The 576,716-nt window shown below is 43.1% G+C and overlaps 7 protein-coding genes across 42 annotated transcripts; 4 read left to right on the top strand and 3 right to left on the bottom strand.

Moving 5' to 3' along the window:
- The first annotated feature begins 46,987 nt into the window (after positions 1–46,987).
- On the top strand, positions 46,988–114,967 carry NAMPT (nicotinamide phosphoribosyltransferase). 2 transcript variants are annotated; one of them, XM_065554116.1, is made up of 12 exons: positions 47,021–47,979; positions 80,341–80,497; positions 82,323–82,426; positions 84,571–84,699; positions 85,338–85,496; positions 86,032–86,168; positions 88,736–88,961; positions 93,946–94,065; positions 105,887–105,934; positions 106,571–106,711; positions 107,657–107,791; positions 112,070–114,967. In XM_065554116.1, exons 1-12 carry the CDS (start codon positions 47,920–47,922, stop codon positions 112,181–112,183), a joined length of 1,530 nt encoding a protein of 509 aa, XP_065410188.1. In that variant the 5' UTR covers positions 47,021–47,919; the 3' UTR covers positions 112,184–114,967. The 2 variants fall into 2 exon arrangements, with proteins under 2 accessions (XP_005292422.1, XP_065410188.1); XM_005292365.5 differs by lacking the exon at positions 105,887–105,934 and having other exon boundaries at positions 46,988–47,979.
- A 31,722-nt stretch (positions 114,968–146,689) lies between these two features.
- SYPL1 (synaptophysin like 1) lies at positions 146,690–180,539 on the top strand. Of its 7 annotated transcripts, none has more exons than XM_005292368.4 (5): positions 146,690–146,836; positions 148,433–148,564; positions 173,644–173,848; positions 177,440–177,628; positions 179,101–180,539. In XM_005292368.4, the coding sequence occupies exons 2-5, from the start codon at positions 148,434–148,436 to the stop codon at positions 179,230–179,232; spliced, it is 657 nt and encodes a 218-aa protein (XP_005292425.3). In that variant the 5' UTR covers positions 146,690–146,836; position 148,433; the 3' UTR covers positions 179,233–180,539. The 7 variants fall into 7 exon arrangements, with proteins under 7 accessions (XP_005292425.3, XP_065410149.1, XP_005292424.2 ...); XM_005292367.4 differs by lacking the exons at positions 146,690–146,836; positions 148,433–148,564 and adding exons at positions 170,621–170,914; positions 172,073–172,191; XM_065554098.1 differs by lacking the exons at positions 146,690–146,836; positions 148,433–148,564 and adding exons at positions 170,655–170,750; positions 172,073–172,191.
- A 17,612-nt stretch (positions 180,540–198,151) lies between these two features.
- Positions 198,152–263,364, bottom strand: CDHR3 (cadherin related family member 3). The gene is made up of 22 exons (XM_065581946.1): positions 263,071–263,364; positions 259,517–259,685; positions 254,454–254,545; positions 251,807–251,901; positions 251,592–251,696; positions 249,687–249,835; positions 247,899–248,088; positions 242,753–242,921; positions 240,050–240,149; positions 239,804–239,902; positions 232,500–232,726; positions 229,988–230,159; positions 227,137–227,381; positions 222,450–222,455; positions 221,825–222,006; positions 221,670–221,727; positions 220,964–221,168; positions 217,690–217,721; positions 211,618–211,666; positions 208,638–208,738; positions 207,369–207,417; positions 198,152–200,647 (listed from the first exon to the last, which is right to left on the bottom strand). Exons 1-22 carry the CDS (start codon positions 263,362–263,364, stop codon positions 200,394–200,396), a joined length of 3,042 nt encoding a protein of 1,013 aa, XP_065438018.1. The 3' UTR covers positions 198,152–200,393.
- Positions 263,365–305,872: 42,508 nt separating this feature from the next.
- Positions 305,873–489,779, top strand: ATXN7L1 (ataxin 7 like 1). 17 transcript variants are annotated; one of them, XR_010589613.1, is made up of 13 exons: positions 306,198–306,439; positions 306,788–306,856; positions 364,064–364,168; positions 415,956–416,178; positions 449,413–449,696; positions 459,094–459,176; positions 460,032–460,288; positions 463,067–463,259; positions 468,757–468,878; positions 476,526–477,462; positions 482,329–482,403; positions 485,321–485,441; positions 488,044–489,779. XR_010589613.1 is itself a non-coding variant. In XM_005292369.5 (12 exons), the coding sequence occupies exons 1-12, from the start codon at positions 306,044–306,046 to the stop codon at positions 485,360–485,362; spliced, it is 2,505 nt and encodes an 834-aa protein (XP_005292426.2). In that variant the 5' UTR covers positions 305,874–306,043; the 3' UTR covers positions 485,363–487,969. The 17 variants fall into 17 exon arrangements, 16 of the variants coding, with proteins under 16 accessions (XP_065410012.1, XP_005292426.2, XP_065410007.1 ...); XM_005292369.5 differs by lacking the exons at positions 306,198–306,439; positions 488,044–489,779 and adding an exon at positions 305,874–306,158 and having other exon boundaries at positions 485,321–487,969; XM_065553913.1 differs by lacking the exon at positions 488,044–489,779 and having other exon boundaries at positions 306,199–306,439; positions 485,321–487,969.
- Positions 489,780–497,401: 7,622 nt separating this feature from the next.
- On the top strand, positions 497,402–503,648 carry EFCAB10 (EF-hand calcium binding domain 10). The gene is made up of 4 exons (XM_005292370.3): positions 497,402–497,604; positions 500,467–500,631; positions 501,320–501,404; positions 503,566–503,648. The coding sequence occupies exons 1-4, from the start codon at positions 497,505–497,507 to the stop codon at positions 503,606–503,608; spliced, it is 393 nt and encodes a 130-aa protein (XP_005292427.1). The 5' UTR covers positions 497,402–497,504; the 3' UTR covers positions 503,609–503,648.
- RINT1 (RAD50 interactor 1) lies at positions 503,220–526,790 on the bottom strand. Of its 4 annotated transcripts, none has more exons than XM_005292371.5 (15): positions 526,638–526,790; positions 523,889–523,981; positions 522,761–522,956; positions 522,271–522,512; positions 521,320–521,493; positions 521,093–521,242; positions 519,944–520,100; positions 517,875–517,985; positions 516,410–516,635; positions 513,894–514,031; positions 512,822–513,021; positions 510,788–511,002; positions 506,556–506,736; positions 506,357–506,475; positions 503,220–505,211 (listed from the first exon to the last, which is right to left on the bottom strand). In XM_005292371.5, exons 3-15 carry the CDS (start codon positions 522,935–522,937, stop codon positions 504,995–504,997), a joined length of 2,307 nt encoding a protein of 768 aa, XP_005292428.1. In that variant the 5' UTR covers positions 522,938–522,956; positions 523,889–523,981; positions 526,638–526,790; the 3' UTR covers positions 503,220–504,994. The 4 variants fall into 4 exon arrangements, with proteins under 4 accessions (XP_005292428.1, XP_042704540.1, XP_042704539.1 ...); XM_042848606.2 differs by having other exon boundaries at positions 526,358–526,750; XM_042848605.2 differs by having other exon boundaries at positions 526,573–526,750.
- Positions 526,791–530,347: 3,557 nt separating this feature from the next.
- PUS7 (pseudouridine synthase 7) lies at positions 530,348–576,069 on the bottom strand. Of its 10 annotated transcripts, none has more exons than XM_005292374.4 (18): positions 575,899–576,069; positions 570,402–570,483; positions 565,349–565,732; positions 560,314–560,398; positions 560,091–560,192; positions 559,019–559,163; positions 555,312–555,329; positions 552,407–552,518; positions 550,294–550,371; positions 540,485–540,613; positions 540,041–540,166; positions 539,649–539,710; positions 538,020–538,180; positions 536,983–537,109; positions 536,640–536,741; positions 536,413–536,542; positions 532,466–532,557; positions 530,348–531,356 (listed from the first exon to the last, which is right to left on the bottom strand). In XM_005292374.4, the coding sequence occupies exons 3-18, from the start codon at positions 565,702–565,704 to the stop codon at positions 531,220–531,222; spliced, it is 1,962 nt and encodes a 653-aa protein (XP_005292431.1). In that variant the 5' UTR covers positions 565,705–565,732; positions 570,402–570,483; positions 575,899–576,069; the 3' UTR covers positions 530,348–531,219. The 10 variants fall into 10 exon arrangements, with proteins under 10 accessions (XP_005292431.1, XP_005292429.1, XP_005292432.1 ...); XM_005292372.5 differs by lacking the exon at positions 575,899–576,069 and adding an exon at positions 575,304–575,725; XM_005292375.5 differs by lacking the exon at positions 575,899–576,069 and adding an exon at positions 575,144–575,267.
- Between the last annotated feature and the right edge of the window lie 647 nt (positions 576,070–576,716).

Raw genomic sequence — 576,716 nt, 5'->3', positions numbered from 1 at the left:
GCGGGGGGGGGCTGGGGAGCTGCCGCAGGGCTTGGGGGGGGGGGGGCGGGGTGGAGCGGAGATGAGCTGGGGTAGGGAACTGCCGCACGGCTCCCCGGGCGGGGGGGGGGGGGGAAGCTGCCACAGGGGAGGCACCTCAGGGCAGGATGGGGGAGCTGCCGCTGGGGCAGGGCCGGCTCCAGGCACCAGCTTAACAAGCAGGTGCTTGGGGCGGCCAAGGGAGAGGGGCGGCACCTGCGGCAATTCGGGGGTGGCAGGTCCCTCACTCCCTCTAGGAGCGAAGGGACCTGCCACTGAACTGCCAGTGCCGATCAAGGCTTTTTTTTTTTTTTCCAAATTGCTGCTGACGATTGCAATCGCGTTTTTGTTTTTGTTTTGTTTTTTGCTTGGGGCGGCAGAAATGCTGGAGCCGGGGAGGTGCCTCAGGGCGGAGGGGGGGTGGGGAGCTGCCGCAGGGCTCGGGGAGGGGGCGGAGCAGAGGTGAGCTGGGGTGGGGAGCTGCCGCATGGTTCCCTGGGCAGGGGGGGGAAGCTGCCATGGGGGAGGTGCCTCAGGGTGGGGGTGGGGGAGCTGCTGCAGGGCTCGGGGAGGGGGGCGGAGCAGAGGTGAGCTGGGGTGGGGAGCTGCCACACAGCTCCCCGGTCCGGTGGTGGGGGTGGGGAGCTACCGCGGGGGGTGGGGGGGGGGAGCTGCTGCAGGGCTTGGGGAGGGCACAAGGTGGAAGTTTTGCCTAGGGCGCGAAACATTCTTGCACCGGCCCTGTTTGTGGACTTGATATTCTGGAAGGGTATGAGCTATCACTGGGCAAATGTAACTCTGCATTAACAAAGTTTTTTGCCATTGAATATACATACCCCATATGTAGTGTGAGATATACCCAACTATCAGGAAAAAGGACAAAGAATGTGAGCTCCTGTTGCTAAATCTTTACCATCTGAGCACTGCTCAATTTAATACCTGCTAAAAGGAACAGCTCTGAACAAAAGTAATCCATTTTGGTGCGTGATGTGGTTATACACTGAACAGATAGCCAAAACACTAGTTTACTGAGACAGAATGTACAATTTTCATTAACAGGTGCCTGAGGCATTGCTTTGTTATATGTTAGAACAGCAATAGTGAGAGCAGGGTTTTGAAATCTATGAAAATAAGTCTTTTGGAAGATGCTTTTAAAATAAGCAACAATGTGAGCTGCCAGCAATAAAACCATCTCTTCTAAAAAGTGAGTGTCATTGGTAAGGTTTCAGGATATTACCAGTGTGCAACCAGTTTCACAAAACAATGGTGGCAAACTCAGCATTTTGGTTTGGCCTCTTCATGTTTAAAGAGTTAAATGACAGGAAACACCACCTGCCCCTTTAGATTTTTCAGCTGTAGCAGTTTATAGTGCGCTGCTCTGATAAGATTATGGGGCTGTACTATAGCTACCACTGTGATAACCAACAATAATCACTCTGCCACGCAGACCTTTATGGTGCAGCCTCCTGGCACTGCTCCTAAAAAAACTCAGTAAAACTGGGTAATAGTTTCTTTATTTGTGACTGGTTATTTTTGTTGAATATAAAGGGACTATATCCTTCATTTGTAGTGGTTTCTATGCCACTGTAATAGTTCTTAAAAGGCTTCACTGATCTATCTTCTTTGCTGTTTGCTCCACTTATTGTATTGAAACAACACTTCTGTTTTGAGAGGGGTGAAAAGGAAGCACAATTGCTTTAAGAGAAACACCTGTCACTAGACAGAGGCTGGTAGTAAATATGGCTTAGATCAACATTTAAAAAATCTGCATGTCCCTCATCAAAAGTTCTGTCATGGGAAGGGGAGAACAGAAGGTTTAAGGCCCCAGAATAAAGCAGCTAAATCAACTGATTGCATACTATGTTGTTGAAGTATTAAAATATATCTAGTGAGGCCTTTTATGAAAGCTTGTAATGTTTTGAACTTGATTATGAAATATGTATAGAGACTGTTCTTATGAACCTACATATTTATATATTGAGAGAGAGAGAGAGAGAGAGAAAATTGTGTTCTTAAACTGTGGTGTAACTTCAGCTCCACCTAGGGTGACCAGATGTCCCAATTTTATAGGGACAGTCCCAATATTTGGGGCTGTGTCTTATATAGGCGCCTATTACCCCCAACCCCCGTTCCGATTTTTCGCACTTGCTGTCTGGTCACGCTAACTCCACCTCATAGGAGGGCAGTGAGCAAACACGCAGGGGGTGTGTCTCCCAACCCAGTTGTTTACACAAAACTGGCTTCAAGGAACTAGCTATAGTCCCACCCAGGAAAGGACATTGGTGGCCCATTACAGTTAATGGAAAGACTGAGACAACTCAAAACTGAAAAGAATATCCCAGATACCAAACCAGAAATGAGTTTCCCCACACTGAATAACCATGAGTCACCATGGACTAGGGAAGGGAGGAGGAAGAGGAAAAAGCCCTTTAAAAGCAGGGTTGGGACCAGAATTTGGAGCACAGGCGCCAACTTTCCAAAGTACTGGGGGGTGCTTGACCCCCGGCTCTGTCTCAGGCCCTGCTCCCACTACACCCCTTTCCACCCCACCTCTTCCTGCCCAGTTCCGCCCCCTCCCCCAAGCATGCCACGTCCTCACTCCTCCCCCTCCCTCACTCCCTCCCAGCCTCCTGCACTCTGTGAAACAGTTGTTCGCAGAGGGTGGAGGCGCGGGGAGGTATGGAAGTGCTGATCTGCAGTGCCTGACGGCGGGCGGGAGGCATTGTGGGGGAGCTGATGGGGGACTGCCGGTGGGTGCTCAGCACCCACCATTTATTCCCTGTGGGGTCTCAACCCTGGATCACCCATGGAGTCGGTGTCTATGATTTGGGGGACATTCTCACAGCAGGAGGCTGTCCAGGTATGTAAAGCCTGAGGTTGCATGTTTGTTTATTTTCAGTGTAACTTGTATGTTTGTTTTCCCTTGCTATTTCATCTTTGAATCCGTGGGTTTTCTATTAAATAAACTATTTGTTTATTTTCATCCTAAGCAAGTCTCTGGTGTGCAAACCATGTGGAGTGTAATAAGCTAAAGTAAGCTGGTACCTGGGGGGCTGGTTTCATGTCTTTGGGAGTGAGGAACCCGAGGGGAACAGCCCGAGTGTCTGGGGAGGATGTATTTGGGGAGACTCTGGACTGAAAGGGCTGTTGGTGTCACCCTCCAGAAAGGAATCAGGCTGGTGAGAGCCAGCATGAAACTTTACACTTGTGGGCTGGCTACTGGTGTCAGGGTTCTGACCTAAAGTCACACAGCACCAAGGCACCCAAAGGTTACAGGGCAGGCAGTGCCAGAATTCCTTACTAGTCAGGATGGACCCCAAAATGTCACAGTGGTCAAGAACTTGGAAGTCAGAAAATGAATGTTAAGGCCGCCTATGGAACCTTAACTCTTTCCCCTTAGGGCCTTTGGTGTCTGCATCATGATACAGACTTTAATACTTTGACTTGAATGAGCTTGGAAGTGGCAGGAATTATGTTACAGCGGAATCGCACTTCCATTTATCGCTCTCCACATATTGCCATATGGCTGTGCTGCTCTGGCTCTGCTTCAGGCACTTACAAAACCAGCTTTTCAATATTTCTTTATTTCGCCATCTCTTTATGTGGTCCCATGCTTTATTAACTGCACACCATCCTAACCCCGCACAATAAAGTGATTATAAACTCTGCTATGGTGTTCATCACTCTGGTATATCAGCACTTCACCAACATTTCATCAATAGTTTTTTTTTTTCCTTGCAACATCGCTGTGAGATCAGGAAATATGATTATCTCCATTTTACCAGTGTGGCACAGAGACAATAAGATAAGTGACTTGCCCAAAATCACACAGGAAGTCTCTTACAGGGGCCAATGAAATAATCCAAGTCTCAGAAATGTCATTCTAGTGACTGAAGCACAAGAGCAGTTTTTCTCTTCCAGCAGACTCCTGCCTCATTTACTACACACCACAAAACTTCAGCAGTGAATGCTTTGGACCTCACACTAATTCACTGTACAACTCTGCTGCATTCTCTGTCCAAGGTATGGATGTAATAAGAAAATAGCTCTGCAGTAATAATAGTACATGATCATGTAATGGAAAAACTGTTGTAGTGAATACACACAAAGGGAAAGAGTTAAGGGTACTCAGGAACTTCCAACTAATAGATGTTGTTGCAGGGTGTTGTATTCAGACCGAAGTGCTCAACCAGAGACAGTGTCTTAAGGAGAATTATGTCCCACACAACAGCCTCCTTCTATTCAAGTCTTGTGAAGAAAATCTTTGAACAGGCGGTTGGTTGTCACTTTGTTATATTTCACTTTTTTTTTTTTAAATAGAGGAGTCGTTTTTACTTTTATCAATTTGCTATTCTTCTAAAAGAGCTTCATTATATTTGTCTGATTTCGATTGATACAGGGAAAGTGACTCAATACTAATGAAAGGAATAAGGTTCTTTTTACTTGTCAGCTAGGCTCTTACAATTACCGCCTACTGTTGAGATAAGATGGACTGAGTCCAGGGAGATGTGAATTTTTCTTACATTAATGATAAAATCTAAGCATTTGCTGGAAACATCAGAGGGGTTTAGCAAGCTTAACTAGGATTGTTAAGCTCTTCAGCAGTCTGTGAATTTGGACTCTGGCTTTGGAAGAAATAAGAGGCAGTCAGCCCAGCAGTATTCTTAAAACGAAACTACCTTTTGATTCAATTTCCCTTTGACAAGTTAACAATCTTAATGTCACACATCCAGCCATTTGTCTCTTGGAAAATACACTTCCAGCCTAACACTCAGGATTGGAAGCATAGTTTAATAAGTAAGCCGCAAGTATTTGGGATTACATTATGATTGTATGTTGTACCTGCACAAGCAGCAGCAATCTAAGTCCTCTGACTTCTCAAAATCATAACTACTAGATGTATTTTAGTTTTGTGGTATGAATACCCCACATGTGTCTAATCAATCCAGTTATGTTGTTGGCCTTATTCCTTTCGGGAGGCCTCTAAGACACATTGTGGAGAAGAGGAGTGTGGGGGTGGGAGGGGAAGCCAAATAACTGGCGGGAGCAGCTGGCAAACAATCCTGCAGCCATAAAATTCCACCTGTTTTGTAAGGGTTTCATGCCCTGCAGGGTGAATGCCAATAAATATGTGGAAGAGGTGGAATTTCAAGGAAGCAGAAGTATGTGTTTCAGAGTAGCAGCCGTGTTAGTCTGTCTCCGCAAAAAGAACAGGAGTACTTGTGGCACCTTAGAGACTAACAAATTTATTAGAGCATAAGCTTTCGTGGACTACAGTGGCAGCCAGGCATATGAAAACAGTCTACCAAACTGTCAACAGCTATTCAGATTTTGTCCAAAACAGAGATACAATATCAGAGAATTAGGAAGAGGGCCAAAAATGCTGGTAGGAGAAAATGCATTGATCCACTCATAATCCAGGGTTCCTGCAGAATTTCCACATGGTGGTCATTTTGAAGAAATAAATATGACTTGTTATACAGTAGAGACCAATGTTGATTAGAGAAATTAACACGTCTCTGCCCTGGGCACCCATTGATAAAATAATTATTTAAATAGTGGGTGGTCATGTAATTAAAGACTGTATTATAATGCATCTGATCAAAGGGGCCAAATAAAGATTTGCATGTGCACGAGAGGGCCACATTAAGGCACATGTTGCACAGACAACCTTAATTCTGCCATTTCCTAACTCTTGAGTGCTTGACTTTGCCACCTTAATAACATTCTTTTAATGTAGTTTTGTGTGTAATTTCATAGGGTTTTTTTTAAATGAAAAAACAGAAATTCCATCAAGCTACATCATATTGACAAGATTGGAAGCTTTAGACATACTGCACAAACCTCTGCCACTTGAGAAAAGGGAGCAACTGATAGCAGTAGTAGTTGTTATGAGGATCAGCAATGGAGAAGAATGGAACATTTTGCCAGTGGGTTTCACAGATATTTGCCGACAGCACACTCAGCACAGGAATGTTGAGAATTAGAAATCTTGGGCTCCATTCAAGGCTCTGGAGGGCAGTATGCTCAAGTGGGCACAGACTCTTCTGCCCATTTCCCACTCCTAAATATGACCTATTCTGGCCCACCCCTGTAACCTGTCCCTTTCCCAATCCTGTCTCTTCTCCACCCCATGCCCGTTGTCCCAGTCCTGTTCTCATTGAGCCAGTCCCAGTCTCCACTCCTCAGATTTATCATCCCAGTCACCGTCTCCTTGCACAGGTAGTCCCGGTTCCTCTCCTGCACTTCAGCTCCTCATCAGATCTGTCTCCCCTTATCCCTGCCCCACAGGTTCTTAGTCAATCTTCTTGCCCAGCCAGTCACAGTTGTCCCCCTGCTCCAGCTCTCGGTCCCACTGGTTTCTGGTCTCCGTATCATTGACCAGCCAGTCTCCGTCTCCATCTCCACCCCTGGCTCCCAGTCCAGTTTCTGTCCCCACCACAACTCTCACTCCCAGTTTTCTTCTTTCATTCCCCAAACTCCCAGTCCCCAGTTTCACCCCAATCCAAGGCTCCTTCACCCAGTCTACTCCTCCCAGGTCTGGCTTTTGTCCTCTTTGCACTTGTCTGGGCCAACCAAGAAGGACACAGAGTACAGGAGAGACACGCTCCTTGCTCTCAATTTGCATGCACCACCCTAGTCTGGAACTGTCTGTAGCAGCCCTGAATTGCAATTGTAGGGAAAGTCCTGCTCAGCTCTGGGCTGGTACATGCCCAGTGCAGATGGAATCTTTGGGGAATTTAGCTGCAGCCTGCAAAACTCCAGCAACTCTCTACTGAGCATGTGCCAATTGTAATTTTTTTCAAAGACTTATAACCAGTGGTGAGCTGGAACCTTTTCGCAAGAACCAGTTGTTAAATTTAGAAGCCGGGGTAGAACTGGTTCCTAAAGGGGCAGACGGGTGAGCAAACTCCGGTCTGCGGGCCACATCTGGCCCGCGGGACCATCCTGTCCGGTCCACCTGAGCTCCCAGCTGGGGAGGCTCTCCCGGCCCCTCCCCCGCACCTCCCCCCCTCGCAGAGCCCCAGCGCGCTGCGCTGCCGGCGCCAGTGCTCTGGGCAGCTCTGCAGCTCCTGCCACTTTGAGCAGCATGGTAAGGGGGTGGGGCTGCGAGCTCCAGCAGCCGCGCGGCATCCTTACACAGCAGCATGGTAAAGGGGCTGGGCTGGGAGGAGGGGTTGGATAAGGGGCAGGGAGCGGTTGGAGGGGGAAGAGGCTCGGGGGGGGGCAGGGAACGGCGGGGGTTGGGTAGGCGTGGGAGTTCTGGGGGTCTGTCGGGGTGGTGGTGGATGGGGTTGGGGCAGTCAGGGGACAGGGAGCGGGGCGAGTTGGGTAGGGTCCTGGGGGCAGTTAGGGTGGGAGGGTCTCGGGAGGGGGGTGGTCAGGGGACAAGGAGCGGGGGGGGTTGATGGGTTCCGGGTTCTGAGGGGGTCAGTCGGGGGCGGGACGTGGGTTGGGGTTGGATTGGGGGGGAGACAGGCACGTGGGGCTTGTACTCACCGCGCGGTTCCCTACCGGGTCTTCGGCGGCACTTCGGTGGCGGGAGTAGGGGGGGAGGGGTCTTCACTCGCTCCGGGTGAAATACCTGCTGTCGAAATGCCACCGAAAACCTGGAGCGAGTGAAGACCTGCCCGCCGCCGCCGCCGAAGTGCTGCCGAGGACCCGGTAGGGAACCGGTTCTTAGGATTTTGGAAACTCATCACTGCTTATAACCTGGCCATATTTTGGCAGATTTTCACAGGGATAGCAAAAAGCACATCGCTGATACAAAGGTTACCCCCTTGCCAGATTTCAAGTCTGAGCTTCAAACAATGGGAGCATTAGAACTTCTCAAAGAAAGGTCACCTGGCCTTTAATGTGGGCAATACAAACTATTTTTCCCGAATCTTGTTTTTGGAAATCGCTGGACTATTTTGGCTGAAATAAAAAAACCTCACAAACCTCAGCCAGAGGCAGATGCCCAGAATGGAAAACATCAGCCCAAATGGTTAAAGTTTGGTGAAGTTACAAACAACTGTAAACAGGGTCTTAGAATGGAAAGTGTCGGGCATCCTTAATTAGCGGTGCCTCCATGCCTGCTACTGTGCCTGCCTACAAAAGCAATAAAGAGAGCACTGAGAGCATAAGCCCTGACTTTTGGTTTTGCCGGTGGGTGCTTTTGCAGAGGTATATGTGTCTGGAGGGAAGGCACTCTGCCAGTTTTGGGGGAAGGCTATTTTCAGCATATTTATACATTTCTTTCATATTCTAGTTATTGAATGTGTCGATCATTGATACAGTATCTTTACTATTTTAATAATGATTCAATTGTTATGAACTACATAATTACATTATCATGAATTACAGTATATTAAGATCATTGCAATCACCTACAAGCTGTCTTCACTAATGTCCCAGTTTAAAGACATCATGTCTCACTGTAGCTGTCTGGATGAAACTGCCAGCAATCTTATTTACATTTAGGTTCCCTGGTATTGTTTTGATGCACATTAAGGACAGCTACATTATTCAGTTGTCTGTCCCATTGATGACTGGAGATAATTTTTAAATCTTCTGAAGCAGGAGACTGAGCATTCCACAGTTCAGGTTGATAGAGGCAAGATCTCTCCAAGATCTCTTTCTTGATTTAGGCACCATCATTTTGTATGTATGTTGGGATTATATTTTGCCATGTGCATTACTTTGCATTTAACATTGAATTTCATCTGTCATTTGGTTGCCAAGTCACCCAGTTTTGTGAGATCCCTCTATAACTCTTTGCAGTCTGTTTTGGACTTAACTATCTTGAATAATTTTGTATCATCTGCAGACTTTGCCAGCTCACTGGTTACCCCAGTTTGCAGATCATTTATGAATATGTTGAACAGCACTGATCCCAGACCAGTACAAGCCGCTCCGGGGACACTTCTATTTACTTCTCTCCATTATGAAAATGGGCCATTTATTCCTACTCTTTGCTTCCTATCTTTTAACTGGAGTGCCTGGGAATGCTTTCAGGATCATCTAACAGTCCTTAATTTAATTTAATGAGAAGCCTTTGTTATCTTAATTACCCTGCCTCTGTTTATAAACAATCTCCCTGCCCCAAGGGCAGAAGTTGTTAGCAGCCCAGAACTCATCACATTCCACACTCAAGCTCTGACTCCAGGGTGCTGAGCACCCACTATTTTTTTTCTATGGGTGCTTAAGCCCCAGAGCGCCCACGGAGTCGGCGCCTATGGCTGAGAGCCACTTAAAAATGCAAGGTATCTTACAAAGGATTTTATTTTTTCTAGATGTTTGTCAAATAATACAGGACAAAAGGCAAGAACTGGTACTGAAGAAACAATTTGCAGCTGAAGAAGCTGAATATGACGCTGTGGTCTTGTGCTCATTTAAAAAGCTGCAGTAGTTTGGTCTTGCACTTAAGGCACTGGACTCGGAATCAGGAGATCTGGATACAGTTTCTGGCTCTGCGAGATTTTCTGCATACCCCGGTGCAAGTCACTTAATGTCTCTGTGGCTAAATTCCCCATCTAAAAATAGGGATAATAAGCTGTTCACGGTAAGAACTGTCTCTTACTATATGCACGTATAGTGCCTACCACGATGGGGCCCTGATATTTGTTGAGCTCGCTAGGCACTATTGTAGAACAAATAATAATAGGATTCTGAGCTATGCTTAGCACAGCTTGTGAGAAGGGGAGGAGCAAATATGACTTTTGGCATCTTCATAGTGTAGTCCTCCGAATCTGGGGCCAGGCAGAGATCAGTCTGGTTCCCAGGGTAAATTAGAGTAACTTGAAGACTGCTCTAATTTATGCCCAGCTGTCTCTGGTGAAAAGGGATTGATCCATCAGCTGGGAATAAGCAGAGCACAAAGGAACCGTGGCTATGTCCCTGTAGTGGGGCGGCTGCCCTACTCCTGGAGAACAGGGGTTAAAAGCAGCCAAGCTAGGCTGATTGGGGAAGCAGCCACAGCTGGGGCCATGCCCAATCAGGGCCCAGCTGGCCCTGATAAGAGGGCTGGAGGCCAGGAACTGGAAGGAGTCTCTCTCTAGCCCTGGAGAGGGAAGGGCTAGCTCCCTGAGAGGAAGGTACCAGAAGCAGAGCAGTGTGGGGAAGAGCAAGAGGATCTGAGGAGCTCCAGCCTGGTAAACTCCAGGCTGCAGGCCTTGGTGAAGGCCTACAAAGGTACTGGGGCTATAGAGGTGCAGCCTGGGAATAGGCAGAGGCAGCTGGTCCTACCCCCTTGCTAATGATGATTGGCCATTACAGACTGCAGTCTGCCCCAGTGAGCAGGGGCTAGATGACTACTGGCAGTAGCCACTTAGGCAAGGTGGGTTTAGAGGGTTGGGGGTTCTCCTGGGAGGGGAGACCCAGAGTGTGAGGGTACTGCTGAGGTAGACCCCTGATGTAAAGGGTACCAGGGTCCAGAAGGGACACAGGGCCTGAGGCAGGCAAGCTACCAGCCAGCAGAGGGTGATCTGAGGCTGCAAAAGAGCTAATTCCCAAGACCTCCAGCAGGAGGTGCCATGCCAGTGAGTCTCGACCTTGCAACAGTCCCCTACATTGGGAAGTTCTTCCAGTTAAGACACTCACTTACTAGATAGTATCATCAGATACACAACTACACTTATTCTTTTTAAACAAAAACAGTATCTAAAATTGTAATTTAGAACATTTTCTATACCTGGAGACAATCACAATGCTCCCCAATCTCCCCCACCCCAAAATCATAAATCAGTAGGTCATCTAGACCTGTCCCCTGCACTGAAGGCAGAACTACATATTAACTAGACCATCCCTGACAGGTGTTTGTTGAACCTGTATCTAAAAACCTCCAATGATAGAAATTCCACAACCTCCTTAGGCAATTTGTTCCAATGCTTAACCACCCTGACAGGAAGTTTTTCCTAATGACAATGTCCAACTAAACCTCCCATACTGCAATTTAAGCCAATTGTTTCTTGTCCTATGCTAAGAGTTTAACAAGAACAATTGTTCACTCTCCTCCTTGTAACAACTTTTATGTACTTGTAAACTGTTATTATGTCCCCTCTCAGTCCTCTCTTCTCCAGACTAAACAAACACAATTTTTTTTCAATCTTTCCTCATACGACATGTTTTCTAGACTGTTAATCATTCTTGTTGCTCTTCTCTGGACTTTTTCCAATTTGTCCACATCTCTACTGAAATTTAGCACCAAGAACTGAACACAATACTCCAGCTGAGGCCTTGTCAGTGCAGAACAGACTGGAATAATTACTTCTCATGTTTTGCTTAAAACACTCTGTTGATAAAACTGCACTTTTTTGCAACAGTTTTACACTGACTCATATTTAGCTTGTGATCCACTATGACTCCCAGATCCCTTTCTGCAGTACTCCTTCCTAGGCAGTCATTTCCCATTTTGTATGTGTGCAACTGATTGTTCCTTCCTAAGTGAAGTACTTTGCATTTGTCCTTTATTGAATTTCTTTCTATTTACTTCAGACCATTTCTCCAGTTTGTCCAGATCATTTTGAATGTTAATCCTATCCTCCAAAGCACTTGCAACCTCTCCCATCTTAGTATAATCTGCAAACTCCTTAAATGTACTCTCTATGCCATTATCTAAATCAGTGGTTCTAAACCCTCCCCCCCCCCCCCCCCCAGGACCACTTGAAAATTGCTGAGGGTCTTGGCGGACCACTTAATTATCTTTCCAAATGTTGTTTGTACCATTAGCTAACTATTGTAAAGCACTTTGGATAAAAGCACTATATTAAAAAACGCTATAATTAATGTTTTTTGTTCTACAAATAAAAGCACACAACTCATATTTTAATATCAGTAGTCTCACCTTTCTAATGTGATGGATGTGCTCTCTCTCACCCACTGTAGTAGCCCAGCAGCTGGGGCTCGGAAGGAGGGGTGTCTCCCCTGTCACAGCCCTGAAGCTGGGGAAAGCCGCTTCTTTCTCTGGCCGCCACAGCCCTGCACGTCCCAAATTTCCCCCCACCCCCTCTTCTCACCCCACTGCCCCCTCCCACCTATCCCCTATTTCTCCCTCCCCACCCCCCCAGGCCACCACCTCATCTTACATGTGCGTCTTCTCTAGGGTGACCAGATGACAAGAACAAAATGGGACACGGGGGGAGGCCGCCGCCAAAGCAATTAAAAAAAAAAAAAAAAAAAAAGCCGGAGTGCAAAATATCAGGACAGATGGCGTCCCAACTATATATCAGTTGGGACGTGGGACAAACAACTAAATATCAGGACGTCTGGTCACCCTAGTCTTCTCCAGGGTGCAGGCACCTAATTAGTGGAGCCATGCCACTAATTAGGTGGGTGGCCTTTCATTCTCTCATATGCAGCCGCCCAGGTGCGCACCTTAGAGGGAACTATCCGTGGACCACCTGAATGGAGCTCGCAGACCACAGTTTGAGAACCTCTGCTCTAGGAGAACCTCTCCAAGTTTCATAGGCCCAAGCAAAACATGTTGGAAGCCAGCCCGTTAGCAGATAATCTTATGACTTTAGGAATTTTGATGAGTGGTTGTGAGATTCATGCCCCGCACACCATGTCAGATAATGCTCTTTGCTTCTGGCTGTAGATTACTTCTTGAGCTTTGTTCTGATTGTTTTTCTATCATTTCTGTTTGTGTGGTCTTGTCCCAAATTTTCTGAGGCTAAAACTTTTAACTCAGCAATGGTTTCACTCTATCACCTACAATTGCAGATTAAATGATCTTTGGTTTTTAAGCTATTTTTGGATAGAAGCTCTCTGGGGAAACGACTGTCACATATTATGCATTTGTACAGCACCTAGCACAATGGGGACCCAATCTTGATTTGGGTCTGTAGGCACTACAGTGGTACAGACCCTGATCTTGAAAACATGACACACATGGAGTCCCAAAATAATAATAATTTTAAGGCTGTCTATACTACAAGTATGAGAAGTGCTAAAATTTTCTTAAACGAATCTTACATTTTGGGCCAAAATTACTTGACAATGCTTATCTAAGACGATAAATGTACAGGTGCTCTGCCATTTGTTGTGGATGAAAAACGGGACAACGGGATGAATCCAGCAGATGGCACAATGGTCAGGATTAGCCAGCTCCACTCTGAGGGCTTGTCTATACTTACGCGCTGGTTCGGCGGCAGGCAATCGAACTTCTGGGTTCGATTTATCTCGTCGTGTCTGACGTGATAAATCGAACCCAGAAGTGCTCCCCGTCGACTCCGGTAATCCTGCTCGGCGCGAGGAGTACGCGGAGTCGATGGGGGAGCCTGCCTGCCGCATCTGGACCGCAGTAAGTTCGAACTAAGGTACGTCGACTTCAGCTACGTTATTCACGTAGCTGAAGTTGCGTACCTTAGTTCGAATTGGGGGGGGGGGGGGGGGGGTTAGTGTAGACCAGGCCTCAGGCACAAAATCCCATATGGCCAAGCGGAAATGCTTTCTACCATGAATCTATGTATAAAAAGCATTGTGGAGTTTGTGTGCTGTGATTAGTTTGGTTCAGACTCTTGCAAAGTTTTAGCACCAAAATCAACACATATTGGCAATTAATCCATCCCTCTCCATTGCAATCTATCTTCATCTCAACCTCTGACCTCTTCCAGTGCTTGGTGGGGCTTCTGGGCACTGCATCTAAACTACAAAATTAATAGCTATGAAAACTTTCTTATCTATGAAATGTTGAGCTGCGGTTGGGGGGGACAGTGCTGTTGGCAGGTCTCTGCACATGTGCAAAGCAGCACCATGAAGTCTCTCAGTGCAGCAGGTCTGGTGGACACTCCTAGCTGCTGCTGCTGAGAGGAGGCAGTGGTGGGTGGGTGCTGGTGGAGGTGTAGCGTAATACACATGCATCTGGACTCAGCTTGAGGGACTCTAAGCAGCTTCTTAGCCTTCCTGACACACCTGATAAAGGGTTGGAGGCAAAGCATTGGGAAGGGATGCAGGAGAGGGAAAAAACAGGTCTGAAGTGGAAGGAGGAAAAAGGGAGGGACAATAACAAAGTGAGAGGATGGGCCCTCTGGAGGCTTTGGGGTGGGATTGAAAAAAGCAACCCAAACAAAACAAACCCCTACCAAAACAATACACGTCCACTGCCCATGCTTCTCCCGCCGGTGAGCATGAGAGAACAAACACATGACAGATGTTAGTCATAACACTTAACGTACTAATGGAACATGCTCTGTAGATAAATCTCTGATAATTTTCATATGACTTTACATTGTGCCTCTTCATATAACCTTGTGGGGGGTCTACCCACGTGTGACCTCTGTTTTTATGGGACTTTGTATCAAAGCCTTATTTAGAAACTTTGCATTGCCCTTGGTATAATATTATAGCCCCTAAGGATAGAATAAGATAGAAAAAAAAATTCTTTTTGCTAGCAGTAGAGCAAGAGCTCTTCCCCCCCACTCTTAATCAATTGCCCTGTTGAATGAATGAGGTGTGGATGAGCAAGGCATGGAAGGCAGCACCTCCAGACAGCCTCAACTGTTGGAGAGGGGCTGGGAGCCAGACCCAAGAACAATAAAACGTGTCAAGTGGCCTCATTAAAGACAAGCAGACATACCGATGGCCTCGGGGGTTAGAAACAAGCACCTTCTTTTGAAAACACCCTCTTTGCAGCATTGGGACAACACTCAAAAGAAAGCAGCACAAAGGACCAATGGACACAGACACAGAGTTTGAATCTGGTATAGATTTGCATAAAAGGAAAGCTGCTATAAAAGTGAGGTGTCTTGCAGAGGACCCCGGGTCTCGTCTTGTCAACATGGGAGCATCGATCCGGATCGGCAGAAGCCCGGCTCCACCCCCTCCCCAATCTAACTCACCTGGCCAGTGAAGTTAAGGGGAGCAACTAATTGGTAACAACAAGACGGAGTGTGTTTGTGTAAGTGTAATATATATTATATGCATATAATACAGTGTTAATGAATACATGTATTACTAATAAATGTGGCGTTTTGCCTTATTCCCCCTAAAAAAAATCCTGTGCAGTACTTTAAGTACAACAGCTCGCATAACACAGTGAGCATAGCATAGACTGCAGGGGGTGACCTGGAGCTGTGACAGAGCTCACGGAACCCACAGTGCCCTGTTTCTACTTGTCCTGGGGCTGGTTTAAAGGGTATTCCAAAATGTTGCTGCCAAAGTAATCTTCATCTCCTGGCCTCTGGCTGCATCACCCTCCTCAGAACTCTTGATTACCTCTTGTTTCTTACCACATCCTACTCAAGTTCCTTGTTTAGTCAGCTTCAAGGCCCAATATAATCTTGTCCCCCCACCCCCTCCACACACACACAGCTGCTTTTTCTCCTGCTCTCCTTAATTGTTTCCAATGCTTACTCCAGTCCTCTCCCCTTGCTGCTCCCTTGAGGTCTCTTTCAACAACTCCCATTGAAGTCAATAGGATCGTTCCATTTACTGTAACAGGGGCTGGATTGGTCCCATTGTTTCTTTTTCACACACTCTGCTACACCCTGTCATGCTGACCTTAGTACTTGGAACAATCTCCACTTCCATCCGCCAAGCCCTTCCCCTCATTTTGAAACCCTGGCTGCTAGCAATCCATCCTTCCTTCTTCTTCTCAGTAACCTCCCCTTCCTGCCCCACCTGTCAATTGTTGCCCTGTGTCCTGTCTTGTGAGTATGTTGTGTGTTTTGTTTTGTTTTTTAAGACTGCAAGCTCTTTGGGGACAAGAAAGGTGTTACACTGCACTATACAAACCGGTTATATAAACCGGTTATATCTGGTGTGACTGTAAATGATTTGTAATAATTTGTAAGTGCCTTGAGGCAGGGACTGAGGCAGGTTGGGCTGAACACATGCACAGCACTTGGATGATAATTACACCCACATTTCATAGCCAATGATTTAGCTCTTTGGGGAAACCACCCACTGAGTGGGCCCATGGATAAGAACTTTGCATCTCCATCTAATTGACAGGCAAGTGGTTCCTTCCCTTCCTGAAGCTAGTTAATCAGAAGTGCTGCTGCTGCCATCTCAGTCTCTGCTACCTTTCAGGCTTGGATGACATCCCAAGGATCAAACTGTGTTTCTGTGCATGCCAGGAAGAGGAAGTCTAATTTTAGCCTCGAAGACAGTAAAATGCTGAATCAAAAGTTCAGCAAACATGTGTGGATTTTGAAAGGGCATCCCATCAAGGCATGAAATGAGATCCAGCAATAGTTTTATTGATAGGGATTTCTCAAGGGGTGGGGATGGAGAGAGGAGTGCTACAGATAGTGTAAAACCAGCTAAGGCTGAACCATCTGGAAGGGAACCATGACAAGGAAATAGGATTACACTAAGTTAAAGGAGATAAGTATTTAAGTATCTTTCTCTCACACACCACCTGCAGACAAATCTTCACTCCCACTTAAAGCTATCTGATCATGTGGGGATACTGGAGAACGCTATAAATAGAGGGTTTTTTTGTTTTTTCTGTTTATGTTCATATCTTCCCATATCAGCATTGCCTGTGGTGTCTGGAAAGCACTAAAAAGTAAATTGTCACAAATTCCCCGTTCCTTTCCTAGTGGGGACATGAAGAAAAGTTATTCTGTGCGTGGTTTCAGACATGTATTCCACAGGTGTGCATGCGTCCAGAGCACTGAAGCTGGAGAACTTTGTCTAGCAGTAGCTGTAGGGGCAGCACTCGTACCCAGTGGCTCTAGTCCCTCCCCTGGTTATATACGGGCAGTGCCCGGTTCACCAAAAGTCTGTCTCCCTCAGCTGGTATAGCCTTATAGAGAGAAGTTGCCCATCTCTCTGCTCCTTTTCTCTGAGCCCCTTTTTGACATTGGTCCCCCAATGTATTGTCTCCAGTGAATGTTCCTGAAGTATGTTTAGAGCTTGTTCCATCTAGCCCCACTTTCTCAGGGAGTCATCCTGCATACAAAACCTGGCTTTCCCCTGGCAGGGCCTTGTACATATTATATTTTCATCTTGATACTAAGGCCTGGTCTACACTTAAAATTAGGTTGCCCTCATTACACTGCTCAGGGCTGTGAAAATTTTAATGTCTTGTGTGTTATAGTTAGGTCAACCTAACCCCCACTATAGACATAAACAGGTCAACAGAAAAATTCTTCAATTGACCTAGCTACTCGAAGAGGTGGATTACCTACATCAGTGGAAAAACCCCTTATGTCAGTAATGGAAGTGTCTACACTACAGTGGTAGAGCAGCACAGTAGTATAGACATGGCCTAAGATGGTAGCAATGCTAAATGATCTGTTCAGGGATAGCCATTCATCACATGAGGTTAGCAAGAATGAACATAATTTAATAGTTGGACAATTTTTTCTGTTACTGCTAGAACCCTAAGAATTTGGATGAGAGATTGTCAGGACTTAAAATGATCTATCCCTCGTTCTGTGTGTAATAATGGACCAGATCTTGGGGGCATTACTGGAAAGAAAGATTGAAATCTGATGGAGCACTTTTTTTTTAAAAGTTACTGTTATTTACTGAAACTTTTGGGTCAGACTCTCTGTTTTTATGCAAATAAAGAAAGCTCTTAGCTCAGACCCAATGTTACTAAAGGATACAGTTGAACAAAGCCAAATAACACTGCAGCTTGTGATTATCATCATATGTCAGCATTACCTCTCTTGACCTGAGCAATGAGCCAAAGTTCAGTGCCCTATGGGTTGTTCCCATTAGCAGGAGAAATTGATGATGGGATCAGGTGTCTTTGGTGTAATCCTGTTTATTTACAGAGAATGTACAAAGTCCTGTTTTCCTGAACACAGCAGGAATCAAACCACAGGAGACAGTCTCTCTTCCCTTGCAGCTCCAAATCACTTTCACCCAGCACTCAGCCCAAATGAACACTCTCCAGGCTTCTCTCAGTGCTTCTTCAGGCTGGGTCTGGCTTTCTGATGCTTTTGTGTTTCTGTTTGCGGGGTTTCACTCTCTCTCTCACACACCCTTCTACTCAAAACCATACTTGGCAGAAACCCTCTGCCCACATGTGCCTTTGGGCGCTCTCCTGAATGAATTGGCTCTGAGACAGCTTCCCTCTCCATACAGAACTGTGGTGGAGGGACTATATAATGCAATATTTGTTACAAAAGTGTTCCTCTGAAGCAATCCTCAACAGATCTACTCATCTCCTTGAGTTTGGGGAGTTAAAAATAATGGATGGCAAATGCCGTGGCAGACCGATGCTTAGAAACACCTCAGGAGCTGAGGTTTAATTGCTGCAGTGCTTGTAAATCAGGCAGGGACTCTGTCCTGGGATGGAAGGGAGCCTCACTCCTGCAGAGCTCAAAAGATCTTCAGGAAGTCTCTCCCGCACTTTCCTGTGGAAATCGAGTTGACAAGGAGGGAGACAAAATTTCACCTCTCCTCACCTCACCTCTGTAAAAGAAATAAGCTCTGCATGATTCATCAAGGGTTTTGTGAGGTTAAAAATGCTTCCTCTCTTTACTGTAACTAACTGGTGTAGTGGAGACACCAGCTGCAGTCCAACAAGTAGCAACATACCTGATTTAAATAAATTGATTCATTTGGACTGCAACTGTCAAGATCAAGAGAAGCCTAAAGCTAATGTTAGTAATGTCAGAATCACTTACAGACAAACATTTGGTTATAAATTGGTCCTGTGATACATGCTGCAGTTAGCAATTAGTGGCATAAATATGCCAGCAAGGATTATATCTGAGTAAATCATAGGTTTGGCTAATTAACATAAATTTAATTGTAAGTGTGACAGTTTGGGGAATTGGTCTGTGTACAATTTATGAAGGTTGACTGTATGAAACAGCTGTATCACTGTCTTGCATCTGAAGAAGTGAGGTTCTTACCCACGAAAGCTTATACTCCCAATGCTTCTGTTAGTCTTAAAGGTGCCACAGAACCCTCAGCTGTATCACTGAATGCCTCAGTGTATGTAGAGTCAATCTCATGCTCCCCAAACTGTCTCACATCTCTCAGACCAGGAACAATGCGGGGTGGTTAAACTTCGATGGCTCCCATTCAAGTGGCACCAATTTAAGACAGTGGGAGGGATGGCTGAGGTCTAGGGAAACCAATTTGACCCAGTTTGTCTGCAGGATTGGGGTTTAGAGCAATGGAATTTCCCAGAAGCAGAACTGAGATCCGGTGTTCACTTAACTGACAATGGACTTTGGGAGACACCAATCTCCATCTGAGCTTTCCGGGGAGCATTCAAACTAACATGTAAACAATGGTATCGGCCTGCAAAAAGCTGAATCATTCATAGACATGTGACTTGCCCAGGTGGCTACAGACTCTATCTTGTTGCTGTGATTTTTGCACAGGAGAACAAAGGGGTTTCCACCCACAAGAGAGAGAATATAAAAGGTGCTGGAAACCCCTCCATTTTGTCTTCAGCTGGCTCATAAAAAAATTTATTTATTTATATATATATATATATATATATATATATATATATATATTTTTTATCTATACAGCTCTCATAGAGCTGGAAAGGACCCCAAAAGGTCATTGAGTCCAGCCCCCTGCCTTCACTTGCAGGACCAAGTACTGATTTTGCCCCAGAACCCTAATTAGCCCCTTCAAGGATTGAACTCTCAACGCTGGGTTTAGCAGGCCAATGCTCAAACCACTGAGCTATCCCTTCCTCTCCACCCCACAGAGATGCCTAAAAGAAACTGGAACAAAGGACAGTAACTACGGGGGTGTGAGTGATTGCTGGACCCAGACTAGGAAGGAGTCTAGTCTGTGAAAGAAGCTTATTGGAACATGTCTGAGGATAAGATTTACATGCATTTAGTTTCCTACTGTATTAGGCTTAGACTTGCGTGGTTTTGTTTTATTTTGCTTTGTTCTGTCTGTTATTACTTGGAACCACTTAAATCCTACTTTTTATATTCAATAAAATCACTTCTGTTTACTAATAAACTCAGAGTAAGTGATTAATACCTGGGGGAACAAACAGCTGTGCCTATCTCTCTATCAGTGTTACAGAGGGCGGACAATTTGAGTTTACCCTCTATAAGCTTTATACAGAGTAAAACAGATTTATTTGGGGTTTGGACCCCATTGCAAATTGGATATCTGGGTGCTGGAGACAGGAACACTTCTTAAGCTGTTTTCAGTTAAGCCTGCAGCTTTTGGGGAACATGGTTCAGACCTGGGTTTGTGTTTGCAGCAGGCTAGCATGTCTGGCTCAACAAGACAGGGTACTGAAGCCCCAACCTGCCAGGGAAAACGGGCTCAGAGGTAGTCTCAGCACATCAGGTGGCAGTCCCCAGGGGGACTCTGTGACCCAACCCATCACACATCATAACACAACACAACAGTGTTGTGAATGTGGGAATTTGGAGATGTGCCCTGGAGGTGAGGGTTTGGAACACTGCATGGCTGTGTGCAGCAACTCACTACAGAAGCACTCCAGTTGGTTTTATTAAAGTTTTTAATAAATTCCTTTCTTATTCACTGGTTTGTTATTTAATGAACCCCAAGATTGTTACAACTGGCATCCAAGTGACTTGTCTGGTTGACTTGGGGTGCAGCCAGACACTTGTCCAGGCCAACCTCATGAAGTCACCAAACAGGACAGAGGCACCTATATATCTCCAGTGCATCCACGGGATGTACGGCCATACCCAGTTGCCACAGTAAAGCTGGAGGTAGGCTGCCACAAGGAAACATGCTGGGTCAGTTTGGCCAAGACACTAGTATACCCCATGATCCTGGGACTTGACTGGCAGTGGTTTGGGGCAGTCATGCATGAGTGGGGAAACCGACTGCCGATGGAAATAAATCTGAGACCATGTTTGAGGGGGATCCTAAGTCAAAAGGACGATGAAGGGCTGGAGGAAGAACCTCCTGACCACTCAGAAGACCCTGAACAACACTCTGTAGAAGCAAAAGCACCAGCCAAAGCCGGGCACGAGTGGCTAAAAGTCAATGGAGGTTTCACACGAGAGCAGAGAGAAGACTGTGTTGAGTCGGGCATTGGAATAAGTGGCCGACATGGAGGAGGAGGGGGGTGCCAAACAATGGACACCTCAGGGGACCTGCTTTGCCCATTTATACTGGGTAACCATGGATCCACAATCCCAAGAGGTACTTCAACAACTGCTGGTGCCACGGGGGTTCTGACGGGGTCTGCTGTATCTAGTTCACTTGGTGCCCTGAGATGGAAACCTGGGATGAGAGAAGACTTAGTGGCACTTAGATTCTTCTGGCCCAGCAATCACAAGGAAGTGAGTGATTTTTTTTGTGCCTCATGTCCAGAATGTCAACATGCCAGCCCTAGAGGAATACCCAAGGCTCTGCAATCTCCCTCCCAGTGGTGGGAATGCCTTTTAAGAGGATCAGTATGGACCTGGTGAGCCCCTTTAGAGCAGGGGTCTCACACTCAAATGACCATGAGGGCCAAATGAGGACTAGTACATTGGTCCGAGGGCCGCATTACTGACACCTCCCCCCCCCCCCCCGCCATCCTCGGCCCCGCCCCCACTCCACCCCTTCCATGAGGCCCTGCCCCTTCCCTGCCTTTTCCCACCCCTTCCCTGCCCCCATTCCAATCCCTTTCCCGAAATCCCCATCCCCAACTCTGCCCCCTCCCTGCCCCCCAGGGGGTGCAGGAGGAGGGTGGGGTGTGGTGGGGGCTCAGGGCAGGGAGTTGGGGTGTGGGGTGCAGGAGGGGTGAGGGGTAAAGCAAGGGGTCAGGGTGCAGGGTGCAGCAGGGAGCTCAGGGCAGGGGGTTGGAGTGCAAGAGGAGTGCGGGGTGCGGCAGGGGATTCAGAGCAGGGGGTCGGGGTGCAGGGTATGGCAGGGGGTTGGGGTACAGGAGGGGTGTGGCAGGGGGCTCAGGGCAGGGGGTTCAGCTGCAGGAGGCGTTCGGGGGGCAGGATCTGGCCCGGGGCGTACTGGGGGCAGGCAGGCTCCCTGTCTGTCTGTCTGCCCTGCCCCCACAAGAGGCTGGAACATGGGGAAGGAGTGGCAGAGGGGCTATGCGTTTCTGTTGCTTGAGGCACCGCCTCCAGCAGCTCCCATTGGCCGCGGTTCCCCATTCCCGGTCAATTTGAGCTGCTGGGGGCACTGCCTAAAGTAACAGCCACACACAGCCCCTCTGCCCCTCCTTCCCCACGTTCCAGCCTCTTCCTGGAGCTGGGCAGGGCAGGCAGGCAGGGAGCCTGCCCTGCTTCTGGTGCTCGTCTGGTCGCTCTGGTAAACACTGGGGGAGGGCGGGGGGGGGCTGCGAGGGGTTTGCGGGCCGCAGAAAATCACCCCACGGGCCGCGTGTTTGAGACCCCTGCTTTAGAGAGAAGCAGGTCAGGGTTCCATCACATACTGGTAGTAGTAGACTATGCGATCCTCTATCCCAAAGTCATTCTGCTGCATTTGACTACTGCACCTGCCATAGCAACAGAACTCCTGAAAATGTTTGCACAGCTTGGGATACTGAAGGAGATACTAACAGACTGGGGAACCAACTTTTCATCCCGAGTTGTGCAGGCTGTTGAACAGTCATGCCCTAAAGACCTCCGTCTACCACCCACAAACCGACGGCCTAGTAGAGAGGTTTAATGGAACCCTGAAATCCGTGCTCCATATGTTCATCTATGACAACCTGTGACACTGGAATAAACTGCTACCCACATTGTTGCTGTGTGGGAGGTGCCCCATGCCTCCACGGGTCCTCTACATTTCAGCTTCTATATGGGAGGCAACCCAGAGGGATCCTGTAGTGAGTCGGTGTGGCTCCCCTCCTGCCCAGAAGAGGGAGCCCACGTGCAGGCACCAGAGTGGGCGGGACCACCACCGCCTGTCCCCGCCCCCCGGAAGTCAAGGGGCGGGACCGGAAGTATAAAGGCCGGCCGCCAGAACTCAGTCTGCGGCCAGCCACCACAGGGAGCAGACGTGCGGCCGGGAGCTCCCGGCCAGGAGACCGTAGAAGACCAAGGCCTGGACCCTAGCTGGCCCGAGCTACCCCGGGCCCGCTACGAGGAGGAGCCGCCGGAGCCTGTTCACGCCCGCTACTGGGAGAATCCCTGGGAACCGCACCCCACTAACCCTGAGGGTGAGACTGGACCCGAACCCCTTCGCCCCTGCTGCTATCCAGAGGAGCCGCCTGAGGACCACTGGCCGGACTTCCCAGCAGAGCTACCAGACTTGCCGCCGAGCCCGGGCAGAGAGGAGCCCATGCAGGTGGACTGGCCCGATCCCGGCGCTACGAACGAGGTAGGCTTTGAGGGGGATCACGGAAGTAGCCCGGGGGTAGCCGACCCCGGTCCGGCTGCAACTGAGTGTGAGCCTATGTCAGTGTGTTGCGGTCTGGATACCCCACTGACCAGCAGCGGCAGCAACCGCTGTTAGGGCCCCGGGCTGGAACGCAGTGGAGTGGGTGGGCCTGCGTTCCCCCCTGCCACCCTCCGCTCACGGGTGGCAGGCTCCCCCCTCACCCAACGCTCGGCTACAGAAGGCCTAGGCGTACCTTATCTGAACTATTTGCTCGCTCAGCCCCTGCAACAAGGGCCTGAGCCTACTGTGTTTGCCCGCCCTGATCCAGGGCCTGGGCTCTGAACTATTTGCTCGCTCAGCCCCTGCAACAAGGGCCTGAGCCTACTGTGTTTGCCCGCCCTGATCCAGGGCCTGGGCTCTGAACTATTTGCTCGCTCAGCCCCTGCAACAAGGGCCTGAGCCTACTGTGTTTGCCCCGCCCTGATCCAGGGCCTGGGCTCTGAACTATTTGCTCGCTCAGCCTCTGCAACCAAGGGCCTGAGCTAACTGTGTTTGCCCTGCCCTGATCCAGGGCCTGGGCTTTGAACTATTTGCCCGCTCAGCTCCCTGCAAACAAGGGCCTGAGCTACCTGTGTTTGCCCGCCCTGATCCAGGGCCTGGGCTTTAAACTGCTTGCTGACTCAGCTCCCTGCAAACAAGGGCCTGAGCTAACTTTTTCTGCCCCGCCCTGACCCCGGGCCTGGGCTCTGACCTGTCTGCTTGCTCAGCTCCTGCAACCAAGGGCCTGAGCTAACTGTGTCTGCCCCGCCCTGACCCAGGGCCTGGGCTCTGAACTGTCTGCTTGCTCAGCCCCTGCAACCAAGGGCCTGAGCTAACTGTGTTTGCCCCGCCCTGACCCAGGGCCTGGGTTCTGAACTGCTTGCTCGCTCAGCCCCTGCAGTCAAGGGCCTGAGCTTTAACTGTGGTTGCTCCGACTCTGCACAAAAGAGCCAGAGATTCGGGACTAACTGACTGCTTGTTCCCATAGTAGGGAGTCGGTGTGGCTCCCCTCCTGCCCGGAAGGGTCGAGCCCCGGCTAGGACCTACTACAGATCCCCAACCTCCTCTGAGAGACCTGGGTGGAGCAGGAGTCTCGGGTCATGGGGTCAGAGTCGTATATATTACAACTGCGGGAGCACCGTAAGAGGCTTGGAAAATTCAACTGCAAGAACTTATTTAATGCCCAGCAGACCTAGGAGCAATGATATAATCAGGGGACACAGCTCTGGAACTTTGAGCCCAAGAACCGAGTACTGTTGTTGCTCCCCTCATCCAAGTCCAAGCTGTTGGCCAAGTGTCAGAGGCTATTTCAGGTGATACAAACAGTTGGGCCTGTAGACTGTGAAGTTCGGTTACCTGGGTGACATCGAAGCTCCCAAGTGTACCTCCTCAACCTCTTAAAGGCCTGGAACGCCCAAAAGAGCTTTTTGATTTCTCCTCAACTCGTCTGAACCAGAATTGGGGCCGATAGCCTCAAACCCGTCTGAGTCAACAGCAGTATCCATCAGACAGGATCTCAGAGGACAGCAACAGCAGCAGCTGTGACAACTAGTCCATCCTTCCCAGCCATACTATCATCTCACCCCAGATGGATGAATATGACTCACCATCACATAGCCGCGAGTCCAGGGAAGAAGGTGTGAGATCATCATCGGCCACTACCCAGGAAGAGTGGGGAGTCATCCGGTAAGAGCTCAAGGCGATGCTAATCCTAAGGGTCATGGAAGACTCTTGCAGTGGGTGGAGAAGCCCCATTGTCCTCGTTCTGAAACCTGGTTCTGCATAGACTTCCGGAAGTCTAATGTGATCTCACTTTTCGATGCCTACCCTATGCCCTGGGTGGATGAACTGCTCAAGTGACTGGGAAATGCCAAGTTTATATCTACCCTGGATCTGAGGAAAGAGTACTGGCAACCCCCCCCCCCCCCCCACCTCCCTGGAGAACACAGACTTTGCCATGCCATTCGGCCTTTTCCAGTTTACAACCATGGCATTTGGACTACATGGGGCTGCAGCGACCTTCCAACAGCTTATGGACCAGCTGTTGCGGCCACACGATCAATACACAGCAGCTTATATTGACAACATAGTGATCTACAATGCCAGCTGGGAAGATCATCTAAGACACCTCAATGCAGTGTTGCAAGCCCTTGGGGAACTGCAAAACTGTCCAAATGTCACCTAGGACAAAAAAGGTAACGTACGTGGGATACACAATGGGGCGGGATTAGTTGCGTCCACTCATGGATAAGATCTAGGCCAGGGGTCTCAAATTCCCAGCCCGCGAGCCTCCCCAATGTGGCCCTTGGGGGTCCAGCAGTTCTGGGGCTGGGTCTCTTCCTTGGCCCCACCTGCCGGCCCCGGCAGCGCAGCAGAGCTGAGTAGCGTTTGCCTGCTCGCTCCAGTGGCCGCCGGCCCCTCCCTGCGGCCCGGGGCGGGATGGGGCTGTGCCTCCATGCGCTGCCCCTGCCCTGAGCGCCCTGAGGCCAATGAGACGCTGCGGGGGCAATGCCTGGGAGCAGAAATGCGCAGAGGCCCCCTGGCCTGCCCCACCTTGGAGCCCCAGGTAAGCGCCACACCCCCGACCGCCTCCCAGAGCCTGCACCTCCACCCCCTCCCCACATACCCCCTCCTGCCCCCAAACTCCCTCCCAGAGCCTGCACCCCTATCCCAGACCTCCTCCCCCACCCAAACTCCGTCCCAGAGCCTTAGGCAGGTGGGGGGTGGAGTTTTTGGGGGGCGGGTTCTGGGTGGCATCAGTGACATTGGTCCGCTGGGAGGATTTGAGGACTGGCACTGGCCCTAAGGTAAATTGAGTTTGAGACCCCTGATCTAGGCCCTGAAAGACTGCCCGACCCTCTCAACCCAGAAGCAGGTAAAGCAGTTTCTCAGGCTGGGTGGTTACTATACTTGCTTTGTACCTGAGTTTGCCAGCCTGGCAGTGCCCCTCACAGACCTGATGGAAAAACTCCCAGCCCCAGAGGATACAATGGTCAAGGGATTGTGAACATGCTTTCCAGATCCTGAAGAATCGATTGAGTTGAGAACCAATCCTATTCCACCCAGACTTCTTAAAGTGGTTATACTCCAGACCAACGCCTCAGAGCAGTGCTATCCCAGGAGCAGACTGGGGAAGAACACCCAATACTTTACCTAAGTACCAAGTTATTTCCCCATGAAATGAGGTATTTAACAATAGAAAAAGAAGCACTGGCAATGAAATGAGCCGTGGAAGTTCTAAGTTATATTCTTGGGAACTTGTTCCAAGTCATCACGGATCACATGCCCCTTCAATGGATCCACTTCATGAAGGACACTAACACCAGGATTATGAGATGGTACTTCTCTCTCCAGCCGTATGAGTTCAAGATACTTTACTGCCTGAGCTGAGCCCACGCAAATACTGATTTATTTTCCTGAGTGGGAGGGGAGGAAGACAAGGGAGGCCCATTGTTAAGCCCTAACTTGAAGAGGAGGGTGTATGACTGGGTGTATCAACACCATATTGGGCTAACGGGCTGACCAATCACTGTGGGCCCAGGAGCCTACACCCCTTCACTCCTGCTGCACATACTCCAGGTGGAGGGAATAGATAAAAGGAGACAGCTCAGCTCAGTCGGGGCTGGCGGAGGAGGAGGAAGGATGTGCGCTGCAGTCTCCTGCAGAGGAACTGTCGACTCTCCAGACTGCTAAGGCCGTGGCCCGGGACTATGCTGCAGAGGAACAGTTGACCTCAGAGACTGAGACCATGTCTACGCTACCGACTAAATGAGCGTCGTTGCAATCGATGCAGGGGTGTCGATTTAGCAGGTCTGATGAAGACATGCTAAGTCAATGGGAGAGCACTCTCTCATCGATATCTGTACTCCACAGAAGAGACAGAAGTTATGTCAATGGGAGAGCATCTCCCGTTGATATAGTGCAGTGTAGACCCTGCTATAAGTCAACCCAAATTATGTTGACTTCAGTTATGTAACTTACGTAACTGACCTAGTGTAACTTAGATTGATGTACAGCATTAGTGTAGATCAGCCCTGACAGGGACACTGAACCACTCCCAGTGAGATGCCCAAGATGGGCTTTATGGTAGGAAGTGACCTAGTGCAGAGGTTCTCAACCTTTTTCTTTCGGAGGCCCCCCCAACATGCTATAAAAACTCCATGGCCCACTTATGCCACAAGATCTGGTTTTCTGCATATAATAGTCAGGGCCGGCATTAGGAGGTAGCAAGCCGGGCAATTCCCTGGGGCCCCTGTGAAGCTACATTGCTCAGCCTTCGGCTTCAGCTCCGGGTGGTGGGGCTCAGGGCCCTGGGCTTCAGCCCCATGCAGTGAAGCTTCAGCTTTCTGCCCTGGGCCCCAATGAGTCTAATGCTGGCCCTGCTTGGTGGTCCCCCTGAAACCGGACCCCTGGTTGAGAACCACTGACCTAGGGAATGTGTTAGGATCCAATGCTTGAATCCTTAATAGGAAGTTTACTGGCTTCACAGGGCCCTAACTTGGAACCTGGTGGAGTAGGGTGAGCCTGGGTTCCCCTACCCAGCACTTGCCCGTCGACATGGCTGTCAGGGACTCTTGCTATAGACCGGTGGTTTCCTCCGCCCCACCTAAGGAGGTCAGAGCCTCCAAACTGCTATTGTTTGCCTCAGCCAGGAGGCCCAGGGGTTATAGACACCTTGTTTGCTCTGCCCCACCCTCCAGGGCTATAGGCAGCTTGTTCTGCCCTACCCAGAGGGTTAGAGCCCCTCAAATGGCTATTGCTTGCCCTAGCCAGGAGGCCGAGGGGCTATAGATTGCTCAGTTGCTCTGCTCCACCCAGGGGTCCAGAGTTCCTGATTGTGATAACTTGACTCTACAGGGAATCTTGATGACTGTGTGACAGGGTGTATCCACTGGGCCAATGGGGGTGACCCTTGCTGGACAGACCGAGCCCCTGTGACACAACTACATTTGTACTTACCGAGATATATAAGGAACAATGTCAAACCTTATGCTGGTTAAAAGCCACACAATATACTGAGTTGTTACAGTATACAGCTGTTATCCTTAGCTAGCTCATTGTGTAAAGTATGGGCTTGATTCAGAAACTGCTTTTATAAGGAGAGATCTGTGGCAGCCTCTCACAGAATGCTGTTCGGAGGGAGTAGGGACTTAATTTTTAATGCTCATCCCCTAATCCTACTTACAGTAAATCAAAACTAGACATAAAGTTACACTAGTACACAATTGTGAAGACGGTTAATTCTGTTTTCAGCAGATGTAGTGGCTAACGGTCCCTTTAATCATAGAGGCACAATGTCTCAGCAGCATGCTCAAGGACAAGAATACAAACACAAATATGCACACAAATATTAGCATACACATCACATAAAATGTACCTTTTGGCAGTTACTGGGTGGCATGCAAGAGGATTGAGTGGTAAATACACATATGGTAACTTTAGATGTTAAAGAATGTGAACGTGACAATTTATCTGCAAGAAGATAACCTCTTCTAGGAGAAATACCACTTAAAGGTCAATCCATGCTACAGCATATTGCATCTGTTGACTATTATGGCAGTTAGGACTCTATTGAATCTCTGGGTCTGCAGCTAAACTGTTTCAGTACTGGCAGTTCGGCAGGTGGACAAATACAGTTTTGTATATCGATCTTATTAGCTGGGGACAATCACCGGCTTCTGTAGTTATAATCTCTCCCTAAAGATTTCTCACGCTGAACCACAAACCATTGACATTGATATTGTATCCCTTTATCTGGGTAATTTCTGTTGCCCTGAGTGTGCCTTTTATCCGTTGGGTATGATGCATTAGGAAATATTCTGCCAGCTGAAGGTTTATGCTTTTTACATTTCCTCTAAGAAGCTCAACCAGTAACTATTCTTCTCCGATACTAAACAAAAGCAATATTCAGCAATACTTCAACCTCTTGCTGTATCTGCTGTCACAGAGACAAGGGGGTGGAATTTCCCTGAGGATACATTAAGGTACTCTCTGATCACAGATCCCTAGTTGCAGGGTTTTTTAGAGGTCATGGGAAACGCTAGCACTACTAGGCACTAGGAACAAATCCAGCAACTGTTCTGGATTTGAATTTGAACAAATTTGATTCAGAAACTCTCTGCAAGTATTGATACTTAAAATGGTATGAGGTCATTTTAAATATGGTCTGGCTTTCTCTCACCTCCGCAACACTGTGTTGATGTCTTTCTCCTTTATTCTGCCTTTGACTTTAGATTGTCCCTATTACATGTTCTCTGCACAGTGTTACAGACTTAATCCAGAAACTAAAGGGTTAACTAGTTTAAATGCATGCACATGGACAACACAGAAGTCCATGTGAGCTACTGTGTGAGGCTGATAAGTGCCTGGGGACACCAAAAGGTAACACACTTGCAACTTGTGCAAGGCTGCAGCTGTCTATTTAATTATTCTGAGTTTGGATTTGGCTGGAGACAGTTGTGCTGAGAAACTGCAAGAAAGTGGGGAGTGTTGGCTTCATAGCTAGTTACAATGTTCTATTATTGTCCTCCAGCTACTTGGGATCTTCTAGGTTTTAAATAAAAGTTGAGCATTTTATTAAGGGTATCTAAGCAGGTGTCTTGTCATGCTGCAGTATGTAACACAGTGCAGTCTGGCTTCCATCTCTCTACTTCATTGCAAATTTCACAGAATTCCTGTCAGTGTCACAGGAATCCATATCTAGCCATATCCGGGATCACTCAGATACTGATGGTCATTATTTGGTTCCTGATGGATCTAAATTACAGTATACAGACTGGTCGTATACCTATTAGTCAGGCATTTGCATCATGTCATCTACTTCAATTTTTGCTGACTGCGTCATTTAACCATCACAGAGACAGATGTAGTTCAAAGCAGGCCCCTCAGACATTTTCAGATATCTCCAAGTTGTGGAGAACAAGTACTATTCCAAATACAGCTGGCTGTCTCTGAGTTATTCTTCTAGCTGTCCATCTGGAATGGAGGTTAGCAGTAAGCATAGTTAAACACTAAATATCTGGATCGAGGACATGGCGTGAAATCAGTGGGAGTATTGCCATTGACTTCAGTGGCATTAAGACGTCAAGCCTGGTATACACCACAAGGTCTTTGCTGGAAATTATCTCTGAATGTTGACCCTGCACTGTCATCGTGTTGAGAAACATAAGATGTGATGTCAAGACTATTTAGGAATAATGAAAATCGGGCTCACAGGGACTCAAGTTGGGGTCTCAAAAGCAAAGGACAATTTTGTAAACTTTTGACCTTAAATTCTCTGTGCCTTAGTCTCATTTAACAGCTGGGAAACTAACTTACCTACCTCATTCACTTATTTTATAGGTTTAGTGTATTGATGTTTGTAAAGTACTTTGAGATTTCTGAGGGGCGGTACTAGAGAAGTGCAAAAATATATTAAGAAGATAATAAATAATAATTAAGGGGGGAGGGATAGCTCAGTGGTTTGAGCATTGGCCTGCTAAACCCAAGGTTGTGAGTTCAATCCTTGAAGGGGCCATTTAGGGACCTGGGGCAAAAATCTGTTTGGGGATTGGTCCTGCTTTGAGCAGGGGGTTGGACTAGATGACCTCCTGAGGTCCCTTCCAACCCTGATATTCTATGAATACTAAATCCCATGTATGTACAGAAATACTTTGTCCCCAAGTGAATTACAGCTCCTCTGAAACACTACACAACAGTTTAGCACAAACAAAGAAAAAGTCATCCACTTGACACTGGAGGAGGAAAATTAGGTTGGCAGAAGGTAAATATCTTGAGCATTTGTCCAAAACACTGTGACTGAAGCCCCCCCTCTGTAAAAATTCCATGGTACCTTTGTTGAACACAGATACTAAGTACCCTAGCTTTGTGTTATCTAAAATCTCTCTCTCTGACTTCGAGCCAGCAGCAGTGATAGAGCTACAAACAGTTATCATGAGGGTCACTAAGGACACAAACTATTAAAAAAAAATCTAATGTTGAATAGATTAAAAAAGGCATTCTTCAGAGACTGGGCATGTGATCTGCTTTCTATTAAAGGAGGGTACATTTTCAAGTCCTAAAGGTGTTGATAGTGTTCTTAACATTAAAACCTTCCAACTGTTTTTACGTTTTTGCTTTTGTGCCTGCAATTTGATCAAATAAGTAAATAGAAAAGACTGTTTGCAATGGTGCATATGATGCTACTGTGTGAACACCAACATAAATCTCAAGCATTTCCCCTTTAATCTTGCTTAGAACCTGTAATATAAGAGAATTTTAAAACTCAAGTCAAATTACACAGAAATGTGTAGCAAGTGGTTTCAGGGGATACACATTGAGAAAAATCAAAGTCACTCTTAGAAGTAGGGGTCATGCTTTTATAACCAAGGCACGGGCTGTATCTGTTTGTCTGTCTAGTGCCTAGCATAGTGGGGACATAATGCCAATCAGGGTTTCTGACCCTACCACAATCCAAGTGGTAAACAGCAGTAGTCAAATGTTTATCCATTCCAAAGGGTGCATGATACAATACTGCCAATCCCAAAATTGCGTCAGGCTCCAAAATATCATGAGACTGGCTTAAAAATCTTGACGTTTTTAAAATCGTACATTTGCAGTTCTTATTTGTCTTCTGGCTTTGAAACCTTTAGGGTCCATGTTCACAAGCTTTTCTTGGAAACCATCAGGGCTAGAAACCTACTTAAAAAAAAATAAAAAAGCTAACATGCTGGTGTGTTCACATGACACCACATTCTCAGGCTTTAAGAAAATTTAATTATAACTGTTTTCTTGTAACAAGCCCCACTTGGGCTGAGACCTTCATTATTAAAAGCATGGGTCTTGACTGCTTGACCTGAAGAGTAACATATAAAATATACAAGGAATTCCAATGCGATGAAATGTTATTACACCATCCTATTTGGTGATAAAAACACTTGATTGTATTCTACATTGGAGCCCTGTTTATAATGACATAAATAATGCCAGTCACTGGCATTCTGTTATGTAAAATAAGAATATAGCCTACTCTAATAAGAGAATGCATGTTTGTGCCCCTTTAGTGGCTAGTCCACAGAAGAGGATAAAAGTCTACAACAGCTGCACTCTAAAGGAGTTACTCCTGAGCTCAAGCAGGCAAGACTCATGCTTTTAATACTGAAGGTTCCATCCCAACTGGGGCTTGTTACAAGAACACAGTTATACTCAAACAATTATAATGCAACATTAGAGGTTACATGTTGACATAATGTACTGCAGCTTAATTGCTCACATTTAACAGAAGACAGTTTTTATCATTCAAATGTATAAACAAAAAAAAGAATACTAGTGCTGTGATAATGGTACGGTTCTGTATTGATCTTTGCAACAGTAGATTGTGATTTAACCACTGTGTGAAGTTGATCACATGATCAGAGGAGCTTCTGGCATAATTGCAATAGCTCCTCCTGAAGCCGCCAAAATCCTGTGACTCAGGAGCAGTTTGTTAGCCTTCCCTTGGTTGCTCAGAAGTTACTCCCCTTCCACACCACTACCCCTAGGCTGGGGGAGCTGCTATCCTACCCATCTCCTGTCCTCTTCACCCTTCTCGGACTCCCTCTTGCCCCCCATCCCTCTGGAACTCCTAAATCTGCCCCCTGCTTTCCCCAGCCACTTTTGAGTGTCTCTGCTGCTCCTCCAGATCCCTGAACCATACAGTGGAAGCCATTTTGCCTGTGGGCATGGCTTCAATCTAATTGGAAACAGTGCGAGGTGACAGCCAATTTTATTAAGGGCAACCTCACTTCCACATATAAACTGTAGGGAAATGGTGACCATCTTGCTGGCTTCAGCTCCATTGACAGTAATAGGAGATGGTGGTCATTTTGAATATGGGAAAATTCATGAGTTGGCACCTTTCATCATGTTTTCATGGGACAGGCAAAAACACCTCACCCCAAAAATCACTCGAGTCACTATAAAACGACAAGAGTTGGTAATTCTGCATCAGTGTAATTGAGACTGGAATAAAGCCTGATCGGTTGTACTGGACTTTTAACTCCCACTAGTTCACTCAACAAAATGCATATAATTATGGATGAGAGGAGTAAGAGTTTATCTTCAGAAGGACCCTCATAAATTGAAAAGCCTGCAGTTGTATGATTTAGGGCTGCCAGGTGTCCAATTTTTGAGCAGAATGCCCGGTCGAAAAGGGACCCTGGTGGCTCCGGACGGCACTGCCGAGCTGGCCGTTAAAAGTCTGGTTGGCAGCGCAGCAGTGGGGGCCTGAGGCTAAGGCAGGCTCCCTGCCTGCCCTGGCTGTGCATGGCTCCTTGAAGTGGCTGCCAGGTCCTGTGGCCTCTAAGCGCATGGGCGGCCAGGGAGGCTCCGCGTGTTGCCCCCGCCCTGAGTTCAGGTAGCAAGCAATAATCCAGACTTCACAAGCCTCCTGGTAAATAGTTTCTCATGTACTTGGTAAGGTCAGTAATTATCCTATACAATTACATAGTGCCAGGTTAAAGTGGCAACTACTCTTAGTCCCGGTTAATCTTTCTAAGTTAAATCAGCCTCTTCCACATGTTTTCTTTTTTAGTTTTATCCTTGTCCCATTCCCCCTCTTTCTTTCAGACCAGGAACCTGCCCTCTAGGACTTTGATCCCCCAACACTGCCCCACATCAGCAGTCCCCATTGTAGGCCTTTCAGTGGACACAGAACACACTAAAATAAAAAAACACCATCAGCTGATCAGATGAATCCCACTGAGGCTCCAGTAGGGAAATCTTGACACTGTAGCAGTCAATGAGAGTGTTGCCATTGAATTCAGTGGGGCCAGGACTTCACTCCAGGATTCCAGTCCACAGGCTGGTGTTCTCTTGCCCTTAGCAGCAGCTTCTCTCTGTTCCTTGGTAGTAGGAGCAGAGGGAGTGTTGTCCTTTGTTCTCTGCAAACAGCATCTCCTCACTGTACAGACAAAAGCAAAAGAAACATTTAAAATACTGTCAAAAGCAAATACATTTACACGTTCCCCCCATTAATTTTCTGTTCAAATATATAAAATATATTTCAGAATATCCTGATGCAGACAGATGCCTTTCCTAAGCCTCCCTTTCAGTCTTTTGCATTTTAGTGTCCGTGAACTGCTATTTACCAAAGTGATTAATACTCAGGTTATGAAAAATATTTTAAAAAAATGGATCTGGTCCAAAATCAATAAAAGTTCATGATAAAGTACTCTAACAAAGTCAAATCCATGGTTATGTTAAGTGACTATGCTAATGCCATTTAATTTTGAAAATCAATAGTTTATAGTAGTTATCAAAGTTCGGGGTTGCTTAGATACTATGGTAATGGGGCTCATAAGTATTTTAGATAGATAGTTGAAGGTCTATAGATTGAGAACTGGAATCCTAGATCTTTTTAATTCTCTTGATATTGTTGTGAACAACTATTAATGAACAAGAGACCACATCATATTTTCCCATATTATCTTTCAGAAAAGTGATGATTATCTACAAACAAGCTACTGGAAAACCACAGTGAACTACTCAACAGATTTTCTAAGACTTGGATACAATTGTTTGTGGTAAACCTGGGCTTCAGTTAACATTTCTTGAGTAGTACTTCGGAGTTAGTACAGAGGCTGTTAGTGTGAAGTACAGTAGATCCCCAATTTTATGAACATAAATCTTGTGAACAACCAGTTATATGCATGATTTTTCTGCTGCCAACTTTCTGCTTTCAAAAGTGACTTCAATCCTTCAGCCAGCATTCAAGGATTTGTCCAGGTTTGAAAAGAGAGATTTGGTGATAAAGTTCTCTCAAACAGAAAAATCAGGCACACTGTAAAACTGTGTTACCATGTGTTATGTACACTATCATTGAATGATTAATAAATTCACTTCTGCACTGTATCTACTGTAATTTTGAAATGTTCAATGTTATGAACTCCTTAATTCACAATTAATTCATAAAATAGGGGTTCATCATTTAGCACAGGGGTTCTTGGGGGGATGTCACGAGGTTATTACGTGGGGGGGAGGGTGTCGTGAGCTGTCAGCCTCCACCCCAAACCCTGCTTTGCCTCCAGCATTTATAATGCTGTTAAATATATTAAAAAGTATTTTTAATTTATATGGGAGGAGGTCATACTCAGAGGCTTCCTATGTGAAAGGGGTCACCACTACAAAAGTTTGAGAACCACTGATTTAGCAGCAAGGCATTCCCTGGGAAATATCCCACCCTCTTCCACCCTCTAACTTCACTACCTCAACCAAGCTTCACAATCATCATAGCTGTGAACAGTATTAAATTGTTTAAACTGTATACTCTGTGTATAATATATAGTTTTTTGTCTGGTGAAAAAAGTTTCCCTGGAACCTAATGCCCCCCCCCTATTTACATTAATTCTTATGGGGAAATTGGATTTGCTTAACACAGTTTTGCTTAAAGTCGCATTTTTCAGGAACATAACTACGTTAAGTGAGGAGTTACTGTAAACTATGCTGGCTATAGAGGGCATCTTTTTAATCTGAAAAGTTAATGTGAATCAGGGTTTTTTTCCCCAGGAGTGGTGCCACAAGTACTCCTGTTCTTTTAACATAACTTGAGAATCACAAGGTATAGTCACAGTAGTCCGACTTCTTACCAGAAGTTTCCCTCATGATTGAGCATAATATCACGATGGCAGAGTCCACCCTGAAGTTGAGATCAACACCCATGAGGAGATTGGCACAGGAATCTATATGCCTCGTAAGTGCCACTCACAATACAGGAAGATGGAAAGGAGAGTATGGAGGCAGAGCCATCAATCCTGTGAGATAAAGTGGTGTGTGGTGGTGTGAAAATGAAGCTTTGGAAAGCATGAGGAGTTGATAATGCAGACCAAAATTAAAGAATTTTGGAGCCCTATGCACTATGGAAATAGGGACCCTCACTTTAAAGCACCCCTGCCCTGTACTTACCCCATCCCACACAGATCCCAGAATGTTCCTTTCTGCACCCCACACAGACCCCTAAAATCCTCTTCCACCCACATATACCCCAACAACCCTCCACCAGCCTCCACTTATCCTGGTAGCCTACACACACACCAGCAGCCCTGACATATCCTAACCCCCAACCCAACCTCCCACACTCACCCCATAGACCACCAACAGCTCATCCACAGTCCCTCACCCAGTGCCTCTGAGACCTTCCTGACTATTCACACACCCCCAACCTAGCACTCTGCTCCTATCCTGGAGTAGGGCAGCTCATCCCGATCTTGGACACCTAGCTCCATTTGTACCCCTTGCCTGCTCCATATTCATGCAGTTCTGCACTGGTAGAGTTGGGCCTATCCACCCTACCACCCCACTTTACAAAACAGCGCACACATGCTAGGTCTCCATTCTGTAATAATTTACATATATGTTTAACTTTAATCATGTTAGTAGCCCCCCTGAAGTCAACAGGACTCCTCTCATGGTTAAGTTTAAGCATATGAGTAAATGTTTGCTGGATCAGAGTCTAGGTTACCATCCAAAACTCATCTTTACCTTTATCGGGGTAGGCAACCTATGGCACGTGTGTCGAAGGCGGCACGTGATCTGATTTTCAGTGGCACTCACACTGCCTGGGTCCTGGCCAGGGTCTGGGAGGCTTTGCATTTTAATTTAATTTTAAATGAAGCTTCTTAAACATTTTAAAAACCTTATTTACTTTACATACAATAGTTTAGTTATATATTAAAGACTTATAGAAATAGACCTTCTAAAAACGTTAAAATGTATTACTGGCACGCGAAACCTTAAATTAGAGTGAATAAATGAAGACTCGGCACATCACTTCTGAAAAGTTGCCGACCCCTGCTTTTATTATGAACATCAATAACAACAAAACAAACTTGGCCTGAATCTCCTCCTGAGTTTTCTGTGTTTCTAGTCTTCTCTCCCTGCTGGGCCCTATTTTCCACCCCCCTAGAGAGGGCCTACGACTCCTCTCGCATTCGATTGGGGTTTACCACAATCCATTCGCCACTGAATCAGCAGAAATAATTCTGAGTCCCTAGGCGGAGTTCTAGCAACTGAAAACTGGATGACTCTGCAGTACATCCCTGTGAAGGATTGTAGCTCTTGCCACACTGTTACAAAGGTCGCTTGCTGAGTGACTGAAGGAGTTTGGTATTGCAGGTTATGATGTTACTACATGGCAACGGGCATGATGCAGCACTACACGTAAAGCTAAGGTTGCCAGTTTTGGTTGGGCATATTCATGGAGGTTTCATCACAACATAATCTTTAATTAAAAATTAATCCTTAATTCCAGAACAGTCCTGGAAGGTTGGCAACCCCATGTAAAGTACTATCCTGCTTCCTGTGAAGGTAGTGGAAAAATTTTCATAATCTTCAATGGGAGCTGGCTCTGTCTGATACACCTCTTGGCTCACTTTTAAATCTGGCACAATGGGTGGGGGGGGGGGCAAAAATCAGACATTTCTTTAAACTTATATTGAGCAGGGGCAGTTCTAGCTTTTTTGCCACCCCAAGCACAGCAGGCAGGCTGCCTTGGGCAGCGCGCCCGCGGGAGGTCCCCAGTCCCGCGGATTCAGCAGCATGCCTGCGAGAGGTCCGCTGGTCCCGCGGCTTCGGCGTACCCGCCGCAGACCTCCCACCAAATCCACAGACCTCCCACAGGCATGCCGCCAAAGGCAGCCTGACTGCCATCCTTACAGGGACCGGCAGGGCGCCCCCCGTGGCTTGCCACCCCAGGCACGCGCTTGGAGTGCTAGTGCCTGGAGCCGCCGCTGATATTGAGAGAAATGTTACAGTCCAATGACAGCTAATCAGAATACAATCTGTTCTATAATACTTCACCTCAGTACTGTTCTTGAGAAAACAGATGAAATAGTTCAGACTTTGCCTTTATAAGCTACAATCCTGCAAGGTACTAAGCGTCCTGAAGTCAATAGTCGCTCCGGCTGCTGAGCATGTATGTGGAGAGACTCAGGACCCTGCAGGACATAACATGCTCCAACACTTTTGGCTAACATAGCTGCAGAGTAAATACAGTTCAAGGCTGCAGTTCATCTGAGGGGCTCCACTGATGTCATAAGCTATGAGACTGCAATTCAGATAACTGGCAAGTAAAAGCAAATTGCTGAGAGTCAGGGCCATGTACTGTTTTTTCAATATGCTGATGTAGTGTTTTGTTTTTCCTTTAAAACCTTTTCCTGGATAACATTGGTGGATGTTATAGACCTGATCTATCTCAAAATAATGAACACCTTCCATATTACCAAGATGTCAAAACAGTTTATCAGAAGTCTGATGATTGTCTAGTAGTCCCCAGACTACTAGTGAAATTTACCTTTGCTTTGGAGGAGTTTAATTTACCAGAAAATGAAAGACAAATAACCTAACTTTCACTGGAAAGTACCTTCGGACCTCTGATTTACCATGAGTCCTACTGTATGTTGCCTATGCTGAGCCTCAGACTCTTGTATTTTTAATTTTGGGGGATAGAGGGGTTCATTTTTGAGGCCAGGAAAGGTACAAATATTTCTAATTGATTTAGAAGAGAAATGCCAGCTGTGTGAAGCTGTTTATAAACTTGGGAATTTTAATTGCTGTATGGGAGCTGGATTAGAGGGCAAAGTGCAGGTGAGGCAAACAAAAGCTCATATTAGCTACAGATTATCACATCTTCTACCTCATTATTATTGGTACAATTGTATTATGGTACAATATATTTGTATTATGGTACAATTTAGATACCCCAAACAGGGTTATGCACCTTCTATGCAAGACACACATTAGGGAATATATGTTGATGTAGTGTGCGGCAAAGCCATTATATCAAAATTCACCAGATCCCCCTTTCCACCCTCCCCCTGTTCTGTTCTAAAAAGCCAGTGAAGAAAGGACAGTTTTGTAGTGTGTCCAGAAGATTAACCAATCTAGAGTCTGGCATGAATATAATACATTTACATCTAAAGACAGAGGTTGGCTGTCAGACACTGTCCCTAGTAGGTAGAAGGTCAAAGTGACCTCTGATGATGGCTCAGGTTGTAGCACTCAGGAGCCCTGCTGAACATCCATGGGCTAGCAGTAATGAAATATTATTCCTGCTGGTTTAGGTCCCACACACATACACAACATAAATAGTCTGGGATATTGAAAGTAATACTGAATAATGTATAGACCAGAAAGCTCAGTGGACAACCAAGCATGACACTATAGGCTGGTAAAATATTAACTGAAAAAAAAATCTAAATTAATTGCATATATTTTAACAATACCAGTAGTATCCAGTATCTAGTCTTTTAGAAATAAAATCTTGTACTGGGCTTGGCCTTGCCCTGGCTATTGTATGAACTAAGTCCTGATGTTTCATCTTCATTACATGCTGAATTCAGTTTCTTTTTACAACTGACATAAATCACTTTTAGACAACTTTTTGAGTTATGGTTTAAACAATCATCTACACATTCCTTTTAGATGAACTACATGAGAGTACACACTGTTCAATAAAAAAAAAAAACAATAAAAAAAAAAAACACACCACTCCTTTGTTCATTGAAGATGACTTAAAATGACATGTCAGGGATTTCTTGTTCATTTCCATGCAAGATGATCGCCTCCTTCTCGCTGAGTTCATGCAAGTTTGGGATGCTGTTCTGCAGGAAGTCTGACTGAGGAGGTCATGCTCATGAATACCTCAGAGGTACCTTAGTTGAGAGAATGTAGGCCCAGATCCTCCAAGGCATTTATCGGTCTCTTTAGGCAGTTCTCTAAGGTGCCACAAGTACTCCTGTTCTTCTTTTTAGGCAGTTAAGGCCACCATTTAGGCACCATTGACATTTTCAAAACCACCATTATGCGGCCAGCTAACCCTGTAGGTGCCCAAGTCCTCTAATTGCCTATGTTTCTGCAGGTTGGCATTTGCAAAGCTGCCTAGTTCTTATTTGCCACCTCACAGCTAATGAGCAGCTCATAGCCCTAGTTCAAGCCAAAGTCCCAGGGGCTCCAAAGCAGGATTTTCACATTAGGCAGTGGGATACCAATCTTGCCAGCGGGACCTGATCCTGTAGGCATGCTCTGAGCACTCCTGAGACCTGTCAGACCCTGCAGCAGAAGAACTGAATGCAGACCATTGATATTGGGGTGGGGGACAGCACAGCCTCATACTTGCTGACTTCCATGGATCCCTTCCTCCTGCACCTAATTCTTCCCACGCATTGTATAGAGAGCCTTGGCAGCAGGCTGCCTTGAGGTAAGGTTTTGCAACACTGAGCAGAGCACCCTTTAAGTACTGTTAAGAATCCGGGCCCCTAGTTCTCAAGTTCACCAAAATGTACATTTAGGTAATACTGAGGTCCTAAAATAATGACTAAGTACACCCCATAGTCCTTACATGGGATGTAATTTCTCAGATGAAATTAAATTCTGCATGGTCTGTGCTGAAATTCCACTCAGATGAGTTTCTTGTGCTCCTGCAATATTATTCCTGTGACTATTGTGATAAAGTTCCTCCTCTACCTTGGTGGGTCCTGTGCTTATTGGTGGATTTTGCTTGCCTCAGAGATTCACAGTAGCCCTCAGTTTGGCTACTTTTGTGGCTCAAGTCTGCTGTTCACTCAGATAACCTCATCACAGGCCAGTATGGAGAAAAAAAAGAGTAAGAACAATCCACCATGTGGGTCAGGGAACAGCCCAGAGAGTTTCCCCTCTGGTGGAACCTCCTATGTTAAACCAGGAGTTGGGAGGGAACCCAGGCCCACCCTCTACCCTAGGTTCCAGCCCAGGGCCTGGTGGACTGCAGCTGTCTAGAGTACCTCCTGGAACAGTTGTGCAACAGCTACAATTCCCTGGGCTACTTCCTCATAGCCTCCTCCCAACACCTTCTTTATCCTCACCCCAGGACCTTCCTCCTGATGTTTGTTAACACTTGTACTCCTCAGTCCTCCAGCAGCATATCTTCTCACTCCCATCTACTTACACACACACCTCACTCACTAACTGGAGTGAGAGCCTTTTTAAACCAGGTGTCCTGATTAGCCTTAATTAATTCTAGCAGCTTCCCAATTGGCTACAAGTGTCCTAATTAGCCTGCCTGTCTTAATTAGTTCTAGAAAGTTCCTGAGTGTTCTGGAATAGTCCCTGTTATCTTACCCAGGGAAAAGGGACCTGCTTAGCCTGGAACTAATGTATCTACTACTCTCTTGTAGCCATCTGGCCTGACCCTGTCACACTATGTAAAATAAGTTTGGAGCTCTGATATATCTGGATTAGTGACCTGTACAGTGAAGATATGTTTTAATTGTCCATCTTAGTTTGACTGTCCCTGGACAGCTCACAAGGCACTAGACTGAAAATATTTTTGTGAGATTGACTTTCTACACTAAGTTAAATACTACATGCAAAATGCTGATAGGACACTTCTGCTGAATAGAAAATCACTTGTTAGCAGAAACCCCTGGAAAGCCAGGTGGTTCCTAGCCTAATTTAAATCCATTCATTACTGTCAGAGAGAGAGAGAGAGAGAGAGAGAGAGAGTTAAATATACCTATAATGAACAGATTTTAAAATTTCTCACTTGCAAGAGTAAAATGCTAAAAGATTATCACTGACCAGTCCTGACCATACCAAATAGCCAAATAATGTTAGAAACAATTTATCTGCATCATGTTTAAACTGAATATAAATAAATAAACCGTAACTTGGTTCCCTGCCTACTTTAGACAGAGATTAAGGCCCTGTCTATGCTACAGATGCAACTTGATTACATTGTAGTTGTCCCCTAACCAAGTTACAATCCTGATTCCAGTTTGTAGTGTAGACTGAAGTCTACTTATACCCATAATGGAGGATATGACAGGTGGTAATTGACTGTCTGAGTGCATTTCTATACCTGAGTAGAGTTCTATATGTTCCTGGATTCACCCCTCTTCCCCATTGTAACCATGCTCCCTCCAGTTAGTGCTGCACCAGTGACTAGTATTTAATCTTTGCCACTGTTTAATCTTTGCCTTTTGCCCTTTCCCCCAGCAAACTGTAATTTAGCATAATTTCATTTAGCCTGGTCCCATTTTCTATTAATGCTCCATGGTGTGCTAACATTCCAATATTTCACTACTGATACAGTTTGATTCTTTCACCTAAACTAAATTAAGCCATTATTCAAGCTCTGACATGTTGTCAGATACAACTGAAGAGCTAAGAGGGGGAAAGATGCTGAGGATTAAAGATCCTGTCTGAACAAATCAGCATTAATCATACTACTGAAAGCTTTAAAATACATCAGCAGAGCTTTATACAAGGAAATGTCATGACTTTTTTTTTTTTAAACTGGACACTGCAGGATTTCTGTTCCCCAGTCTTCGCTAATTAAACAGCTAGTTTGCAAATTTCCTGCAACTGTGGTTTCAGGCAAAGGATTTTTTTTCATTCAGTCACTAATTTAATTATTAGTAACTCTTGTTTCTGATAATGCCTGCACTATAATATGCATCTTCCAAACACAAAAACAGATACGTCCCCTGCCTCAAAGAGCTGATATTCTAAAAGAAAATAGAGGTGCAAGGCAGGGGAAAGAACTGAAGACAAGCTAGGCAGTGATTGGCCCCATCCTGATAATACAAAGTTTGAATATATATATATATATATATATATATATATATATAAAATACTTTAAAATGATGCTATATCAAGTAAAAATGATATTACCCAAATTACCCTACAACTATACTGTTATAGTTACTGAATGCATCACAGTAGAAGTAGGTCTTCAGAAGGGGTTTGAGGTTGCAGACAAGACCACCTCAGGAAAGCCATTCCATGCTTGGGGGTGATGTGGCAGAAGGTGCAGAAAAGTTCACTAGAAAAGCAGGCAAATGGTATTTGGAGACTGGCATTGTTGGAGGAGCAGACTGGGTGAGTGCGGGAGGCACGACAAGGACAGATAAGTAGGAAGCTAGGTTCCCTGTAAGCTGCAGGGCCGTGCAGCTGCCTATTTAGTGCCACGCAGGTGCTCAGGGAACCTGCCCGAGGACTTGCCGGGGGAGGGATGCCTCTCCCCTGGCCCTCACCTAGCCCGGCCCCCAACCTGCTGAGGCCGGGGTGACCCTATCCCAGTCCCAACTCTGCTGCGGTGCTGCCTGGGCCAGCCCCAGGCACGGCCTTCCTCCAGCCTGGACCTGCTGGGACGGGGTCACCTATGCTGCAGCCCTAGCCCCAGCCCCAGAGCTGCCGCAGCGGGGAGAGGCACCTCTCCCTCCCAACCCAGGTACTGCTGTGGGGAAAGAGAGCTGGGTGGAGTCCTCTCTCCCCACCGTAGCCCCTGAGCATCCTCCTGCACCCCAAACGCGTCATCCCCGGTCCTATCCCAGAGCCCGCACCCCCAGCCCCGAGCCCCCTCCAACACTCCAAACCCCTCGGCCCCACCACATGCATTTCGTTATGTGCACCAATATGACACATCTCCTCCATATTGGTGCATATAAAAAAATTCATTCTGCACATGGGTGGGGAAAATTAGAGGGAACACTAGGAAGGCAGCAGTGTTATGCAGTACTGGCTTGAAGACAAGGGCAAGAAACTTGAACTTCATGTTGTGGAAGAGAGTGAGCCAATGAAAGCATTCAAGGCAGGGAGAAAGGTGACTTTATCAACAGTGTTAGGGACTAGAGGAAAGTGGGTGGGAAACTTCAATGTCAGTCACAGGGGAGGAGGAGAGGATATCAGAGGTCATGGTGAATTAATCCTACATTCAGTTCATTGATCCTCAAATGGCAGCCAGCCACTTGAGACTGGTTGGTTTTCATAACTGCTGCTGCCAGGTGTTCTGTTTGCTACGTGGCACATATATTGCCTAGAAAAGAAAAAATGTGTAGGAATCTCTGCTCTACAATTTCTTTTAACCCTATCCAACTGCTACCACTCTATTGAAGAGCTTCCTCCTGTTATGGAATGCTAAGATGTATTATACTGTCCTATCACTAGGTACTGCCATATGTAACATATCTTCTTTCACTTACTGCAGTGTACCTTTATTGACTTCAGTGCAGTTATTCCTGATTTACACCAGAGGACAATCAGGCCCTAAGTTTAGTAATGTCTTTCACTCATTAATTTAATTCTAAATAGAAGCTAAACATTGGCACTCACCAAGAATAATCAAGTTATATGAAACAATGTCCTGAGAAGAGAAAGGATTCCCTAGTATGGGAAGTGTACAGTATACAGTAGGTTGCAGGGCTGCTACTAGTAGGGCAGGCTTTGCTACCAGATATAGACTGGCTACAGAGCTTGCTTCCAAGAAAGTACAGCACGTTTGTTCACTAGAAGATCCTTTAATGTACTGCCAGGAATGGCTGTTGTATGGTCAGCTAATCAGGCCTATTGTGTGATTATGGAACTCAACAGAACTACTTGCATAAGTTCTATAGAATTAGGCCCTGAATATTTAATTAATGATGTTACAAGAAAAAGGATCTATGTATTGATTATCTCAGTTGATTACATTTGTGTAATTTACTCAGTCTATTCACATATTTAATAGCATTATTGAAGAGTAGAAACCAAGATTCCAGCTGATATGGCTCATCTTCATAAGCAGTAACCATTTTTATAACTTTGTCTTTTAGACCCATATATCAAATGATATTGGAGGGTGAACACTTGTTTTATGAAAAGGCTTGTTTTCTTTTATCACTTTATATAGACAGCTTTTTTTCTTGTACTATTCATTGGTAGGCTGGTCAATAGTTAAATGATGTCAAGTATCAGGGGGTAGCCATGTTAGTCTGTATCTACAAAAACAACAAGGAGTCTGGTGGCACCTTAAAGACTAACAGATTTATTTGGGTATAAGCTTTCGTGAGTAAAAACCTCACTTCTTCGGATGCATCCGAAGAAGTGAGGTTTTTACTCACGAAAGCTTATGCCCAAATAAATCTGTTAGTTAAATGATGGACTCCTTTCTTCACCTCCTATGGTTTACCCTAACTTGTTTGTGTAAATGAAATCAAGGACTTCTCAGTTACAGTTTACTCCAGGGATCAAAAAGGACCATATTTGTCTTCTGCTTCAAGGTGCATATAGTTCCACAAAATAGTAATTTAACCAACAGCTTAGCATGATTCATTGCGTACACCAGAGAATTGCATGCTTGTAACTTGCAATGCTAAACTGAAGCAAAATTAGCTGTCCTGTATACATGGTGCACCACATCCACACAGAGCACTCCCTGCAAACATTGCTACAGCTGTCATCTAATTCCAGGTATGTTGCCCCCACCTCACCGGAGCAGAGTCATAATATGTATGGCATGTATATCAATAATATGTATATATATGTATAGCAATGGATGACTTGTTCTTCCATGTGTGAGGATTTGCTATACACCATGAATTGGTGGAGCTATAACCTCACTTTACCTACTCAGCTGCAATGGTGAAGGATCACCATTTTCTCCTACAGCCTTTCTGGAGCATCCCTGGGCATGGTGACCCAGCATGTACTCTGATGAGCACTGTCACCTTTGGCTGGTGGTATTTCTGGAGGATTTTGTTCTTGTACCTGAAAGCCTGTGTTGTTGCATCGATGTAGCAGTTTGGCCAAGTTCTACCATCTGTGTAATCTCCCTCATACAACCAATGAAACTGTGGTATGCAAATTAGTGTAGATTAAGGGTGTAATCTGTAAAGTCAAAAAGGCTGAGATCCCAAAAATTCGACAATAATAGTCTGAATCACAGTGACTGAACCTGGTGATATTTTAGTTAAAAAAGGCTCCCTACTATGCTTGTAGCTGTTTCTCTCTCTTTACACGGACTACAGCCATCCTAGGTTTCGGAGAGACAAGCCTGAAATCTTCTTATATAACTGAAAACCTATATAGAACAGAGTAACATTTAGTATTTTAATGTTCAAGGCAGAGGAGGAATCTTCCCAAGTGGAGGCCATTGCTTCCTGCATATTAAAAGCTAGTGGCTAAAAGCCCATGCTCTCACACAGATTACTCCTGGGGGCATTCTGCATCAAAAAAAATAAAAATTCTGCAAATTTTGTCAAAATAACACTACATAATCACAACAGTTTCAATTATTGTTGTAATTTATTTCAAAATACCTGTGAGCAAGTACGCCTGTAACAATAGACACACACACAAAAATTCCTCCAGGAGTAGAGTGTTAAAGAAACCCCTATGTCAACCCAGTTCCTGTTCCTCTGCCCCCTTTCTTCACCCCTAGATCCCAGCTGGGGGCTAGACACCTGCACTCCTCCCCCCAAAGCCCAGCCACAGAGCCCCCCCCTCCGTTGCCCAGACACCCATCCTCTCCTCCCTCAGAGCCCAGGGATCCAGAGGGAGAAACAGCCTGATGCTTGGTTCCAGGTTTGCAGTTTCCTGTACGCCAGTGGCTCTCAAACTTTTTTTTACTGGTGACCCCTTTCACATAGCAAGCCTCTGAGTGCAACCCCCCTTATAAATTAAAAAACACTTTTTTATACATTGAACACCATTTTAATGCTGGAGGCAAAGCGGGATTTGGGGTGGAGGTTGACAGCTCACGACCCCCATGTAATAACCTCATAACTCCCTGAGGGGTCCCGACCCCCAGTTTGAGAATCCCTGTTGTATGCCACCCTCTCCTTCTCTCCGGGCATGCTGCCAGGAACCCTCTAGCCCCCTCCCTCTCCCTCCAGCAGTGTCTTCTATGTGCAAACTGGGCTCTGCTGGGTCCAGTGGCCCCTAGTGGTGGCTAGCAGCACTGCAGCCCACTTCTGTGGGGGGGAAGGAAACTCTGCACTGGCTCTGAGGCTTGCTGAAAGTAATCAGGGGACACGTAGTCGCTGTCCCCCGGCGGCGCAGGAGCTATGGCGCTCCCGACGAGAGACTGGACTACAGGGATGGGACTAAGCGTCTCCAAACAACTTTCTCCTGCAGGCCTTCGTAACTTCTGCGGCAGCGCTGAGCCCGGTTCAGGCGGGTCTCCGCGCCGCCGGCCCGGCAGCTACAGCTGGGCTCCTAGCAGCGCTGAGGGGAGCTGGTGCTCTACAGAGCGGGGCTCTCCGCCGCGCTGGCCCCACAGACGATCCAGGCCCATCCCTGTTCCAGACCCTCCTTCGCTGCGAAGCGGCTGCCCTCTGGGCCTGGCCTTTCGCCGCGGCGGGAACCCCGGGGTAGCCCCCCCCGGGCAGAGCCTTCCGCTGCGCCTCAGCCAAGGGCGGGGCGGGCTCACCAGAAACCGGCCAGGCCATTTCCCCGCGCCCGAAGCAGTTCTGAAGAATCGAAAGCAGCGAGCTCTGCGCATGCGCACACACTCTTGCCTCGCTCCTTTCCCGCTTGGTCACCAGCTTTCCTGACTGAGCATCCTTCCCGCTCCTGCCGCCCAGCTCCGGGAATCCCAGCCAATAGAAAGAGAGAGTGGAGCGCCTACCCTTTGGCATCACCGCCTCGGCTCCGCCTCCTTCCTTCCTCCCTCCCTCCGGGCGATCGAGTCCCACGACAGAGAACGCGAAGTGCTGGCTCCGCCCCGCTCACATCGAGAATACGTAGAGGCGCAGGTCCCGCCCTCTGTGTGACCTCATAGCCCCACCTCCTCCCGTCGCAGGTCGAATCTAATGGAGGGGGGGGATAGAGCGGTGGCTCCACCCCCAGGGTGGTTCTTGGCAGTGAGGGGACGCGGCGGCGGCACAGCCCGTTTGTGATTGTCCCTGCTCGCGGCGGCGGCGGCTCGTGCTCGGCGAGATGGAACGTGCAGCGGCAGGCGCCGAGTTCAACATCCTGCTCGCCACCGACTCCTACAAGGTAGGGGGGCGGCGGGCCTGGCCGGGGTCACCTCTGCGTGCGTGGGCTCGGCCGGCGCATGGCGCGCAGGGCACTGGGCTCCCGACGGCGCCCGGCCAGAGGCTAGCGGGGCACGGGGAGGGGGGCGCCGCGCCGCGCACGGCACCGGCAGGACCTGAGGCCGCTGCCTGTCGGGCTGGGCAGGTCGCCGCAGAGCGGCACGGGGCCGGGACTGGAGGGGAGCTGCCCCCGGGGGGAGGCTGGCGGAGGGTCTCGGTGGTGGCATGAGGCCGGGGTACCTAGTGGAGGGGGTTGGGTTGCCCCGGGGCTCCCCCTAGCTGCAGGGAGGGCTGGGAGGCTGCCCGGTGGCGGCATGAGACCGGGGGACCGGTGGAGGGGCTGGGCTAGGCCTGGCAGGGTATCTCCGGCGCGGGGGTTGTGCCCCCTTTAAGCGAGAGGGGTGGGAGGGGGCTGCCGGGAACTGGAGAGAGGAGGCGAGCTAGAAAGCGAAACCGGCTCCGGGTGACGCTCAGCGCTGGCGAACATTGGCGCCGCCCGCAGCGGGTTTGTGGGGGCCTGAGGCCCGAGGGTGTCAGTGGTTACGCGGTGCCCGCTGGCTGCGCACGGGCAGTTGCTAAGTGCTCAGCGGCAGCATGTCACTTGGGGCGTGCTAGGAAAAAACCTCGCGTTTGGAGAGCGACTAGCCTGGGTACCTAGATGGTGTAACAGCGAAGGGGAGATGCTGCTGTCTGGCCAGGAACCCGCCTTGTTCTTAAAAAAAACACACTTGCCAGCTATAAAGATGGTGTTTTGGGGGATCCCAGAGAAGGGCTGTGTAGGGAAAATTGTAAAATGAATGTTATTGAAAACCCCTTGTCCGTGTCGCTAACAGCTTCTTAAAGCAACTGAAAGAATGTTCCATGTCTAGCTTTTCTCATGGAGCTCTTCTCCCCCCCCCCCCCTTTATTCAACTTTGGACAGTGAAGCTGTGCTGGTTGGCTTCACGTTTGTTTCGTTTCTGGTCGTGATTTCACAATGCAATATTGGGTGTCAGATTCTCCAGGTAAAACTTCCAAACCCGGCTCCTTAGCTGCTCTCCTTGTACTGAAATGAATAGGAGTTATAACTAAATAACCCTAATTGGCTTTGAATATCCCAACCCTTGTGCATTTCTCCCCCAAAATCCAAATTTGGGGTGTGAGTTAGTTTATAGTGCCCTTAAATTTTACTATTATTGCTAGTATGTTTGTAACTTATAACATACTTACTGTATTATTGTCTCTAAAGCTTTGTTCAGTCTCACTGTAGAAGTTGTTTGAGAGATGTATTGCTTAGGATCTGGAGGGAAGGGTCTCATTCTAGAGTAGTGAAGAAAAAAGTATTTTTACCTTAAACTATGGTTAAGCCTGGTCTACACTAGAAAATTAGATCAATTTACCAAATCAGTCAGGGATTAGGGCTTGTCTGCACTTAAAATGCTACAGCTGCACTGCTGCTGCTGGAGTGCTTCAGTATAGACATCTACAGCCACAGAAGGGGTTCTTCTGTCAGCAAGGTAATTCACTTCCCCGAGAGGCAGTAGCTAGGTCAATGGGCGAATTCTTCCGTCAACCGAACGCTGTCTACATGGGGACTTAGGTCGGTTTAATTACTCCACTCGGGTGTGGATTTTTCTCATCCCTGATGGACGTAGTTAAACCGACCTAATTTTCTAATGTAGACCAGACCTTAGTGAAACTGCTTTCAAAACTGGTTTAACCCATGTACATTACCCTTCCAGGCACTATGTCAATGAATTTACCATGTCTCTTTTGGGGAGGGGTGTAAGTAGGGTGACCAGATGTCCCTATATTTAGGGCTTTTTCTTATATAGGTGCCTATTACACCCCACACTCTGTCCTGACTTTTCATACTTGCTATCTGGGCACCTAGGTGTAAGTGAACCTTCCAAGTTGGAACCATGTTTGAGGCTAACCACCAGCAGGTCTCAAATACTGCTCTCTAATAAATTTAAAATACTGTTCAGAATCTTTGTGGTATGGGTGTAAGTTGTGCTGCATGTTCTTAAACTCAGTCTGTACTAGATATTTTTTCTTAGATTTCCACTACTGTAGCTCCACTGGTGGTCACAATAGTAGGAGTGCCAGTGTAATAGATCAGTTTGCCAGTGTTTAACTGCTGTGTTGTTCAAAATGCTGCTGACTGCCTGTGCATCATCTACACTACAGATTCCAGTGCAAACTGTCAGAAAAGGCTAGAGTAGGCCTGATACTCCTTAATATAGCTTAAAGCTGATAGTTTGGTCAAAGTTAATGCTACAGTTAGTGTCCTTCATTGTATACTTGATACAATTGGAAACCTCTACTTTTTTTATATGATGTAAGTTTTACTTCTCGTTATACGTCTACCTCTAATAATAAAAAATCTTGAAGAGCTGTTGCACACATATATAATGTCCTTTACTGTATGGACACCTTATAAAAATGGATGCATAATTCAGTCTCTGAGGAAGAAGCCACCTCTGGTTTAAGCTGCTTATTTAGTGTTCCAATCCCAGTGGATGACGTCCAAGCAACGATTGTCAGTGACATGATTATTTAGCAAATCCAGCATGAACAGAATTTATAATCTGTCCTAAATGGGGCAAGACTGTTACTGAACTCATTTCTAGTGGAGAGCAGACTCAACAACTGTCAGCCCTCCCCTCTCCCCACCCATGAATTTGAATCTGAGTTTTATTAGCTTTAGTGAATGTAATGTGAAGAGGTTGGGGTGGGGGGAGTGAGAGGGACTTAGTAGCTGGCTCTCTGCCCATGTAGGACTTTAAAAATAAGTACTGTGAACTTGACTCTGATCTTTTGGTTAAGGAATACCATGTGAACAATCAGCATGTTGTCACCATTTCCTCTAAAAACATCACTGTATCTCATATGGTATGGCAGGAAAATCCTGTTGGGTCACTGGGCCAAGCTATCAAAAATTAGGGGTGGCAGGGTATTAAAAAGTTTGTTTTGGCATAATTATTCTAGGTAAGAGTTAACATTTGATGGATGGATTTCAGAGCTTTGCTGCAGGCTAGGCACAGTTTCCTTCAGTGCTGAGTTGCAAGGCCAACTTAGCATTATAAATTGGGCCCCCAGAAATATGCAGCAAGCGCTTCTAGTTTTTTTTTTTTTGAAGCAGGAAACTAAGTTATCTTGTTCCTTTTTTGGGACCAATAAGATAAATATTTTTATAACACTTTACACTGTATGACACTAAAAACAATTTGCAGAAATAAATTAAATTTACTGTGTTTCACATAATCACACTCATAAATTGTTTCCTTGCACACCTGCATGTATTTTGCCTTCCTGCAGTTAGTCTAGTATATAGTCCAGCTCTGCCTGCCTCATTCTCAGTATTGGGCAACCTGTTAGATGAACTGTGGAGACATGCACTGTGTACAGGGACCAAGATCAAGAAGGTAGCACATGCAGGCTTATAGGAAAGTGGTTCTTCCTTTTTTTTTTTTTTTTGTATAAGGTATCACTTTTGGCTCCTGTCAGTAATTGCTATATCACTAAATGAGCTGTTTAGTTAATGTTGGGGCATATGTGTCTTGCAGAGTGAAAATGTTCCTTTTTAGTACTTGGTTTATCATTGTTAAATAAAGATTTCAAGAGTTATTAATGTGGCATTACTTTGTAAACATCTCTAAAAGAATCCTCAGTCTAGGGGAGAAATCTTAATTTGACAAACTGAATAAACAAATTCGTATCTGTGAAAGCCAAAAGCAATTTCTGAAAACTAAACTTTAGTTAACTAGTATTCTCATGGATGTGCTAAATCATTTGTAATATCTTAAAGGTGAAGATACATTGTTATGGTTCTCCTGTGAAACAACATAGCTGAAAAAGGGAAAAGTTCTTCTGATTTAAAATGCTAGCCGTTTTTAACTAGAGGGTCGCATATTCTGTTGCTTTTTCTAGGCTGACCACAATGTATGGAGTCCCTGCTGTGTATCCATTCCACCTCACAAACTCTGTGTGCCTCCCTCCTTCCCCTTTTTATTTCAGGGACTCCCTGCAACTCCCTCTAATCTGTGCCCCTTCGTTTTCCCCATGCTCACCATGGTAGGGGCTCTGTGTGGCCCTAGTTGTCATATGCCAGGGACTGTTATTGGGGGGCCCCCAGAACCCTTGTGTGGCACTCTGTACCTGAAAACAGCACGCTGGAACCCCCATATTTACCACTGCCATATAATTAATATGTTTTGTACAAATTATGCCTTGTGAGGTATCATTTTAAGTCTTAATCTGTCGAACACGAATATCCTGTTGGATTGTATGTACTGTCTTTGGATGTGAAGTTATGAAGTTTTGTTGTGTGTTACTGAAATATGTTGTGAGGTTGGGCACACTCGCAACTAGCCTTTCAGGTACAATAGGCCTGCTGAAGGGAATCCACTCTCCCAACAACCATCTCAGAGAGAGCATGTATACAATGGAGACAGCTTAACTCCCTCATAGCAAAAGATCTTTCCAGCAAGCTGGAAGAAACTATAAAAGAAGGGGAAATGACCTCATGACTCGCCACAACTCAACACCTGGAAACCTGTCTAGAGGACAAAGACTTTGAACTGGGAGGGTGGTCCTGGGCTAGGAGGCAGTTTCAGCCTGTGCCTTGATGATCTGTAACCTGTTTGTACCATCTATCAGGGTGAGATACTGTTTGATTCAAATCCTGTTTAGTTTATAGAACTCAGACTGCAGATTTACTTTTATTTTTTAGGTCTTTATGCTTTATTATTTGATCTTTATGCTTACTACCCATAATTGCTTAAAATCTATCTTTCTGTAGTTAATAAATCTGTTTTATATTTTACCTAAACTAGTGTGTTTTGGTTAAAGTTCTTGGGAAATCTCCGCTCAGTTTACAAAGGCTAGTGTGTGTCATCTCCACATTGAGGTAGGGGTGAACTGAGTAATGAACGTACACTGGTCAGGCTTCTGACCAGGGCAAGATGGTATAGTTCTGGGGTGCAAGGCTGGGGAGCTGGGGGGAATTGGCTTGAGCCTCTCTCTTGTTCATGAGTGGCTGGGAGAAGCATTCATATAACTCAGTTGGGTGTGTCCCTGCCTGTGGATGTCTGTGTAAGTGCAGTACCTGCCAATGGTTTGCAGCTTGCCAACAGCATCTCGGTGTGAGAGGGAGAGACCCCAGGTTGGTGGGACAGTTAGCTCAGCCGTCCTACATCCAGGTTGCACTCTGGGAACTCCTTGGTGGGCAGATTAATGGGAGAAGACAACTCCTGACATGGGTGTGTCAGAACCCTTGGCATAGGGATGGGGGTAGGATGAGGACATGGAATGGGAGTCCCCTCGTTTAACATGTTTCTTCAAAGATGTATTACCTTGCATTTGGTAACAATGAATTGCACTAGGTCAGGGGTTCTCAAACTGGGGATCGGGACCCTTCAGGGGATCGTGAGGTTATTACATAGGGGGTTGTGAGCTGTTAGTCTCCACCCCAAACCGCACTTTGCCTCAAGCATTTAAAATGGTGTTAAATTAAAAACACTTTTATATATTTATTAGGGGGGTCACACTCAGAGGCTTACTATGTGAAAGGGTACCAGTACAAAAGTTTGAGAACCACTGCACTAGGCATTGTGCTGCCTGCTCACCTGGCTTTGTTAGACCATCTGAAGTTTGTCTTCTCTAGTCTTAATTATCCAAAATAAGTTTTGTCATCAATAATTTTTTCTACCTTGCTGCTTATCTCCTTTTCCAGATTAATATATTAACACTACTAATTCTTGTACACAACTATGACCATGTATACACTACAAACTTAGACAAACATAAATTACGTTGGCATAAAGCCACCGCAGTTAGTGAATCACTCGTGTGTGTGCATAGTTGGCTTCTTGTATCCGTGCTGCGCATGCTCACCAGGATTGCTTGTGTCAATGCACAATGTGAAACACTGAGTAGGTATCCTAGTGTGCCAGTCACCTTCTCTGGAGCATTATCTTTTGGGAAATTTTGACAACGCAGGGTGAGGCAGTACAAATCGTGAGTGGGAGCAAGGGGGTCAAATCCCCATAATGCCATCCGTATCCCATATTTTTTCATCTTTTTTAAAATCCCACACACCCTGAAGCACTTTTCGGTGTCTGCAAAAAGAAGAACAGGAGTACTTGTGGCACCTTAGAGACTAACAAATTTATTAGAGCATAAGCTTTCGTGGACTACAGCCCACTTCTTCGGATGCATATAGAATGGAACATATATTGAGGAGATATATATACACACATACAGAGAGCATAAACAGGTGGGAGTTGTCTTACTTTTGAAGTGATAATCAAGATAGCCTGGTACAGAACACCACTAGCTGTCGCCTTCAGCCCCCAACTAAAACCTCTCCAGCGCATCATCAGAGATCTACAACCTATCCTGAAAGATGATCCTTTACTCTCACAGATCTTGGGAGACAGACCTGTCCTCGCTTACAGACAACCCCCCAACCTAAAGCAAATACTCACCAGCAACCACACATCACTGAACAAAACCACTAACCCAGGAACCTATCCTTGTAACAAACCCCGATGCCAACTCTGTCCACATATTTATTCAAGTGACATCATCATAGGACCTAATCACATCAGCCATACCATCAGGGGCTCGTTCACCTGCACATCTACCAATGTGATATATGCCATCATGTGCCAGCAATGCCCCTCTGCCATGTACATTGGCCAAACCGGACAGTCTCTACGCAAAAGAATTAATGGACACAAATCTGACATCAGGAATCAAAATACTCAAAAACCAGTGGGAGAACACTTTAACCTGTCTGGTCATTCAGTGACAGACCTGCGGGTGGCTATATTACAACAGAAAAACTTCAAAAACAGACTCCAACGAGAGACTGCTGAGCTAGAATTGATATGCAAACTAGACACAATCAACTCCGGTTTGAATAAGGACTGGGAATGGCTGAGCCATTACAAACATTGACTCTATCTCCCCGTGTAAGTACTCTCACACTTCTTATCAAACTGTCTGTACCGGGCTATCTTGATTATCACTTCAAAAGTTTTTTTCTCTTAATTAATTGGCCTCTCAGAGTTGGTAAGACAACTCCCACCTGTTTATGCTCTCTGTATGTGTGTATATATATCTCCTCAATATATGTTCCATTCTATATGCATCCGAAGAAGTGGGCTGTAGTCCACGAAAGCTTATGCTCTAATAAATTTGTTAGTCTCTAAGGTGCCACAAGTACTCCTGTTCTTCTTTTTGCGGATACAGACTAACACGGCTGCTACTCTGAAACTTTTCGGTGTCTGACATCTGACAGAAGCATGGAGCCTATGTAGATATGCACTATCATCATAAGCGTTGGAAACACAGGACGCACAATCCTTCGGTATTTGTAGAGCCTTAGGAAGAACAGCACTGGGGGACATGATTTCATGGAGGACAGTTTGCTGTGGGACACACAGTGAAAACCAATTCAAGGATTTTGGTGGCATTCATTGAGCAGCAGAAGATGGTGGAGTGATTCTTCTGGGCACAAGAAACAAGCACTGATTGGTTGGATCACATTACTCATTGTCCCAAACCTACATTATAGTGGGTGCCAAACTTTCAGATGCAGAAGGCCATGTTCCTGCGTTTGTGTGCTGAGCCCACGCCAGCTCGGACGCCAGAATGAGAGTTCCGCTGACAGCTGAGAAGTGAATGGTGATCGTATTGTGGAAGCTTGCAGTGTCGGCTTGCTGCCAGTCAGTGGGCAATCATTATGGAAAATCCACAATGGGGGCTGTTGTCATGTGCTGTGTGGGACTGTGACTTGGTAACATGCGGGACATAGTAGATGGCTTTGCACTAGTGGTGTTCCTGGACTGTTGCGGGGGAAATAGATGCCATGCATATTCCTATTTTGGCCCCAGCTTATTTTGCCACATAGTACATCAACAGAAGAGGGTAGTTTTCTGTGATTAAACAAATGTTGGTGGATCTCCAGGGACTCCTTGCCAGTATCGTTATGGGTTGTCAGTGAAGGTGCATGACCTGCATCTTTAAGAATACAGGATTGCTCAGAAAGCTGAAGCAGGTACTTGTTTTTTTCTTGTTTTTTTTCCCCCTGACTAGTGGATTGCCAATGGTATGTTGGAATGCCAATAATGATGCTGGGGAATCCTGCCTACCCCTTGCTCCCCTGGCTTATTAAAGTATACACTGGCCACCTTGACAACACCAAGTCGAAATTCAGCTACCAGCTCAGCAGGTGTGGAATGACAGTTGAATGTGCTTTTGGTAGATTGAAGAGATGCTGGTGGTGGCAGTGTTTACTCAAGATTGGATCTCAGTGAGAAAAAATATCCCAATGGCTATAGCTTGCTTGTTGTGTCCTGCATAATATCTGTGAGGCAATGGGGGGGAAATTGCTGTTGTGATGGAGGAGAGAGATGAAGTGGCTGTCATCTGAGTTTGAACAGCGAGACGCAATGGCTATTAAAAGAGCTCAATGCAGAGCTATGTGGCTGAGTAACACTTTGAAAGAGCACTTTAACAGTCAACCACGGTAATGTGGTATGTTTGTGCTCTACCTGGCTCTGAAGTTTCAGGGCCGGTAAGGGATTGTGTGGTACTTGGTATACTCTTACAATTATTACAGTGTGTTTGTCACTGATCCTATGAGTGCTGTCGCCCTGCACAATAACAAGTACACCTCTACCCCGATATAACGTGACCCGATATAACACAAATTTGGATATAACGCAGTAAAGCAGTGCTCCAGGGGGGCGGGGCTGTGCACTCCGGCAGATCAAAGCAAGTTCGATATAACACGGTTTCACCTATAACGCAGTAAGATTTTTTTTTTTTTTTTTGGCTCCTGAGGACAGCGTTCTATCGGAGTAGAGGCGTAGTTGACGTTTTGAGTAGTGCTAGGCGTTCTGCAATGTATCTTCTGAAATAATGAATTAACTTCCAAAAAAAAAAAAATTTTTCATACCAAAACTAAAAAATAGAACAAAAACCTTTGAAATAAATGAAAGGAACAGAACTTAACAAGGGGAAAGAACATTCATGTCCATTTTAGTCCACTTCGGCTACCATACACTGATTTGTGAAACCCACTGTTGGTTTATCTGAAGCTGTGGTTGTCCTTATTATCCCCTGACGTGGAATGGGAAGTATAGAGATGTGGCCCATGATGGTATGTGGAATGTTCAGGGGTGTAGGAAGCTATTGAAATGGAGTTCTCCATTGACTGCAACAGGAGGGGAACCTGTGCTTGTTGAACTTGTAGGTCAACAAGAGTCTGCAGCATTTGTGTTTGCTGCTGGAGAAGCCCCATTATGTCCTGGTACATCTCCCTCTCTGTTTCCTGCTGTGACTTTTCTCCTGTATGCTTGTTCCTTCTCCATATTGTCTGCAGTATTCACCATCCAGGTCCCTCTGCTCGTGGTTTGGTGTAACGCTGGCTTGCAAGATCTCGGCAAACATATCCTCTTGAGTCCTCTTCTTTCTCTTCCTTATCATGGTCAAGTGTTCAAGGCAGCAACAGGAGCAGCTACAGATAAAACAGAGTTATTTATAGTAACAACAGAAAGCAAAAGTTAAGGGTCAGAACTCCTTCCCTTGCTCCCCTAAAATTTTAAATAAGACATGCTTATGAGAGTTCAGCTTAGGAGCACCTCAACGTTGCACTGCTGTCCAGTCCCATGGTGAGTATAGCTGAGGAAGGAATTGCTCAATCACATGAAGCAGTACAATTTCGGCCTGTTTCCCTGGGTCTGAGTACGTGGAAATGTCATTGAGTACTGGCACTATTTTCCACATGCAGTGCTGATTTTTCTGATATCTCGCTCCTGAGAGTAACAAAGGCTCAAAATGCACAGCTGCTGCTGGCGTCCTGGAGCCGCTTGGGCCTCTATGCCTCTAGCTTGTTTACTGCAGTGGTGACTGCTGAAGTCTGCACAGACTGGCATGGAAAAGTGTCCTATAATGGAGGAAAAAATAAGGCTGCCATCCTTCGAAACCTTTGGGAGAGGACTGCAGAATATCTCAGTGAAAGTTTTTTGTTGAGATCTCTCAGGAGGATACAAGGTACTTCCCTATGTACATAAAGAACTTGCTCTGCAAGTCCTGTCCCATCCCTCCCCACTCCCCAGTCCGGTCTAACCCAACAAGGATATGAAAAGCAGGTGCCAATTCTACCTATTTGTTTTACCACCTTCTCGTATGAGTAAAATAATGAAAAATCTATACCCATGTCCTGCTAAGTTGGGCGGGGTAGCATCTGTACATTTAAACATAGTAATGAAATATACATTCTCACACTTACCCAAGGTTCCTTCCCCTCCATCAAGCTCAGCTGGCAGGACTGGTTAGACTGTGGTGGAGTCTCAAATGGTCCTAGCTTGTGGCATAGCTGGACCCCACCAGTTGCATGTGCCCCATCTTTCTCCTTCTTTTTGCTGTTCACAGAAGAGGTTTTTGACTCTGGCTCCTCCAAGGTATCCATAGTGCTCTGCAGGGCGTTGGTGGAGTCTGTCCAGTATGGCATTTAGCTCTTGTAAAAGCAATAGGCCTGTGGCTTGGCAGCAGATATCTGTTGGTCTCCCTGGCTTTGTGATATGCTTGCCACTATTCCTTCTGTTTCATGCAGCACTGCTACTGATCCCTGTCATATCCCTCTATTTGCATCCCTCCCCCCCCCCCCATGTAATTTGATCATAGATGTCAATGTTTTTGAGTTGACGGTACTTGTGCCTCCATAGTCTCTGGCTCTCCTGGACCTTTGGGGAGAAATATTCCTGTTTACTCCAGGCAGGAGCACATTCTACAGCATATAACTGGCATGATTGTTTCAGCCATTGTACGCAACATGGGAGAACTAGTAGGTTGTTCACCAAGCTGGGCAATCGGGAAAAGGCATTTTAAAAATACATAGGAGTTTTAAAAGGGATGGGGAACGGCTTCAGTCTCCATGACCCTTGAGCAGTGGGATTCACAGTTGTGACCACAGTGGTTTGTGTCAGGCATTGTGGGACAGCTGATGGAGGACTGTTAGGGTCACCATAGGTGTCAGTGTCTACACTCATCCTGAGACAACCTCAGTAGTTCTACCTTGGCTCAATGCTGTTCAGGGAGGTGGTTTTACTGCATTGCTATAATGGGGCACGTGTCAGCTGGAGACAAAGTTGAGTGTAGACGCATGCACAACGAGGTTGATGCAAGTAGACTTATGTTGACATAACTTTGTAGTTTAGACCAGGTCTGTGAGGGACTCGTATGTTCATTTCTTTGCCCTAATAAAAATCAGCCATTTATTCCTATTGTTTTATATTTCTTAACCAGTTTCTAATTCATGATGGTGTGTAACTTCCCACTCCATGGCTACTCTAGTTTCCTTAATAGCCTCTTGTGAGGAACACTGTGAAAGCTTATCTGGAACTTAAAAAAAAAAAAATTGTTTGGTTCTTTTATTTAGCCATTATTTTAACAAAATCAGTTGGAAGAGATACAATGATTTTTCTTCTTACAGAAGCTTGGTTTGTCCCTGTCATCACATTAAATACTAAAATTCAATTCTTAATCATTATTCCAACCAATTTACATGGTACTGAAGTAAAACTCACTAAAGTAATTGTAACTACTCAGAAAAGCCTGATTTCAAACAATTAACAAAAAAACATGAGGTGATCCTGGGAATTAAAGATGATCACATTTGCCTCACTCGTCCTCCAGTGTTCCAAAAGGTTTTAATTGGGAAATTGAGGGAGAAGTCTGGGCTCTGTTGAAATCAATGACAAAATTCTCACTGACTTCAGTGTGACCAGAATTTCTCTCAGAATATATTTTTCTTTAACAGGTTAGCCACATCATTTTTAAGTTCTTTGGGGACTATGGTTCTGGTGACCTGGATTTTAATGTGTTGCTTTTTTCTAGCACCATTCTTACACCTCAATTTCTACCAGTATCCCCTCTTCGTTATATAGAAAGAGTTAAGTGTCTCCCAGCGAGAGATGGGTGAAATTTTCTCAAGAAAGATTTTTTTTTCTATGCTCCAAAACTATTTGTGAATGTGTATCAAATTTGACAAATAGTTTCAGCCAACAAAAAAGCTGGGGGGGAGGGGAGATTTCATTCACAGTGTTGCATTTCTAAATGATTTAGTTCAAAATTGTCCAGTTTAAAAAAAAAAAAAAAAAAAAAGAGAACCTGAAAATGTCTTGTTTGAAATAAACAATAAAAAAAGTGTTGAATTTGACTTTTTTTTTTTTAAATGAAATCTTAAGTTTTTCAACTAAACAAAACATTTAAGGAAAAAATTGATTTTGTTTAGAATCAAGCCAGATTTTTTTCTGGATTTTTCCATTTGGTCCCTAACCATAAAATCCATTATTAGCTCAGATCTACCCCCAGCGTCTTTACTTAGTGTCTATGCAATGTCCTTATCCTCCATTTTCCTTATCTGCACCCTTTATGCTGTTAGTCCAGCAGGCCTGCTGATTCTTTCAGGCTACCCATTTTTTTTTAATGTAGTTAGAAATTCTTGTTTACTTCTGTGTCCTTGGCTACTTGATCTTCAAACTCCTGTAGACCCTATTAGGCTTCCTAATTTTCATCTTGCACTCTACCTGCCAGAGGTGCGGGAACAATTTTTATAGTGGAGGTGCTGAAAGCCATTGAACCAAACTGTAAACCCCGTATATAATGGAAATCCCTTGAAACCATGGGGTGCTGCAGCACCCCCCCCCACACACACACCCTTAGTTCCAGCACTTATGCTACTTGCTGTAGTTTGATGCTCTTGTCTATTGACTTCACTAGAATTAGATCCCCCTTTTCTAAAGGATTCCTTTTTGGCTCAAATAACTTCTTAAAACCTTGTCACTTAACCTTACTGGCTTTTTTCCCCTTAGCTTCCTGTTTCCATTTAACAATGAGTTATTAACCATTGGAACAATTTACTAAGGGTCAGGCCTGCCACCAGGTGGAGAGGCGGAGAAGGGGTCAATTGCCCAGGGGCCTGGCGATTTAAAAGGGCCCAGGTGGATGGGATAGATACCTTTTTTTTTTTTTTTTTAACTTCATTTGATTCTACACTTTCTTTCACATATAGTGCCACTCCCACACCAGCATGACCTGTTCTGTCCTTCCGATATATTTTGTATGCTGGTATTACTGTATCCCATTGATTATCCTCATTCCACTAAGTTTCTGTGATGCCTATTATATAAATATCCTCATTTAATACAAGGCACTCTAGTTCACCCATTTCATTATTTAGACTTCTAGCATTGGTATAAAAGCACTTTAAAAATTTGTCTCCTTTTACTTGTCTGCCATTACACAATGTAATTGAATGGGATGCTTTTCACTCAGGGTGTGACCTGCATACTGGCAGGCTGCTTATGAATGTCCCAGGTGGGAGCTACAGTAGCAATGTATTGTAGGACACCCAAAGTTGCAGGATGTCTTACAATACTCCCTCACTGGTCTGGGTTGCACGCTGAAACGTCATGGTGGTGTAAGCACTGGTGTTAGTTTTAGGTGCGTCTCAAGTATGATGGCTTGGGAACAGTTAAAGAAAGGTTACAGTTTTCTGTTGCTTATTTTGGGTGAGAGATGGAGAACAGAAGCAGGGGCCAGATAAGTAAAGAAGCATATGCCAGATACACCAAAAAACAGAAGAATTGTGTGCTAATCGCTGCCTAGTCCATGGTGGGGGAAAAAGACAGGAATTAAGAAACCTCATGGATTATGACAAAGCCAACGGTGGGCAAGCAGTTTACCAGGACTTATCTGAGGGCGCAGGGTCTACAGCACTGGGAGGAAACAGATCCTCCAGTTAACAAGGGAGGAGGGTGGCTGGGAGAGCACAGGTCCTCAAGAGGTATCTGTAGGTCCTCTCTGTAGTTTTGTGAGGTTTGACCCTATGGAGGTAGATATGGAATTTATTGAAGTTGCCAATTAATGGTAAAGTGAATGGTAAAAAATGCATAGGATGGAGATACTCTGGTGCGCAGATCTCTGGTCAGGGAAAATCTGGTTCAAAAGATTGACATGTTATCTGGCCAGGAGGTAGAGCTTCTGGCACTGGGGGAACATAAAATTCCCGTGCCTTTGGCTAAGGTTCATTTAGAATGGGAAGGTTTAAAGGGTGACTTTACTGTGGGCGTGCTGAATAGTATGTCTGCGGAAATGCTTGTAGGAATGATATTTTGCATATGACTAAGTCTTTTAATGTTTTAACCCATAGTAAAAGGGAATATTGTGCTGAGATTCCAGAGGAAAATGGTAAAGTCCCAGAAACTGCTGAGAAGAGAGATGAAGGTGCTTCCTGGTCCACTGGGGGGGGGGGGGGGAGAGAAATCAGCATATTACCAGATGTGTGAGGGGCTGAGGCCGGCTCCTGCATGGCAGAGAAAAGTAGTATGCCCTAGAGGCTTGCGGGGGGAGGGGAGAGGAGAGAGAGAAATTGACCTCTGTTACAGAAGAAGCTGTCCCAGTTGTCAGTTGCCAGCATTTTGAAGATGAACAAAGGGGAGACCCCACAGAGAGCATAAGAGGATGTCTCAGACAGAGCCCCCGAAAGGGGAAATGGGAAAGATTTTTCAAAGAAAGGAGACGCTACAGGGAAGCTCCTATGGGAGAAGAAAAAAGCCCTCAAACAGTACAAGCAGGTAATTATGCCTGGCCAGGACTACGGGGAATTAATGTTTCTAGCATGTGATTTTCCTTTTTCCAATCATTTGGGGGCAAGAGAATCTGAGAGGTTAAAGAAAAATTTCTACTGGCCAGGGATACAGAATGATGAAGAATTATTGCGGGTCTTGTGAATTATGACAGAAAAAGGGAAAGACCTTTCAGACAACAAAAAGTTCCCATATGCTCCTGGCCTGTGAAAGAAAAGGCATTTTATAGGGTAGCAGTGGACGTTGTGGGTCCTGTGCCTATCCAAAGGGGAAAGAAATGTATCCTTTTGGTAGTGGATTTTGCCATTAGATATCCTGAAGCAGTTGCTCTGACTAACAGAAGCTGATTCTGTGACTAAAGTCCGGTTCACTATTTTTAGCAGAGTGGGTTTCCTTAAAGGGATTTTATCTGACCATGGGTCGTATTTCATGTCTCAGCTATTCAGTGAGCTATGGAAGTTATGTGGGATGAAACAACTAACGGCTGCCCCATATCATCCAGAGGCAAATGGTCTAGTGAAGAGATTCAATGGAACTCTTCAGTCTGTGCTGGGAATGTATGCAAAGAAGAGAGTTCAAGACTGGGACAAATTGTTGCATTATTTGCTATTCTCTTACAGAGAGGTACCCCAAGAATCAACTAGGTTCTTCCCCATTTGATCATCTACATGGAAGGAATGTGAGAGGACCCTTAGATCTCAGACTCCTGGGAATTGGACACTGAGGCAAAAGAAGAACCGTAATAGAATATGTACAGAGGTTCAGAAAAGAGTTAAGACATGATGGGTATTGTTCAAACTAACCTCAGTGACAGGCCAGACAATTTACATGATTACATGTAAATGCTCTTTTGAAATAGGAGATTTGGAGTTCATCTTAAGCCCTGTGGAAAAAAACCAAAATTCTTGGGAAGGATCTTCTGAGGTACCAGGAGAGGTGAATGAAGATGCATATTAAAAAGTCTCATGGTAATGCTGTCCCACTACTAGTATATGTAAACAGACACAAGGTTGCAGGGCTGGGGTGACACAGCCTTTCACTGGTTTGGATTGCACTCTGAAATATCCTAGACCTCTTTCAGTCTAACTTCAATACCTGCAAAGATACTAGAACAAATTTATTAAACTATGAATTTGTAAGCACCTAGAGGATAATAGGGAATAGTCAATAAATCATGCCCAGACAACCTAATTTCTGTCTTTGAGAGTGGGGGAGAAGCTGTGGATGTGGTACCTTGATTTTTAGAGAGGCTTTTGACACAGTTCCATATGACGTTGTCATAAACCAACTATGGAAATGAACTGATTGAAACACTGTACTCATAGTAGTTATCAATGGCTTACTGTCAAACTGGGAGGATGTATCTAGTGGGGTCTGGTACTATTCAAAATTTCCATTAATGACATGGTTAATGGAATGGAGAATATGCATATAAAATATGTGGCTACACCAAGCTGGGAGATATTGCTAGCACTTTGAAGAGCAGGATTACAAGGAGCTTGACAAATTGGAGAATTAGTCTGAAATCACCAAGACACAATTCAGTAAAGACAAGTGCAAAGTGCTACACTTAGGATGGAAAAATCAAATGTGCAAGTACAAAATGAGGAAGGACTGGCTAGGTGAATACTGCTGGAAAGGATGTGGAGGTTATAGTGAATCACAAATTGAATGAGTCAAATAGATGCAATTGTGAAAATAGCTTTAATATTTTGGGGTACATTAACAGGAACGTTGTGTAAGACGCAGACTAATTGTCCTCTTCTTGGCACTGGTGAGGCTTCAGCTGGAGTATTATCCATTTCTGGGTGCCACTTTAAGAAGGATGTCCAGAAGAGAGCAACAAAAATGATTAAAGGTTTAGAAAATGTGACTTATGAGGAAAGGCTTAAAAAACTAGTTATCTTTAGTCTTGAGAAATAGATAGTGTTATAAAGAAATAGAAAGTGTTATAAAGAGAATGGTGATCAGTTGGTCTCCATGTCCACCCGAAGGCAGGACAAGAAATAATTACCTTAATCTGCAGCATGGGAGATTTTGGTTAGACGTTCAGAAGTTTTACCTAAACCATAAGGATACTTAAGCACTGGAATAGGCTTCCAGTGGAGGTTTGTGCAATCCCTGCCATTCAAGGTTTTTAAGAAGAGGTTAGACAAACAGCTATAATGATTCATTTAGGTATACTTGTGTAACGATGCTGCCCTTGGTGGGACCCAACTGAGAGTGCCAATTCAGGACAAATTGCTTAAAGCAGGGCAGTTACAGCCCAAGGCTTGGGTTCCTTTGCACACCAAGGCAAACCAAACCAGCCAAACAGAGAAGACTTTGGTTTTATCCCCACTGGCTAACCATAAGTCACACAAGCAATTCCCTTAGACACTCCAGTTTCCCGGTACCACCAACGGTGCCACTTGTTATGGGGACGAATGGTTATGAAAATCAATACCCCAGTAAAAGAAAAAGGTTCTCCTGATACCAAAGGACCCAGACCCAGGTCAATATACAAGTCAGATCTTACCCACAAATCACGCTGTTGCCAATCTTTTAGAATCTAAAGGTTTATTCATAAAAGGAAAACGATATAGATGAGAGCTAGAATTGGTTAAATGGAATCAATTACATACAGTAATGGCAAAGTTCTTGGTTCAGGCTTGTAGCAATGATAGAATAAACTGCAGGTTCAAATCAAGTCTCTGGAGTACATCCACAGCTGGGATGGGTCATTCAGTCCTTTGTTCAGAGCGTCGGTTTGTAGCAAAGTCCCTCCAGAAGTAAGAAGCAGGACTGAAGACAAGATAGGAGTTTTCAGGGCCTTTTTATACTCTCTGCCCGTGGGAGGACACCTCTTTCTTCTTACTGTGGGAAAATCCCAGCAGCAAGATGGAGTCTGAAGTCACATAGGCAAGTCACATGTCCATGCACGACTCAGTTCTTTACAGGAGGCAGCCATTGCTCACATGCTTTCTTGAATGTTCCCAGAAAGACTTCTCATGTGGATTGGAGTCTTCCAAGGTCCATTGTCAGTTAAGTGTTTCTTGATTGGGCACTTAATTTACAAATTCCTTTCTCAAGAAGCTGACCAAATGCTTCACTGAGGCTTCTTAGAATCAAAATACATTGAGATACAAGTACATAGCCAATATTCATAACTTCAACTACAAAAATGACATGCGCGCGCGCACACACACACACACACAGATAGCATAATCATCAGCAAATCATAACCTTTCCATAGACACCTCACACGACAACCTTTGTACAATATTTGCTGCAGATATATAACAGTGGTTGCAGCAATGATCTACACAGTCACAGTTTGTCAATAACATCACAAGTTGGTCCTGCCTCAGTGCAGGGGGCTGGACTAGATGACCCTTTGTCCCTTCCAGTCCTATATTTTTATGGTCTCCCTGGCTACTGTAGACTAGGGCCTAATTGTTTAGCAAACCAATTTACAATATTCTAATTAAGATTAAAAAAACAACAACAACCTGTTCTAGAACTTTTTACAAAGCTGTTAGGCCAGGCCAAACTTACCTCTATATTCTTACCGGAATAAGTGATTGTTTGAAACAATCAGGGTGGAATTGATTTAAATCACTAGTCAGGAAGACTCGATTTAATCATGGTTTTCTACATAAAAGTGCATTCTTGTTGGTTGGTATAACCTTAATACATATTCTTCACAACTCGGAGATAGATGTAGGTTTCATTTTTAGAAGGTACACACTATACAGTTTTAAACAGTGATTTATTTAGAAAAAATTTCAGATTAGTTTTCCAGCTGTTAGGTAAAAAAGCAAGTCCTCACTCACCTCTCCAGCACCCGAGTTCGTGCGGAGTTGGTATGGGGCTCACAATCTGTCAGAGACCAGACACCAATTCGTTGATCAACGGGCTCACACTATCTTTAGCTTGAAAAGCTTCAGAGTAAGTGTGGCAAGTTTATTAGGGGTGAGCATCAATATTTATACACAGAAGTAAACAAAGTGATTAACAGATCATAATGGTCATGCATAATCAATCAAGATTCTACAGGATAAAACAGGTTAAAATGTAAATTCAAAAAGAGAAAAGGGGAGATGGCTACTTAAGGGGAGGGGGGTGTCATGAGTAGTTCGCAGGTCAGAGCTTTGATTAAAAGTTCAGACAGAGATATCAAGTCTGGGTTAAGTTTAAGCTCATCAAAAGTTCAGACTCAACATTCCTCCATTTGTAGCTTTGGGATAACTATTTACCAAAAGCTACACCCCATTTTAAGGAGCCAAGGGCCGCTTGGCAATTTCAGCCTGGGCCAACTCGAAGAGAGTAAGGCCCTTGGCTGAAGTAGGAAAAGAATAAACTGACCCACATGAGTCTATGAGGGAGGGGACACACTGAATACAGCAACACAATATTATAAGGATTACTATGGCCCCAACAATACCCACCAAGAGTTTTTTAACCCACCCAAATCCAGGCAGCCAATTCCATAAGGCTCCCCACCAATCATAAGGTGGCTGGCCAGAGGAGTAGTTCTTAGCCATTTCCCTTAGATGTTTGGTACGTTGAAAAGTGTCAGAGTAGGTGTCATTTACAAAAACACAGCATTCTTCATTTATAAGGGCGCAAGTTCCTCCCTGGGCTGCTAACATTATGTCTAAAGCCATTCGGTTTTGCAAAGCTAACTGGCGCAGCTGGGACATTTCCCCGGCCTGATTCTCAAATAGGGTCGCAGTTTCATTGGTTAAAGATTCTAGTAGTCCCTGTAGACGGATGACACCACCCCTCAAGCTAATGAGACCAGCCCACCGCTGCCACGACAAACCATCACGGATATTAATATCTCTGAAGGTTTCACGGATGTTACGAACGTGGGGAAAATGAGGGGGAGTGAGGGAGATGCGAGAAGGCGGTGTTAGCCACGCTAAATAACATGACCCTGCCCAATCAGGGGAGAGAAAGTAATAAGCTTTGGGCCTGCACACCCAGTATGTTCCATACAATGCGTTTCGGGTATTCCATTTCTCAAAGTAGGAGGTAACCCACCACCCGTTGGACCACTGTTCCCCTGGTAACGGAGAGGGGTCGTTGTGCGAACTGCAGAGGCACAATTTGGTAGTGGTGTTTTCAAAGGGCAGTGTAGTACTGCTTGAGCAGTTGTAGAAGGCAATCGTATGTCCCTTAGCAATTAGTTGGACACCCTCGTGATCTGAGCAGGGCTTCTTAAAAGCTGACTCTGAAGGCTTGCCCACCCATGAAAAAGTTGGATCGGGGTGAGGGATCCACATATGGGATAAGTGGGGTGCGCAAGGCTTGAAGCCAAGATTTTTACTAAAGGCGGTGCCATTAAAATAAATGTTGCATTTACTTGTTCCCACAAAAGTTGACCCCTTTTCTTTAACAAAACACAGTGATCCTGTCTGATTGGTTACCCTGAGATATCTGTTAATTGGCACTCCTGTTTTGTTCCATGTAAGATTGTGTTGGATTGGATCTTTTACTCTAGCCAGTGGCATCCAAGTCATATTAGCAGTGGTCAGGGGAATGGGTGTGAAGGGGAGTCCCTGTTCTGCATTTACTGGAAATTGAGTACATACCCAGCAATTACTTCTATTTCCTAAAATACGAGTTTTAACCTCGTGGGAATATCTAATAAAAGCATTATCTTCATAGGCAGAAAATAAACTAAAAAGGCATAATAAAAAACATACAGTTGTCAGAATAAAAGGTCCTCTCTTTTTTGCCGAGTCAATTTAAGTCTGATGTCTGAAAGAGGTAAGCTGGTCCACTGGTCGGAGGCAGTGTCCTCAGTGGTGGCAAGAGCTGCTGGTCCGTTACTGTGGTCCACTACGGCTGGCTTGACGTGGGAGTGGTGGATCCAGGATTTGCGTCCTTCCAGGAACACTGCAGTCTGGGTTGTTAAAAGAACCTGGTGGGGTCCAGTAAACCTCGGCTGGAGGGTGTCGCCACGAACTAACTTTTTGGCCCAGACGAAGTCCCCTGGTTGGAACGGGTGGATCTGTTCTTCCAGCGGCACGGTCTGGGAAAACTGCGAGGCTTTCCAAAGGGTATGGAGGCGAGCCTGTAGGGAGAGAAACTGGCACGCGGTCATATGATCCCCTCCCAATAGTGAAACATCAGCACGTGGTAGCGCCCCGCCTTTGAAGGGGGGTGTCCATAGAGCAGTTCAAAGGGGGATAATCCCAATACACGGGTTGGGCGAGTACAAAGGTGAAACAGGACCAAGGGAAGTACCTGAGGCCACTTTAACCCTGTTTCCTGACAGTATTTAGCCAATGTAAACTTAAGCTCCCTATTCATACGCTCAACTTTCCCGCTAGACTGGGGGTGGTAGGGTGTATGAAAGGAGTGTGAAATGCCCAGTCCTTGTTCTAAACGGCCAGGGACATGACCAGTAAAGTGAGGTCCGCGATCTGAGTCAAGCACGAGAGGGATGCCAAAACGGGGTACAATGTCTCTAAGGAGAATCTTCGCCACTGTGGCAGCAGTACAATTAGCAGTAGGAAAAGCTTCGACCCAGGAAGTCAGAGGGCAAACCAAAACAAGGAGGTGCTTTTTCCCAAAAGCCTTTGGCATATCTGCAAAGTCAATTTGAAGATGTTGAAATGGAGCAGCAGGCGGAGGTCTTCCACCCTTAATTTTGTTAAGAGGCGGAGCAGGTCCATTACGCTGACATGTGCTGCATGCTTTCACTATTGACAGGCAGTAGGGTTGAATGCCTGGAGCATACCAAAAGCGAGCGATGGTGTCCACAAAGGCGTGCATGCCGTAGTGACCCCCCTTATCATGGTGCCAGCGAACTGCCATGGGGTATGTGGAGCGAGGGAGGCAGGCTTGGCCATCCGGCATAAGCCAGGTCCCTTTGACCAGAGTGGCTCCGAGGCTCTCCCACGACTGTAGTTCAGCAGCGGGTACTGGTATGGGGTGCGGTGGAGTAAAGGAGGAGGCTGCAATAGCCAACGTGGGCATGGCTAAGGGTAAGACGGCAGCCGTCTTGGCGGAGGCGTCAGCCAGGGCATTCCCACGGGTGACGGGGCTATCATCTTTAGTATGGGCCCGGCAGTGAACTACAGCCAGGACCGAGGGTTCTTGGAGGGCGTCCAAAAGCTTGTGGATGAGGGGGAGGTGCTGAATGGGTTTACCGGCAGCTGTCTGGAAACCTCGAAACTTCCAGAGGTGGATGTGACAATGCACAACTCCAAAAGCATACTTGCTATCAGTAAAAATGGTAACGGTCTTACCAGCGGCCAACTGGCAAGCTCGGGCCAGGGCATAGAGTTTGGCTGCTTGGGCTCCCCAGTTGCCTGGTAGTGAGGCGGCCTCTTGAATGTCCCATTCAGAGGTGACTGCATAACCGGTGAAACGCTTGCCATCAACATAGAAGGAGCTTCCATCCGAGAAGAGGATGCAATCAGGGTTGTCCAGTGGCACGTCAACCAGGTTGTCCCTTATCTGTAAGATGCTATAAACTACTTCCACACAGTTGTGCTGATCCTGGAGGACTGGCAGGTCAGGAAGCAAGGTAGCTGGATTAAGGGGCCCACACCTTTCAAAAATTAGGTTAGTGTCTTCTAAGAGTTCGGCCTCTAGCTGTTGCTGCTGATGGGCCGAAAAGACTTGGGTTGTGCCCCTACGCAGAAGGGCTGACAAGGCATGAGAGGTCCAGACCGTGGTAAAATGACCCAGGGTCAGGCTCTTTGCCTTTGTGATCAGCAGGGCAGCTGCTGCCAGAGTCCGGGTGCAGGATGGGGTTCCCTGAGCGACAGGGTCGATCTGCTGAGAGTAAAAAGCAAGCGGGAAATGGTGGGGCCCGCTCAGCTGGGTAAGGACGCCACTAGCAATTCCGCCCCTCTCGTGGACAAAAAGGTGAAAGGGTTTGCTGTAATTGGGGGGGCGGAGAGACATGGAGGAGGCCACACTGTCCTTGAGTAACTGAAAGGCTTGGATTGTGTCCGGGGACCACTGCAAAGGGTCAGGAGCAAGGTTAGCAGTGAGTCAGTGGAGCGGTTTGCTTAACTCCCCGCAGGACGGCAACCAGGGGCGACAAAAGCCAATTAATCCTAAGAAACCTCGAAGTTGTTTCTTGGTGTTTGGCAGAGGGCAGTTTTGGATAGTCTTTATGCGGACTGGGTCCATTTGTCTCCCCTCTGGGGTTAACAGGAAGCCCAGATATCGGACCTTCTGTGAGACCCACTGAATCTTGTTAGGGTCTACCTTGTGGCCTCTGGTGTGTAGGTATAATAAAAGTGCCTTACCATCGATGCGGAGGGCAGCTTCTTCGCGGTTACCTAATAGGATGTCATCTACGTATAGGACTAACGTGGATCCCTGCGGACTGGTGAAGCCTTCCAAGTCGTGGCGGAGGCATTGGCTGAAAATCGTGGGGCTGTCTCTGTAGCCTTGAGGAAGTCGTTGCCAGACATAACTTTGTCCCTCCCAGGTGAAACCAAAGAGATACTGAGAGTCTGGGTGCACAGGAATGTTGAAAAAGGCTGATTTTTAAGTCAATAACAGTGAACCACTCAGCATCCCAGGGGATTTGGCTGATGATAGTAGCTGGATCAGGAACTACTGCATGAAGAGGGACCACATACTGATTAACAACCCGTAGATCCTGTACAAAGCGCCAACGAATAGGGTCTCCATCCTTTTTAGGAGGCTTTTTGACAGGCAGTATAGGGGTGTTACAGGGAGTGCGCTGAGGGCGGACTAGCTTTTGTGCAATGAATCCCTCGATAATGGGGCGGATGCCCTCCCGGGCTTCCAGCGACAGGGGGTATTGAGGGACTGACGGGGGGGTTAAGGAGGGCTTCACTTGAATCCTTACTGGCTCTGCCGAAAGGAGCAGGCCAACATCAGTGTCAGAAATTCCCCAGAGGGTTAAAGGCAAGTCAGTGAGGTCAGGGGAGAGAGAGGGGGGGGGGGGGCGGTTTCCCAATTACCCTGAGTTGGGGCCGAATCTCCTAACACTGTCATCAATAATCCTACCCCTTCAGGAGTGCAGGTTAAAGTAGCCTCAAGCTTACAGAGTAAATCCCGGCCCATCAAAGGGATCGGGCAAGCTGGGGGAAAAAGAAAACGGTGAGAAAAACATTTATCAGCATAAATAACATTTAGAGGCAAAGTGAGTCCCAGAGACTGTGGGTTGCCCTCCACCCCAGTTGCAGTTTTAACCTCAGAGGATAGCCAGGGAGAGGGGGCATGATTTAAAAGAGAGAAAGTAGCTCCAGTATCAGTGAGGAAGGAGACAGGCAGTCCTTGGACTGAAAGGGTTAGACGAGGCTCTTTGCTGGGAGGGGAGAAAGTGAGGAAGGAGCCGGCTAAAGACATTAAGGAAATAAGACCATCACATTGTTTGCCTTCGCCCCCGGGGTACCGTCCATTGAGGAGGCTGAGTTTGCTGCAGCTGCTGCTGTTGCCCGTAGTTGATCCAGGCCTGGGGAACGGGCTAAGCTGGTGGTGCAGGGGTGTATTCGTCCCTGGTGTAAGTATCTGCGGATGCGACTGGACCCTCTGGGCGTCTCCAGGGGAGGGGTATGCAACCTGCTGCATCTGCTTGATCTTTTGCCTAGTAATTACTCCTCCCGAGGTGTGCCCTTCCATTTCCCCCTTATCCCTCTGCAGAGATTCCGATCTGGAGTCCTGCAGATTCCCCTCTGCGCCCTGGAGAGAGTCCCCCTGCGGAGGAATAGGGGCAGGTGCAGTGGGGACCAACTGACGAGTCAAAACACGCCGTGGTTTACACCCTTCATCTAAATAACATGGAGGGGGTTCACTCTCGGGAGAATACCTGACTGCCATAATTTTTAAAGATTTCCACAGCTCTGCTGCTGTGTCCCAACAAAACCAGTAACATAACTGTCCCGGATGGTCTTTTTCGATCTGGCTCCTTACTCCTCTTAAGGCAGCCTGTTCGAAAGAGCCATACGAAGGCCACCTCATCTCCGGGTCGGCCAATACCGCGGTATACCCAGTCCAATTCCTTACACACAGTGTGTACAACTTCCTCCTAGACATTCCTGTCTGTACTGGGAGTTTCCCTTCGTTCCATAACTTATTTACAATCCCCAACAGACTCTCAAGAGGCACGCTAGTCCCTTGACCCATGGTGTCTGACAGGAGCCCTCCAACTGGCGTTTACCCTGCTGTCCAGTACACGACCCCTCAATATTGAATTGGCTGGGAGAAATCTCCCGTGGCGCCTGCCAATTCGTATATGAGTGGTCTGACCACTGGACAGAGGCACCGCACCAGAAGGAAATCCCGGACGAGCCCCCAAATTGTTAGGTAAAAAAGCAAGTCCTCACTCTCCTCTCCAGCACCCGAGTTCGTGCGGAGTTGGTATGGGGCTCACAATCTGTCAGAGACCAGACACCAATTCGTTGATCAACGGGCTCACACTATCCTTAGCTTGAAAAGCTTCAGAGTAAGTGTGGCAAGTTTATTAGGGGTGAGCATCAATATTTATACACAGAAGTAAACAAAGTGATTAACAGATCATAATGGTCATGCATAATCAATCAAGATTCTACAGGATAAAACAGGTTAAAATGTAAATTCAAAAAGAGAAAAGGGGAGATGGCTACTTAAGGGGAGGGGGGTGTCATGAGTAGTTCGCAGGTCAGAGCTTTGATTAAAAGTTCAGAGATATCAAGTCTGGGTTAAGTTTAAGCTCATCAAAAGTTCAGACTCAACACAGCTATATCAGAAAATGAATGATTGTTTGATTATTTCATTTACCAAAGAATTGAAGCAGATATTTATGAAGTCATTGGGAGGTGAACTATCTCCAATTCAACAGGTTAATCATTAATATTTGGAGGATTTTCTTGTCATGCTGTATTAGGAGGACAACATCACCAGACAGACATTTAAATTGTGTGTTTTTTTTTATAAAACAACAACGTTAAGTATTCTGGATATTTTTCTTCAACAGCAAACATAATAATTTAACAAAACAAGCATATGTCTGACATTTATCTCCAGACTTCTTCTCCTTGTCCAGATCTATTCTTCCCCCAACAATCTTCTATTTATTGGACCTTTTTGAAACTTTGCACTTTGAGAGAGAGCGAGAGAGGGATTGACTGTTTACACAAATTTGCAGAGGGACAATAGAGTTGAGGTCTGCTATTTCTCACCTCTATGTATGTATGTATTTATTTATTTAAAAACATTTTTGCTGTTAACAAGCATGTTACCTCTGGAGAGAGACCTCCACAGTTTGAGAACTGCAAAACTAAGCATCTCTGATGGTATCTCCTAGACTGAACACTGTGTCCCATTGGGTAGTTAGAAAGATTAACCTAAATCTATACAGAAGCCTGTGGAACCCCATAGGATTGGGTCCCTAATCCATGAACTATTGAAACTCATTTACAAAACTTTTCTTAAACATTACCTGAATATATGGTCAAATACTATAGAACAGGGGTTCTCAAACTGGGGGTTGGGACCCCTTAGGAGGTCATGAGGTTATACATGGGGGGTCGTGAACTGTCAGCCTCCACCCCAAACCCTGCTTTGCCTCCCACATTTATAACTGTAATAAATAAATAAATATAAATAAAAACGTGTTTTTAATTTGGGGGGGGGCTGCACTCAGAGGCTTGCTATGTGAAAGGGGTCACCGTACAAAAGTTTGAGAACCACTGCTATAGAATTTATAATCCCTATTCCATGATGAGATCTTTGAGCTATAATGTATCTTAGTTTAAACTATCTTTTGATCGTTTTTTCCTCAGAAAGCATTTTATTAAAAAAATCCAATTTAAATTTTAAAAAAAATCTGATTTATTAAAAAAAAATCATTGATTTTTATCCACCCTGGAAACAATGTTTAAAAATGATTTGGCTAACTATCTTTGGTGTACAGAGAGACAACCATTTTTATCATCTGACCCACCTTCTGTTAACATATTTGAACCTTGTTAGGCACCAGGAATGATCCTGAATCTGGTTCTGCCTGGGTGTCTCTCAAGGATGTGTTAAAACAACTCTGGAATGGTTAAAGTGGATGGGCTATATAGTTTTGAAAGCAGTTTCATTAACAGGCTTAGTCTGTTGGGTTCCTCTAGATTAGGCTACTGTGGCCTTAGCAGGTAGATGGCATTAGTTTTTTGTTGTATTTAGCTGCTTCTCAGGGCTGGTTTGCACACAGTTTGAGCTTCAATTTAACGATCTAGTTTAGTTAAATTGGGTGTTGCATCAGAATCTTTGCTCAAGTTGCATGTAGACAAAGTCTAAACTATCACAGTGTCCTGGGGCTGGTATACCCTTACTCCTGGTCTACACTGGGGGGGGGAGGAGGGGATTGATCCAAGATACGCAACTTCAGCTACGCGAATAGCGTAGCTGAAGTCAAAATATCTTGGATCGAATTACCTGGGGTCCAGACAGCGTGGGATCGACGGCCGCGGCTCCCCCGTCGACTGCGCTACCACCATTCGCTCTGGTGGAGTTCCGGAGTCGACGGTGAGCGTGTTCAGGGATCAATATATCACGTCTTAACAAGACGCGATATATCGATCCCGGATAAATCAATTGCTACCCGCCGATACAGCGGGTAGTGAAGACGTACCCTTAGGGTAGGCAGGGAAGGGTGTTATAGCCCTGCAGCTGAGTCCTAATGACCACCCTAAGCCTCAGGGCTGTGTGGACTAGTGGCTGGAGTCAATATGGCAGCCTTCCTATGTGGGGCCTATTGGCCAGAACCAATATGGCAGCCCTCCTCTGCGGGGCCTAGTGGTCAAGGGGGAAATGGGCCACCTCCCAGGGGTGAGTGGTGGCCGGGGTAGAGGGACCTGGGCCCTCCCTGCTCCACCCAGTGCCCTGATAGCAGCGAATGGATTCCTCACTTGGTCAGCATGGGCATGCTTCTGGGTCTCAGTGTGTCTGGCATCTGGGGCTCCAGCAACTACCAGGAAGGAGCCTGCAATGTGCATCCTCCTCCTTTGGTGGTCAGGGCACACTGAGCTGGGCTGCTCCCTTTTATACTGAGACTCCAGTTGGAGCATGCCCAGCAGTGGTGAGGGGTTGTTGCTTCCTCTGCCTACAATATGGGGTTAACCCTTCTCATCTAATGTGGGCTGGTACACCATGTCACACACCACCAGTCTGATTTAACAGTGTGAGATCGAGATATTTTCTTTTGAAGGTCCATGCCTCATTACCTTGCGTTTTTCTATTGAACAGCATAGTTACTTTTTTTATCAAAAGTCTTATCATAGGTCATTTTAAATTTGAGTGCTCTGTCCCTTTGTATCAACACATCTTCATCCCTAATCAGTCACCTGCAAAGTCTCTACCATTTGCAAAATGTATCAAGTTATTCCTGGGTGACAGAACAGTCAACAGTAACTTTTCCCTAAACTGGTCTGTTGGACACATGGAAACTCAGGTGAGATGTTCTTCACATCTCACTCAGTTGTTCTTCTGATTGTTAGTTTTTTCCCCCCAGTGTCTTGCATTTTCTCTTTCTACCTGGAAATGGAAAAAAGCAATTGTAACATTCTTTTGACACTTTTATAGTCATAAGTGCCTTATGATACTGATTTATCGCTTTCTTTGTTGTCTGTATCCTTTCTGCAGTGTTTTTATTCACTAATGTTTTGTCCTTTTCAAAGCTGTGTTTTCTACTAAACACAACCCCTATATCATTCTTGCTGACTGTCACAATGATGATTTGTATTTACTTGTATCATGGTAGTTTACAGGCCCTAATGAGATTGAGGCTCTATTATGCTGAATATTGTACAGACACTTAGTAGGATACATTCCCTACCCCCAAGAAGCTTACAGTGGAATAGATGAGACTGAAAGGGTGGGATAAAGGAAGTGTTAGTGTCTTCATTTTACAGATGAGGAATAGAATGATTTGGAGATTTGCCCAATTTCACTCAGGCAGAGCTTAAAACTGAACCAGATCTCCTGAGATTCAGTTCCACATCTTAACCACAAGACCAGCCTTCCCTTCTGCTAACTTCTAACGTGTTAATATAGTTTGACTATACTAAACAGTTGGAAAGTATAGCACTTCAAGGCTATGCAGTTCTATTTTTCTGTACACTGAAGTGTGCTAGGCACCTCAGAAGGACACGTTCTGTACCCTGAAGATCTTTCAATCTTCAAATAAGACAAAGCAAGTGAGAACAACTAACAACATGAGTTTTAATATGTGGGAGGGAGCATACATTGCGTATGTCATGCTACAAATACAATGCAAAGATTGCTTAAATATTACATGTCTAAAAATGACAGACATATATACCTTGTTCAATCCATTTAAATTATTTCTCAGTACCCAGTGATCAAGATAAGAATTTTAGCCTTAGAAATTTAATTGAACTTGAAATCTGTCAATGACTTTTTAAAATATTTGAGGCAATGTAATTGACTATTACATTACACCGCATTTCTCTGTGAATATAACTCTCTTCAAGGCTTTAAAACTAAATGAAAAGGTTTTCTTTGGGAAGCAGCTTGGTATACATCTTCAGGTAAGGGAACATTTTTCCCAAAGAAACTTGAGAGGGGAAAATCCATTAAACTTGATTAATTTTTTGAGACTTTAATAGTTTCTAGATTTAAACTGTCAATGAAGGATCCTTAATTAAGGGGGAAAAAAAGTTATCCTTTTTTTTTTTCTTTTTCAATCCCCATACATAAAGAACTAATCTGGTTATTAGTAGGGTAATCCTGTCTGACTTCAGCCTGCAAGCTGTAGTTTACACTTCTCGTACCTTGTACTGTGATCACATTGCATATTTCAAGCTAAGCAATGTTGTGCCCATTCAGTATTTCTTTGGGGAAACCTCTAAAGAACGCTTTCTGTAGATGGAGCAGGAAGTAGTGTTGCCGATTCATTGTGACAGTGCTCTCACTAAGGCTGTGTATACACTGCACAGCTTACAGTGGCATAGCTGTGCTGCTAAAGCCTTGTCGCTGTAAGGCAGGCGTTGTAGCCACTCTTTGGCATCAGAAGAGAGCGTCTCCTCCTGACAGTGCTGCCCACACCGGGGCTTTTCATCAGTAAAACTTTTGTCGGTCGGGGTGTGGTATTTTTTTTTTTTTTTTTTTCCCCCACGCACTCCTGGAGCAACAAAAGTTTTACAGACGAAAGTGTAGTGTAAACATAGAAGCAGCTTGGGATCCTTCAGGTTGCTGTACAAAATCTAGGTACTAATAGATACTGGATCAGAGCCCAGCATAACTATAGCTAAAATGGTAGGTGCAAATACTAAATTTCAGTATGCAGACAAACTTAATATCCATCACCTTACGGTGACGTAAACCAACAAAACCAGAAAAATGCCTAATGACGGATCTAATTCTGCAAATTTACGCACACTAGAAAGTTAATCACATGATGAGTCCAGTACACTTCAGTGTGAAACTGTCTGACACAGAATATCAAACATCCAATATCTTATAATTGCCAAACCTGTTAATGGCTCCATGCATCCTCTTTTCTTAAAGATCAAGTAATATAATTTTAGTGGTCAAACACATTTATTTATATATAAACATTAAGTGGAATTAAGGGTTCAATATAACTTAATTTTTTTCAAATTCTTCCAATTGTAGCACTTTTTCTTCCATACAGATGTGATTATGCTTGAAGAATTGCTCAATAAAAGTGGAAATGTCTTTAAATTCTATATAGAATTTTCTGACTTCCCAAATTAAAACACATCATTTTCTTTTGGTTAAATCTAAAAATCCAGTTGTTTTTGGTTCTGACATCACAGATGTTACACATTCTGCATTTGGAGCAATTGTGTTTGATGTTTGAGCCATCTTATGATCCTTTAGCTGTATTGGTTCTGCAGTACTTTCATTATTTGAAGTAAATGCAGACACGTAAAAATATTCTGCCATGCTGTCCATGCTTAAAACTTGGGGTTTGAATTTTCCAAGGCCAAAGATGAATAAAAGCTTTCATTTTTTACACTCTTTGTGATTTATTAAACATTCCCTTGCAGCATTGGATACCCAAACACAACGGCATTGTGCTGGTATATGAAAACCGGAAAGTGAAACTGGCCAGTCTAGTTCACTGTCCAAGCTGAGTGAAATGCAAAAAATAGAACAGCATAAGTGATGAAAAGGAAAATTGGATTTTTAAAATCTTTTAATCTACAGTTTTAGTAATACAGGTAAGGGAAAAATTAAATATTTAATCTTGAAAGTGTCAGATACTTATTGTAAAAATAACCTGGGAAACACTTTTCTAAAGATATAACAAAACAAAAAATACTTAGGAGCTATCACTAAAAATCCTCTTAATTTGGAAGTAGTAGCAGGGAAAAATTATTTCTAATACCTTGTTCAAACCTAGAAATCTGTCAGTATTCATAGAGATATGCAAACACATCTTGCACTTTTCCTCCAATTTTCTGTCCTGAGCAGTGATGACACCTCTCCTTTCTTATATATTTTTTTCTGCTGTAAAGCGTGTAGGTGTATATTAGTGTATGGTGTATAAGTACATATTCTGACAGACAAAAAAATTGTGAAAATTAGCTGACTTCTTATGACATTTATATGGTAGAATCTGTAAACCAGCCCAAACTTTCCAATTTACACCCTTGTATACCCTTCCTATCTCACATGCAGTTGTGGGTTGTATGTGTAATTTTAACATTTTAAAAGGAATATCAGCTTTGCAAGTTAAAGGCTAAAATGGCCCATCTATGAGAAAGGAAGATATAGTTAGACTTGAAATGTAATAGATCTGTATAATGTACAAGCTAAGATAGAATGCTTGGTACATTTATAACAATTTGTGTTCACATGCTCAGCTCCCACAAAACATTCACTATTGGAGTGGAACTCCTAATGCCAGGTCTGTGCCTGAAGATCAGTTTTTATGGGAAGTTTTGAGAAAAATCCCTTTAGTAATTTCAGTGGGAAAATACAACTCTTCTTTTGAAGAAGAAAATCAACCCACTTATTTAACACAACTAGCAGCAATAACCGGTTTGAGAGCTGGCATGGACATAAGCAGAGCTAGAAAAGTCTACTCCTCTGTTCACCCAGGATAGATAGCTTTTTGGGGTGAGTGTTGTCCGCTTCTTCAGAATCTGAACTGCTTAAAGAATTGTTTCTAGCCTTATGACTCTGATAACCTGCAAATGTGAACTGAGCATAAACCGAAGCAGTGCTAACTTCTCAACAGGCAAACATCTTCCATTCCACTGCTGTTACCAGGTTTGCAAAGACACAGCAGAACGAAAACTGACCAATCTTGTCACTTTTCATTGCTGCTATTCAAAACACAGGTAAGTTTCACTCTGCTGATACAGGGAAACCTACTGTGTGAGTAGAAGCAGAGGTGGGCACTAAAGCTATTCACTAAACAGAAAGATTGAAAAACAGATGGGGGAAGGAGTAAAATAGGAGAAATTGGGTTGAGCAATCAGAAATCCGAGGGAGAGGTAAACCAGTAAAGATCCCCCACCCATCCTCCCAGCTACTATTATGAATGTAGTGGGGAAATGAGAGAATGTTCCTCATTTCAAGCAGCCTGAAAGACTGGGGGTCATTCCAAAGTCACATGTAAAGACGGAACTCTGCTGAAAACTCTAACAAGTCTTGTTTATTTCTGATCTTTTATTGTCTGTCCTGTAGTGATTATACATTTTGAGCTCTTACTGAGGTTTTTCTTAATGTAGGTTACACATTATTTGCAATATCCACCTAATACAAGCAAAGTTTATTCCTACTTTGAATGTCGTGAAAAGAAGACTGAGAACTCCAGATTAAAGAAGGTGAAATATGAGGAAACAGTTTTTTACGGGTTGCAGTACATTCTAAATAAGTACTTAAAAGGTATTTCTCATTATTTCACATAAAACATAAATCTCCATATTTTTCTCCAAACTTCTTGAATTCTGATAGTTGAAGCAGTTCTTGAATTATTTTAGCTCTGTGTTGTTTTTAAAATTTGAAGTCTCATTTTATTCTTGTGACTCTCAAAAATGAGATCTTCTACATTCAGTGTCTTCTATTTTTGTTAGGTATCAATGAGATATTCAGCAAACTAAAAACTACAAAAAAGAATAACAAGTATTTTTATCTGCAAAGATGTTACCGTGTTTTAGATGAACGGTCATCTGAAACATCAAAACTTGAAAAAGATCAGAGCCAAAGATAAGTTACCTGGAATCATTAAAAAAGGTAGCAACGCCATTCTCTTTGAGAGTCAGTTAAGATTTGGAGGAAAATAAGTTTTATGTTCAAAACTTGAAAAATGTACAATTTGTATTTTCTAATTTTGTTATATGCATGTATTAGTAACTTGTGTTTAAGTGGGATAGCTCAGTGGTTTGAGCATTGGCCTGCTAAACCCAGGGTTGTGAGTTCAATCCTTGAGGGGGCCATTTAGGGATCTGGGGCAAAAATCTGTCTGGGGATTGGTCCTGCTTTGAGCAAGGGGTTGGACTAGATGACCTCCTGAGGTCCCTTCCAACCCTGATATTCTATATTCTAAGTGTATTTGCCTTTAAATCTAGTAATGGTCTATACAGAATTTTAATTGTTGACTGTGGTAGCTAAGTGTGCATTTTTTCCTCAGACCATTTAAAGATGCACATCTTAAAACTTAACATTTCATTATAAACCCATGTTTGGAGGTACAATTATTTGTTTTTTGCACTTCAAGTAAATACCATCTATTTTGATTGTTCCTCTCATTCTGGTTTCTGTTATACCAAAAAATCCTTTTCCTACATAATTGGTCACAGACTGTGCAAATCTTAACCAAGACTCCACCAATGCCAATCTCTGTTCTTGCCAAATGTTGGCACTCCAGTAAAAGATCATTTGGCAATCCTATATCATTCACTGTGAACTTCCTCTTTTTGTACCTCCTTGAAATAGGAAAACTGTCCCAAAATAATCATAGCATAATTCAAATCAGTATACTTAGTCTTCAAAATCTCATTCTGGGGTGTGTTGTCAGAGGCTAGTTGACATTACTATAACATCTTCTATAGAGCTCTAAAGAATTACAGGACAATATTAAACTTGATTCATTTTAGCATTTATGGAATGTGCCAGGTTAGTAGTCCTGTAGGTTGAAGTCCCCTGCTTAGCCACAAAAAGAGTATGACAGAGGCAATAGCATTGCAAGCTTCCTCAGTGTCCTGCTAAGGTGCCTCAACCCTGTTTTGAAGAGATCATCAGTGTGGAGGAACGTAGCTTAGTATCCACTCTAATTCAGACTTTGGGTGCTTTGCTGAGTGTTGTGATTCTTTTTTTGGGAACAGTGTTGAGGGCATCAACTCATTCCATGTAGATGCTGACCAGCCATCAGTTGATAGTGACCTCAAATTATTACCAACCTGAGCTGAATTTGAACTACTGATCTATAAGTGAAAGATCATCTGTTCCCATACCAATTTTCTTAGCCATCCTGTCTCTCTTACAATACAACTTTAAAGCCAAAAATGATGCTTTTAAGCATAGTATTCGCTATGACAGGATTGCCCTCCAAAAGCTCTTTGGACGCAAAGTAACTTTTTCATGTCTGGGAGGAGACTTTGATAATAAAAGCCTCATGTTTCATTTATTCATAAAGAGCTGTTTAATAATGCTTGGCATTAAAAAATTATTGCATTGTCTGAACTTATTTTTTAACTATTTTTCATTGCAGGCAAAGTGATAACCAAAGAGAAAATCCAGGAAGCCAAAGAGGTGTACAGGGAGCATTTTCAAGATGATGTCTTCAATGAAAAGGGATGGAATTATATTCTTGAGGTAAAAATCTGTGTGTTTTTGTATATTTTAATTCAAGGAAATTCTAGGTAAGATTTGTGCTTCCATCTTTAGGATCATTACTGTAGTCTGCAAGGACTAGCAGCTGTCACAGAATAATCAAATAATTGTAAACCCATAAAGCAAAGTAGTTTTCATCCTTACAAATACCAGATATGGCTTTCTGGGTAATAGGGATTAGCCGTCACCTGCTAGTATGAGTGGGGGCTTGTTGGCAATTTCAATATGTAATACAATATTTAGTGCCTGGTTATGACATTAAAATCACTTTCTCTAATTAATCATAGTTGCTTTTCTTCTAATGCAGAAAGCACTACAACTTTTTGCATGAGTAAATAGTAAATGGAGAAAATACATTTTAATTGGTATATGAAAATCGGGTATCTAAATTTTGTAGTGCTACTTAAAATAAGTTTTGTTATGAGATATAGAGAAGTTAAGAATTTTTCTGAGACACAAAATCTTCAAAATAACTATCCTTTAAAATGTTATTTTCTTAGTGTGTAATTTTTTTTCAAAGAAATGAGAGCATTTTCCCTTTAAGTGTGGGCAGATTTGTTCCGTTTTTTCCACTCACTAAAGCTTGTTGCATTGCCAATTTTTATCTTAGACTAAACTATTTCTTCGAAAGCATTGCATATTCCATTAATGATAATGACTGAGGTATTTGATGGCATGTGGGTATGAACATCTTGGCATGTCTGGATGTCCTTTAGCAACTAAAATGGACAATAAGAATGGAAATTCTCCACTTTCACAAAGCGTAACATTAGCGTAACTGTTTTTCTCCATTCTACCATTTACTCAAGAGTGCTAAAGGGAGGTGGGTGGGTGTATATCTACTTCTGTTCATAGATCCTTTGAATAAATTCCTATGATTTTTCCCATGTTACTTCTCCTGAAGAGAACCAGAACTTATTTTACTGTTTAATGACCTGGTTTCCTTTTTCCTCTTTAGGTTGTCCCTTTTTAACACCATTTACTCACCCATAAATAATTTAAAGCCTTATTGTTGGACAGTCTTTACTAGGTTTCTGTCTTGAGAGGTTGTAATAGGCATGGTCATCTTTGGTCAGTCTAGTTAACTGGTTCCTTGCTGTATATAAATGTGATAAGGCTCTTAAACAGGAAAGGACTCAGATGATACTTCTAAAACTCTAGTGATTTCTTGGAAATACCTGGATTTCTAGGATTTATTTAAAAAGGTTATGCTGATTAATCTTTGACAACTGGAGCTGTTGAAGCAGCATTTTGACATACATTGGGATATCACTGGAGAATGTGTTTTGATACTAGCTACAAATCTGCACCATTTTTCTAAAGCAGCACCATTTTGGTACATATGTTCATTTTAACACACTTTTGTACACTTTATGGAAAGACTCCTAAGGCATGTTCATCTGGGTCTGCGCAAGCTGCTACTTATCAGTTTAGTTCGTCGTGCTATTTCAGTAGCTTATAATAGTTATTTTACAGTTGCTGTCTCATAATTTATTCATTGCAAACAGGCTGCTACATCATATTCCACAGACTGTTGAATATTTCAAGCATGAAAGTTAATGTTGACAATTGTTTTGGAATTGAAAGAACAAAACTTTGGGAGACTGGATTCCATGGTCAGTGGATAGAGTAGATGAAACTTTTTAGAAAGGATGTACACTGATTCCCATTTAAATATATTAGTTCTCTTAAAACAAATGTCTGCACCAAAACATAATGGGACCATTTAAAATATGGATGTCAGCTGGAGTAACCGTCAAGGTAAAACACCACAGAAAATTGAATGGCAAAGATCTGTTAAATGAACGCTTCTGTGGACCAAACAAACTTTTTTTTAAACAGCAGGGTCTCCTCAAATGAGTGTGTTTAAAGAATAACATTGTTAAATATCCTTTAGTGGAACATGGTTATTTATTCATTTTGTGGAATTGGTGCCTTTTTAAATGTATAGGTTTTGGTGCATTTGAGTGGGAGGTTTGTTTTGTTTTTTTAAATATTCAGTTTATTTCACTGTAAATTTTCGTTTTAGCAAATAAAAAGCTTGATTTTGCTCCACTGAAGTCAATGGAAGCAGGGCTGGCCGAGCTGTTCCTACACTCTAATGCTGCTCTTAATTTCTCTGATAGAAGTATGACGGGCATCTTCCAATAGAAGTAAAGGCTGTTCCTGAAGGCTCAGTCATTCCCAGAGGAAATGTACTCTTCACAGTAGAAAACATGGATCCAGAGTGTTATTGGCTCACTAACTGGGTTGAGGTCAGTCTTTTAAAAATGAAGCTTTAATTAAAAATAAAGAATGGGTTCACAGTCATTCTACTTGGGTTTAGGGTGAGATCTCTGGAACCAGCTGGCTTCTGCTTTCAAAAGATGTGTCTCTTTCTTGAAGCCTGCTGCAGAAGTGCTATGTGTGATAGGCTCATTTAATAAATACGGGAAATTCACAACAGTGCTCATACACGTTGTGGGGATTGGTCTGCAGTTCAGGAAGTTTGACTCCTGCAGTGAGTAGTTGCTTGGCCCACCTCACAATAAAAAGGACTTATTAAATTAAATCTGACTCTCAAGCAAACTATTTTGGACATAGCCAATATTTCTTGCATCACTTCTAAAAATGAGGAGCACCTCTTGGAAGAGTGTAGCTGTAAGTTAACAGACAGAAGTAGAATTGGGGAGTGATGTGATGGTACTCTCCCAGTAAGTCACTTGTGCACAAGTTGAAACCATTTGCCATACCTAATTTGCTAAGTCTTTGCAGTCCATACAGATTTCCCTTGGTTTATTGCCAGTAGCCCAGTTGTGCTTGGCTCATTGCCAAATGGGGAGTTTTTTGAGTCTTGATCAAGCATATTTCACTTATGTGCACCTGATAACAATGAGTTTTGTTGTTGTTGTAGACTATTCTTGTTCAGTCATGGTATCCAATCACAGTGGCCACAAATTCCAGGGAGCAGAAGAAGATTTTGGCAAAGTATTTGTTAGAGACATCTGGCAGCTTAGAAGGACTGGAGTACAAACTGCATGACTTTGGCTACAGAGGAGTTTCTTCACAAGAGGTATCACTAATTACCCAATAGCTTGAGAAGTCTAATTCTATTTAAACAAATGTAATATAGCCAGGGGTTTAAAGCATTTTGGCACAAATACCTCTTGACTATTTCTGACACTGTGGTGTCGTGTAATGTTATGAAAGTCTGGGTTATTGGAGCAGTGTGTGTTGGGAGTACTTTCCTGAGAACTCTTTTTCCTTCTCTTAGTACCTTCAGGTACAAAATTAAAGAAACTGCAGTTTACTTAAATATCAAGATCCGGAGAGCTTTTCTCTTCATGGAAATTATATTCTGGATAGTATGAGACTGTGTTTAAACTAAATAAAGGAGAAACTAGAATTAAACAAGAGCTTTGGTGTAACAGAACTAACCCTGTACAATACTTGATAATTAGGCTTCATGATTGGATGATTTAATTGGAGAGTTGGGGATTGGTCCTGCTTTGACCGGGGGTTGGACTAGATGACCTCCTGAGGTCCCTTCCAACCCTGATATTCTATGATTTGGCACTGTAATTTAAAGTGATGTCTCTGTTTCTCAGACCGCAGGAATAGGAGCATCTGCTCACTTGGTAAACTTTAAAGGAACTGACACAGTAGCAGGAATTGCTTTAATTAAAAAGTACTATGGAACGAAAGACCCTGTTCCAGGATATTCTATTCCAGCTGCTGAACACAGGTAAGATATTTATTTTTTTTCCCTCCAGTTGTTTGAAACCTTTGCTGAATTTCTTTGTTTCTAGTGTTAACACAATTATTTTCCCATGTCCTTTCTTTGCATGTGGAAATGCTTGCTTCACTCCACATAAGGAAGCAGATAAAACCTCTTCAGTCTTTTTGTGTGGCCCACTGTATGAGTAGATACTAGTCCAGCTGTTAAGGCAGAAGTGAGCCTTGCCGGCTGATGCATGTATAATGTACTGATCTGTTTCCTAAGAAACTTACTTAGGTTCAAAATGAGAATGTAACTTGGGGGTTTTTTTTAATCCAAGTTGTAAAGTCATAATTAAAACATCTTGAACATTTTTATTCTCAATGGGCAACAATTTGATACTGGGGCCCAATTCTTTAGCACAGCTCTTTGAAAATACATGAGAAGTCATGAAAGTTGCCAGTGTTAGCACTCCCAACTCAAGACCTCTCTCCCAAGCAGAGGTAGTTATGGTATAATAAGCTTCCCATCATGTCAGGACCCTGGCTGAAGAATTAGTCCTATCTATGTGATCAGTCTTTGATCTCTACTGACCCTGCCAAGAAGGATGAGAATTGTGACAGTGGTTGTTATATTTTGAACACTCCTATGAGATTGAAATGAATGAGTGCCAAACATCATATCACAGTTGTTAGCTGGTAACTTTCAGCTACTCCTGACCTGTACTGGATTTCGATACAGAGACGAAAGTCTCTGCATCTTATTACCTTGTGCTATCCAGTCTACCCTCTTAAATGGATAAAAGCTTTGCACCATTCCATATTATTCTTAGTGGATAAAAGTCCAGTGTTTAATATCATAAATATTCTAATCTGGTAAACTGGGGTACATGATTCCAATTTGAAAACTGGATTTACTTTGTATACTGGTCATCTCTGAGCAGTAAATATCTATCCAGGTCAGTGTTTCTGGAGCAATCTAAGTATGGGATTTAATGACTAATTGGAAATCTAGAGAACTGTTGTATAAGTTGGTGGAAGTTCAACAGGCTGCCCAGTGCTTTTGACTTTTTTTTATTTTAGGCTTGGCAGAAGCAACTGTAAATTTAAAGTGCAATTTAAGAAAATATATTAATAGTTGTAATAAATGTTCTGTGCAGTTCATTGGCATGGTGATGTTAAAGTGAACAACTTAAGTAGTCCCAGTTAAGATTCTGTTTGGTAAATGCATATTGTGGCCATTCTCTCCGAGCCACTAATGAGTTTGAAGAGGCTCATGCAAGCCAGTTCTCCAGGATTGGAGTGCTGTCAGTGCTGTGCTTGTAGCTGGCACCTGGCCGTGCATGTTCCCATTATTGCCACAGCTCCTCTTGGAAAAGGAACTTCCTTTTTGCATCTCTTTTCCAACATTGCTGAGGGTGCCTGTGGGGGGAGAGAACCAGCAGAGTGGATAAATGCTTTTAGTTTTTAAGTGACAGATTTTATGCTACCAAGAGAAGTTTTTACTAATATAATTTTAGCGCCAAGTGCTGCAAACATATAAGCACGTTGCTTAACTTCAGGCACAAGTAGCCTCATTGTAGTCAATAGGACTATTGATGTAAGTAGTTCTGTACCTCGTTAAGTGTTAGAAGTATTTAACGCCTTGATACTGCAGAGTTTTACAAAACTGCACAGGTAAAAAAATAAGATTCCCATCCAGTATCAGCATTTTAAAAAAACAACCCAGCATTCATAGGTAAATCCCTTCGCCCTGGCATGCATTACACCCACACCCACCCCCCCAGCTAAGGTGCTCCTGCAGGAGGAGGAGATGGAGCTGAGCTGCTGCTGAACAGCCAGTTTGTCAGCCTGGAGGTTGAAGGAGCTGGTCCTGAGAGGAAGCCAGGTGCACACCCCCTGCTAGCTAAGTACTTACTATCTCATCCACACCCTAGCAGTAGAGGACTCTGTCCTTACTCCTCCTCCTTCCTGCCTCCCCCGCCCCCAGGCCAGAGTGCTGCTCTCCATTCAACCTGGTTCCATTGTCTTACAGATGCCTTCTCCCCACTCTGCTGCCTCCACAAGGGCTCTTCCTTCACTCACTTCACTACTATCTGCAAAAGAGGGGACAGGACATAAAACCTCAAGCACCACCACCAGCAAAAGGGTTCTCCTCCCTCATATCCTGTACCCAGTTTGGGGAAATCAGCTTGCAGCCAAGTAGAGGGAGATTTTATTTATTCTACCCTACTCTACAGAATGATTAACCAGCCACCAATTAGGCTTGGTTTCCAGGTTTGGAAATGCATACAGGCACCTTCTACAAAGTACTATAGACCTCAGATTGAATGGGGTGGGTGACGTTGTTTGGGTCACTGCTTGAGAAGGATAGTAAGATGCTAAGGTGGAACACTTTTGAGAGATTCTCTTGTAAAACTATTAGCAGCAATACAGCTTCTTTTATAGTTCATATAAACTACTTGAAGATATTTAAAGGACTGGGTCAGTTGGCTTTAGTTGTAGAGTACCTTATACATACAGAAAAATACAAAATGTGTGATTTGGCTGGCTCATGAACTTCAGTCTAATGCAGATCTTCAACTGATTTTCCAGTACCATAACCGCTTGGGGAAAAGACCATGAGAAAGATGCTTTTGAACACATAGTGACGCAGTTTTCTTCAGTGCCTGTATCTGTGGTCAGTGACAGCTATGACATCTACAATGCTTGTGAAAAAATATGGGGTGAGGACCTAAGGCATTTAATTGTATCCAGAAGTCCAAAGGCACCACTGATTATTAGACCAGATTCTGGAAATCCTCTTGACACTGTGTTAAAGGTAATACTTTTGAAATAATTCTTCCAGTGTAGAATTTTGAAATGGCTGTCTAACACATTTGGGAAATTTATTATTGATGATCTAAAACTATTGCTGGACTGGGGTATTTCATGTGTGATAGATCCAAAAATGTCCCTCATTACCCTTATCTGAGGATACTCTCTGTTCCACATTCCCAATAGCTTGGTTTTTACGAAGCCAGTTACTCAACTACGTAGAGTTCTTAAAGCCATTTTTGGTCCCTTTTAGAACCCTGCAAAATTAGTCAGTGTATATATACTGTTCTTCAAGCAGTTATGAAATTCTCAGTTGTGATGCAGAAAGATTCAGATGCATCTGAAAAGTGGGTTTTTTACCCACGAAAGCTTATACCCAAATAAATCTGTTGGTCTTTAAGGTGCCACCAGACTCTTCATTGTGTGGTGTGTGGTTTTTTTGTTTTTTTTTTTAAGAAAGATTCTGGGATAATATAACATATATTAGTGTCTCAGCACTTTCCTATAAAGAGTAAAATAGGAGGCTGACTAAGCATTAATCAAATGCCAAGCTAAAGTGACATTTCTCACCATTTAAGATAAGCCTGAAAATCCAGAGTCCCTTAACATTAAAGCAATAAATTACACACGCTGCACATACAAGAAAAGCTCCAAACTCAGTCAGACTTGCATTTAAACCAGAAACACTTGCTCTTTAACAATCAAAGAGCCACTTCATCATACAGAACTGTAGAATAAGAACAGAAGAATGGCCATACTGGGTCATACCAAAGGTCCATCTAGCTCAGTATCCTGTCTTCCGACAGTCGCCAATGCCAGGTGCCCCAGAGCCAATGAACAGGTAATCGTCAAGTGATCCATTCCTTGTGGCCTGTTCCCAGCTTCTGGCAAACAGAAGCTGGGGACACTATTCAGGTCCATCAATGGCTATTAGCCAGAATGGGCCAATCTTCCTTGAATTTATCTAGTTCTTTTTTTGAACCCTGTTATAGTCCTGGCCTTCTCAATGTCGTCTGGTAATGAGTTCCACAGGTGACTGTGTGTTGTGTGAAGAACCTGCTGCCTATTAATTTTCATTTGGTGACCTCTAGTTCTTCTGTTATGAGGAGTAAATAACACTTCCTTATATATTTTCTCCATACCAGTCATGATTTTATAGACCTCAATCATATCCCCCCTTAGTTGTCGCTTTCCAAGCTGAAAAGTCCCAGTCTTATTAATCTCTCCTCATATGGAAGCCGTTCCATATCCCTAATCATTTTTGTTGCCCTTTTCTAAACCTTTTCCAATTCCAGTATATCTTTTTTGAGATGGGGTGACCACATCTGCCCTCAGTATTCAAGATGTGGGTGTACCATGGATTTATATAGAGGCAATGAGATATTTTCTGCCTCATTATCTATTCCTTTCTTAATGATTCCCAACATTCTGTTTGCTTTTTTGACTGCTTCTGCACATTGAATGGATGTTTTCCAAGAACTAGCCACAATGACTCCAAGATCTTTCTTGAGTGGTAACACCTAATTTAGACCCCATCATTTTATATGTATAGTTGGGATTGTTTTCTAATGTGCATTTATCAACATTGAATTTCATCTGTCATTTTGTTGCCCAGTCACCCAGTTTTGAGAGATCCTTTTGTAGCTCTTTGCTGTCTGCCTTGGACTTAACTACCTTGAGAAGTTTTGTATCCTCTGCAAATTTTGCTGCCTCACTGTTTACCCCCTTTTCCAGATCATTTATGAATTATGTTGAATAGGACTGGACCCAGTACAGACCCCTGGGGGACACCACTATTTACTTCTTCCTTTCTGAAAACCTGACCATTTATTCCTACCCTTTCCTATGACAGCTTACTTTGCTTAAGAGCCTTTGGTGAGGGACCTTGTCAAAGGCTTTCTGAAAATCTAAGTACACTATATCCACTGGATCCCCCTTGTCCACATGCTTGTTGACCCCCCGAAAGAATTCTAGCAGATTGGTGAGGCATGATTTCCCTTTACAAAACCATGTTGATTCTTCCCCCAACAAATCATGTTCATCTATGTGTCTGACAATTTTGTTCTTGACTATAGTTTCAACCAGTTTGCCCGGTACTGAAGTCAGGCTTACCAGTGTCTGTAATTGCCGGGATCACCTCTGGAGCCCTTTATAAAAATTGGTGTCACGTTAGCTATCCTCCAGTCATTTGGTACAGAAGCTGATTTAAATGATAGGTTACAGACAACAGTTAGTAGTTCTTCAATTTCACATTTGAGTTCCTTCAGAAGGGTGAATACCATCTGGTCCTGGTGACTTATTGCTGTTTAATGTATCAATTTGTTCCAAAACTTCCTCTAATGACACCTCAATCTGAGACAGTTCCTCAGATTTGTCACCTAAAAAGAATGGCTCGAGTTTGAGACTCTCCCTCACATCCTCAGCCATGAAGACCGATACAAAGAATTCATTTAGTTTCTCTGCAGTGGCCTTATCGTCCTTGAGTGCACCTTTAGCATCTCGATCATCCAGTGGCCCCACTGGTTGTTTAGTAGGCTTCCTGCTTCTGATATACCTAAAACATTTTTTGCTATTACTTTTTGAGTCTTTAGCTAGCTGTTCTTCAAATTCTTTTTTGGCCTTCCTAACTGTATTTTTACACTTCATTTTGCCAGAGTTTATGCTCCTTTCTATTTTTCCTCACTAGGATTTAACTTCCACTTTTTAAAGGATGCCTTTTTGCCTCTCACTGCTTTTTACTTTGTTGTTTAGCCACGGTGGCACTTTTTTGGTTCTCTTACTATGTTTTTTTTAATTTGGGGTATACATTTAAGTTGAACCTCTATTATGGTGTCTTTAAAAGGTTTCCATGCAGCTTGCAGGGATTTCACTTTTGGTGCTGTACCTTTTTAATTTCTGTTTCAATAAATTCCTCAATTTTGTGTAGTTCCCCTTTCTGAAATTAAATGCTACAGTGTTGGCTGCTGTGGTTTTTCCCCACCACAGGGATGTTAAATTTAATTATATTATGGTCACTATTACCAAGGGGTCCAGCTATATTCACCTCTTGGACCAGATCCTTTGCTCCATTTAGGACTACGTCAAGAATTGCCTCTCCTCTTGTGGGTTACAAGACTAGCTGCTTCAAGAAGCAGTCATTTAAGGTGTCCATAAACTACCTCTGCCTCCCGTCCTGCGGTGACATGTACCCAGTCAATATGGGATAGTTGAAATCCCCCATTATTATCTTATTTTAGTAGCCTCTCTCATCTCCCTGAGCATTTCAGTCACTATATCCCGGTCAGGTGGTCAGTAATATATCCCTACTGCTATATTCTTATTAGAGCATGGAATTACTATCCATAGAGATTCTATGATACAGTTTGGTTCATTTAAGGTTTTTACTTCGTTTGATTCTACACTTTCTTTCACATATAGTGCCACTCCCCCACCAGCAAGACCTGTTCTGTATTGATATATTTTTTACCCTGGTATTACTGTGTCCCATTGATTATCCTCATTCCACCGAGTTTCTGTAATGCCTATTATATCAATAGCCTCATTTAGTATAAAGCACTCTAGTTCACTCATCTTATCATTTGTATATAAGCACTTTAAAAGCTTGTCACTTTTTAGCTGTCTGCCATTACATGATGTAATTGAATGGGACTTTTTTTCATTTGACTCTTTCTCATCAGGTCCTACCTGTATTTTTTCATCTTCCATCCTCTCCTCCTTACTAGGACATAGAGAATCTCCATTAATAGATCCTCACCTAAAGGATGTCTCTGTCCAATCCACGTGCTCCTCTTCACCTGTCAGCTTTTCCCCAGCGCTTAGTTTAAAAACTGCTCTATGACCTTTTTAATTTTAAGTGCCAGCAATCAGGCTCCACCTATACCTGATTGGAACCAATCCTTCTTGTATAGGCTCCCCCTTTTCCAAAAGTTTCCCCAGTTCCGAATAAATCTAAACCCCTCCTCCCTACACCATCGTCTCAGCCGTGCATTGAGACCTTGACGTTCTGCCTGTCTAACTGGCCCTGCGCATGTAACTGGAAGCACTTCAGAGAGTGCTACCATGGAGGTCCTGGACTTCAATCTCTTACCTAGCAGCCTAAATTTGGCCTTCAGGACCTCTCTCCTATTCTTCCCTATGTCATTGGTACCTACATGTACCATGACCACTGGCTCCTCCCCAACACTACACATAAGTCTATCTAGATGCCTCGAGAGATGCGCAATTTTTACACCAGGCAGGCAAGTCACCATGTGGCTCTCCTGGTCATAGCTTTATTTTTTTTGTGGCATAATGCAATTTAGAACACATATTTACATGTAGAAAACTTATCATAAAAGCTAACAATACCATTCCATTAGAGTAACTCTCAGTGCTATTACACATTGGCTATTTACTAGGACAAATACAGATTTAACCTGTCTGGGTACTTTTTTCTCTAGGGCAAGTACTACATCACCATAGAGAGTGATTAAGCAAAGTTCCTTTCTCAGAACCATGAAAAACGTCAGTGTGGATCAGGATCTAAAATTTGAGTATTGCTAGTTTAAACTGAGACCTCAGACAGCAATCCTTACTCCATGAGGCATATGGTGCTAATGGATCTGAGAAATGTGAAGGGCACATCCACTGTTTGCATTGTGTAAAGTAAAGAAAAGTTTTAAAAAAGAGAGAGAGAGTAATATGCTGGGTTGACCTACTGAGGAGAGTCTAGCTGCCGATTTGTGGTTAAGCAGAAAAGTGGGGATTGGGTGTGATTAGTCCTCTTTAGCCATCTGACTATACAGACCCTATTGTCTCCTAAGCTATTTTCTTCTAAACCACCCTTTGCACGATGGCTAGAGTATTTAGAGTACAGCATGGCTTTGCTCTGAGCCATGTACTCAAAATGCTAACAAAAATTAATTATATTAAGTTGAATAGATTTGGTGTTTAACTTTGCTAGAGTGGGAGAAGTAGAAACAGAATTGCTTCCATTTTGTTTTCTACAGGTTTTGGAGATCTTAGGAAAGAAGTTCCCTGTTGTAGAAAATGCAAAAGGCTACAAGGTGTTGCCTCCTTATATCAGAGTTATTCAGGGGGATGGTGTGGATATCAACACGCTGCAAGAGGTATGAATTTTCTTAATGTATCAGATGAAATTGGCAGTGTCCTCCTTTAATCTGGAGTCTATTACAACTAGTCAGATGTTAATGTTTCTTTACTGACCCATTCCTAGCCTTCATTCTGGACACTGCCCACAAACCCTAACACACAAAATTAATTTATTAAAATCACATGAGGAATAAAAAAAACATGCATAACCTAAAATATGTTTCTTAATCTCACGGTTGTAACTTTTATTCTCTCTCATCACCTCATTGTATACGTTAATCCCTCCCATGTTGAAACTAATTAGGATTAAACTCAGGGCAAAGATCTATCCTTTTATTTGTCTCTAGTGTGCCAGTCATGACTTGCGCTGTGGCAACAGTAGTAATTAACTAGTTTGAATTGTTAGGTTGTAAATTAAATATGTCTGCATTCAAATTTTCAAGGTGTACTTGTGCTTTTTGAAGGAGATACTTTTGAAAGCAAATGCAAAAGTGTCTACAAACCATTGTTAGTATAAAATATGGTGATGGTGGGGGGCATCTTTAAAAGCCCAGCTAATGAGAATAATTGAGTAATCCATGTTTTATGCAAAATTATACCACATTAACCTACTGGTGCCCGATAGTCTGATAGATGGATACATAATTTTTTACTGTTAAAATTAAAAAGTACAATTTCAGCAAGGTAGAAGCCAAAGTTTTTATTACCTCCTGAAAACTCTAGTGACGAACTTGCTATTATCTGGTGGAAGTCAGTGCAGAGCAGGATGGGTTAATCTTATTTCTGCACTTCATTAGTTACTTGATGTTAAGAGTCAGGCCATCACAGGATTAATGCTTTTGCTTTGAAAATGAATACCAGAATTGCTCAGGGTATTCATCGTCTTCACCTTAATAAATACTGATGCAGTGCTACAAAATAAATTAGGAAATACTCAGTTCAGTGAAACCTCTTAAATATTAAAAGTACACACAGGAACTCCAGTTCACCAGGTCTGAGCAGCTTTGCATTCTTTTGAATTAAGGACTAGAGAAACTAGACCACAGAAGTGGGGAGTAAAGCAGTAGCACACTGGTGGGAGTCATGCATCTGTTCAGTTTGATAAACCATTTGCATGTATAATCTGAGATCCACGAACATGAACCCAAACAACAAAGCTACAAAGGTGTTTACATCTCACTGACAAATCCTCAGAGAGAGGATGATAGTTGGGATATCGAGTAACAGAATTGTTGGTGGAAAGATTGGCTTGTAATGGAAAACAGCTAACAAACTCGTGCCATGACAGCCCTGGAAAAACACATCTGATTTTTCTTGGTGTGTTTGATGGAAAGAGTGATTTGACGAGAATAGTCTTTCTGTATAATGCACAACTGTGATAACAGCAAGCATGAAATAACTGAATCTGGATATTCTACTCCTGATGGCATTCTGTGCCAAAAAAATAGAAATTCTACGCACAATATTTCAAAATTCTGCAAGTTTTATTTGTCAAATACATGTGGAGGCTCCAGCATGGCATTGGGGAAGATAGACCACTGGTGCACAGAGGTAGGATATCACTCTGCAGCTTCCTTGCCCCCCCCCCCCCTCCGGAGACATGGCCCAGCAGTGAGGTTGCACCCAACCCTGACACAGCGCAAGGACCGAGCCTGTTCCAGAAACACCCCAGGGCCTACCCCTGTGTGCCAGGTGCACCAGGTATGGGAAGGCAGGCTCAGCCCTGCAGGATCCAAATATGGAGGGGCTTAGTGTTGGGAGATCCAGGTGTGGGTTGAGAGGGTTCTGTTTGGGGCAATCTGGATGCGCATGGGCTTGTTGGGGAGTTCTGGGTGCAACGGTAATGGGACTCTGCATGGGGGTCCAGGTGAAGGTGGTTGGGGCTCAGTAGTGCAGGATCTGAGTGTGGGGAAGGGGATAGAGTTCAGCGGGGGGGTTGGGTGTGGGGGGGGCCTCAGTGGGGGGTCCAGATGCTGGGGGAGTGGGGCTCAATGGGGTGTGGGGATCCAGGTGCAGCTGATTGGGGCTCAGTAGAGTGGGGATCCAGGTGCAGATGGCTCGTCGGGGTGGTCCAGGTGCAGAGGGAGTGGGGGGCGGGGGGGAGAGGGAGTTCTGAGTGTGTAGGGGGGGTGAGGCTCGACATGAGGGGGTCTGGATGCATGGGGGTTGTGTGAATGGGGGAGCAGCTCCGCATACAGTGATCCCTCTCCCTGCAGCTAAGGAGCGATGGGTGAGGAGTTTGCAGAGCTTCCTGCAGCCTGGAGAGAAATCTGGGGGTGGGTCTGACCCGGCTCCAGATGCTGTGCTGGGGAAGAGGAAGTCCCATCCTCCCCAGCTAGGACTAGCAGGTGAGCCCGGCACAGGGTAGGAGCCACCAGCCAGGTCTTCCCTAGTCCCACCCCTTGCCCCACAGTAATTTTCCTCTCTGCTGGCAGCCCTGGGCACCCAAAACATACTGCTGGGGAGGGTCGCATGATTGCTCTTATGGCTTCGCTTTGCTTTGCTTCCCAGTCAGAAAGTCATTTTTCTGTGGGAAAGCAAAGAAATCTGGGGGGGGGACATGAATTCTGCGCATGCACAGTGGCGCAGAATCCTCCCAGGAGTAGTATCCTCTCTTTAATACATAACTACTGAACACTTGGTAACATTGTCTGATTGTTAAACAGAATTCAATTGAGAGTTAGAATATATTGGGCCATATTTATTCCTGGTTTGACTCCATTGACCTCTGATGGGACTACACCAGCGATTAATTTGGCCCAGTAAATTCAGAGTCTTTCCAGAAGAAAGCCAGTGAGATTCTGGTAAGACTTTTCCTTAACCTGACAAAATTCTAGGAGGCAACTAGATACTAGTCTATCACAAAATCATGACCAGTCTTTAAAATATATATTTATGGAGAAAGGGGGGTGGGACCTTGTTCTTCAGTATATGGAGATTCAGTACTGTGCTGCAAGGTGTAAATAGGACAGGAAAAGTTCTTTCTAATACCTAATGTGAGAGGAAATGGACACAAGGGATAAGTCTGTATTTAAATTTCTTTCCTATTCAGATCCCAAATATGTAGGATATAAAAATATATGTACTAATTTCCCCACCGTGAGCCTTTTAGCAGCATAGCATTACCTGCAAGAACAAAAAGTCATAACACTTGGTATAAGAGAACCAAGTTTATACTTATTTAAAATTGTAAAGGCATTCTTACTCCCGTTGTTTCAATAACCCCAGATCTCCCATGTTGATGTACAGGATATCAATGCTGGGATTGCTTTAAAGAGGCACTTTCAAGTATTTTACATGTAGAAATGTAGGTTTCATGTAGAATAAAACATTTTAAAATAGTTTTACATGATCTTATCTGTATATACATATTCATAGTGATTACTTTTAAACTCCTTGAAAGTTTGTTTTAACTTTAAACGTTCCACATCAGTGTTGGAATCTCAAATGTAACTACAATGTCATGTACCAGATACAGTACTGTGGTGATGGGCATGCTATGAAAACCTAGAATGAGAAATTAACTGATCAGTCTAGTTCACTGTCCAAACTAGATTAAACAAAAACAAAAAAACAGCAGGAAGAGTGTATACTGGATTTTTAAAATTCTTTATTTTAATAGGGGATACTGGTAGCACAGGTAAGGAACCTTCTGTTTTGACTTATTTTGATGTTTTCACTTTTAAATCATTGCAATCTGCTAACTGCAAAATATACTAGACCTTCAAGAGATTATCTTTGAGCATTCAATTTCCAGACATCTTTAAATTCTCATACTAGAGAATCCTTTAGTTTGGGATCATGACTGATGGACTAACGGTGCCTACAATGGAAATGGTTAGCTCAGCAATTCTCAAACTGTGGGTCAGGACCCCAGAGTGGGTTGGGACCCCGTTTTAATGGAGTTACTGGGGTCTGGGGATGAAGCTGGGGCCTGAGTCCCACTGCCTGGGGCCAAAGGCTTCAGCTTTGGGTGGTGGGGCTCAGGTTACAGGCCCCCAACTGGGGCTGAAGCCCTTGAGCTTTGGCTGGGGCCCCCTGCCTGGGGCCATGGGGCTTGGGCTTTGGCTTTTCCCACCCAGGTGGTGGGGCGTGGGTGGACTCAGGCTTCAGTCCCCCTCCTGGGGCCATGTAGTAATTTTTGTTGTCAGAAGGGGGTCACGTTGCAATGATGTTTGAGAACCCCTGGGTTAGCTGGTCAAAATCTGGACACCTGAATTGCTCCCTCTGTATGAGCTGGAAAGTACAACACGCCCTCTGTCTTGCTGTCTCCACCACAATGAGAAACTTCTGTGTGGCATTGCTCTGGGGAAAGGCTGCAGACCTTTGAGGTTTTTGGTGGAAGTAATTCCTTCCTCTTCTTCTACTTGCTTCTCCTCCTCCTCCTCTCTGGAAGCACCAAATGTGGATCTCAGCAGAAGGGTCAGTGGTAGAATCAGAACTTTGCTATAGCATAAGCAAGGGTCATACTATACCCCCCCACACAAGGTCATTCTGACCAATGAAGGTCCCTCATGATGGGATTGTGGATGGGTTGAAGCCAACTTTTCATCCAAAGGTGTTTGTTCATCAGCTGAGGTAATCGAGTAATGTGTCCACAGCATAAGAAGGCCCACTGTCCAGGGATGCCATGGACAGAACGGGGTGAAGCATGTGGCTGGATGCTGGTTGAAGGGGACCAACCCTGCAGCTGTGATTTCTTGCCCCACTCTTACTACAACAGTCAAGCAGAGCCCAGTTATGCCACTCTGCACTGGTAATGCCTGTTAACCTGGGAGTGTCCCCTCAAAATGACTGGTCCTCCCAGGCTGCTTCATGTTCCTGGATGAGATGTTGCTCATGGCCATCTTCTAACAATTTTTTGGAGGTTGTGCTTGAAGGGAGTCTGCACAAACAGCTCTTCTTCCTACCCTTTCCTTGTCTCCTTCAGTTATTCCAGAGGCTCTTGGAGAATCTCCCTCATTCAGACCCAATTAACAACTCTGAATCATTTGTCCTCCTTGGGTTCCCCTTCTACAAATGGCTTCTAGGAAAGCCTCTAATCCACCAAGGAAGGAGACTCCCTTCCTGCTCATAATCCTCTCTAGGAAGTAGTATCCAAATCAGAATCCCCTAGTCATTGGCACCAGAGGATGTGAAGTTCGTTGTTAAAACCAATATGATTTTTAGATGTATAGAAGAGAAATTTTCAGGATGCCTCAAGATTCCGTTAAATTGAAGTACTACAGGGAGGTCTGACATTCCTTTCTCCTTATCGGGTTGAGGAATCTGTATATGCTGTAACGGAGGCAGGGGAAATTCTCTAAAGAGATGTGTGTGTTAGAGGGAGATGTTGCCCCTAAAGACCTGGTGGGAAGAAGTCTGGAGCATAACCTTGAGAAGTTGTCTCAGCTGCTGTGCTGTGTGCTGCCTTTTCCTATACCATTACCTGTTGGCTTCCCTGTCATGGCTTTAAGCCTTAAACATATCCTGTAAGAGTAAGTCTAGAACTTTAGTGCTCCTCTATGTGGATGGTCCACTTCTAAATTGAGGCCATGTCTACACTACAAACTTAGGTTGACTCAAGTTACGTCAGCATACAGCCGCTGCAGTTAGTACGTTGCTTGTGCACGTGCGTAGTTGGCTCCTTGTGTCAGTGGTGTGCATACTCATCAGGAGCACTTGTATCGATGCAGAATGTGGTGTATCATGGGTATCCCGCTGTGCAACTCGCCACCTTCCAGTGCACTGTCTCTTGGGAATTTTGGCAATGCATGATGGAGCTGAAACAAGTTGGGCAGGGGTGACTAGGAACATGGGGTCAACTTCCCAGAATGCATTATTCTCCATCCCATAATTTCATCGGTGTCCCATAATTTTTGCGCCGCCTTTTCAAAATCGCACAAACTCACATGGGCATACTTGGTTTTGGCCATCTCTGATAGAAACCTGGAGCCTGCACAGCTCTGTACTGTTATGAATGTTGCAAGCACGGGGCACACCATCCTGCAATATTTGCACAGTCACAAGAAGCAGCACAGGGAACATGACGATTCCTTGGAGAGCATACTGCTGTGGGACACATCGAGAAACAATTCAAGGTTGGTGGTGGTGGTCATGGAGCGGCTGGAGGACTGGTTCTGGGCCAGAGAAACAAGCAGTGACTGGTGGGATTGATCTCCTTGTCATGCAGGTTTGGGATGATGAGCCATGGCTTTAGAACTTTCAGATGCGCAAGGCCACAGACCTGGATCTGTGTGCTAAGCTCGCCTTAGCCCTCCAGTACAGGAACACCAAAATGAGAGCTGCAAGGACAGTGGAGAAGTGAGTGGCAATTGCACTGTGGAAACTTGCAGTGCCAGGTTGCTGTCAGTCAGTCAGTAATCAATTTGGAGTCAGTAAATCCACCATGGGGGCTATTGTCACAGAAGTGTGCAGGACAATTAAGTGCCTCCTATGCAGGACTCTGACTCTCTGCAATGTGCAGGATATAGTAATGGATTTGCAGCAATGGGGATCCTGAGCTGCAGTGGGGTGACAGATGGCACGCATATTCCTATTTTAGCACCAGACCACCTTGCCACAGAGTACATCAGAGAACGGGCTACTCTTCTGTGGTAATGCAAGCACTGGTGGATCACTGAGGATGCTTTACCAATATCCCTCTGGGCTGGTCAAGGCGGGTGCATGATTGCTCACATCTTTAAGAACACAGGACTGTTCAGAAGGCCGCAAGCAGGGATTTTCTTTCCCAGCCAGCAGACTATCATTGGCAATGTTGAAATGCCAGTAGTGATCCTTGGGAACCCAGCCTTCCCTTTGCTCCCCAGGCGCATGAAGCCAGACACCTCAACAGCACCATGAAATACTTTGGTTACCGGCTCAGCAGGGGTAGAATAATAGTTGAATGTGTCTTTGGTCATTTGAAGGGTTGCTGGAGGTGGTTACTCAAAGATTGGATCTTGGTGAGAGAAATATCCCAATGGTTATAGCTGCCTACTGTGTGGTGCATAATATCTGTGAAGCAAAGGAGAAAAAGTTTTCACCAAGGTGCAGGTGGAGTGGCTGTCTGCTGAATTTGAACAGCCAGGTATAAGGGCTATTAGAAGAGCTCAACGCAGAGCTATACAACTAAGGGAGGTGTTGAAATAGCATTTTAATAGTGAGTAGTGTGCGTTGGTGTAGTGTGCTCTACCTGGCCCTCCTGTTTGCAGCCCGGTATGAATTGTGTGGTGATAGCTGTATATGTAGGAACAGTGCATTGTCAATGCACTTATTAATATTGCTTGTGCATGATCTTTTGGAGTCGTGAGACACTGCGCAGTAGTAATAGGTAACTGGTCACTTTCAGAACTTCTCAGCACCAGCCAGCGTATGTTGTGAACTAATAATGATGAATAAGGCTAAGATTTTGTCACGGATATTTTTAGTAAAACTCATGGACAGGTCACAGGCTTCCGTGAATTTTTCTTTATTGCCCGTGACCTGTCCGTGAGTTTTACTAAAAATATCCGTGACACACTGGAGAGCTCAGCTGCAGGATCCCACACCGCCCACAGCGGGGAGCCCGCTGGGAGCACTGCCTATGGGGGCTCAGAGCTTCAGGGTCCCCCAACTGTCCCCTGTGGCTGGGAGTTGTGGGGGCCCCACCACCATCACAGCTCTCTGGGAGCGGCAGGGGGACCCTGCCACTCCCAGCTGCTATGGGCTGAAGTCAGAGGTCGCTGGAAGTCACGGAATCTGTGACTTCTGCCACCTCCGTGGAAAAATCATAGCCCTAATGATGAATTGAATTATGTTACAAAAAATAAAATTTCATTCTGAACAAAATCTGTGCAAAAACCGAGGCAATTAAAAAACATTTAAAACTTAAGAAATTAAGAGAACAGAACTTATGAAGAGGGAAAAAAACATTCATGTCCATTTCAGCTACACATATACCACCTGTGGCTTTCGCAGATCCGTATATGTGATTGTCTTCAGGGTCCCTGGGTGGAGTGGAGATTTCTGTGGAGAGGAACATTTATGGCTTTCTACCCAGTGGAGAGTGGAGTGGAGATTTCCGTGGAGAGGAACATTTATGGCTTTCTACCCAATTTTTTGAGTTCACAGTGGGCTGCAGAGGGAGGCGAGCACAGAATTGTTGAACCCGCAGGTCCACTAGAGTCTGCAGCATCTGTGTTTGATTCCTGAAAAGTCCCAGTATGTCCTACTGCATGTCCCCTCTCCTTTTCCTGCATCTTTCTCGTCTCCACTCCATCCTTCTCCAGGCTGTTGGCAATGGTGATCCTCCAGGCCCTGTGCTCATTGTTCAGTGCCACACTGGCTTGCAGGATCTCCTGGAATGTGTCCCCATGAGACCTCTTCTTTCTCCTGCTTGTCTGACTCAGGCATTCTGCAGGTGCGGCGGGGGAGAACCTGAAGGCCACAATGGCAGCAGCTACAGATAAAACAAAAAGGTACTGTTGTTAGTGTATTCATTAGGGAAAGCAAAATTTAAGATGCTGAACACTCCCTTTGCTCCCAAAAAGTTGTAAGCACTCTGTTCTCACTTCTGCTTGCGATTGTTTGTGCACTGCTCAGCACCAGCCAGGGTGAGTATGGCCCACCCGGGAAAGGGGAAATGAGGTAGTAATAGCTCGGCTGCATGATTCTAGTAGTATTGGGCAATGACACTGAATACTTAGTCTGCAGAAGAGAAGAATGAGGGGGGATTTGATAGCTGCTTTCAACTACCTGAAAGGGGGTTCCAAAGAGGATGGATCTAGACTGTTCTCAGTGGTGACAGATGACAGAACAAGGAGTAATGGTCTCAAGTTGCAGTGAGGGAGGTCTAGATTGGATATTAGGAAAAACTTTTTCACTAGGAGGGTGGTGAAGCACTGGAATGGGTTACCTAGGGAGGTGGTGGAATCTCCTTCCTTAGATGTTTTTAAGGTCAGGCTTGACAAAGCCCTGGCTGGGATGATTTAGTTGGGGATTGGTCCTGCTTTGAGCAGGGGGTTGGACTAGATGACCTCTTGAGGTCCCTTCCAAACCTGATATTCTATGATACTGGCACTGTTTTCCACAGGCGGTGGTGATTTTAGCTGATATCTCACTCCTGAGTGTAACAGAGGCAGAGAGAGCACAGCTGCTGCTGGTGACCCGATGCTGCCCAGGCCCATATGCTGCTAGCTTGTGCCTGCTGAGTTTATTGCTGGATGGTGTGGGGAAATGTCCTACCGCAGTGGAAGAAATAAGGCAGCTCTCCCTAGAAACATTTGGCAGAGGATTGCAGAGTACCTCCATGAAAGTTTCATCGAGATCTTTCCGGAGGATTTATGGGACATCCCTGTGCATAGAGTGCTCCACATGGACCCCCTCCCTGCCTAAGTCTAAAGGAGAATGAAAAGCAGATAGCAACTCTTTCTTTCTTGGTTGTACCACTACCTCTTCTAGCACAAGTAAATGTAATGAGAAGTCAAAAGATGTTCTGCTACTTTTGGGGGGGGATCCTCCCAGTTGTCTGTCCCCCATACTCCTCCTCTTCTACCTCCTCCTCCTTGCAGTTCACAGCAGGGGCCTGTGACTTGGACTCCTTAAGGTATCCACAGTGCTGGTGGGGGTGGGGTCTCTCACAAGGAGTTGCATTTTATCCTCCGCAAAGTGGCAGGTCTGCAACTCAGTACCAGATCAATTGTTGGCCTTCTGGTACGCATGCTGCTGCTCCTTGTTGTAGGCCTTCTCCCGCATCCATAGAGCAATCTACTCATAGATGTCCACGTTTCTATGGCTGGTTCAGAGCTGTGCCTGCACAGCCTCTTCTCCCCACAGGCCCAGGAGATCCAGTGCTTCCTGCCTGTTCTAGCTGCTGGAAGCCAGCAATGGTCGATGTAACACAGTGTCTACCCTCGCACTGCATCAACCTAAGTACATCAACCTTGGCTCTATGCCTCTCGGGGAGGTGGTGCTATTAAGTAGGTGTAACCAGGCACTTATGTTGGTAGTAGCCCAATTTAAGTGAAGACACATGCACAACTAGGTCGACATATGCTGCCTTGCATCGACCTAGCTTTGTAGCATAGACCAGGCCTGAGATTGGCTGGCAAGGTCTGCCATGGTCTGAACGTTATCCCTGGGACAGGGTATCCCCTTCTTGTACTGTCCCATCATCCTGCTAGAGCTCTCCTTTAAAGGAGGCTCTGCAAACAGTTATGTTCAGTGTCACAACCTTCAGGCTTCCCTGTCATAGGTTAAGGCCCTGAACAAATCATGCAGCGGGAAAGTTGGGCATGTTAAATATCCTGAAAAGGCTGCTGAAGATCTTGCTGCTTTGGGCTGCTAGATCTTTTAGTCTGCCATTCTCCCCTAATTAGAGAGACAAGGTGGGTGAGGTAATACCTTTTTATTGGACCAACTTCTGTTGGTGAGACAACCTTACACTGAAGTATCAGGAGGTACTTACACCCTTAAATACAAAGTTATTTAGCATAAGTAGTTAACACACATTTCAAAGATCATTCAACAGTCTATAACCCTCTAAATACCTTCCTTTCCTCCCCCCCTTCCCTCCTTAATTTCCTCCCTGTGACTGGAGGGGTGTTAACTGGCCACTTCACCTTGAATGGTCCCTTGAAATGTGTGTTAACTAATGCTAAACAACCTGTTCCACCTTGTATTTAGCTGTGACACTTCGAGCATGTTTCCCAGACCTGAAGAAGAGCTCAGGCCTTGGCTACACTGGCGCTGTACAGCGCTGCAACTTGCTGCGCTCAGGAGTGTGAAAACGCCCCCCCCCTCCCAAACGCCGAGCGCAGCGAGTGCAACGCTGTAAAGCGTCAGTGTAATCAGCGCCTACAGCACTGCATGCTCGCAGCGCTGCAAGCTATTCCCCTTGGAGAGGTGGAGTACTTGCAGCGCTGCAAGCTATTCCCCTTGGAGAGGTGCAGTGCTCGCAGCGCTGCAAGTATTCCCCTCGGAGAGGTGGAGTACTTGCAGCGCTGCGAGAGAGCTCTCGCAGCGCTGGCGGCACGATTACACTCGCGCTTCACAGCACTGCCGCGGCAGCGCTGTGAATTCAAGTGTAGCCAAGGCCTAAGTGGCACCTTAAAGACTAACAGATTTATTTGGGCATAAGCTTTCGTGAGTAAAAACCTCACTTCTTCGGATGCAAGTGAGGTTTTTACTCACGAAAGCTTATGCCCAAATAAATCTGTTAGTCTTTAAGGTGCCACCAGTCTCCTTGTTGTTTTTGTAGATACAGACTAACACGGCTACCCCCTGATACTCAAGGCCTAAGTGTAAGCTCGAAAGCGTGTCTCTCACCAAAAAAAATTGTCCAATAAAAGCTATTAACTCACCCGCCTTGTCTTTCTAATATCCTGGGACTGACACGGCTACAACAACACTGCATAGTCTTCCCTAATCCCTTTTCATTTAGCTCTTCCCCTTCCCTTTCTCTGGATGGCCTGGTTGTCACTTCTCATCAGTCACAACTTCAGGCTAGGGATTGTCTGTGTGAGAGAGTAAATAATTTTAGTGTAACATAATTTAAATGTAAACTGTCCCCTCATAACAGAAGAATCCTCTCATCTGGGACTTTCGCACTCTGGTTAGTAGTGTGTTTATAGGTGGCTCCAAGCACTGGAAGTTTCTTGACCTGGGTTGTGACATGCTTTCCAAGCTCATATAGGGGAGCAGTTCAGGAAAACAGATCTTTGACCTATCAGCTTTTCTGGCCATTGTGGGTAGGGCTAATACATCAATCATGACTCTGGACTAGAGGATTCTTGTGTTATGAGAAGACATTATTTATGGCAAGTTTTTAAATTGTCTGTTGATGGGATTGCATTTAACTTTTTTTCTGATAACTCTCAGAAAAGATGCCAAACAAGAATCGCTCAAGAACTTTGGTTGAAGAAGAGGGTAAAACAAATGCTCTACCACTTGAATATCATCCTAGAAATCTCTAATACAACTAATTCTAGGCTGCATATCCTTAGGAAGAATTGCTCTATTGCAGTTCTGGGTAGAGGCAAGCAAAGCCCCTCTCTTGGTGTTTGTGGGTGAAATGATCACATTGTTTCAGAACGCATTCTATAACTTGAGCATCTGTGAAATCTAGAGTTGGCCCACAATTTTGACAACCATCAGAAGGCTCTTGAATGCCACCACGAAGGATTAAGTTTGGGCAAATAAATAGTATGCTTTAGGGCTCTGTGGCTGGGTGTTGCATTGGCTGGGTGTTGCATTACTGTACTACTCTTGTCTTGGGAAGGGAGGGGGGTGGTGTTTTATATTGCATGTTACAGTGCAGATAACAGTTCTCCAGCAGTAACATTTTATAATTCTCTCAGACTAAAGTATCAATTAAAAATTCAAACAGCATGCCAGGTATTGACAATATTTTACATATATCTTCTTGAACCTGAATGCTAGCTGGCTTTATTGTCTGTAAAAGAGCATCTTCTCAAAATACGCAATAACAAATTATGGAAAATGGCACTTATCAGCCCAGCTCTTAAAATACATTCCTTTATCACTGTTTCTTTTTCTTATCAGATTGTGGAGGGAATGAAGAAGAATAAATGGAGTATTGAAAATGTTTCCTTTGGATCTGGTGGAGCTTTGCTGCAGAAATTAACAAGGGATCTCTTGAATTGTTCCTTCAAATGCAGTTATGTGGTGACCAATGGCCTTGGGGTATGACCTCTAATTTTTTCACTCATTTTATCACATATGAACTCCGAGTTATGGACAGGGGCAGCTCTATGTATTTTGCCGCCCCAAGCACGGCAGTGAGGCAGGCTTTGGTGGCATGCCTGCGGGAGGTTCGTCGGTCCCGCGCCTTCGGCGTACCTGCCGCTGAAGCCACGGGACCAGCAGACCTCCTGCAGTCATGCCGCCAAAGGCAGCCTGACTGCCGCCCTCACGGTGACCGGCAGGCTGCACCCCGCGGCTTGCCGCCCCAGGCACGTGCTTGGTGCCTGGAGCCGCCCCTGGTTATGGACATCTTGGGAATGGAGATTGTGCATAACTCTGAAAGGTTCGTAACTCCGAACAAAACGCCGTTCTGGCTCCAGCAGTTCACGCTCCGGGCCAGGTTCCAGATGCAACTAGGCAGCTTCCTTGCAGGCAGCTTCTTTCTGGGGAAGCTTGTCCCACTCCTGATTGGCCGAGGGAGGGGAGGTGAAAACAACACCCAGGGCTTACAGGAAAGCATTGCAGACCCCAATGCTGCTCCTGCTCCAGCTGCTTTCGGCTGGCAGCCGGGGCTCACAGCTTTGCCTGCGACTCTCAGCATCTTCAACTCCTAGCTGTAAGCGGATGCCTCGCGCATGGTGGTGGGGACAGGGACAGTTGCCCACATGTCCCCACCTTTAACATGCAATACAGGCACAGTACAGTATTTGCTTTTTTGTTGTTGTTGTTTGTTGTTGTTGTCTCTGCTTTTCCTGATTGGTTACTTCCGGTTTCACGTGGTGTCCGGTTGACCAGTCAGTCTGTAATTCTGGTGTTTGTATCTGAGGTTTTACTGTATTTGTATTGCTTCATATTTCAATCACGTTAGCACCATCTGCATGATGTGCATGAGCTCTCATTTGAATATCTCTTCTTATACTAACTTCTTCTCACTTTGATTTCCAGGTGAATGTCTTTAAGGATCCAGTAGCGGATCCTAACAAAAGGTCAAAGAAAGGTCGACTCTCTTTACATAGGACACCCAATGGAGATTTTGTTACATTAGAGGAAGGCAAGGGGGATCTTGAAGAATATGGTCATGTATGTATTCTGACTTATCACTTCACCAGAAGTAGATGACTTCATTCCCAGTGCTAACCCAAACTGAGAGAAAGTAGCTTAGATAGTTAAGCTTGTTTTGGAGATTTGTTTTCAGCCTTCTTTATATTCGACCAATAACCTCTATCAAATAATCTCAGAAGCTCCATCTGTGGCAAATTCAGTATAAACAGCATTGTAATTATCACTTAGTTTTACTCTCTAGTATTTTCAGTTGGGATTATAGGAAAGTAATGGGAAAAATTGTCTGCCTTTTTCCCAGATCTGAATAGTCTGTTGATGAAATGTAGAATGTTCTTACAGTGCAACCTCTGTAATACTCCCTCAATATTTAAATATCTTTTGTCAACTGGAGTCTTTTTTTTAATGGATTTTTAAAAATCCAGTTTCTGGTAAAGAACCCTCTAGAGAGCATGTCCTCATCTATTTCCTTTTTAAAAAATTAAGGTTTTCTGGTATGTTCATAAAAGCCAAGCTGCTGTTCTTGTCCTGTTCTCAAACCATTTTTAGCTCCATTCTGTCTATGATGCTATATCTGCAGTGTGTGGCATTATATACTGTATCGCTGAGCATAGCCTTCAAAACTGCATTAAAGTCGTCTACAACTTTAAACTCAAAACTTTAATTGTGCCATAAACTTTGATTAATCCCTTGACATTGTACTCTGGAGGCCACAGAATATCTCAGTAAATGCATCTTATTTCACTGATTTCCTCACCCACCCCCACCCCCTTTACAACAGAAATCCAGTGTATTCTCCAAGATGTACCTGGGACCTCAGTGACCAGTTTTACCAGTAAGATGACTGCAGACCTCCTCAGTGAATTGATCTGAATCACTGAGCATTAGCACACTCCTCCTAGATATTTTGGAGGCAAAAGGGGCTGGGGGGGATGTTTTCAATCTCTCTCAACATAAGGACTCTTCGCATCTTCCCATTTTCAAAATGATCCCATCCCCAGTAGGGTGTTGTACACCTGCACTAACTTGCACCTACCCACTCTTTATCTTCCCACTTCGGCACCCCGGTATCTGCTTTTCCCTTCCTGCCTCTTATCTAATTTGAGGGGAGGAGGCAGGATCCAGCTGTAGGGAGAAGCAGGGTACATTAGAAGGCCCACCCTAGCAGAGAGTGTAGGGCTGTTGCTCAAACAGCCACATCCCCCCCACCCTGTTTCCAGCACATCACACCCCTAGTAGCCCCAAAATAACCAAGGAAATTGGCCAGATGCCAAGTAACACCTGAGAACTGCCTAACTTGCTATGGGTTAAATGTTACATTATTGATGATTATGCTAATTATGGTTTAGTGTCGAATTTTTAAAAGCACTTGGCGTAGGCCTAATTCTGTTCATATTGAAATCTGAGATAAAACTTCCTTAACTTCAGAGGGAGGAGAATTATGCCCACTCTGAGCACTTAAAAAAATTACCACCGTTAGAGACTTCCAGACAAGGATTTATAAACTAGCCTTGAAACGCTTCTTCTAGTTGGTATTTCTCCACTTTTCAGATGTAGGAAAGCAGAAATTAAATGACTTGTCCAAAGTGTTGAGCTAAATCTGGGGCAAATCAGAGAGTAAATCCAGCACTCCTAGCTTCTAGCCATTTCATTGCACTGCATGTATTCATAATACTTGATGAGGATTTAAAAGTTCACTGCCTTTTGAAATGCTGAGTCATGTTCAGATAGACAGTAAACAACATTTGGGTGCAAGAGGTGAGAATGGGTAGCTGTAGTTGATCAGTAGCAGCAGGCTCAGTAGATTTAAAGGAGAGGAAGGAGGTGACTTAGTGGATAGGCCAAGAGAAGCAGTTTCAAATGTAGAGTGCAGCAAAGAGGGGAGATACAAAGTCAATAGGATACGAGTTGAATGCAGGATGAAACAACTACTGAGAGCTATGCATTGGGTTGACATTTAATATGGGCTCCTGAATTTGGTATAGAAGGGATATATGCAGGGGCTGTGATATGCGTGCTAAGAGAGGAAATATTTGGTTGCCATGTTTTAAATTGGAGAGCGAGGTGGTGAGAGATGTGTATGCTATCAGCTGTTGCCCAGGCTTTCTGAATTGCCACAGTGCTTGGTTGGCAAAGAAACATCAGATTATTGGATTTTGATTTCTTACTGAGGAAAGGACTTTTTCTTGGAGGGGGCGTGACCATTCCTGTCTTTGCAGCCGCTTCACCCAGTAGCCACTTTCTTCTCAATGTTAACCCTACTATTTTGAGGAAGCAGTTAAGACATGAGTTACTAGACATGTTACGCTTGGTGCAGGTGATCACAACAGGCACTAGCGCATTCTAAAGAAAACCTTTACAGGCAGTTGTGTACAAATACTAGGGGCACTTATAAAGGGATCAAATGTGTGAATTGTGAGCAGCATATGGCAGCTGGCAGGACAGTACAATGGCAGGGCAGTTTCTGGGGAGGAAGAGTCAGGGGGAGATTGGAGAAGTCATGCAATCCTTTGGTCTTTTTGGATCAATTAACTGTCTCCAGATAAAGAGTGGCTGTAAAGAGGAAATTTCCTAAGTAGTATTTATGCACAGATTTTTAGAATCTTTATTCTCCAGGTTACACTAACATGCAAGTGAGGATAGAGGCAACTAAATAACACCGTTTCACTGCAGAACCGTTTTTTCATAAAAGCTGCCTGATGTATCTTGAAGAGGAAGAGAAAGGTGCAGTCATATAGACTTGCCTGTTCGCAAGCAAGGAAGGCACAAATATCACTTTTGCCTTTAGATTTCTCAAACAGATCTATAATTTCAAGGGCTGTCGATTAATCGTGATTAATTGCAGTGTTAAACAATAGAATACCAATTGAAATGTATTACATATTTTGGATGTTTTTCTACATTTTCATATATATTGTATTCTGTGTTGTAATTGAAATCAAAGTGTATATTTTTTTATTACAAATATTTGCACTGTAAGAATGATAAATAGTATTTTTCAATTCACCTCATACAAGTACAGTAGTGCAATCTTTTTGTCGTGAAAGTGCACATAACTGTACTCAAAAACAAAACAATGTAAAACTTCAGAGCCTACAAATCCACTCAGTCCTACTTCTTGTTTAGCCAGTCGCTAAGACAAACAAGTTTGTTTACATTTACAGGAGATAATGCTGCACTCTTCTTATTTAAAGTGCCACCAGAAAGTGAGAACAGGTATTTGCATGGCACTTTTGTAGGAGGTGGTATATTTTGGTAACACTTTGAGCCCCACAGAGTAATACACTTGTCCATCCTGGAGGGATCTAGCTTTCAATCATAGGAGGTAGGCCTTATCACAACACAATTCAGGACCCCCAAAGCTTTGAGTCTGTTCAAAATCAGGCAAAATATGGTCCTCCATCTCTAGCAAGTACAATGGGTAAGAAGGAAAGATTTGCTGCCTACTGTGTTGAAGTGGCTTATTCATTAATGTCACTAGATGGAAGCTGAATACAAAATACTCTCTGCTCCCCAGGCCTGGTTGACTAAAATTGCAGGTCCATGTAATGGGATGTGTTGTTCACATTAACACTCTATACAGAGTTGGCTTTTGTTACACTTCTAACTTACAGCTTGTGTCTTTTGGTGATGCTCTGTTTAATACGAGGATATATGCAAAGGAGATTTCTGCGAGATACTGCAAACAGCTTTTCCAATAGCCATTCCAGAGGGGAAAAATGTTTTGGTCTCTCTGCACACTGAGGGAAGTGAATGTCAGATCGCACCCTTAGTTCTAATATCAGAATTACACTCGGGTGTTGGTCAAGTGAGCTTCACCTTTCCTATTAATTGCTCTAGCAGTGTGTATAAAATATCTTCCCCACTCTTAGTTTATGTGCTTTCCGCAGTGGCCTGGCACAAGAGGTTGATGTCTTAATTTATTTTGAGATTGTATATACTAATTCTTTGTACTATAAACACTACTACACATGCATAATATGGCTGAAATATTTATAAGATTTTAATAATGTTAGAATGCTAGTGTTACAAATAGAAACACAAAAGTTAGTCTCTTAGCAACTAAGGCCCCAATCTCACAAACACTTTATGTAGGTGCTCTTTTTTACATATATATCAGTACGTCACATTGATGTCTACAGGGCTACTCATATATAAAGTTGAGCAGTGCATACGTGTTTGCAGGATCATATAGAAGTTTACATCTGACAGTGTAACTAGTATAGATGTGTGTTCAGCATCTCTTCTTGAAAGAGATCTTATTTCACGTTCACTGAAACAAAGTGGTATCTGTTACAGGATCTCCTTCATACGGTCTTCAAGAACGGAAAGGTAATGAAGTCTTACTCGTTTGATGAAGTAAGGAAAAATGCCAGACTGAAGGACAATGAACTAGAAGTGGCACCTCATTAAGTTTAATTCCATGTCTCTGTGTAATGAGTATGTACTGCATAGCTGACGAGTTTGTTGTACAGATCTGTGTGTTTGTGTTTTATGATACATTATAGCCAAATTATTTGTTGGTTTATGGACATACTACCTTTTTTCTTTTCTTTTTTGCACCAGTCTTTAGAAAAGATGAAATTAGGAAATGGTACTTAAAATGTAAAATCTATTTAATGCTGAAGAGTGCTTTTTAGGGCCCTTTGCCAGTAGTGATTCAATCTGGTATTGATCTTTTCACAAATGAGACAGAGCAGAGAAACATTTTTATATGGAATAGAATATCACAAAATGGATTTACATAAAATTATCATGATTACTTTGTTTATATTTAACTTGTATTTTTGTACAAACAAGATTGTGTAAAATATATTTAAAGTTTCAATAATTAAGTCTTTCCAACTTTTCATGATTTTTATGAGCACAGACTTTCAAGAAAATATTTTGGAGGAAAAATCATTGCCTTTTGTCCATTAATCAGCAAATAAAAATGGCCTTAAAGTTTCTTGTGACATTGTACCATTTGAAGGTTAAATCAGGACTTGTACCTACTTAAGACCCATAGAATTGCTGACCTCACTGTTCCTTGTAGTTATCTGTAGTAGTCATTCTACATTAAAGAAAATTACTGTTCTTGCTGGAATCTTTAGGTACTATAAGCGTATAGGCCTAGCTAGCAGTGTATGGTATGTAAATGGAATGCCAAATTTGAAAGAATTCTCTACTGCAACTTGTCTCTTGTCAAGTATAGTCCACTTGGCATATGCACCTCAATATTTTAAGAGTAAAGTTTTTAAGAGATATCCTCTTCCACTACAGAATATACGTGTAAAATACTGATAAATATGGAAGCGGTGTATTTTAAAGTAATTATACTTCTGGGTTTATTTTTCATATATTGTAAGTGACATGACTTTAAAGTGAAATACTGGACTGGGTAGTGCACTTTTTTACTTTTTGTATTTTTTTTCATTGATTTGCCTTTTATCAGACTGGATGTTAAATTGTATAAATATGTTTAACTATTTTTTGTTAAACAACTTTAATAAAATATTATGCTAGACAAACTTCTTTTACATGAATCCCCCAAGAGGGGACATGATACTGAGGGATAATTGTGAAAACAAAATATATGAAAGGTACTTTTTAGTCAGTTGTGCTTGATTTTCTTCACTCTCTGCATATGCTTGCTTGAACACCTGCTGGAGGACAAAGCTGTCAGTGATTTTGTTTGACAAACCATAGCAAGTTTTCAGATGTTTGACTGTACTGTAGGGTGGCTCTTATGAGAAAATGAATCCCTCCTTTTTTAGAAAAGCAATGGTTTCTGTAACGTTATCCATGCTAAAGAGTAACTAAGTCACTGACCATTGTACAGGCGTTGCATTTGGTTCTGGCTCTAATGTATTAGCAAGTGATGTTACAGGGCAAATGGTTTAGAAGAGATCAAACAATTTAGACCAACCACAAATAATACAAAACATACTTTTATTTGAAGGAAGCTTAAAAAGCCATACTTTATTGTTCTTACTGTCACACCAAAAAGGGCCACATCAAAGAGCTTGTAATGTTTCCGGGATGTTTCCGGGATATGAAGTTAAAACACTTAAGCCCAGTCGCAATAGTTTGTTTTATTTGTTTAAAAAATGTTTTCACTCTTACTGTATGTGATTATACACTTCGGTGATGTATCATTTCAAAAAGTAGAGTTTTAGTAAGATGATAAACACTGACCTTTCACACCCGGATCTGCATTCTATTGCAGTTACCCATATTGTTCTTATTTGGTCAGGAAAGATTTTAACTCCAGAGATAGAATTAGTAACAGTTAAATAGAATAGAGACTTTCACTCCTCCATATGATATGTATTAGAGAATTTTATGATGTATGGTTTAAAAAAAAAAAGGCTTTCATCCTGTACCAATAAAGATTTTGATAACTATTGACTACCCATAACTGATATTTTTGTAATTAAAAGCTGGGGATATGCTGTGAAAGCACTGTTTTCTTTTTGTCTGCCATGAAGTACACAAGTGACTGTTTGATATTATATCTAGATTTCAGTTTATTTGGGACTTTTCTATGAATTCCCTAAGCTGTGCATGTCACTTTCAGAAAGTTGTATCATTCATTTTAAAATAATGTTAGTACTTTAATCACCTGGTGCTAGTCAATCCTCAGCTCTTGCCACCAAGTGATTGGCAGTTGACATCCCAGACACCAAAGGGTTGATAGTGATGTCAGATATAACCTATTACCGTGCTTGAACCTTACAATATCGTAATTCTTCCATACTGAAGCAAACAGCATGTTTGGGTTTGCTTTAAATAATTAGATTTGTAGCCATTGAGATTTTAATTATCCCCATTTAATTATAGTACAGTGTTTGTATTTAAAAAATAGGAGTTGGACGTTTTGTGTTAATACTCTAATTTATTTGTAACCAGTATTTAGCATAAGAAATGGATTTTATGACTATTTTTTCCTGAGATGCATGGCTATGAAACTGATGCTAAATCTTTTTGTAACAAGATCCATCTTAGAAGATCTGAGGAGAAAATAGAAAAGTATTTATTGTTTTATTTGCCAAAATTCAAAACTTAAAGTTTAAACCGTTTTTCTAGTTTTACATTCCTCCTTAACTTGCTTAGTGGAGAGTAAATATTCTTCACTTAAATCGTATGTTAAATGTACTCAACATCAAATACAAATATGTAATAAAATGGAAATAAAGTTTAGTTCTGGTAGTGAAACACTAATATCCTTTTGACTTTGTTTTAAACCTGTGATGTTGGACATCAGATTTCTTCCACGTGCACCCATTGCCAGCAGTTTGGACAGAGTGAAATTGAGGTGCCATGATAATCCACTATATAGGATAACCATACAAAGTGAACAGTTTACATAAGTGATACTCAAACTGAGGCTCGCAAGCCACAAGTGGCTCTTTAATGCATCTTCTGCAGTTCTTTGCAGAACATGATATTAAAACGGTGTGATTTTAATTATTAACCAATCAGGATGCTTTTACTATGCTATTAACCAATTGTAATTGATAAAATAATACTTGGTCAGTCATTTTGCTGTGAGGACTGTATATATAATATATCTAAATAGTAAATGAAACAATGAATTTGCAGTACTCTTGGCTCTTTTGGGTAATGTTTATAACTAATTTGGCTCATGAACCGCTGAAGTCTGAGTATCACTGGTTTACATTTCTGTATTAGACTTTAAAACACATTCTGGAAGGAGGTGGGGCAGGTTACATGCATCCCATGTTTGTTACAGGACTTGAGCAAATCCCTACTGTAGCACCTTATTCCACATATAGGTTTTATATGTACAGTACTTGAACCTGGACCACTCTTCCATGATCTTGATATACAGCCGCCAGAACACTAGGTATAAAAACCCCAAGGGCTTATCACTCTTAATATTTCACACAATTCTGAGTCAAGTGAATGTCCTCTCCTTGGGACTCGACAGTTTCAGAATAAAGCTGCTGAAAAGCTTGTTCAGAAGCACATTAACCATCCCCATCAAAAATGTAATGTAAATGCTTATGGGGTAAAATGCTTATTGCCAGACCCCTAAATTAAATGCATTAAGTATAACGTTTTCATAAAAATGAAAGAAAATGTCACTTTGGAATCCCCTGTGCCCTACCTGCAGAAGCTTAAAGAACTGATGCGCATGCCCTATGATTACAAGCTCTCTTAATGAAGCTGTACAGAATTTTGAAAAGGGCAGCCCTGATCTTAGTGACTTCTCTGGCCTATAATAACGGGCCGCTTATGGTTAGACATTTCAGTCTTATGAGCATGGTTTCTCAAAAGAATATATGTACTATGTACTGTAGCTAGGACCATACAGCTGACTGTCTTTTTAAAGTAAAGCTATAACGAGCATAATGAATATACAGTTTAAGAATTAAGATGGTTGGCTGGTTTGTTTTTCTAGCCCCTGTGTTTTTATGAGCCCTGCAGTGCCAGAAAGGCTCATGTAAATTTATATACAGTTGCAACAGTGACTTAAGAACCAAAGCTAGACCCCAGAGCCTTCAGATTGGAGCACTTCATGGCTTCAGTGCTATAGCAACAAGAGGTCACCTCTTCAGTGTATGACTCAAGCCAGGTGCATTTTTCCAAGAGGAGCAAGGCTGATGCGAAGTCAGCTATGGAAGCTCCTGCAGAAATGGGATGGCTCAGCTGCTGTTCTCAGCTTGTCCATTGCAAGCCCCTGGCTGCACTGTTGACAAAAGCAACCAAAGAGCCTCTTCATTGCCAATTAAAACTTTGAGGAAAACACCAGGCCAGAGACCAACCGTGACGCACAAAAATGGAGATCAGAACATAATAACTTGTGTGACTTTTTACTTTTAGGAAGCACCTGGCTTATCACTTTGGCCAAGAAGAAGGAAATAAGTGGATCTGGGTAACAGCTTATGACTGTCTAAAGCTGTATGGCCGCCTTAGCGCACATTTCCTGAAAGATCTCCACCCTGTTCCTGTTTCATGTACCTTTGCTTGAGTCCCACATCTGTAGTAACAGGCTCTGCCGTTTACAAGGCTACTAGCATTTCTAGACTCAAAATTTGAGTCCATTGTAATGCTAGCTAACAAATAGGTATTGGAATTATTCTCTGTGCAAGGAGGCTCCATTCCATGGAGGTGTTTGGGGGTCAGAGAGATGTGTGGATTATGGGGTTTTATATTCGTGTCATTGCAATGGCGTTAATAACTGGCCATTTTTTTCCTTCCTATTTTCAGGTTTATTTAAACTCATTCAGGGTGAACTGCCCGCCATGTGTGTGGTGTTGCTGACTCCCATTACTGTTGCTCCAGTTAATGTGTGTGGGCTACTCTTGGTTTCCCTGTGATGTTTCCTGGGGGATAGAAAACCTGTATTCAGGTTGTGAAGGTTGCATCTCCATGTGGTGGTACGATACATTCTTCAGACCTGGAGAACCCCAACAGAGTCCTATAGACCCAAGTCTCCTGCTTGAAGCCTGAAGATAGTCTCCTGAAAGATTGTCCTTACCCAGAGAGACTGGGTAGAGTCCCTATGAGGGAGACATTGCACTTAAGAGTATCTATATCCACTGTCTCCCAAGGCACATAATGACAAACTCATATGACATCTTTAGCCTCATTCCTCTTTATAAGGAATATGTATCAGATGTACTGTAATTGCAGTTGTGAGCTCTAAGCATTCTGTTCAGTCAGTTTTCCTCCCCTTACTGATAACACAGTTAACCTCTCTTAGTGATTTTTAAATGGCCCATCAGGGGATGGACTGATGAAATATGAAAACTTTCAGCTATTAAGTCACCAATTTAAATCTAGAATGTTAAGGTAGTTATTAGAAGTTTTCATGGGACAGCTGTTTGGTTGCCTATATGAAAGGGGATGTGATCTTGGTCCATTTTGTCATGGATAAGTGTTCACACAAACCCATACCACAATTAGCAAAACTTGGAAAATGAGCTACTGTCATATCTGGAGGTGGTCCTTCCAGAACATGGATAAGCCATTTCAGCTCGGTGATGTGAGGAAACTTCTGCTGTTACTAAGAATATCAGTCTCTAAAATTTCCATTCCTGCTCCCCCTTCCCAAACATTAAAGTTTCTTTCTAAAAGTAAGTATTTTCTTTAACCAAGGATGTGTGTGTGTCAAGGAGTTCCAGGTTACAGTTTTCTAGGTTTGCCCCTTGGAAAGAATAGAGCTGAAATGTTCTTTTCTCCGGGGTGGAAGTTCTCCTGTCTGCTGAAGATGTCACCTTAGTTTAAGCATAAGATATTAATTTCCAAATTTTCCAAGAGGATCAATTGCTGGTCTGAGAAACCTTGCGAGTACATGTGTCTCTACACTAGAAAAGGGGGCTGAGAGAAGGTCAGGGTGTGTTTAACTAACCTTGAACTAATCAGGGCCTTTTCCCTAACATTGGATGTATTCCTATGCCTTTTACCTCAATTGAACTGGTTGAAGTCTAACCTAAACTTTCCCCTACAATATGTTTGGACCTGCTCAACTGATGTCAAAGATGTTTTAATGTGTCCACACTAGGAAAAAGGTGGTAATTGGTTAACACACCCTGATCTAAACTTGACCCATTTTTTTTCAAGCCCTCTGTAGATACTCATTTGTTTAAAAAAGACAGTGCTAAACTGCATTAATTATACCATTCTTCCCGAATATTTTGATTGCCCCTGAATTAGTTAACTTCTCTCACCTTCCAAACGATGTTACTTCAGGACAATCATCTGTCTTCATAGCAGTCATAATTCTCCACAGGGCAAAGAGGAAAGTTGCACCTATGTATAAGATTCTGCAGTCTTTTCTTCTGCAGACAAAAGCAAATGTTTAAGTTAAAATGAAAGAGAAAGCTGACCCCTTGCCTTGCTAAGGGGCAGGTGAATGTGAGAGACTGGAGATACCAAGAGGAGTTTGCTGTCTTTATATAAACTCACTCATCCTCTTTGTGTAAAAATAACTTTTAAAAAATATATTAAAACAATGTTAAATTTACAGCCATTCTAGTGCATGACAAAACTTCCCTGAAGACTCCTGCATTCATTTCCTAAGTGGGCACTTCCTGAGTTACAAGATCTGGGCCTGACCCTGCAAACCAGACACACACACACACACACACAAAATATCCCATCAGTCAGTTGGATGCTTGTGTGAGTAAATACGTAAGGGCTGCAGGATTGGGCAGGGAAAGTATTAAAATGCCTGCTGTATGTTAAATAGCTGTTCTCACTGAAGCCAATAGTGTCTTCATTTGGACCCACAATGATACCAACTCTATTAACAGTACTGGAGACTATCATTGTGACAGTTGTATCTTAAGACAAGTTATGCATATTCAGCTTTTGACCCATTCTTTACAGTAAATATTTAATTCTCATGTACTGGAACTAATTCCAGGGGTTTTCCTCTGTTACAATGGGTTCCTGCCTACAGGCAGGTTAAGACAACACCCTGCAGTATGTCAAAGGAAATCTACTTTCCAATGAATACAGAAGGTGACTGCACAGTTTGTAATGCTGTTATTCCGCTTCCATTGCCCATAATCACAATGCTTATGTGTTAAAAGATAGTGGTGGTGATGCAGATCATTCTGTATGCTTGCGGTAAAGGTAATTGTCAAGGTGTGTATTGACCTAAGATTATCAACACCTCTGCTGGAATCTGGTATTTTCTTGTACCTGACTTTTCCGTTGGTCACTAGCCTCTTACAATATCCTAGAGTCCTTATGATTCACTGGCAGCCAAGTCTGATTTGCCCTTACAAAGATTTTAGAAATCTTTCTTTAAATCAAGAAAACACAGGATGATGATGACCATTTGATCTTCCCATGTTTGACTCTTAGTTCTTTGAATGGCAGATGTTGCATTGTGATTAGCACTGCATTTTGGGGGTTGGAGGAGGGAATCTTATAAAATGTCTCATTTAAAATACTGCACAACTTAATATGCTGCCAGTCCACACTCAGAATCTTGTCTTTCTTTGCAGTTGCAGTAGGGCTATATGAACGTTTGTGAACTCCATTATGTTTCAGGGGCTCTACTTTGTATTATAACCTTCAATTTGGAGCGTGAACATCATGTTGTGTTGCAACGTCCTTTGTCAAAGCAATGTTGAAAAGATGTCAGGGGTTATCCGCTGCAGCTAATGAAGTTCCCAGTCACCGTGACCTTTCATGCCACTGATCTTCAACTTCAGCAGCCAAGAGAGTAAGAGTGCCCCTGCACAATGGTCTTCCCACTTAAAAAAAAAAAAACACCCTTTCTTACTGGCATTCAGGCATCACTAACACAGACAGTTCTGTGGCGATAGGCGAGTGCTGAAGTGACAAGTATAGCTGAATACTGGGAGTCATAGTCATAAACCTGCATGCAGGCGACCTGGGACGCCGGTCACTCAGACTTGAATCCTGGGCAGCAAGGATGTTCGGCAACACCCCAGCTGACTGAACAGCCCTTGTTCAGGCCAGCACTGCTCAGCCAAGTAAGGGCAGGGGTTAGAAAAAGTGCCCTAAACATTGCCTCCCACCTTTAATCTGGCCAGGTCACTGCAACTGGTGGATCATCCACACAGAGGTTGTTCTCTAAAAAAAGCAAAAGCCCTCATGTGGGGTCATGGAACATATGGATCCTAATGGACAGAGCAACCCATCAAGACCAGAAAAATATACAGCGTTAATTGCAAGGGACTGTGCTAGATACAGCATTGATATAGCTGTCCTCAGTAAAACCAGCCTTGCAAACAAAGGCTCCCTAAAGAAACACCTGCTTTTGGAAAAGGAAATCAGCAGCGGAAGATGGAATTTATGACAGTGGTTTGCCATTAAACCAGTTTCCTAAAATCACTGAAGGACTTACCTGTGGGCAAAAATGAACGCCTAATGATTATATGACTTCCTATTGGAAATTCAAACTCTGCGATTCTTATCAGGGCTTATGCACCAACCATGAACAGTACAGAAGAAATAGAACTGTTTTGTTCTGATTTAGATGACATAATGAAATCTACATTGTAGCCTTATCTATAGTTATGGGTTACTTTAACCAATTACCCATCCTATGGTGAGGGTTTACACCTATGTTAATCTGTGAGAGTTCAGCACTCAAGATAACTTCTCTACTGTAGTCAATCAATAGAAGGGGAACCCAATGGTGCACAACAGAAGCTACATCATGGTCTTTCTATAATCATTACTTTTATTAGCCAACCACCCAATTCACACTCACTATCTATCTATCCTGGCATCTCTCCCCGCCCTCCCACACAGGCATGCAAGTTAGGATACAGCTTTTATAATGTATTGCACTGACACCCACTGGGGTTTGTAAATATTTATGAAGGTTTTAACCCCTTTTCTTTATCTGAACTTCCACACTCCCACTACTTTTGGAGTGCTCGGTTTTTCATAGGCTAATTTGTTAGTTCCTCTTGTATTCATTAACATTTATGTCACCTTATCACTATAGTAATAGAAAGTCTCTGACCTTTCACCCCAGCTCCCAACTGTCATCTTGTGGTGTCTACTGATATCTTATAGACATTATTATCCAAACTCAGCCGTTATTTTCAACACATCAGCATACCACAAACATAGACACAAGCTTAGCAGATTTATTAACTTACTTATCTTTATAATACAGCTAACTTATTCTAAGTTCAAAGGACTAATTTAGCTAAGCTAAATATCTTACAAGCCTGAAGCCTGTAGGCCTTTTGTTACACCATGAATTAATACTTATATTTTATCTCTATATCCTAAATATACCTAATATCTTTTATCCTTGGCTACACCATCCAATGAAGACAAACTCATACTTCTGGGAGACTTTGGGTATGTTTATAGTTAAAACACTATAGTGGCGCTGCTGTAGCACTTCAGTGTATACACTACCTATGCCAATAGGAGGGTTTCTCCCATCAACATAGGTAATCCACCTCTCTGGGAGGCAGTAGCTGAACTGACAGAAGAATTCTTCTGTTGACCTAGCTCAGTCTACGCTGGTGGTTAGGTAGGTATAACTATGTCGCTCAGGGGTATCGATTTTTCACAGCCCTGAGAGACATAGCTATATCAATGTAAGCTCCTAGTGTAGGCCTTGCCTCAAATGCCGGAGTTGGAAAAGACAGCGAGGCTTGGAGAGGTGGTGTAAGAAAGAACAACAGAGTCATAAAAGTGAACAGCACTGGTCTTCTACTCAGCAAATGTGATGAACATGCCACCCTTACTTCTGCGCTGCCTTCAGTGCTGGGCAGCCAGAGAGCGGCAGCTACATACTCTGTATGCATCCGAAGAAGTGGGCTGTAGTCCACGAAAGTTTATGTTCTAATAAATTTGTTAGTCTCTAAGGTGCCACAAGTACTCCTGTTCATTATTACCAACTCACTCTCCAGGCAAGATAACAAATACAAAACTTCATGGATGAACCCAACATCGTTGCTTTGGCACCCGATTGATTATATCATTATACGACAAAGAGACATCAAGACTGTTAAGATCACCAGAGTAATGTAAGGAGCAAAGTGTTGGACTGACTGCAGGGTGATCAGAGCCATTTTCAGTTTACATGTTGATGCCCCTCAGCAAAACAATGCTGAACAGTGTAAACCAAAATTGAATATAGCAAAGTTGAGACATCCATTTCATAAACAGAAACTGAGGGAAAACTTAAAGGAAAAATTTGATAGCATTACATCATCACCCCAGTAATGCACTTGAAAAGTAGAAGATATTCCAAGCAGTCATCTTTCAAGTCTCTGAATAATCTAAGGATCGGACCACACTACAAAGTTAGGATGATGCAAGTCACCTTGTGGTGATCTATTTGTACATGTGTCTACACTCAAATTTGTCTCCCGCCAGAGTATGCACCCTATTATGGTGATGCAGTAAAATCACCTCCCCCAATGGCGTTGAACTATGCTGACCTACTGCCATTGACACAGTGTGAGTGTAGACACTGCATGATCTATGTTGACCCTAACATCCCTTCAGCAGCTGTCCCACAATGCCCCATTCCCTACAACTGTGATTTCTCTGGCCACAATTGTGAACTCCATTGTCCAGGTGCACAGCCACGGGAAGCCATCGCCTCTGCCTTAAAAAACCCTGCATATTTTTGAAATGCCTTTTCCTGATTGACTTGATGAGCACACCTAACAGCACTCCCTGGTTGTGTGCAACTGCCCATGCTAGCTCCACACACTCGCTGCACGTGTGAGGGTGCTTGAGACACCCAGAGCTAGCAACAGTGACCAATCACTACCTATCCCCAACCCAGGCCTAGAAGCACAGGGGAATCCAGCAGTTAGGCCCACACATAACAGACTGGTGTCTGGCCAGAGAACGAGATGGCACCAATTTGTGACAAGCTGTGCAAAAGTTTTGTATGGCGCCTCCCTCCCCCCCAGCAGGTGTACTGTTACAGTTGGGCTGCTTCTGTTTGCATATCCTTAATCCCATCCCTTAATCTCTGCATCCATCCAGGTAGTTCATTATTTGCTCTCCCCCACCCCCTGACCAAGTTGTGTAGGGCACACGGGAGAGTGTCTATTCAGTATCCTCCTAAAGAATAATGAGGGCCACCTAGCCCCGTATAAGATGTGCTCAGCAGAAACTGGGGCACACGTTCTATACGGAGCCCTGTCCTTCAATTTATTTTACTTTGGTAACACTTGTCAATAAAAAAGTCTGAACTGTATTGAAATGGACAGCCACACTCTGTATTCAGCTGGGAACAGGGAGGGCTGCAGTCCATATCCCAGCCTCTTCCCAGCACCCCATTTAAGAAAAGGAATATGTTTAGGCTGAGTAACTGGGAGTGAGAGCCATTTGACTGTGGCATAACCTCTCAAAGGGTGCTGGACGCTACCTGGCAGCTAGGAAATGTAAAGTTGCGGTGGACAACTCCGCCCAAGAATGGTCTATAGGGAGGAGTACTGCTCTGGCCTAATGTCCTTTCCTGCTCTAGTTTGTGACTGTCAGAGGGAGATGGCAGCAAGAATATATGCAGTGCCATAGTCAGTGAACAGTAATGAGGAGGCCCCATCGGTTTGCCCAGCTCCTAAGAGCCCGGCGCTCCATTATATGAATGGATCAAATGTATATTTGGTGAGGGAAAGCAGGAGGAAGGTAGAAGATGGCTATAGTGGGCATATTTCTCATTTCCATTGAGATCATTGCAGTGTAAAGAGTTTATAGGGCCTTAAAGTGGATGTAAATATAATCAGTATTGCCAGCCCCAAATGTTCAAAAATCATGAGTCAGGCTCACCAAAAATCATGAGATTGGCTTTAAAAGCATGAGATTATGTAAAAGTAATAGATTTGGAGTTCTTTTTATTTGCCTTCTGCTTTTTGGGCATCAACGGTGTGCTGGCGTCACATTTTGAAGCTTTCTCCACAGCCACGGGGGGTGAGAAACTTACTTTTTCTTTAAGAATGATGGCTGAAATCATCACATATCCACTTGACTCCAGGAGCTGGGGCTTTAAGGAAAACAATAATTACCATGAGACACATAACAAAATCATGAGAATTGGAAACACTGCAATAATGCACACACATATTAAGGCCCCTTATGTTGCCGGAGTGGTCTAAAGAGTTCTTTGTGTAAATGAGAATCCGGTCCAGTGACCTCTTGGTTGTCTGTGGCCTAGTTGCAGGCTCAATACCCCATCTGCACCCACAGTGTGCTAATATATTATATGAAGCCAATTGGAAGAGCAGGGAGCTAGACCTTGTGAATAATAATCACTACCAATTTAGGCCCTTTATTTTCCTCTCACCCATCGGGTGCCTATTGACACCTTCAGAACCTGCTGCACCCTCAGTCCCTACAGTGCTGTCCATCTTGAACTTCCCCACCTATTATCTTCTCTGTGGGGCAAATCTTCACCCTTCTGCCCACCTTGCATCCCTCACGCACTCCCTCCTATATCCTTGTTCTGGTGGCTCATGAGGATGCCAGATAAAGGTAGGGACATCCTGGCTGGGTAGAAAAGTAGCATATGATGCTGGTTAGGCAGGGAGAAGGTGGTCAGGACATGTAACTGTTGAGCAGGTTATGGTAGAGGATGTACAAACACATAGGAAGATACAGTCCCTGCCCTGAAGAGACAGAATCATTCAGCTAAGCCCTGACAGAGGTAAAAGTAAATCAAGCTTTCAAGGTAGCATTAGAATTCCACTCCAAAAGTATTATACTTGTGTTACACTTTCACAGGGATTGCTTGTTACCAAACTTAATCAGTTTTCTGCCAATGCAGCAGTAGATATTAATGGAGCTGGGTCCTTTTCACCTCCTACTTCTATATTTCTGAATAGATTATTTCTGCTGTGCTGCACTACTTGGGGTGCTGGGTATGTACTGTCAGATAAATTGCCTATGTTAAATGTGTTGCATTCCTGCATAATTCAATTACACACACTTCTAAAGAAGATTTCTTTTCTTTCACAAGTTTTTCTCATAGATTGACAATAAGCGATACAGGACTGAATACAAACTATGTCACCACCACTGACTTAATGAAGGGGAAATTAGTTTCACAACTGGCAGAAACTAGGAATCTCATCTTATAAACCAGCAGTCCAGAGTGTTTGTAACTAAACCCTTCACAATATTTTTAGCAACTGATCTATGAGATCATTTTGCTATTTTCTGTTGTTTGTGACTCAAAGTGTTCCAAAAGAAACGTCCTGAGTTGGAAAGAAATATGCACTGCAGGCTTCCAGCCTAGGCATGACCAGAAGCTAAGCACCACATGCATTATACTCCTTTCCTGAGCCATGTTATCCTGTGCTATTCTATTGATAAAATCAGAGCATCAGCCATAGCTTTAGAAGAGGCCTCCTATTGTTCTTCTGAGACAACTAGAGAGCAGATGCCAGCAATAAGGAAGATGAAAACCAGAAAAAGATTGATACACCCATCTTTCCTGCCCTCAAATCAATGTTCCTATCACAGCTAGTTTATTGGAATTGGTTTATGGGGCGCTAGACCGTACAGTATGTGGTGGGAATATAAATGATTCGTTGCACCGTAATAGTCAAGAGACAGTGAGTACGATCTTCAAAGCTTACAGGGTATTTTTGGTGGAGGGACCACAGCTATGGAACTCACTACAGCTTAGCTCATGCTGAGACCAAGTGTATTCCACATTTAGAGCAAGGTGGAATGCTCACCTCTTTGGCATTTCCTAATTGGCTAGGACATAAGTTGCTATGCTTAGGCTCTCTTGGAAACTGGCTGCTGGGATCTGACTACTTTAATGTAGTGGCTGTAACTGTCAGAGAGGAGAGAGCTCTCCCATTTAGTGGGGTAACAGTGTGTCTGAGTTTTGTAGGGTGAGTAAACAGGAAAACTAACAAACCTAAAGAGCCCAGCACGTTATATTTATTTTAGGAGATTTAGAATTGTTAGTGTATACAAATGCATCACACAGTGAAATGTATAGTGACAGTCAGACTGGTGGACAAAACGTTCTTACTCCAGATGAGCAAAGATGGGGGATATAAGCATTCTAAAATGGCATAGTGCAGGGGTTCACAAACCTGATTGCACACTAACCCCCTTCTGACAACAAAAATTACTTCATGACCCCCCCCCATCAGGGGGATCCGAAGCCTGAGCCTACCCAAGCTCCACTGCCCCAGTGGGGGGGGGGGCCAAAGCCTGAGCCCGCTACTCCGGGCAGAGGGGGGCCAAGCTAAAGCTCAAGGGCTTCAGCCCCAGGCGAGGGGCCTGCAATCTGAGCCCCACCACCCAGCACTGAAGCTCTCGGGCTTTGGCTTTGGCTTCGGCCCTGAACAGTCGGGCTTGGGCTTCAGCCCCAGCCCCCAGCAAGTCTAAGCCAGCCCTGGTAACCCCATTCAAAGGGGGTTGCGCCCCACTTCGGGGTCCTGGCCCACAGTTTGAGAACTGCTGACATAGTGGTTTGAGTGACCTTAATAGTTGCTAAACTAGAACACACAGCATTGCAAATGAATGAAAACTTGAAACAATTCAATGATACTTGTGTGATGGTTCCAGGGGTACTAAGGGACTGAAAGTCACCTTGTTACCCCTGCCTCACTGTGAAGGAGTCTTGCTTGTGCTTGGCTGGGTGTCAGCTCCCCTGACACCACCAGCCTGTTGGCTGCTCAAATGCTGTCCTCTGGGCAATGCCAGCCCTTACTTTGCCTTCCAGGTTAACAGCAGGTGCACTTGAGTCCTGTTGAAGCCTTTCCTTGTGGTATCCAGCCCCTGTCACTGGCTACTTGCAGAATGATCAGGTCTGCGGTTCCCCAGGGTACAGTGTACACACCAACTTGTATGATCCAACTCAGGGTCAGCACGTTGCTTAATATCACGGTACTTAGATATATTTATAGTGAGAACAAAAATAAAAGTTTATTATCAAAGACTAAAGATACAGGGAATAGTGAGTAAGGATAATGGAAACAAACCATTACATCTAAAACAAAAATCAGAACATTCTTTCTAGAGATTAAACTTAACAAACAAGTTCCTCTCTTGTCTAAAGAAACTTATCTCACCAAATTTTCTGCAGTGTCTTCAACCAAGGTTGGCTGAGATCCCATTTTCATGAATATAAATACATTGCCCATTTACTTTCTAGATCCAGGATGATGGAGTGTTATCTTTCCCTCACAAATATAACCCAGAAGTTCACTGTCTTTGCACACAGCCAAGACAACCACCCATGATTTGTTGTTCCTGTGTGCTGTTTCCCTGTTGACTTATATCTCCTTGCTAGTTTCTGACTTTGTATGTCAATGGGACTCCATTGTGTTACATCCTTACAATAAGATCTACATTTCTTGCCTCTTGTCTAGAGGAAAACTTGTTTTTCACTCTGCCTGGACACAGACTTTAACATGTATTTTCGGTATATATACATAATTCCTTACATAGCATCTGTACATATATGTCACAATGCTATTCATGGCCTGTGTGACCTTTGGCTTTCATTTAAGACCTCACATGACATTCTTTGGTTACCCCTGTGCCAGCTGGCATTAAGGCGTTCTTGGATCACAATTCTGTCTGGCTTTTTAGACTTGCATGACTAGCATGACTAAATACCAGTAGAAATAATTCATTCAGTGATGTGAGAAGCTTCTCAGCCTCTGACTACTTGCTTTGGCTATGATCCCATGGTGCTAAATCACAATCTGTATACTTTGCTTGTCTGGGAATTTTACTTTATGTTTGTATAGAACAATGGGGCCCTGATCCCTGGCTGATACCTCTGGGCACTCCTGTAATACAAACAAAGAATAATAATAATTAATTGGACAGCAGTTAAGTAGAGGTTGTATCTATCTATAAAAGCCTAGGGCTTTCTCAGCCAGTTTAACATGTGTTAAAACCACAATTTGCGTTGTCTACACTAGGATTTTAACTCGTGGCACCTGGCAACCTATTACAATAGTAACTAACTCTCAGTGCTAAAAATGTGTCCCTTAGTTTAAGTTTGAATTTTTCTAGCATCATCTTCCAGCTATGGATCTTATTAAGCCTTTGTCTGCTAGATTAAGGACTTCTCTCTAGTAACAGATATCTTCTCTCTGTGTAATGCTTCTGAACCATGATCAGTTATTTCATAACCCAATTGAGCTCCTTCAATCTCCATTGTAAGGAGTTTTTCAGAGCTTGAATTATTCTTGTAACGCTTCACAGAACCATCTTTTGTTTTTCAACATCCTTTTAAAAATGTGGCCATCTGAATTGGACGTAGTATTTTAACAGTGTCATGTATACCTCTCTACTCAGAATATTCAGTATTTCCCCTGTTTATATAGCCAAGGATTGTGCTAGGCCCTTCCCAAAAGGCTCACACTGGGAGCATATGTTTAGTTGGTTATCTCCCATGACCCTTAAGGCCTTTCAGGGACACAGTTTTCCAGAATACAGTTCTACTATGAACATTTACTTCTTAATCTGAAAATTAACTATAAAATGGCGGGGGGGGGGGGGAGGGGAGAGAGAGAAGAGATTACTTTCCTTTACACACCAATAACTGAGTTAAAAGGTAAGCTTCAATTCATGAACATGAACTCATACCCCATGGTATGTTTGATACAGAGTTTAACTTTCCAGAGAGAGCAACTTTAATTGGAGATTGTTAGATAAACTATAAAACGCCAGTAACCCTTTATAAGCAGTACAGCATAAAACCTCATAAGACTCTTGGGCTGAAGTACAATTTTAAAAATCAAATGGATCTGGTTTACTCACCATTCAGAGATTTATCCTTTTCAGAGCATTGGTTTGACCAGCACAATGCATTGTGAGCCTTCCAGTTATGGTATTTTTTAATTGATTACGTACTGTTTGTACAGTGCTTCGAAGGTATAAAGTTTTACAAAAGTGCTCAGTATTTTTACTAGGAAAAAAAGGTGAGGTTTTTTGTTTTGTTTTAATTTCTAGTGGCAGGAGAAAGGTGGTAGAGAAGGAGTAAACTGTTTTCTCTCCAGGGAAACTAAACTGAATTTTTGGGTGCTATAAAAGTTGTTATAAAATAATTTAGGCAGTGAATAGCACTGGTTAGGAATTTTCTAACCAAACTATTTTTTACCAAAATAAAATAAAATCATAAATAAATCACGATTTATCAAAAACAAAACTGTTGGGGGGAAAGGGTCAGTTTTGACAAATCTCCCAATTCTTAAAAAAAAATGTTTTTGAAGAAAATGTTTCAAAGTTGTTAAAATATTCCATTTTGACATTTTTTAAATGAAAAGTTAATTTTTTGCTTTTAAACAACTATATATTTAGAAATTTTTAGTTCATTTACATTTTAAAAGGTTAAATAAAAAATCGTTGAAATCAAAATGAAACATTTTGAAATGATCAAAATAAAATGTTTTAATTGACCTAATCTGAATTTTTTTTGTTTTGAATTATTAGTTGGTGAAATTTTTTGAAAGTTTGTCTTTTTGGCCCAATTTGGGACAAGAAAAAGTTTCAAAATCTCAAATGCTCCTGGGATGGGAAAACTGTTTCCCATCTAGCTCTAGCAGTGAGGTTGTAACCGGGCCAGTATTTAGTTGATGGTACATCTTCATCTGCATGTTCCAGAATAGAGTGGTAAATTATGCCTTAATAGTTATTTATTCCTGTAGATGTCTTCAGCAAAATAGACCTGATTATCTGATTCTTGCTTGGTTTAAACACTTTATGATTATGATTGTGTTCAGTCATTGTGGAAAGGCATGAATCTTCACTGTCTTTTGGGGGAAGTGATGTCTACATAATAGCTTACCCATAAGACATGTATGTGATGGGGCACCTGCTCCGCACTGGGCTCTAAGTGGTTAATAGAGACCTTGGGAGGCTGCGCAGGAGGCAGCCAATCAGAGAGGGGCTGTGTCACTGAAGAGGATACTGCGGTCCTGGTAGTGATGTGGGTTCCACAGCAGAAGTGATGGTGGTGGTGCACCACCAGAAGAGGGTGCACTGGCAAGAAGAGCTAATTCCCATGATAATTGGCAGGAGGTGCCAGAGTGGTGAGTTCTACCCCGTCACAATGTGATAGACATATGTATTCATATATAACTAGAAATAGTGAAGTTAATGACATAGATGTGACTAGTTGTCTACCACAACTAGAAATAGTGAAATAAAATTACAATGAGTGGAAAGTCTCATTTCCAACTCATTTGGTGTGTGTTTGGGGGGGGTTGGGGTTTTTTTTTTTGGGGGGGGGGGGAGTTCCCCTCAAGCATTTTAATGTGTAGCACAGATGTTCTTGTATCTTCTTGGAGCCTAAATCCAATAGGGCTTTTTCATTTGTTTTCAGATTTTCTAACTCTTCTCATCTTGCTCTGGAAACTTCTTCAATTTTCTCACACTTCAGTGCTTCTGAATTCACTTTTTAATTAAAATTAAACCACCTAAATCAGCAGCTGTTGCAGTTTCCATTTAAATGTTTCCTAATAAAAAGCAAGAATTCAAAGTGACACGTGAATCACTATTGAAAACAGTGGACAATCCAAAAAGCCCAAAGAATTGGGAAAATAAAGGCTACTAAGGTAGGCCACTCCTGCTACTGATGTCAGCCTAAGCAGGGGATGTTCTAGATTGAATAATTAGTAACACAGTCGCTAGACCTAGGCATGTTCTTTAAAGAGCCAGAACAGCCTGATACAATTAAACTTTAAAATGAGGTGGGGGGGGGGGGGGGGGAGAAGGCAATAAAAATAGGAGAGGAAAGGTTTAGCCACCACCTTTTTTTTACTCCATTTTCCTGCCCTTTACTATGAACTGATTTTCACACCAGAAAAACACGCACAAACACTTACACTGAACTAATATTGAAAAATGTGTTTTTTCTAAAATACCAAAGGATTCCTCTTGTAATAAGGCTCTCTAGAGCGGGCCTTGCACTTCACAGCATACTTAAGATATGAATCAATGGCTCATTAAAGCCCCCTTTCTTGTATCTTATTGCCACAAAGACAATGACTCACATTTACCTTTCATCCCCTATCAGAAGTTATAACAGAGCAGGTTGTATGCAGGCGGGCCCTTCTATTCAAATTCGTAAGTAACAAATTAATGTGCTGGAGTTTTGGCTGTTGGAGAAAACACGAAATGGTCCATTTCCTTCTCCCCCCCCCCCCCCCCCCAGTGCATAAGACTTCCTTTTGTTATTGTTATTGAGAACTGCTGATGTTTATGTTGTTGTTGTTGTTCTCCTCTGGCTGAAATAACATTTTAAAACTAGAGAGACAAGGTGGGTGAGGTAATATCTTTTACTGAACCAATTTCTGTTGGTGAGAGAGACAAGCTTTCAAGCTTACACAGAGCTGTTCTTCAGGTCCGGGAAACATGTTTACTACAACACTGCATATTTTAAAACTAGCCAGCCAGTGTATAATCAATGCAACCCTGCCCTGGATCTGTTCTCGTGGTGGATCAAGAGACTTATTTATTTGAAACCAGAAAACACAAAAAATTATCTATCTCTCTCTCTTATTTGATCAGTTCTAGGCTGCTCTTGCAGACAGAATTATGTTTGGACCTTTGACTGGAATTTATGGCTTCTCTTTAGAAAATAACTGTTTGGGGTTTTTTTACCCTTCTAACCTGGCACAAAGTATCAAAGAATGTTGGGCCAGCCCCTCAGGTGACATAATGGTCCAGAAGCTCAGCTGCTGTCACTTGGTTTAAAAACATTGAATAAAGCTAGTGTGTAGAAAAAGGTCTGCAGGCTTTCCTGCATCTCAAACACAGAATTAGAATGTCAAAATCACAAATGGAATACAGGGAGCTGAAAACAGCAACTAAATTACGGTGTCAAATAACATCAAGGCTGTCCTCAAGCCCTCAATTAAGACAACCGAGCTGTTTATTTTAAATATCTAAAGGGCCACAACTTTACCACTATATTTTAAAAATATTAATAAATAATAAAACGAAAACCATGGAACCAACAAGGAATGTGCCAAGCTAAACAATCCAAACTATGTGGTATTGCGTCCCACTTTCCTTTGCTTGCATATCTGTTCTTTTGTTTTGTTATTTGTCAGAAGGTCCTTATTCTACACATATACATTCTTATGCTATTGTACATAGGTTCTGTACTGCCCTCATCAGTGTAGTGTTCTGAGCATGTCATGAAGCACTTAATGTGTTGTATAAATAATAATACTTAGCACTTGCTTAGTGTTTTTTATCCATAGATCCTGGCAGTTTCTGCATATTTGTTCAGGGATTTCACTTATTCAGTGTTGCTAACTCTTGTGACTTTTATTGTGATTCTTGCAATATTTGGTGTTTTTCTGAAAAGAACCGTTACATACCTTCTAGTCACTGTGGTTCTTAGAGATGTTGTCATCTGTGTGGACTCCACTCTAGGTGTACATATGCCTCATGCGGGAGCTCAGAATGTTGTGACTAGCTGGGTTTTTTGGGGACACACCAATGCAGAGCACGTCCTTGTGCCTCCACTCTGAGGGTGTAAAGGCAGGACAGACACAACTGCCCTCCGGTTCCCTCACTAATGCTGAACTCTGGGAAGTGGGAATGGAGGGCAGGTTGTGGGATCCACACTTCAGGTGACAGACAATCTGTGTTCAATTAAGACAACCAGGACTGCTCAGTCCCACCTTCCAGAGAACAGTGATTGCAATACCGCTGTCCTGAAGTTAGCATCTGACCTTGCAGCTAGATTACAAGCATTGTGTTTAACAAAAGTCACTGGTACACTCCAATATGGTTGCCTGGCATATTTGTAAAATAGAAACATTATTGAAACTGACACAGCTTGCACTCTTCTGAAGTGAGCTTCCCCATTTGGGGGAAGTGGTGCATCAGCCATCTGGTAGGAAAGTCGAATGCGCTGTGTGATCTGTTCAGGTATTCTCTAGGAGGTTTGACACAAGCCTCTCCATGTGTAGAATGACTAAGGTGACCAGACGTCCCGATTTTATCGGGACTGTCCCGATATTTCCTTGTTTGTCCCGCGTCCTGACTGACGTGCGGTCGGGACACGGGACAAACAAGGAAATGCGCCGGAGCCTGGAGCCCGGAAGTGCTCCCCCCCCCCCCCCCCCCGCCGCCCCGACTCCACCTCCTCCTCCCCCGATTGGCTCCCTCCCCGAATCCCTGCCTCTTCCCCAGGCTCGCCCTTCCTCCTCCCTCCGCAGGGTCCCGCAGGGGAACGAACGGGGCTGGGCTGCCGATGCCTCCGCCCCGGGGCCGCCGCACGATAGCACCAGCTGGGCAGCAGCCCAGACGCGACTGGCCAGGGGCTGGGCACAGCGTGCGTGCTGCTGGGTCCCCGCAGAAGGCTCGGGGGGTTCGGGGGCGCCAGAGCCGCAGCCGCCGAGCTTGGCCATCGGCCGCTTCCTCCCCCCACGGCAGTGGGAGCTGCAGCAGCGGCTGCTCCCGAGTCCTGCTGCCCGGGGGGGAGAACAGCCACCGCCTGGCACCGCGGGCTGCCCCCCTCCTCTCCCTACCACCCAACTGAGTCCTGCCTGCACTCGGGGCCAGGCCGGACTCTCACTCACCCTGGCCCCGCGCTTCCCCTGCGTCTCCCGGGCCTCCCTCCAGCGCTTGTGGAGGAAGGGTGTTTTGTTTTGTTTTTTGCCCCGCCCCCCCGCCACGCCGCCCCCTCCCCCCGCGTCCCGATATTTGACTTAGGTGATCTGGTCACCCTAAGAATGATGTTTGTGTGGGAGGGGGGAGAGAATCCAACACAGCTAATAGACCAATTTAAGTGGAATTCCAAACCACCTTAGGAGTAAACTCTTCTCCCTGTGAAACATTGTGTAAGAGGGATCAGCCATACGAGCTTGAAGCTCACTAAGCCTCCTGGCCGATGCAATGGCAACTATGAAGCCTGTATTAAAAGTAAGATGGTGTAAGCAGAACTCTGCAAGAGGCTTGAATCAGAACTCCATGAGGTTCACCAGGACAATGGTTAGGACCCACACAGGTCTTCCATAACTGGTAGGTAAGCATGAAGCAGACTCTTCAGAAATCAAGATCGCCTAGGATGTGAAAAAATTGAGCAGGATTGGAGAAGGGGGGGGTACCATGATGATGAAATAAATGCTAGATGAAATTTGATGGAGTTGAATGACAGTCCAGACTATTAAACGTAGGGGATATTTCAGGATCTGTGGTATGGGAGCCTCTACTGGGTCGACTGCATTGGATTCACCCATATTGAAAATCTTTTTGCACTTTGAGGAATAAATCTTCCTCGTGGAGAGCGTCCTGTGTTCTAGGAGAAATTATCACACCTGATGTGAGCAGTCTTTGTTGGTAGCACACAAATAGCCAATATTCAGGCTTTCAGATGCAGTGACTTAGGTCTGAATGAAATATCTGATCTCAGATCTTTGATTTTATATCTGGACAGTCTGGAAGTGAAATGAGAAGCTATATGGACATCTGGAGAAGGTCCAAAAGTCAGAATTGTCTCTGATAATACAGAGCTATTAACAGAATTGACCAGGGGATGACAATTCTGTTTCACAGAATTTTTCGGGTTTCTAAATTTGTTTTCATTCCACACTGGAACAAAAACAAAAGTATTGGCTTGGGGTACTTGGAGCCCAAGGCTGAAGTGACAGCTCTGCCTGATTCACAGCAGAGTTTTTCATCCCAGATCATTCTAGTTCAAGCAAAGCAGAGATTTGAATCTGGGTCTTTAACTTGGGTCTCCAACAGGCCAGACCAGTATCCTTACCACCCAACTATATCATGTCTTTCTTCCCCCCAATATCCCAAAACCTTCCAAATGAAAGTTTTGTGAAAACCAATACATCTCTGCTAAATATTTCAATGAAAATTTTCCAATCTGTTCCAGTCATAAAGATTATCTTGGCTTTGTCCTGCCTAGACTTGCATGTTATTCTGGGAAACAGGGGAATCAGTGCAAGGGTGTGCATGAGTCTGGGGATCCACAGTATGAAGAAGGCATTTTGTAGTGAGACTGGGCTTATGCTTCCCCTGGAACAAAATGCTGGATGTTTCTCAGTGTCCTTTGGGGAAAACAAGTGCCCTTCATTGGAATATCAGATCTGTGATGGACCTCCACAGTGACCATTTGTGGCTGATGCATCGTCTGCTTAAAATGTGTGTTGGATTGTTGCTGACTCCTGGAAGGTGGAGAGATGTTGGGATTATCTCATGACGATGACACCATGTCCATACTTTAAGATACTCTTGGCACAGGCGGGATCAGCAAGTGCCTCCTTGTTTGTTTATGTGGCATTGCAGATGTGTTGTCCATCAGAATCTGCATGGTGAAATTTTGTAGAACAGTACAGAAGCCATATACTAACCATATAGGCTAGTATGATCACTCCTAGCTCCGACACAATTATGTGAAGGGTCATGTCTTTCTGGGACCAGATTCCTTGTAATTATAGGTATCCTTAGTGGGGGTTCCCTGACCTGTGTCTGATGCATCCTTGATGCCAGCTTTTGTTGGAATGAGGGTAGAGACGAGCACCCCTCTTTGAATGTTCTTGTGCTGATAGGAGGTACTGTGGGACCACTACTGTCTTGCTCATGATGTTTTGTAGGAGAATATGCTGACCTTAGCCAAGCTTGTAGGAACCGCAGATTAAATCTAACAGTGTCATGTAAATACAGGCCGATATGTGGTCTAGAAATGCTAGGCAATTTCAAACAGCCATGGTTGGGTTCAATTTGATAGTCAGTACATATTGTAAAAAGAACAGGAGTACTTGTGGAACCATAGGTTCCATTCTATATGCAGCCGAAGAAGTGGGCTGTAGTCCACGAAAGCTTATGCTCTAATAAATTTGTTAGTCTCTAAGGTGCCACAAGTACTCCTGTTCTTTTTGCGGATACAGACTAACACGGCTGCTACTCTGAAAACAGTACATATTGTAGTGACCAGAACCTGTCTTCTGGAAGATGTGCTTTCACTGACTTGGAACTGATCAAAGCTCATAAATTCTCTTGTCTGTGATGGGATGACAGATGGTTTTTCATTGTTTACCAGGATACCTCCCTGGTTGAACAGCTGGAGGATGTAGTCTCAGGCTGCAGTGACTATCTGTTGGGATCTGCTCTTGATCAGTCAGTTGTCTGACATGGGTAGACATGAATGCTCTGTCTCCTCAGATGAGCTACCACCATAGCTAGGCATTTTATCGAGACCCTTGATGTAGTGGAGAGACTGAACAGTAGTACCTTGTGTTGGTAATTATTAGGCCCCCACCATAAACTGGCAGTACTTCAGTGGGCCAGGTGGCTGGCTGTGTGAGAGTACACAACCTGCATGTGGACAGCCACAAACTAATCTTGAGCCTGAAAAGACAGGATGATGGAGGCAAGTGTTGCCATCTGGACTCTGAGGAGGCATATGAATTTGTTCAGTCTCCTCAGGTCTAGGATAGGACAAAGACCCCTCTCTTTTTGGGGAAAAGGGAATACTGGGAATAGAAACCTCTCGCCTTGTACTCTGAGGTAGTTTCTCTATGACTCCTAAATGAAATAAAGAGGCCACTTCTTTTTTCAGGTGGCTCTTGTGAGAAGGGTCCCTGAAGAGAGATGAGGAAAGGCATAGGGTAGCCATGGGTAACTACGTCTAACACCCATCTGTCAAATGTGATGGCAGATCAAGTCTGGTGGAAAGGGGCAAGGCAGCTTCTGAAGGAGGTGTTTGGTTCTGGAAAGGCTCTGCTGTTACTCTCAACAGTCCCATCAAACCTGCTGTCTCAGATCAGGTGCAGAATGGGTTACAGATGAGGCTGATGATAGGTCCCTAATAGAGTACCTAGACTTTTTCCTAAAAAGGTAATCAGGGTGTCTACTTTGAGAATAGGTAGGGGCATCTGTTTTTGCTTTAGTTGTTATCTGTAGGGCTGACAATAAGGAGGTGGTATATATATTCCCAGAAAATGTTATGTGGGCCTAGAGTTCTTCAAGGTATGCAATTAATCATAAAAACATAGGGCTGGAAGAGACTTTGAGAATTCATCTAGGCCTTTCCCCACATTGAGGTAGTAAACCTAGACCATTCCTGATAGATGTTTGTCTAGCCAGTTCTTAGAAGCCTCCTATGACAGGGATTCCACAACCTCCCTTTGAAGCCCTATTGAAGTATTTAACTATATAATTTAGAAAAAAAATTCGTAATATCTAACCATGATGGGGTAGACTAGGCCCAGAGACCCCTGATGGAGGCTTCAGGCTCCTGCCACACCCCTCCCAGGAAAGGAGCAGTGGAGTTAAGTCCTCCGAGCAGCCTAGAGTGGCTGCAGAAAAAGTAGCCAATCAGGCCCCAGGAGGGCCATATAAATAGGAGCTTCAGTGCTAGCTGAATTTGCGTATCTTAAATCGACCTCCCCCCCCCCCCCCCTGTAGTGAAGACCTGCCCTAAGGAGTGCTCCTGGCTGGCCAAAGGGAACTGTAGCACATAGACAGCTCAGTGCTGGCAAGGATGGGGTGAGTGAGAGAGAGTTCCTGGCTGGCTGGCTGCTGGGTCTGAACACAGAAGATTCCTGAGGTAAGGGTGAAGCACTGGTGAAGGCTGGGGCTGTGGGGAAGTGGCACAGGGAACTGAAAGCTGTTTCATTAAAGGGACATTAAAGGGAATGCTTGGCAGTCATTCTTAGGATCCCTGGGCTGGGATCCAGAGTAGTGGGTGGGCCCAAGTTTCCTCCCTCCCCTCCCCCCAATAGGCCACTTGGGAAGTGTCCTACAATTGGACAGCTATTAAACCCCCCGAAGGGCTCTGAACTACATAGTGGACCATTTGGAGAGATGGGGCCAGAAGGGCCCAGAGAGGGTAAAACCATTGCCTCCAAGCAGAAATGCCTGTGGGTCTGGCCTGATACTAGGACTGGGACAGTTTAAAGACTGCAGACACACCCAACCAAATGGGGTGCTCATGAGAAGTGGGTGCCACACTGTTACACTAACCTAGATCTCCTTTGCTGCAGATTCAGCTGATTACCTCTTGTCCTACCTTCCATGGATATGAAGAACAATTGATCACTGTCCTATTTATAGCAGTCCTTAACATATTTTGAAGATCATCCATTCATTCACTGAACAGCTCCATTTCATTAAATGACAGTTCTTCTATAATGCATTGCATTGCTTTAGGGTTGCGCAAAACTTGCAGCCACGAGGTGGGTAACAGTTCCATGGCCATGACTATCAGCTGTGACAAAGGAATCCATGGCCATCTGCAGGAATGTTTTGGGCACCAAATGGCCACTTTATATTATGTTTTTAAGTTCCTCCCTGGTGTCTTGCAGTGGTGACACTTTGTCCCATGTGAGGAAATTATACTTAACAAAGAGGGCTTGTTAGTTCGCAATGCAAAGATGCAAGGAGGCAGAAGAATATGCCTTTCTCCCAAAGAGGTCTAATTTTGTGGGGGCCCTCTTTTTTTGGGACACTCTCTGCTACTTTAGAATTTTCCTGTACCACAGGTGCAACCAGGGATGCTGGATTGGGATGATCATAAGTGCTCAAATTCCTTCTGTGGGATTGGATACTTCTTGACAGTCTTGGCTGTAGGAAGAATAGTGGCAGGTGTTTGCCATAGCACTTTTGCAGGGTGAAGATTTCTATCATTTATAGGGAGGGTTATCCAGGCTGGAGCTGAGGAACTCAGAATGTCAAAAAGTTTTGACATTTTTCTTGAATTACTGAAGTCTCAGTATTCAGGGTCTTTGCAATTCTAGCCAGTAGCTCCTGGAATGTTTTGAAATCATCCAGTGCTGGTACCAAAGTTGGGGCCACCGCCTCCTCTTGGGATGATGATTTCTTAGCAGCCTCCTCTTCTTTTGCTCCTCCATGTGCTGCTCTGTCCTGTGCTCAGCTCACACTAGTGTGGGTGGTCTGGCTAGAGCTGCTGATGGGGAGTGGGATCTCTTCTGCTTCCTCGACAGGTGTAAAGGGGATAGACTGCTGGAGGCATGGGAGGTGGTACCCAAAAAGCCCAATAGGGCCAGAGGAGCATATTGTACTGGTAGGGCTGTCCCGGTTGTGGGTGACTAGCCCATGGCCATGTGTGTCAGGCTTGTGATGGGGCTCTAAATGGGGAGCCTCTGGTATTTTCCATACGGTCCCTTCCTGATCTTAAGGAAGCCGTTTCCATACTCAATGCTGGTGAGAAGATGTACCACAGTGACAATGAGTAAAAGTATATCTCCTTGAGGGGTCGTGCTGGGGCGTAATGTGATATTGGTACTGGGATGATGGCGTGCACTAGGCTGACAAAGATCTTGGTGCTGAGAGAGTCTGGTGGAGATGTAGACTCCTGCCAGTATATACCCTGATGAACTCTGATCAGTGTACACATAAGGATCTGTATTGCTGGCATCATGGTGAATGCTTTGCCAGCACCAACCTTGCAGCTGAGCCTGTACCACCAGCCCTTGATATGGTAGTAGGTTTGTCTCTAGAGGACAGGTGTTTTGAACTCTCCTTAGGAGAAACACTTAAAAACATGGCTCCAGACACCACTACCTGTGTTCCAAATGTCTGTGACTCTCAGGACCAGGGTTGTCAATGCCAGAGTCTTCAGTGGCAAGTCCTTCTTTTATGCTGGTTTTGTTTTTGTTTCTCTCTGTGCCAGACCTCAACACAGCATGGGGGGATCTCACTGAAATTGACTTCTTGGGCACATTTCTCCTTATGGTGGGAAGTGACTGTAATCAATTAATCTAAGAGATGGAGCTTGAGATAAGAACCTCTCAACTTATGAGTCTGGGAGAAGAACAAGCAGCAGATGGAGTACCAATCAGTATGCGTCTCTCTGAGACAAACCAAGCATTGACTGTGGCCATCAGTGAGTAGAATAAGGCTGCTGCAGCATGGACAGGGTCTGAAGCTGGAGCAATTAGTCTGCCATGAGGCGTGATAGTGGCCCATAGCACCTAACAGTGCTGAACCAGGGTTGTTTGTTTCTTTTAATGGTCCAAATTGATCAACAGGTTTGAATAGGATTCTCTAAATGTAGGTAAACAATTGTTAATTAACAATAGGAAATGCTAAAGGCTAGCAGGTCAGGCACTGCTGTTGCAGCTTGCTGCCATGGGCAGTAAAAGGGAATTGATGGGAGGTGGCTGCTGTCCTGTTTATGCCCCCATAATGGAGGCACAAAGACAGGTACTGTGCAGGCGCAGCCCCAATTGACAGAGCTGTTCAAAACATACTGAGCTCATGCACGAGGCATATGTATGTCTAGAGTGGGATCCACACTAATACCTGCTCAAAGAATCAGCTCCAGCTTGTGGAGGAAAAATGGTTTAAGGCCTAAACTTTGGTCAAGTGAACTGTATGTAGGGTCAGGTGAACTGTATGTGTGACCTGGAGGGAAGGGGGAGGTAAAAGGGAGAAGGGTAGACAGAAACTAAAGAAGCAGAAGTAACAATTTGTGATTAATAGCTGTCCGGGGGCAGAGCAAGGGACTGCAAAGGGCAAACTATTGAATAAAATCAATCTGAATACTTACAAAAGGTTCCCAGGGTGTGGGGGACGCACTGCCTGCCTAACTTTGACAGCTTTACCAACATTATGTTGCTGGCCGTAGTGCTGGGCCACAAAGGAAAAGTCTTATTTAACTGCAGCAATTAACCCCCCCTTAAATAAAAGAAAATGTTATTTAAAAGAAAAAAATCTTGGTTTCTTTGCAGCCATTCCTTTGGGAATGTCTGTAGATAATCCAGGCAAGAGGTTATTTAAGTGAAATCATTTGACTATGAAAAAAGTTGGATTGAGATAGGAAACCAATGGACACTCTGGCCATTAGAACCCCCACAGCTTTAATAAATATACAAAGAAGATAGTCTATAGATTGTTTGAAAGGAACCCTTTTCTATCTGATATATATTTTCAAGGATATGAATTTGTCCCTGTAAATCAGAAATTTTCTGGACCTCAGGTAACAATAAAAGCAGATTTTGGAAATGGTCTGGTACCAGGGTTGTCCAATTAAAGGGCATTTTATACCTGAGAGTTGATTGCAAATTTTTATCCACAGGCCAAATTACACATACTTCCTTAAAAATTAAGGAGGGCAGAGCAGCTTGCCACCTTGCATGGGGCCATGCTGACTCTCCTTGCATATATGCTTGTATAAAATAAAGGAGCCTCAGGCTGTCTGATCCAAAATCAACCGTGTGGTCAATTTTCCACAAGCTTCTGGAATCTTCTGATTGCGAGAATCTCAGCTATCATTTAAAAAAAAAAAAACTCTAAAAATTGTTCCTAACCCTCTTGGAGAATCTGACCCAAGTGCACCCTGCAGGCTCAAAAATGAAAAGCAAATAAACAGAACTCCCAGTTTTTATTTTTATTTTTTAAAACTTTCATGGTTAAATCAATCTCATGATTTTTGAATATTTCAGATTGGCAATATTGCTCATGATGGTGACCATTCTATAAATAACAATTCTTCTCTCACTTAGACTGGTGTAAATCAGGAGTAACATTACTGAAGCAGAGTTGCATTACTGTAAGTGAGAAGAGAATCAGGCCCCTTGTATCACTCTTTTCTCTGTCTCTGTCAACAGCTCATAATCAACAATGATCTGTTTACTGCCCATAGCAATTCCCTTCTTTTATATGTTTTAAAGAGAGTGTAAGAACTAGGGCTGTCGATTAATCGCAGTTAATTCACACGATTAACTCAAAAAATTAATCAATTAATCGCACTGTTAAGCAATACCATGCCAATTGAAATTTATTAAATCTTTTTGGATGTTTTTCTACATTTTCAAATATATTGATTTCTATTACAATACAGAATACAAAGTGTACAGAGCTCACTTGATAGTATTTTTTATTACAAATATTTGCACTTTAAAAATTATGAAGAAAAAAATAAATTTCAATTCACCTCAAACAAGTACTGTGGTGCAATCTCTTTATCATGAAAATGTAACTTACAAATGTAGATATTTTTGTTACATAACTGCACTCAAAAACAAAACAATGTAAAACTTTAGAGCCTACAAGTCCACCCAGTCCTACTTCTTGTTCAGCCAATCACTAAAACAAACACATTTTGTTTACATTTACAGGAGATAATGCTGCCTACTTTTTATTTACAATGTCACCTGAAAGTGAGAACAGGCATTCGTGTGGCACTTTTGTAGCCGGCATTGCAAGGTGTTTACGTGCCAGATATGCTAAACATTCGTATGCCCCTTCATGCTTCGGCCACCATTCCAGAGGACATGCTTCCATGCTGATGCTTGTTAAAAAATGTGTTCATTAAATTTGTGACTGAACTCCTTGGGGGAGTGTGATGCATGGCTAGAAAGGGTTGAACATCCTGCAAAATGAATAACCCTCGGAAGACCTGGGAGATAATGTTTGTGTATTTACTTATGTATGAGAAGGGTGGCCAATGTAATCAACAGTCCCTGTCTATGCTTCATTCTGATAATTCAGAGGTCAAAAGAACATCCTATCATGTAAATGAATTGTAAACATGGGATATCTCAGGATTCATCTTTCTTTGAAATGTACTGTGAATGGTGGAGGAACAAGCAAATGGCCTTATGTTAATTCATATAGCTAAGTACCAGTGATGGACCTCTTTCAAAGTTATCCTAATTACTTTTTTGTTCCCTGAGGAATTCCAACTTTTCAAAAGACATAAAATTGTATAAAAGATCTTTGGGTCCTGATTCTGTCACCTCAGATCTGCTTAGACTTCATCAGGGGTAGTTTGAGTTGCAAGATTGAGGTCCCAGTTATGCTGATATGCCCTGAATATGAGATTTGGACGTTGGTCTATGAACTGGGTTCTAAAGGAACTCTTTGCAACTACAAAGCTCATCATCTCTGCTGTGAATTTGAACCTCAATTAGTTGAACTCATGTCCATATGTATATTGATCTTTTAACCATACTTTTTATTTTATTTTTTTTTATTAAATTTTAGTTTAGTTAATAAGAACTGGCTTTAGCGTGTATTTGGGTAAGATCTGAAATATTCATTAGCCTGGGAGGTAATGTGTTCGATCCTTTGGCATTAGAAAATCTTTTCTTTTATATTATGAAATAAGATTTACAGAAATTTTCATCACATTTGACATGGGTACCTGGATGGAGGCCTGAGGCTGGATCACTTTAAGGGAACTGTGTTTGGACTTCTGAGTAACCAGTAAGGTAATAAAGAAGCTGTTTTGTGCTGGCTTGGTAAATCTAGGTATTGGACTAGCCACCAGCTTTATGGGGATTGTCTGCCCCATTCTTTGAAGTTCACCCTAATTGAGTGACCACAGCTGGCTCCCCACTAGGACCCTGGTCACGGGGAGAATTGTATGTCTCTTCTGGTTTTTACCTGCATTCTGCCATATATTTCATGTTTTAGCAGTCTCGTATGATGACCAGCACATGTTCGTTTTAAGAACACTTTTTTTTACAGCAGATTTGATAAAACACAAAAAAGGTACCAATGTGAAATTTCTAAAAATAGCTACAGCATTGGACCTAAGGTTTAAGAATCTGAAGTGCCTTCCAAAATCTGAGAGGAACGAGGTGTGGAGCATGCTTTTAGAAGCCTTAAAAGAGCAACACTCCGATGGGGAAACTACAGAACCCAAATCACCACCACCAAAAAAAAAAAATCAACCTTCTGCTGGTGGCATCTGACCCAGATGATGGAAAGGAACATGCGTCGGTCCTCATTGCTTTCGATCGTTATTGAGCAGAACCCATCATCAGCATGGATGCATGTCCTCTGAAATGGCGGTTGAAGCATGAAGGGGTATATGAATCTTTAGCGCATCTGGCACGTACATATCTTGCAATGCCAGCTACAACAGTGCCATGCAAACACCTGTTCTCACTTTCAGGTGACACTGTAAACGAGAAGCGGGCAGCATTATCTCCTGCAAATTGTAACCAAACTTGTTTGTCTGAGCGATTGGCTGAGGTAGGACTGAGTGGACTTGTAGGTTTTACATTGTTTTATTTTTTAATGCAGTTATTTTTTGGTACATAATTCTACATTTGTAAGTTCAACTTTCATGATAAAGAGATTGCACTACAGTACTTGTATTAGGTGAATTGAAAAATACTACTTTTTTTTTACAGTGCAAATACACCTCTACCCCGATATAACGCGGTCATCGGGAGCCAAAAAATCTCACCGCCTTATAGGTGAGACCACGTTATATCGGGTTCAGTCCAGTACAGCATACCGGCAAGAGCCGGTACACCGTGCCGGACTGGACCGGCTTCCCCGGCGGTGATTTAAAGGGCCCAGTGCTCCAGCTGCTGTGGAGAGCCCCGGGCCCTTGAAATCACCGCCGGAGCTCTGGCACGAATTCGGATATAATACGGTAAAGCAGCGGGTCTCAGGTGGCACTTTAAAGGGCCCGGGGCTCCCTGCTGTTTTACTGCATTATATCCGAATTCGTGTTATATCGGATCGCGTTCTATCGGGGTTGAGGTGTATTTGTAATTTAAAAATAAATATAAAGTGAGCACTATACACTTTATTCTGTATTTTTTTTAATCACGCGACAGCCATAGTAATAACTTTGTGTCCGTAGCAAAACAAGCTGAAATGTTTGCAGAAATAACAAAAAATCGCCATTAACAATGACAACTGGAAATATTGCTATGGCAAAACAGCATCTGGAAACGAAACCACTGCTTAGTGTAAACAAGGGCATTGAGTTGTTTTGGTGGGGAACATTGATTTGCCTCTGCAGTCAAATGCTACAAGACACTTAGCAAACTTTGCCTGCTTCTGATTTTGTTCAAAAGTTAAAACTTGCTTAGATTATTGGTGAAAGGTTTGACTAAACATTAGGTTTTTGTTCCTTTTTTTCTAAAACCCAATGAGAGTAAACCGAAACAAACAAGTGCTCCCTCCCTGCCAAGAGGATAATTTTAGAGTGTGTGTCCCTGTATGAGGCTATATCTTCCATTGAGTACACAGGAAGATCATGAAGAGAAACTAAAACTGAGCCAACTCCAGTACCAGAAAACATCAGGTTTTCCAAAATTTCCTGCCCAAAGTAGTTTTGTCCATCAGTGGATTAACTTTCTGGAAGGCACCACGGGATTTAAGAATCCAAGCAGTTGCTGTCAAGTGACTGAACGATGGATCTCAGTCTTAAGAGCACTGGAAATGAAACTAAGTATTGATGGAAAATCCCTACTAGTTTCTTTTAGTTGAATTGGAACTAATTTTTCTATTCAGAACTCTGCATTTTGTCGATAAGAAGGTAGACATTTTTAGGGCTTGATTCTCTAGAGCCTGGCACCTTGTGCAGCTATTTACACTTGTGCAAAGTGATTGTAAAATGTTACCCTTCTGAGTGACATAAAGGATGAAGCTGAAGCTATTTTCAGTGAGTTCACATTTTTTCTGACAACCAGAAGAGGCTCCAACATCAACATTGTTGTATCCAAAGTACAAGGAAATAAGTGATTTCCTGTTAGAATGTGTTTCCATTGCTCTGCGTTGTCTGTGCTATCCTGTAACTACTCACCAAGCTCCACCCTGAGCGGTAACTCTTTTCCCAATCGTACCATGCCACAGGAAAACCGATGGTCAAGGGAGGGCAGAAGCAGAGGAGGAGGAAAATTCCACAAGATGCTCTCCTTGAGTTCCCTCCAAATTGTTCCCCAGAAGTCCAGGGTTTATTCTGGAGCCCTGGACCTGCAGAAGGTCCTCATGAGGTCCAAGGCTGGAAAACAGTGCCGAGAAGGTGATTTCTCAAGCCAGTGCACACATTGGAGGAGTATGAGTCATGTACTGTGGGTTTCTGTGCCTGTACGTCTAGAGCATACCATTTGATAAGTATAGACAAAACTACATTAATGACTGTGGTTCAGAGTCCTGTGTTACAACAGAGCTCCCCCTGAAGGATGACTCAAGCAAGCTCCCATGAGAGTGCCGGTTCAAGCACATGAAATAGAAATGGGGTGCAGCAGAGAATCTGTTACTCTGATTTCCCCAAGGTGCATAAGTTAATATCTGAGAGCGTTGGTTATCACAACAACTACTAACACTACACATGATGTTGTCTTATAGCATGAGCTGTAAATAACCTGTTAGTAAGGCTACGTTTTAGTCACTGGTATTTTTAGTAAAAGTCATGGACAGGTCACAGGCTGTAAACAAAAATTCACAGGCCTGTGACTTGTCTGTCTCTTACTTAAAATATCCACCCTTACTAAAACTTGGGTGGGGGCCTTGGGTGCTCTGGCAGGTGGTGGTCTAGGGGCACGGCGGGAGGTGGCCCAGGACCCCTGCTGGTACTGGGGGAGGCCAAGCCATGGGGCCCAGGACCCCTGCTGGTACTGGGGGAGGCCAGGCCATGGGGCCCAGGACCCCTGCTGGAACTGGGGGTGGGGGGCAAGCCATGGCACACAGCCCTGAACCCCTGCTGGTGCTGGGGGGGGGGAAGAGTTGGCAGGGCTTCCTACCTGGCTCTGCATCCTTGCAGCTCCTAGGCAGCAGAGGCAGGCAGGGGCTCTGCAGCTCCCACCACAAACACCGGCTGCTGCAGCTCCCACTACAAACACCAGCTGCTGCAGCTCCCATTGGCTGCCTAGGAGCTGCAGGGGGGCCATGCCACTGGGAGCCAGGGAGCCCCCCCACCCTGAGGTAAGTGCCCTCCACATTCCCCAGTTCTCTGCCCCTAGTCCTGAGCCCCCTCCCACACACGCAAACTGCTGCTGCAGACCCAGGGGCTGCCTGGCTCGGGCAGCCCCGGAGCCAGCACAGCCGCTGCAGAAGTCATGGAGGTCACGGAAAGTCACGGAATCCATGACAGACTCGCAGCTTTACCAATTAGCATTTCAATCTATCCTCGAGGGGTGGGGTCCCCAAGCACCTTGACTGAAGTCACCCAACCGTTCTTGGTGGCTACAGGAATTGGGTTTGCTACTGTTCTGTTCATTCTTTAACTTTTTTGAATGAGAATTAAATATCTCCCAGTTTTGACCCATCTCTGTTCTCAGATACCATTGCCCAGCCTCTACCAGCTCCAGCTTCATTCTTATATATTTATATATTAGAATAAAGCATCACCAGCATCTAGGTGCCTTACAGGCAAGTATGAAGACAAGGTCCCTACCCCAAAAAAGCTTACACTCTAAACAGAGGCCAGCAATATAATTTTCTGCACAATCTTCATCCAGGGATTGCTCTGTCCTCTGATAATGAAAAACAACTGCCCTAGCTGCTTGCTTATTTATTTACTAGCATTAGAGGGCAAGCTCACTGAGTTGCTTACCCTTTGCACTCCCTTTCCCAGGTTTTATAAGGCAAACGGGCTGTGTCATGTCCCAGAAGAAGTGGAATTTGCTTGCGGGCCATGTCTTGTATGCTGCCTTAAACATATGCATCCATCACTTTTTAAATAAACACCAGAATGTAAAAAACATGTCACTGCCCATTGCATGCAAAGCTCAGAGCCATCAACAGCCACCTTTTGAAAGAGCTGAAAGTAAAAATCAATGTGCCTTTGCACCAGTTCAAACAGGATAGAATTTGACCTTCTGTACAATGAAACAACTCTTGCAGAAACAAGTCACAAGTCATCTCAGTGGTTCTCAAACTTTTGTACTGGTGACCCCTTTCACATAGCAAGCCTCTGAGTGCGCCCCCCCCCCCATATAAATGAAAATACTTTTTTATATATTTAACACCATTATAAATGCTGGAGGCAAAGCAGGGTTTTGGGTGGAGGCTGACAGTTCGCGACCCCCCCATGTAATAACCTCATGACCTCCTGAGGGGTCGAGAACCCCTGGTCTATCTGAACCCTTGCTCTGCAGAGTCCCATGGAAAATCCTTTGTACTGCTAGCCTGAGGCCAGTGCCTGTGTTTAGTTCTACTTTCTCAGCCTCGCTGCAGTGGTTGGCTGTTCTGAATTCACCTTGAATGAATTTCACACTTGTGCAGAGGGTCAGCACAAGACCTTTAGCATTGCGTATAAGGCTACATCCAGGACCGGCTCTAGGCACCAGCAAAACAAGCACCTGCTTGGAGCGGCACATTTCCAGGGGCGGCACAGCAGCTGGTACCAGTGGTGGAGGCGAAGCTGGGCCCGCATGGCCTCAGCCGCACAGCGCAGGGCATCTGCAGCACGCGGGCGCCGCTCACCACCTCGGCCAGGTTGTCGTGGCGCACCTCGCCCATGCTGGCCATGTCGATGAGCAGGCGCAGCGCCCCGTAGCTCACCCCCTTCACCCGCAGGATGTCCGGGGACTTGGCCGCCAGCACCGACTTGTGGGCTCGGATCTGCCAGCCAGACACTTCGATCATCAGGTCCCGCTCCTCCAAGACCAGCTGCTGCGGGCTCCAGGGCTGCGCTCCAGCCTGTGGACAGTAAGTGCCGGGCGGCGGCCGGGAATGTCGCCTCCTCAGACTCGGACGCGCGTTGTTAATCTCCCACTGGCTCTTCCCCCACCCAGCTGCAGGAGGAGGCTGGTCCGGGATCCTGCTGCGGGGCTTTGTCCCCCGCCCCGGGCAAACTGAAGCACAAGGAGGAGCTGAAACCGCTGGGAGCGTGCAAAGGGAGCGCGGCGCTTTCCCCACCCCCGCTCTCCTCTTCCCCAGCTGATGCGCTCCCTTCCATGGAGCCGGGCTGCTGCTGGCTGCCCTTGCTTCTCTCCGCTTCCCCCAGAGCTTTTCCTGCTTCTCCGCAGAGCCTTTTTGGACAGGTCTTTGCCTCACTGATATTCCCATCATCCGGATAAAGGACACAGGATAGGACTGGGCTCTCCATGGCTCTAGCAGAGCCTGAACCTGGCTAATGTCTCCCCCCCACACACACACACTCCCAGCTCAGCAGCACAGTCAGCCACCCCTTCGCCTTCCTCTTCTTCCCCCCCCCCCCTTGCCTTTTTCCTTTTTTTCCTTTGCGGTTTAAGGTTGAACGTTACTGTGGGTTTTCCTTGCTCGACTCTCCTTCTTGGCACATGGTCAGTTTCAGCCTTGTTTCCCAGCCTGGCCTCCTCTCACATGCTGACAGCAGAAAGAGGTGTGACAGCCATCCCTGCAGCCACTCGCTGCTGAACTTTTCAACTCCACTAATTTCAACATTGGTTAGATATCTGTAACCATCATATGTTTGCTGCAGCTTGATTGCTCAGACTTTCCGTGAGTGGCATTGACAGATCAATGTATAGTAATAAAGTATTTCACTTCCTGTTCCTTGGGGGAGTTGGATTTTTTTTTTTCCTGGAGCAATTTAATTTTCTATGAGCCTTTTTCCTATTTTTTTTTCTTCAGAGTAAGCGACACATGTTCTTTAACAAGTGAAAGATCACTGAGTTTTAACAGTTTTGATTTACATAGATGTTTGTATCAGCTTGCATGCAACTCCCAAGATCAGTTTGACTAATTGCAGTGTTTTATTTCAGCTCAAAGAGGAGCTAAAGATTTTCCTTGGACTTTCTGCTCTGACATTTGCAGCAACAGAGTCAACTAACCATGCTGATGTGTGATTATATTCTGCGATTATTTCCCCAATATGCAAACGTTTAAAAGCCAAAAAAAAAGGGAGGGGGCCGCCAACACTTTTTTTTGCTTGGGGCGGCAAAAACCCTAGAGCCGGCCCTGGCTACATCTGCACTACAGCAGCTCTGGTGCCATAGTTACACAAATGTAAACCTGTAGAGAAGATGCAGCCTATAGTGACCAAAGGGGGTTTTCTGCCACTGTAGAAACACCACCTCCCTGAGCAACGGTAGCTAGGTTGACTGAATCATTCTTCTTCAACCTGGCTGCACCTACATCAGGAGCTAGGTCAACATAGCTACAGAGCTCAGGGCTGTGGATTTTTCACACCCTGAACACCATAGCTATGTCGACCTGAATTTTAGGTGTAGACCAGGCCAAAGTCTCAAGTAAGACCTACACATCATTGGTGTAGGTCTTGTGCTGGCGCTCTGCACAACGGTGCATGTCACCCTCTGTGTGCTCCTGCACCTCATCTGGGACCTTTTCCATTATCTCTGGGGAATCGGTCAGTGCAGGGTTGAGCTTCCATAGGCAATCACTGCAGTGTTACCAACTCTTTTGATCATATCTCTCATGATATGTGGTGTTCTTCTCAAAGCCCCAGCTCCTGGTGTCCTGGGATTAGGTGAAGATACCCGCTTTCATTAAAAGAGAAAAGTACTTTTTTTTGTTTTCTAGTCGTGGCTGCAAAGAAAAGCTTTAAAATGTGAACCCCAAAGGCTCAACAACCAGAAAGCAAATAAAAGGAACCTGAAACTTCTTATTTTTAAAATCTCATGATGGGGCCGTGGGGGGGAGAAGGTTGGCTCTTGACTTTTTTGAATGTCTGGGCTTAGCACTTCTGCAGTGGGATGATTAAACAGTGAGAGAAGGTGTTACTCTTGGCCCTTGCTCTTTCCTTCTTCCCTGCCTCCTCCCCTTCCTTTTTCCTCTAATTCTCTGGGATTTTGTTTACTCCTCTGTATGCCTATCAATTCATAGGTGCCACTGGAGGAGCATGTTGTTGACCGGTCATATGAGGTTGGAATCCTGGAGATTTTTCCAGTGTTACGAAATATTTTCATTGCATCTGCCAAAGCTAACAGCCACTGAATGTGTGCCAAGTATGCAGAGTTCCTCTGAGAGAGGAATGTCAGGGTTCTGCAAGTGTGAAAGAACATGGCACATTCAGTGCCAGTAGGAAAGAACTTTGGGCAGGCCCATAATGTGTGACATAGAGATTGTTACATTTTCATCCTAGAGGCATTGACTGGGAGGAGCAATCTTTGCCTGCAGAAATCTCCATCACAAGTGTTTGGGCCTCACATTTAAATGAGAATCTTAAAAGTAACAAGGGAGAATGTGGAAAGTATGGCATTTTCATACAGAAATTATGGCCCAGATTCTGAGGTCCAGCTGACCTGTGTTCAGTGCAGGACTGAGGGGAGTGGACAAAGGTAGCTTTATGCCAACTTTGCAGAACTAGTCAAACCAGAGCAGTCTTAGGGCCCCTCTATGTTGCACCTGGCTGCTTGTGACCCCAAGGGCCTGTTCCAGTAGCTGAAGGATGGCCAGAGCGTGGCTATGTTTTAGCTATAGCCACTGTTCCCCAGGAATGCTGCTGGGGCCAGAAGTGGGGGGGTGAAGAATTGCTATTCCAGCTCTGTGTCACCTGGGGAAATCCTTTCGAGGTCAATCAAAACTGGTTCCATGGCCCCTCTGCACTGCTGGAGTGCTATAGAAGGGCTGACAATCTGGCCAATTGTTTTTTAATTATATGTGGGCCACCTAGATTCTGTGGTAATGGGCACATGAGAGCTAATGCTTATTGTAGTAAGAGGAGGCCCTGAGATAGAAACCTTGGTATCAGAGGCCTGGTATGAGGCCTAAGGCCTGAACTAAAGTAATGGTCAAGACTTTGCTAACGTAAAGCAAAGTTAAGCTGTGAGCCAGAGGCAGGCCCTGCTCACAGAAACTGGCAAGGAAAGGGCTGATGCTGCAAAAAGAGACATACCTAAAAGGTACTGGACACCAGATATCAGAACATTCGCATACTTGTACATTCCACACACAACAAGGAACGGGCTGACCCATCCAATGACAGGGCCAAAAGGGGAATATGATGGATAGAGTTGTTTTGTTCGAACCAACATGTACAAGGTGAGAGGCGGCACCTTACTACATAGAGGGGTTGTACCTTGCTGCGTAGAGGGGTTGCACCTCAATACGTCAGGAGTGATGTGTAACTTGTTTGTATCTGTGTATAAGAATGCATCCCTGAGTGGATATCTTTGTCCGGCCCAGGGGGCAGTGGAAAGTCCCGCCACTGACTGAGACGGGTCCATTGCCAAGAGGCACTTTCTCGTAGTATGCCCTGAGTTAGGCAAAGAAACCTACAGAGAACTGCTATTGTGTCCAAGATCGCAATAAACCTAGTCGACGTGACTTTGCATCTTACTAGACTCTGTGGTTATTGGGGGTTCTCTTCGGGTCTGCTGGGTCAGCTATCTGCGCAGAGCTGGGGCAGCACATAGAGGGAACACACGCATGCAGCCGAGTGATATCAACATAGGAGAAAGCAGAGCACCACACCGGTAGCATCTGACAACACTTACCACAGCACTTCTTCATCCAGGGATCTCAAAGCACTTTCCAGAAGTAAGTATCACTATCCCCATTGTACAGAGAGGAAACTAAGGTGCCGACATTTGCTCGCAATTGCACTGCAAGTCAGTGGCAGAACCAGTAACTACAGAGGAGTCAGTAGCAAGACTTCCTTTCCAAGTCCTGTTTTCTATTCCCCTCTATCTTTTTGCTGGAACAATTGCTTTGTTTGTGCAGTATGATGAATAGCTAATGAAATGGTTTGCACACTGGGATGCTTACAGGAGGTTTTATTCTGAGAATTTGGACAGCATTGCATTAAAGATGTTTATTTGCTACTTACTCTAAAATCACATGTGTACCAAATCTCTGCCTCATGGCTTACACTATGTGGCCTCCGGGTTCTCATTGGTGAGGAGTTTTCGGAAGCCCAACCATTCCACTCAGAGGCAGTTCTTTGAGCCTCATGAATGGAGCAGTTTTAACTCATTGGAGCTTTTCATGGCTGGAATTATTTCACAATTTTCATCTTTATGGACTGCAGCCATAGAATAGGAAGGGATCAGGCAGACAAGACAGCTTCATTAGCCTGGGAAGTGTCCTGCCTGTTTGCTACTATTAGCTATTTCTGGAGGACTCTAACATTCTCCAGTGTCACAGAATGAGGGGGGGGGGCTCTATATCTCAAGGGAACACCCTACACCCCCATGTTCATCTTTTAAAATGATTGTGTGGCATCCAATGCAAAGTTTGTCACGTTGGGTGTCTTCAGAAGGCTCACAATGCACTGAGCATGGTTGTTAGAGTGATGTTATAGTAATTGTTACAGTAATGTTATAGTAAGGTTATAGGTTATAATTTCATGTATATAGTTATGAGGCTGAAAATGTATCCTCATGGCTTAAAGAAAACCCATGCAAAAACTCTCCAAGAACAGAGAGGCAGTTCACACCTCATCAGGGCATGGATGGGACAAACCCAGCCCAGCCTCACAGGAACAATGGACACTGGTTTAGGCAGCAACAAAAGAATCTGTTAGACCCTCCAGGGAGTCACCTCCTTCCTTTGGGCAGTTTGGGACTGCGATGAGGTAATGCTCACCTGACTCTGAAGGGCAAAGCCAAGAGGAAAGAAAGGACATGATAAAAGAGAGAGACATTTTGCCATGCGCTCTCTCTCTTCCACCTACATCTAGAGACACCACCACCACCTCCACCAAGCAACTGAAGCGCTGATCAAAGGGGAGAGCCTAACTGAAAAGTAACCAGCCAGCCTGTGGTGAGAAGCATCTAAGTTTGTAAGGGCATTGAAAGTGTTAAGATCAGCTTAGAATATGTTTTGCTTTTATTTCATTTGACCAAATCTGACTTATGCTTTGACTTATAATCACTTAAAATCTATCTTTATAGTTAATAAATCTGTTTGTTTATTCTACCTGAAGCAGTGCATTTGGTTTGAAGTGTGTCAGAGACTCCCTTTGGGATAACAAGCCTGGTACATATCAATTTCTTTATTAAATTGACGAACTTGTATAAGTTTGCAGCGTCCAGTGGGCATTACTGGACACTGCAGGATGGAGGTTCCTAAGGTCGTGTCTGGGATTGGAGATATTGGCTAGTGTCATTCATTTGCAAGTAGATGGGAACAGTTTACGTGCCAGAGGCTGTGCGTGAACAGCTCAGGAGTGGGGGTTCTCACAGCAGAGCAGGGTAAGGCTGGCTCCCAGAGTCAAGGACTGGAGAGGTCTAGCAGATCACCGGTCCAGATAACACCAGAGGGGAACGTCACAGTGGTGCAGCGAGCAAGGGTGTATGTATGGCTTGTTACTCCAAGTGAAGTTCACTCTTTAAGCACTGATATTTGTGATTTTAAGTGAGTCTTAAGTGCAGTGGCTAAGGACAGTCAGGAGGAGATCACAGTTTTGTTGTTTTCTGTTTGCTTATTTCGGGAAAGGGAAGTAAGAATAGGAAAGCATGAAAATGAGTGAAAGCAGTGAAGCGATTGCAAAGTTGGAGCTTTTTAGGTTTCAGTCTGCAGAAAAGGAGAGGGAGCACCAGAGATTATTGCAACTAAAACTGGAGCTAAAAGAAAAAGGGGAGAGAGAGCAAAAACACCAACTGGACCCATTAGAGAAGTGGAACCAGAACCCCCCGACCCCAATGTCTCTCATCACTCCAAAAATCCACAAGTGGGAACACTTATGTCCTGCATACAGTGAGGATGATGATAATTGCTGAATATCTGACTACCTTCAAAAGTCTGTGTGTAATGCATGAAATCCCTGATAAGAGAGTTCCTACCCTAATTGCAAAATTAACTGGTAAAGCTCAAAATGTATTCAATGGAATGCCTATTGAAGATGCTTTAGGCTATTATAAATTTTAAGATACTGTTTTGCGACGTTTTCAGATTACCCCTGAAACATATAGAGTTAAATTTAGGAATCTTAAGAGGGATATTGGTATGAGTAATGGGGAATATGTAAACAAAATGAAAGATTTGTTGGGAAAATGGCTGAGGGGCAAAGAGGTGGCAAGTTTGGAGGGAATGTTGGATCTTATTGCTCAAGGGCATTTCCTAAGCATATGTAAGGCTGATGTAAAGCAGTGTCAATGCGACACAGATGTAAAGTCTGTGAATGAGATGGCTTTTTTTTTGCTGATGCCTTCGAACAGACTCGGGTGTCTATTGAGGTCAGGCCACAGAAAGAGGGGTTTAAAACTGGTGGGAAGGGAGGATCCCATTTTGCCCCTGGAAAGAGAGAAGGGGGCTGGGAGTCTAAACATTCTCTGACCCAAAAACATTCCTCTACTGGTAACTCCTATCCCAAATCTTCTGTAAAAGCAGAAGAGCCCAAAAGTTGCTATCAGTGTAATTCTACTGATCACCTGAGGAACAAATGCCTTGTGCTAGGACGAAGCAGGCAACCAATAGCTGAAACCCCCCAAGCAATTAAAACCTATCATATTGGTTCTGTGAGGTTAGCCTCTGCAGAACCAGATATGGAGCATGTTAAGGCTGTCCAAATTGATGGCAGAGAATTGGGGCAGAGGGATACAGGGGCCCAGATCTCTCTGGTTAAGCAGAGTGTGGTCCCAAAGGCCAGTATGTTGCCTGGCCAAATGGCAGAGATTGTGGGGGTAGGCAAAAGCAGATTCCTCATACCATTAGCTAAAATCCATGTGGTTTGGGAAGGTTTGGAAAGTGTTTTGACTGTGGGGGTAATAGAACACCTCCTAGTCGACCTGCTCCTTGGTAATGATTTTTTCCGTGTAGCTCGGGTTAAAGTATTTGCCTGCAGCAGGAGGGAGTGTTATACTGGGATCCCCGAGGGAAAGGGTAAGGTCTCAGGAACTGCTGAGGGAATGGGAGAGAGAGACTCTTTGATTCTTCTGCAGCTGGGGGAAGCCACATGCTTCCAGGTGGGAGAGTGGTTGAGACCAACTCCTGCACTGTATCTGGAGGCAACACCACATCAGGAAGGGAGGGGTATGTAATGCCTGCCAGGGAGAGAACTGTCCAGGTTGTTAGCTGCCAGCAGGTTGCATCTGAACTAGAGACAAAACCGGTTCTAGGGAGCAGAGAGAAATGTGTCCCAGAGGAGTGCCCAGAGAAGGGGTAGGGAATCTCAGAAACCACTGAGGTGGGTGGGGATTCCTGGGACTCTGTAACACAGGGAAGCCGGGTGCTTCCAAGTATGGGAGGGGCTGAGACTAGCTCCTTTCCAGCAGAAGGCAACATGCCCTCAGGGGCAGGAGAGGTGTTGTCAGTAATTAAGGAAACTGTCCCAGTTGTTAGCTGGCAGAGCTCTGCAGCTGAACAAAAGACAGGACCCTTCCTAGGGAGCATGGAGAAATGTGTTTTAGGAGGGAACCCAAAGGAGGAAACTGGGGAAGGAATAGTGGGGGTACAGGAATGTCTCCTCACTAGTCACTTGGGGCAGAATGCCCAGGACACTAGGAGGATGGCTGGGTCAGCATCTGTGCACCCAGGTCTTCAGCCTGTGACCCAGGTTTTGAGAAGGAACTGTGTAACTGACCTCCTTGAGAGGAGCAGTCACACAGCTGACTTCACAGAGACAGAGAAAGGGGTGGTGGAGAGTACCCCAATCCAGATCCCAGTTTTTCAGGATGCTATTTCTGATAAGTTCTTGGGAAGTAACTGTGTCTCTTTACATCAAGATGCAGCTCCAATGCCTGTGACAGCAGAGGAGTTGAGACCAGGAAATTGCCAGGTGGTAGTTTATGAGAACACAAATGATCCAACTGACAGAAAAGGGGGTGTTTTCCCCCAGACTGGTGAAACACAGAGAGCAGTTATGGGAAAGCTGCTGGGAAAAGGTTAATCTGATCAAAGGGTAAACACACCTAGCCCAGAGAGCACAGATCACAGCCTTCTAGGAGGCAGGGAAGGACTCACTGCTGGGAGGAGGAAACACAGGGTAATCCCAAAAGGGAAGCTGGATTTTCTACATATGTATAGTCCTGGGGTTGGGAGACCACTCCCCAAAGGGCCAGCCAATGTGCAGCATCCCCCTGGACCCTTATCTTGCCAGACCCTGAGACATCAAAATGCCAGAAACATGATTAAATTAAGAGCCCACACAAATGGAAACACTGGAGGGAAAGAGAAACCAGTGATTGATTACATGGGAGAGAGTCAAAGGACACCAAGGGTAATGAACAAACTAACCTCAAACTACACTAACTGAACAAAGGGCATGGTATCATAAAGATGAGAAGCATCACCCATCTGTGATAAAAAAATTGGTATTAATGTTAAGTTTGGGGGATAAAAATTTCAATATGGATGTTAAACCTTATGATAATGCTACTTTTCAATTAAAAGTTTAAAGGTTTAAAGCTCATCGCAGCAGAGAAACCATTTAAAAAAAACTGGTTTGCTGTGTGTGAATGGGGAAACTGAGGCACATTGCCTCAATGGCTGGATGCCAAGAGAACTATAACAACAAACTGCCTTTGAGATAGTGACTAACCCTCTTGCAGTAAACTAAGAGGGGAGGTGTGATGCTCTGTACCTGGGGGGAACACCCTACACCCCCATGTTCATCTTTATAAAATGATTGTGTGGTATGCAATGCAAAGTTTGTCATGTTGGGTGTCTTCGGAAGGCTCACAATGCACTGAGCATGGTTGTTATAGTGATGTTATGGTACTTGTTACAGGAAGGTTATAATTTCATGTATATAGTTATGAGGCTGACAGTGTATCCTCATGGCTTAAAGAAAGACCATGCAAAAACTCTCCAAGAACAGAGAGGCAGTTCACACCTTATCAGGGCATGGATGGGACAAACCCAGCCCAGCCTCACAGGAACAATGGACACTGGCTTAGGCAGCAACAAAAGAATCTGTTAGACACTCGAGGGAGTCACCCCCTTCCTTTGGGCAGTTTGGGACTGCGATGAGGTAATGCTCACCTGACTCTGAAGGGCAAAGCCAAGAGGAAAGAAAGGACATGATAAAAGGGAGAGACATTTTGCCATGCTCTCTCTTCCGTCTACATCTACAGACACGACCACCACCAAGCAACTGAAGCACTGATCAAAGGAGAGAGCCTGACTGAAAAGTAACCAGCCAGCCTGTGGTGAGAAGCATCTACGTTCGCAAGGATATTGAAAGTGTTAAGATCAGCTTAGAATAAGTTTTGCTTTTATTTCATTTGACCAAATCTGACTTGTTATGCTTTGACTTATAATCACTTAAAATCTATCTTTATAGTTAATAAATACGTTTGTTTATTCTACCTGAAGCAGTGTGTTTGGTTTGAAGTGTGTCAGAGACTCCCTTTGGGATAACAAGCCTCGTACATATCAATTTCTTTGTTAAATTGACGAACTTATATAAGCCTGCAACGTCCAGCGGGCATTACTGGAACACTGCAGGATGGATGTTCCTAGGGTCGTGTCTGGGACTGGAGATATTGGCTAGTGTCATTCGCTTGCAAGTAGTTGGGAGCAGCTTACATGCCTGAGGCTGTGCGTGAACAGCTCAGGAGTGGGGATTCTCACAGCAGAGCAGGGTAAGGCTGGCTCCCAGAGTCAAGGATTGGAGTGGCCTAGCAGATCTCTGGTGCAGACAACACCAGACGGGAACGTCACAGAGGGGAATTCCCTGGGAAGAAGGGGGCGGGGGAGGGATGAGAAGATAAAGGTTGGAGAAGTGAATCTGATGGGCAGAGTTGGGCAGTGAGAAGAAAGGAGGAAGTGGAGAAAAAAGGATTGACTGGAGAGGGAAACCCAGACCTGTCAGGATTGACAGGCCTAATTAGGCTCCCTGAGTGGCTGAAGATCCCACTAAGAATAATTGGGGTGGAGAGTAAGGAGAAGGTCCTGTGGAACACTGACACCTTTCCCTTCTCTCCTTGCTGCATCAAGATGTTACCTGGCCCCCATCTGGAAGGCCTTGTAGAGTGAAGAGCCCATTTTACACAGGCCTGCTTTGTCCTGTTGCGGCTCAAGCTACCTGCTGGGGCCTGAGGGAGCATAAACATTTTCAAAAAATGTAGAAATTAAGAAGATTCTCAGACACAAAGATTGGTTAAGCTGGAGTCATTTCTGCACAAAAAAACTTATTATTATTTAACCCAAGCATTAGAGGCTCTGGGCCTGCCTGGCAGGCAGCAGGGTGGAAGATTTTTTTCTCTGCAATATTGCTTGCTTCTTCCGTTTCCTGCCAGGTTCCTTTCCCAAGTAACGAGTTTAAGTAGCTTTGTTTGCTCCATTTTGTCAAAGATTTCATTTTCTTCCCACAACATGGAAAAGGAGTGTGTCAAATAGGAGTGCTGGTAAATAACTGATTTCTATTTCCTGGCTCTGATCACATGATGTGGGTCACATTTAAAAAGGTTTTACCCAGTCACATGGAAGGGTAAATATCCATTTACTTCCCTGTCTACTGTTACACACATCACGGGCTGAAGCAATCCTGAAGGGAAGTCATTCGCCTATATCTGCCAAAAGTACAGTTTGTGCTTTCTGTATCAAGTTGCACTTGTCAAAACCCTTGGTTTGCATCCAAAACTGAAAGTACTCTTTCATTTTGAAGTCTAGACAGGATCTCCTGAATATTGTCATGGGGTAGCACTTGTGCTTAATAGTCATATTCAAATCTCTTAGGTCTACACAATTTTATAGGGAGTTTTTTATTCTTGGTTGGTTTTTTCCCCTGGTGACTATATCTTGAACTCAGTCAGATATCTGAATTTGCTCAATAATAAAAATAATATATGGAGATATTCCTATCTCAAAGAACTGGAAGGGATGTTAGAAGGTCATTGAGTCCAGTCTCCTACCTTCACTAGCAGGACCAAATACTGTTCTTGGCAGGTTTGTTTGTTTGTTTTTTTTCTTCCCCCTCCAGATCCCTAAGTGGCCCCCTCAAGGATTGACCTTACAACCCTGGGTTTAGCAGGCCAATGCTCAAACCACTGAGCTATCCCTCCCCCAAAACATCTAATTTGTTCAGTCTAGTTCAGCTTTTGCTTTATTTGTTAGTACTATTGGGACTTTAATTTTTGCAAACTGGATCTATATATTATACTATCTTCAGTGCATCCCATTCCTTTAAACACCTCATCAGATTCTTTAAGAATACTTGGCGCATCCTGTTCTGTAGACAAACTATCCATCCATTGATCATCTGCATTTGTAGATGGCTCTTCAACCCAGGTACGTGAAACCTAATTTCCCACTATTTTAAACTCTTCAGTAAGGTATTTGTGCTGTTTCAGAGATTGATCTTTGTTTCTTGACTCGGCCTCATGACACTGGTTAGAATTATAAAAGGTTATAACTCTGTTACATGGCAGAAGTCAGTATCCACTGTTTCCAGTAAAAAGAAGAACAGGAGTACTTGTGGCACCTTAGAGACTAACAAATTTATTAGAGCATAAGCTTTCGTGGACTACAGCCCACTCCTTCGGATACATAAATTTGTTAGTCTCTAAGGTGCCACAAGTACTCCTGTTCTTCTTTTTGCGGATACAGACTAACACGGCTGCTACTCTGAAAACTGTTTCCAGTGATTATTGTCACAAGGATAAATTAGTTGTAGAACTGGTCATATTATTCATTGTGAATATTTGTTACTAAAGTCCAATATACAGCCAACATCCACTATTAGTGTATGTGTATGCATATATGTATAAAAGCAGGGTCTGAATGAGTTCCCCCCTGACAGCTAGCTGGGAGGAGGAGAGACTTCAGGAGCAAAGTGTATTTGCATGAACACATCTACTCTGCCAAGATATCCAGCAGATAGAGTTGTATTGCTCAAAGTGATCAACTTTGGCTGGTGTTGGGTTACAAATCACTTTAGTACTGAATGCAGGGGTAGGAAATGCTGTTATCAATGTTGTTGTCTTTATTGTATGAATAAAGGGGAGCAGAACTGTGCTTAACCTGTCCCACATGAGGAGGTCACCCTCAGATGAAAGGTACTCGTTAAACCAGGGGCTCAAATGCCAGAGCCCTGTAAAAGTAAGAGGGGGTAGGGACAGGTGTCCCAGCCAGGAGGTGTGGACTCTCTCTAAGGGTCCACAGTCTGGTTTAACCTGTTCCTCCCTACCATTCAAAGATAGAGCTAAATAGGCTTCAGTAGGAGCCTTTTGTTATGTCAAATATTCAGTAAGCTAAAATCACTTGTGGTGGGGTAGTGTTTCTGCCCAGCCTGCAAAGAACTGAAAATCACTAAGAGACTGACCTAGAGAGGTCACAGCAGAGAGGCAGGTGGCAGCAGAAGGTAACCGATGGGCAGCTGGCCAAAGTGGCAAGCAGTCGGCTGGCGGGGCGGCCAGGCAGTGAGGAACATTGGCTGGCGGGGCGGCCAGCCAGAGCAAGTGCTCAGATGGCAGAGCAAGCTAGGTGCCTTCTTCCCTGGGTGGGAGGTGAATTCATACAGATGCATCTCTGAACCCTAGGACCTCACTGACCAAGGACAACCACTGTGAGTGGGGTATGGTGAGGGAGCGGAGAGGGGCAACATACAGGAGCTTTTGGTTGTAGAACTCAAGAACATGAGACAGAAAACTCTGCCCTACGTACTCTGGGGGTGGGTATTTATGAATTCTGCTTGTTGCATTTTCCCTAGTTAACTGACTTCCCTCCTTTTATTAAAAGTTTCTTTTCTACACTCAGACTCTGAGGAATTATTGCCTCTCAGAGGCACCTTGGGGTGGTGTGTAATTTTCCCAGGTTACTGGAGGGGGCTCGAGCCACTTCTGTTTTGTATCATTGAAAAAGAACCCCTAGCTTTTGAACCCAGTCCTCCTTGCTGCCGGCTCCACCTGGCAGAGTTACATACAACTTGATCGTCCTCAAAACCTTCCAGCTTTTTTTAATCCGGAATATGTCATTTCAGACTCAGGATATTTCTCTACACTTCTATCACAAATTGAAGTGTTTTAAAAATATCATTGTGTGTTTTAAAAGATTAGGTTTAACATATTCCGACCTGTGTTGCCAACTCTATGTCAAGACTATCTGAAATACACACGCTATTTATACCCTCAAGTTGATGGGGTTGGTGTTTTGTTTTTTGTTGTTGTTTTTTGACATCACATTCAGTATTTAGATATTGTTTTAAGATAATTGGTCTTGAGCCCTAAAATGTTGTTCTTTTTTAAGTCCAATAATGTGTTAAGAATATTTTCATATGGTAGTAATAGTCCTGTTTGCTCTGGGATATCTTGGTTTATTTTATGCCTCTGTTTGGTTTATTTTATGCCACATACTGGTTTGAAATCATGAAAAACAGAGACTACTATGCCAAAGTCAATAATATTACTCATAGCAGAACAAAACCATAAACAATATGACTTCATATTCATGCCATTAACCCTTTCTTAGTCAACTGTGGGGATATCTATGATCTCAGAAAAGACAAACTAATGAATTCAACTCAGCTGTATAATGAAATTATAAATAAACCGCCAAACAGATTTGATTTGAAATGCAGGGAATGTTCATAGCAATATCAGCCCAATGCATAAAGTGGGTGCTGAATTTTTTTCCCCAACCACCTGGATAGTATAAAGGTGCTTGGAGATGTTGGTGGCTTGGGATATGCAGGAGGTCAGACTACATGACCTGTGGCTGCTTCTGGCCTTAAACACTGTGACTCTAAATACATTAAAATGCAGATACTTTCAAGCTCTTCTAGCCCAAAAAGCTAGTACATTATGAGAGGATATCTGAGGCCTGAAAGCTGTATTTGTGAGTCAAATAAAAGTTATATAATCCTTTAAACTCCTCAATCTGTCTCTTATTGTGTGTACACAGCACTTTGTACTAGGGAACAACAGCCTTGGATGGTGCTTTTATGAACTACTGTAATACAAATAATATCATCTACTTTGTATGAAGTTGCAAATGAAAAGGTATTATGCAGGACCAAATGAACAGATACAGCATGTGCTACCCATAGTGCATTTTAGAAACAGAGGAACACACATCCAAAGTTTCTTAGGACCAAGCAATAGAATAATTGAAGTACAGATTTCAAGAACTAAATAGAGACCAATTCTAAAAAACAAGCATCTTTTAAACAAGCTTCTATTAAACTGCATAGTTGCAGCCAGACCACCTCAGCCTGTGATCTTACAAACCAAGCAGAGTCAGACTTGGTCAGTACTTGGATGGGAAAACCCAAGAGTGCTGGTGGTATTTAAGGAGGTGGTACTCTTCTTTCTGACTCAATATTGATCCTCAATGTAATCTCTGGGGGAATATTGGGATCTCCAGGTGCTGCCTTTTATGTGAGAGTAAAATAGAGTCTGACTAGTTGTAGTTCTTAATGATCCCAGGCTCTTTATGTAAGAATAGTGTTCTTAGCCCTGAAGTGCAGACCAAATGCCAATCTGCTATCCTGAGTCCCCCTTGTGCTTGGAGAAAGATACTGGATTCCCCTTCACTTTGTGCCCTAAATTCTTGTTTAATGTTGTTCTGCAGAACAGGCATTTTCCTCCCTCATTGCAGGCAGGGAGAATGCTGATCAGGCAACATATCTGATTTGCTTTTGGGTTTGGTTTGGGGGTTTTTGTTTTGTGTCTGTCTGTCTACCCTTTCAGCTGGGCTGAGGAGAAAGATGCAAGTTGGGCCATGGAAACAAGGAAAGGTGGCAGAAACAAAGAATAAAGGGCCTGAAGATGTAAAATTGGTCAAACTGTTGTTAAGTGTAGCAAACATTTTCTAAGTGGGGAAAATAGTGAGGAAAAAAGGAGGCAGGACTTTATGGAGAATTATAACAAGGCAGTGGAAGTTCAGGGTCTCTACCTGTAGTCTCTCACACTCACAGCTCTGCCTCTTCTCTGTACTCAGATCAGTTACTGGACAAGCAAACATGCTATTAGGAGATGTTGCCATGTACATCCTCCACATGCAGATAACAGATTACTTTCAAAATTAGAAGTGTGATTATTTTTCAGAGATTGTTGTCAGACAACATAGGAAAACTTGAAGGGAGGAGTTAACGAACGTCTATAATTCATTATAAAAGTGAAATAGGAGTTCCTTAACTCAGTGGTGGCGTTAGTCACCTGCAAGCCATGCAATTGCAGGGAGCCCCAAAGCAGCGAAGGGCCCCTGAAAGCCAGCTAGGTGTCAGTTGCTCCATCCTGGTTAGTGCTACCTAGGGCTCAAAATGTCATCTCCTCACAGCGTGACCTTTCACACATTGTATATGTGAGTTCACAAGTAGGGGCCCCGGAATTGAGCTTTGCAGGGGGCCCCGCAGGACAAACCTCACCATTGCCTTAAATAAGATATTCTTTACTAAAGATATAAATTATTTACACATGGCAGGCAGCTGGTGCAAGCCCGGGATGCAGTGACGCTGTCAGTCAGTGCCGCTCTGAGAGACCCCTGTCAGTCAGTGCTTCCCTGGTCAGGAAACAGACTAACTGGGGCTCTTTCTGAGCTGCAGCTTGTCTGCTCTGCAAAAATGCCGGACATTCCCTGTTGTTCTTAAAATCCCCCTGGACAGAGAAAGAAGGCTAAAAAAAGACGCTGTTTAGGGGAAACCCTGGATGTATGGTAATTGGTAGCAAAAAACTATTCTGATGTGCTTTTCAGCTGCACATGGAGAGGCAAGATATAATGGATTAGGGAAGTGATAGTTTTTCTCTATTTTGAATTTATGAGTCTGCCTCTAGAATGCAGTTCTGGGTATCTCAATACCAGATCTCAACTACTTGGAAGGACTTCAGGGAAGAAAAACAAAATGAATGAAGGGCTGAAAATGTTGATTTTTAAGAAATCTTAAACTATCTTAACTATGCCCTTGTTAGCTAAATGACAGTTAGGAGGGGAGAGGAATAGGATAAGGGAGAGGAATTGTTTAGTGGGGTCCACCTAGAAGTTTTGGGATGAAAATGAGTGAAGGAAAATTTCCTAGCAGAGAGGTCTATTAGAATATGGACTAGGCTTTCAAAGCAAGTGATAGAAGCCCCATTGCTCGAGTCATTTAAACTAGACTAAGACTTTATATTCAGCATACATTCAGAACAACCCTGCATTGGCCTGGGGCAGGGGATGAACAAAATGTCCAAATAGATCTCCCATCTCTACCTTTTATACTTCTGCTTAACTCATTAAACATAGTGGCCATTTTGCTTTAATATTCCAGAGCAGGCAACCTATGGCATGCATGCCAAAGGCGGCACACGAGCTGATTTTCAGTGGCACTCACACTACCCGAGTCCTGGCCACCGGTCCAGGGAGCTCTGCATTTTAATTTAATTTTAAATGAAGCTTCTTAAACATTTAAAAAACCTGATTTACTTTACATACAACAATAGTTTAGTTATATATTATAGACTTATAGAAAGAGACTGTCTAAAAATGTTAAAATGTATAACTGGCACGCGAAACCTTAAATCAGAGTGAATAAATGAAGACTCGGCATATCACTTCAGAAAGGTCGCCAACCCCTGTTCCAGATGGTCTGAGTTCTCAGCAGTGCATCTCCAGGATTTTTTGTTTAAAGGCTTAATGTGTGATGTAGCCACAAGAGGGCATAGATACTCTTCCATAGGAAAGGTCTGTCAGTCTCAGCTACTGTTTAGCTAACTGAAGGTTTATGAAGGGGTCAGAAGCTATAGGTTGGAATGTGATAAATTCTTAGAAGATGTGAATGGACGTTCAGATTCTACATCAATTGATTAATACTTTTCTGGGTTTTTTTTCGGGGGGGGGGGGAGGGGAAGGAGGTTGCTTGTAAAGAGGCAAAACCTGCTTCTGCCCTACAGGCACAGTTGCCAACTTTCACATGCCCGACTTTCACAGTAAGCCAAAAATCAAGCTAATCCCATTTTAAAACAAGGCCAAAACAAGCCAATCCCTAAGAACCCCAACACCCTATGTGACTAGATCCCCCCTGGGCGTGCAGTCTGGGACTGTGGTGGGCCCACTGTGCACCCCTGAATCTCTCCCCCTCTTTCCCCCCCAACCCCTGCTTGCCAGGAGCCGATCAAAAAAACAAAAAGCTACAAGCCAAACAAGCAACAAGCTAAAAACTAGCCAACAAGCAACTCACAAGCCAATTAAACCAAAAACAAGCCCGATTTCTGTGTTTTTTCCCACAGGTTTGGCATGTCTGCCTACAGGTTGTCTTTACAGCCTTTACAGAATGTACAGGCTGCAACATAGTTCCATAACATGGTAATGAATATAATTTGGTCCCATCTAAACAGGCAAGACCAAACGGAGTTATTGTTACATAGTTATGGCATTGTTGTGTTGATCTGGCTGTGTGGATGGATCCAAAGAGACTTTCAGGTTTCTGTTGTGGGTTTGTTCCTATAGGGCTAAATTTATCCATGGTTTAACTCGATTGATTTTGTTATGGGGGTAATTATCGACAAGCACTGTCCTCCATGCTCTACACTTCCTTTCCCCAGAATGAGAGTCAAGGTCTCAGTCCTTATCTTCAAGGTGCTCAATGGCCTCGCCCCAGCATATCTAAAAAATCAGCTGAAGTTCTGGGCTGAAGACTGTGGTTGACAACTCTGATCCTCAGCCTTAATGGAACTTTCTACTATAAGGGTATAGTTTGTTTATGTAGGAAACTGAGCTTCCTCAGGGGCCAGTCTGGGACTGTAGAAAGGGCTTCCTGAGGAACTAAGGAACATCACAACCCTCAGCACCTTCTGCTCCAAGTGCAATGTGCACTTCTCTGACCTTGCCTGCTCTAACAAAAACCCAGAGCATCATGTGCCTAAAAAAACAAACAAAAATTCGACCAGAACAAAATCCTACATAGCACATACACTTCTGCCCTGGGAAGAGGATGAGAGGAAGAACAAACCATTTGTGACCAATGTTAGTCATATTGCTTAATATGCAGTGGTGTTGTAGTCATGTCAGTCCCAGGACAGTAGAGAGACAAGGTGGGTGAAGTAATATCATTTTTTGGACCAACTTCTGTTGGTGAGAGAGACAAGCTTTTGCGCTACAGAGATCTGAGACCTGAAGAAGAACTCTGTGTAGCTCAAAAGCTTCTCTCTCTCTCTCTCACCAACAGAAGTTGGTCCAATAATAGACATTACTTCACCCACCTTGTTTCTCTAATATTGTTTAATACAAAACTGGAAGGCAGTCAGATACTACTATAATGAGGGCAGTAAAAGAATCAAAATGGAATGTAATAGAGGTGACAGTACAGTACACTAAAATTTTGACATTTCTGCCAATATTACCAACCAACAACAAATGAAGCCTGCCCTATACATATTCATTCCTGTGCTGTGCTAATTAGAACATAAAGATGTGGAGAAATTGGAAAGGGTCCAGAGAAGAGCAACAAGAATGATTAAAGGTCTTGAGAACATGACCTATGAAGGAAGGCTGAAAGAATTGGGTTTGTTTCGTTTGGAAAAGAGAAGACTGAGAGGGGACATGATAGCAGTTTTCAGGTATCTAAAAGGGGGTCATAAGGAGGAGGGAGAAAACTTGTTCACCTTATCCTCTAAGGATAGAACAAGAAGCAATGGGCTTAAACTGCAGCAAGGGAGGTCTAGGTTGGACATTAGGAAAAAGTTCCTAACTGCCAGGGTGGTTAAACACTGGAATAAATTGCCTAGGGAGGTTGTTGAATCTCCATCTCTGGAGATATTTAAGAGTAGGTTAGATAAATGTCTATCAGGGATGGTCTAGACAGTATTTGGTCCTGCCATGCAGGCAGGGGACTGGACTCGATGACCTCTCAAGGTCCCTTCCAGTCCTAGAATCTATGAATCTATGAATAAGAGCGGCCATGCTGGGTCAGACCAAAGGTCCACCTAGCTCAGAATCCTGTCTTCCAACAGTGACCAATGCCAGGTGCCGCAGAGGGAATGAACAGAACAGGCAATCATCAAGTGATCCATTCCCTGTTGCTCATTCCCAGCTTCTGGCAAACAGAGGCTAGGGACACCATCCCTGCCTATCCTGGCTAATAGCCATTGATGGACCTATCCTCCATGAATTTATCCAGTTCTTTTTTTTAACCCTATTATAGTCGGCTTTCACAACATCCTCAGGCAGAGTTCCACGGGTTGACTGTGCGTTGTGTGAAGAAATACTTCCTTTTGTTTGTTTTAAACCTGCCTATTAATTTCATTTGGTGACCCCTAGTTCTTGTGTTATGAGAAGGAGTAAATAACTCTTCCTTATTTACTTTCTCCAGATCAGTCATGATTTTATAGACCTCTATCATATCCCCCCTTAGTTGTCTCTTTTCCAAACTGAAAAGTCCCAGTCTTATTAATCTCTCCTCATATGGAAGCCGTTCCATACCTCTAATCATTTTTGTTGCCCTTTTCTGATCCTTTTCCAATTCCAATATATCTTTTTTGAGATGGGGCGACCACATCTGCATGCAGTATTCAATTAGACAATGGCTGGAGTAAGTTGCCCTACTGTATTGCTTCACTGCAGTTACCATAATGCATGAAAATACATATATTTGATGTATTCCATCCCTTAAATTAACAGTGACTGATATTATGGCCACTTTCCAGGAGCTGGTTTTAATAATTTAGGTATGTGAATGCTTAATTTGTGCCAGAGTTTGCCAGGGCTGAGCCCTGGCACTTCTAGGCTTGGCAGTTCATAGCCCCAGCATCTCTGGGATTGCCCTGTCAGTTATGAAAGTAAAAAACTTGCTTGAGCCCCAGCACCTCTTGCACTACAAATTAAGCACCGAGGCTCATCTATTAACAACACTCTTCCTGGGGCTTACCTTTAAGCTTACTTTTGGGCTTACCCAAATGCTTCAGCTAGTTCAAAATGAGCAGGACAGACTGAGAAGAACATGTTACACCAGTGCTCTATACTGGCTGCTAGCTGTAATTCAAGGTCCTGGTCGCAAACTAAAAAGATTTTAGGTGTTCGGGTCCCAATTATCTCAGAGGTTGAGATATGTTTTTGGAGGAAGCATTTTGGCAATCTGTCTCACAAGGGTATGAAGCCAATGACAGTGAGGGACAGGACTTTCTTAGTAGCAGATCCTTGCTTTGGGAACTGACTCCCACTAAATATCTGAGCCTGAACCCAGCAAACTTTACAGCACTCTGTAAAATGAATGTCTTTGTTTAGGCTTTTTAATAAATGCAGTTCTATTAATAGTATCTAGGTCACCAATTAGGTTTCCTAGTTTAGGTTTCTGCACAAAATTGTGTTGCTTATGCTGAAGACATAGAGTATATGTTGCCAAAATACCTCTGGGGTAGAATGTAGGATTAGCGGAGGAAAGATCTTTTTTAAAAGTCACAGGGAAATATACCATGTGGATTGTGAGGCTATATTAGTTAGCCCATTCTTTTCTGCTGGAGGCACCAGGCAGAGAGGTGCACAACCAAAGTCCATTATGGGTTTTTGTAAGCAGAGCTGAGGCCAAATGCAAAGGAGCCATTCTTCACCTGGGGGTTTTGTCTACAATAGCATTTTTCTTAAAATTTCCCAAGGGTGGGAATATCTACAGCATTGCTTTAATAACAACACTGGCATGCCAGGAATTAAATCAGGTCCAACAGAAGTTTATAGATACTAACAGAAGAATAATACAACTACAATATCAAGCCTCACTTGCATTTAATGTCAAATGATCCTACTCTATTCATTTTATGAGCTGTAGTGGGGGCATGTATCTCGCAAGGATAAGTGCATCAAGTGATGACACACAGGGATAAATTATGTGACTTCAAATACTATGTTGTGTGTGTGAGAGAGTCGTTATGCTCATTGGCACAAGTGAGAGTGAATGAGAAGATGCCAGCCAAGGAAAAAAGTGAGGAGGCTGCCAGGCCGGGCAGCTATTGCATGTGTCCTCCTTAAGCTGGAGAAGGCAAGGGACAGGGCATTGGAACATTTACCCAGTGGACTGTCCCAGCATGACTGCCTCTCCACTCCACCCCACTTTTTGATCCATAACCAACAAAATCCAAATCCCACAGTCTTTTGCTTACGGTGGGTCATGGGATGATTTTTTTCAGCTATTTTATGACTGAATAAAGCTTCTGAACCACCAGCCTTCACACCCATAGGGAGCCCCCTAAACCAGCAGTTCTCACACAGTCACTGGGATCCAGCTGGAGCCCAGGTAAGTGAAAGAAGTAGCTTGTTGCCTGCAACTCCTTCTATAGCTGTGGCTGCAGTGGCCGTTGCCTTTGCCCTTATTCCACTCCTACCACCCTTCATCCAATCTGAGAAGGACTGTTCACTTTGCCCACAAGGTTTGGCTCTGAGACAGGGCTCAGATGGGGCTGTAATGGAGCTGGCTTTGTCACCCCTTGTAGTAGTGGCACTTTTCAACCCCTGGAGCTGAATACCACTTTTCAAGGGGCGGCACTCCGCCCTTTGGGGGCAGCTCTTTTCAAGGGCCAGCATTCTTCCTCCCCCCCGCTTAGGGCAGCAAAAAACCTGGAGCCGGCCCTGACCCCAGGAGTACCAATGTCCCCCTCACTCCACAAGCCATCCATGCCAGGAGAACCAGCCCCACCTCAGGCTAGCAGCCTTCCTCACCCCCATTCACTTAGGGCCGCATCTGACAAGCTCCAACCTCCCTCAGATTTTGTCTGACAACTCTTACAATGGCTGTGATGCTAATTCTACCATCCTTTGGATATGTCAAGGCTGCCTCAAGTGACAGCAGAGCCCTCATGCCCACAGAAGGGCCCTAACTGGCAGTGGGATCCTTGCACACATCCTGATACCCTAAGCCTTTAAGCAATAGTGAGGCTCTCCCCACCAGAGTGTGCCCTTAGGCAGCTCTCAGCCATGTAAGTAGAAGCCTTGAAATAGGGAGGCAACACTAGCACTGGGCGGGGCCAGCTGCAGCTGCCACTCACCCAGCCCCATTGTGAGGTGACAGTTGGGGTGAGGCAGGACTGGCTCCAGAGAGTGGCTGGGCGGGGCCTGGTCAGGCAGGCCCTATAGGGATCAGCAGAGGGCCACTCTCTGGCTGCAAGCAGTGAGTGGTTTATGTGTGGGCTGCTCAAGCCAGGGGGTTGCTTGCAGGCCTCATTGTCTGTCTCTTCCTTCTTCACTGATCTTTCTCCCCAGAAAATGCTTGGCCTTCAAGTCAACCTCAGCCCGCTGCTGGAGCCACTTGGCTTCATTAAGGTCCTTGAGTGGGTGAGTCTGGGGTAGGGTGAGCTGGGGGGTTGGTTTTTCTTAGAGCAGCTGAGCCATAAGGGAGTGAAAGGCCAAGAGCCCTCACCTCAGGGCTCTCCATTCCCCTTGTAGGTTTCAAACTCCCCTGCTGGGCTGGGCTTGTAGGATAACAGCAGCCTCTTCTATGGGGTAGGGATGTTGATGAGGCCAAGTGCTTGCAGGTGTGGGCTTGGGCATGGCTTGGTTGGTGAAGGGTCTCCTGGCTCTCCAAGTTAGTAGTGTCTCTAGGAACTAGCCAAATCTCTTATTATCCACTAAAAGTATTTTCACCACAAAATAACTTCTTAGCTGGTATTTGTGACAGAGCTGTGCCTGCTTCACTTGTTTAAAGAGAAACTGATATAACTGCAGCATATTTGTGCCACTGTGGTGGGTCTTCTGTTTGTTGGGGTGGGGAAGAGGAAACCAGAACTATTGACCAAGATCTATGTAGAAACTGCTTCCTGTCAGTGGAAGTCTTGGGCCTGTATTTTTGTTGTTGCTTTTTGAGGCAGTGGAGGTTGGGAGGGGAATGTTAATAAATAATGTTCTAAGCACAGGTAGTTTTTCACTGACTTGAAGTTGGAGTTGTGGGGGGCTGGCATCTCTGAAGCAGGCCCTGTTTCTCTGGGTAATTGCCATGTGTCTTGCTATTTCACTGATGCAAATTAACAAAGGCAGTGAAAGGTAAAAATAATTCTCTGTTTTAAAAGCAGACCTCTCTAGGTGTTACAAATGCCTTGGATTAGTGAAACTAAAAACTTTATTTGTCTTTAAAGTTGGTGAGTGCAAAAAGGTAAAATAAGGACTACTAGTTTTCACTTTGGGGTTAAAGTTGGTTTCATGTTTTTCTTTAGACTCTAGGGGAGTGCTTAAATCCAAACCACCTCTCTTTGAAATGAAAAGAGAGTAATTCTGGTGAAACTGGACGGCACTACTTGTAGAGAAATGCTGTGGCAATGACAATATTTGTTTGAATCAGAACTTAGCTACTGGAGCCCTATGCACTAACTCTTATTTGGGAATGCTGAAATCATTTAATACACATGTGAATAAATGGTGTCTTCCTCCCATTATGGATGGACTGTACTAGATTTCAGACAGTCTGAGAGCACTAATATATTGTTTCAATTTCTATAGATTTTTTCCATCTTTATTTTTGCCACCTGTGGAGTTTATAAAGGTACAACTACAATTTTAGTTTCTTGTAAAGGTGTTGTGAACAAAACAGTTACAGCTGCTTTTGCTTATCCATTCAGGTGAGCCTATTCTTTCACTTCCTTACTGTCATCACCACTGCCCACTAATTTTATTGGGTTCACTTGTTTCCTCCATATTATAGTGGGTATCTACCTTTTTTTAAGTGCATATCTTATGCTAATTCAAACATCCTGCAATGTATGGTCTGTCTTTGTGAAATCAGGGAACTAACTACTGAAAGCATGTTTGTCTCCATCTCTCTGCAGATTATGTGGATGGGACAAGAAATTATATTGCCAAATTGATACATACACCTTCCTGATGATTATCATGAGCTGAAAGCATGTACTTTAGTGGTGCATGAATCATTAGAACTATCTCTAGACTTTAAAAGAAAGTTACCCTTCATGTTATCTCAATATTAAAGTATTGCTGATTCTTTAAACAGAATTTGAAGGGAATTCTAAAATCTTTAACAGATGCTTTCTATTTTATCTATTGAATAATTCTAATTCCATTGAGAGATCCAATTTAGACTTTTTTCCTTTAGGTATAGCATTTTGCTTAAGTATTGAATAGGAATTGAATAGGGGCATTGTGTGCCCCAGCAGCTGATTTCTATATGAATACAGTCAATTAAGCTTGGTAGTTGCCCATAACAAATTGCAGCAAAGACAGAACAATATTTCTGTGGGAATAGGAGAGGGAGACCAAAAAACACGATTGGAATCCCAGCCAAATATAAACAGCAAGGTTAGGAGAAAAATAGGGAAGGAAGAAGAGTGAAGTTTCCTCCTCTTTCCCAGCATCCAGAAGAAGTCCTAATAAACATAGGCCTCAATCCTGTAAACTGCTTGACAGGTATCGAGGGCTGTAGCTGCGCAGAGCAGGCTGTGGGGTTGGAGCTTTAGCAGATGCTGATGGCTAGTATAAAAGATGCAAGACTCCCTGCCCCAAAGGTGGCATCCCTTTGAGGGGGCAAATTTATTGTGCTGTCCATTCAGTAACCCATGAGGGTTGAGTTGAATCTCTCAGCAGAACTGTTGGGGAGCCTAAACACTTGCATTTACCTACAGCTAATGATGTTGCCCTCTGGCTGGCAAGCTCTTATCTAACTGTTTTAGCTTAGGCTGGCAAACTTAAATGAAGTACAGTTAAATTAGGCTTATTTCCAAATCTGAGTGGCTTAAACAGTGTGATATGTCTTGTGGCAAAATCTAAGTCTTTAAGGTGAGGCAGGGATGTGTATGTGTATGTGTATGTGTATGTGTATGTGTATGTGTATGTGTATGTGTATGTGTATGTGTATGTGTATGTGTATGTGTATGTGTATGTGGAGAGAGAGAGAGTATTATGCCACTTGATTTGCTGGTCAATTTATTCATCTAAAGAATGCCTTATGTAGTGGGAGTGTTGATGGCATTGTTCTCATAAAACACTAAGATACTGAGGTTTCCACTTGTGCAACAAAGTCTTGCTATGGAAAATGCACTGTTTTTTCCCCCCCACAGGTTGAATGCAGCTGTGTTTAGTGCACCAGATCCGACACGATGCAGTGGCACTTGGACTGACTTTCACCTTGTGGGCAACTTCTCCTCTTCTGCACAGTTCTTTGTTACTTTTGCAGTCTTGGTATTCCTTTACTGTATTGCTGCCCTTGTACTATATGTTGGGTACATGCACCTGTATCGGAACACTGGCAAAATCCCATTGATTGTAAGTAACTAACACTAAGCTATTTTAGTCAGTTTTTAAAACCACTGAAAGGAAAAATGATTTCTGCTCAGCACAGGCATGTTTAAGCATTAAACTTAAATTGTCAAGTGGTACAGTGTGGAATGGTTTAAAATCACTTGGGTTTATTAAACATCACTGATTTTTAAAAAAAATCAAGTTACTTCTTTGTAAAATTAAGTTGAAAACTGTTGCCACTACAACTTTAGATTAAAATATAAACAAGCTAAATTTATAAAGGGTACGGCATTTTAAATGCTATTTACTGGAAGGGGTTTTGTATTAAACGTAACAAAAAATGTAAGTGAAAAGGAAAACCAAAGATTAAGGCACAGATCCTGCAAACTCTTTAACTGGTGTGTAACTTACTCACATGAATTCCTCTGACTTCAATGGGACTGCTCATCCTAAAAGCTAAGTACGTGCATAAGTGTTAGATTTACCCCCTGATACTGCCATCTTCATTAACTCAATGAAGTGGCAGAAAATATTATTTCAAAACAAAATAAACTTTTATTGAAACTTGTAAATTTTTAGTGCTGCCACTAAATCAATGATGTTACTATGAATTTGGTACAGAAACAGGCAAACACAAAAATTAATGTTTTGGCTTGTAAAGATTTGTTTTGGGGGTGGGTTTGTTGTGGGGGTTTTTTGGGGGGTGGAGGGTGATAAGTTACTTGGGTGTCTTGTTTTAATGCACCTAATAACACAAGTCGCATTGACTTCAAACTACAAAACTGGACAAAGGAGCGTAGCTTGGTCAAAGCATTTCAGATTTCTTGACTTGTGGAAGTTCAATATATTGAAAGGAGTTGTTGGCTGCAGACCAACTTTATTGCTTATCAGTCTTGTCTGTTTATCGCAGTAAGGACATTAGTGTGGCCCTGGACTTGTTTTGTTTCAGTACAGATAAGCACTTCTTAATAAGAAAACTTCTAATTTGAAATTCGAAGAATTGGGAGAAATGTATAGAACTTCCACTCTACCGTCTTCTCTTTTCCATTTTACAGTCTTAAATTGCTAAAGAACTAACATGTAAATAAAAACTTAAGCCAATTTTAGTTTAAAATTATTATCCTTCTTTAACTGAAATCTGCTGACTAGTCAGCTGTAATCATGAATGGGCATTAAATACTTTACCAGATTGGGAATCTTACTACAAGTATGGCTCCAGAAAACAGGCTTTCCTATTGATTGCTGCAGATAAAATGACTAGAAATATAGGACCTTAACTCTGCAGTTGGGTTTACAATGGTGGCTGGCTGGAGACAATGGGACTTCTGTGGTTTCCAAAGTTCACAAGTACAATCTGATTGCGGAAAGAAGGCCTAAGTCTGCAGTGTGAAATACTTGCAATAAGTTTGACACTTATGTTTTAAGTGTGCTTGTGAAGGTCATCTTATCTTTGATCTTTGCAGAGTGGCTATAATCAGACTTTTGGTTTTTGGCTCTTGCTGCTTAAAATAGCAAAACTAGTAAATTAATTCTTAGTTTAAAGGGTCAGTCAATTTAAATCTCATTTAAATATGAAAATATTTCCCCTACTAGTGTGTCTTTTAACACCTAAGACTACAGAAAAATATTTTGGGCAACTTGACAGCTCCCTGGATATTGTCAATTCTGCAGTTTCCTTTGTGCAGGCTTTTTCACACTGCAATGAGAGACATGTTTGCTTTGTTTTAAAGGCAGTAAGATTTAGGGGTCAGATATACCTCCTAAAACATGGACATTAAATTAAAATTAGAAGTAGTTTTACTTTTTACTACCCAAACTTAAGGCACCATTTGGACAAATTGGAAACTGTGAGGCACAGTGAAAGGACTTGGTGGCCTGGGAGACTATCTGTAAAGGAGGGTCTTGTGGCTAAGGGCTAAACTAGAAAGAGCTATATTAGTATAGTTAAATGGCAAACCTCCACATGTGAATGCAATTTTAACAGTATAAAAATAGTTCTATAGGTATAGCTTTTTTCACTCCCCAAAATGGAATAAGCTATATCTGTATAAGGCACCTTTTAAACCAGTAATGTTGTGCTAGTGCTTATACCAGTATAACTGCATTAGTGTAAAAAAAATTATACCCCTAATTGACATGCTGTTATAGCTCTTCTGGTGGGTCAGGCCTGGGACTTGGCTTGGAACCCAGATATCGGCTTTTCTGTAGACTTTCTGTGTGACCTTAGGCAAGACACTTAATAACGCTCTTCCTGCCTCATGGGGATTTTGTGAAGGTCATCACTAAAGTATAGACAATTCTCTGAATAGTTCGGAGTCTACGTATGGACAACTAAAAACTGCAGCACTTCAAACAGCAGAATGACATTTTTCAGCTCTGTGTACCAGGAGATCTAATATTAAAAATATCAGTACTGTGTTCTCAAGCACAAATTGATTCTCCTGAGCCTCTGTGCCAATTCTAAGTAGGGGTGAAAGTTTAGGATAACTTATCACACTGAACTATACCTAACGTTCTGCCCATGTTTTAAATAACTTTTTGGGGGTGCGGGCCTCCAAATTAGAGAGAAGTGGACTCATCCTATCTGAACTGTGTTGACAAATTGTACAGTCAATTGCTTGACTACGTTTGGTTAGTTCATTATGAAATATACTTGAGACCAAATAACCGGTATCAGTCAGGTGTATTAATGTAGTAGGTACAGGAAAAATGTATACAACACCAATTTCCCCAGAGCAGTCCCATGCAGCAATGTTATGTTCACCTTATACAAAAAGTGTGCTCCCCAAGTTGCACATTTCAGATGGTATTGATTGACTTTATAAGTTACACACTTCTTTACATGTCACTAAAATCCAACCCATCAGTTTGTTCCAGTTCCCTAACTTGTTTTGTTCCTTATCTTTCTTTTGGATACTAGCATTTCAGGCACTGATCTGTGAAGATATTTCTTTCCCTAACTTGCACTAAGACACAGAACGAATGTATCTTGATTTTTGACAAGTTTCCTGTCTGCTTATTCCAAATGCTTGCTTCAGCAAATGCAAGGTGTTCTTGGATACTTGGCATAAGTGAACAGGATTATGGTATAGGAAGTTTAAGCACAACTGCTGGAACCGTAATATAGCCTAATGTTGGTGTTTAATGCACACTAATATATGATGTGAATAATACACACTGTATTATAATATTTTTATATGCTAGCCAGCATATTTTAGTCAACAACTGCTAAGTTAGATGCTTATAACCTTTTTAGTATAGAGGGGGGGGTGTAGACAGTTCTGTAGTCAGTTACAGTACTGGTTCTGTAACTTACTATTTTTCTTTGTGAACACAATATATCTGAGACTGCCTAACTAAATTGGTTTAATATGCTTACACAGGTAAGTCAATGGCTACAGACCTGAAGAAGAGCTGTTTAGCTCAAAAGCTTGTCTTGGACCAACTTTGTTGGTCCACTAAAGATATTACCTCACTCACTGTCTAATAGCTAGATATGCAATGTTGTATCTTGACTGTAAGTCTGATAAAATTTTTCACTTTTCCCTTAACTGGAAAGTGTGTTTAATTCTGTTGTGGAAGTGGTAATTGACTGACAGTTGTCTTTTGTTCTAGGACTTGGTTATTACTGTCATGGCTGCTTTTCTGTGGCTGGTCAGCACTTCAGCCTGGGCTAAGGCACTTACTGATATAAAAATATCCACTGGTCCCAGCATTGTTCAGGAAATTGCATCTTGCAAATTACCAGGAGTAACTTGTTTGTTTGCCTCTGTTACCAGCATGGGAACTCTGAATCTGTCTGTGGTATGTATGTCAAGACTTATAGCATCCTTACCTTGCTTGTATTGCACCTGAACTTGCAATACACACTTGATGGTATTCTATGTTGTGCCCATTTTTAGTTTTACTGAAATTCCATCATGGGTTACCAGTCATGTATGCTATTCATCCTTAAGCAAAGCACTCTGAGGCAGATTAAGGTTTCCTAGGACCCTGGGCCATAGCAAGTGGGGTGAGGGCCTCCCCACCCCTTCCACCTGTGGTCCCGCCCCTATTCTGCACTTGTTCCACCTCCTCCACATATGACCGTGCCCATGGCCCTGCCCATTCTGCCCCCAAATTGCGGCCTCAAGACCAGAGAAGTTCTGTCCCCCTGCTGTGGCCCCAGGCTACAGCAGGTAGCGAGAGCTCCTCCAGTCCTGGGGCTGCAGCCTGGGTCCCTGTGCTGGGGCTTCCCTTGCTCTCTCCCTTCGGCTTCTGCTGGGGATGGGGGGCACTAGGGGCTTCCCCTGCCTCCACACCTGGCATGGCCACCAGGGAATGGGGTTGGGGGAGCAAGGTTGGGAGCATGGGGATTTTCCCCACCTGCCCAGGGCTTTGGGGGTCCCCCAGTTGGCGGAGGCCCCTGAGCACAGGCCTCGGGGGCCCAGTGACTAATCTGCCGCTGAAAGCACTAACCAAAGTAACAGTTGTTTCCTCTTAAAACTGTTCTTGGCAAATCTGTGTAATTGAAAGCCATCTTTCTGCAAATTAGGTCATTTGGGAATCTCTTAAGCTTCCACATTACTTCTCTCCATAGCCACTCTCAGCGAGTGTGAAGAAGCCCCAAGTGGATTTATTTTTTAAGTTCATGTGTGGTGTCTCCGGTAGGAGTAAACTAGATACTGCCTGACTTCTATATCTAGGTGTTGAACATGGCCTTTGTAGAAACTGTTACAAACTTCTCCATATACCCCAAAACAAAGAGACTTAAGGAAAGCTCTTTTTAGGGGCTGGGAATTGCGCAGTATTCTTGTGGTGATGGATAACAAGCTTCTCCCCTACTCTCCCCCTTTATTAAAGCATAAGGAGTGTGGCCAAGAGTACATTGTATTAAACGGTAAGAATCTGGATTCAAAAGTGATCTTGCACTTGCTCACTAGGCCAGTGGAGATCAGGCATGCATTAAGGGATTAAGCACATGCAGTTTCCATTCAGTGAATGGAGGAACTGCATAATTCCTTGCATATTGGTGACCGTGGTCCTACATCTCTATAATGAGGATGCTCGTTAGCCATAACTCTCACTGCTAACTCATGGAGAAATCGGCCTACTAATGAGTAGATCCCTGTGGAAAGAGGATCAATTAACTTAATATTTAAAACACTTTGCAGGTTTAAATCTCTAAAGGAGTGTTGCAAGCCAAACTGTTTGGCTTGCTAGCTTCAAATTTGTGCTCCACAAGAGTTTAATATTATTATATATAGTAATCTATTTTTTTTTTAAACTCCCGCTAGGTTTTTGGATTACTTAACATGATTCTGTGGGGAGGAAATGCTTGGTTTGTATACAAGGAGACCAGCTTGCATAACCCATCAAACTCCACTCCCCAAAGCTCAGGAATCTATCCACCAACAACAGGAATATAATTAGTAAGCTGATGAGGATACTTCATAAAGAGCATCCATTTTGCATCCTACTGCCAACAACTTGGCGTCACTGCAGTTTATTTTTGTAGTAACTAATAGTTTAAACAAATTAATGCTTTCTACTTAAAGCATGTCTCACAGAAATATGGATGTAAATTTTCAAGCATCTTACACTGAAATATATTATGACTCTAAAATGAGTGCAGTTTCTTCATTTAAAAATGTTCAGACCCTCCTAAGTATCTTGGCAAATACTCCCTCACACATACACACCTTTTCAGGAAGTGGTTCTAGTTAACATTTGTGGGAAGAAACTGATTTGGATTCTGTAATGTGACTGATTTCTCAATTGAAAAAACTACTTAGCTTAGGATGTTTGGAATTCCAATATTAAATTTGTCATTCAGAGGTTACCTACTAATAACTTTGCACAGATAAGCTTTCTAAAAAAATTTAGTCATATCTGGTAGCATGATTCTGGCATCATTCTGTAATTTTCTTGTATATTGTTGGTGTGTGGGGGGTTTTTTTTGGGGGGAGGAGGGGGAATCTAGTATAGACAGTTCAATGTCTGTCTGCAAGTACAACATTAGAGACTTGTTGGGTGTTTACATGTTCACTGTAACTACTGCATAATTTGGGACAATCTCCAAAAACACTTAGTAAAGCTGCAAGTCAAACTTCTGTGGCATAATTTAGGAATAGAAGAGTTAAGAAATTAGGTTGGGTGGGGGTGTTTTTGTTTAAGTCTGAGCTATAAAGCATAGTTGTAAGTTTGAGAGATACTGTAGACACTAACGCTGACCCCCATCAGTAAACTTATTGTTTTTGATTTATGGAAATGAGTCCAAACAGAGCAATGGGAGGTGCATAGGACTGTTGTCTACCTAGTGACAGACATCTCCAGCTGTTGTCTCTTATTAATATGTACAAGTCTTAGTTAACACTTGTTTAATAGTCAAATCTTGATCCTGGTAAATAGACAATCTTCCCATGAGAGATTTGTGTAGTCAGACACATCTGACTTACTGTTACCTCATTTATTTCTCCATGTGAATTGTCCAACAAAGATGTCTAAATATTTAAGTTTGCAGACACCATGATAAACAGTTACTGGGGCTATACACTCTAAACAGCAAATATTTCTATAATCTTTCTTTCTTTCAAAGCCAGGACAGGTGTAATGGTACATACATCTCTTGATCTTTGTGTCTTGCCTTAATTGTCTCTTTCCATCTGTAAAGACTTTAAAGCAAAAAAAGTTTACTGGTGCAAGAACAGTCTCTAATAAACATGGATTGCTGTAACTTTTAGTCTATGTACTCATTTTGCTTGCTTCTGTGAGCAGACTTCCCTCACAATTCTACCTCTGGCTGTGTAGAGGAAGAAGCTGCCTGATGGAATGTAGCAGTAAGAGCAGAACCTTGGCCAATGCAGGATAGGGTAGTGTGGTTGGATGGAGAGAGCTAATTGGTAGATCCCCACAAATCTGCAGAGATTTGCTTTATTTCCACAGACCATGTTTGTGGATTGCGAAGCGGATGCGGATACAAATTTTGTATCCGCACAGGGCTCTACTAATTGGGACCCAGTATTTGCAGAACAAACTGGGATAGGGTGAGTAAAGAACCAGGAACACTGAGATTGGACTCTTGCTTCCTTCAGAGTATAGTATGAACCTAGTTTAGGGATGAATGTGAAGCACCCAGATACCATAGGGATAAGCAGCAGAGAGAAGCCCAGCAGAAAATCAATAATTGTCTTCACAGTGGAATTTGAATAGTGTGCAGTAAATAAGACATGTCACACACCCCCCATTAAACATGAGGATAAACAAAATATTGAATCACTGCTTATTAAGTGAGCTATTCATGCTGTGCACTGAATGAGGTAGGGGTCCTGTGGGGGGGGGGGGGGGGGGGAGACTAAGTGATCATGAAATTAAAGACTAATCATAATACAGAAGCACGAAGGGACTGAATTAAAATTGTTCAGGTACCCTGAATTCTGGCATTTCCTAACTCTTCAGGGCTTGACTTTGTAGCCTTAATGTTCTTTTAACCTAATGCTATTTTGTATATTACACACATACAACTACACTATCTTAATGAAAGTTTCTTGCCTAAATTATAAAGCAGCAAGTGTCAAACTAAAGTATAGGTAGTACTCAGTTCATGCTTAAAAAAATGCCCTGTGCAGTCTGAAACTCCTATTGAAAAGTGTGTCCTAAAATGCCCCTCCTCTTTCCTCATGATCCTATACACCCTGCCACACACACATGTATAATCTATTCAGCCCTCATCCTCTCCCTCCAAGGAACGTGGGCTATTACATGAGCCCTGCAAAGCAGTCTGCAAATACTGGCTCTGGTAAGTTTACATGAGTGGAATTTATTTCTTAGCGAGCACTGAGTGTGTGCAGCTAATGGACCCCTGCTCTAACGGATTGCAGCTCCAGCAGTATTACAAATGGAGACAGTTTGAAGTCACCAGGACCCACCCATTTCAGACTTCACAGGTTAAAACCCATGCTTTAACTTTCACCTGGAGGCCAGGACAGATGGTGGGGAATAAAGTGGACAAGCTACTTTCTGCTTCAGCCGGAGTTTGTGGGTGGGGTTGAACAACAGTCCTGCATGGCACAGTAATCCCATGCAGAGGTGATGGATCATTTTGCTAAGGTTCAGGTCCAAAAGTTACAACCATCTAGTTCAGTATAGATAAAAGGTCACCTTTGTCACTACCACTGTTATCTGGCCATTGCGGTGATACGTAAATACATGGCAAATTATGTGAAAATGTGTATATTACAGTATACTCTTGGATGCTTATATGGTGTTAGGTACAGCTTGGAGTATCTTTATTAGAATTAAAAGCTCACTGCCAAATATTTGATTATAAATATAATTGGACACTATTTTAAGTGCTCTAACTTCAGCAGGCCCCCAAGAGCTCCTTGGAGATATGATTTCTGTGCTGTTGGGCTTCTCCTTCCTCACTTCACCCCTTCCAACAACTTAATTCTCCATTTGCAATACTTAATCTAGTGCCAGCTCCATTCTCCCCAAGCCTGGTTCCATTCCCCTTCATTATTCACTCTCTGATACTTCACAGGTGATAGTCCTATCTAAACCACTTTACATATAGGAGAATGTGAATGAAAGCTTGGGCAGAGTGTAAAGGAAATTACTGTAGCAACACAGTTGCAGAAAACCCTAGTCAGACACTTTTCTAAATCAAACTGGGCCACGTTTGAAGTAATCAAGCACTCCTACAGTCAAGTAACCTAAGCCAAGGACTTGACTTTTCAGCAGTTGTTATTATTCATTCAGGCTCGCTGCCAAAGTTTAGTTCTGTCACCACCTTTTCTATATATACCCATTAAATGTTTGCAGGTTAAATATCCTTTTTCAACTTTAACCCAAAATCTCTATTTGTATATATTTATATTTTAAAAACTCCCTTATCAAAGCCTAACACCAATAGAAAAGTTGTCATGAATTTACCTTAAAAAGATTCCAAGGGGAACTTTTTAAAAACAAACATTCCCCTGACATCTTTACACCTTAAGCAGTGCATTATTCTGCTGGTAAATGAGAATTTACTTTTATATTTTTTGCTTATACTGATGGATATGCACAAAGGAAACAAATAGTATAAACAGTGAAAAGTGAAGTCAAATTTTTAAATTCTTTGTTTTTACCCCAACTGTGTCCCTTTAAATTTAATCCCCAACATTTACCCAGCAAGGCCCCAAACTTGCAAACATTTTATACTGTGCTTAAGTGTGCTTAACTTGACTGATTTCAACAGGACTATTCACTATAATGTTCACAATAATGCTAATCGGCATGATTACAGGATTGGTCACAAGGAAGTAGAATTTATTAAATTAGTGCATGCAGCATTGGCATTTTGGAAATAACCTGCAGGTGGAATTAAGCTGAGGGCCCGTCTTTGCTACCCACCAGATCGGCGGGTAGCAATCGATCTATTGGGGATCGACTTATTGCATCTAGTGAAGACGCAATAAAATCGATCCCCGATGGCTCCGCCGTGGACTCCGGAAATCCACCGCGGCAAGAGGCGGAAGCGGAGTTGATGGCGGCATGGCAGCGGTCAACTCGCTGCCGTCCTCACAGCCAGGTAAGTTGACCTAAAATACGCAACTTCAGCTACGCTATTCACGTAGCTGAAGTTGCGTATCTTAGGTCGACCCCCCTGCCCCATAGAGTAGACCTAGCCTGAGTGTTGTCCAGTGTTGATTCTTTCCCTGTAATGAAATATGGGAAAGCAACTTGCTGTAACTCTGTTTTAAAATGGTTCCCTAAAGAGTCACTACTGTTGTTTGTCAGTAGCACTCACCATTAGGTGGGTACTTTTCAAATATAAGAGAAGGCATGTTCCAAAGAGTTTGCATGCTGAAAGATGGACAGACAAAACAGTAGAGGAAAAGGCTTAAATTATTTATTTATTTTTTGTAAAATAAATGGATTTTCACTAAGTGCCCACAACCTAGCTGTAATTAGTGGGTTGTGACAAAGTGAAATAATAAATATTTAAAAAAAATTTTTTTTAAATTTTAAAAAAATGTAAATGTGTATATTACAGTATACTCTTGGATGCTTATATGGTGTTAGGTACAGCTTGGAGTATCTTTATTAGATTTAAAAGCTCACTGCCAAATATTTGATTATAATTTTTTTTTTTTTTTAATAAATGTTCTTTTGGCCTCAAACATTAACTGCTAAATACAAATGCACATTGTCAAGGAATCCCTGGCACCAAGTAATTCAACTGCCTAAGTTGCTTATTTTATTTGTAAGAAAACCAGTTCATTTTTAAACTAATTACTTCAGGACACAAGAAGTTTAATACAACTAAATGTCAATAGGTCACAGCTCCCACAGATTTTGACTCTCAGCTGCAATGAAGTCTGCTCCGTGTGACATCTATTCCAGGGTAAGTAAGACAAGTTTTAACAGAGGCTCTTATATAACAGGGGTAAGTGGATCTGAGTCACTCTCTCCTTCCCAGAATAAACATCAGCTGCTTAGCTTTCCATGGCTTTCTGTTCCCCTGCTTGCACTGGCTCTCTGGAGGAGTCCTGCAAATTGAGGAGGAAGAATTCAAGGCATCATGCCACAGTAGCAGTCAGCCTCTGGAGGGTTGCTGGATGGAAAAGGAACTGCCCTCATTTGCCCAGGAAGCTCACAGGTGGTGGGAAGCCAGTCCTTGTCATTTTGCCTTTGAAGTTACATCACCTTTGTGCTGGCAGCTGTGAAATGTTTTTGTGTCTTGTTTACGCACTTGTTAAAAGGACCCTCCACTGGCTGAATAGCTTTTTTTTCTGACTGCACAAGAAGCACTGAAACTAATAGGAAATGTATAGAGGGCCCGATTGTATCATTCTGACAGAACAAAAGAGCTGGAAAGCTGCCAGATCGCTCTAGGTGAGATTCTCTCAGCATAGGGTATCTCTAGCTGGCAGCAATTTCTCCAGCATCTGTCAGGGTAGGGAGGCTTCTTTTAAAAAACAAACAAACCAACAACAAGGAGTCCGGAGGCACCTTAAAGACTAACAGATATATTTGGGCATAAGCTTTTGTGAGTAAAAAACCCATTTCTTCAGATGCAGGCATTATATAATGACACATGAAGAGAAGGGAATTACCTTTTTTTTTGGTCAGGAGGGTGAAAATCCTCTTGCTCATCACCTTTGTTCCAGCTTCCTCTAGTGAATCGTCATGTAAGGGAACTAATGCTTATTAAGCACCTTTAAAAGAGTGAAACAGAAGATCTGAGGTATGAAAACACTTTGGAAGAAAGGGAGATTGGTGTGGAGCAGTATGCAGGTTCCTTCAAATCTCAAAACCAACCCTAGGGAATAGGTAACACCTTTCATTTTTACTGTATCAAGTATATTTCAATGTCATTGGTAAAATATACACACACACACACACACGTATGTGTTCTAATGGTTATAACAGGAAACTAGGAGTCAAGATTTCTGAGTTCTATTCTGAAATAGCACGTTTCTTTCAGTTCATTGGATGGGGTGCCAGTTCCAAAGGGTTTGGCAGAACTCATCAGGGCTCTTTCTACCCAGAAGTTTTGCTATACATCACAGGTTTCATTATGAAATCCATCCAGAGCCAGGAAACACTGTTTTAAACCCTTTGTACTCATCTGGGGATAACAAAAGGCTTTGTTTCTAATTTCAACAACAGGATTATGGAACCCAAAAGAGTTGTACACTAAACGGGGCTAGTTGCATTTCCATTTCAAACCCCGAACTAGCAGAGCGTTGCATGGGCTGCAGTTTTTTGAAAGAGTCCTCCAGTCAGGGCCTCTGACCCCTTTTGAGACTGCTCTGATGTGTAACATAGAGGGATCTCCTGCTGCAAGAGAGAAACAAAATTATTACATTCCAGAAGAACCCATTTCCTATAGAAAGGGGGCATCGCACACATCCCCAGGTACAGGAGGCTTGGGTAGAAATGGGCCGAGACAGAGCCTGATTCACTGTTCCCCCGCACCTGGTGTGGTCACCTGGGTCTAAATCAGAACAGCAGAATTGTACTCTCTCTCTGTACTGGTGTAGATGACTGCACAAGGCACAGGGCAACTGCCAATTGCTTTTGCAATTTTTATGGCTCATTTTGATTGCATTTCACACGGTCTCTGTATCTGCCAGGATAAATGGCTTCTCTTCTTTTTTTATATTTGTATCCGTGAGATTCTAAAAATTCCCTATATAGTTGCTGGTGCTTTTTGTTATGACCAAGGAAGATCTGCGGGATCATTTGAAGCCACCACTCATCCCTCCACAGCTTCAAAAGCACACATTTCCTTCTGTGGTAAATCAGTGGAAACCACTCATACATGGCTTTGTTGGGTGGATGTACCAGGCTGCACGAAGATGATTTTGTCATTAAATATTAAGGGCCAGATTCTCAGCTAGTGTCAATTGGCATGGCTCCACTGATGGATTGATGCCCGCTGAGGATCTGGCCTTAAATATTCTAGTTCAAGCAAAGCATGTAACTGGGAAAGCAGTAAAGGAAACATACCAAGTAGCTGGAAAAAAAACCATATTGTCTGATGCTGTGCAGTGTCTCCTTTGTCTATAAGCTTGCTTTGAATAAGAGTTTTTCATCAGGAACATCCTTATTAAACCAGACATTCTGGTTTAGCTCCATCAGAAGAAATGTTATGCATGGAACTCCCTGCCTGAGCAAATCTGATAGGCCTCTGACTATCGGATTTGTGCAAATCTGACAGGCAGTTTAGTGGTCTGAGCTGTACAAAAAGATGCTATTATGACTTCAAATTAAAATAGTCATGTTCTTACACAAACATCTATTATACTGTTGTACAACAGAAGCTACACAGTTCAGAAGGACCAGCATTGGCTTAGGAACTTGCACAGATGTGAAGTAGTTAATAGTCTCACTGGAATAACACACATTTTGCATCATGAAAACAGCACATTATTAAACTGCACATTTCACTTTAATGCATATCAAACTAGATAACAGGAAAGAATTCCCTGAAACAAAACGTAAAGTTCTGAGAAGAGATGAGGAAGTAACACACTAATAATGGATTCAATGCAGAACCACAGAGATGAGCCCCTTTGAACTATGGAAAAGTTCAGGTCTGAACTCCTGATTATGTTTCCCGTAGTGTCCACAATGTGATAGTCCTTTCAAGACACATCTAACCACAGTGGGGAGCAAAGTATCCTCCTCCTATTAATTGACCTGGTGTTTGTACAGCCCGTAGCACAATGGGAGTCCTTGTCCATGACTGAGGCATCTTGGCATTATGATAATACAAATAATAATAACTCCTGAGAGGAACGCCTGTAAGTGCAGGAAATCATTGCTGTTGATGCCCACCAACATGTGATCCTTATTTACCTAATAAGGAAGAGGCAGGTATGAGCCAATAGTCCAGTTTTGTGCATTTAATCTGAATTTTTAAAATCTATAACTTCACTGCAGCTGTCTGCTTTTTAGCATGTGGGCTAATTACCTCCTCAGCTGTAGGTAGTTGCAGGGTCTCTGCAAACAGAGTGGATTCTGTGGCTTTTTTCTTCCATGGACCTTGAACCTAATGCACCAGTGTCCCCCACCATGTGCAGATATTTACAGTGATTGTAAAGTGGGTGCAGTATGTTACCAAAGCAGAATGGCAGATTTTACAGCCACATTTCATCAGCATAAATGACTGTGTGAGGTACAGTGCTATGGAAAATCAAGCTCCTTGTCTGTAATATGGCTGACACCATGTGTAATGCTCTACTGCTACAGCGAGTTAAAAGATACATAATCTGCCAGGCAACAAGGTAAGACTCTGCAGAATTAATTAAGACTGAGTCCATGCTGAAGGATGTGTGGCTGCTTTCCTATTTTGCTGAGTGGATAAGTTTATACTGATAGTTGTGGAGAGAAACTGGAATGCCCTAGTACTGTTATTCCCTTTCCCGATTCAACAATAGTGCATGATCCTCCCACAACCGAGTGATGTCACTATTAATTCAGCCCAGGCTGTGTGAGAAATCTCTGAGCATATCTGCCTTTGCTCCAGCTTGCTTCTGACATTGTATGAGTGCCCACCCCCATGTGCAGATATTCCTATGTCTATATTAATGTAGTGAGACTTGCTTTCAGTGCTTTTATTCCTTTCTCTCTCACTCTCTCTCACACACACACACACACACACACACACACACACACACACACACACACACACACACACACACAATTATATCTATCACTTCAGATGAAATCTTATTTCTTAACAAAGATTTATTAATACAGTGTAAACTGCTGCCAGGTTTCTTCTCCTCTGGAACTAAGGATGTTGTCAAGTGGCTAAATTTACCCAGCAAAGCTAAGAGTTGCTGCTGAAGGTAAAACTGTATTTCCACAGATTAGGGTGGCATTGAAACCATTTTAAATTCTGAGAAGCTGATTCACTGCAGCAGTGGCCATGCACCTTGTGCACTCACACCAGTGCAAATCAAGTGTAAAACACACTCATTCAGATTGTGTAATATTTTACACATTCTTTGCACTAGTGTAAGTGGCTACACAATAGGGTTACCATATGTCCTCTTTTTCCCGGACACGTCCGGCTTTTCGGCACTCAAACCCCCGTCCGGGGGGAATTGCCAAAAAGCCAAACATGTCCGGGAAAATGGCGGCTCTGTTTAAGAGCCGAGCTGCCCGAGCGCTATGGGCTTCAGGCAGCCCCCTTGCCTCCGGACCTCAGCCGCCGGCAGGGCACTTCCCCTCCCGGGCTCCGGCGGCGCAGGGTCCGGAGGCATGGGGGCTGCCCGAAGCCGGTAGCGCTGGCTTGGGCAGCTCGGCTCTTAAACAGAGCCGAAGAGTCAGGGGAGGAGCAGAGCCTCCAGCCGCGGCGGAGCCCGGGAGGGGAAGTGCCCGGCTGGGGGCGCAGGGTCCGGAGGCAAGGGGGCTGCCCGAAGCCCAAGCGCTACCGGCTTCACAGTTTGCCGGGCAGCCCCCAGACCCTGCACCCCCAGCTGGGCGCTTCCCCTCCTGGGCTCCAGCTGCGCTGGGGAAGCGCCGGCCGGGGGCGCAGGGTCTGGAGGCTGCCCGGCAAACCGTGAAGCCGGTAGCGCTTGGGCAGCCCTTTCCGCGTGGCTGGGAGTGGGAGGGAGGAGGGGGCGGAGTTAGGGCAGGGAAGGGGCGGAGTTGGGGTGGGGCTGGGGGGGTGGAGAAATGGGCGGGGCCAGGGCCTGTGGAGGGTCCTCTTTTTTTTATTTGATAGATATGGTAACCCTACTACACAAGGTTTCAGGGCAATAGTGAATTAGGCCCTAAACCACTAATGTGTCCCCACATTCCTGGAATAAGAACAAGAGCTGACTGGCAAGCCTGGTTTAGGGCCTGATCCAAAGCCCTTGGAAAGACTCCCATTACCTTCAGTGAACTCGGGATCTGGACCTAGATCATCTGAGTAAGGATTTTTACTTACCAGAATTTTAATTAACTGAGAATTGTGTGCAGTGCCACAAACTGAAGTCAAGTGATGGGGATATGGGCTTTTCTCCGTAGGTGTGCGCACGCGCGCGCACACTCTCTCTCTCTCTCTCTCTCTCACCCCCCCCCCACACACAATCTCTCACACATTTCCCCAACACACACACACTGTTTCTGTATCTTCCCCCCCCCCCCATCCACACACACACTCACACACTCTCCCCCTTCTCCCCCCCACATACACTTCAGTTGAAAACCAGCTGGCAATCTGGTAGGATGCCCCTGGAATGACCGGATTGAGAAACCTGATGCTGTACCTTCCCCAGGAGGCATTGCAAACCCTTCCCAAAGCAGCCTGTGGCCAGTTGAACCATGGGATAGCTACTCACAATGCACTGCTCTCTGTATTGATGCAAGAGCTGCTCGTGTGGATGTGCTTTGCCGACACAAGGAAAGTAGTGTGGATATGCAACAGCAGTTTAATTAAAGCAGCATAACTTTTGTGGACAAAACTCTGTAGTGTAGACCTTAGTCTTTTAACCCTGTGAAAATTGGGTGTGGAACACTTCCATGCTGGCCCGGTAGAGTTTTACACCTACTTTACACAAATGATAAATAATTAATTGGTGGAACATAGGAGGAAATCAGGCCTATAGTCTGTATCCGATTTAAGGAAGGATTTGATTAGGTCTGATTAATTGGAAAGCTTAATAGAAAGTGGAGAGAAATATAAACACTTGCTATATCACATTAGTGAAGGTAACTCAGTTTATTCTGAGGTAGCTAATGGGATCACCAGTTCACAGAAGGCAAAGAAAGACTCTGTTCTACTGGCTGCCATCTCTTGGTATCCAAAGCCCCTTCATTTTCCCCAGCTTTTTTTAAGAGCATGATTCTAGAGATTTCAGCTCACATGATAGCCATGGAAAGCATGATGACCCTACATATTCATCACTTACTGCCTCTCTCCCACTATCACATGCACACCTTAGCCTCTCTCTCTCTCTCTCTCATTGGGTTACCTCTCAAGAGAATGTGTTACACTTGGCATGCCTTCCATATCTAATTTTATATCTACACAATCTCCTTTTTTACATAAAAAAATGACTGATCAGTTTCTTCCATTATTAACCTGATGTACCACTGGGGGTCACCATTGTTCCATAAAACTTAAAACAACCCAGTATTTGTGGGCTCTTGCCAGTCGTTTTTCCATCAGCACGTCTCATATCTCTGGCAGTACCATGGGCACCCTTGGGCTATGAATTGTTAATTCCTGAGAAATGCTATGACTCAAACCACAGGGTTACTTCCCTTGAAAATTGTAAAGATCATTCTATTTCCTCCCCTTCTGCTTCAAAGAGCAGTACGTTCTCGAGAAGGGAATGAGTGCAGCAATGCACACAGGACGAGATGAATCTGCTGGTAACATTTACCTGCTTTCCCTGAGGTTGTTGGGTAGTTCTATTATGAAGCATTTGGTGCCTGCTTAGATGCGGCAGGATAAATGTGCTTTTAGATTGAAGTACAGAGTGAGGTACATCCGTTCCTTCCAGGCTCTCATCTGGCACATTTGTAACCACAAAGACAATACATTCTGAGATCACAGTTCACCAGGTGATGCTGCTGTGGCATTTAAAGCCTCTCTGCTTTCTAAATAAGAAGACTTTTTCTTTACAATTCACTCAGAAAAGTCCATCTACTGCTTGGAACAAGAACTTGGAAAATGAACCTTTAAAATGTGGGGATGGGAACCAATCTGTGGGACATGGACGAAGAGCCTGATCCTGAAAGGACCTGGGTAACTGAAACTCCCACAGACCACAAAGGAAGCTACAGAGGAGCTCAGCACATCTTAGGGTCCGGCCAAACCGTAAAAAAGGCCTGCTAGCCCAAAGGCTGTGGTGAAATACTTCCTTCAAAAGTTTAAGGAATTGAGGTTGGCCTGTGTGTATGTGTTTGGCTGAAACAGTGCAAAGGATTACAGGATATAGTGTTGGGGGGGCGGGGGAGAAGGTGGTGTGAGCCATGGGTGGGAAAAGGTGGGGACACCTAAAGGGACATGATCAAGAGGGGGTGGGAAATAAAAATCTGGTTTTGGGCAAAGTAATGTCTTGTAGATGAAACTCACCCATGTGGAGAGGGCCAGCCCAAGGCCCAGGCTCCATATATTGGAATGTGAAATGGTACTCAAAGTGTGCATGGACATTGGGCTGAAGCTCTGCACAGAGGTGAATTACACTTCCCTGTGTTACTAATAACTTAAGGCTTGAATCTCCCTCCCCCCTCTCCCGCCCCCCCCCCCCCCCCCCGCCACACACCTCTATGCCAGGTACATATGGGTGGTTTGTAGTTTGCACATCAGTGCATCCATGGACAGCTCCATTAGGAGCCAGGAGTCCACTCTGGGAGAAAATGCTATGGGGTTGGTACTGTGACACTCTCCCCAAATGGACTTTCCTCCACTGGGTGCCTTCTGCCAAAGTTCCACTGGTGGAATCTGGCCCTTGGACTAAGTCTTGAGATTGTCAAAGCCACCAAGGGGATATAGATGTCCGTTTCCCGTTAATTTCCCAAGTTCCCCATCTGGCTTTGAAAATCTTGGCCTAAACTAGGGTATTTAAGATTTCTTCCATTTATGCAGTATGTTTAATTTTGCACTTGACTCTTCTAGGACAGCAAACCTAGCTGAGTCAGTCTATATTCAATGTCATATCCCCGTGGCCTGTTCCCATATGCTAGCACAGTGCTGCAGATAGAAGTTGTTCCTACCACCAGGGAATGTTAAGCTCTGGGAGGCGAGGGAACTGTTTGAACTGAAATGTACTCTCTTAAAAAACAAACAAAAAAACTCGCACGTTTTTATTCAGAGCAGCTTTAGTGGTACCCTTCTTGATATCAAAACCTAACCTTTGGTCTTAAATGACTTGTGCTCATGTTGGCTTTCCCTGTAGTTCTAGTGTCCTCATCAGATTTGACCATGGTTGTATTTATCCTCAAGAAACACCCAACAAAGGAAACAGCTACACAGGAGCAAAAAAGATTTTTAGTTTGGTTGGTCAAAAAAACCTCCAGAAACCCTACCCGAAAAGAGCCATGGCTAAGCCACACGGAATAGGAAGTATCACTGCTTGAAGAATGACCGATGCCTCACCACTGTGAGAGAAGCCGCTCTCTGGACAACCCCTATGTAAAGACTAGAGCTGCCATGATCCGGAGTCCTGGGTTCTATTTCTGACACTGCCAGTCACTTGCTTTATGCCCTTGAGCTTAGACAATCTGTGTCTCAATTTCCCTATTTGTAAAATGCAGTTCATGAGACTAACCTGCCTCATGGTTATCATTAATATTTGTATTTCAGAGGCACTCAATCGGGGAGCTGTACAGACATGCAGTAAAAGGCCGTCTCTGCCTCTGCCAGCTTATAATCTTGGTTAAAACAGGTGTAAAAAGTGGACGAAACAAATAAATGAGGTGGGATTGGGAAAGGATGATTTAATAATCAGGGGTGCTGGAACAATTTGTATAGTGGGGGTTCTGAGAGCCATTGAGCTGAACTGTAAACTCCGTATATAATGGAAACCACTTCAAGCCAGGAGGTGTGGTAGCACCCCCTCTCCCCTTGCACTGCTAGTTCCAGCAATTATGGTAATAATAATACAGCTATGGTTTTGTGTGGATTAGCTGTGTATGCAACATATTGGCCAGATGCCTGGTCATCACAATTGTGTTGTAACTGATTAATCAAAGCTTGTAACATGCTTTGAGATCCTTGTATCAAACGTGCTATAGAAGTGGAAGGTATTAAGTATAGGGCTATGTAAGATCCCGAACATCATTTTGCAATACGTCTCTGCGCCACATACAACAGCATTTGAAATAACTTCTGAGGAATATAAATGAGAATACAGTAGTACATTAATACAGCATGCATGATCCCATCATTTTAACAGGGCTAATAGTGCTACCATGTTATGCTATAATAGAGACAGGTAAGTCAGAAATGCATTTTCCATCTCCTGTCTGAGGTTGTTTCAATGGCAGAATGTGGCTTTGGGTTTTGTTTGGGGGTGGCTTTTTGGGGGGTAGGGGGGGAGACTTGCAATGTTCCTCATTAAATACACTGCTATACCATTACATTAAAACACCCGCTGTGTCTACACTACAGCCATCTGCTGGCATAGCTGTTGGTCCGGGGTGTAAAGAAGTTTGTTCTCTGACAGGTGGACCAGCAAATGTCCTTAGCGTAGAAACTGCACATTTACCAGTACAACCTGTTTCTCTCATGGGGGTGGTTTCGCTCTGCTGGTACAAAGCACACCCGCAGTAGAAGCATTGCCAGTTTAGTACACCAGTAAGGTGTTCCTAGTGTAAATATTGCCTTAGCAACCATCTGATTATCTCCAGCTATAGTCTACTGAAAGGTATTGGGGAAATAAACAAAACTCTTCAAGTGGAGTACGGCCTTGACAAGAATATGTTGGCAAATATCAGCCTCTCTTGATTCCAGTAACTTAATTTGGGACTCAGGTCTGATTTTAAACATCAGTGTTCGCTGGGTCAATTAACAGTGGAAGGAGCATACGAGTAGTGGCCATTGGCTGGAGCATCCCAGATGGGTGTGGGAACCCCACATCAGACTATTTCATAGCTCAGGGGTGAAAGCAACCCTCTGAGAGGTGAGAGATCCCTGTTCTTGAAACTGGGTCTCCTGTATGCCAGCTGAATCATCTGTCTGCTGGACTAAACGTTTATGAGGTGGGTTCCTCCTCCGGCCCTTTATTGTAGAGTGAGGCAGGCACCTTGCTCCTACTCACAAGAAATGACTTAGCTGACTCACTCCAGGAGGGGGCATCCTGGCTGTGGATCACTAAGCAGAGATATGCACCTCCCTGAAGCCTCGACTTTGGCTCCAATCTCAGAGAGGACAGAGCTTATGACACACCCCTCTGGTTGGCATCTCCCATGGGCTAGTTTAGGCAGCTCCCCACTTAGCATGCTGGCTTTTGTGGATCACATTCGTAGGTACCTATCTCTCCTAAATAGGGAGCCTAGGCACTTAACTCAGGCTTTGGGGATGGTGTTCCTGTGACTTTCTAGATGCTGAGCATTGCCATGGGTACGTCCCTTTTGTGGAGCCAGACCATTGTGCTTTTCAAATGTGGCCTTCCTTCTATGAAGTAGGTCCCCTGACCATTTTATGGAAGGGCAAGCTGAACTTCAGTGAGGTTAAAATGACTTGCCCAACAATCCTACAGTAACATCAATAATCCTGATAGCTGGGCCTGTGCTCTAACCCCAGGTCAGCACTGACTCTGTATTCTGCCACTCATAAGAATGTATTGCACATCACAAACACTAATTAATCTGCTTTTTGGCAAAGAGAGCTACATATTTGTTCTTAAAAGGACATTTAAAATTGCAGACAGAGAAACAAAATGACTATTGCTGATTAAATCATAGAATCATAGACGTAGGGCTGAAGGGACCTCAAGAAGTCACCAAGACCACTCCCCTGTACTTTTGCAGGACCAAGTAAACCCAGACCATCCCTAACAGGTGTTTTTCCAACTTGTTTTTAAAAGCTTCCAATGACCAGGATTTCACAACCTCCCTTGGAAGCCTATTCCAGAGCTTAACTAGCCTTATAAGAATTGCCGTACTGGGTCAGACCAAAGGTCCATTCAGCCCAGTATCCTGTCTACCGACAGTGGCCAATGCCAGGGTGCCCCAGAGGGAGTGAACCTAACAGGTAATGATCAAGTGATCTCTCTCCTGCCATCCATCTCCACCCTCTGACAAACTGAGTCTAGGGACACCATTCCTTACCCATCCTGACTAATAGCCATTAATGGACTTAACCTCCATGAATTTATCTAGTTCTCTTTTAAAACCTGTTATAGTCCTGCCTTCACAACCTCCTCAGGCAAAGAATTCCACAGGTTGACTATGCGCTGTGTGAAGAAAAACTTCCTTTTATTTGTTTTAAACCTGCTGCCCATTAATTTCATTTGGAGGCCCCTAGTTCTTATATTATGGGAACAAGTAAATAACTTTTCCTTATTCACTTTCTCCACATCACTCATGATCATACCTCTATCATATCCCCCCTTATAGTTAGAAAGTTTTTCCTAATATCCAACCTAAATCTCCCTACCTGCAATTAAGCTCATTACTTCTTGTCCTATATTCAATGGACATGGAGAACAATTGATCACTGTCCTTTTTATAACAGCCCTTAAGATACTAATAGACTGTTATCAGGTTTCCCCTCAATCTTCTTTTCTCAAGACTAAACATGCCCAATTGTTTTCAACCTTTCTTCATAGGTGAGGTTTTCTAGAGCTTTTAGCATTTTTGTTGCTCGTCTCTAGACTGTCTCCAATTTGTCCACATCCTTCCTTAACGGCGGTGCCCAGAATTGGACACAGTACTCCAGCTGGGAGTATTTGGCAAGCGGGCAAGGTAGTTAATGTGATCATCATCATTTTTTTTTTTTTTTTTTTTTTTTAAGATCAGCAAATAAATAACACTAGCTATGAGGTCCAAAAGGTCACTTCTGAGTAGACTACTATGGCCAGACACATTTCAAACAGACCATGGACAAAAACAGTAAAGGCATTTTTGCATTCCTTGAAAATTATAGTTATTTGGCCAGCAGCAAGCTGAGATTTATCATGTTTGTATTATAAATAATATTTGCATTAACCATGACAGTGAAGTATTTATGGGTTATAAAAGACCAAAAAATCTGCTAAGATGACCACAAACAAACTGTAAATCCTCATCAGGAGAACTAATTTGTGCTCTTATTAGAACAACATTTGCAACTTATATAACAAGTTTAATCCAAAGTTCTCAAAGCACTTCAGCGACATGAATTAAACCACACAATATTCCTGTAAGATATCACCATACTTAGCTTGGAGATCAGGAAACAGAGGCACAATGACTCAAAGCCCAGTGCAAAATTATTGTAATAAAATAGCAAGACTCTCATTGATTTCAGTGGGTGTTGGATCAGAGCTTGTGCATGATCACAGTAAATCACTGGTCAGGAGCTCTGACTCCCATTTCCCACTACTCTAGCCATTAGATCCCACTTCTTCTCACTGTAATGTCTTGTAGCTGCAATCAATGGTATCTGTCAGAAATAAATTGTGGTAGAAGCTTCCCTCCACCCGCTTATACCATATCTATCACTGTGTATATTAATAAATGTGTAAGGTCAAAAGCGGCAATTACAATAATCTAAATTGACATCCTGCACAGCACAGGCCATAGAATTTCAACCAGTAATTCCCACAGCAAGCCCATAACTTGTGGTTGAGCTAGAGTATATCTTCTAGAAAGAGACACACTCTTGATTTAAAGACTTTGAGTGATGAAAAATCTGTCACATCCTGAAGTAAATTGCTCCAATCATTAATTAATGTCACTGTTAAAAAATTGCACTTTAATCCTAGTTTGTTTGTCTAGCTTTAGCTTCCAGTCATTGGCTCTGTAATATCCGAATGCCTCCCAAATAGAATACGAGGATTAGTCCAACATGTAGACTAGATGTCTTCCTCCTCCCCAAAATGTGGCTAGAAGCTTTATTACATAGTGTATTGTATATTATTAAGGTGTATACCTCTTCTCTTCATTCTACTGCCTTAGCCTTAGAACTTTTGCTGTGGCAAAGATAGGCAAGAGAAGTGGATTTTCCATTTTTTTCCTGAAAGTGGGGAGACCCATGGTCATTCTCAACTCCTCCCAGCAGGGAGGGAGTTCCATAGCACTGGGCCAGCTGCTGGAAAAAGCTCTGTTCCCTTGGTTGACAATTTCATAATCCCAATGAAACTTAGCTCCTGAAGGAACTTGGGGTTCCCGAGGCATTTTTATGTAGCTTGGTCCATGGTCATGGAAGTCCTTAAAGATGAGGACCAAGTTGAAGTGTCTATGGAGTGTTCTATGTGGAGCCAGTGTAGTGAGCAGAGTACTGGGAGGAGGTATGTTCAGCAACCATGGTGGCTAAGGATGCTGTATTCTAGAGCAGTTGGAGCATTATGGTCAGTTCACTCGTTCCCACATACAGTGAGCTGCATGGAACTCACAAAGGCAGGCCTTCCACTGTGCCCAAGTCATGGCCCAGCAGTATGGGGCCAAACCTCAAACCAACCTCAGATGGCAGGAGGAGTCCCGGGAGCCATAGCTTGTAGTTTCCAATAGCAGTGGAGGGTCAAGCAGAACCCCAAGCTTTGACTATTTGGGGAATCTCTAAAAAGGGGGAGCTGCTGTTTTGGTGACTAAACCTTCAAAACATTTATGGCTTCCCACCAACACAATTCTGTCTCACTCGAACCAAGTTTCAGTCTGCTGCTTTTCATGCAGTTGCTTATCTAGGCAATGGGGTATATGGGTGATGGTTCTATTAGTGGGGGAGGTAAGCAAGACAGAGCTGGGTGTCATCCGTGTTGCTGTTGCAAGCATAATTTTTGACAATTTTCTCCCTAAAATGGAGGAGTCATGTGGTTCAGGCACCGGACTAGGCACCAGGAGAGCTGAGTTTTACCCCCAGCTTTGCCACAGGCTTTCTGAGTGATGCTAGGAGCTATTTGTGCCTCAGTTTCTCCATATGTAAAGGGGGATAATGATTCCCTACCTTTCAAAGGTGATGTGCGGGACATTCAGAAACTATAGTGATGAGCACCATAGGCATGCCAATAAGGGCATACTGAAAAGTGCAGGCTGTCTTCTTATAATAAGTATAATGCAATTCATGTCTGTGCGTGATGAAGATTTTGAAGTTTCTTTACCCACAGGTGTACCTGTCACTGATATCTCTGAACCATGCTGATGAAAAGATAAGTTACAATGCCTGTACCAGTTACTGCAACACTTCTTACTACTCTGGAAAGCCGCTCATGCAGAAGAAATGGGATGTATTTTATTTACATGAAACCACTACAAACAATAGACTGGAGCTCTGAATAGGTGACTAGTAATGTTGGTGCTCAAGGGTCAAGCAACACTATAACAACCAGCACAGACACAGTAACTGGTAACATGCCCAGACTGTGCAAAGACAGTGAATCACTCTTTCCTATCTCTAGCATTGTGTTATTAAAGATAAATTGGGTTTCTAATTGCTAAGTGAAATATTGTCATGATTGAAGAGCCTTTCCCTGCTTTCTTCTTTTCCAATTGCAGTTGGTGTTTCCTAATAAAATAGTTCATGAGCCAAACCCCTCCCAGGCCCTCAGAAGCAGTGTGCTAATGCAACACCACAAGGTACAGCCTTACAATTAGTAGGAACCCAACCAATGAAGTTGTCATAGCTCTTCCACTGCAAGGGAATTGAATCAAGTCTTGTGTGCTTTCCCAGTCAGTCCTGGAAAATCAGACTGTTGTTACTAGATTTGGATCTGAAATAAGGGTAGTCCCATAACACGGTACAGACTGACACACCGGAAAAGTTAAGATCAAATAAAATTAGAATTTAAGATCCTCACCTAACTGAAGCCCAAACATTTTCTGCTGCCATTGAGCTGATCAGATCATTCCCACTGTATTTTAAAAAAAAAAGAGCAGAGGATTTCTGAAAATTAATTCATTATTCATAAATATTTTTGTTTGCAAACTAGCAATTTCTTGCAATGATGTAACACTTTTTTTCCTGTTTCAGTATTGTGCACAGCATAAACATCATACATTATCACAGTAGACCAGTTATATTGTAACATACATTGTGAAATCATTTTTCTTCTGGGTATATTCAGCTTGATTGTGCAAAATACAAAAAGCACAGAACATGATGAAATTGAACAGTAATAAAGTTACAAAAGCAAAATAAACTATGAACTGTAATGGAGGACCTAATACAATAAAAGAAGCTAGGGATTTTTCCATTCAAAAATATTTTCCAAAATATATTCATTTCTTAGTCACAAAGGATGGGGTACAGATAAAAATCATGTGTGAAAAGCACTTAGCTCTTACCAACAAAATACTAGACTATTTAAACTGAATGTGTAAATTCTAACTTACATTTCTTTCTTTATGATGATGATTTTCTTTTAGCTGCTCACTCAGTTTGGACAATGAAACAAACTTGTTCAGTTTCCTAGCCTTTTTTTTTTTTTTTTAATATATATAATCAGCTTCATTTTGTGCTTTTCTGGCATTTTTAGATGAGCTCAGGGCTTTTGTATTTGGGACTCCTCCGCCATGGCAGAGAAAAGTTCAGATCAAGACACAAACTTGTTTCCACTTTAATTCATAAAAACTTGTTCACATTTACATCCCCAACCCGCCATCATTTTAATGCAATTCTGGGTGCAATTCTGCCTTTCGGGTACTGGCACAGGGTGAGGCAGAAGGGAGGGACAACGCTTTCTGAATCTCTCTCTCACGCATGCATGTAACACCACCAGACCACTGTTGTCGGCGGACGGGATTGAACGGGGGACCTCTTGCGCTAAATGCATGAGCCGCTACTGCATGAGCTAAAAGCCATATGCCCCTTAGCTAAGGCTGTAGAGCAGACTCATTAATCTCTCTCTCTAAGTGGTCACGGTGCCAGTAGATGGGAAAGAACATCACACCCAGGAGGTGTGTGGGTTACACACATGCACACTCACACTCACAGAGTGTGCCATCCCTTCTGTGGCCATGGCCTCACCTCCCGCCCAACCTTTTTGGGGTGGCTCATACTTCTAGCCGCATTAGCCAACAGTCTTTGTGTTGTGGGGAGCATGAGGATTGCATTTATGGTTTGGTCCTATGTGAAGTGACACACAGGGGAATGGGAAAGCTCATTGTACCCTTCCCTCTTTTTCCCAAGTTCACACATCCACACAGGCGCAGGGACAACGTGGCCCTACATTTGGGTGTAATTTACATGGTATTGTCCATTTTCCACATCCCACACACTAAGAAAGGCATTGAGTAAGAAGCACAAGCCCCTCTTGTCTGTGGAATCTGTTAATGTTGTAGTGACGGGGTGAAGGTTTTGGGATGGCTCCCAAAAGCTTCACACCATATTCTTTAAGGCTGGTTTTGGCTGTAACTGGGGGTATATTTTGGGAGAGGGGACTGGTGACCTGCCTGGTGAGGATGATCCCCTGCCCCCAGCTCCATCTTTTGGCTTGTGTAATTTCAGGCTATCCTAGCTAGAAGTTTCTGCCTTCCCTTCTGAGGGCTTTGTTGCCATGTTATTCTCTGCTGTCAGCTCTCTGCCAGTTGTTCCAGCTTCTTGCTTGCTTGCAGTCCTCATTCTGTCTTTCCCTTCACTGCTGTTTGCTGGGACAGTTGAAATTACCTGTGCAAGCGGATCCTTTATTCCTGGCTCCACTGACTCCTTTGTATCTTTCCATCTTCGGGCGCCAGATTTTGAATTGTATTCATACATTTTGCCAGTGACTGGGTAGGGGGAAAAACACAAACAGTTAAACTATTTCTCCTTTTAGCAGACCAATGGGAGGAAGTTCCCCTCAGTGTGTCAGTTAGCAAGGAGTAAATCTCATCAAAAGGTCTGGCAGCTCCAGTCAGTTTGGCAAGCCCAACTTCTTCATCTAAGTCCTAGATTTGCTATTTTAACTATACAGGTATAGTAAAGCAGCAAAACTCCACTACTGTGGATTCAGTTATAGAGGTGCGGAGGTGTAATTATAGGCAATGCCCCTCGTTCCCCTGGTCCCGTGTCACCTTAACAAGTAAGAAGTAATTTAAACAATAAAGTAATCACACTGGACACCAGGAAATTTCTCTACAGATCTGTGGAGAGAAAATGAGCTGAAGTAGTGGATGCCTGTTTCCAGTGTACAAGAGAAGAGTCACTATTAAAGTCTACAGAGGGCTATAAGTACTTTCGAACAAAGCACTATTGCACAGTGCACTAAAGTACCAAAGATTTGAGACTACAGGATCTGTAACTATGAGTTCCCCCAGCAGGTAAACAGAGAGAACACATTGTTCCATTATCTTTCACTGCAGTATAGAGCATCTGTCAGGGAAAAAGCATTCTAGGCAAATTATAAGTCAATGAATAGGCCAGATTTTGGGGATGTCAGATCTCTGAGCCTGGGGTCAACTTGGACCAACTAACCTAAGTTTAAAGGTGTTAAACAATGTCTACAATAGATGCCATGTGGTGTTTCAAATTGTTTTTTCAAATAGGTTTGCTACCTCGAAGTAGCTAACTATCACACACACAGTCTTTCCTAGTCTAGATAATAGTGTGTTTAAGGGCTGGTCTACACTACATTGTTATACCAGGATATGTACATCGGTAAAGGGTGTGGTTTGTTGTTTTTTTAAACCAATAAACTACAACAAGCCCTAGTGTGGACACAGCTATAACCTTATAAAAATGTCTAATACTGGTATAGCTTATTCATCTTCCTAAACCTGGTGCCCAGCTGGAAATGTTTTTCAAGAAGGGAACTGAAACTATAAAAAGGAGGGACAAACACCCTAAGGCACCCCTCTCTCTTCCTACCCATCGCATTCATGGTACCTGAAGCGACAAAAGAAGCATTCATTGGGCGCTGGGAAAAGGGAACCTGACCTAAGAAGTGTGTCTGGCAGGGTGCAGGTACATGTAGACACTCTGGGTGTGGTTTGCATGCTGGAAGGCTGTTTGTGAGTGGTCCAGGTTGGAGCTACTTCAGCAAGGCATTGTAAGGCACCCAAGATTGCAGGGCAGGGGTGACACAGCTGCTCATTAGTCTGGATTGTACCCTGGTATGTCACAGGTGGAGATTCCAGTACCAGGTTTACCATGGTGCCAGTCCACGCTCCAAAGGGGCCCCGGCCTGGCCTGCTCTTCTCCTCCCCCCACTCTCTCATGAGGGGGACAGCGGGCAGAAGCTTGGTCCTGCCGGCTCCTGTTGCAGGGCAGGCTCCGCCTCTTCCCCAGAGCGTGCTGCGTTCCTGCCCCCTCCCTCTCCCTCCCAGCGCTTCCCCCGCTGCCGAACAGCTGTTCGCTGGTGCGAGGGAGGGGGAGGAGCGGGGCTGCAGCACGTTTGCCGCTCTGGGGAGGTGGCAGAGAAGAGGCAGGGGTGGGGCCTTGGGGAAGGGGGTGGAATCGAGGCATACCACTCAGGGCAGGGGGCTGGGAGCACCCTCACACTCCCAGCCCTCTGCCCTGACTCCTGCACCACCATGCCCTGAATTCTGCACCCCCCCACATTCCCACATGCACCCCTTGCACCAAACAGGAGCTGCCCCAGGTAAGCACTCCACACCCCAACCTCCTGCCCCAACCCTGAGCCCCGTCCCTCATCCTAACTCCTGGCCAGACTCTGCACCCCTGTCAGCCATTCTCTGTGCAGACAGCATCACACCTGCCTAGGGCTCTGCAACAATCACACAACCTTATCCCACCACCTAGATACTTAAGAAATGCATAGGGGAAACTGAGGCACCAACACAGTATTCAGAGAAAACATTAAGAACATTCCAACTTCATCACACTGGAGGAGGGGCAGCTCAGTGCAGAGAGAGATGAAGAGAATGGGCTAGAATCAGGGAGAAGGTAGGTACCCACTCTATGTGGGCAGGGATGGGGGGGAATCCTGTTTACCCCCTTCCCAGCCCTGCTGCACTTGCAGTTTACCCCCAGCCCCTTCCTTGCTCCAGGGACCAACCCTAGCTCCTGCCCAGCTGTGCTTTTGCCCCCGGCCCCTGCCTTGCTCCAGTCAGCAAGAACTAATCCTCCCATCAGGGCTGGCACTTCCATTTAGGCGACCGCGCCAGGATTTGGGGGGCGGCATTTTGGGGGGCACGCAACAATTTGGCAGCAGGGGGTCCTTCTGCGCTCCGGGTCTTTGGCGGCAATTCTGTGGCGGGTCCTTCACTCCTCCGGGACCCGCCGCCGAAGTGCCCCGAAGACCGGGAGCGCGGAAGGACCCCTCCGCCGCAGAATTGCCGACGACGACCGGGAGCGCGGAAGGACCCCCACCTAGGGCGCCAAAAACCCTGGCGCCGCTCCTGCCTCCCACCATGCCCCACTGTGCTCATCTTGCCCCTGGCCCCTGCCTTGCTCCATCTGGGGACCAATCCTTTCCCCCCACACCACGCCCCGCTGTCAGGGTGGATAAAAATCAATGATTTTTTAAAAAAAATCAAAAAATCGGATTTTTAAAATTTAAATTGGATTTTTTTGATAAAATGCTCTTTGAGGAAAAAAAACTATCTAAAGCTAGTTTTAATTTAGATACATTATAGCTCATCATGGAATAGGAATTATAAATTCTAATTCTATAGTATGAGACAATATATTTATGTAATGTTTAAGAAAAGTTTTGTAAATGAGTTCTCATAGTTCATGGATTAGGGTCCCAATCCTATGGGGTTCCACAGGCTTCTGTATAGATTATTTAGGTTAATCTTTCTATCTACCCAATGGGACTCAGTGCTCAGTCTAGAAGATACCATCAGAGATGCTTAGTTTTGCAGTTCTCAAACTGGATTTGTGTCTCCAGAGGTAACATGCTTGTTAACAGCAAAAATGTTTGAAAATAAATAAATAAATATATAGAGGTGATAAATAACAGACCTCAACTCTATTGTCCCTCTGCAAATTTGTGTACACAGAGTCAATCCCTTACCTCTCTCTAAAAGTGAAAACTTTCAAAAAGTTCAATGAATAGAAGATTGTTGGGGGCGGAATAGATCTGGACAAGGAGAAGAAGTCTGGAGATAAATGTGAGAAGCGAGGGCCATATGCTTTTTTGTTAAAATATTATGTTTGCTGCTGAAGAAATACTTAACGTTGTTGTTTTAGTTAAATAAAACAATTTAAATGTCTGTCTGGTGATGTTCTCCTCCTAATACAACATGGGAAGAAAATCCTCCAAATATTAATGATTTACCGGTTGAATTGGAGATAGTTCACCTCCCAAAGACTTCATAAATATCTGCTTCAATTACCTTTTGTAAATGAAATAACCAAATAATCATTCATTTTCTAATATAGCTGTAAAACTAATCTGAAAATTTTTCAAAATAAATCACTGTTTAAAAATGTATAGTGTGTACCTTCTAAAAATGAAACCTACATCTATCTCTGAGTTGTGAAGAATAGGTCATAGGTCATATTTTCTAGACCATTAAACATTTTTGTTGCCTCTTCTGGACTTTCTCCAATTGGTGCACATTTTTCCAGCCTTTCTAGGCATTAAGGTATAGATCTCACAATGGCCACACATTTAGGCAGAAGATCAGTGCCACAGCTTTTGCCTCATCCTGTTGCGTCTAGCTTTTGCCTCAGTTTTTCACTCTTCTTGTCTGTCCTACTGTGTTTCTGAGAGGCAGCCTGACCCATAGGTTCTCCTGTGTTATACAGTCAATAATCCCTAGATGCAGCGGCACCAAGTGCATTTCTGCTGCATGAGATGAAGGTGGGCTCACAGCAGCTGTGCAGAAGGGAGACCCATTGACCCTTGCTGTGCCTCCCCGTGCAGATTTTGGAGGTAGCATCAATACATCTACTCCTAATCCACTGGCCTGCCTCCTGAATGTGGGAGAGGAGTGCAACTGCCACAGGGATTCCTGCAGCCCTAGCACTACAATCGCTGTCATGGAGCAATCCTGCTACCCCTCCACACACGGGGGGAGGGGAGGAGATTCCTCCCCACTCCCTGTGATTTATTACAGGACTACTGCTTAAAAGTGGTCAGGCCTTGCCCCTCCCACCCCCGGCTCTGCCACATGTGAAACTTTAAACAAATGTAAAAATCTTGGGGGAGGGGTTTGCCCCTCCTGCAACCCTTCCACCTGGTGCCACTGCTTGGCAGGGGGAACAGGAGTTGCCCCATAATGCATATTCTCTCTGTATATTCAGTGTACATGCTTTCAAGATATTTAGATATCTTAGCTCATTTACAAATGTTACTAGGGCATTGGCATGATTTTCATAACCTATGAACATAAGAATGGCCATACTGGGTCAGACCAATGGTCCATCTAGCCCAGGATCCTGTCTTCTGACTGTGCCAGTGCCAGATGCTTCAGAGGGAGTGAACAGAACAGGGCACTTTGTTGTGTGATCCACCCCCTGTCACGCAGTCCCAGCTTCTGGCACTTGAGGCTTAGGATACCCAGCACCTGGGGTTGCATCCAGTAGCGTAGCTAGTGGGGTGCAGGGGAAGCAGCCGCTTCCCCTCATCACATTTTTTAAAAGCGGTGCCTGAGCAGGGCCGGCCGCACCTAAAAGGGCCCCGCAGCTGTCCACCCCTCCCCTAGCTCACTTCCCCCTCCTCCCCTCCCCTGAATCAGATGGTCGTAGGAAGTCTGAAAACAAGCAGGGGGAGGCTGGCAGCAGCAGGTAAGCTGGGGCGGGGCGGGGGGGACACGAGGAGGAGGGCTCCGAGGAGACGCGGGGCGGCCCAGTCCGGCCCTGGCTGAGCGGCTCCCTTCAGCCCCGGCCAAGCGGCTCCAGCCCTGGCCGGCCCCAGTAGCTACGGCTTGGCTCGGGCCCAGGGAACTGGCCCCGGGCAAGCACGCTGGCCCCGGCCCCGGCCCCGGCCCCGGCCCTGTCCAAGTGGTGCCGGCTGAGCACCCCCGGCTCCGGCGGCTCCGGCTGAGTGCACTGGCCCGGTCCCGGCCCTGGCCGAGCAGCGCTGGCCGAGCACCCCCGGCCCCGGCGGCTCCAGCCCCAGTGGCTCTGGGCCGGCTCGGCTTGGGCCCCGGGGCGCTGGCCCCAGCCCCGGCCCCAGCCCCAGTGGCTCCGGCCCAGTCCCAGCCCTGGCCGAGCGGCACCGGCTGAGCACCCCCGGCCGCAGCGGCTCCGGCCCGGCTCAGGCCCCAGGGCAGTGGCCCTGGTTCTCGGAATGGGGCCGGAGCTGTGCGGCTCTCCCCCCCCACCATGAGGAGCCCTCCGGCGTCCCCGAAGGCTGTGCCTGCTGCTCCGCCGGGGGGAGCAGCCAGTCCCAGCTAGCCCTCGTCACCAGCCCGCTCTGCTTGAGCCCCTGCTGGGGAGGAAGGACAGTGAGCCCGGCACTTGCTCCCAGCCCAGGAGGAGACGAGCTGGAAGGAAGCTCCCCGCCCGAGCCACAGGGACAGACTCTGTTCCCCGTGGGGAGCCGGCTCCTAGGTCGTGCCAGACTCAGCGGGAAGCAGCAGGGCCAGGTCGCACCCGGCCCCCTCCCCCCGGACCAAGCCCCTCCGAGGGGGGGGGGCGCAGCATGGCCGCAGCGTGGCTGGAGGAGCCGGGGGGGGGGCGCGGAGTGGCCAGAGGAGGAGCCGGGGGGGGGCGCCTTTTTTATGTTTGCTCCCCCTGCACTTAGGACCTGGCTATGCCACTGGTTGCATCCCTGAACATCTTAGGTAATAGCCATCGATGGACCTATTCTATATGCACTTATCTAATTCAATTTTTAACCCAGTTATATTTTTGGCCTTCATAACATCCCCGGCAATGAGTTCCACAGGTTTGTTGTGTCAAGAAGTTCTTCCTTATGTTTGTTTTAAACCTGCTGCCTCTTAATTTCATTGGGTGACCCTTTGTTCTTGTGTTTATGTGAAGAAATAATATTTCTGTATTCACTTTCTCCACACCTTGCATGACTTTATCGACCTCTATCATATCGCCCCTTATTCATCTCTTTTCCAAACTGAAAAGTTCCAGTCTTATTAATTTCTCCTCATATGGAAGCTGTTCCATTCCCCTAATCATTCTTATTGCCTTTCTCTGTAACTTTTCCAATTCCAATATAGCTTTTTTGAGACTGGGCAACAAGAACTGCATACAGTATTCAAGGGGTGCGCGTGCCATATATTTACATAGTAGCATTATATTTTCTGTCTTATTATGTATCCCTTATTAATGGCTCCTAACATTGTTAGCTTTATTGACTACCGCTGCGCATTGAGCAGATGTTTTCAGAGAACTATCCACAATGACGTCAAGCTCTCTTTCTTGAGTGGAATAGCTAATTTAGAAGACCCCATCATTTTATATGTATAGCTGGGTTTATATTTTCCATGCATTTATCAGCATTGACTTGAAATGTGACTCCCATTCTCTTTGGAAACAAGAAGCCTTAAATATGAAATGCAAATATCTAACCAAAGTTAAACTGGATTGGTTACCTTATTTCAAGCCAAACATTTAAATTTACTTTTAATTTTTCTTTACCTGGATCTCTGGCTTCTCCATCAAAGACAATGTTTATCTTGGTCATTTCCTATGAAGAGACACACAATGTGAAATTAAGCCTGTAAAATAATTAAAGGAGGAGGAGAAGCAGTGACTTGGACATTTTTACCTACATGGATTGAAGCAGATTTATATGACCCACATGTTGCATTAGGGTGAGTTTAATCAGACCTGGCAACAAAAGCCATTGTGGCTTATGGTGTTGCTACCAAATGTTCAAAGGAGAATTAATCGGTTCTGACATGCTAAATGACTCCAAAAATGCAGTCACAAGAGGGGCATTTCCAGTAGAGAAGGGGTTTGGGAATTCCTTATGGCAGAGCAAAGTTCAAATCAAGATACACACTTGTTTCCATTCTAATTCGTAAAAACTGTGAAAACCCTTGTCCACATTTACAAACCCCTCTCCCCGTTATTTTATTGCAATCAAAGGGTGCAATTCTGCCTTTCAGTTCTGGCCCATGTTGATGCAGAATGGAGGCATGACGTTTTCTGGAGAGAGAGAGCGCGCGCACACACACATATACATACAACGTGCCAGCTTCTACTCTATTTACGGACGTGTAGCATATATCCCTTCTGTGGCCAGAGGCTCACCTCCTGCCCACCGTTTCTGGGATAGCTCATACTTCTAGCTGCATTAGCCAACAGTCTTTGTGTTGTGGGGAGCATGAGGATTGCATTTATGGTTTGGTCCTATGTGGAGTGACACACAGGGGAATGGAGAAGCTCATTGTACCCTTCCCTCTTCCCCCAAGTTCATGCACCCACACAGGTACAGGGACAACGTGGCCCTACATTTGGGTGTAATTTACATGGTACTGTCCATTTTCCCTCACAACTAACAAAAGTGTTGAGTAAGAAGCACAAGCCCCTCTTGTCTGTGGAATCTGTTAATACTGTAGTGCCTGGGTGAAGGTTTTCCCATGGAGCACACAGTTGGGATGGCTCCCAAAAGCTTCACACCACATTCTTTAAGGCTGGTTTTGGCTGTAACTGGGGGTATATTTTGGGAGAGGGGACTGGTGACCTGCCTGGTGAGGATGATCCCCTGCCCCCAGCTCCATCTTTTGACTTGTATAATTTCAGGCTATCCTGGCTAGAAGTTTCTGCCTTCCCTTCTGAGGGCTTTGTTGCCATGTTATTCTCTGCTGTCAGCTCTCTGCCAGTTGTTCCAGCTTCTTGCTTGCTTGCAGTCCTCATTCTGTCTTTCCCTTCACTGCTGTTTGCTGGGGCAGTTGAAATTACCTGTGCAAGCGGATCCGTTATTCCTGGCTCCACTGACTCCTTTGTATCTTTCCATCTTCGGGCGCCAGATTTTGAATTGTATTCATACATTTTGCCAGTTACTGGGTAGGGGGAAAAACACAAACAGTTAAACTATTTCTCCTTTTAGCAGACCAATGGAAGGAAGTCCCCTCGGTGTGTCAGTTAGCAAGGAGTAAATCTCATCAAAAGGTCTGGCAGCTCCAGTCAGTTTGGCAAGCCCAACTTCTTCATCTAAGTCCTAGATTTGCTATTTTAACTATACAGGTATAGTAAAGCAGCAAAACTCCTCTACTGTGGATTCAGTTAGAGAGGTGTGGAAGTGATTATCCTGGTTCACGAAGATGAGTAAGCTATACCAGTATAAGGCACCTTTATAAGGTTATAGCTGTGTCCACACTAGGGCTTGTAGTAGTTTATTGGTTTAAAAAAATCCCCACCCCCCTAACTGATGTAGATATCCTGGTATAGACCAGCCCTAAAACACACTATTGTCTAGACTAGGAAAGACTCTGTGTGTGATAGGTTTGCTACCTCGAAGTAGCTAACTATTTGAAAAAACAATTTGAAACAGCACATGGCATTTATTGTAGACATCGTTTAACATCTTTAAACTCAGGTTAGTTGGTCCAAGTTGACCCCAGGCTCAGATATCTGGCATCCCCAAAGAGCTGGGGGAACTCATAGTTACAGATCCTGCAGTCTCAAATCTTTTTGGTTACTTTAGTGTACTGTGCAATAGTGTTTTGTTAGAAAGTACTTATAGCCCTCTGTAGACTTTAATAGTGACTCTTCTCTTGTACACTGGAAACAGGCATCCACTACTTCAGCTCATTTACTCTCCAAAGATCTGTAGAGAAATGTCCTGGTGTCCAGTGTGATTACTTTATTGTCTAAATTACTCCTTACTTGTTAAGTGGACAAGGGACATGGGCAACTAGGGGCAATGCCTATAATTAATTAAACATTATTTTTACCAGGTACTGTGAGACAAAAAGACTTAAGAATTGGAGAGAGAAGTGGAGGTTCTATGCTATAGTTAGTATCAGGATTGATGGATCCTGACACAGTGTAATTTGGGCAATTAAAGATAAAATTGGATCTCTCCTCACATGATTTGTATGGCTACTTACAGATTAGGCACTTCAGAATAGAAAAGAATAAGGAATGTCTAATAGCCCTAGATGTAGTTACCAGCACAAAAGGTGCTGAGGAGATAGCCCGAAAATGGGTATGGGCTGTCATGCAAGGTTTAATTATTGCACCAGTGGAGTTTGCAGGACACCTGACCCAGCTCCTCTTGAGTCAGCTGAACTGAGCACTTATGAATCCAAGTCTGGCAGATGGGATGTTGTTGCACTGTTCCCATGATGTGCTAATTCATCCCAAAAGAGCACTCACTCTGGGAATAACCCCAGTCTGCGTGGCAGGTCTCATTCTCACCAGCACGTGCCTGCCCATGCTCTGAGGATGACTTCCCAGAACTCTTCTGAGATACTAATGTCCCCAATACAGCCAACCTCCTCAAGGCTGCAGGAACGCGCTTCTAGGGAGCACACACATCTCTGCTGCCCCTGCAACGTTGTACTGCAACATAACGCTTAAGTCATGGCATAGCACAAATGTCATCACACTGTGGTGCATTTCAGATCCTCTGAATTCTGTAGCTAGAGCCTGAGCCCAAACATCTTTGTATTCGTCACATTTAGATCTAACGTTTGTAGATATTGTTCTCAGAGCTATGTCAGTCCCAAGACATTACAAAGACAAGGTGGGTGAGGTCATATTTTTTATTGGACCAATTTCTGTTCGGGAGAGAGACAAGCTTTCGAGCTACGTGGAAAGAGGAAGAGCTCTGTGTAGCTTGAAAGCTTGTGTCTCTCACCAACAGAAGTTGGTCCAGTAAAAGATATTACTTCACCCACCTTGTTGCTTTAGAGCTAAGGCAGTAAGGAAAGCCTAAGGAAAGGACATGTCATGTATTTGTACACAACAGTTTTCATAACCTGTGAACATAAGACCAATGGTCCATCTAGCCCAGGATCCTGTCTTCTGACTGTGTCAGATGCTTCAGAGGGAGTGAACAGAACAGGGCACTTTATCGAGTGATCCACCCCCTGTTGCATCCCTGAACATCTTGGCTAAAAGCCATTGATGGATGTATCCTATATGAACTTATCTAATTCATTTTTTAACCCAGTTATACTTTTGGCCTTTATAACATCCCCTGGCAATGAGTTCCATAGGTTGACTGTGTGGTTGTGTGAAGAAGTTCTTCCTTATGTTTGTTTTAAACCTGCTGCCTATTAATTTCATTGGGTGACCCTTTGTTCTTGTATTTATGTGAAGAAATAACAACACTTTCTTATTCACTTTCTCCACACCATACATGATTTTATAGTTCTCTATCATATCACTCCTTATTCGTCTCTTTTCCAAACTGAAAAGTCCCAGTCTTATTAATCTTTCCTCATATGGAAGCTGTTCCATTCCCCTAATCATTTTTATTGCCCTTCTCTGTAATTTTTCCAATTCCAATATATCTTTTTTGAGACTGGGCGACCAGAACTACATACAGTATTCAAACTGGGTCATAGCTTTACATAGTAGGATTATGATATTTTCTGTCTTATTATCTATCCCTTGCTTTAATGGCTCCTAACATTGTTAGCTTTATTGACTACCGCTGCACATTGAGCAGATGTTTTCAGGGAACTGTCCACAATGACTCCAAGATCTTTCTTGAGTGGTAACAGGTAATTTAGAAGACCCCTTATTTTATATGAATAGCTGGGTTTATATTTTCCAGTGTGCATTACTGTGCATTTATCAACATTGTAACTCCCATTCTCCTTGGAATCAACAAGCCTTAAATGAAATCCAAATATCTAACCAGAGTTAAGGTAACCAATCCAGTTTATTTCAAGCCAAACATTTAAATTTACTTTTAATTTTTCCTTACCTGGATCTCTGGCTTCTCCATCAAAGACAGTGTTTATCTTGGTCATTTCCTATGAAGAGACACACAATGTGAAATCAAACCTGTGAAATAATTAAAGGAGGAGGAGAAGCAGTGACTTTTTTACCTACATGGATTGAAGCAGATTTATATGACCTGAATATTGCATTAGGGTGAGTTTAATCAGAACTGGCAACAAAAGCCATTGTGGCTAAGGGTGTTGCTACCAAATGTTCAACAGAGAATTAATAGGATCTGACCTGCTAAATGACTCCAAATGTCATGTTAGAAGCACACAAGTCTCTATTACCCTGGAATTAATCATGTCATTATCAGAACTAAAAGATTTAGAGCCTGAGCCCTGGTCTACACTACAGGGTTAGGTCGAATTTAGCCGCGTTGGGTCAATTTTATAATGACCGCGTCTACACAAGCAACCCCGTTCCGTCGACCTAAAGGGCTCTTAAAATCGATTTCTGTACTCCTCCCTGGCGAGGGGAGTAGTGCTAAAATCGACCTTGCTGGGTCAAATTTGGGGTAGTGCGGACGCAAATCGACATTATTGGCCTCCAGGAGCTATCCCAGAGTGCTCCAATGTGACCGTGCTGGACAGCACTTTCAACTCCGATGCACTAGCCAGGTATGCAGGAAAAGCCCCAACAACTTTTGAATTTCATTTCCTGTTTGGTCAGCATGGCGAGCTCAGCAGCACAGGTGACCATGCAGTCCCCCCAGAATCGCAAACAAGCTCCAGCATGGAGTGAACGGGAGACACTGGATCTGATTGCTGTATGGGGAGAAGAATCTGTGCAGGTAGAAATCCGATCAAAACAAAGAACTGCTAATATATATGCCAAAATTGCACAGGGCATGTTGGACAGAGGCTACAACAGGGACACACAGCAGTGCCGCGTGAAAGTCAAGGAGCTCAGACAAGCCTACCAAAAGACAAAGGAGGCAAATGGTCACTATGGGTCAGAGCCCCATACATGCCGCTTCTATGATCAACTGCATGGCATTCTAGAGGGGGACCCTACCACTACCCCACCACTGTCCATGGACACTTGCAAAGGGAGAGTCTCACACAACAGGGAGGAGGATTTTGTGGATGAGGAAGAGGAGGAGGAGGAGAATGTGCAGCAGGCAAGCAGTGAATCCGTTCTCCCCGGCAGCCAGGACCTTTCATCACCCTGGAGCCAATACCCTCCCAAGACGGGATCCCCAACCCTGAAGGCAGAGAAGGCACCTGTGGTGAGTGCAAATTTGTAACTACAGAACAGGGTTTAAAAGCAATAGTGTTTAATGTTTGATTTGCCCTGAAGAATTGGGATGCATTCGCGCCCAGTACAGCTACTAGAAAAGTCTTTTAACGTGTTTGGGGATGGAACAGGAATCCTCCAGGGACATCGCCATGAAGGTCTCCTGGAAGTACTCTGAAAGCCTTTGCAGAAGGTTTCTGGGGAGGGCTGCCTTATTTCGTCCTCCACGGTAGGACACTTTACCACTCAAGCCAGTAGCAAGTAGTCTGGAATCATTGCAGCACAAAGCATGGCAGCGAATGGTCTTGGGTTTTGGTCGCATTCAAGCAACATTCGGTCTATATCTTTCTGTGTTAGCCTCAGGAGAGTGATATCATTCATGGTCACCTGGTTGAAATAGGGGAATTTTTGTAAGGGAACAGTAAAAGGACCCCGTTCATCCTGGGCTGTTTGCGCTTGGCTAAAAGGGATCATCCCTGAAAATAGCCACACGGCAGGGGGAGGGGTGAAGGGATCATCCCATATAGCCACACGGAGGGGTGGGGGGAGCTGTGTGCTGCACATCCACCCGAAAACCGCAGCCCCTCCTTTTAAATGATAAACCCACCGGCATTGCTTGCTATGGGAAAGGAGGGTGCTGCAGTTTGAAAACATTCCCATATGTTAGAAGCCAACCCCATGTACCAAAAGGCTTACCATGGATGCCTGGAAACTGAATTCTGTTGCCCAGCCGTGTGTGATGTGTCACTATACCGGCAGGAGCTCAATATAAAAGGCAAAATGCGACCTTGTACGTAAAGCACATGTGCTGTCTGCTGTGAATTGGTTGATTCACTGTGAAAGAGTCTCCCTTTTGTTCTCAGAAATGTATCATCTTAAATTTTACTCTTCTTTTTATCCCCCCGCAGGTGCAAATGTTTCTATGCTCCCCCTATCATCTCCATCCCTGAGGTTATTGCAGATTAGAAGACGAAAAAAATGCACTCGCCATTTTCCAAGCTCATGCAGTCCTCCCGCACTGATAGGGCACAGCTGAATGCATGGAGGCATTCAGTGGCAAAGTCCAGGAAAGCATTAAGTGAGCACAGTGAGAAGAAGCAGGATGCAATGCTGAGGCTAATGGGGGGAGCAAATGGACATGCTCAGGCGTCTGGTGGAGCTGCAGGAAAGCCAACAAGAGCACATACTGCCGCTGCATCCACTGTACAACCGCCTGCCCTCTTCCCCAAATTCCATATCCTTCTGACCCAGACACCCAAGAATGCGGGGGAGGGGGAGGCTCCAGGCATCCAGACACTCCACTCCAGAGGATGGCCCAAGCAACAGAAGGCTGTCATTCAAACAGTTTTGATTTGTAGTGTGGCTAGAATTAGCAATGTGGCCTTGTCCTCCCCCACCCCACCCTACCCCACCCGGGCTACCTTATCAGTTATCTCCCTTTTTTTTTTAATAAAGAAAGAATGCATGGTTTCAAAACAATAGTGACTTTATTTCCTTTGCCAGCTGTGATTGAAGGGGGGGAGGGGTTGTCTTACAGGGAATTAAAATCAACAAAGGGGGCGGATTTCCATCAAGGAGAAATACACACACCTGTCACACTGTAGCCTGGCCAGTCATGAAACTGGTTTTCAAAGCCTCTCTGATGCGCAGCGCACCTACCTGTGCTCTTCTAATTGCCTTGGTGTCTGGCTGTTCAAAACTGGCAGCCAGGTAATTTGCCTCAACCTCCCACCCCACCATAAACATCTCCCCCTTACTCTCACAAATATTATGGAGCACAAAGCAAGCAGCAATAACAATGGGAATATTGGTTGCGCTGAGATCTAACCTAGTCAGCAAACAGCACCAGCAAGCTTTTAAATGTCCAAAGGCACATTCTACCACCATTCTGCACTTGCTTAGCCTATAGTTGAACTGCTCATTACTACTGTCCAGACTGCCTGTGTATGGCTTCATGAGCCATGGGAGCAAGGGGTAGGCTGGGTCTCCAAGGATAACTATTGGCATTTCCACATCCCCAACAATAATTTTCTGGTCTGGGAAGTAAGTCCCTTCTTGCAGCTGCTCAAACAGCCCAGAGTTCCTAAAGATGCGAGCGTCATACACCTTTCCCGGCCATCCCATGCTGATCTCGGTGAAACGTCCCTTGTGATCCACCAGTGCTTGTAGCACCATTGAGAAGTACCCCTTGTGGTTTATGTACTGGTTGGCAAGGTTGTCCGGTGCCAAGATAGGGATATGCGTTCCGTCTATCGCCCCACCACAATTAGGGAAACCCATTGCAGCAAAGCCATCCACTATGATCTGCACATTTCCCAGAGTCACTAGCCTTGATAGCAGAACATCAGTGATTGCATTGGCCCACAGTAGATTTGCCCACTCCAAATTGATTCCCGACTGACCGGTAGCAGTCAGGCTTTGCAAGCTTCCACAGGGCTATCGCCACTCACTTCTCAACTGTCAGGGCAGCTCTCATCTTGGTATTCCTGCGCTTCAGGGTGGGGAAAAGCAATTCACAGAATTCCAGGAAAGTGGCCTTATGCATGCGAAAGTTCCGCAGCCACTGGGAATCATCCCATACCTGCTACACTATGCGGTCCCACCTGTCTGTGTTTGTTTGCCAAGTCCAGAATCGGCATTCCACTGTATCAACCAGCCCCACTGCCGCCATGATGTCCCAATTGCCACAGCCCGTGTTTTCAGGAATGTCTGTGTCCATGTCCTCCTCACAATCGTCCTTGTGCTGCCGTGGCTTAGTCAGGTTCTGCACATACTGCAGTATAATGCGTGAGGTATTTACAGTGCTCACAACAGCAGCAGTGAGCTGAGCAGGCTCCATGCTTGCTGTGCTATGTCATCTGCACTGGTAACCCAGGAAAAAAGGCGCGAAATGATTGTCTGCAGTTGCTTTCATGGAGAGAGGGGAGACTGACGACATGTACCCAAAACCACCCGCGACAATGTTTTTGCCCCATCAGGCATTGGGAGCTTAACCCAGAATTCCAGTGGGCAGCAGAGACTGCTAGAACTGTGGGATAGCTACCCACAGTGCACCGCTCCATGAGTTGATGCTAGCCACGGTAGTGAGGACGCACTCCACCGACTTAATGCGCTTAGTGGGGACATACACAATCGACTGTATAAAATCTATTTCTAAAAATCGACTTCTATAAAATTGACCTAATTTTAGAGTGTAGACATACCCTGAGTCTCCTCTCGGTTACACTGCTGCTGGTCAGGAGTAATGCTGTTGAAGTCAATGTAGTTACACCATGTAAAATTGGTTTGAGTGGAGAAATAGGTCTTTTGTTGTTCTCCTTCTGCTTGGCCTTTGGATAATAATCTCCTTTCTGACTCCCCCGACTCCACCTCTGTTGTGTCTGATATAGGGGGATGGAGAATACAGTCTGGCTGGGGAGCCCAGTCCACAGAGGTGAATGGGGGCATGATGCACCTGAACTACAACTCCCATGAGGCACTATGGTGGGATTTCTGAATAGAACATTTTCAGGTTTTGGCCAAAAACTTTTTGATATTTGGATTTTTTTTTAATGAAAAGTCAAAATATATAACAGAAACAAAATTTTTCATGAACTGTGTTTGCTTTAGTTGATAACCCAATTTTCCCTTCAAAAACAACTTTGATGGAAAATTTTTGACCAGCCCTAATGACAGCATTATGTAGCCTGACTAGCTCAAGATTCCTTATTTTCAATGCCTGCTTTCTCAGTGTTTAATATCACACTTTGGGCCAGATTTAACGGGTCACATTAGTTTTGTTTTTCCAATGTCACTAAATAAAAACCCTGACCTGGTTCACCTCATTTCCATCTCCTCATCCAATCCCTTCATAAATCACAATTCTTCCAAAATGCCTTTCACCGTAGTCCTTTCCTCAGGTAGGAAGGTAACAAGCTAGATAGTTGAAAATCCTTACCCTAAAGCCTCACAAACAAATCACGGACCTAACGAGCCCTGCTAAGTGTCACCATTCAGTCACTCTGCTTCCCACTGCATCCTGTTACTCTCACTCTATTTTATGTGTCTGTCTGGATTGTAAATCCTTTCAGGCAGGGATTTGGGTGAAATCCTGGCCCCACTGAAGTCAATGGGAGTTTTGCCATTGACTTTAATCAAGCCTGGATTTCACCCCTCCTCTATAAAACACTCAGCACACTGTTGGTGGATAAGGAGCTTCATGCTTAGTAGACAGGGCACCAGACTGGGAGTCAGGACTTGCACCTATTCCCATCTCTACCACTCACCTACTGTGTGATCTTGGGCAAATCACTTCTCTCTGATTCCCTTCCTACTCTTTGCCTGTCTTGTCTCTTTAGGTTGTAAACTCGTTAGGGCAGGGATTGTCACTTATATATGTACAGCACCTAACACAACAGGGCACCAGTCTGAGTTGAAATCTGAGTGTTACTGTTATATTAATAATAATCCTACAGTCTTTGTTTAGATCAGATTCTCATTGGCTGAGTAAGATCTGTGGGACCAGGATCTAATATGGCATCATTGATCTACTTGCTAAAATTCCCATTAGTATTTCTAGTGATGGCTTCCAATTTTCACTCTGTATATATGAAAAAACCTCAAGGATATGTCTACAATTAAAAAATAGCACTATTCAATATTTCTGAAATAGTGGGTTGTAGAAAACATGTCTAGTGGCAGAAACAAACGATGACAAGAATTCTACCTTGCAATCTCCGTCACTGGCATCATACAAAAGTTCCACAGGTTCTCTGACCATACTGTAGGACTGGTATGGGCCAAACACTTACTTTAGTTTGTGACTTACAGTACTTACCCAAACCTCTTCTTTCTTAACTTTCTTCTTTTCTACAGGAAAGAAAATGCACATTCTAAGGGCTTGTCTACATTATGCGCAGGATCAACGGGCAGTGATCGATCCAGCGGGGGTCGATTTATCACGTCTAGTCTAGACATGATCAATCAACTGCCGAGCGCTCTCCCGTCGACTCCGGTACTCCACTGGAGCGAGAGGCACAGGCAGACACCAGGGTAAATAGATCTAAATACGTCGACTTCAGCTACATTATTCATGTAATGCGTAACTTAGATTGATTTCCCCCCACCCCTAGTGTAGACCAGGCCTAAGAAATCAGAATTTTTTTGACTGTGATACGTAGATATTAAAGCCAAGAGTTTCAAAAGTGACTAGTGAGTTTGAGACACCTTTAAAAGTGCTTGACTTTCACAGGATAGGTGATCAGAACTTTCTGAAAATCAGACCCCTTCGAGGTGTTTCAGGTTGGCCACCCAAAATTGCTAGTCACACTTGACAATCTTGCCCTAGAAGTAGAGGTGAATAATTTCCCACAACTAATTTTCTCAATGAATTTTACTTTCCATTGATTGTTTGAACAGATTTAGAAATTCACATATATTCAAAATTATTCACACTTTTGACAGTGAATAATTTGCTTTGGGCATGAAATTCCCTTCTGTGCAGAAATTCCCTTCTATGCACAACTGAACTCCCACTCAAGCCATATTCTGAGGATTCAGCTGCTCCAAAGCCCTTGAACTGGCCCTCTGCAGGAGAGTAAATTTTACCTGTGGGGAATATTTGAACTAAAATGTAGCTTTCATGAGTATTTGCACTTGTAAAGCTTGTGCACTTTCAAGTTCATGGAAGCCAAACAAGAAAGTGTTACAAACCCAATCAAGCAAAATTCTGATTTGAAAACTGGATTGGATATTTGCAATCTCTTTCCCCCACCCAACCCCCATTTTCATTCATTTTGAGTTAGTAGTGAGCATAGGCGCCAACTTTCTTATGTGCCGGGGGGGGGAGGGGTTGCTCCCCCCTGCTTCGCCCCTCCACCCCTTCCCTCAAGGCCACACCCCATCCCCACCTCTTCTTGCCCTATTGCGACCCCTGCCGCAGCGCGACCTACCTGCCGGCGGTCCCGCTAATCAGTGCCTTCCCCTGCCCCCCCAGCACCTGCTGCATGCCACAGAACAGCTGATCCACAGCGGGCAGGAGTCACTGGGAGGGAGGGGGAGGTGCTGATTGGCGGGGCTGCCGGTGGGCAAGAGGCACTGAGGAGAGGAGGAGGTGCTGATAGGGGAGCTGCCAGTGGGTGCTCAGCACCCACCTTTTTTTTCCCATGGGTGCTCCCTGGAGCACCCACAGAGTGAGCACCAATAGTAGGGAGACTGGGCTTCTCTACAGTACAGACCCATGGATGCTGCCCAATTTCAAGGGTGCATGCTGCCTCTACATTTCTGCATTTCCTTTTTTGTTCCCTCCTTCGAGGCTTTTTTAAAAATCTCCCTTCAAACAACACCTCCAGCCACCAACAGGCCCTGTTGGTTGGCATGTGATGGCCTAAAATGTATAATTACTACAGATGGGTCTCAGCCTGAACAATTACTTCAAACCATCTTCCTTTCCCCACTCACCGCCTCAACTTTTGGGTGCTCAACTTGAGACAACTTGAAGGGACCCAATTTTTCAGAAAGTACCAGGCATCCAGCCTCTGAAAAATGAGGCACCTCTAAGGGTCTCAAACCAGGCACCCAAAATCACTTGTTATAGGTGAGAATCATGGCTTCCAAATTGGGAAGGCCTGGTTGTGTGTGCAGTGTCCAAAAGCTGGTTGTTGCTGAGTCAGCTCAAACCGTATTAGGAGATTGAACTAATGAAAAGTGCTGGTAAGGCTAATTGGAAAATAGTTAATAAATTCCCACCCCACCATGCCAGAGCACGAGGCTACACCAGGCTTGTTCTTTACGCAACAGTTTCATAGATTTTTAAGACCAGAAGGGACCATTAGAGCATCTATTGTGACCTTCTGTATTAGCACAGGCCATATAATTTCACCCAGTTATCCCTGTCCATGGATTATTTATCTGAAAATGGAATTACAAATTTCTCTGACTAAGGCTATGTCTACCCTACGCGCTCGGGGTGTGATTCCCAGCTTGTGTACGCATGCTGGTGCTAGCTCTCATCTGAACTAGCATGCTAAAAATAGTAGCGTAGCCATGGTAGCATGGGCAACAGCAGTAGCAACACCAGCTAGCAGCGCTGAGTACAAACCCGCCTGATCCCTGGGGATACACTCCCGGCACAGCTAGCCCGTGCCACTGCTGCCACTGTCCATGTTACTACAGCTACAGTACGACTTTTAGCATGCTAACTCAGATGAGAGCTAGCGTATGTGTACAGGAGCTTGGAATTACACCCCTAGCTGCTAGTGGAGATGCAGCTTAATAAGTGGTGCGCTTGTTCTTAAGAAGTAATAAAAGCATTGAAAAAAGATACATACCTGGTGTGTTTTTCCTGTAATAAAAATATAAAGTTATCAATATAGTTAATATATGCAATACCTATGTCTACAAAGAAATCACGTTCCAGTTCTAGCCCTGACAAATCTGTTCTTTTTTCCTTTGGCAAACAGGATATTTTTTGTGTTTGACCTTTTTCGGTTTGTTTAGTTTGGGCATGTTTGTTCTGCTGTGCCTCAGCATTATTAACTACTGCTATTGAGCTACCAGAAGCGGTAAAACAGCCCTGAATATTGTTTTTGTGACTCCAAAAGAATGGCTGTATATTTTTTAATCTTATCAGTAACAGCATAGTGGAGTTATACCACCTCCCAAAATTATACTTTAAAAAATTACACTCCCCATCCAATTCTAGGGCTGAGCTAATATCTTTTAAAATATTTGAAAGGTTTAAAATGTGACTTGAAAATATCAAGATTGCTTTTTAACGTGGCCCAATTGAATCATTGGCACCAATTAATAAATAATAACAATAGCCAGATTATATGCCACTGTATCCATTTGTCATTTCTACCACGAATTGCTAAATTCCTTGCACACACCTCTAGAATAATAACAATAGCTTGCAGTTAATATTTTATCTCTAAGGCTGCGTGTCGGTCACGGAAGTCACGGATTCCGTGACTTTCCGTGACCTTTGTGACTTTTGCAGCAGCCGGTGCGGCTGGCTGAGGAGCTAACCGAGGCAGCCCCTGGGCCAGCAGCAGTAGCAGTGTAGGAGGGGGCTCAGGGCTGGGGCAGGAGGTTAGGGTGTGGGGCGGCACTTACCTTGGGGGGGAGGCTCCCCGGAAGCAGCCGGCATGACCCTGCAACTCCTGACCTAGTCGGAGAGGCCAGGAGGCTCTGCGTGATGTTCCTGCTTGCAGGCACCGCCCCCACAGCTCCCATTGGTTGCGGTACCCAGCCAATGGAACCGGAGCTCAGCGGGGGAAGTGCGCGGAGCCCTCCGGCCTTTCCTCCCCCTAGGAGCTGCCGGGACACACGGAGCTGGGTAGGAAGCCTACCTGCCCCCTCCAGTCCCCCCCCCACAGCACCAGCGGGGGTCCCAGGCCATCCCCCCAGCCCACGGCACCCCCAGACCGCACCCTCCAACACCCCAGAGCACCCACAGGCCCAGGCCCAAGTTTTAGTTACGGGTAAATAGTATAAGTCAAGTACATGTCACGGGCCATGAATTTTTGTTTACTGACCGTGATCTGTCCAGGACTTTTACTAAAAATACCTGTGACTAAAACGTAGCCTTAGTTTTCTCTCATTCTGAAAGATCTTAGCACAATTTTGCCATAATCCTGATTGGGACATCTGGTGGTAACAAACAATTATTATTTTTTCTGCTTGTGATGTTCAGCATTTGACTAAAGTATCAGTAAATCCACCAAGTGGTTTGATGTCATTTTGATTTGACTCTCGTCTCTTTAAAGAATCAACATCCTATTCCAACAACTAGTAACGTTTATTACAGCAAATGACATATTGCTCTAAAATATTCAAAGTATAAATTCCATTAACTCTCAGAGCTTCAAGTTGTCTTTATAAGTAGCAGGTATTTCTCAATAGTAATAACAAAAAACTCACTCTTTCTCAAGAAAACTAGTGTTTATGTTCTTTTTTTTTTTATTACTTACAGTGGTCTTTTATCTGCTTTGGGTTTTGGTGGACAGTAGGTACGGATATATTTTGCCAGCAGGAAGGCTAGGTATCCAAGCAGTCCAAGCAGTAGCATGCTGCCAACAGAAATGAGGAATGGCACATACCAAGCTGATTCAGAATAAACATTTTCTGTTCTGATCAGAAGCGTAATGGCAGGCTTTGAAAAAAAAATATATAAAAGGTTCTTAAATGCTGCAAACTCTGAATTTTGTTGACACCTAGTGTAAAAAGCATGTTCCTGATTGTGCTCCTGTGTTTTATATTAAAACATGAATGCAATGGTTGTGTTTAAAATTTTTGGATTGCCTTAGGGTATGTCTACACTGCACTCAGGAGGTGTGACTGCAGCATGTGTCGGCATAGCCGAGTTAACTTTGAAGCTAGTTCAAGGAACCATATCAGTGTGGCTGCAGCAGCAGGGATGGTGGCACAGCCCCAAGCCATTTAAATATGTAGCCAGAGTCCTGTGTGGGGTGGTACTCAGGAAGGTAGCCGATCTTGGACTGCTGCCCCCTCCACTGCTATTGTTACCTGAGCAGGGCCGGCTCTAGGTTTTTTGCCACCCCAAGCAAAACAATTTTTGGCTGCCCCCACTTCAGCCCTGGGCTCTCATCCCTGCCCCCACCAGTGCCCTCCCCCACCCGCACCCCCTGCTGCCCCACCCCTGGGCTCTCTCTTCCCCCCCTCCCCCCGCGCACCCCCTGCCGCCCCAGCGGTTATTGGTAATCTTTTTCCATTATTCTTCATCATAAAGCTTATTAGCCAGCAGGGTTGGGCACATAAAATCTTCAAAGAAACTCACCAACAATTGCCCTCTTTCAAAATGGCCACCATTTCCCACTATTCTTGGTGGGACTGAGACCATAGGCTGCCCTCATTTAGGACGATCATCTTCCTAGGATACCTATTGGGAATGAGGATTTGCAGCTGCAGCTGCCCAATCTCCAGGCAGCCTCCGAGTACAGCTGAGCCACAGCAGGGCCATCCAATTTACCACCAAACTACCAAACTTCACCAAACTATTACCCCAAATGGACACAACTAATAGTGTTGGAAGCAGGTGAGGTAGTGCAACTCTCGTGATATTTGTTGTGACTCGAGTGATTTTTGGAGTCGGGTTTTTTGCCTGTCTCATGAAAACATGATGAAAGGCACCAACTCATGAATTTTCCCTTATTCAACACGGTCACCATCTCCTATTACTGTCAATGGGACTGAAACCAGCAAGATGGCCACCATTTTCATACAGTCTATCTGTATGTGAAAGTGAGGCTGCCCTTAATAAAGTTGGCTGCAACATTCCACTGTTTTCAGTTAGATTGAAGCAACACCCATGGGCAAAATGGCTTCCACTGCATGGTTCAGGGGGCTGGACAGGAGACAGGCTGTGAGGATCAGCAGAGACACTATCCCATATATGAATGATTAAACATATCAAAATTCTTTAATATGTGTAGCTAACTCATCAACGCTAAAAGAAATACAAGTTCTAGGTATGAGTGTGAATGATGATGTATTAATTAGATCAGTAGTTCTCCAACTACTACCTTCCAGTCTTTCTTTTGTCAATGGAGGTAAACTAGGAGGGGAGAAAGTCAAGACAGTACTAGGGAATGGATGACAGTTTGTCTATCGTAGGAGAGAGGAGAGGATAAGTGGAGTCTCCATTTGAGCAGCCAGGGAGAGGTGTGCATTAAAGGTTGCCTTTTCCACCTGAAATTATCACACACCCATTGGCAGAGAAGTAGAGGAGTGTTAAAAAGTCAAAAGACAGACTGAAAAGCTTGATTTGTTGCTTTTTTAAAATCTCATAATGTGCGGGGTCTGACTCATGATTTTTGATCTCTGAAGGCTGGCAGTACTGAGTGAAAGAGGAGTGCGGTACAGAAGATGCAGGGGTATCCTGGTGCTGGGAGGCCGGTAGCATGAGGGAAGCAGAATTGAGGTTGTGATATGTGATCTGTGGTGCATGGTAGTTTGTGGTAATGGTAAAGTGTGTGGCTGTGGGAGAAGGGGTAGAGAGTAAGTACCAGGAGGCAGTTTAACATCTGATTTCTATGGATTGGTGTTTGTGTGGCAATCTTAACTTTCACTACAGGGTATTTTTGTATATTAACAGAGATAGGAGTCAGTTAGGAAGTTTGGATCCAGGCATTTTCAAAGCAAAGCTCCTGTGATTTCAAACACTCCACGTGTGAGATTCTAGGTTTCTGATCCAGGCCTGTCTCTACTTGGCTCATCTGTGGGTTTACTTAGGGCACAGCATGTAAGATTCCACTCCCTTGTCCACCCTCGGCAACTTCCCCACATTTTGGCTCAGGTGCGCTGGGGAGAGCAGGGGCTGATACCACCAAGCAGGGGGGCAGAGAGGAGTGAAGAATGGGGCAGACCCGTGACTGCACACCCCTCTTTTTTAAAACACCAGCCAGTAGAGCTGACATGGTGCAGGATGACAGAAGCAATCTGCATCTGGTAAAGTGCTGGCACAAATTACCTCCCTCTGAGAGAAGTGATGGAGACAGGGAAAGAATTGTGACTCTGAACCACAGTTCTTCCTGAGGTGGCTCGGCTATGGAACTTCCCATATATACAAAGGCAGAATAAGGTTTCCCAGGTCCCTGGGCCAGAGCAAGTGGGGGGGCTCCTCCGCACCCCTTCTGCCTGTGGCCCCGCCCATAGCCCCACCCTTTTCTGCCCCTTCCCCAGGACCATACCCCTGTTCTATCCAGGGTCCCCTCCCATTCCACCAGCCCCACAACCCTTTTCTGCCCTGCCCCCATGGCGGCCCCAAGCCCGGAGAAGCTCTGTCCCCATGACATGGCCCCAGGCTCCAGCGGGGAGTGAGAGCTCCTCCAGTCCCAGGGCCACAGTGGGGGTCCGGGTGCTGGGGCTTCCCCTGCCACCTCCTGCACTTCTGGGGGGAATAGGGTCAGGGTGCTGGGGCTTCTCCCGCCCAGCGTTTCTGCTGGAGAGCGGGGTTGGGCACGGGGGATCCCCCTGCCATCCTGCAGCTTCTTCCAGAGATGGGGTCAGGGTACTGAGGAGGCTTCCCCTGTCCCCGGCTTCTGCCGGGGTGGGGGTGAGGCACTGCAGGGTTTTCTCCCATCCCGCAGCTTCTACCAGGGACACAGTCTGAGGACCTGGGGGTGGGCTTCCCCATCCTGTAGATTCTGCCAGGGATGGGGTCAGGGATGCTGGGGGAGGGGGCTTCTCCGCCTCACCCACCAGATGGCAGAAGCCAGGGGCCCCCAATTGGCCCGGACCCCGAGGGCCCAGTGACTAAACTCCCACTGCACATGTAGGGCATTGATCAAAGACTCCATCCCACACTTAACATTTCTTTGCAACTTTGTGTGTTTGAAACCCACGAAAACATTGGATGAGGGTGAGTGAGATATGCTAGATGTGTATAGAACAGCTTGATTTTTTGCCACAGACAGTCACTGGTTATAATATTTGGGTGATCCAAGTGATGGAGAAATATCCTTCTGGCTGGTTGAAAGCTAGTTTTGTGCTGCCTTTTTTTTTTAATCTTTACACACACAGAGATTAATTTGTATTCCGTCATTAGAGAAATATACAGATGTGTGAGTCAGCCAAAGCAGTGTTTAGCTAGGAACCAAAAACCAGTCTCTGAGAAATGCGTGAAGAAATGTTAATATCTCAGGCAAAGGCTAACTCCTGCTCTCTCCTTATCAATGCAGCTGCCAAACTCTATAACTTCTCAGTTGTATGCTCTCCACATGAGACTCTGTGACAGACTCCACATGATAGGCTCCACAGCTCAATCAGGGCCCATCTGTTTTTTCAGGCTTGCAGGGAGAGTGGGAGTTAGAGGGGATGGGGTGTAGAGCAGTGGTTCTCAAACTAGGGACGCCGCTTGTTCAGGGAAAGCCCCTGGCAGGCTGGGCCGGTTTGTTTACCTGCCATGTCCACAGGTTCGGCCGATCACAGCTCCCACTGGCCGCGGTTCACCGCCAGGGCCGGCTTTAGCAAGAGCGGGGCCCGATTCCTGGGGGCGGGGCTTGCTGCAAGCCCTGCCCCCAGGAATTGAGCCGCGCTCCGGCCGGGGTTGCTGCGCTTGGGTCCGGCCTGGAGCCGAGCCGCGCCGTGCCGTGCCGCGCCGCGGGGGCCGGGCCAGGCCGAGCCGGAGCCGCGCCACAGGGGCCGGGCCGGGCCGGAGCCACGCCGCGGGGGCCGGGCCGGAGCCGTGCCGCGCCGCGGGGGCCGGGCTGGGCCAGACCTGAGCCGCGCCGTGCCGCGGGGCCGGGCTGGAGCCAAGCCGGACCCGAGCCGCGCTGCGGGGGCCGGGCCGGGCCGGACCCAAGCCGCGCCACGGGGGCTGGGCTGGAGCCAAGCCGGGCCAGAGCCACTGGGGCCTACGTGCTCGGCCAGAACCGGGGCCGGACTGGGCCGCGCCTCCCCGGAGCCCTTCTCGCGCCCCCTGCCACCCCAGCTTACCTGGTGCTGCCTGCCCGCCCCTGCTTCTTTTCAGACTTCCCGCGAACCTCTGATTCACGGGAAGCAGGGGAGGGGGAGGAGCAGGGGGCAGAACGTTCAGGGGAGGGAAGGAGGGGAAAGTGAGCTGAGGGCGGGGTGGAGAGCTGCGGTGCGGGGCCCTCTTAGCGTGGGGCCCAATTCAGCCGAATCAGCTGAATTGGCCTAAAGCCGGCCCTGTTCACCGCTCTAGGTCAATGGGAGCTGCACGAAGTGGTGCGGGCTGAGGGATGTACTGGCTGCTGCTTCCCGCAGCCCACATTGGCCTGGAGCGGCGAACCACGGCCAGTGGGAGCTGCGATCGGCCAAACCTGCGGACGCGGCAGGTAAACAAACCAGCCCGGCCCGCCTGAACAAGCGGTGGCCCTAGTTTGAGAACTATTGGTGTAGAGTATGTTGCAGAATGAGGTATTTTTAATTTTATTATGGATTGATATTTTGACAAGGGGCTAGGCTGTTTGGGATGCTTTCTTGTATTGGCTGTGATCTTAGGTAATGGCAGGGTACCTGGACCTTTGGGTAGGTGCCTTTTTTGTTGTAGAAAGTGAAATAAAAAAATAAACATTATGGGTTTGTATACGGGTCCAATCCTGCAAGACACTGAGCTCCCTGTCTCCCACTGACTTCACTTTAAGTGGAAGATGCTTACGCTTGCCCAGGATTAGTCCCACAGTAATTCTTGTGTTCTTTTGAGTGCACTTACCCTCAGTTGTTTTAATTGTCCCACACAGACCCGCCCATGCATCAGCCACAGAATTAAGTTGAAAATTCAGAATTTCAGTGAACTTACTGTAGTAGTGGTGGTAGTAGTCGGCTTTGGGATAACTTTGATGCTTAATGTCACTGTCCCAGTTTCAATGAGGGCTGTAGCTCTGTTCGAACTTGACAGCAAATTGTCATCTGTTATGTAGACATGCAGTCTGTAGTCCCAGATTGTATCCAAACCACTGTCATAGTCAAATCTAGATGCAAGAATCAACTGAGAGATGTTGGAGCCAGCACTTGGTGAAAAAGTGAAATGATTATTCACATTACCTAGAAGTAGAAGCAAACAAATCAACATAAAACAGATGCACAAAACATTATGAAAAGGGCCACTGATTTCACTTCTATCTACAATTTGGTACTAATCAATTATGCAATCATTTGGCTGTACAGCACTGCCTTCAGAAACCACTGAAAGGGATGATGTGATCTAGCAGAATTAGCATTGGTCCGTTCTATGAAATGGCTCCAGTTACTAGAAGTTGATTACCAGGACTACTATAGAAAATAATACCATAACTGAAGTGCTAAAGGTAGGAAATAAGCACCTTTAGTGAGACATACATCTGAGAACAGACTTTTGCGCAAGGTTTAATGTTCAACATCTTCATTAATGATCTGGATGATGGGATGGATTGTATCCTCAGCAAGTTCGCAGATGACACTAAGCTAGGGGAGAGGTAGATATGTTGGAGGGTAGGGATAGGGTCCAGAGTGACCTAGACAAATTGGAGGATTGGGCCAAAAGAAATCTGATGAAGTTCAACAAGGACAAGTGCAGAGTCCTGCAGTTAGGATGGAAGAATCTCATGCACTGCTACAGGCTGGGGACTGACTGGCTAAGTGGCAGTTCTGCAGAAAAGGACCTGGGGATTACAGTGGATGAGAAGCTGGATATGAGTCAACAGTGTGCCCTAATAGCCAAGAAGGATAATGGCATATTGGGCTGCATTAGTAGGGGGATTGCCAGCAGATTGAGGGAAGTGATTATTCTCCTCTTTTCGGCACTGGGGAGGCCACATCTGGAGTATTGTGTCCAGTTTTGGGGCCCCCACTACAGAAAGGATGTGGATCAATTGGAGAAAGTCCAGCGGAGGTCAACTAAAATGATTAGGGGGGTGAGGCACATGACTTACGAGGAGAGGCTGAGGGAACTGGGCTTATTTAGTCTGTAGAAGAGAAGAGTGGGGAAGCGGGGGGATTTGATAGCAGCCTTCAACTACCTGAAGGGAGGTTCCAAAGAGGACAGAGCTCGGCTGTTTTCAATGGTGGCATATGACCAAAAAAGGAGCAATGGTCTCAAGTTGCAGTGGGGGCGGTTTAGGTTGGATATTAGGAAAAACTATTTCACTAGGAGGGTGGTGAAGCACTGGAATGCGTTACCTAGGGAGGTGGTGTAATCTCCTTCCTTAGAGGTTTTTAAGGCCTGGCTTGACAAAGCCCTGGCTGGGATGATTTAGTTGGGGTTGGTCCTGCTTTGAGCAGGGGATTGGACTAGATGACCTCTTGAGGTCTCTTCCAACCCTAATCTACTATGATTCTATGCTAAGGGCTATCGCAAGAGATCCTCACAGCATCTGAATGAGTTGGTCTTAACAACTCTGTATAAGATCCTGTGCTACACCTCCAATAGACACAGCACGGAACTCACAGCCTCGGGTGAGGGTTAAGGTGGCTTTAAGACATCTTTTTGTGCCCTCCCAATCCTGGGCTGTTCTGGCTCACCGGCTTAATTTAGGGCTTGTCTACACTTGAAACACTACAGCAGCACCGCTGTAGCGCATCAGGGTAGACACTACCTATGCCAATGGAAGGGATTCTTCCATCAGCGTAGCCAATCCACCTCCCGAGAGGTGGAATTCTTCCACTGACCTAGCGCTGTCTACATGGGGACTTAGGGCATCTTAACTCCGCCACTCAGGGGTATGGATTTTTCTGCGGATCTACTTTTCTAGTGTAGCCTAGGCCTTAAACAGCATCCCTATGGCTGCACTATGGGTCTCACCACTGCCTTGTATCTGTGCAGACCCACCAATTGACATGCCTCTTTCACTCCCAGCTTCACCCCCTGCATGTCCCCTATACAAGGCTTTGCAAAGGGGTCCTCAGAAGATAGCCTTACTGTTTTTCCTCAGTGCCTGCACCAGGACACTCCTCCCATGGCCAGGACCAGGGCTTTTAGAGACCCTCTATGCTACTCTGAGCCTTTTATGTTGCATAAAGGGGCTGGAGTGGGGGTGAGGCTCTCACCCTCTCTGCTTAAGATATTTGTCTGAATCACCTGTTCAATCATTACCCCATTCTCTGCCTCAAAAGGAGAAGTTTTTCCTAAATTAAAATGGCTCCCTTTTTGTGAAATGAGGCAACACCAAATGTCTCAGCACCTGGCTTATAACTGATTTTTGTGTCCAAGCACATGTTCTTACAAAGGGATTTTAATGAGTACAGCATGAAGGTAGGACACAAGTTTTGTAGAGTAGTTTTGAGCAGTGCCCCAAATTCCACTCTGTTACACTGACAGAAATCTGAAATACTGGAACTCCATTAAGTCCAATGGGGTTATTCAAGTTTACCCTGTTATAACTGAAAGTACAATTTGTCCCTGTGTACAAGAGGAGTAGCAGTCTGGCTGGCTCCAGTGAGTAAATGTGAGTTTTGCCATTAATTTAAATGGAAGCTCTAGCTAGCTAATCTTTGTTATTTCTAAAGTGCCTGTCAATCACCATGGTACTAAACCCTAGCCAATATCAGCATTAGCATGTACCATGTACTAGACTTTTTTGTTCACAAAATCAAATGGACTGTCTATATCCAAGCATTTTCCTCGTGCATCAGGCATGCAACAATGACATTCAAGAGTCAAACAAATGCAGTACCTGAATTAATGAAGTACCGGAAAGATCTGGGACTAGAATCACGATCAACACACTCTATCCTGAAACCCTCAATGTTGGTCCCAACAGCTAGGTCTACTGGGATTGCCAGTGAATAGGTATTGGCTGAACAATCTGGTTTTTCATCATTTACTTCAAGAACATTGATGGTTACCTGAAAGAGAGCCAGCTGATCAGGTGAGATTCTTCCACTATGTTGTGCCAGAATACTGCCAGCTCTAGCAGCTAGTAGGATTTGTTCTTCTTTCTTTTTATTGACAGTAGTTAAACAAGAGTGGCAGGGAAGGTCCATTAATTTAGTTTTTGCCTTGGACATGTTAAAGTTCAAGAGATCATGAACTCACGTTGTGACCGACGTCCCTTTAGAACTCCGATTCCTTAAGGCAAATTATGTTCTAACACTGCACTTTCTTTTATGTGGGACTTTTGATTTTTTTTAATTGCCTAAAGTATGTCATAGTCAGAATGGAAAATAATACTTTACACTTATTAGATCTAGCCCGGGGCAGGCAAACTTTTTGGCCTGAGGGCCGCATCGGGTTTCGGAAATTGTATGGCGGGCCGATTGGGGACGGGGTCATAGCCCGGTCCCCTCATTAGCCCCCCCCCCCCGGGACTCCTGCCCCATCCACCCCCACTCCCTGTCCCCTGACTGCCCCTGGAACCCCCACCCCTGACTGCCCCCTGCTACCCCATCCAACCCCTCCTCTCATTCCTGACTGTCCCCCCAGAACCCCTGCCCCCATTCAACCCCCCTGTTCCCTGCCCTCTGACCGCCCTGACCCCTGCCCACCCCCCCGAACTCCCCTGCCCTCTATCCAACCCCCCTCCCCCCGCTCCCTGCCCCCTTACCGCGCTGCCTGGAGCACTGGTGGCTGGCGGCCCTACAGCTGCGCTGCTCGGCTGGAGCCAGCCACGCCGTCGCCACCACGCAGCACAGAGCAACAGGTCAGGCCGGGCTCGGCAGCTGCGCTGCCCCAGAAGCTCACAGCCCCGCCACCCAGAGCATTGCGCTGGCGACGGGGCGAGCTGAGGCTGCGGGAGAGGGGGAACAGCAGGGGAGGGGCCGGGGGCTAGCCTCCCAGGCCAGGAGCTCAGGGGCCGGGCAGAAGGGTCCCGCAGGCCGTTGTGGCCCGCAGGGCCATAGTTTGCCCACCTCTGATCTAGCCATTCAGGGTTCTGAAAGTGCTTCACAAATATTAATTAAGCTTCCCGACATTTAATAATAATTCAGGGACTGAGGTTTTTAAGGTCAGGTTTGACAAAGCCCTGGCTGGGATGATTTAGTTGGGGTTGGCCCTGCTTCGAGCAGGGGGTTGGACTAGATGACCTCCTGAGGTCTCTTCCAACCCTGATATTCTATGATACTATGACTGTTCCATGCACGAAGGGAGCCCTCCTCATGTAGATCAACCCTTCCCCATGTGGAGATGAGGGGCAGTGAGAGGGTAAGCATTCTCCCCCCAACCCCCCTTGTTCCTTCACCAAGCAGTTAATGGAAAATTGGGCCTAAAATCTTGGAGATAATACAATTTTTTTTAATAGCAAAATCAAATGTAATGCAAAAATGGGGTAAAGAGAGATGTTAACCACTGAAGGAAACAGTTTATATGCACAGAAGTTTGGTGTTCTCTAAAACATATAAGGAGTGAATGTGAGCTTACGTCTACACTTCGGCGGCGTGTACAGTACAGGTACTACACATGTAGGTATACACCACAGTGAAAGGCAGGCTGCATCCATACTTGTCACTGTGCTGTGTAGCTACATGTGGCAGTGAAAGGCTCCAGCAGCTCCCCACTGCCAGAGTCTTTCATTGCATCCAGGAAAGGCTCTGGAAGATGGGAGGCAGCAGAGAGAGGCTCGGGCAGCAGGAAATTGCTGGAGCCTTTCCCCACTGCTGCCAGCCTTTCACTGTGGTGGGGAAAGGCTCCTGCAGCAGGGAGATGGAGACTATGCTGCTAAAAATAGCCATGTAGACATGGGAGGCATTGCTTGGACATGTAGATAGCCATGTAGGGTGTATCTACCCTAGATTTCAGGAGTGCCGGGCACTCTACTCCACTCAGTTAAGCTGTGTCTCACTGTCCACACAGCTCTTTATACCCGTGCTAGCTGGGCGTGCAGTATCTGTACTCAACATGCTGCTGTAAGTGTAGAAATGCTCTTTACGGCCTTTGTGGATACACAGAAAGCTCTCTTACTGCCCACCAGAAATATCAAGAATGAATAACAGGCAGATAAAAGATAGTGTTGAAAGGAAAAAACAACAAATAAAAACACTGCGTTTTTTTTTAAATGGCAGGACGTCCTGCTCCCTCCCACTGTATCCTCCCTTTGTGTGAAATTCAGCCCTGTTTAGAGAGCCAGCCCACAGCCTCGATATCACTTCATTGGGAGTTGAGTGGTACATAGGTCTTGGGATGACCATGGACATAGGCTAAATTTTGCCTCAGGTAGGGGAGACATTTGCAGAAGTGATATAGTTACTCACGGACACTGTAGCAAGCTTCTCTGTGTCAGAAGCTTGCACTGTGAGAATGTACCTCTGCGTTGCTTCATAGTCTAATGTGGCTATAATCTTCAGATTTCCTTCATTTGGGTCAATCCAAAATATTTGTGTGTAAGAAAGGGTACCTCCTCCAGCTACAATGGAATATGTGATTCCAGTAAATGGTAAATCCTTGTCTGTTGCACTCACTTTTCCAATGTTGGATCCAGCTGAAAAGAAGAGTCATCTTATCTTAACATTTAAAAAAATTACACACAAAATGAAATGTAAAGACTATCAGACTCCTCCTAAGTGACTTTCTTAGTTCAAATGACATATGCAGATTTTGATGTAACTCTAATTTAGGACTTGTCTACACAAGTAATTATTCCAGAATAGTCATTCTGGATTAACTCTTGGTATGGACGTTCTTATTCCAGAATAATAGTCCCTTATGCCAAATTAGCGTAATCCATTCCCAAAGGTATTCTTATTCTGGAATTAATGTGTCCACAACAGGACTTAATCAGGAATAGATGCCGTGCTTGAAGTTCACATGCTACCTTAATCTGAATTAACTTCTTATTATCAACAAGCCCTCAATATTTGTTTTATTTCTTTTTTTTTAACCAAAAGAAAGAAAGAAAGAAAGAAAGAAAGAAAGAAAGAAAGAAAGAAAGAAAGAAAGAAAGAAAGAAAGAAAGAAAGAAAGGAGGAGGGGGAAGAAATACAAAAGTTTCCTATATTTTGGCTGTCAGTTTCCCCATATATATGATTTTTCATATGTGATGCAAGAGTGAGTTCTGTGCAGGAGTTAATTTCACCCTAAATGCATATTTAAATAACCAGCTTCATATGAATTATGGGCTAAATGCCAAAAGTGAAGCAGGAAGGGGAGGTTGGGGAGCTGTTGTCACTGAGGCCATCAGCATTTCATTTAGTTCTCCTCCTGGCTCTGTGAATTCCAGCCCTGCTGCAGATTGCTAGCTCCTAGTTGGTGTGACAGCCAGCATGCTTTCTGCTGGCACTACCCCTTCCCCAGAATCCCGTTAGAGCCCACATCTGTATTTTCTCCAAAAATGTGTGCTGTTTTGCAAAGGGTTTTTAAAGCAACAGTATTCAAAGGTTTACACTAACACTTGTTTAACTCGTATAAGCATTTTTCAGAATCCAGCAAAGCTCTGTGAGGGACACAGAGGTTTATAGTCACACATGTGTTTCAGAGATTTATTTAAATGATTATGTAAGCAGAGTCAGGATGAGCTCTAGGACTGGAGCATGAGTTAGGCAAGTAATGATTTCTCGAAAAGCCCTTTCACATCTCATATCCCACACGTGATCAGAGGGCCACCACTGTTGCTCGAGTACTGTGGGAGAAATATTTCTCAGTTTATGGATTTCCAGGCCGGATACACTCGGATTAGGGGCGGGACTTTGAGAGTCATCTTCTGAAGGAGGTGCTGAGGATAGCGGGAATTAAAAAGTCTAGGACAACGCCTTATCACCCGCAAGGTGATCCTCAGCCAGAGAGGTTCAACCGAACCCTATTAGATATGTTGGGGACGTTGCGGCCAGAGCAGAAGGCAACCTGGAGCCAACATGTCGCATTTCTGGTGCACATCTACAATGCCACAAAGAATGATGCTACAGGAGTCACCCCATATCTCTTAATGTTTGGGCGAGAACCAAGATTACCCATAGACCTGTGCTTTGGTGTATCAGAGGATGGAGATAGCTATGAAACTCATCAGCAATATGTATCCCGACTAAGAGAAAAGCTGCGGGATGCTTATCACTTAGCTACATCTGCGGCTCGGAAGAACGCAGACTGCAACAAACATCGATATGATGCTAGGGTACGTTTGCAAGAACTCCAGCCGGGGGACAGAGTCCTGCTGCGAAATTTGGGTATTACTGGCAAACACAAGATAGCTGACAGATGGAAGGCAATACCTTACTTGGTGATGGAAAAGCTAGGAGACCTGCCGGTCTACAAGATCAAACCTGAAGATGGTCCAGGGCAGACAAAGACGGTGCATAGAAACCTTTTGCTCCCTGTGGGGGAATTGGTAGACACCCCGTATGAGATGGGCCACAACAGGGCAACCGGGCGGAACGAAGGTGCTGGACCAAAGCTGCCCTCCAACGTGGACAGCCAGCCCCCTGCAGCTAACATACCCCTATGCAGCACATGCGAGAGTGAGTCTGAGGAGGAAGACACAACCATGGTGTATCCTGGGATGGAGACAAGATTTCAGTCTCGATCAGCATCAAAAGAGAGCTCCTCCTCTTCCGCCCTAAACCCCTTGGCAGAAGTATTTAGGCCCATTCCTGACACCCCTGGGCCACTGGTGGGACCCCCATGTGATGACATGCACAGGTTATTGGACAGTGGAGACATACAGGTGGAGGATGTCCTGGGCACCTTGGACCCTCCACTGTTAGAATTAGAAATGCAGGGGCCTATGCCAGTCGCCGAGGGGCCCTCAAAGGAAACCTCCCAATCTGTCGTTCAAGAGGCTGTCCCCTCTACCACGGTAACAGAGAGTCTCAATAGACGAGACAGGGTAATAAGACCAGTAAAACGGTTGACTTATGATGCACCTGGGGTGACTAGTGAGGAACCAATATGTTTAGCACACAGGCTTGTGGAAGTTAAAGTGGGCTATCTGAGGCCCTTTGGAGGGAACCAGTGAGTTGGTATAATAGGGAGTGTGATTTGTCGGGACGACAAATTCTCAGTTGGGGGGAGGATGTAAGCAGAGTCAGGATGAGCTCTACCCTGACATCTGGTGGTGAATTATGGCGAGTGTGGAAAAGAACTCCAGGGGCTGATCTTGTTTGCATAGACACACCCACTCGCCTGGCATGAAACAACAGCAACTCAAAGTGGTTACTTTGGCTGGTGTGGGATCCTCAGTTTCTCTATTATTGGGGCAGGAAGAATAAAGTTTTGTTACCCTGATTCTGTGAATCAAGGCCAGTGGAACTGTTGTATGATGGAAGGACTGAGTGAGTCCTTCACCATTACCTAAGTAGCACTTGCTTGACAAGGGGCATGGGTTACAAAACCCAGTGAATTGAGAGAGAGGATGTGGACAGGTATTTATACCTGATGGTATGGGCCCTCTTTGAGGGTTTGAAACACCAATTGCACTACCTCCTCTCTCCACTGTTGAATGTCAGAGCTAACTTTGATTCCATTAGGAGTCTAGTTACAGGCTGCTGAGCTGAATTCACTTTGGGCCAATGGTGCACTAGCACTGGGGCTCCCCTACTATGAGCTGAAATTGCTAAGAGCTGAAATCACAAAAGAGCTAAAGTTATTAAGAGCTGAGATCACTGAGACTGTGTTAACTAGTGGGGGAGCCTGAAGCTATATTGCTAAGCGGCTGGCGGAGCAGCTAGCAGAGTGGAGCCTCACGGGGACGGTTGGAGCGGAGCAGAGCTGAGCGACTCACAGGTCGGTGAGCAGGGCAGAGCGGCTGGAGAAGCAGCGAGCAGAGCAGAGCGGAGCCTTGTGGGAGCGGCCCAAGGAACGGCTGAAGTGGAGCAGAGCCGAGCGGCACACAGGTCAGTGAGCGGAGCGGAGCAGCTGCCAGAGCAGTTTGTGGATGGCGGGAGCGGCTCACGGGACAGCTGGTGGAGTGGAGCGGCTCGTGGAGAAGGCTGCGGCGGAACCCCACGGAGAGGCAGCCGGTTGGCCTCGGATCACATAAGGTGCCCCTTAACACCCTGCGTGCCTTCCCCCACGCCCCGCTTGAACTCTGGGGCTGCACTGACCAGGGACAGAGACTTTGGGGGGTTGTTGGACTTTTGGGACTTTGGTGATCCTTGGGTTGCTGGACCCAAGAGACTTTGGGGTTGTTGGACTTTTGGGACTTTGGTGATTCTTGGGTTGCTGGTTTCAAGAACCAAAGGGAAAGGACACAGCCCAATTTGCTGGGGTGGGTTTTTTGCTCATGAAGCCTGTTTGTGGTGTTTTTCCAATTTAATGCTGATGTCGTTTACCTCATGTTATTAAACATTTTCTGTTACACTCAGACTCCATGCTTGCGAGAGGGGAAGTATTGCCTCTTAGAGGCGCCCCGGGGGTGGTATGTAATTGTCCCAGGTCACTGGGTGGGGGCTCAAGCCGGTTTTGCATTGCGTTATTGAAACGGAACCCCTAGATACAGAACCCGGCCCTTGTTGCTGCCAACTTAGATGGGCAGAAGGGTTACAATTACATTACAAAGGTCTGAATCACACGGGTGGGAGGAGGGAAGTACATGCAAGACTGTAAACTCCATGAGGTTCCCCATATTGTGCCTACAGAGAGGCAGCGTATGATGCCTAGCCTCACCCCTACACCATGGAACTAACAGGTCTCTCAAAACCAAAGCATTCCTGATAGCTGCATGAATCTAGGGGGAACAGCTGAAGATCAGGGCCCTGGCCCTCTACATGGGGACCTGTGCCTCCACACTACGGGTATGTCTACACTACCCGCCGGATCGGCGGGCAGCGATCGATCCAGCGGGGATCGATTTATCGCGTCTAGTCTAGACATGATAAATTGAACCCCGAGCCCTCTCCCGTCGACTCCTGTACTCCAGCACCGCGAGAGGTGCAGGCAGAGTTGACGGGGGAGCGGCAGCAGTTGACTCACCACAGTGAAGACACCACGGTAAGTCGATCTAAGTATGTTGACTTCAACTAAGTTATTCACGCAGCTGAAGTTGTGTAACTTAGATCGATTCCCTCCCCCCCAGTGTAGACCAGGGCTAAGTCTCTGCTCTCCTTGATTCCCATCAGCAACTTGACATTTTAGCTCCTGCATTAGAGGGGTAGCCGTGTTAGTCTATATCCACAAAAACAATGAGGAGTCTGGTGGCACCTTAAGGACTAACAGATTTATTTGGGCATAAGCTTTCGTGGGTAAAAAAACCCACTTCTTCAGATGCGTGGAGTGAAAATTACAGAAGCCACACTGCCAGGGAATACTAGCCAGCCAAGCCACCAGAAAACTCTCTTCTGAGGAGACAGTATTTGAACCCACATCTCCTGAGTCCCAGGGTAGTACCTTACCATTACACCAGCCTTTGTTTTGCATTTTTGCTTGAAAAGCCTGTTTGAGCATCGCTGAGCTCAAATAGGCTCTTTCAAACCACACAAAGCTTGTAGAGCTTCAGAAGCAGCCTCAACATGTTCCCACCCTGAACACAGGCCAGGATTTGGTAGGTATTGCAGGCCCAGTCTTTTCTTGCAATTTTGCTGTAGGCTTGCCATACTTTTTTCAAGTGATGGTTCTGTGCATTGTCTTTTGTCTGCTTGCAGTTGTGGCCATCTTGAGCTGATATGACACCTTGTCATAGGGTATACAAATCCCACCCTGGCTGGGAAGAGGTTAATGACAGCCTGTGAGCTCAGTCAGCCCCACCCTTTAAAACCTGCCAAAGGTGGCAAGCCTGAAGGGAGGAGTCAAAGAGGAAAAGCCCAGCTCAGTAGTGGCTGACCAGGACGGGTGGATCTCTTGTGCTAGGCCTTTGAAGGAAGGCCTGGCTGAGGCCAGAGGAAACCTAGAAGCTGCCTGGAGGAAGCCTGGGCTGGGACCCAGGGCCTATCCAGAGCCTCCCGGGGTAGGTAGGGACCTTTCAATTTGCTTTGTTCCCTATAACTGATCTGAGTCATGAGAAGTAGACCAGGCCTTCCTTGAGAGGTCCACATCTCCTTCTGGTCAGCCACTAGTGAGTTAGACTCTTTCCTCTTTTAAATCCTGCCTCCAGGCTTGGCACCGCTCACAGGTGTAACAGCACAGGGCTGACGGAGCCAACAGGCTCTCATCAACTCCTTCCCAGCCTGGAGCAGCTGTCAGTAGGGGACACCAGCAGAGAAGACCCTGCTGCACAAGCTCAGCTATGAGGGGGCACGCTGGTGGTGAGTTCCCCTTCTGGGTAATGTGTGTCTCAACGCTGTTAGAAAAAATATCAGGTTTCACAGTCCCAATATGTGGGTCATTTTTTAAAATGAAATATGGTGGTGGGGAGGAAGGGAACTACTACAGTGTGTGGTGGAAGAGTGGATTTTAATAAAGACTATAGCTTATATTTGGGGGTGAGTTTTTTCACTTTTAAATTTTTGCTGCCTCCAATTTAAGCTTGGTTTAATAACATGTTATAATAGAAAAGTTCCACAGCCAAAGAAAATTGGCTATGCTATACAAGCTACAAAAAACCTGGCCCTTTAAACCCAGTGAAAATGCCTGCAAACGGCTGTAATTTCCATCTTTTATCCCCCTCCCTCCAAAAAATCCCCCAAATTCCTGATGAAACTCTGTCTGCTCCTCTCAATTACTGTACACTCCAAGTAAAAAGATTTAAAAAGCCAGAGTTAAATGCAGCTGCAGGTAAGGGACATTGTAAACACACAGGTGGCAGGCCCTCTACACAGAGGAAGAAAACACTGCTAACACTGCAGAGAAGTTGCTTAGGAATAACTGCAGAACAAAAGGTGCTGGTAGAGCAGAGAAGCTGGAAGGTCCGTGGAGCAGGGAGAAGTGGAAAAGGCAGTGGGAGGTCTCAGGGAGGCTGAGGCAGGTCATGTAGAAGATGTGCAAAAAATTCTCAGACAGCATGAGTGGAAAAACTCATGCTTGAAAGTTTTTTGCAAAATTGTTTTAACTGCAAATTTTTGCTATTGCAAAAGCAGGTTCCTCACAATAAATGTGGTTTTCCCCCATCCCCAAGTGAGTGCAAGTCTAACTCTATTTCCTTGTATATACTACTCTGCTAGGCGGGAGTGGATGGTCTTGTGCTTAAAGCATTGCCCTGGGATTCAGGGGCATGATGACACCCCACCCACTACAACAGAGGCTTCAAGGGATCCTCAGAAGGCAGCTTTATGACTATCATTCACAGTGCCAGAGACAGGGGAATCGTCCCTCAGCTGAACCAAGGCTTTTTGGACCCATTTATGCTCTTTTACATAGTGTAAAGTGGCCAGCATGGGAGTGAGGATCTCGCCCAAGAAATGTGTGTTCAGTTCTTGGTTCTACCACAGAATTGCTATGTAACCTTTGGCAAATCACTTAATCTCTCTCCCCCATTTGTAAAAGGGGGCATAATAATACTTCCTTTCTCCCACCCTTTGCCGGTTTTGTCTATTTACATTGTAAACTCTGTACTATGAGGTTGTGCAGTGGGGCCCTGCTCTTGGCTGGGGCTTTGAGGCACTATTGTAATACAAACTAATATATTTTTGCTCCAAGATAATTATTTTACACTGTAACAACCTTACATCTATAGGATAGCCTTTACTTACTGTACCTTGAGTAATTTCTGAAACATTGAATACGTATGATGGGCTGTTGAAGACTGGGAAGAACTCATTCATTGGAGTTATTTTGATGTAAATGTAGATATTATCTGGAAACATAATGGAAGATTAACTAATGGTTAAGTATGGCTATGAAAACATGTGTTGAACATAAACGTATTTTGAATAACATTCCTCCTGCTATGCAGTAACAGCATAGGAAAAAAATCTCAAAGAAGAATAAAAGGGATACTTGCTAGTATAGTAAGGCTGGGCAATATCTTGCACCACAGCTGTCAAAGTATATTCCTCAACTGCTAGATTATCTGGATTTTCGAAATCCAGATCTCCAATCAACTAGATTTAAAAAGAGAAAACTGTATTTATACCTCGTTACATAAAGTCACAACACACACCAAGCAAATGATGATTTCCAGTGTTCTGTCAATGTGCTGGCTAGATACATATACCACTGCCCTCTTTGAATTATACAAGCAATTAATAAATTACAGGACTGAATACACTCTCTGGTGTCTAGCTGTAATTCCTAACTCCATTACAGCCAAGAAGATTCATTCTCCTTTAGCTAAACTTGTAGGGGCCCTGTGTTACATGTAGCAAAAGTCTTGATCTTTTTATCTTTGAGTTCAAAGCGTGTGTAATATGCTGGCTAAGTGTAACAAGTCCCTTATCTCATGGTTGGTCCATAAAGAGGAAAAGAACCTACTACTACCACTACCAACAAATAATGTTGATCCTTTAGATCAGAGGTTCTCAACCAGGAGTCTGGGGCCCCCTGGGGGGCCATGAGCAGGTTTCAGGGGGTCCTCCAAAATAAACCAGAGAGCAAGGCCATCATTAGACTCACTGGGACCCAGGGCAGAAAGCCAAAGCCCAAGCAACTTAGCTTTGCAGGGCCCCAGGCAATTGCCCTGCTTGCTACCCCCTAATGCCAGCCCTGGTTTTTAATCTACAGTACTGGATATGCAGAAAAACACTTGCTGTAGCACTGGTGGGCCATGGAGTTTTTATAGCATGTTGGGGGAGTCTCATAAAGAAAAAGGTTAAGAACCCTTGCTTTAGATAACATAAGAACGGCCGCACCGGGTCAGACCAAAGGTCCATCTAGCCCAGTATCCTGTCTACCGACAGTGGCCAATGCCAGGTGCCCCAGAGGGAGTGAACCTAACAGGCAATGATCAAGTGATCTCTCTCCTGCCATCCATCTCCATCCTCTGACAAACAGAGGCTAGGGACACCATTCCTTACCCATCCTGGCTAACAGCCATTAATGGACTTAACCACCATGAATTTACCCAGTTCTCTTTTAAACGCTGTTATAATCCTAGCCTTCACAACCTCCTCAGGTAAGGAGTTCCACAAGTTGACGGTGCACTGCATGAAGAACTTCCTTTTATTTGTTTTAAACCTGCTGCCTATTAATTTCATTTGGTGACCCCTAGTTCTTGCATTATGGGAATAAGTAAATAACTTTTCCTTATCTACTTTCTCCACATCACTCATGATTTTATATACCTCTATCATATCCCCCCTTAGTCTCCTCTTTTCCAAGCTGAAGAGTCCTAGCCTCTTTAATCTCTCCTTATATGGGACCCGTTCCAAACCCCTAATCATTTTAGTTGCCCTTTTCTGAACCTTTTCTAGTGCCAGTATATCTTTTTTGAGATAAGGAGACCACATCTGGACGCAGTGTTCGAGATGTGGGCGTACCATCAATTTATATAAGGACAATAATATATTCTCAGTCTTATTCTCTAAATCTCTAGATCATGGGGTGTAGGCCTATGCCAAAGGTCTCAGGTTCAGTCACTGATGATAATCCCGGGGGAGAGTCGTTACAAAGTGGTTGCCCAAATGGGGAATTAAAACCCAGTCTCTTGCATTGTGCCATACGTTGTAGCACCCTCACTGGGGTTGTCAGCACTAAAGCTCAAGTCTCTACCATTTGAATTAAAATAGTAACTCCTTTAGCTGGTAGCAGTACTAGGTTCTTATCCTCTATGCAATAACCAATGGAGGGGAAATGGCACAATTAGCCAGCATGTTACATTATACAGCCAGTGTGAGCAGAAGAGATTAGGACTATACATTCCTGTGTTGTCATGCAAATGTTTCTTAGCCTTGATGAGGAAGTAGTTTACGGTACATCACCATCCATCATGCTTCTGCAATGTTCTTTTGAATGGTATATCTAGGTGCTTGCTGGTTGGTGTATTGCACAGTTTTTGTCCACAAAACAACCAACGTTACACATGCCAAGCAACTGGATAGAATTCTTGTAACTGCAGATCTGATATCAGCAGGAGGAATCCATTGTTCTGTCAGGTGAAATAAACAAGTGCAATTCCCAAGGTGCATTTGTATGAACTGATCACCTTGAATAGCTCTACAGTTCTTACCAGTGGAGTCAGGAGGCGGTTTTGAGTTTGGGGCTTCTCTGGTATGTCAATCTTTCTTCTGAATAGCCAAAATCTCATGTAGTATGTTAGAAACACTCGTGTGAATTGGGATTAGTCTGGCACTGTTTAAATTGCTGGGACCTGCCCCTGGTTGCTTCTGTTATGCCTCCATATCAATGTTAAACAGGAATGAGTTTCAAAGCACTATCTTGACATTCATTATGTGCCCCCACACTCCTTAGAAAGGAGATTTCAAACAAGTCTATGGCTTTGGGTTTTTTCCCCCAGTTTTAATCATGCTTTCAGATTTTAGAATAAAGAGCAATTGTGCATCATGATCTCTAGACTCCATAGAGAACATTCTCACCAAAAAAAAAAAAGAAATCCTGCACGCATTTTATCAACAGTTTCACCCTAGCCCAATGTGAATAACAATTTTCCTGAAAGGATAATGAATGTAGAGCATTGGAAGATACCTTAATTAGATTTAACAAACTGCCACCTTAATTGAGACTTCCTAAAACAAAAGAATTAACTAACCACAATTCTTCCCGAGCCAGATGGATTCAGTGTAAATTTGTTACTTCCAAGTCCAGACAATCCAGTGAAGTTAAATTCATTATTTGGTGGTTCAACATCTATATCCTGGCAGTGATCTCGCAGGTCAAGGAGAAGTGTCCCAGTGGTGGCTGTTTCATATACCTCAAGTCTGTCAAAAAGAAATACGTTTCCCATCATGCCTCTTTACAACATTCCTCTTAACAGCTTTTGAAGTGTACTGCATATTGACTTCCACATACTTTTCAAACGAAAATCCCAGATTCCAACACCCCAAACTTTAGGAGCAGAGCTGAAATCTGATCTGTATTTTGTGGCTAACCCCTTTCTCTCTCTAATGGGCTGAACCAAAACCCTTAGACAGAACCCAAACCAAATGCTTGGAACACCTCTTAACTTTGAAACTAGCATCAGGATCTTAGTTTGATCCACCTCTAATTTTAAATGAGTCTCTTTTAAAAATCTGTGTTTCAGTACTCTGTCTACATGCTGAGATATGCTACTTCATTTGCCCCTTAGTTGATACTTGGCCTTGGTTTTTCTTCACTGAACAAAATACTTAAGTATATGCTTAATTTTACTCATGTGAGTAGCCCCATTGAAGTTGCTGTGGGACCAAAATCAATGAGACTACATGCATGCTTAAAGTATATGTTTGTGCTTTGTTGGATCAGGGCCTATGAGGGCATAAGGTTACTTTCAAATACTGAAATTAGTTGCAAAAAGAAGAACAGGAGGACTTGTGGCACCTTAGAGACTAACAAATTAGAGCATAAGCTTTCGTGGACTACAGCCCACTTCTTCGGATGCATATAGAATGGAACATATATTGAGGAGATATATATACACACATACAGAGAGCATAAACAGGTGGGAGTTGTCTTACCACCTCTGAGAGGCCAATTAATTAAGAGAAAAAAAACTTTTGAAGTGATAATCAAGCTAGCCCAGTACAGACAGTTAGATAACAAGTGTGAGAATACTTACAAGGGGAGATAGATTCAATGTTTGTAATGGCTCAGCCATTCCCAGTCCTTATTCAAACCGGAGTTGATTGTGTCTAGTTTGCATATCAATTCTAGCTCAGCAGTTTCTCGTTGGAGTCTGTTTTTGAAGTTTTTCTGTTGTAATATAGCCACCCGCAGGTCTGTCACTGAATGACCAGACAGGTTAAAGTGTTCTCCCACTGGTTTTTGAGTATTTTGATTCCTGATGTCAGATTTGTGTCCATTAATTCTTTTGCGTAGAGACTGTCCGGTTTGGCCAATGTACATGGCAGAGGGGCATTGCTGGCACATGATGGCATATATCACATTGGTAGATGTGCAGGTGAACGAGCCCCTGATGGTATGGCTGATGTGATTAGGTCCTATAGGATGTGCAGGTGAACGAGCCCCTGATGGTATGGCTGATGTGATTAGGTCCTATAGGATGTGCAGGTGAACGAGCCCCTGATGGTATGGCTGATGTGATTAGGTCCTATGATGATGTCACTTGAATAGATATGTGGACAGAGTTGGCCACTCTATTCAAGTGACATCATCATAGGACCTAATCACATCAGCCATACCATCAGGGGCTCGTTCACCTGCACATCTACCAATGTGATATATGCCATCATGTGCCAGCAATGCCCCTCTGCCATGTACATTGGCCAAACCGGACAGTCTCTACGCAAAAGAATTAATGGACACAAATCTGACATCAGGAATCAAAATACTCAAAAACCAGTGGGAGAACACTTTAACCTGTCTGGTCATTCAGTGACAGACCTGCGGGTGGCTATATTACAACAGAAAAACTTCAAAAACAGACTCCAACGAGAGACTGCTGAGCTGGAATTGATATGCAAACTAGACACAATCAACTCCGGTTTGAATAAGGACTGGGAATGGCTGAGCCATTACAAACATTGAATCTATCTCCCCTTGTAAGTATTCTCACACTTGTTATCTAACTGTCTGTCTGTACTGGGCTAGCTTGATTATCACTTCAAAAGTTTTTTTTCTCTTAATTAATTGGCCTCTCAGAGGTGGTAAGACAACTCCCACCTGTTTATGCTCTCTGTATGTGTGTGTATATATATCTCCTCAATATATGTTCCATTCTATATGCATCCGAAGAAGTGGGCTGTAGTCCACGAAAGCTTATGCTCTAATAAATTTGTTAGTCTCTAAGGTGCCACAAGTCCTCCTGTTCTTCTTTTTGCGGATACAGACTAACACGGCTGCTACTCTGAAACCTGAAATTAGTTGTTATTCTTTATCTTAGAACAGTGTGTGATATATTTCCAACTAAACTATTTACAGTAACCCATGATCTGTCAGCTGAATCTGATATACCTCAATCAAAGCAATTCTCATTCATCACATCAGTTTTGCAGAACTGAAGAGTCATTTCCTCCATGAATGGAATAGTAGACAACCATAAAGTTGGAGTGAGTTCCAGATGTTCTGTTGTGGTGATTGTCATCTTGACAATGCCATCTTCTATTGATGAAAGGCTCGGATACCCATATTATAATGCAATGTCAAGAACCTGATCCACAATGATTTTACAGCTTTCTGCAATTCTATTTCCCACAGTATCTCCTCCATCTCCCTACTTCCTTATTTGCTTGCAGGGATGGGGTGGAATCATGACAGCTCCAGTCACTTCACTCAATACTCCTTGAGCAGCCTTGTATATGTCAGGCAAGATGGGAATAGCTTGTGTTTTGTCTGAGACATAGATGCATGGGGATTTATTTACAGGATGTGGGGCTCTATCCTGAGAAGCAGGGACCTTGAAAAAGACTTTGGGGTTATGGTGGATAATAACTGAGCATGAGCTCCCAGTGTAATGCTATGGCTAAAAGAGTTAATGTGATCCTTGGAGGCACAAACAGGGGAATCTTGAGCAGGAGTAGGGTCAACCTCTATATCTGGCACTGGTATGACCACTACTGAACACTGTGTCCAGTTCTGGTGTCCACAATTCAAGAAGGATGTTGATAAATTGGGGAGGGTGCAGAGAAAAGACATGTGAATGATAAAAGGATTAGAAAACATGCCTTATAGTGATAAATACAAGGAGCTCAATCTATTTAGCTTAACAAAGGGAAGGTTAAGGATGACTTGATCGTGGTAAGTAAGTAACCACATGGGAAACAAATATTCGATAATAGGACCTTCAATCCAATGGCTGGAAGTTGAAGTTAGACAAATTCAGACTGGAAATAAGGTATAATTTTTAATCAGTCAAAGTAATTAACCATTGGAGTAGTTTACCAAGGGTCAGGGTGGATTCTTCATCACTGACAATTTTTAAATCAAGATTGGATGTTTTTCTAAAGGACCTGCTCTAGTTCAAACAGGAATTATTTCAAGGAAGTTCTATGGCCTGTGTTACGTAGGAGGTTGGACTAGATGATCAAATGAGTCGCTTCTGGCCTTAGAATCAATGAAAAATGTCCCAAAGAGCTACAGGTTAAGGATCATGATGTTTTAAAAACACAGGAGAAGGAGATTCCTCATAACTACAGGATTTCTTCCTAACTGGGTGCTTCGTGCCATTCTTGGAACCTCAAGTAGATTGTTCAGATCAATTTAATAATTTCTCAATTTAGAGAGAAACACTTTCCTGTCACTAAACTATCAATATGCTATAATTAGAGAGCTATTCTCTCATTTCCTGATGAATAAATATCTAGGAGTTCAATCTAGTCAGAAGTGACTGTTTTAAAGTGAGTTTCTTGCCTATCACTCTGATTCTGTTATTTTTAAAAACTGCAGCAGAGATTTAATAAAAACAAAGTGCTTAGGGCTCAACCCTGCTCTCAATTACACCAATTGACTTCAGAGGTGTCAGTCTTGAATTAAATTGAGTTAGACTGATATAAAACTGGATGTGAGATCAGAACCAGGCCCTGGGATCCAACTCTGTAGTCCTTGTGCAATCACAAATCCCATTGACCCTCGCTGGAGTTTCACAAATAGACGGGTTACAGGACTGGGTCTTTTAAATGTGAATTGAAAAGATTTGACAAAAAATACATCCAATGGGCCTTACAACTGGAGCTCTGTGAATAACTGATTTTTCGGTTTCCTGGCAGTTCTGAAAAATCATGGAATAAAATTCAGTTTGTATCATAGTGAAAAATTTCAGCAAATCAAAAATTTTAGTGGCTGGGGGGGTCCTACATCTCAATGAGTACCCTAATCACTGGGCTAAAGATTACAAGGGAGCTTCCTCCTCCTACAGCAGTTTTGTGAATGATGCCAAAACCTCCTTGTGAATCCAGCTCTCCCCACCCCCCCACCCCCCCATTTTTTTAAATTAAAACTGGCAAATTCTTGTCCAATGCATGAATAGTTTCATGTTGACGAAAGCAGCATTTCTGGGGGGCAAATAAACGGTGTGAAAAATTTCTCCCAGCTCTATTGACAACAGCACAAAAATGGAATAACACCATGGTCAGCCCCATGAACTGTGAAAGATTCTAAATCCTGCATGACACAATCCCACCTATCCCCCCTCATCACCCACATGCAGTATGAATGGTAGACGTCCAGGAGAAAATAGCAGGACTGATGGTAATTTATAGTGCTTGCAACTGCACACCAAACATGTATAATGGCAGAGTGGTCTATGCCCTGAAGAGTTTGCAGGCCAAGAACATGAAGACAGCAGACAAAGAAAGGGAGTTGGGAAAGGAGAGGGCAAAGGTTAAAATTAATAACAGCCAGAAGGGTCTGAAAGTCAACCGCTTAGAATGATCCCATTTAATAAATTCTAATGAAATGAGAGGGGTGAAAAGTCTGCCCCTGTTCTGGACATAAATGATGCTATTTTTAATTATATACAGTCTATGGCCCCTCGATGCTGTGGTGATTGGCATCTGAATGGAAAAAAGAGATAAATAAAACCCTGATTTGGCACAGATGTTTTGGGCCCAATTTTCAAACCTGAACCAACAAGATGTTTGAGCCCTGCATCTTAAGACACACAGTCAGCACTTACCAGTAGGAGCCAATAGGGACTGCCCATTTGAACACACACATGCAGGATCTAGGTGCCTAACTGGGGTGCCCTACATAAAATACTGGCCCCATCATATTGGTGAGAGACATTGTGAGTGGCTTAGTACCTGAAGTTGTACAAGCTACATTCTGGTGGGTTGTCATTGAGATCTTCAATAATGACTGTTATCTCTATTTCATTCGTTTGCCCACCATTGGGATTGTCCTCCACACGAATGACCAATGAGACATTAGGATTTAGCCGTAGGGGAGCAGCATCTCGATCTATTCGCATAGCCACGTAAATCACACCAGTGACTAAGAGGAAAGGAATGAGGGGTTAGATACTCACCACTGGAAAGGAAATGACAAGAATTCATATTTAAATATATTGTTCTCCTTAAGGACTTGATGGCTCAGGGAACTGGTGGTAAATATAGAGCCTTCTCTACCTCCACATCACTGCTGTTTGTTTAGTGATCTGAAATAAACTGATGCATTTTATCTAACCCTTAGCAGATAAGTGTCCACAGCACAAAAATACCATGATGGCTGACAGCCTCAGCAGAGAGGCCAATAACTGACCAGGCATGGAGACTGACCTACCTTCTCACCCCTAGTAGGGGTCTTTGTAAGTCAGGGGTGAGGTACATTGGCAGAGTAGTGTTGGGAAGTGTGCACTGCTAATGTTCATGCTGTCTCTGCTCTGTGGCTAAAGACAGAACTTCATTTTCTAGTGCTCTCAAGGCAGCTCTAGATCTACATATAGTAAGAATCATTCTCAACTATGATGTAGTGTGTCAAGTTCTGTCTTCACTCATTCACTTCTTGGTTATATACCCTTTCATCTGCCATTGTTCAAACAAGCTAACATGTCAGCCATGTATTACTATAGGCAAAGAGCCAGAAGAGGGTGACAGAATGTGTTTATACACTGTCTGTGTTTCTTAGTGTACTAATGAGGAGTGTAGCACTTTAAGCCCAAAAGGCACAGGGAAGCCAAAGCATTTAGAAAGAAGAAAAAGAGTCACTGGGCCTGATTCTACACTGCCCTGTGCTTTGTGTAGTCATTTACAACTGTGCCAATCTGACTGAAAGTGCTACCAGTTCAGAAGTGTAACATTCACTGACACAGCTGTAAATGACTCGAGGAGAACCCGGTGTGCGTGGACAGAAGGCGAATAGGGTGCAGACGTGTTTCTCTCCTGTTATATGAGCTCGTCAAGTCTTCTGAGATGTCTCACCTGGGGGAAATAATGGATTTGAATTACAGGGCTTCTGTAGGTCTTATCCTGGGAGGGGATTCAGCCTGCACCATGAAGGATATTAAAGTCCTGGTCCTTGGCCCCCTGATCTGACCATTTTGTGTTGCTCTCATGGTTCAAAGAGGCATAAAACTGCCCTAAGAAGGCAACTGAGGAGTCCTCTCACCTAGAGGAATCCCAGGCTGGCATAAAGGTCTACATCACTCCCTCCCAGCCCACCTCTGGCAAAGTACGAATGTTGCAGGCAGGACCAAAGGTGGCTGGAGTGTGCCCTGAAAATCTCCAGCTGGCGCAGCAGCCCATCGGGGAATTTTGCAGCCAACGCAGATTAGGAAAACAGTGAGGCTACACTAATTTATTCTGGAGGTGCCGGAGGGAACAGCCCTCAGGATCAGATGAGTTTAAGCCACTTTTGCGCCCCCCCCCCCCCACTTCCATGTTGAGCGCAGCTCAGCCAGACCCAAGGACCCGGCCCTAAGCATGTATTAACCCGATATAAAGTATGCTGCTTCTTCATAAGGGCAGCGACAGAAGGAAATAAAATAACTTAAAACTGGAGCCAAAGGAGTTTCTCAAACCTGGATTGTTTCTTTTCTTGTACCAAAAGGCACAGATAGATTGAAGGACATATAGTATTTTTGTTTGTCTTACATGGATTTATGGAGAAATGCATATTAGGTGGACTGATGCTGTAGACAAGTGTGCTGATAATGCCTTCACCATCTGGATCTTTAGCTGTTACATTGGCAACAACAGTTCCTGGGCTGTTTTCCTCTGGAATCCTGTAGACTCTCTCTTTCCTAGAGTAGACAAAGAAGTTCAACAGAGGCAAATAAATGTTCCTCCACGCCCATTGCTAAATGTCAATATTGCTTGACAATCATAGAATTATAGATGTCGGAAATAGAAGAGACCAGTTAGATCATCCAATCCATCTCCTGCAAAGGATTAGCTGTTTTCATTCCATCCACATGCAGGTTAAAAAATAAAAATAGCTGTAGCAGTATAAGGAATCTTGCTATGGAATACACACAGTCACTGCTTCCAGGACAATATTATTTTAAAGAGCTTGTCTCAGTGGTGCAATAAACTTTTTAAATGACAGGATCTGCTTTCCCCTGACTGAGCATGCCCAGAACTCCAGGCAACAATTGATTCACTTTATTTATAAAACTAGCTCAATATATTCACCCTGGCAGGGCTTGATTTCTCCTGAATGAGTTTATGGCCCAGGCATTGTTTTACATGCAAATTTGCATGGTTGTTTGTGATTATTGCAGCTACATGTACAAATGAGTATTCTGACGTGCAATTGCAGTTATTGCGTGTGCAAAAGTAGGCATGGCAGAGCACCTAAGTCTGGGCTGCAGGGAAGCACTTATCTCTGCTTGTGCTCTATTGAATTATTTATCCAAAATGGAACAGCATCAACAGAAGAGATTGATGGAGCCACACATTAAAATATCCCATAGCTCAGTGTTTAGAGCAGTCTCCTGAGAGGTGTGGCAGACCTGTGTTCAAATCCTTTCCCACCACTCAGGCAGAGGGGGGAACTGAGCCTGGGTCTCCCCCATCTCAGGTGAGTGCTCTAACACAGTGGTTCTCAAAACCGGTCCGCCGCTTGTTCAGGGAAAGCCCGACGGGCTGGGCCAGTTTGTTTACCTGCCGTGTCCGCAGGTTCGGCTGATTGCGGCTTCCACTGGCCGCGGTTCTCCGCTCTCTCTCTCAATGGGGCTACAGGAAGCGGTGCGGGACGAGGGATGTGCTGGACACCCTTCCTGAACAGGGGGCTTATGCATTGAAGTGGACCCTAAAATTGAGACTTAGGGCCCAGATTCATAAAGATATTTAGGCTCCTAACTTCCAGTTAAATCAATGGAAATAAGGAGTCTACCTTTGTGGATCTGGACTATAGACCTTATTTTGACCTTCTGCAAAGGGGTGAGTTTCAGACAGAGTGTATGTCTTCATGCTTGACTTAGCATCAAACACGAGCTTTGAAAATTAACTGTAATAACATATACAAGGATAATGGAAAGAAACTGATCAAAACGTCCAACAAGAGACTAAGAAGTCAAAACAAAATGAAAATAAATAGTTATTATAATAGTTATTAATGTTTGCCAGAAGCTGGGAATGGGTGACAGAGAATGGATCACTTGATGATTGTCCTGTTCTGTTCATTCTCTCTGAAACACCTGGCATTGGCCACTGTCGGAAGACAAGATACTGGGCTGGAAGGACCATTGGTCTGACCCAGTATGGCCGTTCTTATGTATTATCATTAGTTTATTATTATTTGTTTGATTGTGGCACCTCAGAGCCCCAGTCATGGAGCAGGACCCCATTGTGATAGGCTCTGAACAAAAAGATAGTCCCTGCCCCAAATAGCTTACAATCTAAGTTTAAGAAAGATGGATATAGAAACAATGAGACATTGTATCAGTTAATGGCTATATTACAGAGTCTCCCAAAAGGTTGAACCAATGGATGCTGGAGCTGAAAAGTCTGAGAACCATTTGTATTTTTAGGGTACAAAGTGAATGTTTCACTTACGTGGTAAAGTAAGGTGGTTCGTCATTGGTGTTAATGATGTTGACTATCACTGACCTGGTAGTGCTCAGCCCTAGGCGGTCTGTCACTGTTATGTTTAACAAATAACTGTTAAATAAAAATAAAATCAAACCAAGATCACTCCATGGATTATATGCAGTAGGTCTCTGTTAACAATGAACAATGAGAATGATCAGCGGATCAAAATGAATACTTACGTATGTGGATCTCTCTCAAAATCAAATTCTTTTGTGGAAGAAATGGTTCCAGTTTGAGAGACAGTGAATGACTCTGACACAGGAGTACATGAATACTGGAATAAAAGGATTATGAATTAGCATCTTTATCTTTTTAAAACATCCAGCCATTCATTCACGGGCTTAAAGAATGGATCAAGGAAACATATGCCCCACATTTACAGTATTGCCGCAGAACTCTATGTAAGGAGATGTACAGGCATCATGGTCATCAGCAGGATCAAACCCAGGACATTCATCACCAGAAACACAAGCCACTGTCACTTGAGCTATAGAAGTAAGTCTGCTGGTAAACAGTAAGCAGGGCATGATAGTGGTTCCCATTAGAAAGAGACATGGTCACACACCAAGCTAGTCATTGTGTCACATTTGCACCAGATCGATTGTTGGCTTCTCTGGCCTTCTGGTACTCCTGCCATAGCTCCTTGGCTTTCACATGGCACTGCTGCTGATCCCTGTTGTAGCCCTTCTCCTGCATCTGCTGAGCAACCTACTCATAGACCTACTCATAGATATCCACATTTCTGTGGCTGGTTCAGAGTTGTGCCTGCACAGCCTCTTCTCCCCAGAGATCCAGGAAATCCACCACCTCCTGTCTCCTCCAGGCAGGAACACTCCTGGGGTGTGTAGCCAGCATGGTCACTTGGGCAGTTGCACTCAACAGTGGAGAGCTGCTAAGTGTGCTCGCCAAGCCAGGCAATCAGAAAAAAGAATTTCAGAAATTCATGGGGCTTCCCGTCTACCTGACCCAGGGCAGCCGAGTTCACAACAGTGACCAGAGCGGTCACTGAGGGACATTATGAGACAGCTGCTGGAGGCCAGTAATGGTTGACATAAGTAACAGAGTGTCTACACTCACACTGCATCAACCTAACTACGTTGACCCTGACTCTGTGTTGCTTGGGGAGATGGTGTTATTAAATCAGTGTAGTGGGGCACTTCAGTCATCAGGAGCCAAATTTAAGTGGAGACACATCCACAGCTAGGTTAATGTAAGGTGCCTTGAGTCAACCTAACTGTGTTGATTTAGTTGGGGATTGGTGATTTGGTTGGGGATTGGTCCTGCTTTGAGCAGGGGGTTGGACTAGATGACCTCCTGAGGTCCCTTCCAGCCCTGATATTCTATGATTCTATGTGTAGTGTAGACCAGGCCTAACTTAACAAGTGATATTCTAGAACATACAGAATCAAATAATGATAAGCCAGGTGATCAGTAAAGTCTTCTTAAAAATTCTACAGCCTGCTCAGCTGGTGCTACTCCTCTTGTGTTACTTCTTGGGCTTGTCTACACTTACATTATATAGCGCTCTAACTTGCAGGCTCAGGGGTGTGAAAAATCACACACACACACCCCGAGCGCAGCAAGTTTGAGCACTGTAAAGTGCTAGTGTGGACAGGCTCAGAGGGCTGGGAGTACGGCTCCCAGCCCTCTGAGCTATTCCCCCCCGTGGAGGTGGCGCTCTCTCCCAGCACTCTCCCGCTCCCGCGGAAGTGCTTTGAACTCTCTAGTGTAGACTTAGCCATGTGACAAATAGAAATGAAATAGAACCGAGTGTAACCATAACTCATCTCCTATTGTGATATGTTTAACTGAAGTTACTGAAAAAGCAGCTGAGTAATCAAATCAATTAAGCTAACAAATTCTTGTCAATGGACCACTCTAGTTTTCCTGCTGGGAGTATTATTGTATCAGCAGTCCATCATTTCTGCATTTGCATCTCCTTATTATGGCTGGGATTTATCACCGGTTCAAAGACTTTTGCTGATGAAGAATTCACTGCAGTTATTTTTTTCTTTCATTGGCAATAATAATGAATCTAGAGCTAAATCCTGAGGCCTTTACACCTTTTCTTATTCAGTCAAACCCACATTGACTTCAGTGGGAGTTTGCCTGGGAAAAGACTGAGTAAGGAGGTCAAGAAAGCAGCTCCTACAATTTAATTGCTCTTTTGAGTAATGCTACAGGCTGAAGTAACACCTGAAATGTCTGTTTGTTTGTGATAATGTTGTATCTTTCACCAGTTTCTCAGGCAAACGCAATTACCCTTTCCAGATCTGCAAAAAGTGACTTTTCAGACATTCCTGCTGATACCCAGAACCTTTTCATATCAGCTAGTGCCATTTTTTTAAGCTGTTGGCCACAAATCACACTGTATTGCTTTCCAGATAGCTAAATGCTGACGTTTCATTGCATGAAAAGTTATTTCCCCAATGTTTCATTTAAAAGAAACTTCATTGTAACATAAAAGATTAAAAGCCCCATTTAACCCTTTCTCTGTAAAGGGGTTTTGGAGACAGTTTGTAAGAAAGACCCCGTTACCTGCTATATCTATGATGGGCCATATCAAAACTCTGTCTCCAAACTCTAACTTTGGGGTGTTCAAAATTTAAAACCCACTTCATACCCCAGTGGTGAGGGATAGGCGCCTTCTTATCAAAAATAATATTCTGCTGTTCTACTTTATTATTTAAAATGTTTCATTTCAGCTGACAATATACCTTTTTCTATATGCTTGATTAGTGAGCTCAGAGGAGAAAGTTCCTGGAATTCATTATATTTCAGATGCAGTGGATTGCATTGTCTCTTTTTTCCTTTAATTAAACTTACTGTGAGTTGTGACTGTTCGGGATCAGATGCATCAATCTGGTAAATAACTCCAGGAGGCGTTCCATTTCCCTCCAAGATATAAATCATTACAGCTGGATGAATAAAAATATAGTCAATGTTAATTTTATATTTAAAAAGGACATGGCTATATGGACTATATCAGAACACCTGATGCTTGTACTCACTCTACAACTCAGTCTAATTCCAAAATAAACAAAATACCCAAACACACACCAAAACAACACACAGCTGGGGCAGAAGAACATGCCCCCATGCTGTAAATAGACAACCATCAATATTTGCGATTGTGAACCGTACATCACTGACAGACAGAGCCCCACATAAATCATATCTTGAACTGGTCATTGGTAAATGGCCTGGGCTAGCCTGAATTTTCATATTGTTGAGGGATTGTGACTAGTACCACCCACCTGCCTCACTGGATGGGAAACCTGAGGGGGCCAGCAGCAATTGGGATAGGCCCAGTTGAATGTGGGAAGAGAACATGTGCTGAGAGGATGCAGGGCTGCCCCTCCCCTTCAAAGTCTCTAGTCACTGGTTGGCAAGCTTGGTGCGGAAGGGATCTGATTGGTCCCTCACTCTCTCCTTTCATTAATTTAAACCTTAGCTTGGGCCTTGTAAGGCCTCTTGCTTTTTGCTCCATTCTAGCAGCCTCACCCTCTCTTCCTTGTACTAGCAGCCGTGAAGCTGTGTTTTGTGGTTGCTGTAGCTCTGATTGTTTGCCTGTTCTGGGGTCAGGAATGAATTTTTTTCTTCCTGTAGGGGCCAAACTGGAAGAGGGCTGGGGAGTTTTTTGCCTTCCTTGCAGCATCCCAGAGGTACAATTAAGTTAAATAAGAGCAGAGTTTAATAATTAATACTCAATAAGGATGTTATTTCATCACAACTTTCGAGTGTGGTTAAAAGGATAAAAGGAATGGTTCGCAGAAGTAAAAGACCTGGGATTTTACTGGTGGGCCTTGGGTTCATGGGATGGGGGAGACCCTGAGGCCTTTGTGGTCTGAGGTCCCCCCCTTTTATTACCCTTGGTCCCCCTTGGGGGCAGGAGTAGGACTCAGAATAGCAAGCTGAGTCCTAGAGGTAAGATGAAGAGAGTCTACCTGAGTTGTGGGTTATTGGGTAGGGAATCCCTTAACCCCCACATTGCAGCCACTTAAAATGCCTGGTAGGTCAGAGTATGGCTAACAGGGTAGATAGCACTCTGTCCATGTGTTAATGTATTAAAGTTGTGGCCTACTGCTTTAAAATCCATCCCTGTGTTTGTCCTTTTTCTTCGCTGTGTCTACATCAATTCAGTTCATATCATGAACTGCTAGGACTAGAATCTCATGTGCCACATCGCTGGAAACATGGGAATCCCAGCTTTCCTAAATTGTATAGGAATTATTGCTAGCATGGGTGGTTAATGAGTAAGCGGATCTTTAAATCATTATTTACTGTAGACTTTTCCATGTCTGCAATGTCCTGTGCTTATAGAAGATTAATCTGTCCCGTGACCCTGACTGGCTGCTCGTGCCCTAAGTAGCAGCAGTAATCCCCAAACAGAATGAGGATTCCTAGATGCCAGTGATATGAATATAAAGTTTAATGAGAAACAGACACATTTTAACAACCAGTGAATGTGCCATCAGTGTTAACTGCAGCTGGTATTGTTAACTAACCCCACCCAGTTAGACAATTCATATGTCTGTGTTCACTGATTTACTGCAGCGTTAGCTGAGTGTTAAACGGATACATTTATTTTTAACAAGCTCCTAAGTACAGCGTGTTTCATGCTGCGCCCATCCCCTGAAGTGTCATTATGTCAAATCTAATTATTATTTTTTATAGTCGCACCCACAATGTGCTAGGTACTGTCCATGCTCAGAAGACCCAGGCCCTTCTCCAAGGAGTTTATTTTGTCTCTCGTACAAAGTATAGTATAGAAGCAAGAACGCCAGGGATGCTTAAATGTTATTTGTTAAATTGGCTGTTTTTCAACTAGAAATGAGCCTGAACCAAAACCTGCACTGGCTTTTAATCCTTAACCTTGGCAGGGATCAGTATTTAAACTTAGATCCGAACTTCATCCCTGGCCTCTGCCAGTGAGCCAAAACCCTGAAATAACATTGCCATCCTCCTAGCTATTGAGGTGTTCCTAAGCCAGAGCTGGATCCATATTTTGTGGCCCTGGCCCATCTGTACTTTTGGATAGGAAAAAATATCTTTGAATGTTTAATAATTCATTGCTGTTCTATACAAAAACACCCACAGTGTTAGAACACTGAAGTTTCAAACTGAAACTCTCAAAAGTCAGGAAGTGACAAAATTATGATTTCTCTTGTAACCTTAATTCTGACCCTTTGTATGTGTATATGTTATACAGCCTTCAGTTACATGATGTCATGGTATGAGTTCTGCAGGTCCCCTCATTACTGAAAAAAGAACAGGAATACTTGTGGCACCTTAGAGACTAACAAATTTATTAGAGCATAAGGTTTCGTGAGCTACAGCCCACTTCTTCGGATGCATATAGAGTGAAACATATATTGAGGAGATATATATACACACATACAGAGAGCAGCTAAATGGGTGCTCAATGAGCCAGCCAGCTGTTTGATATTTACTTTTACCCTCTTTGGGATGTGGGGCCATGTACTGAACATACACTGCTCTCCTTCCAAACCCCACTCTGAATGAGGAAGGGATTCTGTGAACTCCAGCCTCATTCTCAACACCCTGACCAATTTGCTGCAGCGAATGAAGCAGAGGTGCTCCAAGTTCCCACACATTGCACCCCTTACACAGATGGGCCAATATCACTGATCACATGGAGGTAGTATTTTTTGGAACACTGCCTCTTTCCTTATGCACTATCACAGATCATAATCCCCATGACCTTACATTTAAAATTGATTTCCCACTTAAATTTCTCTCACACACATGCAAATTCACTGTACTGCTGTGCAACACTGACTGAGCACTAGCTTTATTGTCTTTCAGAAACTCTTGCACATGCACAAAGTATATTTATTTAAACCTTTGTTGCGTCTCCAAATCCAATTCAGTTTTCAACAAGGCATTAAACAGTACGTCCATAACCAAGTGACTATGCCTGGTTCCATAAAAGGCTGTAGAGACACTCAGCATCACAATGCCTAACTTTTAAGTGCCTACAAAACACAGGAACAACACTTCAATCTGAAAGGCCTGGGTTAGCCACTAGGCTCCTATATGAGGAGAGAGATAGGTGCCTTAGAATGTGATCCACAAAAGCCAACGGGCTAGGTAGGATCTGCCTAAGCTAGCCAATGGGAGATGCTGATGGGAGGGTTGTGTCCTTAGCTACACACCCCCAGGTCAGATTTCCATACCTAAATCCAGGCTGCTAGGAGGTGCCTATCTTTGCTTGTGATTCACAAACTGGGAGAAGGTGGGTGTTCGGCCGCCTAAGTCACATGCAGGGAATAATTAGAGACTGCCTAAATCCACATACAACAGCCAGGCATGAGCAGGAGAAGGCGCTCCCTTAATATTTAACCCAAGGGTTAGGGTATTTGCCCAGGATGTGGGAGACCCCTAGTTCAAGTTCCTAATGAGGAGAAGGGATTTTAACAGGGATCTGCCACCTCTCTGGGGAGTGCCCTAGCCAGCAGGCTATAGAGTCATTCAAACTCTTTTTCTGGCTCAATTAATATTTAATTGTTCAATTATTTAAAATGGAACAAGAGAGATTGAGGGAGACTGCATAGCCTAGTTTCAGGGTAGCAGCCGTGTTAGTCTGTATCCTCAAAAAGAACAGGAGTACTTGTGGCACGTTAGTCTCTAAGGTGCCACAAGTACTCCTGTTCTTTTTGCATAGCCTAGGGCACTCACCTGGGAAGCGGCAGATCTCTGTTCAAATCCCTTCTGCTCAAAGGCATCAATTTTTCATTTTTCTGGGTGGATGCTCCACCCCCGCTCTGCCCAGAGGCCCCGCCACTTCCCCCAAAACCCCATCCTCGCGCTGCCTGCCCCCATTCCGTCCTCTCCCCCAAGTGCCTTCTGCCCACTGCCAAACAGCTGATCAGCGGGTGGGTGCTGAGCACCCACTATTTTTGTTCCGTGCGTGCTCCAGCCCCGGAGCACCAATGGAGTTGGTGCCTATGCTTCTCCTCACCACGCAGAGAAAAGACTTGAACTGGGCATTGCCCCCATCCCAGCTCAGAACCCTAACCACTATGGTGAAGGTTATAAGGGAGGGCCTCTTTTCCTGCCCCCACTCCAGCTGTTTTGTGTGGTATTAGGCAACCTCTAATCAGGCCCCACAAATGATTTAGGTGGCCAAACAGTTTGTCTTTCCCCTGATTTGTTAATCACTATGGGGCTTAGGTGGGAGATTGGCACCCAGATGCGTAGAGGGATGCTGCAATGTGCATGTTCAGATGCAGAAACTTAGGTGTCAAGAGACTTTAGGTGCCTAGAGAGTTAGGCGCAGCCAAGGGGAGTTTTGTGGATTGCAGTGATGCATAAGAAGTGGGCTGTAGTCCACGAAAGCTTATGCTCTAATAAATTTGTTAGTCTCTAAGGTGCCACAAGTACTCCTGTTCTTCTTTTTGCGGATACAGACTAACACGGCTGCTACTCTGAAACCTAAAAATGGATGCGGATGTTTATGTACTTTTATGGATCCCACCATTTAACTGTCAAATGGGAAGTCTCTAACAGCTGCCACTAAGGCACTTCAGCTAATCAAAAAAAGCTCATAAATATTTATTGTTAGCAGTAGCACTGCTTTCTTTTCACTCTTTTGGTATTTGAAAATGCCTGACCCGTTTTTAGTGAAAGTCTCACTGGGAGGGGATAAGTCATTCCCTGAATGAGATTAATCACTGAATTTCATCTGAAAATATAAAACATAGGTGACAACAACAGTGACCCTCCAGAATGGAAATATTTGGCCAATCTTAACTATAAGCATTGCTAGGCATTCTGTCTATAACATTTAGTGATTAAGGTTTAGTCTCCCAATGTTGTAATTTCAAGCATTAGTCTCCTTTGTTACTTCCAAGCAGTTCTCTTACTTTGGTCTGCCAAATTGCCACGAAACACAGGAGGTTCATTAACATCTGTTATTTGGACAGTAAGTATTTGAAGGTCACTTGCCCCAGCTGCATCATTAACATAAATCTGCAAATCAAAGCTGTTTGGCATAGTTTCATAATCTAGAACAGGATCTCCAGTGGTAACAACCTGAAATGTAACAAATTATTAGTAGTACACTATGCAATCAAATCTGTAATTATTGTATATAGGAATCAATACATATAAAAAGGTGCCATGTTGGACTGGTTAAAGACTGAGGGCTACAGGAAAACGTACCAACTGAGGGGGTAGTGCTATAGGCCCCTGTTGGACTATTAAAGACTGAGCCCAGGGAGGGCTGCAGGACATTTTGGACTGTATCCCCCGGAAGGGCTTTGCTTGTTTTGCACATGGAGTGTGGTTAGCTGGAGGGCTGAGTCACCAAAGCCCCACTTGACAAGCGCAGTGGCTAACAGGGGTCGCCGTGAGCGGAGGAAAAATGGCAGGCAGGCCCACCCTCGACCAGGGAGCGCTCGTGGGAGGTGGGTGCCACCCTGTCACACAGTCTAAATGAGAATCGAGATGTTTTTAAGCAGATTGGGTCCTGCTTAATAGAAATATACCTTCAATTCACAACAATTAAACATTTTCACGGATTTCATGAACAGTGTGTTAAGCTACATATTCAGCTTTGCTGCTGCTGTTTTTAGATGCCTCTCCAGTGAAGAGGAAGGTGATGCTCGATTTGTCCTTACATAGCACGATGGAGAAATACAGCATGTCATATGGAGGTGAGCCTGGACCACACTGTGCACCTCTGAGCAGGAACAATTCTACCTCCAACTACCGATTGCTGCTGATAGCAGTATGTGCTCTTGCCAGCTGTGGGCCGGGAGAGGGGGAGACCAGATATACTCTTAGCTATCCACTGCTCAAAGCAGGAGACTTGGTGCATGGGCTAGCATGTTCCTGCATAATGTGTGGGGAACCTGCTCTGCGGCTTTTGTTCTGTGATGGAGGGTAGGTAAGAATCTCCCTATGCTTTCCTCCCAGTCTCACACCACTGCAGCAGAGGGCAGTGAAAACAGAGAACAAGTATCATCACACCACCATCAAGGGAGTTTCAGCCAACCGATATAGTTTTCAGTTATTCCAAATGCCCTCTGCTGAATGGGAATATTCCCTTAAGACTAAGGGCTTGTCTGTGCAAATAATACGTGGGCAAGCTGGGGTGTAAATCTACACTAGCATGCCACGCATTCAATGTCCTGGGGGACCTGCTGACGCACACTAGAAGCTCAATAGTGCAATTGCACTTTGACCTAAGCCTAGGTGGGTAATAATGCAGACTACTTTGACTTTAAAAGTGTAGCCTGTAGCGTGGAAAGGAAATCAAGCAGGACTGGTACACATAAAAGGGGTTCATTTATCAATGACTGTGGCCTCCTCAGAAATTCCCAAAAGAATCTCATGGTTTTAGGATTGTTGCAATGGGAAGAAATGTGCTTCACAAAGCAAGGTTCTAATTGTCAGCCCCCATAATTCATGCATGAAAACAGCCTTTCCCCATATCTCAGCAAAGACTCTAATAGTAGAGTGTAGTTCCGGGGCATCTCAATACTAGGAGTTCATTACTTTTACAAAATAAGGTACTAAACGTTCATTAGAATACTACGCAATAGCATAAATAATTAACACTAACTATGCTTGTCAAGTAAATAAGCTAATTACATTTGTGCTGCATCATCCTAGATTTTTAAATCATGTTTGTTCACTTGCCTGCTAGTTTGCAGAATTTAGTAATTCACAATGGAGTCATTGGGACAGATTTTAGGGCACATCTACACTACAGCAGCACAGGTATGGTTCTGCAGTGTAGATGCTTCATACATCTACAGAAGGGGGTTTTCCCTTTAGGGTGACCAGATAGCAAGTGTGAAAAATCGAGACACTTTTTTTCGGTGGTGGGGGGGTATAGTTGCCTATATAAGATAAAGCTCCTAATATCAGGATGTCTGGTCACCCTATTTTCCATCGATGTAGGTAATCCACCTCTTGGAGAGGCAGTAGCTAGGTTGATGGAAGAATTCTTCATTGATCTAGCTGCATCTACCATGAGGATTAGAGGGTCCTGTGGCACCTTTGAGACTAACAGAAGTATTGGGAGCATAAGCTTTCATGGGTAAGAACCTCACTTCTTCAGATGCAAGTAATGGAAATTTCCAGAGGCAGGTATAAATCAGTATAGCTGCCTCTGGAAATTTCCATTACTTGCATCTGAAGAAGTGAGGTTCTTACCCACGAAAGCTTATGCTCCCAATACTTCTGTTAGTCTCAAAGGTGCCACAGGACCCTCTGTTGCTTTTTACAGATTCAGACTAACACGGCTACCCCTCTGATACTTGACATGAGGATTAGGTCGACCTAACTACATCACAGAGGGTGTGAAAATTTTCACAGCCCTGAGCGATAAAGCTAGGTCAATCTATTTTTTAGGGGTAAACCAAGCCTCAATCTGGCGTTGTTTCACCTTTCTGCTTTAAGCTAACTTGTTGTCCCTCAGATCCTGCAGCTGATCTGTACTGCCCTCCAGTAAGTTAGGGAACCCTGAGAACTGCTCTAGCTTGTTCCAGCTGTGCTGCTGTGCAGAGCCCCCAAGCAGGGCCGGCTCCAGGCACCAGCGAAGGAAGCAGGTGCCTGGGGCAGCCAATAGAAAGAGGCGGCAGTCCGTCGGTTGTTGGGGCAGCATGTCCGGGTCTGCGGTGGCAATTCAGCGGCGGGTCCTTCCTTCCTTCTGCTTCCTCTTCGGTGGCAGCTCCATCGCCCAGCTTCAGTCTTCGGCAGCAATTCGGCGGCCGCTCAACTGGGTTTTTCTTTTTCTTTTTTTTTTTCCTTCGCCACTTGGGGCGGCAAAAAAGCTGGAGCCGGCCCTGCCTCCCAGGGCCCTGCCAGTAACTGAGGATATCTGGGGCCCCAGCTATACCTCCCTTCCCCAAACATACCATCTGCATCAGCAGCCAGGAGGGTGACGAACCATCCCTATGGCAGCTCTATGCTGCTCAAGGATTCCTCGGTACTGAGGGAGCCTTCAAGGAGCTGATGAAACTGGATTCAGCTGTTAAGTGAGGTTGACGATCTTCCCATTAAGGTGAGTTAGTAAGATTCTGTTATAGTGCAACAAGTTGGATTCAATGGGGCCTGATTCTGAATTTACATCACCCTAATCCACATGGGGGTAGGTAAGATCAGAATCAGGCCCCAGGTGCTTTTATTCACCTTAGCATTTTTTTAAAACAATGACTTCTGTTATACATGGAACAAATGTGGTGTTTGTTTTTTCCCCTGCACCAATCGAAAGGCTGGAATCACTATCAGCTATTCATGTGCTATAAGAATTGAATTTCCTGTAATAGATACCTTGATCTGCTTTTGCAACTCTTACAGTTAAATGATGCATGAATAAATACTGTACCAATATCAGCTCTCAGTAATCCAAAGAGTAAGCATCAGTCTACAGACTAAACACATTGCCCAATCTGAATTGAAAACTTACCTTGTAAGTATGCGTAGCTCCAGGATCAATCCGAAAAGCTTTTGTAAGTGGATTTGAGTTTATTATTAAAGGATATCCTGAAGCCACTTCAGAAGGTGATGGTGATAAAATAACACTAAACGTATAAACCAAAACACGAGCTGAAGAATTTTCTGTCACATTGCCTGTAGCAGGCAAGCCATTAAGTGACAGCGTTTTCCCCCCTGCAAATTTGAAAAGGAAAGTAAAATTACACTTCTGTGAAGCCGTCTCTGTGAATGTTAGCTGGGACACAGAGCACACACCTTCTGCCATGTGCTGTGAACACAAATGACCTGATATTCCTCTCATGCTGATATGAATTGTGATGTTACGCAGCTGTCGAACCCATGCAAGTGAAAGGAGATTTAAACCATTTATTTTCTGTTTAAATGCTGTGGTCCTGCCACTGCAAGTTACTGATGTTAATGCAGTATTGTTACTACATTGCTTGTATTCATATGATAGCTAGAAATATATGTTTCCTATCAGTCACCACCCTCTGCTGCTGCCTCTCTGCACTGAATCACATTAAAAATAAAGTCAGACAAGCAAGTGTGTGTGACTAAAAGGTGTTTAGAATTCTTTTGTGAATTCTGTTCTCAAGAGATGACACTTCCCTTCCCTTTCCAACATGTCTTGTCATAAATTAACAGAAAAGAAGGCAGGTCTTCAAGGTGCTGAGCAGCTCCAGAAAAGTTCAATGTAATCTCAACCCCGCAGTGTAGTTAGCCCCTTGCAAGATACTGCTAATGCATTGCAATCCATTCAGGGCCAGGACCTGGGCCAACATTTAAAAAAAAAAAAAAAGTGTCTGTGATGTCATGCACCAGGTCAAGATGCCATTCACCCAGATTTTTTCGGGGAGAGGGAACGGGACACAGGGGCTTCTGGGCCAGGGGGGTCAGCCTGCTGGTGGCAGTTGAGGGCATCTAAGAGGGGAAGAGGAGGCTCGGGTGGGGGGAGGAAGAGGAAATTTATGACTCCCCCCACTTTAAATAGTGCTCTGCAGCCCCTGAGTGAGTGTGTTTCAAGTCCCACTCTCTTCCCAATCCTCAGAGAATGTGACTCAATTGCAGCTCTTGGCTTGAGAATCTGGATCAAGCTGTGAGGCTCCTGCTTTTAGCTCTGGAGGTCCGTTGTTCGTGCCTTGGTGTTGGCCAAGATAGAGGCTGTCACAAGGGCCAGTGCAAAATGTCTGGAATGCTTGGAACTAGCAGAGAACAGTGATTTGAAAGAGCCCCATGTGAGTCCCTTGTTAATGGAGCCAGGCTCTGGGCTCTCTAGGGATGTGTGCTTACAGCTGGGGTGCTTTTGTAACATATGTTCTAATACAGAATCTGACACTGACTGTATCTGAGACAGTACACTTCCTTTAAGCACGCCACAACTTATTAAGGAAAAGTATTTTTAAAGTCAGTGAAGATAAATGTATTTATAATGTTTTCTAGAGTGACAGATGAGAGATGGGTTCCTACGTTTATATTAACCTCTTGCAGTTTTCATGAGCTGAATAAGAAATGTTTATTCAGGCATAATTCTTTTAAATCAGGGTTAATTAGATTTTTCAGACCACATTGCAACAGAGTGTGACAGGTTACTCTCTTCTTATTCATGATCCTACTCCCTCCTCATTCAGAAACCAATGAACCACCTGCTTTCCCATTTAGGAGCACAAAACATCCCTCTGACAATTACAGCAATTGCCCATCGAGAATAGTAGTATTAGGAAAGAATTTAATATATTATTAGCATTGCCAACCCTAAACATTGAGTTTGGGCCCACCAAAAAATCACAAGACTAACTTAAAAATTATGAATTTCTTTTATATATATATATATCTTGAGATCTCTTGCTTTGCCTTCTGATTTCTGAGCCTTTACGGTACACTCAAATTTTACTCTCTTGAAAGCTGAGATCCTCATGCAATCTACAGAGTAAAGCAGTTGGGACTTACAGGGGGAAAATATCATGAGACTTGTGAGAGTTGGCAACACTGTTTTTAAAACAATTTAGTGACTAGAAAAAAGGAGGAGAGCCAGCAATGTGTGACCAGCCAGCTCTCTGCAAGCACCAGCAAGTGCTTAATGGTCCACGGACAACAGTTTAAGAAACTTCTGCAGTAAGCAATCCATTCTTCTTTGCTGCTTGTTAGAAGGTCTATTCTTTGTGTATCTGTAATGCTTTCATGCTGAACCCAAATACTGATATTGCCAAGCTAACATGCCATGGTCTGGGTTTTGTGGGGGAGGTTATTTGATTGGTTGCTTTTTAATTCACCAACTGTTAAAGTCCACTAACATCAACCTAGAAAAAAAGTCTAAATTCTACTGGCCTGATTCTTATCGCTTTGCACCTGATACAGTCATTTACATCTGTGCAAAGTGGCTATAAAACACTACCAGTCTGATTTTTAGTGTAAAATGAGTGTTTAAAAAGCTACCAGATCAGAAGAGGGTATAAAACCATTTACACGAGGTTTAAGGTGGTGGAGAACTGGGCTCTATACATGTCTTTATGGCAAGGTCTTCTTAAAACTTGCTACAAGCATAGCTCAAGTTCATGTAATTTTAAAAACTCCTCCAATTTTTTTTGTTTTAATTTTTTTTTAAATTCAATTAACCCACAAATGAAATATGAACAAAGCCTGGAGCTGCCTAAAGTGAACTGACTTTGCTTCTTTGAAAATTCACCTGCTTCCCCTCTGCCCTCCCCCCCGAATACTCTCACCTTGAACAGTGGACGTTATTCTGGAGCGTGGCGGCATCCAGCATAATATTATTGTAATGTTATATAAATCATCACAATGGGCTGCAATCTCCTGACAATTATACTGATGCATCTCCATGGCTCACTGCAGTTCAGTAACAAAACAGCTGTTCCTTGAATTCTTTTGTCAAAAAGTTCTGATCTCAAAAATATAATTTAGGTCCCTTAAGAGAAACTATAACAGGCAAGAATGGATTAAATTTAGCAGTTGAATAAAATTGTGTTCTTACCAGATATTCTTCCTAATAAAACCAAAAGAAGAAAAATATTCTGCCTTTTCCCTAGAATCCTGCCATCCATAGTCCTAGGATGTGAACTGAAGGAAGATCTGGGTCTTATTTGCCTCTGTCTGCTTCAGTTCCACCTAAATTTTTCTTCCTTGTCATGCTGTCCAGTAAGAAATCAAACAAAGGTTCTGCTGTATCTAAGGGAGTTTCTAAACACCATCAGCTTGTTTGCTCTTCAGTGGACTGCTCCTTGCTGACATACCATACAATATCCCTTAAACTGCAATCCTTTTAGAATGACAAAGAAGGTGTGTGTGGGGGGGAATAGCTAATACAATGCTGGCTTGATAATTCTGAGGAATGAGGTGCTCTCTCTCTAGAGACCAGGGACAATACTTGGTGCAGCATTGCATGTTTCCCGATGCTGACAGTGTGTTTCACACGTGTTCTGGGGTGTCAAAGTCATTTAGGACTTGTCTACACTAGAAGGGTTTTGCCACTCTAGTTATACTGGTATATCCATTCTCACAAAACCCTCTAGTGTGCACTCACTTGTATCAGTATTGCTTATGAGAGCACAGGGCTTTTTCCTTGCCTCTGTTCTGCAATGGCATGAGCAGGTCCCCCTGTCCGCCTCCCCCCGAGCTCTGTGTCATAACTTTTGTCCTTTATTTTCTCTCTTTTATAAATATATACTTGAGCCTGTTTGGTTCTTCCTTTGTCTGAATGCCCACACAGATCCTGTTGCCAACAATAGATCAGTGCTCATGTGCACAGTTACATAAATCAGACTTCTCCTCACACATCAAACCTTTCATATTCTGTGACAAAGAAAAGATAAGAGTAACCTGGTTACACATCTTTCAATGAGACAATCTAGTCTTGTGGTCAGGGCACGGTATTGAGATTTGGGAGACCTGGGTTGGAATGGAATTTGGTATTTATATCTGCTTAAAATTTTAGGGCCTTCCCTCAGGCACAGCAGTGGATTAATGTCTCCTGGGGCCCTGGGCCAGAGCAACTGGGGAGGCCCTGGCACCAGAACCATGGTCCCCTCCCACCCTTCCACTTGCTGTCCTGCCCCTGTCCCACCCCTTCTGCCTGCGGCCCCACCCAAAGCCACACCCCATTCTGCCCCTTCCCCTGCAGCCTCACCCGCATTCCTCCCAAAGCCCCGTCCCATTCCGCTCCTTCCCCCACAGTCCCACCCCCGCTCGCTCCTTTCCACCAGTACACCACTGCAGCCCCAAGACCAGAGAAGCTCTGTGCCCCTGACGTTGCCCTGGGGCCATGGCAAGGGGAGATTTTTTCCCAAGGGCCCCAAATTGACCAGGGCCGTTAGGCACGGGCACTGTAGGCCCATGCGGTAATCTGCTACTGCTCAGATAGGCCTCTCCTCAGTGCAAAAGCCTATTATTTGAATGCTTTGTGAAAAACAAACCCTTGGGTGGTTGGTATTTGTTTGCTCTTTCAATATGTTTCCAGGGTTGTCATTTTGTCACTGACAAGCCTCCTGGGACAAGTGTGTTTGAGCAGAGAACGTGAGTGTGTAGAGGGAGATAGTTTAGTGAGCAGGGAAAGGAAAGGAGTGCAAGTACTGGGCACAGTGTGGGACTGTGTGCAGAGAGGCGAGCGATGGATGGACAAAAGAAGAAGTCAAACGGGAGGAACATATACAGGAGGAAATGAGTGAAGGGGATGAAAGGAGGAGGTGTTGCCTTATATATCAAAAATGTATACACTAGACTGAGGTTGAGATGGAAATAGGAGACAGACTTGTTGAAAGTCTCTGGGTAAGGATAAAAGGGGTAAAAACAAGGGTGATGTCATGGTAGGGGTCTACTACAGACCACCTATCAGGAAGAAGTGGTGGATGAGGCTTTTTATGAAAAACTAAAAATATCCAAAGCACGGGACTTGGTGGTTATGGAGGACCTCAACTACCCAGACATCTGTTGGGAAAACAACACAGCAGGGCTCAGATTATCCAATAAGTCCTTGGAATGTATTGGAGATAATTATTTATTTCAGAAGGTGGAGAAAGCTACTAGGGGAGAGGCTGTTCTAGATTTGATTTTACAAATAGGGAGGAACTGGTTGAGAATTTGAAAGTGGAAGGCAGTTTGGGTGAAAGTGATCATGAAATAATAAAGTTCATGATTCTAAGGAATGATAGAGGGAAAACAGCACAATAAAGATAATGGATTTCAAGAAAGCAGACTTTAGAAAACTCAGGGAGTTGGTAGGTAAGATCCCATGGGAAGCAAATCTAAGGGGAAAAGCAGTTCAAAAGAGTTGGCAGTTTTTCAAAGAGACATTATTAAGGGCACAAAAGCAAACTATCCTACTGCACAGGAAAGATAGGGAGTATGGCAAGAAACCACCCTGGCTTAACCAGGAGATCTTCAATGATCTGAAACTCAAAAAAGAGTCCTACAAAAAAGGGAAAACAGGTCAAATTACAAAGAATTAATATAAACAAATAACCCAAGTATATAGGGACAAAATTAGAAAGGCCAAGGCACAAAATGAGATTAAACTAGCTAGAGACATAAAGGGTAACAAGAAAACATTCTACAAATACATTAGAAGCAAGAGGAATACCAAGGACAGGGAGATTGTGTGCTGGCTGCTGGGGAAGTCTCTGAGAGACCGTGCGCTGTCTCTTTAAGGCACTCACTCACCTGAAGGCTTGTTCAGACCTCACCTCAGAACTGCTGCGAGTCCTGAGTCCTGTCCCCTCTACCCTGCTCTGTGGAGATGGAGTACAAGAGAGGGGCACACCCTGACATCAGCACCCTCCTTCCTCCCACCCCACCCCCACAGCCAGAAGGAGGGTCCTGGAGCAGCTACAGGAGCAACATGGCTGCAAAACATCAGGGGCAGTCAGGAGGGGCACCTAAACACACGCTGCCAGCTGCGTGTGCATGGCTCTGGTAATCAACTGCACAGCACTTGAATCTCTGCTGGGCGGCCACCCAACTGCGCAGCTTACAGGGAACACAGCTCACTAGTGGTGAGTCAAGCAAGACAAATACCTCCCATGTCTTACATACAACATTCCTGTTAATACACCCCAGAACACTAGCCTTTTTTGAAGCTGCATTACATAGTTGACTCGTATGCCATTTTTGATCCACTATAACTCCTACATCCTTTTCAGCAATCCTACCACCTAGACACGTATTCCCCTTTTTGTAGTTGTGCATTTAATTTTTCCTTCCTAAGGGAAGTACTTTGCACTTGTCTTTATTGAATTTCATCCTGCTGCTCTTCAGGCATTGCAGTGACACTCTCTGAGTCAGTTTACTTTTCTGTTTCTAAGACTACCCTAGGGAAGAGGACATTTTGTACTTGCTGTGATAATTGTCCGTTGAAATTTAGGTAGCCACTGCTCCTAAATAAGTGAGACTTTTGCAAACTTGATTCATAGCCATCAGGGAATATCTATTAATGTTATTACAATGACAGTTTTGGTAACTTACTTAATCAGTTTTTATCTTCATCTCCCTCCTCTTAAAAACTGTAATAGTTTTCTATTAGCTGCCTTGATAATTTTTTCCTAAAACATTAAAACAGTACTCTGACAGCCAGCACCAAGAGCTCACACAAAATTTTCATTTGATTCTCATCTAGCTGAAAATTTCTCCTTGTATCTGCTCTAAATAATATGTAAATTAAGATTGTGTCTCACATAGTGTGTCTGATGTCAATGAAATCTAACTAGGTGTTTCATATGAATCCAAATAAATATAGATACAGCTGGCTTCATTCCTTTCATATGAAAAAGAGAGAGAGCGCTGCATAAAGGATTTCAAAATGATTCTGCATCCCTTCTTTTCCTCCTGCTTCATCCTCCCCCTGCATCCCCTCTTACAATTTTAATTAAAAGTATGGACTGGTTGTATTGATTTTATTATGTGGAAGGGAACAGCCCAACCAAACGGGTTCCCAAGGGTGCTGTGTGATGGAGTGTATAGACCCCACACAGATGAGGGAGGTGCCAGAGTGCCCCTGAAGATAGGGATAGCCCTCCATATCTCCGGTCCTGTCAATCATTCATGATAGGGAGGAGGCCTTTAAAAGGGAAGAAATCCTGTGAGGTGGAGGAGGAGTCAGATTGCCCTAAGCAGCAGACTTCAGGAATGACTCCTGAAACTGCAGCAGGAACGCATAGCCGGGAGACCTTGATCCCGCCCCTGAGGGGCATACAATGGACTCCCAGGGTAAGGCAAACTGGCTGAGCCTGACTCAGAAGCCCAGCCAGAGCAATTTCCACAAAACCCACTACATTGGTGCTGGATCGGTGGCAGCACTGTAGACTCACAGCCATTCAGAGAGGTCAAGTGACTCACCCAAGGCCACACAGCAAGTCGGCAGCATAGCTGGAGCTCTTAGCTCCCAGCCCCAAGCTCACACCGGGAAAAATGCTCCTTGTAAAACACCATGCATGTCAGGGGCACATCACTGAGAAATATGTTTCAGGAGGAATTTCTGTGCTGGTTTCAGATTTTTTTTTAACTGTTTTAATGAAACATAAATTTCAAAATCAATCCACCTTAACTAGAACAGATGTGGCAACAATGACTTAGTGAGTTGTGGCTCCTGATCTTCAAAAAGTATATAAAGATTTTTTAAAAGATACAGATCCTGTAGTGCACAATAAAATATTTGACCATACACTGTGCGTTCAGCATCTATATGGAATTCCCACTGATGACCATATCAGTCATGAGTGTGACTTGATATGTGACTGTTTGATTTGTCTTAAAATCTAAAGGCAACAAAAGGCCTGGTCCAAAACACACTGAAGTCAATTGAAGTCTTTCCAATAAATCCAGTGGCCATTAAATCAGGGTTAAATTGGAAAGAGTCCAGCAGAGGGCAACAAAAATGATTAGGGGGCTGGAGCACATGACTTATGAGGAGAGGCTGAGGGAACTGAGATTATTTAGTCTGTAGAGAAGAGAAGAATGAGGGGGGATTTGATAGCTGCTTTCAACTACCTGAAAGGGGTTCCAAAGAGGATGGATCTAGACTGTTCTCAGTAGTACCAGGTGACAGAACAAGGAGTAATGGTCTCAGTGGGGGAGGTTTAGGTAGTGTGACAGACCCAGACCAGTGGGGTACAGGAGTCTGGTAGAGGGCAAATATACTGGTCACTGGATGAGTAGTTTTCTGTTCCCTGAGTGACCAGAGCAAGGGCTGCACTAGAGTAATAAGGAACCTGCTAGAACCAGTTAAGGCAGGCAGGCTAATTAGGACACCTGGGTTTTAAAAAGGAGCTCACTTCAGTTTGTGGTGGGAGTGTGAGGAGCTGGGAGCAAGAGGCGTAAGGGGCTGAGAGGGAGAGGCTGTGCTGCGCTGCTGGAGGACTGAGGAGCACAAGCGTTATCAGACACCAGGAGGAAGGTCCTGTGGTGAGAATAAGGAAGGTGTTTGGAGGAGGCCATGGGGAAGTAGCCCAGGGAGTTGTAGCTGTCATGCAGCTGTTACAGGAGGCACTATAGACAGCTGCAGTCCACAGGGCCCTGGGCTGGAACCCAGAGTAGAGGGCGGGCCCGTGTTCCCCCCCCAAACCTCCCAATTGACCTGGACTGTGGGTTCTCCCAGAGGGGAAGGTCTCTGGGCTGTTCCCCAACCCACATGGTGAATCTCTGAGGCAAGAAAATTCGCTAATAAGCACAGGACTGTAAAGATAGAGGAGGAACTTTGTCACAGTAGGATATTAGGAAAACATTTTCACGAGGAGGGTGGTGAAGCACTGGAATGAGTTACCTAAGGAGGTGGTGGAATCTCCTCCCTTAGAAGTTTTTAAGGTCAGGCTTGACAAAGCCCTGGCTGGGATGATTTAGTTGGGGATTGGTCCTGCTTTGAGCAGGGAGTTGGACTAGATTACCTCCTGAGGTCCCTTCCAACCCTGATATTCTATGATTCTAAATCCATGTGGCAATCCTCTGTACGTCATGCTACAGCACTTGCTGCATATTACTAGTTTATTTATTGCTATAATTGTTTAGCCTCCTGAGCTGATAAGATTTGTAAATATACAAACGTCCCTTTGAAGTAGCGAATGATACAAATGTCACAAGGAAGAAAGCACTGTATAATTCCTGGTACAGAAACTCTAAGGTTTCTATGTACGTAAGGTGATGCATGGCATGGTCAAACAACTTCCTATCCCACAAGGAACAAAATAAATAGTCTCTTCTATTATGAAATTATATTTTGCATGTAAAATATTAAATTAAATAAATTTACAGGGTATTTTAACACAGCAAGAATATTTTCCTTTGTCATCTGTGAAATAGTTTGCATTGTACTTAGCAGAACAGAGTGTGACCCAGTAGAGGATTAGCAGTTGGGAGTTCTGGGTTCCCCATTCCTGCCTATGCCACAGACTGACCGTGTAACCATAGGCAAGTCACAACTTCTTTATGCAAAGTTTCTCCACCTATTAAATAGGGAGAATGATACATCACTGCCTCACAGGACTGCTGTGAGACTTAATTCATTAAAGTTTGTTAGCATGTTGGGGTCCTTGGTTGGAAAGGTTATAGAAGTGGAAAATATTACTTTTATCATAAGACTGGGAAAACAAGTTCCCTTAAAATAAATCACAACCCAAACCTTTCCCCAACCATCCTAAAGGCTCAATTGTGCCTGATAGGCACAGCCCTGTGTTGAAGATGATCCAGAGCTTCATTGACTTGTGGGGGATTGTGCCTCTTGAAGCACCAGCTGAAAATGACATGCATGCTCTTAGTGCCACCTTTCTACTCCTACAACTAAACCTCTTGCCCACCACCTCCTCCCTTGATTACAGCAAGCTCCCCCTCTGTAGCCTCCTTGAGACCCGTCCTCCATTCCAACTCAGAGAACACTTGCTAAAGTCATCTTCCTTGCCTGTCAATCTGACGGTGTCATTCTGCTTTTTGTTCCTTCCATTGGCTCCCTTTCCTCTATCACACCAAATTCAAATTTCTTGTCCTTGCCTTCAAGGCCCTGCGTAGCTCTGCTCCTCCCTGTGTATCCATCCTGGTCTCTTTCCCTGTTGTCCCCCAGCCAGTGATGTCACTTTGACATGAATTTATCCTCTAGCCCCACAGCCATCTTCACACCACTCTTTGTGTACAGAAAAGCCAAGGCCATGATTCTTTCTGCATTCAATTCCACTTGAAGGCCAACTCATTTGGGCTGCATTCTGGCCCCTTTACACCACTTTGGCAGCACAATGGGGCTGGAAAGCAGCCCAGTTTCCCCAGCACAAACAGGGGGGTGAGGGGGTTCCCTGGACAGCATGCGGTTGGGTCCCTGGGCAGCGTGGGGGTGGGAATGGATTTGTTGTGGGAAGAAGAGGCATGTCTACAGTGTTTTGGGCTCAATTATTCTTGGACTGCTACAGCTTATGCTGAGGACTGAACCAGCTCCTGGCAAGTTCAGTGGGGGCAGTAAAGCCATCTTTGCCTATTTCTTCCCTGCCGCTCCTGGGGTTATGTTTCCTGAGAGGCACAGTTCAGCAGCTGGGCCTACATATCTTAACACAGTTTTGTTGGCTTTATTTTTTAATCAGGCATTATGTTACCATGTCCAGTCACCACCTTGACCATTTCCCTTGTGCTTTGTTCCCTGTTTCCCCCTACCCTCTGTCTGTTTATCTTATCACTTTAGGCCTTGATTGTGCTTTGCCACAAGCCACCAACAAGGGGCAGCAAGTTTTCCCTTCCTTTGGAGCAGACTGGAAGCAGACTGTGACTCTGAGGACTCTGCCACTCCCTGGCCTGGTCCACACTAACCCCCCACTTCGAACTAAGGTACGCAAACAAAGGTTATTAACGTAGCTGAATTCGAAGTACCTTAGTTCGAACTTACCGCGGGTCCAGACGCAGCAGGCAGGCTCCCCCGTCGATGCCGCGTACTTCTCTCGCTGAGCTGGAGTACTGGTGTTGTCGGCAAGCACTTCCGGGATCGATTTATCACGTCTAGACAAGACGCGATAAATCGACCCAGAAGATCGATTGCTTACCGCCGGACCCGGAGGTAAGTGTAGACCTACCCCCTGTACCTGGTGCAGCCGATTTTCCTAAGCACACTGATACTAACTGGCATGTTGCGGGGAAGGAACCAAGATTTCGTCCTCTGCCTGGCATGTCCCACTTACTTGCACAAGGAGGGTAAGTGGGGATGTAGCAGCCTTATGGAGGCCTCCCTGTGCTGCCACTTGTGATCAAACTAGGTAACTAGTGCAAGGGAATAAAGGGAGAACCTTACACTTTGTTGTGCTGCTGCACAATCCAGGCCACAAACTAGCCATTATATTGTAAGGTCTCTGGGCAGGGACTGTGCCTCTTCCTATGAATTCTAACAGATTGTGTGTCCCACCGGAAACAAATAATATGCCAGCTCTCATTAGACTTATAGACTTTAAGGTGAGAAGGGACCGTCACGATCATCTAGTTTGACCTCCTGCACATTGCCGGCCACAGAACCTCATCCACCCACTTCTGTAATCTCTGGCTGAGTTACCAGAGTCCTCAAATCATAGTTTAAAGACTTCAAGTTACAGAGAATCCACCATTTGCACTAATTTTTTAAACCTGCAAATGATCCATGCCCCATGCTGCAGAGGAAGGCAAAAAAAAAAAAAAAAAAAAAAACAACCCCAAGGATCTCTGCCAATCTGACGCAGGGAAAAATTCCTTCCCAACCCCAAATATGGTGATCAGTTAGAGCATGAGCATGTGGGCAAGACCCACCAGCCAGACACCTGGGAAATAATTCTCTGTAGTAACTCAGACCCCACCCCATCTAGTGTCCCACCACCGAATAGTGGAGATATTTGCTGCTAGCAGTCATAGATCAGCTACATGCCAATGTAGGCAGTCTCATCATACCATCCCCTCCATAAATTTATCAAGTTCAGTCTTGAAGTCACTTAGGTTTTTTGCCCCCCACTGCTTGGAAGGCTGTTCCAGAACTTCACTCCTTTGATGGTTAGAAACCTTTATCTAATTTCAAGCCTAAACTTCTTGATGGCCAGTTTATATCTATTTGTTCTTGTGTCCACATTGGTACTTAACTTAAATAACTCTTCTCCCTCACTGGTATTTATCTCTCTGATGTATTTAATAGATACATTGAGGTCAATGACAAAACGCAACTTCAATGGGAGCAGGACTGGGCCCTAAAAAAGTGATCCTGAGGCAAGTAGAATCTTAATTATGTAAAGAAGTGGAGATAGGGACAAATGTGAACACTGCATCCAGCTTCGTTGCCCACAAACTCCATGGCTAGGGTTCACCTCTAGAAATAAAATCCAGAGGGATCTCTGGCAAATTTGAAAAGATTTGGTTTAACTTTTTAGGAACCTTTGATTAATTCATAGCAGATGAAAACCAAGATGTCATCCTCCTTTCCTCTTTCCCCTTTCTTTACTTTTTCTGTTCTTTTGACTTTTTTCTGTTCTCCATTTATTCTTGGGGAGAAAAAAATTCAATTAAATATATAAAAAGAAAAAAATGTCTGCTCTTAATTACACTGATGTGAATGCAGAGCTGCCCCATGCTAGTCAGTGGAGTAACTCCGATTATGTTGGTGTAACTGAGAGCAAGTCTGAGTGAAGAAGTGATCCAGGTTCAGATGACATGAGGCAAAGCTCTATTGGAGGAGTGAGTGTGACTTATTCCATCTCAAGATCAATATTTAAAATGCAGCAGGAAAGCAAGAGCAATATTCTGGATGAAGACATGCCTATCCAGTGGAAGTTTTTGGTGCAAATATTATGAGACCAAGCTTTTGTAATGAAACAGCAGCTCTTATTGCTACATACTATTTGTTCAAGTAATGTTCTGAGAGTTGTAAAGTCTGAAGCTACATGAATGAATATAAAGAAAGAGGGAAACCTCTTTGGACCAAATTCTGATATCATACATAAAACCCCATCAGTGTAAACAGAACTGCCTCGGGGTAAGTGAGGGCAGAATTTGATCCTGTGCTACACTCTCTTGCCATGGGTCTGTTTTTGGAGCTGAGGGAATATTGCCATCTAGTGCCGCACAGAAATCCAACACAGAAAAAATAGTCACACGGTACATTTTAGACAAATGTTACAGATCACATTAAAAATGCACCAGAGACAACATTGTGCGTAGAGTCCTTTGCATAAATATATTTCTAGAAAGTTTTACACTTTTCTCATTTAAAAAAAATATTCCAGGTGATGGAAGCTGAGAGAGAAGGCATTGCAAAGGAGACCAGTGTGGTTGCTCGGGTGTTCTTCAGCCACACATCCCTTGAGCTATTAAAACATAAAAAACACATAATTCTCAATGCAATTTACTAACATTTTATGTGAGCCTGACCTTTCTGTGCCTTGTTTGACACAAAGGCTACCATTTACTGATCATATATCTATATTGTCCATTGCTGAGTTTGCAATAGTTCTCGTGGGTCTGTTTATTGGTAGGTAAAATATATATCACTCTATTTTCCTGAATTTAACTGTGTTGGCGAGCACTTCTTGACACGAGTAGACTCACTGACTATATTTAAAAAATAATTACGTATAGATAGATAGATATAAATATAGATATTCTGCATTGCATTTACCATTTATGAAAGCTGCCAGAGTAACAACACTAGCATTTATACAGAGAAAGAAAAAACACCATGGGCAGCAGCAATATAAACTTCCCCACACTGTCCCACCAATTAGATCTGACCTAAAGAGATCCCTTGTAAGGGTGAGATGGTAGTTCAGTGCCCCTGTTTATTTAACGTTTGCTTCTGAGTTGAGCTAATTATGATTTTTTTTTTAATATTGACCAATGTCTGAGATACTTGACTGAGACTATCAGCTCATTTAAATATGTGCCAGATTGTAATGATTTTCTGTCATTATGAATCTGAACCAGATTCAAAGTGGTGGAACCTAAAGGTAAATACGTTTGTTGCTTTTGAAATAATTAGAAAATAAATAAATTTAGCAGTCAAAACTTACAATTGCAAACAATATCCAGATCTTCTAGCTAATAATGTAATTTTTTTTGTGTATGCTGCTTTAAATTCACTTCAGTGCACCACCAATATCTTTGGGGTGTGGTATGGTACTGTTTGGGGATTGTGGTTTGACTCCTGTTCCTGTCCAATAATAATGTAAAAACAAGATTCAAATCACAGATACAGCCCAACTGTGTTGTGGGAAAGAATGAAAATGAATGAACTCAAATTAAACAAGAAGCTGAGAAAGTCACATACATGTATATAAAAATTTGTTATTGACATAGTCAAAGGTAAGTCCTATTCTGGAATTTCTCCCACTTTGGGAAGGACTTTGAGTATGACACAAAACATGTATCATAAACCACCAAAGAAATGAAGACATGTTTAGCTAATGGCTGTAATACCACTTCTATATAGTATATAAGGACTCCATTGTCCGTCTCTTCTGTGGGTTTGAGGGGGAGGGGAGCGGTCAGAATTTTTTTGCAATATGCCATGAACTGCAGGTGAAAGGTCCTAGTGTTTTCCAAACAGAGAATGAAAATACCTTACAATATGTGAAAGACAGGCAGGGGAGAGATTATTAATATATTACAAAACCCTCTCTTCCCTCATGTACTCCCCAATGGCTAAGATGCTTGAACTAACAGCTTCCCTAAATATAAATGTCAGGGAGCTGATGACCAATGTTGGAATTTGCTTCATCCCCATGGTCTGACAGAGCCTGAGCTTGTTGACCTCTGGTAAATATTGCTAGGCCCATCTGTTTGCTCAGGCTTTTTGCCTGAGGTAAGGGCTGGACTAGATAGTTTGGTGCATTCTGAGTGGGTGGCAGAGGATTTTTGACATCGGTTCGATTTGTTATGTAATTGGGGTATTTAAATGTTTATATATTTGCATAGGGCCTGATTTAGCACCCAGTGAAGACTCTCCTTGACTTCACTAGGCTTTGGATTAGGCTCTTAGAGAAATATGGGGACAGACCCTCAGCTGGTAGAATGTGTCATAGCTCCACTGAAGTTTAGATCAGCTTATGATCTGCCCCAGGATATGCACATTTTTGTAAAGCTAAGAAATAAATGTAATGCATAAGTAAGTTTCCCACCTCTAGTGAAAATGGAGCACTTGTTAAATGTAATGCTGCATCTCTTCTCAAATGAAAAGAGACTCCAGAATGTTCAGCCAGTTGGATTGCTCTATTGGCTGAACTGTCTTCAGTGCAAGCAAAAAAGATGTTCTATACGTATCTATTTATTTACCACCATAGCATCTAAGCAACACCCATTTCAATTGTTACTAATGCAGGGCATCATTTTTTCAAATACTTAAAAAAAAAAAAAAAAAAGTAAGTGTATCAGTAACTGCAAAACCACTAAAACATTTCAGGCACATGTGTCCAAAGGATCTGAGGTAATGATTATGAGAGTGGAGGGACAGGCCACAAATTGGTATTAATGTCTCATTTATGATTGTTAACCTTGCAGCCTCTGCTATTCCCCTCCTTTGTGGGGAAATACAGGAGCATACCAGTGTCTCTGGATTTCAATGTAATTCTCAAAACCTAACGTATGTAGTACCCTTCCATTTAAATGGGACTATATCAGGGGTGAGCAAACTTTTTGGCCCAAAGGCCACATCTTGGTGGGGAAATTGCATGCAGGGCCATGAATGTAGGGCTTGCGCAGGGAGTTGGGGTGTGGGAAGGAGTAAAGGGTGTGGGAGGGGGTGTGGTGTGCGGTGTGCAGGAAGGGGCTCAGGGCAAGGGGTTGGGGTGCAGGAGGGGGTACAGAGTGCAGGAGGGGGCTCAGGGCAGGGGGTTGGGGTGCAGGAGGGTGCAGGGTGCGGCAGGGGACTCAGGGCAGGGGGTTGGGGTGCAGGAGGGTGTGAGTTGCGTCAGGGGGCTCAGGGCAGGGGGTTGGGATGCAGGAGGGGTGCAGCAGAGGGTTGGGGTGCAGGAGGGGTTCAGTGTGTGGGCTCCAGCCCGGCGCCACTTACCTGGAGTGGCTCTGGGGTGGCAGTGGCACGCAGCGAGGCTAAGGCAGGCTCCCTGCCTGCCCTGGCCCCACGCTGCGCTGCTCCCGGAAGCAGACGGTACCACGTCCCTGTGGCCCCTGGGGAATGGGGGGCAGAGGGCTCCGCATGCTGCCCTTGCCTGCGAGTACCTCCCCCAAAGCTCCCATTGGCCGCGGTTCCCCGTTCCTAGCCAATGGGAGCTGCAGGTGGTGGTGCCTGCAGGCGAGGGCAGCACACAGAGCCCTCTGCCCCCCCCCCCTTACCCAGGGGCCGCAAGGAGGTGGTGCCGGCCGCTTCTGGGAGCAGTGCGGGGCCCGCGGGGCCACAGGGGCGGCAATCCCCTGGGCAGGATCCAAAGCCATGACAGGCCGGATCCGGCCCGCGGGCCATACTTTGCCCACCCCCGGACTATATACTCTGTGAAGTATTATGAGGGTTAATCATCATCCCCCAGCTAAACAGTTTGTTTGATATAAATTCCATTCCATTCTTAAAACAAATGAGAAAGAATTTACTCAGTTGGAAGAAAGTAACTCAGTCCTCCCAGATTAGCCGGATTGCTGCTATTAAATTGAATCTGTTGCCAAATATTTGTTTCCAAAACTTCTCTTTTTTAGGAATGGGTGAACTACATGAATATACATTATTGGCTTCCTAAAATTATAGTTAATTAACATTTTTCCTCAAAATGTAAACCTTTTTTTTTGTTTGTTTTCATTTAATTTAAAAAATGCTTAATTTGTTAGGGGAAGATGAGTTTACACATGCACGCACGCACACACCCTACGGGATTAGGGGTTTGGAGAGGGTCCCATATGAGGAGAGATTAAAGAGGCTAGGACTCTTCAGCTTGGAAAAGAGGAGACTAAGGGGGGATATGATAGAGGTATATAAAATTATGAGTGATGTGGAGAAAGTACATAAGGAAAAGTTATTTACTTATTCCCATAATACAAGAACTAGGGGTCACCAAATGAAATTAATAGGCAGCAGGTTTAAAACAAATAAAAGGAAGTTCTTCTTCACGCAGCGCACCGTCAACTTGTGGAACTCCTTACCTGAGGAGGTTGTGAAGGCTAGGACTATAACAGCGTTTAAAAGAGAACTGGGTAAATTCATGGTGGTTAAGTCCATTAATGGCTATTAGCCACAATGGGTAAGGAACGGTGTCCCTAGACTGTTTGTCAGAGGGTGGAGATGGATGGCAGGAGAGAGATCACTTGATCATTACCTGTTAGGTTCACTCCCTCTGGGGCACCTGGCATTGGCCACTGTCGGTAGACAGGATACTGGGCTAGATGGACCTTTGGTCTGACCCAGTACGGCCGTTCTTATGTTCTTATGTATGTTCTACCTGCCCAAAATGAAACGACTCTCCAACAAGTAGGGCTCTATATCTAGTACATATTGATAGTATTTATTTGTTAATTACAACTTATCTCTTCCCTTCTCTGATTTCTGCACAGTTCCTCCTATATGGAACATAGGGCCAACAAATTTGAGTTGAATGAACTTTCAAACCCGTGAGACGTTTATCATTTCTAAGCTAAGTAAAATAAGTTAACTCCCCCCTAATGTCTATAAAAATGTAGCTATTCCTGACAAAGTAGTGGGAAGAATCCATTTTTTGTCTCCTTCTGTGGAACATGTACCAAATGTGTTCTTTTGAAAGCCAACGTGGTTTCTGAACAGAATATTGTATCACAAACATGATCTTTATTCTCCAGTAACTTCAGAAAAGCACAGGTGAACAATACTAATCGCTATAGGTGGCTTGCGTTGATCTAACTAAGGATTGTGAGCATGTTACTGGAAAGATGTTGTGTCATCCTTTCAGGAAGTGCTACCTAGATAGGCTTGTTTCTATCATCCATTCATTCCATCAGGATATGTCTGAAAGGATCGGTTACAGTGGTTATCTGTCAGATCAGGATAGATGTCAAGCAAGGATGTGTGTCTGCACTTTACCTGTTTCACTGCTGCAGTTAATGCTGAATCCACCAACAAGTTCCAGGCAGAAAACGACATCCATGTGCGATAAGGTAAATTCTCCAGTCTATCACGCCTGAAGAAAAAACTAAAGTTTCCAAACAGCTCGACCTCCTTAGGATGCTGTTCTTGTTGCTCAGTCTGAGCAGGAACTCCACGCATTGGTAACTCATTTTAATATAGCAACAATCAACTTTCTTACTGTTAGATGAAGAAAAGACAGACTTGCTCTGACAAGCTCCATCTGCCCGTCCCTTCACTGAACATGAAATTTTCATCAGTGATGCCACTTGGGAAGTGTTGTATCTGACAATGCTTTTTTGTATGGATGCTGAAATCACCATCCAGGTTAACAAAGCATGCACTGTCTTTGGCAGGCCCAACAAATGTGTTTAGAGAAAGATCTTGGACTTCAAAAGGACACCAGCTTTAAAGAATATCAGGCAGTCATGCAAGCCATGTTGCCTTGTGGTTGTAAATCTTGACTCTGTAAGTGTCAAAGGAGCCTGTGTAATGCCTTCCTTAAGAAAATTTTCTACATTAGAACTGTAAAGATTGTATTTACTATTAAAGGTTTTGATCATTCAAAGCTACTATGTGCTGCTGCTATCTTTGATTAAATTAAACTGCACTGGCACATCTTTCCAAACATTAGCTCCTGTAGTCAACTACGGAAGGTTCATATTGGCATGGTGGATAAGCTTCTCTGTATTAAAGACAGTCTCAAACAGTTACTTAAAGACGCTAACACTGCAGCTAACACCTACCAAATCCTGGCAGCTGGCCCACGTGAGTATCTTCTATATTTGCACAGTGTCAAGCACACTAGCAGTACTGAATAAATAATAATCCTAACGACCTGTAGGCAGTCAGGGAATGGCTATGGATGAGGAGTTCATACTGGGAAATCTGAAAATGAAAAGTTCTCTTGTTATAATTATGGGAAAGCTCTTCTCCTCCTTTTCCTTTTAATTCATTGATCTGTTTTCCTCAATAACAAGGGGTGATGGTGATGATAAAGGTACCAAAAAAAGAATTTCTTTGTAAGATGATATATCCCCTCAAGCAGGGAATTTAAGCTAACATCTACACCAGTAGTGTCATACATAAATAATTTGTAAGATCATTGAGCGGAGTAGTCAGTAATAACTCAAACTTCTGATTCCAAGAACCCATTTCTAATTTAAATTAAAGACAAAATGGAAAGCAAATATTTTATACTGGGGAAAGCGGGGCGGAGAATCACTGGAAAAAAAATTTCACTTCACCATCTTCTTTTAGAGGATGAAAGCAACTTTCTCCACTTATGGTGAAAGTTCCCAAAACACATAGGTGCTGGTCACAAATCTTTGAATTGATTGAATTCCCCCATGAATTTTGTCAATCATCAATTCTATAAAAATGTCATTAAAAGCTAACTTACTTCTGCAAAAAAAAATTTCTTCCCATTTTTGCTAATGCTTATTTAATTCAGACTCCTGACAAACAGTTGAGAGAAGACCTTTCTTTGAGGAAAAAATCAATGCTGCCTCCTCTTCTAATGAAGGGTGAAAATTTACCCCATTCTGCTCCCTTAGTAGACACAGAGTAATTCAAGATTTAAGAGCAGTTAAGAACTGGAATAAATTGCCTAGGGAGCTTGTGGAATCTCCATCATTGGAGATTTTTAAGAGCAGGTTAGACAAACACCTGTCAGGGATGGTCTACATAATACTTAGTCCTGCCATGAGTGCAGGGGACTGGACTAGATGACCTCTCGAGGTCCCTTCCAGTCTATGATTCTATAATTCTAAAGGTAAAAAAATAGGTGGAAATGTTTGTTTGTTTTTAAATTGTCTGCCTTTACATATGAAAAAAGGGACAGTAAAGGGCAAAAACAAAAATGATTTCCCCCCCTTTGCTGTTTGCCTTTAATGTAAATAAAAAGATGCAAAGGGAGACTCAATGTAATCAAGTTAGTCTCAAGGGCCATTTTTCAAAAGCTTGAAATAAAACATGCTGAAAAGAAGCAAATCTTCAGGATCACAGGAGAAAAGAATAAACTGAAAAGTGCCAAAGTCACCAACTGTTGAGATGATGGAGTATAATGCTCAAAGCTGTTAAGGTGTTAATAGAGCTGTTCAGTGTTACCTTAAAGAGTTAATTGTAGATCATGGGTTTTAATTAAAAGGACTGGGGCCTGCTTTTATCATGTTAACCATAGAAATCCTTTAAAACGTATTAAACACAAAACCATACAACATGAAAATGACAAAATAAAAATACGTGGAATTTCCCTCTTTAATTTACATTTTGGACTGACCTACAAAGGGAGAAACATTGTTTAAAAAGTATCTTATAGGTACCGAAAGTCTTTCCTCAGGGTGGGGGGAAGAGTCCAATCAGCTGTTGCAGTTTGGCTCAACATTTATGGTTAAGATTATTCTTTCTGTTTAAGAAAACACACACACAAAGGGAAGAGAATGGGTAGAAAAGAAAGCAAAAGTTCTGTCTTGATGATGCTTGACCATTCATGTTGCAGGCATGATAGGGTACAGATGAATCAGTCATGATCAGATGCGCATTAGCTTTTTGACACTGGCTCACTTTTTTTCTGAGATGACATCTGGATGGTACACGCAGGTCTCCTCCAATCTTCCTTCTGCTGGGGCAAGACTGCTTATGCTGTTTTAACCAGTTGTGCAGGTTATGGTAATAACATCATGAAATGTAATTAACTCTAGGACTGGTCAATCTTGGAATCGGTTAGATAAAAAATGACAAGACAAAATAAAATGGGGATGATATAACACACAAGGAGGGGATAACTTAGGGTGACCAGATATCCCTATTTTATAGGGACAGTCCTGATATTTGGGGCAATTTCTTCTATAGGCGCCTATTACCCCCATCCCCAGTCCCGATTTTTCACACTTGCTGTCTTGGTCACCCTAACTGTAATCTTAAACCTTCATCCCAGAAGTTACATAATGTAATGAACCTGCTGGACATAGTGCCCCATCGATCCCCAGTGCAAAATGCATCCCATAGAGGGCGCCATAATCCTCAGAGAACAGGAAAGGGAACATAAGAACATAACAACGGCCATACCGGGTCAGACCAAAAGTCCATCTAGCCCAGTATCCTGTCTACCGACAGTGGCCAATGCCAGGTGCCCCAGAGGGAGTGTACCAACAGGCAATGATCAAGTGATCTCTCTCCTGCCATCCATCTCCATCCTCTGACAATCAGAGGCTAAGGACACCATTCTTTACCCATCCTGGCTAATAGCCATTAATGGACTTAACCACCATGAATTTATCCAGTTCTCTTTTAAACGCTGTTATAGTCCTAGCCTTCACAACCTCCTCAGGTAAGGAGTTCCACAAGTTGACTGTGCGCTGCATGAAGAAGAACTTCCTTTTATTTGTTTTAAACCTGCTGCCTATTAATTTCCTTTGGTGACCCCTAGTTCTTGTATTATGGGAATAAGTAAATAACTTTTCCTTATCCACTTTCTCCACATCACTCATGATTTTATATACCTCTATCATATCCCCCCTTAGTCTCCTCTTTTCCAAGCTGAAGAGTCCTAGCCTCTTTAATCTCTCCTTATATGGGACCCGTTCCAAACCCCTAATCATTTTAGTTGCCCTTTTCTGAACCTTTTCTAGTGCCAATATATCTTTTTTTAAATGAGGAGACCACATCTGTACACAGAATTCGAGATGTGGGCGTACTATCGATTTATATAAGGGCAATAATATATTCTCAGTCTTCTTCTCCATCTCCTTTTTAATGATCCCTAACATCCTGTTTGCTTTTTTGACCGCCTCTGCATACTGTGCGGACATCTTCAGAGAACTATCCACAATGACTCCAAGATCTTTTTCCTGACTTGTTGTAGCTAAATTAGCCCCCATCATATTGTATGTATAGTTGGGGTTATTTTTTCCAATGTGCATTACTTTACATTTATCCACATTAAATTTCATTTGCCATTTTGTTGCCCAATCACTTAGTTTTGTGAGATCTTTTTGAAGTTCATCACAGTCTGCTTTGGTCTTAACTATCTTGAGCAGTTTAGTATCATCTGCAAACTTTGCCACCTCACTGTTTACCCCTTTCTCCAGATCATTTATAAATAAGTTGAATAGGATTGGTCCGAGGACTGACCCTTGGGGAACACCACTAGTTACCCCTCTCCATTCTGAGAATTTACCATTAATTCCTACCCTTTGTTCCCGGTCTTTTAACCAGTTCTCAATCCATGAAAGGACCTTGGTGAGGGACCTTGTCAAAGGCTTTCTGGAAATCTAAGTACACTATGTCCACTGGATCCCCCTTGTCCACATGTTTGTTGACCCCTTCAAAGAACTCTAATAGATTAGTAAGACACGATTTCCCTTTACAGAAACATGCCAGTTAAGTAAGAGAAAAAAAAACTTGATTATCACTTCAAAAGGTTTTTTTCTCTTACTTAATTGGTCTCTCAAAGTTGGTAAGACAACTCCCACCTGTTCATGCTCTTTGTATGTGTGTATATGTATATCTCCTTAATATATGTTTCACTCTATATGCATCCAAAGAAGTGGGCTGTAGCCCACGAAAGCTTATGCTCTAATAAATTTGTTAGTCTCTAAGGTGCCACAAGTACTCCTGTTCTTTTAACTATGGGAAGGTTTCCTTCTGCTCCCATTGACTGCTCTGCTTCCCTGGGCCTTTCATCCTCCTCAACAGCACAGGGGCTGTCTGACCAGAGGTGGGACAATTCTACAATGTCCTGGAAAGCCTCATCAGCATACCTCTCTGCCCCCCTTAGCTCCTCCAGTTCCGCTACCCTGGCCTCCAAAGTCCGTACGTGGTCTCTGAGGGCCAGGAGCTCCTTGCACCGAATGTACACATACGCCACCCGCCACCCACAGGGCAGGTAATCATACATGCTGCATTCAGTGCAATAAACTGGATAGCCCCCACTCTGCAGCTGGGCTTCTGCCTGCATTGTCTCCTAGTTAATGAAAGGGTTGTTTAAGCAAAAGGTTTTGAATGTAGTTTGGTTTATAGGTTTTAAGGGGAATAAAGGGACCCCCGCTTCCTTCCCACTCCCCTTCCAAACTCCCTTGCGAAACTCCCTGTTAGCAGCCCCTTGTCGCTTGTGCACTGCTTTATAAAGCCCTGGCCTATGTGAATGCCCCGCCCCCTGATTAAGGCTCAGCCAATTACCAGAGGCTTCTAGCTTTCAGCCCTTCCTTTGAAGCTCACAGCTTCCAACTGCCAGCCACAGCACACGGTCCTTCAAACAAACAAACAACCAAACAGACTGACAAACACAAGCTCAGCACACAGCGAGTAACCCCCAAACACAAACAAACACACACTACAGACAGTCACTTACCCCAAGGGTGCTGTATTGCTCCTCCCTCACCTGGAGAACTCCCTTGCGAAACTCCCTGATAGCAGCCCCTGTTCGCAAAAGCTCAAGTACCTGAGGTCAGCAGAGAGAGAGGATCAGATTCAGGAGGGAGTTCAAAGCAGAGGTGTGAATGGAAATTTCATTTTGTGAAGGATTTAGAGATTTCAATTTTTGCTTTGTTCTGAACTGGAGCGAAAACTGAACATTTCTGAATTGTCTGTAAACGAAAATTCTGGACAAAAAATAATTTGGGGTCAATTAAAATGTTTCATTTTGATAAATTTTAAATGTTTCATTTTAATTCAGATTTTATTACAATAATACAAAATTTAAAACATTTCAGAATGAAAAGTTGCTTCAGAATGAAAAATTATAAATGTTCAATTCTGATAAAATTGAAATGGTGATCAGAACTTTTTCCCCAATTTTGTTCTGAAACGAAATTCCAGTGAAATCAACCTGATTTTGCAAAGAAGTCTGATTCTGATGGAGCCATGTATTCTGGCATAATATGATTTTGTCACAGTTTCTCTGACCATTTCCAAGCTAAAGGCTGGGTGAGAGCAGGAGCCGCAGGCCAGAGAAGCAACATGGGAACTACCTGTGGTGGACAGGCCAGACCACAAGCTCATGGGCAGGGAGGCTAGCCCCCCTCGCCTCACCCCTCTGCCTGAGGCCCCCTCCACAGCCAGAGCCCCGAGCTCCCCCCTCCTGGAGAAGCCCTGAGCCGACCCCCCCACACAGCCGGAGGAGCCCCGAGCTAGCCGGAGCCCCCCTAATCGTGCCGTGCCTCCCCTCTTGAGACCCCAAGCCACTCTGTGGGAAAAACTCGTCTCTTCCAGAAGAATCTGAACTTTTTATATGCACCATGCAGGTTCCAGGGCAGCTGAGGAGGCGGTATGTGTTACTCAGCTTCCTGGGTTCATTAGTAATCTCCCTGGAGTCCATATTATATGCAAATCCTGCAACTGGCATCCAGCAGCCGCAGCTTTGCCAGGGCAGGCTTATATTATATCCATCACCTATGCAAAGGCTTCCTGAGAGCTGAGATGGGAACCTTTATACCCCTGAACTGGATTGCCCCAGGAGCTGTGTTAGGAACTATTGTTTTAATCCTTTCCTGTAACTATTAAAAGCAATTGTGTCTAGGGGATTTGCATTCTCTGCTTTGCCAGACCTCGTAAAGCATCTTCTGTTACTTAACATGTATGTGTGTGGGAACCCAATGAGAGCTAGAGCCTAGTGCTTGGAGCACCTGGCCTCCAAAGTTCCGGTACACAGAGCATGGTACCAGACACCTAGAGGGGACTATTGCGTACCTCAACATCCATAGGGATATTCTGCACTGGGATTGGTTACATAGACCACCCACCTACATCGATGGGTGGGAGAAATTGATGGAGCCGGCAGTGAAAGGGGAACAGTCCCAGTAACAAGGGAGGGAGGCACTTGGCAAGGAACAATAGGTAGCTCCTCCCATGGGAGTATCTGGCACCCACTGGCCAGGTGGGGTAGAGGGGTGCTGATTGGCCAGCATTCCCCAGCTCCAAGGGATTTACTCCAGCACAGGGGCCATATGGAGCCTCTTTCAGCTCTGTTCCAGCAGCCCACCGTACCCACCTGAACTAGGAATGGGAACCCGCCCTGACAGATGCTGTGGGTCTAGCTGATCTTATGTTTGGGAGGTCAGGAAGGAATTTTTTTTCTCCCATGGGTCAATTGGCAGAGGACCAGAGAGTTTTTTGCCTTCCTCGCAGTACCTGCAAGCCACAGTGGGTTAAGTAGGAATGCGCATGGTACCTAAGGAGTGGTGCCGCTAACTCATCACAACTCAAGGCCAGTTTCCACTGCGGTTAAGAGAATAAAATGAACTGTTCCCAGAGGTAAAAGACCTAGGATTTTGGTGATGGGCCTTGGGCTCATGTGATTGGGTGAGACCCTGTGGCCCTCGTGGGCTGAGGTCCCCACCCTGCTGCACCATCTGTCCCCCTTGCACGGGTGAGGGTGCTAGGACTCAGAAAGAGCTGAGTCCTGGGACATAGGCTGAGGAGAGCCTACCATGTGTTACAGTTATGTGGTAAGAAGCCCTGTAACCCCCACACTGGAAACAATTAAATGCCTTGCATAGGAGACTATGGATGATGGGTGGGTAGTGCCCCTCCCTTGTGTTAAAAGTTTAATAAAAGTTGCCACCTGCTGCTTAATTCCATGCATGTGTCTGTCCTCATTTTGCTGCTGTGTCCACATCATTAGGATTCAACTGATCTGCTGGTGATGGCCTGACATTCTTATTGGTCCATTGATGTTTCAAGAGAAGTCTCCCAGTGTCCACAGGAAAAGGTGTTTAAACTTGGATAAGGTGAGGAAATTCCCCCATATTTGAGTATCTCCAGGATCCCACAGATGCCCTTTGTGTTTCTTTAAAATATCTAGAAGGGGAATGGTCAGACATCTCTGCCTCAGTTGTCCAAATAAGATCATTTCCAGTACCCCAAATGTAGGCATTTCTTTCTGTTTCAAGGAATTTGTGGTCCATTGTTATGTAAACTTATGCTTGCATAAGACTACTTGGAGGTCTTTTCACCATCATATAGCATCCCAAACAAACTTAGTTTACACAAAGCCTTTGACTCCATTTTATGCTGGTTTATATCAAGAAGACCATTTTTCCCTTTTACCAAAATTGACTAGGCAAAAGTTTTTGAAAACATTTTAAAGCCACCACCATTACATGTTTCAACTCATACACAGTTTCACTGCTTATGGCGCTGGAGAATTTGGCCTAGTCAGTGTGTTTATGAGCAGATTATTTTCTGTTATATTTACAATCCACTCTACAGCAGGTCTTCTGATCTCACTGGGTTTTCCTGTAGTGTGGGTTGCAATTTAAATAATATTTAATAATATTTAATAATATTTCTGACCATTAGTTGGTGTGATAGTTACAGTTCACATTGAGCACATTTCAATATACAGAAAATAAGAATTCAGCAACTCCACATGAGGGAGCAGAGGTGTTTGTGTTTAGTAACTTGGCTGAACTTGAATATTTTGATTTAACTGAATTAAACATACACAAATAGAGGGAATCTACTGATGCCTACTGTCTCTTAAAGGAATAGCATATTTTTTGTCTGTCAGTTAAAGAAAGTTTTAAAAAACAACAGCCAGTACTGGGCTGAATCCTACTGTCATACACATGGGCACAACTCCAATTGATTTCAAATATATTTGACAGTAGAACTGTGCCCACAGTACTTAATTAAATACTCAGTTTATAATGTTTTTGGTTGTTGTTAAAAAAACTCCCTTGGACTATGTAGTTTATTTTTTCATTAGTGTTATCTTCTGTATGTACTAGATGTCACACACCATCTTGTATACATAAAAAACTAGAATTATTTTTGTAAGATGCTGCATTACTAGATGTTACTAGCCAGTTACATAATCTGATGGCCTTAGATACACAAAGATTCCTTTGAGCCCCAGACAGACAGTTGGTGAACTGCCTAAAGTGCCATTCACTTCATTAGGACTTGGGGTGGTTCAGCACTACTGAATCAGCCCCTTTATCAGTAACATTACATTTTAATAACATGTCAGTTTTTTAATTTTCTTTTCTTGACTTAGTTTCATTTCACTCCAGAGGGTCATTAATACTGTGCAGTTATATTTTGTCTGCTAGAGAAAAACAGTTCCTTAAGGACATTCAACAAACCAGTCTTTCTCAATAAATAGGCCAGTAGAGGAGGGTCTGCTTTTATCATGTAAAGAGGAGGATTTGATTCAGAATGCATTATATGTAAACAACTGCTTAAAAGTCACACATATTTTTATATTTCAGTCATTTTACCTGTCAGGCACATAGTTAACTGTTCCTAAATATAAACGTAAGGCATTTGCGTTCCGTTCCGTTCAGTTTGGCATCCAGAATTTCAGGTGCTTATCTGAAGATTATTCACTATCCAAGCCCCTTGAATCTGTAAGATTGTGCTGAGGAATTTATTAAAAATAGTCTTTAAATTTAGCATTTAGATGTTAGGGTCTATAAATGCTCTGTAAATACAATAGATTAGAGTTGATTGATTTCTGGCACTTTTGCTACTTGTCTTAGCCAGAACTACAAAAAGAACAGGCTTTCTCATGGGATCTTGACACTTTTGGTTCCTGTACAGGCTGGAAATAGGATATACAATAACAGCTATCAAAACATTTCAGAACCTGAAGCAAAGTTTGGTTTGAGTTGGCTTCTAAAAGTAGGCAAGGTCTTGGCAGGGGGTGGGGTGGGGGATTTATTTTATCTGCGTCAGTTTTGTCAATTAAGGGCCAAAACATGACCTACATTAAAACAGTTGTGTTTAGAGAGAGGCCTGAACCTACATCCAGACAGCTCCAAACTTTTGGGAGTTTTGACCCAAATCCAAACTTTCCAGCTACCCCCTCCCATCTTTAAGAGGTGGAACCAAACCCCAGCTTCCCTCAAACACTGGGGAAGTTCAGATGCAAAAGAAGACCTTTTTTTTGTGGCTTGAGCCCATCTCTAGGCTATAGGAGGTGCTGATTCCCCACACACCCGGACTGTCCAGTCTGGCTCTTAGCACTGAGCTGGGGAGCTGTGGTGCAGTTCCTGCCTTGACTCTAATGGCTGCTTCTCTCTTGCTCTGAGCACCTCATTACAGGGAAAAGCAGAGAGACTGTAACCAGCCTCCCCAGCAAGGGAGGACTGGAGTGGGGGAGTCCAGAGACACCCCACCCTCAGCCTGGGAGCACTGGGGTGGGGGAAGACCAGAGACTCCCCATTCCCCATCAAGAAAGCTCTGGGGTGGGAAGACCCAGAGACTCCCCTCCCCTTCCCCAGCACTGGGGTGGGGGAGGCTTGTCCTCTACTATTATGGAGATGGATGGGAAAGGAGATGCAGAGATACCCTTCCCCAGCAAGAGGGGATTGAGGAAAAATGCAGACACTCCCTTACTTCTCCCCTTCTCCCTCCCCCAAACCAAGCGGAGGGACAGGTCAGGTCCTGAAAAAAGAGCTCTGTGTAAGCTCGAAAGCGTATCTCTCTCTCAATAGAAGTTGGTCCAACAAAAGATATCACCTCACCCACCTTGTCTTTCTAATATCCTGGGACCAACATGGCTACAACAACACTGCATACAAGAGAAAGACAGGCACAGATAGGAAAGAAAAATGTGGCATGAAAATTGACAGAGAACAGAAATCAAGGGAAATACAGTAAGTTACTATTAGTATATATTTTGTGCAGCATCAGTATCATCCTAGGTGCTTTACAGCTTGGTATAAATAGAAGATACCTGTCTGAAGAGTTTACAATCTAAATGGACAATGTACAAATGAAGGGAGATGAGAAGCAAAAACAAAAATAACAAAAAAAACAATAAAACTGAAAGATGAAGTACAGTATGTAGCAGTTTGTTTGGATTTTTTCCTCCCAAGATGTTTTAAAAAATTGTAAAAGTTTGGTGCCAAAATATTACCATATGTACTTTGTTAGATTTCATATACCTCCAGATGAAATGATTGTGCACAACCAGGGGGATCTGAATGTGCTGGTTGTGGATCAACAGTGTGCATGGGGGACCAAAAGACCTATCAATGACCAGAGAAAACTTTAAAAAAAAAAGTTTTTGACAGCAGTGCAGGCTCTTTGAAGGGTATCTTTCTTGCATGCTATTGTGTGTGTGTTGTGGAAAATATGCCAGGGTGCTAGGAGCTCTGTGCTTTTATTAGTTTTGTTGTATGTATATTAGCATTTTAATGTAACGAAATTTGGCAAAGTGGCAAGTTACATGTGCACAGACATAAGATAACCGCCAGGTTGGCTTACTTTTTGTGCTTACAATTTTTTAAGTGTCTTAAAATCTTTCAAAATCCAGAGAACTGCGTCATCAGTTGGAAGTAACAGAGGAGGAGAAGGACCTCGGAGTATTGGTTGATCACAGGATGATTATGAGCTGCCAATGTGATATGGCCCGTGAAAAAAGCTAATGCGGTCTTGGGATGCATCAGGTGAGGTATTTCCAGTAGAGATAGGGAGGTGTTAGTACCGTTATACAAGGCACTGGTGAGACCTCATCTGGAATACTGTGTGCAGTTCTGGTCTCCCATGTTTAAGAAGGATGAATTCAAACTGGAACAGGTACAGAGAAGGGCTACTCAGGTGATCCGAGGAATGGAAAACCTGTCTTATGAAAGGAGACTCAAAGAGCTTGGCTTGTTTAGCCTAACCAAAAGAAGGCTGAGAGGAGATATGATTGCTCTCTATAAATATATCAGAGGAATAAATACCAGGGAGGGAGAGGAATTATTTAAGCTCAGTACCAATGTGGACACAAGAACAAATGGATATAAACTGGCCATCAGGAAGTTTAGACTTGAAATTAGATGAAGGTTTCTAACCATTAGAGGAGTGAAGTTCTGGAAGAGCCTTCCAAGGGGAGCAGTGGGGGCAAAAGACATATCTGGCTTCAAGACTAAGCTTGATAAGTTTATGGAGAGGATGGCATGATGGGATAGCCTAATTTTGGCAATTAATTGGTCTTTGACTAGTAAATATGCCCAATGGCCTGTGATGGGATGTTAGATGGGGTGGGATCTGAGTTACTACAAAGAATTCTTTCCTGGGTGGTGAGTCTTGCCCACATGCTCAGGGTTTAGCTGATCTCCATATTTGGGGTCGGGAAGGAATTTTCCTCCAGGGCAGATTGGCAGAGGCCCTGGGAGGGTTTTGCCTTCCTCTGCAGTGTGGGCACGGGTCACTTGCTGGTGGATTCTCTGCACCTTGAAGTCTATAAACCACGATTTGAGGATTTCAATAGCTTAGACATAGATTAGGGGTTTGATACAGGAGTGGGTGAGTGAGATTCTGTGGCCTGCATTGTGCAGGAGGTCAGACTAGATGATCATAATGGTCCCTTCTGACCTTAAGGTCTATGATCTTTTTCAGAAGGATGCTGGTTTCAGCCTCCAGTGTCTTGATTGGCTTGCTACAAGTCTGCTTCTAGATCTTAATTTTTTTTTAAATTCACCGTTCAATACTAAAAAAATGATTTAGATACAAATAGCCACCATATTGGGTTTAACTGGGTAAAATACAAATGATTCAGTGCATCCACACTAGCTGTGCTGAACCTGCTTAAGAAGGCTTGCACCGCAGCCCCACATCCACACTATATGCTTTCCTAAAATGGTTCAGCTGCAGTGCCTTTTGGCTACCAATCCCACAATTCACAACACAGGAAAACAGAATTGTACACATGCAGGTAGTAGTTTGAGCCGTGCCTCCCATCCCCCTGCAAAGCCACATTGTCAAATATCTGCATGTGCATTTTCTGTGATGAATGTATTCCTTAGGCTCTGGCCCTCTTCCCAAGCCTTCCTGACAGTCCCAGCCTGATGAACCACCTGTGTTTATCAAACCAGGCCTCTCAGATGGTGAACTGAAGAAGTTTGCTGGCTGCAAGCCCTGATTTGATTAAACTCTGGTGATTTGTCAGATGAGCACTTGCAGCTGACAGATCAACTGTAGCTCACTGCTGAAGATGGCCAGAGCTAAAGGCACTGGTGGAGATGGGGTGAAGGGACATTTTTAGGGGAGGGATGGAGGGATGATCGGGGGCACAGAGGGCAGCCTCAGCCAGTGAACACTAGGCTACAAGGCTTGCCTGCTGAAAAAACTGCAAGAGGAGCAGAGTGGTAGTGTGTCTCTTGATAGTCACCTTGTCCCTGCTCCCAGACAAGTGATAAAAACTTAGCAGTGCTGGGATAGTCCTTGAGGACTGTTAGAACTAGATTGTGAATTAACTCTGTCCACACTTGCACAGTTCAAACTGCACCAGTTAAATTTGAACTGATTTCTTAACTTGCTGAAAGGTAACTAGTTCTTCTACTATTTTTAGACAGTGTGAGGCATTTTGGGGTGTGGATGCAAAGTATCTTACCATCTGTAAGATTGTGATTATGCAAATTAAATTTGTGTAGCATAGACGAGGCCTAACTGTTTGGGGGATTTTGTATATTTGTGTCGGTTTATAAATGATATAGATACGTTTTCACTATCAACTAAGGTCCCTACGCTGATGAGGGTAGGTGTAGGTTTGCATACAATTTGTGGTATTTCCTTCAGTTAGACTGATCTTGGCATGACAAGCTATTCATTTGTTGCACAATGTAAAAAAGACCCTCAGGTAACTAACAGAGGTACATACAATTTGTCCAGAACATGGCTTTGGATAATGTAATAGAAAGTGTCTCTCTTTCTCAATCTTTCTTCTTGCACACTGGTTCCACAATTGCTCTTCTTTTGTATGAAATGTGCATTAACTCATATCCATTTCTAGTGTATGGTCACTAATTCTGTATTTGGTGACGTACTTTCGCTTTTCACTTTTTACTGTAGTGACATAGCCTGCTAGTGTGATTGTTCTGTGCAGGGATCAGTGGCAGTTTAGCTTGTTTTGGGGGTTTTTTTTAATTTGTCTTCCCACTGATTTATATATTGGTGTTTTAGATATTGGTCTTGGGTCTTGAGCATCATTTTGATTTGGGGGAGGCTGTTTGGATCACGTGTTGGTAGATCAGTATTGTTGAGACCAGGGAATGATGCTATGTAGGGCTGAATTATATTTTCATTTGGATTTACTTTTTGATCTTCCAGCATTTTGCAATCCAGAGAGTGTTGGCTGCTTTGCTTGAGATGGCACCAGAAGTTTAGTTTTGTTTTATGTATATTGTTTAGGGGAGGGCATTTATCTAGTTCTCCTCTACAGCAAGTGTCTGTTAAATTCATCTATCTAGGTTCTTCCATGGTAGCCCATCACCAAGTATCTGAGCACCTCCTGGAATGATGACAAATACACAGATATATTTCTCATTCTTCCTTCCAGTCAGAAGGGACTGGACTGCTGGCTGGTGGGGGGTGACGGTATGATTTTACTGTAGGAAAGCTGGGTCAAATAAGTGGGTATTGTTCTGGAGGTGTTGAGTTGTTGCTGAAATTTCTGTGTAGTATTTGTTTACAAAACTGTAGATGTTTTACTGAGGTTTTATCTCATTCCGTGTGGATGAGCCACAGATTTAACTACCACTTTGGAGAAAGGGTATGCTGTAAAATAGTCTGAGCAATAGTTTTATCAGAGTGTTGCAGGGTTTTGTGGTGGGTTTTGCAGCTTCTCACCCCTGAAATCTTTTCCCAAGATGGAGCTTTAAACTTAAATAGAATTTTTATGTTCCCAGCAAGGACCTATAGAATTTTAAGTAAACTCGCAAGAGCATAAATATAGACTTTAAAGAGAGTGCAAGCAAGTAAAAAAAATTCTAATTTTATGTTTCCCAAAAATTTGGTATGGGATTGAGGTTCCTATCCTTTCCTGATTGAGAGCTAGTTTGCTTGCCAGTGCTTTCCCTATAATAGATTCACAGTTAAATTAAATTGGGTTTCACAGGCAGCAGACAACCAGACAGGCCTCTAAAAGTAATCCATCCTACCCAAGCAGGACTAAGTTCCTCTTATGGCAAACGCATCCTTAAGTAAGAAACCTAGAAATACAGTATTAACAAATCTCTTCGTAAACTACTAAACCATAGTGATTCTGTTACTAAAAGATTGCATGAGTTTCTTTATGACATTGGAGACTCACATAGCTGTTTCTTGTAATATTTTATAGCCAATTTGGAGCCCCCCTAGTGCATTTATATAAGGTATATTACAATATGTGTAATATATTATAAATATGTGTATTTTCTATATCTGTTGTATTTTAAGTCTGGATCCTGCAAGATGATCCATGCAGATGAATCTCCATTGAAGTAGAAGACTGAAGTGCAGAATTGGGGCTTTAGTTTGTTTTGGTTGTTTTCAAGCCTTTTCTGAAGTTTCAGGATTTTTATTTTTTATGGTTGCCATGTAAAGCCCAAGTATTGCACTATATTTCTAGTAGGTGTATTGACTAGGTCAGCAGGATATAATCTTATCTCTCAGCTGCCTAGTGGAGATCCTAGGTTTGGTGATAGCTCTAATAGAATTAAAAGGCCAATGTGTTCAAAAGAATAGGGTTAAAGTTAACTCTGTATTTTACTTTTTCGTACTTGAAGGACTTTGTTTGCATGTAGTTAATTTTTATCCTACATTATGATTGTTTTGTATTACTGTATCAGTGAGGAGCTACAACCAAGAACAGGGACTCGTGCTAGGCTTTGTAAAAATATATAGTGTATGTCTACACTGCAATTAAACACCCCTGGCTGGCCCGTGTCAGCTGACTCAGGCTTGCAGGGCACGGGCTGCAGGGCTGTAAAACTGAAGAGTAGATTACAGGCCCACAAGGGGGCAGGATCCCAGAGTCCAGGCTCCAGCCTGAGCCTAGATGTTTACACTGCTGTTTTATAGCCTGGCAGCCTGAGCCCCATGAGCCCAAGTCATCTGACACGAGCCAGCTGCAGGTGCTTAATTGCAGTGTAGACATACCCATAGTGAGGGACAGTCCCTGCCCTGAAGAGCTGGTAATCTAAAGAGACAAGACAAAGGGTGGGGAAAGGAAGTATAGTTATGCATATTTTTACAGGGGGAGCTGAGAGATTAAGGCCCAGATCCACAAATGGACTGGAGTACTGTACCTAGTCCCAGTTGTAAGCACCACTGTGGTCCACAAAATCCCCACTTGGCTGCTGCCAAATCTTGCAGGCTATTAAACTCACTTGGCACCTAAATTTTTGCTGTAAAAAGTCCCCTAGGTGCCTACAGTTCCATCCCTAGGCACTGCTGTCTCATTTGAGGTGTCCGGATGCCTATCTCACACCTAAGCCCCAGCAGGATCTTCAAACCAGGGGAAGATTGTGGGTGGAACACCTGTTTTGGCTGTGGGGTCCAATCTGCTAGGTATGCTCATGCCTCCCGGATAGGGTCCTGTTCAAAATCCGGAGGGGAGGGGGTCATCGGAGCAGGGGAATTGGACCGTAGGTATCCAACCTTCCAGGTGGTTGCCTTGACCACTTGGGTATAGAAAGACAAGGTGGGTGAGGTAATATCTTCTACTGTTGGTGAAAAAGAGAGGGTTTTGAGCTTACGCAGAGCTCTTCTTCGGGTTTCTGTGTAAGCTCGAAAGCTTGTCTCTTTCACCAACAGAAGTTGGTCCAATAAAAGTTATTACCTCACACACTTTGTCTCTTTAATATCCTGGGACCAACATGGCTCAACTACACTGCAGACAATTTGGGTACAGTGTGGTTCTTTCTCTCTGACCCAGTGATTTTTTAAAAAATATTTATCCAAAGTGAAACAGCTTCAACAGGAGAGATCCCATAGCCCAGTGATTAGGGCAACTTTCTGAGCTGTAGCTGACTCCTGTTCAAATCCTTTCTTCCCATCAGGTAGAGGGTGGAATTAAACCTGGGTCTTCTACATTCTTGGTGAGGGCTAAAAGTGATAAGGGAGGCACTAACCACTTCTCAGGTGACTTGCAAGAATGCCTTAGGTGCTTGAATCTTTTAATTTCAGGAAAGGGGTTCCCAGCTGTGGATCACAGGCAGAGATGGGCACCTCCCTGTGGCCAAGACATACGTACCTAACTCTATAAGAGGGGAGCGGTTTAGGCAACACCCCTGTTATTGGCATCTCCCACTGGCTAGCTCAGGTGACTCCCTGCCTAGCATGCTGTTTTTTGTGGATCCCATTCTAAGATGCCTATCTCTCCCCATTCATTGTATAGGGAGCACAGGTGCCTAACTCAAGCTTTGGGATCCCAGTGTTCCAGTGATTTTCTAGGCACCTAAAAGTTAGGCAGTGAAACACACAAGTCCCTTTGTCGATCCAGGTCTAAGTGACTTGTCCAAGGTCATATAGGAAGTCTGTGGCAGAACTAAGAACCAGACCCACATCATCTGAGTCTTAGCCCAGTGTCTTAATTACAAGGCCATTTTCTTCCACATTCGATGGGTTGATATGTGGATTTAATTATGTTATAAATGTGTTTCACCAGTTCTATTCTGTAGCAATTTAAGTTTCAGTAATGGGTGCCAGATTCAATCAAAAGCTTTTAAAATATCTATAAAGCAGACAAAGGTATTCCTTTTTAATACATATATATTAATGAGCATCTGCAGTGTAAAGATTTGATTGGTTGTTCATTTCTCAACCAAATCTTACTTCTATGTATTATGATGTTAGTCAGATATTGAATTATTCTCTTATTGAGAATGTTACTGAGAACAGCTTTATTGTTACTGCTAAAGCAGATGTGTCTGCAATTGTTGGGGCTGAGGGCATCTCTGCTTTTGTGCGTTGCGGTAATTAGTCGATCTGATGATATCTTAAGGAAATGTCCAGACTGGAGGATTAGGTTAAATAACTTCAGAAGAGCTTACTGAATGTGATCAATACTCTGTTTCAGCATCTTATTTGCTATTATCAGGTCTAAGTGATTTCCTGATTTTAAGCTTCTGATGGTTGTTCTTTAAGTTCCTGTTTTGTGATAAACATGTCCAGGAGCTTTAGTGGTTTCTAGTGGGACCTTCAAGTGTAATAGTATCTCTCTTTTTAATAATGCTGAGTGCATTTGATGAGGATGGGGGATTGAATTCCTTTGCCCAGACCTTGGAAACTTTCTGGCCAAACTTCTCCTTTCTGGGTGGCTATGGTTTGTTTCTTTCCAGGTTTGTAAGATGGAATCAGTATATATTGCATCTTCAATTTATGCTAATTTTTCCTTCATATGGTCTGATTTTTGTTTCTGCTAGAGCATGGATTGTAACTCTGCAGTGTGACATGGTAAGCAGCATGTAAATTAGTGCCATGTGTTAAAGTTGGAAAGTTCCCTTTCTTTTTTCTTAGTTTGTGGCAGCTTGTATCAAACTGTTTTTCTTCCCTTTTCTTTCCTTTACACTTGAAGTCTTCTCCTCTGTCCCCCACCCCAACACCTCTCCCCAGTTGTGTGGTTAGGAATTACTTTGCTGCCCTAGGATTCTTTGTATACCTTGTGGCAATGTTTAATGTTGGTTGCTATTTTGGCTATACACTTTGTTCAGAAACGTTAACTGGGTTTTTAATTATTGGGGTTTTCTGGGTGCTCTCATATCTTTCTTTTGAATCTTGTCCCCAAAATATATATCTTGGGTAATCTATAGAGGTTGTGTAGTGTGATATATTGTCTGGTATGACTTGTTTAGATAGGACTAGTTGGCTGCTCTCTGATAAATATGACTTTTGTTTGACCATTAACTCACTTATATCACTCAGGCCTAAGTTTGCTTCTCTCCTTTTTTGAACTAAAGATAATTAGGGAATCCCATCTTGCTTTCCCACTGAGACTACCTTGACTAAGACTTTTTATACACACCTAGTACTTTCTTTCCATTTGTGGTGGCAATGCTGTTGAAACCATGACTGAATTATGTTGTAGTGAGGTACTTCATTTTCAGATATGTTCTTATCTTCCTTAGTGGGGGTGAAGATTCATTCTTTCTGATTTCTGATTGCATGCTTGGAAAATACTTGTAGCGTTAGTACATGAGTTTGTAGTTGGCAATGTATAGTGCACAGAAGCATACAGAAAGTCTTTGGATATTTTGATCCACTGCTGTTTTTTTATGCATTTTATTACATTTCTTCTTTGAGCCGTACTCTGGAGTTTCTTCCACTTCCCTGATTCTTTTGCGTGTGCTCTTGTAGTTCCTTGTAGCCAATGTGGTAGTATCTAGGGGCATTTTTGCCCAGACAGGTTTCATAATATGATATGACAGATTCTGAATAAAGCCTTTATGTACTGAGGACCAGGCATGTGTGTTTCAGTTGCGTATAGAAAAACTGTATGTGTATTTTGACATTATATGTGTTGATATTGTGTGTGAGGCAGAGACTCTTTGCACCTTCCCCCAAATATGCACCCTTATAAGGGCCAATCAGAATCTGGTCTTAATAGGTTAAATTCTAGAAAATTTTACTTCATCTTAAATCTGCAGTACCTCCACTGAAGTTACTATGTTGTAAAACTGGTGTAAGAGAATTGGGAACTAAGGACCTAATCTTGCTAAACATATACATACGGGAAGTCAAAGACTACTTACATGAGTAAAATCATTCATATGTAGTGTTTGCAATATTTGGCCCTATAATATAAATTGGATCAATAGGTTTGCATGGTATGCCTTAAAGATGCAATAGAATTCCCCACCACTCTCAGAGGGGAAAAGTAATTAAGAATCACAAAAATGTCAAAATCCTGTAATCAGATTAATAGTCCATATGCTTCCCACAGATTTGCACATACAGGCTGAAAATCTCAGGATCAGTTTAGAAAATTGAAGTCTAAGGACCCACTTGAACTGATTTGTTGGCAAAATTGCAGACTAAGCCCATGTCTACACTACAGAGTTAAGTCGACTTAAGTTACGTCAATGATCATAAGCCGCTTTAATTACATCGGTTGTACACATCCACACAACGCCCCTTGTGTTGGTAGAGCGTGTCCACAGTCAGTGCTCTTGCATTGACAGCGAGAGTGTTGCATTGTGGGTAGCTATCCCACTATGCAACTTGCCACGCTCTGCTGCCTTGAGCTCTGGGAACGGATTGCGGTGCATCATGGGGGAGTGGTCACCATCCCATGATGCAGTTCTTTCCATCCAATCATTCCATGTGCTTCCAACTTCAGGGATGGGGAGGGATAGCTCAGTGGTTTGAGCATTAGCCTGCTAAACCCAGGGTTGTGAGCTCAATCCTTGAGGGGCCATTTAGGGATCTGGGGCAAAAAATCTGTCTGGGGATTTGTCTTGCTTTGAGCAGGGGGTTGGACTAGATGACCTCCTGAGGTCCCTTCCAACCCTGATAGTCTATGATTTATTTTATGCCATTTTTCAACAGCCCTTGTTAACTGTGTGCCCACAATCTGACAGCATGGATCCTGAACTGTTGACCAGTCTGGTGATGAGTGTTATGAACTCAACACTGCTGGTCCTGCAGTATTTGTGTAGGGCTGCAAATCAGAAAGTCAATTGGTGGTGTCTGCCCTGCTGTCTGCCAGAGAAAGAAATAATTCAAGATTGCTGCTGGCATTCACAGAACAGCTGCACATGGTGGACCATCAGTACTTGGACTGGGAAACAAGTACTAAATGGTGGGATCGCATCATGATGCATGAATGGGATGACGAGCAGAGGCTGCAGAATTTTCGGATATGCAAATCCACCTTCCTGGAACTGTGTGCAGAGTTCGCCCCAGCATTGCAGTGCCAGGACACCAGAATGAGAGCTGCCCTCACCGTGGAAAAGCAAGTGGTGATCACTGTGTGGAAGTTGGCAACTCCAGATTGCTACCGGTCAATTGCGAATCAGTTTGGAGTTGGAAAGTCTACCATGGGGGCTGCGGTGATGCAAGTGTGCAGGACCATTAATCATCTCCTGCTACGAAGGACTGTGACTCTCGGTAATATGCAGGAAATACTCGATGGCTTAGAGGCTGGGTGATAGATGGAATGCATATCCCAATTTTGGCCCCAGACCATCTTATGATGGAGTACATCAACCGGAAGGGCTACTTCTACATGGTCTTGCAGGCACTGGTGGATCACCAGGGCCATTTCACTGACATCCATGTGGGGTGGTCAGGGAAGGTGCATGATGTGCATATCTTTAGGAACACTGGACTGTATAGAAAGCTGCACACTGGAACTTTCTTTCCAGACCAGAAGATTAAAAAGGGGGATGTGGAAATGCCCATAGTGATCCTGGGAGACCCCGTCTACCCCTGCTCTTGTGGCTCATGAAGCCTTACACCGGGAGCCTAGATAGCACCAAAGAGTGCTTCAACAACAGGTGCTGAATGACTGTTGCATGAGCCTTTGGCCGATTAAAAGGTTGCTGGCACTGCCCTTTTGGCAGGATAGACCTCAATGAGAAAAATATTCTGATACACAGAGCACAGCAGGCTGCAATGACTAACATTTGCAAAGCAAAGGGGGAAAAGTTTCCCAAGGTACGGAGTGCTGAGATAGATAGGCTGGCCTCTGATTTTGAGCATCCAGACACCAGGGGAATTAGAGGGGGACTATTTGAATTAGGGAGGCTTTGAAGGAGCATTTTGACAATGATTTCCAGTAATGTGCATGTATGTGATGCATTCGGCCAGGCAATGTTTACTTGCTGCCTTGAATGACCCCTGTAGTGCTTGCTTCCTGAGCGTTAATTGTATTGAGCAAATATTCCTGCCTATAGCCACTGTATTTGAATGTTAGCACCAACTAATGTGTGTATGACACAAATAAAGACTCATTTTATTTCAAAGATTAAATTTTAAGAACAGGACAAAACATAAACATTTTGTCAAACAGGGATCATAGTAATGAGGAACAGTTATGGCTCAGTTATGGCTCTCACAGCTGCATGTAACTCCAGCTTTCATTGTGAAATCAATCCCTAGGAGTGGAGTGGATGGTGTACTCCAAGGGACCAGGAACATGCGAGGAATGTGGTGGGGGAGTTTGGGGAGGGCATAGAATGGAGTTCTGTATTGATTGCAGGGGCACTCAGGTATGGATGTGCTCAGACTGCAGCGTAATGAGGGACTTGAGCAGCTCTCTCTGGCCCTCCAGTATCTTTATCATCCACTCCTGTCCCTGTGTCCTTTCCAGGCTATCAAGCCTGAGTCTTTCGTTGATTGTCTCTCTCCATGGTCTTGTTTTGCTATATGCTGCATCTGTTGACTGCAGCATTTTGTGAAATATAGACTTCTTACCCCTCCTGGTTCACCACCTTATCTGACAGAGGTGCTCTTCCAGTGTGGAGGAGTGGGTCCTCAAGGGCACATCTGCATAAGCCAAAGAAACAATGAACAGAAACAGTATTGTGAGTTCGCTTACAGCAGTGAATCACAAAAGTTACATGCACCTCTTTTTCATTGTCTCTTTGCTAGCTCACAGACAGTGAGAATCTGGAATATGGTGAGCTCGGGGGGCGGGGGGGAGTTGGGTAGGGGGAATGGGCAAGGAAGGACAAATGGTCTGAATGGTTTGCCTAGGGAGAGTATTCTGAATATTGGCACCCTTTTGCACAGGCTGGGGTAATCAAACCCAATATCTCACTCCTGAGGGTAACCCAGGATGCAAGGGTGCATCTCCTGCATGACCAGGTCTGTATGCTGCTTGCTTGTGTGCTGCTCTGGTCCCTGCAGAAATAATTGCTGTTTGGCACTGCAAAGTTCCCTACAGTGGGGAGAGAAACAAGGCAGCTCTGCCAAGGAAGCTTTGGCAGAGGATTGCAGAATACCTACAGGAAAGTTTTTCCTAGAGATCGCTATGGAGGATTCCTGGGTCATCCCAGTGTACATTAACCAACTTTTCCACTGGGCATAGCTGCATAGGTTCTGTTGTTAATTTCTATCCCTTATCCCTCCTCTACCATATAGCAAAGTAAATGAGAGCTCAGTCTCTCACCGTGCAGTATCAAAGCAAATGTGTGCTTACTAGAGCTCAAGTCCCCTGCTTCAGGCACGCCAGAGCTGCAGTGCTGGGACTGAGTAGGCCCCTCTGAAGTCAAAAAGAAGTCCTGACTCACCACCCCACCGGACAACATTGTCGTGTGTTCCACAGTCTCCTCCAACTCCACTTCCTCGTCTATTACTTTGTGCTTGGCATTGACTCTGCTGACTACTGCTTCCAGTCTCCCCGAAGTATCTACAGGGCTCTTGGTGGTCAAGGTGGCGTTGCTGCCGAAGATGGCATGCAGCTCCTTGTAGAAGCAACATGTCTTCAGCGCTGCACTAGAGCGACAATTGGCCCTCCTTGTTTGCTGGTATGCCTGCCTCAGCTCCTTGATCTTAGCATGGAACTGCTGCGTGTTCCTTTTGTGCCCCTTCCCCTGCATGCCATTAGCAATCTGCCCATAGGTATCAAAGTTCCTATGGCTGGAGTGAAGCTGTGACTGCACAGCTTCCCCTCCCTACAAACCCAGCAGATCCAACAGCTCCAGTGTATTCCATGTGGGAGTGCATCTACTGCAGAAAACCGGCATGGTTAGCTGGGGTGATGCTGTATGAACTGTCCATGCTGAGCAAACGAAGAAGAATTTCAAAAATTCCCTGGCCTATAAATGGGGGAGGGGCACATGCCTGTGTACATTCAGCCCAGAGGAGTTCAAAGTGCTGACCGAGTGGTCATGATGGGCATTGTGGGACACCTCCTGGAGGCCAATTAGGCAACAGAAGCAAGCACAGTGTATACACTGACACTGTGTCGATCTAACTTTGTCCCAAAAAGCTCTAAGCTTCTTGTTGAAGTCGTTTTATTCGTTGGAATAGCAGGAGAGTTAAATCAGTGGGAGGAGCATTGTAGTGTGTACACCTCCACTGTCTTGTCAACAAAAGTTGACTTTACTCAGCAAAACTGTGTAGTGTAGACAAGGTCTAAAAACAATAAATTTGAAAACAACAAAAATATAAGAGGCCCGAATTCAAACTTAGCAATGCCTAGTACTTATACAGACACCAAAACAGTGGTGATAATAGTATTGTTATAGTACTTTGGTCTGTGAGAAGCTATGTGATTAAAAGTCCTCAACACCTCCCCACACCACTATTAATTGAAACCTAAAGTTTTTGTGCAATGGTAGATTTCTATCATTTGGAGATGCCAATATGACACTTTGTAGTCATAAAACAGTGTTTTTTCACATGCATTTATTAAACACATTAACACAGTATACACAAACCATGAATGAATGTTTTATGTTTTCCACATAGACTGCATGTTCACTGGGCACATTCAGCGACTGTCCGAACATTGGTGCAGCTCTAATCCCTGGTGCTAGATGCTCAGAGCCAGTGGGGAAGTTTGCTGGAAAAACTCAGTGAAGACAAGGCCGTGGAGACCTGTATCCTTTGCCATGTACAGGTTGAGCAATGTGTCCCTTGAGCACGTTTCTGAGCCCTGTTACAGCACACACTCACGGGAAGGGCATTGCTTTGGGCACTGTATTTAAGAAAGCCTCCTGCTCCGTGCCTGGTAAAGCCTCTCGGCCGTGTCTCCTGAGACTTCCCTTCTGCCCCGTTGTGTGTCACCCGCTGTGTCTGATTTCCAGGCTTGCCCTTTACAGACAACCCTCCCCGCCCCCCAGCGCCGACAAACGAGGGGACCCCTGCAGCCCGCGGTTCATCCACACAGCCCCTAGCGCCCGCTGCTCCGACTGAACCCAGCAGCCGCCCGGGGACTCCGGCTTCCTCCCGCCCCTGGGCTGCACTTGGCCCTTCCACGCCAGGCTCCCTCCTGCCCCGCGCCCTGCTCCCGCTGCAGCCTCGCGCGCCCCCCCTCTGGCTCAGGCAGACTCCGGGCAGAGGCTTCGCCGTGGCCAGTGCGCAGGCTCGGCTGCGCCGGGCATGCGCGGTGCGAGGCGGGGAGCCCGATCTGATAGGGAGCAGGGGCTGACACTACCCCCGTGTGGGCGGCGGAACGTCCCGAGGATGACGTGCGGCGTTCTCGAATCCCGTGGCTGGCTCGCTCGCTCGCTGCTGGTGCCGAAGGAAACGGGAAAAGCAACAAGAAGGCAGGAGCAGGAGCGGCGCCATGGCGGCCCTGGAGCGGCCCGTGCCCAGTCCCGAGGCGTTCCTGGGCCAGCCCTGGGCCGCCTGGGTCCGGGAGGCCGCCCCCCCGCACGCGCACTGCGCCGCCCCCCCGCACAGTAAGGGCACCACCAGACACAGAGCCCTGCCCGGGGCTCCCCATGCTGCTCCCCTCCCCCTGGATACACACATGGAGGAGGGGGACGGGGCTCGCCGCCCGGGGTGATGGGGGCAGCGGGGAGGCCCGATGCTCTGCTGTCCCCCGCTGCACTAGGGGCTGCCTTCTCCCCCACACGCCCACTGCACAGATCTCCGTCCCCATGCGTGTGGGGAGGTGCTGGGTACGCGGTGTCTGGTGCCGGCACTGTATTGGGTACCTCTGCTGGGCCAGCTGCATGGGGTGAGGGGCAGAAGCAGGATGCTCTTGCACGGGGGGCTGGAGGAGCCGGAGGATGCTGTTGCGTGGGAGGGGGGTTGGGGAGGCAGGAGGATGCTGTTGCTCGGAGTGGGCTGGGGGCAGGAGGCTGCTGTTGCATGGGGGAGAGTGGTGGAAGAGAAGATGCGCTTGCATGGGAGGGGGGCAGGAGGATGCTGTTGCATGGGGAGGCCGGCACTGGCACTCCATGGCAGGTGCTGTGACAGTGATAGTTGGGTTTTTGCTGTTAAACCTATAAACACTGTTAACTCCTTCCCCTCCCCAATAAACACATCTCCTTTGACTCTCTCCGACTTTTCTTCTCTTTTGCAGGTGTAGATCTAGAAGAGACTGGAAAAGAGGGTGGAAAAAGCAGGGAGGTTATGAGGCTTAATAAAGAAGGTAAGTGCAAACCACTGGCACACCTCTACCTGTCTGTGTCGTAGTGGTTGTGAGTGAGTGTGGTATGGTCTTAACAAGGTATCATAATATCATGTGAATTGTTCTGCTGGGTAACCATGAAGAATGCTTATCAGGCTTCAGTACACACAAGCGATTGTCACTATGTGTCAGCTTCTTTTAAAGTATAACTATAACGTGTGTGCATAAGTGATACATGTTAAAGGATAAAAGACATTTTTAAGTCAAAAGGATCATGTGACACTTCATATTGGATTTCTTTCTAAGAGTCTTTATCCTTTTTGGTACAACACTCCCTTCATTTCAGTATGGAAATACACACATGCGTACATCTGGGTACCAACTTCAAGCAGCTTAATTCTAAAAGTTATTAGCAACTGCAAAGACAACAGTATGGGCTGTTTTTCACTCTTGCTGAAAAAACTGGTTTGTGGAAATATTTAGATCAGTTCATATTATCTCAAGTTGCATTTTGGTCTCAGATTGTCATGTGGTGAGTGTGGTTACAGATGGCTATATGGATAATTCACAGTATTACATTTTATTAAGGCCAGCTAATGTATATAACCTGAAACCAAATCCAATGAGTTGTTTGAGAAATACTGGGCATAAGACTGTAGTTCGAAATAGCAAGTTTCCAGGTGCTATGAATGTGAATACGCAAATAAATCCCAATGTACTGGCATTTCCAGATATGCCAAGAGGCCTGCAAATTGGTAAAAGAAACCACTTTAGTGTGGCTGCAGGCACTCAGATTGACAGATTTGTTTGAGACAGGATTTGCTAAATTAACACTTGACTATGCTATAATGAAATTAGTGAATTAGTATTTGGCAGATTTTGAGGGTGACTCTCTATACTGAAGAAATTAGTTTGTTATAGTATGAGTAAGGTTTTATAACCTCATTGCCTGACCACCACCAAAAAATACAGTTGGTGTGAAATTGGTTCATAAGAAGCAGGCCCACAGTAGTGAAACTTTTACATAACATACTAACATTGAGAGCGCCCAGATTATTAATAAGGGATACTCAAATATGGTAACTAGGGCTATCAAGTGATTAAAAAAATTAATTGCGATTAATTTTGCGATTAATACAATCGCGATTAAGCTTGTGATTAATCGCACTGTTAAATAATAATAGAATATTTTTGGATGTTTTCTACATTTTCAAATATATTGATTTCAATTACAACACAGAATCCAAAGTGTACAGTGCTCATTTTATATTTATTTTTGATTACAAGTATTTGCACTGTAAAATAACAAAAGAAATACACCTCTATCCCGATATAACGCTGTCCTCGGGAGCCAAAAAATCTTACCGCGTTATAGGTGAAACCGCATTATATTGAACTTGCTTTGATCCTCCGGAGTGCGCAGCCCCGCTACCCCCGGAGCGCTGCTTTACCGTGTTATAACATGAATTCGGATATATCGAGTCGCGTTATATCGGGGTAGAGGTGTAGTATTTTTCAGTTCACCTAATACAAGTACTGTAGTACAATCTCTTTATCATGAAAGTTGAACTTACAAATGTAGAATTATGTACAAAAAATAACTGCATTCAAAAATAAAACAATGTCAAACTTTAGAGTCTACAAGTCCACTCAGTCCTACTTCTTGTTCAGCCAATCGCTCAGACAAACAAGTTTGTTTACATTTGCAGGAGATAATGCTGCCCACTTCTTGTTTACAATGTCATGTGAAAGTGAGAACAGGTGTTCGCATGGCACTGTTGTAGCCAGTGTCGCAAGATATTTACATGCTAGATGCGCTAATGATTCATATGTCCCTTCAGGCTTCAACCACCATTCCAGTGGACATGCGTCCATGCTGATGATGGGTTCTGCTCAATAACAGTCCAAAGCAGTGCAGACCAGTGCATGTTCATTTTCATCATCTGAGTCAGATCCCACCAGCAGAAGGTTGATTTTCTTTTTTGGTGATTTGGGTTCTCTAGTTTCCACATTGGCGTGTTGCTCTTTTAAGGCTTCTGAAAGCATGCTCCACACCTGGTCCCTCTCAGATTTTGGAAGGCACTTCAGATTCTTAAACCTTGGGTTGAGTGCTGTAGCTATCTTTAGAAATCTCACAGTGATATCTTCTTTGCGTTTTGTGAAATCTGCAGTGAAAGTGTTCTTAAAATGAACAACATGTGCTGAGTCATCATCCGAGACTGCTATAACGTGAAGTATATGTCAGAATGTGGGTAAAACAGAGCAGGGGACATACAGTTCTCCCCCAAGGAGTTCAGTCACAAATTTAATTCATGCATTATTTTTTTAACAAACATCATCAGCATGGAAGTATGTCCTCTGGAACGATGGCTGAAGTATGTCCCTTGGAATGGTGGCCAAAGCACGAAGGGGCATACAAATGTTTAGCATGTCTGGCACACAAGTACCTTGCAGTGCCGGCTACAAAAGTGCCATACAAATGCCTGTTCTCACTTTTAGGTGACATTGTAAACAAGAAGCAGGCAGCATTATCTCCTGCAAATGTAAACAAACGTGTTTGTCTTAGCAATTGGCTGAACAAGAAGTAGGACTGAGTGGACTTGTAGACTCTAAAGTTTTACATTGTTTTGTTTTTGAGTGCAGTTATGTAACCAAAAAAATCTACATTTATAAGTTGCACTTTCATGATAAAGAGATTGTACTACAGTACTTGTATGAGGTGAATTGAAAAATACTATTTCTTTTATCATTTTTACAGTGCAAATATTTGTAATAAAAAATAACATACACTTTGATTTCAGTTACAACACAGAATACAATATATATGAAAATGTAGAAAAAAATCCCAAATATTTAACAAATTTTTATTCTATTGTTTAACAGTGCAGTTAAAACTGCGATTAATCACGATTAATTTTTTAAATTGCATTAATTTTTTTGAGTTAATCATGTGAGTTAACTGCGATTAATCGACAGCCCTAATTGTAAAAATGTGTATCTTTAGAGTATATATGTTACAGAATTATGTTAACTAGATTTTTATCACATTGACATTAACATTAATTCTGTAACAATGGCAACGTTGTTGGCAACTTACTTAAATGAAAACTAAAGACAATGTTTCTTTTCCAGACAAACCTTATAACTTATTCTGTGTTTCAAATCAGATGGTCATTAATGTAAATTTGCATGCTTTACCATACTTTAGAAATCTATTGCTACCTGAAAGCAGAAACTTGCAGGACTTTTAATCCACTTGAATAAATTAGTATGAGTTGAAATATTTTTAGCTTACTCATTTAATCAGTCTGTTAATGTAAATTGTTATATCATAGCCATGATTGTGTCTGAGTACCCTTTGTAAATCATGAATGAACCTTCACGCCCCTTGCTAAAAGTGGGAAAAATCTGAAGCGCTAGTGTCAGACGTACAGAACTCATTGCCCATGTATTTGCAACAATACTTGTAGATGTATTCTGATCTCACATATGCAACAACTATTGCATGGTATGATAGTGTTTTTGTTATGGCCAAGGCTTGTGGACCTGGAAGGTCTTCAGTTCAAACCCAACTTGATTTTCTTTGTGACCCCATATAATTCAGTTAACTTCCTTATATCACAGACTACCAAGGTATAAAACTCGGTTATAAATAGGGCCCTATCAAATTCATGGTCTATTTTGGTTAATTTCATGGTCATAGGATTTTAAATATCGCAAATTTCATGATTTCAGCTATTTAAATCTGAAATTTCACAGTGTTGTAATTGTGTGGGTCATGACCCAAAAATGAGTTGTGGGGGGCCTCAAGATCATTGTGGGGTGGGTGGGTGGGAGTTTGTGGTACTGCTGCCCTTACTTCTGCACTGCTGCTCGTGGCGGCGTTGCCGTCAGAGCTGGGCAGCTGGAGAGCGGCAGCTGCTGGCCGGGAGGCCAGCTCTAAAGGCAGAGCCGCTGCCAGCAGCAGTGCAGAAGTAAGGATGGCATGGTATGGAATTGCCACCCTTACTTCTGAGCTGTTGCCTGTAGAACTTGGCCTTTGACCAGCAGCCACCACTCTTCAGCCGCCCAGCTCTGAAGGCAGCAGCACAGAAGTAAGGGTGGCATGGTATCGTATGGTATTGCACCCTTATTTCTGCACTACTGCTGGCGGTGCTCCCCTCAGAGCTGGGTGCCTGGCCAACATCTGCCGCTCTCCGGCTGCCCAGCTCTGAAGGCAGTGCAGAAGTAAGGGTGGCAATACCATGACCCCCCTAAAATAACTTTGTGACCCCCCCCCCGAAATTCCCTTTTGGGTCAGGCCCCCCTATATGATAAACACTGGTCTCCCCCATGAAATTTGTATAGTATAGGGTAAAAGCACACAAAAGGCCAGTATTCACAGGGGGAGACCAGATTTCATGGTCCATGACGCGTTTTTCATGGCCATGAATTTGGTAGGGCCCTAGTTATAAACAGGACTTTATAAAAATCTGAGACTTCATGTGGGTTATGATAATGTTTATTGAATGATAGTAAATTATTTTTAAACATTGAAAAAATCCAGAAATCCTAGTTTATCAAATTTGCTTTTTTGTAGTATATGGCTTTTGTCATGATGATAAATACCAAATGTACATTTTAAAATATTCATATTTTAAGTAATTGAAATAGTTGTTTAGCAGGAGATTTCTTAGCTACTTAGTTTTTACTCCATAAAGCACTCGTCAGATGTTGACTAAGGTTCTCTTATCAATGAGAAAAAATAAAATGATATAAAAACTAGTAGGGTTTGTATTTCCATTTGCACACATGAGATAGACGAGGAAAAAATATTTGAAAGGGTCCATAATCCATGATGGATCATTTGGTGATGATATGATAGTACACCATTAAAGACTGCTACCCTCACTCATTATGGCCCAGTTTACATACCTCTTTCAGTGGTAAGCAGTTACATAAAATAGTTCCATTCAGGTCAGTAGAGCTACTTGTGTGAGTAAGTGCTCACCATTGAGAGTAAGAGTCTAACAATCTGGCCCTATTATGTAATTTCGGTCGTGGAAAAGGTGCAATGAGGCCATGTTTAAACAAAAAAAAGAAAGAAACTGGAGACTTACAAAAGACCGCATTGTGTACTGCCCCTTGTTTTATTATTTGTATAATGAGAGAATAGTGAGGAGGGGAAAACTTCATGAATGTTTGCAAATGAACTTGCTTTGGCCATGATTGTGCCCCCTTTATGTTTACTTCTTGTGAATGTGTTTGAGTTTTACTGGTATGTATGTTTATGGAAAGTGGATTCCAAAGTTACATGCTCAAGTATTCACAGGAAAATGATATTTGTATGCATAATTTCATATGCCAGAAAAGCTTGATTACTCATCTAATCAGGAAACAGTATCATGTGACTTATCTGACAAATCACAACTAATCAACGTAGCTCAAATAGTGACTATCAAAGACTTGGAGCACTGTTTGGAATTTATACTTAGAATTGACTAACAAATTTGAGGAAACGAGGGTTTGCTTGTGGATAGTCTATGTACAATATGAGGCAAAATCATTGGATCACTTATTTGTTGTGAAATATTCATTAAGCTGTAATTATGTGACTATGAAGTTGATGCTAAAAGATCACCATTTCCATAATAACCTGTAATTGATTTTAAATATATTATGTACATCAAATATTTTCACTTACTTTTTTTCTTATGTGAATTCACATGTTGTATAAAATAGGAGTGTATTTTCTTATGTACATAAATCTTTAACATTGAAAGAGATGTGTGCTTTGCTACACTGTATGTGTATTGAGATCTGTTAAGCAGAGCATTGCCAGAAACTGGGAATGGGCGACAAGGAATGGATCACTTAATGATTACCTGTTCATTCCCTCTGGGGCACCTGGCATTGGCCACTGTCGGAAGACAGGGTACTGGGCTAGATGGACCCTTGGTCTGACCCAGTATGGTCTTATGTAAACAACTATTGGCTTTAAGGGATCAAAGACATCCTGATTTAACTTTACTGACTTTGCACCAGGGATGAATTTGGTTCATGGTGTTTAAGTCTATATCTGGTGGCTGTCCAGATGGAAGTTTAGATTCAGTGGAACTCCATACAAATTGAAAGGGTCAAAGGTTAAGCTTGATGTCATAGTCAATTTACACTTTCCCAGTTCAACAGATTTTAATGTTCCAGTTTGAACCTGATGACTGCTGTGTCTTACATTGTCTCTTCACTACCATTTTCCGACTTGTCGCTGTACAGCAAGATAGCTGAGTATAAAATTCATTATAGCAAAACAAGTTATAATCTATGTATCTATGTTAAAGTCTGGGTTTATCTGGATCAGCATCACACATGCCCAGTCTCTGATTTGGTGACTACATTTGGAGTTGGAGCGCTGAAAGGATGGAGTGGGGAGATAGATATCAGGGGAAGGATTAAATTGGGTTCAGGATTACAAGTATCCAGCATTTTCACTCAGAACAGGACCACAGTAGCACTAGAGTAAAATTCATGGAAGGTCTAGTCCGTTTTACTCTTAATATCTGCGCTGTGCATAAATTGAAAATGATTATTCCATTAGAAAAGATTCTGTTCTTGTTGGAAGCGAAGGAAGGAAAGTGGTAGGGAGATAGCAAAGGATGTTTTCAAAATGGGGATCGTAGAATATAAACTTGAGTGGAGTGGGGGAAAAAACCCCAGGAGAAAGAGCCAAAAAAAAAAAATGCATCAGAAAGTGGAGTAGTGAGAGAAGATCAAACAAATTGGTTTATGTCAGATGGAGATTGTATCTTAATTTCTTTTGGTCCCAATCTCCAGGAATGAAATGTACCTCTAACATTTTAAATTTTTTCTTTTTCTCCGCCTACTCCATCTTTTTTCGGAAAAATGTTTGGGAAGAGTTTAGAAATTAAACATACCAAAGAAGAAAACAGAAACAAGCATAGTCAGTCAGCAGAGGGATTGCATGTATGTTCTATAGTTCTCATTATGTGTAACTTTCCTCCATTTGCCCCCTAATGTATATAGACTAATAACCTGTTCCAAAGGCAGAGGACCTCCAGTGGACATAATTATTCCATTAGAGCTTGGTATGTGGAAAAGCTGGGAATTGGCTTGAGACAAGGCATGGTTGATGTGAAGCGGAACTATCCTCTTTCAGTATGGGGTTAGGTGTAGGAATAATCTATGCCATCTGTTTCTGATTACTTAAACTCCCATTGTGAGTTCTCCTTGGGATGACTAGGCTGACCATGGGATTGGATTGTCCATGTTCTGACATTAAATGCCGGATCAGTTGGATATACAATCTTTTGGCTTCTTGATGTTTTCTAGCATTCTGTCCTAATCTAGCATGCAACATTGAGGCATTGCTGGGGACTAAATATCGGCTAACTCTGGTCCTAGCTATGTACTACAGTATTATTGTTTAATACATTTGTTATGATAGTCCTCAGAGGTTTAGTCAGAATTGGGACTCAGTTGTGCTAAGGACTGTACAAAACACATTTGAAGACGTGGACTAAGTTTCAAGAAAGCTTACGGTTTATGTATGCTATATTTAATCAGCCCAGGTTGGGTGGAAAAGTGGGAAAGGTGCTTTCTGACCACAGATGTTCAAATCAGGATTTTGGATCTTTAAGATATATGATTCTAAACTGTCACTCTAGGGAAAGACCCCTGTTAAAAATTCTTTCAATATGTAAAGGCAGCAAATTCTTTTAAACTAGAACTTCTTTGTTTTACTTAGATTCTCCTTAGAATCCTTGAGATTGTAGTTGAATTCCTTTCATCTAGCAATGTTGTCAACTCCTCTTAATTTACCAGAGATCTTTTTAGACAGCATAAGTTCATACTCTTCTTAGTAAGTTATTCTACTGAGGGTACATATAAGGCAAGTCATAGGATACATCTGCATTTAGAGGCTTCAGGAGTTGCCTGATGCCATGGAAAGATCATCATCTTGGTACAAGTTTGAGATTGGGGGATCTAGGTGGTATCTGGTAATTGTCCTCAATATTTGTGCTTGAGGGTTTCTGGATATTGAGAAACCAACCTAATGTTCTTCAGGATAGAGATTTTGAGTTTAGTGGGAAGCTATATATGGTTTTCTGTTCACGGATGGAATTGTCACAAAAATACTTTTCTATTTGACATTCTTTGTACTCGCTGCAAATTATGGTAGAATTTGGGATGATGAAAAGGTAAGAAAGGAAGGGTGTACAGGTGTCTACTAGGGATCTCTCCTATTGCAAGATCCCCAAGTCAATCCCAGAGAATTGGTAAAATGGCATGATGCTGATAGCTCTGTCTCTGTGCTTTCCAATTGCTTAACTGATGGGATGCAAGTTTGGGAAAACATTTAAAGAACCATTTTCTCCCCCCACTCCTCTTCCCCTTTCGCACCCATATGTATTGGTGTATGGTTGACAGTTTCAGAGTATATTCTATCCTAGGATGATGTAATGTTTGTTTGAGGCTATGCTTTTAAACCACCTGAGCTATTTCAGAATGAGGTTTCATGATTCCTCAGGTCCTTTTATTCAACAAAATATAAGTTGTCTGTATTCTGTAAACTATCTTTATTATTCAGCAATTTTCTTCACTTTTTACTATCAATATTTAAAGTCTTAAATAATATACATTTTACGCCCAGCATGCCTTCCTGTGTCACTTTATAGCAATTCAGTTCACCAGAGTTTAGAACTACATGCTCTTACTTCATGTTTTAGTGCTTTTTGTTTTTCATTATTGTGTGTGTTGGGAAAGAAGCTGGATTGTGTAAGAATAAGAATAGGCATTGTGTAGTAAGAGCAAGGACTGCAAGGCAAGAGTTCTGGGTTCTTTTCACACCTCTGATACTAAGTTTCAACTTGTTCAAGTCACTTACTCTCTGTTCTTCAGTTGATCCATCTGTAAAATGGAGATAGGCATACTGTGGTGGCAGGGCTCCGCATAGTTCGCAGTGTATCAGGGGTTAACTCTAGCTTCCTTTGGCACATGTGTTCAGGAGAAGGGGATATAAGAAGGGCTGCTGAAGCGACAGGGACAGGACAGTGCATGGGGGAAGGCAAGACTCCCTATCCCAGCTTTGAGGATGGGGTTGATCCCTAGTCTGTGGTTGCTTGTGTTTTACTGTACAGATGCTCCCCGACTTACGCAGTCGTTCTGTTCTGGAAAGCCTTGCGTAACCCAAATTTTACATAAGTCGGAAACTTATATTGTGCAAGCATAAAAAACAAACAATTACAACAAAAATATTGCATTTACCTTAATCCTATTGTTATCCTGGCACACTGAAGGCTGCATTTTGGTGGTGGATGACAATGGGCTTAATTTGTAGATGAGGAAGGAGAGGAGGAGACAGGCATTACATCATCAGGGTCGTCAGAGGGGACTTTGGAGGTGGAAGGCTGTCGAGATGTGGATGTTGCAGGCCTTTCAACCTTCCTTACAGACTTATCGAGAGATGACTGGATAGTGGCCTTTTTCTTCTCTTCATATATCTGTCTATAACAGGCCAGCATTTCGTCAATGCCTCTGTTCACTTTCAAGAATTGTGAGGAATTGGGGTCCATCTTTTCAAACCTTGCCATTGCAGAGTCACGAGACTGAGAGGCTGTGAGAGTGCAAAGCCTTCCCTTGTAGGAGATGCTACTGCTGTATTCCTCCGCACACCACACTATAGTACTTTGCGTTTCCGTACGCTACACAATATTTTCCTCAACTCGAAAATTTTATTTATGCCTTATGGAACTTTTTGCATAGAGTTGAATTTGCATAAGTCGGGTCTTCCGTAACCCAGGGAGCGTCTATATTTGCTTGTTACTTTGTTTTCATAGAGTTTAAAGACAGATGGGATTATAAGAACATCTAGTCTGACCTCCTGTATATTACAGGCCATCAGACTTCACCCATGTACACCTGGGTTGAGCCCAGTAACTTGGGTTAGACTAAAACATTTCGGTTCTGAGGAGACTAAATGATTGTGGGCCACTGGCATAGAACAGGAGAGACTGAGATGCCACCTGTCACAACCAGAACCTGGTCAAAGCAGGAGTTGGAAATCAGGCCATGTCAGATACCAGGAAGTCAGAGTCTGAGACAGGCCAAAGGGGAAACAGAGTCGAGTGTCAGGAGGCAGGTGGGGTCAGGTTACCAGGAGATCAGAAGCAGGAGAAAAACTTGAGAACAGAATCACAGCTCAATAACCAGAGCCAGGCCAGGTTGGGATACCAGGAAGTCAAGCCAGGGGAGCAGGAGCAAGGGAGCACAAGGCACACAGTCCAGAGCAAGGTGGATCTTAGTTGCAAGGTTGACTTCCTGTTCCTGTGCTGGGTTTAAATAGGGGCTGTGGACCACTCAGTAGAGACGTGCAAATCTGCAGATATCCATTTTATATCTGCATCTGCGGATGCAGTTGTATTGTTTACCATCTTTACAGATCAGATGCGGATCCAAATTTTTGTATCCGCACAGGGCTCTAACAGTGAGATAGGGTGCTGGTGTGGATCGTGGATCGGATACAAGTTAATTATGGTGGATGCAGATCCAAATTTGTGTATCCGTACAGGGCGCTACCAATCAGGACCCCCAGCATTCTACCAATCAGCTCCCAGGACTGGGGTCCTCTGTCTGAGTTCAACTCCTATTCTGACAACAGTTAGCAAATCCCTGGGAGCAAGTTGGAATTTGCTAGCTCCAAAGAGCCAGGGTTCAAGGCCTGAGGCCCTGCAATGGCATGAAATGGATTAGGTGGGATATGCCCAGATGATCCATACTCCATGCTGCAGAGGAAGGTAGAAAATCACCAAAATGCCTGCCAATCTGACAAGGGGGAAATTCCTTTCCAACCCTAAATCTGACAATCAATTGGACCCGCGCCCCCACAAGCAGCCGGGCTGCCCTCCCCCATCACCCGTGGGTTGCTTGGGCAGTTTCCTCTTTCCAAAGTTTTATTCATTGGTATTTTTAGTAAAAGTCACGGACAGGACACAGGTCCTGAATTTTTGTTTACTGCCTGTGTCCTGTCCGTGACTTTTACTAAAAATACCTGTGAGTAAAACGTAGCCTTAATGAGTCCACCACCTCCCTGGTAAGATGTTGCGATATTTAGTTACCCTCCTCTGTTAGGAAATTGTGTCTTATTTCAAGGTTGAATTTGTTTAATTTCAACTTTCTGCCATTGGATCTTGTTATGTCTTTGTCAGCAACGTTGAAGAACCTCACTATCAGAGCTTTTCCATTTTTAAGTGTCTATGCACAGTGATCAAGTCACCTCTCAGCCTTCTCTTTGATAAACTGAATAGTTTGAACTGCTTAAGCCTCAGATTGTAAGGCTTGTCTTCCAGTCCCTGGTTCATTTTTTGTGGTCTCCTTTGAACTCTCTCCAATATTTCTACATTATTCGTGAAGAGTAGACCCCAGCTGAACACAGTATTCTAGTAGTGATTTTACAAATGCATTGTACAGAGTTAAGATTATTTTCCTATTTGATTTGTCTTCCCCTTTTTATACATCCAAGGATAACATTAGCCCTTTTTGCTACAGCATTTTATTGGATTGTGACCATTAAACTAGGTAATCTAAATGATTTTGTAATAATAATCTGTTGTAATGGGGGGCACTCACCTCGAGTGCCTCCTAGGGGCTGGATGTGGTACTTCAGTGCTTTTATCACCCCTTGCGCCTGCTGCAGGCTTCCAGCTGACCTTTGTGGGTCTTCCATGGCTTGACCCTCCAGCCAAGTCAAAGTCCAAATGAACCTCTTCCAGGTTAGTAAAGAGTCTGATAAAGGAACACTCCTGCTGCCCTTCTATGGTCTTCAGCCCCAGCTCTGAGCCCTTTAAATTCATCCCTTTGTTTGAGCTCTCAAATAAGCTCTGTCCCCTTCTTGGGATTTATGCCACTGTGGCCAAGAGGGGAACTCAGGCATGCCCACTACTCCAGGTTCCAACCCAGGGACCCTATAAACCGCATTTAGTCACTGCTCGTTTTCAGTTCATTGCTGCTTCTTCCCTGTGCTTCTTCCTACCTGGCCCCTTTTAACTTCACATTTACTTCTGGGTTAAAGATCTTAGGTCCTCTCTCTCTCTGAAAACCCAGCTTTAAGTAAATGCAAGCAGAAACAAACTTTGGTTATCCCTAGAGCTCTGTTGGCCGGAGTGGAGTGGAGGACCCTGCCTTGCCTCACCCCTCTGATCCCAGCCAGGAACTGACTTGCTAAGGCTTTGCAGCTCCTTTTATCTGAGCCTGCTGGGCTCTGATTGGCTGCTTCCTTAAGACCTTTCTAGGCAGGCCTGGAGGACCCACTTTCCTGTCACTTTGGTGCTTCTTGGGGCAGGGTGTAGTAGGATCGTGGGGCCTCCTGTAGGGAGTGACAAAGGCCAGGAACATCCTGTCATACCAGTTTTCATTATATAGTACTCAACCAATCTTTGTCATCTGCAGACTTTGTCAGCAAAGATTGTATATTATATCTAGATTGTTGAAAACAATATTGAATAGCATTGGAACAAGAACTGCTCACTGGAGGACCCTTAGAAATGGCCTCGCACGTTGATATTTTCCCATTAACCTCTACACTTGCAGATCTGTTGGCCAGTTTTTAATTCATCTACTGTTAAAAATAAATAAATTATGGAGATATACCTATCTCATAGAGCTGGAAGGGACCCCGAAGGGTCATCAAGTCCAGCCCCCTGCCTTCACTAGCAGGACCAAGTACTGATTTTTGCCTCAGATCCCTAAGTGGCCCCATCAAGGATTGAACTCACAACCCTGGGTTTAGCAGGCCAATGCTCAAACCACTGAGCTATCCCTCCCCCCATTAACAATGTTGATTTTATATAATGGAAGTTTTTAAAATTTAAAACTGTAATAATGTGGTACTAAGTCAAATGCCTTTGAGAAATCCAGGCATACTATATCAACACCTTGCTTTTATCACCCAGTTCTGTAGTCCTGTCAGAAATAAAAAGGTTTGTTAGACAAGACCTACTTTCCACGAAACAGTGCTGACAGGTATTAGCTATGTTTTCAGCTTCTAATTCTTTGTTGACAGTGTCCTGAATAACTGTCCTATTATTTTGCCCCTGATCGATGTCAGGCTAATTGGTCTATAGCTCACCTTTATCTGCTATCCTTGCTTAACAGTTCTTATTATCTGTTCTGTATATTTTTTGACTAGTCATCCCACCAATCTTTAGGGGGGATCAGAAACACTGTCTAGTTTTTCTTACTAAGCGTTGTGTGTATTTAGCTTCTGACAGATGTAGTGCAGTTTTCAAAACTCCCACAGATGTTACTTGTTCACCAGAAAGAAAAACTTCCTGTTTTGCATCTCTGAACAGGGGATAAAATACCACCAGTTACATTTTGCAATTTTTATTGTTGTTTCTTTCCTTCCTAAATCCCTGCCACAGTTCGTGGCTGCTGGTTCCACAAACATTTTTGACAAAATAGTACTAATGTGAATCCTCAGAGGTCCTGGCAGGTCAAACTTTGTTCCAAAGTTGGATTTTGTAAAAATAAGCTTTTAAAAATCCTTCAAAAAGTATTTTTTATTTATATATAATACCAACAATGTGCTTGTCATTTTATAAACAAAATGTGCTTGTCATTTTATAAACAAATAAGAGAACTTGGTCCCCATTTCAGGGAGCTTACAGTGTAGTTGAGATGCAGATAAAACTGACAAAAGCAGTATATGGTGTGCAGATATGACTAAGGCTGTGAGTTCGTCATGGAGGTCACGGAAGTCACGGATTTCTGTGACTTCCGTGACTTCTGTAGTGGCTGGTGCTGGCTCATGGGCTTCCCAAGCCAGGCAGCCCCTGGGCCAACAGCAACAGTTTGGGTGTGTGGGAGAGGGCTAGGAGGTGCAAGGGGCACTTACCTCAGGGTGAGGGGCTCCCACTGGCATGGCCCTGCAGCTCCTCCTAGGTGGAGGGGTCAGGGAGGCTCCGCACCCTCCCTGCGCCCACAGGCCCTGCCCCTGCAGCTGCAGTTCCTGGCCAATGGGAGCTGTGCAGCCGACGCTTGTCGGGAGCAGTGTGTGGAGCCCCCTGACCCCTCTGTTGCCTAGGAGCTGCAGGGACACACGGAACCCCTACCAGTCCCGCCACCCCTCCTGCCACCCCTTCCAGCACCAGCGGGTTCCTGGCCCACTCCCCTAGCACTTGCAGCGTCCCCAGACAGCCTCCCCCCCCCCCCCCCGAGCACCCACGGCCTCCCGCCCAAGTTTTAGTTAGGGTTATATAGTAAAAGTCATGGACAGGTCATGGGCCGTGAATTTTTGTTTACTGCCCGTGACCTGTCCATGACTTTTACTAAAAAAGCCTACGCTTTAGTCACGGGTTTACTCATGACCATTGCCTCAGAATGGAGAGCCAGCAAGCTGCAATCTTTTATGGTTGGGCCACCTTATACATTCTTCCACAAGACAACGTGGTGATAGAACCACACTGCTGAGTGCTCCCTAATGTGGTCTCGGAATTTCAGCTGAACTAATCCATCACCTTAACAGTCATCCTGACACACTCCACACAGAAGAGGAGAAGCTGTACACTTTTGGATGTCTATAGAGCCCTGCTCTATTATCTCAGCAGAACCAAGCTTTTCAGGATCTCTTCCACTTCTGTGTGGCCATATCTGGAACACTGAACGGCCAAGCTGTCTCATTGTGAAGAATCTTGAAGTTGACCACACCATGTATTTTCACTTGCTGTTACCTGGCTGGTGAGCCTGTCCCTGTGAATGTCGAGGCACGCTCTACCAGGGTGTAGGCAGCATCATCGTCTTCTTCAGAAATGTGCCAGTTTGAGTTCTCCAAGTCAGCTACATGGAGCGTCCACTAATTTTTGTTGCCAGTTCGGATGCCAAGTTCAGGAGAACAGTACTTCAGTTTCTGTTTGACTGACTGAGACAGCTACATTCCCACCATCCAGGGAGGATGCTGCTTGCCAGTCAGCTATGGGGAGCCACACTGACACACATTCAAAGAAAGAATGGTTACTTACCCTATATATATATATATATATATATATATATATAGTGAAGAACTAGCAGGTTGGACACTTGCCATGTTCTGTTTTGCTCGGAGCGAGAGAAGGACCACCGCCGAGTATTCAAATCGGCTCTGCATTTCCTAAAACCGGCCCTGCCTCCTTTGTCTCCCCCCCCATGCCCTCTTACAGGAGTACATAGAGGCACAGGATGCATGTGGGGCCCGATGGATACTGCTAGTTTAAAAAAAAATCCAGTCTCATGCTCAAGATGCATGCATATCTGCGGTGGGAACCATGCTGACTATAACGTGTAAGGACTACAATCAGTGTAGAGTAGGTAACCCTTTTTCACGTGTAATCAGTTGCCTCCAGGAGCTGGTGCTTTAAGAAAAACACCAAATATTGCAAGACTTGCAATAAAATTGTGAGAGTTGGCAACACTGCTCCCCACCTCAACATGACCACCTTTCATAGGTGCCGACTCCATGGGTGCTCCAGAGGTGGAGCACCCATAGAAAAAAATTAGTGGGTGCTTAGTACCTACTGGCAGCCATCTCCGCCCCTCCCCCCCCAGCGTCTCCCACCCGCTAGTGGATCCACCAATCAACTCCTCTCCCTCCCTCCCAGCACCTCCCGCTCACAGTTATCAGCTGTTCTGTGGTGTGCAGGAGACACTGGGGGTGGGAGGGAGGAGCAGGGATAGGGTGTGCTGGGGGAAGAGGCGGAGCGACGGCGGGAAGAGGTGGGATGGGGTGGGGCCTTGGGAGAAGGAATGCAGTGGGTGCGGGGCCTGGTGCTGAGTGGAGGTTGAGCACCCCCCAGAGAATGGAAGAAAAAGCACTTGTGCCATGTTTTACATCCACTTGCTTGACGAACTGTCAGTAAAGCTTCGTGCAAATACAGTTTTGCAGATTGAGACATGGTTATAAGTAGTGGATCAGCAGCACTCACAAAGGTTAAAAAAGCACGATGAAAGGTATTGTTACATCTTTGACTTATTTTTTTTTTTTAGATACAGAAAACCCATGAACTTTACAGCACATTTCCTAAAAATATTTATTAGAACACTGCATATAATGATGTGGTATCTGTTGTCTTTAAGTAAAGACATTGTCATCTGAAACAGTAAGTGATTTTAAAAAGCTCTCTTTTTGTAAGGTTTCAGAAAAATTTTCCAGTCTGACTTGATAATTGTAGACCTTTATTTATGGCAAATGAAAGCTGCTCCTCAGCTATGATACATTGAAGAATATTGTCCTTCCTTTAGCTATGTGTGCTTTTAAAATTACAGGAGTGAATTAAGCTGTTGTAATTTATTAGTCTTTCGGTTCCTTTAAAGCTGTGGCACAATTCGTAGTGAATAGATAGGTGGGTTTTGTTACAGCAATGTGTTCTTGTAGCAATTGTGTGTATGTAACTACAAAGTCGTACGTGTGTGCATTTACATGAAGGCTTGCATTTTTTGCCTGCTGAACGACGGGGATGGAATGATGTTAGTATGTACCAGACACAAGAAATATTTTTAGACCCTTGCTTAATCTCCACTATGTCCATTTACATGTATTGTTCCTCGCTTACCACCACTAGCTTTTTGGAGTTTTCACTGGTATTATAGTAAAATGCACATATATTAAATAATGGATGAGTAAAACTTGGTTTGGTAAAGATATCAAACCTCCGAGTTGCTCTTACTTTTAAGTGAGATCCAGTGCTTTAATGTCACTCAGCACCAGGGTCGCGAAAGCTTTCTTTTGCAGGTAATGTCAGTGGTTTGTCCCTGTCTGTGCCAGCATCCAAACTCTTTTCATCCCTAGTGGGAGACCTGTGATTGACCTCTGTTGTCAGTTAGAGATTACTGACAGGGCCTCAGTGTATAGAGGGCTTCCCCTGTGAAACTGACTAGGCACTTGTAACTTTCACTTAGGGCTACTGCAAATTCCCCACCCCCTCTAGGATTGTCACCTAAGCTAATTATAAATGGAGAGAAGGGGACGGGAAAAAGGCATGATGCCCCACAATACTGTACTAAAAATAAATCCCCAGAGTATGGAGATTTTTTTCCTAAAGATGTGTGGATTAAATATATTCTACCTGTATATCTTTATTTTAAAATATGTTTAATTTAAGAGAACCAGCAATACAGTTTACTGTAAGATGCAATGAAACATAATAGTTTAATACCTTTGTAGTTCCTTCTAGCTGATGATCTCAGAGGATTTAGCAAACTGTTAGTGAATAAGACTTCACAGTCTCCTTGTGACCTAGATACCTAAATATTATTTTACCGATAGAGGAATAGAGAGGCTAAATGACTTGCTCAAAGTCATATCGCAAGACTGTGGTGGAAGCAAGAACATAACTCACATCTCCCAACTTCCACTTCTGTAGTATTAATCACTATGTCATGCTTTCTCCTATGGATTGTAAATAGGAGTTAGACGAGTATGTCCAGGACACCCAGAGCTTTGTATGGCATTCCTTTGTGTGGAGTCTGCATAGGATGGAAATCTAAAAAAATGAATACAACTTTAGTGTAATTTATAGTTGCAATATTCAATATGTTTACAATAACATAGAAAATTGACTTTATTCTCAATTTTTCTTGCAGCATGTAGTCAGTTACACTTGTGCAAAGATGATGTAAAATGGTACCAAAATAGAATGAAAGCATTTTATGCTCTGCTTTGCATTCACTTTATGCTGCTATAAATTACTACATAAAGTATAAGGCAGTGGAGAACCAGGCCCAGTGTTTTTAAAGCAGATCTTCAAAAAAAAAAAGGCATATTAAACTTAAGCTCCTCATCATGGAATGCTCCCTCCAGCCAGCCTTGGATCCGGGCCCAGATATCTCCCCTGCAATCCCCCACGTACGTTGATCTCTGAGTGAGCACAGTGTACCATCAATCTCCATATTCCACTGGCCTAAGTCGTTTGCAGGATGAGAACACAGGAGAGGGTACTGGTAAAGCGCCTAAGAGGAGGAGTCTGGAATCTTCTTACAGAATGCCTACTTCAAAAAAGCCTTTGTCACCATCTCAGAGACCTTGGGTCCTGGGAAAAGTACTGCTGAGGCTCCAGGCTTCTCCGGTACTGGGAGCTCCTCAAAGACCCCTGGTGCCAAGCATACCTCAGCACCAAAGTTGTCCGCTGTACCTTCTAAGCATGACCACTCTAGCAAAGACCCTGAAAGATCTGTCTCTAGAATGTCTTTAACATCAGTAGACTTTTCAGTACTACTTCTGGTACCTAAATAGATGACCCAGGCTCCAACATCAGTACATTTGAGGTCAACATCTTCGGTACCAGCGCTATGAACTAGAGTCCTGCACAACTCGTAAAGCGGCGTGGGCCATATTACTCCAAAGAAAACAGCTGAGGGCCAACACCCCCCCCCCCCGGCCCCGCCGAACCCCCCCCACGTGCCACCCAGCTGCCCCGAAACACAACCCCCCCAGCGCCGCCCGCCCCACAGAAACAACCCCCCCCCAGCGCTGCCGAAACACCCCCCCCCCCCACCTGCCCAGCGCTGCCTGCCCCGCGGAAACAAACCCTCCTTCCCCAGCGCCGCCCTGCCGAAACAGCAGTATTGAACCTCGGTAATACGTTATAGTGGACCCCGAAGGTAGTATAATTAAGGTAAAAGAAAAATGTCTTTTTGCTAGAAGTAGAATAAGATCTTCCCCCCCACTTTGTAATCAATTGCCCTGTTGAATGAATGAGGTAGGCATGGAAGGCAGGCACCTCCAGACAGCTGCAACCCTTGGAGAGGGGATGGGAGCCAGACCAGATCAGTAGAACAGGTCAGCCACCAATTCGCCGCTCGCCTCCTCAGCCCCCCTCCCCCAGCTCACCTACTTACCCCCCACCACTGCCCGCCCACTCACCTCCTCAGCCCCCCCCAGCTCACCTGCCCCCCTGCCACTGCCCGTCCGCTCACCTCCTCAGCCCCCTACCCCCACAGCTTGCCTACTCACTCCCCACCACTGCCCACCCGCTCACCTACTCAGCAGCCCTCCCTCACCCGCCGCTTGCCTACTCACCCCCCGCGGGCCGCACAGTGACCCCACCTACTGATCCCTGCGGGCCGCACAGTGAGCCCACGCGGGCCGCATGCGGCCCTTGGGCCACATGTTGTGCAGGCCTACGGCCTTGAAAAAATCAACTTCCTCTGCAACCTCATCTGGTCCTGACAAAGGTTCATCTGAGACCACAGGAGTTTAGGTTCCCCAAAGACTTGTTGGTGTCTGCTGAGCTGGAGTCTCCGAATTGCTATGGGTACTGAGATCTGCAGGGTCTCTGAGACCTTGCCTTTCTCCAGTACCTTCGGGTTCTGTGGTATCATCTGCACCAGGGGTACAGCCATCCTTACCTCCAGTGTCTGCTCCGCCTCTGACCTATGCTGAAGACTCCTCTTCAGATTCTCAGATAGAATCATAGATATCTGTGCAGGGATCCACTACTTCTCTCCTGACTGCTTAACTGAAAAAGAAGCCCCAAGAGCAGGACAATCTTGTGCCATTCTCACTGGTATGACCAGCACTGGATGCCTCCCCCTCTGTCTTATGCCCCAATCCATGACCATACTGGGACGCATCATCAGCTTTCAAGAGCTCCTAGTTATACCTTTGAGGATCATCATGGAAGGCTCCATCTCTTGCTCCTAAACAGCAACAACCACAGGAGGAGTCGTTTGAAGAGCAAGAGGCTAGAGCAGACAAGGAGGTCACAACACATATTGTTATCGCCTCATCTTCAACAGATGAGGCTGTGATGCCTCTTCTGCCTTCTTACGCTGATGATTTTAGACAGTTTCATGAACTGATAAAATGCATTGCTGACTCGCTTCAGATCCCACTCGAGGAGGTCCAAGAGTTGCTACATAATCTCTTGGACGTCCTCCACACGACAACCTCTGGACAAGTAGCTTTACCAGTGAATGAGGCTCTATTGGATCCTGACAAGACTCTGTCCAAGTACAACCACCTCACCACCTACACAAGCCAATTAGAAAGTACTATGTCCTAGCAAAAAATTCTGAGTTTATTTTTGCACACTCCACTCAACTGTCTAGTTGTGGAGGCTGTAAATGTGCCTGGTAGACAATACCACACTAAGTCTACACTGTACGGTAAAGACCAAGAAGCACCTCAACCTCTTCTGGGCGTAAAAGCTATTCTTTCATGACTCTCCAGTTTAGAATGGGGTGTTATCAGGCTCTGATGTCAATTATAGTAAACTCAACACTTTTATTAATCATCTTCCCCTGGAATACCGAGAACAGTTCCAGGCATCATAGCAGAGGATCAGCTCTTAGCAAGGATAAAGTTGCAAGCCTCCCTAGATGCAGTGGACACCGCAGCTCGTTCCATCTCTACTCTGTCACTATGCTTTGAGCATCTTGGTTGCAGCTGTCAGGATTTCCTAGGGAGTTCCAGAATACCTTCCTTTTGACAGACTGAAACTTTTCAGTGAGTCCAACAATGAAACCTTGCACACCTTGAAGGATTTGGGGGCCACTGTGGTTTCTTGGTGTACATATACACCTGCAAGTTAAAGAAAATTTAGCAGATCACAACTGCAGAGATCGTATCTAGTACAGTTCTCCAATCTTTGTAGACATGCTGAATCACATGAGACTGATATATCAAAAGAAGAGACCTCCTGCCATGACAACTTCCCCCACCTAGTCCTCTTCATCAAAATGGACATGTTGATGAGGATTTGATTGAGGGTCTGGCACATCCCAACCTCGGGAATGTTCAGCTGCACCACCCTATCCACCTCCCTCATTTTGGAGGTGGATAGGGTATGTCCCATTTTTGCTTTGCATGAGAGCAAATTACATCCAATAAATGGGTTTTGGAGGTTATAACATCGGGTTACTTCATCCATTCTACCGGTTGTTTTACAAGAGCCCATCTTACAACCGTTTGCTAAGATAAGAAGTAATCTCTTTACTATGCATAGGGACCACAGAACCAGTTCCAGTCCAGCACAGGGAGGAGAGATTCTGTTCCAAGTATTTTCTAGTTCCAAAAAAGAATAGGGGATGGAGACCAATATTAAATCTGAGACTTTGAAACATCTTCATGAAATCACAGAAATTCAGGATGTTAACTCTAGCAGCTACAATTCCAGCATTAGATTCCAGGGATTGGTTTGCAGCTCTTGACGTTTAGGATGCATACTGTCATGTTGCCGCTCATCAATCTCACAAGAAGCTTTTTTGTTTCACAGTTGGCCAAAATCACTTCTAGTATCGAGTACTCCCCTTCAGCCTCTTATCTGCTCCAAGGGTTTTCTCCAGTCCTGGCAATAGTACCCACTCACCTTCATTGGCAAGGAATAATTATCTTTCCCTTGAGATATTTCTCTCAAGATTACGAGTGGGAACTGGACTCTTGGATCCGCAAACAGATTTTCCTGATGTGAGGATTTCTGGAGGTGAACATCTTTGCAACCACAGCTAACAGAAATTGCAAGAAATTCTGCTTGAGTGACACAGGTCATCAGTCCTTGTTTCTTATTCCTTAAACAAGGGGCCTTCTCTATGCATATCTTCTGATTCTGAGGACATTGAACAAGATCAAACAAAGCAAAGCCAGAATCATTTTATTTGCACTGACTTGACCAAGACAAGTCCAGTACTCTTACCCGATTCTTCTTGCTTCCCATCCAGTGTTGGAACTTCCAACCATTTCCCATCTGCTGTCTCAGTACTCCAGTTGGACTCTCCATTCCAACCTTGCTATCCTCCAATTCAGAGCTTGGTTCCTCAGTAGTTCTTGGGGATAGATGTTTCCTGTTCGACAGTGGTACAGTAGGTCCTATAAAACAGGAGAAAGATCTCTGCTATAAATATTTACCTTTTAAAAGTGGAAGAGATTTCATCATTGTTGTATCCAGTGGCAGTTTCACCTGTTCATTCTTCCCTTTCTGCAGTACTTTTGGATTTAAAGAATTCTGATTTTTCTCTGAGATTGTTGGAGTTCATTTGGTGGCAATTACATCATTTCATTCCCTTGTGTAGGGATTCTCAGTCTTTGCTTATCCCACAATGGCAGTATTCATCAAGGGATAGGTTAACCTTTTCTTGCAAATGAGAGAGTCTACTCCCATATGGGATTTGATCTTGGTCCTTAATAGTCACATGACACTTCCACTTGAACTGCGAGCTAAGTGTTCTCTGCTGCATTTATCTATGAAAAGACACTCTTATTGGCCTTCACTTCTCTCCACAGATTTGGAGAATTAGGAGCACTGGTGGCTGATTCCTCCCCCCCTCCTCTTCACTGTTTTTTTCTAATATAAGGTATAGTTATGTCCATAACCCAAGTTCATACCTAAAATATTCTTGCTTGCTATCAGGCTGTTAATGTTCAATCCCCTTCAAGAATAATAGCCCAGTCTACAAGATCCCAAGGAACCTCAATGATATCATTTAAAAAATGTACCAGTTGCTGAAATTTGCAAAGCGGTAACCTGGGAATCAGTGCACACTTTTTAAACACTACGCCCTGGTACATACCACTAGATTAGATATGGCTGTTGGCATAGCAGTCCTTTCTTCAGTATTGGATCCAGCTCCAAAGCTCCCTCCTCCTTTAGGGGAGTCACCTGACCTGGGACACTACTAGCAGAAGAAGTTATTCACCTTGTGCAGTAACTTGAGTTCTTTGAGATGTGTCCCCCCGCAACCTCCCAGGTGCTCCACTACCCACCCTCCTTTCTGCTGCTTTGGAGTTCTGTCTCGCGGGAGTTCACGGTAGGGAAGGGACTGAGAACGGTTTGCCCATGCACCTGTATATATCCTTGGTGCAGGGCGTGGGGATTTCTGAAGAGCATCTGCAGTCAGAATGCTCACTGCTCCTGAAAATTGCCAGTCAAAGGCGCATGGGGCACAAGCGCACCTGAAGTGGAGCAACTGTAGGGACATGCACCTTGTACAGTTACTGTACAAGGTGAATAACCTCTCCTTTTTTAGTTCACCTACTCCTGTTCATTCTATTTTGTATTTTCCTTTCAAACCTAGTCTGTTTAGTCACAGGCTGGTTTTCAGATCTCAATCCTCTTCTTCCTCCACACTCCGTGTAGCCCTCTTCTGTATTCAGTTCTGACAGAATCTCTTCTCTTATTTGGTCCTTGCTTATTTGGTCCCCTTAGTTACCCGCTCCCCTGTCACTTTCTTTGCCCTATCCCACCATCCTCCTTTTCACACCCCTGTCCGTCTCATAAGTCCAGAAATATGCTGTCCTGGAGTCTGGTGCAACTATGTGTGTGCCACTCCCAACAGCTTCTAGCTGCACTCTTTCTGCTGTCAAAGCAAACACAGATCTTACTATTATCATGATTTGTGTTACCATAGCGCCTAAGGGCCCTAGTCAAGGAATGTGACACCACTTGTGCTAGGTGCTGTACAAACACAGAACAAAAAGACTATCTGCCCCAGAGAGCTTACATTCTAAATGTAAGACGAGATAACCTGATACAATACAAACAGGTGTGGGAAATGGGGACAGTATTCAGTAGGATTGGCAGCAGCCTAACTATTGTCAAGGGATCACAGAATAGGCAAGTTTTGAGGAGGGATTTGAAGGTAAATAAAGAGGTAGCTTTGCAGATGTTTACAGGGAGTGCCTCCCAAGCATGAGTGGCAGCATGGGAGAAAGCACCAAGGTACTTGTTTGAAAATTTAACAAGTGAACTATGGTGGATGGCATCATGGGCCAACAGAAGGCAGGAGTCAACCTCTCGACACTGAATGAGAGGTGATAGGTGGGGTGGGGGATAGGCTCTGAAGGGCATGAAAGTGAAGACAAGTTTATATTTGATACAATAGAGAAGGGGTAACCACTGGAGGGATGCAAAAAGAGGGGTGATGTGGTCAAAGTGACGAGCTAGAAAAATGATGGTTGCAGCAGCATTCTGAAGGGTTATAAGCGGCTCAAGTTTGCATTTGTCAAGGCCAGAGAAAAGGATGTTGCAGTAGGAGGAGAGGACTGTCTGGACCAGAATTTTAGCTGTGTGGATGGATTGTTATGAACATCTTAGAGATGTTATGCAGAAGGAATCAGCAAGATTAAGACATACATAGTCTGAACGTGAGGACCTATAAGGAGTTCAGAGTCGAAGATGAAGCTTAGGTTACGAGCTTGTGTGACAAGCAGGATAGTGGTGATTATGATGATTCAGAACTGAGGTAGCAGGGAGGGCTTTTAAGAGATCTGTTTTAGTTATGTTGAGCTTGAGCTGAGGCTAGACATCCACAAAAAGATGTCAGAGACACAGGCCAAAATTTTAGTTTGGACAGAAGGAGACCGGTCTCAAGTACAGCGGTAGATCTGTGAGTCATCAGCAGAGACAGAGAGGACTGGAGAATTTGTTTATGGGTGATATTACCCAGAGATAGGTGTTGAGGGAGAAGAGAAGGGGACCAAGAACAGAGCGCTGTGGGAACCCCCTGCAGACCCCCCCCCCCAAAAAAAAAAGTTGGAAGGGGGATGAGGAGGATCTTCTGCAGGAATGATTAGTGAGGTAGTAGGAGATAAGTCATGGAAGCCAAAGAAGCCAAAATGCTAAGAAGAGGAGCATGCTCAGTAGTGTCAAAGGTGGCTGAGAGGATGAGGATGAAGTACTGGTTCTGAGATTGGACTGAGAAGGGGTCAGACTTTGACAAAAGCCGTTTCAGTGGAGTGTAAAAGATGGAAGCTGGATTGGAGAGGGTTTAGGATAGAATTGGAGGAGAGGATCTCCAGACAACAATTGTAAATAGTGAGTTAATGAACTTGGAGGTGAAAGGGAGAAGAGAGATGGGGTGGTAGATGGAGAGGTAAGTGGGGTCACCGGTGTGTTCTATTTTTAATAAGGAGGGACTGCAGTGTGCTTGTATTGTGAGTGGAAATAGCCAGAGAGGGGAGAGAGGGTAAGGGGAGGGGATGCAAGTGGGTGTGAGGGAGATTGGGGAGGGGATGGGATGGGGTCACTGGGGCAAGTGGAGGGAATATAGGAAGAGAGCAGACAAGAAACTTGTGTGTCAGTGACTGTGGAGAAGGAAGAGAGTTGTGTGGGAGAGGGAGGGAAGGTAAATCAAGTGCAGGGGAGGCCACATTTTGTCAATTTTCTCTTGGAAGTAATTGGTAAGATCCTGTTGGGAGAGAGAAGTGGAGGCATGATGGGGGAGGGTTTGAGGAGTGCATCAAAGGGATGAAAAGGGGACTGGGAGTGTGGGCATGGAATTCAATTAATATGGAGAAGTAGAGTTGCTTAGCAAGGAAGATGGAAGTACTGAAGCAAGAGAAGATGAATTTGTAGTGGAGGAAGTTAGCCTCATGAGATAGGGTTTCTAGTGGAGCAACAGAGGAAGCAGATATTGGGGATGAGCCAGGTTTGGGGGTTGGCAGGGTGAACCTTGGGATGGGAGCAAGGGCAAAAGAGTCAAGGGTGGAGGAGAGTGAAGCATGGAGTGAATCAACAACCACATCAACAGAAAAAATGGAAGAGAGGACAGGAAGGTCATCGATGCTGATGGATTGGAGGTCACAGAAGGCTGAGTACTATCTGGGGTTAGGGAGTGAAGATGGGGCTGCTGGCCAATGCTGAATGACCAGGCTGAATTTGGAGAGGGGAAACGCAGCAACAGAGATATCAGTGTTGCCAGGTCTAAGTGAACAGCCCTTTTGGTGAGTGGGCATGTTGAACCAGGGCTATGGGTTGAATGAAGGGGTGACGGTGGGGAAATGTGCAACTAAGGGGTTCAGTGGGCCATCAGCATGGAAGCTGAAGTCACTGAAGGTGAGCGTGGGAGACTGCAAGAAGAGGAAGAGAGAGGGCCAGGAGTTGATGGGGAGGAGTTGGGTGGCTGGTACGAGACAGCAACATGGGAGGGGAGAGGAGAGTTGGATGCAGCATGTTCAAAAGAGAAGAAAGATTGGAAAGGGGAAGAAGGAAGTGGTTGGAAGCAGCAGGAACAGAAGAGCAGAAGCCCAACGTTCCCACCACGGTCTGATATGGGGTGAGGTGTGAGATCCCATCAGAGAGGGCTGCTCTGTACAGGCCGTGTCAGACAAAGGGATCCAGATCTCTCTCAGAGCCAGGGGTCTGAGCGAGCGAAAGAAGAAGTGGATGGAAGAGATCTTTTTAGAGGTGGAGTGTGTGTTCCAGAGACAGCAAGAGGGGGGGATGAGGTCAGGAAGGGTGGTATTTGAGGGGCGGGGATGGTAGCGAGGATGGATGTAGGATGTAGAGGATGTGCGGGATGAAGGTGGTGAGATGAGGTAGAGAAGAGTGCAGCACTAGTCTGTGGACCCAGGCTGGGAGGCTCGCTCCCAGATGCAGTGTAGACAGACCCTAAGGGGCTAAGACCCTGTCTCTGCGGGGGGGAAGAGGGCGGTGTTATGTAAAAAATACTGCAAGTCACTGCATCGGTACTCTGGAATCCTGGTGACACTATTTTCTTTCATGCCCTCACTTTCAGATGGTCTGTGCTTCAAATATAATTTTTTATCACATTCTGCTACAATGCTTAAAAACAAACAGCCACGTGGCAAAACCAAATGGTAGACTGAGATATACCACTTCCAACAGTTTCTCAAAAGATGCCTCATGGGGACAGACTATGATAAAATCACACTTAAATCTTACACAATTTTGAAAATATATAAAGTACTATACAGGTATTTAACTAAGTAATCTGAACAGCAGCTCTGTGAAGAAAAGTATTGTTATCCCCATTTTAAAGAATAAGCAAAGGAGTAATTTACAGAGAGATTGTCTTTCCCAAGTCCGCACAGCAATATTGGTTACAACTGTGGTATTTCTGGCTCCTAGTCCTGAGCCTAGTCTACAGATCATACTGCTTCTTTGGGCTTTAGTGAGACTAGGAAGCATTTATAAGTTCATTTCTGCTTCAGAGTTGCTGTCCTGCGTCATGCTTTTTTCAGGTAGATGAAATGAAGGGCCCCCCTCCCCCCCCGCACACACATACCCCTGATAAAAACATACATCTGGTAGAGCAGAAGCAATACCTGGTGATTGGAATTATCTTAGGGCTAGTCTTCACTGGCAACATTAAAGCGCTGCCATAGAGGCGCGTCAACGTGGCTTGTGTAGTCGTGGCATAGCACTGGGAGAGAGCTCTCCCAGCACGCTAAAAAAGACATCTCCATGAGGGGCGTAGCTACCAGCACTGGGAGCATGGTCTATATTGGCATGTTACAGTGCTGAAACTTGCAGCGCTCAGGGGGGTGTTTTTTGGAATGTTTTCCTAGCTGAGCTTCAGGTCCAGGGAAGTTCAAGGGTTTTTCCACCTTCAAATTGTTTTTAGTTCTGTCATTTCAGAATTCTTTTTCGGTCCTGGGAATCTGAGAGAATAGCTATTAATGTGTCACCATTAGTGGTCAAAATCCTGGAGGACGGATATCATTGCTCTTTTCAATATATACATTGGTTCATCTTTTTTATTTAATTTGACTAAACTGACCCAAAAATGTTTCCATGAATTCAGTCAGGTCAAGGAGCTTTTTCACAGTGAGGACCTCCAGAATTCTAATAGTAGTGTTGTGTGCTCTGTCCTGGTTTCTGAGCTGCTCCAGTCTTCTTTCCATTACAACATTGCTTTTAATCAGGAGTTTATGTGGCCTTCCTCTACCACTGTACTTTTCCCCCCTACTGTGTCTAGGAGCTTATCCTGGCTGATTAGTTTGCCATCTTGTATAATTTGCATAGTTTATGTGAAGGTGAGTCCAATATGTCTAATAGGGATGCCAGAGAGGTTTGCAGGTTATCAGTTTAATGCTTTGCTATATTTCTTTTATTTTACTTTCTGCTGATGAGGTGTTTCCCATTTCTCCCTCCACAGTCTGCTTTGCAGATAAGAGTTCTGCTTGTGTCTGGTTCACCAGTGAAGTTGATTTTGACGCATAGACAACCTGCACATCTGATTTGATTTTCATTATTTTTTCCAAATATCCAATTTTTGCTTTTCCAAGAGCCTAAAAGCATTTCACTTCATTGGGGAGCCTTTCACAGCCTATAAAACAGTCATACAAGATAATCTTACATATGTGTGCGTTCCTTCCCATTAAGGCTGTTCCTGTACCTATTGAAATAGATGGCAACACTCTTACTGATTCCAGTGAATACAGGATCAGGCCTATAATGAGCCACCTCACTTGCCTCCTTGCCAATGACTCTTTAGGGTTTTTTTCATTTAAAAATGGGAACAAATTTTCAAATTCAAGTTTGGGGACTTAATAGTTCAATTCCTGTTAATGTCACTGGGAGTCGTACAATTATATGAGTGCACCTCACTTAGAAGATCTGTACCCTTTTGTGCAATTGTCATGATGGAATCATACTGCTCCAATCATCAAATTATTAGATTACGTCTCCATGTTTGCATTCTGTAAGTATGGTGAAATAGAGTGATTCGAATCTAGCATGTGAAATCAAACTTAGTATTAGAATTGAAAGAATACTTCTTACAATAGTGTGGGGGGGAGGGGAAAAATGCTTGAAATCTTTTTCTACAGCTTGCTCTCTGATAGAATTTTAGCAGAAATAACTTCACTCATAACTTCATCAGCAGTTTTGCAATAAGTTTCATATTTTGTAAAGCTCTGTTTCCAAAAAAGGTCCTTGTAAGGTTATTGAAACATCCAGTTTTAAATTGCTTGTAAATTATCTTGGAATGTAAACAATGATTCCAAGCCAGCTGTGAGAGAGAACGAGCGAGAGCATTATTTTAGTAAGAATTCAGATGTATTTTGATAATGAACAATTGGGCATTAATGCCTACCACATTTCTTACGTGAAAAAGTTGCCAGTAATGTAAACCTCTTTTTCTGGCAAGGGGAGGTGTCATTATAGTTTAGTTTATGGTAGAGTGACTTTATCGCTGTTGAACTTCCTACTTGTATTAAACCTGTATGAACTAGTTGGGAATATGGGAGATAGTCCTTTCCATTTGATGTTTCACTTTGACTTTGAATTGCACTATAGGTATCAAAAAAATTATTAAAGTGGAGTTTGATTGATGGAACATGATCACATTCTCCTTGCTGTACATTACACTTCTAACCGAAAACTAAACCTTTTCAATGTATATAGCTATGTTTGTAGGTTGAGATTTCAAAACCAACTACAGGATTTAACCACATGCAACTCCACTGAAATTACTGTGAATTGTGTGGCTAAATTCACTAATTAGCTTTGGAAATCACAATAATATTGTCCAATGAAAAAATATGAAAAATAACCCCAAATTTCTCCCACTTAAAAAATTTGTAAGCAATTGCAATTGAAATTAGCAAGTTTTGGTTCTCATTTTACAACTAAACATTTGTTTCACTCTGTTATCCCCAGACATAAAACTAGGTTAAAATGGAGTTAAGGTTGAGAGAGCACAGTGGTATCTGAAGGTTTAAAAACAGAAGAGGAATTTGTAATTATCCCCAAAATTGCATATGAAGGAAATTAGGGATAAGGTTAAACTTAAGGGAATTTCAGACATGTTTAGGTATGGAAATTCACAGTTAAGGCATCCAAATAACCTTAACTTTGCCCTGTAGTAATGCTGTGCAATAACCATACACCTATGAGTAGTGCCTTTTTAATGTTTATGGTCTCTTATTAAGTAATACTAGTTGTGAAAGACATAATTTTTTCATATTTTTCCCTCAAGGAAAAAAATTCTATTTTCATTAGGGGAAATGAGTTCAGTTAAGTTAACTACAAAGAAAGTTTGGTTTCCTTGAAGTCCAAAACTGTGAGCCCAGTTTCGAAGTGTGGCCACTTGAGTCCCACATTTAGTCTTCATATTGAACACCCTAATAGACCTTACTAGAATAAAAGTTACTCTTGTGTACTTACAAAGCAAACACATTGTTCAGTATGAAAGCTGGGCTTAGGCACCTTCCTCATCCTTTGGCCGTTGCTAACAATGTTTGTTTAATCTATTAGCACTGATTGAGGCAAATCCACTGGTTTTCAGAGACTTCCTTGCTTAAAGACATTCTATCTAGAAGGCTTGGAAAATTAAATGGATTGTTCAAATTTTCACCTATCATAACTACCAAATCTCCTGTCCAAAGCAAAGAGGAAGGAGAAGACTGCTATTTAAGCCTGTGATACAGTTCTGGTCACCCCATCTCAAAATATATATATTAGAATTGGGGAAGGTACAGAGAAGGGCATCCAAAATGATTAAGAGTATGGAATAGCTTCCATACAAGGAGAGAGTAAAAATATGGGGATTGTTCCGTTTACAAAAGTGGCAGCTAAGGTAAGATATGATAGAGGTCTATAAAATCATGAATGGTATGGAGAAAGTGAATAAGAAAGTGTTAGTTATCCCTTCACATAACACGAGAACCAGGGGTCACCCAATGAAATTAATAGACAGCAGGTTTAAAACAAACATAAGGAAGTACTTCTTCACTGAACGCACAGTCAACCTGTGGAATTCATTGCCAAGGGATATTGTGAAGGTCAAAAGTATGACTATAAATATTAGATACGTTTGTGTAGGATAGGTCCATGAATGGCTATCAGCCATGATGGTATGGGATGCAAACACATGTACTGGGTATCCTTAGCCTTTAAGTACCAGAAGCTGGGGATGGTTCACTCTATCATTGCCCTGTTCTGTTCATTCCCTCTGAAGCATCAGAAGACAGGATATTGGTCTGACCCAGTATTCCATTTTTATGTTGTTATTATTAGTAATGAAGGGTGAAGGTCATCATGGGTGTAAGAGTGGTTTTGCATTCATAACACAAACTGAATATTCAACTGCTGTGTGAGGCCCTATTGGATTAATCTTTTTGGTAGAGTGTGTCTTCAGCACCTGTAGCCTATGCTCTGTGCAGTGACACTTGGATAGCATCAAGTAGTTTATCCCATATTTGACATTCCAATCTAGTGGGAAATATTGTTTGAATTTTAATTAATGTCTCTTTTTGGGGTTTTTTTTTTTTTTTTTTTTTTAGAGCTTAAGAGAAAATAAATCTCCTTTATTTGCATTAGCACTACTAGCTTTGCATTAGCAAGCTAACCATTACTAATTTTATTCCTTATTTGTATAATGCCTTTACAGTGAAGTAAACAGTACAGTTTAGACCTTGAACAGATGCTGTTATATTGGTATGTGACAAAGGAAGTAAACAAACAAACAAAAATCCACATTTTAATTTCAAGCTGAAAAACATTAGGGGGCAACGGTAATATTTTTCCAAAGAGGGAAAAAATATAATCTTAACTAAAACCTGCCATCTTCTCACATTTGTTGTTTGTATTGCAGGGGCACCCATAGACTTACTCAGGCTTGGGACAGCATTGTGCTAAGTGCTGTATAAACACTAAGGAAAACCATGAAGTACTTGAAATCTAAGGCCCAAAATGCAGACATGTGAACACAGAGTTCAGTGTTTAGCATTAAATTAAGCACATGCATAAGTCTTTATAGAATCAGGATCTAAGAATACAAGCAATGCATGGAGACTGCAGGAGAGGCATACACTAAAGTGTAGAAGGGCTTTATTTGTATGTGTTTTATATAAAATCATGTTGGCAATATACAACTGTTGTGGACATCTTTGTACCAGATGGATTTAACTAATTAGTGTAAGTTTGAAGAGAGACTAAAATGACCCCAAGGGACTGGAGGGATTGATTTACTGGAAACTACCTACCATAGCTTGGTTAAACTATTAACTGGGATGGGAGGGCATACATTTGCATATTTTTGGAAGGTGTTAACATCCAGGAGGGAGCAGAATTACTGACAGTGATTCACTATGTAATTAAGAATAATGGCTAATTTAAGTAATAAAGAAATATTTAGGCTATGGATGGTGGAGGGAAATTGGGGGAACATCCTGATACAGATCTCGGACTGTGTAAGTGATGAGAGATCTCCTTATGGAAATAGTGGAAAGTGTGTCACTTAAACCACCCTAACATTAGACTAAACAAAGCACTAAAGGATGTACTATATGAATTATCCTTTGCTGGGGGAAACAGGGACTAGATGATTTGATAAGAATTTTCTAAGTGCAATAGCTACTCTTTCCAGTGTCGGGGTTCTTTATTCTGCTGAAAAGCAACATTGTGTGTGCTTGTAAAATATATGTGATATTGGTGAGTATCCATATGAGATCTAGGTATTTCAATGGTTACTTTATTAAATTCAATAAGTTTTTGTGTATATATCACTTTTATATGAAGTATCTCTTTTTTAATAATGAGAAGTAAAATGGAACAGTACTTACCTAACATGGCATGTAAATTCCTCTAGAGATGCCTTCGCGTGTTTGTAAAAACTATGGTGCACATTGTGTTTTGTGCACCAAAAATAGGTTGACATAGTATTTTGTGGACTAATACAAGAACGTCCCTATTCCAAAGAGTTTTAATTCGAAGGTCCCAATCCTGTAATTTATTGAACACAAACAGGCACTTGTGTGATTTGTCCATGAGCCGTGTATTGCACTGTTGGGACCTTAGTTTAACAATGTATGAAGAAAGGAAAGGGTGGGAATGGTTGTAAAGAAGTTGTGGTGTAGAGTGTTTCTGTGCTTCTTGTAGTTTCAGGATTCTTTTAAAGTATGTTGTAAAATTATATTTCATTGCAGGGAAGAGAGAGGGAGAGGAGAGCTACTGTTGGAAGGCCAGCTGAAAGTGATATTTTAGGAGAGACTGAAAGGATAAGCAGTAGCTAAGCACTTGGGATCAGGAAGTCACTTCTGAAGTGTGCTCCGTATTTAGAGGGCAACATGAAAAGGCCCAGAGATGAGTGGGAGGGGATGAACTAGCATACAAGACATTGTACTTTAGATAATTAGTAGTATAAACACTTTTATACAGTGTGTAGCTATTAGTAAAGAATGAATGGGCACATAAGAGTTAATCATGGTCACATCTTAGAGAAGAGGAAGATTTTTGAAGCAAGATCTGAAGACACTTTGTCTCTGGGGGAGAGGGAGAAGAGTTCCAAAGCAATGGAACAAGGAAGGAGTACCCCCCTCACCTATGGAAAGTCTTGGGGTGGGGAAAGACAGGAGGTCAATACCGAGGGAGTTTGACATTGAATTTGGAGATGGGCCTCTTAACACAGTCATGTGTTTCCCTTAGTCTGCTCTTTTCTTTTATTTTCTTGATTTTTTTTTTTTTTAAACCTCATCACTTGGCTGGTGTATGAAATACGTGTTGCAAATGTCAGGACTAATACAGTTCCAGAAAGCATCTCCAGTTGCTTTGAGATACGAATTGCTCTTTTAGCCAAGGTTATGGTTGCTTTTTAACTTATGTGCATGTGATTTTTTTGCTTCTGAAAGGCTGACAGCCCCAGAGACTGAAGTTCTCTGTGGAACAGGTAATATACAGTATACAAATTAACACATACTCCCTTTCAGTGTACCTCAACTCTAACCTGGAGGATTCACCTCTGGGTGTGTGAATAGCTCAGTTTCCAGGTCTGCTCAGTCCATATATAAGGCTATCAATAATAGTGTGTTACAGTCAGTTGTGGTAGTGTCTTTTTTAGGATGTGGAAACTTGTCCTATGGGAACTTGACTTAGACAATTAAATCATTTCATATAAGCCACCAAACATCTATTGCATGATAACAGTTGTTAGTCGTTGGGTTTAAAGTGCCTACCTAGAGGTGAAAAGTTTTATATCCCATTATAAAATTCATAATTTTACTAGATATTTTATCCTGATTTTTGCAAGTGGGATAATCACATTGTAAATAAGACTCATTAAGTTATTTCTCTTATGGAGATAGTAACTTAATCATTAAAATGTCCAGCACACCTGAGAAGGGGAGGAATTAGGTATTTTGTATAAAGAGCTGCTTTGCTGCTTGAATATCATGGTAAAATAAATGAGTATAGAGATCAAAAACTCTTTGCTTTCTTTCCACAGTGTTTACCAGCAGTCTTTTTAAATAAAAAATGTAAGTTTGTTTTTTTCATGCCAACAAAATTTTCAAATGCTCAGCTTTCTTTGGAAAAAGATCCCTCTGTATTCTTTGGGAATTTTGGGGAGATTGTTATTTTGAACCATTGCTGGATGAAGATCTCTTTATATTTTCCCTCTCCCCAATTTCTCCTACTCTGGCAGAATTTGGAATGAGGTAGATAAGGTGGGAAAGATTGAGGATGTTGTCATCCTGTACTGGGGGAGAAAAGAGATTTTCCTGATTAGGCAGCAGTAGCGGAATCATTTTCTCTTCTTTCAGATTTAGTCCATATCTAACGATAAAAGAAGAGGACAAACTAAATTGAATTTTCTATGAATTGCCTGATGGCCGAGTGGTGGAATATAAGGAAATACTGGCTTTCTTCTGCAGTATTGGATATTCTGACAGCAGTAAGTAAAGGAATCCATAATAACGCTTACTGAAGTGGGAACACTCATGGATTTACAGGCTCTTCCTATATAGGAGAGCATGAGCATGCTTAGCATTTTCCAAACTCACAGATGTAAGGTGAGGATATTTCTTTTTCTAGAAGGTGTCTTTTATTAGTAATTTTCTTTGCTAGAAGAATTGGGAGATTGCAGGCATTAGCTATTGTCCCAGGAACATTCTCCTTTGAAAAGAAGTCATTTCAGAACCTAGTTTAGTTGTCATCTTGATAGAGAACATCCTAAAGACATTAGGATAGAAATCCATGAAAATTTTGTGTTTTATTAAACTTGACATCCAAAAGAAAGAAGAGGTTGTTCATCTTTTATTATGTTGTTGTGGGATTGAGGATTTTTTTACATATTTATAGAAGATTACCTTTCTTTAAGAAGGAGCCTATGCTCAGCTGAAGATAATGTTTCTTCTCAACTGTGTCTGCCTCCTAGACTAGAAGTTGTTGATGTGAGGACAGTTAGGAAGGATTTCTTTATCAGATCTTTGTGATAGCATCATAGTCATCTTTTTCAACATATACGAATTGCTGTAAATTATGTATTTATATTATAGTAAGTCTTAGAGGTCCCAGCTAGATCAAGGCCCCATTGTGCTAGATATTGTACAGATACATGGTAAGAGAATAGTGAAAAAGCTACCATCTAAATAGGTAAGGCATACAAAAGAAAGTGTTATCTCCATTTTAGAGATGGGGTATGGGAGCACAGAAAGATTTCCTCCAGGTCACTCAAAAATTCTGTGACAGAACCAGCAACGGAACCCAGATCTTGAATACTATTCCATTGCCCAAAGACCATTATTCTTCTCTGAAACATTAGTGTAGCTTCCCAAGCTAGTTTGTGAATGCTGTCCATGTCTTGTCTGATTGCTTAAAAGTCAGTTATTCACTTGCAGCTCTGTACATAGCATAAGAAGTAGTGGCACATTTTCTGCGCTCAGGTTCTCTCCTTAGGTTTTTAAGATCAGGCTTGACAAAGCCCTGGCTGGGATTATTTAGTTGGGGATTGGTCCTGCTTTGAGCAGGGGGTTGGACTAGATGACCCCCTGAGGTCCCTTCCAACCCTGATATTCTATGATTCTAGGAAGGTTGGTTGACTTAAGAGTCAACGTAAGTGTAACATTTTAATCAATTTGTATTAATTTGAGAAACGAGAGTAAGAGACGTGGCATACTTGCAATATTTCTACTGGAATATAATCACTGCAATATGTAAATTGTGGATTTAACAAAACAGAAAGTTGCCTATGCCAGCCAGTTAACTAAATGCTCACCACTCCATTATCCCAGCAGAGACTTCTGCAGGGTTATCTAGTGGAAAACAGGGATGAACTGGAAAACATCAGTAAAGTTTGGAAATATCAGCCTTTCAGATGTTTAACCTACCTAACAGCTGCAGTTTTAGGAAATGGGAAACTTGATGAAAGGAGGATCACCAATAGTCTGTACAGTAGGTGATGGTTATGTACTATGCTTTTTGATACAATATTCACAAGAGAAAAGTGAATTGTCTCATTTTAGAATGTTTTTCCATAAATGGATTTCTCATAATGCATGTGTTAACAGAGCTTCCTGTTCCAAGAAGGTCCATGTAGAAAATCCTGGATGGTTTGGGACGCAGTAATACTACACCTGCATCATTAGTATGTGCTTATTTCTTAAAACCTAGGGCTACTATGGCATAGGAGAGAACACTGACAAAGGTTTGTACTACCTATCCACACCCCTTCAGCCAGTCAAATGAGTTTCTCAAGTCAGTCTGATTCTCTCCCTCCCTTCTCAGCCTCTTCCATTGCTTCTCATATAGCCTGTTTTGGCCTTTCCAAACTGTCAACAGACTTGCACATCTTAATTACAATATTTAGAAGCATTCCAAAGATAATTTGCATGAATTGATTTAATGTGAAAAAGGCTCACATTTCTTGTAGAATAGAATTTCTTCTGTTTTCGATACCTGTTTAAAGATGAAACTTTGCTCTTTTAATTACAATTTAAAAAAAATTAAAATCCTGAATTGTCTCTTAGGGAAAAATATATCACTGTTTTGTAGGTATAGTTTCTTCTTTGAGCAGGGATTCCACTGTAGATTCATGTGCACATCATGCACACAAGACTGGATTTTGATTAGCAATGTCCGGGGTCACGCATGCCCCATATTGCCTCATGCTCTTATATGAATGTATAAAGGGTGGGTGGCCACAACCCTCCCTTGGTTCCCCGTTACCACCCAGGACAGTGAGATGGACTGCAGTGAATGTCTGACCTGCAGGTTCTTAGTTCAGGCTAAAGATCTTTGAAATCTGAGGTGTCAGGGGGAGGGATAGCTCAGTGGTTTGAGCATTGGCCTGCTAAACCCAGGGTTGTAAATTCAGTCCTTGAGGCGGCCACTTAGGGATTTGGGGCAAAATCAGTACTTGGTCCTGCTAGTGAAGCCAGGGGGCTGGACTCGATGACCTTTCAAGGTCCCTTCCAGTTCTAGGAGATAGGATATCTTCTGCAAATCTTCAGAACCACTTCTGATCTTCTGTTGTGATTTCCATGAATCAACCATGAACTTCATTACTTAGATCCCCTCACTCCATGTACAGAGATTATCAAATGTCAAATTCAAAACCTGCAGGCTTCCAGCCCTGTCCATCCTGCAATGAAATAATACCCTCGAAAGACAAACACAGTAGGAGTCTCTTTTGCCTGAGGGAATCACATATTCCAAGCAGATGCTTATTATGCTTATTCTCTGCAAGGACTCATTTTCCCCCAAGTCAGATTGTTGGTAATGGGGTTTTTTTTCTCCTTCCTCTGCAGCCTGGGTCACATGCTGGGATTATCTAGGTATATATCACTTAATCAGTTCCCTGCCATTACAGGGGCCTTGGTCATAGGTGCATCTCAGTCCCTCCTGTTCTCTGCCTGTGGCACACAGTAGTTTAGTCTCCTGTGGGCTGCAACATTTTGGTCTAATTGTGGTTGTTGGCTTTGGTGTGTGGGTGCTGGGTGGTGTTGGTGACCTGTGAGTTACCGGTCAGACTAGATGATATGGTAGTCCCTTCTGGCCTTGACTCTGTGACTCGCACGTTACAAGATGCGAGGCTGACGCTCCTGAAAGTCTTATCAAAAGTGGAGGAAACAAGGTCCAGAAACCTATTAATAGACAAGCCAGCATTATCTAACACCCCACTGAGTGGACAAGCAATGCCCAAGCCTACTGTGGAGAAGACTGTGTTGGGGAGAGATTGACCTCTGTTTCAACATCAAAGCCAGCACTGACACCTCAGATTTTGAAGTTGAGCACTGAAAGGGGCCTCTCTGAACATTGAGGCAGAAGCTCAAGAAGGATCTCCGTGTCCTCCCCTAAGAGTAGACACAGCACACCCTCTGAAGGAAAATCCTACAAGCCCCACACAGTGTTGAGGGATAGAAAAAAGGAGCAGACTGTGATGCAGCAGACTTCACCATTGTTGATGACGCGCCTCTCAGCATCCACCCCAGCCTTGGGGCATGAGGCTCGGGTAGAACCAGGTCCATTGTTGGTACCAAGACATCTGCCAGTACCAGTAGAGACTCCAGGACCAAAAGCAACTTATACATGGGCATGCCCTCTGGGGAGAGGTCTGTCAGACTAGATGGGGAGAGGTCTGTTCCTCCTCACTGTCACTGGGGCATATACTGAGGGGACATAGAAGGCATTACTCTGGTGCTGTAAGTAGCATAAACTCGAGCATGAATAATCTGCAGGGTCCACTACAGGCCATGTCACAGAGCAGCTAGTCCCCAGCTCCAACTTCTTGTGCCCAGGCCTTCCCCCTAATACATCGCCAGTTCCAGTGGGAGTTTCTGTGGGGCTCCAGAGACAAGGAGGGGAGAGGGGGAATAAAACACATTTCTGCTGCTTCCCTCTTGTGCTGGATCTCAGTCATTTCTAGTTGTGGCTATGGAGGGGATAATCTGGACCCATATAAATAAATGAATAAATTTATTTTCCTATGTTACAATTATCTTTATTCCCTCAGTTTCACTAGTTTAAGATCTAGCTGCTTTTTCAACATTCATACTGTGCTTTTTCTTTGTATTTTACACACCTTGGAATTGAAACTTAACCTAGTTTTGTTTAACTAGGGCACTGGTATCAAACTGGCCTGTGGAGCATGTTGGTGGTGCTATCCAGAAAGCTGGCAGGTCATGTGGTGCAGACTCTTATTTTGAGCTGCAAACTTCCATGAGAGGGTTAAAAAAACCCTTTCTTAGTATTACTTATCCATATAAGTAATTGCTGTAGTTGCCACAGGAACGTGGTAATTGCTAATGGAAGAAGTGAGAGAGGTGGTACATACTCTTTATTAAGATGTGGTCTGCAGCATAAAAACGTTTGAGAATCTCTACACTTTGGATTTGCAGGTTGCATTTAGGTGTTGCCAGCACAGTTGCAATCCCCTGCCCCCCAAAACTCTTCCATGTAGGCTAATGCCATAAGTGGTTGCTTTTTGCTCTGCCTGCCTCCTTCAGGATTACCCTTGTGACACAACCAACCTTGTGCTGCAAAGGAGGATGCAAAAATAAAATGATAAAATATAACATCATTAACATTTTTATAACAGTTAAAACTTTGAGTCCTTGTGGCACCTTGGAGACTAACAAATTTATTTGGGCATAAGCTTTCGTGGGCTAGAACCCACTTCATCAGATGTATGAAGTAAAAAATACAGGAGCAGGTATAAATACATGAAAGGATGGGGGTTGCTTTACCAAGTGTTAGGTCAGTCTAACGAGATAAATCAATTAACAGCAGGATACCAAGGGAGGAAAAGTAACTTTTGAAGTGGTAAGAGAGTGGCCCATTACAGACAGTTGACAAGAAGGTGTGAGTAACAGGAGGGAGAAATTAGTATTGGGGAAATTAAGTTTAGGTTTTGTAATGACCCAACAACTCCCAGTCTTTATTCAGGCCTAATCTGATGGTATCTAGTTTGCAAATTAATTCCAGTTCTTGGTATCCTGCTGTTAATTGATTTATCTCGTTAAACTGACCTAACACTTGGTAAAGCAACCCCCATCCTTTCATGTATTTATACCTGCTCCTGTATTTTTTACTTCATACATCTGGTGAAGTGGGTTCTAGCCCATGAAAGCTTATGACCAAATAAATTTGTTAGTCTCTAAGGTGCCACGAGGACTCCTCCTTTTTTTTTTGCTGATACAGGCTACCACGGCTACCACAAAACTTTGATATTTGTCTCACGGGAATTCACCTGCAGACTACAAAGTCCAAAAAGCAAATGCGAATTAGCAGGCATGGACACCAACACAGGCTCCCAACAATGTGTGTATTATATTTTAAGTTGCTATGGCAGTCCTGTTGCTGCCTTGGTAGCATCACCTCCACTCATGAGAGCCAAAACAGAAGAAGGATCATTAACTGAGGGATACACATCAAGACTGCGATCCTGCATGGGAACCAGAAAGTGAAACTTAACCAGTCTAGTTTCACTGTCCAAGTTAAATAGAATGTAAGAAAGTAAATAGTAATAAGGAAGCTAGCGTTAAAAAAAATCAGTTGTGTAATCGAAGATGTTAGTAAAAATAATTATTTAAAATGCGTGACACTGCCTTTCTGAATCTGTTGACACAGTATAAATTAATGGTTTTGATCACTGCTCATTTTGATTGCCAGATAGAACATTCAAAGGTATGTTTATTTCTAGAAGGCTGTTCTCTTATTTCTGCATGTTCTGCTGAGACGAATGTAATACAAAATGTTTATTATGAACCCTAGTATAGTTGGGAAGCTGGAGTACAGAAGCCTTTTTGTCAGAGGTAGTCATTTATACTTCTCTGGCAAAGACTAAGAAATGAATTTGGTCACGGACCCACTCACTTAGAGCCTCTCACTGAAGTCAATGGAAATACTTCAGTTGATTTTAATTGTGCTTAGATTGTGCCCTTGCATCTCACATAAGGAAAGCTATATATTGAGGTTCTCAGTTTTGCCCCTTTGTACTGACATCTTTCCTACTTGGCAGGATTATTTTTAAAGGTTTGGTGTAGAGACATCGCTACAGCCATTTAGCTAAAGAGAGCATAAGAGCTGAATTTTTATCTGAAAACAATTAAAGAAAAATATACAGTACAATAACAGGACTCTAGACGACTATGTACATATAATATATACCAGTGGTTCTCAAACTAGACCGGGGTGTCAAACATATGACCCGTGGGCTAGATCTGTCCTGAATTATGTATTTTTGGCCCACTAGACACATTCAGTTCATGTGGAATATCAGCTTTCATTTTTTAAAAAGTAAGTTTCGAGCCTTGGTAGCTGCAGAGAGAACTTTTGAAACATGAACCAACTATAAACTGAAGTCATGATGTTGGCCTGAATCTGCACAGAGCCTGAAACAATGATTCTGTCTCCTAATCTCACTGCAACATCTGCGCTAAAGCCCAGTGATAAACACTTGATAATATTAAATATTAACTATTCCTTTGTTGATCACTTTAGCAGATAGAATGGAAAATGGGGAAAAGAAAAGCCTGAAAGGGTGGGAATTAGGGGTTGCTACAGGGAAGGAAGAATAGAGGGACTGACAAAGATGGAGAGAAACGGGGGAAAGAAGAGAAACAAAGGGCAGAAGTAGCAGTGGCCAAAAAGGAAGCAGATTTTCTTACTATGTGACAATAAGATACAGAGTAAATAATAAGTTTAGTTACTATGTAAATACGGTATTCTCCCATTAATTTCTGTGCAAACCGCCCACTCACATCATTGGAAGTTAATGTGTATATATAGAGGGGGTTATGAAGTCTACAGTTCTATACCCTAAACATACAATCCAGCCATCTTGTCCAAGTGTGTTTGCCACCCCTTCTTTATATTCCATCCCACCCACTTGGCTCAGAGCAGATGAGCTGAGACCCCATCCTTAGCACATATACTAGAAACAGTATTCACATAGATCAACTAAAGCATAACCCTTCTTTGAGAGATTTCAATTAAACATGCAAGCTTGGGACAATGTGGAGGAAGAGGGTGGGGTTAAAGGCAGATGGAGAACCTGGGTCAGCCTGGACAGGAGAGTTGTGGGAGCCATGAGCCTTCAGGATGGATTGAGATGAAACCTGGAGCAATCTCATCCATTATGTTCCTGCATCCCATTACTCCCCTTGTATTCTCCCATCTTTCTCAGCTCATCTTCCCATTCCCTTGAGCCTCTGCTTCCGTCACCTCTGTGCCATCACAACCCTAAGGTGGCTGCTGCCTCCACCTCTTCTTTTGCAACTCAACACAGCTGGACATTAGAATAAGAAGCATTGAAAGCAGAGAAGATATGATCAATTTGGTTAGTGTTGGTACAATGGAAGGAATCACGGCAGGGGGAACCCTCCTGATTCCTGGCAGCCTTGCTGGGAGCATGGGAAGACTGTAGTTGGAGCTGGAGCAAGCGTAAAGGAATTCTGAAAGAAAGACGCAGGCATTTTATCTTTAAAGTTGTAAACAAAGACAAGTTTCAGGTCCCACCCACAATCTGAGAGTCTGGTATGCAACACATTATAATAGGTGCAGCAGCTCCTTAAGACTTAAAATTAAACTCCCTTAAAGTGAAGGTTACACAACAGTTTCAAATTAAGTCACCTGCACCTTACTGAATTGTTCAAGACTTTATGCTGAATTTTTTAGGCTTGAATTGAGCCCATAGGTAAAAGAATTTATTTTTTTTTAAATCTGCCCTACAAATGAAAATGAAAGAGTAGAAAATTGTAGTTGGCAAGGAAATAGTCAGGAGGAGCACCTTTCAGTGTTCCAGAAGAATCTTGGTTTGATTTGATCAATTTAAATGCCTTTGCAAATCATTAATTGAGTATACATATAGTAAGATGGTAGAGTGTTGAGCTGAGGAAGGCTTCAGTGCACAAGAGTTATGGAGCTAACTTAGCTGCCTAGTGAAAAATCTAGTCAAATGTATAGCTGCAAAAAGACAGGGACATCTTGGGCTGGAGGAATGGTCTGGACTTCAGACCATTTAAAATGTAAAAAAGTTGGTGGGAGGGCTCTCTTACCCTGTAAGGAGTTCAAATGGTGAAGTAAGGCCTCCATAAGTACATGATCTCCCTCTTATGCACTTTTGGACACCTGCACAAGTTATGTTGTTGGTAAACTCCTAGGATAAAATAAGTGAGTACTAAAATTCCTTAAAATTCAGTGAGGGAAAATGTGCTTTTAGTTATTGCTTCAGCCTCTAGATCTTTTAAGATGTGAAGGAGTTGAGGGGAGGAGTTCCCATTGTCTTTATTAGGTGTTCAGGATGCATCCTAAAGATCTGCATCTTTGAGAATCTCTTGCGGCCCTCCTAAGGTATGTGTGGTACTGGAAGTTCGAGCCAAATCGTTCCAGATTTTGAAATGTACATGCACCATTTGTAATCCAATAGGCCTTTAGAGTTCTGGAGGAAAAACACCTTTTCAGATATTTTTTAATTTAAAAAAAACTTGGACATTTCAGGAAAAAAAAGTTACTTAAATGATTGATTAGTTGTTCAGTTTGATCCAAACCAATTCAGATTCAAACAGGTTCTTATCACAGAAGGCATTCTAGTGCTGTGAATCCAAATATGTCTCTTTACACCACTGAGTCCACTACCAGAATTTTCCTTGCTTTGCTAGCACTTGGAACTGGTAGGGCACAGGTAGTCAAAAATTTTTTGTCAAGGTCCAAATTTCTTTGTCAAGGTATAGTCAAGGCCCAGACTCCAGAGGAAATTAAATAATAATAATAATAAGTAAATAAAAAGATTTTGGGGTCCATTCTAAAGAAGCTGGCAGTCTGGATTTGGCCTGCGGTCTGCCTATTGACTACTCCTATGGTAGGGTCTCTGAGAAGATCAATCCACTCCCACCTTGGATACTCTTCACAAGTATGTCTGGCCATTCCCAGTCAGGCAGTGCAATAATTAAACCTTCAGTCAGTGTTGATATCGGTTTCTGTGTAAACTGTAATTAATGGGAAATTCCCAACATTATTTAATATCTCCAACACCCTGAATTGATTTAATTAGCCATAGCACCTGGGAGGCAGCATAGCGTTCTCGGTTATTTATGAGTCACAGGTGTCACCACCCAGGCTGTAATCTACTGGTGAAGATTACTTGCTGCTTCTTTCTTTCTGGTGGTTCCCTTCCACTCCCCTTGGTCACTGTTCTATCTTTGGCTTCTTAGGGCTTGTCACCCCCCTGATCACAGCAAGTTTGGGCGCTTTAAAGTGCTAGTGTGGACAGGCTCTCAGTGCTGGGAGCCGTGCTCCCAGCACTCGGAGCTATTCCCCTTGTGGAGATGGATTACCTGGAGCCCTGGGAGAGCTCTCTCCCAGCGCTCACGCACTCCTGCGGGAGCGCTTTGAAGTTTCTAGTGTAGATGTAGCCTTGGTCTACATCTACACTTGACAGGAGGGGTTCTCCTGTCACTGTAGTAGCTTCTGACATGCAGTAGCTAGGTCGATGGAACAATTCATCAACCTAGCACTGTCTACACTGGGTTTTCGGTCGGTTTATCTTCATTCCTCAGAGGTGTAACAACTGTAGCTGGGTCGATTTGATTTTCTAATGTAGACCAGCCCTCAGTGCCTTTGTTGAAAAGTCATTTGCCCTCTGCTTTCTTCTCCTTAACTACTTGTGTGTTAACTTGCATTGTCTTTGGTGCTTTGATTTATTTGTATTATGTTAGCATCCAAAGGATCCCAATCAGGACTGGGGATCAGCTGAACTAGGTGCTGTATGAATACCCAGTCTCTTACCTGAAGAAGAACAACTTGGTCTAATTCATATAATTTTGTTTCCTTGATTTCTACACTAGTGACTTCAAGCTTGCTTTACCTTGTTTGTTCAGAAAAGAAACCAGCTTGCATTTGATTAAAATGTAGCTCACCTAGGATGGGATTTTCAAAAGCACTAGCCACCTTAATGACTTAGAACCACAAATCATATTGACTTTTGCTGGGACTTGAATTCCCCAATCAAATAAGCATTTTGAAAATCACACCCATTGTCTTGTCACTTGGCAGAGCTAACATTTCACAATTTGAATTACCTTGATACTATATCTCTTGTGTATCCAAATTTCTTCTCTTTTTGGGACTTAGAACACGTCTACACTGCTCCGCAGTTCAGACTACAAAGGTGTGAATAGTGACGCACACCAAAGTGCTGCCCTGTAATCCCCTTGTGTGGGTGCTGTGGGCATGAACTAAAATGTTCCTAGATCTCATTAACTTAGTCCTCTTCAAACAGCGGCAAATTATTGAGAAATAGGAACTTTTTAGTGCGAACCTGCAGCATCTGCACAGAAGAGTTTTACTCAGTTTAATTTTACTCAGTTCATAAAAATGTGTGGTTTTGGTAAAAAGGTGATTAACATTTAATCTTTATAGTTGTCCAGTCCCTGAAAATTCATATAGGATCTGGCATTTTCAAGAATAATATGAAACCAATATCAACTAACTACTGATGCAACTTCACCTCTTTTCACAAAAGGAGAATTGTTACTTGTAATAAAACTTATATTAGATGGAAGGAGTGGACACTTATTTCTAACATAAGGGAGCAGCTAAACATGCTTGCATAACAGCGCAGTTGCCTTTGTATTGTGTTTCGGTTTCAGGTTTCAATTCACCTCTCAAACCACTCAGATTAGATTTTTGTAAAAGTGATCTTATGTAGTGAAAGAGATTTTCTCTTTCACTGTCATTGAGCTAGAGTGGGAGAGAATATATCTAACAAATTTCTAGCCCTAGAGTTTTTCAAATCTATAACTTGAGCTGAGGGTCCAGGTTGATGGATGTTTTTCAGTGTACCTATCAGTGCGACATTTTTGTCAATCTAAACAAGTTTCACTTCAACACTGACTTATTAAACATGACCAAAATTAATTTTTAGAATATAATTTTACTAAATGTTCAGCGGAGCAATTATTACATAAGGTGGAATGTATGTTTACAATTAACAGGGGAGCATGATTCCTATATAATAAAATACAACTTCTCTAACAGTCAGCATTGTGAGGTCCTTGGTGCTGTGATCACCTTAGCTCTGCAGTGGAGGGATCATTCCTTTCCTGAGTTTTTCTATACACTTAGATGTAACTGATTATGTATATTGTGTTCTACATGTAGAGAAGGAACTTCATATAAGTCATTTGACCTTGATTGTTACTACAAGTAATCCTTACTTTCTATGTGTATTATGATGGAAAGTTAAAAATTATATCTGACATCTGCAGTAGCCTTTGAATGTTCGTGCCACACTCTGCAAAGGCAACATATTTTCTTTGTTTTCTGTGATTTCTGTTTTTTTAATGCATTCTTTACTAAAATGAAGTCTGGCAAAATTGGATCATGTTATGGATACAGCTATCTTATTGTTTACAAATGTTACTAATATAAAAACTATAAACACAAGAATTCCCTAGTACAGTAAGGCTTATTCTCTGAAAAATGCAATAAAGTATGTTAATAGAAATATTGATCTTATGACTTTATTCTATAGAAGTCAGGATTTCTACAGTCAACTTTTACCATCCCTTCGCCCTTCTACCTTTTCCCACACTCACATGGGTCTGACACATAATCATATAATGTCAGACAATATTACATGCTATTACTCAAATATTTAGTTTTCAAACACAGGCTGTGGTCCTATATAAATATGTTCTACGGCAATTGTGGTAAATTATCAGATGATAAAGGTACATTAGTATGTGAAAGGTTTACCATATGACAACTAGATTTGGTCAAAGTATTTGTAACAAGAAATGTTGTTTATCAAAATATGCTCGTTTTTGAGTTTGACAGTGGAGGCAATTTTATAGACGTTTGTATTTCTTGAGTTAAAATTTGTGCAAATATTTTTGTTCTCATTAAGATGTCTGAAAATATATTGTGACAAATGTTTGTGCTTTTTTTTTTTTTTAAGTTTTGAGTTGGACTGGTTTAGGTACAACTGGTTAGATAAGTTTAGCAAGGTGATTGCCCTGGTTCTTTGGTTGGTTGAGCCTATCCATGTTGTCAGAAGAGTTAGCAGACATGAATCCCCATTTTTTCTCTCTGAAGGAGTGGCTGTATTTCATGTGCTCTCTCTGAACTATTAAAAGTAGGGTTGGGGGCAGGGAGCAGATCTACCTTAGGGAAGCCACAGGCCAGGGGGAATACAGGAAATGCATACTTTTCTTTCTCTTTTACCTCTCGCCCTCCTAAATTGGGGCATATCCCCAATAAATGTTCCATCTGTAGGTCTTTTCTAAAAGAACCAGAAAGCTAGAGAGGCTGACATCAGACTTTTGGATAGCTCTTTGTGGCTTGACTTGGACCTAGGCAAGCGAGACCTTCCTGTACCAGCTCAATCTGAGTTCAGAAGTGCCCTGAGCTCCAGATCAACAGCTAGCTCCCAAGTCTGTCATCTGTGATGGCCCTGGTTGCAGATGTGATAGGGCAGTTAGATTCCTGAGACGGGGGTGCCATTTAGGGGGGTCAGGGGAGGGCTTTAGCGCCCCCCTCCAGTTTTGTAGGGGAGGTCTACTCACCCTAGCCCCATTTATATTCATAAATGATCTGGGAAAAGGTGTACACAGTGAGGTGGTAAAATTTGCAGATGATACAAAATTACTCAAGATAATTAAGTCTAAAGCAGACTGCGAAGAGTTACAAAGGGATCTCACAAAACTGGGTGACTGGGCAACACAATGGCAGAAGAAATTCAGTGTTGATAAATGCAAAGTAATGCACTTGGCAAAATATAATCCCAACTATACATACAAAATGATGGGGGTCTAAATTAGCTGAACCTGTCAATAAAGAGATCTTGGAGTCATTCTGGATAGTTCTCTGAAAATATCTGCTCAATGTGCAGTGGCAATTAAAAAGCTAACAGAATATTGGAAATTATTAGGAAAGGGATAGATAAGAGGAAAAATATTATATTGCCGCTATATAAATCCATGGTATGCCAACATATTGAAAAGTGTGTGCCGACTTGGTCATCCCGTATCAAAAAGATATATTGGATTTGGAAAAGGTACAGAGAAGGCAACAGAAATGATTAGTGGTATAGAGCACCTTCTGTATGAGGAGAGATTAAAAAGACTGGGACTTTTCAGCTTGGAAAAGAGATGACTAAGGGTGGATATGATAGAGGTCTATAAAATCATGAATGGTGTGGAAAAATTGAATAAGGAAATGTTATTTTCTTCTTCACATAACACAAGAACTAGGGGGTCACCAAATGAAATTAATAGGCACCAGATTTAAAACAAACAAAAAAATGTATTTCTTCACAGTCAACTTGTGGAACTCTTTGCTAGGGGATCTTATGAAGGCCAAAACTATAACAGGGTTCCAATAAGAACTAGATAAGTTCATGGAGGATAGGTCCAGCAATGGCTATTAGCCAGGGTGGGCAGGGATCCAACACCATCTTCTGCATGTCCCTCGCCTCTGTTTATCAGAAGCTGGGATTGGGTAACAGAGCAACTTGATGATTACCTGTTCTGTTCATTCCCCCGGGAGCACCTGGCATTGGCCACTGTTGAAAGACAGGATACTGGGCTAGATGGACCATTGGTCTTACCCAGTATGGCCATTCTGATGTTCTTATATAGAACCCAGATATATCTGCTCCCCGCTGTAACCCACTAGACCCCGCTCTCCTCCCAGAACTGGGATAGAACCCAGGGGTCCTGACAGGGTCTCTCTCTCCACAGAGTTAGTAATAAAGTAAGAATATACATTAAAATTTTAAAGCTAACCAGTATCCTTTAAGTGACTTGCCATAAGATGTCAGAACATGTTGTTAGAGCTGAGTGGGTCTAATATTTATTAAATTTTCTTTCTTTTTAATAAAGGCATTAGATACAGGGCTCCTGTCAGTTAATTGCTAAGTTAGCTTCCAAAAAACTAGAGTTTTAAAGTGCCTAAGTAGCCTCAGGAATCACAGTTCAAGTTGTGTCTCCACCTCCCCCCTCCACCTCCCTCCCGGAATCTGAAATGGCGCCCCTGTCCTGAGAAGAGCTCTGGCTAGTGATAGAAAGGAGCTGTGCTCCTCTGGGAAATAGAGGGGTAGATCCCCTTCAGCTGACCCAAGCAAAAAGATTTAAACTGCTTCACCAATCCTAGTCTGTGTGGACTTAATGGCCCGAATTGGGTGCTGTTGGAGCCCTGAGGGCGCATGGTACTTGGTCTTCAACACCATCTTGGGAGGTGGGTTTAACTGCCTCTGTTACACCGTCAACAGTGACATGATCACTTTGGCACTCTCTGCTCTGATACTGTAATCTCCTGCTCTGCTTTTGTGGCACCATGTGTCTCAGTAATAAGATAATTCACAGTACTGAGAGATCTCTACATATAAGCTGAGCTAGAGTCATCATTGCTATCTTAGGTCCTGAACGTCTCCACTATGATGATGGCTACCACCACTGCGGCGGTACTGAGTATCTCTTAGGCACCGGTCAAGCCACAGTTGGAAGTGCATCCAATAATCAGTAATTTGAGGGGCAGCTGGTCGCCAGATCATCCTTTCAGGCCACTCTAGATGCCTCCAATACCATAGTAAGATCCATGGCAATTTCTATTGCCATGAGGAGAGCATCCTGGCTAGTCTTTAGGCATCTCAAAGGAAGTTCAGACAACAATTGAAGACCTCCTATTCGAAGGCTGTGAACTCTGGTATGAAAATGGATGACACTGCATTCATTGAAAGACTCCCAACCTGCTCATTGGCTGCTAAGAGCATACACGCTAGAGGATTGTGCACTTCATAGCTTGTGTGGGCTGAGCTGATTGCACGCACCAGTGGCTCCTTGCATCCCTCCATTCCCCCCACAAGCTCCCTGTGTGCCATCCTCCTCTGTTTGATTCCTGTGATTCCTAATCTCCTCATGCCAGGGGTTCTTTGTGACTCCCATGTCTGCCTCCTCCCCTACCAGGGTACCCCAATCTCCCCCCCCATGCTGGGGGTTCTTTCTGTCCCCATTCCCCCCTCTGCCATTTTCCTCCATGACAGGGGTTCTCTGTGCACCCCCTTTCATACCTTCCTTCTATGCAAGGGACTCTGCGTGGCCCCCTTTCTCCTCCTCCTCCCCATACTAGGGTCCTCCAGTCCTGTCCCATTCCCCACTAGGAGTTTGGTGTGCATGCCCCCATTCCCCACTTTCCCTGACCCCTTTCCCCACATTATTATTATTATTTATTTTTTGTCTGAGAGAGACATCATTCTGGGTGTCAACATGATAAACTCTAGTGGGAGGACAGGCAGAGAGGAGATGGGGTATTGTTATGCTGAGGGGCCATCAGCCAGCTGTTTGATCTACAGAGGACTGTAGAAGTGCTTGAAGCTGTGTCTATACTAACAAGATGGCATGGGGCTCCAGTTAACCCCCATTTTTCCCATCTCAGTTTTCCAATTTTTCTCAGAAGTCAATAGAGTTCTGGCCACTGATGCCAAGAACTTTCCCCGAACATTTGGAATTGATTAGATGCAGTGTTCAAAAGTTTTTGTCATTGAGATGAGTGTAAGGCTTTTGCAAGCTTGGCCAACCAGCTGCCAGAAGGAAATGGAAGGCTGCAGTCTTGTTCCAGACAAAGACAATGGCCAAGTGCTTTTATCCATCAAAGAAATAGCCTGATTTTTGGCAATCGTGGTGTCACAACCGGGGCATGGGTGGTCTGACCTCATAGTCAGAACAGGAGTCAGGAATTAGGCCAGGTCAGATACCAGGAGGTCAGAATCCTAGGTAAATCAGAGGACAAAACCAAGAGTCAGGTGTCAGGAGACAGTCAGGTTACCAGGAGATCAGTAGCAAGTAGAAGGAGCAGGTATTGAAGGGGAAACAGTCTGACGCAGGGAGATCCCAGTTGCATGGACAACTTCCTGTTCCTGTGCTGGGTTTATAAAAAAGTAGTGACTCAATCAGGACTTTCAGCATTCTGCCAATCAGATTCCAGGCCTGGTGTCCTCTGTCAGAGTTCAGCTTCTATTCTGTCATCTGCTAACAGGTCACTGGATAGCAAATTGGAACTTACTATGGACCAGAGGTCAAGACCTGTAGTCCCTGATATATGGTTATTTATGGCAAACATGGTTATTTACATTGAAAAAAGAAAATTCCTGTTCACACTAGACCACCAAACTATGCAAGCTACATCTGTGTTTAAAAACGTTTGAGACACAAGGTGGGTGAGGTATCATCTTCTATTGGACCTAACACACTTTGAGTACCTTTCCCAGACCTGAAAAAGAGCTCTATGTAAGCGTAAAAACGTGTCTCTTTCACCAACAGAAGTTGGTCCAATAGAAGATCTCACCTCATCCACCCTGTCTCTCTAATATCCTGGGACCAACTCAGCTATACCAACACTGAAAACATTCAACGTTTGTCAAGCACATTTCCCCCCTTTGGTGCCATAGGAGGCATAGGACTTTTCTGTCTCTTTCCTCTGCACTTTCTGTGCAACTCATTTCACCCTTTTCTCCACTTTTGCCATCTCAGTACTACAAAAACTGCTATTGGTGCAATGTACTATTAATAGTCCCCTCATTTCCCATTTTGCCTCCCCAGTATTGTGTGTGGTGGAGATGCAATTGCTTCTCTGATAACTGTGACCTGGCCTGGTTTCTAATTCTATCATGTCCTTGGATAGATTCTTGGAATATTAACTCCTTCTGTTTTTTAGTAATTTCTCACAGCTGGACTTCTACTAACATAGGTCCCAGAACTGGGCAAGTTTTGAAGGTCTAGTATACAGGATGTATTCTGAGGCTTAAAAAAGCTTAAAGAATTTAGAACAGTGACAAAATGTAACTTAAATATTATCTATACCTTTTTATTTGCCAAGTGATAAGTCTCTCTATGTGTGTGTATCTGTTTTTTAAAGTATGTAGTGTTGTTGTAGCCGTGTTGGTCCCAGGATATTAGAGAGACAGGGTGGATGAGGTAATATCTTTTATTGGACCAACTTCTGTTGGTGAGACACATAAGCTTTCGAGCTTAAACAGAGCTCTTCTTTAGGTCTGGGAAATTCAATCGGAGTGTCACAGCTCAATACAAGGTGGAACAGTGTGTTTAGCACAAGTAGTTAACATACATTTCAAGGGATCATGCAAGGTGAAGTGGCCCATTAACACCACTCCAGACATAAGGGGGAAAGGAGGCGGGCGGGGGGTCATTAGTGGGTTATAGATTGTTGTAATAGGCCATAAATCCAGTGCCTCTATTCAGTCCATGATTTTTAATGTCTAGCAAAGTTATGAATTGAAGCTCTCGGGCTCTCAGACGTTGAGGATGAGGACTCGTAGGTCAGATATAGAGTGAACGCTTTTTGAAAAGTGTTCACTCACAGATGATGTTTTTGTCTTTTATCATTTTCCTGTGTGAGTTCATTTGAGAGCGTAGTAACTGTCTGGTTTCACCCACATACTTGCTATTCGGATATTTAGTGCAATAGATGAGGTACACCACATATTGTGATAGGCATGTGAAGGACATATGGAGCTTGAAAGCTGTGTTGTGGAGGGTGTTGATTGTTGTAGCAGAGGAGATATGTCTGCAGGTTTTGAATCAGTTGCTCTGGCAGGGTCTGGTACCACTTTGAATTAGCGTATCCTGGTGTGTTGGGAGCTTGCTTCTAATGATGAGCTTGGAGAGGCGATGCAAGAGTAATAATAATTTTTTTTTCAAAACTCTTATAAACTTTATAACGAGGCTGAAACATTTCATAAATGTAATGCAATGGATGATTCTTGAGCTGAGAGCTTGGGCCAAGTTTCAGACTGGTGAGGGAATCCTTATCATGGAGTTACAAGGTTCTGACAGTGGGAATCTACAAATGGAGAATCAGTAGCAAAACCCTGGCTTTAGCATTGCTATATCTGTACTGCAATGTAAAGTGTTTGTAAGATCAATAACTTCAACCTCAGGCTAAAGCAGAAGGAATGGCCTCCAGCGTTCTTAAAATTATATAACTGTATTAGATGTGAGATTAAAATAAAATGGCCTGCCAAATTGTTCTTTTATCAACCAGTAAAACGAATAGCTGTGAACAGGAACAGGGCTTAGTATGCAATGTTGGTCCCATCTGCACTAAAACTGCAACTAGTTCGGGGGTTAAATCACAACATGGTTTATTTATAGTGTGGACAGGGCCTAACTGTGTCCCAGTAACAAGGCTAAAACCTTGGAAAGTATAAGGCTTTAGAATGGTTAAGGGGCCACGGTTAGGTTTCATCTGAACTATAACCTTTGACCATGTTGTAACCAGATCTCGTGACTTTGTAATAGCAGTATAGATTGGGGCTTTTGCTTTCCTCCACATCCTGGCCTTTAGTATCTCTTCTTGATTTATATTGTCTATCACTGAGGGGGGCCTGGTTCTGGCCAACCATAGTTGAATCAGGGTCTTTTAAAGTCCACTAACACTGCTCCTTTATTGAATCATGGAGAGACTGCTCTGCTCCATCCCTTGCTCTCTGAGAGACTGAAAATACTCGCTCCCAGCCCTTTCGACCTGAAGAGTGATATTAGTCCTAGGCATCGAACTGTGGGCTTTCCCACAGGGCAGTGCGGAACATGACACGATTTTTAACGAAAACATACCATTCTGGCATTACCATTATCAAGAAACAATGAAACAACTTTGGTAATACTGTATTTTCTGGCGTATAAGACTACTTTTTAACCCAGGAAAATCTTCTCAAAAGTCGGGGGTCGTCTTATACGCCGGGTGTCGTCTTATAGGGCGGGTGCTGAAACTTCCGAGCCGGACTGGAGAATCTGCGGTCGCCGCATATGGTGGGGGGAGCTCAAAAACGGCCGCGGCCGCATCCCCGCCTGATGACGAGGTGAGGGGGCGCCTCACCGGGAAGGTGTAAGTGAAGGGCGGAGCAAGCTGCAGGTGTCCGGGACGCACGGGGAATGGAAAAAAGAGATAGAGCGGCGCTGTGCCCAGAAAAATACGCCTCTTTCACCCGTCTGGCCCGCCCTTGTATCCTATTACCGTACCTCCTTCTCTGCCTCTCAGATCTCGCTCCTGAGGACTGCAGTGAAGCGGCGCAGGCACGCATGTGCAAGATCTGAGAGGCAGAGAAGGAGGTAATAGGATACAAGGGCGGGCCAGACGGGTGAAAGAGGCGTGTTTGCGCTACCGCTCTGATAGTCTTGGAGACAGGGAGGGCTGGGCAGGCAGGGAGAGCTGACCAATCCAAGCAGGCTTTGTATACAACAACCAGCCAATCGCCGGTAAGGTACATCGCTTGCCGTGATTGGCTGGTTGTTGTATACTGGGTACCACATACAGTACAGCACCAGTATCTGTACCTGTTCATACAGTATAGCACCAGTACATACAGTACAGTATACAAATGTCCAACAGTCAAAACCCCATCATGGCTCCACCAGCAAGAAGAAAGAAATATGAAGCCAGTTTCAAACTTAAAGTTGTAAACTTTGCCATGGAACATAATAACTGCGCTGCTGCAAGACAATATGGAGTAACAGAAAAGATGGTTCGGGACTGGAAAGCAAATGAAAAAGCATTAAAGAGTATGCCAAGGGGTAAGTGTGCATTAAGAAGAGGCACTCCACATTGGCCAGAACTCGAAAAACATGTAGCAGACATGGTGAATGAGCATCACCAAAACGGTTATGTAGTGACACGAAATAAAATACATTTGTTTGCACTTCAGTGGGCCAAATCTAACCCAGATCACAGCAACAGATTTAAGGCCACTGTATCCTGGTGTACTAGATTCATGGGAAGGCATAATATGGTACTGAGGCAAAAGATGAAAATTGCCCCAAAATTACCTGCAGATCTTGATAGCAAAGTAAATAGTTTCCATCGATACGTAATACAACAGCGCACTAAACATGGCTATGCGTTAAGTAGTATTGGAAATATGGATGAAACTCCAATGAATTTTGATATGGTTGGAAATAAAACTGTCCATCAAAAAGGTGAAAAAACAATTTTAATTAAAACAACAGGACATGAGAAGTCCAGTTTTACAGTGGTACTAGGATGCACAGCTGATGGCGCCAAACTGAGACCAATGATTATTTTTAAAAGAAAAACAATGCCGAAATTCAAGTTCCCTGTTGGTTGTTTTGTACATGTGAATGAAAAAGGCTGGATGGATGAAGAAGGGGTAAAGCTATGGCTTGATAATGTATGGAGCAGGCGACCAGGTGGACTTATTCAAAAATGTAGTCTACTGGTGTGGGATATGTTCAGGGCTCATTTAACTCCCAGCACCAAGCAAATGCTTGCAAGACTAAACACAGATGCGGCAGTTATTCCTGCAGGATTGACATCGTTGGTACAGCCACTGGATGTGTGCCTAAACAAGCCATTTAAAGATCGCATTCAAGAACAGTGGAATGAATGGATGGTTAGCGGCGAAAAGTCATTCACAAAAGGAGGAAACATGCGTGCTCCACAGTTGGATGTTTTGTGCAAGTTTGTCATAAAAGCCTGGAATGATATTGATGCAGAAACAGTAATCAAGTCTTTCAAGAAGTGTAGCATATCAAATTCATTAGATGGTATGGAGGACGACTACTTGTGGCAAGATGAAGAGGAAGCCGAAGCTGAGACCACACCATCTGATACGGAATTCGATCCATACGATGACTGCCTTACAAATGTATCACAAGATGTCATTGATGTACTTATGATATCAGATGACGAACAGGAGGATTTTGAAGGCTTTTAAAGGGAAACTGTCACGCCAGCAAAACCTGTAAAAATACCATAGCTTGCAGTTATGATGGGCGTTGCTAACTTGCCAGGGACTTGCCCGGCACTTGCTCTCTCTCTCTTGTTTGTTATCTTCCTCCTATCATCATCAGTTCCAGTTTGGTTGACAGCTTAGAAAACAAACAGCATGGCAGCTCCCATGGGTTTATTGTCTTATCCTTCCTTTCAGCTTTAGAGTGAATTAGGAAAAGTTTAATCCACTTGCACTGTTTTATGTTTACATGTTTGATGACAAACAGCCTTATGTTTATAAGTGACAGTTTTCCTGCTAAGTACCTGCATGTCATAAGCATTTGAATTAAAATTACCATATTGAAATCAAATCTGATGTTTTTTTAATTTTTTTTTGGTGTGCGTTGGAAGAGGGGTAGTCTTATACGGCGAGTATATCCCAAACTCTATATTTTAACTGGAAAAGTTGGGGGTCGTCTTATACGCCCAGTCGTCTTATACGCCGGAAAATACGGTACATTAATTCACCCACTGAAAAAGCTACTTGTTTGAATAAAGATAAGTTATAAGACTTGCAGACAGGTCACAAATATATTAGAGAATTGATATTTAAACATTCATCTGTTTAGCATTCTCAGCTGGTATTTTGAGTGTTTCAGAGCCATTTAATTTTTGCGGTGGTCCTGCACTAGAAGGTTTTGTTAATGTTTAATTTTAATTTAAGTAAATGGAGTTTGTCTTTTAAATGGCAAAGCAGTGCTGAATTGAAAGCTACCTTTTAAGGAACAGAAGCAGCATTTACAAGCTTTCGAGTAGATCTTTCAGATGCAGTAAGTAGTGCTAAGGCACCATCATGTGACATCTTTGAATAAGTCATGGACCTGTCCTGAGGGGTAGCATGGACCACAGTTGACACTGTTGATACTCAGAGAGGCATTTGACAGTCCAGCAGTGCATTTATTGTTTGCCCAAAAGAATCTACCATTACCTACCTACGAGGCCTTTCATTTTCAGTTGTTATTTTTTTAAACTTCAGAAAGTTCTCAGTGTTTGTTACAACAATTTTTAAAAATGGGTGAAAATGGATGCACAGTTCTCTGGGTAAATATTGAGGTTAGTGTTGGGGGTGGGAGAAGAGAGAAAAAAGCCACAAATAGAGAAAAGTAAGAGTATTAAGTAATTTAGTGCTGTGGTTTATTTCATGGATTGCTCATTAACAGTATGTACTCCTGCATGTGCGTGTGTGTATCTTCCAGTACCTTTTCTTACTTTAACTGACAGCCTCGCATTTACACTTAGACTAATTTATTATTAACATAACCGTGTCTACCTAATGTAATGTATTGGATTGTCTTAACATAAGCAATATTTTCATGTACTTGAGCAGTACAAATCTGGGTGAAAATCGGTAAAAATAGTAGCTTTTGTAAAAGCTGGGAATTTTTCAGTAAAAATCAGTAAAACTGAAAACAAAGGGCCTCATTTACCTAACACTGATAGATTTAATGGAGTTTCCCAGTTGGTCAATGAAGAATGCTACTGTGGAGATCCTTGGCTCCTGAGTCCTATCTCTAATTCTTAAAAAGTAGAATCTGCTAATAGTCCACAGAGAGCCAAGCTCTTAAGTCATTAGCTGCTGCAGAACTCATGCTCCTTGTTTGCTGAAATAATAACAGAAATTAGAGATGGGAAAGACCTATAAATATTTCATTTTGTGAGTCCTTTCCCAATGCAGGACTGTTCCTTACAACGTGTTCTTGAGTGCTTTGTTCAGTATTACATTTATTTCCAATAAGTATTTAGACAGGGGTGCTTCTTCTTGTATTCTGATTGTCAGAATAAGATGTTCTGTCCGCAGCTTAAATAAAGGATCATAGAAATTAGAGCTGGCAAAGATCTATTTTGATAACATACCACCAACACTCTCCTTACAGAGAATATTACGTAGTTTTTGTTTTTACAAATATAATACTAGTAATCCTACAGTATCTTTAATTTCTTTTAAATATACTCTTAACGCATAACTTCTAATACTTGTATATATTTTTTAACTTTCCCACAGATATGCACTTATTTGGCCATTATCCAGCTCATGACGATTTCTATCTAGTAGTGTGCAATATCTGCAATCAGGTAGTCAAGCCACAGGTTTTCCAGTCGCACTGCGGTAAGTGAAAATTTTCATTCCTGGATTACAGTGCCAGATCAGTGTATGGTTCTTATAAGAATCATTGCGTACAATCATGACAGAGGCATTGCAAAGGTAATCCTCTTGTCATCATGTCTGTTTTCAGTGCAGAACGTCACAAATGCCTGAAAGCAGCTATGAGTTTCTTATAGGGAAAGTTAAAATAATTATCCCAGAAGCTAGGCTTCTCAAATTGAACCTATTATAACAAATTAGATAATACCTGTAACTAGATACTAACTAGACCAAAACTATTTTGATGTAACTTTGAAGTGGTCTCTGTCAAAGTTGGGCAGTTGGGTCACTTGTAACCAGAACACAGAAGGAAAGGTCTCAAGGATTTATATTTAGGAAGTTTGAAATGAAGGTTGATCTGTTGCAAGTTGTGTGTATACAACAAAAGCTTTAATAATACCAGGAGTTGTAGAAATGTGCAAATACTTTTTCTAAATTAGCCTGCTAATGGTAAGATTACAAAATGTATCCTTATTTTGATATCTGAAATCAGAGCTCATTTTGTTTGAAAAGCATTTTTTATTTCGCTTTAGCAAGCTGCTTTTGGGCATTTCCTGCAAATCTTCACCCCAAGTTCTAGTCTATAGTTTATTATTTGTCCATTGTTTTGATTTATACAAATAAAAGGCAGTGGCGGGTTGTGGCCGGGCTTGGCCAGGACACTAAGCTGATGAGCTTTCTATGAATTCCTGAAAGCTTCGTACATTTTCCTCTGAAACTTCAACTTAAGTTAGTTTTTGAGAGAGGATTGCAGAACAATGAAAAGTAGCTAATGCTGAAGGAGGGATAGGTGAAAATGCATCAGAAAGCAAAACTGAAGGTAACCCAGTCAGTTTTTACTTTTTTCTGTCGCAAACAGAGTTCATAGATCCTTTGTATTGTTCAATCTTGTATGCAGGAAGCGATTCAGTAAGTGGAATTCTGCAGCAGAACTGTAGAACAGGAAATGTAAAAATACTACCTCCACTTTGGAGGAGCACTTACTAAAAGTTAACTACAGAAATCCATCTGTGTAAGACCAACTGGAAGCAACTGAAGTCATGTTGCAGGCAGTTAGGTGCCACAGATAAGCATAGTAGGTTCTTACCAAAAGAATTGTGAAACAAAGCATAATAAATGAATGCCACATTGAGTATCATGTGAAAAGGACAAGATCTGAAAACATGAGGATCTTGGGGCTCCAGTATCAACATCATGTGAAAATTCAAAACCTAGATGCATGGGCCACGAACCGGATTTTATTAATGTCTGAAGGGTATCTGTCACATGGAAATACAGCATGGTGAATTCAGTAACAAGGAAAGTAAACTATGACAGGTAAATTGTAAAATGGAAATTAGGGGGATCAAGAGGGAATTTTAACAGCTAATAGCCAAAGCTAATCAGCAAACAACAAGGAATTCTTCAAGTATGTCAGAAACAGGAAGCCTCCAGAGAAGGTCAGTAGATCTGCTAGACTACCATGGAGTAAAAGAGAGAAACCCCGTGTAGTTAAGGACATTGCTGAGAAGCTGATTAGTTTTTGCCTCTGTAGTCACTGTAGAGGAATTTTGAATACCTACCCAGCCCTATTCTTTATGGATAAAGATGCGTCACTGTAAGAAACTGAGCGGACAAAAGGTGCTGGAACAAAATGATCATTTAAAAAGCAACAAGTCGCTAAGGTCAGAATTCTGAAGGAACTTAAGAATGGAATGGCTGAGCTGGTAACAAAAAAAGTATATATAATTAAAATCACATACTATACTCGAAGACAGAAAGTTAGCTAATCTACTTTTCTTTTAAAAAGGTGCTAGGCATGCCCCTGGGAACTACAGACTTTTGAGCCTTACTTCAGTACTAGTATAGTACTGTTATAAGTATATAACAAAAAAAATTATAAAACATCTTGTATGGTAAGGTAGACACAAAGCAGCATAGCTTATATAAAGGGTTTTTTGCCCGATTCTTTTTGAATGATTTAAGACAGTCAGCAAAATAGTTAACGAAGTAAGGATGGTCTTGTGGTTAAGGCACAAAATTGGGACTCTGGATATATTGATTCACATCTCTGGCACAGACTTCCTGTGCATCTGTGGGTAAGTCTCTTAAAATGACTGTCATCCTTGCAATAGCCCTGTGATGTAAAGAAGTATTATCCCCATTTTACAGATAGGTAACAGGAAAAGTTTACTGTTTTGAGGTGCTCGGATAGTATCTCTGTAGGTTCTCATTATTTCCTAATTTGATTATTTTTAAGAGAGTTTAATATAGTCCCTCGCAAGAAGTTAAGAAATCAAGTCACAAAATGAATGGTTAAGTTGTTTCATAGATTAAAAACTGTAAACATGTAAGGAGGTTAACAGTGGGAAGCCTCAAGATTCCATAACTAATATCAGTGTTTAGTTTATTAATCAAGACAATGATGTGAAGTTGGCAGAATTTGCAGATGACACAATTATTTAGATAAGTTAACTAGAGAATAAGAAATTCCAAAGAGACCTAAAGCTAGGCAATTAGACAACATGATGGCACATGAAATTCACTGTAGATATGTGCAAGGTAATGCTCATTGAAAGGGGTAATTTGAGCTCATGGTGCACTTTGGGTCCTAATAAGTTATTACTCATGAGAAAAGAACTATGTATCACTATGCATAGCTCAATAAAAACTTCCGCTTAGTGTGTGGCAATGATCTAAAAAAGCAACAAAATGTTTAATTAACTCCATTATAAGAAGGAATGACACTATTTGAAAATATTATATCACTGTCTAACTTTCCAGTGTGCCCTCACGTAGAATACTATACTTGATTCTGGACACCTCCATCTCAAGAAGGATATAAATGAAATATTGTAGCACAGGCCCATAGAAGGGCAACAGATACATAGATGAATGTGAAGGTTTCCGTGTGAGAAGAGACTAAAACGATTAGGACTAGTTTGTTTAGAGAGGAGACACATAAGAGGTGGTGTGATAGAAGTATATATAATGAGTGGCATAGAGAAAGGCAGTTGGGAGCCCCAGGTCATCCATATAAAAAATATATTAAAAAAATCTAAGAAAATTTAAAACAAATTTAAAACTGATAAAAGTACTCTTTTATACAAGGCATAATTAACAAGTAGCACTCATTACCACAGGATGTTATTGAAGCCAGTAGTTTAGTAAGATTCAAAAAAGGGTTGGAGTTATGTTAGATATGCATTTACACTAGCTAGGATGAAATTGATTTATAAAAATCTCATGTGATTAGACAGAAGGCATCTACTAACTACTTGGGGCTAGGAAGAGTCTTTTCCAAAGGGCATGTCATTGCAGAATTGTCCATTATGTGGGGGTTTACACTTTCCTCTGAAGTATCTGATACTGGCCACTGGCAAACAGGAAATTGAAATAGATGGGCCATTGGTCTGCTCTGGTGTTGTAAATATTTACCCTTTTTCAATATTACTTTATTTTGAGTTCTGGAAAGCCGTGGAACTAATTTGCTGAATCAAATATGTTCAATTGCAGTGTGTAGCAGTGTGCCCTGTTCTATTCTGTCTGAATTCAGAGACACTGAACACCTCACTAGGAGGATATGAGGATACTTTACACTGTTCAAGTGAGTTTAAAACATAGGGTCTTGCATGTCATGAGTTACAGCTGTAAAGGTGTGGAGGAGGCAGAGAAAGGGGAAAACAAATCACCATAGAGGCCACTATTATTGTCTTTCTTAGGTATGCAGGAAAAAAACCAGCAGAACATTGGCTTGTAATTTTTGCCTTTTTTCTCCTTTCTCCTCCTCCACACTAACTGTAGGACATCTGTATCATTTAAATCCTGAATTTTATTAGGTATTTTGCATTACTAATTTTCTAATCTGTAGATTCATTTGAGCATTTTTTTATTATTATTTATTTTATTATTTTCATTTATTTTTTTAATTGTAATTTTAGATTATTGTAATGTGACCGACTGGGAGAACCCTCTGTTTTTCATGTGGTGGAAAAACTCACCTGAAAAATACTCAATTTTGCATTTTTATTTAAAAATCTTAGTAAAAAGGTTTTTGTTTTTTTAAATGTTGGTAACTACACTGTTGTTTTCAAATAAATAGTTTAAAGGCATTATTATAATGTTAGGTTCAGAGATTGAAAAAGGCAAGGCCAGTTATAGTTAAGGTGTTCAGTTTTCTCTTCTATTTTTGGATTTCTTTAGGAGTCTCTGTTACAGTTTATCTGTGTTCTTATTGCCACTTACTGTAGGATTTGCCTTTTACTACTGACAGAGAAACAGAGTGAAGCTTGGGGTTCTCACCAGGTTTTTTCTTGTCTTGTGTTTCTGCTATTTTCCCTCTTTAATATAATTTTAAAAACTAAATATCGGAGGAGTCATAGTTGCAGGGGTTAGGGATTGCAGCAGACCATGATGTGGAGGTAATGGAGAGGAAAGTACTATCTGGATGAGAGAATGTGTGTGTGAAACTAAAACATAACTGAAACAAAAAATAGACTTTGCTTTTATTGACAAATGCATAATAGCTTATATAGCTACATAATTGAAATACATTTTTGCTTGGGTTGCTCTTCAGTTTCAGTATTCCAGGTACTGAGGTTCATGCCAGTTTTGCTCTGAAACCATTTGCAAGTGGCATCCTATCAGTCAGAATGTGCCGTCAATCCAGGCATTGAGCCTGTTGTCTGCTCGTAAATGCTGTTGTACTAAATAATGAGTATGTTGTACTATTGCACTGAGTTACCCAGCTTTAGACTTTTAAAACTATTTAATCTGTGTACATTATATGCATGAATATCCAGTGTTGCAAGCATATAGTTGTGGCTACTTCTGCATAAAGTAGTTTTAAATGATGTCAGCTAGTTGTGAGACTGGTAATGTAGTTCAGTGCACTTTACCATATGGAAGACAGATGTTTGATACTGACATCTTGGCTATTATATGCTGGCCTTAGTGGCATCTTGGAACACACTTGGGGGCAACACAGTACTCCTTGTGGTGGTTGCTGGGTGGGCGTCATGTCCTCAATGCACTCTCTTTCTAGACATCTGTTTTTGTAGAAGATTTTTTTGAGCTAGTATTCCACGGTGTGAGAGGTTTGTCCACATGACTTTCATTAACTGGAATCCTGTTCATTTGCCCCTTATTGGATTCTTGCAGTTTCCACTAGTTGTCTTTCTCTCTCTTCCCCCTTTTCTTTACAGTCCTCAGCCGGTTTTAAATAATCGAAAACTGGGGTTGTAATAGAAAATTAAAGAGAAATAAATGTAGTTCCAATTATCAAAAACAATGAAATGATGATCCTAGCAATAACAGCCCTGTAAGTCAGTCTTTCTCTTTTAAATGAAAATCTCTCTTAACAGGTGGCAGTGGAGCCATGAACAACAAGCAGAATAGGTTTATAAAAAGAATAGAACTTGTCAGACCAATTTGATGACTTTTTTTATGATAAAACAAACTTAGTGAATGAGGGGAAAGTGGTAGATATAAAATTACTGGAATTTAGGAAATTTTATGATATAATGTCTCAAAATCTTACATTCAAAACTGACTGAAGGAACTTAGAGTGGTGATAAATGGTGAAGTATCATGTTTGGGGAGATGTGGATACTGCAGGGATCAGTTTGGGTTAGCAGTGGTCTAGAAGAAGGAACTACTAGCAAATTAAATATGTAGATGGTAATAGTTTACGGATCTATAATACCTTCCATTCAAAGATTTCAAAGCACTTTACGGAAACTGAGGGACAGAGAGGTAAGGTGACATGACCAAGATTGCACAGGAAGCTTGTTGCATAGCTCCAGACAGAGTGCAGCTCTCGTGCACTTCAATCCTTTGCTGCAACTGCAAGAATACCCTATCCCTAAAGGGAGATGGGCAGAAAATAAAATTAGCCTCAACTTGGAAGAGAAACCAGCTAATAACGTGAGGAAAAATTAAATTGAAGCATAGATATTCAATTGGAGGGAGAAACTTAGAAAGCAGTATAATGAAAGATTTTGGATGAGAACTCTGGGGGAAAATGAGGTGTAAAGCTATTTGAAGTTGTATGCTATGGAGTAGTAACTACACCTCGGGTATGACTGCCCCTGGAAATACTAAGAAGCTTGTTATCATAAATGTATTGATTAACTGGCGGATGCTCAGAGAAGAGCAACAAAACTTTTTAGGGAGTTGTGGGGACTGATTTGAGGAAAGATTGAGTTATGGTAAATATATTTTGCTTGGCTAAACTCTGGATAGGTGCCCCTTTTAACTTTGTATGAATCTAAATAATATATAAATACAAATATATTTGTAGACTGTAAACACCAAAGATGAACATGAAATGTTTAGGCTAATAAATGGTGGCATATTTAGGAGTTGTTAAACTGACATTTAAGAAAGCAAAATTTGGGCAGGCAGACTATCAAGAAAAGCTTTCCAGCAGTGAGATCGGAGGCTGGGAAGTAGTTTCCAGGGAAGTGGTGGAAGTCCCATTACTTAGGTAATTACAACGAGGCAGGACAAAATATTAGTAAGTGTACACTGGAGAACAGTCCTGCTTTGGCAGAGATGGACTAGATGACCTAGAGGGTCTTTTCCATTATTTACTTCTGTGATATGATTTTATTGTTCTGTGCGTCCTATCTGCAAGGTCATTTTATCATATACCTCTAATTAGGGGCAGAGACTCTCATTATATAAGAGTATAATGACAAGTCAGGGAGATCATTCACACCTGATTTGTCACTCTCTAATTATGAAAACTAGGGTTGGCATACCTGTTTTTCACAAGGGGTGCGTAGAGGATAATCTTTCATTTGATCTCTTTGCTACAGAAACATTTTTTTAAAAATATCTAGGACACCCTACAGTAGTCTAGAATATGAAATCTTTTTTCCCTTTCAAATAATTACTTATATCCTCAAAGAGATTATATTCTGAATGCATGTAAGATTAGTTAGTTTGCAGAGTGATGGTGGTACAGTAGAATTTAATGAACTGTGATTCAGAGGAAGAAGGCTGAGCTGTAAAATGAATGGGGAATGGTTCACTCTCCATACATTGAACTAGAACAGTGACTCTTGAATGCATCCACTGTGACTTCTGGGGTCCCAGAGCCCCTTCTCCAAACGCCTTGCTGCAGCCCCTGGCTCTGCTCCCTGAAGCAGTGCCCACGCCCAAAGTGGGCCTGGTGATATTTCATTATACTTTATTGGGCTGCTGCCTCTGGCTGTGGGAAGGAACCTGCCCTCTCTCCCCACCCCCTTTGGCTGATTGTCAAGCGGGCTCTGGCATGCCCTGATTGGCCAGACCTCATTGTTTCCTGGCTTGTCTTCCATTGAAGGGGAGTGTCACTCACTAAGGCGCCACCTGACCAGCTCTGAAATAATCACCTTTAGTGGAAGGAGCAAGGCAGAAGCGGGAAGATGCTGTCCAGGAGAGACTGCATGGTGGTGGTGCTGCTGCTACTGCTGCTGGGGAGCTGAGTCCCAGAAACAACTCCGGGACAGTGTCAGCCAGGGAGTGCAGGTGCAGGACGGTGTACACGCTGCAGTGAACTTAGGGGCCCAGCTAGGAGAGAACACAGGTGGCAGCTGTTGCAGGGACATGGAGGACCATGGAGCACAGGGGCCAGGGACAGGCCCAAGGAGCAGCCTGAGTGTGTGTGGCCTCCAGAAGCCTCCCCAAGGGTTCCAGCTAGGAGGAACCCACTAGTCAGGGCAGCCCCAACCATAGTAGCAACTTCACATTTTTTGTGTGCCACTATGGATATACAAAACCTTTCTGCTGAAAAGGAAGCATGGAAGTGACCAGCTCACACTGAATCTAATAAGAGTGACATAGGTAACTCTGACTTGTCAGCACCACCTTCTGCAAATCTCAACCGTGACGTACACGAGGAAAAGAGGAGGAGTACTTGTGGCACCTTAGAGACTAACAAATATATTTGAGCATAAGCTTTCGTGGGCTACAGCCCACTTCTTTGGGTGTTTTAGAGTGAGTGGAAAGACAAGTATTTAGTTTTGTTGGAACCAAATTCATCTGAAACTATCACGATTTGTGCAATATGTAAAACAGTACTTCATCAGGTGAAATTGTACCCTGGGCACCGTCATTATAAAACTCATGAATCAGAAGTAGAGAAAAACTATAGTGACATTTTTTTCCATAAAAAGTTCTTGGGTAAAATCAGAAGTGAGACGCTTCAACAACGAAAGAAACTAAAGGACTTTCTTCCCCAAAATGATGAATTCCACCTGGCAACACTCAAGGCAAGTTATTGCATCGTGTTGCATCACAAAGCATTTTCAGATGGTGAATTCGTCACACCTTTAGTACTTTTTGTTCAACAGGAAAATCAACTGTTTTGTGATATAGCCCTTTAATTAATTAATTGATTGATTGATTGCATATTATTCTTTACAATTATTTTATTTACGACACTTCCAAATGATCACGTCACTAGGCTGTCACTAATATAGTATTTTAACTGTCAAAACGGCGGCCTCAGCAAACATTCATTTGAGAGCCAATGAACCAGAACATAACTATTTTTTGTTTCTCATAAGCATTCTGATATTATCAGTGTCATATTTTGTTAGAAACAGCATCAAAACTGTGAAAAAGTAAATCTATCAAGTGTATCATCTCTACTATGAAATTACTGTTTTCTGTAATTGTTAATATTTTGTCCGGTGTATTATGACCTTTGTCAAGGAAAGAAAAGCGCTTGTATCCTTGATGAAAAAGGAAGTTTGATGGTTTCTCATTCTTACATGGTGTCTTTCATTAATACATATCATCATTTAATTACCTTGTCAAGACTTGCAATACAAAGATGTTAAGCATAGGCCAATTTTTTTCTTTTTGTATTGTCATGTTGAGGCTAGATTTTCACTCCACACAAGACTGAAATAACAAAAACTAGCCTCATTCCACTTGCTTTATGTCAAGTCTGGCAGAGTTGGTTGACAATTAGTTAACAGCTGCCAAGAGCATGCACTAACCTTACTTTTTTGGGGGTGTATTAATTTTTAACTTTATGTATTCTGGATAATTTAGTACATACAGGTTTTTTTTGGGGTGTGTGCATGTGTTTTGTTTTTTGTTGGTTTTTTTCCCCATTATTTTTCATTTCATTTACTTTGAATTAGGAATTGTACAAGCAATTTCTCTCTATGAGAGAAAGATTGAGAAGGTGAAATCTGCTCCTGCCTGAGGCCAAGGCACTGGGCTGCAGCGCAAGCCCCCCACCCACAGCTCTAGCCTGGGGTTAGAATGCCAGCTAAAGGTGTGGGGTGTTTAGAACCACTACATCTGCAAAATCCCAGATTCCATGACCTCTTATTTTGGCTGGTCCCTATTCAGCCCTCCAAGCTGGCCTGCATAAACCAAAAGCCACCTGCTTCAAAACCCCCCATTCATGCATAGCCTGGCTGCAGGATTTAAGTGATCTTGAAAGCCTTGCACAAGCCATCCATATCTGCATTAAACTAATATGGGGCATTTTGAACTCTACATCATAGTAATTACGTGGGTGGGAGATGGGTATCCCTGGTAATTTGTGTCTCGGGCAAGGTTTTTAATAGAAATGTAGTTTTAAATAGTACCCGGCAAAAAGGATTTCTCTCTGAAGGAGTATCCATTTATAGGACTCAGCTGTTGAAGTTCAAGGGTAGCATTAGGTTTAAGTTTAATCTCCTGTACATTATAATTTACAGGCTGAGTTTAGAGCATCATACTTTCAACTGTTGTTTGACAGAATAACTGTTGCTTTTGGGGAAATAGAAAAAAAATTCTCTGACAAATATTGAATTATAGGCAGGGCTGTTGACATCCCTATTATTAAAGTTGCACAACACATCCCATTATAAGATTGATTTCAGATAATGCATACACACAAGTAGGCCAAATTAAGGTTGCACAGGCAACCTCAATTTTGGCATTTCCTAGCTTTTGAATGCTGGACTTTGCAAACTTAATGTTCTTTTAATCTAGTTGTTGTGTATAATGTTACAAAAGTCAGTGCAAGCTTCAATTTTAAAGGCAGAATCCCACTGAAATCCATGTTTTCATTGGTTTAAAATGTAATCACTTGCTATGTTTTACATGCCAAATATATTCTTTCAGATATCAATTATTTGGAATATATATCTATATCTATACATATAGATATAGATATAGATATACACACACACATACTGTATTTCCAACAAGTAGTCCAAATAGCACTTTTGTTTGAGACTGCAAATGTGAACCCCTATAATATCCCATATTATTATGTTGAGAACTCTTGGTGGATTGGTTTTTTGTGACAGTACTAGTAGAACCACCGATATAAAAAGGAAGTATTTCATTAATTTGTTTAGTAGTGATTTACAAAATATATTTTAAAACTTGGATTGTGAATTTAATGCTGTGAAAGATGTTGGATTTATATCACGGGAGTCTGAAGCCTTGTGTTTATTGCCGTAACAGGTATAGCACATGCAGGCTTTTCAACATGATTCTGCCAATGTGCCACCATACCGGCCTGGTGAGAATCATGAGGAGTTTATTTTCCAATCCTTGGCCTTTCTGCTGAGACTTGCAAGAAGGATGTCCATTAATTGCCAGTCGTAGTGGTTTTTGTGGCATGGACTTGTCCACTATGAACTGGAGCTGGGATCACCTGGGCATAGATGTATTTATGTATGGCGCGATAATGGAAGATACTTGTTTTCCCATCTCTGGTCTGGTGCCAACATCCATCAAGATGTCTTTTTAACATACAGCAGAACTATGCTGGGTTTTTTATTAATAATTTTGTGAATTCCTGACTTGTGGGAGCAATCCAAAAGCATAAATAGATACAAGTAAAAAACAAGCCAGATCAAAACATGATATCAAATTGAAACATACTGTAAAGAAGGTGAATCTGACCCTGATTTTGAGTTTGCTAAAGACCCAAGTATGAGATCATTATTTCTACTGTATGCAGAGGTGCTAAGTTCCTTCAAAGCAAATGTACTTTGTCCTTCCATCCTTTTACTAACCTTGTATATGATCAACAGAAAGATTTGGTCCTTGCTCTGACAAACTGTGCAGGTGATAGTTTATTTGACAGTGCTCTGCAGGAAATATAATCAGTATTTGGATTAGTCACTAATGTACATTGCACACACAAGTTACCCTTGAATTCCTAGGAAAATGTTACATGCATATAAACCTGGAAATTGGAAATTTTTTGGCAGTTTTCTAAACCCTGTTTCCTGGTTCATATGCTGAGTGCTATTGAAACAGGAATGCATGGTGGCACTACAACCCATGTATTTTATTTCCCACCGAACATATGTATGAATTCTGGTCTACCTACCGTCTCAGTGCCCGGTCACCAAAACTTCTACAATATACAATGGTGAGTGGAGAGAGACGTGGGATAGTGGTTTGCCCCCACTCAGAAACATCTTCTTTGATGGTCTGTAGTGCAATAGGCAATGCTAGGCGCTACCACTTCCCTTACCATTCCTAACGTCTGCAGCCCAGTTATGGTACACTGTGAGGGAAGAAGTTCCTTGTTATCCTCTCATCCATCAAATGTACTTTTGGAGATAGGTGTGATTAGATCCAAATCAAATAGGGAAACACACCAAAATTGAGAGAATTACTTTAATAAAAACACACACATAACACAACAGGTTTAAAAAAAAAAAAAAAACAGAAGCAGTTCTTGATTTTTTTTTTTTTTTTTGCAGAAGATATCCTATCTCCTAGAACTGGAAGGGACCTTGAAAGGTCATCGAGTCCAGCCCCCTGGCTTCACTAGCAGGACCAAGTACTGATTTTGCCCCAAATCCCTAAGTGGCCGCCTCAAGGACTGAATTTACAACCCTGGGTTTAGCAGGCCAATGCTCAAACCACTGAGCTATCCCTCCCCCTGACACCTCAGATTTCAAAGATCTTTAGCCTGAACTAAGAACCTGCAGGTCAGACATTCACTGCAGTCCATCTCACTGTCCTGGGATGCTTTCGGGTGATGTCTGCCTGATGTACAACAAAATATTTTACTAAGTCGTGTCTTTCAAACCTATTGTAAAGCAGGTAAAACGGCTTTACTGTAATCCACAGAGGGCTAGTTAGAGCAAAGCTCAATAGTTAAGTGATAGTTTTGTCCTAGTTGGCTATTGGTGGATTACATTTTTCCTTTGAAAAGGCTGTTTTACCTACTTCAGATTCTTTTTGTACTAAGTGCATAAGAAATGGTCTGTATTGCTGGTATTTTTTTTTCTTTAATCACAGTAAGATTGGTTTATTTCCTGCCTCATACAAATATGTATTTTCTAAAGCTAATGGGTTCTGTTTATTCCACTAGTACTACATTAGGAGTTCTGAGTACTGCCAAATATATGCAAAACATTATATTTGAATGCGTGAAATACTGTACTTAAAATTTGCAATATTTTACATGCAACTGATGCTGCTCTGTCTAGATCTCATTTCAGAATCCCGCAGTGAATCATATAATTGTTTTAATAGCTTAATACTATTTTGCTTAACTGTTGATATTAGTGTAATAAGTCATAGCAAATTTTTAAAAAATATTGAATTAGGACTTTTGTTCTAAAATATATTTATTAGAGACAAGCTAGAAAATACTGCAGGCCAGTGTTTTTAAATAAAATTGCTGCATTTATCTAAATGAAGTAAAACATAATTAATTACATAATATATAATGAGAGAGCTATTTAAAAGATGTTGAAGATATTGCCCTGACTGGTATGTATTTTTGAGCATTCAGGTTCACACAACCAAAACCAGCTCTATTTTTAAAGCTGTCTCAATTGAATTTAGAAAATCTTCCTCAATGATTGTTTGAATTTGTGTGACTGGTGATACTGTCAACCAGGAATATTTGTTTACTACGTAGTGTTCTGTGGAATTAACAGAGATTTCTGGGAGGCTTATTTGCTTCTAAAGCATAGTGTATGAAATGTCACTGTATCTACTAGGGTATTTCTAGTTGTGCTCTGATGTGGAACAAGCAGAGTGTGTGTGTGTGTGTGTGTGTGTGTGTGTGTGTGTGTGTAAAACAGTGGGAACAGTGTGTAAAACAGCAGAGGAACATTCGGGGGGAGGGGGGCGTTGCGCGGCAGGGCTCGGGCCAGCCCCCATGGGTAGGCAGGAAGGGAACACCATGCTTCCAGCCCCGCTCTGCCACCAACCTCATTCAGCCTCCAGGCCAGTCCTGCTCCACCTCCAGGCCAGATCCGCCCCCAGCTCCACTCTGCCCCCTGCTCTGCCCCCAGCCTGGCTCTGCCCTCACTGCCTCTCCGCCCCGGCCCAGCTCCACCTTTAATCCTACTTCCTCCCCCATCCCCAGTTAGGGTGGCCAAGTGTCCAGATTTCGACCGGAAAATGGGGACCTGAGGGTGTCCAGTCAGATCTACTGACTGGACACCCAAAGGCTGGTTTCTGCAGGCAGGAGACTGTGGTCGGATCGCTCATACGCTAATATATACTTGCAGATTTCCATATTTGGCAGTGGTACCCTAGTATACTACTGGAATTACTACTGGGCTCAGTTGCTGCCCTTAGATAGAGACAGATTGAGGGGCAGGGAGGAAAGACCGTGTTTTCGGTCTCTGCCTAGGGCAACAGAAGAGGTTAGCCCATCACAGTTTTTAATAGATTTTTATGTCACTACCTAGTGCATTTAGCTGCAATGTTGAAAACAGAGTTAAAATGTTCAGGTGGACAAAAAAGGCACAGAGACTGTTGCTTAGAGATGTGAGGAACAGCATGGTACAGAAAAGTAGTGTAAGAAGGGGTCTTTTGTGGTCCATTAACTAGCTTGGTTGAGTTGGAGAGAGGAGTTCAGTACACAGCTCAAATATGCAGGTAATGTAAAGCTGTGGGGGATCACTGATACTTTGGCAGATAACTGTTATAACAACATAATTAATAAAGTATAGAAATAAATTATCATGGGGTTAAAAATACTCTTTGACTTGTTCCATTTCTGTTACCCAGGCTACCCTTAGGCTGTTCCACGATAGATTTCTGTGATCCTGAGCTTTCCTGACTCAACATATAACAATAATGTTAATAGGGTGAACTGGGAACTGTTCGTACCTGTCTTAGAGCTGTTGTTTCAGCCATGTCTGGCAGACTTGGAACACTGCATCAGTTTATGTTCATTTCACATTTTCAATTTTCAGTCTAAGCCTAAAAACATTTAAAAAAAAAACCTAAAGTTTTAATTTTGGAGCACAATTCTGGGGCATGTTCATGGGGCCTAGGTCAAGACACTATTTTTCTATGAAGATTGAGAATACTCAGGGTTCATTGTCTTGACTCCAATGTCTCTCCTTTGATCAACTTGTTTCCCTTCAGCTTCTGTAAAGTTCTTTTGACTTTCTACTCTCAATCTAAGTGCCATATCCTGTCCCCAACTGGAGGAGTGCCCTAAATCTCAGTAACTGGTGGTGTTCAACTCTATATACATGGAGTGAGTGGGAAGGGGTAAGATGTGTGGCACCAACTCAGTGGTCCATACTGCATGTCGTGGAGTTCAGCTCCATGAGGACTCCCTGAATGTGGGGGCTGGGAGAGGAGCAGAGGGGCAGTGGATTGATCAGCTAGTGTGAATCCATGGTACCCCGTGAATTGGGAGAGCAGGAGTTGCCAGGGAACAGTGCCACTGCTGCTCCTGTGCTAAGATCAGATACTCTGGCTTGGTGCAAAGGGAAGGATTTGGCTTTAAAATCTGTCACATTACTTGATAACTGCTGTATATATATTAACCCCTCTCTTTATCAGACCAGCAATAGCTGTTAAGATATTCTCATGTAAAAGAATTTCTTCTTGGGTTTTTGAGAGCAGCTAGAATGCTCCAGACAACACCCAGCAGTGTTAAGTTGGGTGATACCGAGTCAACTATTCTATATATTCACAAAGTTTCCCCTAAGTCATGTCTCATCATCATTTCTGAACTACCATCCAATGAACTCCTTAGGTGTGTAGGCCTGTGGGTTGCATACACTGAGTCTGTTAATACTCCACTCTAACACAGACATTCATAATTCTGAAATAGCTACAGAACCTAGTTATATGCACATATACACAAGTTAAGTGTTTGTACATTGAATTTATCAGTCCCTAAAAGCAAAATTTAGAGTTAAGGTTGCTCAAGCGTAAATCCCACAGCACAATTTCTCAGCCTAGGAGATCCCAGACTGTCTACCTCCCTAGCTTCTCCTGGTCTCTGAGAAATAGAGCAGCGAGTCAGGGAGATGGGGCTGGCAGTGTACAGAAATGGAATTAGTTGACAGAACTTGACAGCGGTCATCTACTCTTGGCACAGATCAATTCAGTTATGCCAAATAAGGGGAACTGATGTTGTTTAATTGTTAAATTTCAAATATGGCCTGTGTCTCAGATGTTAAAAGAAAATATGTAGGTGTGAAGTTTGGAGTTTGTGGTGACTGCATTTGTTTAGCTGGAGGAACCCCAAAAAGTGAGATGTTCAGAGCAGAATTTCACAGAGTGGAAGAATTTTTAAATGTTATCTCAGCAAAAGGAAATAAACATTTTACTAAAAAAAGTTATATGGGAGAATTGTGGAGTCACTAAACAACAGCAGCATAATAAATTGAGTTTCAGTAAAAACAAATGTAAAATATTTCAAGTAGGAAGGATTAGTTAAATGCACAAATACCTGATAACCATACTACCTAGCCAGTAGTATTGAGCTGGAACAAAGGTTAAAGTAAACAATACATTAAATGGGTCCACCATGTGACTCTCACATATAAAAAATGGCAAATGGTGTACAGTCGAACCCATCTGAAATCATCTTGCTTAATGCAAGTTCTTGCATAAAACTAAACTATTTATTAATTTAATATAGATATTTCACTTAGTTTCACTTCAACAAAATAGTTGGTTCCAGCCAGACAGTTAAAGTCAATTATTGCACAAAACGGAAACAGGTTTTCAGTTTTTTAAACTGAAACTGATTTTAATTTCATTTCATTTTAGCAGAATGGTTTTGTTAGTGAAACAGCTGCTGTATGTGAAACAACGACATGATAAGGTTAGAAAACTATTTGGATTTCGCCACTAAAGAGTTTGGAAAAAACTGCACATTTTAGCAAGTTCATTTAGAGTTTATCACTTATTAGAGAATCTTGGTTAATGGGGGTAGTATGTAAAAACTGGTATTAATATATTAAGTAGTTTTGTCTGTGCAAAGTTAATAGAAACACAGGTAAAACAAATTAAATAATTGTTCCCCTCTACTTGTGTGTGATCCACCAAAGCTATCATCCAGGCCCACTCGTCATGTCATGTCTTGACTGCTACAACCTTCTCCTTTCTAGCCATGACAAAAGCAAACTTGTCCCACTCAAGTTAATTCAAAACACCACTGCTGGGGTCATCTTCTTGGCTTGTTACTCTATGTCATTTCCCTTTGCATCCCTCCACTTGCTCCCATTTTTCTGCTACATGGAACACCAGCTACAGGTCGTTCGCATCTTACGCGCATTTAACATGCGCGATTTCAGCTTTACGCGGTCGGCAAAAACAAAATAAAGAGAAAAATAACAATTTTAATACTGTACCTGTAGTGCGGGCGATTCCGCCCGCCATTACACTCAATGTAATTTTGACTATACGCGATTTTCGCTTTACGTGCTGACTGCGGATCGTAACCCCAGCAGATGTGACAGACCTGTACTTTGTTCACCTCTGAGGCCCTGCATGACTTGACTCACGCCTACCAACCCTAGCGTACTGTCTGTTTGCCTGCTCTGCCAAAGATTTTCCCTTCATCCATTTTTCCCTGAGGCGCCTTCATGCTTTCTCCCAGGCTGCTCTTTATGTTTGGGAGGAACTCCCTGTTTAAAACAAAAACAAAAAGCCCACCTCCTTATCTTTCTTCAAATCCTTTCTTAAAACCTGGGGAAACCTCTGTCTTTTTGAAAGGCATAGGCAGAGTGGACAAAACCTTTATCTACTGTTGAAAACCACTGTGTAACAGTTGGGTGTTGTTAGTAAAGGTCTTCAAAGAGAAACTTACACGATAAATGTAATAGTACTTATTTTAGCTGTGTCAGAAGGATGAAGTACTGAGTCAGTTTTGCCAGGATTTGGATCTGCCGTGGCAAGGAAGTATTCCAAACCTTATGATTAGGCTACTCAAGCTATTTCTTCTGGCTATATGTATTTTGCAAAGACCGTTGTTCCTAAACAAAAATGATCAAAGTGTACCCAAGAGCCAGTTGAAGCATAACAAAGTCAGAAATCAATTTTAAAAAATAGTGAATTGGCTTTGATGAACATACTGGTCTGGGCCCTCAAATAATGTGTATCTGCATAGTCACTTAGCTGAGAATCTGGGCCAGTGTGTATTCTGTGTCACTGAAACAAATGAATCCATGAACATTTCCATGAATTTATATACCCTTCGTATGTTGTTTCTCTTGGGGGCAGGAGGAGAAGGATTAAAAAAAGAGTATGGAACTAGTAAGGTGTTTGTTTATCTGACTTCGTGCATATGTTTATGTTCCCCTTGTCTTCATTTGTGTGTTTTCTTTTCAGATTGTAAACTTTTGGGGTAGGAATTGTATCTTCTAATGTGGCTGTACAGCAATCATCTCAGCAGAAAACAGTCTTAAGCTAAGAGTAAAATAAGGGGTAAATGATACTCAATTGCAAGCAACTTTCTCTCCTCTTGCAAAATCAACACAAAAAAGATCTTGCGGTACTTTTTTTATTCAAAAGTATGTCTTGTATCTATATTGAAATAGTGTCACATTTCAGTATAATTTCCAATAAGAAGGTTCACATCAATTTTCATTGTTTCTTATTAACTATACTGCAGTCGAGTACATTTGAATAAATTTAATGTTTATGGAATTGGTTTTCGTTTCTTACTGTCAGCAGTAAACATTTTAAGTAACAATGGATGATTGTGAAACAGGAAGAAATTTAGAACTTTGCCTAATTTAAAGAAAGAACCAGTAGTTCAGTGACTGTATTGCCATTGGTGTTGCCTTGTAAGGTTAGTGTTCTCTCATGTCAGTCAATCAAATAGTACCAATAATGAAATAATTTTTTTTTCATCCAAGGATTCATTTCTTACTGCATTCCCAGGAGAATTACTACCTTTGGATGACATTGGGTATGTCTGCACTGCAGCTGGGTAGTGTGATTCCCAGCATGGGTAGATAGACTCAAACTAGTGCATTAAAAATTGCAATGTGACTGTTGCAGTGTCCGTGGCAGTTTGAGCTAGTTGCCCGAGCTTGCACCCAGAGGGTCGGGTGCACTTAGACTCGGGCAGCTGACCCAAGCTGCTGCCCATACCACAGTGTCCACACTGCTATTTTTGGCATGCTAGCTGAGGTAGCATGAGTCTGTCTACCTGCACTGCGAATCACACTGCAAATCCAGCTGCAGTGTACACATACCTGTTGTGTCTGAAGGTCGTGTAGAGCTAGTTGTAGTGATTTAGCAGTTTACTTCTTTGTAATGCTTTTGCTTTGAAGCTCTTGTGGTGGTTGGTTGCAATGCATGAAAGGTCCCCCATATATTGGGATCTTGTTTGGCTTACTTCCTCTGGCCTCTTAAAAAAACCCAGCCACCTCTGTTTATGGAGGCCAAGAAGCTAAAGGAACACCTTTTGCAATTACAGTCTGCCAGTTACTACAACAAGAATCAAGGCTTGTATTTAGTAGAAATCACAATTTAGAACATCAACTTGAGAAATTTCTGTTAGGAATACCCATGTCTGATTGTAGGGTTTACTCACCATCAGCTGATACAATGTTGAACTGACGTGGTTACTCCCTACACTGTTGTGGTCAACCTGTTAACACAATTCTTCAAGGTGTAGTTTTTTAGTGAAGACAAGCCTCAGAGGCCACTGTGCAGATAGCACGTTTCTTCACCATACCATCTCAACCTATGTTTGAGTTCCTCAGCCCAAACTAATCCCAGAAATTTAGAAGAGGAGAGACTGGCAGGACTAGTTTCTCAAACACATGGAGGGTAGATTTGACTCTTAAACCTGTCATCAGTACTTAGCTGGAGATTTTGAAGATTCCCAAAAGTCTTTGCCAGAAGGTCCAGTAGAGATAGGCGATATACTAAGAATTCTACCAAGAATTTGTCTAGTAATTTCAGGGGGGCTATTTGCCTGCAAAGGTAGGAGACACACACACACCCTTTCCCCATTTGAAGTTTTGGAGAGGGAAGGTGAATCAGTTATTTGGAGCCAAAAAAGAGGCCCATAAGTCCTTCTGTAAAGTTACTCAAGAGGATTGAACTAAGAACATTACACAAACATGTCTTCAGGAACCCTGGAGACCTGCATTCTCTGTAAGGAAAGGTCTTGCTTTGTTCCTAGATAAAGGTAAAATCAGAATTTATGCAGGTTCATCTGCCTTTCATACTTCAGAGGAAAACAGCTGGCATTCTCCTGATACAATTATCCTAAGAATTTAAACAAACAGCATAAAATGACCAAAGTATGTTGCCTGGAAGTTTCTATAGTAGATCCAGTAGTGTCTTCCTGCCCTGTTCTTCTTTTCCATGGGGAGATGCATCTCTCCCAGATGCACACCAGATAGGAAAATGGAATGTGTCTGATACAGAAAACTTGAGTTGACCACACCACTGGTAGGAATACCATGTCACTCATATCTTGAAGTCCAGTATTGAATGCATGGATGACATAATGTATTCTAATAAGAATTTTTGTATGTGACTTCCAAAAGAATGTCAGATTACCAAGTAACCTATTTGCCTTATAAATGTTATCAGAGAAATCTCCTAGGATTTCCTTAAGTTAGTTGTCAACAATCATGGATGCCTGTCTTTGCTTAAAGTGTATTCTGGCCATTACTTGGCAAAGACAATTCCCCAAGCAAAGTTAAAGTAAGAGTTCCCTGCAGAAGAGGAAACTGAGGGATCCAGGATGGTCATAGGTAGTTTTTCATTCATACTGTCCCATTTCAGTTGCATCTCTTGAAGATCACTAAATATATACAATTGTGATAAAAATTCGAGAACCAACCCTTTTGAAAGCCAGATCAATTTTCATACTGTTTGTAGCCAGTTAACCAGCCAGGAAAGAACTCCTTCTGACAATTATTGTATCTGCTTTCAGTCATCAGTCTCCATAAGATATGGTCTCACATCGGGGACCATCAGATTTGATGGTCTCATGAGGTCATCATTACTCCTGTGTCAACAAGGCCAATACTACTCATAAGGCCTTTGAGACAGTAAAAGAATGGAGATGCTTTGAAAGCCATATTTCCTCACTAGCCATAAGAATCATCTGCCTCTTGTATTGGGGAAAGAGGCCCAGTGTGTCTGGCATACTCTGCTCCCTGTTGACCGTCTAGTCAGACTTCACACGCTTAATTTTGATCATTAATGGTGGGATTATCAAGGTAAATTTATTCCTGAATTTGTGAAGATGTAGAACAGTTTGAGTTTCCAACAGTGTAGTTATGATATTGTACTTACTGTTTATGTCCAGTATCACAATTAACTCAGATCAGTATTAATCTCTGGGAGAAATGAGCAAGAGGGGGCAGTATATCTTAAATTTTATGTAATTCGGTCTGCTTGAGGATCAAGTGCAGGGTAAAATTCACGCAGAGTTTCCCCTTCCCAGAATCAAAGGTGATATAATCAGTCAAGAATACGCTATTGCCAAAGTTATCCTATTGAATCCCATCTACAAACTCTAACAGAAGTCATATTTATTTCTCTTGCAAAGAAAAATCAGTCTAGCTTGTAATTAACTAGAGAAAATGTTCATGGTTTTCAAGCAGCTGTTAAGGTAGCTGGGAATTGGCTATATTGGTTCCCTGATTAATATGCACACTCCCTTCCTCACCCCTTTGGCCAGGTGAGAATCAGTGTGGGAGCAGTTTACGAGCCGCTACAATGGTCCTGTGCCCTCTGGGGATTCCCCTACGCTATGGGATTCCTCGGGTTGCTGGTTATATGGGCTTTCCAGCTGCCAGAGTAGCAAAAAACAGCAAGGGCCAGGACTTGGCCCAAAATTTCAGAAAGTTATGAGAAACTGCAAACAGGAATGGAATGGAAACTGTTATGCACATTTAACCACAGCAGTTGCTTCTGCTTCTAGCACCCACTTTCCCCCCTCTCGAATTTACTGATTCCCCATCCCATTTATTTTATGTTCTTGTCTTCTTTGAGAGACAAAGTTCTTAGTTTTAATCCCACCTGTACCATTGCCTATTGTGTGTCCTTGGGCAAGTCATTTAAAATCTTTCTGCCCTTCTGCAGCATGGGAATACTTGCCTCTGCCTCTATGGGGATTTAAAGAATTAAATGCATTTTCAAAGTGCAGTGGAAAATTAAAGCACTATTCAAATTATATGCTTGCTTTTTCAAGGTTGGGGCTGTATTTCTTTCCTCTTGATCTGTTGTCTCTTCTCCCCTCATTTGTATGCTCTTTGTTCATTCATTCTCTCTCTCTTCCTTTTCCCTTGTTGTCTTTTTTTATCCTTCCATCACCCACGCTTTTTAGTAAAATACTGTACTGCGAACATTAACCAGAACAAAACTAACTTGAATCATTAAACTTTACTGTGTAGACTACTGCACTTCCAGAAACCCTAGAAAGAAGAGTGCCTTATGAATCCATATTAGGAGGGAAGTGGATTAGCAGTTGTGTAATTGAAATCCTAAAGGAAACCGAATATGCATAATCCCACTTATTCTTAAATCCTTGATTCACTGTGACTGCTCTAGCCACATTGGTCAAACTGTTGTGTATTCTGTTTGCTCCTGGGAGATTTACACTATTCCTTGGACTAATACACTAATAGAAAATTGACCCTTGAGGTATTATAAAGTAAAATACCATCACTCCATCCCTTAGCTACAAGTAATGTGTGTCTCAGAACAATGGAGGGTAATGGAGGGTCATACTGTATGCACCATATGTGCTATAAACAACAATATAAAAATTGTCCAGATTTATGATGGAAATAGCACTTCTTTGATTTCATGAGCTCAGGTTAAACCTAGTGCTATAAGTTCCAGTCACTGTGCAAGACTTTGTGCACCTCCAATTAAAGTGAAAGGGGATCATATTGCTAAAACGCTATACAGGTGTTTGAAAATGTAGAGGTTAATGTTTCTTTAACTGCTTTATTCTCATCTGTTTTATAGGAGTAAAACCCTTTTCGAGATGACATTTGGCAGCTGTCATTGGGTATTCGAGAAATGTACATTCAGCTTAAGTGTAGGTTCTAATGTACATGGTTGTTAACCTCAATTTCTATGCCCCCTTTCTCCCCGATCTCACAATTGCCACTGAGTTGCAACAGATTTGATTTAAGGCACTTAAAGTCTTGAACTAACTCAGTTTTAAGCAAATGCTGATCCGGTGAAATAGAAAATTATAAAACAAATAAAATGTTAATACTGAAGTCCTGCCTTCCTCTTGGTACCTGTACTGATCTTTATTTGCTGGGGAAAGACTAACACTCTGAATAATACTTTATTCTTAGAAACAGTTCAATTTGTCACCATATGACAGTGTAATTATTTTTATTTGTGCCTTTATCTGTTTATAGCAATAGTGACTACAAGGGCAGAATTTACCTGGCAGGTAAGGGCTCTTCACTTCACTTTCGGCACTCAGCTCTCCAGCTGGTTATAAATTGTCAGGCAATGTCCCCTTCCTTTTAGGGTATGTCTACACTGCCCATGTTACAGCGTGGCCGCAGCAGCGCTGTGAGATGGGCAGTGTAGTCACGCTTTATCGCTGGGGGAGAGCTCTCCTGACGATAAAATATAACCACCCCGAATGATTAAAGTTTTCACAGCCCTGAACGACTAAAGTTTTAGGGCTGAAAGTGGCAGTGTAGACACAGCCTAAGTCGTCATTGTTGTCTAGTGCTGAATAGTTGAAGTACCCGGAAGTAACTGTTTTTTTTAATAATCATATAGTAGTTAATTCTTTAAGATTTTTGTTTCATTGTGTTTCACTGCATTAGTACCTTCGCTAAGTATTTGCCAGAGTCCAGGTTATGAAACAAGTGACTTTTCATATGGAATTTTAAAAAGCCTCAGAAATAAAACCCTGTTTATTTCCTTAAATCTAATGAGAAAATTGTTCAACTATTTTTTTAAGGCTTTGCAAAACCCAGTGCACTGAGATTGAGTCCTTTTCCATGTTAGATAAACCCTAGAAATCATATTCTGAACCCTTAGCTATAGTTACTCAAATGATTCTGGAACTTTGAGTTAATATTCAGCACTGGTTGCAGTTGTTTTCCTAACAAAAAATAGCTTAAATCCATTAAAATGATTTTAACAGATTGCATTGAAGGCCAAAAGACAAAATGATGATAAATGTAATTCACATTATTTTAAAGACGCATACAGTGCCTCATGTTAGTCTGAGGCTAGCTCTGTGCTGCCCCGCACTTCAGACCAAAGTGCTGCGCTGTAACTCCCCCATGTGGACATTGCAGGCACAAACTAAAAGGTTCCTTCATGTTGACATAATCCTCTTCAAACAGGACTATATTAACACAAACTAGGAACCTTTAGTTTGCACCCACTGCGTCCACACAGGGGAGTTACAGTGCAGCACTTTGCACACTGCAATTCATACCCCCTTAGTCCAAACTGTGGGGCAGTGTAGACAAGCCCTGAGTTGGTAATATACGTGTGAACAGATGAATTGATTACCATAGTAATACAGTATTATGCTCTTGAGTATTATACAGAGTCTTTTTAGTGTGCAATACAGTTTTGGCTGTAGCTGCATGTAATGTTTTTTACTTTGTAAAGGTTTCCTGATTTCTGCTTCTACATGACATTGTGTTGCCATACTTAGGGTTACCATATTCAAACATTTAAAAAAGAGGACACTCCACAGGGACCCGTCCCCGCCCCTGCCCCAACTCCGCCCCTTCCCTGGCCCCGGCCCAACCCCACCCCTTCCCCACCCCCATTCCAACCCCTTCCCCAAAGTCCCTGCCCCAACTCTGCCTCCTCCTCTGAGCACCCCGCATTCCCCCTCCTCCCTCCCGCTCTGATCTTGGTTGGGGGTTGCTAAGTGCTTCCCTGCTCCCCACTTGCCCTGAAGCCCCTGCACCCCCCCGCCCCTGCAGCGTCTGTGCCCCCTGCTCCCCACTTGCCCTGCAGCCCCTGCACTCCTCCTGCCCCTGCAGCCTCTATGCCCCTGCCTGCCCTACTCCTCCTCACCCTGCAGCCTCTGCACCCCCCCGCCTGCCCTGCCCCTGTGCCCCCTGCCCCTGCAGCCTCTATGCCCCTGCCTGCCCTGCTCCTCCTCGCCCTTCAGCCTCTGCACCCCCCCACCCCTGCAGCCTCTGTGCCCCCCTGCCTGCCCTGCCCCTGCAGCCTCTGCACCCCTCCGCCTGCCCTGCTCCTCCTCGCCCTGCAGCCCCTGTACCCCTCCGCCCCTGCAGCCTCTGCGCCCCCTGTCTGCCCTGCCCCTGCGCCCCTCTGCCCCTGCAGCCTCTATGCCCCTGCCTGCCCTGCTCCTCCTCGCCCTGCAGCCTCTGCACCCCCCCACCTGCCCTGCTCCCCCGCTCACCCGGCAGCCTCTGCCTGGTGGGGGCTTCAGACGCTCAGCAGCGACCGGGGCAGCTCGGGTCCCTGCAGCCCCGGCACACGCCGCACTCCCCCGCGGCTTCCTTCCTGCTGCGCGGGGTGACGGGGCCGCAGGAAGGGTCCGTCTGTGGCCGGGGAGTCCCTGCCCGCGAGGGAAGCCTGAGCCGCTGACTGGGGCCCAACCTCCTGTGGTCCTGTGAGCTCGGCTGGGGTGTGCGGTCCGCCCGACCTCCGGGGGCAGCAGCGGCCCCTTCGCCGCCTTCTGCGGCTGCGTCCCCCCCCCTTCCCCTGTCCGAGCTCGCTACAACGTAGCCGGGCGGCTGTGCTGTGCTGCGGACCCTGCGGGTCGTGCTGGAGCCAGGCGGACCCTGGCTTATGCTGCTTCCCTATTTCCCCGGACATGTTCGGCTTTTTGGCAATTCCCCCTGGACGGGGATCTGAGTACCAAAAAGCCAGACAAGTCCGGGGAAATCCGGACGTATGGTAACCCTAGCCATACTGTACCTGGACCCCACTCCCCGGTGGGAGCTCGAGGGCCAGATTAAAATGTCTGGAGGGCCAGATGCAGCCCCAGGGCCGTAGTTTGCCCACCCCTGTTTTGGCTGTCTACATACTCAGGAATACAATGATTTACAATTGATTGAGGTTTCCACCGGGTTTTTTTGTAACCATAACTAGTAACTTTTTTTAACTTGAAAGCTTAGATTCTGGAGCACAGTTCTGTGGCAAGTGGTGGATTCTGTTGGGAAATATGCTGGGCCTTGCAAGTAACATCATAATTTAAGGTAGCATTGAGAAGTGGCAAACAAAGTTAGGAGTTTCTGAATATGCGGTCATAGAAGATCCATTGTGTCTACATATATTACAGCACATTTCTCCACTGTGATATCTCAGAATAATGGATGATCCTCCTTAGACATGCTGAAATAACCAGCCATAATGGAGTGCTTTGGCAGCCTTGATTTGTTCATTCTGTGTCTCAGCCTTCATTTCTTTAAAATGAAGCCAATTCTTGGTGGGAATTCAGATAGTGGGATGAAAGTTTTGCTCTTATTTCCTTTCAGAAATCTTTAAATCAATATTCTTAAGTCTGATTGTGTTCTAAATGTTGAAATTAGCTATACAGAAAGTTGGTCATTCTTTTAATTTTATCGCACCATGTTTACTATGTGAAGGTTTTAGTTAATAAGGACCTCTAGCTTATTTTCATTATTATCAGTGTTTATGATACAAGGTATCTGCTGATTGATGTTAGATTATTTATGTTTGTAGTTGATACATTTTAAAATAATGTTACCACAGATCAAAGGACTAGTTTCAATTGTGCTCATGTGGAAAGATTATTTTGGTCTTGCCAGTGCATTTCCATAGGTTGAGAATTTTTTTATCATGCGTATCTTGCTGTCTGTTCAGCTGTCTGAGAGGCACTTACACTGTAGTCATTACCAGCTTGTTGTGCTTTTCCAGTGTGTACTCATCACACTGCAGTGACAGTCATGTGATTGTAAAATAGGTAAGTAAATCTATTTCCAACATAAAGCTTTCAGTAGCTTTAAGACCTCATCACCCATCTGGGGTTTTGGCCTAGTATCCAGGCTGGTGTCCCTTTTTACAAGTACGTTCTTTACTAGAACCAGGTTATAAAGAATATTTTTTAGGAGGACAGTTGACCTCTCCGATGAAAGAGCTGGGTGTGAGTGTGACTATTCCTGATCTAAGAGCAATATTCTGTTGTTCTGTATTGATTCAGATTTGGATACTTTCTTGCTGGTCGAAATCAGAATTGATACTAGAACCTCTGCAGATTGCTGGAGATGCCACAGAGTAAGTGACAAAGTGGATTTCTTTACCCTATTCATCTCTTGAGTAAAGGCCACACAGAATTCAGGACATCTTCCTTTACCAGCAGTAGAGAGTTCTGAAACAGCTCTTAAAATCCTTCAAGTAGACAGACTGCAATTATTAATGGCCTCTTGTGAAAACAAGCATGATGCTTCAGTGACCAGAGTAAACAAGATGCAAAGAATCTAGAAGCCCTTGGATTTGGCTGAATCAAATGCAGAAAATGAGGAAAGATGTAAATGAGAGGAATAAGGGTGGAACTGAGATTTTTAGTCAAAAGATTGACAAGGACAGCTAAAAAGAATGGAAAATCAGCGACACAACCAGAACATTAAGATTTGCAGAGTTGAATGTGAAAAGGAAGACAGTGACACTAACAGGTGTGCAGAGAAGTTTCTTTCAAAATTTAGATATCGCCTTGGTACAGTCAATGAACAAATATATCTGCTGAGACCTTGCTGGTGATATTATAATATAACTTTTCAAAGTAGAGATAAGAACAGGCCTTTACTGGGGGCTAAAAACAAGAATTGAGTTGTTTGGGTTTGATGTCAGTTCTTAACATATCTGGATTTAAAACAGTTACACAGTTTGTCAGACTTCCTGAGCATTAATGTCTTCATCAATTCTAGCTCCCTCTGAGTTCTGCAGTGAGAAAATATATATTTTCTGCAGCACAGATGTAGTGCCTACAATGCTAGAGAAAATGATAGGAAGAGATTGGTGTATAGGATTCAGAAAGCAAGTGTATAGGAGATAGTTAATCTTCAATTTGATGAATGCAAGTGACTTAAAAATTATTTTTTCTATATTTGCTTAGAGGTTGTGATAGATGTACATTGAAATAAACTCTCAACTGTTTTTCCTAGTTAGATATTAATGCGCATGCCTGCTGGTTAAAGAGCAACTGAATACTAAACCCCATTTAATATTTTTCTCAACAGTGTAAGTAATGCTTTTATACGTATACACGTGGTTTGTGTGGACACAGCCCTATATATAAAATAATTCTAAATAAAAAAAAATTAATTGTAATGCAAGATTAAGAGCCTAATTCAACAACCCTCAGATTAATAGTTCCACTTCAATCCATGGCAATACTCATGTTACTAGAGATTGTAGAATCTGGTTCTGAGGCTGGGAAATTAAGCATAACATTTGGGAAATTAAAAAGATGAGGTTCCTATAGCAATTTAAACTCTGCTTTGTTGTGCATGTATTGTCACTATATTTAACACACATGTAGTAAATTAAAAAGTAATATGCATTTTTGAGGTACACATTAGCAAACCTAAGAATAGACAATGCTATGTGTGGCAGAGCTATTTTGCTGAGGAAAATTTACTTCTTCCAATTTTTGACTTGTACATTAAGAATTAATGTATAATTCATGTGAATTTGAATTTAAATTTCCTTTAAAAATGTTTCAGAATCCCTTCAGAAAGGAGATTGTTGAGTTTCTTTAGCATGAAATGATCTGTTGCTTCAATATCACAGAAGAAACCTCAACCACTCCTCAATTTAGAATCTGATCCTGGAAGCACTTAAGCATAAAAGTAGTATGACTAAGTTTAGTGATATTGCCATTGCCATAAAGTTATTTGTGTGCCTAAGTGTTTGCAGGATTGGCACCCTCATTCATAAGCTGTTCAGAACAGTGGTAGTGTTCTTGATATGTGTTTGTATCGTACCTATTACAATGATCCTGATTGGTGCTGTTGTAATATAAATACTACATAATAATAATGGGTCTGGGAAGAAAATTTGACCAGCCTCCTATCAGCCAAACCTATTGAAGTGCAAATAAAGTTGAAACTTTTTTTAGAGTAAGAAACTTCATGCTCAATTTAAATTGCTCAAAAATCTCCTTTTCTAAAAAGTCTTTTTTTATATACTTTTATTTTGAAAAATGCTATAGAAGAGTTTCTCTTGTTAAAAGAAAGGATTTATCTGTATTAAGGGAGCTACCTAAGGATCCCTATCAAGGAGCAGAGCCTCATTGTGTTAGACATCTGTATAAATACATATTAAAAAGAGATAGTATCTTCCCTCAGCCTAGAAATGGGAGAAAAATTAGACTAGAGTTTGTCATCCTTTGTACTTTCTAGGTAAAGCAGATAAAATGTCACTTGTTATGAAAATTAGTTTTATTTAATGTTATAATTAGTTCTTCGAGTAACCTCTGCATATTCCCCCTTGCGTCGAGTGGAGTTTTTCTAGCCAGCAGTGTTAATTGAAGATGTGATAGTGAGATATGTCTGTATCAGATTATAATCTACATTTTGTATTATGATCTGAACTCTCATGTCTAACTTTGCCCAAGACAAGGTTGTTGTAATGCAGGGGTTCCCAAACTTGGTTCATGGCTTGTTCAGGGTAAGCCCCTGGCAGGCCGCGAGACACTTTGTTTACCTGAGCGTCCGCAGGTACAGCTGCTCGCAGCTCCCAGTGGCCGGGAATGGCGAACCACGGCGACTGGGCGCTGCGAGTGTCTGTACCTGCGGGCGCTCAGGTAAACAAAGCGTCTCGTGGCCCTCCAGGGGCTTACCTTGAACAAGCTGCGAACTGAGTTTCGGAACCCCTGTTGTAATGCATTCCAGAGAGGTGGCCTGCCCAGAAAAGATGTTTGATACCGTGTTTAAGGAGCATTAACTGAGAAGCTATCACAGAGTAGTCTGGAGCCATTAACTTTGATTGTCCCTCAAATGCTGGCCCAGCCCCATGGGGCAAGGGATTTTAGATTACTAGCATAGCTGGTGGATCTGCAGTTTCTTAGCCTGGACATATGGCAGAAGTAGACTGTTTTTAAGAAGCGTGCTGTTCTGAGTAGGGGTGGGCAGATCATCACCACATGTAAGCAGGACTGAATGGAGAGAAAGGGCAGGAGGGATTCTGCGCAGCCTGAGTCAAGATTTGGAGCTTACACAGAGCTCTTCATCAGGTCTGGGAAACTTACGTGTCACAGCTAAATACATGATGGAACAGATTGTGTAGCATAAGTAGTTAACACATATTTCAAGGGGCCATTCAAAGTGAAGTGGCCCATTAACACCCTTCCATTCATATGGAGGAAAGGGGGAGGAAAGGAGCTGGGGGGGTTGTTAGTGGGTTATAGATTGTTGTAATAAGCCATAAATCCAGTGTCTCTGTTCAGTCTGCGTGAAGGAGGCATCTCATGACTAATATTTTATAAAGATCTGTATCTCTCAAGTACTTTATAAGAATAAAGTTTCTGTGGTTAAGAAATTCCTTTGCTAAGCCTACAATCCTGGCTTTCCTGCCACCTTGTTACCAGAGGGCTTTAACTAGAATCCCAGAGTGCCCACAGCTAGGTGGATCTCTATGGTAGTGTATGTAAGTGACTGAGGGCATTCGGGAAAGCAAAAGTACTAGTTTTAAGGTGTATGGTGGCTGGATTGCAGAGTCCTGTGTCCCAAGGAAAGGCTCAGCCAAGATGCCTTAACTAGAGCTGTGCAAATAACCAATGTTTCAGTTTGATGACTAAACCAAAAAATTAAAAAAACTTTTGTTTCGGGTCAACCCAAAACAAAAATTGAATTTTCCAACAAACTGAAAAAAATTGTTTTTGCGTCAAAGGAAATAGTGCCGAGGGTTCAGGACAATTGACTCTGATGAGCCACTTACTTAAAAGTGCCATTAAAGTCAGCCTTAGCTGAAGTAACTCCACACCCAGCTCAAGTGGCAATAGGATCCTATGATCCATCTGAACCAATGTAGTTCAGTGGCAAGATCCAGAACTGTTAACTTGAGTAAACCATTTGGAAAAGTTTCTTCGTGCTCAGTATCAACAATACTGAAATCCCCAGATTTGCTCAGAACAAATGGATCCAGTGCTGGCATGGTCCATAGTCTCTATACTACCACTTGCTAAAGGAGATCTATACCTACGTTATTTTCACCACAGTTCCCTGATTTGTCACAGATTCAAGAGAATCTCACATTGTGATACTTTATGTCTAGCATAACTGGCTCATTTGCTATATTGTCTGAGTGTGGTTCTGAGAACATAGATCCACAGCCTATTTTCTATTGTCGGTGTCACTATAGTTCCCTGATCCTTTGGGATTTGCTAAATCAGCAACCCTAAAAAATCTGGGTCTACTATCCTACTCTCATTTAAATACTACTGCGAAGTGTTATCTACCAATGGTTTACTCCAAGAGCCTGAAGCTGTAGACATTCCCTTTCTGGGAGTCCCTCCAGATAAAATCAGTAGTATAGTTCAGGTTTTCCAAAAGTTCTGTCTAGGACCTAGAATAACCTCAGTGGGCTTTGAAAACCTTCATCTGGGTTCCCTAACCCAGCAGCCCTTGAGTGCTAAACAGCATTGGTACTAAATTCTCATAAACCTGTTCTCAGGCCCAGATTGAGAGAACTCCAGTCTCTACTGATTCACATTCAGAGCCTCACTACTTGTTGGCTCTGCAAATGGCTAAAACGTCTAGTCTAAAGCTAATACCCCAGTTTTAAAAATGTCCAAGTCTATGATAAGGCATCAGGGGTCTAAACATGGGCATCAGTACTTTATTTCTGAAGTCATGTGTGACAGGTAAGTGTCACAGGACCTAGAGTCAGAAGGGAAGACTACCTGAAAAGACATGCAGACAGATAATCCGGTGGGACTTTACTCTGGAAGGGGAGAACTATATAGTGACCTGACCAGACGGCAGAGTTACAAAGAGGGAGCACCCCATGTCCCAAAGAGAGTGGCCATTGGACGAGCAACCAACAGGAGGGGGTGCCAGACAGGACAAGAGCTAATTCCCAGACCTAGTCACAAGGAGACACATCTGCAGTGAGTGAACACCTTCACATCAGGTCATAAAGAGCTTCTGCTCTACTGTCATCTGCCAGTGATAGATCAGTGGATCTGCAGACTATTTCTTATGTGAAATCAATTGCACAGTGATATCCTTCAAGATAACAGGGAACAATAATAAATAAATAAGTACTTTTTGCAGCCGCTTCTGGGACCACATTGTCTTAGCACTGAAGTTCTTGGTTCCAATCAGATTGGGCCCTGATTGATCCCACATTAGGGTTCTGCAGTTGAAAACTCTTTTTCTAGCCTACAAGACTTCCTTTGATCAAGGGCAGAGACTGATCTGTCAAAAACACTGGTCTCTCACTTAGGACTCGGTCTGGCAGTATGTATTATTTAAAGGGAGTATGCCCAGGTTAGGCCTCTTTGGATACATCTATGCTGGAATAAAAGATCCATGGCTGGCCCATGTCAGCTGACTTGGGCTCTCAGGGCTTGGGCTGAGGGGCTGTAAAATTGCTGTGTAGATGTTCGGACTCGGGCAGCCCCTCAGCCCAAGCCACACAAGCCCAAGTCAGCTGACCCAGGCCAGCCGCAGGTATTTAATTGCTGTGTAGACATACCTTTTTTGGTATGTCTACGCTGCAATGTACGTCCAGGTTCGGCTGACTCTGGGTTAGCCAGGGCTTGAGCATCTACATTGATTGTTAACCCTACATTAAGAATTTTCTAACCCAGGCTCAAACCTGGGGCTCTGGTTTCCACATAGCAGAACGTAGATCCAAGTCAAACCAACCATATCCCAGACTCCCATTGCATCCTCTTGAAACGTGGCCGCGCTAGCCCTTTGATCATGGTGCACTTTGAGAAAACTTGACCATCCAACTGCACGTTATAGGAAATTTGAATAGCCTGCCAACACGTCCTGCTGAGCAGTCATTTTGCTCTGTGTGCTCCCACCTATCAGAGCCAGCAATGTGGAGGAGGAGCCCTTTGAAGACCTTCTCTTGCTTGGACTTCCACTCCTGTGTCAGGAAACAGGCAGAGCTTCTGTGAGACACTGGTGGACATGTCAGCGGTGTTTTCTGACCCACCAAAGGCACCTGACAGTTTATGATGGAGGAAGACACAAACATGGCAGACTTGAAGTGGCTGATGCTCATGACACTTGGCACAGCTGTTGATGCCCCCTACCTAGCCTGGCACTTCTGAAGCAGGGCCACGAGCACAGACTGATGGGATCACATCATCATGCAGACCTGGGATGACCAGCAGTGGGTCCAGAGCTTTTGCATGAAGAAAGCTACATTTCTGGAACTTTGTGAGCAGCTTACCCCAACCCTCCAGCGTAAAGATACACATATGAGGGCAGCCATCTCGGTCCAAAAGCAGATTGCCATAACCATCTGGAAGCTGGCTAACCCAAGCTGCTACAGATCCACTGCCAACCAGTTTGGTGTTGGAAAGTCGACTGTAGGCAATGTGATGATGGAAGTTTCTGAGACAGTCAGGCATGTGGCTTACCCCAAGGTGCCAGGCATCAAAGATATTCCTAAAGTAACTGCTGGCTTGGAGAAAAGCCCACTGCACCTGGGCTATTTATGAGACTCGTGTGCCCATATTTTGCTGCCCTCAAGGAGCACTTGGATGCATAAACCGAAAAGGGTACTGCTCCATTGTTCTGCAGGCCTTTGTGGACCCCAGAGGTAAATTTGTGAATGTCACCATGGCTTGCACTGGGGAAGTTCATGATACTAGAGTTTTTCATTGTTTGGGAGTTCTGTTTCCAGGCTGGGACACTATTCCCACCAAATGACATTATCATAAATGGAGTTACTGTCCCCACCATTATTCTGGGAGACCCTGCATACCCCCCTTTTGCCTTGGCTTATGAAACTGTACCCTAATTTCAGAGGCCCTGACAAAAGATGTTTTAATTACACTCTGAGCAGATGTAGAATGGTTGTTGAACATACCTTAGGCCGATTGAAATCGTGTTGGAGATGTCTACAGACCCATTTGCATGCCAGTGTCATCAAGACTGTCTGCACTACTGTGCCTTGCAGTGCTCTTCACAATCTTTATGAAACCAGAGGTGAGCCATTTCCTTCTGAATGGATCGGGTCCGCTGAATCAGTACACTCAGCCAGAAAGAGCACCTACCACAACTGGAGCTGGATGCACACCCAGACAACAGAAGTCAAGAATGCTTTGTGTTCCCGCATTATGGACTTGCATGGTCCAATGAACTCCACCAGAGAGGTCCTTTGGGGCCATCTGCCTGTCCCAAGTTAGGATAAAGGAGGAGGGTTGGGCGTGGGGCTAGCAACTCCACCCCGTAAAAAATTAACCTGCTACAGAAACGCCAACAATAGAGATAACAGAGACTTTTAGCCTGGAAAAAGAAGGGTCTTCAACTCGAAGACACATGATACTGGGTGGTGAAAGGCGCGAGGAAGCCACTAAGCCGATTACCCTTCTTGCAACCAGGAGGATTACCATCGGTACATGGAACGTGAGGACCATGTACGAGTTAAGAAAGATGGCGCAGGTCGCAGCAGAGATGAGGAGCGGGAAAGAGGCCGTCCAAGAAACACCTGGCGATGCGACCTTCAGGCTGATAGCATAAAAATGGCTATACCTGGAACCAACTAGAGCAAATGGCCCAGGATAGAGGACTCTGGAGATCTGTGGTTGGCGGCCCATACCCCGATTAGGGTGACAGGCATGAGTGAGTGAGTGAGTGATGGTCCAATGGAAGAGGGAGACTTGTACCTTTGAGTGTGCTGGGGTAGGGGTGGTGAATGGGCCTCATTGTGAGGGTGTTTTCAGTGCTTGGGAGGGGTGTGATTTTATGAATGACATGACTACTTAGCCCACCCTCTTTGAGTCACAGTATGGATTGATGTAAGGAAGTGATTGAAGTAGACAACTGTAGACAACTGTATGTAGACAACTGTATCTATGAATAGTGTTTGCATACTAATTCCTAATTTTCCCTTCTCATTTATTTACCTTTATTATTTCAAATAGACACTATGATGTGATGCAGTGATAGCAATACACTTTCTTGATAAAATAAAAAGCTTTATTAATAAACTTGTATTAGGGAAGTACAACATTAGCCCATTACCAGGCCAGCTGCCATTACCTCACCAAAACACCAGTAACACTAGAACCTTAAAAAAGAAAAAAACAGTCTATGAACAAGTGCAAACAGTGGAACCATGTATGAGACAGAAACCCCTACTGTTGCATATTCCTGCCACGCCCCCGGTTCTCCTTTCCCTTCTTTCCCCATTTGCTGTTCATTTGGTGCCAGGGGAGAGGGATAGAGGCATCCATAGCGGAGGTGGTCAATATGGAGGGCAGCATGAAGCAAAGCTGCCCTACCAAGCCACTCATGGGGGCCTGATTGCATGGGCCTCCCAGCCATGGAGTTTTCCAAGCTGTTTCTGGACTGTATCACATGGTACTACACGGGGGACTCAGGCTGTGGTGTGGATGATGCAGCAGGAGCCATTAGTGATATCAGCCACAGTTCTCTCTGCTGAGCTCTGACTTTCTCCTTTAGCTGCCATTCCTGTTCCAGGAACTGAGAAGCAAGTGCCTACTCCCACACTGAAACCCTGTCCTCAAGCTGTTCAGCCAGCCTGAGCCTTCCTGCTGGCCTCTTGCCATGCCTTTCCTCTAGCCGTAAGTCTCTCTGTCTTTGTGACTGGGACTACTTGTTGGCCCTGTTCAGAACTTCAACCATAAATTCATCACAGAAACAATTCCTCTTGGAAAGGTCCGTGAAGATACAGTGACCCAGTTCTGCTGTAGTGTGGGCAAGCTGTGGATGTACAGCAGCCAGTAGAGGTCCAGGGGCCCGTAATAGAACAAGACACAGGGGGTTATTGTCTCAATAGCTCACTGCAGAAGCACAGAAAAAATCCTTGTGGAATTTCAAGGACATAAAATATTACTTTTCCAAACTGAACCTCAGTATATTAAGAGAGGGATGTTTCAGATCACAGAAGCTCCCTGGACGTGGCTGGGTTAATCGCAGCAAAAGAAGTCCAGAGACCATACTAAGTTAAAATTTTAAAGTTGTTTTGTGTTTTCTAGAAATTGCAGCACTACTTGGGTTGGGGGACATTTTGGAGGACATAACAGTTGTTGTGGTGCCCAACTGGCAAAGGGAGATGTTATTCCAAGCTGCTGGTGGGAAACCTGCAGTGTATGCAAGCAAAGTATTCAAATGTATAGTGACTGAACAGTACATCTGAGTGGAGTGGGCTGGTCAGCTACTGTCCCCTGAAATGATGTTGTCAGTAGCTATCGGTGTGGTGCTCTGCTCTTGTTTGATAACAGTCGACTGCGTGCATGTTCCCTCTGTGTGCTGCCCCAGTTCTGCACAGAAAACTGACACAGCAGACCCCGAGAGAACCCCCAAAGACCACAGACTCTGGTAAGGTACTAAGGAACCCGAGCCAGGTTTATTGTCAAACGAAGCACAGTAATAGTTTCCCGTAAACTCTACAAGACATACTACGAATTTGTGCCCCCTGGCAATGGACCGGCTCAGTCAGTGGCGGGACTTTCTACTGCCCCCTAGGCCAGACAAAGATGTGCACTCCAGGACCTACTTTTATACAGTTACAGGACAGATTACTCATCCCTACTGACGTATTGAGGTACAGCCCCTTGATTCATTGGGGGCTATCTCCCGCTTTGATCATGTCAGTTCAAACAAATCTATCCATCATGCTCTCTTTTTGACCCTGTCTTTAATATGCACCTGCCTGTTCCTCATTATCTTTGTGGAGTGTTCTGATGCTATCTTGGCACACGTCCCTCTTATTAGCACTTGTGTGTCGATGCACCTGCTTCTAGCAGCCCTCTTCTTGCCAACTTCTATGAGTGGGGCCTGCCTCTGGCTCACAGCCCAACTTTTGCTTAGCAATGCCTGGAAGTACTTTGGTTCAGGCTTCAGGCCTCAGACTGCGCTTTTGATACAAGAGTTTATGTTTCAGGGCCTCATTGTACTACAAATGTCGCTACCTATCTGGAGTTCCTGCTTCAGGAATAGTTTGCAGCTATCAGCCCCCAAGTTTGGGTTAGAATTCATGAGGGAATCAACAGGATGATATGTTAGCTTTCGTGTGGCCTGTCTTGTTATGGCTGCATGCAAACACACAGAACTCCACAGCTATCCCCTTACTCCCCCTCTCCCTCTGCTATATTTGTGGGAAAAAATTCTAATCTCGGTCAAATTTGGCACAAATGATTTTGTCACCTGCATGGACTACTTCTAACTGAAATGGATTAGATTTGTAAATGGAAAACATTTTCACTTTCATTCCCCCTCCCGTTTACTCTTTCTAGGCAGCTGGTTACACCATTGAGTGGTTACAGAGCTGCCTATTTCCAGGCATGGCAATGTAAGGTTATTGTTTTTAAGAAACAGGAATGCCCTAACAAAAATCTGTATCTTCTCAAGTAAGGATTCACTTTCAAGGCATTTTTATTGTTTGTGTTTCCCAGTCACCATTTTGAACTACACGTGATGAGGGGAGCCAAGCCACTGGTAGTATACAATACTCCACTAGGAAATACATGCTGCTAGCTAGGGCTTCTAACAACTTTTTAATTGGTTCATAAAACAGAAATCCCTCCCATTATTATATTAGTAGACTTTAAAATGGAGCCAGAAACTTACCAGCTTCTGTCCCTTTCATGTGTGCTACAGGCTCTGTGGCAGGCTGTTCCTCGGGGAAGGGCATCAAACAGCTCCTTCAAGTACTGCCCCTGGATGTGCTACTGCTGCTCCTGTTCCTGCTCCAAAGCCTTCTCTGAGGCTGGTTTCAGCAACAGTCTCACTTCACTGTCCTCACTCAGCGCCTGCTGCTGGCTCCCATCAGTCCCCATGCTGGGTTCTGGGACCAGCAGGTCACCTTCCTGGCTGACTAGGTCATCATACACCTCTGTTGGCTCTGTGCTTGGTGCAGTGTCCAGCACCCAGTCAAACCCATCATAAAATGGGCATAATGTCGGCAAGTTGCTTGAGGTGCAGTTCTGGGTCACTTAATCCACTCCCAGACTTCCTATCAATTGAGGAACCGGGGGGAGGGATAGCTCAGTGGTTTGAGCGTTGGCCTGCTAAACCCAGGGTCCACTTAAGGATCTGGGGCAAAATCAGTACTTGGTCCTGCTAGTGAAGGCAGGGGGCTGGACTCAATGACCTTTCAGGATCCCTTCCAGTTCTAGGAGATATGTATATCTATATATGTAAAATAAGTTTTGGATTTACCTGCTCAAAATGAGGTTTAGTGGATGAAAAATATCTGTTGTGCAATGCTTCCTTCTTCTGCTGGTCAGAAGGGAACTGTACGGTCTCCAGTAGTGGTCCAATATGGGGACCTGACCATTGCTACCTCCCCACAAAGAGCTCTGTTGCAGCAGAAGCTGGCTGACTTGTATCTTTTGATTGATTTTTAGCAGTGACACCATCACTGTGGCATCTGAACACTTACGAGGGGACAAAAAAACACAAACAAATTTAATAGCAGAACAGTGTTGGCCTATGTGTTCGTAGAGCACCTGGAATAATGGGGCCCTGATCCTGACTGGGGCGTCTGATGCTATTGTGTAATATGAAAATAACAAAATCCCCAGAACTTAACGTTTGAGCCACCAGATATGTCTCGCACTACTCCAAGAAGTTAATCAAATGTAACAATTGATCTTTTATAGGGATATAGAAACTCTGCACATTAGCTTCTTTGAAATCACCCCAATATATGGTTAACATTTGTTTTATATTTGCTGTTTTGCTTTGAGGCAAATACTGACGTGCTTGTTCAGTTTTCTGTTCTGACGCAAGCAAACTCCCATTGAAGGCATTGTGGGCTTGCCTGAATAATAACTGAGTGAAAACCTGAGCAAGGACCTCAGGATTAAGACCCTAATATATTACTTGGTGAGGTGGAAAAGAATGGGTTAAAAACAGTATGGGAATGTGCATCATATAACATGTCTCTTGTTTACTTCCATCTTTGTACTCAGTGTTGTCAGAATAGCTCAGGGTATAGTAATTTTAGCTTCATTGCTTATCTAGATCCAGTAGGGGGAGCTCACAGCATTGTTTTGTCAGCTTTAAAATGTCTCTCTTTCATAGGTAATTGAACTAGATTTTTAAAAAATCTAGAACCTGAAGAGTATTTTGCCACAGGTTGGAGGGGACACATACTCTCCTCTGGGCACATGATTCTCATTGTCATTAATGGGGAAATCCTGCCCACAGATGAACAGGAGACGGTCGCAGAATATTTTAAAATCGGATCTAAATTTGGGCCTAAATTGTCTGTGAATCTCTTTTCTGTTTGCCCTCTGCTGACTAGAAAGAGTGGCATTAGAATGAAGAGGTCTGGAATGTTTCAGTTGTGCACATGTTCTTGAATCCTGTTAGCTTTGGCTCTTTTGCTCAGTGTAACAGTTAAAACAACCGCTTATTGAATGGAGAATGATGTTGGTATGTGTATACATGTGTAAAGACAAAGATCTCTAGGGCTATAGAAATCTGCAGTGTCTAAGTGGAACGCAATGAGGACAACAGATCCTCACATGCAATCCATGTGTATGAAAAAACTGTCCTTTCAGTAAGGATTCATACAAACGCCATACTCTGTGCTGTGAAAATCAAAAAAATGCCTTTGAAAGAGTCAGTACCATAATAGTAGGACCTCTTGAGGAAAGATCTAGGATCTTTCTAGGTTCCTTTATGCCAGGTAAGCCACTGATATAACCATTGATATAACCAGGGGGAATTCCTACAGAGCAAAAACTGAGGAATACAGATGTAGGCTATCTTTTTAGGACCCCCTCCCCAGTCCTGGTGTAGGGGCCATGCAAGACCACAGAGCATAGCACCTTGGAGATTCTGAGCAGTGCTGCATCTGGGGAGAGACTTCCATAACTTAGACCGGTGTTCTCAACCTGCAGCCTGAGGGCTGCTTGTGGCCCAATCATCACACAGCTGTAGTAGCCCATGTGACACTCTAAGGGCCTTACAGGTAGTATGTAATGTGGATGTGGCCCACATAACACATATGAGGCCCGCAATAGTAAATAGGTTGAGGACCTCAAACTTAGACTCTCTTGGGCTATCTAAGGTGTGCTGGGTACTGCTTCAGTCGCCAGAACTGCCTAGAATCAGGAGGGTGCGAAAGTGGCTTAAAGCTACTTATTCCTCTCTTCCCTCTAGTTGTGAATTTGTGCTGTGCCTCTTAGAGTATGTCTTCACTGCAAGTGAAGGTATGTTTGTAGCATGGAAAGACATATCCATAATAGCTTTAATTTAGCTAGCATAGGTAACAGTATGTAGACATGAGAGTATGGGCTAGCAACCCGAGTAGACACCTAGAGTCTTCATCAGGTAGGGTTACCATTCGTCCGGATTTACCCCGACATGTCCTCCTTTTTGTGCTAAAAATAGCGTCCGGGGGAATTTGTAAAGCACTCACAATGTCCGGGATTTCCCCCCTCCCCCGGCAGAGCAGAGCGAGCGGCTGGGAGGGCTGCAGGAAAGTCCCGGGCTGGACTCCAGAGCAGCTGTAGAGGAGCTCCACCCTGCATTCTGAGCAAGTGTATCAGCACAAAGTGCAGCCCTCCCCTTTTGCAACTGGGAGCGGTTTCTGCCATGCAGCGTAGCAAAACGGGAGCGAGAGCACTTTGTGCTGATACAAGGGCAGCTCTCCCCTGCAGCCCGGTCCGGCAGCACTGTGCAGGGCCAGGGACCGGGTTTTGTTGTGCTGGGGAGCTTAGCCACGTGTCCGGCTCGGCTCGCACAGAGCCCAACACCCTGTTCTGAGCAGCAGGGTAAGGGGGCCAGGGGGCAGGAGAAGGGGCAGGGAGGTTCTGGAGGGGGCAGTCAAGAAACGGGGCGGGGGGGCTTTTTGGGGGGAGTGGAGAAAGTTTTGGGCAGTCAGGGTACAGGTAGGGGGTAGGGTCCTGGGGGGCAGTTGGGGGGGGTCTTAGGAGGGGGCAGTTAGGGGACAAGGAACAGGGAGTCTTAGGTAGGGGGTGGGGTTCTGGAGGGCAGTTAGGAGCAGGGGTCCCAGGAGGGGGCAGTCAGGGGACAAGGAGCGGGGGGTGGGGGGCTGGGAGTTCTGGGGGGGAGCTGTCAGGGGGCAGGAGTGGGGAGAGGGATCGGAGCAGTCAGGGGACAGGGAGCAGAGGGGTTTAGATGGGTTGGGAGTTCTGGGGGGGGCTGTCAGGAGGTGGGGAGTGGTTGGATGGGGCGTGGGAGTCCCAGGGGTCTGTCTGGGGGTGGGGGTGTGTATAAGGGTTGGGGCAGTCAGGGGACAAGAGGCAGGGAGGCTTAGATAGGGAGTGGAGTCCTGGGGGGCAGTTAGGGGCAGGGGTCCCAGGAGGGGGCAGTCAGGGGACAAGGAACGGGGGGAGGGTTGGGGGTTCTGGGGGGGCGGGAAGTGGGAGGGGCAGGGGCGGGGCTCCTCCCGTCCTCTTTTTTGCTTGCTGAAATATGGTAACCCTATCATCAGGCTTGTACTCAGGCTGTTACCCCAAGAACAAGCCTGTGCCACAATATCTTCACTACTACTGTTACCTGCACAAACTAGATTAAAGCTAGCATGGAGATGCAGAAACAAACAGACCTTCTCGTTGCAAAGAAGACATATCCTTAAGGGTGCACACCATAGAATCTCACCATCATTATTTTCCTGGGGTAACAATTTTCATGAAGGTTGCAATCCTTTCTTAAAACTGGTCTCAGTAGCTCAGTATTGGATAATGTTGTGAGTGAACTAATGCAAAACAGATTACTTTGTATATGACATAGAATTCCAGAGAAGACAGCAGATCAGTGGTCCATTGCTTTATACAAAATTGGCTGTGAAAATAATATATTTAATTCCTTTTTCAAAAATGAGATTAGTTACAATCTCAAATCGGGAAATGCCCCAGGTGATATTGCATGTTTAACTGAACTTTGACCCCTTGTGTGTCTGCACTCTAATTGTCTTTAGCTAGGTGATCATATTATTGCTCAAATACTATAATATACTTTTTTCCTACCACCTTAGGGCTTGTCTGCACAGTGCCGTAGTCTGCACTGGCAAGGATGTAAATTCCGATGTTCACCAGCATGTCGGACATTGCCTGGCCTGTGTGGTCCCTGCTGGCACACGCTAAAAGTTCCATAGTGCACTTCAATGTAGTTTGTTTTCTTCAATCAAGCAGACAAAGATATAACAAGATCCAATGGCTAGAAGTTGAAAAAAAGCACAAGCTGGGGAAGGAAGGTTGAAATTTATGACTCGGACGACAAAAGACAGAATACATGTGATGCTTCATTGAGACAGACAATGAGAAGCCAATAAAACTAGATGGTATAGAGTTAAAGTCTGTACAGTTTAAATATTTCAGTTCAGTGTTAAGCTGTGATAGGGATGTGGATGTTAGGAGTCATATGAAGAGCACTTGGTGCAAATGGAGGGAATTGACAGGAATTCTCTTCAATAAGAATATGCCAAGTAAACTAAAGAACAAAGCGTATAACACCATGATTAGGGCAGCTATGATGTATGGGTTGGAATGCTGGCCAAAAAGTAAGAGAGAACCATTGCTTTATACTGCTGAAATAATAATGCTCAAGTGGATGCTGGGTAAGATGAGAGCTGGCAGGCTATTCAGTGAAATAGTGTGAGCCATGATGCAGGTAGTCCTTATGGAAAAGCTGAGGGAGTATCAACTAAGGTGGTTGGGTCACATGAGACGATGAGGTGCAGGATATGTTGGTCTAAGAGTATGTGATCTAGTGGCCACAGGACAAAGACCACAAGGAAGGCCCAGAAAAAGGTGGTTTGAGTTGCTGAAGGAGGACAGAAAGAAGGCTTGTGTCTGCTTGGAAGATACACTCGACAGCAATGCTTGGAGACAAAGAACAAGAGCTGCCAACCCCAACTAGCAGGACAAGGCAAAGGCAAAGAACAAGAACAACATTGAAATTTAGTATAGCAACAATCCACACTGAGGAAAGTGTCTTGGACTGTATTTGGTCAAACTTTAGAAAAGTTGAATCTTGGGTAGAATCCTAAGTTTGCTTAATGGTTTCAGTTCTTGACTATTGCAGACACTGTTATTCTAGCTATAATATAGCTATTTTCTCCTTGTTTCCTGCCTGCTACCATAAATTTGAGTTAGAGATATAGTTGTCACAAGAGGAGGAGGAAACATTTTATCACTTTCCCTGATAGTGTACCTTCCCTGTTTCTGCTGGAGGTCTCGTTGGAGAACCTGAGAACTGGGAACTTTTTCAACGCTATACTGATGGAGTTTGTTGAATGTTTAACAGAGATCTTTCATCTGAATTGTTCAGCAGGTGTTAAAATTAAGTTAAGATGTTAAAATTAAAATTTTCCCTTTTATATTCTCAAATTTCACTTTTTTAGTACTTGTAATATCATAATCCTACTAGTTCTCTAGTCATCCGTAGTGTTACAAGAAAAACAAACAAAAGAAACAGTTTGATTCCTTTTATATTTTATTATTCTGTTTGCAGAAGCATTTAAAATGTGCTAGACTCTAAATACAAAGAAGAAATAGTCCCTGCCCCAAAAAACATAGTAAAAAAGAGCAATAATCCTCTCCTCCTCCTTCCAGGAGCTCCTGTAAGGTCCAAGGGTATGTCTGTGCTGCAATCAAAGGTGTGATTGCGACCGTGGGTTGGTATACCTGTGCTAGCTTTCATCTAGCTAGCAGGTTAAAAATAGCAGAAAAGACATGGTGGCACAGGCTTCAGCACAGGCTGGCAATGCAAGTATGTACTCACAGTCCTCAGAGTGTTTGTACAGCCCATGTTGAAGCCCGCACCATGGTATCTTCACCATACTTCACCATGGTATCTTCACCATATTTAGCTGTACTAGCTAAAGTTAGGTAGTGTGGGTACACCAACTCATGTTGCTCTCGCACCTTCAATTGCATTGTGGGCATAACCTGTGAGTTAAAAGTTCCATAATCCCCTATGACCTGAACAGGGATGCATCTTGACAAACCTGCAGTTACAGGTAAGTAATCTCCTCTTCCTAATTAAACCTCACATTCCCCTTTCTGGGGAGGTAAATAAGTGTTAGTATCCCCATATCACAGATGAGAAAACAAGGGTTAAGTGACTGCCCCACCATCATAATACTGTATCCATCACACCAAAGCTAGGTCTTCTGGCTCACCAGCCGAGTGCCTTCCATCGCCACTCATGCAAGTCATTCACCTTTTCTGTGTTTGTTTGTTTGCCTGTCTCTCAAATGAGCTTGTTAAAAATGCTTTGCACTTTCATCTTTAGAGATCAAAGCACTTGCCAAAAGGGGTAAGCAAGCATGAGCAGTCCCATTTTACAGACAGCATAATTAAGCACATTGATTTGAAGCGATTTTTCTGTCATTACAGTAGCTGTCCTTATCTTTCTTTTCATTTTGTTGTTGACACATTTGTTGAGTATTATTACTGTTGTACTTCTGTCATCTGTGGTCTTTTTAGATTGACTATATAGCATCATATAAAATACCTTACATGAATTGCACCTGGTTGACCCAACAGAAGATTTTGCATTTCAAGTTATCAAAAGCTACCCTTCCCTTGTACGTAGAGGTACATCACTAATGTTATTGCCTCTGAGTAAACAACAGTTTGCCAATAAAAACACCCCCCAGAATTCCAGGAGGAAAATGTATGCAAGTTCCCTGATTCCTGCCAATAAAGCCCTGCAAGAAAAACTTGTAATTAAACTTGACCTTGTGCAAGAGTAAGGTTTGATTAATCATGGTATGCTACTGTTAACATAGTAAAATGGGAAGGAAAAGGGACTAGGTTGTCCACAACCTTCAGACCAATCAGGCTCTAATTACCTGTCTACTTTTAATTAATAGAAGCTTCTATGAATGTCTGCAATAGTCCTGTGTAATCTGCATAATAAATATTACCATAGCTTTTCCATTTACTATTTAAGAACCATCTCACATACCACTGAAATGCACCCACCTCTGGGAGGAAGTATAACTGTTTTTAACAGGTGCATCATCACAGTTTGGACTATAATTGAATACCACCTTATCCAGTTGAAACTATAGGAACATTTAGTTCAGCAGATTGCAGTTACCCAAACTGTCACTTGGCCAGCAGGGGTCTTGCAGTAAATGCTGCATGATTTTTAACTGACCCCTGCTGGTTACAACTTCATTCTTATATTTAATAAAAAGATAACAAGAAGTGCAGTGCTTCCTAGCACTATGCTGAGACATACTTTATTTATTTATTTCCATTAGTGACCTTGATGTGTTAGCTGCTTTCCAAAGAAGGGAATGTCCCTGACTGACTCCTTGGGAAGTATAGCCTACTTTAGTCACCTGACTTTTTCCTTGTAGATATCCTTCTACACCAGTCACTGAAGATCCACCAGCCAATCCTGGAAAATGTATGCTGAGCACATGTTCTTCATATCTTTATTTTTGGGGGGGGGGAGAATTTGGCTCTTTCCAGTAATTTAATAGTGAGGTTCTAGACATTTTATCTACTGTCTCTTGTGCAGTTATCCTGGCAAAACATCTACATCGTTACATAAATAAAAGATGCTCCAAGGGAGCTCCGGTTTCTCCTGTTAACTACTGCGAAACATCTCACACAGCACCCTGCCCCTCCCCGACCATATAGCAAGTGTGAAAAATCGGGACGGGTTGAAGGGTAATAGGCACCTATATAAGAAAAAGCCCCGAATATCAGGACTGTTCCTATAAAATCAGGACATCTGGTCACCTTACCCCTGCCTCAAGAAAGAAAGAATGAATAAATAAATAAATAAAATCTTTATCTACAAATATGTATATCTGTTACTCCTGCTGCTTTTAATTTTGTACTTTGTTTCAATATTACTTAGTTACTTGACTTGTATAAATAGTTTTTTAAAAAGCAGCACTTTTCAAAGTGCTTGTTGTTCTTGGCACAGGATCAGTTCTGGTGTCCAACTGGTAGGACCTGAAACTTGTTGTTTAATAAGTGCCTGTAGTCAAAACAGTTGGTGTATGCAACAACTGATCTGGTATTTGTTGCAGTAGGTCATCTGCCTGATTTCTAACCCATGCACAATACCTAATCACGTTGCTGTATTTCTCTGACGGAGGCCGTGGTAATGTGAATCATTTCACGTTCCAAAAGTACAGCATGTTTACAGTCATCGTAGAATCAGATTACGTTGGCAGCGCGTTCTTCTCTGTAAGTGGTTTCAGTTTACATTTCGTCTTCTAGTAGGGTATTTGCATAATTTTGCTGATCCTACTTTATTTATAGACCTTTTTAGAAACGGGGAGTCGTTTTAGCTGTTTAATTTTAGGAAGTGGTACTTGTATCTGTTGCAAATAAAGAAACGTGCAGCTCAGAGGTTGTTTTAGCACTGGATAATTAATTTCCAAATGATGTCATTTGACCTAGTCTGGAGTGTATACTACTTGCAGTGCTTTTTATCAGAACAACAGTACTTTTCTTTGAATTGGCTGTTTATTTCCTTTGTCAGTTTACAAGAAGGATCAAAATGAAACTGACTGTGCCATTTCCTTTACTGCGCACAGTGTAAGGGTGGATACAGTTTGCGGATATTGTTTCCAAACGTTTCAACTGGACTTGGAACAGTTATTTTGTCAAACTCTCACTGGTAAAGTTATCCTTGGATCGTGCAACACTCTGCTGTGGTTTGTTGGCATCAAATCTGAGTTTATTTTTATCTAGCCTCACATATTTGGTTTTGTAGGGTTTTTTTAGATTGTTGCTACAAAATGAAAGTGCTTACAAGGTGATTATGAGCTCTGGTTATGAAGCAACTGCCAGTTATTGCAAGATGACACTCTCTGCCAATACTTCAGTTGTTCAGTTTTCTGGCTCCTAACTAGAATTGTTTCGGGGAGGGGGAGTTCGTTGTTGTTGTTGTCGTCGTTGTTTTTAATTAGAACTAATGCCAAGCACATTTTCAAACTTTGACCTGGAATTAATACACTGTAGAAAATTTCATACAATATTTACTGAAATAGTAGTTAATAAATTGCTCAACTTTGCACAGTGAATAGCTGTGTAATTAAAATTCAGAGTATAGAACTCAGAGAAACAATATTTTGTGTGTGCACACTGTACGGAATTATCATGAGTAAGTAGCACATTAATCTGTATAACACTTATGGTATAACAGTTTAATAGACCAGAATCACATTGTAAATGAGATACTACACTTCATTGAACCATTGGTTAAATATTTTAAACAAAGATCGATAAATAGCATTTATACTATACTGAAGGTCATCTGATTGTTCAGTCTGACCTGATGTAAATAATTTGACCACAAATCTTGTACAGCTCAAGAAAGACAACGAAAAAAAGGACATTTCTATAGTGATAAATGTGGACACTAAGGTGAGTCTTACTGTATTGTAACTGTTTACTGCCAGCAGAATATTTTTAATACATTTTTTTCAGCAATTCAGTTCTGCTTATTCTAATGGAATGTAATACAGAACTATGAACCAAAGTGCTGAGTTTACTGAATTATTCATGAATTAAATTGAAAATGAATATACCATTTTCACCCTCTTTGGTAGATTGCCTTTTTATTTGACTTTTTGAGGATTATAATCTTGAGACTGGAAAGTTTTAAAAAAAAAAACTAAGTTTTTGCTTTAGGCTCTGTCTACACAGGAAATCAAATCATGGTAAACTTCAAATGTGTTTGAACATGACAGTTGCTTCATAAATAAGGTTCTAGCATGTTTTCTCTGACTTTGTGCACAGAGATTTTTTTGGCCTGAGAACTACTTCCAGGCAATACCAAGAGAGACTGAGGTTTTTCATTTGGTAATGGTGTTTGCTCTTCTCTCCCACCCCGGCCAGAACTGTCCTGGTCTGAGCCTTCCCCTTCTACCATTTACAACACTTTGTGATTTTGTATCTCCCATTGATGCACAAGAGACTGTTTTGAAAACTGAATCTTTTGTCTTTTTCCTAGAATTGTTTGTGTTAATGGAGATAAGCATTGTGGATGAAAGAGGGGTTTACTGTCACATACTTGTTTTCAGTCTCCCTCAGTTAAAAAACTGAGGTTTTAACATCAAAATACGATCTGTTTAGCGTACACTAAAACAACTGTAGGATCCAACTTTTTAATCTAGTAAAATATGAACAGTTGACACAACTCATTAGAATTAATAAGCATGGACTGAGTACATTTGGGTTTATCTCCTCTGTACTTCAGAGACTACCTCATATTTTATCCCAGGAGTGGAGATCAGCAGGGATGCTTGATCTTATGAATGTAGTCATCAGAGAGATAGGAACGAGACCTTCTCAAAGGCAGGTTTTCAACTTTGGAACTTGCTGCATTTTTGTCCCCTCTTTCTCACTGACACTGGTTGGACAGAATCTGAGTTTGCTGACCTTCAGAGCACGCTGCATTTCCATTTTCTTATGTTTTTTTGAGGGGATGGAATTGAGGAGGAAGGATTTTAATCTTCAGGTTTTGTGCATTTGAACGTTCTTATTGATTGTCATTGTGTCAAAGTGATTATTAGTATATTTTTAAAATTATGGATCTGTATAAGCACATAGGTTGAGCACGTGCTATTGTTAAAAATAAATAGCCTCTCATGTCACTAGGTAATTGAAACTCATTCACTCTGACCAGGAAGTTGAGATGTTGCTCTTCCTGCAGAATAGTTGTTGTTGTTTCCCAAAGACCAGCCAATGAATTTCCAGGGGAATTAGTAAAGTGGTTCAGAGACCAGAGCTGGAGGATTTGAGCTGTTGCAGCAGAGGGTTTGGGAAAAGTAGAGGATTGCATCGTGTGGTGGTGCATGAAAGAGGGCTGGAAACTGAGAGCAGTGCTGGAGATTCAGGGATCATCCAGTCTTGCTCCCCAAACAGCATAAAGACATCACATCTGGTGTGCACAAAAATCTAATTTGGCTGGGACAATTGGATTACATCCATGTTTCCATGGGACATGGAGAGTTTGCTGGAACAGTTTAATGATCATTTGCAGTGCTATTCCGAAAAGGGAAACTTAATTGTATAGCAATAAAATGAACTTTAGGATCTTGTAATAAAATTTTAAATAAAACAAGCTTCAAGTTGTTTATTATATTTTTCTTTCTTAAAATGCATGTACGTTAATCTAGTGGGGGAAAGTTGAACGCTGTTCTCAAAGATTAACGCTGCTAAGATGTTAACTCCTTGGCAGCAGAAGCCAAACTTTGTTGCTGTGAAGTCAGTTTCCGCAGTGGATGAGCAGAAACCCACAGGCAAGCACAAAAGGATTAATGCTGTAAAGGATCGCAGATCTGCTTGTGTTCTATCTGACAGATTACAAATGCTTGTGGATTTGACAGTAGTTCTTTTATAAAATAATTGAACTATACTTAGTTATTTATGGGTAATGCGAACATATCAATTTACAAACACTCCAGTAAATACATGATGTTGTCTCCCAAATTTTATACCTACTCAGGTGAACAAATGTATTTATAGCATTGCAAGATATCTGCTGAAATTGCAACAGGTGTGGAATTCAGTTTAGCATTATAATTACTTGTATTGATTTATCAGAGGCACATATCTAGCATTAGTTACTTTTATAGGACTTTTTAAATAAAAACAGAAGTGTGCTTGCTAGGATGACTAGGTTATTTGATGCATGTACAGTGATTATGCTATTTAACGTGAACATGTAGGACCTCATTTTCAACAGGTTGTACGCAGATAAATTCGCTTGCACTTCTGTGCCTAATTTGCATGCACAGTTACCACAGGTGCATGTAGAAATCCCATTTTTACATGGACAAATTGCCAGTTACATCCTTATTGGATATTTGTGTGTGCAAATATCTAATGGGAGAGTACACATTGTATGTGCATTTTTGTGTGTGCAGTTGTGGTTTTTCTTTTTTCCGTTCTTTTTATAGGCTATGTATTGGCAAATCAATAGAAATGTAATCTGAAAAATAAAACAAGCTTAAACAAGCAAGTTTAATTTCCAGGAACTTGCAAAGGGAAGAATGCAGCCATTCTATTTAGGCAACTGAGTATGACAATGGATGTGATATTTTCTTTTTCATATGTATAGGGAGGTAATATTTTTCCATTTATTTCCAGCAGTCCTTAAGGTATTTTCAGCTGAGGCCAAGTAATATTTCTGGTAATTCTCAAAGTACCTGCTGAAAATGTGGAAGGTTATTTATAGCCATGTTTTGTTTGTAGGTATTCAAAGATATGGAAGGAAATGCCAGATATAGCTGTCAGTACAGATCACAAGAAAGTCGGCCATTCTCTTATGCTTTAGGTAAAATATTAAAAATTGTCCTGGTAACCTTTCTTCCCTTCCCCCAAACACATACACATTTTAAAAATGGAGGGATAAACTATTATATATGAACATAGTGCTCCTTATTTCTGTCATTTCACATAAGTTACAAGTGCCATTGTGAATGTATTGCTTTGCTCTTGGGAATTAATCGATTGGGAAAGTTTTTGATGGAACAAATCAAACTTGCTTGATTGAAAATTACATATAATGAGGACTATATAAAAAAAATCGGAAGCTGCTCATGTATGTGATTCTTTAGATGACTCTAAAATACTCATCATCTTAAATGGTCAATATCTGTGTCTGTAAATTAACCGGAGTGTCTTTCTTTCCAGAAGATTTATTTTAATTATCTATAAATGGGATATATCACCCTCAACTACTACATCCATAGGTATAGTGCTTAAGGTATCATTTTCTAGAAGGCAGTCAGTCTTGACAAGACTATTAGCTGAAGTGATAGTCTGAGCAGTCCATGTTGAATATTTAAGGAGGAAAAGGTTTTACCAACAGTTTTAATTCACAGGGAGTCTGTCATTGTAGAGGTTCTTGGTTGGTTACATAACAGCACCTTGTCATCAGAATCTCAATAGGGTAGTGGTAAAATTTAGACTATAATTCAAACTTGTTTTGTTTGGCGGGACAAGGTAGATTAAATTAAAACATTTGCAGTAAAGGAATTCCAAGATGTTACACTGGTCCACAACCAAATTGCATAAAATAATTAATATGGTTTAACTAAATAAGAAAAGTAACAGTACCTTTCAAAAATGACTTATTGCAAGTACAACTGTTGTCAGAAATCTGAAATATAAAATCAGAAGAATAATAAAAGGTGATCTGACAAGAATATTTTTGAAAAATTGAACTTGTGCCTTCTTTTTACTTATTGATGTTTGTAAGTTTATTCTTTTACTACTTTTTATTAACTTTAAAAAATTGGAATGTCAAGTTTGGTGTTCCTTGAACTGTTGGAGGACCCCTGGGAATAGGGTGACCAGATAGCAAGTGTGAAAAATCAGGACGGAGGTGGGGAGTAATAGGAGCCCATATAAAAAAAAAAAACCCAAATATTGGGACTGTCCCTATAAAATCGGGACATCTGATCACCCTACCTGGGAGGTCTCAAGGCATGTTTATCATGAGTCTGACAACTTACTTGAAGGGTGGGGGGTGGGGTGTTGAATCTTTGAGAGGCTTCCTTTATTCAAAGTGTTGTTTAGTCATTGATGTTAAATAGGTTTCTAACAAAAACAAAAAAGTTTAAAACCTTCTGACTAAAACTCACTTCCATTTCTTTGAGCTTTTGTAATATCACCATTGCACTGGTTTTCCAGGCATCACAGTTTTCTAAGCTAGACAGAACCTGAATGGCCACTGTAAAAAAACATGCAAGGAAAAAACTGGGGTGGATGGAAAAGAATCTTTTCTAGCCACTTTTATACATGATAAAGAAGCAAAAAGGAGTACACCTCCACTTTTGTCCCCCTTTGCACACCACCTCTAAGTATTCAGTGTATAGTTCCCAAGCACTGCATAGATGTCTGTCTACCATAGATATTATTTTATTCTTTGCTTCTTCAGTGGAGGGCAGTGCCATTGGTTATTGGAAATTAGCAGTACTGGCGACATTTAGGAATTTGTCTTGCTTCCAACTAAAATCAGTGGTAAAATTCCCATTACGTCAGTGAGAGCAGGATCGGGCCTTTACGGGCAGAGTGAGTGTGGGGAAGGATGGGGAAACAACAGGGGGAGGGATAGCTCAGTGGTTTGAGCATTGGCCTGCTAAACCCAGGGTTGTGAGTTCAATCCTTGAGGGGGCCACTTAGGGATCTGTGGCAAAATCAGTACTTGGTCCTGCTATTGAAGGCAGGGGGCTGGACTTGATGACCTTTCAAGGTTCCTTCTAGGAGATAGGATATCTCCATTAATTTTTTTATTTTATTTTGTACACGGTTGTTTTTGTTTCATATTTACCCATTGGCATTATGACTGATTTCAACAATAATTAACTAGTGTAATGTTGTGTGCGGAAAGCCTCATGATTTCAACACTGAATGGTATAACTTCATCTTTTCTAACTGCTTTTATTTAACTTTTTTGCCTGTGAAATGCTTTAAAATGTATTCTTTTGTCCATTACAGAACGAAGACACAATTCAATGTGTAAACCTTCCCCATCTCCAGCTTCTCCACCCTCCAATTCCAGGACATCACTAGTACAAATTAAACAGAAATCCTGTATCAGCGGCCATAACCCTGTCAGCAGCAACTCAAAGCCATTCAAAACTCCCAAAGACAATCTACTTACCTCCACTAGCAAACAGCACACAGTCTTTCCTTCAAAAGTATCAAGGGATAAACCATGGTAAGTACCATTACAGTGGATAGCTGATTTGTCTACGTGTGTTTATTTGTATGTTTATTTTAAAACCTGTTTGTGTAGCTCATGGTCCTCTAAAGAATATACGTTTTCTTCTCTTCTGAATGCATAACCTGAGCCCAGGGATTTCCTATGGGGGGAAATGGGGAATAAGTGTTGTGTTGTTTCTATACATATTTCTATAAAACCTGACCCCAGGTGTGTGGCGATAGATAAAAACTCTAGGAGGAAAGAGGAAGATTGAAGGTTCACCTTCCTAATATACTATAAAATGTTCACTTCTCTGAGATATAGAGCAAGGGAGATGTCTTTTAAGTTTGGTAACTTAGATCCATAGAGCCCGTGGACCATCTGACATCACTTAGGCTGACCTTAAAATTAATATGCTTAAATAGTAAAAACAAGATTTTCAGTAGTGCTCAGCATTGGCTTCGCTAAAGTCAATGAGGGCTTGTCTTCTACAGCCCTACCACTCGTTTTGGGCACCAGCTACCACTGAACCTCATTGTTTAAGTGCTGACAGTATGATTCATGCTCTGTGAGACTGCATAGAGCAAAGTACAATTTGTAAAAATCGCTGTTCTCTAGGTCTTTCAGCGTGGATGGTATTGTATATGCATTTAGGCTGTGAGATCTTTGAGACAGTCCTCTTACGTCTTAATGTTACACCGTCCGTGTTTAACAAACTAATTGAGCACAGTGGTGTTGTGACAATGTAAATAAAGGCTAAATTTGTATTTTAAATCTTAAGAAACTAACTTGTCTTCAGTTATATGGAAGAAGGATGCTTTTGTGATTAAGGCCTCAGACCAAAGACATCTGGATTTAGTTTCTGGCTCTTAGGATATGTCAGCACAGCAGCTGGAAAGGTGCTTTCCAGTGTAGATACAGACACATCTAGCTCTGCTTGAGCTAGCATGATTACAAGTAGCAGTATGGCTGCAGCAGCTAGGGTTAGCCTCCTGAGTTCATACCTGGGGGTTAGGCAGGATTGTACTCGGACAGCTAGCCTGAGCCACCACCCGTGCCATCCAGCCGTGCTGCTATTTTTAACATGTTTGCTCAAGCAGAGCTAGTGTGTCTGTCCTCCACATGGGAAGCACCCTCCTAGTTGCTGTGTAGACATTACCTTACACAGTTGTGGTTTTTTGTGTGTGTGACCCTGAGCAAGTCACTTAATCTGTCTGTGCCTCAGTTCTCCATCTGTAAAACTGACATAGTAGTACTTTCTTTCTCTTTGTCCTGCCTACTTCTGTTTTAAGTTCTTTGAGACAGGAGCCTTTCTTATTATGTTCAGATATAGTACCTAGCATAATAGTGTCCTGATCTAGGTTGGGGTCTCTGGGTGCTGTTGTTACACAAATAATAATTAATAATCAAATGCAGTTTTTCTTGCTATGTTCTACAAACCATTTGTGCAGTGAGACAGAAAATATCAACTCATCCAAATCACTTTAAAAAATACCAGGTCACATTTTTCTCTCTGATATATTGTGAGCGATTCACATTGAATTCAAAGGGAGCTGCTTCCATATATCTTCAGAGTTTAGCGTATTGCAATTATTTTTAACAAACTTGGTTCAGTTTTGACTTTTTTTAACGGTTAAAAGTGGTGAGTGTCCCAAGCAATTATGGTGCTAACATTGACTGAAAATAGTAAACTTGACCTTTTAAACTACATATAAAAGAGATGAGGTACAGGTTATCCCAGATCGAATGTAACTGCTTTCCAATACTGTGACAATATACTACTACTGATCTCATGCTGACATTTTTAGTATCCTTACACAAGAATAAGACTTTTTAAATATTGTTTGAGATTAAAAAAAAAAAACTCTTGTAAGCAACAAAATACAAATGGCTTCAAAATGTTCACATTACAGACCACTGAAATGTTCCTAGTTCTGCTGTTACAAAATAGTAACCTACACAGAAAGATTTCATCTCATTGGCTCGTCTTGTGCAAGCATGTAATATGGGGGCTTTTGTTAGTACCCACACACACACACACACACACTCACCCATGGTGAGATGTGGAGTTACTTTAATCTGGCTCCATCCATTTTATGTCATCATGCCCAAATCTGTGTTTGTTATGACCCAAGACCTCCTGGAGGGGTCCTCAGTAGTCTCTGCCCCTTTCAGGATTATGGGGAATCAGAGGTTTCGTGGCTGTAGTGGGGGCTGATCAACCCTAGGTTTCCTGGATTTAAGACTTTTTTTCTCCAAAAGCCCCTGGCTGGAGTTAGTAGTGGAACCCAGGTCCTCCCACTCCATTGGGTTTCAGCTCAGGGACCTTGTTTGGAACAGCCAAAACCAGTCCTCCTCAGTCCCTTGCTGCTCCCTGAGCTTCTTCCTACCTCTCCTCGGCTCTAGGTTTCCCCAGTCTTGTCCTGCTTCCCCCTCTTTGGAGTGTTGGTTTGTCTCCCTCCTGCAGCTTCTCACCAGTCTGCAGGAGGGAGCCTCTCTCTGCAATGCCTGTGCCCCTCTGGCAGGTGACCTGCCTTCCTCCCTTGCAGCCTTCCTATCTTCAGAGCTATTGTGGGGCTGCCAGTCACTTCTGGCTGAGCAGACAGGCAATTACTTCGTTAACTTTTTGGGTGTCAAACCAGGAGAAGTGTATAGGCCTTATGACAAAATATTTGTTAGCCATAATTCATGTCCTTCACAGTGCCAGCAGATGGCCTTCCATAAATCAACCAAAGCCCAGTGCAGAACAGCATACCCAGTGCATGTTCACCTGGCTGGCTTTATTCAAAAAGTTCGAAAGCAAAATAAACATTTCCACCAAAGCAGAATAGGAAACATTTATTGAAGATAGAGAAGATAAATCAGTTCATTTAATGAACTAGTGTGTAGCATTTGATAACACTTAGTGTTTCTATCTAAAAAGCAGCTGACGTGTTTATTGACTAGTCCTCACAACATTCCTGTGTGGTGGTAAGGAAGTCTTGTGTAATCTCATTTTACAGATGGAAAAACTGAGAAATATTGAGATTAAAGGATTTGCCCAGTATCACAAAGCAAGTCAGGAACTGATGAGATTTTTTTCTCCCAGTCTTGTGTGTAGCATGCAAGATCACACTACTTCTCCAAAAAACAAAAAAACAACCACAATAACAACCCCCCTCTCCCCGCCCCCAAAAACCCATGCCCACTCCACGTTTTAACACTGGTCTTCCTGTGCAGGTTCCAGCCTCTTCCATGGCAAAGTTGCAAGCTTCAGGAAAGTGAGGACTGATTTTTCTTTTCACTTGGAACTCACGAAAAGAAGGTCTGATTATAAAGTATTAGAAGATACTGACTATTCAGTAGATGGTTTTGATTTTTTTAAGGAGAAAATATTCATACAGATTTTAAGGTTCGACGGGACCATTTACAGTATTCTAATCTCACCTCCTGCATAACATAGGCCATAGATATGTATCAGAGGGGTAGCCGTGTTAGTCTGAATCTGTAAAAAGCAACAGAGGGTCCTGTGGCACCTTTAAGACTAGCAGAAGTATTGGGAGCATAAGCTTTCGTGGGTAAGAACCTCACTTCTTCAGATGCAAGGCCATAGAATTTCAACCAATCCTGGATCAGGCCAATAACTTGTGATTGAACAAAAGATATCTTATAGAAAAAAATATCCAATCAAGAAAAAATAGTAAAATAGTTTTAAATAATAACTTTTAATAATTGTAAAGACAGTCACCAGTCTCTTCTAAGTCAACCCAATTGCTTGGTCCCATAAGCTTTCTAATCACCTGGGTCTGGGCCGAATCTATTCACTGTTGATAGCTCAGGATCTATAATACATGCTCCTAGGCTCTGACCTCTTATCTGACCCTTTCTTGGGATATGGGACACCATTGCACAGCTGCAGTAGATGTCTGGATGTCTGAGACCTCCAGAATCCCCCAGTCACTTACACATATTCCCTCAGAGCTCCACCTACAATATGGACACTCTGGGTGTCTAGTTAAACCCCTTCTGTGACCATGTGGCAGGAAAGCAGGAACACAAGCTTAACAGAAGAAACTCTGAAGCGGAGACTTAAGTCTTTGAGTGCCTGAGAGTTACAGATCTTTGAAAACAGCAGAAGTTCTGAGACGCATCCTCCCCTATTCTGATCTCACTCTTCTTGTGAGTCTGAGGTTTGTTAGGCTGAGATGAGTCCATCCTGCTCACTCTTTCCTGCAAGTTCTCCTTATGTGTGGCAATGGTCGACTGCCTTGCACAGAGCAGAACTTATTCTTAAGTAGGATGATCTCTCCTCTGTGCTATGTGTCCAACTGAGACGCCCAGCCCCACATCCACCTTGTCATGCTTGCCCCATCTACAGACCCCCTGTATAGGGAAATCATTATTCCAGAGGGGCGGGTCAGCAGTTGAGAGACAATCTAAGTCAGGGCCCTAGATTGCCCATGTTGATAGTTTATTTGTGATACTCCTTCAACAAGGTATCAAGAATCTTTCCTGGATAGGGGCGGTATTTGTAATGTGGTATAATATGCTACTGTCAGGCAAGATCAGACATCTGTTCAATATATAATACAAAATGCAGTTCATAATTTAGACTTATCCCATTCATTCACAGTCTCACTAATGCTGTATACAGAGGTAATACCACCTCCCAGCTGCTACTCCACATTCCCCTAGGATCACAGTAGAGGCAGTTCTTGATTCAGTCCTACGTGGAGCACAGGATCTGGTCCAAGAGGTCAGTATAGATGAACTGCTGAGTAACAGCAATCATAATGTAATTAAATTTAACATCCTTGTAGGGGGAAAATACCAAAGTAACCCACCACAGTAGCATATAACTTTAAAAAGGAGAACTATGCAAAAATGAGGAAGCTCATTAAAAGGAACAGTGGGTGACCAGATGTCCTGATTTTATAGGGGCAGTCCTGATATTTGGGGTTTTGTCTTATATAGGTGCCTATTACCCTCCACCCCTTGTTCTGGATTTTTCATACTTGCTGTCTGGTCATCCTTGAACTGTCACAAGAGTGAAATGCCTGCAAGATGCATGGAAACTGTTGGGGCCTCTATTATGGTGTTTTTAAACTAAATGTATTCCACAAATAAAACAAAAAGAGTAAGAGGACCCAAAAAAATGCCTCCATGACTTTGCAGAGTAAGAGAGGCCATTCTAGGCAAAAAGACATCCTTTAAAAATTGGAAGTCAAATCAAAGGCCATGTCTACACTGCTACTTATGTTGGCAAAACTTATGTCTCTCAGGGGTGTGAAAAAACACATCCCTGAGCAACATAAATTTCACCGGTATAAGTGGTAGTGTGCACAGCACTCGCTATATCAGCGGGAGAACTTCTCCCATCAATATAGCTACCACTGCTTGTTGGGAGTGATTTAATTATGTCAATGGGAGAGCTCTCTCCTGTCAGCATAAAACAGCTACATGAAAGATCTTACAGCAGCGCAACTGCATTGGTACAGTTGTGCTGCTGTAAGTTCTCTAGTGTAGGCATAGTCTTAGGCCTTGTCTACACTACAAAGTTTTGTCGGCAAAAGTTATGCTGCTTTAATTAAAACCACTGTTGCATGTCCACACTAGCTCCTTGTGTCAGCAGAGTACTTTCACACTGAGAGCTCTTACATCGACACAGAGTAGTGCACTGTGGTAGGTATCCCATTATGCAACTGGCCCACAGGATGCTTTGGGAAGGGTTTGCAATGCCTTATGGGGCAGGTATAGCATCACATGATGCAAGTTTCTCAATCCCATCCTACCAAGGGCATCCTAATAGGTTGTCAGCTGCTTTTTCAACAGAAGCAGGTGGGCGGGGAGGAGAGGTGAGTGGTTGTCTGGAGCTGGGGAGACAGCAGGCTGACCGACCTATCCTGAGGCAGGAGGAGGGGGACACCTCCCCCCACGTCAGCCCCCAGCTCTGCTCTGCACAGCAGTCTCTCCCGAAGTAGCCCACTCTGCCTGCCTGCCTATGGTTCTGTGATTCCTTCTGAGTTCTTCCACAGCCTCTTCAGCTGTCGGGAATGGCATTCTCAGCAGCTCTGTGAGCTCTCCACACTGAGGAATGTCAAAGCAGCACAGCAGTTCCGTGTGTGTCGTTGTCCTCCTCTCTCTCTCTCCACTCCCCCTCCGCCCTTGGCTCCCTGCAGCCGCAGTCTGCCTGCCTCTGTGTTTCTAGTGCAGAGTAGAACAGGAGCATTCCAAAGATTTTCTCTTTGTTCCCGAAATGGAGCAGCACGCTCAGCTGTCAGATACTTCCCGGAGCTTTGAAAGGGCAGCAGAGATCAAAACAAAGAGCACAGCGGTCACGGCAGGCATTGTGGGATACTGGCGGAAGCCAGTTCTGTCGACAAAACAAACAGCAGTGTCTGCACTGATGTTTTGTCGCTTTAACTTTGCCGCAAAAGACTTTATGCCTCTAGTTGAGGTTTTATTTTGTCATCAAAACAGCAGAGTTTTGCCTCCAGAAGTAGCTTTGTAGTGTGTACACCTCCCCTGTTTTGTCAGGCCTTAGTGAGGAAAATAGAAATGAATGTAAACTACAGCAAATCAAGTGTAAAAGTATAATATAAGGCAGGCCAAGAAAGAAGTTGAAGAGCAACTAGCTAAGGACACGAAAACTAACAGCAAAAAAAAAAAAAAAAAAAAAATTGAGCTGCATCAGAAACAAGAAGCCTACCAAACAATCTGTGGGGCCATTGGACAATTGAGGTGCTAAATGAGCACTCAAGGAAGACAAGGCCATTGTGGAGAATCTAAATCAGGGATCGGCAACCTATCAATTCACTCTGATATAAGGTTTCGCGTGCCAGTAATACATTTTAATGTTTTTAGAAGCTCTCTTTCTATAAGTCTGTAATATATAACTAAACTATAGTTGTATGTAAAATAAATAAGGTTTTTAAAATGTTTAAGAAGCTTCATTTAAAATTAAATTAAAATGCAGAGTCCCCCGGACCGGTGGGCAGGACCCGGGCAGTGTGAGTGCCGCTGAAAATCAGCTCGCGTGCCGTCTTCGGCACGCTTGCCATAGGTTGCCTACCCCTGATCTAAATGCATTCTTTGCATCAGTCTTCACTGCGAAGGTTGTAAAGGAAATTCCCACACCTGACCCAGACTGAGGTGTCAGTAGAGGAGGTTTTGGAACAAATTGTTAAATTAAACAGTAGTAAGTCCCCAGGACCAAATGGTATTCACTCAGGAGTTCTGAAGGCACGAAGTTACAGAATTGCAGAACTACTAACTGTGCAATGTAACCTATCACTTAAATCTGTCTCAGAACCAGATGACTGGAGGATAGGTAATGTAACACTGACACTTTTTTTTTTTTTTTAAGTTTGCTGAGGTGATCCTGCCAATTACAGGCTGGTAATCCTAATTTCAATACCAGGCAAATTGTTGAAATTATGGTAAAGGACAGACTTATTGGACACATAGATAAACACCATATATTGGGAAAGAGTCAACATGCTTTTTGTAAAGGGAAATCATGCCTCGCCAATCTATTAGAATTCTTTGAGGGCGTCAAAAAGCATGTGGACAAGGGTGATCCAGTGGATATAATATACCTTGACTTTCAGAAAGCCTTTGACAGGGTCCCCACACCAAAGGCTCTTAAGCAAAGTAAGCAGTCATGGGATAAGAGGGAAGGTCCTCTCATGGATCAGTAACTGGTTAAAAGATAGGACACATGGTAGGAATAAATGGTCAGTTTTCACAGTGGAGTGAAGTAAATAAGGTCCCCAAAAGGACCTGTACTGGGACCAGAGCTGTTCAACATATTCATAAATGATCTGGAAAAAGGAGTAAAGAGTGAGGTGGCAAAGTTTGTAGATGATACAAAATCACTAAAAATAGTTAAGTCCAAAACTGACTATGAAGAATTAGGGATCTCACTAAACTGGCTGACTGAGCAACAAACCGGGAGATGCAATTCAGTGTTGATAAATGCGAAGTAATGCGCATTGGAAAATGTAACTCCAATTATACGTACAAAATGATGGGTCTAAATTAACTGTTAATACTCAAGAAAGAGCTTGAGTCATCATGAATAGTTCTCTGAAAAAATCTGCTCAGTGTGCAGCGGCACTCACAAAAGTTAACAATGTTAGGAACTATTAGGAAAGGGATAGATAATAAGACAAAAAATACCATAATGCCTCAATACAAGTCCATGGTATGCCCACACCTTGAATACTGCATGCAGTTCTGGGCGCCCTAACTCAAAAAAGATACATTAGAATTGGAGACAGTACAAGGACAACAAAAATTACTAGGGTATGGAATAATTTCCATAAGAGGAGAGATTAAAAAGGCTGGGCCTGTTTAATTTAGAAAAGACACAGCTAAGGGGAGGTTTGTAAAATCATGAAGGGTGTGGAGAAAATGATTAAGGAAGTGTTATTTACTACTTCACATAACACAAGAACGAGGGATCACCTAATCAAATTAATAGGCAGCAGGTTTAAACCAAACATAAGGAAGTATTTCTTTACAGAATGCACAGTCAACCTGTGGAACTCGTTACCTGGGGATGTTAGGAAGGCCAAAAGTATAACTGAGCTCAAAAAAGCATTAGATAAATTCATATAGGTTAGGTCTATCAATGGCTATTAGGATGGTCAGATGCACAGCCCCATGTTCTGCATGTCCCTATACCTCTGGCTGCTAGCAGCTGGGCCGGGACGACGGAGGATGGATCACTCAGTAAATTGATTGCTCTGTTCTAATCATTCCTTCTGGAGCATCCAGCACTGGTCACTGTTAGGAGACAGGATACTGGGCTAGATGGACTATTGGTCTGACCTAGTATGACCATTCTTATGTTCTTAGCCATTGAATCACTCTGGGAACTCCATGTTTTTTTGGTTATCCCTAAGTCCTTTTTGGAGCTGCAGGCTTCCAAGATTCAGTCCCCTGTCAAACAAGTATGGCCTACGTTCTTTGTTCTTAAATTCATGACCTTGCATTTGGCTGCATTAAAACACATGTCTAAATCAGCCTAGCTTACTGTGCAATCTCACTGTAAAACTTACCTGTCATTGTTTACTACTCCAATTTTTGTGTTGGCTGCAAACTTTACTAGCCGTGATTTTATATTTTCTTCCAAACTGATAAATCTGTAGATTAGTATTTCACCAATAACATAACTTGCAGGACCCCACAAGAAACCCCTGATGGATAATGATTTTCCATTTCCAGTGACATTTGGAGAACCATCAGTTAGCCATTTTTAATCCATTTAATATGGGCTACAAAGATTTTGTATAGTAATAATTGCTTAATCAGAGTGTTGTACAGTACTAAATCAGATTATATTACGTTAAGCAATAACCTTTGTCAACCCAGTTTATAATCTCATCATTGAACACTATCAAAGTTGTTTTCAAGGCCTCTATTTTCCATAAAAATATGTTGACTTGTCTTTTAATTCTTTAGTGATTTACCCAGAATCAGTGTCACATTGACCAGTCTATACTTCCAGGGTCATCCTATTTATCCTCTTAAATACTGGCACAGCGTGAGCTTTTTTCCAGTCCTCTAGAACTTCTCCAGTATCCTAAGATTTGCTGAAGATGAGCTTCAGTAGTTCAAAGAGCTCTTCAGCCAACTCTTTTAACTCTTGAGTGAAAGTTGTCTGCTCCAAGAGATTTTAAAATATTTAACTTTAGTAGCTGCTGTTTAATATCCTCTGGTAGTTACTGTTGGAATAGAAAGTATTCTATTTGATGATCACTGTAGGATGTGAATACGTCATTCAGCTTCTTTCCAAATACAGAATAGAATATTCGTTACTTTTGCCTTTTCTGAATTATTGACAATATTTTTGCATTATTGTTGACAATTTTACTGTTCTTTTCTTGTAGTATTGTAAGGTCTTGTCTATATGAACAATTACTGGGTAGCACAAGGGGATGTGAATCTACCCCGTACTACCCTGCCACGGACTACCTGTCCATATGGACTCCGCTGACACTCATTAACATTTAATTAATGTGCTTTGATCTAGCACTGTTTCAAAGAGTATTAGTGCAGTAAGGCCCAGAGCTCCCACCAAGATTGGAGCCTCGTTGTGCTGAACAAATCTAAAATAAATGACAGATAATGTCCCCAAAAGCTTACAATCTAGACTGGGACAGGTTGTAACATGTGGATAAAGATCGCAATGCAAGTGAGTGTGGGGAAACAAGTGTGGCAGTAATAGAAAGCCAGAGTTGTATATATTAGCTAGTTGTATAATTTTCTGACATTGCAGTTTTCTTTTAAATAAGTGAACAAGAGATCTTTAATGAATCGCTAATCATCTGTCAGTCTAGCCATCATTATTAAGCACTTTATTGTAAGCTGGGTACAGATGGGTCTTAAGAAGAAATTTGTGGGAGGACAAGAGTAATGGCTCTCCCATCCAAATACTTAAAATATATTTTCAAAAAGCATCTTCAAAAAAAAATATTGCAAGGGGAGACTTTATCCACCTGCTTTTTAGAATGTATGCTTCAGCCGGGTGCCAGATGTTTTCTTTTGCTAAGTTTCAGGAACGTTAACAATTAAAATGTAAAGCTCTCTAGCATAGGAAATTGGGTTCTGTGCTGCTTTGCAGAAACTTTGGCTGGATTCTTGGTCCTAGGGCCTAACAGGGCCCAGAAATAAAGTGATTGGTGCCTTATCTTGCTTAAAGTTCTGCAATGTTGGGCTACAAAATGGTGTGTGAAAGGCTGGGGAAATAGTCCTCTGACATAGATGTGGAAGGTCTCCTGGTGAAAAGTGTTTCTGAAAGATAGGAAATAATTTTTTTTTAAACATAGACATAAAGATTTTAAGTCCAGAAGGAACCACTATAATATCTAGCCTGACCTCTTACACAACACCGGGCAAGAAACTTGATCTTCTAATTACTGTCAAAATAGTCCTAAAGTCTTTGAGGATAGAGGTTTTATTTATTTCCACTTCTGCTTTCCACATTAGAAAAAATACTATCCTAAGTAAAGTAGCAAAAAGTACCTGAGATGTGTTACATAGTCATTGATTTTTTTTTCTCTGCTTCTACACACCAATATGTCTGCATGGTACCTGCACAAAAATCATGGCACAGTTGTAGATTCAATCCTTGTGATAGAGAGTTAGGATGTGTCTACACTGCAAACTTTTGCCAATGCATATTACATCAGCATAAAGCTGCCACAGTTAGCATGTTGCTTGTGTGCGTGCGTGTTTGGCTCTTTGCGTCGGCGCTGCCCATGCTCACCACACGTGCTTGTGTCAATGCACAGTGCGGTGCGCCATGGGTAGGTTACCACCATCCTGCACGCTCTTTGGGAAGTTTTGGCAATGCATGTTAGGGCAGAAACAATTCACACAGTGGCGACTGAGAGCCCCAGAACTCAACTTCCCAGCATGCAACTCTCCATCCCATAATATCTATAGCCCATAATTTTTGCAGCATTTTAAAAAATCCGATGAACCCGTGCAGCCCACCTCGCTGTCTGCCATCTCTGACAGGAGCATTGAGCCTGCAGTGCTCTGCACTATTGTCATGAGCATTGCAGGCACAGGGATACATGATCCTCCCTTATTTGCAGAGCCACAAGAAAGAACCAAATCAGTGGGGAACATAATGAATTTGTTAAGGACTGATTGCTGTGGGACATAGTGAGATCTAATTCAAGGTTGGAGGTGGTATTCATGGAGCAGCTGCAGATGGTGGAGTTCTGCTTCTGGGCCCGAGAAATGAGCACTGACTGGTGGCATCACATCATAATGCAGGCTTGGGATGATGAGCAGTGGCTGCAGAACTTTCGGATGCATAAGGCTACATTCCTGGATTTGTATGCCGAGCTCGCCCCAGCCCGCCAGTGCAGGGACACCAGAATGAGAGCTGCACTGACTGTGGAGAAGTAAGTGGCGATCGCACTTCGGAAGCTTGCCACACCAGATTGCTGCTGATAAGTGGGAAATCATTTTGGAGTTGGAAAATCCACTATGGGGACCGTTGTCATACAAGTGTGCAGGGCTATTAACTGTCTCCTGCTGTGCATGACTGTGACTCTTGGCAACGTGCAGGACATTGTGGATGGATTTGCAGCAGTGGGGTTCCCGAACAGTGGTTGGGCGATAGCACTCATATCACTATTTTGGCACCTGCCCACCTTGCCACAGAGTACATCAATAGAAAGGGCTACTTTTCTCTGGTTATTCAAGCATTGGTAGATCACCAGGACACTTCACCGACATTATTGTTATCTGCTCAGGTAAGGTGCATGATGCTCACATCTTTAAGAACACAGGACTGTTCAGAAGGCTACAAGCAGGGACTTTCTTTCCCAACCGGCAGATTACCATTGGTGATGTTGAAATGCCAATAGTGATCCTGGGGAACCAGCCTACCACTTGCTCCCCTGGGTTATGAAGACATACATCGGCCACTTGGATAGTAGCAAGGAAATATTCAGCTACTGGCTCAGCAGGTGCAGAATGACGGTTGAATGTGCTCTTGCTAGGTTGAAGGGATGCTGGTGGTGTTTACTCACAAGATTGGATCTCAGTGAAAAAGTCATCCCAATGGTTATAGCTGCCTGCTGTGTCCTGCATAATGTCTGTGAAGCAAAAGGGGAAAAATTGCCACTGGAGTGGAGTGGGAGCAGCTGTCTGCTGAGTTTGAACTGCCAGACCAGATGACTATTAGAAGAGCTCAGTGTGGAGCTATAGGGCTCAGGGAGACTTTGAAAGAGCACTTTAACAGTGAGCCAGAATAGTGCATAGTGGTGTTTTGGGGCCCACTAGAAATTGTGTGGTGCTTGGTATACACCTATGAATATAATGCAGTCAATGCTCCTATTAATTTTGTGGTGCATGCTGTACATTTATGATTATTATGTTGTTTTTTTCACTGATCCTGAGCTGTCACGTTGTACAATAACAAGTAAGTAGGTGCTTTCAGTACTGCTAGGCATTCTGCAGCATATGTTGTGAACTAATAAAGATGAACTGTTTTCCAAACAATAAAATTTTGAGTAATGAAAACCCTGCAAAAAATTCTGTCCTAGTTAAAAGTAAATACATTTAAAACTTAATAAATTTATGGAATAGAGCTTAAGAAAGAGAGAGAATATTTATGGCCATTTTTGCTACATGTATAGCAACTGTGGCTCTTTCAGGTCAGTGTATGTGAAGCTGTGGTTGTCCTTAATGTCCTCAGGTGTGGAGTAGTCGGGGTAGGGATGTGACCCCTGATGCGACGTGGAATGTTGAGGAGGGGTGAAGGGAGGTGCTATAATGGTGTTCTCCATGGACAGAAAAGGGAGGTAAACCTGTGGTTGTTGAACCTGTAGGTCCACAAGAGTGTGCAGAATCTGCGTTTGCTGCTGGAGAAAAACCCCATTGTGTCCTGGTGCATCTCCCTCTCCTTTTGCTGGTGTGACTCCTGGGCCTTTCTCTGTCTGCTCTTTCCTTCTTCATACAGTTTGCAACATTCACCCTCCAGGCCCTCTACTCTTGTCTGAGGCAGCTCTGGCTTGCAGGATCTCTCTGAACATGTCATCCCAAGTCCTCTTCTCTCTCCTCCTTATCTGGTTCAGGCATTCTGCGAGTGTGGAAGGGGAGCCCCCTCAAGGCCGCAACAGCAGCAGCTACAGATAAAACACACAGAGGTAACACTGTCAATATAGTCACAATGGAAAGCGGAAGTTAAGATTCAGAACTCCCTTCCCTTGCTTCCCATTTGTTTTAAACAAGGCTCGCTTATTGACACTTCTGCTTGGGATTGCTTGTGCACTGTACCACTCACCGCTCCTGCCCTGGTGAGTATGGCCCACCAGGGCAAGGGAAATGAGGTGGGAATTGCTCAGTTGCATGAAACCAGTTGCATGAGAACAGGTAAATGGCACTGAGTACTGGCACCATTTTCCACAGACAGTAGTGATTTTAGCTGATATCTCACTCCCGAGGGTGAACCGAGAGCACAGCTGCTGCTGGCATCCTGAAGCTGCCTGGGCCCATATGATGCTAGCCTGTTTACTGCAATGGTACCTGCCGAAGTTATCTCTGAGTGGTATGGGAAAGTGTCCCACCAGGGAGGAAGAAATAAGGCTGCCATCCTTAGAAACCTTTGGCAGCAAATTGCAAAGAACCTCCATGAAAGTTTTATTGAAATCTCTTGGGACATCCCAGTGTACATAAACAAACTGCTCCACATGCCCCAACCACCGAACTGTACAGGGGAATGAAAAGCATTTGGGACAAATGGGAAATACATTTACACACTTACTGGAGGTTCCTTCCCCTGCATTGGGCTCACCTATGCTCGACTCCTGGGACTGACTGGACTGCATTAGAGTCTCAAACAGGTCCTGGCTCATGGCATAGCTGGACCCCATCCCTGTTCCCCGTCCTCCTTCTCTTTCTGCTCTTCCTCCTTGTCCTTACTGTTCACGACAGGAGTGTGAGAGTCGGGCTTCTCAGAGGTATCAACAGTGTTGTGTGGGGTGCTGGTGGGGTCTCTGCCAATTATGGCACGCAGCTCTTTGTAAAAGCAGCAGATCTGTGGCTCGTCACCAGATCAACTGTTGGCCTCCCTGGCCTTACGGTATGCCTGCTGCAGTGCCTTCACTTTCAGACGGCACTGCCGCTGACCCCTGTCATACCCCTTCTCCTGCATACCCCGTGGCATCAGCTCGTAGATGCCAATGTTTCTATGACTGGTCTGTGGCTCTGTCTGCACATCCTCTTCTCTCCACAGGTCCAGAAGATTCAATCAGTATCTCTTATCTACTCCAAGCTGGGGGTATGTCTGGAGCATGTAGCTGACATGTTCAGCTGGGCAATTGCCCACAACAGTTGCAAGCTGCTAGGTGTCTCGCCACGCTGGACTATTAGGAAAAGGCATTTCAAAAATTTGCAAGATTTTAAGGGGGAGGAGGGCTTCAGGTCCCTGTGACACCTGCGCACTTGAGTTCACAGTTGTGACCAGAGTGGCCAGTGTTGGGCATTGTGGGACAGCTACTTGGAGGACTGTTAGGGTCAGCATAAGTAGCACAGTGTCCGCACTCATGCTGTGTAGACCTCAGTACATCAACCATGGCTCAGCGCTGCTCAGGGAGGTCATGTTACTGCATCACAATAACAAGACACATCAGTGGGAGACAAATTTAAGTGTCGACACATGCACAGCTAGGTTGACGCAAGGCGGCTTGCATCAGCCTCTCTTTATAGTGTAGACCAGGCCTTTGTAACCTACCTCCACAGCCATCAATTTGAATAGGGAGGTGATTCCTTTTTCAGGCAGAAATGTGTTACATAGCTGCATTTATTTCTCTGGCACAATGAAGCTGAATCTTATGTATGGAGTTCAGTACTAAAAATAATGTTAATTCCATCTTTCTACATGACAACATTTGATGATTAAGGACAATAACATTTTTTGCTCTTTTCTTCTCATAAAAACCGGTCACAGTGGACTTGTCTACACACAAAATTTGCATTCATTTAACTAAACGTGGAGTAAAATCAGTTTAGCTAAACTAGTGCAATTTTGGCCTGCTCTACACTTAAAAATTAGATTGACCTACCTAGATCACTCAGAGATGTGAAAAATTCACACTTGTGAGTAACAGAGTTATGCTGGCCTAACCTGCAGTGTAGAAACGGCTAGATCAACTGAAGAGTTCTTCCATTGACCTAGCTACCACCTCTTATAGTGGTGGATTAACCTCCACAACAGAAACCTCCCCTCTTTTGCTATAGTAAGCATCCAGCACTGAAGCGGAGCTGCTGTAGTGTCTGTAATGTAGACATGACCTTAGTATGTGAACACTCTGCTTGGTTTAACATGGGCAAGCTAAACCAGTGGAAGCCAGGTTTAAACCAATGTGAGAATGTGTCCACACACAGAGTTGCAGAGGTTTAGCTAAGCTGGTTTAACTTTATCTCTTTAGGTCTGGTCTGTACTACCCGCCTGAATCGGCGGGTAGAAATCGACCTCTCGGCGCTCTAACTCCACCAGCGGAGGTGGTAGTAAGCGCCGCCGACAAAAAGCGGCAGAAGTCGATTTTGCCGCCGTCCTCACAACGGGGTAAGTCGGCTGCAATACGTCGAATTCAGCTACGCTATTCACGTAGCTGAATTTGCGTATCTTAAATCGACTCCCCGCTGTAGTGTAGATGTACCCTTAGTTAACAAGCACAACTTTATGTGTAGAGTAGGCCTATAACTGCCCCATCAATGCTGTTAGAAAAGAGCCATTGTTCCTTTGTCTCTGACAAGTAACTGGAATGGTGGCTCAAGATGCACTTTTTTTTTTTCAGAATGATTGAATTTAGTACATTATATTCACTTTGTCCTTTCTCAAAAAAAAAATCAAAGTGTGTGTGTGGGGGGAGGGTTGTATATTTTAACCAGATTTTTTCTTTAGTAAAGCACCACAGCCCCTAAATCATGTAGTATGAATTATTATTGCTTCCGTGTTTCTTATAATTGTTCTTAGTTTAGAAATATACTGCACAATAATTACTAAACTGTGATTCCAAGCACAGTTATTCCTTGTTAGCCCTAAATATATTAGTGTTAAAGTGTGTTTGGCTGTGTTTTGCATGAAAACAAATGTTGTTTTTTACGTTATGTTCTGTTAACAGGAAAGGACATGGGAGAAGGGTGGGGATCAGAAAGGTGGGAGAGTTTGGGCAGAGAGGTGGAAAGGTTTACTGCCCCGTCTCCTCCATCCTGCCGCAACACAGCAAGGCTTCTGGCAACTATGACAGGATTACAAAAACACAGGGATTTTTGTAAACTGAACTGGGAGAATGGAAATTCCCTCAAAGCCTGGGGTGTTCTTGGGTTTCTGGAACATCTGGTCACCTTGCTTGCTGGTGTGGGGGGGCAAAGGGGAGGGCAGAAATAGTTGACTGGTCTTATGAACGATATTGTCTGAAGTGCACCCATTTAGCAGGTATCAGTTTCATCGGGTCAGCTGCCTGATAGCTCTTTCAGTTGGTGTCTGCAGGGGCCACAAAACTGGGACAAAGCAGCATGTTTTTTAATTTGATTGATTGTAAAAACTAACAGGGACACCCAGTTGGGCCCTGAAGACAGGAATGTTTCCAGTTTTCTGGGACACAGTGTAGCATAAAAACAATTGATTGTTCCACTTTCTCAACCCTATGCCCAGCTACTGGGTATTTCTGAAAAGGAAGGGAAATTTAGCCCAGAAGAAAAGAACAAAAATTGGATTTCATTGGAAAGACATTAACTGCTTTTTGTCAACTATAGCTAATCCTTGGGTAGACGAAATCTAGGTGTGAACCAGAAAGAAAGCCTTCCTGAAGCAGAATATTAAATAACACTGTAGGCTGTTTGCAGAGCAGTGTATGACTTGTGAATACCAGAATAATTATATTCCATAAAGCAAGACAACTTTTTATGCTAGTAACAGAGATTAATATTTCAGACATGTTGCAAGAAAGATGTATGGCTAATAGAGAAGCACAAAAGGAACTAATGGAAGATAATCTTTCACTCTGACAAAGCAGTTTTTATTGTGGGGAACCCAGTTTTCTGTAGCAGTGCTGAGGAAGGATTATCCCTTACTACACTCTCCATGACAGCATTGCAAAGGTACAAAGATACAAGGTGTGATAACTACTCCCAATATATTACACGCAGCAGGGAAGCAAACTGCTGCCCAGGGCTCTTGTAAGAGTTTGTTCCAAGTGAATAAAAAGCAGCATTATAAAGCCAGCAGGTAAGATAGGATCCACCACCCTTCTTCCTCAATCTCTGTTCCCAGTGAAAAGATACAGAGCGAGGGGAAACAGGTTACTTTTGATACTTCCAGATGGGAGCAGGGAGCCCTGTTTAATTTGAAGGAAGGAATAGGTGTGGTGTAGTGTAGGTGGTACATACAAGGGCATGTACTGGGCAGTCGTCTTTTTGTTCCTCTGCACCTGAAGAGCTGTTGGGTATTCACCTCTCTCTGCTGTCCTCTCCTGGTTGTCACTGGAATCATATCCACCATTATGGCCTGGGTCTGACTTCTCTTCTCCCTCACAGCTTTCTGAATAGTTTACTAGTATCTCCTCCCAGTTCTGCCAGCAGTCTGGGGACCCCGCTCATGATGGATTTGCACCAGTTCGCTCCCACAGCACCTCTGAATGACGTTCCTCTTCCCCCATCACATGTATGAGCAGTGTGGAGCAAACGGAGATAATACTGAAGCAAACTGAGAATATGAAAACAGCACAAATAGCTCTCCCACACCCTGGCATAATTAAGGAGAGGCTCCAGTGCCTGGCAGGGTGAGCTGAAAATGAAGATAAAGGGATAGCCTAGTCAAAATCAGGGAAGCCGGCAGCCTTCCTATCAATTGAAGAACAGAATACAAATCAGAAGAGCTCACAGAGATCCCTAGAGCTGATAAAAACCATACCTATGGTATAATAATATATAATCATTTGAATTTATAAAGTTGTTTTAAAGGGTTTTCATATCACTTGTCTGTTAGTGACATGTAAACATCATTATCGCCAGTTTCAGGATGGGGAAACAGGCTAAACAAGATTTAATGATTTACCTAAATTAACACAGAGAGTCTGTAGCAGAATTGGGAGTACAGTTCAGCAGTACAGATTCCTATATTAACCACTAGAGCACATTTTGTGTGCTCTTTTGTTAGTTATATAATAGGAAGGCTATAGACAAACTGAAAAGTGCAGAATAAACAAGAAATATTTGGGTTTTTAAAGATTACTTTTAGGTATTTTAAGAGGTTTGAAAAATAAAGTTTTTGTATTAATTTTAAAAAATGAGATTAAAAGGGTTTGAGATGAGGCTGAGACTTGAGAATGAAACCAGCGATGGCTGACAAAAATAATAAAATTTTGAGACTGTATCAGGCAAAAATGATTTAATGGTAAAACCTGAAGAGAAGGAGACCAGCGGTATGATGTGAATATAATAGTCTACAAATATCTGAGAAGTATTAAAGTAGAGGGATTATTTGTGTTTGAGAATGGCATGACAAGGAACAATGGCTTGGAACTAAATGACAATTAACCTAAGATAATATTGGAAGAGAAATTTCTTAACTGTTAAAGCAGTTTGTCATGGGAATAATCTATTTAAGGAGTGCCAACGGTTGATGTTTAGGCGTAGATTACATAACATGAGAAAATAGCGTAAATGGGAAATCCTTTGCTTCATGCATCAGGATGCTAGAAGACCCAGTAGGTTCTTGTCTATGCAGTTCTTATGGGTAATGTACTAAAAGCACAGTAAACTGATTCAGGGGCCATAAAAGGCTTGAAAGCAGATGTGCACTAACTGAAACAAGGGAAAGCATGAAAATTACAGGTGTTCTAGCACAAGTCTTTGCTTAGTGGTAGGAGAAACTTCATCTTCAAAAGTCTACATAAAGGAAGCAGCATTACTTGAAACAAATACTAGGCCCTGTATTTCAGAGCCCCACAGGAGTAATCCATTTTATATATATATACATATATATATATAAGGTATTGATTTTTTTAAATAAATCTTAGAGTTTAAGGCCAGATAGGGGGCCATTAATTCATCTAGTCTGACCTCCGGTATATCACAGGCCATTACATTTCACTCCATTACCCCTGTATTGAGCCCAATAATCTGTGTTTAACTAAAGCATAATTTGTATTTGGCTTAAGCATATCTTCCAGATAGGCATCCAGTCTTGATTTGAAGACATGAAAAGATGTCTCCACCATTTCCCTTGGAAGTTTGTTCCAATGGATATTCACTCTCACTATTAAGAATGTGTGCCTAATTTTTAATTTGTCTGTCTTCAGCTTCCAGCCATTGGCTCTTGTTACTCCTTTCTCCACTAGCTTAAAGAGCTATTTAGTACTGAGTATTTTCTGCCTGTGTAGGTACTGTAGTTTTGCGCTATAATAAGATCACCTTTCAGACTTCTTTTTAATAAACTAAACATACTGAGCCCTTTTAATCTCTCACTGTAAGGCATTTTCTCCAGCCTCAAAGCATTTTTGTGGTTCTCTTCTGCACCCTCTCCAGTTTTCCAATATCCTTTTTAAAATGTGGACACTACAAGCGGACGCTGTACTCTAGTATTGGTCTCACCACTGTCATATACAGAGGTAAAATAACCTCCCTGCTCCTACTCACTATTCCTTTGTTTATCCAAGGATCGCATTAGCCTTTTCTGCCACAGCATTGCACTGGGAGCTCATGTTGAGTTGCTCGTCCATTTTGACCCCTAAATTCATTTCAGGATCTCTGCTTTCTGGGATACATTTCCTCATTCTGTAGATATAGCCTGCATTCCTTGTTCTTAGTTGCATGTGGCTGTATTAAAATGCATTTTGTTTCAATGGGCCCAGCTTACTACATGATCAGATAATTCTGTGTGGCCGCCCTGTCATCATTTATCATTGTGCCATTTGCAAATTCTATCAGCCGTTATATTTACTTCCAGATTGTTGATGAAAATGTTGAATAGTATCAGTTAGCCAGTTCTTAATCATTTAATGTGTTTTATTGATAGTTTGTAGTGCTATTTTTTAATTAATGTTGTTCAGTACTAACTCAATGCCTTAAATAAGTATATTACATCTACACAGTTACCATTATCAACCAAACTTTGATTACAAGTTTCAATCAAAGAATGAAATCAGGTTGTTTGACAAGACCTATTTCTTCTTCAAGTGGTTGCAGGTATGTATTCCACTTGGGTATGCATGTGCTCAGCGCATCAGTTGGAGAACTTTCCTTAGCAATACCCCTCGGGTGGCGCTTGTACCCTTAGGCCCTGTAGCCCCTCCCATGGCTATCTGCTTAATTCCTTCTCACTGCCCGCAGGTTGAGTTGGCACATTCAATGTGGTGTTTCGCCTCACTTTCCTCTATCACAGGGGTCGGCAACATTCGGCATGCGGCTCACCAGGGTAAGCACCCTGGCGGGCCGGGCCAGTTTTATTTACCTGCTGACGCGGCAGGTTCGGCCGATCGCGGCCCCCACTGGCCGCGGTTCGCCATCACGGGCCAATGGGGGCGGCGAGAAGCCGTAGCCAGCACATTGCTCGCCCGCGCTGTTTCTCGCCGCCCCCATTGGCCCGGGACGGCGATCCGCGGCCAGTGGGGGCCGCGATCGGCCGAACCTGCCACGTCAGCAGGTAAATAAAACTGGCCCGGCCCGCCAGGGTGCTTACCCTGGCGAGCCGCATGCCGAACCTTGCCGACCCTTGCTCTATCACAATGTTTCTGTGATTTTCTTATGTAAATAGTTAGTTTAGTAGTACCTTAAGATTTTATTTAATGTAGTAAGTAGAGTTTTTGCCTGATGTGATGCCTTCACCAGGTTTTAAGCATTGTTGGACATGTTGGGTAGCTGCCCCTACTGGTGACTCCCACACTCAATGTTTATTGTGCCTTGTGGAAGGGCACATTATGGAAAGGTGCTCCATCTGCAGGTTGTTCAATAAAAGACCTGCGGCACAGCTGCTGCTGGCCCAGGTCAGCTGACTCGGGTTCACAGGACTTATGTTATGGGGCTATAAAATTGCAGTGCAGATGTTCAGGGTTGGGCTGCAGCTCAGGCTCTGAGACCCCACGAAGCAGGAGGGTCTCAAAGCCCTACACTTCAATTTTATAGCCATTCAGCCCAACTCCAGTGAGCCCAAGTCAGCTAGTCTGAGGTCTGAGGCTCAGTGCTATGAATTTTTTTTAATCACAGTTTAGACATACCGAAGAGAACTCAGGTGGCTATAGACTTGTGCTTGAAGAAGCACCTTATGGAGCAGGCCATGAGGTGCACTTAGGCTCTCTGGGGACTGCCACAGATCATCAGGCCCCCAGAGACCGTCTGAGCTGCTACGGGCCGAGGCTTCACAACCAGATTTGGATTCCTCACCCACGAAGAAGGGAGATCGTTCCCTGCCTCTGTTCCTCTAAGGAAAAAGAACCCACAAAATGGACTGAGGCTGTTCCAGAGCTCAGCAAGATTCCTCCTCCCTGTCTCGGAGGAGTGCAGACCACCAATGTGAGTCTTCAGTTCTCAGGATAGAGCTGGACAACCCACATGCTCTCCAATACTGAGGCAAGATCAGATAGATGCCATACCGTCAACCCCAGTACTGTCCAGAGGGCGTCCATGGAGTCTGGTACCAATGACAATGGTGATGGCACCAATGGTTTCTGCACTGGCAGCATATCAGGCATCAATGGACTTGCTGTGCTTTTCTGTTCCTGATTCGCCACTTACCCAGGAACATTTGACTGTGGTGGCGGATTCTTTGGTGTCCTCAGCACTGCCTGGACTGGATCTAGACTTGTGGTACTGTCGTCCATACAGCCTTATATCTAAGGGGCAGGGTTGCAGTCAGCTTCCTGCTTGGTACTAAGAGCATTGACAGCATAGTGATTGCAGTAGTCTACATCTGCGGGTCTGGTATCAATTTCATCCTCTGTACAAGTACCAGCTTCAGTAACGAAAGTGAGTGCAATGCCTTTGTCAGTACTCAGTGCCAACTATTGTACCATCGTTGGTGCCGATGAGACCTGCGTATAGGGCTGTGGATGACACGCGGTGTTTACTGGCTCCACCTGGAGCAGTTCCTCTATTACCATCAGACCTACTTGGAAGGGTCTTCAGGATTGAGTTTGGAGACTTTTCTTTCACCATACCATTCTTGAAGGTCATTGAGACTTCCTGGGAATCACCCTGGGTACAGAGATTGGTACTGCTCTTGCAGGGATAAAGGTTCCTGGCCTAGCTCCTACTGGCCACCAGTGCCGTATCCCTATTGACAGTGGCCTCCTTGGAAATCCCTGGGAGGTTCCTCATTCGACGAGGTCCCAGTTTTCGACTCGTTCCAGGGTGAGGTCACACATTCCTCTGGTAGTGTCCCTCCTGATCCACCTGTGCTGCAGCCACAGACTGAGGTGACTCCCTATGAGTTGGTGCAGATTGATCCTATATTAGTCATGCATTGCCACAGGAGATTCCATTGATCTCGCTTCCCTCTTCTTCCTCATCACCAAATGAGACTACAGTGCCAGATCATTCTTCTGTGGTGCCAGAGGATTTTAAAATCACATCAAGATCTCCTGAGACAAATAATGTCCACCTTGGGTATTCAAGCTGAGTTTGTTCAGGAGAACACCCATACATTAGTGAATATTCTTCAGTCCTCTGCTCCTGTCAGAGTCACTCTCCCTATAAATGAAGTGATGATAGAGTCTGGCAAATCTCTGAAATATCCCAGTGTCTTTAAAAGCAAAGCATAGTGATAAGAGGTATTATGTCCACAGGCAGGGTTTTGAGCATTTGAGCAACCAGCTCCTAATTCTCTTGTTGTGATGGCGGCAAACAAGAGATTATGACACAGGAGATAAAAATCCACACCTAAAGAGAAAGTCTAAGAGGTTAGTCTTGATGGGGAGAAAAGTTTATTCAACCTCTTATTTACAAATGTGCATTGAGAAACACCAGGTATTATCATTTAAGTATGATTTTGTGAATTAGGATGCTATGCCCAAGTTTATGGATAAGTTGCGAGAATCCTCCAAGGAAGAGTTTAAGGCAGGGGTCTCAAAGTCCCGGCCCGCGGGCCATCTGCTGCCCAAGAACCTCCCCACTGCAGCCCGCGGAGGAGAGACGCATGCAGATATGCTGCAGGCAATGTCTGCTGAAGGTGCGCCGCCCCGCCACCCTCCCCCCCCCAGCATCATTAATTGCCAGACAGAATCAGCCATGGAGGCAGCATCACGTTTTTCCACAATGAATATAAACAAGTCAAAATACTGAACACAACTATCTGATGCACACCTTGCTGCAATCCTGAAGGTTTCAACTGCTCAGTCACTGAGGCCAAACATCAACAAACTGACAGAACTGAAGCGTTGCCAGGTGTCTGGCAAACACTAAAAACTCTCTGGCAGGCGAAGAATTGTATAAAGTTGTATGACAGTTTTATTATTTCTAAGAAATTCAAAATAAAAAATACAATATAAACGTTTTCTTTTCTGAACACCATCTTCAGTGACACTATTGGCCTGCTAGGAGGATTTGAGGACTGGCACTGACCCTAAGGTAAATTGAGTTTGAGACCCCTGGTTTAAGGCATTCATTGCAGAAGGCCGTTTGGTGGCCAAAATGTTGTTGCAATTGGCACTGAACAGCACATCCTTCATCCAGATTTATGGCTGCCTCTGTAATAAAGAGAAGGACCTAGTGATTACAGAACTCTGATAGCTCCTGAGGTCCAATAGAGCACAGAGGACGTACCTTTCGATGATTGGTTTTTGTTTTCTGAGAAAACTGACAAGACATTGCATCCTTTTAAGGATTCTTATGTTATTTTGCAGTCACTGTGGGTTTATACCAGGCCACAAAGAGACATCGTTATGAGAGTCAACAACACTAGCAATATCATCCACCGCAATATTTGTGACAGTCGTGTTAGCCTGCTAGGTGGCAAAACTAGAAAGCGGCATAAATCACCAGAAGAGAAGACCGTCTGGGTCCAGATTTGATTAACCAGCCCTTTCTCCACTACCTTCGGGCAAGCAGCCTATTCGACTTTTGTATCGAGAGCAGCATACTAATGGTGAACTTATTGATCACATCTCCACGGTTCAAGGACAGGCTTCTAAAGTAGTTGGGAAACAATAACTATGGACAAGGTGATCCTAAGCACTGTGGGATCAGGTTATACCATCCTATTTCTGTCCATTCTCCCCTCCTACCTCCTTCAGCAGGTCGAAATTCTGTGTGCTCTGGGGGCTTTTAGTGAGGGAGTTCATCATCGGGGAAAGGAATTCTGCTTCTGCTACTTCCTGATCCCCCAAGTCCAAAGGAGGGGTGAGAGGTAACCTTGATCTCCATGGTCTCAACAAATTCATCCAATACGGAGATTCTGCAGCTTTCCTTATCTGGATGATTGGTTACTGAGGGGCAAGTCCAAAGACCAGGTTCTCTGCCACAGCCAGTTCACACTTCTCTCTTTTTGATCAGCTGGGTCTAATTTAGAACAAAGGGAAGTCACACCTAATACCAACTCAAAAAATAGAGTTCATTGGGGCCCTACTAGACAATACAAGTTTGAGGGCTTTCCTGCTGATTGAGAAATTTCAGGCAATTCACCGACTATGTCTATCCCTCCAGTCTCATGATCACCCATCAGCTACAATCCTTGTGTCCCTGAGGTCACTAAGGCATGTGGCAACATGCATTTAGGTAGTCCAACACGCAAGATTGCATTTGTGTTCTCATCAAAGCTGGATGAAACTAGTCTACCTCCCAGATTGTCAGTTGAAGGACAGCTTAGTGTGAGTACCACCAAACATCCTGGACTCCCTACAGTGGAGGACAGATCAGTTCAATGTTTATAAGGTGTTCCCTTTGTCCGCCCTTCTCCATCCAGGACTATAGTTACCGGTATATCCAAAATGGGCTGGGGAGCACATCTAGGTCATTGCAAGTTCTGGTTCTGTGGGCAAAACTGGAAGTTTTCCTTTGTATCAGTTTTCTGGAGCTTTGAACTATTTACAATGCATGCCTGGCCTTTCAGTCTCACATCAGGGGTATAGTGGTTCATATCCTTAATGACAATAGTATTGAAATATATTATGTGAACAAGCAGGGAGGGGCTAATTCCAACCCACCTTGCCAGGAAGTGATACAATTTTGGCATCTGTGCATCAAGGAGGAGATTACCCCCACAGCGGCTCACTTTACCCAGTGTTCAGAATCAGTTAGCCGACCACCTCAACAGAGTTTTCTACTAGAATCATGATTGGTCCTTGAAGAACAACATATTGAAATCCATCTTCAGAGACTGGAGTATTGCAGCGATCGACTTGTTTGCAACAAAAGACAACTGGAAATGCAGTCAGTTGTGATCTTGAGTGGGGCCCAGTCTAGGCTCTTTAATCAGTGCCTTCCATTTGAATTGGGGATCAGAGCTGATGTATGCTTTAATTCTTCAGGTTATCCTGAAACTGAAGTTGGATCATACCAAACTGATACTCATATCACCAGCTTGGCCAAGACAAGCTTGGTTCTCTGATCTTCTTGACCTTTCTGACATCTCAAATATTTTCCCCTCCCTTCTGACACACTGAGCAGTCTGCATCTCTTGACGTGGATGCTACATGGTTAGATGAGGGGGAGGGACATTGCTTGGAAGCGGTGCACTGAGTCTTGCTTGACAGCAGAAAGCTTTCTACTAGAACTACGTAGTTCATCAAGTGGAAGCGTTTTTCTGTTTGGTTGCTAGCTCTGGGAATCCAGCCAAAGCAAGCATGCATTCAAGATGTTTTGGATTATCTGTTGCTTCTTAAGTCATCAGGTCTGTCTCTCAGCTGCTTGAGGGTCCGCTTAACGAGGATATCGACATTCCACTGTTTTAAGGGAAGATAATTTTTTCTAACTAGCTGAAATGTAGATTTTTTTTTAAAGGGATTGTCTGCCTCCAAGTCATCAGTTGTCTCGACTTTGTCTCTTATGTGGATCGTGTGAAGGGTTAGGTGGTTTCCAAGCAGACAGTTCCCAGATGGATTACTTCCTGCATTATGGCAGCATATGGAGTGGCTCAGTCTACACCTCCTCCAAGACGAGTGGCTCATTCAACAAGGGCCCAAACAGCTTCCTGGTGATGTTCTATATTAGACATTTGCAGAACAGCTTCCTGGTCTTCAGTACATATTTTTACCAAGCATTATGTTAGGATGACTGCATCAAGGTCAGATGCAAACCTTGGGAAGGCAGTTTTGCAATTGTTCTTTAGCCCCACCTCCTTCAGTTACTGCTTGTGAGTGGCCTTAGTGTGGAATACATGTCTGCAACTACTCGAAGAAAAAAAACAACAGTAACTTACCTGAACTGTAACTGTTTTCCTTTGAGATATGGGTGCAGATATAGATTCTACGACCCACCCAACATCCCCTCCTCATCAGAATTGTTAGCTTTGGATTCTGGTGCGAAGGAACTGAAGGGAGTCAGGGCAGCGTTGCCCTTATAGCAGGGGAGGAGCTAAGGACTGAAAGACATGAGTGCCGCCCCGACAGGTACTGCTAAGCAAAGTTCTCAGATTGTGATGCACTGGGCACACGCACACTTTGACTGGAATACTACACATCTGCACCCACATCTCAAACAACAGTTAGAGTACAGGTAATTATTTTTTTTTCCATGAAACTATGTTGACTGGCATTAATCATATTCCTATCCTTTAATTCTTTATCAGGTGAGTCCAATATCAGCTCTTCCATTATTTTGCTCGGGCTAGCCAACCTATATTAACCCTTTTTGAACATTGTCACAACATTAACACTCTTTCAATCTTCTGGCATTTCCCCAGTATCTCAAGATGTGTTAAAAATTAACATGAGAAGGGCCAGAGATCTCCTCAGCCAACTCTTTTAGGACTCTTGAATGCTTGGTATCTGGGCATGCTGATTTAAAAATATTTATTCCCAGTAGATGTTGTTTTATATCTTCCTTAGTACTTCATCCTCAGTCATAAGAGTACATAATCCTGCTTCTTTCCAAATACAGAACAGAAATATTTATTAAATACTTCTCTTTTCTGCATCATTATTAACAATTCTAGTAATGGGTCTATACCCTTGTTGGGATTTCTTTTATTATTAATACACTTCAAAAACTTATTATTGTCTTTAGTCCTGCCAACTATGGATTTTTCCTGACGTCTTTAGTTTCCCTTATTGATTTTCTGTACTTCATAACTTTGAATTTATATCAATCACTTTTTAAAATTTGTTCTGTTGTTGTTGTTTTTTTTTTGGAGGGGGGGAGGTGCTGTTTTTTTCTATTTGCTGCTTTTACTTTACCACTGAACCAGGAATGTACTTTTAGCTAAAGTTGTCCTCTTCCTTGATTGTGGAATAATGGCTTTTTTGGCCATCTAATAAACTCTTCTTAAAGAACTCACAATTTTCCTCCCAAACAATTTAATTCATATTTTTCCTCAGCTTTGGAAAATTAGCCTTTTTGAAGCACCAAGTGTATACATTACTGGTTGGGATTTTTCCTTTGTTTGTCCATACTGAATGTAATCAGGGTCATGGTTGTATTTCTTTCCCCCTTTCCCCCCCACCCCAATTCATTCAGTGAAAAGATAAGACACCATTTATATCAGTGATCTCTTGGAGAAAAACTAAAGTTTTCTGGTCCCTAAGCAACCAACAGCTTCCCGCTCTGTTATTGATTAATCATTATCTGTCATAATGAGGTCCAAATAATTGCATTGTGTTGAATGCAATACCTTTAGTGTTAGAAAATTATGTATAATTTTTAGAAACTCTAATGATGTTTTACTTCTGGCTATATGAGACCTCCAGCATGTCTCCAAAATTAAAGTCCCCCATAACATCACAAGTTTTCTTTCCACACATTACAGACAACAGGTGTTGAAGGAGTAACTCATCCTATTCTCTGATTTGATTTGGTGGTCTGAAACTGACCCAAGCCAGTAACCCCTCCTGGGCTTTGTCAGTTAGCTCATTGGTCCATATGCATTCAAGACTCTGTAATTCGGAGTTAGCAGTAAATATAAAACAAGTAAGTTCTCTGCCATTATTCTTGTTTTAGCCTATTTAATCCATTATCTTTAATACTAAAATAGAGAATCTATTTTGGGGGACACTTTTGCCCCTTTTTATTGCTTATCAGTGTTTTTAAATTTATCTGTATAAAAATAAAAATGTGTCTTGAAAACTTACCCAGCTTTATTTTTACATAATAAAAAGTACTTGACTCTGAGCTGAATTGGCCATGATTTCCTCTGTTCATAAATTACTGTAGTTCAATCATGTGTTAGAAGACTATAGCTTTTCTCCAAGAAGTCATTTTTATATAAATGGTGTCTTATCTTTTAACTGAATGAATTCAGGGGGTCGGGGAAGGGAATACACACAGAGGGCCAAATTCTATGTCAATGTAGAAGTGACACTATAGTAGGAAACGCAGGTATAAGGGATATGCTTTATTTTACACCCTTCTGTTGCTTTGGGTGCAACCACCTTGTAACTTATACTGGTTTCGTATACCTGTTGAATGCAGAGTGGGTACAAGTTAAGCTACAGTTTTGCCCATTTTCCGACCAACTTACAAAACCATTTTTTCCACCACAGAATTTGGCCCTCTTTGACCGTTGCATCTAATTAATACCAGATCTGGATATTGCTATGCTACACAATTCTTTTTTGGTTTAATATGTGTATGATTTATACAAATCTCCTCTGGGTACTTTTACCATGTTAAAACGTACAATCACACTGATAATACAAAAATTCCTAACTCTTCAAAACCAGGGAGAGGGAAGGTGGATGTGCTCCAGCCACAGATCCCAGCCTTTCAGTAACACATTCCAGTTTTCCTCAAAAGCCTGGAGAAAGAGAGGTTTTGCAGCATTCCCTGAAGATCAATAGACTTTTGGGCTATTTTGGACCAAGGTTCCAAAGTTCAGGGCCCCTCACAGAATACCTGTCAGCAGCTCCTTCTCTTTCAAACTAAGGGAACTCCAGCCCTGGCACCTCTGCCAGCTGCAGCAATGCAGCATGGGAAGAGGCAGTTTCTCAAACAGATAAGTTCTAAGTCACTTGGTGCTTTGTATAAAAAATCCAATATCTTGAACTCCACTCAAAGTCAGGAGGTAGCCATTGCACATCTCAGAGCACTGGCAACTTATGCTCCTGGCAAAAAAAACCCTCCACTTAAAGACATATTATGTTAGCATATTTCAGTTTCTATCTTGATTCAGTAGGAGATGCATGGTTAACAATATAAAATTTTTGAGAATCAGCACAATTGTAAACATTCTCTGCGCTCTCAAAATGTTTGCAGTGATAATGTCCTTAGTTAATAAACTTGATTGGTGCTTCAAAAGAAACATTTAATAAAATTGTGATAAAGGGAAACTTTGTGCTGTACCCATCCAGTTAATGCATTTTCTTTTTATCTATAGTATGCACACAGTTTAAAGGTCTGTAAGCCAATGATTAGACTAAACAACTTCTTATACTCTGACTCATCAGAAGTATCTGTGTCCAGGATGGCCTAGTGCTCTAGGTTATCCTGGGGGTTAAAATTAGAGGCTAGCTCAGTCTTTAGCACCCATTAGTGGATAACTAATGTGATGCTGTTTTTTTTTTTTTTTTTTAAGTCTCCAGAGGCAATCCTGGCAATTAGAGGCCAGTAAGCCTAACTTCAATATCAGGCAAATTGGTTGAAACCACAGCAAAGAACAGAATTATCAGACGTATAGATGAACACAGCATCTTGTGGAAGAGTCAACATGGCTTTTCTAAAGGGAAATCATGCCTCACCAATCTATTAGCATTCGTTGAGGGGGTCAAAAAGTATATGGACATGGGTGATCCAGTGGATATAATGTACTTTGATTTTCAGAAAGCCTTTGACAAGGTCCCCACATCCCTGGCTCTTAAGCAAAGTAAGCAGTCATGGTATAGGAGAGAAGGTCCTCTAATGTTTACAAGGTAGAAAACAAAGGGTAGGAATAGACAGTCAGTTTTCACAGTGGAGAGAGATAAATAGCAGGGTTCCCCAAGGATCTGCAGTGGGACCAGTGCTGTTGAACATATTCATAAATGATCCAGAAAAAGAGGCAAACAGTGAAGTGGCAAAGTTTGCAGATGATACAAAATTATTCAAGATAGTTAAGTCCAAAACTGACTGCAAAGAGTTAACAAAAGGAGTTCACAAAACTGGGTGACTGGGCAAGAAAATGGCAGATGAAATTCAGTGTTGATAAAGGCAAATTAATGCACATTGGAAAATATAATCCCAACTATACATACAAAATGATGGGGTCTAAATTAGCTGTTGACTCCAAGATCTTTTTCTTGAGTGGTATCAAGTTAGTTCTCAGAAAACATCAGCTCAATGTGCAGCAGCAGTCAAAAAAGCTAACAAAACGTTAGGAACTATTAGGAAAAGGATAGATAATAAGACAGAAAATACCATAATGCCACTATATAAATCCATGGTATGACCATGCCTTGAATAGTGCGTGCAGTTCTGGTTGCCACTTCTCAGAAAAGTTGCATTAGAATTGGAGACAATACAGAGAAGGGCAGCAAAAAAGATTAGGGGTATGGAACAGCTTCCATGTGAGGAGAGCTTAAAAAGCTGGGGCTGTTCATCTTGGGAAAGAGACAACTGAGGGGGATATGATACAGATGTGAATGGTGTAGAGAAAGTGAATAAATGTTATTTACCCCTTCACATAACACACAAACCAAGAGTCATCCAATGAAATTAATAGGCAGCCGGTTTAAAACAAACATAAGAAAGTAATTCTTTACACAATGCACAGTCAACCTGTGAAACTTGTTGCCAGGGGATGTTGTGAAGGCCAAAAGTATAACAGGGTTCAAAAAAGAATTAGATAAGATCATGTAGGACAGGTCCATCAATAGCTATTAGCCAAAGATGGTCAGATACGCAACCCCATACTCTGGCTGTCCCTACACCTCTGACTGCCGGAAGGTGGGAGTGGATGACAGGGTATGGATCACTCAATAAATTGTCCTGTTCTCTTCTGGAACCAGCCACTGTTGAAAGAGAGGGTACTGGGCTAGGTGGACCGTTGGTCTGACCCTGTATGGCCATTCTTATGTTCTTAGCCAAGCAAGCAAAAGCTGAGAAAGCAGCAGAGGTGACGCTTGTACTTACTGGTGAAGATTTGGTCTGCTACACAAATATCCCCTTCTATTCATATTTAGGAACAGCTTTTGAATTTCAAGGACAGTCTGTCTGTTTCCTCAGGGTACATCTACACTACAGCGGGGAATCGATTTAAGATACGCAAATTCAGCTACGTGAATAGCGTAGCTGAATTCGACGTATTGCAGCCGACTTACCCCGTTGTGAGGACGGCGGCAAAATCGACTTCTGCCGCTTTTTGTCGGCGGCGCTTACTACCACCTCCGCTGGTGGAGTTAGAGCGCCGATTCGGGGATCGATTGTCGCGTCCCAACGGGACGCGATAAATCGATCCCCGAGAGGTCGATTTCTACCCGCCGATTCAGGCGGGTAGTATAGACCAGACCTCAGTCTGGAATAATGCCCCGAGAGCATCACCAGAGAATTTGCGTGCCATCTGGATATGTATTTGCTGAAAAAGTAGTTGATCACACCCTGTCTGACAAGAGCAATGCCTCAAAGAGGGTGGGAGAAGGAGTGGAATAATGGAGATGTTTTCATTATGGCCTTTTAACAAGACCTGGGCTTAAAGCTCTGTGCCTCTTTATCATGAATGTTATCTATCAGGATTGGTTTTCCTTGGAGGGCCTGAGCCGGAGGCAGGAAACTGGCAGGCAATATGAGGGTCGATGTTGGATGGACAAAGAAGTGTGCGTCTTCACAACATGTCTGCTCATTTACATGTCAGCCAGTAAAGTCAAAGTATTTTAGGATTAAAATAAATTTCTTTATCAAACTAAAATAAATCCAATCTTGCTCACCTCTTGCTATTGAATTGAGAATGTTAATTTGTTAATGCCATAAATATACTATTAAAAAAGTCAAATTATATAGCGCTCATTATTGCTGAACTTATTCTAGAAAGGAAAAATTAAGCAAATTGTTTATTAATTCTTAAAATTGTATTAAAATATATTTTAGGGTCTGCTAAACTCATTAGGGTTTGTAGTATATTTAAAGGGAGACTGTCAAAGTTGCCAAGTTCAAAATGTGACTACTTTTCCTCTAATCCCCAAAATGCATATAACCTTTTGGGGCTCTTCTAAGCAAGAGAATGTTTTATGGATATTTATTAATTAATGTTAATATTGCCAATAGCAAAGCGCACAATCATGATGAACACTGTACAGAAAAAAAAAGTGTGTGCCTATTATTGGAGGAATAAAATCTTTATATAAAAAGACTAATTTTAAATTTCAAGATTCCAAAGAGGAATTATAAATAGTGGGGAAAATGGATCGTAAAAAGGAAAAATACATACCTTGACCCATATAATTGGTTCTCAAAACTTCCATGCTTTGAAAAATGGCCGTTTTATGTAAATACCTGATTGAACGAAATATTACATGTTTGCAAAGTATCTCATTTTTAGTCTGGTCCCAGGATATTATGTGACTTAATTCAGAAGTTCTTATATAACTGTGTCTAATTCATAATAAAATGTAGAAGTAAATCAAACTGTAAATCCTGTGGTACAGAAAATACAACTTGAAGACTCTTTCTTTGGTTTTGCAGTGTTCCTGTTCCTGTAGTCAGTCTAGAGAAAATTCCTAACCTAGTGAAGGCAGATGGTGCCAATGTTAAAATGAATTCTACAACCACTACCACCATCACCTCCTCCTCAGCCTCTTCATCCACCATACCTGCTCCAACTTTGGTTAAATCTTCTTTGACATCTAAGTCAGTGCCACCATCACCAGAAAAGATTCTGAACGGCAAAGGAATTCTAGCTCCTTCAATAGACAAGAAACACCAAAACGGCACTAAAAGCAGTAACAAGCCTTACAAAAGACTTTCAGGTGAGTGATGTTGTAGTGCGCCTTTTGAGATAGTCCATCATTCTTCATTAATAATTTTTGTAGCTGAGGAGTAATATATTGTAATATGCTGTAGCTATGTTTTACTGTAAGATGCTGTTTTTAATATGAATAGTTAGCCTGCAAGCCCTTGCCATATGGATAAAATATTTCCTTTACAAAATACAAGTTCATTTTGGCTTAGAATTAATCTGGGTGGTTAACTATTTGTCAATTGGCCAGCAGATAAAGTGTAGATTATCTAGTGAATAACTGCAGTAAAATAAAAGGGCAACAGGATCTCCCTTTTTAATTTATTTTTAGTCATATTGAACAAATTTGCTGCAGACCAGTGTAGCAATGATCAACTTACCAAGATTTAGTATTGTTCTCAACTCACTCCAATTGAATACTTGAGATTTGAGGCATTAATGTATATCTTGTAGTTGAAGGCCCATGCTGCCACATGGCTATAATTCATAAAGTTATGTGTAAAAAGGCCAAAAATGTCTGAGAACTTAAATATTGGACAGTAACATACTGTGAATCACAGTGATGATTGAACCTGGCGATATTCTAAACAGAAAAAGCTCTCTATCTTGCTTGTAGCTGTTTCCATCACTTCACACTGACTCAACAGACATTGTAGGCCTTCAGAGTGGGGTTATTGTGTGTGCTGGTTTTGTCATTGTGTGAGTGATTGTGTTAATTTATGTGGGGGTTGTGTTTTGCTGGGAGAGGTGTGTGGATTTGAGTGGGTGGAAAATGGGTGTATGCTCTGGCAAGAGGCTGTGTGAGTTTGAGATAGTTGTGTGTGCTGGTTGTGTTGTGTGAGTGGTGTTGATTTGTGCAAGTGGCAGTTGGGCGCATTGGTGTGGCAGTTGGGCCACATAATCTATGCAGTCTCCCTCATTCAGCCAATGAAAATGTGCATGCAAATTAGCTATAGAGTAAGAGTGGTAATTGGTGAGTTATTTCTGGTATCACAATGGTCTGGGACTCTTGACATGGCATAGATACATGCCTTCTCTAGTTATATGCTGCACGGGTATAATTTGTAAAGTCAGAATGGCTGAGAACTTAAAAACTGGACAGTAACAGACTGCAAAACCCAGTGATAATTCACCCTGGTGATAATCTGAACAAAAGGAGCTCTCAGTCATGTTTCTAGCTGCTTCCATCGCTTTGCACTGACTCAACAGACGTTTTAGGCTTCAGAATGACTCACGGTGACATTGCTGGACTCTTATTATATACATGTGGTTAGTTCAACTGAGAAACATAACTTCTGCCACTTGCAAGATGTCCATTGGATGTGCCATCAGTAAGTGTCTTTCATGTTAAACATCATGCCTGTACTAATGAATGGGCTTTTCAGGGGTATTGTTATGTGGATCCAGTGTGTTAGTTGTGTAGCTGTGCAATGCAGTGGCTAATCTTACTCTCTGGAAACGGTTACAATTTTGCATTGTTATACCTTTAAAAGGGACAAAAACATAGAGTATGTGCGCTGTACAACATTCTGTTTTTAATTTTGGTAAGAAGGCAGTATGATACAAACATCACCCTAATCTGATGGGACTTCACCCTATCAAATTGTAAAATAATTTTTAAGCTTTTATTTTTTCTTAAATATCAGGAAATACTACACAGATTTAGGGGGAGAGACACTGATGCTAGGTAAATCTTGTCTCTCATTTCCTCTTCCGCAACAAGTGAAGAGGAATGAAGAGGGCTGCACATGTGCACATACACACAGAGAGCAAAACTGGGGTCTGGTTTCTCTTAATGGGGAGGAGGAGGTAGGATTTGGGGAAGCTGCACAAGCTGTGGTCGTGACCTGCACAGCCTTGGATCTGTGGTTATGAAGGCAGAATGTGGGCCTGTTAATCTGTCACTTTGCAGATCCACCAATGGAGCAAGAGGATAAGCATCATGGAAGAAACTGTAGCTCAAGGATGCAGTAGCAATTACGAAGTGTCCACTGCTTTACAGCGGGGGGGGGGGGGGGGGGGAGGGGAGGGGGATTTTTCCCCAGAGTTGAGCCAAGCCAGTTGCAGGACTCTGGGCAGAGAATTTGCTGCCAAAAGCAGAATACATTTTTGTTCTGAATGAAGGAAAACAAAATGTCTGAGTTAGATTTTCCAGCAAAAGTAACTGAATCAGGTTTACTGCATCAGAAGCTGCACAGGGCCTATTCATCCATTGGCAGCATGCTGAGATTTGGGCAGAAAATTTCTTGTGTGAATTGAAAGTCTAATTTTGCTATTGGCAGTGCTATCCAGATTAGGCTGTGCGCTTGATAGAAAGTTAATTGATTCTGTTTCCCAAATGCATGTTGTGACACCACTGATTAGTTATACAATAACTTATAAAGATGAATGCTATTATTTGTAATTGAGTTTAAAGTATAACCCAGGTTTTTGTAGACTGAATATTGGTTTATTTTTTTTTATTTTTCTCACATTTGGCAGTTAGTATTATGGTTCTGTTAGAATGGCTTGACTCCAAAACAGTGCAAGGTGTGTTTTCTAAGACGGGGGAGGGAGGGTAGGTATGGAACAGTGCCATCGCGCTAAAGCATTTAGTGTGGTGTCTTCTTTCTTAACTAGTTAAAGGTGGCACACAGGAAAACTTTTGTCCTAAGTTTTTGCAGTTGACCATACCAAAATTCAACAGAACTGAAAGTATTTAGCATAAATGACTCATTTATCTTTTTTAACCTAACGTTTCATTTACTAGGATCTAATTTATGATTCCAGTGAACAAATACAGGGCATTGTGTTCTACCAGAAAACAGTTTAAGATACCAATGGAAAGAGTGGTTTAAGAAAACATGAACATTTTGAGCAGCTTAAGTTCAAAATTCAGCTTAGATCTCTCTTCCCTGGACAATGGGAGCTTGTCTTCACTGCATTGTTCGTTCCGGCTGTAACTCAGGTTTTTCCCCTAAGTAGACAACAGGACAGACACACGCATCTCTAGCTCAAGTTAAGTGGTGCTTTAAGCTCGAGCTAGCTGGCCTGTAAGGGGGCTGGATTGAAGCTCAGGTGCTGCTGATGCTCAAGCAAGTAATGCAATGGGGATGCAGCAGCTCACAACTCATCTGCTAATCTGATCACTCTGTGTTGCTCGAGTGGTGTTTTGCAGTGTGGTTGCTCTCACTCCACTTTCACTTGACCTAGGCTAGCTCCAGTAGAGTAACTCGAGTGCGCTAATTCAAGCTAACTCTTGCAGTGCAGACGAGCACTAGCTGATGGGCCCAGTCTTCAAGCTACCAGCCTTGCTCCACAGACGACTGTAGGTGTTGTATACGCTGAGGTTGTATTTATAAATATTTACTGTATATGCAACCGTCACTAGAGTGAATAATTATTCTGAAGAGGTCATCACAGTACGGGGTCTTCTTTCATATTGCTTAACTAGGGCTATGTAGTGCTAGGGCAGGTCCGCACTGGCACTGACTCAGCAAATGTTGCCAATTCACCATATCTGCCAATATATGAAAATTTGCTTGGGGGAAATCTCCAAATAGGCTAGGACTCTGTCGTAGTACCTTGTGGTCATTCTGGTGAATGTTAAGCTATTTTTTCACATGAATATCTTGATTGCCAGGGCCACAAAACTGATAGTTTTTTTTCAGGTTGTTCTTTAAAGATCTGTTCTGTTACCAGACCTAGAATCCACTAAATCCTGCCTTCTCTGCCCCACTTATTGATGCAGCACCATGATACCGTTTGTGATTGTTCATCACAATGATGCAAGTAAAGTACATTGTAAGAACGTGTAAATGTTTTATACCGGTTGTCCATCAACACAGTTGGTTTCTGACCACTATTATACACAATTCAGCACAGGCTGAGCTAAAGATCTGAGGGTTAGTAAATGATTCTTTGGAATATACCCAGGACTTAATATACTTGTTTTACACACTAAGTGGGCAGGGGAATTTTTAGGGTCATCTCAGTCTCTTGCTGCAGAAGTGGAGCCAACTGCTTGTGGTTTTCAGTCCTGGCAATGGGCTTAAACTGGTTTACATCAGTTTTACTTCCTTCTCAGAGCCCTGCCCTCTCTCTTTACCCTACATCCTCGAGTGAGGCTGAAGCTCTTTCTGTGCCTGAAGGCTGGTTCTTGTTGGGGGTGGTCAGGGATGCTGCCCTCCTCCCTGTGGCAAAGTTTGAGCAGAGAGAGGTAGCCAGCCTGAAGAGCTGCGAGAGGCAGTCTCGGGGATCAATGTCCCCTAGTGACAAACTGGAAGAACTGAATCTGGAAAAAAAAGACTTTTTTCAGTTCCAAATCCCATTTATGGACAAAGCTAAAGAACTGGAAGCCCCATCTAAATAGGACTGTCTGCTAATTTGCAAGCTGTGGCTGTAGGTTGTAGAGTTTACTCCCTCCTCTTCATTCTGCCGAGACTATAATGTTGCTCTAAGCCACCCACTGCAGCTGCTCCAGAGAAATGCTTGCACTCTCCCATTTTGGAGGATCAGTGTGTCAACCCTGCAGCATGCCTGGGCTATGCCAGTGCAGATCTGTGACAGTCCAAGGTAACATTTACAACTGGCACTCTGACCTGCCAGAATGGATACTGTTCCTCCCTGGGAATCCAAGAGATCTGTTTTTATCATTGCTTAGCAAGAAGGTGGTGATCTTTCCTCTTCACCATGGAGCATGTACATGGCTACTCTTGGAAAGATTGCTCAACTAGAAGAAAATGTGGTTTACCTGCTGTAGTAGTTTTTGGGCTGAGGTTCGGCCCTCAGCGGGGCTGTGGGGTATTCCACCACCTCGCTCTGGTCCGGCAGCAGTCTGGGACCGCAGACCCACAGTTAAGGGCTCAGACCCGTAAGCGGGGCTGAGCCAAGAGGTCAGGACGCAGGCCTTTAGCAAGGGCTGAGGCAAAGTCTATAGCAGCCCAGGCCCTAAGTCAGGGCGTGGCACTAATCAAATAGTCAGTCAGAGGCCCAGGCCCTTAAGCAGGGGCTGGGTCGGGGTTTGTAGCAGCCCCCAGCCTCTCTAGGCCAGGGAAAAAGGAGGGAGTCTGCCACCCAAGGAGTGGGTGGCAGGGGGGATGCAGGCCCTCCCACTCCACTGCGTCCCAGCCCAGGGCCCTAGCAGTGACGGAAACTCGCTGCTGTCAGTGGGGATCCTGGCCGCAACCCACTGACATCGGCTCTGGCAGTGCAGCAGCCAGAGTGGGGTTGGCTGCCCCCGGGCTACTTCCACACTCCCCCTCGTACGGTACCTGGGCCGTCTTAGTGTCGTCGGTGCTCTCCACCAGCATTGGCTCCTCTGGGTAGGTAGCGAAGGGCAGGCTCGGCTCCTCCTCGGGGTACCTGGCACGGGGCAGGCTCGGCCAGTCCTCCTCAGGGTACTGGGCAAGAGGTAGGCTCGACCGGCCCGGTGAGTCAGCAGGCCGGTCACGGCCTGCGGCTGTTTCCCAAGCGGGAGCTCGCCTGTGGACGTCTGCTCTCTTCGCCGGCCTGGGCTCCACTGAGCTCTACAGGCGGTCTTTTATACTTCCGGGTCGGGGCCGTCACCTCGGAGGGGCGGGCGCCGGACCCGGTGGCTCCGCCCATGTTGGTATTAGGGGAGGTTCGGCCCTCAGCGGGGCTGTGGGGTATCCCACCGCCTCGCTACACCTGCTTACTTAGCAGTGTGCCTTGTACGGAGTATATTATGTCATTGCTCTGTAGATCATACAGGCTTCCAGTTTTTCTGGCTGCAAATCAGGATGTTGGCTTACATCTCTAAAGCCCTGCATAGTTTTGGACCTGGCTGTCTTAGGAACTGCCTTTTTCCGCATACTCCATCCTAGTAGTTTTTGACCAGTCAGGATTTTTTCACAGTTCCCAGTTTTGTGTGTTCCTGAGGCTGGAGGGCTAATGTTTTCAGTGGAGCACTCTTGGTTGTTGAATTTGCTTCCATGTTAGTCCTACAGTTTGAGCGTATGGGTGTTCAGGGCATATAGCAAGGCTTGTCCATTCACTCCAGCTTTTTCTTGTGATTCTTTTTAGTAACAATCTTGTCAGTATAGTTTGTTTTATTTTGGGGGGGCAAAGGAGGAGATTAGGTAAATGAGCCTAGAACAACACATTATATACATTTAACAGCATAACTTAAATAATTGACTCATACAATTGGCCTGTGAACATACATTTGGATGTATTAAATATTTCTGTAGTTTCATCTTATTTACTGTACAAGCCCTTTAGTGTTGGCTATGCTTCAAAGGCCACAGCAGCGTCTACTACTCAGATTTCATTGCCATTGTAGTTTTCCAATAGTCATGGCGCTGACCACCATTTCAGGGGTATGCACCTGCTCTGGAATGCCTTGTTATCCCCTCTTTCTGCCATGTCTCTTTGTCCAGGGGTCAACAACACACTTATTTAACATTTTGTTTACTATTAAGTTCTAAAAAATATGTATAACTCAGTACTCAGATCTGTCAGTCACTAGTACATCTAGGAAGCAAGGGTTGTCTACCTATTGCAAGTAGTGGGAGTCAGAAATCAGATTCTACTCCCAGCTCTGCCACTGACTTGCTGTATGACCTCAAGCAAGTCCCCTAACTTCATTGTGTGCATTGGTTTACCCATCTGTAAAATGGGGATAATAATTCATACCCTATTTCAGCAGGGATGTTGAGATTTACTGTTTGTAAAGCGTTTTTGGATCTTAAATTAAAGGTTCTATATAGATTGAAAGTATTTACTAGTGGCATTCAGAAAACTGCACAATTGTACAAACATAGAGTTGAGGGAGTTGTTAAATGACAGAGCTATTTTTTCCATTATGTATGTGACAATGGAATTCTGATAAATGAACGGATGGTAGTAGCTCCCTTTTATGGACCCAGCCAGCCAGTTAGCTATAAAAATCCCTCTTAGTAGCTGTTCTCTACTTGCTTTACCTGTAAAGGGTTAAAAAGTCTCCCTGCATAGGTAAAAGGAAGGGAATGGGCACCTGACCAAAAGAGCCAATGGGAAGGCTAGAACTTTTTAAAATTGGGGAAAAAACTCCCCCTTTGTCTGTCTGTCTTGTTCTCCGGAGAGTGGGGGACAGAGCAGCGATGCTGTAAAAAGCTTTGGGCCAGGTATGAAAAAAATGAGTAGAAACTACTCATTTGAAACCCCAGATATGTAAGTAGGTCAGGAATATCTAGGAAGACGTGATTAGGTTTATCTCTTTTATTTCTTTGAGTTGTGGACTCCTCTGTGCTAACTCCAGGTGCTTTTGTTTTGCTTGTAACCTTTAAGCTGGACCACAAGAAGCTATCTTGATGCTTAATCCTTGTAATTGTTTTCTTTAAAAACTTAGCAAAAAGCCTAATTTCAGGTGTATTTTCTTTCTTTTAGTTTTTAATAAAATTTACCTTTTTTAAGGACAGGATTGGATTTTTGTGTCCCAAAGATGTTTGTGCATGTTGTTTAATTAGCTGGTGGCAACAGCTGATTTCCTTTGTTTTCTTTCTCAGCTCTTCCCTGGAGGGGTGTGTGAAAGGGCTTGAGGGGTACCCCACAGGAAGGAATTCCCAAGTGTACCTTCCTGGGTTCTCAAAGGGGTTTTTGCACTTGTTGGTGGCAGCATCTACCCATCCAAGGTTAGAGAAAAGCTGTAACCTTGGGAATTTAATACAAGCCTGGAGTGGCCAGTATTATTTTTTAGAATCCTTGCAGGCCCCCACCTTCTGCACTCAAAGTGCCAGAGTGGGGAATCAGATATATGCATAGCTATTTGTATTCCTGTCAAGGCTATCAAAACAGTGGGGAGGGAGGTATAAACTAAGTACGTGTTCATGTTTCTGCTACAGTGCTATAGTATAAAACTAAAACCTATGTTGTACATAAATTGTGGGTGAGACATACAAAATTAAAAATGGTAGTAAAATATGTAAATCAGGTACAGTTAGCATTAAATATACTAAAACGAATCTCAATGGATGTTTACTATTGCTAATAATATTTAGAACTCAGTAAGTTCTTTCTCTTTTCAAAATGCATTGCAAACTTTAAGTAAGTTTCTCAATGCCCCTGTGAAATAGGAAAATAAGAATTATTATACCCATTTTTACAATTGGTGAAAAGGAGACAGATTTAGGCCAAAACTTTCAAATGTAGCTGGTAATTTTGACTGATTCAAATTTTTAGTGTAAAGCTTGAGATATCTATGGCCTGCTTCTTCAGAGGTTCTGCTCACCTGCTACGCCCAGTTGAAGTAACTGGGAGCTGCGGCAAACAGTCAGTAGGTGTCTTAAGGTGGGCACCCAAAGATTTGAGACACCCAAAATCAATGGCCATATATGGAAAATTTTGGTCTTACTGGCCACAGCGGTAGTCATACAGTAGAACCTCAGAGTTATGAACTGACCAGTCAACCACACACCTCATTTGGAACCAGAAATACACAATCAGGCGGCAGCAAAGACGGGGGGAAAAAAAAGGCATACATAGTACAATACTGCGTTAAATGTAAACTACTACAAAAATAAAGGGAAAGTAGCATTTTTCTTCTGCATAGTAAAGTTTCAAAGCTGTATTAAATCAATGTTCAGTTGTAAACTTTTGAAAGAATAACCATAACATTTTGTTCAGAGTTAGGAACAACATCCATTCCCGAGGTGTTCATAACTCTGAGGTTCTACTGTAGTTGAAATTTAACTCAAATACTTGGCTTAGTCTGGTACTTGGACGCTTCTATCAAGCCCTATTCTTTAGCCCATATTTCTGAATGCAGTAATGACACAGGCCTAGTCTACACTGGTGGTGGGGGAAGAGGGGGTGTCGACCTAAGATACGCAACATTAGCTACGAGAATAGCGTAGCTGAAATTGATGTATCTTAGGTCGACTTACCTCGCGTCCTCACAGCGCGAGGTCGACTGCCGTCGCTCCCCTGTCGACTCCGCTTCCGCCTCTTGCCACAGTGGAGTACAGGAGTGGATGGCAGAGCGATCAGGGATCGATTTATCGTGTCTAGTGTAGTCACAATAGATCGATCCCTGACAGTTCGATCACTACCCGCCGATCCGGCTGGTCGTGTAGACGTACTACAACCTCCTTAATTACTACTCCCAAAAGACTTTTTGTCAAGTGAAGCGTTCCCTAGTGTAATAGCAAGTTCTCTGAATTCTGTAAGTGAAATCCTGCTTTTACTGATGGGCGCCATGTGCAGGGAAAGGAGAGAACAGAATTGTCTCAGCCATGCATGTGGTACAAGAGATGCTTTGCTGGTATAGGTCAGGATGGTTCAAATTGGGCTTGGGTGAATAACCAGGGACAGCTTACTGCAGCCCCTTAAAAAATATGTATTTTCTAGAAAGTAGTCTTAATTGACACATCCATTTAAAAACATGTATTTTTGAGACAATCTTTTCTTTTCTTTTTTTTCCCAAACAGAAAGAGAATTTGACCCAAATAAACACTGTGGAGTACTGGATCCTGAAACAAAGAAACCTTGCACAAGATCACTCACCTGCAAGGTACTTTTCTCAGAAGATAAAATATCAGATGCTTTGTTGTAGTTTAAAATCCCACCACGGTAATTTGAGAGGTCAAACCTGCTCCTGTCTTACAGACAATGGGTATGGTATTCAGACACTATCCACAGGTAATTCTTGCTAAAGTCATTCTATTCTGTTTCTTTGATGAATCAGAGCATCTACATCATTCCACTGACATTTTTGACAAAGAAGGTTTTCCTTATCATTTGTGATGCAAAGGGCATTACAATTTATTTACATGCACTCAATAGCATTGCTTTAAACACTGATTTTTGGTTAATATATGCAGCCGCAGTGTTACACAGTCTCCTTGTAGTAAAGATGAAATTCATTTTCTTATAAATAATTTGAGATCTGCTTATATGGCTAAAAGACTCACATTACTGAAACAACAGTGTAGGACACACATATATCTACTGCTGTTGGTCTGTAGAGGGGAACAGGGCAATGTACTTGAATATCTACCCTTATTTATATTTATACATTTGCCAGTCCAACCAAATCTAATTATTTATTGTAGATTAAGGGCTGCAATTACAATGCTCTAGATAGAATATTAGTAATACTATTGGGATTCTATTTGTCTTGGAAATGGTAAATGGATCGTTTCCATTATGAAAATTGTCCCTAAAGATAATTTTAAGATAAATTGGACACATCCTGAGAATAATTTTTTGAATGTATCCAGGGCTATGTGGAATAGCAACTTTTTATTACCATGACTAAATCTAAAGTTGTTTTAAGTGGAGTTTTTTTCTTAGAATTGTGTTTCAGAAATTTAGAGCTTTCACAAACGTTTTATACACAAATTCTTTTTAACCACCCTATTTTTAGACTCATTCACTTAACCATCGACGAGCAGTTCCAGGTCGCAAAAAACAGTTTGACATCCTTCTAGCTGAACACAAAGCTCGATCCAGGGAAAAAGAAGTTGCAAAAGACAAGGAGCATCCACAGTCTATAAGGGAAACCCATCCGAGCCATCCTACACCAGCACAGGATTCTTTGCCAGGATCTTCACTGAACTCTGGGCAAGAACCCAAAGTAACATTTCCTGCAAAATCTAGACCACCCAATTCTGTACTTGCTAGGTGAGCAACCTTCTCAAATGCATGAATGCGATATTCTGAAACTTCTATAGCAAATTCTCTCTCTGTCTTGTGTACAGATAAAGTTATATTTGTGTCATATATTTATATGGAGTATTCCATAATAAACTATTAATATAGGGTTCTTCTCAGGAGCTGGAAATAGATAACACTAATAGCAGTACTTAAATCACTGTATAATAGTCAGGGCTCTGATTGGGATGGGGGAGAGTGGTTATTCCATAAGCTCTGCTGTCAGTCGCAGAGTAGCTGAATGTTTCAGCTAAAATGGTCAGTAGCAGTTAGCAAAGTTAATATTCAAAATATCATGAATAGGTTTTAGAGTCATTTCATTTAAGTGAATCAGGGCAATTCATGCCTCTCGGTTAAAGTTTGTGAAGGAAGGTGCCACTTAATAATTCCGGTTCACTTTAATGGGACTACTTGTACAGGAAGGTGCACTTCAGTGTAAACAAAGTGATCAGCAGCTGGCCCTTAGCACTGTTCTTTCAGGCTATCTCTCTGTAGCTCATCATTTCTTATTCAGGTTTTCTTTGCAACCACAAGGGCTAACAACACTTCTTAGAATGGAAGCCCAACTTCTAAAGAAACTGATGAAACCCCTCCACAGAAGTTCTGGCATAGTATACTGTGTCAGCTGAACCCCAGTAATGATCTGGTAAACACCCCATGTGGTCTAGTTTCTAGCATATAGTTCAGCAGGCCAAGTGACAGTCACTTGTATATCTTTTGAACTGGAGCACCAGTTTTGGATAGGGTTGATGGGGTCAGTCAAGTCCGATTGATCCATGCTTCTTTTATTATTTCATAATTCACTTCTTCTGAGAGGTCCCAGTTGGGATTGGGTCCCTAGTGTGCTTGGTATTGTACAAACACATTCAAAGATACTGTTTGTGCCTCAAAGAACATATCTAAAATAACCAAGTGACATAGAAAGGGTGCAGGAAGAGAGGTACAAACAAGGATATGCAGTTTTTATATGCATATCTGCACTTGCCACTTTAGAAATTACTCTGAATAAAGTAATTGCCAGGTGCTCCTGTGAGCCCCAAGGAGCATGGAAGAATGTGTGTAGATGTTTGGGTGAGACTGACAAACTGGCAGATGAGGCTGGCATCACTGGTGGAGAGGGGAGACTATACAAAGAGATGGGCAGAGAGGCAGGGAATGGCAAAGTTGAGAAGAGACTTAAAGGTTTGCACTTACTGTGGTGAAAGCCAGTGGAGGGCTTCAAAGAGAAGGGTGAAGCGGTCAGAACAACAGGCAAGGAAGATGAGCTTACCGGTTACACTTTGTAATTCTACCCATTAAGTACTCATTTCTGCTGCAGTGCCTGCATTTACCATCATAGTGAATATTAGTCTCCCTAGATCTCGGTACAGTAACGTGTATAACTGGTTTGAGATTGTAAACCTCAGTGCAGTTAGAGGTATAAGCAACTCTGCAGTGTCCACAAAACAGAGGCAGATTGGCTACAACTAGTGACATTTTAGGGGGGCTGCATCCTATTATGTTAAGCTTCTCATCAACTCCAAGGTAATTTTAGAGAAAAACCTGTTAGGCACTGAAAACATGCCTATATTAGCAGCAGCATGTTTTTATTGTAAGCACTCAACAAATGTACTGGAATGGGTGTTTCTCTAAATCAGGGAGATGGATAGCTCAGTGGTTTGAGCATTAGCCTGCTAAACTCAGGGCTGTGAGTTCAATCCTTGAGGGGGCCATTTAGGGATCTGGGGCAAAAATCCATCTGGGGATTGGTCCTGCTTTGAGCAGGGGATTGGACTAGATGGCCTCCTGAGGTCCCTTCCAACCCTGATAGTCTATGAAATCTACATTTTGGACTCTAGATTGTTGTACATGTGACTTCTCAGAATCAGAGAGTACAAAACTGAGGGAGAAACAATTTAGCAGTAAATTCACTTGACTAGAGAAGTGACAAAATCAGGCTACCAGTTACAGACCATTTGTTTCCCTCTACCTTCAGACTAGCACACATGCACACTTGGCCACATAGGGTGCAAGTCTTCACTGACTATAACTGAATTCCCCCAATAATTGTTTCTAGGCTGCTTTTGAAGCATATACATTTGTTGCTAAAGAAGGCACTGTTGTGCACTGGGGGCAGGGATTGTTTTGGGGGGTGGGCGGGGAGTGTCTAGCACAAAGCCTGCACTATTCTGGATGTCCCGCTTTGACTTTTTTATAGGGTTTTAGAGAAAGGCCAGATAAAGTTGTCTACTGGGAAAATCCTACAATATAGAGCTATCTGGGTTTACTTAACTAGCTGGAAATAAACTAAGCCAGGCATTTTATTACATTTACTAAGCTAGTTGACCTTCTTCTGGTAGGAATTTCATAGCAAATAAAATTACAGAACTGGACACCTCGTTTTTTGGGAAGTAACCGAGTAATGGTTCGATGTGTCAGCCTTCCAGTTTCTTTCCCATTTATTTTTTGTTTTTATTCAAATATACTTTCTTTGCCTTTCATACCTCTTAAACTGACCCTTCTGTGAGCCCCAAATGTAACTTCATCCAACACAAATGTAATCGTGAAAGGCTGAACGATGAAAGTGATGTAATTTTTAAAAAATCTTCTTAATTACCCCACATCATTTTTGTGCTGCTTACACTGTCATTTCTTGTGCCATTTACTTTGGAGCTTGAACAGATGTTGTGCCGTGCAATGCGGTTTTAGCAAGTTGGTTATGGAGCTTCTTCAAAACATTGAGACTGGAAATCTTTTTTCTCCTCTTAGACCATCATCTGCAAATAGTGTAAACAGCAACAGTTCTTCAAACCACAGTGGCTATGTACCAGAACTGCCACTACCTTCCATGGGAGGAGATTTAGCTAGTAGACTGTCCAGTGATGAAGGAGAAGTGGATGGAGCTGAAGAATCCGAGAAATTAGACTGTCATTTTTCTGGACACCACCCGAGGCCTCTTGGGGTATGTCTGTCTTTTTACAGCATTGCTGCTGTTGTTGTTTAGACTATGCCATTGGTGTGTATGGCATTCTACAGACATGTAAGAAATAAGGACTCTGCATTCTAAAGCTTTCAGTCTAAATAAGACAAATAGATCTGATTCTGATAGAAGACAATGATGGGTAGGGGAGGAGGGGAGAAACAGGTTAGTGCACATGACATTAATAGTACAAGGTTATGGGCACAATAAAAGGTCAGCTGTAGAAAAAAAAAGTTTTAGGGCTAGATTTCCCTCTCACTGACATCAGTATAAACCAAAAGTAATTCTGATAATGAATAGTTACATTTGTGTAAAACTGGCATGAGAGACAATTAGCCTTTATATCTTAGGAAGAGCTAACATCTTAGGTTAAATGACAACATCTAAATGTCATTGAAAATCTTATAGCAACAAAAAAGCTACCAAGTGATTAAACTGCTTTATATTCTTGAGTATGTGTAGACTACCTTGGAGCAATCACACATTGCCTTATTCATCTAAAAATGGAGTGTCCTCTCCTGAGTGAGGCTTAATCCATCTGCTCTAGAAGTACTCTGGCTCAAGTGTGTGCCGGTCTGGCTGCTCCTGTTGTCTTTCTCCTCTGCTAGTTTTAAGTTTTATTGTTACTCATAAGTGCAGCCATATGGCACCAGAACTTAAGAGTGTATTTGTTTATCTAGTACAGTGAAAGCAGTAATCAGATAATTCTTGAACTCTTGAGCAGACAGCTGTCATAAAAATCGAGCTAAGGAAATTAATGACAACTAGAAGTTTTCATCAATTTATTTTCTATACAATTTGCGCAATTAAAAGACTCTGCTTCTATATCACACCACAGTAATACACTGAAACAGTATGACGACTGCAACGTAGTCTAGTCCTCAGACTTAAATGTACATAATTCCCATTGAAGAAATGGAGAATTTTACCTGTGTTGTTACTCCTGGACTAGGCACATAGATGCCCAAATTTTAACATATGTTTACACTGATTTTCAAATTAAATTTAAATATCGCTCCATCTATATGTTTATTTTCCCCATGTTTTAAAGGATAGCCAGCATTAGAATTTATCCTGCTGTAATGATCATGTCCCGAAACTACAACGGCTTGTTTGGTGCATCCTACTATGTGTCAGTCAATTATACAAAGTTGCAGGTGGCACTTTCTCAGACGGATTGCATAGATTTGATTTCAGAGTCACTGAACAGTAAAGAAAAGCTAAAATTCTTTTAAAATTAAAAAAAAATCTACATAATTAGTTGTCCTATAAACAAGCTATGTAATGTAGCATAAACTCTCCAAAATGTGTATTAATTTTGGATGGTCTCCTAACCCAGAGGCAAAATGAAGTGGAGCTACATAAGTGAAGATGGTATCCCTAACTTGTGAAAAAATTTCTCCTCTCTCCATCCAGCATGTGCTTCCCTTCCTCACAATCATTGTATTTGAACTTATGCTAAGGAATTCATGTTAAATTATACCCGTTGTCTGGGTACTGGCACTCGAATACTGCAGTTGATGGGTGTTTATATAGGAGCCCAGATGGGTAGATAGTATGTCTCATTTCATTGAGTATTATCCTTTTCATGTTGCGCGAAACAACACATAAGACAACTATAGGAAAGCTCTTGTCACCAGTAGAATTGTACAATAAAGAAATCTCCATAAAACATTGGGTATCTGTCTAGTATTCTCTGCAGCGTCACCAGCAGACCCATGTTGGACTGTTTTCAAAGCCTTTTTGTAGAGGATTGGTGTGGGCTTGGATGCAGTGAAAGAAGTATGAAAGAACCACTAGATACAGAATGCATTGTTACCAAACAGCCGCCCCACTGAGTGTCAAAAGAACAGCGTTCATGAGTGTGAAGAGACAGTGACTCTGTAATAATGAATGTTGGCCTGGTTAATTGGATGTATAGTGTATGGATATATTGGTTTAGCTCAACCTAGGAATAAATCTGTTGGGTTTGTCTGACTAGGAAAACAGGTAGAAAGAAAAGACTGGCTCAATATAAGCCATTGCTCAGGAAATACTTGTTGTTAAGAGATAGTGGCAGAACCATCAGCTCTGAAAACTCCGGCTCAATCTCCTGCAGAACCTACAGGACTGTTTTTGATCAGAAGGGTCAAGGACCACAATGTGATGGGTTCTCCCCTCTTCCGCTCCCCCCCCCAGGTGCTACCTGGAACTGGAGTACCACTGAGCCCTCTAACTCACTAGCCTGGGTTCCCTCTCACACTATGCTGCTGTGACAAGCTGCAGACCTGCTCCCGGTCTTACACTTCCACCAGCATTCACACAGGTAGGGACACACCCAGCTGCAGTTACATGCAGGTTCTCCAACCAGCGACTGCATAAACCAACAATAGAGAGCCTACAGCCAAAATAACCACCGGCTTCCCAGCCTAGGACCCCCCCACTGGCGTATAAACCCAGAATTATATCGTCTTGCACCGCACAGGGAACTGTACAGCGTAAGCTCAGAGTTCACACACACACACACACACACACACACACACTGTGGAGAGGAATATGCAACAGCCTTGAGATACAATTTCCCATACACTTCATTCCAACATACTGGTTTAGATAAAGCAAAAACAGGTTTATTAACCACAAAAGATAGATTTTAAGTGATTATAAGTGAGAACAAACAGATCAAAGCAGATCACCTAGTAAACAAAAACGCAAATTAAGTCTAAGATACTAGAAAGATAGGATATGAATTAGCAAATTCTCACCCAGGCTGATGATACAGGCAGGCATGCAGATTCTCAAGGCCCAAGCTGCACTTGCTTTTACAGCTTGGAATCCCCAGGTTTTCATACACAGGCTAGAAATCCAGCACTTCCTCCAGTTCAGTCTTTGTTCCTCCAGTGTTTCCAGGAGTCTTCTTGTGTGGAGAGTGAAGAAAACCTGATGATGTCACTCCCTGCCTTATATAGCTTTAGCATGTGGTGGGGACCCTTTGTTCCAAACCTCAGTTTGTGGAAAAACACCGGTATCCAAGATGGAGTCCAGAGACAAGGCCCTTACATGCCTTGGAGAGTCATAGCAGCCATTACTTACATGTTTCTGGAGTGTTCTCAGGAAGGCTCACCAGGTGGGAGATAAGTTTCTCCTAAAGCCTATTGTTTTCCCTAATGACTCATTACCCTGAATAGACCCTTCCCAGCCAGCTATCTAGACTGAAAGCATCTTGCCTAGTGGGCGTCACCCAGGTGTAACTACATTTGAAATACAGATACATAGTCAACATTCATAACTTCAGATACAAAAATGATACATGCATACAAATAGATAATCATATTGAGCAAAGCATAACTTTCCAATGACGCCTCACATGACCCGTCTTGTACAAAATGCATCATAATTATGCCGTAATTATATCATCATAATATCACTGTGACGAATATGGGGTGCAGTGTCGCACACAAATTTGGAATAACAAAAGAACTGTAACGGCTTAAAAGGAACCCTTTCTCAAGAGAGAGGTAATGGGCATTTGGGGGAACCAGTATGAGAGACAGGGATCTCCTGGAGTATCTGAAGAAGATAAGCCTGCCTAACTCTAACCATCTTAGGGGATGGTGAGACCTTTGGTAAGATAGACATGTGTAGATTGTTGATTTAAAATCTTTTTTATCTAAAAGCTTTGTTCCTTCTGCTAAATAAGCAGAACTTTGATTTTATCTTCTATACCCCTGGCCACAGACTCCCAAAGGGAAAAACCACAGGTGCCTGAACTCAGTAAGACCTGCTGAGTTGATACACTGGTTACTGTAGCATGGACCTGGTCTAGGAGTGGGCAAATTGCAAAATTCAACCCCAGGGTAGGTAAAAGCCCAGGGCCTAGCACCTTGAGTGGATACTGTGAGAGAGATCAGAAAAGGAAGAGAGGTGCAGCTAGTGTTGTAATTATGTCAGTGTATTTCAATACAGCCATCTTCATCCAGAATAACAGTAGCTGCAGTATTCAATCTTGAGGGTAAGGGGTTAAGTATAACTGGAGAAGTGAGGGAATGTTCAGGATTCATCAGGGACGCACAGTAACCTCCCTCCTCTCTTCCATTCCACATATGCTTAATAAATATAATGTGTTATTTCATGTGAAATAAACTCTGTTTGCTCACACAGTGACCTGGTCATTGATTCTGGGATTTGATGCAGTCACCTCAATCCATGTAGTCATAACAGCTATGCTCTGAGTGGCGGTGTAATCTGGTTTTACTCCACCACTTTTGTGTTCTTTTTACCCTCTCTTTGGCAACCAGTACAAAATATTACTTTTTGTAGGATGGCCAGCTGCTGGCCATCTGCAGTCTGAGAGTTGTGTGTCTTCCATCTTCTTACAGATGTGTAATTGCTATGGTGCATTGGGGCTGCACTGGCAGAGAGTGAGTTACAAGAGTGTCCTGAACATATATATCACTGGGGCCATACCATGCTACTGAACCAGTTTGGAGTGTGCTGAAACAGAAAGACAGAAAAACAAGATAATTCTATGTAGTAATAGTGTTCCTAGGATATTGGCTGTTGGCATTAGGAGCAGGAATGAGGGCTAAGTTAAATAAAGATGACTACAGAGATAAGTGTATCAAGAGGCTAGAAAAGTGGTTCCATTGTTTTCTGATGTTTTCTTGACTTCTAAGAGGAATCTACTCCACAGAGATCTGTCGCCCCAACCCCTTGCCACGTTAAGGATCGGTAATGGTGACCAAAAAGAAAGTAGACAACCCAAAAGCATGGAAAGCTTTCAGTGATGCCCTCTCAGTGGTTTTTAAATTCATCCCCAAAAGTCTCTAGAGGTTGTGGTGCAAATACACCCTTTCGGAGTCTTCTGTAGAATTCCCACAGGGAGATGGTACCCACTAGTCAATGCATGTGCAGCCAGGAGAATGGAGTGTTGTGCACTCTTCTGTACAAGATGTACTGACGGCAACGCTTTTTCTCCTCTTCCTGAAGTGTCATCTATTCAGGCATTTGTGAAGTGGTTTATTAAGGACACTGGTACAGTGCTTTTCGTTTCGTTTCTTTAAAAAGATTTTTATTCTTGCTTAATGAACCATGGTATTTAACATGCATTGAATGGTATAGCCGATTGAGGCAATTACAGTATTAGCAGGAATTACGTCTCTAACATTTCAGGTCAGGACTTACATGATGTTTGAAAGAGAAAGTATGACTCTGATATTAGAATCAAGCCCTTAACGCTCACAGGTGAGTTTTTAGCGGATGTATAAAATACCCCTGACAACAAGCTGAAATGTTAAACATATTTCATATATCATGCAGGAAAGTAACTGGTGATATTTTCTTCTGTCTATAGCTGACTTTTAAAAATATATATGTTTGTGTGGTGCAAGTATGTGTGTGTATGGATGTGTGTGTGTGTGTTTTTTTTTAATTATTTTCTCTCTACATTTTGTACTAATTTATTAGTCTATTAGCAACATTGAAATGTCTTTTCTTTCAGTTTTGTTCATATGGCAGTCGCTTAATGGGAAGAGGATACTATGTATTTGACAGAAGATGGGACCGTTTTCGATTCGCACTAAACTCCATGGTAGAAAAACACTTGAATTCACAGATGTGGAAGTAAGTGAGAATTTTGCACTATGTGGATGTTTTATTCTTTTATAATAGTTAATGCTTACAGTCTTCTAAATTAAGCACTTCCATGAAATGCTTTTTTTTTAAAGTTACCTGGCGCATTAGGTAGTGTCAGTTACATGAATACAATTTTATTCTTTGTACTCAAGAAATACAGCTAGCCTTTAGGAGCTTGCAGCACAACAGAATAATTTTTTAGTCAGAGTTCCGAAGCAGATTTCTACTTGGTGGCTGCTGCTGATCTTAACAGACGTGTACCACATCTAGGTCACTTGTCCCTCTGTACCTCTAGGGTAGGGTAGTTCCATTAGCCTTCTAACTGCTTATGTGTCATTCTGTTGTGCAGCCCATTTTTCCAAAATATTTGTGTCTGCTTCGTGCAATTGTATAGATTTATTATCTACAGACATGGTTTTCTTTACCCATTATTTTGCCCTGACTTCACAGAGAGGCCTATGTACAAAAGATTTTTTTCTTTGGCTATCATTGAGGTGGTGGTGGTTCAGAGATACACTACAGCAATGTATTGATGGGTTGAATGCTCATTGCTTGAAAACCCACAGTAGTTTTCTCATACTGACTAAAATAGCTCTGACAACAAGCTGAAATGTTAAACATATTTCATATATCATGCAGGAAAGGAACTGGTGATATTTTTCTCTGTCTAGAGCTGACTTTTAAAAATATATGTATATATTTGTGTTGTGCAAGTGCATGTGTGTGTGTATATATATATAGAGAGAGAGAGAGAGAGATAGTGTGAGAAACAGTCAAATGAAAAAAGTCCCATTTGATTACATCATGTAATGGCAGACAGCCAAAAATTGACAAGTTTTTAAGTGCTTATATACCAATGCTAGAAGTCTAAATAATAAGATGGGTGAACTAGAGTGCCTCGTATTAAATGAGGATCTTGATATAATAGACATCACAGAAACTTGGTGGAATAAGGATAATCAATAGGACACAGTAATACAGAGTACAAAATATATTGGAAAGACAGATCAGGTCTTCCTGGTGGGGGAGTGGCACTATATGTGAAAGAAAGCATCGAATCAAATAAAGTAAAAATCTTAAATGAACCAAACTGTACCATAGAATCTCCATGGATAATAATTCCATGCTCTGATCATAAAAATATAGCGGTAGGGATATATTACCAACCACCTGACCAGGATGGTGATAGAGACTGTGAAATGCTCAAGGAGATTAGAGAGGCTATTAAAATAAAAAGTTCAATAATAATGGGGGATTTCAACTATCCCCATATTGACTGGGTACATGTCACCTCAGGACGGGATGCAGAGATGAAGTTTCTTGACACCTTAAATGACTGCTTCTTGGAGCAGCTAGTCCTGGAACCCACAAGAGGAGAGGCAATTCTTGATTTAGTCCTAAGCGGAGCACAGGATCTGGTCCAAGAGGTTAATATAGTTGGACCACTTGGTCATAGTGACCATAATATAATTAAATTTAACATCCCTGTGGCGGGGCAAACACCACAGCAGCCCAACATTGTAGTATTTAATTTCAGAAAGGGGACCTACACAAAAATGAGGTTAGTGAAACAGAAATTAAAAGTGCCAAAAGTGAAATCCCTGCAAGATGCATCGAAACTTTGTAACTACACCATAATAGAGGCTCAACTTAAATGCATATCCCAAATTAAAAAACATAGTAAGAGAACCAAAAAAAATACTACCACGGCTAAACAACAAAGTAAAAGAAGCAGTGAGAGGCAAAAATGCATCCTTTAAAAAGTGGAAGTTAAATCCTAGTGAGGAAAATAGAAAGGAGCATAAACTCGGGCAAATGAAGTGTAAAAATATAATTAGGAAAGCCAAAAAAGAATTTGAAGAACAGCTAGCCAAAGACTCAAAAAGTAATAGCAAAAAAAAATTTAAGTACATCAGAAGCAGGAAGCCTGCTAAACAACCAGTGGGGTCACTGGACGATGGAGATGGTAAAGGCGCACTCAAGGACGATAAGGTCATTGCAGAGAAACTAAATGAATTATTTGCATTGGTCTTCATGGCTGAGGATGTGAGCAAGATTCCCAAACCTGAGCCATTCTTCTTTAGGTGACAGATCTGAGGAACTGTCCCAGATTGAGGTGTCATTTAGAGGAGGTTTTGGAACAAAGTGATAAATTAAACAGTAATAAGTCACCAGGACCAAATGGTATTCACCCAAGAGTTCTGAAGGAACTCAGATGTGAAATTGAAGAACTACTAACTCTAGTCTGTAACCTATAATTTAAATCCGCGTCTGTACCAAATGACTGGAGGATAGCTAATGTGATGCCAATTTTTAAAAAGGGCTCCAGAGGTGATCCAGCAATTACAAGACGGTAAGCCTGACTTCAGTACCGGGCAAACTGATTGAAACTATAGTAAAGAACAAAATTGTCAGACCCATGGAAATTTGTTGGGGAAGAGTCAGCATGGTTTTTGTAAAGGGAAATCATGCCTCACCAATCTACTAGAATTCTTTGAGTGAGGTCAACAAGCATGTGGATAAGGGGGATCCAGTGGATATGGTGTACTTAGATGTTCAGAAAGCCTTTGACAAGGTCCCTCACCAAAGGCTCTTAAGCAAAGTAAGCTGTCATGGGATAAGAGAAACGGTCTTCTCATGGATTGGTAAGTTGTTAAAAGGTCAGAAACAAAGGATAGGAATAAATGGTCAGTTTTCAGAATGGAGTGAGGTAAATAGTGATGTCCCCAAGGGGTCTGTATTGGGCCCAGTCCTATTCAACATATTCATAAATGATCTGGAAAAAGGGGTAAACAGTGAGGTGGCAAAATTTGCAGATGATACAAAAGTATTCAAGATAGTTAAGTCCCAGGCAGACTGCAAAGAGATACAAAAGGATCTCTCAAAACTGGGTGACTGGGCAACAAAATGGCAGATGAAATTCAGTGTTGATAAATGCAAAGTAATGTACATTGGAAAATGTAATCCCAACTATACATATAAAATGATGGGGTCTAAATTAGGTGTTACCACTCAAGAAAGATCTTGGAGTCATTGTGGTTAGTTCTCTGAAAACATTCACTCAATGTGCAGTGGCAGTCAAAAAAGCTAACAGAATGTTGGGAATCATTAGGAAAGTGATCGATAAGAAGACAGAAAATATCATATTGCCTCTATATAAATCCATGGTACGCCATATCTTGAATACTGCGTGCAGATGTGGTCGCCCCATCTCAAAAAAGATTCAGAGAAGGGCAACAAAATTATTAGGGGTTTGGAACTGTTTCCATATGAGGAAAGATTAATAAGACTGGGACTTTTCAGCTTGGAAAAGAGACAACTAAGGGGGGGATATGATTGAGATCTAAAAAATCATGACTGGTATGGAGAAAGTAAATTCGGCAGTGTTATTTACTCCTTCTCATAACACAAGAACTAGGGGTCACGAAATGAAATTAATAGGAAGCAGGTTTCAAACAAACAAAAGGAAGTATTTTTTCACACAATGCACAGTCAACCTGTGGAACTCTTTGCCAGAGGAAGTTGTGAAGGCCAAGACTATAACAGGATTCAAAAATGAATTAGATAAATTAATGGAGGATAGGTCCATCAATGGCTGTTAGCCAGAATGGGCAGGGATGATGTCAGAATCATAGAAGATATGGGTTGGAAGAGACCTCAGGAGGTTATCTAATCCAACCCCCTGCTCAAATCAGGACCAACCCCAACTAAATCATCCCAGCCAGGGCTTTGTCAAGCCAGGCCTTAAAAACCTCTAAGGATAGAGATTCCACCACCTCCCTAGGTAACCCATTCCAGTGCTTCACCACTCTCCTAGTGAAATAGTTTTTCCTAATATCCAACCTAGACCTCCCCCACTGCAACTTGAGACCACTGCTCCTTCTTCTGCCATCTGCCACCACTGAGAACAGACGAGCTCCATCCTCTTTGGAACCCCCCTTCAGGTAGTTGAAGACTGCTATCAAATCCCTGCTCACTCTTCTCTTCTGCAGACTAAATAACCCCATTTCCCTCAGCGTCTCCTCATAAATCATGTGCCCAAGCCCCTTAATAATTTTCGTTGCCCTCCACTGGACTCTCTCCAATTTGTCCACATCCTTTCTGTAGTGGGGGGCCCGAAACTGGGTGCAATACTCCAGATGTGGCTTCACCAGTGCCAAATAGAGGGGAATAATCACTTCCCCCGATCTGCTGGCAATGCTCCTACTAATGTAGCCCAATATGCCGTTAGCCTTCTTGGCAAAAAGGGCGCACTGGTGACTCATAGCCAACTTCTCGTCCACTGTAATCCCCAGATCCTTTTCTGCAGAACTGCCGCTTAGCCAGTCGGTCCCCAGCCTGTAGCAGTGCATGGGATTCTTCCATCCTAAGTGCAGTTCTCTCCACTTGTCCTTGTTGAACCTCATCCGTGTCCCTAGCCTCTGTTTGCCAGAAACTGGGAATGGGCTACGGGACATGGATCACTTGATGATTACCTGTTCTGTTCATTCCCTCTGGGGCACCTGGCATTGGCCACTGTCAGAAGACAGGATACTGGGCAAGATGGACCTTTGGTCTGACCCAGTATGTCCATTCTTATACTGAACAAAAATATCGATTACAGCCCAGTCCTTCTCTCTCATGCTGCTTGGCTAGCAGCACACTTTGTTGACCAATCTGCAGAGCATCATTGGTGTCAACTTTGCATGCTGTTCATTCTTTCCCCTCAAAACTGGAAGGAAAACTATATATCTGTGACAACCCCGAAGGAGACTGAAGGTGTTTGGAATAAAGGGGAATGGTGTCAGTACCATACAGTGAGCACTTGATACAGTGTGTCAAGATTTCATAACATGAGGTATTCCTGGCAACACACAGGTTTCATGAAGCTCATTGGCATTGAGGTCTTAACATGTCCATTTGCAATGCAATATTAAACATATTTCACCATTATATTTTGCAACAGTGTCCTAAGCACTGCATATGGGCATGAGTTGCACTGATGCATTAAAAATAGCCGACATTACTAACATTTAAAAATTTAGAAAACAATGTAAAAACTGCACTTGGGGCTTGAAGATATGATTGTGGGAATTGTACTGCACAATGTGCATACTCCATCCAATATAACTACATTACTCTGTAATGTTTCATGTCACTCCATAGATCAGAGCTGTTATAGGCCTTATATAGCAGTTATTAGATAAACCAGTTTTAATTTTATTTAAATATATTGCTGTTGAAATACTAAAGTTTGGCTTCTCTGACTAACCTTGTAGCCTACAAAAAATAAGGCTGCTGTGCTGGGAGACAGAGTTTGGAAACAGTGGGCTTGTTGCCCTAGGGGTTAGTTTCCTGCATAGCTGGGAGATAGCACGTGTTTGCTGCACAAGTGTTTCTCATCTTTCCGTAGTAGCTGTAGCAGTTTACTATCAGGTAAAGAGGAGGCTGTTCGTTAGACCAACCTTCTGCTCAGAGCTATAGTTCCATTACTTTTGCCACCCAAAGGTAAAGCTGTGGATCCCCAGAATAGAAGCTCAGATTTGTGAGCTACTAGTTTTGTTCATCCAGAGATTCAGCACTCAGGTGGCTGAGAGAGTGTGTCACTGGCATCGCGACTACCATGAAAAGTATAAAAAATCACTACCTCTGTCAGTACTGTGAAACATGTTAAAAGGCACCATCCTGGTCCCATTGAAGTCAGTGAGAGTTTTACCTTGGATTTCAATGAGAGCAGGATCTAACCTTAAATGTTTTACCCAACTACTAGCTCAGCCTCTTTATGAAATCTCTACGTATGTTTAATATTTCTTTTTTCAGTTAATTCTGTCAGCACTTTGCCATATAACCTAGAAAGTTCATGATACTGGGTCCCTAATTGTATCCCTTTCTTATCCTCTCCTTCTTCCAGACTGAGCTTTTCTCATCTTCCCCAACTGACTGCATTACAGTCCCTCTAAGCAGGGGCATCTGTAAAGCACTACTCTACAACTGATGCTATTGCAGTCCCATAGCCATGGATCATGCAGCAGAGATGAGGGGTGAGATGAAGATGAAGAAAGCCAGGCACACAGAAGCTAAGCAACTTGCCCACAGTCACACAGCAAGTCATTGGCAGAGTTGAGACTAGCTCTTATTAATTCCTAGTTCCCAGGCCCCTGCATAATTCCATCCCCCTCTCTAACATAAGCATTGTGTTCAGTGCTAGGCCCTTCAATTCTAGATAGATACTGCAAATAGGAGGTAGTTCAGAGAAGATCAATGAGAGAGTTAGGGAATCGGAACTACTTTATAAGGAAATACTCCATTGAGGGGTTTTATGTATACTTGTCTGACCATTCTGGGGCCAGGGGGATCTGAGTCTATTAATCCCTGAAGGGTGTAAACATGACTCGAAAAAGTTGTATTAGAGAGGCTGATACAAAGAGTGTAACTAGGAGAAATTGAATGAGATTAAGAAAGCTAAACTTTAGGCTGAATGGCAGGAAAAGGCCATGTAATAGTTTCCCAGAAGAAATGACAGAAGCCCAATTTCTTGGGATACTTAAGGTAAGACTAGATAAAGCAATAAAATATATGCTAGAGTTGGCTGAATAGAAAACAATATTCAATATAGATAACTAATTTCACTGGTAATTATTGAATAATATATTCTCCAAATAGTTTTCAGCCACCTATAGAGCTGATTAAATACCACAAAAAATGACAAGTTATTCAACAAAAATCAGTGAAATTCATCAGATAGGTATTTGACTAATCCTATCTAGCCAGCCCTAAAACGGGCTATAGGGAACAATCCTGCACTGACAGAGTGATGGACTGTGCTTTTCTAACTGCGCTGATCCTGTGATTCACAACTCAGAAACTGGCCAAGTTCAACAGCTTCCCACCCTCGTTGATCTGACCTGGTTCAGGTTAATGTTGAATTGTCCCAGTAATCCAGCCTTTGAATACTTTCAAGAAAAACAAATGTAATATTTTTAAACATTATGGTTAGAGGTTGCGAGTCATGTGATTGAGCTTTTTTGTATTTCTGGGTTATTTTGTAAGGTGGGGAAGGAAACAGGAAATTAAATTTGGAATACAATTATTTAACTGAAACATTGAACTCAGAATTTTCACTTAGCACTTTTTGCTGAAGTGAAGCCTGGATCTAGATTAGCAGGTGTGTGGCAGGCAGGATTAAGAGGCATTGGCAGTGTTGATGGGGAAGATTACACAGCATAATTCTCTGCTCAGGCCTGTGTATTACTCCCTCACTTTCTTCAGCATCAAATCAATACTCCAGATTTGAAACTACGCTTTGGGAAAATATAATTTAAGATCCATGTTTAGGAAATTATTATAGTAATAAAATGTGTGTGCATATTTATTTTAGGTTGAATCACAAAGCACCTAACATTAGAACTATGAGTTTAAAAAAGATAGACATTTAAACTGACACAAAATGCACAATATAGTCTGTGGTATTGGAGTTAAAATTTACATGGTCACTAGGGATAATATTCAGAATTAGAATGTCTTTGGTTTGCTTTTTTTTCCAGAGTTTGGTCTGTCCAGGAAAACTCTTCCTATCTGCATTGCTCAAATTGAACCTATCAGATTGAATGAAAAATAAAAAATCTGAACCTCAATGTTTTTCTTTTTCATATTTAGGAAAATCCCTCCTGCGGCAGATAGCCCTATGCCTTCTCCAGCAGCACATATCACCACCCCTTTGCCGGCATCGGTTTTACAGCCTTTCAGCAACCCCAATGCAGTGTATATTCCTTCAACACCCATCAGCTCAAGAATCACTTCTTCTTACATAATGACATCAGCCATGTTATCGAACGCAGCCTTTGTGACAGCGTCAGATACGAATTCCATTGTGTCACACACCACAGCTTTTCCTCATGTGGCTGCAAGTTTAAGTATCATGGACTCAACTTTTAAGGCACCATCAGCTGTGTCACCAGTGCCAGCAGTCATCCCTTCCCCATCCCACAAGCCATCCAAAACAAAAACCAGCAAATCCTCAAAAGTCAAAGACCTATCGTCTCGTAACGATGAGTCTTCAAGTAACAAAAAGAAAAAGTCACAGTCTTCTTCCTCTTCATTATCTTTGCAAACATCCTCCTCGTCTTCATTTTCAGGGTCCCACAAAAAGAACTGTGTCCTGAACTCTAGTTCAACTTTGAACTCCTATCAGGCTACATCTTCCTATAACAGTATGTCTGTACACAATACAAACAATGGAACAAGCCCACTCAGTGCCAAATCGGAGCCCTCAGGACGGACTTCATTAGCAAGTAGCTCAACTGACTCAGTAAAACACATGAGCATGGTAGTAAGCAGTATTGATTCCTCTAATTTGTCTGCATCCTCCTTTGTGCACCATTCAGGGGACCATTCCCTGGCAGTACATAATGCAGTGTCTTCTCTACCCCTTTCTTTTGACAAATCAGAAGGAAAAAAACGTAAAAACTCTAGTACTAGTAGCAAAGCCTGTAAAATCACTAAAATGCCTGGTATGATTAGTGTTCACAAAAAGAGCACTGCCAACCTTATTTCTACGGTGCCAGATCCTCCAAACAGCTCTCTCTCTCGGCAGGTAAGGGATTCTTCCAGTTACTTCTCTGCAGGTCTTGTTTGCCTTATTTGAAATGTATTGAATTGTGAGGGAACCGGTTTTACAATTGTCTCAGACTCTGTTTTTCATCTTCTGACTTACTGTTTAGGCTGATGCAAAAATGTTTTTGCATTTGTTTTGAATCCGGTGTGGAAGGGAGGTTCAAGTGTTCCCAACACCTTTGTGATACTTAATTCAAATATTTTTGTTTTACAAGTTATAACAGTCTTAATGCAACTATACAACTAGCCATTTATGTTTTAGAAATCAAATTGCGGGGGAAGGATGGGGAAGGACTTTCAGAAGTTAATTCCTGCTCTTTGTTCATGGCTTGGTACAGTGCATGCAAATTCAATATGTAATCTAGCTCATCTCTGCACAGCTCATCAGATTTGGTTTCTTTATATACAGATGTTTTGCTTTTGGAGTGCTATTTTTTTTTCATAAACACATGCAAAATAAATGCCTGCTCCTGAAAGGTGGAGAGTACCAGTCACTCCCATGGATTCAGTGGCTGTTTTGTGTTCTCAGCATCTTTCTGATTCCAGACCTAAACCAAACTTGTTTTCCCCTTTGAGCAGTACTACTCGTTCACTCCCTTTTTAGGGGTTTGGCTCCTAAATGAATTGTTCAAAGACTGGTGATAACCTCAGTTCTGTGAATTAGGATCCCCTTTATTAGACATCAGTCCTTATTCTGGAGTACAGTAACTTTTGGATTGATGAACTCAATAAAGCTAATAAAATAGACTTATTTCATAGTTGGAACCAGGAGAATGGAAGTTCGCTTCACATGTGGATTTGTTTTAAAAACACTTTTGTTTGTTTTTATTAACATTCAAATAATTTTTAAATAGCATGTGTTACACACAAAGCATAGTGACTGCTTTAAACATCATGACTGGATAATTCAGATCAAAAGAGTAGTTTTCACAGAATACTGTGACTATTGGAACAATCCACAGTGCACTTATTACAGAAAACCAAGTAGTAAAAGGGCTTAAAAGAAACTTATTTGAGCCCCATGTTGTATGGACTAGTTCATGGGTTCTCACCGTAGGGGGTCACAAACAAGGCTGTGGGAGAGAGGGAGGAGTTATGGCCATCCTCTTTCTTTATGGATAGATGGCAGTGTGGGAACCCAGCGCTATTTCTGTTGTAACATGGGGTCATGGTATTGAAAAAGTTGTGATGCACTAGTTAATTATGATAGCTAGTTTAATACATAGAGCTGGTATTTGTGAAGTTAGCATGTATTTCCACAATAACCTGTATCTTCATTTGATTTTAATTGCTTTTATAAATAGCAATGTTAAGGGGTTTTCCCTTTCCACTTTAATTGGGTGACAAATTCTGAACAGTTTGTCTGTTAGAGCAAATAGCTGATTGTCAGTCCCTCTAAGTTCTGTTGCTGGGCTCTTTTCCCTCCCAGATCGGTCACTGATTTGCTTTGTGACCTTAGGCAAATCATCAAACTTCTGTGCCTGATCTGTGAACTGCCTGTGTCTTCACCATCTGTTAAATGATAGTATTTACATTTTTCAGTGGGGAGGAAGGGTGTGGTCAGAAGCTTTTTTCTTTTTTGCTTATATTGAAACAATGGTACAGCCACCTCTGGATCCCCGATGCTGTTTCCCAATCAGAAGTAGGAAAACTTAAGTCAAAGTAAAATAAATTCATCTTAATCCCAGTTCTGTGCACCATTCATGGCTGTTTAACAGCACAGTTTCCCCCTTGAACTTGCTTTGTTGCCACAGACTGTATGTAGTACAGATTCCACCAGAGGGCTCCAAAGCAGCAGAGCTTCCAAGGAGGGCATTTCATTGAACGTTCTGGTGGCCAAAGCAGAGGTGTATGAGGCAATTTCCAAACCACCTTTATTGAGCAGTTGGTTATCGTTTTAATGTGCATGTGCTCAGAGCTCTGAATTCAGTGCAGTTTTTAAATATCTAAATAAATAGAATCAAATAAAGGTTGTTACGATGCACCACCTAAATCTAGGATGGAGAATTGCCACTAATTATAGAGCTTTGAAATCCTGGGAGAAAATGGCGCCATATGCGGGCAAAAGTGTAAGGTGTGAGAATAAATAAATTGTGGCCAAAATGCATACCGATAAAACCTTTATTATGATTTATTATTGATATGCAATGCACACAAACAAAGCTAGTCCCTGCCCTGAGGGGTTTCAGTCTAGAACCGTGGTTTTCAATCTGTGGTCTACGGACCCCTATGCCTAAGATTTCCAAAGGGTCCACGCCTCCATTTGAAATCATTTAGAGGTCTGCAAATGAAAACAGGTTGAAAACCACTGGTCTAGAAAGGAGAGAAAGCTGTAGAAGACAGGACACGCTGCAAAACCCAGAGGTGGGGATAGCTTTGTGTGTGGCTTTTTGTTTTGTTTTAAACGAAAACTCTCCCTCCATGTGGACAGTGCAGAAGTGAGTTTTTGAAGGGAACGTGACTGAAGAAAGGATGGTTTGGAAAGGACATTCCATACATAGGAGCAGCACAGAAATGGGAAAAGAGGACAAATAGGGCTCTCAGACTGGTGAAATGGACAGAGTAGAGAGCCCCAAGGGAGGGCACCATTATGTATTTTCTCTCTCCTGCTACCAATAGAGATACAATAATTACATAACACACAGAGAGATGATTTATTTTGGCTTTTGAAAATGGATAATTTTGTTTCTTTGCATGGAATAATGGCATTGCTTTTCAGTTGTGGTTGATCACATGGCTTAATCATTTAGCTCTGTCCAGGTGACCTGGATTTAACCTCATCTCCAGACAGTCATTGGAGCACCAATATATCAGGGTGTGGCAGGGCCAGGCAGGGCTCTAGCAATCCCCAAACACCTGTGCTGTTATGCCAGCATCCAAACCAGGACCCAGCCAGCCGCAGGATATGAGGGAACAGAAAGGTGGCTTGAGGGTACCTTTCTGCCCTACCCTATCCTCCCCCTGCATCCTGCACCAAACACAGCTCATTTGGACACAAGGATCAACTTCCCCACATTTGAAACCATTTTCAAACCATTTGAAAATCACTAGTCGGGTCAGTTAAACAGAAAGCATGCTATGGATAGAATAGTGAAGCAGTGTCCATAGCTCAGCCCACTGAATCTAGGTATTGTAAGGCATGGTATAATATGGATCAGAATCCCCAGTTATGGGGCACATGGAGAAGAGATTTAATACCTCTTCTGTCGCACTTTTTGTAATCAGACATTCTAACATAGTCTGTGCAAAATCCTGCCCCACGAGATGGAGGCAGAAGGAAGCATTGGGTAGGTGGGGAGGCTAATACAACTTATATATTCCATGGGAAGAAGAAAGCATGTAAGTGTCCCTCTCCTCAAATGCAATGTAAACTCCCTGCCCACTGGGCTAATAAATTGATCTGGCTTCTTGTGTACTATAGAAGGACCATGTCAATCTGATTGAAAAATGCTCTCTTCCCTTTTTCCTCTGACCAAATAGCAGAGGGAAGGATTTGCTCTGAATCAACATGTGTGTTATGGCTTTGAGACTCAGGCTAGGTCTACACTACCCGCCTGAATCGGCGGGTAGAAATCGACCTCTCGGGGATCGATTTATCGCATCCCGTCGGAACGCAACAATCGATCCCCGAATCGACGCTCTTACTCCACCAGCGGAGGTGGGAGTAAGCGCCGTCGACAGAAAGCCGCAGAAGTCGATTTTGCCGCCGTCCTCACAGCGGGGTAAGTCGGCTGCGATACGTCAAATTCAGCTACGCTATTCACGTAGCTGAATTTGCGTATCTTAAATCGACTCCCCCCTGTAGTGTAGATGTAGCCTCAGTACAGGGAAATAAACATGTCAAAGGAAACTACAAACATGATCGAGAGGGTCTCTGTGCAGTTGAGACAACATATATATCTATGAGAAATAGCTAGAAAAGAAGCAATTGCAAGGGTCCATAAAGTGTCTAAAATGCTGAAAGGTACAATATAAAGGAATGGATGCAACAGACCTATTTATGAAAGTAACAGACTCAGGATGCAAACTGAAGCTAAAAACAAGGACAGGACCTTAAGAGGCATTGGGAAACCTTGCTTTACTCAGAGGGTGATTAATATGTAGAATAAACTATACAAAAGACAGCAGTAAAAGCTGCAACCTCGACTATACTTTAAAAGGATTTTGTTAGACAACGCCTAACAAAAGGGTGTTTAAGGGTATAAACATTAAACTAGGGGAATGCAATGTAGGTTACTCCATTCTAATATTCAACAGTGTAATCAAAGTCCCCCTGCACGACAGTTAGAGGTAACTGAGTATAATACAGCACTTCCCATTTGCAGCTGTTAGGGCTGTAGATTCACAGGGACAGGTACTGGAAGTTGACCATGACACACAGCAAAATGTAATAAAGTTTGAGGTCAGAAATCCAAAGGACTGCTCAAGACTCAGCAGCTTGAGGCCTTTGCAATTGTCCACTAGCTTGAGGTGCTGCAATAGATTAGCTGTAGCCCAGTGCATCAGTCTGAAATCAGTCTGTAGCCCACAAGTCAAAGTCGGGTTACTACAAAGCTAGACAGAGGGTCTATCTGATTTGTTGTTTTTCCATCCCATACTGTTCCAGTTAGTGTTTCCTATGTGCTTTGTGAAATGTAACTACATTTGCCTGCCTTTAACAGGGTCTGTGAGATCACTAGGATTATATCTAAGGAAATTTGTTTTTCAATAGACAGTAGCAGTTACCTCTGTTTTCTAAATAAATGTACAACATGCTTTCAACATGAAAGAAAACAAAGCCAATACAGGCTTCCCATGCATCTGACAACAATGTGCCTTTCAATACTATTCAATTAATGTCTTTCAGATTGGAAAAAATAGCAGTGTAGCTTTGTCACAATCCAGTCCTTCAAGTACATCAAACCCAGTACACAACAGACAAGTAAGTTTTGGGGTGGTTGTTTTTTAAGCGAAAGTCACTTCAGTAGTAAAATAGCAGATACTCTGTCAAGAAATGTCTGAATTGTTTTATGTATTAAATTATATTTTTAAGCTTTGTCCTCTGTAGATTTAATCTTTTTATAAATTAATATTAGATTCTCCCCCCCCCATTAAGATTCTTTTCCAGCTGTTTATTGCTCCCAAAGAGTGTATGAATGGTGAGTTTCCTGCATATTGTTGGTCACCCACACCACTGCCCAATCAGTTTGTCGTTTGCCTGGCCATCTGTCTCTGATGTGATGGAACACCAGCCAGCAGCCGCTGAAACAGTGCTTTACACATAAAACTCACTGCAAAAGGAAATTGACTAGGCTCATGCAGTTGCAATCAGAAGAGAGAAGAAGGGCAGAGAAGTATTTGAGAGGAGGAGACAAGGGCTTGTCTACACAAGGAAATTGACTGGCACAGTCATACAAACGCCGTAAATACTCGTTCATTAGCCCGTTCGTTTATAAGCCGACCCCCCAAGATGGTTAGGTAAAGATAGCAAAAACTGTATGGCCCTATACTTCAGGGGTTGGCAAACTTTGGCTCCTGGCCCATTAGGGTAAGCCGCTAGCGGGCCTGGACATTTTGTTTCCCTGGAGCATTCACAGGCACGAAGCCCCTCAGCTCCCAGCATTGTGGCTGAGAACGGCGAACTGCGGCCACAGGGAGCTGAGGGGCTACATGCCTGCAGACACTCCAGGTAAACAAAACGACAATGTATTAGATATTCAATTCAGTGATTCCATAAAGTTTAAAATCATCAAATTTTGGTGTTATAAGCCAACCCCCCGCTCTTTTTTACCAAAAATATTCAGCTTATGAATGAGTATATATGGTACTCTGAATCTGACTCCTTCCCACAGCATCAGACATCACTGAGGGCATGAACAATACTCTGCCATCCCTGTCTGTCTGTCCTACTGTTTGCTGCAATGACTACCTTGTTGTGTTTCTATAACGGAGCTTGTTTGAGAGGGCAGGTTGTTGGCCTGTTGCTAAACCTGGAGGACTTGTGGACTACTTTTCATTTAGTCTCTACTCTTTGACATGTCCAGCTTGGACAGCTCTACCAGGAGTTAAACTCCCACCAGGCTAGCTCTCAGGGTCATTGGAACACAAAAGCCTTCCCACTGTATCAAGTCCCCAGAGAAGGATAAGATATTCCCCCATAAGTATTCCCCATATGGACAGTCTACTTCAGAATAGAAGTGACTTTTTCAGGAATAAGTACGCCACTCACAAAGCAGTCAATGCTGGTCAATTTTCCCCATGTAGACAAGAGAGGAGAGAAACAAACAGCAGGAATAGTGATAGTCCTAATGCTGATAGCTTGCATCATTTTCCCCCATTGACAATAATCTGAATCACCATCGTTTAGAGATGAACTGCTAAAATATGACCTAAAATAAAATAATGTATTCCCCCTTGCTTGCTGATTTAAAGGAGGAAGTACATGGAGGAAGAACTACTATTAATAAACAAATGCATTGGAAAATCTCTCCTTGCACACTGGCTTTTTGTTTTGAGAGAATGACATCCAAATGCCAACAGCAGTCGGGGCGAAAGCTGTTATAAGGCATAATACAGATTTTTGGTTGATTTAAGGGGTAATTCCTGTTTTGTTCTTTCAGCTGCACCATCTATACACAACCCCGGGAATAAGGCTTGTTAGTTAACTGCTGTACTGGATCCACCAGTGAGAACCCAAGAGTACAAAACATTGATTTTGTGGCAATCGTACATAAACAGAAGCTATTACACTGTTGCCAGCTCTTGCAGTTTTATCAAGCATTGCAATATTTGGTGATTTTTTTCTAAAGCCCCAGCTGTTAGAGTCATTAAGAGAAAATCTGAGCTTTCATTTTAAAAAAAGTAAGGTTCTAGCCCTCACAGTGGCAGTTAAAGCTTGAAAACATGAACCCTAAACGCAAATAAACCAAAATATATTGCTGTTTTTAAATCTCATGATTTAGTGGGGCCTGACTCAGGGTTTTTGAATGATTGGGGTTAATACTGATCATATGAATTGGCAACAGAGTGCTCTGGAAGTCAAATATTAGGCTTACGCTACATGACAATGTCTCTTTTTGTAAGATTTTTGTCAATTTCATAAACTGATCTGATATCTGAAAGTTGCTGCAATCGGGATATTGTCACAGTAGCCTGCGCTGTGTGGTTTTTAATAAACCATAATGGAGTTGGTAAAATGATGACTTTACATGAAAATGTCTTCTACCTGTTGATGTCAGCTGTGAACTAAAAGCAGACTTCCCCAGAATTACTGGCCATAACATCCATCCCTGCATTAGATTTATAACTAATCATTTTTTTGTCTTTGTAATATTTTTAGGTACCTGACTGTTTTAATATTTCAAGCCCTCATTGTATTATGGTTTTTAAATATGTATAACCAGATCACTGTAGTAAGAGGTGACAGTGCATTGTATGTCATTTGGGATTACAATAGCTTTTCTGTCTAAGGCTAGTAGAGATGTGATGTATAAGGAAAAGATTCTTTAGAACTGCCTCCTGTTTGTTATTTCACATTTGCCCTGATTCTTGTGTTCATTAAGTCAGTGTATCACTGAATCTCTTTTTTTTTAAACCCTACACACACTCTCAACAAGAAACAAACAGCATATTTGATGCAGCTTCTTTTCATTGTAATGAGTTTATTTATTTCTTAGAAAAAGAGAATTTATTTCTCAAAAGGGATTATACTTTATTTGTTATGAGATTTAAGAAAAACAAATTCCTTTTTTAGGCTTTGCAGCAGGTGCATTATTAAAGTTGTTACAGTATTGAATGAACAAGCACATGTACTGGGAAATGTTTCATGGTTTTGAAACTGGCTCTGGTTTCTCTTTTAGAAAACATCAAATCGGACTGGTAGGATAAGGACTCTTCCATAGCAAGGAAAAGGAACCAGCCTATAATCTCTAGCTCTCAGCAACCCTACACCACAGAGTTTTTATTTTCTGTGTCCTGCAGGTGGATTTAACCTTTTATCAGTTTGTGGTTCTAAATTAAATTTACAGAAAACTGCTATAATAGTGGATTGTTTAGTTTCTCGCTTGTATTTGCCACTGATCTGTGCATTCTGCTTTGTTCTGTTTCATGCCTTCTCAAGCTGTTAATGTTGCTTTGCTCCCTTTGTTTCTTACAACAGTAACAGTGGACATTCCAAAATAATCTAATTCATGGCTTGGATTTTAAATTGTCCCCCAAAATTGTTGTCATTAATTACAAACTACATTAATCTCTGGATTTATGCTTGTTTTATGGATAAAAAATATTACCTAGTGCATTTCTCAGCAGTTTGTAACAATTGGGGCATTGCAACTTTAAGAACTAATTTTGATGGGTGCTCAGCTCCCATAACTCCCATTGACTTCATTGGGAGTTCTGAGTGCTCAGCGTCTCTCAGGATCAGGCTCTTAAGGAGTCTGTACTCCAATCAACGCATGGAGGATTTACACATCTAACTCCTGCTAAAGTTAGTAGGAACGCAACGTGAAAATTCCCCATATCGTGGTGGGAGTTGTGACCCCTAATATCATACTATTGGTTTGCTTCATTAAACAATTTGGGTTTGCAAGGACAGGAGTTGAACAGATTGGTTTGCATCAATAGAATTGCACTGACAGTGTTTCTTATAGGATTACTGATTTTTTTTATATAAAATGTAGATTTTATAATCAGAAAATTGATACCAGGTACTGGAACATTAGTACAGAGGAATTAATTTTTATTTCTACAGTGTTAAAAGTGCACTTATATGCTGGTTTATTTACATCTTGGGGAAAGGAGAGACTGCAGATAGTAAGGAGATTACTTTTTTCTTTTTTTAAAAAAGAAGGCTTAAGGCAGATTTTAAGAATTATAAAATGTTTAAGGAATTATAAACGAGGCTAGATCCTTTGAAAAAAGTTTAGAAGATATTCTTAAAGTAAATTTTTATAGTGTTAATTTTGTAATAATTTATGTTTTACTATATTTCGGAGCTAGCTGACCGGAATAGTTTCAGAAACAGTATGAAATGTAGGAAAGTTTAAGCAATGTTTATATTTTTAACATGTTCTTTGAATTGTTTTTATTGAACATTTCTTCAGACTGAAAAATGTGTACATATCTTTGTTATTTTTGCACAATTTTTGTCTTGTTCAGTTTTAGAAGCAGAACTGTTTGTTTTTTAATTTATTTTGGTTGTAAAACTGCAGGAATTTAAAAATCTTAGTAACAAAGTTACCCTCTGTAATTGATGAAGTGTCCCTCTGCTTCCAGAGGAAAAACAGTGCTTTTGGGATTCAGTGGCTGCTTCTGAGAAATAATGCTTGTCAGTGACTGAAGGAGTAATTCATTAGTTTTAAGAATTTTTAGCTCTTTACATGCATCTTTTAATTGGAAAGCTGGAACATGGAGACTAACCTTTGAATGCTGCTTAAATTTGTTTTCAACTGGCTTAGGCCTGACAGCATTTGGTGAAAGCTAAGTATCAAGTGAAAACCCATGGTATTTCTCCCTTCATTAAAGAAGCATTATTTGATTTTATATGTATTAAAAACTTCAGCCTGAAAAGTGAAATGGAAATAAACCTTTTTAAAAATGGATATAAACTGGACCAGCCTATAATGCATTATTAGTGTAGCATTCACTCAGCGGTTCTTTTTCTCCCTCATTTGCCTGAAGATCTTGTGATTTGTTTCCAGCAATATAGGCTCAGAAGCTTTGGTTGTTACACATACGCAATGCATAGGCCCGTCAGCCATAAAAAAAATAAAAAAAGCAACTTGGATAACTTGTATGCCTTCTTTTGTATTGATGTAACAATTGTAAATAGTGCTGATCGACCTTTGTAGAGAATAGTTTATACGGCATATTCTATTATTGCTGATTCTCAGTGAACTATTGTTTTAAAAAAAGAAAAAAAATGAAATTTTTCTATTTACACCTTATATTTTGTTATGCTGTTGACCCATGGCACTTTAACAAAACTCTGTGGGTTTTGCATAGCTGGTCAGTCATGGGGTATATTAAATAACTGTTGTTGCACAGAAATGAATTTGCACCTGCTATATTGTGCTTTCCTACTTCAGATTTTAGAAATTTTTCCAGAAAACTTTTGAAGAAAGCATGTCCAATCATTCTAAAAAAATAATGCCATACTTGTACAGTCAATTTCTTTTCTACAGTCCATATTTTGTAACACTAAGTATTTTCATTCTTTGTCCTGCACCTTTCTGTGTTAGCAGTATCAAATAGAATTCATTCCATGCTTGTGATAATTGTAAGCAGAATAAATGTCTAAAGTAGGTGTAAATAGTAAATTCTATGGCTTACAGTTTAAAAAAAGGAAAAACAGAACAAACATGTATCTGATTGATACTGCCATGGTTCAACACCGGGCCTGGAGATATTCTCTAGTGAGCGATTGTATTTTTTGTTTTTTGCTTTATTATTTTTTTTTTTTTGTAACATGGCTTTGTAAATAAAATAATTTATATGTTTGTAAGAAAAAATGTGCAGTGTCATTATTTAACTTTAAAAAGAAATGTGTATATATTTTAAAATTGTACTTTTCTTCATTTCACAGGGGAAGATTAACTCCTGTGCAGAGAACCAGCCAGTTGGACTAAACGGGGTTCTGTGACCCTTTCTCAAGGTGCCCAGAACCGTAAGCCCCTGGTACCCCTCTGCCTCAGCAGGTGAGAGCTTTGGCAGAGCTTAAACTGTGACAGCTCCCTGCCACACCAGTCGGTCGGCCTCATCAACAAACTCCTCAAGAATTTGCCAGGTAACATGCAGTGAACCCCAATTTCCGAGTTCCCCAGAAATATCTCTCTGCAGTGCCCAGTCCCTTTGACTGGACACACTCAGAAATTAGTAGGTCCACTAGTCTCCAAGAAGACAGAATACACACCAGCCTGCTGGTTCAACTGAGGATGAATGCCTTATTTTAGTGTAACAGCACTGGGACGAATTTATAATAAAACAAAAATAAGTTTATTAATAAACAACATAGATTTGTGATACCAAGCAAGAGAAAAAGAGAGACAAGGATGGTTACAAACAAAACAAAAATAACACATTTTCTAGTGACTAAAACATAACGTTAGCAAGCTACAGTCTTTGCCTGCTAATCATAATCCCTCTCCAGCCCTTCTCCTCATGGCAATCAAATCCTCCCTTGCCCTCAGCAAAGCAACCCCTGACAGTCTCAGCTAGACACTGGAAATTAGCCAGGATTTTTACCCAACAGGGAACTGGAAATTATCGGGTTTTTGTCCAACAGGGAACTGGCCAGTTTGAGAGACTGAGTTTTGGGGCAGGAAGTAACACATCCTGTTGCCTGTGTTTTCCTCTTGCCCCAAAACAGTAAATAAAATATTGGCATAATATCTGATACTTAATAATTAACCAAATGCTAACACTTTTCACAAAGTGATTGTTCCATATCTGACCTCTGTCCTCATCTTTAAAGGAAACCATCACAACATCTACAAAAGATGAGCCTGGGAGCTTAAATTCATAACTTTACTCGACAGTAAAAATAATGGATTTAATAAAGACACTAATCTGTAACACACTGACCCCCTTTTTTGTCTTATGACTGCAGTGTTAACTGGCTACTTTACCTTAAATGGTCTCTTACAATATGTTACTCCTGGGGGAATTATGCACCACTGCGCACACGAAGTATTCATGTTCCCCCCAGATTTTTTTTTCTCTGCAGAATATAGATTCTGCTGAAGAGGCACTGCAGTTACACTTTTCGCCCTCCAGGGGCTGCTGTGGCTCCAGAAGAGACTCATAGACTCATAGACTTTAAGGTCAGAAGGGACCATTATGATCATCTGGTCTGACCCCCTGCATGCTGCAGGCCACAAAACCGTCCCCACCCTTTCCCTGACTCTGCTGATGAAGTCCCCAAATCCTGTGTCTTAGTGACTTCAATTGGCAGAGAACCCTCCTGCTAGAGAGAGCAACAAGCCAGCAGAGAGGGATGGGGAGAGACTGCATTCCTCACAGCGGGGCCAGGTGAGGAGGCACAGAACGGACAGAGCGTGGCTATTGGGGGGGATCACAGAGTGGGGTTCAGAAGGACTAGTGTGGTGGGGACAGACTGGGGCGGGGGCTCAGAAGCTAGTGGGGTGACAGCATTGAGCCAGTGGTTGAATGGGAGGGGGGCTGCATGGCCACATGGGGACAGGGCTGCAGAGACACATGGGGATGGGGGTAGGTAGGCTTAGGGTGACCAGACAACAGGTGTGAAAAATCGGGACAGGGGTGGGGGGGTAATAGGAGCCTATATAAGAAAAAAAACAAAAATCGGGACTGTCCCTATAAAATCGGGACATCTGGTCACCCTAGGTAGGCTGCAGGGCCACATGGGAATGGGGGAGGGGAGGCTGCAGGGACACAGGTAGGAGGGCGGTGTGGGGACTCATGGAAGGTGGGAGGTATGCTGCAGGGACACACAGGGATAGGGCCTGATGTGCCTGACTGAATGATAGAGGCTAGAGGTCAGCCAGGATCTGCATGGGGGACAGGGCCGGCTCCAGGCACCAGCCCACCAAGCTTGTGCTTGGGACGGCACCTGGAGGGGGGCGGCACGTTGTGGCGCTCCGGCTCCGGCAGCCAGGGAGAGCGGGGCCACGGCCGGGGCTCGCCGCCCTCCCCCCGGCGCTCTGGCCGCTGGGGAGAGCGGAGCCCCGGCCAGGCACTCCGCCCTCCCCCCAGTACTCTGGCCGCCGGGGAAAGCGGAGCCCCGGCCGGGCACTCCGCCCTCCCCCCGGTGCTCTGGCCTCCGGGGAAAGCGGAGCCCCAGCCGGGGCTCGCCACCCACCCCCTGGCGCTCTGGCCGCTGGGGAGAGCGGAGCCCCAGCTGGGGCTCGCCGCCCTCCCCCCGGGGCTCCGGCCACCCTCCCCCGCCATGCGGGGGGGGGGCGGCGGCGGCCGGAGGCTTTTTTGCCTGGGGCAGCAAAAAAGCCAGAGCCGGCCCTGATGGGGGAGGCTATCCTGTTCCATATTTCTCCCACCCACACCCAACAACCCTCCAGGTTCACTCCCAGGCTCCTTCCCTCTCCCTCAGCTCCTCCATTACTCCTGACTCCCCCAAGTCTTTGCACCACTTCTGAGGGGTGCTAGAAATATGTTTCTGTATTGCAGTTTAAATGAATTACTCAAAACTCTGTATTAATATGCCCAGTAAGTAATCAATTTGTCAAAAAAAAATTTCCTGCATCTTTTTCTTTTGTCTGTATTGTTACAGACATATTTCCTGATAGGTATTTTGAAATAAATTACCAAAATAATGGAAACAGGAGTGATTATATTGTGTTATTTTGACAAATAAAATACACCTCTACCCCAATATAACGTGACCCAATATAACACGAATTCGGATATAACGCGGTAAAGCAGCACTCCAGGGAGGCAGGGCTGCACGCTCCAGCGGATCAAAGCAAGTTTGATATACCGCGGTTTCACCTATAACGCGGTAAGATTTATTGGCTCCCAAGGACAGCATTATATCGAGGTAGAGGTGTATACAGAATTTTAAAATATTGTGCACAGAATTTTTACATTTTTTGGTGCAGAATTCCCAGAGGAGTTCACATATGTGTTAACTACGTATACTAAACAATCTGTTTCACCTTGTATTTAGCTGTGACACTGACTACTTTCCCAGAGCTGAAGAACGCTGTGTAAACTCAAAAGTTTCTCTCTTTCACCAACAAAAGATATTTCCTCACCCAGCTTCTCTCTCTAAGGGTAGGTCTAGGCCTAAAACGCTGCATCAGTGCTTCTCTGCCACTGTAGCATTTAATTGAAGACACTCTGTGCCAACAGGTGAGATTCTCCTGTCATCATAGTTAATCCACATCTGCAAGAGATGGTAGCTATGTCGACAGGAGAAGCACTCGCACTGACATAGCACCATCTACACTGGAAACTAGATCAGCATAACTACGTTGCTCCAGGGTGTGAATTTTTCACAGCCCTGAGCGATGTAGTTTTACTGATATATGTCTGTATTGTAGACCTGGCCTAAGAGCTAGCAAGACACTCAGCAGAAGCAGAGACAAAAAGAAGTCAGTATTAAAAGGAGTCCCCTGGTGAGGGCAAGACAGATTTGGAGACGTGCAACTTTCCCAACACAATTGCTCCTTTCTTCTTCCCCATGTCTCCTGGGACTAGTCTGGCTCCTGCACCTTGATTTAGGAAATGCTATTTCATGAATCTACTTCCGAATCAAGCCAGCACCTGCAGTGTGTCCAGCCTCAGCCACTATCCTTTTCAATTACACCTTTTAAGTCCCTGGGCAGTTTGGGCTCATGCATCACTAAGAGATTAAAACATGTGAAGTGACAAAGTTCAGCTTCATTGACAGGTTGTATACTAACTTTCAGCCAAATTCAGTTTCCAACAGAAAGACACTCTAAATCCCTGAAAATACACTTTATCCTGGAGCGGCTGACAAAAGATTAGCTAACAAGCATCTTATATTCCACACGTTATGCAGCCATGAAACGTTGTTAAATCCTTTTTTCCCAACTCACCCAATGTTTGGTTTCTCTCATAATAGTTTGCTGTACAAGCTTCTCGCAAACCTCCCTCAACGATCAAACTTCCATGGCTCATACACATCAAATCCCATGGTGATGAACAGGGATAATAAACCCCCTGTATAAGGCATTGCCAACCTTAAGCATTCCAAATTATAAACTCTACTCCCCAAAAATCATAATTAAAAATTACAAATTAAAATAATAAATCACCTTTGGGTTTCCTCTGCTTTGTCATTTTGGAGCATTTAGGTTTTCCCCATAAAAGTGCCCCCCCCCCCCCAATTTGTTTGTGATAATTTAGATTTAAAATTCTGCCTTAACTGTACCAACAAAAATGACTGTCTCCTCTGGCTTTCTCCTAATTGCTGGGCTGAGGGAACTTTCGTTTCTTTTTTTTCCCCCTTCTCCATCTCCTCGCCAAACATTGGCCTCCCTTCCTGCTGCTGTCCCTTATATACATGTTCCCTTTTCCCTCTGGCTTCTTGCTCCTCATGGTTTCCCTCTCTGCCCTTCCATATTACCCTCTCTGAAGTTTCCCTCTGCCCCCATATTCTCCAGCCCTCTGTTCCTCCTTGTTCTCCTGTTATTACTGTAGTTATGTGTATTTCCCTGCCCCTCCGGAGCTGCTTTGTTCCCAGGTTTCCTCCCCTCCTCCCGGAAAACAATGTGCAGCTTCTCTGCAAAGGCTGAACTGCTAATTTTACTGGAAGGAGAAGGGACGTCAAGGATGAAAGTGGCCCTAGTATCCCTTAGTTGCTTCTGGGAGGAAGAGGCGGCTCTCAGAGGGTATGTCTACACTGCACTTAGACACCTGCAGCTGGCCGGGCTAAGGGGCTGTTTAATTGTGGTGTAGACATTTGGGCTCAGGATGCAGCCTGGGCTCTGGGACACTGTCACCTTGCAGGGTCCTAGAGCCTGGGCACCAGCTCGAGCTCAAACGTCTATACTGCAATTAAACAGTCCCACAAGCCTGAGTCAGCTGGCACAGGCCAGCCATGGATTTTTAATTGCAGTGTAGACATACCCATACATGCCAGGACACCGGCCACTGGGTACAGGTGTTAAAAACCTATAGAGACTGCTGGCAGGGATGATGATAGGTAGAGAATACTGCAGAATACAGTCATGAAGAAGGTGGGTTGGTTCAATAGTTTCTGAAGCCTCCTTTCTGACTATATTCCTTTATCAGACTAATTCAGAGACCTTTAGTGCTATAACATGATATACTAATGTTGGCAAAGGATTAAATACAGAAAGGTCTAGAATAGAGTAATAATAGGCTTTTATCCCACATGCCCAGTAATCATTATTGTCTGTTTCTGATTTGGTGGCCCGCTGTTGCATCTTTCCAATCTTGCTTATTCCTTCCAGAGCTATACTCAGTTTCTTTTGTTTTTTTAATCTTACTCTTAAGCATCTTTTTCCTATTTCATATTTTGGGGGACTAGAAAGACTGTTTCAGTTGTGATCTTCCCTGTCACACTGTTTACAAAGTCATTCATTCCTAGATTTCCAGTGTGACTGGAACATCCTGGTTCTTATTCCTGGTTGTGATCATTGATTCTGTATGCGGAGAGAGGTTTCCTTGAGTCATCCACATTTCACACATTTGTTTAGGCATAGCAAAGATCAGACTAAACTGAAATATGGAGCTGAAGCATCTCTCTAGATTGTGCAGCAGAGGGAGAGCAGCAATCATCTTTTTAAAAATCTCTCAATGCCAAATTTCACAATCTGTAGCTGACCAAATCCCTTCAGTGGGAGTTTTGCATGATTAAAGACCCCAGGATGTAACAGGGAGAAGCTGTCAACATAGCACTAATAAGTTTGAGCCATCCATTTAATAAGGCTCTACCAGATGGCACGTGGACATTTTGTTATCCTCTGACTAAGTATTCTGCCGGACACTCGACTGACGTAGAGAGACCAAATAGCTCTTAGTAAGGGGCTAAGTAAAACATTTACCTCATTAAGCCAGTCCAGAGGGAAGGAGACTTGAGAGACTATTAAAGGACTACATCACATTGCCACAAACGGAAATAAATGTGGCTGATGTTCACAGTACTTTAAGAAAATGTTAAGATCAACAGAGTATAATTTGCTTTCCTGGATATTAACTAAATGCAACTGTGCTACAAAGTGAGCACTTCAGGAAAGCTTAAATTTTTCAGTTACAATGCTAGTGTAGTGGAGTCTAGGTGGCTGAACTTTCAGCCTCCCACTTAAAGCACATACAGTACACAATAAAATCTCACACTGCTAAACCACTTATTATGGGGGTAGCACTTCCCAGTGTTGTAAGCTGACTTCTAATTTGGTATCACTCAGGGTTGATTTCTTGAAGAGGATATTCTGACAGTCACTGACTGTCTGCTCTCCTCTTTCAGTCCCTCTGTTTCCTTGTCCCTATCCTGTCCTGACAGCTATCTATTTCCCACTTCCTTCCTCACAATCTCCTCTGCCTCCTTTTCCTGTGTACAAACCACCTTTGATCCTTTTGTCTCTGCAGAGCAGCACTCCCCACTCCCTCTTCCCCTGAAGGGACATCTAGAATCAGGGAGCAGGCTTTTTACACCAACTGTATTGACTTCTTTCCATCACACTAAGAACTTATGACTATAGTGAGTCAGACCAATGGTCCATCTAGCCCAATATCTTGTTTTCTGCCACCAACCCGTGGTAGATGCGTCAGAAGGAGCAAACAGAATAGGGCTGTTTATCAAATGATCCATCCCAGTCCCAGCTTCTAACACAGGTTTAGGGTGAGCCAGAGCATGGGGTTGCATCTCTGAGCATCCAACAGCCACTGACGGACCTATCCTGCATGAACTTATCTAATTCTTTTTTTAAACCAGTTATATTTTTGGCCTTCACAACATCCTTGGCACCAAATTCCACATGACTGTGTATTGTGTGAAGAATTACTTCCTTGTTTGTTTTATACCTGATGCATATTAATTTCATTAGGTGACCCCTGGTTCTTGTGTTATGTGACAGGAGTAAATAACACTTCTTTATTCACTTTCTGCACACCACTCATGATTTTATAGTCCTCTATCATATCCCTGCTCAGTCAGTGCTTTTCCAAGCTGAACAGTCCCAATCTTTTTCATCTCTCAGATGGAAGCTGTTCCGTACCCCTAATAATTTTTATTGCCCTTCTCTGTACTTTTTCCTATTATAATTTTTTTGAGATGGGGATGACCAGAACTGCATGTAATATTCAAGGTGTGGGAATTCCATAGATTCACATAGTGGCTCTATATAATCTAAGCACTAGATCCACTCAGTCTGGCTTCCATCCTTTCCACTCATCAGAAATAGCTCTCACCAAGATCTGAGATGATCTTTTACTGGTTAAATCTTAAACCTTACATGCCAGCCTCAGCCAACTTGGCCAGTCTGCTGCAAACCCTGTACTCCCTTCCCCCTGCTGGCCTCTCTTTTCTTGGGTTCTGAGACACTGTCCTCTTTGGAAAAAGAAGAACAGGAGTACTTGTGGCACCTTAGAGACTAACAAATGTATTAGAGCATAAGCTTTCGTGGACTACAGCCCACTTCTTCGGATGCATCCGAAGAAGTGGGCTGTAGTCCACGAAAGCTTATGCTCTAATACATTTGTTAGTCTCTAAGGTGCCACAAGTACTCCTGTTCTTCTTTTTGCGGATACAGACTAACACGGCTGTTACTCTGAAACTTGTCCTCTTTGGGTTCTCCTTACTTCTCCAGCCACTCTGTGTTACCTTTGACGTCTCTTCCACACAACTCCACTGGAGCCCTCCAGGCTCAAGTTCTTGTTCCTATTTCCGTATCCCTTGCTACTCCTGTTTGAATGGCCTCATCCACTCAAATAGGGTTTAATCATCCTCTTTACCAGAGAGGTGGTAGTACTGTGGAAAAGGATCTGGTCATTACAATGGATCACAAATTGAATGTAAGACAACAAATTAATGCATTTGTGAAAAAGGCTAGTAGTATCTGGGGCTATAACAACAGGAGTGTGTAAGAGAGGGGAAGTAACTGTCTTCTGCTACTCAGCATGGGGCAGGCCTGAGCTGGAGTACTTTAGAAAATATTTGGCTAAACTAGAGTCCAGAAAAGAGCAACAACACAGCAGAGGTTTAGAAAACCTGATGTACGAGGAATGCGCAGCTACAAAAATGGGGTGGGGGAAGTCTTTGCTCTTGGGGGAATTCTGTATTGCTGTGCAGAATTCATGCTCCTCCCCACCAGCTTTCTTTGCTTCCCCACAGAAAAATGACTTCTGATGGAGAAGCAAAGGGAAGCCGCAAAAGAGGTCATGCGCCCCTTGTTGGCAGTGCAGACAGGTCAGCTTGGGTGCCCGGAGCAGCCAGTAGAGAGATAAATCACTGCCGGACAGGAGGGCTGGGCAGTCAGAGAGCGAGAGAAACTGTCCCTCCCTCTCACTCGCTCTTGCAGCATGCTTGGCGTGGAGGGGCAGGTTTGTGGTGTGTTTCTGGGGAGGGAGAGGTGGAGCAGACTCTGTCCCCTCAAGCAGAGCAGAATGTAGCAACCTACCCGCTTAGTGAATTGTTACCATTGTTAGTGAATTCCCCCAGGAGTATAACACTCTGTTCTAAAAAATTTTCTGGGGCCCCAACTCTGCCACAGCCCTCCCTCCCCCTGTGGTCTGAGGCCCCCATGATGTGCCACCCATCCACACTGCCCCTTGCACTGTGTGCCACCCTCAGTGTCTCAGCCCAGCCTCTGTCCTTCACTACAGGGCTGGGCCTCTGCCCCTCGTCCCCTCTCAGCTCGCCAATCGCCCCAGCAGTGTTGCTCGCACATGCTCTTCTTGGCACTTTTACCATGCCACCAGGTCTGACTGGAGCTGTCCCACTGCAGCGCTCCCCACCACAGGGTGCCTGGCGCCGGCTACCCAGGAGCCTCCACCCGCACCAGTCCGCTACCCCCATGGCAGTAGTTGGGTGGGGGGTGTTGGGTGCGCTGGTTCCTGCTGACACGGGCTGGTGCCGCTCCTGTCAGGTGTAGTGTGAGAAACTGTTCTAAGTCACTTTCTGCCCCATCTGCTGACCATGCCCGCCACCCCCTGCTCCGATTTGCCCCCTTTGCCCCTTTCTGTCCCCTGTAAAGCACAGGCTGCGGAACTGGATGTCAAGTAAGGGCAAGGTGAAGGGCAGTGATTCAGGTGTTACTGAGCATGCTCAGTGCACCCTAAGTAGCAAATTCCTATAGCTAACAGGTGCGCGCACTAGACGGGCACCCTCAGCCCTGTCCCTGACGGCGCAGCAGCAGCCGGGGCCCTCGCGCAGCCACTTCCCTCCCGGCAGGGCCGGGGTGACAGCGGCACCTGCCGCCAGGCTGCGTTTGGTTGGGTCTTAGGGACGGGACGCCCCGACTGCTGCCGCGGGGGCGGGGCCTGCGCTCGTCTGCGAGCCCCACCCCGGGCGGGTCACGTGGTGGAGGTGTGGCCGCGTGATCGGTCGCCTAGCAACGCGGGATGGCGGCCGGCGAGCAGCAGGGCCGCGAGTACCTGGAGCGCTACAAGATCCCGGAGCTGCTGCACAACCTGAGCGCGCTGCTGCTCTACCACCGGCCCGGTACGGCGGCGGCACCAGCCCCGCCGGGCTTCGGCCAAGGGGCGGGGCTCGGAGTCCGCGGGAGGCTGACGGAGCGCTGAGCCCCTGGCAGGAGAGCGGGGCGCCATAACAGCCCCCGCCCCCGCTGCTCCGGGTGCAGGGCTCCCAGCAGGGACCCGGGTCCGGCGAGAACACGTGACTGGGCTCAGACCCGGGCCAGCTAGAAGCATGCACACCCGGCTGCAGCGCGGCAGAAACGCCCCCGGCCTCAAGCGCCACGCGCAGGCTTGGGGCTTTGCTCGCCTATCTGGGGTGTGTCCCCCCGGTCAGTGCATTAACGCCAAGCCCTGATCTATGGCCCGTAAGGGCCGCCGAGGCGTGAGCTGCACAACGGGCCCCTCCTGCCTTCCTGGCGCATCCCGTGCAGCTGGGAAAAGCCAGCGTGGCGGAGCGCTCGTGCCCCTCCCGATGCCGCCAGGACGCTGCCATCTCTGCTCGAGCAGATGAGCCTGATGCGTGTGTAAAAACGTCACGTGTTTTAATATTCCCGCATCAGGTTTTGCCCCACCCTGTTTAATGCACCTGTTGCAGCTTGTCGTACACATAGATTACACGCTTGCTGGGCACAGTGACTTTGTAGTATTCAGTTGTACAGCACCTAGCACTGTGGGGGCCTTGGGTGGGGCCCCCAGGCAGCACTGTAATGAAACGTGGAAATGACTAGCCCCTGCTGGAGCAACTACTTGCATATAGACAAGGTGATTTGTTGTACTGCATTGAAACTGCATCCAGCCTAGTGGGTGTTTATCAATTGTTGATGCAGGTAATCACCAGACAGTAATTAACCATAAATTCCATTCTTCAACCCAAAGGCTGAATAACCTTAGCTTAGTACTTGGGTAATTAGACAGGTTTAGCACATTTATACAATTGTGCTAAACCTGTCTAAATACCCAAGTACTAAGCTAAGGCCTTTCCCATTGCCTCCCCTCTGCACGAACCTTTCACCGCTGCATGTAGCTACACTCTGCAGTTTGGATGCAGCTTGCTTTTTCTTGTGGCATGTGGCTCCATCGGGTAGGCAAACTGATTTTCAGTGGCACTAACACTGCCTGGGTCCTGGCCACCACTCTGGGGAGTTCTGCATTATAATTTAATTTTAATGAAGCTTCTTAAACATTTTAAAAACCTTATTTACTGTACATACAATAATTTAGCTATATATTATAGACTTATAGAAAGAGACCTTCTAAAAATGTTAAAATGTATTACTGGCACACGAACCCTTAAATTACAGTGAATAAATGAAGATTCGGCACACCACTTCTGAAAGGTTGCAGACCCCCGGTCTACATGCTGCCAGAAGTGGTGTGAAGTGTAGCCATACCATTAGCAAACGTAAGGTTCCACACAACTTCTATTAAAATATTGTAAATGATTTTTTTTAATTGCATTACTTCCTATGACTGTAAGATACCAGTACCTTAGCTGTAAATTTAACAAGAATCATTAATGGGCAATTTAAGATATCATTTTATTGATAGAAGAGCTTTTTATGTGTACGTTATAATTTTTCCAAAAAACATGCTGCCTAAGTTCTGCTATGTTTCAAATTTTATTATAGACAGTAGTGATACATTTTCACATTTCAATTATTTTTTAGAATTACTTCATTAAAATTGAAGGTTAAGTGCTTATAAAATCATTCACTTTGCTGCAGAATTCAGTGCAGCGCTGCTAAATAATTCTGAGGGCTTTGGCATATAACTTAGGTCTAATGTGCCATAAATCATATATAAGGCCTTGGTAATAAGCTAGCAGTTTGCCCCACTGCCCCTTTGCAAGGCTTTAGGGCAGGGGTGGGCAAACTTTTTGGCCCGAGGGCCACATCTAGGTGGGCAAATTGCATGCAGGGCCATGAATGTAGGGCTGGGGGGGTTGGGGGTGCAGTGTGCAGGAAGGGGCTTGGGGCACAGAAGGGGTGCAGGGTGTACAAAGGGGCTCAGGGGAGGGGGGTGGCAGGGGACTCAAGGCAGGGGGTTGAGGTGCAGGAGGGGTGCGGCAGGGGCATGGGAGGGGTGCAGGTGCAGGAGGGGTTCAGGGTGCAGGTTCCAGCCTGGCACTGCTTACCTGGAGGGGCTCCAGGGTGGCAGCAGCATGCAACAGGGCTAAGACAGGCTCCCTGCCTGCCCTGACCCCACACCATGCCTCTCCCAGAAGTGGCCAGCACCATGTCCCTGCGGCCCCTGGGGATAGGGGAGTGGGGGCAGAGGGCTTCACGCACTGCTCTCACCTGCGGGTATCTCCCCTAAAGCTCCCATTGGCCACGGTTCCCCGTTCCCAGCCAATGGGAGCTGTGGGGGGTGAGGGCACTACATGGAGCCCTCTGTAACCCCCAGGGGCTACAGGGAGGTGGTGCCAGCCGCTTCCGGGAGCAGCACCCATTTCATTAACTGCTACAGCACCTTAAATTATAACCTGGAGAGACTGCACTTTTTAACACAGCATCCAAATAGTACAGCAGCCCCTTCCTATTCTGTTGTTAGCATTGAATCTGATATGAGACTTGAACTTGCACGATGGTGCACACAGAACAAATGGTTTTGCCATAACTTGTATTTCCTTGAGATTGTCAGAAACTTAATATTTATAGAAAAATTTGCATTAATTATAGGGCTGAAGAATTAATTGATAACTAGATTACATTTATTTTTACACTAGTGTATACTCAGTGAAGTTACACTGCTAGTGCACTATAGGTAAAAATAAAATAAATCCTACTGTACTGTAGTTCACTGTTTTTGCATTTAATGGTAAGATTAGTAAACCTAGTTTAAAAAATGTATACTATCAACAAGATTTGTTAACTTTATTCTTTTACAGAAAGACCAAGAGAGTTTTTGATACATGCACTGGAAAGAGTGAAGCTTGCAAAACTAAGTGATGTGGAATATCCTTACCTTGTGGATGAATCAAATTTGAATGCTATGTTTGAAATGCTGGACACAACAAGTCAAGGCTATATAACCTTAGTGCAGTACAAAGGAGGTTTGTCTTCCTTGCTTAGCATTTTTTAATTAATATGGATTTTTATTTAATACAGCACAGAACATTTAAGCTATAATATGCAAGGTTGTTGCTCAAAAGAATGTGAGATAGTTTCTTTAAAGAAATTTCTCAACCCATCAGAATTTAGCAGTGATAGAAAAACAATTTACTTGTTGCAAAACTTTTTATTAAGCAAAACAAGAGAGAGACCTTCCTCCCACCCTTGTACACAATATTTGACCAAGAAGTTCTAAAAATAATCTACAGTAGAGTTAGCAACTTCAAAAAGTTATATTCTGTTTACCAGCTAGATCAGGGTGGGCAAACATTTTGGCCCGAGGGCCACATCTGGGTGGGGAAATTGCATATGCAGAGCCATGAATGTAAGGGGGGGGCAGGGAGTTGGGGCAGAGGGGTGTTGGGTGTACAAGGGGGTTCAGGGAAGGGAGTTGGAGTGCAGCAGAGGCTCAGGGCAGGTTGTTGGGGTGCAGGAGAGGTGCAGGGTGCGGCAGGGGGTTGGGCTGCGGCAGGAGGGGTTTGAGGTATGGGCTCCAGCCTCGGGCCGCTTACCTGGAGCGGCTCTGGGGTGGCAGCGGCGCCGGCTCAGAATTTTTGGATGTAAAATTAGACTTCTGTGGGCTTACATTGCAAGGTTTAAAAGGATTCTCTTTTTAAACAACCTTTGTAGCTCTTAAAAGCTTGGGGCTGAGTACTCAGGATTTACCTTATGAAGAAGATGCAACTATCACACTGGAAATATTCAAGAAAGAAGTGTAAGTAAAGTGACATTTGTACTCTTTGGCGTTATGTGGAAGAGAAAGATTTGTAGCCAATTTTAATTGCATGAATTCTTGTATTAAGCGGTTTCTAAAAATATCATTATGGTTTTTAATATTACTTTTTTAATCAGGTCTTAAATCTACAAAGTACTCAATAGTCACAGCTGCTTGACTTCAGTTTGAATATCAGGCACTTGTCACCTTATGTTCCTACCCTTTAATTATGTTAAAGAATAAAAATGTCACTATAAAGTCAAATTTAAACTAGAAGTGATTGGATTACATTTGGTTTTCCCTGTGAGGTGGATCATAATAAATGAGTAGTGATAGTTTAAAAATATAATGTTCTAATTTATGGAGTACCCTAGGGAGAACTAGCAAAAAAGTTCACAGTTGTGAAAATGATAATATTTCCATGAGTAGGTCAGATATTTTGCTATTGGTGCCACTGTTCGCTCTAAAGAGTATTTGTACCGACTGCACAGCAGCAGTGATTTTCTTGTCATCTCTGAAGGCAGTTTCCTTGAAAGCTGTATGTGGAAATGACACTTGCATTAAAATTTTTTACCAAACTGACATTGCTACTTGGGAAAATATCCCAAATATCAGAAATCAATACCGCAGGGAATTGATCAGAATAAATATCTGCAGCTTGGATGAATATTCTGGGGATACAGAGTAGTGCTGGTAATCTCCTCCTATACACAGGAGCATCCGTGTTTGACTACAGTGATAAACCTTTCAGTTATAATTAACCATAAGGGGTGGGATACTCGGTCAATAGATATACATAAAGCCTCAGTATTATCTAGTTAAAACTACTACTGTATTTTATAGGCAGCCTGGTAACTTTTTTTTTTTTTTTTTTTTTTAATTAGAACAACCAATACACCAGCAACTGAGCCAATAAAATGTGTGTGGTTTGGAGCAACATTTTAATCAGGGCTCTGTCTATTCAATGCAGCAAATTCACTGGCTGTGGAGCTGGATGCTGAGATTCTGGAGTTGTGCTCTCGAATCACAGCATTTAAATTATGAGCAAAGAGAGAACCTTGAAAACATGAACTAAGCATAACCCATGCAGTGTCGCCTGCTTAGCACCTCATACAATTAGAGGAATTCATTTCAAAACCCTATGGACTCTTGCTATCAAGGCTATGCAAATTGGCATTTTTCCAAAGAGACCAAAGAATTGAGCATTTCTGCACTGAATTTGGCATTTTGCTGCATGCAGATGACCAGCATTTTGTTTCCCCATCTCTGTCCTGTAAAACCTGCCTGTAGTGCCTCTTGCTCTCTTTCTCTACAAAGGCAAGTTGAGTTACAGTGCAGTCTCTGCCTTGTTCCATAGATGTAGGCAGCAGGAAATTAGGATGCCAGAGCTGGAGTTCAGTTTACAGCCAAGGATCAGGAGAAGCCATGGGGTGGAGGACTGGCAAGCAAGGCAGCCTGGACAATTGTGTAAAGCCTAATGCCTGTTTTGAGCCTGTAGAAGTTCCCCATATCCCAAGCACACATTTGGGAAGGGGAGAGCATACCAAAAACCCCCTCAAATGTAATCTTCAGCTTCAGTTTGGCATGTTTGTTTGGGAGGAGGGGTACAGAACTGGAAAACTAGATAGTTACCCAGTTCTCCTTTACAAATAACAAAGTCTAGCACACAAGTCCATCTTTACTTCCCACATATGATGGAGAATAACTATGGTGGTTTGGGAAGGGATAAGAACACTATGTACTGAAGAAAATTCTATATTGAAATCTCATGTGTAATGAACAAATTGTTTACAAAAAGAACAGGAATACTTGTGGCACCTTAGAGACTAACAAATTTATTAGAGCATAAGCTTTCATGGGCTACAGCCCACTTTTTCGGATGCATAGAATGGAACATATATTGAGGAGATATATACACACACACATACAGAGAGCATGAACAGGTGGGAGTTGTCTTACCAACTCTGAGAGGCCAGTTAAGTAAGTGAAAAAAAAAAAAAAACTTGAAGTGATAATCAAGCTAGCCCAGTACAGACAGTTTGATAAGAAGTGTGAATACTTACAAGGGGAGATAGATTCAATGTTTGCGGATACAGACTAACACGGCTGCTACTCTGAAATTGTTTACAGAACATCTAACTAGATTTCTTTTCTTCGATAGAAAGAAGAAGTTGCAGGAGAGCTGGGCAATATATCAATCTTAAGCAGCTGTCTGCTAAAAATAAAAATTTTTCTGAAGTCTTATCTTTGAGTTTGTTTTTATTTTAATTGCCTTTTGGCAACCGATAGTTTCACTTATCCAAAAATAAACTGAGTAGCATCAGCATAGTATGTAAAAAGTTGAATTATATGGTACTAGTTTAAATCAAATCAGAAACTACTCATTACACCCGAGGAACATCTTTTGAGGACTTCCTTTAGAAAAAAAATTCAAAACAGTATAACATTAAAAAGATGCTGTGTATCAACATCTTCCCTAGCAAGAATGGTTTGGGGCCATACAGTGATAAAAAATGACTTAAATCAGAGTAGCTCAAGGCAATACTTTGACACTTGTACAGAAATAGCTTTATATTTGAATCAACAAAATGTGGTTCTAGTATGCAACGAACAGCAGCCATTATGGCATTGAAAGTTTATTTTAAAGTCAGATATTTCTTTAACACTCGGGGGGGGGGGGGGGGGGAGAGAACAAGTTTTAAACAACCTGGAGAAGATACCCAAATTCCAACAAACCCATTATTTCCAAACGTAAGCAATTTGAAATACATAATATTTCAATAACTGAATCAGTTGTGATGGCATTTTTAAACAAGTTTACTAGTCAAAGTATGCAAGGCCTGTTCAGAACATTTTAAAGAGGACAAAGGATTTGGACATTCAAGGAAGAGACAATTCTGAAGTTTCCATAACAGGACTTAGTTTTAAAAGTTAGCATGAGCAGAGAAAATAGAACATGGACACATGCTTTTACCTCATTCCACACCCCCTGCACACACATTCAAGTATGTAATGTCCATGTGTGGGAATTTATGTACATAACTGTCCATATACCAAAATTAGAAAGCACCAATTTGAATGGAATGTTTACCACTGAATGAGTAGCATATATACCCAGAGTTTACTCCATATTACTCTAAACCATAAAAGTTTCTTCAGCATAACCATTATCGCCTTACAGCCATCAACTAAACAGATCACTCACTATTCAACAAGGAACACATTCTCCACTCTAGATCTGAGCCTGTTGTGCTCTACAGGCCTCTAGGCTGGGGTAGTTACAAAACAGGCAAAGTTAAATGTGATTAAAACAGATCTGACTAAACTATACCAGCTTAGAAACCAGTTCAGTATCTCAACTGTTTTAAAATGGCTATGTACAACATATAATCTGAATTATAAGAAGATTAAGGCATAAGGCTAGATCAAGTCAGCATTTTACAAAGATGTACTAGTGGTTTGTTTGGGGTGTTTTTTTTTAAACAAATATACAAAAGTATACTAATGTAATAGCTTGACTTCACTTTTATTCAGATAAATAACCTAGAACAGATATTTTACTTCTAACCATTTTCCTTGAAGATCTTTACTTATTTTCCTATATTAGGCCAGTTTGTTCTCAAATTAAGTAAAATCTCAACATCCTGTTGAGCTAATTTGTAAACTCCAAGTTCATTTAACACTGCGGTAGCAGAGGGCTGGTTCGGATCCAAGATGGTTCCATTTTCTGAGGCTGAATGTAGTGCATCTTTCAAAAGGAGGGCAGAGCCAACATTTAGATTCAAGATAATGCAGGCTTCTTTTATACTATAAGAGGAAAAAATACACACATTTTACTGCCTGAAATGAAAAGTGCCCATTTCAACTTCATGCCAGGACACAGTATATTCAGTCTGTGGTTTTTTTTTTGTTTATCCCATTAATAAAATACTAATAACCACCTCCCCTTTCTGGATAGCTGAAAAGACAAAACCTGAACTGAAAAGATAATGCAGCCGCAGCTTTCAAGATATAGAGTAGACATCCACCTTCATGTCTTCATTGTTTTCAGTGAGACAAATATGAGTATAACCACCATTTGTGACATATAGTGCTTCCAATTACCCAGGTCCTTGCATTTGTTTTTTTAAACTCTAGTTTCCCCATGGAGTAAAGTAATAAAAGCCAATACTTTTTCACATTTTAATACTGGTAAAAAGTTAAGCAGGAAAGCAAGATGAACAACCTTCTCATTCAGTATACTTAGAAAAGAACACAGTATAATATATAGGTAACAACTGCTGAAATTTGAACACATTCCTTGTCAGAAGTCATCAAAAAGCAATAAGATGCCCTGTAACTGTACTTTTCTGTGCCTACACTTTCCCATTATAAATGGGGATAATACACATGAAGGGAGTGTGAAGCTTAATGTTGGAGAAGTACTTAAAAAGCCTCAACAAATAAAGCATCTTCCATTTAAGTATTATTGTAGTACCAATGTGTCACCTGCATCCTTAAACATTTCTGGACCCACTCCTGCACTCTTTATTCAGGCTGAAATCCTATTTAGCTTTGTAGGGCAATTAACCTTAGTAGGAATCACAGCACTGCACCCTTAGTCCTTGTTTCTTGATGGTTTGTCCTGCTACGGCTTCTTGTGCTGTTTACATGCTTTACCATCCAATTTTCCCTAAAAGTGCAAGTCTGTGTGTAACAAACAATCCACTGCTAACCTGTAAGAACCACAGAGACAATGGGAGCTTTGCTTAAGTATGAACTGCAGGATCATACCTGATGTAGTGGTACAGATTCTCTCCACTTTCAACACCATAATTTTAACAGATTTCTCACCCAATTAATCCAAGCTACAACCATGAAAGATGCTGATTTATACACAATGTAAGAACTTGGTATGATCAGTTGGATACTCGCTACTGAAATACTAATACTTTAGAAATTGGCTTACTTACTGTTTGAAATAATTTTCTGGCCTTTTGCAATAGTGGGAAAATAAAGGGAAAAGATTCCTAGTCATATCAAACTGAAGTTGTGCTGCTCCTCCTTCATTGAAGTGATTAGCCAGAATTACCTACATATGTATGCAAACAGATGCAATAAGTCAATTGCACTTTCGTTGTCACAGCACATATCACAACTGCAGATGCTTACCTCTTGATAGATGAACATATCCACTTTCTCTGCAAGCATTTGCCAGAAGATTTTAAACAGCGAGTAACAGAGCTGCTGTTCTAACTGCAGCAAACGATCTCTTAATGTCAACAACAGTGGGCAAGCTGTACTGGATAAGGACATTACTGCCTGCTCTGCCTGGGATGGCAAAGATAACCACCTGAAGAAACAGATGTACAACACGATGTTACAGTAAATTTATTCACAGAAAAGCAGTAGCAATGAAGCTCATCTTTTTCAAAAGTCCACAATCTCATCCATTTTTAAATTTTCTTAGGTTTCGGCTACCCCTCCACTTTCTCAAATATCCAAAAAAAGATCAGTCCGCATTATGGATTAATACTCTACACCAGTGGTTCTCAAACTTTTGTAATGGTGACCCCATTCATGTAGCAAGCCTCTGAGTGCGACCCCCCCCCCTTATTAATTAAAAACACTTTTTTATATATTTAACACCATTATAAATGCTGGATGCAAAGCAGGGTTTGGGGTGCAGGCTGAGAGCTCACGACCCCCCCATACAACAACCTAGTGACCCCCTGAGGAGTCCCAACCTCCAGTTTGAGAAGCCCTGCTGTACAGCAAGTATCCTTCTAATAATATCAAGGCTATATTTTAATTAAAGGAATGCAAGATAGGACACCAGAAATCGGGAGGGGGGAGAGGGGGGGGGACACGACTCCAAATGCGTAGAAACAAATCAGAAAAGAGCATTTATTTTAGAAAGCAGCCTTCCAATTTTACCCAGAAGCAAGTATTCATAGTTACATTTTTGATATGTAAATTCATGAATAAGCACGCCAATGATTGGGACCTAGTGTTGCAGCAGTTGCTTTTTGCCTACAGAGCTGTACCGTGTCCCAGTTTAAGGTTTTCACCCTTTGAACTCGTTGATGGCTACAAAGTTAAGGGGCCATTACAGTTGGTGAAGCAGCAATGCGGGGGGGGGGGGGGGGGGGGGGGGGGGCGCTGAGTTACATCTTCTCCAGGAACTAACATTTTGGACTTTGTAACCAATCTGCAAAACACCCTCAAAGACTCTCTAGCCCTTGCTTGAGAAAACCTACAGGATGCTCAACAAGAGCAAAACGCCTGGTATGATAAACATGCCAGAGAGTGTTCCTTCAGTGTAGGTGACCAAATCATCGTCCTGAAAGCACTCAAGGCCAATAAGATGGAAGCGTTGTGGGAGGGGCCATTTATGGTCCGAGAACATCTGGGAGCTGTTAATTACCTCATCGCATTCCTGGACCCTACCCTAAAACTTAAAGTTAACTCTCTAAAGCCCTTTTATTCCCCAGAAATCAAGGTTCTCCAGCTTATAGCCCAAGAGAGAGACAACGCTGAGTGGCCTGAAGGAGTCTGTTATGAAGGAAAAAGGCACGGTGGCATAGAAGAGGTGAGCCTTCCATAACCCTTGGGAGTAAGCAGCGACAGCAAATCTAGGAGCTGTGCACCAGCTTTGTGCCAATGTTTTCAGCCACCCCAGGATGGATAGAACAGGTGTACCACCCCATTGACACAGCAGATGCTCACCCAATTAGAGCCCAGCCCTACCAGATGGGTCCTCAAGCGAAAACCGCGATAGAAAGGAAGATCAAGGATGTGTTATAGATGGGTGTAATCTGCCCCTCTGAGAGTGCATGGGCCTCTCCAGTAGTTCTGGTTCCCAAACCAGATGGGGAAATCCACTTTTGCATGGACTACCATAAGCTAAATGCTGTAACTAGCCCAGAGAACTATCCAATGCTATGCACAGATGAACTATTGGAAAAACTGGGACGTGCCCATCTACTCTGGCAAGTTTCTGACTACTAAAGCAGCTTTGAGGTGTACACACTGCCAAACCACGTAGTGCGCAAGAACTGTGCAGTTGCAGCGCTATTAAAAAAAAAACCAACGAGAGACGTAGAGCTTTCGCCGGGGCTACAGTCTTGCAGTGCCAGTGTAGACAGTGGCAATTACAGTACAGCGATTGGCCTCCGGGAGGTGTCCCACAATGCCTGTTCTCACCTCTCTGGTCATCGGTTTGAACTCTACTGCCTTAGGTGACCAGCCGTCAACCCCACCCATTACATTCCAGCGGAGGGCAACCAATAGGAAGGGGACTGGAGCACATGACTTATGAGGAGAGGGGACTGGGATTGTTTAGTCTCCAGAAGAGAAGAATGAGGGGGGATTTGATAGCAGCCTTCAACTACCTGAAGGGGGGTTCCAAAGAGGATGGAGCTCGGCTGTTCTCAGTGGTGGCAGATGACAGAACAAGGAGCAATGGTCTCAAGTTGCAGTGGGGGAGGTCCAGGTTGGATATCAAGAAAAACTATTTCACTAGGAGGGTGGTGAAACACTGGAATGCGTTACCTAGGGAGGTGGTGGAATCTCCTGCCTTAGAGATTTTTAAGGTCAGGCTTGACAAAGCCCTGGCTGGGATGATTTAGTTGGGGATTGGTCCTGCTTTGAGCAGGGGGTTGGACTAGATGACCTCCTGAGGTCCCTTCCAACCCTGATATTCTATTATTAGGACTTCTTGAAAATGGAGGTAGCCCTTAAAGCCCTATCACAGTTGAGCCTTAATATTCCCAAAGAAACAATTATTGTCAGATAACAAGAGTCAGCAAAGGACAGTTACCTGTTCCGTAACTGGCGTTCTTCGAGATGTGTTGCTCAGATGTATTCCACAGTAGGTGTGTGTGCTTGCCACATGCACCGGTGCCGGAAGTTTTTCCCTTAGCAGTACCCGTAGTGGGGGAGCCCCGCAGCGACCCCTGGAGTGGCGCCTCTATATCGCGCCATAAAGGGGGCTGCGCGCTCCCCCCACCCTCAGTTCCTTCTTGTCACCAGTGAAGGTAGTTGGAACTTGTACTCCAGCATTGCTGTAGCTTCTATCCTTGGTAGTACCTCGACTGTTACTAGTTTCTGCAGTTAGTAGCCTGGCTCGGGGCATGCCCCGAGCCCCAGGCTTCAAGTCGTGCGACTCCTGTGGCAATTCCATGCCCAGAAGCGATCCACACTCCGAGTGTCTTCGCTGTCTGGGCAAGGCTCACATAAGTGAGTGGTGTAAAATCTGTAAGTCCTTCAAGCCCCAGACTAAGCACGAATGCGAAATCCGACTCCGGGCCCTACTTAAGGAGTTGACATTGGCCCGGGCGCCAGGCACCATGTCCTCGGTGCGGAGCAAAGCCCCATCCACCAGTCGGCACGCTCCCCTGCCAAGAAGCAAGGCAAGACCCAGCGGCGCCGAGACAAGGACAGGGGTGAGGCCGGACCCGAGTTGGGCAGCCCACGATCCCCCTCGGGACCCAGACCTCCGACTCGTGCGGAACAGAGTAGTCCAGCCCCGTCTGCACATGCCTCCCCGACGATGAGGGTTCTGTCAACACCGGAGGCAGCCCAGGCAGCGCGCGACATCCTCGTCATGCCGGTACCGAGCGGGCCGCCCGAGCTGGGGCCCCGGTCCCGAGGGAAGACGCCGTTGGGCGCTCACCAGCCCTCACCGGCCAGGTCGGCGGTCGATGTCTCTACTCGATCCGCCAGGCCTTCCCGTAGCCCGCGACAGACCTGCAATTCGTTGTCAGGGTCGCCTGGGAGTGAGTCGCCGGAGTCTTCCTCGACCCACAGGGGCCGCGGGCACCGGGACAGGAAGCGTCGACTTGAAGCCATGGCATGCCCTGGGCCAGGCTACTAACTGCAGAAACTAGTAACAGTCGAGGTACTACCAAGGATAGAAGCTACAGCAATGCTGGAGTACAAGTTACGACTACCTTCACTGGTGGCAAGAAGGAACTGAGGGTGGGGGGAGCGCGCAGCCCCCTTTATGGCGCGATATAGAGGCGCCACTCCAGGGGTCGCTGCGGGGCTCCCCCACTACGGGTACTGCTAAGGGAAAAACTTCCGGCACCGGTGCACGTGGTGAGCACGCACACCTACTGTGGAATACACATGAGCAATCACTCGAAGAAGAAGAATTTCTTCTGGGAGTCCTGCTGCAGTGTGCCTCCACTATTTGCAGGACTGTGCTTTAGAAAAGCAAAATCTAGTTAAAAACATTTTTTTTTTTTTTAAGAATTGTGAAGAAATACCACAGACACTTTCCAAACATTTTACATCTCTCTCATTTCATTCATAGAAATGGATTTTTACATTAGATAGTTTTTTGCCAAGTCCTAACATTTTATAACAAATTATTAGAAGACATTAACACAAAGACTCACCTCTCCTTTTTGTACAGTTTTGCAGCATCTTTGACCTCCCTGAAGACATGGTCTACTTGGCGGGTCAACATATCATGTTTTAGGCGTTCTAGGAGGTTAATCATGTCATCAAAGACAGAGCTTTCCATACAAGCTAACTGTCCTAGCTGTAGCTTACTGAGAGCATTACTGTCTGCACAAACCTCCAGCGCAGCCTGCTGAAGCTCCAAGAAGAACTACAGAAACAAACAGATTTGGATATAAATACTAGAGCAAAAAGGTTTCTACCATGTTAACTTTTTATTTGTACTTTAATATGCATAGCTTCATCTGATAATGTGTTTCCCTAAGGTTTTTATAAACTAAAAATTTGTTTTCAAAGAGAAGCGATTAAAAAAAAAATCTGGTAATTCTATTGTCCCTAAATGAGTATAGTGTTTTAAACCCAGTGATGGAAATAGAAAGCTGTTGTATCCCATCTGACTTCACAATAGTACTAACAAATAATTTAGTAAACACAAGCTGAAGGGTCAAATTTTCTTCTGGCCTAAGTGACATAGGCTCCTAAATTCCATTTTCAGAAGTTCAATGTAATTTTGGGCTTTTAACTACCTGAGTCACTTTTGAAAATGAGACTTAGGTGCTTTGAAAATTTTACCCAAAAATCTCAATTCTCTGATTTCTGCAAAGTCTGACAGACATTCTATTTTTAACATACTAAGAAAAAACTACAAGACTTGGATAGCATTTAAATTGTAATAAATGTTTCCTTAACTAAAAAAAAAGTTTCTGAATTTAATTCTATAAAGAAAATTAAATGGAAGTGTTCATATTATGGTGATAGTGGCTACATATGTTAGATCTAGCATATTAAGCACTGAATTTCAACATTTCCAGTTTTTTAGTTAATCGTTGATTTTAACAGGTATTCATTAATTAAGTTGCATACTTAAATATACAGAAACAAGCTTGGATTCCGAATTAGGACACACTACCGCAAACCTCCAAGGCCATGGAGAGCCCCACTGAGGTTAATAGAGATCCGCACAGGTCTCCACTAGCAGACCCCAATATCAAATCAGGGTTTGTAGGTAGGTAAAACAAAGCATACTCTCATGGCTAGCCAAATCCACACAGACTTGGCTGTCAGATGTGTCTGGCTTCTCAATTTTACATGAAGGATCAGCAACTCACTATCAACTATAGGTGCATAGATGTGTGCTGAAAGTAATATCTTATGGCATTAGGTAAAGATACTTAAGAGCAAGAATTAAAAAACCAAGCAAATATGCTTCAGCAGAAAAAAAAATCCTAAAAATTAAAATCCTCATATTTAGAAGCAATGGATCATTAGCCAGAAAGATAGGTTGACCTGGAAATTTAGCATATTGACTATAAGTTTTAGATACATTTTAGTTTGTCGAATATAGCATAGTCTGGGATTCTTGCTTCCTGGGCTGACTGAGGCAAGAAAATTAGCTAAGGTTAGTGTGACACAATGGTGCTTTCTTTTTACAGGTAATGGAGCATTCTGCAGGTGGTAGGCTACAAGTAGCAGTGGGAGGAGGACTGTTGGCTGTAAGAGTGAAGTATAGCTCTAAACATAATGGGTAAAATAATCCTTCCCCTACTAGATTCACCCTGTTTCCTGGGAAAGTGACCACTCCTATAAATCTTACACATGAGCAGTCTCATTGACTTCTACCAGACTACTCACGTAAGGGTTAACAGAATAGGATCCATAGGTGGTCTCCCATGTAACAAGATGCTGCAGAATGGCCCTGGTGCAGTGCCAGTTTACAGGAAACTAGTCTGCTTTAGGTGTTTTGATACAGTGCACAAAAATGGCAGTATTTAAGCACTGTTTAAATGATAGGTAGTAATTTATCCTTAAATTAAGCATCTTTCACTGAATTAGAATTTACATCTGGTTCTGTTTTTCAGGACTCATCATTAATTCTGCATTTTAAGATATTGAGATGAATGAAGTGGTTTTAGTTGAGCACCACATGACAAAGCTAGTTTATTTCTTTATGTAAAACAATAATTACTCACAACATTGTCAGCCCAGTCTGCTAATACTGTTGCTATATAGTTAACAGCATTAAGAATGGCACAATAACGGAAGGCTAAAGAAGCTCTAGTCTCTTCCTTCATAACTTGAGTTAACCGGATTCTGAAGTCATCAACTAAGTCTTTTTGTAACTCCAAGAACTGTAGTTTTCTAGATGCTGTAGGAAGATTCTTATACCTGTCTGGAGAGACAATTGTAAAAATTTTATTTTCCAGAGTAAATAAAAACAGGAACTTTTAAAAAAAAAAAAAAAAAGTATTTTGTTGCTTCACGACTAAGGCCACACTCCTGCAAAGACTTCCATTCATGCCTAATTTTACACCCTAAAAGTAGTCCCACTGAAGTCAATGGGACTACTTACAGTGCATAAAGTTAAGCACATATGTAAATCTCTGCAGGACTGGGGCCTAAATAAATGGTTGTTTTACTGATTTCACTATAGCATTTAATTTTTATTTTTTATTTATTTATTTACTTTTTAACTGAAAGCAAACTTGAAAAACACTTAACACTAGGTGGACCTCAGAAATCTTCCCACAAGATCTGACAGATACACATTTAGTACTCAAATAAAAATCACTTTGATGTTCATCTGCTCTTACTCACAGTGTAGAAAGGCTAAAGCTAGTTAGTATCTACTTTTTCAGGAATTCATTTTTGGTCACACAGCCATTCCCTGGGCTGAATCCCTCAAAAGAGATAACAGGACTTGTTTTATTTAATTTTTACACATAAATAACAAATATGAATTTAATTTATCTTCTTTCAAATTTAAACAAATTTCTAATGGTAATCATCAGGTGTATCACTGTAGAAATTAGTACAAATATAAAAGTTTGATCATTATCTCTAGAATTATTCATTAAAGTTCAAAGGAAAAGGCAACAAGAATTCCATTTATTTGTTAAAATGCAAACCAAACAATACTACTACTTCTTACTCCTTTGATGACTCCATAACCACTGACTTTAATGTATATTTTCTTATTGAATTATAGTTCTTGAAGTATTCAGGAGAATTCATCTTAAGAAGTGTTTCAAATTTTATCATTACCTGTGATAACCTGTAACAGAGTCGTAAAAGTTTCAGCACAGTCTGGGACTTTCATTTCATCTACATCAGTGATATCTTTATATTGCGATACCCAGGCAGCTTCAGATGAAAGTATAGAGTCCATCTTTTGAAGAGCAACTGACAGGCACACAAAAATGTTTAATAATTTAAATATTCATATATTTCTTAAACTTGCTTTCGGGTTTATATATTTAAAATTTATTCTAATAAACTATCATTTTTAAATAAAAAGACTAAGAATCCTAAAATATAAGATTTAATAAAAAGTAACACTGACTAAAATACAGTTCTTAAATTTGCAAATTAAAACATCAATTGCTTCAGTTAAGATGAAGTATGTTAGAGCAATATAAAATTAGCTTATTGAAAATCATCACTAATCATAATTTTTAAAGTACTCATCAACTCTGTACAGCTGTATTTTTCCTTTACCCAAAAGAGGGTCAGAAAATTCATGGCCTACTACAGCTGTTCTTATTCTTTACAATACAACACTTAGACACTATTATCATCATCACTGCTTGAAAATTTACCAACATCTACTATCCTGAGGATTAAATCTTCAAAACAAGCTGAAAAGCATTGTGCTGTCATGTACTCCAAAGCCAAACCTCTGCAATTTAATGGAAAAAACCTTTAGGTACTGCATTTAACATTTTCACTCAATTATCTTTTTAAATGTAGCCTACTACACAAATATATCTGCCAATGAATTTCACCTGTCTGTCAAATAATATAATAGCCCTTTATACAGCTAAAGTTGTACAAATATTCTTTTGCAACAACAGATATTTGACTAATACTCTTGAAGTCAAATAATATATTCACTGAACACTATTCAATCAGCTTTATTTACTACGGCCTGAACACACAACAGGAGTTAGATGCCTAAGTCCCACTTTTGGGACCAATGGGATCCACAAGACTCCCATTGAAACTCTGTAAGCACCCAAACTCACTGGACGCCTATGTTTTTTCAGTAAAAGTTCTGCTTCTGTGCATGTGTGCTGCTGCTAATCTCCCACATTAGCCTTAGAGCAATTCATAAACCAGGGGAAAAGAGGTGTTCTCCTGTCTAACTTGCCTGAGTGGTCCAATCTGGTAGGCAACTTCTGAGCATACTTATTGGATTGGGACCTCAAAAGTTTACACAAGAGAATGGGGGGAAAGTAGAACGAGACAGGCCTCCAAAATAGCTTTTAGCCCACTGGTTAGGGAACTGGGGGTCTCCCAGATGAGTACAAGTCCCCCTCTACCCGCAGGGAAGAACAGATCTGAACTGGAATCTGCCTATTCTCAGGTGAGGGCTCTAACCATTGGGTTATAAGATATTCTGATTTGGGGAATTCGTCAATCTCTCCTATTGAAGCTGGTGCACTGTGGAATATTTAAAGAGTCATTGGAGCAGGGGGAGAGCATGCATGCATGCACGCACACACAAACATCTGTGTAAGCATAGAGTGACTCTATAGACTCATGGTTAGCACATCCACTGAGGATGTGGGAGATCCAGGATCTACTGCCCCTTGCCATGACTCTTTAAATATTTAGCCACAGTGCAACAGCTTCATCAGGAAATTGAGAGATTCTCAACATTAGAATATCCCATAGCCCATAAGGAGGGCTTGAACCAGGAGTCTACCACATCCCAGGTGAGTACCCTTATCACAGGGCTAAAAGTTATAAGGGAGGTGGTCCTCCCTTCCTAGTTTCTTGCTAAAACAGCCTAAGATACGAAACTCCAAAGAGATTTCCTGGTTGTGAATCGCAAGCAGAAACAGAAGACTCCCTGTAGCCCAAACTTAGGCTCCTATCTCTGCAAAAGGGGCAGGGCTGAGCACAAACAAGCTCTGGTCAGTTTCTCCCTTTCTAGTTTAGACAATCCCTGCCTACCATACAGACTACAGCATCTCTCTCTCCCTATTCACTATATATGTGCCAACTCAGGCTTTGTGTATTGTAGTGATTTTCCCGGGGACCCAACTCCTTTTCTGCATTCAAGCCTGCATCTCTCTTGCTTTTCTTATAGCTTCTTTCACTCATTCCACTCTCTCTTCCCCTATAATAGATCTTGGTGTGTCTCTTTCTCCCTATAGTGTCCTTTACTTGCTCCCCTGTACTTCTGTCTATTTTCCCTGTTACTCTTCCCCGTAAAAATTAGTAACCTCTTTTTCTTTCTACTATATTTTTCTTTCCTAATTTATCCCATCAATTTAAAAACCCACCTTCACCCAGGCACACACACAGAATATGGACATTTATCTGAGGAATAAATCCCCACAATCCAGGGGCAGCAAGCATACCAATTATGGTGGCATTAGCAAGTGTTGTTTTAAAACTAAACAGGACAGTCTTGTATAAAAATCAGGGGCCTGATCCAATATCCCTTATTCATGTGATATCCTAACTTAATGGAACTATTTGTAGAGTAAGTATTACATGATTAGGCCTTCATATATTTTTCTTTAAACAAAACCAATCATATTAAATCTTACATTTTCTTTCCACAGTTAGCCACCTTTGAAAACAGGTTTCTTCTGACAGAATATGCATGCAACTGGGAAAGCTGCTGAGATATCCATGAGTAGCGTATAGCTCTCTTTCAAATAGAAGCACCTCATCCACGAGATGACAAAAGAGATTATCGTCATACAATAGGCAAGGGATATCAGCAGCCAACTTCTCCAAAATCAGCATTACTAGAGCACGGGAAAATTCAAGCTTCAAGAAAAAAACAGAAGTCACCAAAGTAGATAAAAACTGCAAGTTAAATTTGTTAATATTTATGCATTTTTAAAACTCTTTCTGAACTAACTTCAGCCCCATCACAAATTCAGTAAGGTTAATGAAGTTGTGCTTACTTACACCACAGCTAGAATTTGGCTGTATATATAATTGCACATACAGTAACTCCTCGCTTAGCGTTGTAGTTATGTTCCTAAAAAATGTTACTTTAAGCAAAACGATGTTAAGTGAATCCAATTTCTCCATAAGAATTAATGTTAATAAGAGGGGTTAGGTTCCAGGGAAATGTTTTTCACCAGACAAAAGACATAAGTTTTAAACAAACAATTTAATATTGTACACAGCAATTATGATTGTGAAACTTGGTTGCGGTGGTGGAATCAGAGAGTGGAAGAGGGTGGAATATTTCCCAGGGAATGCCTTGCTGCTAAATGATGAACTAGCACTCAGCTGAGTCCTCAAGGGTTAACACTCTGTTGTTAATGTAGCCTCACATTATACAAGGCAGCACGAATGGAGGGAGGAGACATGATAGACGCATGGCAGTGGCTGCAAACATTCCCTGCGGAAACTGAACGTGATGATGAACCCACGCTATCCCACTGGAGCGCATCACTCCCTCCACTTTCCAAAGTGCCGGGGGCCTGTGTGTGTATCACACAGAGAGCGAGACAGACAGGTGCATTGCCCCTTTAAGTGTGCTGACCCCTCTCCAAGTACACTGCCTTTTTAGTCGATCAGCAAGTTGAGAGAGCAGCTGCTGCCAGCATGCTCCCTCATCCTGTCATGTCCCTCCGGCTCTGTGGAAATGGGGTACAGAAGCAGGGGGAGGAACCCTGACATCAGCATCCCTCTTCCCCCTGACCCCTGCACAGCAAGCAGGAGGCTCCTGGGAGCAGCTCTAAGGCAGAGGGCAGGAGCAGCACGTGGCATTGGGAGGAGGTACACCTGAACTGCCCTGCAATTGCCACACAGGGAACTTAGGGAACTGATAGGAGGGCTGCCAGCCCACCCTGGTTCCAAGCTCCCACCAGCTAGCTCCAACAGCTGCTCTTCCTGCAAGCAGTGGACAAAGCAGGCGGCTGCCAAACAACATAAGGGAATATTGCGCAACTTTAAACAAACATGTTCTCTAATAGATCAGCAACATAACAAAACAATGTGAACCCAGTTAACGTTGTTTAAGGGAGGAGTTATTGTAACATATTTGCTTACCCTTGCATTGACTGAAGAGCCTGCCTTGTCCAATATTGGCTGGATTTTATCATCGAGGAATTTTGCGTGATTTCCAATCCACATGAGTACCTGGGTTAGGTACCACTCAGGCTTGTACAAAATAAAGAAAAAAGCAAAAAACACCCAGAACATTAAAGTTAACTCCACCCAAAAAACAACTGATATATGAACAGGAGTATAGATTTCACCTACAATACCCACTACAAACAAATATGAAACATAAAAGGACATAACTACTGACAAGTCAGAAAGATTATATTAAGGGTACGTTTTAAAAATAAAGTGTGATAAAGAGTTAAGTTACTAGATGTCTCAATAAATGGTTAATCAACTGTTATAACCATCCATAACACATTCTACTCATTCCTGTAACATGCTTCTAACATCTATTCAACACTGTTAACTCTTTATAAGCTATTTATAAGTGTAGCAAGAATACAAAGCATGACCAGAAAAAGCATTGGGGGGGGGGGGGAGTTAACGAATGCCAACTTTAAATTGGATTTTGCAATTTAGAGCAGTTTATTTTACAACAACAGCAACATTTAAAACCTGGGTTGGGGGGTTGGCTTCGGGTGGGAAGGGAGGAAAAATGGAGGACATATATTGCTTTCAATTTAAAGCATTGTCTTTTCTGTCCCAGTAGGTCAAAAGCCCTCAAAAAAAGAATTTTATTATTTTTTTAAATCGTGGACCTTCTCTGTATTTGTGATCACATAACATCCCTATGGCAACTAAGCAATTATTTACTTGGCAAATTAACATCAGAGAACCATTTGTGTTCTTGTACTATCTTTAATGCAATAAGTGTTCTCTCTTTTTTGAAAAAAGGAAAGAAGCTGCCTACTTTTGTTCTTCATTTATCTCTCCTTCCATTTGCTCTATTATTCTCTTTCCTACACATACTGCTCTGTCACCACACCCACTGTCTCCTCTCCCTCTCCACTGCATATGCCTCTTCTGGCTGATAGGGAAAGGACACACCACTGAGAATGAAGCTGATTGAGAGGCCAGATGCCCTCATCATCCTTTTACGTAGCATCCTCCCCTACTGGAAATAGCTATGCTGGTGGCTCCTCCTAGTTTCCAGTAGAAGTAATGAAAACCCCGTAGAAGTAATTAAAAAATGCAACTAGCCCTTCACAGACCACCAGTGAAATAGTTTGGGAACTAATGCCAAGGTGAAATGTATTTAGTTTACCCAAAAATGTTACATGCGACCACACAGATTAACCTTAAAAAAACTTTGTTACTACAAGCAGTTTATATACATGCTAAATATCAACTTTTCGGACTCTGACGCAGTTGTATTGGAACAAAAAGAAAGGAAACATTCTTATAAAAATGCACCTGTATTTTAACCCCCGATGAAAGCCACCAAACTTTGAGGGCATTTAATGTGCGCGCGCACACACACACACACATTTCCACATTTGGGGGGAGGGGAGGATTAGACATCTGCAATTTAATGTAAGTTTTTTGGTTTTTTTTTTATTTAAATTAAATTAAAGCCAAAAACTAATTATAGTCCCAAGCCATTGTCAGTTAGATTTTAAACCAAGAGCCTATTTTAATGCAGAGTCTAACACCTGTAAATATAGGAATAATAAAAATGCTATCACATGACCAAATTCACTCCCTTTTACACACAAACTTAAGTAGCCAGGACTGGTAAAAGGGATTTTCCATAGGGACAAAGAGAAATGAATCCATCCTTCTCAGGCTGTGGAGTCTACCCAAGGCTGCAATAGGACCGGCTTCAGTGCCCCCCGCCCCCCCCAACAAAGGGATTTGGCAGGTGCAATGGAGGAATATCCCATTGCCAGGGAATCTCTGCAGTGCAGCACTTTGCCAAGCAGGGGGTAGGACTTGTGGAGGGTCTTCAAGTGTTTTTTCCACCTCCATACACATACAAGCCCAAGGTCCTCCATGCGGAGAGCAATATTTGGGCCACAACTTTACTACAGCACTGTATGTTTTATATAAAAAGGGTTGGTTTTTTTTAAGTACTGCAATTAAAAGTAAATCAAGAAATGTTTTCCCCATACCTTGCTTAAAACATTAGTTTGTCTATTCCCAGTAAAATGATACTTGAATCTTTTCTGAAGAGAGTTCAGCATGATTTGCATTGGAAGGATAATAGGTGGTGAGGGAGGCAGAGAATACTTCTCTGGCAGTTGTTTTGGTTTAGTTAGTAATTCATCTCTAAGGTTTAAGAGTCAAAGGTAAAATATTTTATTGGCAGATCATTGTTATAGAAGTACTGAATTCTCAACATCATAACTTGAGACAGCTAAGAAATGTTACATTCCATTTCTATAGTCCCCTTTCTTTACTGCAGTCACTACACATACTATAAAATGATCAAAAACCTGCAATGAAAACTATTTCTATATGTAGAATACTTCAACATTAAACTTGTGTTTAATATAACAGGCTAATTACGACTGATTTGTGATAGCAGCAGTCAGTCAATTTGGTTTACAAAAAAAAAAAAAAAAAAAAAAAAATCACCTCTAGTCAGGACTGCCAAGACAAATGTGGGTTGTCCTATCCTCCCATAGACACACACACACACACACATACTTACTTGTCATTACTATACTGAAATGGAGAAGCAGAAACTCAGATTATTAGTAATGCAAAACAAGAGCTTCTTAGTCTCTGATTTATATGTGACCCAAACTGGCAGAGATCAAAAGCTGTTACCACCATCTGAGGACTGCTCAATGGCTTATGTGAAAAATATTAGTGGTCTCAGTCCAGTTCCAGGGAACAGGCAAATGTACCACCACAATTTTCACTTTTGTGGGTAATCTTGCCAGAGGGCCCAAGGACTGAATAGCATGAAGGTTAAACTATCTTCCTCACTTCCCCAGATGTGAGTCCACTAGAATCGTGGTTGGCACAGCATTGCTGCTGCCAAAGCTACACTTTTTCCATTGGCAAACAATTTCTAGTATTGTTAACTGGGCACTTAATTTTTTTCTTTTAATAAAACAAGTAACCTAGAAATACTAAACCCGCAAACCTACTTCACGCTTAGTGAGAAATGTCCAGCTTAACAATGATTTAAAATAATCAGTACACTGGATGACTATCACACATTTCTTCTTTGGAGTGTGCATCTCTTAAGTTTGTTCATTATTCTTACTGAAATTCCCTGTGAATATAAGACATGAATTCAAAAAGGATACGATGTTTGCAATTTCAGAAGCTGAGAAAACAGAGTCTCCAAATTATTATATATTTCTGGAACATTAGCCGGTGCAGCAAGGCCAAAAACCTGAGACTGTGGTGGCCCAACAAATGGCCAATGAAGGTGAGTTAATATTTCCTCAAAATCACTGTAATAGAAAACATATACATCAACATGAATCAACGATACAATGCAAAGATGAAATAACTATGGTGCATTTCCTACCTTGACAGTTTGTCCTTAAGAATTTTATGCCAGAACTTAACAGTAGACCTCACAAAAGTAAGAAGATGAGAACAAGACGACTCCTGAAGCTTAATATCCAATTCTGCCATGGATGCCAGAGTAGTAGCTGCCTCTGGCACATTGTTGGTCATGAGATACTGCTGAATATTATTACTATAAAATATATAAAGCAAAATCATGACTAGAATGCACTGAGGCAATTTTTAGCAACACTGAGAATAGTTCATTATTTACCTGTCTTACTGTATAATGAAAGTGAATAAAGCAATTGGGGGGGGGGGCTAATATAAAATATTTTCCAGGTCGGCAGCTAGGTGACCTTGCAGTTAGTGCTGTGCACTGCTACCTGAGATACCTAGATTTCTGGTCCATGCCTCTTGCTACCTATGTTGAGGGTGCATTACTGAAGAACAAGAGGATAGCTCTTGATGAGAAATTAAGTGTTTTCAAATCTGCAGTGCAACTCATTTAAATAACGTTTTAGATAAATATTTTATTCTCACCAAAACGATAAAAATAAAGAGATGTCAACCTACATAATGCAAATGCATCTTTTTCTGCTTGAACACTTTCTTTCAGTATTAGACTCTGTACAGTTATGTGTCAAAAATATTCCTGTATCTTCGCTATCTAATGCTGACAAACGCTATTAGAGGTGCATCTTTCAGATTACATGGTAAGCTACGATCCCTTTTATCCCCATATCCAAAATATAGTAATCACCAAATTTAGTTGCAAATGAAAGCAATGGCAGATCAAAATTAGGTATGAATTTTTAGTCAGTAGGTGAATTAACAAGGGTTATAACTGTTTGCATTTAAAAATATAGATTTACAACTCCAAAAATGTCTCAATTTTGTTTATTACCACCTAAGCCCTAAACTAGACTGCAGGAAAAAGATACTTAGAGTCCAGGTGGGCCTATTTTACCTTAACTCTTCTATTTGTGAAATCCATTTTAGATAAGCAAGGTGTCGTTCAACTTCTTCTATTTGACTAATCAGTACACCAAGATCCTCCATCCATGGCTGGGCTGTCAATAGGTGGCTATTAATTGAATCAAATAAAACAGTTTCTTCCTCCAGGAGCTGACTAAGAGACTTCTTAGAATCCTCCGCATTCTTTAAGGCATTCTGAATTCTTTTGGGGACTTCTGATGAAACTGTAAGTACCTGTATTTAGGGAGGAGTTATACATCTGACATACAAGTACTAAGACCCCTCTTTCAATGATTAAACAAATGTGATCTTTTACAGATCTCCGTGCATAGTAAAGCATAACAGAAAATCAGAAAATGACAGCTTTGCTTAAAACATTGTGTAGGATGTTATCAAAATGTGCTGATGTAATTAGATGCATGCAATTGGTGGTACATTTTTAATATTTCAAGGAGTTGAGAAATAACTAACAGAATGCTTACCTGTTCCTCTAATTGCTTTTTATTTTCTGATAGCTCCTCTATAAGTTTGCCAAGTTTTCTTAGACAATTAAGGTCAGTTCCAACTTCTCTTTCAACAAATTCAGCTACATAGTAAGGGATGTCACAGCGATCTGGGTCTCTAGTGACTTGTTCCCTTCCAACATTAATGGCTGCCATGTTTTCATCACCTGCAGAACTGAGTTAAAGAGTCTGTAGTTAGCCACGACCCACACAGCACTATCAACTACCATGGACCTTCATGTGGAATGGGGCAACTGAAAATACTATGTTCCATTCAACTACTCACATGCATAAAGATAGCCACATGCATAAGCCTTTGGAGAACCAAGGCCTACTTATGCAAAGTATGACACGCTATTATACACTCTGCTGGGGACATCGTGCCCATCACTCAACAGAACTGAAACATGTCTGCTACCCAGAGAAGTCAGTCGGCTTTCATTTCCACTACCATACATTTTTCTAAAACTAATTCAATGTTTTTATGTCTGTGCTAGATGGTATATATAAAAATACTTGAAAATGTAGAGAGGACTTGCCTCAGCCCTACAGGTAGCAAAAAGGCTCCAGCACTTTTAAATGGCAGGTATGCCATCACTAGCAAAGTATACAGTGGCAAACTGCACACAAAGCAGCACATGATGTGTTGACAGACAGCATTTCAGAGACATACAAAAGAAGAAAATTCCCATAAATTATCAAATGTGCTGAAATGAGCTGATCATCTTAAATCTTTGCTTTGGAAGCAGCACCTCCTGGCCTACAGCTTTGTCAGTGGCCAGGAAAGTCAGGAACTGGGAGGATATAGATATGTGAAGAAAATAAAATCAAATTAGTTAAGTGTTTGATCAGATTAAGATCCAACTCCCCGATCCAACCATCTTCAAAAATTAAAATAAAGTTTTAAATGCATTAACATGCTTTTAAAACTTTATCTGAACTCTGAAGCAAGTTATCATTCCAACATCAAAAAGGAGATTTAAAACTATATGAACAAGCAGTTAAAGGAACACTACCAATTTAAGAAATTATTTCAGTTTGAAAATTTTTACTCTTTTTATAACAAACACATGAAAGAGATTAACGAAATATCTCTTTCCAGTTTACCTTGTGTAGTTGACAGTGTTCTGTGTATTCAATTATTTCTTGTTTCCTTTTATGTGTGGGTCCCGCACACAGCAACAGGCAAAAGAGAAAAACCTTTTAAAAGTAGGAAAATGTACTTGTAACACCATAAAAATTGGCAGGTAAATCAAAGGAAGGTGTAGGAACTGACATTCCTTACATTTTTTTCCAATGAACTACATTTCAAGGTAGTATCCCCTTTTTATGAATCTATTAGTAATTTATTAAGAGATTTGCACCTTCATTGCTTGTTGCCCACATCAAAAATGAAAGGGGTTCTATGCTACACATAAAGACTCTCCAAGAGACAGGATTTTTTTCTTTAGGGAAGGATTATTAATAAACTACTGGCTTAAGAAACTGAGTTACAGTAAATATTCTATTCATGCTCTCATATGGCCCTTATCACCAAACTATCTGAGCATCTTTCAGAAGTGCACTGAGCACCATGACTAATGTCTGTCATGACTAACATCTGTCATATGTGGTGGGCCTCCAAGGAGAAATTGTGTTTTTTAAAAATATTTTATTGTACATAGACAAACATCTGCAAAACTATTTATTCTCCTTCAAACTCTCACCTGCTATGAGGACTATAAAAAAATTGACCACTGTTAGGCTGCTGGTCTGTTGAGACCAATGCCTATCATGCTGACCAATACTGTCTCAATGTTTCCTTGCAGTCCCCTGTCCATCTACTGTTTATCTTATACTTAAAATCCCTTCCCCCAAAAGCCATGGGTCTATCTTTTTATTCTGCATTTGTGTAACACCTAGCATAATAGCAGCCAGGTCCATGACTAGGGCTAGTAGACATTAAATAATACATATAAAACTACAACACCACCACCACCCTGTGCTATGGGCATAATAGTAAAAGTAAGTCGAAGAAGTGCACCTTTCACTCAAAACAAAATGTCACCATCTTGGACCAGGCCAAAGAAAGCACTGTCTTCTGGACTCAGGACTATGAGGCCTAGGGTATTTACACTCCCCTAGTGCAGAGGTTCTCAACCTTTTTCTTTCTGAGCCCCCAATCCCTCCCCCCAATGCTAGAAAAACTCCACAGCCCACCTGTGCCACAACTGTTTTTCTGCATATAAAAGCCAGGGCCAGCATTAAGGGATAACAAGCAGTGCAACTGCCCAGCACTCCATGCCACAAGGGCCTTGCGAAGCTAAGTTGCTCAGGCTTCAGCCCCGGGTGGCGAGATTTGGAGCCCTGGGCTTCCGCCCCAAGTGGTAGGGCTTTGGCTTTCTGCACTGGGCCCCAGCAGGTCTAATGCCAGCCCTGCTTGGCGGACCCCCTGAAACCTACTTGCAGCCCCCAGTGGGCTCCAGACCCCTGGTTGAGAAGCACTGTCCTAGTGTACAATGTATGATGTTGAGCTAAGCAACATAGGCCAGTCTCAGGGCTTGTCTTCACTACCACGCTAAACTGGCCACCACTGCAGTCGATTTAGCATGTGTGGTGAAGACGTGCTAAATCAGCTGTCAACTTAATTACTCCACTTCAATGAGAGGCAGAAGCTATGTCTACTGGAGATACTCTCCTGTCAACATAGGGCATTGCTGACACTGCTTTAAGTCAATGTAAGTTACGTTGCTCGGAGGGAGAGGCGTTTTTTTTACACCCTTGAGCAACCCAACTTAGACAAGCCCTTAGCAAGTCATAACAACCTATTGCTAGCAGAGAAGTTCAAGCACAATCAGGATGTGCCATGCCACCTGTAGGGTTGCCAACCCTCCCTGTTTGGCTGGGAGTCTCCCAGAAATGGGCTCAATCTCCGAGGCTACTGAAGCCAATTCGGGAGATTTTAGGCAGCTAAAGTCCAGCGTTGCAGCAGGGCTAAAGCCACTCCCAGAAGCAGCAACATGTCCAGCAGCGGCTCCTAGAAGGAGGTGCGGCCACGGGGGTCTCCCCCTCCCCCTCCCCAGCACTGACTCCGCAGCACCCATTGCCAGGAATGGGGGACCGCGACCAATGGGAACTACAGGGGCGGTGCTTGCACGTAGGAGCAGCCCACAGAGCCGCCTGGCCACCCGTGAGCCTAGGAGCCACTGCCGGACAGGCTGGCGCTTCCAGGAGGTAAACGCCGCCCAGCCAGAGCCTGTACCCCTCCCGCACCGCAACCCCCTGCCCCAGCACCCTCCTACACCCAAACTCCCTCTCACAGCCCGCACCCCAGCCCTGAGCCCCCTCCTGTACCCAAACTCCTTCCCACAGTCTGCACCCCCCCAACACTCCGCCCCAGCCTCCTTCCACACCCCAGCCCCAGCCCCAGCCCAGTGAAGGTGAGGAAGAAGGTGGGACGCTGGAGTGGGTGGGGGTAGGGCAGGGATGTGGCCTTGGGGAGGGGCAGGATGTTTGGGTTTATGCAATTAGACAGTTGGCTACCCAAGACAGCCCACAGCATCCGTGGGGACCACTATCTCCCCACCTACTGCTCACCTGGGGGGGAGCTGCTCCTCCCCCTGCAGCAGGCGAGGCGGTTGCTCACCCCTCAGCCCCCACCACAGAGCGGGGCAGATGGGGGAACAGATCTCCGCGGCCAGCAGCAGGCTGGTCTCCTCAGCCTGCCCTGCCGCAGTCGCCTAGGCCCCACACGCTGTTAGCGTTGCCATGGCACCTAGCAGCCAGCCCCTCTCCTTGGTAGGCCCCCGCACCTCGCTTCGCCTGCCGCGAGCTGAGGCTCCTCACACGCCGGCCTGGGCTGAACGAGGCCGCTTACCGTTACCGCAGGAACGGACACGAATTATTCACCCACGGCCGAGCGCCGGGGGCTCTGCCCCGCCCCCTCAGCTCCGCCACCTGCCAGCCCAGCGCAGCGGAAAATCCCGAAGTTGCTCCGAGTCCCGCGAGAAGTGGGAGGAAAGAGGGAGACTGTAACGTACCCTCGGCTCTGTCCCACCCATCAGGATCACGTGATGCCATCCCTACCACAGAAGAAAGCGCATGCGCGCGGCTAAAGGTTGTTTCTGCGCGGCTGGAGTCGGGGAGCGCCGTGCGGTGCCTAGAGCCCTCCTCGCGCCCCAACCCCGCCCACCTGCAGGAAGCCCCGAAGCAGGGGAGGGGGAGGAGGCGGAGCTAGGTGAGCTGGGGCTGGGGCTGGGGGCAGGGAGCTGCCAGACATTTTGTTAAATTTAAAAGCCCTTTTAGAATCGGGACAACCGGTTCTAAAAGGGCTTCTACATTTAACAACCGGTTCCCGGCTCCAGCTCACCACAAACAATAGGTAAGTTTATGCAGGATAGGTACATCAGTGGCTATTAGCCAAGATGGTCAGGGGCACATCCCCATGCTCTGGGTGTCTATAAACCTCTGCATCCGAAGAAGTGGGCTGTAGCCCGCGAAAGCTTATGCTCTAATAAATTTGTTAGTCTCTAAGGTGCTACAAGTACTCCTGGTTTTTTTGCAGATACAGACTACCACGGCTGCTACTCTGAAACCTATAAACCTCTGAGTGCCAAAAGTTGGGACTAAATGATGGGCTGGATCACTCAATAAATTGCCCTGTTCTGGTCATTCCCTTTGAAGGATCAGGCACAGGCCTTGTTGGAAGACAGGACACTGAGCTAGATGGACCCAGTATAGCCATTCTTATGTTTTCAGAAAAGGGTGGGTGCAATTCTCCGTGCAAGGGCAGAGCACTATTATTACAGATGCAGGAAACTGAGGCACAGCTGGGTTCTCTATATTTACCACAGGGGACTTGGCACACAGAGGAGCCAAAAATAAGACCCAAGGAACTCAGCTGGCATCTAAAAGGATCTGCACCACCTCCAGATCCAGCACATCAAAATGCAACAATAGGTGGGGGAGGAGGGAAAAAACAGGTTCCAGAAAGAGGTAAAACAGCAAGAGACCATGGTATATGGGCCCTTTACAAGCAGAAAATAGCTGAAAGTTTTAAGACTCAGTTTCTCCAGTTCATTGCGGCCACTGTGCATGGTGGAAGTGTCACAAAGTGGCCTCAGAATGGCTGGAGGGAGTATATGGAGAATGCTAGCAGATGGTTCTCATGCAGAGGGCAGAGTCAGCTTAACAAGTGAAGGAAGGGGGTGCGTGAAGTGGAGCCCCAATATGCCTGTTTCACCACAGTTGTAAATTAAACTGCTCCACTGCTGAGGTTAAGAGAGCTGCAAGAGTCTTCTGGAGCCTGTCCACGACACAATGAAAAAAATGGGCAGGGTGGAGAATCTGCCCTCTAATAATTTAGTCTAGGACAGATTAATGCCCTATATTTTAAATACTTATTTCGGATTTAGATTTGTTTACTATTATTTGTACAGGACTAGCATAATAGATCTATTTTCAGTTTGGCTGGATCAATAGTGGCAGAGTTACCTCATTTCCCATTGTCTACAAAGGCAATTCTGGGTAACCAGCAACTGAGAAATCAGGCTACTTAGGATGCTTAACTTTAGACAACCATACTTTTAAATGTTGTCATTAATATATGTAAAGTAGCAGAATGGGATAAATATGACTGAAGATAATGAAATAAACTCATAAGCTATCACATTTTAAAAATGCATTTATTATTTTAATGATCTCCTGATCTGAAAAAAATTGAAGAAACAAAATGGTCTTTCCTGAGAGAGAGAGAAAAAAAGTATCAATATAAAGCTGACAGTTAATTTTCCAGTGACCAATTTAGGTCAAGAATATTTGTCATAACACATCTACACACTGATGGTATAAAGCAGTGGTCCGGAACCTTTCAGAAGTAGTGTGCCGGGTCTTCATTCATTCACTCTAATTTAAGGTTTCGCGTGCCAGTCATACATTTTAACCTTTTTAGAAGGTCTCTTTCTATAAGTCTATAATATAGAACTAAACTATTGTTGTATGTAAAGTAAATAAGATTTCAAAATGTTTAAGAAGCTTCATTTAAAATTAAATTAAAATGCAGAGCCCCCCGGACCAGTGGCCAGGACCCGGGCAGTGTGAGTGCCACTGAAAATCAGCTCACGTGCCGCCTTCGGCACCTGTGCCATAGGTTGCCTACCCCTGGTATAAAGCCTAAACTGGCATATAAATATGAATCAAATGCATTACCTAAATTTCTGCATCAATAAAAAACATATTTCAAGACAGGCTGAGATATATGAGCAGAGTCAATGCTCCTTACACCCCTAAGAGGAAGAAAAAAAATGTTTATATTAATTTTTACAGGTACTGACATGCTGGCAGATCAGGTACCAGCTCATGCCAAGGCCCCAGGCCTCACTGAACAGTTACAATTGCATAGCTGGAAACAGGCTTGTTTACTCATGTGTTACCATCCTCAGATGCTGTTTAGACTTTATAAAATGCTTGTAGGATGCTGCATATATTAATCTAATTTATAATCTCTATAACCCAGGGTATAAATGTATATTGAGTGTTTGCATTGTAAACCTGTAACTGTATAACTCAACAAAACTGGAAAACAGCATTAAGGTAAAGTACTCCCCCTACATACAAGAATGGCCAATTGAAAGCAATTGAAATATTGCATAGCATCAGAGGACAGAGACTTAGTTGATTCTATTCCTAACTCGTGTCTCTATTCAGTCCATGATTTTTACTGTCTAGCAAAATTATGACTTTAAGCTCTCAGGCTTATCTTTTGAGTGTCTTGTGCAGGTTTCCTTTGAGGTGAGGACTGATAGGTGAGATATAGAGTGATTTTTTTGTGAAAAGTGTTCACCTACAGGTGATGTGGTGTTTTTGTCTTTATCATTTTCTTGTTTGACTTCATTCAAGAGCGTAGTGATTTTCTCATTTCACCTACATCAGTGGTTCTCAACCCAAGGCCCATGGGCTGCTTGTGGCCCAATCAGCACACAGCTGCAGCCCATGTGACATCCTCAGGGCCATACAGGTAGCATATTGATGGCATGGATGGGGCCCACATAAAACGGCTGCATATGTCACCCAATCGGTTGAAACCCACTGACCTACATATTTCTATTAGGGCATTTAGTGCAAAGGATGAGGTACACCCCATGTTGTGACAGGCATATGTAGGACCCATAGATCTTGAAAGGTGTGTTGTGGAGGATGTTGACCATTGTAGCAGTGGAGATATGTCTGCAGGGTTTGAATCTGTTGCTCTGTTAGGGTCTAGTGCTTTTGAGTTGGTGTATCCTGATTTGTGGGGAGCTTGTTTCTGATGATGAGCTTGGAGAGGTTAGGGGGTTATTTGAAGGCCAGAAGAGGCAGTTCAGGAAATATTTCTTTAATGATACCCCATATGGATTCCAGTGGCAGGTGGTAGGTGATAACTAGAGGTTTGTGATCAGAGGGGTTTTTATTTCTGTATTGAAGCAGGTTCGTTTGGGATATGTGGGTGGCAACACTGCCTATTTTCTAAAAGTGAGATACTGAAATTTTCATATTGTTGGTATGCAAAACCCTATTCAATTTTTTATAAAAATGACAGTGCAAAGTGTCTCATATTTAACATAATTTATTAACACAAGCAGCACAAACAGGTTTCTTATTTGTTTGGTTTTAGAAATTATAAAGTCAAAATGCAACCTAACTGCTGTCAATTGTTTTCGAATGGCTTTTTAATCCTTTCATGCCATGATACAGATTGACCTTGCTCATCCATTGCCAGCAATGGAAACACTAAATATGCTGGTGCAAAGGAGTTAGTTGTTGATACAAGCTCTCATCTGGGCTTTTTGGTTAACTTGTTTTCATTACCTGTTCTTTGGTACAGGCAATAGTAAAGATGGGGAAAATGCACATAAACATTTTCATAATAAAATGTACAGTTCAACTAATAAAAACAGATGTACATGTTTATATCACATAAAAGGCATGAAAAATTCTGCCAATAGAATCCTCTACCACATCAGTGCAAAAGCTATTGGCCTTCTAAGGCGACATAAATGTACTCCTTTAATATAAATATTCATCGCCTAACTTACTCTAATTAGCATTCCTGATCTGTAATGTGAGCACACTTGCAAGAAATTTTATCCTGTGCTGAATTCATGAAAGCATGTTGAATACTCACTGTACTTCTGGAAAGGCAATTACTGAAGATCTGGAATTGCTGTCCTAAGCCCATTTTTTCTTAAGATGTGGTTTTCCACCTTATTTACTAAGATCATTTAAAAAAACCCAATCAAATATTTTTATTATTTTTACTAACACCATTTTGCATATAATCATTGAAGCTAATAAAAACAACTTAAAAAAATACAAATCTTTTACTACAAATCTTCAAAATCAAAACTAGGGTTTGCACAGAACAAGTAAATATGAAAACACTTTTACATCTTAAAATCTTTACATGACTTTAGACCATTTGTTCAGCGTAGCCATATAGTATTCAGTTGTGTCTGTTTTTTTATGCTTGTGTCCATTTTTAGCACTTCTCTAATTGCCATGGTAGCATAAGTGGATGGAGGAAGAGAGAATTCCATCTTCAAGGCCTTGAATTTACCTTCTATTACATAAAGAAAAAGATTAATTGGTACATGTAGTATACCTCCTCTGGGCATTATTTAAATTGGGCTGAAGGGCTCACACAATTAAAGAAATCAAAAATTAATTTATCAACCATGGAAATGTGAAATGTCAATTCATGCTACAACTTTCACATATGTGTCAGATGTGAGATATGGAGTTTGCCCATAATGGGAAAAGTAAAGTTTCACTATTTATGTAGCAAATTTTATTTAAAAAAAAAAAAACCTTTTAGTCACACAAAAATTCGATATTTTAAGACTGCCTTCCTCTCCTCCTACAACCCTGGATTGTAAAGTAGTAAGGCCTATATGTTATAGTTGGCTGTGTACTTTATTCAAAAGTTTCCATCACACAATCCTGACATGTTAAAAGTTCTTAAAATTTTAAGCTATACTAATTCTCCTAGAAACAAATATTACACTTACTAATACCAGTTTTAACAAATAATATTTCTGATGCTGTTCTGCTAACATGTCATCAATCCTATTTTAAATATTTTCTCAGTTGTAATTTTAGCCCCAGTTAAGCAAAACACTAAAGCATGCACTTAAAACATCAGTCTCCCACTGAACTTCAATTAAACACATAAGTAGTCCCAATGAAGTTGAAGGTGAATATTCACATGCTTGAAGTCAAGCACATGGTCAAGTGCTTTGCTGAATTATGGCCTATGTCTGTCCCTCTTCAGTGAAGCACTTAAATATGCTCATTTGATTCTGTAGACAGCTAGACACAGAGTATAATGTAGTCAATATGATCTGCTGAGCAAAAGCTTGCACTTTTGAAAAATCAGGTTACTTATATAGGAGCAAAAAGAAGAACAGGAGTACTTGTGGCACCTTAGAGACTAACAAATTTATTAGAGCATAAGCTTTCGTGGACTACAGCCCACTTCTTATATAGGAGCCTAATTTTAAGCACATCCTTTTGAACATTTTAGCTTGATGTTTTGTCAAATGTAACCTTTTTATTTATTTTTACATTCAATATGTGTGATGTGTAGCAGTTACAACATCAAAGCAGTAGTTAGGTCAAACTTTATTGTTTACAGTGTATAAACACCTGCAGAAAATTTTTTACTCTTACCTGTAGCAAGAATAGGTGGTGGTTTTCCTTCCAGCTTATCCAAATCCGTATTAAATAATGGAATTCTAGGATCATCATATGCAACCACCTCCCTTTATGAAACACAGGATGAAGTTTTTTAAAATACTCAGTGTGACCGAATGCACCCCTTATTCACAACCTATACACTATTGTAATAATCTTTGTACAAAATATTATGAGGTGGTATTTGAAAACTAATAACTCACTGGTCAATAATATCATGATGAAATGTGCATAGCAACATTATATGTAAAGTTATAAACAAATTGAAATTAGGTCTGAAATATGTTTACCAGACAAGTCAGAGTGAACCAGTTTCTCAAAGACAAAATTCAGAGTAACAGCCGTGTTAGTCTGTATCCGCAAAAAGAAGAACAGGAGTACTTGTGGCACCTTAGAGACTAACAAATTTATTAGAGCATAAGCTTTTGTGGACTACAGCCCACTTGGAGCTTATGCTCTAATAAATTTGTTAGTCTCTAAGGTGCCACAAGTACTCCTGTTCTTCTTTTTTCAAAGACAAAAGACAAGCTGACACCTCAAACCAGGTGTCATCAAAGTTGATGGGCAATCACCTGTCAAGTGGCTATACTTTGGAAAGTGGGAGAGCAACAAACTGATCTGCATTTTAGCAAACAATAGCATGGAACCTCTTTCACCATGAGACTCCTTGTCTTTGTCCTCACAGCATGAATGAACTTTCCTCAAGACAATGCATTTCAAAGGGGAACTAGACTATGGCCTTGGCTACACTCGCGGATTCACAGCGCTGCAAGTACTCCACCTCTCCGATGGGAATAGCTTGCAGCGCTGCGAGCGAGCATACAGCGCTGCAGGCGCTGATTACACTGGCGCTTTACAGCGCTGCACTCGCTGCGCTCGGGGGGGTGTTTTTTCACACCCCTGAGCGCAGCAAGTGCAGCGCTGTGAATTGCCGTGTAGCCAAGGCCTAAAAAACTGATGGGCAAAAAAACAGCCCAAGGTATCTCTCCCACTTTCACCTAAGATGACAAAAGAAACAGCTTTTTGACACTGGGAGCAGATCTTGGCCTGAGAATTTGGTCAGCAATGTTACTGGGAACATGTGGTAAGGGATTTCACCTTGAACCAAGTCTAGTTTGTTACGTTTTAGTTACTAGAAAACATTATATGCTTATTTCTCTTGTAACCATTTCTGACTCTAATGCCTTATATTTGTACTCACTTAAAACTTTCTCTTTGTAGTTAAATAAATTTTGTATTCTTTAAATCAAAACGAATCCAGTGTTGTATTTAAACTAAATTGTGTGGGTAACTCCATTTAATATTGGAGTTTGATCTTGATCCCCTTAGAGGGGCAACGGACCTAAAACTGTCTAGGAGAGGGCTGAACAGTGCAGGACACCAATTGGGGGGTGGGGGGGGGAATTTGGGACTGGGAGTGTGTTGGGGTCACCCTGCGAGTGGTAACCAAGGCTGGTGGTAACTAGTGTGAGACTGGAGTGTGCGGGCAGGCTGCAGCTACACAGAGAGACTCAGACTGTGATCTGCATGCTGTTTGGCTGTTTGTAAGTGGCCCAGATTGGGAGCTACAGCAGCAAAGCATTGTGAGGCACCCCAGGTTGCAGGGCTAAGGTGACAGTCGCTCACTGGTCTAGATTGGACCCCAGAATGTCATACTCAACAATTACAAGTTTTTTATATCTAGATTAAAGAGAGATACCACATGAGAGAGGTGGATTTTCTGATAAAACACAAGTTGGTTTTTGTGAATAAAACCTACCACTGATGGACACAGACAAAAGATTTAATGCAAACACATATGCTAGTTGGTGAAGTTTCTCTCCACATCACAGGTTTTTTCTTTGTAGGTTTTGTCAAGATTTCTAATTACACAATAAACATGGTTATTAGTGGATGGAAAGAACTATGCCAACTAAAAGAAAAATAGAATTCTACAACAATCAGAAGTATCTGAACTTCTTCATGGCTGGTTTAAGTACATACTCCATTTTTCCTCTCCAGCACATCATAGGAAGTCGTGTATAATGGCTACACTGAAAAACAATCTTTTAATTGCCCCCATCCCAAACCCTGCTTATAGTTCTCATCCTCTTAGACCAGAAGCTCTTCAGAGATCATGTCTGCCTGTTTTGTATAGTACCTAGCATAAGAGGGCACTGATCCTGGTTCTGGTCTGCACATGCTACAATAATAGGGATTTAATAGATAAACCATAATTAATAATAATGTGTAAACAACTGAACCTTTCATATACTTTTTGTTCATATGCCAATCTAAGAAAGAGGTTGAGACTAACTTTTCCTCAAAATAAATTGCTCAGATTAAAAAACAAAAATCGCCCCCTCACCCCCACCCCCCACACACACACCAGGTTTTTTTGGTTGCAAATATTAATCTACATGATTTACTGTCTACAGATTATCTAGGGCAAGTCTAAAATAGTCACATTCCTGGTCAATAATTTTACTTTTCTCATATTCAGAACATTGTATTTTATTTTAATTGCTTGACTGAAGATGCAAAAAGAGTCGCTTGCTAAAATGTATCAGGACCAAATCCTGCTTGTCTACCTTCCTGTGGGCATCCTAGGCTTGAAGTACAGTGGGAAATGTCACATTTATGCAGGGGTGAAAGTAACTTAAAGGACTTAACGGTACGGCCGGAGTCCTGAGCAGGGGCGTGGCCTCAACCGGAAGAGGCGGGGCCTCTCAAGATTTAAAGACCCTGGGGCTCCGACTGTGGCTGGGAGCCCCAGGGCCTTTAAATCCCCGCCGGAGCTCCGGCAGCTGGGCTCGGGCGGGGATTTAAAGGGCCCAGAGCTCCCGCTGCTGCGGACGGAGCACCGGGCCCTTGAAATCACCGCCGCAGAAGCTGGTCCAGTCCGGCACAGCGTACTGGCTCTTACCGGTACACTGGACTGGACCGGCTTACTTTCACCTCTGCATTTATGCTGTGTGTAGGGGGATGCGCATAACCCTCAGTGGAATACAGTGGGGACCATCACTCAAAGAAGAATCCACAGTATCTCGAGTGTTAGTACACAGTGCTCCACAGCAGATCAGAGCCAGGGGACCAGTGAAGCAGTGAGGCCTATGCCTTACTGGTCTGTGCATAGTGTGTTTGGTACAAAGATCTGTATTTACTGCTCATGCCTACAAACTAGTATCGATCATGGCCTAGCTACACATGAGACCACTGCTCGCCAGCTCTCCTGTATGTATTCTGGAGACATCCTATTATTTCCAAATAAATTTCACTGTATCCAGTGTTCCCTGTAATTTTTCCCACCCATCTGCAGAATAAATTTTATGTGCACCAATATGGAGGTGATGCGTGACACACGACCTTCATATTGGTGCCCATAACAAATTACATGTTGCGAGCATGGGGCCAACGGGTTTGGAGTGTGGGAGGGGGCTCAGGTAGAGGGTTGGGGGGGGATGGGGGGAGGGCCCTGGCTGCGGGTGCAGGCTCTGGGGTGGGGCAAGGGAGGAGAGGCTCAGGGCTGAGGAAGAGAGTTGGGGTGCAGGGGTGTGAGGGCTCCGGCTGGGGGTGTGGGCTCTGAGGTGGCGTTTGGGGTGCAGGGGGGTGCTCCTGTGGGGAGAGAGAACTCCCCCCAGCTTGCTCTCCCCTCAGTAGCACCTGGGCTGTGGGGGGGAGAGGTGCCTCTCCCTGCTGCAGCAGCTCCAGGGCTGGGGCTGCAGGATAGGTGCCCCTCCCCCAGCCCTCTCCAGTCCAGGCTGGGGTGCCCTGGCCACAGCAGGTCTGGGCCACCCCAGCCACCGCAGGCCGGGCTAGCTTGGGGCTGGGGGAGGGGCACCCCTCTCCCAGCTGGTCCCGGGGCGGGTTCCCTGAGCGCCTGCGCGGTACTAAATAGGCTGCTGCACAGCTTACAGGGAATTTAGCTGTATACTATTACTTACCATCTGACATTCTGGGGGCGAATTATGATTTTTCTATATGCTCCAGATAATGAATAATCTCGAATTTTATGTCTCATGTTGCTGATATCAAGGTTGTCAGCAGCTAACATTTCCTTGTAGGCATCACCGACTACAAGAAAAGGAAATATTTAAAAAAAATTAAAGCTACTTAAAATCTTAGTTCAGATTAAGTTTTAAGTGACTGTGCAAATTAAAAAAAGACTTACTTTTATGCTTTGGATATATAACATCAAACCCAGGTAATGGCATCACTATATCATGGATAGTATAATCATCAACATCTGCTTCTTCAATATGAACAGCTGTCCCTACAATTCAAACAGATTTCTATTTAAAATACATAGGTAAATGACATTTTTCTGTCACAGGCATCTACTGTTAACTGAATTTAAAAATAAAGTTCTTGATTTAAACATATCTGACTATAGATGAATGAAGCAAATGTTGTGTTGTATCTTCATTTACTGACACAATTTACCTAAAGAAAGGTGTAACAATCTTTAAAGTTTAAAAAGAAATCATGCAAAGAGAATTTGAAGTTTATTTTACCTCCTTTAAGTACAAGGTCTCCCGATACAGCTTTAAGTCCATATTCTTCTATTCTCTTGCTCACCATGTTATTCCATATATAACTCTGATAGCTATGAATATACATCAAACGATTATTCCTTGGTATCTGTAGGTGAAAAATGTTTAACTGAATAATAGGTGTCTTTAGTTACTTTCACCACTCAGCCACACTTAATGGATAAACACTGAAACAAGTCATTTTTCCAGTCACAGAGTTAACATGCAGATGTTTGGTTTGTATGCTACACTCCTGGTCTTATTTTGAGAGGAATTTACTTGGAAAGAAAGAGAAAAAAAAAGTATGCATTATCCACTCAATACAAAAAGCTCATATTTTCATTTTGTGTAACAGTTTGCCAAGTGTTTTGTTGATGTAGAAACGAGTCCCATTTTCAATTCTAAAGCAGTACTTAATTATTTTTCATAGATGTGTAGGTCTTAAGGCACTGATAAGACCATTCAGTCTGACATCCTGCATAACACAAACCATGAAATTTCACTAAGTAATTCCTGTGTCAAGCCCAGTAATCCGAGGCTGAAATAAAACTATTTTCGGAAAAGATCCAATTTTATCTTTTTAAATCAAGACTTCAAAGTGATGGCAATTCTATCATATACCTTGTCAACCTATTCCAACGGCTAATTACCCTCACTGTTAATTTGATTTGATTCTCTAAAGGAACAAAGAAAAGCTGATCTTAAATCTTACACACAAGTCACAGATACCTATATAATTCAGATGAGTTTAATAACCATACAGCTTCCATATTAGCATGCAACTACATTTAGAATTCTGTTCTTCCATCAATGTGCATTAATAGGAAACACCCAAGTCATTCATTACACATCATTTTGAGTCTGGACCCCTCAGTAAACAATGTGGACAGTACTTCAAGGGAACACAGAGGAGAGGAATGGATGGATTTAAGAGGTTTATACATAGTCCATTTAAAATGTACTGACACCACAAAAACAAAACACACACAGACAAAAAAACTCAACCTTTTTACACTCACTATGCCAAATGCAGAGACTATATTCTTCAGTCCATACTTTGAAAGTCCACGTAGAAGTTGTCCTTCCACACACCTTTTTACAGGCAGTTTTTTGAGGGCTGCAGCTGGATCTTTAGTCTTTGCCCACTCTTCTCTGCATTTAACTAAATATCCTTTCTCAGCTGTAACAGTAATTTAAGATTAACAGTTTAACTGCAAAACAAAAAATTCAAGTTGATTTAAAATATTAATGTAGCTGAAAATCTCAGTGCAACTAGTGTGCTTATGTCTTAGTGAAAGTTATTTAAAAAAAAAAAAAAGAGCCAAAGTCTTCTAGATTCTCTACTGGAACAGCTGACTCATTTGTTAACCTGTCTTTAAAATGTAGTAGGAGTACAGGACTCATGACATGGCTAATTTAAAGCAAACGTACAAACATGTAAATATAAAGGGTTAAAGTACATTTAAAATATATTCCTGTTCAATAGGGTTGTTGGTACATAAATCCACCTATACAACCTAATGTTTACTCCCTTCTAATAAAACAACAAAGGAGTCTGGTGGCACCTTAAAGACTAACAGATTTATTTGGGCATAAGCTTTTGTGTGTAAAAAACTCACTTCTTCAGATGCAAAAAGATGAAGAAGTGAGGTTTTTACCTGCAAAAGCTTATGCCCAAATAAATCTGTTAGTCTTTAAGGTGCCACCAGACTCCTCGTTGTTTTTGTAGATACAGACTAACACGGCTACCCCCTGATACTTGATACCTTCTAATATGCATTCTGTGGCTAAAATGGAAGATGCCCTTTTGAGCACAGAATCATAGGACTCGAGAGGTCATCTAGTCCAGTCCCCTGCACTCATGGCAGGACTAAGTATTATCTAGACCATCCCTGACAGGTGTTTGTCTAACCTGCTCTTAAAAATCTCCAATGATGGAGATTCCACAACCTCCCTAGGCAATTTATTCCAGTGCTTAACCACCCTGACAGTTAGGAAGTTTTTCCTAATATCCAACCTAAACCTCCCTTCCAGCATGACTGTAAACCACTGATAACTACTCTCTGGGAACGATTTTCCAACCAATTATGCACCCACCTTATAGTAGCTCCATCTAGGTTGCATTTCCCTAGTTTGTTTATGAGAAGGTCATGCGAGACAGTATCAAAAAGTCAAGTCACTAAAGTCAAGATATAGCCGCCCCAGGCTGAGTTAACTTTTTTGCAGCTCTTTTCAGCCCAAGCGGAGTTGTGCTGCCAGGGAGTGGCAGATGGGAGACTGCTAAAGGCAGAGCTGATGCAGAGGTTCAGGTTGTGGGGTAGTTTTTCCATGGGAAAGGTAATCCTGCACAACTCACAACAAGATATTCAGGGAATCTCTACAAAGAAATCCCCACCAAGATACTCAGACAACAAGTCCCCTTCCGGTTGCTTTTTTACTACAGGAGGGGGTGATCCAGGCAATGAACAATGGTTTGTTGTTAAGAGCTCGCTGAAAGATTTTAAACAGAAAGGACAGTTCCACTACTGACAACGTTTACCGTATGCAAAAATGTGAATATCCATATGTACTTCAATTTAAAAAAGTTCAACTTCTCTCCATAAATACTGTTCTGTTCAATTATGTGTAAAGTGTTTCTTAGAACCTACCTCCAGGCCGTGGTTTTAATATTAAATCCATTACTTCATTCCAGTTGTTTTGTAGAATAGCTCTAAAATGAAACAGAAAAATGTATTAGCTATTATTAAAACAGGAACAGGTTTTAGGGATATATTTAAGTTCCCCGAAAACCAAAATATTCTGTAAATGTTACATTTCATCTACAGCCAATATTGTGCAAGACAACTGCTACTGCTGCTTACATAGATTCTGTTCCTGATGCTAATGTTAAATTTGACACACAATATCATGACAAACTTTACAGAGAGAAAAAAATAAAATTAAAAAAACATACGCAGATGTAACATGCTAAAATACAAATTTCAAAATATGATTCTTTAGTATACACAATAAAATCATCAATTATTAAAAAAACCCATACCTTCCAACTTGATATGTAGGAACAGCCGTGGTTCCAAATCTTTGCATTCCATAATAATTAATAAATCCAATTTCCCTGAGAGAGTGCATTGCTTGCTGTACTTGATCATCAGTTCCTGTTATATTTCTAATAACATACAAAATTATTTTTAAAAATCCACTCAACAGTAAAACCATCTCAAATTACAGCCATCAGATCAGTTCGAACTTGTACTCTTGTGCTCCTGAAAGCAGTCATTATCAGTGTTAAAAGTCAACATACATTGTATACTGCATTTCTAAATCCAGCAAGTTCCCTCCCCCACAGCTTAATTGAGAAAAGTTTCAGAGTAGTAGAAAAATAGTCTCAGATCCCCTGGTATTCTCCCTACTTTATAGCTGAAAAACTCTGACTTGATTAAGAAGCCCATCAATGGCAAAGTCCTGGCATATAGCAGCATTTTACCTGAGAACAACTGTGAAATGGTTCCCTTGCAGTTCTCCCAATTTCAGCGGATGGTTCTTGTAACTAAAATTTCCCAACTTAAAGTTCATCAAACATTTGTTCAAATGAGCAAGTCTTTGTGCAGTGATTCTAAAAAGAAAGGGGAAAAAAAGTGACCAAGCTACTCTCAGAAAAGCTCATAGATAAGTATTTATGGAGAGGCCAGAGTTTCAAGCTAAAACACTATTATAAGAAAGAGAGTATAATTCCCTTAGTTTCTCTGCTTTTTGTATATTGGCTCCAAAAATATTCTACATGAATCATCTAAAAGGATAGGGCACATTATTCTCAAGCCCCATCCTCACAAGAAAACTAATCCATTACTGACAAATCTATATCAACAACAAGTTTCCTGGGTTCTATGTTGGAAGATTGATTGGCAAAAAATGTTAATACAAAGTTATGGTTGCCCCATGCTCATTCATGCCCTTCCCTTTCCCATGGAATTGTGGGAGAACTTGTCTGTTCTTCTAAGTACACAAGGGGGCAGGGGAAATGTGGGAAGGTATTATCAGCATGAATGATTTAGCCTAAATCCTCACAGCAAAGTCAGCTTGTTACCAGCTTGAAAGCCTGAGGCTACAGCCGGAGTTCCCAAAATTTTTGCAAGCATGACCCCATTTTGATTAATTATTTCCTTCAAGCATCCTAGCATGGAGGACACCATTTTGTCCTCTGCACTGCATGACCTCATACTTATGGTGCATGCAAGGTCATACTGTGCAAAGGATGCCATTTTATAGAGCAAAATGGCGTCCCTCCATGCATCGTGACCTCACATGCACTGTAACATGCAAGGTCATGCTATGCAGAGAAAAATGGCATCCTCCGCACACTAGGGATTGCCAAGACTCCATCTGGGGTCATTATCCAGTTTGGGAACCGCTGACCCACAGCCCACAACAAGCCAGGTAGTCGGGGACTGAAAACACCACTAAACTTGAATGAGGGAGCTGTGTGTGTGGATGGAAGTGGGGTTCAGGATGACACCAAACTTAGCTCTGCAGTGAAGACAAACCCTTACAGATGCTACAGAATGCTTTGTGAACAGAGCACATAAGCACTATAGGACAAAGTTTTACACCTTCTAAGGCAGAACTCAGGTTTAGGTCACAAGGGATCTGACCACTGCGGAAAAATGCTGTGAATAAAAATGCTATCCCCCTGAACCTGTGTTTGAAAATGATTAAGCTGCTAGTACAGATGGGACAAAACTGTTTTCAAACACTTACAGAAAGCATGACGGAGTGGGTGGATCTAGGAATCCTTAGAGATTTCAGTGTACTGAACTGAGAATCAAGCATGCCGATCCCACTAATGGTTACAGGCATTGTATATGCCTTTACTTGAGCAGCAAGCTAAGCACATCCCCCACCCCCGGATGTCAATCCCACCTTTTACTTGTCTCTTTACAAGAAATTTAACTGGTATTGAGAAATGTTCAGTCTAACTGGAGAAGTGAATAATTTGTGGTTACAAGACAGAAGCAAGAAAACAAAGAATCCTAGAAGGAAGACATCAATTAATCATATTTCTGTACTCTGCTTTTTAAAATCTAGCTCTTCTGCCCTGCTACAGAAGCAACTGTCTAGTGCAGGGGTGGTCAAACTACGGCCCAGGGACCACATCTGGCCCTTCAGACGTTTTAATGCGGCCCTCGATCTCCCGCCGAGGAGCAGGGTCCGGGGCTTGTTTGCCATGGTTCCACGCGGCTCCCGGAAGCAGCGGCATGTCCCCCCTCCGGCTCCTATGCGCAGCAGCAGCCAGGGAGCTACACATGCTGCCCCCACCCCAAGTGCCGCTCCCGCAGCTTCCATTGGCCAGGAACTGCAGCCAATGGGAGCTGCAGGGACGACGCCTGCGGATAGGGCAGCACGCAGAGCTGTCTGGCCACACCTCCGCGTAGGAGCCAGAGGGGGGACATGCTGCTGCTTCCAAGTGCCACTCGGAGCCTGCACCCCAACCCCCTACCCCAGCCCTAATCCCCCTCCATCCCTCCAAACCCCTCAGTCCCAGCCCGGAGCATCCTCCTGCACCCCAAACCCTTTATCCCCAGCCCCCTCCCCCCCCCCCGAGCCCGCACCCCAACCCTCTGCCCCAGCCCAGAGCTCCCTCCCATACCCTGAACTCCTCATTTCTGGCCCCATCCCAGAGCCTACACCCCCAGCCGGAGCCCTCACCCCTCTCGCACCTCAACCCCCAATTTTGTGAGCATTCATGGCCCGCCATAAAATTTCCATACCCAGATGTGGCCCTTGGGCCAAAAAGTTTGCCCACGCCTGGTCTAGTGTTTCTGTCTCTCTCAAAGCTTCCATTCCAGTCTGACTGCTCAACAAACTATGTGCCCCTTTTCCTCCCAAGTTTTACACCTGAGAAATCCCTTGCCCAAAATCGCACATACCCTGGAACGGCAACCCGGGGCTGGACACCCACCCTCCTTTTGTGCAGATGCTCTGCAACAAAAGGAACCTCCAAGCTTTAAGTGCAGACAAATGTGAGTGCATCTTTGGCCAGGTCTACACTACAGAGTTTTGCTGGCATAACTATGTTGGTTAGGAGTGGGGGTGGAGGAATTAAAAAATTTATTAAAGCTAATGTTAAAAAAATTATATAGTACACAGGTTAAGAAAGGAGTGTCTGTACATCTGGGTATAGTGCTTAGATTATCCATAGATACAAATTTTGTTTTAAAAGTCATAAGATACATATAATGCATAATCAGCAATAACCCAAATTTAGATAAATAAATTTAATAATACAGTTTAGATATTAGCATCCAAGTAGTCCGGTACATTACTCATGACAAGTTATATAGAGAGTTGGTTGTAGAAAGCAAATATAGCAATGAGTGAAGATTGTCCCTCAGTAATTGAGAATTTAGGGTAGGGTGTCCATTTAAAAAAATACAATCCATGAGGAAAGTATTTCAGATACTTTCCTGACTGTGCTTCTCATTGGCACTCCAGCTCATCTCTCCCAGTATTGCCAATGTCCGGTGATGTGTTCTATGTAGATGTCCCTTGACCACCTGATAGCCATGAGTTGCCACATCAGCTGAGTGTAGCGCTGACCAATTCCGCATTCTCTCAACACCCAGTTGTTACCGGGGTCCCATGAGCCCAGAGCTCCAACGATCAGTGCGTGTGTCTGAACCTGGTAACCCTTGGCTCTCAAGGTTTTGGACAGAGGGGGCATATTTCTCCACCTTTCAAGCTTGGGGGTCACGGAAGGCCAGGGTTCTGTTCCCTAAAGGCACTGTGACATCCACTATCATGATCTTCTTCTGGTCCGCGTTGGTGATGACCATGTCCGGTCGCAGTTGACTGTCCATTCCAGGGATGGCACAGCTCACAGCCACTTTCCCTACGGGTGGCGGGATGCCTCTGACTAGCTGATCTTGGATGGCGTTATGTCGCAGCTGCCAGGCTCTGGAATGGGGCTTGCAGCTACACAAGACATGGAGTACTGTCTCATTGGCATAGCTACACTTCCTGCATCACTTGTCCCGATTCCCGTGGCCGACAGCACTGTTCAGTGGAACGCAGTTGAGCCGGGTCCTGTAGATGAACCTCCAGTCGGCAAATCAGGTGAAGCTGCCCCTGGTGAGGAAGTGGTTGCTGGCGTCCCAGTTGCACATCACCATGAATGCCTTGGAATCATAGAATATCAGGGTTGGAAGGGATCTCAGGAGGTCACCTAGTCCAACACCTCCCCCCACCCCCAGCTCAAAGCAGGACCAATCCCCAACTAAATCATCCCAGCCAGGGCTTTGTCAAGCCTGACCTTAAAAACCTCGAAGGAAGGAGATTACACCACCTCCCTAGGTAACTCATTCCAGTGCTTCACCACCCTCCTAGTGAAAAAGTTTTTCCTAATATCCAACCTAAACCTCCCACACTGCAACTTGAGACCATTACTCCTTGTTCTGTCATCTGGTACCACTGAGAACAGTCTAGATCCATCCTCTTTGGAACCCCCTTTCAGGTAGTTGAAAGCAGCTATCAAATCCCCCCTCATTCTTCTCTTCTGCAGACAAAACAATCCCAGTTCCCTCAGCCTCTCCTCATAAGTCATGTGCTCCAACCCCCTAATCATTTTTGTTGCCCTCAGAACACAGTACTCCAGATGAGGCCTCACCAATGTCGAATAGAGGGGAATGATCACGTCCCTCGATCTGCTGGCAATGCCCCTACTTATACAGCCCAAAATTCCGTTAGCCTTCTTGGCAACAAGGGCACACTGTCGACTCATATCCAGCTTCTCGTCCACTGTAACCCCGAGGTCCTTTTCTACAGAACTGCTGCCTAGCCATTCGGCCCCTAGTCTGTAGCAGTGCATGGGATTCTTCCGTCCTAAGTGCAGGACTCTGCACTTGTCCTTGTTGAACCTCATCAGATTTCTTTTGGCCCAATCCTCTAATTCAGTGGTCCACAACGCGGTGCCTGTGGGCACCATGGCGCCCGCCAGGGCATCTATGTGCGCCCGCATACTGGCTGGAAGACTAGCATCCGCCGAAATGCCGCCGAGAAGCGGCAATGTCAAGAGGCATCGCCGCCAAAATGCCGCCGAGAAGCAGTGTCATTAAAAGGCATTTTCGGCGGCATTTCAGCGGCGATGCCTCTTGATGACACTGCTTCTCAGAGGCATTTTGGCAGCAGCGCCTCTTGACGTTGCCGCTTCTCAGTGGCATTTCGGCGGATGCTTGTCCGCCAGCCACAGTCCTCAGTGGCTCGTCGTCCGGCGCCTGCCAAATGGAAAAGATTGGGGACCACTGCTCTAATTTGTCTAGGTCCCTCTGTATCCTATCCCTACCCTCCAGTGTATCTACCACTCCTCGCAGTTTAGTGTCATCTGCAAACTTGCTGAGGGTGCAATCCACGCCATCCTCCAGCTCATTAATGAAGATATTGAACAAAACCAGTCCCAGGGCCAACCCTTGGGGCACTCCGCTTGATACCGGCTGCCAACTAGTCATGGAGCCATTGATCACTACCTGTTGAGCCTGACGATTTAGCCAGCTTTCTATCCACCTTATAGTCCATTCATCCAGCCCATACTTCTTTAACTTGCCGGCAAGAATAAATCAAAAGCTTTGCTAAAGTCAAGGTATAACACATCCACTGCTTTCCCCTCATCCAAAGACCCAGTTATCTCGTCTTAGAAGGCAATTAGGTTAGTCAGGCATGACTTGCCCTTGGTGAATCCATGCTGACTGTTCCTGATCACTTTCCTCTCCTCTAAGTGCTTCAGAATTGATTCCTTGAGGACCTGCTCCATGATTTTTCCAGGGACTGAGGTGAGGCTGACTGGCCTATAGTTCCCCGGATCCTCCTCCTTCCTTTTTTTTTAAAGATGGGCACTACATTAGCCTTTTTCCAGTCATCCGGGACCTCCCATGATCGCCATGAATTTTCAAAGCCTTTTTCAAAGGTTTGGCTTATGTTTCAGGTTTTCCACGTATTGGCTGCAGATGGGATCCTTCAGGGTCCTCTCCAGCGTGGTTCTAGCTTTCGGAGTGAGGATTGCGTGCTCTGCATTCTTCACCTGTGGCACAAGGACTCCCAGCTCCTGGCATTCCTTGCACCACGTCCAGCAGCAGCAGATACGCTTCTCCAGTTGTCGCATAGCATTGTGGGCACGAGTCCAGAGCGAAGCAAAATCTCCCCGGACTCTTTCAAATTTGCCTTCCAATGAGCTGCTCAGGTAGGTGGCGACATCTTGATTGAAGGGGGTCCTGACGATTCGCTTCTTGATGACATCCAGCATGGCAGTTTCTGCAATGTTCCTCACCAAGACGTCCGGGCACATCAGAAGTGATCACTTCAATGTCGCACAGATCACCATACCAGGAACGTTGGCGCTGCCCTGCCTGTGCGAGATGTACACCAGTTCATTGCTGGCTCTCTGGGGAAGAAACATCCACTTCTTCACTAGCTGCCTGGTGATGCTGTCTGCCTTGTTCAGAGGTACCTTCACCACAGCAGATTCCCTCAGGACGAATGAGATACAGGGGATCAGGAAGGTGTTCAAGGCGTTGATCTTCTGCCATGGTGCCAGTAGGGAGGAGTTGATCCTGGCCACATCTCATAGGATCTCCGCAATAGTATCCTCAGGTGTCTGCTGGATATGGAAACCCGTGGGCATGCCGAGATGTTGGTATGCTTGCCCATCCTTGAGGAAGATCATAGGTTCATCCTTGATCTGAAAAGGCATCATCTGGACCGAGTCCCTTCTACTGCCATCGATATGCAGGGTTGCACACTTCCTAGCATTGAAGCGGAGTCCCATCGAGTTGACAGCCTGGCTGGTGATGTTGAGCATTTGTTGGAGACACTCCAGGTTGTCTGCGATCAGGACCAGATTGTCTGCGTAGGCCAGGATATTCACGCTGTTGCCATACAGGTCGAAACTGGCTAAACTGCTGGAGATGGCTCGAATGAGCAGCTGCATGGCTAAGTTGAAAACGATGGGGCTGATGGGACAACCTTGCTTCACGACACTATGGATAGGAATTTCAGATGTCTCTCCTTCCATGGAGCGGGTGGTGGTGGTGCAGCCTTCAGAAAGTTCTCAGATCAGCTGGAGAAAGTTTTCAGGCATCCCGAACTCTTGCAGCATGGCAAAAATGTGCTGGTGAGGCATCAATCCAAAAGCATTAGCCAGGTCAAGCCACACTATGGCACATTGCTTCCGTGCCCTCCTGGCTGTGTGGATGAGAGTCTGAAGGACAAAGTTGTGTTCGTAACAACCTTCGCACAACATGAAGCCTTTCTGGATGGAGCTGATGTCTCCTCCATTCACAAACCAGTCTATGATCCTAGCCACGAGGCAGCTGGCATACAGTTTGTACATGGTGAAATAGAGAGAGATGGGTCTCCAGTTGCTGGGCTCGTCTCACTCACCTTTCTTGTAAACGAGCAACATCATAGATTTCTCCCAGAAGCTTGGGGTACGGCAGAATTGGGGTCTCGTTTTTTCAGGATGTTATAGCGAATGCCATCTTTTCCAGGGGCTGTGGTTTTGGTCTTTGTAAGTCTGGTCATTACTTCCTGTGATGTGAAGTCTTGTTCCAGGTCCCCTGCTCAGTCAATGAGGGGTAGAGGATGAAGGCACCCTGGACGCTGCATGTCGTTCTGAGCTAAGCGGTCGAACACACCCTTAAAGTACAAGAATAGTCTCTCCGACAGAACTAATCAGACTTGTAAACAACATAGCTATTCTGGCAAAAAGCCCCCTAGGGAGACACGTCTTATACTGGCAAAAAGTCATTATAAGATGCATCTCCACTAGGGGGCTTTGCTGGTACAGCTATACCAGCAGAACTAATGTAGTATAAAGATAAGCCCTTTAATTCTTTCTATGGGGAGTTTCATCCTGGGTGCTTATTCATCAACAGCCCTCAATGTGCAAGTTATCGCCACCTTTCACCATTGCACACAAAATAACTTGTCAAAGGTAATTTACTAGAACATTTAACAATTGGTCCCAAAGAAACACCATCTCACTTCAGTGCAGGATCAACAGGCTCTAGGGATCTCTCAGGACTCAATCTAGAATATGTATGATCATCAGTTCATGCACTTGTTCTTTAAAGTGTGGGGTTCATCAGATGGACCCACAAATTATTTATCTGCACCCTCAAGCAGGTAATCTCATTTAACCAGATTGTATGGTGTACTCTGTTCAGTTGTGTGTGTGTGTATATATATGAACACGTGTATACATACCAAATTGTAACAGCTGAATAACATAATTGGTCTTCTCTACAGAGATCAGTTTGGGAACCTCTAGTTTAAATTTAAGAGTCCCACAGTTATTGAATGGGGTTGCAAAAAGCCACAAAACAGTCATGACATGGTCTCCAAATGTTGCATTGTAATAAATGTATCCACACAAGGCTGCTATATTGTGGTACATCTTCATTTTTTGATGCAATATTACAATGCAATGCCAAAGAACCGCACCATTGTTTTGTGATTTTCGGAGACTCCATCCAATTGCATCTCTCCCTCCTAGGTTACTTCTGGGAGTACATTACAGCAGAACACCAGCTCGGCTATAGTGAAGGTTAAGACCAGCTTCCTGTTTAAAACTAGATTCTAAGTGCTCTAAAATCTGCAGAGATAGTAAGTTATACTGACCTAAGTGCCAGTATAGATAGTTTCTCCCACCAACATAGCTACCACCTCTCACGGAGGCAGGGGTTATTAAGCTGTCAGAAGAGTTCTCTCCTGTCAGCATAGAGCATCTTCACCAAAAGCACTACAGCAGTGTAGCTGTGCCACTGAAAATGATGTAGTTCTCACTACTATGTCTACGCTACAACTATCTAAACAATCATTAACTACTAACACTTCTCTTCTGTTCCAAAAGAAAAAAGGGGGGGGGGGAGTGGGGGAGAGAGGGGCAAATTAAATGGTAAAAAAAATAATAATAATAATTAAACAACCAAAACACTTTGTTAATGCAGAGATAAGGTTGCCGGAGATAACTCATGCCCTCCCAGAACGTGAATCCAGTCAAGCTCTAACTTCTGAAAACCCAGCACACACGGAGTTAAGGTAAATGCCCATGTAACCTTAACTCTGTCCTCTGCGCAGCATATCACCTAAACCTAGACTTTCCCCTACCTGTGAATTTAATGATAGACTGCTCTCATCTCCCACCTCATTACTAGCAATACCCATAGCAAGCAGGCTGTAGTGCCCTGCTACTGACACCACCTACGCAATTCTGTATCGAAATGATGCGGACTAGAGCCTCAGGTACACATGAGCCTCTTTCCTTTGATAATACACTGTGGAAAGAGGGAGGGGCTCAGACCCAGATCTTCTGATATCAGAGACCAAACTGTCCCACCTACCTCCTCCACCATTCAGTACAGCTATGGCTACGACTAACACAGTAATTCCCAGTAGCTATTGCCAGCTCCAGCGTGGGGCACAGTTAAGGTTATGTGGCATTTACCCCAACACTGTATTTCCTGGTTTTCAGGAGTTTTGCCAAACTTAATGTTCTGGAAGGGCACAAGCGGTTACCAGCAACCTTACCTCGGTGTTAAAGTTTTTACCATTTAATCAAGGAAGGAGCTGTTCCTCCTCATTCTTTCTTCACCTTGGAGCAAGGAGCAGTTCTGGTTCTCCTTCCTGAATGCTCAGAGGGAATTGGATGGGGAGGGAAGAAGATGGGATCCCAGTGACAGGGTGGATCACATTAACAACAGATAGGTGGGTCCCACACCACCACTCAGCATCCTTCTGATATCTTGCAAGGGTAATATAGCATGGGAGCAGTCCTGTGATCAACTCTCTGTTCACTGTGTCTCCGATCAGGTGCAGCTCCAGTCAGACCAATGGACCCCATGCAACCTACATATCACTCAAAAGCTGTAGCCTGAGTACCACCGGTTTTACAAGATAAACAGTTACTGTATAACTCTTCGTGAAATAAAAGGGTTCCATAGTATCAACAACATTAACGTTTAGTGACTGTGGTCCTGATTCGGTAAAGTGACTAGAGCACATGGTTAAGTGCATTGCTGAATCAGGACCTGACTCTGCAACTTCTGTTTAACATGCAATAGTGTTTTCTCCTTGTAAAGCTAATCTACCTTAAACAAAGTCCATGCTATTGATGAACAAAATAAAGAGTGCACATACGATATTTAATAAACCAACATGTTTTACGTGTGCTACAAGATTCTTAAATGTTTATTAAGACAGCCAAGTTACCTTGTTATAAGAATTTACTTGCAACATATTTTCACTTACCTAAGAACAGCAATCTCTTGAACTGTAATAGCTCTTTTATCTTTGGTCCCCATGTAGGAAAATATATTTGGCTTAACTCTTAAAAAAAACAAAAACAGTTATGAAAATTTTAGATTTTATACTGAAGGAAAGTTACCATATAATTTTGTTAGCAAATACGGTAGAATCTCAGAGTCACGAACACTCGGGAATGGAGGTTGTTCATAACTCTGAAATGTTTGTAACTCTGAACAAAACGTTAAGGTTGTTCTTTCAAAAGTTTACAACTTAACATTGACTTAATACAGCTTTGCTGCTGCTTTTAACCATCTTAATTTAAATTAAACAAGCACAGAAACAGTTTCCTTGCCTTGTCAAATCTTTTCTTAAACTTTCCCTTTTTTTTTTTTTTTGTCGTTTACATTTAACACAGTACTGTACAGTATTTGGGGGATGTGGGTGTGGGTCTGCCTGCTGTCTGATTGACCTGTCAGTTTGAAACTCTAGTGTTCGTAACGCTAAGATTCTACTTTACTGCCTATACGCAAGTGGACTCCTTTATGACTGTTATTGTCACTTTTACTTTGAATAATTGGGGGGGGGGGTGTATAAAGTAAAAAAATTCAATGGAATAATGCACAACAATCAATCGCTATTTAAAAAAACCCTCAGTGCATGCCTATTTTTCTGTGTGAAATTCAAATAGTGCATTTATCTCTATGTGCAGCTATCTGTATACTGAACACATACTCATGTAAGATGTAGTCGGTGCACTTCAATATTGTTCCGTTTCCGTAACTGTTTCTTTCCCTCTCAACATTATCATTTTCCTTTGCACTCCATGCAGAATAAGAGAAATGCTGCTGTCAGTAGATTCCCTGCTATCCCACTTGTGCGTACCAGGTGGTAGCACTATTGCCTTTACATGCATATTCTTTATCAAGCTCTGCATGAACCGCTAGAGTAGTATGTTCCCAGGCATCCTGTTTTTCAAATACAAGTACCACCTTCACCACAGTGGTACTGATTTCTCAGAGCCAAACATTCATAAACTTAGATTGTGAACTCACACTTATAAAACAACTAGTGAATAGTATCACTGATGGGGGTGGGAGGACAAAAAACACAAAGACTTGCTTGGCCACAAAGAAAGGCAGAAAGCCAAGGCTTATGTGACTGGCGAATCCCTCACAGCAAGCAAAGGGAGACTTGTCACCACCTACCTTTCAGAGAAAAAGGAGTTACAATGATTAGGACAGGACAAAGAAAGGAAGATCAGTTACAGCTTGTCTACACATGGAGCTATTGTGTTTTAAAGTTTACACCCTACCTTAATCTGAACTAACTGCACCAAATGCAGTGGCTATAAGAACTGATTTGCATATGAATGACCACAACAATATTTTTAAGTACATCCACTGTATGTTTGGACAACTGCACATTTAAAATCCTTAAAGTAAAAGATATGCTGCATGGCCTGGTCTTCACTGGGGCTTGGTCTACACTAAAAAGTTAGGTAGACCCAGCTACATCACTCAGGAGTGTGAAAAATAGTTAAGCCGATCTAACCCTGGCGTGGACAGTGCTAAATCAACCGAAGAATTGTTCCATCGACCTAGCTACTGCCGCTCAGGAAGGTGGATTACCTACACCAATGGGAGAACCTCTCCCATTGGGCTAGGTAGCGTCTACACTCAAGTGCCACAGCAATGCAGCTGCAGCACTGCAACTGGGCCGCTGTACTGTTTCAAGTATAAACAAGTCCTGAGAATAAAAGTGCATACTTAACTTCAGTTAAGAATACACCAACTCAAGTTGAAATCCTAGTGAATACAAGACAGTTTGTAGTCTTCACACAAGTTAGGAGGTCAAACACACATCTTTCCCTCAGTGAAGACCAGGCCTGAAAGCATGCCTGAAAGTATGCCATTTTTGATTATTTAGAACTATTTTCTTAACATAGAGAAGCATTTCAAATTTGACCTTCTAAAACAAAAATATTTTGCAGTTACTAAATATATTGTGATAATACATTTCCTGTGTGGTTTTGGCATAAGGATTTTAAAGCAGAATGTTTACATTAAATATTTAGTTGTTTTTATTGTGTCTGAAAGCAACCAAGTAATATTCTTACCTTAAAAATTTTGATAGTACATTAATAGCATCCATTGTATCCTTGTTTTCCTTGTATAATACAAAGTGGCAGTAGCTTCCCCTAGATTTTGGCCATGAATGTTTTCTTGGATCTTTAAAACAAAGAGTTAAGACATACAAAAGGACAATTTGTAAACTATGTTATCAGTTGTTATTCTCTTTTGCAAACAGGGTTCATTTACTTGCCACAGTAGTTTCCATTTTCAAACAAACATGTGACTCTCAATGACTTCAATTAGCTTCCATCTGCTTCTTTCTTAAGAAAATAAAAGTACTGAATGGAAAAAGTTGGTCCAGTAAAAGATTACCTCACCCACCTTTTTTCTCTGGCAGTTATGAAGTATGAAAAAATGCACTTTCTGCAGATCCACTGTGGTGTAAATTTATACTGCAATAAAAGATTTTAGCCATGTGACTTACACAAACATTACCAGGAGTTGCATGACAAAAGAAAGTGTCCTCCTGTTGGAATATTTTCCCAGTGGTTTATTTGTTGCCACAGCCCCAATCTCATTCCGACTGAAGTAAATCCAAGTTTTACCCGTGACTTCACTTTGAACAACATCCAGCATTTTGGGTTTGATGCAATGCTTGCTGAACCAAATGGGAAGACTCCACTGGTCATTGGATCAAGCAAGCCCTTTATATTCTTCACAAAAAAGCAAACTATGTTATTTTAAGGATTGCATTAATAATGTATTATTTATTTCTACAGCATTGTGCATGCAACACTAGAGCTTGGGTTATAACATATACAAATTTTAAGGGCTTTATAATTGGTAAGAATTCACTTTGAGATGAAGTTTGGTAACAAAGTCTCACAAGGGAGTTAAATTTGGGACAATTTTCTAAATTAATGAATAAGTCAAGCTCACCTTGGGTATTTTCAAGTTATGTAATGTGTCTCTAGTCTAAAATATGGTTCATTATATTGTTTAATCACTTTTGGTTTCATAGAAAGGGAAACAAGACTGTCAAAATATTAAAAAGTCATTACTGCACAGTAACATTTTCGAAGATAAATATGCATTGCATAATCATCTATCATTGTAGGCCCAATCCTTCTCCTAGAGAGGCCAACAAGAGTATGGCAATTGACTTCAGTGGGAGTAGGAACAGGCCCTTTGAGGTTGTTTTTTTAATAAAGGCACATAAGGAAATTAAATACTAAAAACTAACAGCTTGTCTAAATGAGAAAGTTTTACACATATAAAACCACCATGTGGACACTCTCGTATAAAAGTGTCTTTTTCATTTGATCTTAAACCCCTTCCCAGGCAACAAAAGCTAAATTAAAAAAGTACTCTTATTCCAGTATAAGGGTGTCCACATGTGGGGAGGAAGATAATAAATAATAATAATAATAATCTTTGTTTAAATTAACATTTTAGGTTATACTGAAATATACTTATCTCCTGTAGGGAAGGCCTCAGTTTAAAATATGGATTTTTTTTTTTTTTGATAAAAAATTACTAAAGCCAGAAAGAAGAGTTGGTGTTTCTTTTTAAGGAAGCAATATCATCAGCCCTAACTCCTCACTGAAAAATAACTCCTCATATGGAGTACTACAATATTCAGAGAGAACACAAGCAGAGTTGTCTCTATCTCCCTTGGGAAAAAAAAATACCAGGAACATTTGTATGCAAACCATGGACTGTACTGGCCATCAATGTTTAAGCGAAGTCTCCACTGAAACCAAAAAATTGTTCATAATATTAACGATATGGTCCACAGTCTTTTTGTTAGGAGTTCACTGGCTCCTACTTATTCTCCTTCTGAAGTCATCCATCAACTGTGATCTCAATTTACTCTTGTACAAATTATAACTTTAAAGTAGCAAATTAGGTTTAAAGAACAAAGCTTGCACAAAAATTTCTGTCATTAAAATAGGGCAAGGGGAAAAAACAAATAAAGTGATTCACAGGGAGAATCATTTCCAAGTTGAAAGTTTCTTCACAATGCATCGATTGCTCAATTTTACACTTTCATTTGGATTTCTTTCAAAAACACCAGCTCTGATCAAAACTAAAGTAAGGCAACCCAGGAACCTAGGCACACACCATGCCATCTGCTACTACAACCCCATGTCCGTGCCATGGTCCCATCCATCCCACTTAAGAGAGGTGGTGGCTGGAGTCCCTCTTTCCCCTGCCAGAGAAGCAGGGATGGTACCAGAGCCCACAATACTTACCCCCACAGCCAGTGTCTCTCTACTTTGATAGGTGGGTGGAGCTGCCTCCACTCTCTTTCTCCTGCTACACATACAGTCCTCTGCTGGGGTGGTGTTGTCACAGCCTCCCAGATCAATGGGTCTTGGAGTCAACGCCCCATTGAGATGAATAAGACAATTCATACCTCTCAGAGGTATTGCTTCAGGCTATCTGCACATTCAGGCAGACATTGCTGCATCACTTATTCTTGATTTATGTTTTCAAGCTTTTTATTGCAACCACAAGGGCTAAAACCCATGAATCTTAGATCCTGATGTAAAACTCACATGACTCTGGGAATTGGGATTCTAAACATAGAACTATGAAGTGAAATCCTGCCTTACTGACGCCAAGGAGAGTTTCACCATTGATTTCAATGAGGCCAGGATCTCACCCATCATCCCTATGCCTTAATCCAGCCCTGGTCCTGACCTTGCAAGCCATTCCATGTGGGTGGACTACTGGGTCCACACCAACTGACTTGCAAGACAGAAGCCTATAACTGCATGTGTGAAGGGTGCAGCGCCAGCCTCGTCACTTTCTGTCAAAACTTAACGTTGCTTATACATAGATTTTATATTTAATTCTTGTTAGTTTGGCCAATGCCTTCACTATTTAGTGTGTCTGAATGGTTGGCATTTCATTTTACCACCATGAAATACCAACATATCTTACCTGTTGCAGTTCTGACCTCTGTCCCAATGTATAGCATAAAGAGCACAAAAGAGCAGTGTTTAATTTTTAGACTATTGAAGGGTTTTAGAGGTGAACATGCAGGTTTATGGTTATGATTGTTTATGCTGTAGACTTCTATAGCATCCAACAATTATGTGGTTGGTGACAGTGATTTAGATGGTTATGCGATGGAATCGTGCAGAGGCAAACAGTAAATATACGGAAAGTTTCAATCAGAGGTACAACAAACTTCACCATGGACAATGATGGACAGCACTGCCAACAAGTTACTGAGGTAATAAGTCCATGCCTGAAGTCCTCTAAATACCACACATACAAAAGCACTTGCAATTTAGTGAGTTAGAAAACATTCTTGTAACCCTTATCCCCACAAGCATACCTCATCATGTTTCTCATGTAAGAATAGATTATTAAATATTTCAAGTGTTTCTTGCCCACTGACCACATTCAGGATTAAGTCCCCCATGTGTTAGTCACTGCACATATGCAAGATTTAGATATAGTCCATGTCCCAAAGAGCCTATAGTCCAGTATCCCCATTCTGCAAGCATTTATGCATGTTGAGTAATATTTTGCACATGGGTAGTCACTGAACTTACATATGTAAGTATGTTTGTGGGATCAGGGCCTAAGAAACTAAGTTTAATACACATTAAGTCCTACTGCATCGTATGAAGTTATCCAGAAAAGATTTTTCCTCTAAAGAAATACTTTTTTTTTTTTTTTAAATGGACGCCAGTTAAAATCTACCAATCCTATTTGTAAGGTACCTTTTAGTTATACTTGTTCAACTTAATACATGTACCTTGTTGTAACAACGGTTAAGGAACATAAACATCAGCAGGGCAAACTGAGGAAGACCATTATAACCCAAAGGAGAACAAGATTTGTTTGGAGATTACTTTTTGTACTTCTAAGTATGCATACTCCATGCACAAAGCATGCAACCATAGGATTAACTTGACACAGTTAATGTGATAAACATACACATGTAATAATAATTTATTCCAAGTTTTTGATACTTTAAATACTGTACCACATAGCAACAGACATTTACATTTGCTTAAGAAAAAGTTAAAATAAAATATAATTTTATCTAAAATAAATATGTAGTCCCTATCTAATTTGCATTACAAAATTTTTGAGCCCATCTACTGGCAATGAGATATATTTGATCTTAAACCAGTTCCTAACTGACTTCAGGTAAACTGAAATAAGCCTAATTTAAACCAAAATAAGAGCATCTATACAGCATATCACACTAATTTTAACTAAATCAGTTTATAAAAGCCTCACACCTTGAGTTAAACTGGTGAAATTCTGTGTTTAGGCAAAGCTTTAGATTTAAAATCAATTTGCCAATGTGTCAAAAGCATCAGATAATAGGCAACAATGTTTTACATATTTGTATACCAATACTGATGTGCCCCAAAATAATTAGACTACCAAAATACTTTGGAACATATTAAGTTATTTACCTTGATACTACCAAGTCCATCATTATTCTTGCTACACAAAAGCAATTCCTATAACTGATGATGGATACAGACAGTTTTCTGCTTATAACTTTAATTTTGGCAAAGCATAGGATTGCCATTAACTGGAAAGCAGAAGCAGGTTCAGCTATTTTAAAAAGATCCTATCTTTGAGAAGAGTTGCTACTGGAAATATATTCATATATTATTTATATAAAAAATGTAATTCTGAAAGGTAGTAAACAGATTGGGATAAATTCTGACCCCACTGAAATCAAAGGGGGTTGCCACTGACTCTAGTGAGGCCAGGATTTCACCCATTGATTTTATTATTATTTGTATTACAGTAGTCACAGACCAGGACCCCACTGTGCTAAGCATTGTATAAACACAGAGGAAATTTGGAATTCCTAAATTGTATGATTGTGACAATTTAATTTGGATCCAATTAGGTTCACATGGTCTACATGTGACTACAGTAACTATACAATAAAAGAAAACAAACACACACTCCTATGTTGTCTATTTGGCACTCAGTGAGAATCATAGAAATGTAGGCTGGAAGAGCCAGCCCTCTGTGCCAGGACCAACCTAGACCATCCCTGACAGGTGTTTGTCCAACCCGTTCTTAAAAACATCCAATACTGGGGATTCCACAACCTACTTTGGAAGCCTGTTCTAGAGCTTAACTACCCTTATACTTAGAATTTTACCCTAATATCTAACCCAGGGGTAGGCAACCTATGGCACAGGTGCCGAAGGCGACACGCAAGCTGATTTTCAGTGGCACTCACATTGCCTGGGTCCTGGCCACTGGTCAGGGGGGCTCTGCATTTTATTTAATTTTAAATGAAGCTTCTTAAAGATTTTAAAAACCTTATTTACTTTACATACAACAATAGTTTAGTTATATATTATAGACTTATAGAAAGAGACCTTCTAAGAACGTTAAAATGTATTACTGGCACGCGAGACCTTCAATTAGAGTGAATGAATGAAGACTCGGCACACCACTTCTGAAAGGTTGCCGACCTCTGATCTAACCTAAGTCTCCCTTGCTGCAGATTAAGCCTATTACCGTATATACTCGTTCATTAGCCCGTTCGTTTATAAGCCAACCCCCCAAAATGGAGAGGTAAAAATAGCAAAAATTGTATGACCCTTTCAGAAGCCGACCATATATTTCAGAGTTGGAAAACTTTGGCACCCGGCCTGTTGGCTGGGAACGGCGAACCGCGGCCAGAGGGAGCTGAGGGGCTCCATGCCTGCAGACGCTCCAGGTAAACAAAACGACAATGTATTAGATATTCAATTAAATGATTCCATAGAGCAAGGGTCGGCAACCTTTCAGAAGTGGGGTGCCAAGTCTTCATTTATTCGTGGTAATTTAAGGTTTTGCGTGCCAGTAATACATTTTACATTTACAGGGGCCGGTGGTTGGGACCCCAGGCCGGCAGTGGGCTGAGCGGCTCAGCCCACTGCCGGCCTGGGGTTCCATCCATCCAGGCCGGCAGCGGGCTGAGCAGGGCCGGAGGCAGGGACACCAGGCTGGCAGCAGCGTGCCACAGTAAATCAGCTCGCATGCCACCTTTGGCACGCGTGCCACAGATTGCCGACCCCTGCTATAGAGTTTAAAATCATCAAATTTTGGTGTAGACCCGTTTATAAGCCAACCCCCGCTCTTTGATGCATCACTTTTTTACCAAAAATATTTGGCTTATGAATGAGTATATACGGTACTTTTTGTCCTACCTTTAGTGGACATGGAAAACAATCAATCAATCACCCTTTATAATAGTCCTTAACATATTTGAAAACTGTTATAGTCGTTCCCCCCCCCCCCCCCCCCCCGCGCGCACACACACACACACACGTCTTCTTCAGGTACTAATACCTCTCACTTACTATAAACCCAGTAAAACAACTTTACATTTGCTACTCAATTTACTTGATTAGTGGTTTGAAGAAAAAAAACAAACAAAAAAACCCACACTAATATCTTTTAGCATACCCAACAGGTAAGCCTCATGCCCTGTGCCATTTAGAAGTAACATACTGGATGAATCGGTACAGAGGTATGCAACAGCCTCCAAATCCAAATTATAACATACTCCCTTGTCTTAAGTATTACATAATTTTAGTTAAACATTTTGTTTTTAAATTGTAGTTCAACTTTGCAATATGAAATGATGGTGACAGTAACAAACTCACTTGCCAGCGCTTTCTTTCCAGCAGCATGGTAAGCAACGATGTATTTTTTCCCATCTCGGTCCTCTGTTTTCGTCTCTAATCCAGGAAACAAGGATTTCACAGCGTGGTGAATAATAGTTCTTTTTTCTTTAGTGTCTTCAATAACCTACATTTAACAAAGAAAATTGTCTCACAAAAATGGTCCTTTTTTTGGTCTTGTGTACATATCTTTTTGTTTGTTTTTAAACACAAAAACAAATATTTTTTCTGTTCAAAAACCAACCTTAAGAAAACATTGTCTGACTATGCTTTAAAGGACACATTCTACTTGCTATAATTAATTCATAAAGAGATATATACATAACTCCACTACAAACCTTGAATCTGATGTTTCAAAAATAAAAACCACAATGACATTTTTTAATTTACCAGTTTAATTCTTAGCCAAATTTCACTGCCTGAATGGTGAGTATATCCAAACTGTGTGTCTTTAGTGCACATCTGTATAGAAGCTATACAACTAGATGAGAAGAAATTTTTTTTTAATGTAGGAACGCTTATTAATCCTAAACCAAATTTTTGCCCCTAAATCAGCTCAGCAGTTATTCATATTTGTGTTATTTAAAAATAGCCACAAAACTCTTCTTCCTCTTGTACCTTTTTTCTTCTTATTGTGGAAGATCAAATTCACTGTCTTCTATTAAATCAGCACATGCTATCCTTGGAAACATTCTTTCATCAAAGTGCATGTTTGTTTAATCCCTTGTATATAATCATTCTATAAAATACTCATACACTGAAAACCCAAATACTGCATTAGCCCTAATCCTGCGAACACTTAGGCATGTGCTTAATTTTATGCAAGTGAATAGTCCCAGTGAAACCACGGTTAGTACTCACATGCATAGTTCAGTACACTTGTAAGTCTTTGCAGGATCAAGTCCTAAATTTACAAGTTTTCAGCATCACCTATTCTGATGTAAAGCTCAACAAACCACTTGTATACCTAGCATTTAGTTTTCATGCACACACCCATCTCCTTCCCCAAAAAGGATATGTTAGCCAAGTCCTTTGTATCGTTTTACCATTTTACCTCTATGGCAACACTGGTTTCTTTGTTCTTAAAAAGTTGGAGCTCTTCTAAATGCTGCTTGTCTTCATTTGACAAAACTGTAAATATTTCTTCTGAAGGATCCTAATATATATATATAAAATAACAGTAACTCTCACACAGTCAGAATAAGTTTTCATTAGTGATTTAATTAAAAAAAAAAAAAAAATCTTCTAGCCATTTCTGAAAGCTACTCAGAATTTACCTCATCATCCACTGGAACAGAAAAGTCATCTAAATGGCTTATGCACCCATCTTTTCCTATTTCATGAACGACAAAGTCTGAGTATCTAACAGAAAGAAACACAAAGGGTTAAAAAACAGACAGTGAAGACTAAAGGCTTCTGTGAACAGAATGCTATTTTCTGCTATTTTCCAATAGACTTTATTCAGTTTCTAGATTAAAATTTCAGCCATCTACTAAAAGGCTTTCTCCCCTCCACAGAAAATTACCCAAAAGACACACTAGATACTTTCCAGAATCATCTTCAATCATCACTTGAAAACTCAATATGAAAATATACCTATTTTTCCCCTCCATAGTAGAAGCACAAATATTGGTTTGTTACTGTAGAGTTATTCATGAATATTAAAGTCACTAGCATTTAAAAAGAATCATAGAAATGTAGGACTGGAAGGGACCTCAATAGATCACACAGTCCAATCCCCTACACTGAGAAAGGACTAAGTACAGTAACTCCTCACTTCACGTTGTAGTTATGTTCCTGAAAAATGCTACTTTAAGCAAAACGATGTTAAGCGAATCCAATTTCCCCATAAGAATTAATGTAAATGGGGGTGCTACGTTCCAGGGAAATTTTTTTCACCAGACAAAAGACTATATATACTGTGTGTGTGTGTGTGTATATATATATATATATATATATATATATATATATATATATATATATATACACACACACACACACACACACACTATAAGCTTTAAACAAACAATTTAATACTGTACACAGCAATGATGACTGTGATGCTTGGTTGAGGTGGTGAAGTCAGAGGGTGGGCTATTTCCCAGGGAATGCCTTACCGCTAAATGATGAACTAGCACTCAGCTGAGCCCTCAAGGGTTAACACATTGTTGTTAATGTAGCCTCACACTCTACAAGGCAGCATAAATGGAGGGAGGGGAGACAGCATGGCAGACAGAGACACACACCTTGTGTGTGAGAGAGAGAGAGAGAGAGCGTGCGATGCGCATTGCCCCTTTAAGTACACTGACCACACTTGAAGTACATTGCCTTTTTAAGTAGATCAGCAAGTTGAGACAGCAGCTGCTGCGAGCAAACTCCCTCTGTCCTGAGCCCTGTTGTGTCCATCCCGTTCCCCCTCCCCCACTCTATGGAGATGGGGAAGGAGGGGGCAGGAGCAGGGGGGAGGACACCCTGATATTAGCCCCCCTCACCACCCCTCCTCCCCTCCCCCCTCCCCCCACAGCAAGCAGGAGGCTAGGAGGCTCCTGGGAGCAGCTCCAAGGCAGAGGGCAGGAGCAACACATGGTAGTGCAGGGAGGGACAGCTGAACTGCCGGTAATTGATAGCCTGCTGGGTGGCTGCAGCACAGGGAACTTAGGGGAATGGGGAGCTGATAGGGGGGCTGCCAGTCCACCCTGGTTCCAAGCCCCCACCAGCTAGCTCCAATGGGCTGCTCTTTCTAGCAGGCAGCTGCCAAACAACATTATAAGGGAGCATTGCACAATTTTAAATGAGCATGTTCTCTAATTGATCAGCAACGTAACAACAAAACACCATTAACCGGGACGACTTTAAGTGAGGAGTTACTGTATTATCGATAGACCATCCCTGACAGGTGTTTGTCTAACTTGTTCTTAAACACCTCCAATGACAGAAGTAATTTGTTCCAGTGCTTAAATACCGTTAGGAAGTTTTTCCTAATGTCGAACCTAAAGCTCCCTTGCTACAATTTAATCCCATTACTTCTTGTCCTGTCCTTTGGTTCAAAAAAGAACTAGATATGTTCATGGAGGATAGGTCCATCAATGGCTATTAGCCAGGACAGGCAGGGATGGTGTTCTGTTTGCCAGAAGCTGGGAATGGGCGACAGGGGATGGATCACTTGATTATCTGTTCATTCCCTCTGAAGCACCTGGCATTGGCCACTGTTGGAAGACAGAATACTGGGCTATATGGCCCTTTGGTCTGACTCGATATGACCGTTATGTTCTTCTGTTCAGTGGTTAAGGAGAACAATTCAGCACCCTCCTTTTTGTAACAACATTTTATGAACTTGAAGACAGATATCATGTCCCCCACTCAAATCTTCAATTCTCCAAACTACACAAACCCAATTTTTTCCATCTTTCCTTACAGGTCATGTTTTCTAGACCTTTAATCATTTTTGTTATTCTCCGCTGTACTGTTTCCAATTTGTCCACATTTTTCCCACACAATACTCCCGGTGAGGCCTTATCTGTGTTGAGTAGAGTAGAAGAATTACTTACTTCTTGCTTACAATACCCCTGCTAATACACCCCAGAATGATGTTCACTTTTTTTTTTTTTTTTTTGGCAACAGTATTACACTGTTGACTCAATGTATTTAGTTACTTAGTTTGTGATCCACTGTAACCCCCCAGGTCCTTTTCTGCAGTACTCTTTCCTAGGCAATCATTTCCCATTTTGTATTGGTGCAATTGATTATTCCTTCCTAAGCGTAGTACTTTAAATTTATCCTTATTGAATTTCATCCTACTTAATTCAGAACACTTCTCCACTTTATCAAGATCATTTTGAATTCTAATTCTGCCCTCCAAAGCGCTTGTAATCTCGGTATCATCCGGAAACTTTATAACTGTACTCTCTATCCCATTATCCAAATAATTTATGAAGAAATTGAATAGAACCAGACTTAAGACAGATCCCTATAGGACCCCACTTGACATGCCTTTCCAGCTTGATCGTGAACCACTGATAACTACTCTGAGTACAGTTTACCAGTCACTAGTGCACCCACCTTATAGTAGGTTCATCTACAAAGGTATCAGAGAAGAGAAAGAGTATATATAAATTAGGAAAGACAGGGAATGTAAAAAAAAGTTATTTGAAATTACAGGAACGGTGCAAGTGGACATTAAAAAAAAAAAGAGGGTGTGGGTCAATTCTTGAGCCTTCCTTTACAGATCACCATTTTAAACTATATCCTGACTTTCATCTATTTACCCAAGAATTTTTATAAACAACAGTAACGAGATAATTTGATCTCTATCTGTCATTCACACAAAGAAGCAAGCAGCCTCTCCCTACTTCCCAACAAAGGTAAGAGCAGATCACTGTTGTGAATCTTCATGCTACTGAGGCCTCCTTATTTAATCAAATATACTATAACATTTATTAGTCTAATAAGTAGCTAACTAGGCTCCTCACGTAGATGAACAAAGTACTTTATATAATGTATTATTTGAATTGGTTGATTACTTGCTAAGTTGCAGAGCTCAGAAATTTACTCTCTCACCCCTAGCTGTTAATAAGAATTTCAAAGATTCTACTGTACTGTTATTTCATGAATTAGTACATTAACTCTGTCACTTCAACCAACATTCTTCAGTGCTAGCAGTACATTATGGCTCAACTCATTCTTTTCCCAGGGAGAATGAGTCAGATTTCTGTTCACAGCTCTGCGGGTGGAAATACAGAGAACTCCACTGAAGTAAGAGTTCTTCTGGATATTCACTATAGTAGCAAAGCAGATTCTGATCCAGTCTTTTAAAAAAGAAAAAAAGAAAAAAAAATAGAAAAAGAGAGACAGTGAATTGGTGCCAATAGAGGGAACATAAAGGACTTTCTTTCTACATTAGTAAAGCCAGGATAAGTTGTATTTTCTAAAATAAGAATTTTAGAACAGCTGAGAGAAAAAGCTGTCAACTGATTGTGAAATGCTGAAAGTAAGATGGGAAAATGAGGCTTCACTGTGAGATGTTTCTATTGCATTACATCCAAAATCCACACATGAACGTATCACACCTCTATAAAGTCACGTCAGTTTGGCAAAATACCTTCTTTATTATTTTCCCATAGACACTATGGTGAAGGACACATTACAAATGCCTCAGTTAGATATGCTTATAAAAGTCATAAGGGTCAAAATGGGGGGGTGGAAGGACCATAATGAGACTGCAAACATCTCTGTCAAGACAGTATCAAGGTCATGTTTTGCCAACTGAGTTTAAACGTAGAGATGTGATGAATCCACATTTTTTAATTTGAACAAAACTATCAAACACTTCTTACTGGTATTCACCCAAAACTGAATGCAAGTAAGTGAGGCTGTCGTTATCTTGCCAGATCTCTCAAAAGAAACATCTTTCATATGGATAAGGAATAGCCACCAATAAATAGGGATAACAGAGTGTCTTTTTTTTGAAGATTATGTTGTATCTGCAGTTTCAGAGAAAAAGTGCATAACAACGTCTATTTATGGTAAAACTATGTACATACAGGATGACTTTAATTTGAAACTGATTAGGCAAAAATATGTTTAAGTGATTTGCTGAATTGGTGCAATAATTTGTGCACTGTTTCTTCAGAAAGGTTCTGAATTTATATTTTGAGATTTCTGGTGAAAGACAGTATTTATTTTAAGTAAGAGTTAAGAATGCTGTGTTATAATGAAATAAGAATAAGGAGTTTATTATGTAGGCAGTGTGATTTGTGATATCCTCAATTATTTTCAAGTTCTTTAGTTTTGTACATAATGTTATAACTGTCAAGATTTATAAATTTTAGCACCAGAAGAGACTATCAGATTATCACATAGCAACTTTAACTTGTTTTTTCAAAAGTTTTTTGACTTTGGGATCATAAATATTTTGTCACGTCTTTTACATAGATTAGCGGTACTTTTAGTGTGCATAGTACGTATTGTAACTAGATTGTATATTTTGTAAACAGTTGGCCGAAAGTAAGTCAAATTGCAAATTAATATAAGATTATCTTCCTATCATTTAGAGTACCTTTTCTCAGTTTTATTCAGCAGAACACAAACACTTTAGAAAGGCACCAACCATGTACAAATTGAAGCTTTCTCAGAGCCCTAGTTTTAAGAAAAGAAAGCAGTGAAGCACACCTGCAGATAATCCTACTGTATGTTGATACGTGTTGGTGTTATACCAGAGATGATGGTATCTGACGCCTCGGCTAAACAGAGAAGGAAAATGGGGAATAATTGCTAAGGAATTAAAATACAGCGGATTGCAAGATGAAAAGTTACCTCTCTTTTAAGATTCCAGAAAACCCTTTGTGAGAGCTAACAAACTTTGTAATGCCAACATCAAGTTCTATTAGTCCATGCTTCATCATGTCTGCAAAGCTCTCTGGGTCCCCTTCTTCATCACTTTCCTCAAGTTCATTATCTTCTTCCTCACCTTCTTCATTCAGGATTATATCATCTTTCTTGTCCTCAAGCAAAGGTTTCCCAGGTTGTTCAGTTACAATGTCAATGCTTTGCTCAGATTTGCTTCCTGTCTTAGACTCTTCTGAGATCTTTTGCCTTTTAATTTCATCCACATTAGCCACATCATCCTCAGAATGAGGTCGTTTAAAGGAGGTCATTTCTACAGCTTCCATGTCGAAAGGCACAGAGCGGTACAAAGTCCTGGGGAGGAGGGAAAGGACTATTTAAAATGGTGTATTTCCAAATCTTTTTGCTTTTTACAAAAATTATATTTTTAAACATGCAACACACACAAACCAAACAAAAAGCAGCAAATTCTGCATCAACTTATACCTGGGCATCCCAGATTCAATGGATTTGCACAGGTGTAAGTTAAACTACATGCAAAGATACAGCTACCAAGAAGATAGACTCGGCAAACTCAGTAGACTCAGTAGAGGAACAATGCAGGGAAGGGGGAGTAAAGGATTAGGATTAGAGATCCTGACTGAGAAAGACAGAAAAAGCGTTCCTGACAAACAATACATTGTGTCAGGCTCAGGCCTGGTCTATACTTAAAAGTTTTGCTGCATAGCTACGTTGATATAGAGGGTCAGGGGGAGGGGGGAATCACACCCCTAACCAACATGGTTGTTCCGGCAAAAGCTAGGGCTGGCCTTACCATGAGGTGACCTGAGGCGGCCGCCTCATGTGCCAGACTGTGGGGGAGTGCCACTAGGACCCAGAGTGTAGAAAATTGTGTCTGCTGCTGGTGCATATGTATTCTCTCTGCTCTAGATGCACAGAGATGGTGAAGTGCTGTGCTGGAGGAAGGAGAGCACAAGAGACATAACAGGCAGGCAGGAGAAAAGGTGAGAGGGAATAACAGAAAGCAGCAGGAGCTGCAGGGAGAGAGAGGAGGGGGGACCTATTATGTATCTCCCTAGCACCCCCAGGAGCCTGAAGTAATTAACATCAGCTTCTCAGGGAGCTTTCTGTTTCCTGCTGCTTCCCTGAACCCACTTCAGGAGAACAGGCAGTCAACTGAAGTAGCAGGAGCCAGTTAGGCTTGTAAGACGCTGATATCTTCCCTCACTCAGGCCCTGCTTATTTGTCCCCTTCAATTGAGTGTTGAGAGGCACTATAGCTGGCACAGAACAGCAGTCATGAGTGAAAGAAGAAAACGCCCCTCTGGGGCAGCATTCCGAAAAAGAAAGAAAGCAAAGGAAGCTTTTCTGTCTAAGCAGGAAGGAGCATTCCTGAGATAACTAGACACAAATGTTCACGGTGAGCATTCCGGCCCCACCGAGGATGTGAGTGGTGAGGAGATGCCTGATCTTCCAGTACTTAGAGTGCAGGTGACCCGGCAGCTACTGCAGCATACATATCTCCATTTCAAATGGATGTAACCATGCACATTCCTGAAGAAAAGTGTAGATCAGAGAAGAGTGTGATGGAGTCACAAGAAACAGCTGCTGCTGAGTTTAGTTCCTTACGTCTAGATGATCCAGGACTGTGGACCCACTTGAGCAATAGCCTGAGGGACTTCCTTGTAGGGCATGGGCCACAGCAAGTGAAAAACTTCCCCAAAGACAATGAAAATAGAAGTTTCCATCCAACACATTACTGGTGTAAAATCCCCAATGGTGACAAAGTGGAGAGGCCAGGGCTTATGTACTCAAAAACCCAGAATGCTGCATACTGTTCTTGTTGCAAACTCTTCCAGTCTAATGTTCCAGCTACACTGGGTTCTACAGGAATAAAGGACTGGAAAAATCTGGCTAGAAATCTGGCATGCCATGAGAAGACAGCAAATCACCAGAGAGCATTCGATAGGTGGAAAGAGCTTGAGATGAGTCTAAGGTTAAAGGCTATCATAGATGATCAGCATCAAGAGAAGATTGCATCAGAGTCTCTTTACTGGCAAAATGTTCTGAAAAGGCTCATTCCCATTGTGAGAATGCTTGCTACCCAAAACCTAGCACTGCGTGGCACTTCAGATTAGCTGTATGTGCCAAACAATGGAAACTTCCTTAAAATTGTGGAGCTGATGGCTGAGTTTGATGCTGTATTCCAGGAGCATCTAAGAAGAGTCACCACCCAAGAAATGTACACACACGACTACCTTGGAAAAACAATTCAAAATGAGATCATACAGTTACTGGCAACAAAAGTCAAACAGAAGATTGTGGCAGATCTGAAGTCAGCAAGATATTACTCTGTTATTCTGGACTGCACACCTGACATCAGCCATACAGAACAAATGACTTTAATGGTGCATTTTGTAACAACAACAGAACCTAGTGACAATGTCCCTGCAATGGTGACTGTCAGAGAGCATTTTCTAGAATTTATTGACATTGATGATACTGATAAATGTGCTTCTTAAAAAGCTGGAAGATACGGGATTTGCAATAGCTGACATGAGATGTCAGGGCTACGATAATGGTGCCAACATAAGAGGAAAAAATAGAGGAGTGCAGACACAGATGCAAGAGTTAAACCCTTGAGCTTTTTTTGTCCCATGCAGTTCTCATTCATTGAACTTGGTGCTCAGTGACGCAGCATCAGCTTCTAGTGAGGCTGCTGAATTTTTTAATGTAATTCAAAGCATCTATGTATTTTTCTCTACATCAACGGCAAATTTTGAAGCAACATCTGGGAACATCCTCTCTGACACTGAAAGCATTGAGTGCCACATGATGGGAAAGTCAAGCGGGGGCGATAAAGCCTATCAAACACCAAATTGGGAAGATAGAGGATACCATAGTTGCCATTATGGAGGATAATGCTATGACAGGAACTGTTCATGGGAGAACAGTGGCAGAGGGAAATGGAATCACCAGAAACATACATAACTTCACATTTCTGTGTGGCTTAGTATTGTGGCATGACAATAGAAATAGAAATAAATGTTGTAAGCAGGAGACTCCAAGGTGTTGACCTTGATATATCTGGAGCAATGGAACAACTAGACAATGCAAGGTCATACCTACAGTCTAACTGGTCAGATGAGGGATTTCAAAACGTTGTGAAGAGTGCACAGAAGTTGCCAGAGGAACTTTACACTGAAGCTATTTTCCCACTCATTCAAGAATACAGGAGTCACCGAGGAAGACGACATTTTGATTATGAGGCACGGGATAATCCCATAAGAGACCCCAAACAACAATTCAAAGTTGAATTCTCTAACCAGGTGCTAGATTGTGCAATACCGTCAATTGAAGAACGTTTCTTGCAGCTCAAGGAACACAGCAGTATATTTGGGATGTTGTATGATATTCCCAAACTCCTCACTATACCTGAAGAAGACCTACACCAGCAATGCAGGGCACTAGAGACAGTGTTGACACATGATGACATGCGCGATATTGATGCGAGTGATTTAGGTGATGAACTGAAAGCCCTTTCAAGATACATTTCAGCAGGATCAACTCCAAAGGCTGTTCTGGAATATCTGTGCACAAATAAGATGACCACCCTCTTTCCAAATGCTTTTGTTGCTCTGGGCTTACTTCTAACACTTCCTGTAAGAGTTGCCAGTGGAGAACGCAGCTTCTCCAAGCTGAAGTTAATAAACACACATCTACGCTCCACAATGACACAGGAGAGGCTGGCCGGCCTTGCAACCATCTCAGGAGAGCATGAGCTGGCCCAGACTGTGGACCTTCAGCAGGAAGCAGTTCAAATCTTTGCAACCAAGAAGGCATAGAAAGCACCACTTTGATTATTCAAACAGATAAAAATGCCAGTGTTTACTATGCAGACAAGAAAAGTTACATTTGCTGTTCAGGGGTTTGACAGTTAAGTGTTACTTAAAATTTTTGAACAAGGCATTTTAAGTTGATAGTTCTCTTTTATTGGGTTAGGTAGCAGAGCAGTACCATGAGAGGAGTAGAGCAGGAAGAAGGCAGAATTGAGACCTTTCAAAGTTTTGGCCCAAGCGAGGGGGCATGGGGGCATCATTTGAGCTCCCCCACCTCAGGTGCCAAAATGTTGTGGGCTGGCCCTGGCATAGATGCAGTTATACTTGCAAAAAAGTCCTTTTGCCAGGATAGATCATTTTATTTAGAGAACTAGTACAGGATATACCAGCAAAAGAACTAATTTGCTGGTATAAAATGCTCCTCCAGTCAGGGGGCTTTCCTGTATTGCTATCTTGGTATATTTCTACTGGCAGACATTTTCTAGTGTTGACAAGGCCTCAGACAGGAAAGGACAACTTCCAGAAAAGACTTTGGGGTTATATAAGGAAATTAGAGTGAAAGGATCAGGGAAGATACACTGTACCCCACCAAGGGGAGAAAAAGCGTTTTATGTTTGTCTTTATGAAAGACAGGGGAAGGAAGGTGGTCACATTTTTAGGTAGCATCAGTTTTCCAAAGTTTTCCAGAATGGGTACTCCTGGAATCTCTCCCAGCTGGCACTGGAGAAGAATGATGCAACACCTCCAGCAAATCTGGCCTCTTCTCTTGCCAGCTCTCCTTTCTTCATTATTTTCAACTGCTATGATAGTGCCAGTGCTCAACTATCATACAGCTGTCCACATGGGCTTTGCTGCTGTCAATTTGGGGCCTAAGAAGCTTCTAATCCGTATCTCACTACAGCTAAATCTGACTACTTTGTATTATTTCCCCTTCCAAAAAGATTTCATCCTGTATGCATCAATAATTCAGACATAATGGTTCAATGCGCTGCTCCCTCCCCCGACGCTCTCCCATCTGTATATTATTTCATCTCTTCTTTTCCCAGAAAGAGCTCCTATTCTTCTTCCTTAACTCACACAGTTCTGACCAATGAGTCTCCAGGGGTGAGGTAAAGGAAACCCTGAGTGGGGAGGGAGTGAGCAGGGAGTGAATGAAATAAACCCTGGAGGGCTGTATCTACTCACTCTTGTGGAACTGAGCGCTTGATTCTCTTCACTGACTGCTTCAGTGTCCACTTGTGGGCCAGCAGGAACAGAACTTTGGGGGCTAGAGAAGAAAGGGATAACTGTTTGAAATTATAATTAAAAAATTATTACAACACCTAGGATGTTAAATGGGTCAAAAGTTCTCTACAGATCCCAAGATCTATGGGATTGCCTCAAAGTACTTGGGAAACCCCCACAGATCTGGAATATTGTGCTCCTTACTCATTCCAGAGGAATGGGAGTATGGGGGGGGGAAAAATCACATACCCCCACTGATTCTATAAAAACTCCACAAGCTGAAATACACAGATATTCCTAGCCCTTCTGTGCAATTTTCCCCCATGGAAGCAGCAAGCTGACCCTGAACTTGTGGCTCAGTGTTTATGATGCCTATAAAAGCTCTTTCCACACTCCTGAATGTAAATTATCACCATAAATAGAACACAAATAGAGGTAAATAAGGTACTTTACAAAGGACTTCCTAGTTCTGTGCATCATATTATAGAAAGGATATTATGTAACTGGATAACAGTTAAGATTAAAAAAGAGCACTGATGCTTAGATATACAAAGAAGCTGAAAAAATAGTTTTGTATTACTAATAAGATAAAAACAAAAAACACACTCATAACTGGGATGCCTACAGAAGTTGGATGCCATGAAACTGTAAGAGAATCACCACAGAAACTAAGAAACAGCCAGACAGAAGTTAAGAAAGGCACAGAAAACAGAAAAGACACACCACGCAGAATAAATACTAGCGAGTTAGGTGGACACATCAATGTGGACCTTTATTAACCTCAGTGCTAGCCTATAATAAATTAACTTACTCAAGTACTGCAGAATCTGCAACAGGTAACCAGATGCAAGGCTAGCTCAGATGCAAGGCTAGCTCAGGGTTTTTGATTGATTGTTTGTAGTAGTTATTTCTTTTAAGGGATTTGTATGTGAGTTTAGTGCTTGTGAAAGGTGCCAGATTAATAGCCCTGGAGATCAAAATCCCCATAACTGTACACAGAACAGATACAATACCTGGTTCCATATATCACCCCACCAATATACACACAGATTTTTGAAGAGAGAACAAAAATCATTTGTTGCCAGTAAAGAGTTCAGTCAGGTCACAAACCAATCTTCTAGAAACTTCTTCAAACATTAGATAACATCTCCCACTTGAAAATTTTAAAAATCTATACTTTAAGGAAGACTAACATTACAGGTTAGTAATTTTGTCACCTATTGAATGGTCAGCTGTCCTGAAACTGACCATAACTAGCCATGCATAATACAAGTACTCTCAGAAATTTAGACATTACAATCACTTTTCCAGCCACTACTTGTTTCTCCCTATTTAGATTTTAACATTTTCTTTAGCTCCAAATGTAAATATACCTGTAAAAATAAACAACCAAAAGGATTGTATTAAGTTACAAATAAATCAGAGAGAAAGCTGCTTCACAAACATTTAAAATAATCAACTCAAATGAAGAACCAATAAATAAAACAAAGATTGAAGAAACAACAAAAGTGAAACAAGAAAGGGATTGTTTATTATTATTATTATAAAACTATAAATAATAACAACAAATAATAACAAAGGACTAAAGACCACTAACGGAAAGAGTGGAAGAAAGCAAGCAAAATAGAGGTATCAAACCATGTATTTCTTCATACCTTTCAGTGGATAACATCAACTTCAATCTGGCCCAAAATTTAAACTTTATAAAAAGCTTTTATAAAATCATAACCAATAGAAGTGATTCTACTTTTTAAAAATTCTTATTAAAACTATTTTAAAATCAAGTTTTCTGTAACATTGAAATGCTAATATCTAGGCTACAAACTGAAATTACACCCATTTAAGAAACTGGTTTCTAAATTTATGTAGTTAAATTGGTGCGAACTCCTTGTATAGGTCTTCTTAAATAGGTTTAAGAGAGGCTGATATTGATTTAGCTTTAGTTGATTACCACAGAAAAGCTGCTCCCTTTCCCCTTTCATCCCAAACCCCTCCAGCTACCAAGCATTTACATGGCCGGGCTTTTGCTAATATCTGTAGGAGATAAGAGTGTATCTGTTAACTGTGGCTAGGTCTACACTACCCACCTGAATCGGGGGGGGGGGGGGGGGGGGGGGGAATAGAAATCGATCTCTCGGGGATCGAATTATCTCGTCTCGTCGGGACGCGACAATCGATCCCCGAATCGATGCGCTTACTCCACCAGCAGAGGTAGGAGTAAGCGCCGTCGATGGGGAGCCGCGGAGGTCGATTTTGCCGCCGTCCTCACAGCGGGGTAAGTCGGCTCCGATACGTCGAATTCAGCTACGCTATTCGCGTAGCTGAATTTGCGTATCTTAAATTGACCCCCACCCCGTAGTGAAGACCTGCCCTCAGATTCCCCCCTCCTGAGGGGGGGAGAGGGGGCAGTGCTCACCACTTACAATGCACTGAAACCTTGCAGGGCTACAATCCTCTGGGAAGCCTGCCAAAGGATGTTGACCTATTAGTCTGTTAAGTATCTGTTAGGTGTTTCTAACACTCTAAAACACACATACACCCCCGACCCCCTACAGATTAGACTGTTATCATAGATTGCCTAGTCTAAGAACAGGGGACAAACAAATACCAATTGGAAAATGCTGTTCACCATATGAGAAAATATTTGAAAAATTAATTACTTGAGGGACTAGATGGCTCAAAACTGATTAAGAGAAAGACAGTCTTTCACTTGTACAGGTCACTAGTGAGAAAAGGTTGTTACTATTTGACAGCTGTTTGATTGTCTTAGTCCAGGTACCAGTGGACTGGTGTTCACATCACAGAGCCTGCACCCTTGTTGGCAATTTCAGTAAAGGCCAAGGTTTTATGGAGACTGAACTATCCCTTCATCATTAAAAGTATGGGGCTCTTTTATTCCTTGCCAATGAGTAAACTTATGCTGCTGTGCTTGCGCTGTATCTGTTCTGTAGATACACAGGGAAATTCAATCAGGCACTTTGCACTTTAAAAAGATAAAATGAAGAATGTTAACATTCATATGTAAAGCACAGAGCAGACTCTCCGTCAAATGAAGCAGGAAATTAGAAAAGATAGTAAATGGTAGAATGATACAGGAGGATCTAGGAAGCAGATGCCTCAGTCAACTGCAGGAAACAGTGTGGCATCCATATAATTTAAACATTATACTTAGCAAGGATGGCCCAAATATTGCCCAACTAAGGGGACCATGGCAAGCTGCCAGGTGTACAATTGCTACTCCTATATTTTCAGGCCCGCTGATGGAGGGGGCAACGGGCGCAACTGCCCAGGGGGCCGGGCGATTTAAAAGGGCCACCGCTGGCAGCTCAGCAGGGCTAAGGCAGGTTGCCCGCCCGCCCTCACTCTGAACCACTCCCGGAAGTGACTGATGCCCCGGTGGCCCCTGGGGAGGGGGTCTCCGTGCGCTCCCCTCGCCCCAACTCTGCAGCTCCCATTGGCCGAGAACAGCGGCCAATGGGAGCTATGTTGGCGATGCCTGCAGTCAGCAGTGAGTGGCGACCCCCTGGGTCCCCACCTAGAAGCCACTGCCAGAGGGGTGTGCAGATTGCTTTTGAAAGCCACCTGAGGTAAGCGCCAACCCCCTGACTCCCTCCTCACCCCAACCCCCTGCCCCAGCCTAGAGCCCACACCCTCTACTTCCTCCCAAAACCCACACCCCAATTCCCTGCCCCAGCCTGGTGAAGTGAGTGAGGGTGGGGGAAGAGTGAGCCACAGAGGAAGGCGGAGGGAGTGAGCAGGAGGCAGGGCCTCAGAGAAGGGGTGGGACAGGAGCATGGTCCCAGGGATGGGGTGGGGCAGGGCAAAGGTCTTGGGTTTGCATGATTAGACAGTTGGCAACCCTACTGGCTGGGCATATGGAAGCCCTAGCCGTGCCGGAAGAGCACGTCTAGCAGCCCGTTGGGCACCAGCACTACCCAAATGTCAGGCGGACTGCATCCGTGCAGGAGTGGTTTGTGCATGCATGGGGGCCCTTTGACTGTTTGGAATTGCTGTTGGCGGGCCTGTATATTTTATAAAACAGACATGAGTTCAGTTGTGTTAATCTTTTCTAAAGAGATGCAAGTGGCTAAAGATCCCAGCATGCAATACTCCATGCTCTGGAAACCACTTGGATCAAAAATAGAGCCAGGATGATCATTGGGAGGGATCTGAGCCCCTCATTCAGTGAGAAAGGGCAGCAGGCAGCTGATTACCTACAGACAGATTTCCAAGGGGGGGCAGGTGGGGGACTGAAGGAAGGGAGGGAGGAAAACAAGGTAAGAAGGGATGATTCCAGAGGGGATGGGATCTAAATTGAGGCCTCGGGCCCTAGCGCTGTATAGGCAATTTACACTAGAGAAGTTGGGTTACAGCAAGGCTTAATGAGGGTGGAAGGAAGTGTTTTTTTGGAGAGGAAGTTTCATTTCGGAGTAGGAGAGTTGTTTTAATCTAGCCCTGGCCACGGAGGAGCGCAAGGCAGGATCTGTCTGTACTCTGTGGGCCATGGCTCCGCACTGAAGGTAAGGGCAGCCATGGGGGTGCGGTTAGAACTCAGTGGGCCACATTTTTGTTCACCCCCGCGCAGCTGGCAAAGGGAGAGGGGCAAGGGGGTAACTATGGGCCCGCCCAACACTGATGAAGAAACCGGGCACAAACTTCCCCACAGCCCCACGAGAGGAGTCTGGGATCCACATGGAGCGTACCAAGGCAGGAGGCTGCGCGCCTACGTGGGGAGAGGCTCCTCCCGCTTAGGGCAAACAGTCCTGCGGGGCGAGCGTTGCCCTCCGGGCCGCGTCAGCTCCCACGCGGGCGGCGGGGCAGGCAGCCCCGAGGCCGGGCGAGGCGGCGGCGGGGGACGCTTACCCGGAGCTTGACACTGCCGGTAGCAAAGGAGAACGAGCGGCAGGAGGCGGCGGCCGCAAGGAGTCAACAACATGGAGCGGGTCCCCGGCCGGAGGTGCGGGGCTGGCGCACGTGTCCGCCCTGGGCTCGGCCTCTGCAGCGGGCGGCCTCAGTCAAGGCGCTGCTGCCGCGGCTGGCCTGGGCCGGAGCGCGCGTCTGTGACTGCTGCTCCTGTCCGGAGCCGGGGGAGGGCGCAGGCAGGAGACAGCCCCCTTCTCAGTGTCATCAGCCCAGCCTCCTGCAGACACCCACCCCGCCCTCCTCCCACCGAGCCCGGCCTCCTGCCCTTCGGATGCCGCTGCTGCAATGAGCCGGGTGGGCCAGGGTAAACAAGGCGCAGCGTGGCCCAGCCTCCGTTCCTGCTGCAGCCATTTCGAGGTAGCAGAGCAGCTCCGCCCCGGAGGAAGGGTTTTGCTGCGTGTTTCCCTGAGACATTTACAATCTCCTTCTCCCTCCTCTTCCAGCTTGGTTAAAAACGCCCCCACGCGCGCGCGCGTCAGTTCTGGGACAAAAGCAAATAATCCCCAGATGCTCCCACGTGCAATTTATTTGTTACCAGTTCAGGCGGCGCGGGGAGCAGGGAACATCCTGGCGGCCTTGTCAGTGCTGCAGCGGGCCTGTGTTTCTGTAAGACCCGTTTCCAGTATTGACTTTTGCCAATCGGATTCAGTCAAAGCCTTACCCTTCCTTGGCGCTTTGTGGGAATGGTTTAGCCAGCACAATTTAGCTGTCGCGCAGTGCGGGGAGGGGAGGTTGTTAAAACAAACAGCATGAAAGATTTCGAATGTCTCACTAGCATGAGCGAGAATTAGCAAGTGGACTTTGAACAATTTAACCCCGTCGATGAAGCAGTATGAGCACGTTACGGTGTTGGCTAAAGGGCTAGTCCAGTTCCCAGTAAAGTCAGTAAGAAAACTGTCAGTCCAGAGGAGGTGGGTGAGGTGATACCTTTTATTGGACCAGCTTCTACTGGTGAGAGAGACAAGCTTTCAAGCTTACACAGAGCTCTTCTTCAGTCTGGGAAAGGTACTCAAAGTGTCACTGCTAAATACAAGGTGGAACAGATTGGCATAAGGAGTTAACACATGTGTAAACTACTTATGCTAAACAAGCTGTTCCAACTTGTACTTAGCAGTGACACTCTAAGTGCCTTTCCCAGGCCTGAAGAAGAGCTCTATGTAAGCTTGAAAGCTTGTCTCTCTCACCAGTAGAAGCTGGTCCAATAAAAGATATCACCTCACCCACTTTGTCTCTAATATCCTGGGACCAACAGGGATAGAACAACACTGCATACAATCTAGCGTTTTTGTCTGTGCACCACTGCCCTCTCTAGCCCAGCATATAAAACAGGCACAAACCCTCAGGCTGCCTTTA

The sequence above is a fragment of the Chrysemys picta genome, chromosome 1, assembly GCF_011386835.1.
Source record: "Chrysemys picta bellii isolate R12L10 chromosome 1, ASM1138683v2, whole genome shotgun sequence".
Lineage (NCBI taxonomy): Eukaryota > Metazoa > Chordata > Testudines > Emydidae > Chrysemys > Chrysemys picta.
This window is presented reverse-complemented; position numbering and strand designations above follow the sequence as displayed.

Coding starts and splice junctions, on each gene's coding strand:
- CDHR3 (XM_065581946.1), bottom strand. CDS start 263,364: ATGGCAGAAGGTGTGTGCTCTGTGTCCCAGCTAACATTCACAGAGACG. Junction 221,728..221,824: donor AAAGCAGATAAAAGACCACT/GTAAGTAATAAA, acceptor CTACTTATAAAG/ACAACTTGAAGCTCTGAGAG. Junction 200,648..207,368: donor TGGAGAAGCCAGAGATCCAG/GTAAAGAAAAAT, acceptor CCCCCTACCCAG/TCACTGGCAAAATGTATGAA.
- PUS7 (XM_005292372.5), bottom strand. CDS start 575,376: ATGTTGTTGACTCCTTGCGGCCGCCGCCTCCTGCCGCTCGTTCTCCTT. Junction 536,543..536,639: donor TATATATCCAAAGCATAAAA/GTAAGTCTTTTT, acceptor CTTTTCTTGTAG/TCGGTGATGCCTACAAGGAA. Junction 531,357..532,465: donor ACCACCTATTCTTGCTACAG/GTAAGAGTAAAA, acceptor TTTATGTAATAG/AAGGTAAATTCAAGGCCTTG.
- RINT1 (XM_005292371.5), bottom strand. CDS start 522,937: ATGGCAGCCATTAATGTTGGAAGGGAACAAGTCACTAGAGACCCAGAT. Junction 521,243..521,319: donor CTTAAGGACAAACTGTCAAG/GTAGGAAATGCA, acceptor TTTCTATTACAG/TGATTTTGAGGAAATATTAA. Junction 506,737..510,787: donor AAACTGTACAAAAAGGAGAG/GTGAGTCTTTGT, acceptor CTGTTTCTTCAG/GTGGTTATCTTTGCCATCCC.
- SYPL1 (XM_005292367.4), top strand. CDS start 170,762: ATGTGTGGGCTGCTCAAGCCAGGGGGTTGCTTGCAGGCCTCATTGTCT. Junction 172,192..173,643: donor GCTTTTGCTTATCCATTCAG/GTGAGCCTATTC, acceptor TCCCCCCCACAG/GTTGAATGCAGCTGTGTTTA. Junction 173,849..177,439: donor CTGGCAAAATCCCATTGATT/GTAAGTAACTAA, acceptor CTTTTGTTCTAG/GACTTGGTTATTACTGTCAT.
- NAMPT (XM_065554116.1), top strand. CDS start 47,920: ATGGAACGTGCAGCGGCAGGCGCCGAGTTCAACATCCTGCTCGCCACC. Junction 47,980..80,340: donor TCGCCACCGACTCCTACAAG/GTAGGGGGGCGG, acceptor TTCTTAATGTAG/GTTACACATTATTTGCAATA. Junction 94,066..105,886: donor ATATCAACACGCTGCAAGAG/GTATGAATTTTC, acceptor GATAACTCTCAG/AAAAGATGCCAAACAAGAAT.
- ATXN7L1 (XM_065553913.1), top strand. CDS start 306,265: ATGGGGGCAGCGGGGAGGCCCGATGCTCTGCTGTCCCCCGCTGCACTA. Junction 463,260..468,756: donor ACCACCCGAGGCCTCTTGGG/GTATGTCTGTCT, acceptor CTTTTCTTTCAG/TTTTGTTCATATGGCAGTCG. Junction 468,879..476,525: donor TTGAATTCACAGATGTGGAA/GTAAGTGAGAAT, acceptor TTTCATATTTAG/GAAAATCCCTCCTGCGGCAG.
- EFCAB10 (XM_005292370.3), top strand. CDS start 497,505: ATGGCGGCCGGCGAGCAGCAGGGCCGCGAGTACCTGGAGCGCTACAAG. Junction 497,605..500,466: donor GCTGCTCTACCACCGGCCCG/GTACGGCGGCGG, acceptor ATTCTTTTACAG/AAAGACCAAGAGAGTTTTTG. Junction 500,632..501,319: donor CTTAGTGCAGTACAAAGGAG/GTTTGTCTTCCT, acceptor CAACCTTTGTAG/CTCTTAAAAGCTTGGGGCTG.